This window comes from Panulirus ornatus, chromosome 17, assembly GCF_036320965.1.
Source record: "Panulirus ornatus isolate Po-2019 chromosome 17, ASM3632096v1, whole genome shotgun sequence".
NCBI classification, from domain to species: Eukaryota; Metazoa; Arthropoda; class Malacostraca; order Decapoda; family Palinuridae; genus Panulirus; species Panulirus ornatus.
Window position 1 is genome coordinate 26,019,573 of NC_092240.1, and position 489,077 is coordinate 26,508,649.

Consider the following 489,077-nt stretch of genomic DNA (forward strand, 5'->3'; position numbering starts at 1 on the left):
GTAGGTTTGCGACAGGGGTGTGTGATGTCTCCATGGTTGTTTAATTTGTTTATGGATGGGGTTGTTAGGGAGGTGAATGCAAGAGTTTTGGAAAGAGGGGTAAGTATGCAGTCTGTTGTGGATGAGAGAGCTTGGGAAGTGAGTCAGTTGTTGTTCGCTGATGATACAGCGCTGCTGGCTGATTCATGTGACAAAATGCAGAAGCTGGTGACTGAGTTTGGTAAAGTCTGTGAAAGAAGAAAGTTAAGAGTAAATGTGAATAAGAGCAAGGTTATTAGGTACAGTAGGGTTGAGGGTCAAGTCAATTGGGAGGTAAGTTTGAATGGAAAAAAACTGGAGGAAGTAAAGTGTTTTAGATATCTGGGAGTGGAACCTGGCAGCGGATGGAACCATGAAAGTGGAAGTGAATCATAGGGTGGGGGAGGGGGCGAAAATTCTGGGAGCCTTGAAGAATGTGTGGAAGTCGAGAACATTGTCCCGGAAAGCAAAAATGGGTATGTTTGAAGGAATAGTGGTTCCAACAATGATGTATGGTTGCGAGGCGTGGGGTATGGATAGAGTTTTGCAGAGGAGGGTGGGTGTGCGTGAAATGAGATGTTTAAGGACAATATGTGGTGTGAGGTGGTTTGATCAAGTAAGTAATGTAAGGGTAAGAGAGATGTGTGGAAATAAAAAGAGCGTGGTTGAGAGAGCAGAAGAGGGTGTTTTGAAATGGTTTGGTCACATGGAAAGAATGAGTGAGGAAAGATTGACCAAGAGGATATATGTTTCGGAGGTGGAGGGAACGAGGAGAAGTGGGAGACCAAATTGGAGGTGGAAAGATGGAGTGAAAAAGATTTTGAGTGAATAGGGCCTGAACATGCAGGAGGGTGAAAGGTGTGCAAGGAATAGAGTGAATTGGAATGATGTGGTATACCGGGGTCGACGTCTTGTCAATGGATTGAACTAGGGCATGTGAAGCGTCTGGGGTAAACCATGGAAAGTTCTGTGGGGCCTGGATGTGGAAAGGGAGCTGTGGTTTCGGTGCATTATTACATGACAGCTAGAGACTGAGTGTGAACGAATGGGGCCTTTGTTGTCTTTTCCTAGCGCTACCTCGCACACATAAGGGGGGGGGGTGTTATTCCATGTGTGGCGGGGTGGCGATGGGAATGAATAAAGGCAGACAGTATGAATTATGTACATGTCTGTGGGTGTATATATATGTGTACACTGAGATGTATAGGTATGTATATTTGCATGTGTGGACGTGTATGTATATACATGTGTATGTGGGTGGGTTGGGCCATTCTTTCATCTGTTTCCTTGCGCTAACGTGGGACATACATGTCCACACACGTAAATATACATACCTATACATCTCAATGAATACATATATATATACACACACAGACATATACATATATACACATGTACACAATTCATACTGTCTGCCTATATTCATTCCCATCGCCACCTCGCCTCACATAGAATAACAACCTATCTCCCCCTCATGTGTGTGAGGTAGCGCTAGGAAAAGACAACAAAGTCCCCATTCGTTCACATTCAGTCTCTAGCTGTCATGTAATAATGCACCAAAACCACAGCTCCCTTTCCACTTCCAGGCCCCACAGAACTTTCCATGGTTTACCCCAGACGCTTCACATGCCCTAGTTCAATCCATTGACAAGACATCGACCCCGGTATACCACATCATTCCAATTCACTCTATTCCTTGCACACCTTTCACCCTCCTGCATGTTCAGGCCCCATTCACTCAAAATCTTTTTCACTCCATCTTTCCACCTCCAATTTGGTCTCCCACTTCTCCTCGTTCCCTCCACCTCCGAAACATATATCCTCTTGGTCAATCTTCCCTCACTCATTCTCTCCATGTGACCAAACCATTTCAAAACACCCTCTTCTGCTCTCTCAACCACGCTCTTTTTATTTCCACACATCTCTCTTACCCTTACATTACTTACTTGATCAAACCACCTCACACCACATATTGTCAGGCCCCGATCACTCAAAATCTTTTTCACACCATCTTTCCACCCCCAATTTGGTCTCCCACTTCTCCTCGTTCCCTCCACCTCTGACACATATATCCTCTTGGTCAATCTTTCCTCACTCATTCTCTCCATGTGACCAAACCATTTCAAAACACCCTCTTCTACTCTCTCAACCACACTCTTTTTATTACCACACATCTCTCTTACCCTATTATTACTTACTCGATCAAACCACCTCACACCACATATTGTCCTCAAACATCTCATTTCCAGGACATCAACCCTCCTCCGCTCAACTCTATCCATAGCCTACGTCTCGCAACGATACAACATTGTTGGAACCACTGTAGCTAACAGAGGTTTTCCTGAGTAAAGCAAATATTCATGGACTATTACTTGCTTGATTATTACTCCTCTGACCAACAAGCTATGCTACATAATACATTAAGTGGCAACGAGTATAGAACCGTGTGAAATAAGTGTGGACAACCTACAGAAGTTAGTGAAAAGTGATTTTTACAGTTGGCTGCTTCAAATAGTAACAGTGCCTCTGATTGGTCACGCAAGTAAATCTGATCCAGCCACTGAATCCAGGACTGTATACAAAGAGCGTCTGCAACATTATCTCTTGGCGAATGGTATAAAGGATGCAGTCAAGAAGAAAAACATGGTATAAATTGAAGGACCTAAGACATACAAGTTATTGAGAAACTTTTGGAAGCCAAAACAGCCTGGAAAACTGACATTTGAGGAACTCCATTAAGGGCTGAACATTATGAGCCAAAGCTGTCAGACACAACAGGAAGAATAAGGCTTCATAAGAGAATCAGGTGACCAAGAGAGTGTTGCTCGTTACATGACTGCCTTGAAAAAACTAGCGGAGCACGACAATTTCAACTCTGATGACGTACCTGCAAGATCAAATGTTGCGCGACCAGCTGATCGTAGGTAACAACGATGTACTGATTAAGGAAAACTACTGACATTGGAGCCCAAGACTGATGAGATTTTGTTGTGTAAGAAAATCTACAATTTAGAAGTGGCACTTGAGGCAACATAGAGGGATGTGTCAGACATGAAACATCATCCCTGCATGCAGTGACATAATGCACACCCTATTGGAATATGCGGTGAAAGTCATCATCCAGACAGCTATTCAGCAAGAGAAAAGAAGTGCCACTACTGCCTACAAGTTGGCCATTTCTTCCGTTGATGACAGCAACCTTAGTGACAAGACTAGGGTAGGAAAAGGAAGGATGGATGGACAGTAACAACCCACTGGGGTCTAACTAAGACCCTTTGTGAGAACTGTAATCCTTTTGCGCTACTGCTTACAAGATGAGCATGGGATGCAAAATGAATTTGCTGGGGACACTGGCACAAATCAAATCAAATTCCCATTATAGCATTTCAAGCCTTCTCCAAACAACGCACCCAAGGAAGTGCCTTCACCAAGAGGAAGGGGAACAACGGCAAGAGGAGGAGGAGAGAAGAGAACGGTCGAGAGGAAGGAAAATTAATCAAATGGAATACAGAAAACCTGGAAGAAGGATTAGAATATAATGATGTAGTTGAGAAAGGTAAAGAGTGCTAATTTGAATTCAGTTCCGCACTGTATTATAGTAATGTGAATAGGAGTAAGATTCAAATGGGAGGTGTTCAACCATATATTTTTCTTTTCTTTCATACTATTTGCTATTTTCCGTGTTAGCGAGGTAGCGTTAAGAACAGAGGACTGGGCCTTTGAGGGAACATCCTCACCTATCCCCCTTCTCTGTTCCTTCTTTTGGAAAATTAAAAAAAGAAAACGAGAGGGGGAAGATTTCCAGCCCCCTGCTCCCTTACCTTTTAGTTGCCTTCTACAACGTGTAGGAAATACGTGGGAAGTATTCTTTCTCCCTATCCCCAGGGAATATGTGTAGACTAAATATTGAAGGGCAAGAGGTAGATTAGGAGGTAGAACTGGTGCAAGTTTTACCATAATTAGGGGAGAAAAAATACTTATCCCTGGGGATAGGGGAGAAAGAATACTTCCCATTCATTTCCTCACGTGTTGTAGAAGACGACTAAAGGGGACGGGAGCGGGGGGCTAAAAACCCTCCCCTCCTTCTATTTCAACTTTCTAAAAGGGGAAACAGAAGGAGTCACGCGGGGAGTGCTCATCCTTCTCGAAGGCTCAGATTGGGGTGTCTAAATGTGTGTGGATGTAACCAAGATGAGAAAAAAGGAGAGATAGGTAGTATGTTTGAGGAAAGGAACCTGGATGTTTTGGCTATGAGTGAAATGAAGCTCAAGGGTAAAGGGGAAGAGTGGTTTGGGAATGTCTTGGGAGTAAATCAGGGGTTAGTGAGAGGACAAGAGCAAAGGAAGGAGTAGCACTACTCCTGAAACAGGAGTGGTGTGAGTATGTGATAGTGTAAGAAAGTAAACTCTAGATTGGTATGGGTAAAACTGAGAGTGGATGGAGAGAGATGGGTGATTATTGGTGCACATGCATCTGGGCATGAGAAGAAAGATCATGAGAGGCAAGTGTTTTGGGAGCAGATGAGTGAGTGTGTTAGTAGTTTTGATGCAAGATACCGGGTTATAGTGATGGGTGATTTGAATGCAAAGGTGGTTAATGCAGCAGTTGAGAGAATAATTGATGTACATGGGGTATTCATTGTTGTAAATGGAAATGGTGAAGAGCTTGTAGATTTATGCGCTGAAAAAGAACTGGTGATTAGGAATACCTGGTTTAAAAAGAGATATACATAAGTATGCGTATGTAAGTAGGAGAGATGGCCAGAGAGCGTTATTGGATTACGTGTTGATTGATAGGCGTGCGAAAGAGAGACTTTTGGATGTTAATGTGCTGAGAGGTGCAACTGGAGGGATATCTGATCATTATCTTATGGAGGTGAAGGTGAAGATTTGTAGAGGTTTTCAGAAAAGGAGAGAGAATGTTGGGGTGAAGAGAGTGGTGAGAGTAAGTGAGCTTGGGAAGGAGACTTGTGTGAGGTAGTACCAAGAGAGACTGAGTTCAGAGTGGAAAAAGGTGAGAACAAAGGACGTAAGGGGAGTGGGGGAGGAATGGGATGTATTTAGGGAAGCAGTGATGGCTTGTGCAAAAGATGCTTGTGGCATGAGAAGCATGGGAGGTGGGCAGATTAAACAGGGAGTGAGTGGTGGGATGAAGAAGTTAGATTATTAGTGAAAGAGAAGAGAGAGGCATTTGGACTATTTTTCCAGGGAAATAATGCAAATGACTGAGAGATGTATAAAAGAAAGAGGCAGAAGGTCAAGAGAAAGGTGCAAGAGGTGAAAAATAGGGCAAAAGAGAGTTGGGGTGAGAGAGTATCATTGAATTTTAGGGAGAATAAAAAGATGTTTGGAAGGAGGTAAATAAAGTCGATAAGACAAGGGAACAAATGGGAACATCAGTGTAGGGGGCTAATAGGGAGGTGATAAGAAGTGGTGGTGATGTGAGAAGGAGATGGAGTGAGCATTTTGAAGGTTTGTTGCATGTGTTGATGTGTTTGATGGGAGGGTATTGATTGAGAGGGTGAAGGCATGTACAGAGCATCAGATTGGGGAAGGGCAGTGTGGTTTCAGAAGTGGTAGAGGATGTGTGGATCAGATGTTTGCTTTGAAGAATGTATGTGAGAAATACTTAGAAAAGCAAATGGATTTGTATGTAGCATTTATGGATCTGGAGAAGGCATATGATAGAGTTGATAGAGATGCTCTGTGAAAGGTATTAAGAATATATGGTGTGGGAGGCAAGTTGTTAGAAGCAGTGAAAAGTTTTATCGAGGATGTAAGGCATGTGTACGTGTAGGAAGAGAGGAAAGTGATTGGTTCTCAGTGAATGTTAGTTTGCGGCAGTGGTGCGTGATGTCTCCATGGTTGTTTAATTTGTTTATGAATGGGGTTGTTAGGGAGGTGAATGCAAGAGTTTTGGGAAGAGGAACAAGGATGCAGTCTGTTGTGGATGAGAGAGCTTGGGATGTGGATGAGAGAGCAGAAGCTGGTGACTGAGTTTGATAAAGTGTGTGAAAGAAGAAAGCTGAGAGTAAATATGAATAAGAACAAGGTTATTAGGTACAGTAGGGTTGAGGGACAAGTCAATTGGGAGGTAAGTTTGAATGGAGAAAAACTGGAGGAAGTGAAGTGTTTTAAATATCTGGGAGTGGATTTGGCAGTGGATGGATCCATGGAAGCGGAAGTGAATCATAGGGTGGGGGAAGGGGCGAAAGTTCTTGGAGCTTTGAAAAATGTGTGGAAGTCGAGAACGTTATCTTGGAAAGCGAAATTGGGTATGTTTGAAGGAATAGTGGTTCCAACAATGTTATATGGTTGCGTGCGTAGGCTATAGAGTTGTGCGGAGGAGGATGGATGTGCTGGAAATGAGATGTTTGAGGACAATGTGTGGTGTGAGGTGGTTTGATCGAGTAAGTAATGTAAGGGTAAGAGAGATGTGTTGTAATAAAAAGAGTGTGGCTGAGAGGGGAGAAGAGGGTGTTTTGAAATGGTTTGGTCACATGGAGAGAATGAGTGAGGAAAGATTGACCAAGAGGTGGAGGCAACGAGAAGTGGGAGACCAAATTGGAGGTGGAAAGATGGAGTGAAAAAGATTTTGAGCAATTGGGGCCTGAACATGCAGGAGGGTGAAAGGCGTGCAAGGAATAGAGTGAATTGGAACGTTGTGGTATACCGGGGTCGACGTGCCATCAGTGGATTGAACCAGGGCATGTGAAGCGTCTGGGGTAAACCATGGAAATTTTGTGGAGCCTGGATGTGGAAAGGGAGCTGTGGTTTCGGTGCATTATACATGACAGCTAGAGACTGAGTGTGAATGAATGTGGCATTTGTTGTCTTTTCCTAGCGCTACCTCGCGCTCATGCGGGGTGGAGGGTTTTTTTCATTTCATGTATGGCGGGGTGGCGACGGGAATGAATAAGGGAAGACAGTATGAATTATGTATATATATATATATATATATATATATATATATATTTTTTTTTTTTTTTTTTTTTTTTTTTATACTTTGTCGCTGTCTCCCGCGTTTGCGAGGTAGCGCAAGGAAACAGACGAAAGAAATGGCCCAACCGCCCCCATACACATGTACATACACACGTCCACACACGCAAATATACATACCTACACAGCTTTCCATGGTTTACCCCAGACGCTTCACATGCCTTGATTCAATCCACTGACAGCACGTCAACCCCTGTATACCACATCGCTCCAATTCACTCTATTCCTTGCCCTCCTTTCACCCTCCTGCATGTTCAGGCCCCGATCACACAAAATCCTTTTCACTCCATCTTTCCACCTCCAATTTGGTCTCCCTCTTCTCCTCGTTCCCTCCACCTCCGACACATATATCCTCTTGGTCAATCTTTCCTCACTCATTCTCTCCATGTGCCCAAACCACTTCAAAACACCCTCTTCTGCTCTCTCAACCACGCTCTTTTTATTTCCACACATCTCTCTTACCCTTACGTTACTTACTCGATCAAACCACCTCACACCACACATTGTCCTCAAACATCTCATTTCCAGCACATCCATCCTCCTACGCACAACTCTATCCATAGCCCACGCCTCGCAACCATACAACATTGTTGGAACTACTATTCCTTCAAACATACCCATTTTTGCTTTCCGGGATAATGTTCTCGACTTCCACACATTTTTCAAGGCTCCCAAAATTTTCGCCCCCTCCCCCACCCTATGATCCACTTCCGCTTCCATGGTTCCATCCGCTGACAGATCCACTCCCAGATATCTAAAACACTTCACTTCCTCCAGCCTCTCACCATTCAAACTCACCTCCCAATTGACTTGACCCTCAACCCTACTGTACCTAATAACCTTGCTCTTATTGACATTTACTCTTAACTTTCTTCTTCCACACACTTTACCAAACTCCGTCACCAGCTTCTGCAGTTTCTCACATGAATCCGCCACCAGCGCTGTATCATCAGCGAACAACAACTGACTCACTTCCCAAGCTCTCTCATCCCCAACAGACTTCATACTTGCCCCTCTTTCCAAAACTCTTGCATTTACCTCCCTAACAACCCCATCCATAAACAAATTAAACAACCATGGAGACATCACACACCCCTGCCGCAAACCTACATTCACTGAGAACCAATCACTTTCCTCTCTTCCTACACGTACACATGCCTTACATCCTCGATAAAAACTTTTCACTGCTTCTAACAACTTTCCTCCCACACCATATATTCTTAATACCTTCCACAGAGCATCTCTATCAACTCTATCATATGCCTTCTCCAGATCCATAAATGCTACATACAAATCCATTTGCTTTTCTAAGTATTTCTCACATACATTCTTCAAAGCAAACACCTGATCCACACATCCTCTACCACTTCTGAAACCACACTGCTCTTCCCCAATCTGATGCTCTGTACATGCCTTCACCCTCTCAATCAATACCCTCCCATATAATTTACCAGGAATACTCAACAAACTTATACCTCTGTAATTTGAGCACTCACTCTTATCCCCTTTGCCTTTGTACAATGGCACTATGCAAGCATATATATATATATATATATATATATATATATATATATATATATATATATAATATATATATATATATATATATATATATATATATATATATATATATATATATATATATATATATATATCTTCCCTGGGGATAGGGGAGAAAGAATACTTCCCACGTATTCCCTGCGTATCGTAGAAGGCGACTAAAAGGGAAGGGAGCGGGGGTCTGGAAATCCTCCTCTCGTTTTTTTGTTTTTTTTTTCCAAAAGAAGGAACAGAGAAGAGGGCCAGGTGAGGATATTCCCTCAAAGGCTCAGTCCTCTGTTCTTAACGCTACCTCGCTATCGCGGGAAATGGCGAATAGTATAAAAAAAAAGAATATATATATATATATATATATATATATATATATATATATATATATATATATATATATATATATTATCCCTGGGGATAGGGGAGAAAGAATACTTTCCACGCATTCCCTGGGTGTCGTGGAAGGCGACTATAAGGGGAGGGAGTGTGGGGCTGGAAATCCTCCCCTCTCAATTTTTTTTTTAATTTTCCAAAAGAAGGAACAGAGAAGGCGACCAGGTGAGAATATTCCCTCAGAGGCCCAATCCTCTGTTCTTAAAGCTACCTCGCTAATGCGGGAAATGGCGAATAGTTTGAAAGAAAAAAAAAAAAAAAAAAAATATATATATATATATATATATATATATATATATATATATATATATATATATATATATATGCCTGAGTGTGTACATATATGTACACATTGAGATGTATAGGTATATATATGTGCGTGTGTGGACGTGTAGTATATACATGTGTATGTGGGTGGGTTGGGTCATTCTTTCGTCTGTTTCCATGCGCTACCTCGCTAACGCGGGAGACAGCAACAAAGTATAATAAATGAATAATATATTTATGAGAGTTTGTGTCACAGGGGCACCCATGTTACGTTATGAAAGCTCATGTCACACACCATGGTCCAGTATGTAAGTTGCCGTTTGTTCTAGAAGATGATGGATAAAATAGTTAGATAGGAACTAGTTACAAACCCTCCATATTGATTGGTAGAAATCAGTGTTTAATGTACAGCAATAGTTGGCTAGCAGTGAAAAGTTTGTGAAGGATAAAGAAAATTAAGTATGCTGGTATACTTGAGGAAGGTTTAGGCGCGTACACCGGAGAGGCCAAAATTTGTGTGGATGCTTGTGTAAAGCCAAAAAAAAAAAAAAAAAAAAAAAAATTGAAAGCTCGCCCACCATCTTTTTCTCTGAGAGATGCCGTATACATAGAATTCGACAGGCTATTGGTAAATGGAAACCCTCACGCCAGTGTAAAGTTCAGATTGGGCCACTGCCATAGTGATGGTGTCCAAGCCATTCTCACATAACAGAATTTGTAGACTTGAAAGTAACGGTAAACCCGGTAGGTGAGAAGCACACTTTTCTAGTTCCAAAAATTCATGACCTACCGACCAGCTTGGTAGGAGATAAGTCATTCTCAAAACTGGATTTGAGTAGTGCTTATCAACAGATGTTATTGGATGAGTCCAAGAAATATTGTGATAAACATACATAGAGGGTTGCTTAGGTATTACAGATTACCCTATGGGATCAGTATTACAGATTACCCTTTGGGATCAAGAATGCACCTAGGATTCTTGAAAGAAAAATGTACAATTATTTAGAGAAATTCCACACACTTGTGTATTTAAATGATATTTTGATCACTAGATGCACTGAAACACCTGAGAGCAAATTTGACCAAAGTGGTAGAGATTAAATGAAAAAGGTTTGAAGCTGCATTTTGAAATGTGAGTTTTCTCAAAACAGCAAAACAGCGTGTCATTTAAGGCACAAAACATGCACAGGGCTTTCATGTATTAGGAAGTAAAGTAATAGCAATCGTGGATGCACCCAGGCCAATAGATGTACAAACATTGCAAACATTCTTAGGAGGTATACATTTTCATGGCAAATTCCCAAGGAATCTCTCCTCAGTGCTTGCACTATTGTATAAATTGTCAAGGAAGGGGATGCTTTGGCAGTGGGTACAACCACAAGAAGCTGCATTTAAGAAAACAAAGCCGTTGTGTGAGGCTTTGGTACATTATGATCTAGATGGGCCTCTCATTATGTCAAATGCATCACCGTATGGTGTAGGGAAGGTGTTAGCGTACCACATGAAGTTGATCAAAACCTACTGCTTTTGTTTCACGTCCTCTGCTTGATGTTGCGAACAGTCGTGCACAAACTGATAGGGAGAGTTTGACAATGGCATTTCGAGTGCACCATTTTCATAACTATGTATATGGAAGATAATTTACAGTAGTCACAGACCACGGCTAGTGCGAGAATACAACGTTGGGCCATCTCACTTGCTGTTCATAATCATCATTTGAAATTTAGAAATTGTCGTGAGAATGCAAATGCTGACCTATTGAGTAGGTTACAATTGGCGGAGAAATCAGCATCAGTACTACTTCCCACAGATACCATATTGTTCTTGAGCACATAAAAAAAACCGCCAGTTACAGCTAACACAGATGGACAACGCATGACCCTAGTAAATGCTAAAGTTTCGTCTTTAATCAAGAATAATTGGTCAAAAGCTGCTCAAAGCCCAGAGTTAAGAAATATTATGTGCGTAGAGATTAACTTAGACGATGTTTGGATAATGGGGGGGGGGGGGGGGCAGGGTAGCGGTTCCTCCAGCAGAATAGCACAAGTGTATTCAGAGGACTGTACGAGGCTCATGCAAATATCTTCATAATGAATTTGGGTTGCTACATCACATGGTGGCCTAATTTAGATGGGATATTGAGCAAATGGTTGAAACCCGAGATTTATAAAGTGGATAGATATAAACCCTGTGTTCCACACCTTTGTGTAGACATACCCTGATAACACCTGAGAGCAAATTTGACCAAAGTGGTAGAGATTAAATGAAAAAGGTTTGAAGCTGCATTTTGAAATGTGAGTTACATTCATGGAAAGAGTTTGTATGTTTCGCAGGACCGTAAATGGGACATGAGTATTTAATCTTCAAACATACCTATTCAAAATAGTCAAAGGTAAAAGGATATTTTTTATCACTCACGGGGTGCCTTCAATATTAGTGATAAAGGGAGCCATATACCAATTATGAATTTGGGCCAATTCATCCAGAAAAAATGGGATTGACCATGTTACTTGTGCTCCTTTTCATTATAATACTAATGGAATGCCTGATAGAGCTGTCCAAACATTCAAAAATGGGTTAAAGAAAATGAGAAAAGCAATCAAAACAATGTTGTACAGATTCTTTTTCAGATACAGTTGTTCAGCACAGTCTGTAACTGGGATTACCCCTGCGGAGTTGCTTATGGGTAGAAATTCTACACAGACCTCTTGACCTACTGACATCAAACTATTAATTGGATAAAAAGAAAACAAGATCAAAAGAAATATGAGCAAACCTTAGAGGGAACTTAGGGTAAATAATGAGATATTTGTGGAGAATTACATTGGTAGCGGAGCGAGGGGGGTTGTAGTGGAAGGAACTGGACCCATGTCACATAAAATAGAACTGTGTGATAATACCGTTGTCAAGAGACATCTCTATCAAATTAGATTTGGAAGGGTAAAGCGGACACAGCATGGAGCTCCGAGGGGAGTAGTCATACAGGAGTGGAGGGAGGATGGCATGAGGGACACACAGCAGGATACAGGACAATGCCATGTAAGATCTACCCGGTTCTGTAGTGGCATAGAATCTTCCAAGCTGCGTGGATTTTGGTTCTAAGCTGGAGAATCACACAGGGTTAAGAGGCAGATCAATATGTGGAGTTAATGATGGAGTAGGACTTAGAGGCTGACAAAGTGGGGCTTGTGTTAAGGGTGATTCATAGAAAAGTTTATGGACGGAGGCATTAGGGTAAAAGTGTGTGAACTATTGAACTAACTGGCATAGTAAGGTTTGGCCACATTGACCTAGTGTGATGTGATTTAGATTAAGAAAGTTACCAGGCATTCTGTTAATAGTGAGCACCCTGAATATGAACAATTTGTGAACTTTCGGAAATCTTTTATCTTACGTTGTGAATAAAGTTTCTCAGTTTTGAAGGAAATTGATGAATTTATTGTTTTGCATTGGCGGGGATTATGCTTGTGATATTTCTTTTGACAATAACCATGTGGAATTTTTCGTTTTGTTTCATTGACTTATGTAGGAATTCAGTTGTTTTCTATTTTCTCTGTATGTGAGGTGAGGTGAGCCCTGTGTTATCTGCTGTTGATGTAAGTTTTGTTTGAGGGGTTTCGCCGCATTACATATGATTTCAAGGATATGTATTTTGTTTGTAGTATTTAGATTATTAATTTTTTTGATGATGAACAAGGTACAAATGTCATTAGAAATATACATATCTACTTGCTGTCAGTGGATTGAATCAGGGCATGTGGGGCGTCTGGGGTAAACCATGGAAAGCTGTGTAGGTATGTATATTTGCGTGTGTGGACGTATGTATATACATGTGTATGGGGGGGGGGTTGGGCCATTTCTTTCGTCTGTTTCCTTGCGCTACCTCGCAAACGCGGGAGACAGCGACAAAGTATAAAAAAAAAAAACTTATTTCAAATTCAAGGGGGGAGGAATATCATAATCTTTAAAGGAATTAACTTTTTTTGATGGCGCAACTAGGGATTAGTTCACAAAACACACTTGTATAAGCGACCGCTGTTGTTACCAGTTTTCAAGAATAAAGCAATTGTTTTTGGACAATTAAGTGTTTGATTGAAACTACCCAGACCAATAGCCTAGGCTCTACCAAGCTTTTGTACTTCCAGTCTTTAGTTGGTAAGATATGTTGACCTTGGAATTGTGTACTTTATAGTTTTATATAATCATTACATTGAATTATTATACTTTTGATTTATAGTTAGTAGACCAGTTTTAGTGTTCTTTATAGTCTTTAACTTTTACTCGAATTTTACTTCTCTAGCTTGAAGTTTGAATGAAGAAAAACTGGAGGAAATGAAGTGTCTTAGACGTCTGGGAGTAGACTTGGCAGCGAATGAAACCATGGAAGCGGAAGCAAGTCATAGGGTGTGGCAGGGGGAGAAAGCTCTGGGAGCGATGAAGAATGTGTGGAAAGAGAGAACGTTATCTCGGAGAGCAAAAATGGGTATGTTTGAAGAAACAGTAGTTCCAACAATATTATATGGCTGTGAGGCATTGGCTATAGATATGATTTTGGAAAGGAGGTTGGATGTGCTGGAAATGAAATGTTTAAGGGCAAAATGTGATGTGAGGTGGTTTGATCGAGTAGGTAATGAAAGGGTAAGAGAGATGTATGGTAATAACAAGAGTATGGTTGAGACAGCAGAAGAGGGTGTGCTGAAATGCTTTGGACATATGGAAAGAATGAATGAGGAAAGATTGACAGCGAGGATGTATGTGTCAGAGATGGAGGGAACAAGAAGAGGGAAACCAAATTAGAGGTGGAAGGATGGAGTGAATAAGATTTTGTGAGATCGGGGCCTGAACATACAAATATAAAAATCTTTATCATCTCTTTATTCTTGAGAATAAACTTCTGAATTTTGAGAACAGTCTTTAGGTACATGAAGACAAGTATGAATGACACGCATACACAGGGAAGACCTCTGTGGGAACTGATGACATAAGAACCTAACCGCATTACATAATGTTTGCCACCATACTACCTACCTGGTGAAACGGATTTTACAATCAAGCCAACAGAAAATCTTGTTCGTAAGACCACAGAAACATTGAACAGAGGACATCAAAATGCATTAAACTTTTTAAATGTATGTACAGACCTTAGGAATGCACGTGCTACTTTACTTTAAAATGATTTTCAAGAGAACAATCATGGCTGATGTAATGGAAAATAATGGTGATAAGAAAGAAAGAAAATGGTCTTAAGATACCTCAGAAAACCCTAGTAGTTGATTATCAATGACTATTTTTTTAAGTAATATAAGGATATATAAAGGAAACTGTACGCTCTAGTAGTTCTCTTTTATTAGAAAGCGACGTCTCGCTTAACATAAACCTCTAATCACATCCAGTAAACGACAATATATCTAAAACTAAATAACAATACAAATGGCTTATCATGAGTAATTAAAATAACTGAGCATATAAGTACTTGATTTAGTTGAAAACAAGTGTAATTAAGTCATGTTCTCAAATATACAACAAAAATTCTTTCGCGTCCACTGCAGATAGGAAGGAGAGGGGCCACCCGGCAGACGGCCCTAGTCAAAATGTTTCTAAGGAGATCTTCCAGCATTATTACGGCCAGTGTATTAAGATGTCACCGGTTCCAGCACAAATATCACAATGATTCAGTCAACGTTGTGGGTTCCACACCAGACAGAAATTCGCCAGAGTTCAAGGTATGTTTGTGCGGATGATCCAATACAGAGGTTATATTACGGTCAGAGATTGTTTAGTCAAGGTCCAGTTGAGCTCCGCACAACTGTTGTAAATGGATATTGAATCTTTTTGAACAGCAGTATTAATGTTGCAAGTAGAAGACTCAAAATGGGCATTTTTTGCAGTTAAAATCCCAAAGAAGTTGCGAATTTGCCTCTATGAGTGATGGAGATATTAATTTTGTTTAGACGTTCCTCCCTGCTAGGTAAACTCATCCCCTTGGTTAGATTAGATTATGTTAGGATCAGTAGGTTAAGACTCGTGTCATCGCTCACCAGAAAATCTGGAGGGCGAAAACTGTAAAATTACCAAAATTAGTATAATTTGCACATCCCTGTTAGGGTTTCCAAAGCATGTCGTACTCATCTTGGAGCTCCCCACCAAATACCGTACCTTTATGCTCAGTGCGCTTTCGATATATTGGTTAATGGTTATTGTTTAATATTGACTAAGTATGTTATGTCATATTTTCAATTGTGTAGTGGTAAGTACAGCATAACTCAAGCAAGCAATATTAAACGTATCTCAGTCCACCCTAACCAACATAACTAAGCTGGTATTATGAAAAATTTCTGTGAAGTGCCATTTTAGGTTTAACACTGAAATATCTTGTAAATATGGATGAGAAGCATATTAGTGGACTATTTGCATTTAGCAAAAGTGATTCATAGCTGAGCAGCATGATCCATTACATTGTTTTTCCTTTTAAGAAAAGTTGTTAAAAAGTAGCTGCATTCCTTAAAAGTAATTTTCCACCAGTTATATGAAAATGGTAACTGATTTTTTTTACACCTATTTTTTGATAGTAGTGGGCAAGAAAAATGAAGCTAAACAATATGTGGGTTATTTTCACAGGATGGCATAAACTTTCTCATGTGTAACAGATATCTTGTTCCTTACAGTCTTGATTATGAATTGTAGAAGGTATAAAGAAATCAAAAAGTCAGATTTAAAAGGATACTAAGGAACTCGGCATTGCCAGTTCATGGCCATTGTCATAAACAGTATATGTTTCCATTATTCATATTCATAGCTATATGTTATGTTACATGACACTCATAATGATGAACAAAATATAAAGGGCATGAAAAATTGCTAACTTATAAACATTCCTCAAAAACATTATGTTATCATCATTTATACATTATAATACATAATACAAACTTATTCAACACATTTTGACATCATACTGCCCATAAAGTTCCAAGATAAGTGCGTAAATAGAGTGAAATGAGAAATGAGATCAATAAATCATTAAGTGGGTGGCAGCTATCAGCTGAGTCACCGTGCATGTGGAAGTTTCAGCCAGCCATTGTATAGGGTCAGTGCCCTACAGGATGATGGTGTTTCGTAGTTTGGTGAGGGTTGGCAAACTGAATGTAACCTTCAGACCCTTCTTTTGAAACCTCTGTTATTGCAGCTAACTTCAAGTTGCTGTCTAGGAATTCTCATTGTTATTGTGGATAAAGGATTAAGCACTGCCGAAATGATGCTGGGTCTCAACAGCTAGACGGTGATGTTTTTGGTGAATGTTTTTGTTCTATCTGATGAAAGTGGTACCTGGGGATTCCTTACCCTCTGTAGTATTGATAATGAGTTTGGGTTTTTACCTATAGCATATCCTAATTTCACAATCTGATATTTCCATAAAGGAGGAAGGGCTTTGAATTAGTTGGATATTATGAGGTTAAAGCAGTCTATACCAACTCTTTAGATTGTAAAGAATAGGTTTGTATCCCTTTTCTCAATATATATCAACTAGAACAGGAGGGATGTAAACAGCATTCTGAAGTAGTTTGCAAGTGTCCCCACACTGTGCTCGAGGACACTCACTAATGAACAGGGGTGTGTGATGTCTCCATGGTTGTTTAATTTGTTTATGGATGGGGTTGTTAGGGAGGTGAATGCAAGAGTTTTGGAAAGATGGGCAAGTATGCAGTGTGTTGTGGATGAGAGAGCTTGGGAAGTGAGTCAGTTGTTGTTCGCTGATGATACAGCGCTGGTGGCTGATTCATGTAAGAAACTGCAGAAGCTGGTGACTGAGTTTGGTAAAGTGTGTGAAAGAAGAAAGTTAAGAGTAAATGTGAATAAGAGCAAGGTTATTAGGTACAGTAGGGTTGAGGGTCAAGTCAGTTGGGAGGTAAGTTTGAATGGAGAAAAACTGGAGGAAGTAAAGTGTTTTAGATATCTGGGAGTGGATCTGGCAGCGGATGGAACCATGGAAGCGGAAGTGAATCATAGGGTGGGGGAGGGGGCGAAAATTCTGGGAGCCTTGAAGAATGTGTGGAAGTCGAGAACATTATCTCGGAAAGCAAAAATGGGTATGTTTGAAGGAATAGTGGTTCCAACAATGTTGTATGGTTGCGAGGCGTGGGGTATGGATAGAGTTATGCGCAGGAGGGTGGATGTGCTGGAAATGAGATGTTTGAGGACAATATGTGGTGTGAGGTAGTTTGATCGAGTAAGTAATGTAAGGGTAAGAGAGAAGTGTGGATATAAAAAGAGTGTGGTTGAGAGAGCAGAAGAGGGTGTTTTGAAATGGTTTGGTCACATGGAGAGAATGAGTGAGGAAAGATTGACCAAGAGGATATATGTGTCAGAGGTGGAGGGAACGAGGAGAAGTGGGAGACCAAATTGGAGGTGGAAAGATGGAGTGAAAAAGATTTTGAGTGATCGGGGCCTGAACATGCGGGAGGGTGAAAGGCGTGCAAGGAATAGAGTGAATTGGAACGATGTGGTATACCGGGGTCGACGTGCTGTCAATGGATTGAACCAGGGCATGTGAAGCGTCTGAGGTAAACCATGGAAAGTTGTGTGGGGCCTGGATGTGGAAAGGGAGCTGTGGTTTCGGGGCATTATTACATGACAGCTAGAGACTGAGTGTGAACGAATAGGGCCTTTGGTGTCTTTTCCTAGCGCTACCTCGCACACATGAGGGGGGAGGGGGTTGTTATTCCATGTGTGGCGGGGTGGCGATGGGAACAAATAAAGGCAGACAGTATGAATTATGTACATGTGTATATATGTATATGTCTGTGTATGTATATATATGTGTACATTGAGATGTATAGGTATGTATATTTGCGTGTGTGGATGTGTATGTATTTACATGTGTATATGGGTGGGTTGGGCATTTCTTTCGTCTGTTTCCTTGCGCTACCTTGCTAACGCGGGAGACAGCGACAAAGCAAAATAGATTAAATAAAATAAGTTGCCTTGATGCTTTTAGGAGTAAGTAGGTGCAACCTCATTGGCTACATACTGTTGTTATATTGTTACCTTACAGTTTTGTACATAATTTTTTACTTTTATAGCATAAGCATGTTTTTTTAATCTTACCTTGCTTGTTTTTAACCCTAAAGTTTTCTGTGTTAGGCATAAAGTGTGTTATCTTAATGGGCAATGTCCCAAACTCCCATTTAATGTAGACCTTGTACCTTGCTAACCACTGGATCTTCTACGAGTATTGTGGGATGAAGGGTTGCAGTTGGTTGAAGCTATCTTGGATATGTTGTGTGAGGTCTCTGTGGAGTGTTTGGGTCTGAAGCCATGTGTAGGTGAGAGAGGGATGTTTTGCTTCATTCTGTTGTGGATTAGTTTTTCAGAAATTTTGGTGAAGAGTAAGGAGTGTGTGCAAATAGGAAAAGAGTAGGGTGAGTAATTCCAGATGAAGGTGGGTTTGCAGCAAGGATATGTGTGATGTCACTGTAGCCATTTCATCTGTTTAAGATGGGATGGTGAGGAAGGTGAACGTGAGAATTATTTATAGAGATGCAGGTTGGGGTCTTGGGCTGGTTGGGGGTCTAGGGGATGAGTCTGTTACTGTTCTTGATGACTTGGTGCTTGTGGCAGATTCTAATGAGAAACTTCAAAAGCTAATGTCTGAGTTTGTGAGAGGGTGTGTAAGGAAAAAGTTGAGAGTAAATGTGAATAAAAACAAGTTAATGGTTTTATCAGTGTAGAGAGACAGTTTAGTTGGAAAATATGTTTAAAGGAGAGAACTTGTAGGTAAGGAGCGTTTTATATACTTGGAAGTGGACATGACAGTGGATGGAACCATTAAGTGAACCATAGGGGTAGATGAAGGCACATGGAGGAATGTGGGGATAGAGATGGCTTTAAGGGCAAAAATGGGAATTTTTGATGGTATAGTATTCCAAATGGTGTTTTATTGATGTGAGATGTAGGCCTTAGATGACAAAGTATAGAAGAGGTGTATGTATTTGAAATGAATTGCTTGAGGACAGTATTCATTGTGAAAAGGGTTAACTGGATAAGTGATAAATGAAGAAAGAGTGATGGTGCTAAGAAGAGTATGTATGAGGGAGATGAAGAGGGTGTGCTGAAAGGACATAGAGAGAGGATGAAGGGAGAGATGACTTAGGGGATGTACCTATCAGAAATGGAAGGAACAAGGAAGAGGAGAAAAAAAATGAATGAAGGATGGAGTGAAAGATGCTATGATTGTTTGTGGTCTGAACTTGTAGGAGAGCATGGGTGGCAAAAGAATTATAAAGGGATTAGGTATATAGGGGGCTGAACCAGGGCTTATGAAGCAGTAAGGGGACACTGTGGAAAAGTCTGTGGGGCCTGGTTATGGATAGGGAGCTCTGGTTTTGGTAAATAATACATGACAACAGTTGAGTGAATGAAGCTATTTCTTCATCTGTACCTGGCATTACCTCACTAACAAGTATGACTAAAAATGATTTAGCTAGTGGAACATTTTCCAGCTTCAAAGAAGGTTAGGTATGTTAGGTTTCTTGAGCTGGTATTATTTTTGTAAATTCACAGATATTTTTGGAAAGAAATATAAAATCAACACAACTAGGAACATCATCATTCATGAACAAATGTAGCTTAACCCTCTCTCTCTCTGTTATTGTGAACACTTATGAACAAATGCAGCATATTCAATTCTCTATTATTTTGGACCATCATGTTTGCTACAGAATGACATGGTGTCTTGACCACACCATCAACGAATACAGTTTCATTCTTGAGAAAAATAGAGACAAAGAAATTGAGCTGAAGCAATACGTTCTTTTTCCTATGGAAGGAGGCAAAAAACTCAACCTTGTATAACCTAACTCTGTTTAATCCTTTTGTTTTGGCTGACCTGATATCCAAGGTACAATTTGTGTGTAGGATATTCCCATATGTTATTAAGAATATCTGCTTGAATGTGTTATTATGAGTAGCTAGAACATGATTTTATAAATAAACTCCATTTCATGTAACTCAACCTGGTGAAACATTATTTATGTTTGTGATGAGCCCTTTAGCTTATGCTGCTTCATTGTAAGGTTTATGAAGTCCTCCAGGAGTACTTTCAGGCATGTGTAACAAGAATTGTGGTAATTTTGGGAGAGTTTTCTGTCACTGGCAGTTATGGTTGCTATGGATTTCTCATCACTAGCATATGTTTTCGTATAACAATGTCACAGCTTCACAAATTATTACATAACTTGAGGATGTGGTTCTTGTACAGCCCTCCTTGCTGTTTCCATATATACTAACCAATGATTAGAAAAAGGCTTAGGCTGTGGCATATGGTAACTGTGTTTAACAAGCATTGATAGATGTATATTCCTTGAGGCAGAGATGAATGATTCAAGAATTATCAGCGTATATGCCAGTTATCAGCATAAGTTCTCCAGCTGTAATGAATAGGAAAGTCGTTGGTGTGTAAATATCCCAGCCACAGTGAAAGGGTTGAAGTGATTGCTCTAAGTGGAAAAGAATTTTGGTAAAAATAAAGAATTTACTGATATGATTTATAGTGCCCATAACTCATATACTGTCACATATACTCATCGCTTGCTTCATATGGGATAACTGTATGTGATTTCTCTTTTCTTTGAAGAACCTACTTCTACAAATCTACTGCTCACTGCATGTCTTGTTTGTTGTATAAAACTATTTTTCATGGAAGTTTTCATGTTATCTATTTGAGCTTCTTACAGTATTGTGTATGGCCATGATTTTAATCGTATAAATGCTTCTGTAGTCACTCCATACATGTTTCTTAGTACTTATTGTATTATTTTTAATGAGAAAGAGATTGTTGATGATAGTTTAGAGTTTGAAGCACTGTTCAGAAACCTCTTAGAGGAGAAAGATGCTAAGTTATAAATGTAATATTTACAAATATCACACCAGTGACTAGTTTGGGGCACACTAAGAGTATTTGATTTTTTGTAACACTGTTCCAGGGCATTTTTTTCAGATCTTTTTGGATCTTGGCCTCTCCTTTTCAGCTTGGTTTGTTTTCTTGGGTGGAAGGTGCCTATGACTTTCTTGATAGTTGTCCACAAATTAAACTTTTCTGAAGTGGAAGGTTGATGACAGAACTCACCTCTATACCAGTGTACTGAGCTTTTTGCATTGCTTGAATCTGAACTAGAGAGATATTCTTGTACCTCAGTATCTTCTGTGTCCTGTCTGTGTAGAAGGATGGCTCATGCCAAATTTCACATGCCAATACTCACTGCATGCAACACTGAAACTTTTTTTTTTCTTTTTTTTTTTTGCTTTGTCGCTGTCTCCCGCATTTGCGAGGTAGCGCAAGGAAACAGACGAAAGAAATGGCCCAACCCACCCCCATACACATGTATATACATACGTCCACACACGCAAATATACATACCTACACAGCTTTCCATGGTTTACCCCAGACGCTTCACATGCCTTGATTCAATCCACTGACAGCACGTCAACCCTGGTATACCACATCGCTCCAATTCACTCTATTCCTTGCCCTCCTTTCACCCTCCTGCATGTTCAGGCCCCGATCACACAAAATCTTTTTCACTCCATCTTTCCACCTCCAATTTGGTCTCCCTCTTCTCCTCGTTCCCTCCACCTCCGACACATATATCCTCTTGGTCAATCTTTCCTCACTAATTCTCTCCATGTGCCCAAACCATTTCAAAACACCCTCTTCTGCTCTCTCAACCACGCTCTTTTTATTTCCACACATCTCTCTTACCCTTACGTTACTTACTCGATCAAACCACCTCACACCACACATTGTCCTCAAACATCTCATTTCCAGCACATCCATCCTCCTGCGCACAACTCTATCCATAGCCCACACCTTGCAACCATACAACATTGTTGGAACCACTATTCCTTCAAGCATACCCATTTTTGCTTTCCGAGATAATGTTCTCGACTTCCACACATTCTTCAAGGCTCCCAGAATTTTCGCCCCCTCCCCCACCCTATGATCCACTTCCGCTTCCATGGTTCCATCCGCTGCCAGATCCACTCCCAGATATCTAAAACACTTCACTTCCTCCAGTTTTTCTCCATTCAAACTCACCTCCCAATTGACTTGACCCTCAACTCTACTGTACCTAATAACCTTGCTCTTATTCACATTTACTCTTAACTTTCTTCTTTCACACACTTTACCAGACTCAGTCACCAGCTTCTGCAGTTTCTCACATGAATCAGCCACCAGCGCTGTATCATCAGCGAACAACAACTGACTCACTTCCCAAGCTCTCTCATCCCCAACAGACTTCATACTTGCCCCTCTTTCCAAAACTCTTGCTTTCACCTCCCTAACAACCCCATCCATAAACAAATTAAACAACCATGGAGACATCACACACCCCTGCCGCAAACCTACATTCACTGAGAACCAATCACTTTCCTCTCTTCCTACACGTACACATGCCTTACATCCTCGATAAAAACTTTTCACTTCTTTAAATTAGTTTTGCTTTATTCTTGTCTACTTACGTATAAATGTCTCTTGTCTACTTCTTTCTTTCATACTATTCGCCATTTCCCGCGTTAGCAAGGTAGCGTTAAGAACAGAGGACTGGGCCTCTGAGGGAATATCCTCACCAGGCCTCGTTCTCTGTTCCTTCTTTTCGAGAAAAAAAAAAAAAACTTGTCTACTTTTTTTTTTTTTTTTTTATACTTTGTCGCTGTCTCCCGCGTTTGCGAGGTAGCGCAAGGAAACAGACGAAAGAAATGGCCCAACCCCCCCCCCATACACATGTATATACATACGTCCACACACGCAAATATACATACCTACACAGCTTTCCATGGTTTACCCCAGACGCTTCACATGCCTTGATTCAATCCACTGACAGCACGTCAGCCCCGGTATACCACATCGCTCCAATTCACTCTGTTCCTTGCCCTCCTTTCACCCTCCTGCATGTTCAGGCCCCGATCACACAAAATCTTTTTCACTCCATCTTTTCACCTCCAATTTGGTCTCCCTCTTCTCCTTGTTCCCTCCACCTCCGACACATATATCCTCTTGGTCAATCTTTCCCCACTCATCCTCTCCATGTGCCCAAACCACTTCAAAACACCCTCTTCTGCTCTCTCAACCACGCTCTTTTTATTTCCACACATCTCTCTTACCCTTACGTTACTCACTCGATCAAACCACCTCACACCACACATTGTCCTCAAACATCTCATTTCCAGCACATCCATCCTCCTGCGCACAACTCTATCCATAGCCCACGCCTCGCAACCATACAACATTGTTGGAACCGCTATTCCTTCAAACATACCCATTTTTGCTTTCCGAGATAATGTTCTCGACTTCCACACATTCTTCAAGGCCCCCAGAATTTTCGCCCCCTCCCCCACCCTATGATCCACTTCCGCTTCCATGGTTCCATCCGCTGCCAGATCCACTCCCAGATATCTAAAACACTTCACTTCCTCCAGTTTTTCTCCATTCAAACTCACCTCCCAATTGACTTGACCCTCAACCCTACTGTACCTAATAACCTTGCTCTTATTCACATTTACTCTTAACTTTCTTCTTCCACACACTTTACCAAACTCAGTCACCAGCTTCTGCAGTTTCTCACATGAATCAGCCACCAGCGCTGTGTCATCAGCGAACAACAACTGACTCACTTCCCAAGCTCTCTCATCCCCAACAGACTTCATACTTGCCCCTCTTTCCAAAACTCTTGCATTTACCTCCCTAACAACCCCATCCATAAACAAATTAAACAACCATGGAGACATCACACACCCCTGCCGCAAACCTACATTCACTGAGAACCAATCACTTTCCTCTCTTCCTACACGTACACATGCCTTACATCCTCAATAAAAACTTTTCACTGCTTCTAACAACTTTCCTCCCACACCATATATTCTTAATACCTTCCACAGAGCATCTCTATCAACTCTATCATATGCCTTCTCCAGATCCATAAATGCTACATACAAATCCATTTGCTTTTCTAAGTATTTCTCACATACATTCTTCAAAGCAAACACCTGATCCACACATCCTCTACCACTTCTGAAACCACACTGCTCTTCCCCAATCTGATGCTCTGTACATGCCTTCACCCTCTCAATCAATACCCTCCCATATAATTTACCAGGAATACTCAACAAACTTATACCTCTGTAATTTGAGCACTCACTCTTATCCCCTTTGCCTTTGTACAATGGCACTATGCACGCATTCCGCCAATCCTCAGGCACCTCACCATGAGTCATACATACATTGAATAACCTTACCAACCAGTCAACAATACAGTCACCCCCTTTTTTAATAAATTCCACTGCAATACCATCCAAACCTGCTGCCTTGCCGGCTTTCATCTTCCGCAAAGCTTTCACTACCTCTTCTCTGTTTACCAAATCATTTTCCCTAACCCTCTCACTTTGCACACCACCTCGACCAAAACACCCTATATCTGCCACTCTATCATCAAACACATTCAACAAACCTTCGAAATACTCACTCCATCTCCTTCTCACATCACCACTACTTGTTATCACCTCCCCATTTGCGCCCTTCACTGAAGTTCCCATTTGCTCCCTTGTCTTACGCACTTTATTTACCTCCTTCCAGAACATCTTTTTATTCTCCCTAAAATTTAATGATACTCTCTCACCCCAACTCTCATTTGCCCTTTTTTTCACCTCTTGCACCTTTCTCTTGACCTCCTGTCTCTTTCTTTTATACATCTCCCACTCAATTTCATTTTTTCCCTGCAAAAATCGTCCAAATGCCTCTCTCTTCTCTTTCACTAATACTCTTACTTCTTCATCCCACCACTCACTACCCTTTCTAATCAACCCACCTCCCACTCTTCTCATGCCACAAGCATCTTTTGCGCAATCCATCACTGATTCCCTAAATACATCCCATTCCTCCCCCACTCCCCTTACTTCCATTGTTCTCACCTTTTTCCATTCTGTACTCAGTCTCTCCTGGTACTTCCTCACACAGGTCTCCTTCTCAAGCTCACTTACTCTCACCACCCTCTTCACCCCAACATTCACTCTTCTTTTCTGAAAACCCATACAAATCTTCACCTTAGCCTCCACAAGATAATGATCAGACATCCCTCCAGTTGCACCTCTCAGCACATTAACATCCAAAAGTCTCTCTTTCGCACGCCTGTCAATTAACACGTAATCCAATAACGCTCTCTGGCCATCTCTCCTACTTACATAAGTATACTTATGTATATCACGCTTTTTAAACCAGGTATTCCCAATCATCAGTCCTTTTTCAGCACATAAATCTACGAGCTCTTCACCATTTCCATTTACAACACTGAACACCCCATGTATACCAATTATTCCCTCAACTGCCACATTACTCACCTTTGCATTCAAATCACCCATCACTATAACCCGGTCTCGTGCATCAAAACCACTAACACACTCATTCAGCTGCTCCCAAAACACTTGCCTCTCTTGATCTTTCTTCTCATGCCCAGGTGCATAAGCACCAATAATCACCCACCTCTCTCCATCAACTTTCAGTTTTACCCATATTAATCGAGAATTTACTTTCTTACACTCTATCACATACTCCCACAACTCCTGTTTCAGGAGTATTGCTACTCCTTCCCTTGCTCTTGTCCTCTCACTAACCCCTGACTTTACTCCCCAGACATTCCCAAACCACTCTTCCCCTTTACCCTTGAGCTTCGTTTCACTCAGAGCCAAAACATCCAGGTTCCTTTCCTCAAACATACTACCTATCTCTCCTTTTTTCACATCTTGGTTACATCCACACACATTTAGGCACCCCACTCTGAGCCTTCGAGGAGGATGAGCACTCCCCGCGTGACTCCTTCTTCTGTTTCCCATTTTTTAGAAAGTTAATACAAGGAGGGGAGGATTTCTGGCCCCCCGCTCCCGTCCCCTCTAGTCGCTTTCTATGACACTCGAGGAATACGTGGGAAGTATTCTTTCACCCCTATCCCCAGGGATAATATACATATATATATACATATACACATACACACACATACACATACATACGCACATATACACACACACACACACATACATATATATACATATATGTATATATATATATATATATACTTATATATATATATAAAACTTATTCCTTTGAATTAGTTTTGCTCTATTCTTGTCTGCTTATATATAAATGTCTCTTGTCAGCTTATTTTTTTTTCATACATATTCTCCATTTCCCGCATTAGCGAGGTAGTGTTAAGATCAGAGGAGTGAGTCTTAGAGGGAGTATCCTCACTTGGCCCCTTCTCTGTTTCTTCTTTTGGAAAATTGAAAATGAGAGGAGGGGAGGATTTCCAGCACCCTGCTCCCTCCCCTTTTAATCACCTTCTACGACATGCAGGGAATATTTTGGGAAGTATTCTTTCTCCTCTAACCCTTTCATTGTGGCTCTTCCATATTAGTTGATGATTTTTTGATTTTTTGTTCTTTGTGGATGTAACTTACATGATCAGATTCTTGAATTTCCCACCCTTGCTTTCAAGTGAAATGAATTGCTGTTAATGCTTGTAGTGTCATTTTCTGCATTGTTACTAGATGCTACTGCCTTCATTTTTCACCATACGCCAGTTAGCCTGTGCCAAAAGGTCAAGAAGGTTAGTACAAGAATTTCACCCTCATAGTATATAGTAATTTGTGAAACTGTTAAGATATTTGAAAGAATAGATATTTGTGATGAGAATCTCTAGTAATCATATTTGTTTTTAAGAAAAACACATACAGAAATACCATACATCTCTATGTATGCTTAATGTTACACCTATGCTACTTCACATGCCAGGCAGTGGAGTAGTTTAACTTTGATAGATTGTAGCACTTGCAACTTTTTACCATATTGAGTTGTTCAGTACTTTGTTTCATTTAGAGAATCATGTTTTTTTTTCTTCTTCTTTATGTTAGCTGAGATGGCATGACCAACTGAGGCCTTAATCAAGGCCATTTTATTAACGTTATGTGTATATACCCAACTGCTAAGAGTGGATGATCAACTTGATTGTGGACCAACTGACACAATCAGGATTTGAACCTATACGCTTGACCCTAGATGCCCCATGAATGCACCAAGGTCTGGAATGCTAATTGCTACACCATGGAGGACCCTACTGTATGAAAATTCTAAAAATATTTTGTAGAGGATTTTCAACACTCCATCACACAGAGCATGCAATAGATTTTAGGAGTGATGTAGTGAAGAGGGTAGGAAATGTATGTTATAACAGATAAGTGCAAAGAATAATGGACAGTAATGATATAACTTCATTACTGCTGTTGGTGTTCATACTTAGTTGTTTGTGTATGGTGTCTTCCTAGCAAAGTAACTTATATGTAACAGGTTAGGTAAAGAGGTGAAAAAATTATATCAAAAGAGAACATTGAAAAACTACATTAGGAGGGTTTGGATAGATAGAAAAGTTTGATTTATCACTTTTTTTTTCAGGAAAATGAGGCTCGTATGTCTGTCTTGGTGGATGAACTGCGAAAGTGTATTCACACTATCTCACTTGGAGGTGGAGAAAAGGCTATACACCGCCACAAGAGTAAAGGTAGCATTAGTGGGAGGAATTGTTGTTTGAGCATTCTGCTTATGCTATTGCTTTCACAAATCTTTCTTTGCCATGTCGTACAGGACATGATAATGTAATTCAAAACAGAAGGGGTTCAAGCCCTGCTGAATTTTGACATATTATATTACAAATAATGATAATTGATTTTTTGGTGCCTTTAAGTTAAAAAGAAGGTACTCATCATTGAGGGCATCTTTCAGAAGCCTTACTATGGTCTGCTTTTAAGGAAGTATATCTTATTTTTAGTGTCATATAGCACTTGATTTATACCACTCTGCATGGGTGAAGGACTGGTACACTATTAATATCAGACTAAAAAGTCTTTGTAGACAAATGTGTCATGATACAATCCCTCTGTACATAAACTCCTGTATTTAACTTTTGACCTCACACCTATCTTTTTGGAGCATGCAGGCAGCATGAATGACATCATGAAAGTTGGCGAGCATGAGAGACTATGAAAGATATAATTTTTTGTTGAGCAAACAGTACACATTAGCTGTGAACAGAAAATAATTGCTAACCGATCCCCATCATGTCATGTTTCATGATGCTTTGCAACATGTATCAGGAGCTATAACTTGGTACAGGTCAATCATGTGACCTTTTTTGGTTGTTATGGGATTTTCAGGTTGTATTGATGAATTTGGTATGATTCATAGTATATTATGATATCTTTCCATGATGTTAGAAATCTCTCCAGTAAGGCTGTGTGTGAGTTAATGCAATTTTCACATTGTAATTTTGGCTGAATCAGTATCTTGTTAATACTGTTGTAAGGCAATGTCTTTCAGATTATGTACATATATATTTCATAACACTTGACCGCGAGAGACCGAGTGTGAGTGAATGTGGCCTTTTTTGCCTGTTTTCTTGGCGCTACCACGCTGAAGCAGGGGGTAGTGATGCCATTTTTTGTAGGGTGGGGTAGCACCGGGAATAGATGAAGGCAAGCAAGTATGAATATGTATATATCTATATATGTATGTCTGTGTATGTATATGTCTATATTCTGATATGTATATGTATATGGATGTATATGTGCATGTATGGACGTTTATGTGTATATATATGTGTTTATGAGTGGATGGGCCATTCTTCATGTGTTTCATGGCGCTACCTTGCTAATGCGGGAAATGGCGATCAAGTACAATCAATATATATGTTTGATTATCCATTGGAATGGAGTAGAAAGAATTCAAGTTCCTTGCTATGGAACAGAGGAAAGAACCAGGCAAGGAACCACAAGGAGTGCTCATCCTCCTTGAAGGCTCAGGATGGGATGTCTAAATGTGTGTAGATGTGACCAGGATGAGAAGAAAGGAGAGATAGTTGTTGTGTTTTAGGAAATGAAGCTGGGTGTTGTAGCTCTGAGTGAAACAAAGCTTAAGAGTAAGGGGAAAGAATAGTTTGGGATTTTTTTGAAGATGAAGTCAAGGGTTAGTGAGAAGATGAGAGCTGTGGAAGGGGTAGCACTACTGCTGAAGCATGAGTTGTGGGAATGTGTGATGAAGTGTATGGAAGTGAGCTCCCGACTGATATGGTTAAAAATAATAATGAATCATGGGAGATGGGTGATTATTAGTGATTATGCACCTGGCCACAAGAAGAAAGAAGAGTGGAGAATGTTTTGGAAGCAGCTGAGTAAATGTGTCAGCAGTTTTGATGCAAAAGATTGATTATTAATAACTGGTGATTTAAATGTGAAATTTAGCAGTGTGGCAGTAGGGGATATGGTTAGGGGGCATGAGGTATTCAGTAAGGTTAATGGGAATGGTGAACAGCTTGTGGAATTGTGTGTTGGAAAAGGACTGGTGATTGGGAATACCTTTTTGAAATGAGATACATACATATGTGTATGTGGATGAGTAGGAGTGATGGTAAGCTGGCATTATTGGATTACATGTGATTAGTACAAAGTGATTAGTAGGTATGCAGAAGAGAAACAGATGTACTGAGAGAGGCAGCTGGTGGGATGTCTGATCATTATCCAGTGAAAGTGATGGTGAATATTTGTAGAGGTTTTTAAAAATGATTGAGGTGAGAAGGGGGCCGTACACGTAAGGGAGCTTGGAAAAGATAGAAGGAGAGATTATATGTAAAATGGCAAAAGGTGAGAGTAAATGAACTTAGGGAAATGGGTGAGAAATAGGAGATATGGAAGGAAGCAGTACTTGCATGAACAAGAGAAGTGTGTGGTGTGCAGAAAGTGGGAAGTGGGCAGGTGGGAAAGGATAGTGATGAATGGGGTGATGAAGTAAAGTTGCTAGTGAAAGAGAAAAGATATGTGTATTGGCAGTACTTAGAGGGAAGGAGTGCATGTGATTGAGAGGTGAACAAGAGAAAATGACAGGAAGTCAAGAGGGCAAATGAGAGCTAGTTTGGTTGAGTATCGGTAAACTTCAGGGAAAATAAGAAGTTTTGGAAGGAGATTAATGGTGTGAGAAAAACAAGAGAAAGAAATAGGAAAATCAGTGAAGGTGTTAGATGGGGAAATAGTAACAGATAGTGATGAGGGAAAGAGGAGATGGGTTAAGTACTTTAAAGGATTGTTGACTGTGTTTGGTAACAGATAGTAATTTAAAGGATTGTTGAATGTGTTTGGTAACAGATAGTGATAAGGTAAAGAGGAGATGGGTTGAGTACTTTGAATGATTGTTGAATGTGTTTGACCAATAGTGTGAGAAAAACAAGAGAAAAAATAGGAAAATAAGTGAAGGGGTTAAATGAGGAATTGGTAACAGGTAGTGATCAGGTGAAGAGGAGATGGAATGAGTACTTTAAAGGGCTGTTGAATATGTTTGACAGTAGGGTGGCAGATGTAAGTTGTTTAGGTTGGGGAGGTATGGGAAGTGAACGAGTCATGGCAAGAAGTTTGGTGAAAAGAGAAGAGGTGGTGAAAGCCTCATGTAAGGTATGGCAAGGCAGCTGGAGTGGATGGTGTTGCAGTTGAATTTTTTAAGGAAGGGGGTGACTGTGTTAGGATATTCAGTGTATGTATGGATCACAGTGAAGTGCATTAAGTTTGGTGGATTGGTTGTACATGTGCTCGCTGACTTATGATGTTTCGACTTATGATTTTTTTATTTTACGATGGTGTGATATTCAACTCTTTATTATAAAATAGGCTTCTTGTTAGATGATTTTGTCTAACTGTAGGCTAATGTAAGTAATGAATGTATTTTCAGCATGATATTTTCAACTTGCAATAGGTTTTTTGGAATGTAACCCCATCATAAGTTGAGGAGCATCTGTATAGTGCTATAGCATAAAGGCAAGGAGGACAAAGGTGAATATTCAAATTACAGAGATATTATTTTATTGAGTGAACTGGGTAAGCTGTATGGATGATTTGGTAATTGAGAGGGTGGTTGAAAGCACAGAGGATCAGACTGGGGAAGAACAATGTGGTTTCAGGAGTGGTAGATGATATGTGGACTGTGTGTTTGCTTTAAAGCATTTGTGTGAGAAATGTTTAGAAAAACAGAAGGATTTATACTTGGTACGTATGGATGTGGAGAAAGCATATCACAGGGCAGTTAGAGATGCTTTGTGGAAGGCATTACGAATAGAGTGAGAAGAGAGCTATTAGTAGCAGAGGAGATTTTATAAAGAGAGAATGAAATGTATATGCACGTGGTTAGATAGAGTGAGTGGCTCCAGGTAAAGGTTGGTCTGTGGTAGGGATATGTGACATCACCATGGCTGTTTAAACTGTTTATGGATGAAGTTATGAGGGAGGTAAATGCAAGGGTCTTGGAGAGAAGAACAATCTCCTGAGGGTGGGATGTGGGCCTGTGAGGTGAGGCAGTTGTTATTTGCTGATGATACGGAACTGCTGGCTGATCCGAATGAGAAACTGCAAAAGCTGGCACCTGAGTTTAGAAGAGTGTGTAGAAGGAGAAAGTTGAGAGTAATTGTGAATAAAAGCAAGGTTGTTAGGTTTAGCAGTGAAAAAAGAGAGCTTATTTTGGATGTAGGTTTGAATGGAGGGAACTTGGGATAAGTGGAGTGTTGTAGATACACTGGATATGGCAGTGAATTGGACCTTGGGAGCTGAAGTGAGCCATAGGGTACCTTGAGGAATGTGTGGAAAAAGAGGTCACTCTCTTAATGGGCAAAGATGGGTATGTTTGATTGTATAGTAGTCCTGTCAGTGTTATGTGGATATGTGTGGGCCATAGACAAAAATGTAAAGGGCTGGGTGAATGTGTTGGAAAGTAAATATTTGAGGATGTTATGTTGCATAAGGAGGATTGATTGAATTAGAAATGATAGGGAATGAGAAAGGTTTGTTAGTAAGAGGAGTGTGTATGAGAGAGCTGAAAATGTGCTGAAATGATCTGGACATGTATAGAGATGATGAGTAAGGAGAGGATGACTTAAGAGGATATACATGTTAGAAGTGGAGGAAAAAAGGAAATGGGGAAGACCAAGGAGGATGTGGAAGGATGGAGTGAAAGATGCTGTGAAGGTTTGAAGCCTGACCATGCAGGAGGATGTGAGGCATATAAGGGGTAGAGCAAATTGAAGCAATGCAGTTTATAGGGGGCTATGTGCCATCAGTGGGCTGAAGCAGGGCAAGTGAAGCAGTTAGGGAAACCGTGGAAAGGTTTGTGGAGCCAGGTTATGGATAGGGGGCTTTGGTTTTGGGGCATTATATGTAACAGCTAGTGAGTGACTGTGCATGCATGAAGGAATGTTGGGGAGAAGAGAGTGGTGAGATTAAGTGAGCTTAGAAAGGAGACTTGTATGAGGAAGTACCAGGAGAGATTGAGTGCAGAATGGCAAGAGGTGAGAGCAAATGACGTAAGGGGAGTGGGAGAGGAATGGGATGTATTTAGGGAAGCAGTGATGGGTTGCACAAAAGATGCATGTGGCATGAGAAAGGTGGAAGGTGGGCAGATTAGAATGGGTAATGAGTGGTGGGATGAAGATGTAAGGTTGTTAGTGAAATAGAAGAGAGAGGAGTTTGAATGATTTTTGCAGGGAAGTAGTGAAAATGACTGGGAGATGTATAAAAGAAAGCAATAGGAGGTCAAGAGAAAGATGTAAAAGGTGAAAAAGAGGGCAAATGGGAGTTGAGGTATCATTAAATTTTAGGGATAATAAAAAGATGTTTTAGAATTTGTTTTAGGAGGTGAATAAAGTGCATAAGACAAGAGAACAAATGGGAACATCAGTGAAGGGGGCGAATGAGGAGGTAATAACAAATAATGATGAAGTGAGAATGAGACAGAGTGAATATTTTGAAGGTTTGTTGAATGTGTTTGATGATAGAGTGGCAGATGTAGGGTGTTTTGGTTGGGGTGATGTGCGAAGTGAGAGGGTCAGGGAGAATGATTTGGTAAACAGAGAAGAGGTAGTAAAAGCTTTGCGGAAGATGAAAGCCGGTGGGCTTGGATGGTATTGCAGTGGAATTTATAAAAGAAGGGGGGTGACTGTGTTGTTGATTGGTTGGTAAGGATTTTCAATGTATGTATGGATCATGGTGAAGTGCCTGAGGATTGGGGGAATGCATGCATAGTGCCATTGTACAGAGGCAAAGGGGATAAAGGTGAGTGTTCAAATTACAGAGGTATAAGTTTGTCGAGTATTCCTGGGAAATTATATGGGAGGGTATTGATTGAAAGGGTAAAGGCATGTACAACATCAGATTGGGGAAGAGCAGTGTAGTTTCAGAGGTGGTAGAGGCTGTGTGGATCAGGTGTGTGCTTTGAACAATGTATGTGAGAAATACTTAGAAAAACAGATGGATTTGTATGTAACATTTATGGATCTGGAGAAGGCATGTGATAGGGTTGATAGAGATGCTTTGTGGAAGGTTTTAAGAGTATATGGTGTGGGAGGTAAGTTGCTAGAAGCAGTGAATAGTTTTTGCCAAGGATGTATGAGTAGTAAGAGAGGAATGTGATTGGTTCCCAGTGAATGTCGGTTTGTGGCAGGGGTGCGTGATGTCTTCATGGTTGTTTAATTTGTTTATGGATGAGTTGGTTAGGGAGATGAATGCAAGAATTTTGGAGAGAGGGGCAACTATGCAGTCTGTTGTGGATGAGAGGGCTTGGGAAGTGAGTGAGTTGTTGTTCACTGATGATACAGCGCTGATGGTTGATTCGGGTGAGAAACTGCAGAAGCTGGTGACTGAGTTTGGTAAAGTGTGTGAATGAGAAAGTTGAGAGTACATGTGAATAAGACCAAGGGTTGAGGGACAGGTTAATTAGGAGGTAAGTTTGAATGGAGAAAAACTGGAGGAAGTGAAGTGTTTTAGATATGCGGGAGTGGATTTGGCAGTGGATGGAACCATGGAAGCAGAAGTGAGTCACAGGGTAAGGGAGGGGGTGAAGGTTCTGGGAGTGTTGAAGAATGTGTGGAAGGCGAGAACGTTATCTCGAAGAGCAAGAATGGGTATATTTGAAGGAATAGTTGTTCCAACAATGTTGTATGGTTGCTAGGCATGGGCTATAGATAGGGTTGTGTGGAGGAGGGTGGATGTGTTGGAAATGAAATATATTAGGACAATATGTGGTGTGAGGTGGTTTGATTGAGTAAGCAATGAAAGGGTAAGAGAGATGTGTGGTAATGAAAGAAGTGTGGTTGAGAGAGCAGAAGAGGGTGTATTGAAATGATTTGGACAAAATGGAGAGAATGAGTGAGGAAAGATTGACAAAGAGGATATGTGTCAGAAGTGGAGGGAAGAAGAGAAGTGGGAGACCAAATTGGAGGTGGAAGGATGGAGTGAAAAAGATTTTGAGCGATTGGGGCCTGAACATACAGGAGATAGAAAGGCATGCAAAGAATGGAGTGAATTGGAACGATGTAGTGTGGTGGGGTCGGCATGCTGTCTGTGGATTGAACCAGAGTATGTGAAGTGTCTGGGGCAAACCATGGAATGGTCTGTGGGGCCTGGATGTGGAAAGGGAGCTGTGTTTTGTTGGGGCAAACCATGGAAAGGTCTGTGGGGCCTGGATGTGGAAAGGGAGCTGTGGTTTGTTGCATTACACATGACAGCTAAAGACTGATTGTGAACGAATGTGGCCTTTTTTGTCTTTTCCTGTCTCTATGTCACTGGAGGGGGGGGGGGGGGGGGGGATGCTGTTTCATGTGTGGTGGGGTGGCAATGGGGATGGATGAAGGCAGCATGTATGAATATGTACATGTGTATATATCTATATGTCTGTGTATGTATATGTATGTATACAGTGAAATATATATGTATGTTTATGTTTGTGTATGGGCATATGGGAGTATGTGATAGAATGTAAGAAAGTAAATTCTCGATTAATATGGGTAAAATTGAAAGTTGATGGAGAGAGGTGGGTGATTATTGGTGCATATGCACCTGGGCATGAGAAGAAAGATCATGAGAGGCAAGTGTTTTGGGAGCAGCTGAATGAGTGTGTTAGCGGTTTTGATGCACGAGACCGGGTTATAGTGATGGGTGATTTGAATGCAAAGGTGAGTAATGTGGCAGTTGAGGGAATAATTGGTATGCATGGGGTGTTCAGTGTTGTAAATGGAAATGGTGAAGAGCTTGTAGATTTATGTGCTGAAAAAGGACTGATGATTGGGAATACCTGGTTTAAAAAGCGAGATATACATAAGTATACTTATGTAAGTAGGAGAGATGGCCAGAGAGCGTTATTGGATTACGTGTTAATTGACAGGCGTGTGAAAGAGAGACTTTTGGATGTTAATGTGCTGAGAGGTGCAACTGGAGGGATGTCTGATCATTATCTTGTGGAGGCTAAGGTGAAGATTAGTGTGGGTTTTCAGAAAAGAGGAGTGAATGTTGGAGTGAAGAAGGTGGTGAGAGTAAGTGAGCTTGGGAAGGAGACCTGTGTGGGGAAGTACCAGGAGAGACTGTGTACAGAATGGAAAAAGGTGAGAACAATGGAAGTAAGGGGAGTGGGGGAGGAATGGGATGTATTTAGGGAATCAGTGATGGATTGCGCAAAAGATGCTTGTGGCATGAGAAGAGTGGGAGGTGGGCTGTTTAGAAAGGGTAGTGAGTGGTGGGATGAAGAAGTAAGAGTATTAGTGAAAGAGAAGAGAGAGGCATTTGGACGATTTTTGCAGGGAAAAAATGCAATTGAGTGGGAGAAGTATAAAAGAAAGAGACAGGAGGTCAAGAGAAAGGTGCAAGAGGTGAAAAAAAGGGCAAATGAGAGTTGGGGTGAGAGACTATCAGTAAATTTTAGGGAGAATAAAAAGATGTTCTGGAAGGAGGTAAATAGGGTGTGTAAGACAAGGGAGCAAATGGGAACTTCAGTGAAGGGCATAAATGGGGAGGTGATAACAAGTAGTGGTGATGTGAGAAGGAGATGGAATGAGTATTTTGAAGGTTTGTTGAATGTGTCTGATGACAGAGTGGCAGATATAGGGTGTTTTGGTCGAGGTGGTGTGCAAAGTGAGAGGGTTAGGGAAAATGATTTGGTAAACAGAGAAGAGGTAGTAAAAGCTTTGCGGAAGATGAAAGCCGGCAAGGCAGCAGGTTTGGATGGTATTGCTGTGGAATTTATTAAAAAAGGGGGTGACTGTATTGTTGACTGGTTGGTAAGGTTATTTAATGTATGTATGACTCATGGTGAGGTGCCTGAGGATTGGCGGAATGCGTGCATAGTGCCATTGTACAAAGGCAAAGGGGATAAGAGTGAGTGCTCAAATTACAGAGGTATAAGTTTGTTGAGTATTCCTGGTAAATTATATGGGAGGGTATTGATTGAGAGGGTGAAGGCATGTACAGAGCATCAGATTGGGGAAGAGCAGTGCGGTTTCAGAAGTGGTAGAGGATGTGTGGATCAGGTGTTTGCTTTGAAGAATGTATGTGAGAAATACTTAGAAAAGCAAATGGATTTGTATGTAGCATTTATGGATCTGGAGAAGGCATATGATAGAGTTGATAGAGATGCTCTGTGGAAGGTATTAAGAATATATGGTGTGGGAGGCAAGTTGTTAGAAGCAGTGAAAAGTTTTTATCGAGGATGTAAGGCATGTGTACGTGTAGGAAGAGAGGAAAGTGATTGGTTCTCAGTGAATGTAGGTTTGCGGCAGGGGTGTGTGATGTCTCCATGGTTGTTTAATTTGTTTATGGATGGGGTTGTTAGGGAGGTAAATGCAAGAGTGCTGGAAAGAGGGGCAAGTATGAAGTCTGTTGGGGATGAGAGAGCTTGGGAAGTGAGTCAGTTGTTGTTCGCTGATGATACAGCGCTGGTGGCTGATTCATGTGAGAAACTGCAGAAGCTGGTGACTGAGTTTGGTAAAGTGTGTGGAAGAAGAAAGTTAAGAGTAAATGTGAATAAGAGCAAGGTTATTAGGTACAGTAGGGTTGAGGGTCAAGTCAATTGGGAGGTGAGTTTGAATGGAGAAAAACTGGAGGAAGTGAAGTGTTTTAGATATCTGGGAGTGGATCTGTCAGCGGATGGAACCATGGAAACGGAAGTGGATCATAGGGTGGGGGAGGGGGCGAAAATTTTGGGAGCCTTGAAAAATGTGTGGAAGTCGAGAACATTATCTCGGAAAGCAAAAATGGGTATGTTTGAAGGAATAGTGGTTCCAACAATGTTGTATGGTTGCGAGGCGTGGGCTATGGATAGAGTTGTGCGCAGGAGGATGGATGTGCTGGAAATGAGATGTTTGAGGACAATGTGTGGTGTGAGGTGGTTTGATCGAGTAAGTAACGTAAGGGTAAGAGAGATGTGTGGAAATAAAAAGAGCGTGGTTGAGAGAGCAGAAGAGGGTGTTTTGAAATGGTTTGGGCACATGGAGAGAATGAGTGAGGAAAGATTGACCAAGAGGATATATGTGTCGGAGGTGGAGGGAACGAGGAGAAGAGGGAGACCAAATTGGAGGTGGAAAGATGGAGTGAAAAAGATTTTGAGTGATCGGGGCCTGAACATGCAGGAGGGTGAAAGGAGGGCAAGGAATAGAGTGAATTGGAGCGATGTGGTATACAGGGGTTGACGTGCTGTCAGTGGATTGAATCAAGGCATGTGAAGCGTCTGGGGTAAACCATGGAAAGCTGTGTAGGTATGTATATTTGTGTGTGTGGACGTGTGTATGTACATGTGTATGGGGGAGGGGGTTGGGCCATTTCTTTCGTCTGTTTCCATGCGCTACCTCGCAAACGCGGGAGACAGCGACAAAGTATAAAAAAAAAAAAAAAATATATATATATATATATATATATATATATATATATAATATATATATATATATATATATATATATATATGTATATATATATATTTTTTTTTTTTTTTGCTTTCTCGCTGTCTCCCGCGTTTGTGAGGTAGCGCAAGGAAACAGACGAAAGAAATGGCCCAACCCACCCCCATACACATGCCTTGATTCAATCCACTGACAGCACGTCAACCCCGGTATACCACATCGCTCCAATTCACTCTATTCTTTGCCCTCCTTTCACCCTCCTGCATGTTCGGGACCTGATCACACAAAATCTTTATCACTCCATCTTTCCACCTCCAATTTGGTCTCCCTCTTCTCCTCGTTCCCTCCACCTCCGACACATATATCCTCTTGGTCAATCTTTCCTCACTCATTCTCTCCATGTGACCAAACCATTTCAAAACACCCTCTTCTGCTCTCTCAACCACGCTCTTTTTATTTCCACACATCTCTCTTACCCTTACGTTACTTACTCGATCAAACCACCTTACACCACACATTGTCCTCAAACATCTCATTTCCAGCACATCCATCCTCCTGCGCACAACTCTATCCATAGTCCACGCCTCGCAGCCATACAACATTGTTGGAACCATTATTCCTTCAAACATACCCATTTTTGCTTTCCGAGATAATGTTCTCGACTTCCACACATTCTTCAAGGCTCCCAGAATTTTCGCCCCCTCCCCCACCCTATGATCCACTTCCGCTTCCATGGTTCCATCCGCTGCCAGATCCACTCCCAGATATCTAAAACACTTCACTTCCTCCAGTTTTTCTCCATTCAAACTCACCTCCCAATTGAATTGACCCTCAACCCTACTGTACCTAATAACCTTGCTCTTATTCACATTTACTCTTAACTTTCTTCTTTCACACACTTTACCAAACTCAGTCACCAGCTTCTGCATTTTCTCACATGAATCAGCCACCAGCGCTGTATCATCAGCGAACAACAACTGACTCACTTCCCAAGCTCTCTCATCCCCAACAGACTTCATACTTGCCCCTCTTTCCAAAACTCTTGCATTCACCTCCCTAACAACCCCATCCATAAACATCCATATATATATATATATATATATATATATATATATATATATATATATATATATATATATATATGTGTGTGTGTGTGTGTGTGTGTGTACGTGTAGGAAGAGAGGAAAGTGATTGGTTCTCAGTGAATGAAGGTTTGCGGCAGGGGTGTGTGATGTCTCCATGGTTGTTTAATTTGTTTATGGATGGGGTTGTTAGGGAGGTGAATGCAAGAGCTTTGGAAAGAGGGGCAAGTATGAAGTCTGTTGTGGATGAGAGAGCTTGGGAAGTGAGTCAGTTGTTGTTCGCTGATGATACAGCGCTGGTGGCTGATTCATGTGAGAACTGCAGAAGCTGGTGACTGAGTTTGGTAAAGTGTGTGAAAGAAGAAAGTTAAGAGTAAATGTGAATAAGAGCAAGGTTATTAGGTACAGTAGGGTTGAGGGTCAAGTCAATTGGGAGGTAAGTTTGAATGGAGAAAAACTGGAGGAAGTAAAGTGTTTTAGATATCTGGGAGTGGATTTGGCAGCGGATGGAACCATGGAAGTGGAAGTGAATCATAGGGTGGGGGAGGGGGCGAAAATCCTGGAAGCCTTGAAGAATGTGTGGAAGTCGAGAACATTATCTCGGAAAGCAAAAATGGGTATGTTTGAAGGAATAGTGGTTCCAACAATGTTGTATGGTTGCGAGGTGTGGGCTATGGATAGAGTTGTGCGCAGGAGGGTGGATGTGCTGGAAATGAGATGTTTGAGGACAATGTGTGGTGTGAGGTGGTTTGATCGAGTAAGTAATGTAAGGGTAAGAGAGATGTGTGGAAATAAAAAGAGTGTGGTTGAGAGAGCAGAAGAGGGTGTTTTGAAATGGTTTGGGCACATGGAGAGAATGAGTGAGGTAAGATTGACCAAGAGGATGTATGTTTCGGAGGTGGAGGGAACGAGGAGAAGTGGGAGACCAAATTGGAGGTGGAAAGATGAGTGAAAAAGATTTTGAGTGATCGGGGCCTGAACATGCAGGAGGGTGAAAGGAGGGCAAGGAATAGAGTGAATTGGATCAATGTGGTATACCGGGGTTGATGTGCTGTCAGTGGATTGAATCAGGGCATGTGAAGCGTCTGGGGTAAACCATGGAAAATTGTATGGGGCCTGGATGTGGAAAGGGAGCTGTGGTTTCACGCATTATTGCATGACAACTAGAGACTGAGTTTGAACAAATGGGGCCTTTATTGTCTTTTCCTAGCGCTACCTCGCACACATGAGGGGGGGAGGGGGATGTTATTCCATGTGTGGTGAGGTGGCGATGGGAATAGATAAAGGCAGGCTATGAATTATGTACATGTGTATATATGTATATGTTTGTGTGTGTATATATATGAGTATATTGAGATGTATAGGTATGTATATTTGCGTGTGTGGACGTGTATGTATATACATGTGTATGGGGGTGGGTTGGGCCATTTCTTTCGTCTGTTTCCTTGCGCTACCTCGCAAACGTGGGAGACAGCGACAGAGCAAAATAAAATGATAAAATATAATACATGTATATCCCTGGGGATAGGGGAGAAAGAATACTTCCCACGTGGTCCTTGTGTGTCGTAGAAGGCGACTAAAAGGGGAGGGAGCGGGGGGGGCTGGAAATCCTCCCCACTCATTTTTTTTTTATTTTCCAAAAGAAGGAACAGAGAACGAGGCCAGGTGAGGATATTCCCTCAGAGGCAGTCCTCTGTTCTAAACGATACCTTGCTAACGCGGGAAATGGCAACTAGTTTGAAAGAAATATATATATATATATATATATATATATATTTTTTTTTTTTTAATACTTTGTCGCTGTCTCCCGCGTTTGCGAGGTAGCGCAAGGAAACAGACGAAAGAAATGGCCCAACCCACCCCCACACACATGCACATACACACGTCCACACACGCAAATATACATACCTACACAGCTTTCCATGGTTTACCCCAGACGCTTCACATGCCTTGATTCAATCCACTGACAGCACGTCAACCCCGGTATACCACATCGCTCCAATTCACTCTATTCCTTGCCCTCCTTTCACCCTCCTGCATGTTCAGGCCCCGATCACACAAAATCTTTTTCACTCCATCTTTCCACCTCCAATTTGGTCTCCCTCTTCTCCTTGCTCCCTCCACCTCCGACACATATATCCTCTTGGTCAATCTTTCCTCACTCATCCTCTCCATGTGCCCAAACCATTTCAAAACACCCTCTTCTACTCTCTCAACCACGCTCTTTTTATTTCCACACATCTCTCTTACCCTTACGTTACTCACTCGATCAAACCACCTCACACCACACATTGTCCTCAAACATCTCATTTCCAGCACACCCATCCTCCTGCGCACAACTCTATCCATAGCCCACGCCTCGCAACCATACAACATTGTTGGAACCACTATTCCTTCAAACATACCCATTTTTGCTTTCCGAGATAATGTTCTCGACTTCCACACATTCTTCAAGGCTCCCAGAATTTTCGCCCCCTCCCCCACCCTATGATCCACTTCTGCTTCCATGGTTCCATCCGCTGCCAGATCCACTCCCAGATATCTAAAACACTTCACTTCCTCCAGTTTTTCTCCATTCAAACTCACCTCCCAATTGACTTGACCCTCAACCATACTGTACCTAATAACCTTGCTCTTATTCACATTTACTCTTAACTTTCTTCTTTCACACACTTTACCAAACTCAGTCACCAGCTTCTGCAGTTTCTCACATGAATCAGCCACCAGCGCTGTATCATCAGCGAGCAACAACTGACTCACTTCCCAAGCTCTCTCATCCCCAACAGACTTCATACTTGCCCCTCTTTCCAAAACTCTTGCATTCACCTCCCTAACAACCCCATCCATAAACAAATTAAACAACCATGGAGACATCACACACCCCTGCCGCAAACCTACATTCACTGAGAACCAATCACTTTCCTCTCTTCCTACACGTACACATGCCTTACATCCTCGATAAAAACTTTTCACTGCTTCTAACAACTTGCCTCCCACACCATATATTCTTAATACCTTCCACAGATCATCTCTATCAACTCTATCATATGCCTTCTCCAGATCCATAAATGCTACATACAAATCCATTTGCTTTTCTAAGTATTTCTCACATACATTCTTCAAAGCAAACACCTGATCCACACATCCTCTACCACTTCTGAAACCACATATATATATATATATATATATATATATATATATATATATATATATATATATATATATATATATATTATATTATTATTTTTATTATACTTTGTCGCTGTCTCCCGCGTTTGCGAGGTAGCGCAAGGAAACAGACGAAAGAAATGGCCCAACCCCCCCATACACATGTATATACATACGTCCACACACGCAAATATACATACCTACACAGCTTTCCATAGCTTACCCCAGACGCTTCACATGCCTTGATTCAATCCACTGACAGCACGTCAACCCCGGTATACCACATCGCTCCAATTCACTCTATTCCTTGCCCTCCTTTCACCCTCCTGCATGTTCAGGCCCCGATCACACAAAATCTTTTTCACTCCATCTTTCCACCTCCAATTTGGTCTCCCTCTTCTCCTCGTTCCCTCCACCTCCGACACATATATCCTCTTGGTCAATCTTTCCTCACTCATCCTCTCCATGTGCCCAAACCACTTCAAAACACCCTCTTCTGCTCTCTCAACCACGCTCTTTTTATTTCCACACATCTCTCTTACCCTTACGTTACTCACTCGATCAAACCACCTCACACCACACATTGTCCTCAAACATCTCATTTCCAGCACATCCATCCTCCTGCGCACAACTCTATCCATAGCCCACGCCTCGCAACCATACAACATTGTTGGAACCACTATTCCTTCAAACATACCCATTTTTGCTTTCCGAGATAATGTTCTCGACTTCCACACATTCTTCAAGGCCCCCAGAATTTTCGCCCCCTCCCCCACCCTATGATCCACTTCCGCTTCCATGGTTCCATCCGCTGCCAGATCCACTCCCAGATATCTAAAACATATATATATATATATATATATTTTTTTTTTTTTTTGCTCTGTCGCTGTCTCCCGCGTTTGCGAGGTAGCGCAAGGAAACAGACGAAAGAAATGGCCCAACCCACCCCCATACACATGTATATAAATACGTCCACACACGCAAAATACACATACCTACACAGCTTTCCATGGGTTACCCCAGACGCTTCACATGCCCCGATTCAATCCACTGACAGCACGTCAACCCCGGTATACCACATCGCTCCAATTCACTCTATTCCTTGCCCTCCTTTCACCCTCCTGCATGTTCAGGCCCCGATCACACAAAATCTTTTTCACTCCATCTTTCCACCTCCAATTTGGTCTCCCTCTTCTCCTCGTTCCCTCCACCTCCGACACATATATCCTCTTGGTCAATCTTTCCTCACTCATTCTCTCCATGTGCCCAAACCATTTCAAAACACCCTCTTCTGCTCTCTCAACCACGCTCTTTTTATTTCCACACATCTCTCTTACCCTTACGTTACTTACTCGATCAAACCACCTCACACCACACATTGTCCTCAAACATCTTATTTCCAGCACATCCATCCTCCTGCGCACAACTCTATCCATAGTCCACGCCTCGCAACCATACAGCATTGTTGGAACCACTATTCCTTCAAACATACTCATTTTTGCTTTCCGAGATAATGTTCTCGACTTCCACACATTCTTCAAGGCTCCCAGAATTTTCGCCCTCTCCCCCACCCTATGATCCACTTCCGCTTCCATGGTTCCATCCGCTGCCAGATCCACTCCCAGTTATCTAAAACACTTCACTTCCTCCAGTTTTTCTCCATTCAAACTCACCTCCCAATTGACTTGACCCTCAACCCTACTGTACCTAATAACCTTGCTCTTATTCACATTTACTCTTAACTTTCTTCTTTCACACACTTTACCAAACTCAGTCACCAGCTTCTGCAGTTTCTTACATGAATCAGCCACCAGCGCTGTATCATCAGCGAACAACAACTGACTCACTTCCCAAGCTCTCTCATCCCCAACAGACTTCATACTTGCCCCTCTTTCCAAAACTCTTGCATTCACCTCCCTAACAACCCCATCCATAAACAAATTAAACAACCATGGAGACATCACACACCCCTGCCGCAAACCTACATTCACTGAGAACCAATCACTTTCCTCTCTTCCTACACGTACACATGCCTTACATCCTCGATAAAAACTTTTCACTGCTTCTAACAACTTGCCTCCCACACCATATATTCTTAATATCTTTCACAGAGCATCTCTATCAACTCTATCATATGCCCTCTCCAGATCCATAAATGCTACATACAAATCCATTTGCTTTTCTAAGTATTTCTCACATACATTCTTCAAAGCAAACACCTGATCCACACATCCTCTACCACTTCTGAAACCACACTGCTCTTCCCCAATCTGATGCTCTGTACATGCTTTCACCCTCTCAATCAATACCCTCCCATATAATTTACCAGGAATACTCAACAAACTTATACCTCTGTAATTTGAGCACTCACTCTTATCCCCTTTGCCTTTGTACAATGGCACTATGCACGCATTCCGCCAATCCTCAGGCACCTCACCGTGAGTCATACATACATTAAATAACCTTACCAACCAGTCAACAATACAGTCACCCCCTTTTTTAATAAATTCCACTGCAATACCATCCAAACCTGCTGCCTTGCCGGCTTTCATCTTCCGCAAAGCTTTTACTACCTCTTCTCTGTTTACCAAATCATTTTCCCTAACCCTCTCACTTTGCACACCACCTCGACCAAAACACCCTATATCTGCCACTCTATCATCAAACACATTCAACAAACCTTCAAAATACTCACTCCATCTCCTTCTCACATCACCACTACTTGTTATCACCTCCCCATTTGCGCCCTTCACTGAAGTTCCCATTTGCTCCCTTGTCTTACGCACTTTATTTACCTCCTTCCAGAACATCTTTTTATTCTCCCTAAAATTTAATGATACTCTCTCACCCCAACTCTCATTTGCCCTTTTTTTCACCTCTTGCACCTTTCTCTTGACCTCCTGTCTCTTTCTTTTATACGTCTCCCACTCAACTGCATTTTTTCCCCTGCAAAAATCGTCCAAATGCCTCTCTCTTCTCTTTCACTAATACTCTTACTTCTTCATCCCACCACTCACTACCCTTTCTAATCAACCCACCTCCCACTCTTCTCATGCCACAAGCATCTTTTGCGCAATCCATCACTGATTCCCTAAATACATCCCATTCCTCCCCCACTCCCCTTACCTCCATATATATATATATATATATATATATATATATATATATATATATATATACGTCTGTGTGTGTATATATATATGTATATGTTGAGATGTATAGGTATGTATATTTGCATGTGTGGACGTGTATATATATGCATGTGTATGTGGGTGGGTTGGGCCATTCTTTCGTCTGTTTCCTTGCGCTACCTTACTAACGCGGGAGACAGTGACAAAGCAAAATAAAAAAAAGTAGATATAGTTATATTGTATCAGGAAAAGGAAAGCCATGAAGGTTCAACTCAAAGTCATTATAGAATGGATCTTGGCCCAAAATTAATGGATCCTCTTGGGTAGCTGAAACTGTCAGATGATGATGTATGGGAATTTCAGAATTTCTTAGTGCTGAATGCCTCTCCATTATGTTCCAATTTAGGGTCAAAATTTGATAACTCTTTCTGTGACAGGTAAGTTTTCTATCAACTGATGACCAAATAGTGGAAGTGAGAATTCTGAGGACTTGTTAAGCATGGTGTTATCTTCACTCCTGGTTGGTTGGTACATTGTACAAATGGTTGAGCAGGGCTTGCAGTAGCTTTTCCATTCCCCACATGGTAGAGCCTGTATTAAATGCATTATCCTGACCATTACTTGCGAGAAACTACCATCCTGATATGAATGTTTTATCTGGATCATCTCTGTAAACTTCCAGCGTATATCTAGTCCATCTATGGACAAATTCAAGACCTTTTATGACCAAAAACAGTAATTTTGACATATACAAGATCTTTTCAGTACCTGGACTGTGGGGCTGAAGACCAGACATGCTCTGGTTGGTTACCCAACCAAAGGCACTGCAGTGCTATGCTTCTGCCATACATTTCTCTGAGGTTCAACATGAGGCAGTTTCACATATCATGATCTTGAAATTTAATATTTAACCAATCATATCTTTTTCCTGCTGTTATTTACTTGGAAAACCTTTTCCAACTTATTGGATTATGAGATTTGGTTACTCCTAGAGCCTGAAGTAGATGACATGCCCTGAGTTCTTAAAATCTTTTCAGCTTCTCGATTATCTTCTGCTATTGTTTAGTTTTATACAAGCAATCAACTTTAGTTCAGGAGCCTATGACAGAACTCTGGACTTATGAATTTACACACAGATTCTCACACCTTGCTTAGCACTTATAATCTCCATGATTGACATTTTTCAGCTCAAAACCCTATTAGTTGGACTGAAATCTCTTTTCAGTATTTCCATAGTGTGAATTATCGAGGATAATGATTCTTTGAGAATGATTTTTGGACACTCCCTTTGATGGAGTTTTTGAGATACTTTTCTTGGGATGTATTTTTTAAATGTTCTCCAATCCTTTTGTCAGAGTATAATTGTTTCATTTGCAAACTTATGAGAGTCATCAAGTCTTAGTTTGTGCAGCCAAGAAGAGTTTGTCTCTGTAGGTTTCCTGCAGATTTGTAGAATTTTAAAAATTCGTTGAGTGATATCTTTATTCTTAAGGCATTGAAAACACCTTATGAGTCCATGGATGGACTAGATATACACTGAAAGTTTATTGAGATGATATGGAAAAAACATTCATTTCACTTTGGTGATTTCTAGCTGGTGATGGTCAGCAATTATGAACTCCACACACTGCATAATGCATTTAGAATGGCTTTACCATGTGAGAAATGGAAAGGCCACTGCAAGCCCTGTTTTATTATTTCCACACGTACAAACCAACAGGAGTGAAGACAAGACTATGCTTACCAAGTTCTCAGGATTCCCACTTCCATTATTTGGTCACCAGTTGATGGAAAACTTACCTGTCAGAGAGAGAGAGAGAGAGAGAGAGAGAGAGAGAGAGAGAGAGAGAGAGAGAGAGAGAGAGAGAGAGAGCATTTGGCTCAGTATCCAAAAGTTATGTAGAGGTAGTCAGCATTTAAGAAATTCTGAAATCCCTTTGTAGCAGCATCCGACAGTTTCAGTCACCAAAAGAGGATCCATTGATTTTAGGCCAAGTTCCATTTCATTACGACTTTGTTTTAAACCTTCACGCCTTTTCTGATGAGATATGACCTAGTTGTTGTGGTGACCTTGTTATTGGACTCGTTAGGGGTAGAACCAAAGGGGGAAGTGTTGTCCAGCTACATCAGGGCAATCCCTTTTAAATTTAGACAAAACCTAAGGTGTGTTGTCACTTTTTAGTTATTGGACAATTTTAGAGCCTCACTTGCTCTGGAAACACTGTGCTGGAGTTATTGTCTGTCAGTGATCTTTCAAGGGTGAGGCACAAAAGGCTAAGAAGCAGCACTGGAGTCCACCAGTATGCCAGGGATTAAAAGAGACGAGTAGTTAAGGGTGATGGTGCTGAATGTGAATGGGATGACTGATGAGAGTAAAAGCATGGAGCATGTGGAGAGGTTTAAAAGTTTTAGTGCTAGGGATTAAGGAAACCCATATCCTTTGGCAGGGTGTGAGGAGTGGAAATGGAAATGATGAATGCAAGTTATGGGAGGGCATGGAAGGAGGTGTGGCATGAATGGGAATTATTGAAAATTATCGGGGTAGAGGAAAAAGGATGTGCAATTCTTCTATCACCAAGAGGGTGGGAGGGTATTACAGAGCATGGATGGTAATGATCAAGAATAGGTTGTGGGAGGGTATTACAGAGCATGGATGGTATTGATCAAGAATAGTATAGGTGAAAGGAAAGATTGGGATTGTGAAGTATGGATGGGTATGTGTAAATGCCCATGAATGTGAAGACTGTACGAAGCAAGGATGAAATGAAGTTTTTCTGGAGAAATGTGAATGCTTGTATAAACAGTTTTGAGAATGAGAGAAACATGGTCGTATTAGGTGATAAGAATGCGAAAGTAGGGTGTGATGAATTTAGTGAGATAGTTGGTAAATGGAAAGTGCCTGGAGTAAATGAGAATGGAGTTATCTGGTGGATATTTGTGCTGAGATGGATATATTCCTTGCAAACACCTTTTTTCAGAACAAGAGGATCTGCAGATGTTCATGGATGAGGAATGATGGAAGAAAAGAGCGAAAGGCTCTGATTGACTGTGTGGCTGATGATGAAAGATTGAGAAAGGCTGTGATGGATGCAAGAGTCATGAGAGGGTTGTTTGGAGACTGTCCATTTCACACTTCTTGTGGAGATGAAGATCAGGGAGAAGTGGAAGTATGGCTTAAGGAGAGTTAAATTGTTGGCAGGTGAGAGGATGAATCAGAAATGCAGGGAGTATGAAAGGAAGGTAACTGAAAGCTTAGATGGAAGTGCAGTGAATGTAGGGTTTCAGTCATGTGTGAATGAGTTGTTTAAGATGTTCAGAGTAAATTTTGTAAAATAAGTAGTTGGATATAAGGTGTTGAGATATAGGAATAAAAAGGGAAATTATAGTGGACAGAAGAGGTTAGAAATGCTGTGGAAGAGAAGAAAAAGGCATATGGTAGATTGCTTGAGAGGAATGTACCAGTGGAAGTTCAGCAAAGGAAGAGGGAAGAATGCAAAATATGTAAATGGAATGTTGAGAAGCTGATAGATGAAAGCAAAGAAAGAGTAGAGGGTAATTAGAAACTGTATTGGAAGGAGGTGAAAAGGAAAGAGGTGGCTGTAAGAGTGGAAATGTTAATGTGAGAAGTAAGGAAGGGGAGTTGCTGAATGAAAAGGAAGATGGAAAGAGTATTTTGAAGAACTGATGAATGTTGGAGATGGTGAGGCAGCAGTAGTTACATGCATGGATATGGAGGATGGAAGGTAGAGGATACAGGTGCAAGGGCCTTTAACAAAAAGGGAGGTAAGAAGGGCAATAATGAGGCTGAAGGTAGGAAAGGCACTTGAGTGGATGGGATTATGGCTGAAATGCTAAGTATGGAGGAGAAAGTGAAATAGAGTGGATGCATCTTAAGTGTAATTTAGCATGGAAACAGAAGGTTGTGTCTGAGGACTGGGTGAAAGCTATTATCGTTCCTTTATTCAAAGGAAAAGGTGCCTAGGATGTATGGAGTAATTATAGGAGAATACATCTGTTAAGTATACCAGGAAAAGTGTATGCAAGGATGTTGATTGAAAGAGTGATAGAAGTGACTGAATGCAGAGTAAGTGAAGAGTAAGGGGGTTTTAGGAAAGGTAGGGGAGTGTTGATCAGATATTTGTTGTAAAGATGACCATAGAAAAGAATTTAACGAAAGGTAAGAAGTTGTATACAGCTTTTATGGCTCTGAAGAAAGTGTATGACAGAGTTAAGTGGAATGCTTTATGAGAAGTGTTAAGGATATATGGTATAGGCGTACAACTGTTGGATGGTGTGAAAGCCTTTCATAGAGGAGCAAATGTGTGTGTAAGAGTGAATAGAGTTGAGTGAAAGTTTTGGGATTCATGAAGGTGTGAGGCAGGGCTGTGTGATATCACCATGACTTTTTTTTATATATATATGTATATATATATATATATATATATATATATATATATATATATATATATATATATATATATATATATATATGTATGTATATATATATATATATATATATATATATATATATATATATATATATATATATATATATATATATATATATTTTTTTTTTGCTTTGTCGCTGTCTCCCACGTTTGCGAGGTAGCGCAAGGAAACAGACAAAAGAAATGGCCCAACCCACCCCCATACACATGTATATACATACGTCCACACACGCAAAATATACATACCAACACAGCCTTCCATGGTTTACCCCAGACGCTTCACATACCCTGATTCAATCCATTGACAGCACGTCAACCCCGGTATACCACATCGATCCAATTCACTCTATTCCTTGCCCTCCTTTCACCCTCCTGCATGTTCAGTCTCCGATCACACAAAATCTTTTTCACTCCATCTTTCCACCTCCAATTTGGTCTCCCACTTCTCCTTGTTCCCTCCACCTCTGATACATATATCCTCTTGGTCAATCTTTCCTCACTCATTCTCTCCATGTGCCCAAACCATTTCAAAACACCCTCGTCTGCTCTCTCAACCACGCTCTTTTTATTTCCACACATCTCTCTTACCCTTACGTTACTTACTCAATCAAACCACCTCACACCACACATTGTCCTCAAACATCTCATTTCCAGCACATCCATCCTCCTGCGCACAACTCTATCCATAGCCCACGCCTCGCAACCATACAACATTGTTGGAACCACTATTCCTTCAAACAAACCCATTTTTGCTTTCTGAGATAATGTTCTCGACTTCCACACATTCTTCAAGGCTCCCAGAATTTTCGCCCCCTCCCCCACCCTATTGTCCACTTCTGCTTCCATGGTTCCATCCGCTGCCAGATCCACTCCCAGATATCTAAAACATTTTACTTCCTCCAGTTTTTCTCCATTCAAACTTACCTCCCAATTGACTTGACCCTCAACCCTACTGTACCTAATAACCTTGCTCTTATTCACATTTACTCTTAACTTTCTTCTTTCACACACTTTACCAAACTCAGTCACCAGCTTCTGCAGTTTCTCACATGAATCAGCCAACAGCGCTGTATCATCAGCGAACAACAACTGACTCACTTCCCAAGGTCTCTCATCCCCAACAGACTTCATACTTGCCCCTCTTTCCAAAACTCTTGCATTCACCGCCCTAACAACCCCATCCATAAAAAATTAAACAACCATGGAGACATCACACACCCCTGCCGCAAACCTACATTCACTGAGAACCAATCACTTTCTTCCTACACGTACACATGCCTTACATCCTCGATAAAAACTTTTCACTGCTTCTAACAACTTGCCTCCCACACCATATATTCTTCATATATTCTTAAAACCTTCCACAGAGCATCTCTATCAACTCTATCATATGCCTTCTCCAGATCCATAAATGCTACATACAAATCCATTTGTTTTTCTAAGTATTTCTCACATACATTCTTCAAAGCAAACACCTGATCCACACATCCTCTACCACTTCTGAAACCACACTGCTCTTCCCCAGTCTGATGCTATGTACATGCCTTCACCCTCTCAAGCAATACCCTCCCATATGATTTACCAGGAATACTCAACAAACTTATACCTCTGTAATTTGAGCACTCACTCTTATCCCCTTTGCCTTTGTACAATGGCACTATGCAAGCATTCCGCCAATCCTCAGGCACCTCACCATGAATCATACATACATGGTATATATATATGAGGTGCCTGAGGATTGGCGGAATGCTTGCATAGTGCCATTGTACAAAGGCAAAGGGGATAAGAGTGAGTGCTCAAATTACAGAGGTATAAGTTTGTTGAGTATTCCTGGTAAATTATATGGGAGGGTATTGATTGAGAGGGTGAAGGCATGTACAGAGCATCAGATTGGGGAAGAGCAGTGTGGTTTCAGAAGTGGTAGAGGATGTGTGGATCAGGTGTTTGCTTTGAAGAATGTATGTGAGAAATACTTAGAAAAGCAAATGGATTTGTATGTAGCATTTATGGATCTGGAGAAGGCATATGATAGAGTTGATAGAGATGCTCTGTGGAAGGTATTAAGAATATATGGTGTGGGAGGCAAGTTGTTAGAAGCAGTGAAAAGTTTTTATCGAGGATGTAAGGCATGTGTACGTGTGGGAAGAGAGGAAAGTGATTGGTTCTCAGTGAATGTAGGTTTGCGGCAGGGGTGTGTGATGTCTCCATGGTTGTTTAATTTGTTTATGGATGGGGTTGTTAGGGAGGTAAATGCAAGAGTTTTGGAAAGAGGGGCAAGTATGAAGTCTGTTGGGGATGAGAGAGCTTGGGAAGTGAGTCAGTTGTTGTTCGCTGATGATACAGCGCTGGTGGCGGATTCATGTGAGAAACTGCAGAAGTTGGTGACGGAGTTTGGTAAAGTGTGTGGAAGAAGAAAGTTAAGAGTAAATGTCAATAAGAGCAAGGTTATTAGGTACAGTAGGGTTGAGGGTCAAGTCAATTGGGAGGTGAGTTTGAATGGTGAGAGGCTGGAGGAAGTGAAGTGTTTTAGATATCTGGGAGTGGATCTGTCAGCGGATGGAACCATGGAAGCGGAAGTGGATCATAGGGTGGGGGAGGGGGCGAAAATTTTGGGAGCCTTGAAAAATGTGTGGAAGTCGAGAACATTATCCCGGAAAGCAAAAATGGGTATGTTTGAAGGAATAGTAGTTCCAACAATGTTGTATGGTTGCGAGGCGTGGGCTATGGATAGAGTTGTGCGCAGGAGGATGGATGTGCTGGAAATGAGATGTTTGAGGACAATGTGTGGTGTGGGGTGGTTTGATCGAGTAAGTAACGTAAGGGTAAGAGAGATGTGTGGAAATAAAAAGAGCGTGGTTGAGAGAGCAGAAGAGGGTGTTTTGAAATGGTTTGGGCACATGGAGAGAATGAGTGAGGAAAGATTGACCAAGAGGATATATGTGTCGGAGGTGGAGGGAACGAGGAGAAGAGGGAGACCAAATTGGAGGTGGAAAGATGGAGTGAAAAGGATTTTGTGTGATCGGGGCCTGAACATGCAGGAGGGTGAAAGGAGGGCAAGGAATAGAGTGAATTGGAGCGATGTGGTATACAGGGGTTGACGTGCTGTCAGTGGATTGAATCAAGGCATGTGAAGCGTCTGGGGTAAACCATGGAAAGCTGTGTAGGTATGTATATTTGCGTGTGTGGACGTGTGTATGTACATGTGTATGGGGGGGGTTGGGCCATTTCTTTCGTCTGTTTCCTTGCGCTACCTCGCAAACGCGGGAGACAGCGACAAAGTATAAAAAAAAAAAAAAAAAAAAAAAATATATATATATATATATATATATATGGTTGAGGGTCAAGTCAATTGGGAGGTGAGTTTGAATGGAGAAAAACTGGAGGAAGTGAAGTGTTTTAGATATCTGGGAGTGGATCTGGCAGCGGATGGAAACATGGAAGCGGAAGTGGACAATAGGGTGGGGGAGGGGGCGAAAATTCTGGGAGCCTTGAAGAATGTGTGGAAGTCGAGAACATTATCTCGGAAAGCAAAAATGGGTATGTTTGAAGGAATAGTGGTTCCAACAATGTTGTATGGTTGCGAGGCGTGGACTATGGATAGAGTTGTGCGCAGGAGGATGGATGTGCTGGAAATGAGGTGTTTGAGGACAATGTGTGGTGTGAGGTGGTTTGATCGAGTAAGTAACGTAAGGGTAAGAGAGATGTGTGGAAATAAATAGAGCGTGGTTGAGAGAGCAGAAGAGGGTGTTTTGAAATGGTTTGGTCACATGGAGAGAATGAGTGAGGTAAGATTGACCAAGAGGATATATGTGTCGGAGGTGGAGGGAACGAGGAGAAGAGGGAGACCAAATTGGAGGTGGAAAGATGGGGTGAAAAAGATTTTGTGTGATCGGGGCCTGAACATGCAGGAGGGTGAAAGGAGGGCAAGGAATAGAGTGAATTGGAGCGATGTGGTATACCGGGGTTGACGTGCTGTCAGTGGATTGAATCAAGGCATGTGAAGCGTCTGGGGTAAACCATGGAAAGCTGTGTAGGTGTGTATATTTGCGTGTGTGGATGTATGTATATACATGTGTATGGGGGTGGGTTGGGCCATTTCTTTCGTCTGTTTCCTTGCGCTACCTCGCAAACGCGGGAGACAGCGACAAAGCAAAAAAAATATATATATATATATATATAGTAAAAGCTTTGCGGAAGATGAAAGCCGGCAAGGCAGCAGGTTTGGATGGTATTGCTGTGGAATTTATTAAAAAAGGGGGTGACTGTATTGTTGACTGGTTGGTAAGGTTATTTAATGTATGTATGACTCATGGTGAGGTGCCTGAGGATTGGCGGAATGCGTGCATAGTGCCATTGTACAAAGGCAAAGGGGATAAGAGTGAGTGCTCAAATTACAGAGGTATAAGTTTGTTGAGTATTCCTGGTAAATTATATGGGAGGGTATTGATTGAGAGGGTGAAGGCATGTACAGAGCATCAGATTGGGGAAGAGCAGTGTGGTTTCAGAAGTGGTAGAGGATGTGTGGATCAGGTGTTTGCTTTGAAGAATGTATGTGAGAAATACTTAGAAAAGCAAATGGATTTGTATGTAGCATTTATGGATCTGGAGAAGGCATATGATAGAGTTGATAGAGATGCTCTGTGGAAGGTATTAAGAATATATGGTGTGGGAGGCAAGTTGTTAGAAGCAGTGAAAAGTTTTTATCGAGGATGTAAGGCATGTGTACGTGTAGGAAGAGAGGAAAGTGATTGGTTCTCAGTGAATGTAGGTTTGCGGCAGGGGTGTGTGATGTCTCCATGGTTGTTTAATTTGTTTATGGATGGGGTTGTTAGGGAGGTAAATGCAAGAGTCTTGGAAAGAGGGGCAAGTATGAAGTCTGTTGGGGATGAGAGAGCTTGGGAAGTGAGTCAGTTGTTGTTCGCTGATGATACAGCGCTGGTGGCGGATTCATGTGAGAAACTGCAGAAGCTGGTGACTGAGTTTGGTAAAGTGTGTGGAAGAAGAAAGTTAAGAGTAAATGTGAATAAGAGCAAGGTTATTAGGTACAGTAGGGTTGAGGGTCAAGTCAATTGGGAGGTGAGTTTGTATGGTGAAAAACTGGAGGAAGTGAAGTGTTTTAGATATCTGGGAGTGGATCTGTCAGCGGATGGAACCATGGAAGCGGAAGTGGATCATAGGGTGGGGGAGGGGGCGAAAATTTTGGGAGCCTTGAAAAATGTGTGGAAGTCGAGAACATTATCCCGGAAAGCAAAAATGGGTATGTTTGAAGGAATAGTAGTTCCAACAATGTTGTATGGTTGCGAGGCGTGGGCTATGGATAGAGTTGTGCGCAGGAGGATGGATGTGCTGGAAATGAGATGTTTGAGGATAATGTGTGGTGTGAGGTGGTTTGATCGAGTAAGTAACGTAAGGGTAAGAGAGATGTGTGGAAATAAAAAGAGCGTGGTTGAGAGAGCAGAAGAGGGTGTTTTAAAATGGTTTGGGCACATGGAGAGAATGAGTGAGGAAAGATTGACCAAGAGGATATATGTGTCGGAGGTGGAGGGAACGAGGAGAAGAGGGAGACCAAATTGGAGGTGGAAAGATGGAGTGAAAAAGATTTTGTGTGATCGGGGCCTGAACATGCAGGAGGGTGAAAGGAGGGCAAGGAATAGAGTGAATTGGAGCGATGTGGTATACAGGGGTTGACGTGCTGTCAGTGGATTGAATCAAGGCATGTGAAGCGTCCGGGGTAAACCATGGAAAGCTGTGTAGGTATGTATATTTGTGTGTGTGGACGTGTGTATGTACATGTGTATGGGGGGGGGTTGGGCCATTTCTTTCGTCTGTTTCCTTGCGCTACCTCGCAAACGCGGGAGACAGCGACAAAGTATAAAAAAAAAAAAAAAAAAAATATATATATAGTGATAGAGATGCTCTGTGGAAGGTATTAAGAGAATATGGTGTGGGAGGCAAGTTGCTGGAAGCAGTGAAAATTTTCTATCGATGTAAGGAATGTGTACAAGTAGGAAGAGAGGAGTGATTGGTTCTCAGTGAATGTTGGTTTGGATTTGGCAGCGGATGGAACCATGGAAGCAGAAATGAGTCACAGGGTAGGGGAGGGGACAAAGGTTCTGGGAGCGTTGAATAACGTATGGAAGACGAGAACATTATCTCGGAATGCAAAAACGAGTATGTTTGAAGAAATAGTGGTTCCAACAATGTTATATGGTTGCGAGGCGTTGGCTATACATAGGGTTGTTCGGTGGAGGGTGGATGCGTTGGAGGACGATACATGGTGTGAGGTGGTTTGATCGAGTAAGTAATGAAAGGTTAAGAGAGATGTGTGGTAATAAAAAGTATGGTTGAGAGAGCAGAAGAGGCTGTGTTGAAATGGTTTGGTCATATTGAGAGAATGAGTGCGGAAAGATTCACAAAGAGGATATATGTGTCAGAGGTGTATATATATGTATATATGTATATATATGTGTATATATATATATATATATATATATATATATATATATATATATATATATATATATATATATATATATATTAATATGGGTAAAATTGAAAGTTGATGGAGAGAGGTGGGTGATTATTGGTGCATATGCACCTGGGCATGAGAAGAAAGATCATGAGAGGCAAGTGTTTTGGGAGCAGCTGAATGAGTGTGTTAGCGGTTTTGATGCGCGAGACCGGGTTATAGTGATGGGTGATTTGAATGCAAAGGTGAGTAATGTGGCAGTTGAGGGAATAATTGGTATGCATGGGGTGTTCAGTGTTGTAAATGGAAATGGTGAAGAGCTTGTAGATTTATGTGCTGAAAAAGGACTGATGATTGGGAATACCTGGTTTAAAAAGCGAGATATACATAAGTATACTTATGTAAGCAGGAGAGATGGCCAGAGAGCGTTATTGGATTACGTGTTAATTGACAGGCGTGCGAAAGAGAGACTTTTGGATGTTAATGTGCTGAGAGGTGCAACTGGAGGGATGTCTGATCATTATCTTGTGGAGGCTAAGGTGAAGATTAGTATGGGTTTTCAGAAAAGAGGAGTGAATGTTGGGGTGAAGAAGGTGGTGAGAGTAAGTGAGCTTGGGAAGGAGACCTGTGTGGGGAAGTACCAGGAGAGACTGTGTACAGAATGGAAAAAGGTGAGAACAATGGAAGTAAGGGGAGTGGGGGAGGAATGGGATGTATTTAGGGAATCAGTGATGGATTGCGCAAAAGATGCTTGTGGCATGAGAAGAGTGGGAGGTGGGCTGTTTAGAAAGGGTAGTGAGTGGTGGGATGAAGAAGTAAGAGTATTAGTGAAAGAGAAGAGAGAGGCATTTGGACGATTTTTGCAGGGAAAAAATGCAATTGAGTGGGAGAAGTATAAAAGAAAGAGACAGGAGGTCAAGAGAAAGGTGCAAGAGGTGAAAAAAAGGGCAAATGAGAGTTGGGGTGAGAGACTATCAGTAAATTTTAGGGAGAATAAAAAGATGTTCTGGAAGGAGGTAAATAGGGTGCGTAAGACAAGGGAGCAAATGGGAACTTCAGTGAAGGGCGTAAATGGGGAGGTGATAACAAGTAGTGGTGATGTGAGAAGGAGATGGAGTGAGTATTTTGAAGGTTTGTTGAATGTGTCTGATGACAGAGTGGCAGATATAGGGTGTTTTGGTCGAGGTGGTGTGCAAAGTGAGAGGGTTAGGGAAAATGATTTGGTAAACAGAGAAGAGGTAGTAAAAGCTTTGCGGAAGATGAAAGCCGGCAAGGCAGCAGGTTTGGATGGTATTGCAGTGGAATTTATTAAAAAAGGGGGTGACTGTATTGTTGACTGGTTGGTAAGGTTATTTAATGTATGTATGACTCATGGTGAGGTGCCTGAGGATTGGCGGAATGCGTGCATAGTGCCATTGTACAAAGGCAAAGGGGATAAGAGTGAGTGCTCAAATTACAGAGGTATAAGTTTGTTGAGTATTCCTGGTAAACTATATGGGAGGGTATTGATTGAGAGGGTGAAGGCATGTACAGAGCATCAGATTGGGGAAGAGCAGTGCGGTTTCAGAAGTGGTAGAGGATGTGTGGATGAGGTGTTTGCTTTGAAGAATGTATGTGAGAAATACTTAGAAAAGCAAATGGATTTGTATGTAGCATTTATGGATCTGGAGAAGGCATATGATAGAGTTGATAGAGATGCTCTGTGGAAGGTATTAAGAATATATGGTGTGGGAGGCAAGTTGTTAGAAGCAGTGAAAAGTTTTTATCGAGGATGTAAGGCATGTGTACGTGTAGGAAGAGAGGAAAGTGATTGGTTCTCATTGAATGTAGGTTTGCGGCAGGGGTGTGTGATGTCTCCATGGTTGTTTAATTTGTTTATGGATGGGGTTGTTAGGGAGGTAAATGCCAGAGTGCTGGAAAGAGGGGCAAGTATGAAGTCTGTTGGGGATGAGAGAGCTTGGGAAGTGAGTCAGTTGTTGTTCGCTGATGATACAGCGCTGGTGGCTGATTCATGTGAGAAACTGCAGAAGCTGGTGACTGAGTTTGGTAAAGTGTGTGGAAGAAGAAAGTTAAGAGTAAATGTGAATAAGAGCAAGGTTATTAGGTACAGTAGGGTTGTGAGGGTCAAGTCAATTGGGAGGTGAGTTTGAATGGAGAAAAACTGGAGGAAGTGAAGTGTTTTAGATATCTGGGAGTGGATCTGTCAGCGGATGGAACCATGGAAGCGGAAGTGGATCATAGGGTGGGGGAGGGGGCGAAAATTTTGGGAGCCTTGAAAAATGTGTGGAAGTCGAGAACATTATCTCGGAAAGCAAAAATGAGTATGTTTGAAGGAATAGTGGTTCCAACAATGTTGTATGGTTGCGAGGCGTGGGCTATGGATAGAGTTGTGCGCAGGAGGATGGATGTGCTGGAAATGAGATGTTTGAGGACAATGTGTGGTGTGAGGTGGTTTGATCGAGTAAGTAACGTAAGGGTAAGAGAGATGTGTGGAAATAAAAAGAGCGTGGTTGAGAGAGCAGAAGAGGGTGTTTTGAAATGGTTTGGGCACATGGAGAGAATGAGTGAGGAAAGATTGACCAAGAGGATATATGTGTCGGAGGTGGAGGGAACGAGGAGAAGAGGGAGACCAAATTGGAGGTGGAAAGATGGAGTGAAAAAGATTTTGTGTGATCGGGGCCTGAACATGCAGGAGGGTGAAAGGAGGGCAAGGAATAGAGTGAATTGGAGCGATGTGGTATACAGGGGTTGACGTGCTGTCAGTGGATTGAATCAAGGCATGTGAAGCGTCTGGGGTAAACCATGGAAAGCTGTGTAGGTATGTATATTTGCGTGTGTGGACGTGTGTATGTACGTGTGTATGGGGGTTGGGCCATTTCTTTCGTCTGTTTCCTCGCGCTACCTCGCAAACGCGGGAGACAGCGACAAAGTATAAAAAAAAAAAAAAAAAATATATATATATATATATATATATATATATATATATATATATATATATATATATATATATATATATCCCTGGGGATAGGGGAGAAAGAATACTTCTCACGTATTCCCTGCGTGTCGTAGAAGGCGACTAAAAGGGGAGGGAGCGGGTGGCTGGAAATCCCCCCCTCTCTTATTTTTTTTTAATTTTCCGAAAGAAGGAACAGAGAAGGGGGTCAGGTGAGGATATTCCCTCTAAGGCCCAGTTCTCTGTTCTTAACGCTACCTCGCTAACGCGGGAAATGGCAGATTGTATGAAAAAAAAATGTGTGTGGATGTAACCAAGATGTGAAGACCCTTACTGGAAAAACAATCACTCTTGAAGTAGAACCTTCAGACACAATTGAAAATGTGAAGGAAAATTGATGAGAACTGCTATTGACATTTGTGTAAATAAATTATACATTTCCTTTTTTCCATAGCCAGAGGTTGAACCATTATGTGACATTCATTTTTTTCATTCATTTCAAGCTAGAAGTTTCAGTTTTCTAAATTGTTTCTTACATTTTTCATATGTATATGTATGTATGTGTGTGTGTGTGTATATGTGCGTATGTATGTGTATGTGTGTGTATGTGTATATGTGTATATATATGTATATTATCCCTGGGGATAGGGGTGAAAGAATACTTCCCACGTATTCCTCGCGTGTCGTAGAAAGCGACTAGAGGGGACGGGAGCGGGGGGCCAGAAATCCTCCCCTCCTTGTATTAACTTTCTAAAATAGGAAACAGAAGAAGGAGTCACGCGGGGAGTGCTCATCCTCCTCGAAGGCTCAGAGTGGGGTGCCTAAATGTGTGTGGATGTAACCAAGATGTGAAAAAAGGAGAGATAGGTAGTATGTTTGAGGAAAGGAACCTGGATGTTTTGGCTCTGAGTGAAACGAAGCTCAAGGGTAAAGGGGAAGAGTGGTTTGGGAATGTCTGGGGAGTAAAGTCAGGGGTTAGTGAGAGGACAAGAGCAAGGGAAGGAGTACCAATACTCCTGAAACAGGAGTTGTGGGAGTATGTGATAGAGTGTAAGAAAGTAAATTCTCGATTAATATGGGTAAAACTGAAAGTTGATGGAGAGAGGTGGGTGATTATTGGTGCATATGCACCTGGGCATGAGAAGAAAGATCAAGAGAGGCAAGTGTTTTGGGAGCAGCTGAATGAGTGTGTTAGTGGTTTTGATGCACGAGACTGGGTTATAGTGATGGGTGATTTGAATGCAAAGGTGAGTAATGTGGCAGTTGAGGGAATAATTGGTATACATGGGGTGTTCAGTGTTGTAAATGGAAATGGTGAAGAGCTTGTAGATTTATGTGCTGAAAAAGGACTGATGATTGGGAATACCTGGTTTAAAAAGCGAGATATACATAAGTATACTTATGTAAGTAGGAGAGATGGCCAGAGAGCGTTATTGGATTACGTGTTAATTGACAGGCGTGCGAAAGAGAGACTTTTGGATGTTAATGTGCTGAGAGGTGCAACTGGAGGGATGTCTGATCATTATCTTGTGGAGGCTAAGGTGAAGATTTGTATGGGTTTTCAGAAAAGAAGAGTGAATGTTGGGGTGAAGAGGGTGGTGAGAGTAAGTGAGCTTGAGAAGGAGACCTGTGTGAGGAAGTACCAGGAGAGACTGAGTACAGAATGGAAAAATGTGAGAACAATGGAAGCAAGGGGAGTGGGGGAGGAATGGGATGTATTTAGGGAATCAGTGATGGATTGCGCAAAAGATGCTTGTGGCATGAGAAGAGTGGGAGGTGGGTTGATTAGAAAGGGTAGTGAGTGGTGGGATGAAGAAGTAAGAGTATTAGTGAAAGAGAAGAGAGAGGCATTTGGACGATTTTTGCAGGGAAAAAATGCAATTGAGTGGGAGATGTATAAAAGAAAGAGACAGGAGGTCAAGAGAAAGGTGCAAGAGGTGAAAAAAAGGGCAAATGAGAGTTGGGTTGAGAGAGTATCATTAAATTTTAGGGAGAATAAAAAGATGTTCTGGAAGGAGGTAAATAAAGTGCGTAAGACAAGGGAGCAAATGGGAACTTCAGTGAAGGGCGCAAATGGGGAGGTGATAACAAGTAGTGGTGATGTGAGAAGGAGATGGAGTGAGTATTTTGAAGGTTTGTTGAATGTGTTTGATGATAGAGTGGCAGATATAGGGTGTTTTGGTCGAGGTGGTGTGCAAAGTGAGAGGGTTAGGAAAATGATTTGGTAAACAGAGAAGAGGTAGTGAAAGCTTTGCGGAAGATGAAAGCCGGCAAGGCAGCAGGTTTGGATGGTATTGCAGTGGAATTTATTAAAAAAGGGGGTGACTGTATTGTTGACTGGTTGGTAAGGTTATTTAATGTATGTATGACTCATGGTGAGGTGCCTGAGGATTGGCGGAATGCGTGCATAGTGCCATTGTACAAAGGCAAAGGGGATAAGAGTGAGTGCTCAAATTACAGAGGTATAAGTTTGTTGAGTATTCCTGGTAAATTATATGGGAGGGTATTGATTGAGAGGGTGAAGGCATGTACAGAGCATCAGATTGGGGAAGAGCAGTGTGGTTTCAGAAGTGGTAGAGAATGTGTGGATCAGGTGTTTGCTTTGAAGAATGTATGTGAGAAATACTTAGAAAAGCAAATGGATTTGTATGTAGCATTTATGGATCTGGAGAAGGCATATGATAGAGTTGATAGAGATGCTCTGTGGAAGGTATTAAGAATATATGGTGTGGGAGGAAAGTTGTTAGAAGCAGTGAAAAGTTTTTATCGAGGATGTAAGACATGTGTACGTGTAGGAAGAGAGGAAAGTGATTGGTTCTCAGTGAATGTAGGTTTGCGGCAGGGGTGTGTGATGTCTCCATGGTTGTTTAATTTGTTTATGGATGGGGTTGTTAGGGAGGTAAATGCAAGAGTTTTGGAAAGAGGGGCAAGTATGAAGTCTGTTGGGGATGAGAGAGCTTGGGAAGTGAGTCAGTTGTTGTTCGCTGATGATACAGCGCTGGTGGCTGATTCATGTGAGAAACTGCAGAAGCTGGTGACTGAGTTTGGTAAAGTGTGTGGAAGAAGAAAGTTAAGAGTAAATGTGAATAAGAGCAAGGTTATTAGGTACAGTAGGGTTGAGGGTCAAGTCAATTGGGAGGTGAGTTTGAATGGAGAAAAACTGGAGGAAGTGAAGTGTTTTAGATATCTGGGAGTGGATCTGGCAGCGGATGGAACCATGGAAGCGGAAGTGGATCATAGGGTGGGGGAGGGGGCGAAAATTCTGGGGGCCTTGAAGAATGTGTGGAAGTCGAGAATATTATCTCGGAAAGCAAAAATGGATATGTTTGAAGGAATAGTGGTTCCAACAATGTTGTATGGTTGCGAGGCGTGGGCTATGGATAGAGTTGTGCGCAGGAGGATGGATGTGCTGGAAATGAGATGTTTGAGGACAATGTGTGGTGTGAGGTGGTTTGATCGAGTGAGTAACGTAAGGGTAAGAGAGATGTGTGGAAATAAAAAGAGCGTGGTTGAGAGAGCAGAAGAGGGTGTTTTGAAGTGGTTTGGGCACATGGAGAGGATGAGTGAGGAAAGATTGACCTCTTAAGAGGATATATGTGTCGGAGGTGGAGGGAGCAAGGAGAAGAGGGAGACCAAATTGGAGGTGGAAAGATGGAGTGAAAAAGATTTTGTGTGATCGGGGCCTGAACATGCAGGAGGGTGAAAGGAGGTCAAGGAATAGAGTGAGTTGGAGCGATGTGGTACACCGGGGTTGACGTGCTGTCGGTGGATTGAATCAGGGCATGTGAAGCGTCTGGGGTAAACCATGGAAAGCTGTGTAGGTATGTATATTTGCGTGTGTGGACGTATGTATATACATGTGTATGGGGGGGTTGGGCCATTTCTTTCGTCTGTTTCCTTGCGCTACCTCGCAAACGCGGGAGACAGCGACAAAGTATAAAAAAAATATATATATATATATATATATATATATATATATATATATATATATATATATATATATATATATATATATATATATACATACATATATATATATTAAAACGAGGAGAAGTGGGAGACCAAATTGGAGGTGGAAGGATGGAGTGAGGGGGATTTTGTGTGGTCGGGGCCTGGACGTGCGGGGGGTGGGGGGAGGGCGGGGAGTGGAGTGAGTTGGATCGATGTGGTGTGCCGGGGTTGGTGTGCTGTCGGTGGATTGAGTCGGGGCGTGTGAGGCGTCTGGGGTGGAGCATGGAAAGCTGTGTAGGTATGTATATTTGCGTGTGTGGACGTATGTATATACATGTGTATGGGGGTGGGTTGGGCCATTTCTTTCGTCTGTTTCCTTGCGCTACCTCGCAGATGCGGGAGACAGCGTCAAAGCAAGAAAAAAAAAAATATATATATATCTTTTTCTTTCATACTATTCGCCATTTCCCGCATTAGCGAGGTAGTGTTAAGAACAGAGGACTGGGCCTTTGAGGGAATATCCTCACCTGGCCCCCCTTCTCTGTTCCTTCTTTTGGAAAATTGAAAAAAAAAAAATGAGAGGGGAGGATTTCCAGCCACCCGCTCCCTCCCCTTTTAGTCGCCTTCTACGACACGCAGGGAATACGTGGGAAGTATTCTTTCTCCCCTATCCCCAGGGATAATATATATATATATATATATATATATATATATATATATATATATATATATATATATATATATATATATATATTATTTATATTTTTTTTTATTTTACTTTGTCGCTGTCTCCCGCGTTTGCGAGGTAGCGCAAGGAAACAGACGAAAGAAATGGCCCAACCCCCCCCATACACATGCATATACATACGTCCACACACGCAAATATACATACCTACACAGCTTTCCATGGTTTACCCCAGACGCTTCACATGCCTTGCTTCAATCCACTGACAGCACGTCAACCCCGGTATACCACATCGCTCCAATTCACTCTATTCCTTGCCCTCCTTTCACCCTCCTGCATGTTCAGGCCCCGATCACACAAAATCTTTTTCACTCCATATATATATATATATATATATATATATATATATATATATATATATAAATTTTTTTTTTTCATACTATTCGCCATTTCCCGCGTTTGCGAGGTAGCGTTAAGAACAGAGGACTGGGCCTTAGAGGGAAAATCCTCACCTGGCCCCCTTCTCTGTTCCTTCTTTGGAAAATAAAAAAAAAAAAATTATATATATATATATATATATATATATATATATATATATATACACTGGAGGAAGTAAAGTGTTTTAGATATCTGGGAGTGGATCTGGCAGCGGATGGAACCATGGAAGCGGAAGTGGATCATAGGGTGGGGGAGGGGGTGAAAATCCTGGAAGCCTTGAAGAATGTGTGGAAGTCGAGAACATTATCTCGGAAAGCAAAAATGGGTATGTTTGAAGGAATAGTGGTTCCAACAATGTTGTATGGTTGCGAGGCGTGGGCTGTGGATAGAGTAGTGCGCAGGAGGATGGATGTGCTGGAAATGAGATGTTTGAGGACAATGTGTGGTGTGAGGTGGTTTGATCGAGTAAGTAACGTAAGGGTTAGAGAGATGTGTGGAAATAAAAAGAGCGTGGTTGAGAGAGCAGAAGAGGGTGTTTTGAAATGGTTTGGGCACATGGAGAGAATGAGTGAGGAAAGATTGACCAAGAGGATATATGTGTTGGAGGTGGAGGGAACGAGGAGAAGTGGGAGACCAAATTGGAGGTGGAAAGATGGAGTGAAAAAGATTTTGTGTGATCGGGGCCTGAACATGCAGGAGGGTGAAAGGAGGGCAAGGAATAGAGTGAATTGGATCGATGTGGTATACCGGGGTTGACGTGCTGTCAGTGGATTGAATCAGGGCATGTGAAGTGTTTGGGGTAAACCATGGAAAGCTGTGTAGGTATGTATATTTGCGTGTGTGGACGTATGTATATACATGTGTATGGGGGTGGGTTGGGCCATTTCTTTCGTCTGTTTCCTTGCGCTACCTCGCAAACGCGGGAGACAGCGACAAAGCAAAAAAAAAAAAAAAAAAAATGAATATTATCCATAAGTAAAGAAAACCCTTTAAAGAAATTGAACTCTTACCTCTGTATTAGTGTAGTAGGGTTCCGAATAAACCATGCTGATGTCTATTTCTTTCCCAACACCTTGAAGCTGTGGAACTCCAAACCGACTCTTATTTTTCCTAGTAATTATGACCAAGCACTTTTTAAAATACTGGTTCTTCACTTACTCCAAAATTATGAAATACTTTTCCTCGGGTCTTCTTTTTTCTTTTTGTATTTGATGTGGACTTTTATTCATAATTGGAGCCTCCACTGTAAAAGTAATTTTCACCTCAAAAATCTGATCCACACATCCTCTACTTTTCCATAAACCCACTTGCTCCTTGCTTATTCTGCATTCAGTCACTTCCATCACTGTATCAATCAACACTTGCATACACTTCTCTTGGTATACTTAACAGACTTATTCCCTATGATTGATACATACATCTTTAACACCTTTTCCTCTGAATAAAGTAACAGTAGTAGCTTTCAATCAGTCCTTAGACACACCCATCTATTGTCATGCTAGATTATATATCAAATGCATCCATTCAATCACGGTGTCTCCTCTATAATTCAGAATTTTAACTGTAATCCCATCCTCTCAGGATGCCTTTCATACTTTCATCCTCATTATCACACTTTTTACCTCCTTTTTTGCTATAAGCCCCCTTTTTCTTCCATCTCCCATACCCATGTATGTAACAACTGCTGCCTCCTCACCTTCTCCCACATTCATCATTTCTTCATAATACTCTTTCCATCTTCCTTTCTCTTCCTCCTTTTGATTCAGCAACTCCCCTTCCTTGCTTCTTACATTTATGTTTTATATTATTACATTTATGTCTTTCCTTTTTCACCTCCTTCCAGTACAATTTTTTATTTTCTTTAGACTTTTACTTAGCATATACCAAAATCATCATCTCTTCTTTCCATGCTTTCCTCTATTTGTCTCTGAACATTCCACTTATACATCTTATATTTTTGCCCCTCCTTTGCTGATTTCCACTGGCACAGTCCTTTTGAGTAATGCACCTTATGCCTTTTTCTTTTACTCCAGAGCATATCTAATCTCATCTGTTCATCATGGATTTCCACTTTTATTTTTATATCTCATAACCTTTTATCCAGTTACTAATTCTACAACCTTTAATAGTTTTTCTCTAAACATTTTAAACATCTCTATCACATATGATTGCACCCCTACATTTACTGCACTTTCATCTAAACTTTCTGTCACCCTTCTTTTATACTCCTTGCATTCTTTCTGATTCATCCTCCAAATTGACACTTTTATGTCTCCATTTTTCCTGAAGCCATACCTCCACCTCCCCCTTTTCCTTACCTCCACAAGAACTGCAAAATGGTCAGAATCTCCAAAGAATCCTTGCTCAACTGTAGCATCCAGTACAACCTTTCTCACCTTTTCATCCTTTGCCACATAATCAGTCAAACCCTTTTGTGCTTTTCTTCCATCATTCCTCATCTATTTACATCTGTGAATCATCTCATGCTGAAAAAAAATGTTTGCAAGATATAAACTGCTCTCAGCCCAGATATCCACAAGATAACTTTCATTCTCATTTACTTCAAGGCACTCCTCATTTACCAACTAATTCGTCAACTTCATCACATCCCGCCTTTGTAGTCATATCACCCATGACAACCACCTTCCTCTCCTTCTTAAGACCATTTCATTTGTTCAGTCATTCAAATTTCCCCAGAAATGCTTTATTTCATCCTTCCCTTATACAGTCTTCATATACAGAAGTACATGACCAGATACTAATGCATACTTCACAATTCCAGTCTTTCCATTCATCCACACTATTCTTGATCCATTTCATCTAAGGTCTGTAATGTCCTGCCTCAGTAATAGCTCATTTGCACTACCCACTTTCCCATTTCCCTGATAATTTTTATTCATTCCCATCCAAACCACTCCTTCAGCACCCTCTTACATCTTGAAAATATCATTTCTGTTTTCATTCTATACACCGTGCTGCCCAAGGATATGGGTTCTCCCCAATTTTCAGCACATTCAAACTAAGATTTTAAAAATTCATTACAAGCTGTCTCCATATACTCTCACCAGTCATCCCATTAACATTCAGAGCCATCATCATCAGTTGCTTGTCCCTTTTACTCTTGGGCAGAATTAGTGGACTTCAGAGCTGCTTCTTATCCTTTAGTGCCTCACCCATAACATTCCATTGTTTCATACTGTAAACTGGAAAACCTTAGAAAGTGCCTAAAGTCCAAAGTTAGTTTTACCTACTGACTGTGTAAAATAAATATTTTCATGAAAATAAACCACATTTATAGAAGTAAAGTACAGAACAACTTTCTTGCAGTGGCAGTCTGGGTAAGCTGACTCGCTGCTCAATTTGTAACCAGTATAACCCTGTTTCCTCCCACAATGTAAAGTGTGCATTCACTTTGCAACTTGGCTGCAGCTAACAGCAGACAGCAGGAAATCCAAGAGATGAAAAGTGATTTGTTTACATATTTTTTCTCTCATACGTGATGGCTGTTTCGTGCATTAGCATGGTAGCACCAGGAACAGATGAAAAAAGGTCACATCTGCTTACATCCATTCTCTAGCAGTCATGTGTAATGCACTGAAATTTCAGCTACCTATTGACATCAGGCCTCACAGACCATTCCATGGTTTACCCTGGATGCTTCACATGCTTTGGTTCAGTCCATTGACAGCAAGTTGACCCCAGTACACCACATCATTCCCACTGACTCTGTCCCATGCATGCCTTTCACCTTCCTGCATATTCAGGTCCTGATTGTGTAAAATCTTTTCTACTTCATCCTTCCATCTCCAGTTTGGTCTTTCTGTTCATCGTGTTCCTTCCACTTCTGACACATATATCCTCTTTGTCAACCATTCCTCACTCATTCTCTCCATATGTGCAGAGAAAGGTGTGCATGGAACTGATTGAATTGGAACGATGTGGTGTATTGGGGTCAACTTGATGTCCTTTCACCCACAAGCTGAGATCCTTTACCTCAGTGATTTCATTGTTTACCATAAGGAATGGCTGAATTCCTTCCATACAGATGGTGGGAGGATTGAGCCCACTGACTTTCATTCAGCATTTATGATCTTCTGTAATCATTGCAAGTATGTTATCCATGAAAGGCAAAGTGTTCCTTAGTTCAAAGGAAGTGTGATAATCTCTCCTCTTCATCCACTGATAGGTCTCTCTGGTCTTTAGCCAAGGTCATCGCTAACAACTTCTTTTTCTTCATTCTCTTTCACTTTTCCATTCTGATGGTACCATAGCTATTTGTCTTGTAAACAAGGAAACTTTCTTTGGTTCTTGTTTCTCCTCCAGCTCTGCCTTGGGTGAGTCAAGCATTCCTTCATCACCTGATGCTCCTCTTACTAATCATATGCCCCTCCTCGTAATCTCTTTTTGAAATAAACTGTCTGAAAAGCACTTCCCTATCTGGTCACAAGCCAAGCTTATGATCCTGATTGCATTCATTTCCATGTAATAAATGAGTGTGCCTCTGAACTTGCACATGCTTACTAGTCTGTTCTGTTTCATTTTTAAAACCAGAACTTTTCCTTCTTCATGGAAGCATGCATTGGTGCATCCCATCCCTAAGAAGGGTGGTTGTTCTAACCCCTGTAAATATTATCGTGTTGCTTTGACATCTACTGTTTCGAAAGTCTTTGAATCCCTCCTCAGCCTTCATATCCTAAGATGTCTTGAATCACACAGTCTCCTTTCTGATTACCAGTATGGCTTCTGTAAAGCAAGATCCACTGGTGATATTCTTTATCATACTAATGTCTGGTCATCATCCCTTAAAGATTTGGGGAATCCTTTGTAGTTGCCTTTTGATATATCCAAAGCTTTTGACAGGGTGTGGCTATGGGGTCTCATCTTTAAGTTCCCCTCTTTTGGCTCTGCCTCCTCATATCTATCTTCCCCTCTGGCTGATCAATCTCTGTGTTTGTAGATGGATCAGCTTTTCCCCCTCCCTTCATCAACAGTGGTGTCCCATAAGGTTCTGTCTCCTACACTTTTTCTCCTATCAACAATATCCTTTCTTCTACTACTAAGCAAATGCACTTATATGCTGACAGCTCAACACATTCCTCCCCAGCCTTCAATTCTGCTTTTTCTTCTCTCTCGATCTGCATCTCTTCTCGACATAGCTTGCTCAGTACGCTCAGACTTGGACAGGATATCTGAGTAGGGTAGACGAAATCTGGTTAAGTTTAATTCCTCCAAGACCCAGTTTCTACCTGTCTCTCTATTGAAAATTCTTCACAATTTTCCTATCTCTTTCAATGTTTCTGTAATTCTACCCCTTAACTCAATGAACATACTTGATATTACTGTAACATCCACTATATCTTGGAAACCCCACATGATGGAAATAGCCAAGCCTTGTACCAAGAAACTAGGAATCCTGTCTAGTTGTCAAAATTTCTTTTCTTTTGAACAGTTACTCCATTTATACAAAGGATTGAAATGTCTGTAGATTCTCCCAGGTTTACTTTAAATCTTGACCCACTTGCCCTGTGCTGCAGTGTTGGTTCGCTTTCCCTCTTTTATAGTCACTACTTTGGTTTTTGATCCTGAGAGCTGGCTGCTCGTGTGTCTCCACCACTAGCTAGACCACAAAAAACTTGGCTAGCTGCTGCATCATATGATTACTGTGTGGCTGTTGATGATTAAGGGTTGGGCCGTTTTGATAACTGTTTCTTTCCTTACCCCTCAAATCTTTACTTTCTCATGTCTTTCTCAATAACTATGACCTGGCACTTTTTAAAAGGCAGGCATTTCACTTCCTCCAAGATTCGTAAATACTTTTCATTGTGTCATCTTTTTGTCTTTCATTAACCTCTCCTTCCTTCAGCTAAGGACTGTCCTTGATATGGACTTTTGTTCATGACTGGAGCTTGCAGCTTAAGAAGAAAGAAAAGATTTGTCCACATTATTATCACATACTAAATGGTATTAATTATTATGATAATGATGATGATACTAATGATTATTTAATCACCAAAATGTAAAAGTGATGCTTCAGAAATTCTTTATTCTAAAACTAAATAGATTTTCAATAGTTTGTGTTTGACCTGGGGAGAGGGAGAGTGGGAGCTTGTATAACATACAACTTTTATGATGTTATGAATGGATGACAGAGGCCTGTGATTTTTTTCTAGTGATAGCAGAAGAATGCTGTTAACATTTATGAATAATTTGTGGAACCAGACAATAGCTGGGAATTCAAATGAGGATGGGAACTCATCATTTGACCAAAGTTGCTGTGATATGTGCATTTTCTGTTTTTGTTGATAACAATTTAAGGGTTAAGGAGCTGATTGCTGCAGGGACCATGCTCAGGCCTTATAGCATCTGCAATTCATCATGAAACTCCACTCTTGATATCCCTTATTGTTAAGTTAGTGAATGACAATACAGTATCTAAACATAAGAACTACTTCTTAGAGCAATTTGAAAATTAGATGAATCTTGTTGAACTCCAAAAACTTTGTGGGAAAGAACCATTGCAACACAAACCTCGCCAGGTGGTAGAGTGTCCCGCAGTGTATCGAGACAGACTTCCCCAGAACTTTTTTTTAAAGGGGAAGTAAATGTTTATAGCTGTGTTACTGGAGTGAAAGTTTTCATACATGGTGCTTTGACAAGAAAATAGTGAAATTGGAAAAAATGTAGCTTAGATATTGAAGCTTATTGATACAGTGGTCAAATTGATGAGAACTACTATTGACGTTTGTGTAAATAAATTATACATTTCCTTTTTCCATAGCCAGAGGTTGAACCATTATGTGACATCCATTTTCTCATTTCATTTCAAGCTAGAAGTTTCAGTTTTCTAAATTGTTTCTTACATTTTTCATATGTATATATATGTATGTGTGTGTGTGTGTATATGTGCGTATGTATGTGTGTGTGTATGTGTGTATATATATATATATATATATATATATATATATATATATATATATATATATATATATATATATATATGGACGTATGTATATACATGTGTATAGGGGGGGGGTTGGGCCATTTCTTTCGTCTGTTTCCTTGCGCTACCTCGCAAACGCGAGAGACAGCGACAAAGTATAATAAAAAAAAAAATATATATATATATATATATATATATATATATATATATATATATATATATATATATATTTATATTATCCCTGGGTATAGGGGTGAAAGAATACTTCCCACGCATTCCTCGCGTGTCGTAGAAAGCGACTAGAGGGGACGGGAGCGGGGGGCCAGAAATCCTCCCCTCCTTGTATTTTTTTAACTTTCTAAAATGGGAAACAGAAGAAGGAGTCACGTGGGGAGTGCTCATCCTCCTCGAAGGCTCAGATTGGGGTGCCTAAATGTGTGTGGATGTAACCAAGATGTGAAAAAAGGAGAGATAGGTAGTATGTTTGAGGAAAGGAACCTGGATGTTTTGGCTCTGAGTGAAACGAAGCTCAAGGGTAAAGGGGAAGAGTGGTTTGGGAATGTCTTGGGAGTAAAGTCAGGGGTTAGTGAGAAGACAAGAGCAAGGGAAGGAGTAGCAATACTCCTGAAACAGGAGTTGTGGGAGTATGTGATAGAATGTAACAAAGTAAATTCTCGATTAATATGGGTAAAACTGAAAGTTGATGGAGAGAGATGGGTGATTATTGGTGCATACGCACCTGGGAATGAGAAGAAAGATCATGAGAGGCAAGTGTTTTGGGAGCAGCTGAATGAGTGTGTTAGTGGTTTTGATGCACGAGACCGGGTTATAGTGATGGGTGATTTGAATGCAAAGGTGAGTAATGTGGCAGGTGAGGGAATAATTGGTATACATGGGGTGTTCAGTGTTGTAAATGGAAATGGTGAAGAGCTTGTAGATTTATGTGCTGAAAAAGGACTGATGATTGGGAATACCTGGTTTAAAAAGCGAGATATACATAAGTATACTTATGTAAGTAGGAGAGATGGCCAGAGAGCGTTATTGGATTACGTGTTAATTGACAGGCGTGCGAAAGAGAGACTTTTGGATGTTAATGTGCTGAGAGGTGCAACTGGAGGGATGTCTGATCATTATCTTGTGGAGGCTAAGATGAAGATTTGTATGGGTTTTCAGAAAAGAAGAGTGAATGTTGGGGTGAAGAGGGTGGTGAGAGTAAGTGAGCTTGGGAAGGAGACTTGTGTGAGGAAGTACCAGGAGGGACTGAGTACAGAATGGAAAAAGGTGAGAATAATGTAAGTAAGGGGAGTGGGGGAGGAATGGGATGTATTTAGGGAATCAGTGATGGATTGTGCAAAAGATGCTTGTGGCATGAGAAGAGTGGGAGGTGGGTTGATTAGAAAGGGTAGTGAGTGGTGGGATGAAGAAGTAAGAGTATTAGTGAAAGAGAAGAGAGAGGCATTTGGACGATTTTTGCAGGGAAAAAATGCAATTGAGTGGGAGATGTATAAAAGAAAGAGACAGGAGGTCAAGAGAAAGGTGCAAGAGGTGAAAAAAAGGGCAAATGAGAGTTGGGTTGAGAGAGTATCATTAAATTTTAGGGAGAATAAAAAGATGTTCTGGAAGGAGGTAAATAAAGTGCGTAAGACAAGGGAGCAAATGGGAACTTCAGTGAAGGGCGCAAATGGGGAGGTGATAACAAGTAGTGGTGATGTGAGAAGGAGATGGAGTGAGTATTTTGAAGGTTTGTTGAATGTGTTTAATGACAGAGTGGCAGATATAGGGTGTTTTGGTCGAGGTGGTGTGCAAAGTGCGAGGGTTAGGGAAAATGATTTGGTAAACAGAGAAGAGGTAGTAAAAGCTTTGCGGAAGATGAAAGCCGGCAAGGCAGCAGGTTTGGATGGTATTGCAGTGGAATTTATTAAAAAAGGGGGTGACTGTATTGTTGACTGGTTGGTAAGGTTATTTAATGTATGTATGACTCATGGTGAGGTGCCTGAGGATTGGCGGAATGCGTGCATAGTGGCATTGTACAAAGGCAAAGGGGATAAGAGTGAGTGCTCAAATTACAGAGGTATAAGTTTGTTGAGTATTCCTGGTAAATTATATGGGAGGATATTGATTGAGAGGGTGAAGGCATGTACAGAGCATCAGATTGGGGAAGAGCAGTGTGGTTTCAGAAGTGGTAGAGGATGTGTGGATCAGGTGTTTGCTTTGAAGAATGTATGTGAGAAATACTTAGAAAAGCAAATGGATTTGTATGTAGCATTTATGGATCTGGAGAAGGCATATGATAGAGTTGATAGAGATGTTCTGTGGAAGGTATTAAGAATATATGGTGTGGGAGGCAAGTTGTTAGAAGCAGTGAAAAGTTTTTATCGAGGATGTAAGGCATGTGTACGTGTAGGAAGAGAGGAAAGTGATTGGTTCTCAGTGAATGTAGGTTTGCGGCAGGGGTGTGTGATGTCTCCATGGTTGTTTAATTTGTTTATGGATGGGGTTGTTAGGGAGGTGAATGCAAGAGTTTTGGAAAGAGGGGCAAGTATGAAGTCTGTTGGGGATGAGAGAGCTTGGGAAGTGAGTCAGTTGTTGTTCGCTGATGATACAGCGCTGGTGGCTGATTCATGTGAGAAACTGCCGAAGCTGGTGACTGAGTTTGGTAAAGTGTGTGAAAGAAGAAAGTTAAGAGTAAATGTGAATAAGAGCAAGGTTATTAGGTACAGTAGGGTTGAGGGTCAAGTCAATTGGGAGGTGAGTTTGAATGGAGAAAAACTGGAGGAAGTGAATTGTTTTAGATATCTGGGGGTGGATCTGGCAGCGGATGGAACCATGGAAGCGGAAGTGGATCATAGGGTGGGGGAGGGGGCGAAAATTCTGGGAGCCTTGAAGAATGTGTGGAAGTCGAGAACATTATCTTGGAAAGCAAAAATGGGTATGTTTGAAGGAATAGTGGTTCCAACAATGTTGTATGGTTGCGAGGCGTGGGCTATGGATAGAGTTGTGCGCAGGAGGATGGATGTGCTGGAAATGAGATGTTTGAGGACAATGTGTGGTGTGAGGTGGTTTGATCGAGTAAGTAACGTAAGGGTAAGAGAGATGTGTGGAAATAAAAAGAGCGTGGTTGAGAGAGCAGAAGAGGGTGTTTTGAAATGGTTTGGGCACATGGAGAGAATGAGTGAGGAAAGATTGACCAAGAGAATATATGTGTCGGAGGTGGAGGGAACGAGGAGAAGAGGGAGACCAAATTGGAGGTGGAAAGATGGAGTGAAAAAGATTTTGTGTGATCGGGGCCTGAACATGCAGGAGGGTGAAAGGAGGGCAAGGAATAGAGTGAATTGGAGCGATGTGGTATACCGGGGTTGACGTGCTGTCAGTGGATTGAATCAAGGCATGTGAAGCGTCTGGGGTAAACCATGGAAGGCTGTGTAGGTATGTATATTTTGCGTGTGTGGACGTATGTATATACATGTGTATGGGGGTGGGTTGGGCCATTTCTTTCGTCTGTTTCCTTGCGCTACCTCGCAAACGCGGGAGACAGCGACAAAGCAAAAAAAAAAAAAAAAAAAAAAAAATCTTGTAGTATTCAGGTATCTTAAAAGTCCTCTCGGTAGGGAACATTTCTGCATGGTGCCAAGAGACTCGTTTTTTGAACCCATTTTGCATGTGTCAGATACCATGAGTTTGGGTATGTAACCTCTTCAGTAGGCTTTTCTAGGAATTTTCCTTGGGAGGTATTAGTCAGAGAAGTTTTTTGGCTATACTGTTCTGTAATATGTTTACCATTGATACCTTACTGTAGATGAAGAGGTTTCTAGTGTGGTCTTGGGGTTACCACCATGGGACAGAAGGATCCTAGTGTACCAGGTTGACTCCTAGGGTACATTTTTTGCTGTACTTGGCATTTTTCTTGAAGTTTTTCTTTAACCTTTCCTCTCCATGGTAGTACACTGTCTTGGCTTGTGAGACAAACCAGTGCAAGAGTGAAATGTAAGTCTTTAAGTATGAAGAACTTTCTCTTCAGGGCTGTATCTCATGACCATTTTCCCAATCTGGCATTTTTTCCTTTCTTCCCCTTTCATTTGAAAAATCTCTTTGACCATCATTGTGTATGATCTTAGAATAATGAAGTAACAGCCTGGGGGTGATTACATCAGTGCTGATTGGAGGTTGTTGATTGGTCAAAGGGAGAAGCCACATCATTAAGTACCTAGCAGATGATTAACTAAAGGTAGAGACAAATACCTCACTGGTGAGATACAGAGTTAAGAGGTTTCTATCCTTTTGAGGTCTGAGATATCTCTCATGGCTCACAGGACACCACACCAGAGAGAACCAGCTTTTCATACTTCAAAACTCACTTTTATTTTATAGTTGTTACATGTTTAAGAATAAATTACTTCATGTGTTATCATGTTCTCTGATACAGTGGAGTACACATGTAATGATATAGTACCATGTCTTTCAGGCAAGCTTTTGGTTCGAGAACGCATCAGTTTGCTAACTGATCCAGGCACTCCATTCTTAGAGTTAGGACAGTTAGCAGGGTACCAGCTGTATGGCAAGGAGGATGTGCCAGCAGGTGGCATCATTACTGGCATTGGGAAGGTCTCAGGGTAAGAGTTGCATGTTTTGGATTAAATTGATATATTAATTGAGAATGTAATTTGAGAGAAACAACTACAGTTTTTAGAGTAGAATGAAAAATTTTAAGTTATCCATCAAGCAGTACCTACTGAATTCTTTTTAGAGATTTCCTTCTTTGATAGTATACTTATTATTTTTTATATTTTGCTTTGTCGCTGTCTCCCGCGCCTGCGAGGTAGCGCAAGGAAACAGACGAAAGAAATGGCCCAACCCACCTCCACACACATGCACACACACACACACACACACTTCCACACACGCAATCATACACACCCACACATCCCAACGTACACACATATATACACACACAGACACACACATATTCACACATGCACACAATTCACACTGTCTGCCACTACTCACCCCCATCGCCACCCCACCACACACGGAATAACATCCCCCTCCCCCCTCATGTGCACGAGGCAGCGCCAGGAAAAGACAACAAAGGCCCCATTCGCTCACACTCAGTCTCCAGCTGTCATGCAATAATGCCCGAAACCACAGCTCCCTTTCCATATCCAGGCCCCACAGAACTTTCCATGGTTTATCCCAGACGCTTCACATGCCCTGATTCAATCCATTGACAGCACATTGACCCCGGTATACCACATCGATCCAATTCACTCTATTCTTTGCCCGCCTTTCACCCTCCTGCATGTTCAGGCTCCGATCACTCAAAATCTTTTTCACTCCATCTTTCCACCTCCAATTTGGTCTCCCACTTCTCCTCGTTCCCTCCACCTCCGACACATATATCCTCTTGGTCAATCTTTCCTCACTCATTCTCTCCATGTGCCCAAACCATTTCAAAACACCCTCTTCTGCTCTCTCAACCACGCTCTTTTTATTTCCACACATCTCTCTTACCCTCACATTACTTACTCGATCAAACCACCTCACACCACTTATTGTCCTCAAACATCTCATTTCCAGCACATCCACCCTCCTGCACACAACTTTTTCCATGGCCCATACCTCGCAACCATACAACATTGTTGGAACCACTATTCCTTCAAACATACCCATTTTTGCTTTCCGAGATAATGTTCTCGACTTCCACACATTCTTCAAGGCTCCCAGGATTTTCGCCCTCTCCCCCACCCTATGATTTACTTCCGCTTCCATGGTTCCATCCGCTGCCAGATCCACTCCCAGATATCTAAAACACTTTACTTCCTCCAGTTTTTCTCCATTCAAACTTACCTCCCAGTTGACATGACCCTCAACCCTACTGTACCTAATAAACTTGCTCTTATTCACATTTACTCTTAACTTTCTTCTTTCACACACTTTACCAAACTCAGTCACCAGCTTCTGCAGTTTCTCACATGAATCAGCCACCAGCGTGTATCATCAGCGAACAACTGACTCACTTCCCAAGCTCTCTCATCCACAACAGACTGCATACTTTCCAAAACTCTTGCATTCACCTCCCTACAACCCCATCCATAAACAAATTAAACAACCATGGAGACATCACACACCCCTGCCGCAAACCTACATTCACTGAGAACCAATCACTTTCCTCTCTTCCTACAAGTACATATGCCTTACATCCTCGATAAAAACTTTTCACTGCTTCTAACAACTTGCCTCCCACACCATATATTCTTAGTACCTTCAACAGAGCATTTCTATCAGCTCTATCATATGCCTTCTCCAGATCCATAAATGCTACATACAAATACTTATGCAAATGATTTTTGGAAAGTAACCTCTAAATGGCATTGCTGTGGAAATTTAGGTGGGTTCTTGGGACTGAGTTTCATAAAAAAAAATCAAAATGGTATGCTATTCTTATCAGTCTATAGTAGATATCAAGAAAAGTTAAGAAACAAAAAACAAAAAACAGGCAAACTAAGCTTATTTGGCTTTGGACAGTCATTTAAACTTAGTGCACTAGAAATAGGTGAAAGGGGCACATGAGGACATGATGACAAACAGAAATAAGGTGAAGAGGGAATGGGGTGAGTCTTTTGAAGGATATGTAAATGTGTGTAATGATAGGATGGAACATGTGAGGTGTTAGGGTAGGGGAAGTATGTGAAGGAGAGAATCATGGAAAGTGGTTTAGTGAATAGAAGAGATGGTGATAGCCTTGCAAAAAGTTAAATGTTGCAAGGTGCTGGAATGGATGGCATTGCTATTGCAACAATTGAATTTCTCAAGAAAGGGTGGATAGTGTCATTAATTACTTAGGATTTTCAGTATATATGGATCATGTTGAGGTGCCTGAGGATTAACAGAATGCTAAATGGACAAAGATGAATGTTTAAATTCCAGTGGTGCCAGTTTTTTAATGTACCTGTTAAGTTGTATGGGAGCATGGTGATTAAGTTGGTGGTGGCTTTCACGTAACATTAGAGTGGGGAGGAATAGTGTGGTTTCAGGAGTGGTAGAGGATTTGTAGATCAGGTCTTTGCTTTGAAGTGTTTGAGACCTACATAGGATTTGTTTGTGGCATTAATAGATCTGGAGAGAAAATGTAGAGATACTCTGTGGAAGATGTTATGAATATATGGTGTGGGAGGAAAGGTTTTAAAAAGCAGTGAGGATTTTTTTCAAGAGAACAAGTCATGTTTGGGAGTAGTAGAGAGAAGGGTTCCAGGTGAAGGTGAGTCTATAGCAGGGCTGTGATGTCACCATGGCTTTTTGATCTGTTTATGGATGGGGTGGTGTTGTAGGTGAATGCAAGGATTTTGGAGAGAGGGGTAGGTTTTTCAGTCTGTCAGGGTTTGGAAAGTGTGCCATTTACAGTTTGCTGATGACTTGGGGCTGGTGGGATATTCTTGTGAGAAACTCCCGAATGGTGTCTGAGTTTAGGGGAGTATGTGAAGGGGGAAAGTTGAGAATAGATGTGAATAATAGCAAGGTTTTTAGGTTTAGCAGTGCAAAGAGATAGTTTAGTTGGAGTGTGAGTTGGAATGGAGAAAACTTGAAGTTTTTTAGATACCTGGGAATGGAGACTGCAGTGGATAGAACCATGGAATCTATCATAACCCATAAGGTGGGTGATGGGGTGAAGGTCCTGGGTGCGTTGAGAAATGTGTGGAAAGAGAGATCACAATGTGAGAGAGCATAGATGCTCTTGTTTGAAGTTATAGTGATCCCAATGCTTTTGTATGGATACAAGACTTGGACTCTGGATGAGAATGCATGAAATAGAGTGAATTTGTTGGAAGTGAAAAATTTATGGACTGTATGTGGTGTGAAGAAGGTTGATTATGTAAGAAATGATAGGGTAAGAGAGAAGTGTAGTAATTAGAACAGAATGGTTGAGAGAGAGCCAAAGATGGTGTGCTGAAGCGATTTGGATAAGGAGAAAATTAGAGTGATGTGGTATACAGGGGCAATGTGCTGTCATTAAACTGAAGCAAGGCATATGCAGTGGTCAGGGAAATCAGTAGAATGGTCTGTGGAGTTTGTTTGTTGATAAAGGCTGTTTTTACTAGAGAGTGGTTGTGAGTGAATGAGGCAATTTCTTCATCTGTTCTAGGAAGTACCTTGTTAATGGGGGAAATGGTAAACAAGTATGAAAAAGAATGTATTTATGTATGTATATCTTATTGCCAGACTTTGCCTTCATGTGGCTACACTGTGAGTGGAAAGTCACTTTCAGCAAGGCTATATCATTGTCATTTCATGAAAAGAAGCACTATGTGGTTGAGGAACTTCTCACTCTAAAGGTGTCTATTGTTTCCTTCCTACTGATTATAGTAAAGCTTTGAAGCTACAGGTGTCTCATGAAAGGGACTGTCTCATAAAAGGAGTCCCAGTTTTTTCCACGTTAATATGTGCTTTGGATAATGTTGCCTTTTGCTTTCCTTTAATGTTAATATTATCTTCCTATCTATATCTCTGATGCCTATTCCCCCCTAGGATCTCTCTTATTGGGGTCATGGCAATAAAGTCTCCATGATTAGTGAACTCCAATGCCACTTCTTAGCCTTTAGTGCCTCTCCTTTAGCAGGCCACTGGCAGAAGGCAACTCTAGTGTAGTGTTTGCAGAGGTTCCTACCTAATGGTCCTACCTAATGTTCGTACTGACTACATCTACCTAATGCTTCTGTCTGGTATTCCTACCATCTATTTCTGCCTAATATTCCTTTCTAAATGTCTTTGTCCACTACTTCTTTCCATTGTTTTTACCATTTTATCAAAAGGTAGGGTTAGTGCATAGTGCTATCTGCAGGAAAATCTTGAGTTGTGAAGAATAAGTTGGGTGAGATAAGTGTTGTCCAGTGTTATGCATGACAAGGAGAGATTGCATAATTGTGGTCAGAATGCTAGTGGTCCACTTGTGGGTAAGGAAGAAAGGAAAGACAGCAACCTGAGTCATAGGAGTGAAATTTGACAACCACTGAAATGTTGGCTTTCTCTGCATTGGTCACTAATCCTTCAATACCTAGGCAGGTAGTACTGGTAATATGCCTCCTTGGTCAGTGGCTGCTTACAAACTATTACCAACTAATTTTTAAGATTTTATGCTATATAAGTAGATTTTGATGTTAATTATATTAATTGCTTAATTATAGTGTGGAGTGCATGATTGTTGGCAATGATGCTACTGTGAAGGGAGGGAGTTACTACCCTATTACTGTCAAGAAGCACCTCAGGGCACAAGAGGTTGCTCAGGAGAACAACCTGCCCTGCATCTACTTGGTGGACTCGGGTGGCGCTAATCTTCCACGCCAAGCTGATGTGTTTCCAGACCGGGATCATTTTGGCAGGATTTTCTGCAATCAAGCCATCATGTCTTCTCAGGCAATTCCTCAGGTGGGTTTCTGCTTTAGATCAAGTTAATTTTAGAAAAGAAATAAAAAATCACTTTTTTGATGCACAGCTGCAGAAGAATGTGGTTCAAGTGTGGACTAATTGTATTTTTGAAACTTTATTGTGTATTCAATGTGGTTACATCATCTATGTATGACTAACTCCAAAGTTCATCCAAGAAAAGTAAAGGTTGTGGCTGTGATGTGGCGAAACATTTTCATGATGATCATCAAACTAGCGTCTCATCGGAGATAGTCCCATTGTTCACATTTAAAGAATGTAAATTATGAAAAGGTTACAATGCATGAGAATTAGGTAGACAAGAAAGAAATTCTCCCCATTTTGGGTTTTCATTTCTTCCAGATGACTGTTACAGTATTGCATTAAACATAGATACAAGCTGCATTCTTACATGCTGTGCTTATTGATCCAAAAGGTTGATGACATGGTTATTTTGTGCATATGGCTGAGGGAAATCTTAAAGTATTTGTGTTTTAATTTCAGATCTTTTCCTAATATTTTGATATATTCACTGAGTCTTATACATGTTTATTCTTTTCATGTTAGATTGCTGTTGTCCTTGGGTCTTGTACAGCTGGTGGGGCCTATGTCCCTGCTATGGCTGATGAATCCATTATTGTAAGGCGACAGGGGACCATTTTCTTGGCTGGACCACCTCTTGTTAAGGCTGCAACTGGAGAGGAAATATCTGCTGAAGACCTTGGTGGTGCTGACTTACACTGTGGGTAAGCCTTATATGAGTAAAACCACATTAGACAATGGTTGCCCACATTCTGGAAAGTATACTGTATTGGAATGTTCATAGCATGATTTTTGCAGCATAAAGATAAAGAGAAATTCAGCTGGATGTCAATTATGAAACATGTATCAAATAGCAGGCTGTGATATATTAATTTTCAGCCTTATGAGAATGTACTTTCATATAGGTATGTGGTGTCAACTACCTCACTCCCATATCCTAATACACCATGAATCTCAGAGTCTTCTTTCTGATCATCAGTATGGCTTCTTTAAGACGAGATCCACTGGTGATGGTGTTTCCTATCTTACTAATATCTGGTCATCATTCCTTAAAGATTTTTGGGGAGTTGTCTATGGTTGCCTTTAACATATCTAAAACTTTTGACATGATTTGGCATTGGGGTCCCATCTCTACCTCCTCCTCTCTTTTGGCTTTCCTCCCTCACTTTGCTTCCTCATATCCAGCTTCCTCTCTGGCAGATATATCTTTGTGGTTGCTGATGAATTAGCCTTCCCCCTCTTTCTCCATCGACAGTGGTATCCTTTGAGGTTCTGTCCCGTCCTGTACATTTTTTCTCTTTTTATTAACGATTTTCTCTCTTACACAAATAATTAAGTGCACTCATACACTAATGACTCATCACTGCATTCATCCATATCCTTCAATTCTGCTCCCTCTTCTCTCACTCAATCTGAATCTCATCTCAACACAGCTTCCTGAATAAACTCAGACTTGGACAGAATACCTCAGTGGGTTAGACAAAATCTAGTTAATTTTAATGCCTACCCTTCTTTCACAACTCTCGTCTTTTTTTTATGGGTCTGTAATTCCATCTCTTGACTCAGTGAACATACATACTTGCTATTACTGTAACATCCACTTTTTCTTGGAAACCCAACATTATGGAAATAGCTGATTTTGCCTCTAAGAAATTGGGAATCCTATTTAGATGTCACAATTTGTTTTCATCTGAACATTTGTTCCATTTATAGAAAGGATGGATTTGTTATTGTATAGAGCACTGCTCTCACATCTTGCTTGACAGAGTTGAGTTGAAAGTGGCCAGACCTGTAAACTCTCCCAGGCTAACTTTAAAACTTGACCTGCTTGCTCTTTGGCAAAATGTTGGCTCACTTTCCCTCTTCTATAGGTATTACTCTAGTTATTGCTCTTGAGAGCCGGCTGCTTGTGTGTCTCCACCACTAGCTATATCATGTGATACTTTGCAAGCAGCTTTATCACAATGGCAACTCAAGGATGGGCCATTTTGATAACTTTTTCCCCCACCCCAATGACTATGACCTGGCATATTTTGAAAGACAGGTTTTTCACTTCCTCTAAAATTCATAAATATTTTCCATTGTTTCTTCCTTTTGATATGGACTTTTGTCCATGACTGGAGCCTCTAACATAAAAAAGAAAACAAATTCCACATTGGCATTGTATATTTATATAGGATATAATTGTCAGAGCTGGAGGGAACAAGGAAAAACGGGAGACCAAATTGGAGGCAGAAGGATGGAGTGAGGAAGATTTTGAGTGATTGGGGCCTGAACATACAGTTGGGTGAGAGGCATGCGAGGAATAGTGGGAATTGAAACGATTTGGTATACCGGGGTCGACGTGCTGTCAATGGACTGAACCAGGGCATGTGAAATGTCTTGGGTAAACCATGGAAAGGTCTGTGGGGCCTGGATAAGGATAGGGAGCTGTGTTTTTGGTGCATTACACATGACAGCTAGAGACTGAGTGTGAGTGAACATTGCCATTTTTGTCTGTTTTCCTGGCACTACCTTGCTGAAGCAGGGAGCAGCAATGCTGTTTCTTGTGGGACTGGGTAGCGCCAGGAATGGATGAAGGTAAGCAAGTATGAATATGTGTACATATGTATTTGTGTGATGTCTCCATGGTTGTTTAATTTGTTTATGGATGGGGTTGTTAGGGGGTAAATGCAAGAGTTTTGGAAAGAGGGGCAAGTATGAAGTCTGTTGGGGATGAGAGAGCTTGGGAAGTGAGTCAGTTGTTGTTCGCTGATGATACAGCGCTGGTGGCTGATTCATGTGAGAAACTGCAGAAGCTGGTGACTGAGTTTGGTAAGGTGTGTGAAAGAAGAAAGTTAAGAGTAAATGTGAATAAGAGCAAGGTTATTAGGTACAGTAGGGTTGAGGGTCAAGTCAATTGGGAGGTAAGTTTGAGTGGAGAAAAACTGGAGGAAGTAAAGTGTTTTAGATATCTGGGAGTGGATCTGGCAGCGGATGGAACCATGGAAGCGGAAGTGAATCATAGGGTGGGGGAGGGGGCGAAAATCCTGGGAGCCTTGAAGAATGTGTGGAAGTCGAGAACATTATCTCGGAAAGCAAAAATGGGTATGTTTGAAGGAATAGTGGTTCCAACAATGTTGTATGGTTGCGAGGCGTGGGCTATGGATAGAGTTGTGCGCAGGAGGATGGATGTGCTGGAAATGAGATGTTTGAGGACAATGTGTGGTGTGAGGGGTTTAATCGAGTAAGTAACGTAAGGGTAAGAGAGATGTGTGGAAATAAAAAGAGCGTGTTTGAGAGAGCAGAAGAGGGTGTTTTGAAATGGTTTGGGCACATGGAGAGAATGAGTGAGGAAAGATTGACCAAGAGGATATATGTGTCGGAGGTGGAGGGAACGAGGAGAAGTGGGAGACCAAATTGGAGGTGGAAAGATGGAGTGAAAAAGATTTTGAGTGATCGGGGCCTGAACATGCAGGAGAGTGAAAAGAGGGCAAGGAATAGAGTGAATTGGATCGATGTGGTATACCGGGGTTGACAGTGGATTGAATCAGGGCATGTGAAGCGTCTGGGGTAAACCATGGAAAGCTGTGTAGGTATGTATATTTGCGTGTGTGGATGTATGTATATACATGTGTATGGGGGTGGGTTGGGCCATTTCTTTCGTCTGTTTCCTTGCGCTACCTCGCCAACGCGGGAGACAGCGGCAAAAAAAAAAAAAAAAATGTATGTGTATATATGGGAGACCAAATTGGAGGTGGAAAGATGGAGTGAAAAAGATTTTGAGTGATTGGGTCCTGAACATGCAGGAGGGTGAAAGGCGTGCAAGGAATAGAGTGAATTGGAGCGATGTTGTATACTGGGGTGGACGTGCTGTCAATGGATTGAACCAGGTCATGTGAAGCGTCTGGGGTAAACCATGGAAAGTTTTGTAGGGCCTGGATGTGGAAAGGGATCTGTGGTTTCGGTGCATTATACATGACAACTAGCAACTGAGCATGAACGAATGTGGCTTTTATTGTCTTTTCCTAGTGCTACCTCCCACACATGCATGGGGAGGGGGTTGTCATTGCATGTGTGGCGTGGTGGTGATGGGAATGAATAAGGGCAGACAGTATGAATTATGTACATGTGTATATATGTATATGTCTGTTTGTGTGTGTATATATGTATACGTTGAGATGTATAGGTATGTATATGTGCGTGTGTGGATGTGTATGTATATGCATGTGTATGTGGGTGGGTTGGGCCATTCTTTTGTCTGTTTCCTTGCGCTACCTCACTAATGAGGGAGACAGCAACAAAGTATAGTAGATAAATAAATGAATGTATATGTCTGTGTATGTATATGTATGTATATGTGCATGTATGGGCATTTATGTATATATATGTGTATATGAGTGGATGGGCCATTCTTCATCTCTTTCCTGGCGCTACCTTGTTGACGCGGGAAAATGTGATCAAGGATAGTAAAATATTAAAAAAGTGTGTTAGTGTTCTCTTATTCTGAAGTAGAGATTTCAGTTGATTAACAAGATGAACCAACCTGTGGCAAGCCATGCATCTGGTTAAGATTTAAGATGTGTATATTTATTTTGAGGAAGTCCTACTCATATGGAGGATTACTTGTCGCAAGTGTTTAAAATGACATAATTGGTGACTAGAAAACTGGGCAAAACTTTTTTCTTGGATTGACATTTTCTTTCAGTTTAGGTACAACTCTTGTATTAAGAAGTCCTTCATCATATCATGAAAAGTATGTTTGCTTGTTAACAAAATTCCTCCAGTAATCAATTTTAACCTTAAAATACTTCAGGTATGTTGTAAAAGACATACATTAATTGTGTTGATACTAGTCGTTGATGATTAACCCATGATCAAGGAATTGATTTCCAGCAGCATTCCTGAGTAGTGTGAATTCTCCAGAAAAATGTGAAAATGGTAAGAGGTCCTTTTTTACTACCTTTTTTATTTTTATCAAGGCAAAACCATAGAGTTCTGTATAAGACATCAATTACTTCTTAAAGATATCTGATAGCTGGGAAAAGATATGAAGAAGCAATCATTAAAAAGAATTATGCATTATGATATATAATGCTTGCTCAGAATGATCAATGCTAAACTGTCCTACACTTCCACCTTATAAACATGTGAAAAATATTGTATATTATAGATATACTGTAGATATATATCTCTGGGGATAGGGGAGAAAGAATACTTCCCACACATTCCCCACATGTCATAGAAGGTGACTAAAGGGGATGGGAGCAGGGAGCTAGAAACTCTTGCTTCCTTGTATTTTTAACTTTCTAAAAGGGGAAACAGAAGAAGGAGTCGTGCGGGGAATGCTCATCTCCCTCGAAGGCTCAGTTTGGGGTGTCAGAATGTTTGGGGATGTAACCAAGATGAGAAAAAGGAGAGATTGGTAGTATGTTTTAGGAAAGAAACCTGGATGTTTTAGCTCTGAGTGAAACGAAGTTCAAGGGTAAAGGGGACGAGTGGTTTGGGAATGTCTTGGGAGTAAAGTCGGGTTGGTGAGAGGACAAGAGCAAAGGAAGGAGTAGCACTTCTGAAGCAGGAGTTGTGGGAGTATGTGATAAAGTGTTAGAAAGTAGTATGTGATAGAGTGTAAGAAAGTAAACTCTAGATTGATAAGGGTAAAACTGAAAGTGGATGAAGAGAGATGATAAGAAGGAAGATCATGAGAGGCAAGTGTTTTGGGAGCTGCTGAATGAGTGTGTTAGCAGCTTTGATGCACGAGACCGAGTTATAGTGATGGGTGATTTGAATGCAAAGGTGAGTAATGTGGCAGTTGAGGGTATAATTGGTGTACATGGGGTGTTCAGTGTTGTAAATGAAAATGGTGAAGTGCATGTAGATTTGTTTGCTGAAAAATGACTGGTGATTGGGAATACCCGGTTTAAAAAGAGAGAAATACATAAGTATACATACGTTAAGTAGGAGAGATGGCCAAAGAGCGTTATTGGATTATGTGTTAATTGATTAGCGCATGAAAGAGAGACTTTTGGATGTTAATGTACTGAGAGGTGCAACTAGAGGGATGTCTGATCATTATCTTGTGGAGGTGAAGGTGAAGATTTGTAGAGGTTTTCAGAAAAGAAGAATGTCAGAGTGAAGAGAGTGGTGAGAGTAAGTGAGCTTGAAAAGAAGACTTGTGTTAGGAAGTACCAGGAGAGATTAAGTGCAGAATGGAAAAAGGTTAGAGCCAGTGACGTAAGGGGAGTGGGGGAAGAATGGGATGTATTTAGGGAAGCAGTGATGGCTTGCACAAAAGATGCTTGTGGCATGAGAAAGATGGGAGGTGGGCAGATTAGAAAGGGTGGTGAGTGGTGGGATGAAGAAGTAAGATTGTTAGTGAAAGAGAAGAGAGAGGCATTTGGACGATTTCTGCTGGGAAGTAGTGCGAAGGACTGGGAGATGTATAAAAGAAGGAGGCAGAGTTGATAGAGATACTTTATGGAAGGTATTAAGAGTATATGGTGTGGGAGGCAAGTTGCTAGAAGCAGTGAAAAGTAAAGTATGTGAAAGAAGAAAGCTGAGAGTAAATAAATGTGAATAGGAGCAAGGTTATTAGGTTCAGTAGGGTTGAGGGACAGGTTAATTGGAAGGAAAGATTGATGGAGAAAAGCTGGAGGAAGTGAAGTGTTTTAGATATCTGGGAGTGGATTAGGCAGCGAATGGAACCATGGAAGCAGGATTAAGTCACAGGGTGGGGAAAGGGGCGAAGGTGTTGGGAACTTTGAAGAATGTGTGGAAAGCGAGAATGTAAATGGATTGAATTAGGGCATGTGAAGTGTCTGGGGTAAGTAATGGAGGGTTTTGTGGGGCCTGGATATGGAAAGTGAGCTGTGGTTCTGGTGCATTACACATGACAGCTGGAGACTGAGTGTGAACGAATGTGGCCTCTGTTGTCTATTTCCAGCACTCCCTCTCTTGCATGGCGGGGGGAGGGGGTTGCCATTTCACATGTGGCAGGGTGGCGATGGGAATGGATGAAGGCAGCAAGTATGGATATGCACATGTGTATATATGTATGTATGTGTATTTATATGTATGTATACATTGAAATATATAGGTATGTATATGAATGTGTGTGTGTGGGCGTTTATGTATATACATGTGTATGTGGGTGGGTTGGTCCATTCCTTCGTCTGTTTCCTTGTGCTACCTCACTAACGCAGGAGACAGCAACTGAGTATGATAATGATAATCATAAAATTTTTTTTTGTAATTTTCCAAAAGAAGGAACAGAGAAGGGGGCCAGGTGAGGAAGTTCCCTCAAAGGCCCAGCCCTCTGTTCTTAATGCTACCTCGCTGGTGCGGGAAATGACGAATAGTATGAAAGAAAGAAAGAATAACATTATAGATATATGTCCCTGGATATAGGAGAGAAAAAATACTTCCCATGTATTCCCCACATTTTGTAGAAGGTGACTAAAAGGAGCGGGAGTGGGGGGCTGGAAACCCCCTCCTTGTATTTAACTTTCTAAAAGGGGAAACAGAAGGAGTCATGCGGGGAGTGCTCATTCTCCTCGAAGGCTCAGATTGGATTGTCTAAATGTGTGTGGATGTAACCAAGATGAGAAAAAAGGAGAGATAGGTAGTATGTTTGAGGAAAGGAACCTGGATGTTTTGGCTTTGAGTGAAACAAAGCTCAAGGGGAAAGGAGAAGAGTGGTTTGGAAATGTCTTGGGAATAAAGTCAGGGGTTGATGAGAGGACAAGAGCAAAGGAAGGAGTAGCACTTCTTCTGAAACAGGAGTGGTTGGAGTATGTGATAAATTGTAAGAAAGTAAACTCTAGATTGATATGGATAAAACTGAAAGTGGATGAAGAGAGATGGGTGATTATTGGTGCCTATACACCTGGTCATGAGAAGAAAGATCATGAGAAACAATGGTTTTGGGAGCAGCTGTGTGATTGTGTTAGCAGCTTTGATGCACGAGAACGGGTTATAGTGATGGGTGATTTGAATGCAAAGGTGAGTAATGTGGCAGTTGAGGGAATAATTGGTATACATGGGGTGTTCAGTGTTGTAAATGTAAAAGGTGAAGAACTTGTAGATTTGTTTGCTGAGAAAGGACTGGTGATTGGGAATACCTGTTTAAAAAGAGAGATATACATAAGTATACGTATGTAAGTAGGAGAGTAGGAGAGATGGCCGGAGAGTGTTATTGGATTACGTGTTAATTGATTGGCATGTGAAATAGAGACTTTTGGATGTTAATATGCTGAGAGGGGCAACTGGAGGGATGTCTGATCATTATCTTGTGGAGGCGAAGGTGAAGATTTGTTGGGGTTTTCAGGAAAGAAGAGAGAATGTTGGGGTGAAGAGAGTGGTAAGAGGAAGTGAGCTTGGAAAGGAGACTTGTGTGAGGAGCTACCAACAGAGAGTGAGTGCAGAACGGAAAAAGGTTAGAGCCAATGGCGTAAGGGGAGTGTGGGAGGAATGGGATGTATTCAGGGAAGTATTGATGGCTTGCACAAAAGATGCTTATGGCATGAGAAGAGTGGGAGGTGGGCAGATTAGAGAGGGTAGTGAGTGGTGGGATAAAGAAGTAAGATTGTTAGTGAAAGAGAAGAGAGAGGCGTTTGGACGATTTTTGCAGGGAAGTAGTGCAAATGACTGGGAGATGTATAAAGGAAAGAGGCTGGAGGTTAAGAGAAAGGTGCAAGAGGTGAAAAAGAGGGCAAATGAGAGTTGGGGTGAGAGAGTATCATTAAATTTCAGGGAGAATAAAAAGATATTTTGGAAGGAGGTAAATAAAGTGCGTAAGATAAGAGAACAAATGGGAACATTGGTTAAGGGGGCTGATGGGGAGGTAATAAGAAGTAGTGGTGAATCTGTCCACCTCCCACACTTCTCATGCCACAGGCATCTTTTGTGCAAACTATCACTGCTTCCCTATATACATCTCATTCTTCCCCCACTCCCCTTATGTTCTTTGCTCTCACCTTTTTCCAGTCTGCACTCAGTCTTTTCTGGTACTTCCTCACACATGACTCCTTCCCAAGCTCACTTACTCTCACCACTCTCTTCACCCCAACATTCTCTCTTCTTTTCTGAAAACCTCTACAAATCTTCACCTTCGCCTCCACAAGATAATGATCAGACATCCCTTCAGTTGCACCTCTTAGCACATTAACATCCAAAAGTCTCTCTTTCACGCACCTATCAATTAACACGTAATCCAATAACGCTCTCTGGCCATCTCTCCTATTTACGTACGTATACTTATGTATATCTCTTTAAACCAGGTATTCCCAATCACTAGTCCTTTTTCAGCACACAAATCTACAAGCTCTTTACTATTTCCATTTACAACTCTGAACACCCCATGTACACCAATTATTCTCTCAGCTGCCACACTACTCACCTTTGCATTCAAGACACCCATCACTATAACCTAGTCTCATGCATCAAAACTAATAACACACTCACTCAGCTGCTCCCAAAACACTTGCCTCTCATGATCTTTCTTCTCATGCCCAGATGCATATGCGCCAAGAATCACCCATCTCTCTCCATCCACTTTCAGTTTTACTCATATCAATCTAGAGTTTACTTTCATACACTCTATCACATACTCCCACCACTCCTGTTTCAGGTGTAGTGCTACTCCTCTTGCTCCTGTCCTCTCACCAACCTCTCCCAAAACATTCCCAAACCACTCTTCCCCTTTCCCCTTGAGCTTTGTTTCACTCAGAGCCAAAACATCCAGGTTCCTTTCCTCAAACATACTACCTATCTCTCCTTTTTTCTCATCTTGGTTACATCCACACACATTTAGACACCAAAATCTGAGCCTTCAAGGAGGATGAGCACTCTCCACATGATTCCTCCTTCTGTTTCCCCTTTTAGAAAGTTAAAAGACAAAGAGGGGAGGGTTTCTAGCCCCCGCTTCCGTCCCCTGTAGTTGCCTTCTATGACACATGAGGAATGCGTGGGAAGTATTCTTTCTCCCCTATTCCCAGGGATAGGTGATGGTAAATATCAATAAAATGAAGGCAAATGAGGATATGAAAAAAAAAGACTGAAAAGGGAACAACAAGCTATTCTGGCAGTTGGTAAATAGAGAGTTGAAAGGATGTGTGTGTAAGAGTATATTAGACAACATGGGGGAATGCTGGTAGTAGAGGATGAAGTTGAAGGGAATGCTGGTAGTAGAGGATGAAGTTGAAGGGGATTGAGAGAATATTTTAAAGAAATTATTAGATAGTGAAAGAGATGTGTGTGTTCTTACAGCTGGAATAGAGATAAGGAGTTAGAGAAATAGTTTTGTAGGAGAGGAAAACATTACAAAGGAGGAAGGATGAGAGCAGTAAATCTAGAACAAAATTAAGATTAACCAGGGAGATATAGATGGAGTGGTGAAGATGAAGAGCGAAAGTGACAGTGTAGTGGAGTGTGTCTGGAAAGTGTGTATTCATGCATGGAAAAGTGGTCAAGTGCCTGATGATTGGATTATAGATAAGTAAGTATCCTTGAAATAGATTGTGATATTTAGGATGGGTTTCAGGTTTCAGGCAGGAAGATCTTGCCTCTCACAGTCATTTGATAAGATTGCTGAGACTCTGAAGAACAAACAAAATGTGTATGTGATTTACACAGACTGCAAAAGCATTTGATTAATGTGACCATTGTGTCATAACACACAAAATGTGTCAGAAGGGAATGATCAGAAAAATTTGGGGATGGATATACAACTTTTTGATTAACAGATCACAACATGTAGTTGTAAATCATGCCATTTCTAATGCCTTAGTAGTAAAATGTTCAGTACCTCTAGGAACTGTACTTGAGCCCCACATGTTCCTCAGTCTTATACCTAACATTGATGGAAATACAAGTCACAGCTTTGAATCATCCTTTGCAGATTGTACTGTAATAAAACTGCTTATATTCAAACACTTATAAATTAGAAGGGTGGTGGGATGGATCCTGTGGACTTTCAAGACAAGGAAAACTTGAGAAAGTTGAGAGTAAAGCCCATACTTTGCATTCCTATGATCATGTTGTAACTCTTAAACTTTCACACTTACCCCTTTTTGCCCTTGCTGATAATGATCTCTCCACATATTCTTTAGTTCTCCCAGAACCTTCAGTATCTTCTCCACACTATGACTCACTTCCGCTTCCATGGTTCCATTCATTGCCATTCCAGTGTTTCTTCTGTCAAACTCACACTCCAGCTAGCTTGTCCCTCAATTCTGTTAAATCTGATAATCTTGCTTTTATTCACATTTACTCTCAAATCCCTCCTGTCACACACCCTTCCAAACTTGGTCACCATCTTCTGCAGTTTTTCCAAACATGGTCACCATCTTTTGCAGTTTCACTCTCGAGTCTTCCACATTGTTGTATCATAAGCAAACCACAACTGAATCATTTCCCAGGCCTTCTGATCCCCAACAGACTGCATCCTCACCTCTCTCTGCAAGCCTCTTGCAGTCATCTTTCTCTTCACCCAATCCATAAACAAATTAAACAACCATGGTGACATCACACACTCCTGCTATGGACAGACCTTTGCTTGAAACCTTTCACTCCTCTTATCCTACTCATACACATGCCTTTAACCCTTGATATAAACTTTTCACTGCTTGTAGCAGCTTTTCTCCCACATATACATACATTGAAAATCCTAACTGACCAATCAACAACATAAGCATCCCCTTTTTTGATACATTCAACAGGAATAACATCCTTGCTGCTTTTCATCGCACGTAAGGCTTTCACCACCTCTTCTCTCTTCACCAAACCACTTTCCATGACTCTCTCACTTCATATTCCACTGTGACCCAAACACCCTACATATGCCACCCTGTCATCAAACATGTTCATCATTGCTTCAGAATATTTACTCACTCCATCTTCTCACTTCATCACTACCTGCTACCACTCCCCCATTTTCCCCCTTCACTGGTGCTTCTATTTGTTATCTTTTTTTTTTACCACATCATGAACCTCCTTGCAAAACATTGTATTCTATCTAAAGTTTACTGATACTCGCTCACCCCAATTCTCATTGACCCTGTTTTTCAACCCCTGCACCTTTCTCTTGACCTCCCTCCACTTTTTCTTATACTTCCCCTAGTAATTTGCACTCCTTCCCTCAAGTATCATCCAAACACCTACCTTTTTTCTTTTGTTAGCAACTTGCTTCTTAACTCACTACACACCACCCTTTCTAATCTGTCCATACCTCCTTATCCCCTGTATACTGCATATACACCCCTTTCTTCAAGACCCTTGCATTTACTTTCCTTATCACTCCATCTAAAAACAAATTAAACAGCCATGGTGACGTCACATACCTTTGCCACAGACCAACCTTCTCCTTGAACGACTTTTACCCTCTTTCCACTCATGTGTATGTCTTCCACTCTTGATAAAACTTTTCACTGCTTCTAGTTGCTTTTCTTCTTCATCATATATTTTGAGACCTCCCACAAGGCATCTCTGTCAATCCAATCATATGTGTGAATTGAACAATTTAGTGATTTAACAATTTAGAGGGCCAGTGGTGTCTTGGGTACCATGTGGCATTGTCATTGAAACATTGCTTCTCAGTATATTCTAAAAGATGTCCACAGTTCTTTCAACTCCTTTAACAGAGATTTATATGTGTCAATTATAATTACATTTACTGTGTTTTGTGTTCTTTTAGTCAGTCCTTTATATTTTCAGAAAATCAGGTGTGACTGACCATTATGCTTTAGATGATACACATGCCCTTCACCTAGCCAGGAGAGTAGTACGCACATTGAACTACATCAAAGCACCTCAGGTGAGAAACATTTACCAGGTTCCCAAAATGGCCGCTTTACGTACACTAAATTTTTCACTTATTTCAGTTGAATTAACACATGCATTGTTAGTGGACACTTATTTTGTGGGAACACCATAGGACTTCAGAAATTTTTTCTCCTTGCTTCAGACTACCATAAAAGAAGTTAAGGAACCTTTGTTCGATGCTCATGACCTTTATGGTATTGTTGGGGACAACCTCAAGAAAACTTATGATGTGAGGGAGGTGATTGCACGTATTGTCGATGGCTCGGAATTTGATGAATTTAAGGTAAGTAGAAGTTTACGTGTTTGTTCCCTTTTCATATTCAGAAGAATGCATTTTTATGTAAAAGCTTGGTGTTGCTGCTTGTTAAACTGCAGTAATTTCTATGAAATTGCAGCAGGTTAAAAGGCTAACATCTTTAATATTATTTTCCACTTTTAAAGGTATGGTAGCCACTGTAGTTATTCTTAGATGTGACTGATTGACTGGCTCCTTGAATATATAATAATTGACATTTCACCAACCCAAATAGTTGTTGGGTTGAACCCACATCTTAGAGGTTGAGAATGCAAGGGGCTATTATTGCAGATACTAAAAGAATTTCCTTACCTTTGGCATCCTTCATTCCTTCCTTTATATGCTTTTGTTCTTTTTTAAAGTCTTTGGTGTTCTGAAGTCGGTTATCATAGTTGCTCTCTCAATATTCGATGCTGTGATTTCACTGGAATATGTAGATTCATTTGGATGAGTATTCTGTTTTAGAGGATATTTCCCTTTTTTGTTTGATGCCCTTGATCTAGAAATTCAGTCTCCATATTGCATTTTTACCTGCAGGATATGTAATATGAAAGTTGAATTAACTGTAGCTGTATTTGCAATTTTATATAGGTGAATTAAGAAACTTTCATAAGTAACTTCAGGTTTTTTATAGGTCAACAGTAATGGAACTGATATTTAAAAGACTTTGAAAAATGTTTCCAAAAACACCAGACAGCATAGTGCTGATGATCCAGGAGTTACTTCTCCAGTATTACACTTGTCTCCAGTAGACAGTCATTTGATCCTTCATCCTTATAGGCTTCAATAAAGGGTGCTTATAGATGGTGAACCTATAGTTCTGATCAGGATCTTGCAGTGATGCTGAATGTATTTTTTGACAATTGTAAAAGTATGATAGAACTTTTGTGAAGTAAACCCAAATTCTTATCACACATTCTTTTTTTCATCTTTAGGCAAGAAGTATTTCCTTATTACAGTTCAACTGTATTAGAATGCAGAACACTTCAACAGATGTTTTGAATGTTCCTGTGGGTCTCTCACTGTCAGAGTTGTGGAGGTGATCAGTAACCATGATATGATAATAGAAAAAAGCATACAACGTATAGATATTAAGATCTGTGGATTATGAGATGTCAGATTTGATTTGTCCGTGTATATGAAAAAAGTAAAACAAAAAATTGAAAGAGATCTTCTCGTTCCCTGATTAGTCAAGAGTCTTTGTCATCTACTGCAGCTTCCTCAACTCATGTGTATTCTCTTAGTGATTGCTGGCAAAAGATAATGCCCACCCAGCACGTTAATGAAAGTGGCTTTTCAGTATTTTGTTAGCATCAACAGTAGCAACAACAGTAGAGTGCTGGCATACTACCACTGTAATAGCTTTACTGGCTGATTCTGATTGTTTTGTTGCCAGCTTTATTCAGCATAAGCAGGGCAAAATTTCTGAAGGGGCTTCTGTATAATCTTGTTTATATCTTTAGAATTATAAAATGTGATGATTTTCTTTTTTGCTTAAAGAAATAATTAATAATCTTTTCACACAATGATAATGAATTAATTCTTAATTATTCAGCTCCAAAACCTTTCCTCTAGGCCTCCCGTAGTTCAAGGCTATGCTCCAATCAGGTGCAGGGAAATGATGGACTCCTTTGGAGCAAGGAGCTCATTGTTGAGACTGTATTCCTTTTTTATTCATTGGTGTTAATACAACCATGCCGAAGGTAACTATACTCACCATGTAATCATATGCTGCTTGAGTTTGGTAATGATTTATTGAATAATTTGCTTAGATAATGTGCCATGGTATAAACCTCACATAAACCTGTTTTGTAACTTATGATTGCCTTACAGTGTGTGAATTGTGAGATCCATTGTCTTATGCTGAAGATTCTGTTCCAGGTTGTTTGGTCAGGGATATTAGCATAATGAAATACCAACTCAGCATGTCAGTGAAACAGTGGCATTTCAAAATTTTGTTTTTGCTGCAGCTATAGCGACAGTGGTAGAGTGTTAGTCTGCTGTCATTACAGTAGTTTTGCCTGATGGTTTAGTTATTTTGAGTGCTAGCCATTATAGTGTTTGTGCCAGATGATGATGTTAGTTTGACTTCAAGCTTTGTTAAGGATAAGCAGGGAAAGATTCCCAAGGGGGTGATATGGAGAGAAAACTTTTTTTGTATTTTTGAATCAGACAGAGTTTATTAACTTTCATATCTGCCTAATGGAAACATGTATGATGTATTTGCAATTTGATAAAGAATGATTGAATGATGTATCATGATTTAAGCTTTTATATTACACCTGTTTTGTAACTTATGACTTCCACTCTGTAAGGATTTGGTTATATGGTTTAAACTGGTGAGGACTTTTGCTTCTGGTTGTCATGAAAAGGTTTTTCTTCAGTTTAGAAATATATCAGTATTGGCAAGTTATCATCAGCACTTTAGCAGGTTTCCTCCTTTTTTTAACAAATGTTTAGAGGATGTTTTTAACACATGTTTAGATGATGGTTTAAGCAATTGGATATGGTAGTCTTGTTATGTGAATCAGTGCAATGTGGACAGTGAGTAAGTCTATGTGAACTGAGAGGCTGTGGGCATTTGATCTACCCCAAGGTTGTGTTCTGTCATCACGGGTACTTAATTTGTGTATGGATGGGGTGGTGAGGGAGGTAGATACAAGAGTCTTGGAGAGAGGGACACGTATACAGTCTGTTAGGGATGAGAGGGCTTGGGAAGTGAGTTTTTGTTCGCTGATGATACAGCGCTGGTGGCTGATTCAAGTGAGAAACTGCTGAAGTTGGTGACTGAGTTTGGAAAAGTGTGTGAAAGGAGAAAGTTGAGAGTGTGAATAAAGGCAAGGTAATCATTAGGTTCACCAGGTTTAGGGACAAGTCAGTGGGGAAGTAAGTATGAATGGAGAGAAATTGGCAGAAGTGAAGTGTTTTAGATATCTGGGAGTGGACTTAGCAGTGAATGGAACCATGGAAGTGGAAGTGTTTTAGGAGCAATGAAGAATTTGTAGGTAGAGAGAATGTTATCTTGGAGAGCAAAATTGGGTATGTCTGAAGGAATAGTACTTTCAATGATATTATATGGTTGCAAGGCATGGGTGATAGGGTTGTGCAGAGGGGGGTGGATGTGTTGGAAATGAAATGTTTGAGGACAGTATGTAGTATGAGGTGGTTTGATCAGATAAGTAATGAAAGGGTAAGAGAGATTTGTGGTAATAAAAAGAGTGTGGTTGAGAGAGCAGAAGAGTGCGTGTTGAAAGGTTTGGACATATGGAGAGAATAAGTTTGGAAAGGTTGACAAAGAGGATATATTTTTTAGAAGCAGAGAGAACAAGGAGAAGCAGGAGACCAAATTGGAGGTGGAAGGATGGATTGAAAAAGATTTTGAGCAATTAGGGCCTGAGCATGTGGGAGGGTGAAAGGCATGCATAGGATAGAGTGAATTGGAATGATGTATTATACTGGCGTCAACATGCTATCGGTGGAATGAACCAGGGCATGTGAAGTGTCTGAGGTAAACCATGGAAAAGCTGTGTAGGTAAGTATATTTGCGTGTGTGGACGTGTATATGTACATGTTGTAAGGGGGGGGGGGGAATTTTGGTTATTGGTTTATATGGTGAGGACTTTTGCTTCTGGTTGTCATGAAAAGGTTTTTTTCTTCAGTTTAGAAATATATCAGTATTGGCAAGTTATCATCAGCACTTTAGCAGGTTTCCTCCTTTTTTTAACAAATGTTTAGAGGATGTTTTTAACACATGTTTAGATGATGGTTTAAGCAATTGGATATGGTAGTCTTGTTATGTGAATCAGTGCAATGTGAACTGAGAGGCTGTGGGCATTTGATCTACCCCAAGGTTGTGTTCTGTCATCACGGGTACTTAATTTGTGTATGGATGGGTGGTGAGGGAGGTAGATACAAGAGTCTTGGAGAGAGGGACACGTATACAGTCTGTTAGGGATGAGAGGGCTTGGGAAGTGAGTTTTTGTTCGCTGATGATACAGCGCTGGTGGCTGATTCAAGTGAGAAACTGCTGAAGTTGGTGACTGAGTTTGGAAAAGTGTGTGAAAGGAGAAAGTTGAGAGTGTGAATAAAGGCAAGGTAATCATTAGGTTCACCAGGTTTAGGACAAGTCAGTGGGGAAGTAAGTATGAATGGAGAGAAATTGGCAGAAGTGAAGTGTTTTAGGAGCAATGAAGAATTTGTAGGTAGAGAGAATGTTATCTTGGAGAGCAAAATTGGGTATGTCTGAAGGAATAGTACTTTCAATGATATTATATGGTTGCAAGGCATGGGTGATAGGGTTGTGCAGAGGGGGGTGGATGTGTTGGAAATGAAATGTTTGAGGACAGTATGTAGTATGAGGTGGTTTGATCGAGTAAGTAACGTAAGGGTAAGAGAGATTTGTGGTAATAAAAAGAGTGTGGTTGAGAGAGCAGAAGAGTGCGTGTTGAAAGGTTTGGACATATGGAGAGAATAAGTTTGGAAAGGTTGACAAAGAGGATATATTTTTTAGAAGCAGAGAGAACAAGGAGAAGCAGGAGACCAAATTGGAGGTGGAAGGATGGATTGAAAAAGATTTTGAGCAATTAGGGCCTGAGCATGTGGGAGGGTGAAAGGCATGCATAGGATAGAGTGAATTGGAATGATGTATTATACTGGCGTCAACATGCTATCGGTGGAATGAACCAGGGCATGTGAAGTGTCTGAGGTAAACCATGGAAAAGTCTTTGGGTCCTGGATATGTGGATAGGGAGCTGTGGTTTCGGTGCATTACTTATGACAGCTAGAGAATGGCTGTAAGTGGATGTGGCCTGTATTTGTTTCTTCGTGGCACTACCTTGCTAATGCAGTAAATGGCGATAAAGTAAGAAAAAATAGTAGTAGTAGTAACCACCTCCCTACCCCCACCCAGAGCACAGCTTTGAATTGTGGCAGGTATTCTCTATGTGAAGATCCTTATCTGTGGAGGTTGACCATGTGGCAAAGGTTATTGCTTGTAAGTGATATAGAGTGAAACAACTATGGTGAGATTACTTACCCCTGATGCACTCCCACCATTATTTCTGATTACTTATTCATACCACTGTTTATGAATCTTTCACAGAAATCTTTATTCATTTTAAAAGCTATTAACAGCATTAAAGACTTGACAGACAAGTCAAAGTTTCACAATCTTTTCCTGTTATCTTTATGGTATACATTTTTTAAAATCTGTGAGTACTTTTTCTTCTGGGTTGTCATGAAAAGGTTTTTTTCTTCAGTTTAGAAATATATCAGTATTGGCAAGTTATCATCAGCACTTTAGCAGGTTTCCTCCTTTTTTTAACAAATGTTTAGAGGATGTTTTTAACACATGTTTAGATGATGGTTTAAGCAATTGGATATGGTAGTCTTGTTATGTGAATCAGTGCAATGTGAACTGAGAGGCTGTGGGCATTTGATCTACCCCAAGGTTGTGTTCTGTCATCACGGGTACTTAATTTGTGTATGGATGGGTGGTGAGGGAGGTAGATACAAGAGTCTTGGAGAGAGGGACACGTATACAGTCTGTTAGGGATGAGAGGGCTTGGGAAGTGAGTTTTTGTTCGCTGATGATACAGCGCTGGTGGCTGATTCAAGTGAGAAACTGCTGAAGTTGGTGACTGAGTTTGGAAAAGTGTGTGAAAGGAGAAAGTTGAGAGTGTGAATAAAGGCAAGGTAATCATTAGGTTCACCAGGTTTAGGACAAGTCAGTGGGGAAGTAAGTATGAATGGAGAGAAATTGGCAGAAGTGAAGTGTTTTAGGAGCAATGAAGAATTTGTAGGTAGAGAGAATGTTATCTTGGAGAGCAAAATTGGGTATGTCTGAAGGAATAGTACTTTCAATGATATTATATGGTTGCAAGGCATGGGTGATAGGGTTGTGCAGAGGGGGGTGGATGTGTTGGAAATGAAATGTTTGAGGACAGTATGTAGTATGAGGTGGTTTGATCGAGTAAGTAACGTAAGGGTAAGAGAGATTTGTGGTAATAAAAAGAGTGTGGTTGAGAGAGCAGAAGAGTGCGTGTTGAAAGGTTTGGACATATGGAGAGAATAAGTTTGGAAAGGTTGACAAAGAGGATATATTTTTTAGAAGCAGAGAGAACAAGGAGAAGCAGGAGACCAAATTGGAGGTGGAAGGATGGATTGAAAAAGATTTTGAGCAATTAGGGCCTGAGCATGTGGGAGGGTGAAAGGCATGCATAGGATAGAGTGAATTGGAATGATGTATTATACTGGCGTCAACATGCTATCGGTGGAATGAACCAGGGCATGTGAAGTGTCTGAGGTAAACCATGGAAAAGTCTTTGGGTCCTGGATATGTGGATAGGGAGCTGTGGTTTCGGTGCATTACTTATGACAGCTAGAGAATGGCTCTGTTAAGTGGATGTGGCCTGTATTTGTTTCTTCGTGGCACTACCTTGCTAATGCAGTAAATGGCGATAAAGTAAGAAAAAATAGTAGTAGTAGTAACCACCTCCCTACCCCCACCCAGAGCACAGCTTTGAATTGTGGCAGGTATTCTCTATGTGAAGATCCTTATCTGTGGAGGTTGACCATGTGGCAAAGGTTATTGCTTGTAAGTGATATAGAGTGAAACAACTATGGTGAGATTACTTACCCCTGATGCACTCCCACCATTATTTCTGATTACTTATTCATACCACTGTTTATGAATCTTTCACAGAAATCTTTATTCATTTTAAAAGCTATTAACAGCATTAAAGACTTGACAGACAAGTCAAAGTTTCACAATCTTTTCCTGTTATCTTTATGGTATACATTTTTTAAAATCTGTGAGTACTTTTTCTTCTGGGTTGTCATGAAAAGGTTTTTCTTCAGTTTAGAAATATATCAGTATTGGCAAGTTATCATCAGCACTTTAGCAGGTTTCCTCCTTTTTTTAACAAATGTTTAGAGGATGTTTTTAACACATGTTTAGATGATGGTTTAAGCAATTGGATATGGTAGTCTTGTTATGTGAATCAGTGCAATGTGAACTGAGAGGCTGTGGGCATTTGATCTACCCCAAGGTTGTGTTCTGTCATCACGGGTACTTAATTTGTGTATGGATGGGTGGTGAGGGAGGTAGATACAAGAGTCTTGGAGAGAGGGACACGTATACAGTCTGTTAGGGATGAGAGGGCTTGGGAAGTGAGTTTTTGTTCGCTGATGATACAGCGCTGGTGGCTGATTCAAGTGAGAAACTGCTGAAGTTGGTGACTGAGTTTGGAAAAGTGTGTGAAAGGAGAAAGTTGAGAGTGTGAATAAAGGCAAGGTAATCATTAGGTTCACCAGGTTTAGGACAAGTCAGTGGGGAAGTAAGTATGAATGGAGAGAAATTGGCAGAAGTGAAGTGTTTTAGGAGCAATGAAGAATTTGTAGGTAGAGAGAATGTTATCTTGGAGAGCAAAATTGGGTATGTCTGAAGGAATAGTACTTTCAATGATATTATATGGTTGCAAGGCATGGGTGATAGGGTTGTGCAGAGGGGGGTGGATGTGTTGGAAATGAAATGTTTGAGGACAGTATGTAGTATGAGGTGGTTTGATCGAGTAAGTAACGTAAGGGTAAGAGAGATTTGTGGTAATAAAAAGAGTGTGGTTGAGAGAGCAGAAGAGGGTGTTTTGAAATGGTTTGGGCACATGGAGAGAATGAGTGAGGAGAGATTGACCAAGAGGATATATGTGTCGGAGTGGAGGGAACGAGGAGAAGAGGGAGACCAAATTGGAGGTGGAAAGATGGAGTGAAAAAGATTTTGTGTGATCGGGGCCTGAACATGCAGGAGGGTGAAAGGAGGGCAAGAAATAGAGTGAATTGGAGTCATGTGGTATACAGGGGTTGACGTGCTGTCAGTGGATTGAAGCAAGGCATGTGAAGCGTCTGGGGTAAACCATGGAAAGCTGTGTAGGTATGTATATTTGCGTGTGTGGACGTGTATATGTACATGTGTATGGGGGGGGGGGGGGTTGGGCCATTTCTTTCGTCTGTTTCCTTGCGCTACCTCGCAAACGCGGGAGACAGCGACAAAGTAAAAAAAAAAAAAAAAAAAAAATGTTTTTAATGTTTAAGAGAGCTTCTTTTAATGATAAAGGGAAACCTATATACTTATTGTGTAGCTAAGGAAGTGCAGATAATATCAGTTGTGGATTTGAAGCAAAATGCACACTAATCATAATGGAAGCCAGGACCATGTGACATGTCAGGTATGGATAAAGTAAGGCAGGAAATGTAGACATGTCCGAAGTAGTGAAGATGTTCATCGTTATTCCACTTAACTGGGTATTTTTGTGTATTGGGAGGTCATATGTGACTTAGGATTACTCTGTGTAATGTGTCAGCATAGTTAGGATCTGTGTAAAAGTAGATGATGCATCAGTATAGTTGGGATTACTGTGTACAAATGAGTTTTGAGTCATTGCAGTTATAATGACTTAGTTTAAGTGGATAACACGTCAGTATGGTTGGGATTCCTCTAATTCCATGTAGAACAAATGAAGAGCTAATTGTCATTGCCTGATTCTACAAGCACTGAATACATTCTTCATCTTGAAGCAGTTCCTCTCACGGAAGTTGGGAGGAATTATCAGCTGTTCATTTGTTATCTTGATAAGGCATAATGAAGAAGTAATACTTGAAAGGTTGATCCTTTGCCTTAGAGGAGGCACACAAGAACAGGCTTCCTCAAGTAGGTGAAGGAGGTAGAGAGAGACAGATTCATACAGATACACAGACCACACAAACCCGAGGTCCAAGCAAGGTGTTCTGGCCTTAACACTGGTCAAAAAAAAAAAAAAGATGCTGTCCCCTTAAAAGTTGTAGAAGAAAAGACTAGCAAATCAAAGGCTCTCTGCCCACCTTCCAATCCCTTTGGCAACATGCTGGAAGGAAAAGAGGTAGAAAAAAAATACCTCACAGAATTGATAGGCCTTAAGGAAATTTTTATGGTCATAAGGTAGAATTAACATGAAATTGTTGTGCATCCCATCACCAGTGTCATATATTCCTTCACTTTTTGTTTTAAAGACAATATTAAGGATAGACTTGAGCTCAAGCCTCTCGTCTTCTTTTAATTTTCATTATTTATTTTGCTTTGTCGCTGTCTCCCGCGTTAGCGAGGTAGCACAAGGAAACAGACGAAAGAATGGCCCAACCTACCCACATACACATGTATATACATACACGTCCACACACGCAAAAATATATACCTAATCATCTCAACGTATACATGTATATATACACACACAGACATATACATATATACACATGTACGTAATACATACTGTCTGCCTTTATTCATTCCCATCGCCACCCCGCCACACATGGAATAACAACTCCTTCCCCCCTCATGTGTGCGAGGTAGCGCTAGGAAAAAACAACAAAGGCCCCGTTCATTGACACTCAGTCTCTAGCTGTCATGTAATAATGCACCGAAACCACAGCTCCCTTTCCACATCCAGGCCCCACAGAACTTTCCATGGTTTACCCCAGACGCTTCACATGCCCTCGTTCAATCCATTGACAGCACGTCGACCCCGGTATACCACATCGTTCCAATTCACTCTATTCCTTGCACCCCTTTCACCCTCCTGTATGCTCATGCCCTGATCACTCAAAATCTTTTTCACTCCATCTTTCCACCTCGAGTTTGGTCTCCCACTTCTCTTTGTTCCCTCCACCTCTGACACATATACCCTCTTGGTCAATCTTTCCTCACTCATTCTCTCCATGTGACCAAACCATTTCAAAACACCCTCTTCTGCTCTCTCAACCACACACTTTTTATTTCCACACATCTCTCTTACCCTTACATTACTTACTCGATCAAACCACCTCACACCACATGTTGTCCTCAAACATCTCATTTCCAAACATCTCGTCTTCCTATGTCTGTATTATTCCTGATGTTGAAGAATGATACCATCATTCTTACCTACTCTTTCAAAGCAGAGCAGGTGACATGGGTCAATCAGCCTTGGTATATATGGCCAGGGAGAGATTGGTGGTTGAGAAGATGGCATAACATTATGATAAATGATTAAAAGAATTGTTCAGTACCAGAGAGTGACATGTGATAATCAAGCTTACTTTGGAAGATACTAAGAATGTTACTCTGAGCAGCATTTTCTGGGAGCTTATTCCACACATCATTAATGTTGTTGGTAAGGAAATATAGCATACAGTCCAGATTAACTTGGTGACCTGTAAGTTTTAGTCCATTTTCATAGGTAGCGCTAGTGCTACAGTAAGGAAATTTTCAATATCGATGTTGTTGAATCCTTCAAGTATTTTAAAACGTGCTATTGATTTGCCCTAGAGACATCTCTTGCTTTGGCAGAATAAGTCTAATTCTTGTAATCTGACCTCATATGGTTTGTTCCACAAGGAAGGAATCAGTTTAATTGCTCTTTAATGCACCACTTCCAGTTTAAGAATATCCTTGCTTAAGTTAAGGACCCGAAATTGCATTGCATATTCGAGATAGGGTCTAATTAGACTTAAGTATGGTGGCAAATATCACATCTTTGCTATTATGTAAAAAGTTTCCATTAATAAATCCTTACAACCTTTGCTTTCTTAGCAGCTCCAATACAATGATGGAAAATTATGAAGTTGTTAAAGACAGTGACCCCTAGATACCTTACATTAGGTGTATCCTTTATCTTGTGGTCCATCAGTTCATAATCAAATTTTTTGTTGAGGTTTCCTTCTTGTAACAGCTGACATTTATTGATGCTAAATGGCATTTGCTATTTTCTATTCCATTCAGCAATTTTATTTAGATCCTCTTGTAACCTTAGCCTATCTTTTTCATTTTATATGTCATTTCTGATCTTTGTGTCATCTTCAAATTTGGACACTAAGTTATTTAGCCTTATGTCAATATCTTGAACATAAATGATGAAAAGAATAAGCCCAAGCATGGTTCCCTGGGGGAATCAACTAGAACTAGGTGACCACAGTGATGATTCATCATTTGTTATGAATCTCTGCCTTCTATCTCATAACCAGGCATATATCCAGTTTGTTGTAATAGCAATACTTTATGGGTATTGGGTATTTGGAGGTGGAAGGATGGAGTGAAAAAGATTTTGAGTGATTGGGGCCTGAACATACAGGAGGATGAGAGGCGTGCAAGGAATAGAGTGAATTGGAACAATGTGGTATACTGGGGTTGACATGCTGTCAGTGGACAGAACCAGGGCATGTGAAGTGTCTGGGGTAAACCATGGAAAGGTGTGTGGGGCCTGGATGTGGAGAAGGAACTGTGGTTTTGGTGCATTACTCATGACAACTAGAGACTGAGTGTGAATGAATGTGGCCTTTTTATCTGTATTCCTTGCACTACCTCATTGAAGCAAGAGATAGCGATGCTGTTTTCCTGTGTGGTGGGGCAGTGACAGGAATGGATGAAAGCAAGTAAGTATGAATATGTACATGTGTATGTATGTGATGTCTGTGTAAGCGTATACATATGTTGATGTGTATTTGTATGTATATGTGTGTACGTGAGCATTTATGTATATATATATATGTATATGAGTGGATGGGCCATTCTTTATCTCTTTCCTGGTGCTACCTCATTGAAGCAGAAAACAGCGATTATGTAAAATGATAATAATGATACTTTATGGGTCATATAAATTACATGAAATCTGTTTTTTGCATTCTCACAGATACACAGTAATGGATTATTCATCCAGTGATATCATGTTTGTGTAGCTGTCATAAGCATTTGTCTCATAACTTAATGTATAGAAATATAACAAATACAAGCGATGTAACTATTTAAGTCATCAAGCCTAAAGGACCCTGAACTATGGTAAGTTCAGTCCTAAATTATTGATAAGTTGCATGCTAGCTGGTACAAAATATCTCGTGTGACTTGATGCTCCACATTTTGATGATTTTAATCTTTTTACAGATAGTAGCATTTAATGATTATGGTTTAATGGATGTGGTGAGTCGTTATGAATTTCTTTACATATTTGAATGGTATACTTTTGGTATAGTTCTTGCAGTCATGTTATATTCCTAACCCCAAGTTTTGCATATTTGCTGATTACTTTGGTCAGTTTACTCTTTTAAGTCTATATTACAATTTTCATATGAACAAGTAACAGAAAATGAGATGACTGACTGTTACATCTATGTAGAATAAATCCATAATTCTAGTATCATTATTGTAGAGTTGATTATTTTATACTCTGCCTATACATTTTGATTGATACAAAAATTATCAATAATTGTACTTAAATTTTTTGTATTCCTTGGCAAATTCTACAGGTTCCATTTATATTCAAAGGTGATTGAACAACTGGTGAAGTTCTAAGGGTATGACCATCTCTTTTGCTTTGTTAACATTGAGTTCACGATAGTTAAAAAAATTCTATTTAAAGTCTGGGGTAATTATACTAGTTTTAGGGGAGTTGATATTCATTTAATATTCATGAATGTGTCTAGTTGGTGAATGAACTGATGCTTAAAACTAGCCCATGATTCCTCTGGGTATGAACCAACAAGGGTGAGACTCTTTAATGCATTGTGCATCTCATTAAAATCCTCCATTTAAAGTCTGGGGTAATTATACTAGTTTTAGGGGAGTTGATATTCATTTAATATTCATGAATGTGTCTAGTTGGTGAATGAACTGATGCTTAAAACTAGCCCATGATTCCTCTGGGTATGAACCAACAAGGGTGAGATTCTTTAATGCATTGTGCATCTCATTAAAATCCTCCATTTAAAGTCTGGGGTAATTATACTAGTTTTAGGGGAGTTGATATTCATTTAATATTCATGAATGTGTCTAGTTGGTGAATGAACTGATGCTTAAAACTAGCCCATGATTCCTCTGGGTATGAACCAACAAGGGTGAGATTCTTTAATGCATTGTGCATCTCATTAAAATCCTCCATTTAAAGTCTGGGGTAATTATACTAGTTTTAGGGGAGTTGATATTCATTTAATATTCATGAATGTGTCTAGTTGGTGAATGAACTGATGCTTAAAACTAGCCCATGATTCCTCTGGGTATGAACCAACAAGGGTGAGATTCTTTAATGCATTGTGCATCTCATTAAAATCCTCCATTTAAAGTCTGGGGTAATTATACTAGTTTTAGGGGAGTTGATATTCATTTAATATTCATGAATGTGTCTAGTTGGTGAATGAACTGATGCTTAAAACTAGCCCATGATTCCTCTGGGTATGAACCAACAAGGGTGAGATTCTTTAATGCATTGTGCATCTCATTAAAATCCTCCATTTAAAGTCTGGGGTAATTATACTAGTTTTAGGGGAGTTGATATTCATTTAATATTCATGAATGTGTCTAGTTGGTGAATGAACTGATGCTTAAAACTAGCCCATAATTCCTCTGGGCATGAACCAACAAGGGTGAGATTCTTTAATGCATTGTGCATCTCATTAAAATCCTCCATTTAAAGTCTGGGGTAATTATACTAGTTTTAGGGGAGTTGATATTCATTTAATATTCATGAATGTGTCTAGTTGGTGCATAAACTGATGCTTAAAACTAGCCCATGATTCCTCTGGGTATGAACCAACAAGGGTGAGACTCTTTAATGCATTGTGCATCTCATTAAAATCCTCCATTTAGAGTCTGGGGTAATTATACTAGTTTTAGGGGAGTCGTTTTAATATTCATTTAGAACCTAACCATGTTATGGTCACAAGATCCCAAATGTTCTCCAACATGGGCTTTAGTTATTGAGAGCTCCTAGAATGCAAGAACTAAATCAAGTATATTAGCTTTCCTCATTGGCTTTGTGACAGTTTGGTAGAGAAATATGTCTCTGACAAAGTTGATAAGTTTAGCAGATTCTTTATATACTCCTGAGATAGTTTGCTTGTTGATTTCCAGATTATAATCTAGAATGATTGAGTCTTCATTGTGTATTGCTCATTGTGAACTCTCATACATGACAGTTTTCAACAGTGGCAGATGTTGTGGTCTGCATTTCAATGGGATTTGGGTAAGATTTTACATATAGTGCAGTTCCAGTTCCTTGACCATCTCTGTTTCATACCAATAATTTGTAGTCTGGCAAATTGTATTCATTGATCAGATAGTTGTTTTTCATGTTCAGAAATGTTTTTGTTAAATTATTGCAATGATGTCAGTGTGTTTAGTGTTTACCGAACAATGTAATTTCGCTATTTTGTTTCAGAGGACCTTATATTCATGTAAAGTCCATTTGATATCCTTGAGTGATTTCTGTATAAGACTTGTGGTATGATTTGGTGACTGGCCATTTTTAGACTTGAGATTTGATGATCCCCATGACCTTCCCCCTCTAGTTGCTGTCTGGTGGGATTGGGAAGGGATTCCCATGCATAACATGTAATGTGGCCTGACCTGAACTCAACTGACTGTTTGATGTGGTCGTCATGTCAATCTCTACCGGGCCTCAACATAAAGATTTCCCCTTCAGTTGTAAGGTTATTTGATCTTTGATATGCACAGCTAAGATTTCTGTCCCTTTATTGCTGAGGTGAATGCCATCTCTCCCATGAAGTCAAGCTATGGATCATCAAAGCTTATGTTAGCATCTATGCACAGGCATTTCCGTATCTCAAACACCTAGCACTCTACTGTACTTTCAGATAACATTGTTATCTGATTTATCTTTTATGGTGCCAATCAACTCATTATATTCTTCTATAGTAACTTTTGAAGTTGGTAATATGGTAAACATTCTTGCTCCCAACATTCACTGCTAAACATGATTGAAGTAATGAATCATGATGTCTGTCCTGCTGGTGTGACAGCCATGGAAGACTTTGTGGTGACATATATAGTGACTCCATTGTCAGTTAGAGGGAAGGCTTTGGTAGTAGTAAATGGCCCCACCCACAGTCCCAGCAAATCTAAGGTCTACTCCTAAGACTCTACTTTCTTGTGTGACTCTGCTGCCAGCGAGAGGGAGGACTCGGGTGGTGATGTCCCCAACCCATAGAGCATCCCTCAGTTAGTAGGCTGTTGACATCAGCCACCAAGGGCAGTACTACTGTCTTGACCAAGGAGTGTTGAGTGGTGCCCTAAACCATCTTACACCCTCCATGTTAGGGTTGCTAGTCTTAGTTTCTGTTCCATCAGACTGGGACTACCAGGCTAGTCCTGCCATCTCCTTTCAAACTCCATACATGTACTCAGACCTCACATATTTTCTTCATGTGATTTCACCTTGCCATCTGGTTGCACAGTTGCTTTTAAATGAAATGATGTAATCCAACAAACCTATAGTCCCCTAGTTCTAGTCCTTGCCTGACACTTCTCCCAGTGAGAGGGAGGGTTCACATGATAGTAGTATCGGCCCCTTTCAAGACCTTCCTCACTCTGATAGATCTGCATCTTTCTATTTACTATACAAACATGTGTGGTCTCTTTAGTATCCTCTCTTTAGTTGAAGACCATACATCTAGTATCACTCTTGATATCTTTCTTCTCTTTGAGACCCAATTGTCTAATGATGTTACCAGCCATTCTTTATAACCAACTATAATCTTTCTCCCCATGTCCTTGGGATGGAGAAAGAATACTTCCCACGTATTCCCTGCATGTCGTGGAAGGTGACTAAAGGGAGTGGGAGCTGGGGACTGGTAACCTCCCCCTCCTTGTATTTAAATTTCTAAAAGGGGAAACAGAAGAAACAGTTATGCGGGGAGTGCTCATCCTCCTCGAAGGTTCAGACTGGGGTGTCTGAATGTGTGTGGATGTAACCAAGATGAGAAAAAAGGAGAGATAGGTAGTATGTTTGAGGAAAGGAACCTGGATGTTTTGGCTCTGAGTGAAAGAAAGCTCAAGGGTAAAGGGGAAGAGTGGTTTGGGATTATCTTGGGAGTAAAGTCAAGCGTTGGTGAGAGGACAAGAGCAAAGGAAGGAGTAGCACTACTCTTGAAGCAGGAGTTGTGGGAGTATGTGATAGAGTGTAAGAAGGTAAATTCTAGATTGAGATGGGTAAAACTGAAAGTGGATGGAGAGAGATGGGTGATTGTTGGTGCCTATACACCTGGTCATGAGAAGAAAGATCATGAGAGGCAAGTGTTTTGGGAGTAGCTGAGTGATTGTGTTAGCAGCTTTGATGCACAAGATTGGGTTATAGTGATGGGTGATTTGAATGCAAAGGTGAATAATGTGGCAGTTGAGGGAATAATTGGTGTACATGGGGTGTTCAGTGTTGTAAGTGGAAAAGGTGAAGAGCTTCTGGATTTGTGTGCTGAAGAAGGACTGGTGTTTGAGTATACCTCGTTTAAGAAGAGATATACATAGGTATACGTATGTGACTAGGAGAGATGGTCAGAGGGCGTTATTGGATTACGTGTTAATTGATAGGTGTGTAAAAGAGTGATGTTAATGTGATGAGAGGGGCAGTTGGAGGGATTTCTGATTACTATCTTGTGGAGGCAAAGATGAAGATTTGTAGAGGTTTTTAGAAAAGAAAAGAGAATGTTGGGGAGAGGAAAGTGGTGAGAACAAGTAAGCTTGGAAAGGAGACTTGTGTGAAGAAGTACCAGGAGAGATTGAGTGTTGAATGGCAAAAGGTGAGAGCAAATGACATAAGGGGAGTGAGGGAGGAATGGGATGTATTTAGGGAAGCAGTGATGGCTTGCACAAACATGCATGTGGCATGAGGAAGGTGGGAAGTGGGCAGATTAGAAAAGGTAGTGAGTGATGGGATGAAGAAGTAAGATTCTTAGTGAAAGAGAAAAGAGAGGCATTTGGACGACTTTTGAAGGGATGTAGTGCATATGACTAGGAGATTTATAAAAGAAAGCAGCAGGAGATCAAGAGAAAGGTGCAAGAGGTTAAAAAGAGGGGTAAATGAGTTGGGGTAAGAGAGTAAACTTTTAAATTAAATTTTCAGTTGTTGTTTGCTGACGATAGATTGCTGGTGGCTGATTTGGGTGAGAAACTGCAGAAGTTAGTGACAGTTTGGTAAAGTGTGTGAAAGAAGAAAACTGAGAGTAAATGGGAATAAGAGCAAGGTTATTAGGTTCAATAGGATTGAGGGACAAGTAAATTGGGAGGTAAGTTTGAATTGAGAAAAACTGGAGGAAGTGAAGTGTTTTAGATATCTGGGAGTGGATTTGGCAGCAGATGGAACCATGGAAGCAGAAGTGAGTCATAGGGTGAGGGAGGGGGTGAAGGTTCTGGGAGCATTGAAGAATGTGCGAAAGGTGAGAATTTTATCTCGGATAGCAAAACTGGTCATGTTTGAAGGAATAGTGGTTCCAACAATGTTATATGGTTGCAAGGCATGGGTTATAGATAGGGTTATGCAGAGAAGGGTGGATATGTTGGAAATAAAACGTTTGAGGACAGTATGTGGTGTGAGGTGGTTTGATCGAGTAAGTAATGAAAGGATAAGAGAGATGTGTGGTAATAAAAAGGTGAGAACGTTATCTCGGATAGCAAAACTGGTCATATTTGAAGGAATAGTGGTTCCAACAATGTTATATGGTTGCAAGGCATGGGTTATAGATAGGGTTATGCAGAGAAGGGTGGATGTGTTGGAAATGAAACGTTTGAGGACAGTATGTGGTGTGAGGTGGTTTGATTGAGTAAGTAATGAAAGGATAAGAGAGATGTGTGGTAATAAAAAGAGTGTGGTTGAGAGAGTAGAAAAGGGTGTGTTGAAATGGTTTGGTCATATGGAGAGAATAAGTGAGGAAAGATTTACATAGAGGATGTATGTGTCAGAGATGGAGGGAACTAAGAGAAGTGGGAGACCAAATTGGAGGTGGAAGGATGGGGTGAAAAAGATTTTGAGCGATTAGGGCCTGAACATAGAGGAGGGTGAAAGGCATGCAAGGAATGAAGTGAATTGGAATGATGTGGTATACTGGGGTTGACATGCTGTCAATGGATTGAGCCAGGGCATGTGAAGCGTCTGGGGTAAACCATGGAAAGTTTTGTAGGGCCTGGATGTGGAAAGGGGGCTGTGGTTTCAGTGCATTACTCATGACAACTAGAGACTGAGTATGAACGAATGTGGCCTTTTTTGTCTTTTCCTAGTGTTACCCTTGTTGGGGTGGGGGATGCTATTTCATGTGTGACGGGGTGGCAATGGGAATGGACGAAGGCAGCAAGTATGAATATGTACACGTGTGTATGTGCATGTGTGGGCTGTTATGTATATACATATGTATGTAGGTGGGCTGGGCCTTTCTTTCATCTGTTTCCTTATGCTACCTTGCTGACACGGGAGATGGCGATTAGATGTAATGATAAAAAAAGATGTTTTGGAAGGAGGTAAATAACGTGCGTAAGACAATGGAACAAATGAGAACATCAGTGAAGGGGGCAAATGGGAGGTAATAACAAGTAATGATGAAGTGAGAAGGAGATGGAATGAGTATTTTGAAGGTTTGTTGAATGTGTTTGATGATGGAGTGGCAGATTTAGTGTTTTGGTCGGGGTGGTGTGCGAAGTGAGAGGGTCAGGGAGAATGATTTGGTAAACAGAGAAGGATTAGTGAAAGGTTTGCATAAGATGAAAGCCAGCAAGGTGGCAGGTTTGGATGGTATTGCAGTGGAATTTATTAGAAATGGGGGTGACTGTGTTGTTGATTGGTTGGTAGGGATATTCACTGTATTGTGTATGGCTCATGGTGAAGTGCCTGAGGATTGGCAGAATGCATGCATAGTGCCATTGTATGAAGGTAAAGGGGATAAAGTGTTGAAATTACAGAGGCATAACTTTGTTGAGTATTCCTTCAAAAGTATATGGAAGTGTAATGATTGAGAGGGTAAAAGCATTACAAGCATCAGACTGGGAAAGAGCAGTGTTATTTCAGAAGTGGTAGAGGATGTGTGGATCAGGTGCTTGCTTTGAAGAATGTATGTGAGAAATTCTTAGAAAAACAGATGTACTTGTATGTAGCATTTATGGATCTGGAGAAGGCATATGATAGGATCGATAAAGATGCTTTGTGGAAGATTATAAGAGTATAAGGTGTGGGAGGTAAGTTGCTAGAAGCAGTGAAATATTTTTACCAAGGATGTAAGGCATGTGTACAAGTAGGAAGAGAGGAAAGTGATTGGTTCCCAGTGAATGTTGATTTGCGGCAGGGGTGTGTGATGTCTCCATGGTTGTCTAATTTGGTTATGGATGGGATTGTTAGGGAGGCAAATGCAAGAGTTTTGGAGAGAGGGGCAAGTATGCAGTCTGTTGTGGATAAGAGGGCTTGGGAAGTGAGTCAGTTGTTGTTCGCTGATGATACAGCACTGGTGGCTGCTTTGGGTGAGAAACTGCAGAAGCTTACCGAGTTTGGTAAGGTGTATGAAAGAAAGTTGAGAGTACATGTGAATAAGAGCAAGGTTATTAGGTTCAGTAGGGTTGAGGGACAAGTTTATTGGGATGTAAGTTTGAATTGAGAAAAACTGGAGGAAGTGAACTGTTTTAGATATCTGGGAGTGGACTTAGCAGTGGATGGAACCACGGAAGCAGAAGTGGCCCACTAACTGTACACTGCAGTGTTGGTACACTTTCCCTCTTCTATATATATTGCTTTCTATTGCTTTGGATTTTGCTCATGAGGGCTGGCTGTTTGTGTGACCCAGTCATTTGCTAGACCACACAATACTAGGCGTGCTGCTGTGTCAAAGGATTACTGTGTGGCTGTTGGTAATTCAAGGTTGGGCTGTATTGATGTGTCTTTCTTTACACCTCAAAGCTTTAGAACTCTACCCTCTCACTTCTTTCTCAATAATGACCTGGTTCTTTTGAAAAGACAGGCTTTTTACTTCTCATAAAATGCATAAATATTCCTTTGTCTTCTTTTTTTTTTCCTTTCATTCACCTCTCCATATTTCAGTTAAGGCGTGGCCATGATATGGACTTCTGTCCATGACTGGAGCCTCCAACATAATAAAAAAAAAAGATTATTTGAGGTATTTGTGTGTTTATATTGCATACTTTAATAATGTCACAGCAGTATACCATTTGATTTGTATTCAATCAGCTGGGAAAATATGATTGTGTTTGTTCACTGTTGGAGTTGGGGTTAGAAATAATCCCCTCTTGTAGTACTTCGAAAAGAAGGAACAGAAGAAAGAGCCAAGTGATGTTTGTTGCTTCAAGGCTCAGTCTTCTGTTCTGGATGTTACCTCTCTCATGCGAGAAATGTGACATGTATGAAAGAAATTGTTCACTGTTACTCCATTATTTACTGCATTCACAGTAAATGTAGGCATTTCAGTTTGGAAGGAATGTTAAAGATACTCATAGGAGAACAGGAGTTAAGGCTAGATAATAGGTGCTTGGAAGGTTTGATACTGTTTACAGACTCATGATTATAGCAGAGTCTTTGTGTCTGCTGCTCTTATATCTGTATCTTTTAAACTATTGAATTCCACCTGCATTATGTGTGACATAACATGTGTTGATTAAGATAATTCACTGGTGATCTAGAATAACCCAGGTGCTCCTCCTCCCTCCCAGTAACCCTTTGTCAGATAATTCCACACTAGTAGCACCTAAAGCCCTCATCACTCTCTGTCAGTAGATCAGTAACTCTTTCATTGAATTTTTAATTAGATATTAACAAAATTATTTCATGACAGTGTTAGATACTTCATATGGTAGGTAAATTGAATTGCTTCAGTTATGTTATAATCCATTCATAAGAGTTACATTGAGAAAAATTTGGACAGGAATGTATCCTCCCTATGTTGTGGGTTTTTATGATTTGACTTGCAACAGATTTGATGTGTGGCATATGTTCGGGAGCATATCCCCTTTATAATCCAAGGCCTCCTGATATTAATCTTTCAAATTTTGTATTGCTTAATTACATTGTAAGTTGTCTATTGCACATAGGTTTCATGGTTGGTCGTGAGGCAGAGGCTGGTGGCATTGCCAAAAATGGAGCCAAGATGGTAACAGCTGTGGCTTGTGCAAAGGTTCCCAAATTTACAGTTGTCATTGGGGGCTCATATGGTGCAGGCAACTATGGCATGTGTGGAAGAGCCTATGGGTAAGATGTTCTGAATTAACATTTAACTGGCAAATTGCTATGACATTTGTTATTTTGCTATGAACACTTCCCATGCTGCTTTGCTCTGAAGCTAAAGAAGCTATCAGTTAATTAAACACATGTGTTTATTACAGAATTTCTTATTAAGCAGGGAGTGTTTTCAGTATTTTATCAGTCCTGATTTCATTTGAATTGATATATGGACTTGTTTTGATTTACAAATTAGCCTGTCTGCTAGTGAGTAGGAAAGTGATTGTAGAAGCAGTGGGAGATATGGTGCATGTGTTGTAATTGCTTATTGATGTGAGTCCTGGATCTTACAGCATTAAAGATAGTGTATACATGAAGAAGAATTTATGTGTGTAAAGGAGCTTCCATTGCACAGTGTAATTAGCATTTTCTTTAGAACATAGTGATGATAAGTGTAACAATCAGTAGTTTGTTAAAAACTTTCATGTAATCATGAGAATTTCAGGTCTATTTCAGACTAGTCATATTTAGAGGGAGATGTATTTACAGGCCTCGATTTATGTACATGTGGCCAAATAGTCGCATTAGTGTTATGGGAGGTGAACAGGCAGCAGGAGTACTAGCACAAATCACACGTGAGCAGCGACTTCGGGAAGGCAAAGAGGTGAGATCTTTTATGGATTTGTAGCACTCTTGAGGGATTGCCATTCATCATATTGTAAATATATTAGTATTTTACATGTAATTAGTATGGAAAGGTCAATAGTAACATGAGAATATGTATATGAATATTTTATCTTTTTTGCGTTTTATGCTTATGAATAAGTGAAAAACATCCTTACTCTAAAATACTACTTAGAATGCTAGTTAACAGTTGGCATTGGGACAGTTTATGTTGTCCAAAAACTAAATAGAGGTACAAAATTTTTCTTTGGGAAGATCTTAGGTCACCAATTATGGAGCCTCTTTTGGCGTGGCCACCTCTTTAAGGGGATTCCCAAAGAGAAGGGACATCAGATATATATATATATATATATATATATATATATATATATATATATATATATATATATATATATATATAAATATATATATATATATATATATATATATATATATATATATATATATATTTTTTTTTTTTTTTTTTTTCTTTGCTTTGTCGCTGTCTCCCGCATTTGCGAGGTAGCGCAAGGAAACTGACGAAAGAAATGGCCCAACCCACCCCCATACACATGTATATATATACGTCCACACACGCAAATACACATACCTACACAGCTTTCCATGGTTTACCCCAGACGCTTCACATGCCTTGATTCAATCCACTGACAGCACGTCAACCCCGGTATACCACATCGCTCCAATTCACTCTATTCCTTGCCCTCCTTTCACCCTCCTGCATGTTCAGGCCCCGATCACACAAAATCTTTTTCACTCCATCTTTCCACCTCCAATTTGGTCTCCCTCTTCTCCTCGTTCCCTCCACCTCAGACACATATATTCTCTTGGTCAATCTTTCCTCACTCATTCTCTCCATGTGCCCGAACCATTTCAAAACACCCTCTTCTGCTCTCTCAACCACGCTCTTTTTATTTCCACACATCTCTCTTACCCTTACGTTACTTACTCGATCAAACCACCTCACACCACACATTGTCCTCAAACATCTCATTTCCAGCACATCTATCCTCCTGCGCACAATTCTATCCATAGCCCACGCCTCGCAACCATACAACATTGTTGGAACCACTATTCCTTCAAACATACCCATTTTTGCTTTCCGAGATAATGTTCTCGACTTCCACACATTCTTCAAGGCTCCCAGAATTTTTGCCCCCTCCCCCACCCTATGATCCACTTCCGCTTCCATGGTTCCATCCGCTGCCAGATCCACTCCCAGATATCTAAAACACTTCACTTCCTCCAGTTTTTCTCCATTCAAACTCACCTCCCAATTGACTTGACCCTCAACCCTACTGTACCTAATAACCTTGCTCTTATTCACATTTACTCTTAACTTTCTTCTTTCACACACTTTACCAAACTCACTCACCAGCTTCTGCAGTTTCTCACATGAATCAGCCACCAGCGCTGTATCATCAGCGAACAACAACTGACTCACTTCCCAAGCTCTCTCATCCCCAACAGACTTCATACTTGCCCCTCTTTCCAAAACTCTTGCATTCACCTCCCTAACCACCCCATCCATAAACAAATTAAACAACCATGGAGACATCACACACCCCTGCCGCAAACCTACATTCACTGAGAACCAATCACTTTCCTCTCTTCCTACACGAACACATGCCTTTTTTTTTTTTTATACTATTCGCCATTTCCCGCGTTTGCGAGGTAGCGCTAAGAACAGAGGACTGGGCCTTAGAGGGAAAATCCTCACCTGGCCCCCTTCTCTGTTCCTTCTTTAGGAAAATCAAAAAAAAAAAAATATATATATATATATATATATATATATATATATATATATATATATTTTTTTTTTTTTTTTTTCATACTATTCGCTATTTCCCGCGATAGCGAGGTAGCGTTAAGAACAGAGGACTGGGCCTTTGAGGGAATATCCTCACCTCGACCTCTTCTCTGTTCCTTCTTTTGGAAAAAAAAAAAAAAAAAAAAAGAAAAAAAAAAAAAAAACGAGAGGGGAGGATTTCCAGCCCCCCGCTCCCTTCCCTTTTAGTCGCCTTCTACGACACGCAGGGAATACGTGGGAAGTATTCTTTCTCCCCTATCCCCAGGGAATAGGGCCCAACCCACCCCCATACACATGTATATACACACACGTCCACACACGCAAACATATATATATATATATATATATATATATATATTTTTATTTATATTTATTTTGTTTTGCTTTGTCGCTGTCTCCCGCATTTGTGAGGTAGCGCAAGGAAACAGAAGAAAGAAATGGCCCAACCCACCCCCATACACATGTATATACACACACGTCCACACACGCAAACATACACACCCATACATCTCAATGTACACATATGTATACACACACAGACACATACATATATACCCATGCACACAATACACACTGCCTGCCTTTATTCATTCCCATCGCCACCTTGCCACACATGGAATACCATCCCCCTCCCCCTCATGTGTGCGAGGTAGCGCTAGGAAAAGATAACAAAGGCCCCATTCGTTCACACTCAGTCTCCAGCAGGGGTGCGTGATGTCTCCATGGTTGTTTAATTTGTTTATGGATGGGGTTGTTAGGGAGGTGAATGCAAGAGTTTTGGAAAGAGGGGCGAGTATGCAGTCTGTTGTGGATGAGAGAGCTTGGGAAGTGAGTCAGTTGTTGTTCGCTGATGATACAGCGCTGGTGACTGATTTGTGTGAGAAACTGCAGAAGCTGGTGACTGAGTTTGGTAAAGTGTGTGAAGGAAGAAAGCTGAGAGTAAATATGAATAAGAGCAAGGTTATTAGGTACAGTAGGGTTGAGGGACAAGTCAATTGGGAGGTAAGTTTGAATGGAGAAAAGCTGGAGGAAGCGAAGTGTTTTAGATATCTGGGAGTGGATTTGGCAGAGGATGGAACCATGGAAGCGGAAGTGAATCATAGGGTGGGGGAGGGGGAGGAAGTTCTGGGATCGTTGAAGAATGTGTGGAAGTTGAGAACATTATCTCAGAAAGCAGAAATGGGTATGTTTGAAGGAATAGTGGTTCCAACAATGTTATATGGTTGCAAGGCGTGGGCTATAGATAGAGTTGTGCAGAGGAGAGTGGATATGCTAGAAATGAGATGTTTGAGGACAATATCTGGTGTGAGATGGTTTGATCGAGTAATTGATAACACGGTAAGAGAGATGTGTGGTAATAAAGAGTGTGGTAGAGAGAGCAGAAGAGGTTTTTTGAATTGGTTTGGTCACATGAAGAGAATGAGTGAGGAAAGTTTGACAAAGAGGATATATGTGTCAGAGGTGGAGTGAACGAGGAGAAGTGGGAGACCAAATTGGAGGTGGAAAGATGGTGTGAAAAAGATTTTGAGTGATCGGGGCCTAAACATGCAGGAGGGTGAAAGGCATGCAAGGAATAGAGTGAATTGAAACAATGTGATATACCGGGGTCGACGTGCTGTCAGTGGATTGAACCAGGGTATGTGAAGCGTCTGGGGAAACCATGGAAAGTTTTGTGGGGCTTGGATGTGGAAAGGGAGCTGTGGTTTTGGTGCATTATTACATACCTATACATCTTGCATTTACCTCCCTAACAACCCCATCCATAAACAAATTAAACAACCATGGAGACATCACACACCCCTGCCGCAGACCTATATTCACTGAGAACCAATCACTTTCCTCTCTTCCTACATGTACACATGCCTTACATCCTCGATATAAACTATTCACTGCTTCTAACAACTTGCCTCCCACACCATATATTCTTAATACCTTCCACAGAGCATCTCTATCAACTCTATCATATGCCTTCTCCAGATCCATAAATGCCACATACAAATCCATTTGCTTTTCTAAGAACTTCTCACATACATTCTTCAAAGCAAACACCTGATCCACACATCCTCTACCACTTCTGAAACCACACTGCTCTTCTCCAATTTGATGCTCTGTACATGCCTTCACCCTCTCAATCAATATCCTCCCATATAATTTCCCAGGAATACTCAGCAAACTTATACCTCTGTAATTTGAGCACTCACTTTTATCCCCTTTGCCTTTGTACAGTGGCACTATGCAAGCATTCTGCCAATCCTCAGGCACCTCACCATGAGACATACATACATTAAATAACCTTACCAACCAGTCAACAATACAGTCACCCCCCCCTTTTTATTAAATTCTACTGCAATATCATCCAAACCCTGCTGCCTTGCCGGCTTTCATCTTCCGCAAAGCCTTTACTACCTCTTTTCTGTTTACCAAATCATTTTCCCTAACCCTCTCACTTTGCACACCACCTGGACCAAAACACCCTATATCTGCCACTCTATCATCAAACACATTCAACAAACCTTCAAAATACTCACTCCATCTCCTTCTCACATCACCACTACTTGTTATCACCTCCCCATTAGCCCCCTTCACTGATGTTCCCATTTGCTCCCTTGTCTTACGCACTTTGTTTACCTCCTTCCAAAACATTTTTTTATTCTCCCTAAAATTTAATGATACTCTCTCACCCCAACTCTCATTTGCCCTCTTTTTCACCTCTTGCACCTTTCTCTTGACCTGCCTCTTTCTTTTATACATCTCCCACTCATTTGCATTTTTTCCCTGCAAAAATCGTCCAAATGCCTCTCTCCTCTCTTTCACTTATAATCTTACTTCTTCATCCCACCACTCACTACCCTTTCTGATCTGCCCACCTCCCACACTTCTCATGCCACAAACATCTTTTGCGCAAGCCATCACTGCTTCCCTAAATACATCCTGTTCCTCCCCCATTCCCCTTACATCCTTAGTTCTCACCTTTTTCCATTCTGTACTCAGTCTCTCTTGGTACTTCCTCACACAAGTCTCCTTTCCAAGCTCACTTACTCTCACCACTATCTTCACCCCAACATTCTCTCTTCTCTTCTAAAAACCTCTACAAATCTTCACCTTCGCCTCCACAAGATAATGATCAGACATCCCTCCAGTTGCACCTCTCTGCACATTAACATCCAAAAGTCTCTCTTTCGTGTGCCTGTCAATTAACACGTAATCCAATAACGCTCTCTGGCCATCTCTCCTACTTACATACGTATACTTATGTATATCTCTCTTTTTAAACCAAGTATTCCCAATCAACAGTCCTTTTTCAGCACATAAATTTACAAGCTCTTCACCATTTCCATTTACAACACTGAACACCCCATGTACACCAATTATTCCCTCAACTGCCACATTACTCACCTTTGCATTCAGATCACCCATCACTATAACCCGGTCTCTTGCATCAAAACTACTAACACACTCACTCAACTGCTCCTAAAACGCTTGCCTCTCATGATCTTTCTTCTCATGCCCAGGTGCATACGCACCAATGATCACCCATCTTTCTCTATAAACTTTCAGTTTTACCCATATGAATCTAGAGCTTACTTTCTTGCACTCTATCACATACTCCCACCACTCCTGTTTCAGGAGTAGTGGTACTCCTTCCCTTGCTCTTGTCCTCTCACTAACCCCTGACTTTACTCCCAAGACATTCCCAAACCATTCATTAAATGGGTATTGTATATTTTTTCCTCTTCTAGTGGACAGATGAAGAAGAACAAGCACTAAAGGCACCGATAATCAAGCGTTTTGAGGCTGAGGGATCCCCATACTTCTCCAGTGCACGGTGAGTTTTACCAATTTTATTAAATTTTGTGGTAGACTAATATTTTCATGGTTGTATCGTTGCATACTCACATCTTTGGCCATTCTCACTCCTTGAGTTCATGAGGTGTATATCATGCTAGGTATGTGTGACAAGGTGTTAGAAGGTAGACAAATGAATGGAAAGCAAGAGCTAGAAATTTATTTTAACTAGTTTTGACAAAGTCTTCTTTATGAGAATAATGACATGTTACACATCAGTACATTAAATTTCATTACACCCTGTCCATGGGCTCCTGCTGTCCTAAGGTTTTGTTGCATAAGGTAGTAGGGACAGGATAGAAATCCTTTAAATAGAGTATTTTGACAAGACTGTACTCTACTGTTTCAGCTGACAGTAATGCAGCTTTGGAAAAGGTGACTTTTCACTCAATGTGTAATCTGGTTTTACCATTGCAGATACACAAACTTATTTACATAACTGGTGAATCAATGAACTGGTCACTGAAATGTGTTGCTGCCTTTTTTGTCCATTATTGGGGCTGAAAATTAATCAGTCCCAGGGCACCATTTCTGCACTGTTCTGGTCCAGGTGAATTTGCCTGCTTTTGTTACACAACACTGATTAAGCTGTTTTAAAGTTGAGATGAAATTAAACACCAGGATTAAAACTACTTATAAAAGAAACAAAGGGTAAAAGACACAAGGAACACATCGCTCAGGCACAAATATTTACATTAACACTTAATGGCCCAGGTAAGTTTTCAAACCAAGAGATCTCTTTCTCTACAACAACTCAACGATAGAAGAATGACACAAAATACACTTTATTGGTGGGCAGTTCAATAAGACAAGTTACAGTAAACTGTTATATTCGGACTCGAAATGATGCAATCCACCACTGTAGAGTGTAGTGAAGCATTGCATCACTCGCTGTGAATGCGATGGTTACAGAGTTGAGACAAAGAAAACACACTTTACCTGCTGGGCATGTGATGGCTGGAGGAATCATGGCCAAGCAGTCGTCAGGGGCGTTTACTGAAGGAGGAGCCAGTCATGAGTGGCTTGCTCTGTCCCAACCTGCCCCATCTCAACTGTGATTGGAAGAAATGACCACGAAGAGATAGTCCTGATTGGCCAAAGTCGGGTTAAAGAAGCCCTCATCTTGACTGTGATTGAAGGAGGATGGCCACTCCTGATTGGCTGAAGTCGCCTAAGGCCTGGCCCCCATCTTGCCTGTGAAATGATGATACTTGGGAGGTGATTTGTCTGAGACATGACCTCCTGGTTGTCCCCACTGGCCATTGGCCACCACAGACGAGGGGAAAAATGATGGTCGAGACAAACCAGGTTTGGCCTATCCTGACACCCCATCTTGCTAGTGCTGATATTGATGCCATGGCTGAGGGGGAGGTTAGTAATCACCAGACATAACCTGAAAACAAGGAAGAGGCCTATTCCACAGTTGAGGACAAGGGAGGCCTGTTCCCGCACCACATCTCTCCCAAGCCTCCCCAGCCGCTACATGTTCTTGGAAACAAGGGAGGCCTGTAGGAGAGGCCTACCACAGTCGAGGACAAGGGACCTGTTGAGGATAAAGAGTTGAGGGGGCCCCTATCACATCACAAGGGGGACTGCTCACTCAGCTCATGACCTTGCTGACCCCTGGCCATTATGCACCACCATAAACCTACAACATGGAACAACACAGGTTCATAACAATTTAGTGTTTTGTTTCACGTAACACTAATGTGTGCTGCTTCCAATGCTTTCTTTTTTCTTTTTGCCTACTCACTGATGTAGAATGTTTTCATTACCTTCATATTGACTGGTGTCCCAGTGTGGCCACATGTACATTACCACCAAATCATCAGTGGTGTGGTGGTGTCTGACATCAGATCTGTACTCATGCTTCCTTATCTGTAGACCTTTCTTAGTCTCACCATTAAAATTCCTGTTGAACTCACTGCATAGGACCTTATATAGTATAATGTTCTTTTTGTTCTGTGCCTTTGATAGCCCTACTGATGTTCCCTGTCTTTATGTGTTATATATGGTCTACACATTCATAGATGATGTTTAATAGAATTTTATGGGTGTTTGTTGCTTACCATGGTAATCAAGTATCTGTTGCTCCCATTGTTAGTCTCGTCATTGGTGATCTTTTTTCCTTAATCCCTTGTGCCTATCCTTTGACTTTTGATTAAAAGGCCCTTGGGGTAACACAGTTTCATGAATGAATCAATGATATATTCACACTCATCCTTCAGGAATTCTTGCTTGCAAACTTATAGGGCATTTAGAAAACATCCTATAGGTACTCCAGTCTTGGTCTTGTCACTATGCACTGTCAGGTAGTGAATATGTTTGTCCTCATTGTTAGGTTTCTGTATACTGAGTATCTTGGTCCTTCATTTTTGCTATGCATTAGGGTGTCTAGGAAAGGCAGGTTGATATCCTTCTTTTTTTCTGTTTTAAACTGGATCGTGATATACACTTGATTTTTTACAGAATGCCATGTTGGTCAGTCAGTCCTCGGTGGGACTACAAACATGTCGTCATTATATCTGAGCCTCATCGTTCCCATGTTTAAGCTTTGATCCTGTTACTCACCAGTTTTTCTGTTGAGGAGTGTTATAGGTGGTAAGAAGAGTGATATTGGTAGATAGCATGGATGTGGACAACCTTTCTCTGCTTAAGGATGATTACATTGAGTTTGTCAGCAAATTTGGTCCCTTCACATTCTATGAGGAGGGGTCCCAGCAGCACATTGGTCTGGTCATTGGCTCCCTACTTTGTATTGTCTTTGCTATCTTCTTCATGGAGACCTTGAAAGAGGATTATCATGAGAATATCATTTTCTGTCAGTGCATAGTGACAGTGGGATGATTATTGGAATGAGGCAGGGTGGACAGAGGGTTACTATGAGGATGCTAGAGTTATCAGCAGTATCTCCTGAATTAACCAAGTCAACAGCTGTTGCCAAATTAAATACAATGCAGGTGATATTTAATAATCTGTTCCTGTTCCCTCTGGAAGTCCCAGTAAGGGGATAGCCTTGGCAAAAAGGGTCTCCACTTATTCCTGTACTTACATGCCTCCTCTTCATGTGCCATTACATGTATTCTTCCCCAGTTTCTGTAGTCCAGTACTCTTTTCACTGTCTTTCTTCTTGTCACAGGTGGTCTTCCTCTCACATCAACCCTTTAATTGTGCTTTTATACACTTTGATTGTAAACTCATTGTCTTGCATTTTTCCCACACCACTTCATATTATTTCATTTTACCCACTCTACCACACCACTTCATATTATTTCATTTCACCCACTCTACCACTCCACAGTTCATTCCCTTTGCATTCCCAGCCATACCAAATCTCTCATACACCACTTCATTACTTTTTCATTCCATCTAGTCATGCCACATGCTTCTCAAAATTATAACTCATTTCCACAGCCTGGATTTTTGACCTCTGTGACTTGTTTCATGTCTATTTTTCGGCTGCATTGTCCACTGTCGGGAGGAGTATGCTGTCCCTCAGTCCTTTCTTCACTTCCATATTTACACTTCTACCCTTCTTTATTCTGTTTTGGGAACCAATGACTCTTCTACCCTGTACTACTTTCTCCCATATCTCTCCCTCCATATTACTGAACTGAACCTGCATAAAATAGCTCCATCTATACTTATTTTCTGTCATGTCTTCCCATCTTTCTCCCCCATATCCATAACACCACTTAAGTCACTTTCTTCTCTCAATTTTTAGGGTTTTGTAAAAGCTATACTTTCACTCTGTTTCCTTTCAGACACCATTACTTTACTTTTACTCACATTTACTTTCAATCACCTACACTAATACACATCATAAAGGACACTTACAACCTCTGCAACTCATCTTCATTCTCAGCAAACACATTATCATCGCCAAACAGGCTTGTCACAAGCCACTATACCTCAGTGCCACACTCCAACTCTACACCCATTTTCCCTTAGTTATGCTGTCATCTCTTATCTCTCCTGTATACACTTAACAAATAATGTGATGTGAGATTGAGGTGGTGGTAAAGTGGAATTGTGGTGACCGGGAGGGGGAAAGAGGGGGCCAGGCTTGCCTGTGTCACCCCCTGAATCATCTGTCCAGCAGTTGCTTCAAATAGTGGACATCCAGACTTACTGAAAAGTCTGTTGGAAGTGGTAAACAATGGGATTGGAATGAACTCAGATGTAGGAACTATTCCAGTTGGCGGGATACAAATGGAATGGTATTTTTCATTGACATTAAGATATACAGATAAGTTCACAGATACCCCAGATTATTGCGATATACATATGTCAAAGGGCATTATTGGATCATGTGTTAATTGATAGGTGTGTAAAAGAGACACTTTTGGATGTTAATGTGCTGAGAGGGGCAGTTGCAGGGATGTCTGATCATTGTCTTGTGGGGGCGAAGGTGAAGATGTGTAGAGGTTTTCAAAAAAAGAAGAGAGTGGTGAGAGTAAGTGAGCTTGGAAAGGAGACTTGTGTGAGGAAGTACCAGGAGAGATTGAGTGTAGAATGGCAAAAGGTGAGAGCAAATGATGTGAGTGGAGTGGATGAGGAATTGGATGTATTTAGGGAAGTAGTGATGGCTTGCACAGAAGATGAATGTTGCATGAGATAGGTAGGAGGTGGGCAGATTAGAAAGGGTAGTGAGTGGTGGGATGAAGAAGTAAGGTTGTTAGTGAAAGAGAAAAGAGAGAAGTTTGGATGATCCTTGCAGGGAAGTATTGTTAATGACTGGGAGATGTATAAGAGAATGCAGCAGGAGGTCGAAAGAGAGGTGCAAGGGTTGAAAAATAGGGCAAATGAGAGTTGGGGTGAGAGAGTATCATTAAACTTTAGCGAGAATAAAGAGATGTTTTGGAAGGGGATAGATAGCATGCATAAGACAAGAGAACAAATGGGAACATCTTTGAAAGGGGCAAGTGGGGAGGTAATAACAGGGAGTGATGAAGTGAGAATTTTGAATGTTTGTTGAATGTGTGGGATGATAGAGTGGCAGATATAGGGTGTTTTGGTTAGGGTGTTATGCAAAGCGAGAGGGTTAGGGAGAATGGTTTGCTAAAGAGAGAAGAAGTAGCAAAAGCTATGTAGAAGATGAAATCTGGCAAGGGGGCAGGTTTGGATGGTATTGGAGTGGAACTTATTGGAAAAGGAGGTGACTGTGTTGTTGATTGGGTGGTAAGAATATTCAGTTTATGTATGGACCATAATGAAGTGCTTGAGGATTGGTGGAATGCATGCATAGTGCCATTGTACAAAGGCAAAGGGGATAAATGTGAGTGTTCAAATTACAGAGGCATAAGTTTGTTGAGTATTCCTGGGAAATTATATGGGAGGATATTAATTGAGAGGGTGAAGGCATGTACAGAGCATCATATTGGGGAAGAGCAGTGTGTTTTCAGAAGTGATAGAAGATGTGTGGATCAGGTGTTTGCTTTGAAGAATGTATGTTAGAAATACTTAGAAAAACTGATGGATTTGTATAACAGCAAGGTCATTAGGCTCAGTAGGTCTGAGCGACAAAATGATTGGGATGTAAGTTTGAATGGAGAAAAATTGGAGGAAGTGAGGTGTTATAGATATCTGGGAGTGGACTTAGCAGCAGATAGAACCATGGAAGTGGAAGTGAATCACAGGGTAGGAAGGGGGTGAAGGTTCTGGGAGTGCAGAAGAATGTGTGGAAGGAGAGGATGTTATCTCAGAGAGCAAAAATGGGTATGTTTGAAGGAATTGTAGTTACAAAAATTTTATATGGTTGTGAGGCATGTGCTATAGATAAGGTTGTATGTTGGAGGGTGGATGTGTTGGAAATGAAATGTTTGAGGACAATATGTGGTGTGAGGTGGTTTGATCGAGTAAGTAATGAAAGGGTAAGAGAGATCTGTGGAAATAAAAAGAGTGTGGTTGAGAGAGCAGAAGAGGGTGTGTTGAAGTGCTTTGGACATATGGAGAGAATGAGTGAGGAAAGATTGACAAAGATGATATGTGTGTCAGATGTGAAGGGAACGAGGAGAAGCAGGAGACCAAATTGGAGGTGGAAGGATGGATTGAAAATGATTTTGAGTGATTGGGGCCTGAACATACAGGAGGGTGAGAGGCATGCAAGGAATAGAGTGAATTGGAATGATGTGGTATAGCAGAGTCGATGTGCTGTCAGTTGACTGAGCCAGGGCATGTGAAGCATCTGGGATAAACCATGGAAAGGTCTGTGGGGCCTGGATGTGGTTAGGGAGCAGTGGTTATTGTGCATTACACATGACGGCTAGAGACTGAGCGTTAACAAAATGTGGCCTTTTTTGTCTGTTTCCTGGCGCTACCTCGCTGAAGTTGGAGGCAACGATGCTGTTTCCTGTGGGGCAGGGTAGTGCCAGGAGTGGATGAAGGCAAGAAAGTATGAGTATAATAAGAATAAGATAAAAAAGAATAAGATAAATGTGTGGAAGTCGAGACCATTATCTTGGAAAGCAAAAATGAGTATGTTTGAAGGAATAGTGCTTCCAACAATGTTATATGGTTGTGAGGCGTGGGCTATAGATAGAGTTGTGCGGAGGAGGATGGATGTGCTGGAAATGAGATGTTTGAGGACAATATGTGGTGTGAGGTGGTTTGATCGAGTAAGTAATGAAAGGGTAAGAGAGATGTGTGGTAATAAAAAGAGTGTGGTTGAGAGAGCAGAAGAGGATGTATGGAAATGGTTTGGTCACATGGAGAGAAGGAGGGAGGAAAGATTGACAAAGAGGGTATATGTGTCAGAGGTGGAGGGAAGGAGGAGAAGTGGAAGACCAAATTGGAGGTGGAAAGATGGAGTGAAAAAGATGTTGAGTGATCAGGGCTTGAACATGCAGGAGCGTGAAAGGCATGCAAGGAATAGTGAATTGGAACAATGTGGTATACCGGCTTCACGTGCTGTCCATGGATTGAACCAGGGCATGTGAAGCGTCTGGGGTAAACCATGGAAAATTTTGTGGGGCCTGGATGTGGAAAGGGAGCTGCGGTTTCGGTGCATTATACATGACAGCTAGAGAGTGAGTGTGAATGAATGTGGCCTGTGTTGTCTTTTCGTAGTGCTACCTCATACACATGTGGGGGGAGGGAGTTGTCATTACATGTGTGGCAGGGTGGCGACAGGAATTAATAAAGGGCAGACAGTATGAATTATGTACATGTGTGTATATGTATATGTCTGTGTGTATATATATATGTATATGTTGAGATATATAGGTATGTATATATGTGTGTGTAGACGTGTATGTATATACGTACATGTGTATCTGGGTGGGTTGGGGCATTCTTTCGTCTGTTTCCTTGGGTTACCTCACTAACATGGGAGATGGCGACAAAGTATAATAAATAAATAGATATGAATAAATATATGAATATATAGAGCGGCAGATATAAGGTGTACTGGTCGAGGTGGTGTGCAAAGTGGTAGGGTTAGGGAGAATGATTTGGTAAACAGAGAAGAGGTAGTAAAAGCTTTGCGGAAGATGAAAGCCGGCAAGGCAGCGGGTTTAGATGGTATTGCAGTGGAATTTATTAAAAAGGGGGTGAATGTATTGTAGATTGGTTGGTAAGGTTATTTGATGTATGTATGACTCATGGTGAGGTGCCTGAGGATTGGTGGAATGCTTGCATAGTGCCATTGTACAAAGGCAAAGGGGATAAAAGTGAGCGCTCAAATTACAGAGGTATATGTTTGTTGAGTATTCCTGGTAAATTATATGGGAGGGTATTGATTGAGAGGGTGAAGGTATGTACAGAGCATCAGATTGGGGAAGAGCAGTGTGGTTTCAGAAGTGGTAGAGGATGTGTGGATCAGGTATTTACTTTGAAGAATGTATGTAAGAAATACTTAGAAAAGCAAATGGATTTGTATGTAGCATTTATGGATCTGGAGAAGGCATATGATAGAGTTGATAGAGATGCTCTGTGGAAGGTATTAAGAATATATGGTGTGGGAGGCAAGTTGTTAGAAGCAGTGAAAAGTTTTTATCGAGGGTGTAAGGCATGTGTACATGTAGGAAGAAAGGAAAGTGATTGGTTCTCTGTGAATGTTGGTTTGCGGCAGGTATGTGTGTTTCTAAAAGGGGAAACAGAAGAAGGAGTCACTTGGGGAGTGCTCATCCTCCTCGAAGGCTCAGATTGGAGTGTCTAAATGTGTGTGGATGTGACCAAGATGAGAAAAAAGGAGAGATAGGTAGTATGTTTGAGGAAAGGAACCTAGGTGTTTTGGCTCTGAGTGAAACGAAGGGCAAGGGTAAAGGGGAAGAGTGGTTTGGGAATGTCTTGGGAGTAAAGTCAGGGGTTAGTGAGAGGATGAGAGCAAGGGAAGGAGTAGCACTACTCCTGAAACAGGAGTGGTGGGAGTATGTGATAGAGTGCAAGAAAGTGAACTCTACATTGATATGGGTAAAACTGAAAGTGGATGGAGAGAGATGGGTGATTATTGGTGCGTATGCACCTGGGCATAAGAAGAAAGATCATGAGAGGCAAGTGTTTTGGGAGCAGCTGAGTGAGTGTGTTAGTAGTTTTGATGCACGAGACCAGGTTATAGTGATGGGTGACTTGAATGCAAAGGTGAGTAATGTGACAGTTGAGGGAATTTTTGGTGTACATGGGGTGTTCAGTGTTGTAAATGGAAATGGTGAAGAGCTTGTAGATTTATGTGCTGAAAAAGGACTGGTGATTATGAATACCTGGTTTAAAAAGAGAGATATTCATAAGTATACTTATGTAAGCAGGAGAGATGGCCAGAGAGCGTTATTGGATTACGTGTTAATTGATAGGCATGCGAAAGAGAGACTTTTGGATGTTAATGTGCTGAGAGGTGCAACTGGAGGGATGTCTGATCATTATCTTGTGGAGGCGAAAGTGAAGATTTGTAGAGGTTTTCAGAAAAGAAGAGAGAATGTTGGGGTGAAGAGAGTGGTGAGAGTAAGTGAGCTTGGGAAGGAGACTTGTGTGAGGAAGTACAAGGATAGATTGAGTGTAGAATGGCAAAAGGTATGAGCAAATGATGTGAGGGGAGTGGTTGAGGAATTGGATGTATTTAGGGAAGCAGTGATGGCTTGCACAGAAGGTGTATGTTGCATGAGATAGGTAGGAGGTGGGCAGATTAGAAAGGGTAGTGAGTGGTGGGATGAAGAAGTAAGATTATTAGTGAAAGAGAAGAGAGAGGCATTTGGACGATTTTTGCAGGGAAATAATGCAAATGAGTGGGAGATATATAAAAGAAAGAGGCAGGAGGTCAAGAGAAAAAGGTGCAAGAGGCAAAAAAGAGGGCAAATGAGAGTTGGGGTGAGAGAGTATCATTAAATTTTATAACCACACATCTCTCTTACCCTTTCATTACTTACTCGATCAAACCACCTTACACCACATATTGTCCTCAAACATCTAATTTCCAACACATCCACCCTCCTCTGCACTACGCTATCTATAGCCCACTCCTCATAAATATATAACATTGTTGGAACCACTATTCCTTCAAATGTACCCATTTTTGCTTTCTGAGATAATGCTCTCACTTTCCACACACTTTTCATTGCTTCCAGAACTCTCACCCCCTCCCCCACCCTGTGACTCACTACTGCTTCTGTGGTTCCATCCACTGCCAGATCCAATCCCAGATATCTAAAACACTTCACTTCCTCCAGTTTTTGTCCATTCAAACTTACCCCCCAATTGACTTGTCCCTCAACCCTACTGTACCTAATAGCCTCGCTGTTATTCACATTTACTCTCAGCTTCTTTCACACTTTTTACCAAACTCAGTCACCAGCTTCTCTGCAGTTTCTCACCCAAATCAGCCACCAGCCCTGTATCATCAGTTCGGAAGACAAGAAAACAATTGGGAACGTCAGTGAAGGGGGCTGTTGGGGAGGTAATAACAAGTAGTGGTGATGTGAGAAGGAGATGGAGTGATCATTTTGAAGGTTTGTTGAATATGTTAGATGATAGAGTGGCAGGTATAGGGTGTTTTGGTCAAGGTGGTGTGCGAAGTGAGAGGGTCAGGGAGAATGGTTTGGTAAACAGAGAAGAGGTAGTGAAAGCTTTGCAGAAGATGGAAGCTGGGAAGGCGGCGGGTTTGGATGGTATTGCAGGTTGGTGAGGATATTCAGTGTATGTATGGCTTATGGTGAAGTGCTTGAGCATTGGTGAAATGCATGTATAGTGCCATTGTACAAAGGCAAAGGGGGTAAAGATGAGTGTTCAAATTACAGAGGTATAAGTTTGTTGAGTATTCCTGGGAAATTGTGTGGTAGGGTATTGATTGAGAGGGTGAAGGCATGTACAGAGCATCATATTGGGGAAGAGCAGTGTGGTTTCAGAAGTGATAGAGGATGTGTGGATCAGGTGTTTGCTTTGAAGAAATATGTGAGAAATACGTAGAAAACAAATGGATTAGTGTATAGCATTTATGGATCTGGAGAAGGCATATGATAGAGCTGATAGAGATGCTCTTTGTAAGGTATTAAGAGTATATGGTGTGGGAGGCAAGTTGCTGGAAGCAGTGAAAATTTTTTATTGAGGATGTAAGGTATGTTTATGATTAGGAAGAGAGGAAAGTGATTGGTTCCCAGCGAATGTTGGTTTGCGGCAGGGGTGCATGATGTTTCCATGGTTGTTTAAGTTGTTTATGGATGGGGTTGTTAGGGAGGTGAATACAAGAGTTTTGGAGAGAGGGACAAGTATGTAGTCTGTTGTGGATGAGAGGGCTTAGGAAGCGAGTCAGTTGTTGTTCACTGATGATACAGTGTTGGTGGCTGATTCGGGTGAGAAACTGCTGAAGCTGGTGACTGAGTTTGGTAAAGTGTGTGAAAGAAAGCTGAGAGTAAATGTGAATAAGAGTAAGGTTATTAGGTTCTTTTTGTTTGAGGGACAAGTAAATTGGGAGGTAAGTTTGAATGGAGAAAAACTGGTGGAAGTGAAGTGCTGTATATATCTGTGAGTAGATTTAGCAGTGGATGGAACCATGGAAGCGGAATTGAGTCACAGGGTGGGGAAGGCCAGAAAGTTATCTCAGAGAGCAAAATTGGTATGATTGAAGGAATAGTGGTTCCATCAATGTTATATGGTTGCGAAATGTTGGCTATAGATAGGGTTGTGTGTGGGAGGGTGGGTATGTTGGAAATGAGATGTTTGAGGACAATATGTGGTGTGAGGTGGTTTGATTGGGTAAGTAATGAAAAGGTAAGAGAGTTGTGTGTTAATATAAAGTATGTGTTTGAGAGAGCAGAAGAGGATGTATTGAAATGGTTTGGTCACGAGGGGAGAATGAGTGAGGAAAGATTGGCAAAGAGGATATATGTGTCAGAGGTGGAGGGAATGAGGAGAAGTGGGTGACCAAATTGGAGGTGGAAGGATGGAGTGAAAAAGATTCTGAGCGATTGGGGCCTGATCATGCAGGAGGGTGAAGGGCGTGTAAGGAATAGAGTGAATTGGAACGATGTGGTTTACCGAGGTGGACGTGCTGTCAATGGATTGAATCAGGGCATGTGAAGCATCTGAGGTAAACCATGAAAAGGTTTGTGGGGCCTAGATGTGGAAAGGGAAGTGTGGTTTTGATGCATTGCACATGACAGCTAGAAACTGAGTGTGCGTGAATATGGCCTTTGTTGTCTTTCCTTAACACGTCCTCGCACACAGGCGGGGGGGAGGGGGGTGCTTTTTCATGTGTGGCAGGGTGGCGATAGGAATGGATGAGGGCAGCAAGTATGAATATGTACATATGTATATATGTATATGTCTCTGTATGTATATATGTATGTATATGTTGAAATGTAGGTATGTATATGTGCGTATGTGGGCGTGCATGTATATACATGTATATATGGCTGGGTTGGGCCATTCTTTCGTCTGTTTCTATGCGTTAACTTGCTAATGCTGTAGACAGCGACAAAGTATGATAAATAAATATATAAATGTATATGTGTGTATATGGGCTTTTATATATAAATGTGTGTATATGAGTGGATGATCCATTCTTCGTCTGTTTCGTGGCACTACCTTGCTGATGCAGAAAACAGCGATTATGTTTGATAATGATGATATAATATATTATCAGAAAAAGAAAATATTCTTTTACATATATTAAAGATCTCTTTTCTTTTTTCTTTTAAACTATTCGCCATTTCCCGCGTTAGCGAGGTAGCGTTAAGAACAGAGGACTGGGCCTTTGTGGAATATCCTCACCTGGCTCCCCTCTGTTCCTCCTTTCGGAAAAATTAAAAAAAAAACGAGAGGGGAGGATTTCCAGCCCCCCGCTCCCTCCCCTTCTACGACACACAGGGAATACGTGGAAAGTATTCTTAATCCCCTATCCTAAAGATCTTGTTTATGTTTTTTTTCAGTGTTCTATAGCTGCATCTTTTCAAATAACCTTTTTGTGTGTTTTGAACTGTTTAGCTTGTTGTTAATCATACTGCAGTACTAAAAAGTCCTGTAGATTGTGAGGTAAAAAGAAAGAAAAAGACTCCTACATGTGCGCTTGGAAAAACCACTTTTGTAAGCCTAACATACAAGATAGTGTATTTATGACTTTTTTCACTATGCCATAGTGTTTTTATGACTTTTTTTTTTTCACTAAGCCATTTTTCAGTCATATATATAATTTTTTTTACCATTTCAGCATGCCAATAGGTCAACAAAGTTGTATGTGCAGTGGAAAGTTTGGTGTTTAGTTTTACAATAATCTTATAATGCCTTTGCGTCTTTGATATCTGGGTTTTGCATGGACAGACATCCCCTTGAGGAAAATCTGGCTGCAGCTTCTGATAAAATAGCTGTTCTAACACAGAGTAGATATCCTTCAGGACATTTTGAGACCAGCTTTCAGAGAGCATCAGGGAGTGAGCCATCATTGTCAGACAGCAGCACTGTGGGTATTAGGACTCCTCAAAGTTTTCCTTATCTCACCAGGGAAAGCTGATCCTTCCAGGTGGTGTGATAGATGTGAAACCCCATACACATTTACCTTATATGCCAATAATTGCAAAAAATTTGTTTCAGGCTTTGGGTGATATCAACAACATTGAATATGAAATAAGACTTGTTGGTGACTGAAGGTATTCTGTATCAGAAACCCTTCATGCCTTAAACATTTTTTTCCCTTGTGCCAATGTAGATGATGTTGCCGATGCTGTAAACGAAGTTTTTGTGGCACAAATGATGATATGCATGTTATTTTTCATGTAGGTACTAATGATGTACTGAAGGAGAGAACTGAGGAACTGTTGGAAAAATGTTGCTAGCTTATGCGACTTTTTCGAGCTAAAAGTAACAGTGTTATGATTTCAGTTCTTTGCAGGATTGGGGCCAGGAACACCTCCTTGAGTAAGGTATTCAGTCTAAATAACAGATTAGGGAACCTCTGTTTTCAGGAAAGAGTTTAAGTTCATAAACTTGTGGCAGCATTTCTACATGAGGTGTGATAAGTTTATGAAGGACAAATTACACTTAAATGAAGTGGGAGCTGCATGTTTTGATAGGCTCCTTAGTGAGTTTATGTATGTGATTTGTTAAAAAAAATGCAGCCCCCCTTTGTAAATACTTTTCCAGATAGGTTTCATCTGAAAATATTTCATGTTAATGCATGAGGATGCAAAATAAAGTCTCAGAGTTAGTGTCAGCAAAATTGGAAGGAAAATATGATATGATTGCCATTTCCAAAATTTGTTTAGATATCAGTGATACAGATTTCCTTGCTGAGTATTCAGTTCCAGGGTACACTAAGTTAAATAGGGATAGGGAAAAAAAGTATATGGCACTGTTCTGCTCTTTGTTAAAGCTTATTTAAATATCATAGAAAAAACTCATATCTCTTAAGAATGTTGACTTCATTTTTTGTAGGAATTAAAGACCAACTGTGTAAAAAAAATGACTGTAGATTAAAGATTTTATGATCACTCAGCAGAAATTTGCATTGAACAAGATTCTGTCATAGTAGGAGATTTTAACATAATGGTATGTAGATGGGGACTCTACCTAAATTTACTTGATTTTGCCCTAATCCAAGTAGTCTGGAAACTGACTTGTGGTGATAATATATTAGATTTTGATTTAACTACAAATGAAGATCTCATTAATAACGAAGTTGGAGAAAAGTTTCGTATAAGTGATAACTGACAAATTACTTTTGAGGTCACTTTCAGCACTCCATCTAGTGTTGATTAGCATGACAGTTTCGAAAAAATAGCACATTTTAAACCCATATCCATCTAGAGTTTACTTTCTTACAGTCTATCACATACTCCCACAACTCCTGCTTTAGTAGTAGTGCTAGTCCTTCCTTTGCTCTTGTCCGCTCACCAACCCCTGACTTTATTCCCCAAACATTCCCCATGTGTTGTAGAAGGGGACTAAAGGAGATGGGAGGGGGGGCTAGAAACCCTCACCTCCTTGTATTTTAACTTTCTAAAGGGGAAATAGAAGAAGGAGTCACACGGGGAGTGCTCATCCTCCTCGAAGGCTCAGATTGGGGTGTCTAACTGTGTGTGGATGTAACCAAGATGAGAGAAATGGAGAGATAGGTAGTATGTTTGAGGAAAGGAACCTGGATGTTTTGGCTCTGAGTGAAACAAAGCTCAAGGGTAAAGGGGAAGAGTGGTTTGGGAATGTTTTGGGAGTAAAGTCAGGGGTTGGTGAGAGGACAAGAGCAAAGGAAGGAGTAGCACTACTCCTGAAACAGAAGTTGTGGGAGTATGTGATAGAGTGTAAGAATGTAACCTCGAGATTGATATAGGTGAAACTGAAAGTAGATGGAGAGAGATGGGTGATTATTGGGGCCTTTGCACCTGGTCATGAGAAGAAAGATCATGAGAGGCAAGTGTTTTGGGAGCAGCTGAGTGAATGTGTTAGCAGTTTTGATGCATGAGACCGGGTTATAGTGATGGGTGATTTGAATGCAAAGGTGAGGAACGTGGCAGTTAAGGGAATAATTGGTGCACATGGGGTGTTCAGTGTTGTAAATGGAAATGGTGAAGTGCCTGTAGATTTAAGTGCTAAAAAAGGACTGGTGATTGGGAATACTTGGTTTAAAAGAGAGATATACATAAGTATACGTATGTAAGTAGGAGAGATGGCCAGAGAGCATTATTGGATTATGTGTTAATTGATAGGCGCATGAAAGAGAGACTTTTGGATGTTAATGTGCTGAGAGGTGCAACTGGAGGGATGTCTTATCATTCTCTTGTGGAGGTGAAAGTGAAGATTTGTAGAGGTTTTCAGAAAAGAAGAGAGAATGTTGGGATGAAGAGAGTGGTGAGAGTAAGTGAGCTTGGGAAGGAGACTTGTGTGAGGAAGTACCATAGACTGAGAGCAGAATGGAAAAAGGTGAGAGCAAAGGACGGAAGGGGAATGGGGCAGGAATGGGATGTATTTAGGGAAGCAGTGATGGCTTGAGCAAAAGATGCTTGTGACATGAGAAGCGTGGAAAGGGTGGTGAGTGGTGGGATGTAGAAGTAAGATTATTAGTGAAAGAGAAGAGAGAGGCATTTGGACAATTTTTGCAGGGAAATGGTGCAAATGAGTGGGAGATGTATAAAAGAAAGAGGCAGGAGGTCAAGAGAAAGGTGCAAGAGGTGAAAAAGAGGGCAAATTATAGTTGGGATGAGAGAGTATCATTAAATTTTAGGGAGAATAAAAAGATGTTTTGGAAGGAGGTAAATAAAGTGTGTTAGGCAAGAGAACAAATGAGAACATCAGTGAAGGGGGCTAATGGGGTGGTAATAACAAGTAGTGGTGACGTGAGGAGATTGAGTGAATATTTTGAAGGTTTGTTGAATGTGTTAGATGATAGAGTGTCAGATATAGGGTGTTTTGATTGAGGTGGTGTATGAAGTGAGAGGACCAGGGAGAATGACTTGGTAAACAGAGAAGAGGTAGTGAGAGCTTTGTGGAAGATGAAGGCTGGCAAGGCGGCGGGTTTGCATGGTATTGCAGTGGAATATTTTAAAAAAGGGGGTTACTGTGTTGTTGACTGGTTGGTGAGGATATTCAATGTATGTATGGTGGAATGCATGCATGGTGCTATTGTATAAAGGCAAAGGGGATAAAGGTTAGTGCTCAAATTACAGAGGTATAAGTTTGTTGAGTATTCCTTGGAAATTATATTGATTGATTGAGAGGGTGAAGGCATGTACAGAACATCAGATTGGGGAAGAGCAGTGTGGTTTCAGAATTGGTAGAGGATGTGTGGATCAGGTGTTTGCTTTGAAGAATGTAAGAAATACTTAGAAAAACAAATGGATTTGTATGTAGCATTTATGACATGATCTGGAGAAGGCATATTATAGAGTTGATAGAGATGCTCTTTGGAAGGTATTAAGAGTATATGATGGGGAGGCTAGTTACTGGAAGCAGTGAAAAGTTTTTATTGAGGATGTAAGGCATGTGTACAAGTAGGAAAAGAGGAAAGTGATTGGTTCTTCGTGAATGTTGGTTTGCGGCAGGGGTGCGTGATGTCTCCATGGTTGTTTAATTTGTTTATGGATGGGGTTGGTAGGGAGGTGAATGCAAGAGTTTTGGAGATAGGGGTAAGTATGCAGTCTGTTGTGGATGAGAGGGCTTGAGAAGTGAGTCAGTTGTTGTTCGCTGATGATACAGCGCTGGTGGGTGATTTGGGTGAGAAACTGCAGAAGCTGGTGACTGAATGTGGTAAGGTGTGTGAAAGAAGAGAGCTGAGAGTAAATGTGAATAAGAGCAAGGTTATTAGGAACAGTAGGGTTGAGGGACAAGTCAATTGGGAGGTAAGTTTGAATGGAGAAAAACTGGAGGAAGTGAAGTGTTTTAGATATCTGGGGGTGGATTTGGCAATGGATGGAACCATGGAAGCGAAAGTGAGTCACAGGATGGGGGAGGGGGCGAAAGTTCTGGGAGCATTGAAATATCTGTGGAAGGTGAGAACATTATCTCAGAAAGCAACAATGGGTATGTTTGAAGGAATAGTGGTTCCAGCAATGTTATAGGGTTGTGAGGCATGGGCTATAGATAGGGTTGTGCCGAGGAGGCTGGATGTGTTAGAAATGAGATGTTTGAGGACAGTATGTGGTGTGAGGTGGTTTGATCAAGTAAGTAATGAAAGGATAAGAGAGATGTGTGGTAATAGAAAGAGTGTGGTAGAGAGAGCAGAAGAGGGTGTATTGAAATGGTTTGGTCACATGGAGAGAATGAGTGAGGAAAGCTTGATAAAGAGGATATATTTGTCAGAGGTGGAGGGAATGAGGAGAAGTAGGAGAGCAAATTGGAGGTGGAAGGATGGAGTGAACAAGATTTTGAGCGATCGGGGCCTGAACATGCAGGAGGGTGAAAGGCGTGCAAGGAATAGTGAATTGGAATGATATGGTATACTGGGGTCGCATGCTGGCAATGAATTGAACCAGGGTAAGTGAAGCATCTGAGGTAAACCATGGAAAGTTTTGTGGGGCCTGGATATGGAAAGGGAACTGTGGTTTCGGTGCATTATATATGACAGCTAGAGACTGAGGGTGAGTGAATGTGGCCTTTGTTGTCTTTTTCTTGTGCTACCTTGCACAGGTGCAGGGGAGGGGGTTGTCATTTCATGTGTGGCAGGGTGATGATGGGAATGAATAAAGGCAGCAAGTATGAGTTATGTACATGTGTATATATGTATATGTCTATGTATGTACATGTATGTATATGTTGAAATGTATAGGTATGTATATGTGCGTGTGTGGACGTGTATGTATATACATGTGTATGTGGGTGGGTTGGGCCATTCTTTCGTCTGTTTCTTTGCGCTGTCTCACTAATGTGGGAGATAGCAACAAAGTATAGTATAATGTGATAATAAGAATATTAATTTATTTTGATATATAAGTGAATTTACATTGCCATTTGCTAATAGTGAAAGACACTGTGATCTCCATATTTAGAAGAAGTGCTTTGGATTTATCATTAGTGGGCATGAGCCATACAACATTACCCCTCCAGCATATACTAACTCCCTGCAAGACTGACTGCTGAAGTCTTTGACAGCCAGTATAGATGTGTTGTGCAATTTTTTATTTTATTCTATTTCATCATATTGATATTTACCTTTACAAATGTTTTTCTTTATATGATTTTTTCTCTGTATATTTTCAGTCAAATTTATTGTGTTCTCATTGATGATTTGCTTCATTAACAATTTATATATTTGTTTTTCACCATCATCTGTATACCATATATATGCTTTTCAAAGTAAATAGACAGATTATCAGTACATACTTTGGTTGGGGAAATTTATTTTTTAAACACTGTATGTTTTACAAAGAGTGGATAGGTGGAAAAGGTGGGTTCACAACTTGACCTGGGCCATAATACATGGCTTGGTAACCCTTTTTCACTTTGAAAATTTCTGCTTTGGGAATGGTGTTGGTACAGTAGTGTAAATGGTTTAATATTAAGGAATCATTTAAGAGTACCAAAGAGTCAACTTATCTTTGACATCTCCAGGCCATAAAGTGACTTTGTTTACCTTCTACAGAAAATGAAGTCTCTGTCATGTCATCACTCTTGTTGGCTTTCTTCCTCCTTCAATCTTTGTTGGAACTTGATGAGAACTTCTTTATCTTCTATATGCTTATAATCACCTTACTATAGCTATTTTGTAACAAAATAAAGTGCATGTCAGTCATTTACAGAAATTGTACCAGATAGTGATGTCTCTGGACTTTGCATGCTTGAGGTTAAACCGCGAGAGAAAATGCACTTGCTTAGAAAGAGGTCCTAGGGCAATTATAGATGAATAGATAAGTACAGGGGTTCCAAAAGGAAAAAAGTTCATAGGAAGTTGTTTTTCCATAGTGACATTCAAGAATTGGAGTACATATTCACAAAATGAAACTATGGCCACAGAAGAGTGTCAGAAAAAAAAAATCACTTTTTATTATTACTCTTCCATTGTCTATCAATCATGAGATATATAGATATATTTCAGTTTCTAAAAGAGGAAACAAGAAGGAATCAAGTGGGGAGTGCTCATCTTCCTCAGAGACTCTGATTGGGGTGTCTGAATGTGTGTGGATGTAACTAAGATAAAAGAGAGGTGATAGGTAGTATATTTTAGGAAAGAAACTTGGATTTTCTGGCTCTCAATGAAATGGAAGCTCAAGGGTAAAGGGGAAGAATGTTGGGAGTAAAGTCAGGGGTTGGTGAGAGGACGAGAGCTAAAGAAGGATTAGCTCTACTAATGAAGCAGGAGTTGTGGGAGTGTGTGACAGATCGTAAGGAAGTAAATTCTAGATTGGTGTGGGTAAAACTGAAAATGGATGATAAGCGATGGGTGATTGTAGGTGCTTATGCACTTGGCCACGAGAAGAAAGATCATGAGAGGCAAGTGTTTTGGGGACATCTGAGTGAGAGTGTCCGCAGTTTTGATGCAGGAGACTGGGTATTAGTGACGTGTTTTATAAATGTGAAGGTAAGTAATATGGCAGTTGAGGGTATAGTTAGTGCACATGGGGTACTCACTGTTATGAATGGAAATGATGGAGAGCTTGTGGAGTTGTGTGCTGAAAAAAGACTAGTAATCAGGAATTCCTGGTTTAAAAAAGAGATAGACACAAGTATACATATATAAATAGGAGAGATGGTCACTGGGCATTATTAGATTACATATTTGTTGATAGGCATGTAAAAGAGAGACTTTTGGATGTAAACGTGCAGAGAAGGGCAACTGGAGGGATGTCTGATCACTATCTTGTTGAGGTGAGGATGAAGATTTGCCGAGGTTTTTGAGAAAGAGGACACGATGTCGGGGAGAAGAGAGTTGTGAGAGTAGGTGAGCTTGGAAAGGACACATGCGTGAAAAATATCAAGGGAACTTGACTGTAGAATGGCAAAGGTGAGAGCAAATTAAGTGAAGGGAGTGGGTGAAGTAGAGGAGGTATTTAAGGAAACAGTGATGGTATATGCAAAAGATGCATGTAGCATATGAAAGGTGGGAGGTGGGCAGATTAGGAAGGATAGTATGTGGAGGGATGAAGATGTAAAGTTGCTAGTGTAAGAGAAAAGAGAGGCATTTGGGCTGTACTTACAGGGAAGGAGTGCAAATGATTGGGAAATATATAAGAGAAAGTGGCAGGAGGTCAAGAGGAAGGTGCAAGGGTTGAAAATGAGGGCAAATTAGAGTTAGGATAAAGTATCATTAAAATTTAGGGAGAATAAAAAGGTGTTTTGGAAGGAGGTAAATAGTGTGTGAAAGACAAGAGAACAGATGGGAACATTGGTGAAGGGGCAAAAGGGGAATTGGTAACAGGTAGAGATGGATTGGGTATTTTGAAGGATTGTTCAATATGTTTGATGATAGAATGGCATATGTAGGGTATTTTGATTGGGGTGGTAAGCAAAGTCAGAATCATGGAGAATGGTTTAGTGAAGAGAGAAGAGGTGGTGAAAGCCTTGCAGAAGTTGAAATGTGGCAAGGCTGCTGGGATGGATGGTATTGCAGTTGAAGTTAAGAAAGGGGATGACTATCTTGTTGATTAGTTGGTAAGGATATTCAGTTTATGTATGGATTGTGATGAAATGGCTGAGGATTTGAGGAATGCATGTATAGTACCTTTGTATAAAAGCAAAGGGGATAATGGTGAATTTTCACACTACCAAGGCATAAGTTTGTTGCATAGGAGGATATTGATTGAGAGGTTGAAGGCATGTACTGAGCAAAAGAGTGTGGAGGAGCAGTGTGGTTTCAGAAGTGGTAGAGGATGTGTGAATCAGGTTTTTGCTTTGAAGAATGTGTGTGAGATGTACTTAGAAAAACAGATGGATTTGTATGTAGCATTATCTAGGAAAGGCATATGATGGGGTCGATAGAGATGCTTTGTGGAAGGTCTGAAGGATATGGGGTGTGTGAGGTAAGCTGCTAGGCGTGAGAAGTCTTTCAAGGGTGTAAGGTGTGTGTATGAGTAGGAAGAGAGGAGAGTAATTGGTTCCCAGTGAAGTTTGGTCTGTGGCAAGGGTGTGTGATGTCACCATCGTTGTTTAAGTTTTTATGGATGGGGTGGTGATGGATATAAATGCAAGAGTTTTGATGATGGGGTGAGTATGCAGTCTATTGGGGATGAGAGGGCCTGGGAAGTAAGTCAGTTGTTGTTCGCTGATGATACAGCACTGGTGGTTGTTTCGAGGGAGAAATTGCAGGAGTTGTTAAATGAGTTTTGAAGAGTGTGTGAGAGGAGAAGGTCAAGAGTAAATGTTGATAAAAGCAAGGTTATTAGGCTTAGCATGGTTAAGGGACAAGTTCATTGGGGTGTAAGTTTGAATAGAGAAAAATTGGAGGAAGTGAAGTATTTTAGATATCTAGGAGTGGACTTAGCAGTGAATGGAAGTGTGGAAGCAGAAGTGAGTCAAAGGGTAGGGGAAGGGGCAAAGGTTCTAGGAGCAATGAAGAATGTTTGGAAAGAGAGAATGTTATTTTAGAGAGCATAAATGGGTATGCTTGAAGGAATAGTATTACCAGCAATATTATATGGTTGCGAGGCATGGGCTATAGATAGGGTTGTGTGGAGGAGGATGGATACGTTGGAAATTGAATGTTTGAGGACAATATATGGTGTGAGTGCTTTGATCAAGTAAGTAATGAAAAGGTAAGAGATACATGTGGTAATAAAAAGAGTGTGGTTGAAAGAGCAGAAAAGGGTGTGTTGAAATGTCTTGGACATAAGGAGAGAATGAGTGAGGAAAGGTTGACAATGAGGGTATTACTGGCTCATTAAGCAAGTGTCACTAACCCTCCTTATACCCAGGCAGGTAGTACTGGTAATATACCTCCCAGGTTGTTGGTTGCCTACCAGCTACTACCTTTTAAAGGCATGATGTATAGTGGTATATGTCATAAATATCAAAACCAAGTGGAGCCCATATGATGATTAAACTGCTGAAAATTTCAGGTAGACAATTGTAGAAACGATAAAGTTGTTGCATAGATTAGCTACAACAAGAATCGCATGTGATAAATCAAGAATATCTCACATATTTTATTCTTTATACTTGCTGTTTTGTAGCTGGTTAGCACAGTGATAGCATATTTATGTACTTTACCTTGTTTAGGGTCTTGTAGATTTAACTTCAGCTTGCTGGACTTGAACTTGGATTACTTGGATTTAGACTGGATAAGATGGACTTGGCTACAGCCCTAGTAAGTGGTGTCATGGACATTTAGTTGAAAAGTCACTTGGGACATGATACCTGGCACCTCTGTTGGTAGGCATGTTAATGTTGGTAATGATTGTGCTGTCAAGGATGATTGTGAAGGCTTCTTTTGAATAATGCAGTTAAAAGAACTTGCTGTTTTTTGATAGCATCCCAGTTATTAAATGGTGCACAGAATGGTGTGGAGAAAAGACCATATCAGATTCCTGTGACATGCCTAGTGTCTTGTAGTCTGCAGCATGATTATGCTGCATTGCCACAGATTGAGATTATTTTTTTTATTGGAATTCATTTGATATGTTTTTACATGCAGTTCATTAAAGTCTTTCTCCTCCAGTAACTTGCTGCCAGTTTTGTTGAGTTTCCTTTCCTTTTCAGTTTGTGGGATGATGGTGTAATTGATCCAGTGGACACACGGCATGTCCTTGGCCTCTCATTATCAGCTTCTCTTAATGCTCCCATTCCTAAGACAACTTTTGGTGTCTTTAGAATGTAATGTGTGATGGAGGTAATTCAAGCAACCTAGTTATATAGATGGACTATTCAGTTGAGGACTGAGTTTATATAGATGTCTTTGTGTATAACTGCATTGTATGTTTTGATTTTGATAGTACAATCAGATCTTGCTCCTGTGTATATTAAGTAATTAGATGCAGAAGTATGCTGTTGTAATGCATGGACTGGGGTCCTCAGTTAAATAGGAATGGTAGGAATAAGTACTTAGTGGACTTCTGGACTTGATAAAGACAAAGTTTTCTGGTGGCATAAGCAGCTGTACATTTTCATTCTTCAGTTTTTGTGCTAAGCATTGAATTCCAAAAGAATGATTTAAGTATATCAAGAATTAACCAAGTGGAGGTAATTACCAAAAATTTATTCTTATAAATCTTTTAGTTGCTTATAAAGTGAAAAAGAAACTATTTGCTTGAACAAGACAGAGGAATTTAGGATGGAGTTAATGTCAGTGTTGGTCTGTGATGTTAAAGATTTTTTTGAAATGTGAATTATATGATGCAGATATATATACAGCAGTGAGACACTGAACAATTTACCCCTGGGAGTTTAATGAAGCAAACTCTGGACATTGTATCTCATTCTACAGTTAAATGCATTTCCTCTTATGTCAGTATCTATTTATTCCTACCATGAGATTTTGAGATTTTTTCATGAAGCTTGATGAAGCTTTGTTGTTATTGTTGATGGCAAGGCATATAGACTTTTCATGTACATTACATACGAATTTATATGTCATGTGGCAGATTTAGATTCTTATATTTTTTCAATAGTTTTTTGATATATGTGTAGTTTGATGCATTTTTCTATATAGATATTGGGCCATGATATTTTTTTTGAAGTTGTTTATTTTTCTAATTTTACGTTATGAATTTTGTCTCATTACCCTGGACAGAAATACCATCTGAAAGTCTGCTGGTTATTTCTTCTTAAACTTCATCATTCTTTTTTTTCAGAATGGCATACTTTGAAAGTCTTTTTTATAACAAAATCAACTGTAAACTTGATAAAGCTTTTAAAGTATTAGAAAGCTGTAGATTTTTGTACCACATTTTTATATTATGCACTTAACAGAAAAGCACTTTTCATGTCAAAGAGTATACTCTCAGATGATTGTTTTTAATGACAGCCATTAGATTTTGAAAAGGTATCAAGTGCCAAGTTACTACCAAGTTTGCATTTGAAATTGTTTTGCTTAAGTTTCAATTTCAGACACATTTGAAATGACACCTAGAGAGTGGATGTGAAGAAATGAGGTCATTTTTTCATCAGTTTCTGGCACTACCTTGCTTATGCAAGAATGGTAGATATTTATGAAAGAGAAAGAAGCCATCAATCCTAACATCAGGAGAGAAATACATTAGTGATTACATAAATTTCATAGTATAGATTGCATTTTGTTTTTAAAGGGTGCCAGACAATCCATTTACTTTCATGTTTAAATGTTTCACTGACAAGTTGAACTGTCTTTTACAAAAGTCTTATAGTGTATTCAACATTGTGTTCATTACCATGTGTTTTGTTGTAAATACGGACTTGGTGTGGGATGTATGTAGAATATTTTTATAGATGATATTAAATTGTAAATAAAGTTGAAAAATTCTTAAAGTTTTTCTGTTGGAGATACAATAGTATATCATGTAATTAATTGGTTTTATCCTGAACCTCCACTTGAAACCCATATGTATAGTAATTAATGTATTTCATGCATCATATAAGATGATGCATAACATCACAGAGAGGGTAAAACTTATCAGTGGAAAACTAAGATTGCTGGGATCTAATATGGGTCCGTCACTTTACAAGGATGTGCAAGTTGTTGGACCAAGTTTTGAATCTATTTATTTATCTATATCTCTGACACCTGTTCCCCCTGGGTTCTCACACTAAGGGGCAGCCACTGCAAAAGAATCTCCACTTATCCCTGTCCTTGCATGCCTCCCTCGTATGCACCATTCCTTGCATTCTTCCACCAGGTGGTCCTCCTCTCACACCAACCCCTTTAATTGTGCTATCATATACTTTCCTTGTAAACTCCCAGTCTTGCATTGTTTCCACATGCTCAAACCACCATAAAGTATTACATTTCATCCATTCTACCATTTCACAATTCATTCCCTTTGCATTCCCTGCCATACCACATCTCTCATACACCCCTTCATTTCTTTCTTCATTCCATACAGTCACACCACATGCTCTTCTCAAAGCCTGGATTCTTGACCTCTGTGACTCATTCCATGTTCATGTTTTGGCTGCTAGGTCAGGGTCAGAAGGACTATGCTGTCCCTTAATCCTTTCTTGACTTTTGTACTTACTCCTTTACCCTTCATTATTCTTTTAAGGGACCCAATGACTCTTCTACCCTGTACTGCTCTCTCCCTTATCTCTCCTTCCATATCACCAAACTTACCCAGGACAGCTCCTAAATACTCAATTTCTCTCACTTCCAGTCTTTCTTCCCATATCCAAAGCACAATTTAGTTCACTTTCTTCTTTCATTCTATATGGTTTTACAAAATGTGTACTTTCACCCTTTTTCCATTCAAACACCATTACTTTACTTGCACTTGCATTTACCTTCAATCGCTTACACTTACACATTATAAAACATGCAACCTTCCGCAACTCCTCTTCACTCTCAGCAAACAACACAGTATCATCCACAAACAGGCTTGCCACTATCCAGCATATCTCATTGCCACACTCCATCTCTGCACCCCCTTTCCCTAGTTTTACTTTCTCTTACCTTATCACTCCTTCCATATATATGTTAAAAAGCCTCAGAGACAACATACAGCCCTGCCTCACACCCACATGTATACCAAAACTTTTGCTTAACTCTCCACCCAATCTTGCACATGCACTTGCCACTCTATAGAAGGCTTTCACACCATCCAACAGTTTTCCTCATACTTTTATATCTTTAATACATCCCATAAAGCATTCCACTCAGTTCTCTCATATGTTTTCCCCACATCCATGAAAGGTGCATACAGCTTCTTACCTTTCTCCTAGATACTCTTTCATAGTCGTTTTTACCACAAAATTCCCATGTTACTGTTTGAGAAAACAAAGTTTAATAGGGATGGTGTATCAGATGCTTTGACTTTATGTGGTCACTGACAGGCTGATGAAAGAAAATTTCCAGGATGAATTCTTGGCATTTGTGCCACTGTAACACGCAATCCCCTTCCAAATCTAGTGCTTCTCAGTCTATTACGTTCTAATGGAAATCTCCCTTCATCATAATTGTACCATCCCTAAGGATTGACAGTCCTGCAGCTTCATTTGCTATCCTGAATGTTCCATCTCTGTTTTTGTTGTACAGTTGTTCTGGATCACTGTAGTTCTTTGGGAGCTGTGAAATATCAACATCACTATGCACATCTCTCCCATCAATTATTCCCATTACTTTGATTGAGCCATTAATTGCTCTTTCCAGGAATGAAATATTAACCTAAATGAAGAAGGCCAGTCCTCTCTCCCTTTTATCCTCCTTGTCCCTCCTTCCTGTTATGTACCCTTTAGATGGCTTAAGCCAAACTTTACTTCTGCTGTGACTTTGGTCTCTACTGTTCCATCTACATTAGGATTGATTTACTTGATTTATCTCTAAAACTCCATCTCTTTACTATTTTCTAACAGACCATCTGCATTTGTGTACATAATTTTTTAATTTAAGACTTTAAACACTTGGCACTTTTCTCCTTCCTGAACTATTGGTAGAAGGGATGCTCTGCCCCCACTTAAGTCCTCCCAAGTTTTGTCTAAACACTGTATTCTCTTTTTGTTTATCACCTCTTGTAAACACCTCACTGAAGTAGACCTTTTTGGAAAATTTCTTAGCCTTTCAGCACTTTTTGGCTACATATCACAGTATCAATGTAATCCGTAGTTGTTGGCCCTTTGTTCCCTCCGAGTCTCCCAATTTTCTTGGCTTCTTTGACCTTCATACTCGCACTTGTCAAGACCAGTGCATCAAACAGTTTTTCTAACTCTTTGCTCTACCTTTGCTACCCTTTATTTTAAGTGTGGAAGATGTTCTTCCAACCAAAAGATCAACAACTTTTGGCTGTTAACATCATTGTGCACATTGTCATAGTTGAAGAGCAGCCTACCAGTGATAATATCTCCTCCTCTTTAGCATATTTCTTAATTATCTTAAACAGTATGTACTCTCTTAACCCTTCAGTCATCAACCGTTAAGTGCTTCCCTGATTTTCCTGTGGTTGTGTTTGTGTGTGTGTGTGTAATTATTGCTTTTTTGTGATTACTTATATGTGCTGTATGGGGAGGGAGTTTTATGCTCATGGGGCTTCACATCCTGAACATTCTCTACTATCATACAGCTTTTCAAATGAATGTTGGTCCCCATTTCTTGAACATTTCTACTATCATACAGTTTATTAAGTTTATGTCCTCAATCTTTCTTTTCCATTCATTTTCCACCCATACTCTTTATAAGTACTTCCTTACATCTTTTTTGAATGTTTCTTGCTCAGTTTCATGTCACATCCACTGGTTGCTTTATCCCTACATCTCTCTAAGAACTGTGTGTGGTCCACATCGTTAATCTGTTTTAGAAAATTAAAGTTGTGATCTGGTCAGCCCTCACTCTTCCCTCCTCCACGGTGGGCAAATTTAAAGTGTCTATCCTTTCCCTGTAACTTAGCTCTCTTAACGTTGGTACCATCTTTGTTTCCCTCCTCTGGATCTTCTCTGTTAACACTGTGTTTCTTTAAGTACAGTGACCAAACATGAGAAGCATATTCTAGCTTTCTTTCTATGGAAGTTATGAATAGTTTGCTAAATATTTCCTTGAAAGCTATTCTGATATATGTCAGAATTCTATCTGCTTAATTATTCTCCAAATGTGGGAGTTTGGCAACAGGTTTGGGTGATTTCCTTCTCATACACTGAATCATGCTGCTTATTTTCTATTATCATACTGAGGCCATCTTTCCCTTTGATTTATCCTATCTTCATTTCCATTTGCTCAGGTTCAGTTTTGCCAACCATGTATCAGACCAACTTTGGAGTCTCTTAAAGTTCCCTTGTAAGATGATGTAATCCTCCTCCCCTTTCACTTCCCTCATGACCTTTGCATCATCTGCATACATATTTAGGTAGGTGTCCACACCTTCAGGCAAGTCATTTACATAGATCGAGAAGACTAAAGGTCCCATTACAGAGCTCAGTGGCACTCTACTGGTCACCTTTGCCCATCTAGAGAAGGCTCCTCTGACATGAGTCCTCTGTTCCTTTCCACTGAGATAATCAGTCCATTGAAGGAGGCTACCTCTTAGTCCTGCCTTGTGAGACAATTCTGGCTGTTCGCTACCTCTTATTCCTGCCTGGCGAGACAATTCTGGCTGTCCATCACAGTTATATTAAACGAGTATTTCTTTGCATAATTCTTAAACATTCTTTTCCTCAATTCCTGATCATAGCCTCCGGTAATATGGTGCTGTGCCTCATGAAGAATTGTTTACTGTCAACATCATCCAGTTGAATATAGGAACTTGAATACTGTTATCAGTTCACCTGTTTCCCCTTTTCCCTCTAAGGTGGGAAAATGTGTTGCCTTCAACCTTTCATTCTTGCTAAACTCTTCTCTGGGCCTTCTCAATCATATTTTTGTGTTCTTTTAATGTGGAGGCTAGATCTGACAGGCAAGATCTAGTTTTGGTCTAATACATGCTTTGAATAGCTTACCAAACAATGCTTTATCCATATGCTTGAATGTAATCTTAATATTTGCCAGCGAACAGCTTACTTCTTCCATAATTCTCCTGATGTGAGACTCTAACAACAGATTAAGTACAATGTAACCCCTAGATCTCTTTCACACATAGACTTCTGTGGCTTATTTATACTGGGTCCTTTTTTTTGCAGTGTCCTATCCCTATTACCTTGCACTTATTTGGGTTGAATTGAATCTCAATACCTGCTTATATCAACTTTGGAATTTGTTCAGGCTTTTCTGTAAGCTCATACAATTTTATTCCTTCCTCATTCCTCTCATGACTTTAGTATTATCTTGAACACATTTAGGCATGAGTTGTCTTTCTGGTGAGTCATAAACATCAAGAATAGAAGTGAGCCTAAGGCCAAGGTCTGTAACACTCCATATGCACAATAACTCCAGCTCATTTTGTGAATTTGCCTTTTACCTGTGGCCCCTTTTTTTTTACCACACTGGTATATAATCCTAAACCCAATGAAGGAGCTTACCCTTTAATATCCAGTCGGGTATAGTGTCAAAGGCTTTCTAGTAGTCAAAGAACACACAGTGTGTTCATTCATGTCATTGATCTAAGACAGAATCCACTGTAACATAGAAGTTGTCTCTCAGTTAAGAAGTTTATTGTTTGTAGGTAATCATTCATTTGTATTCTGATTGTCTTTTCTAGTGTTTTGCTAACAATACTCATCAAGGAAATGTGTCTATAGTTCAGTGCGATTTTGTGGTTTTCTTTCTTAAAGACAGGCATGACATTTGCCCTCTTCCTTATCTTTGGAATCACCCATTTCTCTAGTGTCCAATGTGATTACTATGTGTGCACTACTGGGAAAGACTTTTACACTTCTGTTACCCAGTTTCTTAACCTTTTGAATATATACCATGCATTTACTCATATATTTACACAAACCCACACAGACACACACACACAGACACAGACACACACACACACACATACACACACACACACACAAACAAACAAAAGTCATCTGTGTTTATAGAATATAAAAAAAAGGCTTGATTTTGGATCAGTCTTGACTGGACAGAAGATTGGCTTCTCTCTTCACACAGAATTGTCAATTTTCAACAGATTTTGTGCGATTTTGTGGTTTTCTTTCTTAAAGACAGGCATGACATTTGCCCTCTTCCTCATCTTTGGAATCACCCATTTCTCTAGTGTCCAATGTGATTACTATGTGTGCACTACTGGGAAAGACTTTTACACTTCTGTTACCCAGTTTCTTAACCTTTTGAATATATACCATGCATTTACTCATATATTTACACAAACCCACACAGACACACACACAGACACAGACACACACACACACACATACACACACACAAACAAACAAAAGTCATCTGTGTTTATTTATTTTTTTTTTTTTTTTATACTTTGTCGCTGTCTCCCGCGTTTGCGAGGTAGCGCAAGGAAACAGACGAAAGAAATGGCCCAACCCACCCCCATACACATGTATATACATACGTCCACACACGCAAATATACATACCTACACAGCTTTCCATGGTTTACCCCAGACGCTTCACATGCCTTGATTCAATCAGCATGTCAGCCCCGGTATACCACATCGCTCCAATTCACTCTGTTCCTTGCCCTCCTTTCACCCTCCTGCATGTTCAGGCCCCGATCACATAAAATCTTTTTCACTCCATCTTTCCACCTCCAATTTGGTCTCCCTCTTCTCCTTGTTCCCTCCACCTCCGACACATATATCCTCTTGGTCAATCTTTCCTCACTCATCCTCTCCATGTGCCCAAACCACTTCAAAACACCCTCTTCTGCTCTCTCAACCACGCTCTTTTTATTTCCACACATCTCTCTTACCCTTACGTTACTCACTCGATCAAACCACCTCACACCACACATTGTCCTCAAACATCTCATTTCCAGCACATCCATCCTCCTGTGCACAACTCTATCCATAGCCCACGCCTCGCAACCATACAACATTGTTGGAACCACTATTCCTTCAAACATACCCATTTTTGCTTTCCGAGATAATGTTCTCGACTTCCACACATTCTTCAAGGCCCCCAGAATTTTCGCCCCCTCCCCCACCCAATGATCCACTTCCACTTCCATGGTTCCATCCGCTGCCAGATCCACTCCCAGATATCTAAAACAACAACTGACTCACTTCCCAAGCTCTCTCATCCCCAACAGACTTCATACTTGCCCCTCTTTCCAAAACTCTTGCATTTACCTCCCTAACAACCCCATCCATAAACAAATTAAACAACCATGGAGACATCACACACCCCTGCCGCAAACCTACACTCACTGAGAACCAATCACTTTCCTCTCTTCCTACACGTACACATGCCTTACATCCTCGATAAAAACTTTTCACTGCTTCTAACAACTTGCCTCCCACACCATATATTCTTAATACCTTCCACAGAGCATCTCTATCAACTCTATCATATGCCTTCTCCAGATCCATAAATGCTACATACAAATCCATTTGCTTTTCTAAGTATTTCTCACATACATTCTTCAAAGCAAACACCTGATCCACACATCCTCTACCACTTCTGAAACCACACTGCTCTTCCCCAATCTGATGCTCTGTACATGCCTTCACCCTCTCAATCAATACCCTCCCATATAATTTACCAGGAATACTCAACAAACTTATACCTCTGTAATTTGAGCACTCACTCTTATCCCCTTTGCCTTTGTACAATGGCACTATGCATGCATTCCGCCAATCCTCAGGCACCTCACCATGAGTCATACATACATTAAATAACCTTACCAACCAGTCAACAATACAGTCACCCCCTTTTTTAATAAATTCCACTGCAATACCATCCAAACCTGCTGCCTTGCCGGCTTTCATCTTCCGCAAAGCTTTCACTACCTCTTCTCTGTTTACCAAATCATTTTCCCTAACCCTCTCACTTTGCACACCACCTCGACCAAAACACCCTATAACTGCCACTCTATCATCAAACACATTCAACAAACCTTCGAAATACTCACTCCATCTCCTTCTCACATCACCACTACTTGTTATCACCTCCCCATTTGTGCCCTTCACTGAAGTTCCCATTTGCTCCCTTGTCTTACGCACTTTATTTACCTCCTTCCAGAACATCTTTTTATTCTTCCTAAAATTTAATGATACTCTCTCACCCCAACTCTCATTTGCCCTTTTTTTCACCTCTTGCACCTTTCTCTTGACCTCCTGTCTCTTTCTTTATACATCTCCCACTCAATTGCATTTTTTCCCTGCAAAAATCGTCCAAATGCCTCTCTCTTCTCTTTCACTAATACTCTTACTTCTTCATCCCACCACTCACTACCCTTTCTAATCAACCCACCTCCCACTCTTCTCATGCCACAAGCATCTTTTGCGCAATCCATCACTGATTCCCTAAATACATCCCATTCCTCCCCCACTCCCCTTACTTCCATTGTTCTCACCTTTTTCCATTCTGTACTCAGTCTCTCCTGGTACTTCCTCACACAGGTCTCCTTCTCAAGCTCACTTACTCTCACCACCCTCTTCACCCCAACATTCACTCTTCTTTTCTGAAAACCCATACATATCTTCACCTTAGCCTCCACAAGATAATGATCAGACATCCCTCCAGTTGCACCTCTCAGCACATTAACATCCAAAAGTCTCTCTTTCGCACGCCTGTCAAATAACACGTAATCCAATAACGCTCTCTGGCCATCTCTCCTACTTACATAAGTATACTTATGTATATCTCGCTTTTTAAACCAGGTATTCCCAATCATCAGTCCTTTTTCAGCACATAAATCTACAAGCTCTTCACCATTTCCATTTACAACACTGAACACCCCATGTATACCAATTATTCCCTCAACTGCCACATTACTCACCTTTGCATTCAAATCACCCATCACTATTACCCGGTGTTTATAAAATATAAAAAAACAGGCTTGATTTTGGATCAGTCTTGATTGGACAGAAGACTGGCTTCTCTCTTCACACAGAATTGTCAATTTTCAACAGATATTGTAGTAAGAATTATAGATAACATTACAGTGAACAGTGAATAGTGGCTTAGAGATAATGTTTCCCATAGTACCTTTGGTCACTGAATCACCTATGGTTGCATAAATCAGACACCACCACAACACTGACCTACACCAATGCACAGCTCTGCCGTTTGAAAAAGGTAGCTGTTATTCTGACACTAGTGTTTGTCGGAAGTTAAAATCGCAAAGTTGGGAACAGGTGCAATTATGGAAAAGCAACTGAAACATTGATTACCTAGAGAAGGCAATGCAAAGCAGCTGAAATTAAACTCTTGAAATATTTTGAAGTTTCAGTGAAGTGACACAAGATGGAGGAACTAGCCATCACCACCAGGTCAGTCCACAGCCAGGTCATGGCAGGAACAGAAGCCTGGCAGATTACTCCTGAAATCTGTACCTTGAGTGACTACATTCTTTTCTACAACCTTCGTACATCAAAGCATGGAGGAGGTGTGGCGGTCTTTTATCGCAAGGACATATGTCCAGCCCAACTGATGAGGAAGGCACTTGTAGAACATATTACCTACACGTCTGACATGCTCAGGATGAGGTACCCTTATTCTAAGCTTCTGCTATGTGGGTGATTTCCTCGAGACAGACATCAACATCCTCCAAGAACAACTAGATCTGTCGAAGATTGTTCACAGGTCAAAACACTCTTGATCTGAGTCTTACAGACTTGGCTGATCATAGCAACCACCCGAGCCTCTTCCCGGTCTCAGATGCATTACTTATTTTTCAGAGTTATCATCCCCTATCCCCACCTTCTCCCAGGACTAAGGGGCATATACCAAAACTTGTTGACCATTTACTGACTCAGCAAAGTGAAATATCAGTTGGTAGGTAACACGTCATCACTGGACTGAAGTAACCAGTGTAGATGATGTTGACATCATGTGGGAGAAATATGATGACACCTGCAACCAGGCCTACCAGCACTTCCTTCCCCTGAAAACGGTAACACTACACCCGGCCAACGCTTCCTGTATCACCCACCACATTAAGTGGCTCATGCATCAGCAAAATCGAGCATTCAACTCCAACAACGACCTCTATAAGCAACTCTGTAACAAAGTGCAATGCGAAGTACGAGCTGCAAATAATTTTGATTTGTGCTGGTGTCCCTGGCAAATTTATTGTTCACCCCATGTGCATCCTCTGGGCAGTAGTACAAATGGATTACAGGAGCCATAAAGGGTTGATATTGAATATGTTACAATTCATAACAGAAGTCCTATTTCTCAGACAAGGTGCAGCATTTAAAGCAGGCCAGCATGGGTCGATGTGTATGATAAATTAACAATCTAATTGGCTCTGACAAGCAAAAGATAACCCCTCCCCTCTCCTTGTGTAGACCAACTCTGCAATGAGGAGGCTACACACCGAATCAGCAATCACTTTGCCAATATTTGTAAACAATTACCACAACTGGACGTCAGCTCCCCCCCAATGTACTTACCTACCCCATCTACCCAGAACACAGTAGAGGAATATCAAGCAGCTAAGTGCCTTAAGACCAGATGGTTAAGCACCCCCCAAGATTTTCCATTGAAAATATGCAAGGAATTCTCCCATGAATTAGCATACCACCAACTGCTATAACTAGTACTTCACTCAAACACTAAATGCCCCACAGCTTGGAGGACAGCATATGCGACATCACTACCCTAAGCCACCGATGCAGAGTCTCTTAATAGCTTATGATCTGTTGCAATCACTTCAATCCCCAGTGCTGTTTGTGAGAGACTTGTTTCTGACTGGGCCTATAATGACACTACTGACTTAGTATACCCTCAACAGTTTAGAAACATGGTCTTCCTCCACCACTCACACTACCTTGTCAACCTCCAAGACAGTTTACTGTGACATGGAGAAATGCAAAACCTCAGTGGCATTCGTCCTCGTAGACTTCACTAAGGCTTTCGGCTTGGTAAACCATAACATTATAAAGAAAGCCATCGACCAGAGACTACACGAGTGTCTCCTCTCATTGTTGGCAAACTTCCTAACCAGATGGCCCCAAACTGTCCTCTTTAGGGAAGCCACATCGGTATTACTACCCCTAACGTGGTGTATCACAGGTCTTCAAGAATGATTCCTCAGTCTTATCAATGATGCCCTGAAAGACACAAACCACTGCTGGAAGTATGTAGACTCCTCCTCCTTTAGCATCACTATCAACAACAACTCTCCTGACTTCAGTGCCCTTGGACACATCATCAACAACCATCTTGGATAGCCTGCAGCCAACAACATCACCATCAGCCACACCAAGACTGTGATGATGCACATCAACCTAGGTGCAGACAACATCCTTTACCCTAACATCATATTAGGCCTTAACATACCCCAAGTAGTCAGAAACATCAGCCTTTTTGATGTTGCAATAGACGACGGTTTAAACCAGAAGAGTCATGTCCTCACTATCATCAAGCCTTCCTTGTACCGTCTGTACTTTCTTCGCCAATTGAAATTACTGGACTTAGGAACTTGGAATGTCACTGCCATCTTCATTCTTCCTAAGCTCACCTATGCCTCCCCAGCCTAGTCGTCCTCACTAACAGCTAGATAGAGAGACCAACTAGAAAAAGTGCAGAAACTGGCTTGTACCAAGGCCCTCATTTCGCTGAACCTGTCCACCATCACCGACTAGCACCAGCAGCTCATAAGGCAGTTTTGGCAATAGACTGTTGACACGCTCACGTCACAGAGACCTCCTCCCACTGATGCCCCTCCACCATGGGCTGCCGTTCGTCACCACAATCGACATGTTCCAATCAGGGCTCATACAGGTGGATATTAGAAGAGTCCTTTACCTATCATTGTAAACTTCGTAAACGATCCATGAACAAGTGCCATGTTATAGTCAAATTTCCATTATTTAGGCTATGTGGTATGTCAACTACTGTAGTACGGTAACTGTTCATCACTTAATGTTCAATCAGGCTCATGATATATGATTATGTAAACATTCCTTTATATCTGCCTGGCTATCTAAATGTGCCTACCCAAAGTGTGGAAATGTTCAGTTCACCCTGACCTTAATCTCTTGTATGATTAGCTAACTAGTGACTATTACAATATGCTTCTCAGCTTTAGTCCCTGCACCTAAGGAAGCACAAAGAACTCACGGAGAAGGTCCAGAGGATAGCAACAAAGATGGTATTAGAATTAAGAGAGTTAATCTACAAGGAAAGATTGGAAGCTTAAAATTTACCCACCGTGGAAGAGAGAAGACATAGGGGTGACCTGAACACGAACTTAGAGTTTTTAAGAGGAATCGACGATATAGGCAGTGGACAGTTCTTTGGGAGATACAGGGATAGAACAGCCAGAGAGCATAACATGAGTTTAAGTAAGAAACTTGTAAAGAAGGATACAAAGAAGTACTTTTTTAGTATAAATGTGGTGAATGAATGGAACAGATTGACTGAGGACATGGTTAATCCAGACAGCATACATAAAATCAAGAGCATGTATGAAAATATAGAGCTCCCCCCTTCCCTGCAGGACAGATAGGTAATTATTACACTCACCAGCTTAATCACAGGAGAGTGATTACCTGGGTTGAACACCCAGTAATTGAACCTATGCGGGTCTGACCTTGGCCCACTTGAGGTGACTTAGTGTGTGTGTGTGTGTGTGTGGGGTAGATAGATAAATAATGATGGGTTATTGAATCTAGGCAGTCATTATTCTGAAAACACTCAGTTTAGGTATCACAGATATTACAGAACTTGGAGGTCATAACAGTAACCAGTTAACTAATGATAAAAGATCATAAGATCATAAGGTGGGGCTGGATATTTCCACACTTTGGAGAACCACATGAGTGAGGCACATCTACATAGGATGGCAGAGATATACACAGGAAGGTTAACAAAGTAAAGACTATGGTTTATAAATTGTGCAACTTGATGATAATTGTTTGAAAATAACATAAGTGGTGATTGGCTGCAGTACGACAATGATTGAACATAACGTGAGCGATGACTGGCAACAGTACTACAATGGTTGAACATAATGTAAGTGATGACTGGCTCCAGTACTACAATGGTTGAACATAATGTAAGTGATGACTGGCTACAGTACTACAACGGTTGAACATAAAGTAAGTGAGGACTGGCTACAGTACTACACTGGTTGAACATAACATAAGTGATGACTGGCTCCAGTATTACAACGGTTGAACGTAATGCAAGTGATGACTGGCTCCAATACTACAGTGGTTGAACATAATGTAAGTGATAACTGGCTCTAGTACTGAAAAGGTTCAACATAATGTAAATGATGACTGGCTCATTACTACAATGGTTGAACATAATGTAAGTGATGACTGGCTACAGTGCTACAACGGTTGAACATAATGTAAGTGATGACTGGCTTCAGTATTACAACGGTTGAACATAACACAAGTGATTAGTGGCTCCATTACTACAACAGTTGAACATAATGTAAGTGATGACTGGCTAAAGTACTACAGCAGTTGAACATAACATAAGTGATGGCTAGCTCCAGTACTACAATGGCTGAACATAATGTATGTGATGACTGGCTCCAGTACTACAACGGTTGAACATGACATTAAGTGATGACTGGCTACAGTACTGCAATGGTTGAACATGACGTGAGTGATGACTGGCTACAGTATTGCAATGGTTGAACATAACGTAAGTGATGACTGGCTCCAGTGCTGCAACGGTTGAATATAATGTAAGTGATGACTGGCTACAGTACTACAATGGTTGAAAATAATGTAGGTGATGACTGGCTCCTGTACTACAATGGTTGAACATAACAAAAGTGATGACTAGATCCAATACTACATTGGTTGAACATAACGTAAGTGATGAGTGGCTACATTACTACAATACTTGAACATGACATAAGTGATGACTGGCTCCAGTACAATGGTTGAACATAATGTAAGTGATGACTGGCTTCAGTACTACAGTTGTTGAACATAACGTAAGTGACAACTGGCTCCAGTACTACAACAGTTGAACATTATGTAACAGAACTAGAACTGTTGAACATAACGTGAGTGATTACTGGCTCCTGTACTACAAGTGTTGAACATAAGTGATGACTGGCTACAGTACTACAATGGCTGAACATGACATAAGTGATGACTGGCTACAATATTACAATGGTTGAACATAACGTAAGTGATGACTGGCTTCAGTACTGCAACGGTTGAACATAATGTAAGTGATGACGGGCTATAGAACTATAATGGTTGAAATAACGTAGGGAATGACTGGCTCCAGTACTACAATGGTTGAACATAACATAAGTGATGACTGTCTTCAGCACTACAATGGTTGAACATAATGTAAGTGATGACTGGTTACAGTACTACAATGGTTGAACATAATGTAAGTGATGACTGGTTACAGTACTACAATGGTTGAACACGATGTAAGTGATGACTGGCTACAGTACTACAATGATTGAACATAACATAAGTGATGACTGGCTCCAGTACTGCAGTGGTTGAACATAACATTAAGTATCGACTGGCTCCAGTACTACAACGGTTGAACATAACGTAAGTGATGCCTGGCTACTGTACTACAATGGTTGAACATAACGTAACCGATGACTGGCTCCAGTACTATAATTGTTGAACATAACGTAAGTGATTACTGGCTCCATTGCTACAATATTTGAACATAGCGTATGCGATGACTGGCTCCAGTACTACAACGGTTGAACATAACGTAAGTGATGACTGGCTCCGGTACTACAACGGTTGAACATAATGTAAGTGATGACTGGCTACATTGCTACAATATTTGAACATAGCGTAAGCGATGACTGGCTCCTATACTACAACGGTTGAACATAACGTAAGTGATTACTGGCTCCATTGCTACTATATTTGAACATAGCGTAAGTGATGACTGGCTCCAGTACTACAACGGTTGAACATAACGTGTGATGATTGGCTCCAGTACTGCAACGGTTGAACATAACGTAAGTGATGACTGGCTCCATTGCTACAATTTTTGAACATAACGTAAGTGATGACTGGCTCCAGTACTACAACGGTTGAACATAACGTAAGGGATGACTGGCTACAGTACTACAATGGTTGAACATAACGTAAGTGATGACTGGCTCCAGTACTACAACGGTTGAACATAACTTATGTGATGACTGGCTACTGTACTACAGTGGTTGAAGAACATAACGTAGGTGATGACTGGCTACAGTACTACAGTGGTTGAATACAACGTAAGTGACGACCAGCTACAGTACTACAACGGCTGAACATAATGTAAGTGATGACTGGCTCCAGTGCTACAACGATTGAACATAATTTAAGTGATGACTGGCTCCAGTACTACAATGGTTGAAAATAATGTAAGTGATGACTGGCTACAGTACTACAACGGTTGTACATAAGTGATGACTGGCTCCAGTACTACAACAGTTGAGCATAATGTAAGTGATGACTGGCTCCAGTGCTACAACAGTTGAACATAATGTAAGTGATGACTGACTCCAGTACTACAACAGTTGAACATAATGTAAGTGATGACTGACTCCAGTACTACAACAGTTGAACATAATGTAAGTGATGACTGACTCCAGTACTACAACAGTTGAGCATAATGTAAGTGATGACTGGCTCCAGTACTACAACAATTGAACATAATGTAAGTGATGACTGGCTCCAGTACTACAACAGTTGAACATAATGTAAGTGATGACTGGCTCCAGTACTACAACAGTTGAACATAATGTAAGTGATAACTGGCTCCAGTACTACAACAGTTGAGCATAATGTAAGTGATGACTGGCTCCAGTACTACAATGGTTGAACATAATGTAAGTGATGACTGGCTACAGTACTACAATGGTTGAACATAATGTAAGTGATGACTGGCTACAGTACTACAATGGTTGAATATAATGTAAGTGATGACTGGCTCCAGTACTACAACAGTTGAACATAACAAGTGATGACTGGCTACAGTAATACAACGGTTGAACATAAGCGGTAGCCGAGGAGAAAACAGCTGTGCATGTGTTCTGCATAAGACTGTCTTCTAAGTTCATGGCAGGTCTTAGGCCACATCTGAAACCGTGAATGAAACATCGCTGGTCAGAAGAACCTCTGAACACAACACTACAACAGCCGTGGTGGTGCGAGCACCTCTCCTGGCCGGCGGTCAGACAGGGGGGTGGTTATGGCACCTCTGGCATACCTACGAGAGGGGGGAGCGGGGCTGTGCCTGGCTGTGTCCTGTGGCCCTGACACCCGACACCTGCACGGTTGACACAGAGCAGGTGTGGGGCCTGACACATACCCCAGCCCGCGCCGGACCTCACTCCACGCAGGCGGAACTCTTACGTTCTGTTCCTATCATTAATCCCATGAACACGGCGGTGCCACGCTGTGGGTACAACGGTACGACGGTACCACGCTACGATCGTACGGTTCCTTGATCACGGTGGTCCGACGCTGTAAGCACGGTGGTACAATGTTCTGAGCACGACGGTACGATACTTCGAGCACGACGGTACGACACTTTGATCATGACGGTACAATGCTTTGATTACGACGGTACATTGTTTTGATCACGAAGGTACGATGCTTTGAGCATGATCATGAGCTGTCACGTGTAATGTACCAATTCCGCAGCTCTCTGTCCACAACCAGGCCCCACAAACCCTTCCATGGTTTACCCTGGCCGCTCCACACGCCCTGTTTCAGTCCATTGACAGTACGTCGACCCCTGTATACCACATCGTTCCAATTCACTGTAACCCGTGCACGCCTTTCATGCTCTAGCATGTTCAGGCCCCGATCACTCTTTTTTCTTTTTTTTTTTTCTTCATCCAGCCTCCCATCTTCAATTTAGTGTCCCCGTTCTCCTTGTTCCTTCCACTTCTAACATATATCCTATTTGTCAACCTTTCCTCACTCTTTCTCTCTATATGTCCAAATAATTTCAGTACACCCTCTGCTGCTCTCTCAACCTCACTCTTATTATTACTACACCTCTTTCTTACTCTTATTATTCTCAACTTCCTCCTTTCACACACTTTTCCAAACTCAGTCACTAACTTCTGCAGTTTCTCATTTAATCTGCCGCCAGTGCAGTATCATCAACAAACTACAACTGACCACTTCACAGGCCCTCTCATCCCCTGCAGACTTTATGCTTGCCCCTTTCTCCAAGAGTTTTGCATTTACCTCCCACGTTATCCCATCTATAAACAAATTGATCAGCCATGGTGACACACCCCAGCTGTAGACCAACTTTAACTTGGAACATTTCACTTTCCTCTCTTCCCTTGATAAAACTTCTCATTTTTCTATCATTTTTCTTCCACCATATATATTTAAGATCTTCCACAAGGCATCTCTATCTACCATATCTTTAGCTTTCCCCCGATCCAAAAATTCCATACACAAATCCATCTGTTTTTCTAAGTATGTCTCACACATTCTGTAAAGCAAGCATCCGATCCATACATCCCCTACCACTTCTGCTCCTCCGCAGTCTAATTCTCTGTACATTCCGTCACCCATACATCTTACAAGGTACACTTACTAATCTTATACCTCTAGTCTGAACACTCACCTTTATCCCGTTTGCCTTTAAATAATGACAAATACAATCCACTAATGCTAAGGCACCTCACCATTATCCATGCACATACTGAAAATCCAAACTAACCAATCAACAACACAATCACCCCCTTCCATAAGAAATTCAATTGCAATACCATCCACTCCACCCGACTTGCCATATTTGCTCTTACGTAAGGCTTTCACCACTTCTTCACCAAACCACTTTCCATGACTCACATCATATACCACCCTGACCCAAGCATCCTACAACTGCCACTGTGTCATTAAACACATTCAACAGTCCTTCAAAATACTCACTCATCCTCCTCTTCATTTCATCAGTACCTGTTATCAACTTCCCTCTTGCCACCTTCACCGATGTTCCCGTTTGTTCGCTTGTTTTTGCACGTTATGAATCTAACTTTCCTGCGTTGTTGAGTGGTTAGATAGGATCTTTCAGTGTATGTATGGATCATACACATATGATAAGTATACATACCTGTATAAAGGCTTTACAGAGGTATGAGAATTGAGTGTACTTCGTACGATTTACGGAAGAGTTCTGGATGAGATTGTGGCGGTATGCACAGAACATCAGACTGCGGAGGTAGAATATGGTTGCCGGGGTGGTAGAGGACATTTAGATCAGGTGTGTTTCCTTTGGAGAGTTTGTGTGAGAAGCTTTGGGAAACAGATAGATTTATATGCGGCATTTAAGGATCTGGAGAAAACATGTAACTGGACTGATAGAGATGCTCTTAGGAAGGTGTTACGAATATATGGTGTGGGAGGAAACCTTAATTGAACTATTTGAAGAATTTTCATCAGTAGAATAAAACGCGTGTCTGCGTAAGATGGTTGGATGAGTGGTTCTCTGTGAAGGTGGGTTTGCAGCAGGAGTGTGTGATATCACCATTTTTGTATGGATGAGGTGGCGAGGGTCTTGTGGAGAGGGGTTGAGGTTCATTGGAGATGAATTAGTGGTTATTTGTTGACGACACTGTGATGGTGGCAGATTCGAGTGAGAAATTGTTTGAGTGTGGGAGACTGTGTGGAAGGTCAAAGTTAAGAGTGCCTGTGAATGATCAAGGTTAGTTGTGGAGAGAAGCAGGGTAATTGGAGTGTGAGTTTGATTGAAGAGAACCTGGAGTAAGTGGTGTGTTTTAGGTACCTGGAAGTGGATATGGCAGCGAATGGAATCATAGGAAATGATCTGAGCCATAGGGTGGGTAAGGGGAGAGTTTGATGGGGGGAGGGGTGTTCCTGGGCGCTTTGAGAATATGGTGGAAAAAGAAGTCTGTTAAGGGAAAATGTTTGATGATAAAGTAAAATTACGACAGCGTCGTGTGGATGTGAGGCACGGGCTATCTATAAGAACGTACGGAAGTATGGCTCTGTTGGAAATGAAATGTTCGAAGACGAAATATGGCGTGAGGAGGGGTTATCGAGTAAAGACTGAAGGGATGAGGGAGAGATGTGGTGATGGTTAGAGGATGATTGAGAGTCTGAAGCAGGTGTGCTGAAATGGTATTGACACATCACCAGGATGAGTGAGGAGGTGACAACTAAGAAGGTATACGTGTCAAAAGTGGAGGGAAGAAGGAAAAGAAGGAAACCAAGGACGAGGAGGTGAAAGAATGGAGTGGAAGCTGCGCTGAGTGTTTTGGGACTGAACATGCAGGAGGGTGTGAGGCATGCAGTGGGACAACGAATTAGAGGGTTGTGGAATACAAAGGGCAATATACTATCATTATGTTGAACCAGGGTATTTCAAGCGGTCAGGGGAAACCACGGATAAGTATGTGGGCCCGGGTTTTGAACTGGTGGCTCTGGATCTCCGTGCATTATACGTACAGCGAGAGAGCGGATATGTCATGGTGTTACAGGGGCTGACTTGGGGTTATGTCTTGGTGATACAGGTCCCCGGGACAGGCTCTGTATACTGTCCTTCAACTCAATTTCCTCTGTCTATCCTGTTCGTATACCTGATGTGTGTCTCTCAGCCCCAGTTACTCTGGCACCCCTCACTCTCAGCGCCAGCCACGTTGGCACCCCACACTTTCAGTGGGAGTCACATTGGCACCCTCCACTCTCAGCGCTAGTTACGTTGGCACCCGTCACTCTCAGCGCCAGTTACGTTGGCACCCCTCACTCAGCGTCAGTCATGTTGGCGCCCCTCACTTCCAGCGCTAGTCACAATGGCATCCCTTACATCCTCTACGGTAAGGTTGGCAACCCTTCACTCCCAGCGCAGTCACAGTGACACATCACTCGTGACACTGTCACTCTTTACTCAGCGCGCAATCGCATTGATATTCTGCCGTTAATGCGCAGTCACTAAGCATTTCCACACTCACTGCGCAGTCAAGATGGCACTCCTACTGCGCATTCGCGTAGATGGGCGGGCTAGGTCGCGGGGAAGGGAGACGGCGGGAGCAGTTGGTACCCACACCGCGTTCCGCGCGCAGGGAGACTAGGAGGCACGACGCGGACACCCTCCCTGGCCCTCTCCTCTGGCACTTAATGGCACTCCCTACCGATGGATCCAGTGGACAACGCCTGAAATGAAACTGTTCCAGCGGCGGCGTCACGAACCGTACGGCAAACTGGACCTGGAAGTTCCAGAACAGTCATTCCAGTTGAACCCTCCCAAGGAAGGATCTTAAGTCATTATGGCGTGATCGGAGACTCGTGAAGTGTAGTTTAAAGTAACGCTCGCTCGCTGGCGGCGTCTCATCGCTGTAAGGCAGGACTGCGGACTAGTTAGACATGAGGAACCTACTCTAGTGGCAGCACCGTCGGCGGGGGTGTTTGTTCTAAAGATGTGAAGTCTCCTGGGAGGCTCAGCTTTTGTACGCTTTCCTCAGGGCGCCGTTAGACATAGCCATCGCTGCTGGACGTCGGTTACAGATACCATCTGTGTAGCAATGACTATGTAACTGTCCGAGGTTAATGCATAGGTCGCACGTCATCGCCCACAAGCGCTGAGGTGTATAGTCCTGAGTCTCCACAAGATTTACTTCCTTGCAGGTCTGAAGTCTCTCCGTGAGTCTGCCAGACCAGTGCGGGTCGCACGGACAACGCCCGCCTCCCTCCAGAGTAGACCAAGGAGGCGCCGCTCACGGGACGCAGGTAAGAAGACACGATGTACTGGTGTGTGAAGTGTGTGCAGGTTCTGCACAGTTGACTCTTACCATCATTTCACTACTACTACTACCACTACCACTGCTGCCACCACTACTACTGCTACTTCTACTACTACTACTACTACTACTACTACTACCACCAATTTTGCTACCACTTACTATTACCACTATTACTACTCTACTTCTACTACTTCTATTACTGCTAATTTTTCTATCTACTACCACTACTACTAACACCACCGCTACTACTACTACTACCATTATTACTACAACTACTACTTTTACTATTACTACCAGTATTACTACTACCACCTCCACTACTACTTCTGCTATTACTTTTATCAGTTGTAGTGCAAACCTTTTGGAACTACTCTCTGCCACACCAACTACCAAAGATATTGTAGAGATAACATGTAATATCAGTGTGGTAGATTGTTACTTCATCATCACATGTGACCAAACATTGCCTAAGTAATTCATCTTGACACTCGTAGAATGTGTGTGTGTGTGTGTGTGTGTGTGTGTGTGTGTGTGTGTGTGTGTAACTATTATGTGTACTGTACGGGGAGGAAGTTTTAATCTCGTGGGGGACCCATCTCTTGAGCAATCACCCCCTATCACATATCTCTTTATATTACTGTATGCTGTCTGCAGTTACTACACAGATTCCCATTCACTTTATGCCATTCGTGCAACTTTCTTGCACTACAAAGATACTTCTTGTTATCTTTTCTATTTCAAGTCTCCTCTCGAACTTCATGTTATGTCCTCTTGTTCTATCTTTACATCTCCGGAAGAACTGTTTGCTATCTAGAACATCCAGCTGATTCCAGAACTTAAAGGTTATGATCAGGTTACTCCTTACCTTTCTCTCTTACATGGGAGGCGGATTTCGGGATTTTACCCTTTCTCTATGACACATACATCTTAATTCTGGTATCTTTGCTTCTTAAGATGGAGTGTCCAAATTTGAGAAGCATGTGGTAGTCCTGGTCTAATGTATGATGTGAAGAGGCTGGGAAATATTTCCTCATCCATATACTTGAGTGGTCTACTATAATGTTTGCCAGCAGACAATTTCTATTCATTTAATGTGCGACTCTGGCGACACGTAAGTTAGGGATATGTCGGCTGCTTGCTTTCAGTTTTTTCATACATGTGAAGTCTCTCTCTCTCTCTCTCTCTCTCTCTCTCTCTCTCTCTCTCTCTCTCTCTCTCTCTCTCTTCTCATATATATATATATATATATATATATATATATATATATATATATATATATATATATATATATATACATATATACACATATATATATAAACAAACTAGGTTCAGCATCGTCTAGGGACAGGTTAGTTTGGGTGTGAATTTGAATAGACAAAAATTGGAGGAAGTGAAGTGTTTTAGATACCTGGGAGTGGACATTGCAGCGAATGGTACCATGGGAGGGAAAATGAATCATAGGGTGGGTGAGGGGGCGAAGGTTTTAGAAACACTGAAAAAGGATGTGAATAGTGGGATAAAGAAATAAAGTTGCTCGTGAAAGAGAAAAAGGGAGGCGTTTGGGTGATACTTACAGGGAAAGTGAAAATGATTTGGGAATGTATGACAAAACGGCAGGAGGTCAGGAGGTAAGTGAATCGGTTAAAAAAAGGTGGAGGGGCAAATGAGAGGTGGGATTAGAGAGTATCAATAAATTTTAGCGAGAATAAGATGTTTTGGAATAAGGTGAATAATGTGCGAAAAACAGGAGAACGAATAAGAGCATCGGTGAAGGGAGCAAAAGGGGAGGTGGTAATAGGCAGTAATGAAGTAAGGAGGAGATGGAGTAAGTATTTTGAAGGACTGTTGAATGTGTTTGATAATAGGGTGGCTGGTGTAGGTGTTTTGGGCTGGGTGGTATGCGAAGTAAGAGAGTCATGTAGAGGGGTTTGGTGAAGAGAGAAGAGATGGTGAAATGTGGCGAGGCGGCTGAGGTGGATGGTATTGCTGTTGAAATCATTAAGAAAGGGGGTGACTGTATTGGTGAATGGTTTGTAAGGATTTTCATTGTATGTAAGGATCATGGTGAAGTGTCTGAGGATTAGTGGAATGCATTTATAATGCCTCAGGATAAAAGCATGGGGTATAAAGGTGAGTGTTCAAACTACAGAGGTATGAATTTGTTAAGTGTACCTGGTAAGTTATATGGCAGGGTGCGCATTGAGATGGTGAGGGCATTTACAAAGCATCAGATTGGGGAGGAGCAGGGTGGTTTCAGAAGTGGTAGAGGGTATATGGATCAAGTGTTTGTTTTGGAGTATGTGTGAGAAATACTTGAAGAAACGAATGGATATGTATGTGGTATTTATGGATCTGGAGAAAGCGTATGATAGGGTTCATAGAGGTTCCTTGTGGAAGGTCTTAAGAATAAACGGTATGGGAAGAAAGTTGATATAAGCAGTGAAAAGTTTTCATCAAGGTTATAAGGTGTGTGTGCAAGTAGGAAGAGATGGTTCCAAGAAGAGGTTGGTTTGCGACAGGGAAGTGTTATGTCACCGTGGTTGTTTACTTTGTTTATGGATAGAGTAGTGACAGAAGTAAATGCAAGTGTCTTGGAAAGAGGGGTGAATATGCAGTCTGTAGGGGATGAGAGGGCCTAGAATGAGAGTCATTGCTGTTGGCTGTTGGTACAACACTGGTAGTAGATTCGAGTGAGAAACTGCAGAAGCTGGTGACTGAGTTGGGAAGAGTGTGTGAAAGGAGGAAGTTGAGAGAAAATGTGAATAAAAGCAAGGTTATTAGGTTTAGCAGGGTTGAGGGACTGGTTAGCTGGGGTGTGCGTTTGAATGGAAATATAATGGAGGAAGTGAAATGTTTTAGATACCTGGAAGTCTACATAGCAGCGAATGCAACCATGCAAGCGTGAGTCATAGGTTGGTGAGGGGACGAAGGCTCTTAGAATGCTGAAGAATGCGTGGAAAGAGAGAACGTTACCTAGGAGGGTAAATATGGGTATGTTTGGAGGAATAGTAGTTCCAGCAATATCATATGGTTGCGAGGCATGGACTATAGATAGATGGGACTGTGCGGAGAAGGGTTGATGTGTTGGAAATGAAAAGTTTGAGGACAATATGTAGTGTAAGGTGGTTTGATTGAGTAAGTAATGAAAGGGTAAGAGAGATGTGTGATAATGAAAATGAGTATGGTTAAGAGGGCTGAAGAGGGTGTGGTGAAGAAGTTTAAACATATGGAGAGAATGAGTGAGGAAAGGTTGACAAAGAGGATATATGTGTAGGAAACAAGAAGAACGGGGAAATAAGGAGGATGGAATGAAAGAGATTTCGAGCGATCGGGGCCTGAACATGCAAGAGGGTGAAGGCGTGCACGGGATAAAGTGAATTGGAACAATGTGGTATGCATGTGTGGACGTGCTGTGAGTGAACTGAGGCATGTGAAGCATCTGGAGGTAAACAATGGAAAGGTCTGTGGGACCTGGTTTTGCATAGGGAGCTGTCGTTACGGTGTGTTACACAAGTCGGCTAGAGAATGGATGTGAGTGGATGCGGCCTATCTTCATCTGTTCGTGGCGCTACTTCTCTAAAACAGGAAACGGCGATCGATCGATCGATAGAGAGAGTATATATTCGAATTTCTAAAAGGGGAAACAGAAGAAGGAGTCATGCGGGAAGCACTCACTCTCCTCGAAGGCTCAGACTGGGGTGTCTAAAAGTGTGTGAATGTAACCAAGATGAGAAAAAAGGAGAGATAGGTAGTATGAGGAAAGGAACTTGGATGTTTTGGCTCGAGTGAAAGGAATCTCAACGGTAAAGGGGAAGAGTGATAAAGTCAAGGGTTGGTAAGAGGACAAGATCAAAGGAAGGAGTAGTACTCCTGAAGTATAAGTTGTGGGAATATGCGATAGAGTGTAAGAAAGTAAACTCTAGATTGATATGGGTAAAAATGAAAGTGGATGGAGAGAGATGGGTGGTTATTAGTGCCTATGCACCTGGTCATGAGAAGAAAGATCTTGAGAGGCAAGTGTTTTGGGAGTAGCTGAGTGAGTGTGTTAACAGCTTTGATGCACGAGACTGGGTTATAGTGATGGGTGATTTGAATGCAAAGGTGAGTACTGTGGTAGTTGAGGGTATAATGATGCATATGAGATGTTCAGTGTTGTAAATGGAAATGATGAAGAGCTTGAGGATTTGTGTGCTGGAAAAGGACTGGTGATTGGGAATGGCTGGTTTAGATAGGGAGATATACATAAGTATACGTATGTGAGTAGGAGAGATGGCCAGAGGGCGTTATTGGATTGCGTGTCACTTGATAGGCGTGTGAAGAGAGACTTTTGGATGTTAATGTGGTGAGACGGGCAGCTGGAGGGATGTCTGACCACTATCTTGTAGAGGTTAATGTGAAGATTTGTAGAGGTTTTCAGAAAAGAAGAGAGGATGTTGGGGTGAAGAGAGTGATGGAGTAAGTGAGCTTGGAAAGGAGACTTGTGTGAGGAAGTACCAGGAGAGATTGAGTGCAGAATAGCAAAAGGTAGAGCAAATGACGTAAAGAGAGTGGGGGAGGAATGGGATGTATTTAGGGAAGCAGTGATGGCTTGCGCAAAAGATTCATGTGGCATGAGAAAGGTGGAAGGTAGGCAGATTAGAAAAGGTAGTGAATGGTGGGGTAAAGAAGTAAGATTGTTAGTGAAAGAGAAGAGAGACGCGTTTGAACGATTTTTGCAGGGAAGTATGGCAAATGAGTGGGGGATGTATAAAAGAAAGCGGCAGGAGGTCAAGAGAAAGGTGCAAGAGGTGAAAAAGAGGGCAAATGAGAGATGGGGTGAGAGAGAGAGTATCATTAGATTCTACGGAGAATAAAAAGATGCTTTAGAAGGAGTTAAAAAAAAGTGCTTAAGACAAGAGAACAAATGGGAACATCGGTGAAGGGGGCAAATAGGGAGATAATAACAAGTAGTGATGAAGTGAGGAGATGAAGTGAATTTTTTGATGGTTTGTTGGATGTGTTTGATGATAGAGTGGCAGATATAGGTGTTTTGGTCGAGGTGGTGTTCGAAGTGAGAGGGTCAGGGAAAATGGTTTGGTAAATAGAGAAGAGATAGTAAAAGCTTTGCGGAAAATGAAACCCGGCAAGGCGGCGGGTTTGGATGGTATTGCAGTGGAATTTATATATAAAAAAAAGGTGACTGTGTTGTTGAATAGTTGGTAAGGCTATTCACTGTATATATGGATCATGGTGAAGTGCCTGAGAATTGGCGGAATGCATGCATAGTGCCATTGTACAAAGGGCAAAGGGGATAAAGGTGAGTGTTCAAATTACAGAGGCACAAGTTTGTTGAGTATTCCTGAGAAATTGAATGGGAGGGTATTGACTGTGGGGGTGAAGGCATGTACAGAGCATCAGATTGGGAAGAGCAGTGTGGTCTCAGAAGTTGGGGATGTGTGGCGGGGTTGCGACGAGAATGGATGAAGGCAGGAAGGATGAATGTGTGCATGTGTATATATGTATATGTCTGTGTATGTATATGTATATATACGTTGAAATGTATATGTGCGTGTGTGGGCGTTTATGTATATGCATGTGTACGTGGGTTGGTTGGGCCATTCCTCGTCTATTTCCATGCGCTACCTTGCTAACGCTGGAGATGACGATTAAATATGATAATAATGATAATGAACTTGTGACGACGAAGGAAAGTCCAAGCAGGAATATATGATTAAGCGCTTTCGTGTATTTCAACACATCTTCAGAAGCACATAGTAATAAATCAAAGATGGAGGAAAATATACAGAGAAACCAGGAGATGTTAACATCTTCCACGGGAGTGAAGCAGGCAGTGAGTGAGGGTAGTATGATAACCCCTGTGGAGTCAGAAGACACTCAGGTAGCAAACCCGAACTTATTGCTCAGGTCACTACGGATGTGTCACTAACCCCCTTGCACAAGTCATTGCTAATCATATGTAAGATGACACTGCCAAAACGGAATGAACCTCTGCTAACATTCATATTCTTCCCATTAGTCAACTGCATAAGCGCAGATTCTAATCTATTTCCATAAAACTTTTACACTTTATGATTGAAGAAGCTTTGGACCAGTGAGTAAGATGTGAGTTTTCACTCACGTGAGCGAACAGAGCACTAGATGTTTGACCAGTACGTCCAGAGTGTTTATGTTGGCTTAAACGAGATTTACCTGTCTGTCCCAAGTAAAACAAACTTCATGTTTTGCAAGGAATTTTGTGTAGACTGCACTATTGTCTTTACTTGGCTTGTTCTTATTTTCCTTAGAGTGCTCTCATCATAAGAGAAACTAACTTTACATCAAATAGTCTCAGCGCTGTGGAGTCCAGACCTCACCGTTCATATCGTCCAAAGTGAGCGCTTTTTATCTCCGGAGGCAGCAAGTGCTGCTAACATTTGAGTCGCTCAACAGGCCACTTGTAAAAGAGGATTTTATTCGTTCTGTGTGATTTGAATCCCTATATGTTGGTGTACGTGAAGGATGCTACGTGACTTGTGTCTGAGTTGTTGTTGTAGGTTGTTAAGTTCTGCTCTTCTTGAGGTCACTAGTCCTGTCAGTTCCTTTATAATTTCACAGAAGGGAGTCAGTGTCATATCCTCCACTGGTAGTTCTCTCTGCCTCTGTTTGACCCTCTGTGTCTAAGTACAGGACTGTCGTGTTTTGTGATCGTCTCGAGATTCATGCCACACTGACCCTGCTAATGTGGTAATCATCACAGTACTCGTTCACACAGCGTCTCAACTCCTGATGACGAAACGGGCAATTTGGTGGTGGTAAATGATGCATCCTTCCCCAAGCTTACCTTTCTTAGGTTAAGGCCAGACATTTTTTTGGGGATGTTGAAGTCTACGTTTTCCCCCAGTATGACAAACTCGTCTTGTCCGGGTTGCAGACTTCCCCTTCTTATAGTATCTACAGATTCTGAACATCCGCTGAATTTTTGTTTTATTATATATATATATATATATATATATATATATATATATATATATATATATATATATATATATATATATATATTATCCCTGGGGATAGGGGAGAAAGAATACTTCCCACGTATTCCCTGTGTGTCGTAGAAGGCGACTAAAAGGGAAGGGAGCGGGGGGCTGGAAATCCTCCCCTCTCGGTTTTTTTTTCTTAATTTTCCAAAAGAAGGAACAGAGAAGGGAGCCAGGTGAGGATATTCCCTCAAAGGCCCAGTCCTCTGTTCTTAACGCTACCTCGCTATCGCGGGAAATGGCGAATAGTATGAAAGAAAGATATATATATATATATATATATATATATATATATATATATATATATATATATATATATATATATATGTATGATTTATTCATTTATATACTGACAACACAGAGAATGTAGGCTTTGATGTCTTGCTCAACTAGTTTTCAGACGCATCACGTTTCTGCCCCGAGGTGGAGGTCTCACGTCCAGAATTCCTTACGTCCTTGTGTAAGAGTTCCTGTTTGTCCTCCGCTGAAGAACCAGAACGTATCTGGTCTTCATGGGTTCGACTACACACCCGAGGTTTCGCTGGATACGATGTTGGCGTATGTCAACTAGACGGAAAACGTTTCGATTCTTCATATGATAGGGAACTGCCGTCCTCGAGCCAAGTGGTGTCTCGAAGCTTCATGGGGTGTGAAACTGGGTATCGGTGACTCAATATGAAAGCTTCATTTCCTGTAGAAGTTTCTAGGATACGACCAGGAGAATATTTTGATGCTTCTTGAAATAAATCCTAAGCTGCGTTAACTAAACTTCAGATAAATATGCTCCTCCGTAATTTTGTGAAATTACAAATCACAAACGCTTCATTTCGCTGACCTAAGAATATTATCAGGGTTGAATTATGTCTGGATCCACAGCTCTGATCTTATGCGACCGGGGTTTTGTTCATCATGTGGAATGAATGATCCCTCGGAACACGGCGGTTGGGGCGGTTGTGGTCAGTATGCGTGTGTGTGTGTGTGTGTGTGTGTGTGGTGGGTTTGGGTTTACGGGGCAGGGACGAACCACCCGTTCTCAAAGCCTGGTCCAGACCTTGACAAGCGGTCGCCCGGACTCTACTAGCAATTGTACGTATCATTTACGGTATATGAAAATGTCGTAGATTTGATAAAGATAATCGTTTACATACTTCAGAACAGAGTAAACCCCCATTAATGGTGACGTGAACTATCACATTCAAGTTTACACTGCTTACGTGAAAAATAGGAAACATGAAAATCACGTCTTGACCACCTGGGAAACCCAGTCACAAACCTACTTGTGTCAGGAGACTTCAACCTTGCACACATGAGATGGAGACAAGCAGGAGGTAACATGGTAGCGGCAAATACTGACACTGGAAGCAGAGTGGACGACGAACACCAGCACCACAACATGAGACTTATTCAGACTGGGTGGAAAATTCTTCCTCGTCCAACAAATGATAAAACCAACATTCTGGACCTCCATGATGTACAGGTTACCCTACCTGACCGTGACGCATTCACGGGCCCTCCAGGCTTTAGCGCATAGGTTCGAATCCTGGTTGCGACAGTCGGTCCACAGTCAACCCAGCAGGCAAGTGTTTTGGGAGCAGCTGAGTGGGTGTGTTAATCGCTTTGATGCACGAGACTGGGTCACAGTGATGGATGATTTGAATGCAATGGTGAGTAATGTCGCAGTTGAGGGTATAATTGATGTAAATAGGGTGTTCAGTGTTGTAAATGGAAATGGTGAAGAGCTTGTAGATTTGTGTGCTGAAAAAGGACTGGTGATTGGGAATGTCTGGTTTAAAAAGAGAGATATACATAAGTATACGTATGTAAGTAGGAGAGATGGCCAGAGAACGTTAATGGATTACGTGTAAATTGATAGGCAGGTGAAAGAGAGACTTTTCGATGTTAATGTGCTGGGAGGAGCAACTGGAAGGATGTCTCATCACTATCTTGTGGAGGCGAAGGTGAAGATATGTAGAGGTTTTTAGAAAAGAAGAGAGGATGTTTGGGTAAAGAGAGTAGTGAGAGTAAGCGAGCTTGGAAAGGAGACTTGTGTGAGGAAGTACCAGGAGAGATTGAGTGCAGAGTGGAACATGATGAGAGCAAATGACGTAAGAAGAGTGGGGAGGAATGGGATGTATTTAGGAAGGCAATGATGGCTTGCGCAAAAGATACCTGTGGCATGAGGAAGGTGGGACGTGGGCATATTAGAAGGGGTAGTGAGTGGTGGAATGAAGTAAGATTGTTAGTGAAAGAGAAGAGAGAGGCATTTGGACGATTTTTGAAGGGAAATAGTGCAAATGACTGGGAGATGTATAAAAGAAAGAGAATGGTGCATGAGGCGAAAAAGTGAGCAAATGAAAGTTAGGGTGAGAGAGTATCATTAAATTTTAGGGAAATCATATAGATGTTTTGGAAGGAGGTAAGTAAAGTACGTAGGACAAGAGAACAAACGGGACATCGGTGAAGTGGGCAAATGGGGAGGTAATAACAAGTAGTGGTGAAGTGAGAGGGAGATGGAGTGAGTATTTTGAAGGTTTGTTAGATGTGTTTAATGACAGAGAGGCAGATAAAGGGTGCTTTGGTCGAGGTGGTGTGCGAAGTGAGAGGGTCAGGGAGAATGATTTGGTAAACAGAGGTAGTGAAAGCTTTGCGGAAGATGAAATCGGCAAGGCGGCTGGTTTGGATGGTATAGCTGTGGAATTTATAAAAAAAAAAAAGAGGTGGCTGTGTTGTTGACTGGTTGGTGAGGGTATTCAGTGTATGTATGGTTCATGATGAAGTGCCTGAGGATTGGCAGAATGCATGCATAGTGCCATTGTACAAAAGGCAAAGGAGATAAAGGTGAGTGTTCAAGTTACAGAGGTATAAGTTTGTTGAGTATTCCTGGGAAATTATGCGGGAGGGTATTGATTGAGAGGTTCAAGGCATGTACAGAGCATCAGACTGCGGAGGAGCAGTGTGGTTTCAGAAGTGGTAGAGGAAGTGTGGATCAAGTATTTGCTTTGAAGAATGTAAGTGAGAAATACTTAGAAAAACAAAAGGAGTTGTATGTAGCATTTATGGAACTGGAGAAGGCATATGATAAAGTTAAAAGAGATGCTCTGTGTAAGGTATTAAGAGTATATGGTGTAGGAGGTAAGTTGCTAGAAGCTGTGAAAAGTTTTTATCGAGGATGTACGGCATTTGTACGAGTAGGAAGAGAGGAAAGTGATTGGTTCCCAGTGAATGTTGGTTTGCGGCAGGGGTGCGTGATGTCTCCATGGTTGTTTAATTTGTTTATGGATGGGGTTGTTAGAGAGGTGAATGCAAGAGTTTTGGAGAGAGGTGCAAATATGCAGTCTGTTGTGGATGAGAGGGCTTGGGAAGTGAGTCAGTTGTTCGCTGATGATACAGCGCTGATGGCTGATTCGGGCGAGAAACTGCAGAAGCTGGTGACTGAGTTTGGTAAAGTGTGTGAAAGAAGAAAGCTTAGAGTCAATATGAATAAGAGCAAGGTTTTAGGTTCAGTAGGGTTGAGGGACAAGTAAATTGGGAGGTAAGTTTGAATGGAGAAAAACTGGAGGAAGTGAAGTGTTTTAGATATGGGAGTGGATTTGGCAGCGGATGGAACCATGGAAGCGGAAGTGAGTCACAGGGTAAGGAAGGGGATGAAGGTCTGGGAGCGTTAAAGGATGTGTGGAAGGCGAGAACGTTATTTTGGAGTGCAAAAATGGGTATGTTTGAAGAAATAGTGGTTCCAACAATGTTGTATGGTTGTGAGGCATGGGCTATAGATAGAATTGTGTGGAGGAGGGTGGATGTGTTGGAAATGAGATGTTTGAGGACAATATGTGGTGTGAGGTGGTTTAATCGAGTAAATAATGAAAGGGTAAGAGAGATGTATGATAATAAAAAGAGTGTGGTTGAGAGAGCAGAAAGGGTGGATTGAAATGGTTTGATTACATGGAGAGAATGAGTGAGGGAAGATTGACAAAGAGGATATATGAGTCAGAGGTGGAGGGAACGAGGAGAAGTGGGAGACCAAATTGGAGGTGGAAGGATGGAGTGAAAAAGATTTTAAGCGATCGGAGCCTGAACATAGAGGAGGGTGAAAGGCGTGCAAGGAATAGAGTAAATTGGAACGATGTGGTATAACGGGGTCGACGTGCTTTCACTGGATTGAACCCAGGGCATGTGAAGAGTCTCGGGTAAATCATGTAAAGTTTTCTGGGCCTGGATGTGGAAAGAGAGCTGTGGTTTCGATGCATTACACATGACAGCTAGAGACTGAGTGTGAACGAATGTGGCCTTTGTTGTCTTCCTAGCGCTACCTCGCGTGCACGCGGGGGGAAGGGGGGTGCCATTTCATGTGTGGCAGCGGGAATGGATGAAGGCAGCATGTATGAATATGTACATGTGTCTATAATTATATGTCTGTGTATGTATATGTATGTTTATGTTAAAATGTATAGGTATGCATATATGCGTGTGTAGGCGTTTATGTATGTACACGTGTATATGGGTGGGTTGGACCATTCTTTCGTCTGTTTCCTTGTGCTGCCTCGCTAACGTGGGAGACAGCGATTTAGTGTAATAAATTAAATATATATATATATATATATATATATATATATATATATATATATATATATATATATATATATATATATATATATATATAAATATTTTTTTTCTTTCAAACTGTTCGCCATTTCCCGCGTTAGCGAGGTAGCGTTAAGAACAGAGGACTGGGCCTTTGAGGGAATATCCTCACCTGGCCCCCTTCTCTGTTCCTTCTTTTGGAAAATTAAAAAAACAAAAAACGAGAGGGGAGGATTTCCAGCCCCCGCTCCCTCCCCTTTTTGTCGCCTTCTACGACACGCAAGGAATACGTGGGAAGTATTCTTTCTCCCCTATCCCCAGGTATGATATATATATATATATATATATATATATATATATATATATATATATATATATATATATATATATATATATATATATACATGTACAGATAGATAGATAGAGCAGTAATGAGATAGCCTTTATTAGTGTTTCATTTGCCTTCGTCGTTTCAGCTGACATAAATGATATAATCTTTACAAATACTGTGGACCAAATATGTCATCTTACTGTCTTAGAGACTGACTTGTTGACTTGTGCAAGTAACCCGTCACAATTGTTGTGCGCCCCATGCCCTTCCTGTGAGCAGTAGCACAGAAGGATTACAGAGGTCACAATAGGTCTTCGTCAGACCCCAGTGGGTTGATATTACATCGGTTGTTATGAACTTGATCCATATCATACGTTTCATTCTATGCATTTCATAGTTTCAGATGGTAAGTTTTACTGAGAGAGTGAAGCAGCCACATCGCCCCACTCCACAAAAGTGGAAGAAAAGCAGTCCCAAATAAACTGTCTACCGACAGCATTAACATCGCACATCATCAAAATCCTCGAAAGAATTTAAGAAAGTGAACAATCTATAGTACTCAGGATAACATGGTTTTAGAGCGAGAAGATCTTGCCTCTCTCAGTTGCCTGACCGATATGATAGGAATGTCGAAGCTCTGGATTACAAAGAAAATGCTGATGTGATTTACCCAGACTTTGCAAAAGCATTTGTCGGATGTGACCACGGTGTCACAACACAAAAAATGCGAGAAGTGGGAATAGCCGGAAAAACTGGGACATGGGTAAACAGCTTTTTAAATGATAGATTACAGCACCTACTTGTAAACCATGCCTTCTCCAGTACCTCCATAGTAAAAAGCCCACTCCCCCCAAGGAACTGTACTTGCGCTCCTCCTGTTCCTCATTCTTATAACTGATATGGACGCAAACACGAGCCACAGGTTCATATCATCCTTGGCAGATGATACAAAAATAAACACGAAAATCGTATCAACAGAGGATGCAGGAGTCATAAACGAGGTCTTTAACTTGGCGTTCGAGAACAACTTGCTTTTCAAATAAGTTTCATCTCCTCGGGTATGGGGAAAATAGAAAAAATAAAAACAACAGACAATACCGAACAGACACGAAAGCTATCATAAACCAGTTGAAATCATGAAAGACCGGATTGATAATGCCTAAAACAACAAAACAACGGTTGCCTCATGCAGTTAAAAGATGAGCTGGATCCTGCGGACCTTCAAGACAAGGGAAGTAAAACCAATGATGATATCATTCAAGGCGTTAATTCTTTCACGAATTGCATATTGTTGCGTCCCAACATTCTCCTACAACGCGGGCGAAACTGTGGAATTTGATAGTGTTCACAGATCTTTCACAGCCTATATTGACCTGTTAAAGGGACTAAAGGAACGGACCTGGAAAATCCTGTAAGGTTTGGTTTCCAACATACATCTGGAAATAACATTCTTCTGGCACGACATTCGAGGAAGACTGTAAAATACTACCCCTGAAGTTTAAAGGTGCCATGTGTATAAAGCATACGGGCCCGAAGACTCTTCAACACCTTGACATCTACCACCATCAGAAACAGCATGGGATGCACGGTGGATAAGTTCACCAGGGCACTGGACAATAACCCACAAAATACACCAGACCAGCCAAGATGTGGGGGCTATGTGGGCCTGAAGGCTGCCTCTTCCAACAGCATGGTCGACCAACGACCCAATCCAGCAGCCTAGATCCAGCTCGGGCTGAGGAGTGAAGACCTCCGAATACTTCACACTGTATAAAGCGGACCAAGACAGAAGCGGAACGTTCAAGATGGTGGCTAACCTAAAAGGTTCAGGTAGTCGCCTTAAGAGCTGATACTCAAAGAAACATGAATATCCCGTTCCCACTTTCTATTGTGTCGTCAGGGCCAGTGGTGGGAGCGGACGAGGTAGGAATATTCCCTTGCAGATATTTCGAGATTTCGCTTTTCTTAGGCATGTCTGATCTGCATAATTCGTTATGTATTCTAGTATTCTCTGTTATATATATTTTGGTATTACATCTTATATTCATTCTAGTTTCTGCTACAACATACCATGTATTGTTCTATTTTGTTTAGTTCATTACGTAACATCTTCCCCATTTGCTAATTTTTTTAACCCAAGTTCATTTAAGGAGAAAATATTCATCTTTTTTTCTTACTTTTATTCTGGGCGTCTCGTTCCCTGCTGGTGTGAGAGAAGGTAACAACCGTAGGGGATATATGTGGAGGGAGGTATACAGAGTGTGGTGTTGGGAGGCGCGGGAACACAAGGGAGGCCGTGGGAGTGCGTCTCGTCTCTCACCTGGTCACATGACACTCACCACACCACCACTCCTTCCCTCACACCTACTACACCAGTTCCTAATGATATGAAACCAGGTTCAGACAAACTAGGTTGAAAAATAAAACACGGTGAAATGAAACCAGGGTGAAACGAAACTAGGTTGAAACAAATTAGGCTATAACAAACTAAGTTGAAACAAAACCACGGTGAAAAGAAACTACGTTGGAACGAAACTAGAATGAAACAAATCAGGCTGAAACGTAAACGGGTTGAAACGAGAACTGGTTGAAACAAAGTTTGGTCGAAATGAAACCAGGTTTAAACAAAACTAGACTGAAACGAGACCAGGTTGAAACAGAACCAGGATGAAACAGAACCAGGATGAATCAGAACCAGGTTGAAACAAAACCAATTTGAGATAAACAAAATAAGAACGCTCTTCAACATACCGATAAAATGGCGGGATACACAATCAGCGATAACGGAAGAAAAACAGATAAACCACATCATGCCCAGATACGTTTTATCCGAGGACAATGAAAGAGGCGAAACACGAGATAGTTAAGCCTTTGACTGACTTCAGGAATCTATTTCATACGCGAAAGGTTCCAGAGGAATGGAGGTTTGCCACTATAACACCGATAGTAAGAATAGGTAACAGCCCGGAAATTATCGTCCAGTTAGCTTAACGTCTGTGGTTGGAAAACTTACGGAAACCATCATACAAGATAGAATTGTGAACCATTTAGAGTATCACCGCTTAATATACAACTCTTAGAATGGTTTTGAACGAAGTAGTTCATAATTAACAAATATGCTTGATGACTTTTATGATAAAACCAACATGTATGACAAAGGTAAATCAATTGATGTCATCTATCTGGAATTTAGAAGAGCATTCGTTAAGATTCACTATCAAAGGTTGCCAGCAAAAATCAAGTTAAACTGCACTGATTGATTGGGTTGTGCTTTGGTGGATGCGGTGTCACAAGGATCGGTCTTGGGACAGGATCTCTTTCTCATATGTATATTATACATGACAGCTAGAGACTGAGTGTGAACGAATGTGGCCTTTGTTGTCTATTCCTAGCGCTACCTCGCACACATGAGTGGGGAGGGGGTTGTTATTTCATGTGTGGCGGGGTGGCGATGGGAATGAATAAGGGCAGACAGTATGAATTATGTACATGTGTATATATGTATATGTATGTGTGTGTATATATATGTATACGTTGATATGTATGGGTATGTATATTTGCGTGTGTGGACGTGTATGTATATACATGTGTATGTGAGAAGGTTGGGCCATTCTTTCGTCTGTTTCCTTGCGCTACCCCGCTGACGAGGGAGACAGCGACAAAGCAAAATAGATAAATAAATAAATAAATAAATGAATAAATAAATGAATATATATATATATATATATATATATATATATATATATATATATATATATATATATATATATATATATATATATATATATTATCCCTGGGGATAGGGGAGAAAGAATACTTCCCACGTATTCCCTACGTGTCGTAGAAGGCGACTAAAAGGGAAGGGAGCGGGGGGCTGAAAATCCTCCCCTCTCGTTTTTAATTTTGCAAAGGAAGGAACGGAGAAGGGGGCCAGATGAGGATATTCCTTCTAAGGCTCAGGTCTTTGTTCTTGACGCTTCCTCGCTAACGCGGGAAATGGCGAATATGTACGAATATATATATATATATATATATATATATATATATATATATATATATATATATATATATATGGTGAGAGTAAGTGAGCTTGGAAAGGAGACTTGTGTGAGGAAGTACCAGGAGATATCGAGTGCAGAATATATATATATATATATATATATATATATATATATATATATATATATATATATATATATATATATATATACATATATTTCCCATGTATCCCCTCGTGTCGTAGAAGGCGACTAAAGGGGGCGGGAGAGTGGGGCTGGAACCCCCCCCCCCCCCACCGTATATTTAAATTTCTAAAAAGGGAAACAAGGAGTCACGCAGGGAGTGCTCATCCTCCTCGAAGGCTCAGATTGGGGGTGTCTGAATGTGTGTGGATGTAACCAAGATGAGAAAAAAGAAGAGATAGGTAGTGTGTTTGAGGAAAGGAACCTGGATGTTCTGGCTCAAAGTGAAACGAAGCTCAAGCGTATGGGGGAAGAGTGGTTTGGGAATGTCTTGGGAGTAAAGTCAGGGGTTGGTGAGAGGACAAGGACAAAGGAAGGAGTAGCACTAATTTTGAAGCAGGAGTTGTGGGAGTATATGATAGAGTGTAAGAAAGTAAACTCTGGATTGATATGGATAAAAGTGAAAGTGGATGGAGGGAGATGGGTGATTATTGGTGCCTATGCACCTGGTCATGAGAAGAAATATCATGAAAGGCAAGTGTTTTGGGAGCAGCTGATTGGATGTGTTAGCAGCTTTGATGCACGAGACCAGGTTATAGTGATGGGTGATTTGAATGCAAAGGAGAGTGATGTGGCAGTTGAGGGTGTAATTGGTGTACGTGTGGTGTTCAGTGTTGTAATTGGAAATGGTGAAGAGCTTGTGGATGTGTGCTGAAAAAGGACTGGTGATTTGGAATACTTGGTTTAAAAAGCGAGATATACATAAGTATTCGTATGTAAGTAAGAAAGATGGCCAGAGAGCGTTATTGGACTACATGTGAAAGAGAGATTTCTGGATGTTAATGTGGTGAGATGGGCAGCTGGAGGGATGTCTGATCACTATCTTGTGGAGGCGAAGGTGAAAATTTGTAGAGGTTTTCAGAAACGAAGAGAGAATGTAGGGGAAAAGAGAGTGGTGAGAGTAAGTGAGCTTGGAAAGGAGACTTGTGTGAGGAAGTACCAGGAGATATTGAGTGCAGAATGGTAAAAGGTGAGAGCAAATGACGTAAGGGGAGTGGGGGAGGAATGGGATGTACTTAGGGAAGCAGTGATAGTTTGCGCAAAAGATGCTTGTGGCATGAGAAAGGTGGGAGGTGGGCAGGTTAGAAAGAGTAGTGAGTGGTGGGATGAAGAAGTAGGATTGTTAGTGAAAGAGAAGAGAGAGGCGTTTGAACGAATTTTGCAGGGAAGTAGTGCAAATGACTGGGAGATGTATGAAAGAATGGGGCCATAGGTCAAGAGAAAGGTGCAAGAGGTGAAAAAGAGAGCAAATGAGGGTTGGATTGAGAGAGTATCATTAAATTTTAAGGAAAATGAAAAGATGTTTTGGAAGGAGGTAAATAAAGTGCGTAAGACGAGAGAACAAATGGGAACATCGGTGAAGGGGGCAAATGGGGAGGTAATAACAAGTAGTGATGAAGTGAGAAGGAGATGGAGTGAGTATTTTGAAGGTTTGTTGAATGTGCTTGATGATAGAGTGGCAGATATAGGGTGTTATAGTCGGGTGGTGTGTGAATTGAGAGGGTCAGGGAGAGTGGTTTGGTAAACAGAGAATAGGTAGTGAAAGCTTTGCGGAAGATGAAAGCGGGCAAGACGCCGGATTTGGATGGTATTGATGTGGAATATATTAAAAATGGGGGTGACTGTTTCGTTGATTGGTTGGTAAGGATATTCAATGTATGTATGGTTCATGGTGAAATGCCTGAAGATTGGCGGAATGCATGCATAGTGCCAAAGTACAAAGGCAAAGAGGATAAAGGCGAGTGTTCAAGTTACAGAGGCATAAGTTTGTTGAGTATTCCTGGGAAATTATGTGGCAGGGTATTGATTGAGAGGGTAAAGTCATGTACAGAGCATCAGATTGGGGAGGAGCAGTGTGATTTCAGAAGTGGTAGAGGATGTGTGGATCAGGTGTTTACTTTGAAGAATATTTGTGAGAAATACTTAGAAAAGCAGTTGGATTTGTATGCAGCATTTATGGATCTGGAGAAGGTATATAATAGAGTTGATAGAGATGCTTTGTGGAAGGTATAAAGAGTATATGGTGGGGGAGGTAAGTTGCCAGAAGCAGTGAGCGTTTTTACCAAGGATGTAAGGCATGTGTACGAGTAGGAGGAAAGGAAAGTGATTGGTTCCCAGTGAATGTCGGTTTGCGGCAGGGGTGCGTGTTGTCTCCATGGTTGTTTAATTTGTTTGTGGATGGGGTTGTTAGGGAGGTGAATGCAAGAGTTTTGGAGAGAGGAACAATTATGCAGTCTGTTGTGGATGAGAGGGCTTGGGAAGTGAGTCAGTTTTTACGCTGATGATACATCGCTGATGGCTGATACGGGTGAGACTGCAGAAGCTGGTGACTGAGTTTGGTAAAGTGTGTGAAAGAAGAAAGCTGAGAGTAAATGTGAATAAGATCAAGGTTATTATTAAGTTCAGTAGGGTCGAGGGACAAGTCAGTTGGGAGGTACGTTTGAATGGAGAAAAGCTGAAGGAAGTGAAGTGTTTTAGATATCTGGGAGTGGATTTGGTAGCGGATGGAACCATGGAAACGGAAATGAGTCACAGGGTGGAGGAGGGGGCGAAGGTTCTGGGAGCATTGAAGAATGTGTGGAAGTCGAGAACGTTATCTCGGAGAGAGAAAATGGGTATTTTTGAAGGAATAGTGGTTCCAAGAATGTTATGTGGTTGCGAGGCATGAGCTATAGATAAGGTTGTGCGAAGGAGGGTGGATGTGTTGGAAATGAGATGTTTGAGGACAATATGTGGTGTGAGGTGGTTTGATTGAGTAATGAAAGGGTAAGAGAGATGTGTGGTAATAAAAATAATGTTGCTGAGAGAGCAGAAGAGGTTATATTGATTTTTTTTGGTTCAAACTGACTTAGACAAACACGGACTGGGTTATAGGTGACAAATGAAGTTTAATATCGACAAGTGAAAGTTTCACATATCGGTAGCAAAAACGAAAAGGCAAGCTATAGTATGAATTCTGTTGAACTGCAAAAGGTAACGGGTGTAATAATCTCTGGTGACCTAAAACCAAGTAAACAGTACACAGAAGCTGTGAAAATAGCAAACAAAATTCTTGGATTCGTGGGTAAGGCCATTGAATTTAGGTCCGGGAAGAAATCATTCTTACTCTTTGCAATTCATTGCTTCGTTCTCATCTTGAATATTGTGTTCAGTTTGGTCATTCTACCTTTATTATGGAAAGACATAGAATGGAAAGAGTGCAGTGTCGAGCTATCAAGATGATTCCCAGGCTGAGAAATAGATCCTATGAGAGGCGATTAAAAAACTTGAATCTGTTTAGTTTAGAAAAGAGAATATTAAGAGTTGATCTAATAAAAGTATTGAGAATAATCAAAGGCTTCGATAATCTTGGTTTAACAAATTACGTAAGACGTGATTCGTTTGATTTCACACGTTGTAACGGATATAAACGCATAGACAAATGTTTCGACCCGAATGAGGTGAAGTACTCTTACTTAACAGGATTGTAAACATTATGGAATAATTTACCAATCGGAGTGGTTGAAAGCAGTGCTATAACTACATTTCAGAATATATTTGATAGGTATTTTGCTTCAAGTCCACGACTTACATTATTTACGCCTCCTTAGTCACTTTAACAATTTGCATGTTATTCTCTTTGAATTATCTGTATGCCTTCTAATTTTTACCACACTGATTTATGAGAGTCTGATGTCTTTCACAGACAGCCTCGAAAGGACCCAATGGTCTGTTACTGTTTGAATTCCTTTCCTTTGTATTCCTTTGCATAAGGAATCTATATTTGCAGATGTGTTGCTAATCCGTATGTATCATTTGCTTATGTATTCATCAATCGCTTCCTCAATGAGACCTTCGACATATTTCACACAATTCAAGTGGAGTAAATTGAAAGCCACAGTCCCCGGCTTTTGACGTCAACACAGCTTCTGTCCCCGACGTTTAACGCCCAACGTTACTACAGTCCCTGACGTTCAGCGTCCAAAATTGCCATTGTCACCGACGTTCAACGTCTAACACAACCAAAGTTCCCGACTTTTAACTTCTAACGCTGTCCCAGTACCCGACATTCAACGTCTAACACTGCCATTGTGTTCAGCGTCCAACACTCTCAGTCCCGAACGTTTAACATACAACATCGTCTCTGATGTTCATCGTCGCCACTGTAGACACGATCCCAACCTTGCCACCACTATGATATTGCTCCCAAGCCTGTCACCACGTTCGACATGATCTCAACCCTTCAAGCACCGTAGAAATATCCTAAATCTGCCACCAATATAGATATGATCCTAACACTACCACCAATTGTGGGGACTATCCTAGTATTGCCACCACTGTAGACGTGCCTTCAGCCTTGCCATCACTGTAGACACGTCCCCAAACCCTGCCAACACTGTAGACATGATCGCAACCCTTGCCACTACTAGACATGAGTCCAACCCTGCTACCCCTGTAAAGACGATTCCAAATTTGCCACCATTATATACAAGATCTCAACCCTGCCGACGTTGTAGAAATAATCCTAATCATATTGCGACTGTATGATGATCCCAAGCCGTGATCGTAACCCTGCCACCACTTTAGAAATAATCCAACACCGCCACCACTAAAGACGCGATCCAACCCTAGTATCACTGTAGACATAATTCCAGCTCTGCCACCACTGTAGAAAAGAATCCCAACCATGTCAACACTGTTGTAGACATAATCAGGACTCTGCCACAGCTACAAACATGACCCTAGACCTGCCACCTTTGCAGACATGATACCAACCTTACCACCACTACGGACATGATCCAGACGTTGCTACTACTGTAGAAAATCACTGCAACTATTGTAGACAAGTTCCTGTCCATGAAACCACCATAGACATTAACTCCAACCCTGTCACCACTGGATACATGATCTCAACCCCGCCATCATTTTAGAAATGATCCTAACCCTGCCACCAATGTAGACAAGATTTCAATCCTATCACCAATGTAGACACGATCCCAACCTTGCCATCACTGTAGAAATGGTCCCACCCTATAGAAATTATCCCAATCCTGGCACCATTTTGACATGGTCCCAACCCTGCCACCAGTGTAGACCTTGCCACTAAATTGAAAATAATCCTAACCCTGCCACCACTTTCGAACTGAAGCAGACTGTAGACACGATTCCAGCCTTGCCCCGACTGTAGACATGATCTTAATCTTGCCATCACCGTAGAAACAATCTCAAATCGGCCCTGTCACTACCGTAGGCAAGATCTTAACCCTGCCACTACTGCAATCAAGTCCTGATGCCTACCCTGTCATATCGTTGGCAATATGGTCTCAACGCTTCTACCACTGTAGACTTGATCCTAACCTTGCCACTAGTGTAGACATGAACCCAAGCCCGCTACCACTGTGAACACTACCCAACCCTACCACCACTACAGACATGATTGCAGCACTGCCACCCCAATGGGAATGATACTTGCCATACCACCAATGTGACGTGATCCCAAGCCCGCTCCTCCTGTATGCACTCTCCCAACCCTGCCACCACGGTAGACATAACCCAGTGCTGCCGGCAACCTTTGGAAATCTGATTGATGTGTGCCAGTAACCCCGACAAATTTATTGTGTATCCAATGTTCATCCTGTGAGCGGTGGCAATGATCCGACCCATGGCACTACTTTAATTTAGGACCTCAACCTTACCACTACTATAGAATCTTGGTATTAACTACTTGTTTAGGGAGTGTTATCTATCTATCTATCTATCTATCTATCTATCTATCTGTTTATCTATCTATCTGCATGTCTACCCATCTCTGTAGTAATACGTTTCCTGGATATCGGACCCGCTGATGACGGTCGTGTAGTAAGCTAGCATTTCAATCACTCATTTTTCATTCCTTTGGCCCAGGAAGCTGTCTGTATAACTCCTGCCTCACCCATACGTAGGCTGCTCGCATTTACTCCGTGAACATACAATCTCTCAATCTCACGCATAACACTTGGCATAGTAACCCACCCGATTCGTTCTTCATAACTTTGAAATTTCGTGGTCAGCTACAGGCTAGGCTTATGGCAGAATCCCATCATAAATACTCGAGTAATCTCTCTCTCTCTCTCTCTCTCTCTCTCTCTCTCTCTCTCTCTCTCTCTCTCTCTCTCTCTCTCTCTCTCTCTCTCTCTCTCTCTCTCTCTCTCTTGTATTAGCCTCAATCATTTCTAGACAAACTTCTGGAGTCGGTTATTACAGATAACATCGTAGCTTACCTTGAACAAACTGTCTGAGGAGTAGTAATACAAAGCATGGTTGTAGGCGGCACAGATCATGTCCTACAAACCTCTTTGAATTTTATCATAATTCATTTAATACTCACGACAAGACAAGAACAATAGATATAGTATTTCTGGACTTCCAAAGAGGCATTTGGCAAAGTCCCTCACTTTAAGCTGATGCGTAAAGTTAAGCCCTTGGGAATTACTGATTGTAAAGTAAACCGGATAAAAAGCCTCGTTATGTGATAGGAAGCAAAGAATCGTAATAAATGAGTAATCATCATCATGATCACCCGTTACGTTTCATCATTATGTTAATGATACTGATGTAGAGCTGAATAGTTTAGTAACCAAATTTGCACTTGACACAAAGGTCGGCAATGCTATATAAACGGAAAGCGATAGGTTAATATGCCCCGATCGCTCAAAATCTTTTTCACTTCACCCTTCCACCTCCAGTTTGGTCTTCAGCTTCTCTTTCTCCCCTCCACCTCTGACACGTACATCCTCTTTCTCAATCTTTTTTCACTCATTCTCTCCATGTGTTCAAACCATTTCAACACACCCTTTTCAGCTCTCTCAACCATACTCTTCTTATTACCACACATTTCTCTTACTCTTTCAAACCACCTCACACCACATATTGTCCTCAATCATTTCATTTCCAACACATCCACCCTCCTCCGCACAACCCTAGCTATAGCCCGTGCTTCGCAACCATATAACATTGTTGGAACCACTATTTCTTCAAACATACCCATTTTTTCTCTCCGAGATAACGTTCTCGCCTTCCACACATTCTTCAGCGCTTCCAGAACCTTTGCTCCCTCCCCCACCCTGTAACTCACTTCCGCTCCCATGGTTTCATCTGCTGCTAAGGCCACTCCCAGATATCTAAAACACTTCACCTCCTCCATTTTTTCTTCATTCAAAGTTACTTCCCAATTAACTTTTCCCTCAACCCTACTGAACCTAATAACCTTGCTCTTATTCACATTTACTCTAAGCTTTCTTCTTTCACACACTTTACCAAACTCAATCACCAGCTTCTGCAGTTTCTCACCCGAATCAGCCACCAGCGCTGTATCATCTGGTGGCTAATCCAAAACGGACTGCATACTTGCTCCTCTCTCCAAAACTCTTACATTTACCTCCCTAACCACCCCATCCGCAACAAATTAAACAACCATGGAGGTACATATATCCCTTTGTCAATCTTTCCTCACTCATTCTCTCTATGTGACCAGACCATTTCAATACACCCACTTCTGCTCTCTCAGCATCACTCTTTTTGTTACCACACATCTCTCTTACCCTTTCATTACTTACTCGATCAAACCACCTCCCACCACATATTGTCTTCAAACATCTCATTTCAACATATGCACCCTCCTCCGCACAACCCTATCTATAGCCCATGCCTCGCAACCATTTATCATTGTTGGAACCACTGTTCCTTCAATCACACCCTTTTTTGCTCCGGGATAACGTTCTCGCCTTCCACGCATTCTTCAACGCTCCCAGAACCTTCGCTCCCTCCCCAACCCTGTGACTCACTTCCACTTCCATGGTCCCATTCGCTGCCAAATCCATTTCCAGATATCTAAAACACTTTACTTCCTCCAGTTTTTCTCCATTCAAACTTACCTCCCAGTTGACTTGTCCCTCAACCCAGCTGAACCTAATAACCTTGCTCTTATTCACATTTACTCTCAGCTTTCTTCTTTCACACACTTTACCAAACTCAGCCACCAGCTCCTGCGGTTTCTCACCCGAATCAGCCACCAGGGATGCATCATCAGCAAACAAGTAACTCACTTCCCAAGCCCTCTCATCGACAACAGACTGCATACTTGCCCCTCTCTCCAAAACTCTTGCATTCACCTCCCTAACAACCCCATCCGTAAACAAATTAAACAACCATGGCGATATCACGCACCCCTGCCGCAAACCGACATTCACTGAGAACCAGGCACTTTCCTCTCTTCCTACTCGTACACATTCCTTACATCCTCGATAAAAACTTTTTACGGCTTCCAGGAACTTGACTCCCACACCATATATTCTTAATACCTTCCACAGAGCATCTCTATCAACTCTATCATATGCCTTCTCCAGATCCATAAATGCTACATACAAATCCATTTGCTTTTCTAAGTATTTCTCACATACATTCCTCAAAGCAAACACCTGATCCACACATCCTCTACCACTTCTGAAACCACACAGCTCTTCCCCAATCTGATGCTCTGTACATGCCTTCACCCTCTCAATCAATACCCTCCCATATAATTTCCCAGGAATACTCAACAAACTTATACCTCTGTAATTTGAGCACTCACTCTTATCCCCTTTGCCTTTGTACAATGGCACTATGCACGCATTCCGCCAATCCTCAGGCACCTCACCATGAGTCATACATACATTTAATAATCTTACCAACCAGTTAACAATACAGTCACCCCCTTTTTTGATAAATTCCACTGTAGTACCATCCAAACCCGCTGCCTTGCCGGCTTTCATCTTCCGCAAAGCTTTTGATATATATATATATATATATATATATATATATATATATATATATATATATATATATATATATATATATATATATATATATATATAACAAGTTTTATTCATCCTAGCAACTAAAGCAGACTTTTTCTGCAGGTTGCGCTCTCGGCGGGCGGGGATGGTGGGCGTGTATACAGGGCTACCGGCAGAGGTGGCCGCCACCGTGCCCCGCCGACCCACCCTCAGACACTCTTGGGTGCGCCACTCACCGGAGACACCATTAGCGTCGGATACCTCCTCAGCTACGGACAATCTTACACCTACGGACGTCTCCTCCGCCCCGGACATCCCCTCACCTGCCCTGGATACTCCTTCACCTGCCCCGGACACTCCTTCACCTGCCCCGGACACTCCTTCACCTGCCCCGGATACTCCCTCGGCCGCTGCCTCCCTATCTAATCTGGATACTCCCCCGCCAGCGGACACCTCCTCTGCATCGGACACCGAAAATACTCCCTCACCTGTGGACATTCCCTCAGTCGCGGATCCTCAGTACTCTCCCGCGCCATCGGTGTTACCCTCGCGTCCCCTCGCTTGCCGTTCCGAGCGAGAACAACAGCCCCGCCCTACCTCCGTCGTCCTGACCACATATTGTCCTCCTGGAGGTGCCGCACAAGAGTTCCGGGGGCTTCCCGGTCAAGTTTCCAGGGTAAAGGCTTTCTTTGAATCTCATCCCTTAGAGTCTGAAGAGAGTGAGTTGTCGCCACGACTGCTAAAGGAGGACCAGAGTGCCACGGCGGTGACCTATCGCGTCAAGAACCCGTATAGGTCGTCACCGAGGCCGCGGCTACGGCGATACCGGAACACTATAAGTGCCTATCCCTTGTGGCCTCCGGGCGGCGCCCACAACGCGGATCAAAACCCGCGTTTTTCCGCTCAACTCGATCAACAGGGCAACATCGTCAAGCCATCCCAGCTGATCTACCGTACACAAGACGACACAGACTTAGTTGAGATCAAACATATCAAGCCAGTGCTGTTACGCAAGCGATATGGCACCATCACGGGTATCGTCAGGAATCCACATGAAAAGCAAGAGGTCCTTGATTCCTTTAAGACGGGCAACGCACTCAACTGCGACAGTAGCAGAGCAATTGACGGAGTCGGTGTAATAGTTAGTGGCAACACAAGTAGTGGCAGTGTTGAAGGAGATGTGATAATCAGCGGTAGCACAGGTACTGGTGCTGAGATAACAAATGTGGTCAACGGTACCGTAGGTAGTGGTGCTGAAGGAGGAAGTGGCAGTGTTGCTGATGAGGAGGGTGTCATGGTCAGCGAGGCAAGTGTTGTGGTCAGTGGCAGCACAGGTAGTGGTGAGGAGGGAGGATTGCTGGTCAGCGGCAGCACAGGTAGCGGTGGTGAGGGGGCAGGTGTGGCGGTGGAGCCCAGCGCGAGACTCAGTAAGGGCTGGGACGCCGAGCGGCCCGGACCTCCCGACAGCCCGCTTCTTTCGTGCCCCTGTGACCACGCGTCTGTTGTCTTTACGGACGCTACCGACAGTGAGTGCCAGGCTAGTGTCGCGGGGGGCCATGAGCCGCGGCCCCAGACCATGGTAGTGCCAGAGGACGGCCAGGTGCAGGCGACGCCTCGAGTGGTGGCCGCCTGCATCAAGTCCTACCGCGACATCCCCGAGGAGTTGTTCAACAGTTTACAGGAGAGTTCCGTCGACCCTGTCGCTCCTGGACCTGAGTCCACGTCGCCCCCGCCCTCTCCTTCCATCATTTCCCCTCCGCCGCCCACTGTCACCACCCCTCTGCCGCCCACACCCGCCCCTCGTAGCGACTGGCGAACCATGCGGGAAGGGCGTCGGGCGCTGCTGACGGGGGAAGTGAGTGATGCTGACACGGAGGAGGGCAGTGAGGGAGACCTAGGGGGCGTTGCTTCTACAAGCGACTACCACACCAGCGATGGTCGTGGCTCCTCCCTCTCAGGGGCCAGCGACGACCACCACAGAAACAACGACCATCGACACGACGACCACATCTACGGGTCCCAGAAGGGCGGCTACCACAACCACGGTAAGTGCCACCATTATCTCTCCCTGGGACACAGGAAGGGGGCGGGGCTGGAACTCATTGCCCCTCCACTCTGTATGGTCGATTTTGTCGGTGTGAGTGTGTGGTTTGCCCTTCCGCTCGTTATTGTGCGGTGATGTGCTTATAGAAGGACGATCATACGACGTCCTGATGCGTCCGGGGGACATCGTGCGATGCTGTATGTATCACGGGGCGGTCGCACGATGTCATGCGCGTCTAACGGCTGTCATAGTAAGTGTAGAAATTATCTAACGTTGTTTGTGTCTTGCAGGCGATCATGCCATATTTTGTGTAAGTCCAGAAGCCTAGGATTGATCATACAGTTTGTGTGCACGAGTGATCATAACACGGGTTCGTCCATCACTGATCTTACAGTGACTGTATGTTCAGCAGTGAGCATGCAGGTTTGCGTCCAGCAGTGATTGTGCGTTGATCTTTGCGTTCAGCAGTGATCACACAGTTATGTGAGAGCGTGTGTATGTGTACGTCCGATAGTAATAAGTCGGTACTGTATGTGTTTATCAGTAAAGTAACGATCCAAATTCTGCAGTGAACATGCAGTTTTGTGTGTCCATCCGACGTGTGTTTAACAGTGATCTTAGCGATAATGCATCCCAGCAGTGTATGCAACAGTGACTACATCATGTTGATGGATGTCCTCGCCAGTACACATACGTTGTTGTGTGTGTCCTGGAATGTCCACATCATTCAGGATTCTCTGTATCCGTCAGCGACCCACCAAATGTTCTGTGCATGCTCACTAAAAAAGATATAGGGGGTAAGTAGGTGGGTGGGTGGGAGAGGGTTGCATGCTCTGCCGCATGTTTGGTACTGTGCCGCTCACTGTCTAGTGGTGTAATGGTCTCTATTTTGCGCTGGATCATGACTTGCCGCCAGTTGACGTTTCCTGCAACTCTTCCCCTCCCCCTGCCATTCCATGAGTTCAGTAGAGAGAGAGAGAGAGAGAGAGAGAGAGAGAGAGAGAGAGAGAGAGAGAGAGAGAGAGAGAGAGAAGTCCAGCATTCCAGGCAGTGATTTAGATTTCCTCAGTGTAGTTCCTGCGTCCTGCTTTGACTTTGAACGGCCCGACCCTTTTCTAAGAACTGGGTCAGTTCTACCAAGACTTCGTCAACCTTCTCCTCGATAACGTTGCCTGCAGTGTCTCTTGCTCTCCTTCGTCATATTTCAGTATACATATCGGCCTTACGTAGTGGTCTGCTATCCTCAAAACTTCACTTGACCTCGTCCTCTCAAATGGTCTTTGCAATGTTTGCACCGTCCTTCTCAATGGTTTTAGTTGGTGTGTCATTCCGTCTCCTCCAGGCAATTTTCTCGCCTCCTTGTAGTACTCTTGTTGTGCCCTGAGTGGCTTTGTCAACTTCTTCAAAGGTTTTGTCGTCCCTTTCGGTGGTTTTGTGTCCTTCAGCGGGTCATCCGCTTCAGTGGTTTTGTCGTCCACTCCAGAGTGCTTTGGTCGTCCCCTTAGATGGTTTTGTCGTCCCCTTAGATGGTTTTGTCCTCCCTTTAGATGGTTTTGTCGTCCCCTTAGATGGTTTTATCATCCCATTAGATGGTTTGTCGTCCCCTTAGATGGTTTTGTCCTCCCTTTAGATGGTTTTGTCGTCCCCTTAGATGATTTTATCATCCCCTTAGATGGTTTTGTCGTCCCCTTAGATGGTTTTATCATCCCCTTAGATGGTTTTGTCGTCCCCTTAGATGGTTTTGTCCACCCCTTAGATGGTTTTGTCCTTCCCTTAGATGGTTTTGCCGTCCTCTTCACTGGTTTTGTCGATCCCAACTCGATGGTTTTGTCCTGCCACACAGTAGTTTGGTTGTCCCACTCGGTGATTTAGTCGTCCCCTTCAGTGGTATTTTCATTATAACACAGCGTGTTTAACGTCGCGCCCTGTGTTTAAACGTAGACCAGTGCCATAACGTCCCACTCTGTGTTCTAGCGTCCCGTCCAGTGATCTAACGTCGCTCGGTGTCTTAACACAGCTCGGGCTCCGTCCCTGTCTTTTCCCGCCTCCGTTTGAAGACCCTGATGTCCTGGAGTGTGGGAGAGTATTTTGGCGGTAGTCGCTAACTTGGTGTGATGTCCTCGTCACAGCGTCGAGGGAATGTGTCACCGGTAGAGCGTGGGGTCCGGCGGCCCACAGCGTCATGGGACTGGACGAGCGTGTCGTGCTAACTATGCATTGTCCAGCGGGGCTCAGAACAGGAAGTGTCTTTCCCAACCATGTTGCCACTGCGATGGTGGAGACGTCAGTGACATACCAAAAACGATACGTTGACGGCTGATATATGCACATACACCTGGGAGGCGAGAGAGAGAGAGAGAGAGAGGAGAGAGAGAGAGAGAGAGAGAGAGAGAGAGAGAGAGAGAGAGAGAGAGAATCTCGGTTTATGGAGAGACCAGTGTCGTACAGTGGTGGGTCTTCGCAAGGTAGAGTCTCAGTCTTAATCAACTAGTTCTCAAGGCACATCACGTTGTGCCGCTGCATGGCAAAAGCAGCAGTGATAGCGCTGAGGGTTGGCAGGGTGTTGCCCCTCGTATGTACGTGAGGGAGAACCGTAGGCGCCTGAAAATTTGCTGTGGTGGTGGCGGTGGTGGTGGCATGTGTACGTAGTGGACAACAGGAAGCATTTATGACACCTCAACCACTGTGTACACATTACCCGGACACGTAGCCTCGTTGTATGTGTGTGTGTGTGTGTGTGTGTGTGTGTGTGTGTGTGTGTGTGTGTGTGTGAAGACTGACGAGCAAAACTGCCCATACTGAAGGTATCGGTAATATGAATAAGTCTGGTTCACGTCGTTCTAAAATGAGAGACACATATGGATGCGGTGGTTCAGCATGACAGTCATACTGGGTGTGGTGGTTCAGCATGACAGTCATACTGGGTGTGGTGGCTCAGCATGACAGTCATACTGGGTGTGGTGGTTCAGCATGACAGTCATACTGGGTGTGGTGGTTCGGTATCATGCTTCGTAAGCCGGAAATATGGAAAAGAGGAACATGACTCACAGGTTAGAGTTCAGCTCAGGGAATGGCCGGAACATGGAACTTGACCTCATTTGCCGGAGGATGTTCCGTCAAGATCAACACCATTTCATGACAGTGGCCGACATTGCACGCACGATTGATGCCCCAATCAAAGGCCATCACGGGTGAAAGGAATTGAGACAAAAAGAAAAAAAAATCGGAAATTAGAGCTCCGAAGGTGTCTCTAGATTTGACTCGTAAAAGAAGAAAGGTTATAGGAAGGAGAGACGAAAAGAAAGAAGACAGTTTCATGGCTTAGCTGTCCTGGGGGTGAGGTCTCAAAAAAGGCGAGTCCTCGAGTTGACGTCAGGCCTCCACTCACAAACTGCCGGAAGCAGCAGCCAAACGGGTGCATCAGATCCAAGGAGACATGCACCCACCTCATATGAATGGTGGGTGAAAAGGCGAGAGAGAGAGAGAGAGAGAGAGAGAGAGAGAGAGAGAGAGAGAGAGAGAGAGAGAGAGAGAGAGAGAGAGAGAGAGAGAGAGAGAAGACGGAAGGCTTCTGATTTCATTTCTTTTTTTTTTTTACTACTAAACTGAAGGAGGATCACCCTGAACCATACGTGATCGGTAGTGACGGCACCCATACAACACCACCCTCAGCGTTTGGGAAGCAGACTTTGCACAAAGACGTTTTCGTGGCGTGTGTCCAGGATGGAACGGAGGATATGGTTATGCCCGACATGTCTGCGTTATCACAGGAGTGAACTATGGTGTTTTCAAACTGAAGGGAAGGTCACGAATGACGCACACAGACATGAGGATTAATTGTGTTTATAATCTGAATAAGTTATTTCCCTCCCGAGATAATGCATGGGTCGGAAACGAGAGAGGAGATATGTTCAGTATCTTGTCAAGTGCTTTAGAGATGACAGGGCTACCACAAACACGTAACACAATCCCTGAGAGAGGAAGACCAGAGGTGCCACCTAGGAGTGATCACCACTAGACCTAAAACTGTAGAAAGTGAGAGCGATGAAGCAACTTTTCGAAGGGGTTAGAACGATCATTCTCAGGGATGGGCTGTACCAAGGCATGCTTCCCAGAGGAAGGAAAAGTCTTGGTTTTACAGAGGCAAGACAGGCAAGCAAGGATCGGAACTAGGTCAGGGGCTTGATATGTCTTAAGAACTGGAGGAGGTATGACAGTTAGGCTATAAGCCTTGTCCACCTGGAGTTGAGAGAGTTAGCATAGGTTAAGTAAGAGAAAACGGGTTTGGAGGATAAGAAGCAGAAATATTCAAAGTTCAATTAGAGGATCATTAGGCAGCAACAGATAGGCTTTATCAGGTGGACAGTTAGCTCTAGAATGATCAGTGTGGAAGAGAGGAGGAAAGGTTGAATTGAAGAAGTTATTGGAGATGTTTTTAGTAAAGGATCAGAAAGGTTTGTCAGTCATCAAGAAAAGAAGTCAAATCAGCATACTTCCTTGTGATGACGGTGTGACTCACTTGATGAACGACAGCTTAACATTGATTCCCAGCAGAAATGAAAATGGATTGAGTTTCATAGGAAGGGGTGAGTTTCATGACCTGGCATGCTCTGGTCCTTACACCTCCACACCCTCAGTCACAACCACATGACACCTCTACTCCCTCTGCCACACCCATATGACACCTCCATTCCCTCTGTCACACCTACATGGCACCCTTCACTCCCTCTGTCACACCCACAGTCGCTCTCGCTCTTTCTTACCCTGACACTCACTCTAACAGCCTAAAGTCACTCTTACACCCTCACAGTCTTCCTTTACTCCCACTCACTCTGAGACACGTGCCCCGACGCCCAGCGCTACTCACCTCTTCTTGCTACGTCATCGCACGTAAAACACGAGGACAAAGCGAGACATTCTCATCAGAAGAATTAAATCTGCCTACCATAGAGGACAGAAGAGTGAGGGGGTGACTTGATCACAACTTTTAAAATTTCACATCTGTCGTGAGGAACATATGACATTAAGACATACTGACTGGCACAGTTCCTCCGTCAAATTCCTTGACATTTCCTGAGCTTTCATGTAGCTGCTGCTGCTCTCTGCCTACCGTCCCCGGATATGTGGGCTGGATTGTCTGCCACGCCCACCATCACCTCGCCTCCAAGGACATGCGTCTGCAGGCATGTTTTATTTATCTGATGGGATACTGCACTGTTATCATTTCCTTCTTATTCCTAGGTTTATTGCTGATGTTATCTCTATCCATCTGGGTTTTCTTCTATTTGTCATGTCTTTTCCCCTTCTCTCCTTCTTACATTCTATTTGTTTAAACTTTTGTAACAATACTGAGGTCATTAACTTCCCCAACTTCATGCCAGTGTCAACCAAGGGCCCCTGTCGAGACGGCACGTCTTTATCTCTGATCACCACTGCTAGCTGGTGTCCTGGTTGGTTCCTGCCATGACACTAAGGTCTAGACCTCCACACCACGTTCAGCTCCAGTTCCATCGTCTCCTTTTGTTTATTAGTCTTAGAATGGAGTATCTCAGAGGTTTTCTTCCCTTCATCGAAGCTTCTATGATCAGTGGAGGTAAGGAGGAGTCCTGTGAAGAAGTGAGCGACTGGTAGGTCCTGAAGAAGTTTGTGGCGGCAGCTTCAGTAGATTTGACATTCGTGATGTGTCCGTGGAGAACCGACCTCATGACCTTCCTGTATATAGAATATAGAAGTAAATATGTGTCAAGGTTAAGGATGGTGAATCGATGGGGATATTTCAATGCAATTCCACCTTTGGCGACTCCGGTTCTAGCCTGGGACACACACAAGGAAAGATAGTACAAAACTTGTATCACACTGTAACACATCTTATGACTAACAGCAGAAGAGATGATCATTTGTCATTCGTCCACGTTATCTTTCAGGATTACGTGTTACTTCATATGACATCATGACCGTTTAAGCTGTCATATGCACTGTGGCGTATGTCTTTGTTTATACATTGATAGGTTAAATGCCATTATTTCGGGAATTAGAGCAATACGTGCGTATTTTGTAGTTTTGGTTTCGTAGACTTGTTTTAAATCTCAAGACAGAGCAATATAACCAGGTCTTCCAATATAACATTAGTACAACTCCTATGCCACCAGTACCAGTATCCCCTCCTGGCCAACCTCCGCCCTATCCTCATTCCTTATACCAGCGCAGCCTTACCCTCAGTCCTTACGTCAGCACCACCACCTCACTCCCCCTTCCCCTTCCCTCACACCCTCATCATCACAGCCAGTGATATGACCACCACAACCATTCGCACCACAAGAGACTTCTTGAAGGATGCGAACCAAAATACTCACCCGGGGCCAATTGGTCATCATCGGAACCAATCAGATGTCTGACTGGCCAGTTATGGACCTACCGGCTGCTCATGGGTGATGATCCACATACAGTGACACGGGAGGAGGCCCTGTCATCCAAAGCAAAGCTACTCACATCACACATTATTCGGAAGATCGTAAATCCAGTTTTCGTAAGGGTTTTGGTCACAGGCGACCTCTTTGTGTCCCTCCTGTGTGGTCGCTCTTTCTGGGGTTTTAATGATGGATGTAAATGTGTGGATATTTGGTTAAGTGCTTTGACAAAAAATAGACAGACATATGAATAATTGTATAATTTGCTCTCATCTTTTCTAAAAGGAATCGATCAATATCTTTATGAAAACAAAAGATCTGAAAACATTTATAAGTACTTCCGCCGCCACCATCGTCCCAGTAGACCTCTCTACCACCGCTGGTGCACCGTGCCTCTGGACCACCTCCCTCCCTCACATGTACCTCCTGCTTATTCTGGCGGTATTGTCCTCGCAAGCCCTTTTGTTATGGTCTTTGTGGCGCGTCTGCCTCGCCCCGCTGGCCGGGGTTAGACCTGCCAGGCCCGACGCCAATTACTCACTGCTGTTGCCATTTCCTGCAAGGTTTACCCCCATTCCCTCTGATATCATTTCATAATTGTATGTCATACTTGCCGTTATTGCTCTCTTTATGGGCAATATTAGAAAACAAGTTTGATAAGATATTTCAGAGAGAGAAAGGTGCAGGTGTGCGTGCTTTCCGGAGGGAAACCATCTATTACTAAACGATTTAATGTTCACTGGTGCAAGCGTCGCATTCTCACACAGAAACTGCTTTAATTACCCTCATCATCACGGTTCATTGCCAGGGCATAATAATCAATACACCCACGTATGCTATTCATGGGTTCACGATGGAAAATTAAAGATGAAGCCGACTTGTTTTTGTCCGCGAACGTCCTCGTACCAGCGTGAGTGTTGCTGGCAAGGTGAGGCTTGCATTTCTTTGTGGCCTGCGAATCTACCCCAAAATTAACATTTTCTATTTTCTTTTTTTGTATATCTCATGGCCGATGAACTTATTGCATGTACATTTACGCCATTTATAATTCAGGATGACCCAGAACCAAATTCTAGACAACGTTGGCAGTGATGTTGCAAACTAATGAACAGGTTGAGGGCGGAGCAGGGATGTGTTGCTTGGGCTCCGCTCACGACCCGCTCGCTGTCCGCCCGGGGCCCAGGACACGTCCCGCGCTCCTCTGTGGGCGGAGCCTCGTGTGTGTGTGCCAAGCTGGGGCAATGTCTATCGTAGATTTATTGCAGGGAGATGACGAACCTTGCTGTATAGCAAGTTCTTATGTGCAATCCAGTTACTCAACGTATGTTTTCCTTCGAGTAGTCACATCACAGATCGTCACAAACCACCGTTAGATATCTTATACTTTGACATGTATTTATGGTTGGATTGCATTTACCTTTTCAAGTAAAAATATAAGTAATTAAACCGTTTCACAGGACTGTGTATATATCAAGGTGACGAAAGAACAGACGACTGAACCGTGTTGTATGCGCAAAACTTCGTTGCAATAATCTGTGTAGTGTTTGTGATGTGGTCATTACTGGAATGACCATTTAGGTGTTGATATTCCACTGTACACACCAACATATGTTATCTGCAGTAGTGCTTAAGGGAGGGGTTCCACGGGTTCGATGGTACAAATAGATCGTAGGGATCTTGCGCAAGACTACGCTGCGTACTTGGTTTATGGCTAGGATTATTCAACTGCAGGAACCCGCGCAGTTATGTACAGTGTTGACCGTAAATGCGACTCTTCACGTCTCTGTAGTGTACCAGCCGTTTGTTTGAAGTATCCGATAGGTATGAATTCATGCTGCAGACTTAGCCCAAATATACAGTACGAATGTACATATCTGTTAATACATGGCATTTCATGTGACAAGCCAGGAACACCTGGAAGCGAGCCACCAATGGCCCAGCGATGCTCCAGCAACCCGTCAACGGTGTTGACTCACGTTCACTGAAAGCCCCCCTCTCTTCTTAACCCCCCCCCCCCCCCGCCCACACCTAGGTAACAACTGTTGTCAGCACAGGATATTTGCTGTCTGCTCAGGGTGATTGCTGTCAATGCTAGGTGACTGCTGTCAGCATAGAATGATTGCTGTCAGCGTGGGCTCATTTTTTCTTTTATGGTAGCGAAGACGGCGTGGGCAGCTGAATGCCCTGGTCATGGCTATCTCGTTCGTAAACGCTCTCTTTTTCGTTCTTGCACACACAAGAGTATTTTGCTTAGGCTGCAGAGAGAGAGAGAGAGAGAGAGAGAGAGAGAGAGAGAGAGAGAGAGAGAGAGAGAGAGCATTGGAGTAGACATGTTAAGACAAGTTAAGACTGAGCGACGCTGTGAAACTCACTCTCCGTAACAAACAGTAATCACACACACACACACGCACACCCTAATGGGGAGGTGATAACAAGTAGTGGTGATGTGAGGAGATGGAGTGGATATTTTGAAGGTTTGTTGAATGTGTTTGATGATAGAGTGGCGGATATAGGGTGTTTTGGTCGAGGTGGTGTGCAAAGTGAGAGGGTTAGGGAAAAGGATTTGGTAAACAGAGAAGAGGTAGTAAAAGCTTTGCGAAAGATGAAAGCCGGCAAGGCAGCAGGTTTGGATGGTATTGCAGTGGAATTTATTAAAAAAGGGGGTGACTGTATTGTTGACTGGTTGTTAAGGTTATTTAATGTATGTATGATTCATGGTGAGGTGCCTGAGGATTGGCGGAGTGCTTGCATAGTGCCATTGCACAAAGGCAAAGGGGATAAGAGTGAGTGCTCAAATTACAGAGGTATAAGTTTGTTGAGTATTCCTGGTAAATTATATGGGAGGGTATTGATTGAGAGGGTGAAGGCATGTACAAAGCATCAGATTGGGGAAGAGCAGTGTGGCTTCAGAAGTGGTATAGGATGTGTGGATCAGGTGTTTGCTTTGAAGAATGTATGTGAGAAATACTTAGAAAAGCAAATGGATTTGTATGTAGCATTTATGGATCTGAGGAAGGCATATGATAGAGGTGATAGAGATGCTCTGTGGAAGGTATTAAGAACATATGGTGTGGGAGGCAAGTTGTTAGAAGCAGTGAAAAGTTTTTTTTTATCGAGGATGTAAGGCATGTGTACGTGTAGGAAGAGAGGAAAGTGATTGGTTCTCAGTGAATGTAGGTTTGCGGCAGGGGTGTGTGATGTCTCCATGGTTGTTTAACTTGTTTATGGATGGAGTTGTTAGGGAGGTGAATGCAAGAGTTTTGGAAGAGGGGCAAGTATGCAGTGTGTTGTGGATGAGAGAGCTTGGGAAGTGAGTCAGTTGTTGTTCGATGATGATACAGCGCTGGTGGCTGATTCATGTGAGAGACTGCAGAAGCTGGTGACTGAGTTTGGTAAAGTGTGTGAAAGAAGAATATATATATATATATATATATATATATATATATATATATATATATATATATATATATATATATATGTATATTAATTTATCCCGGGGGATAGGGAAGAAAGAATACTTCCCACGTATTCCCTGCATGTCGTAGAAGGCGACTAAAAGGGAAGAGAGCGTGGGGCCGGAAATCCTCCCCTATCATTTTTAATTTTCCAAAAGGAGGAACAGAGAAGGCGGCCAAGTAAGGATATTCTCTCGAAGGCTCAGTCCTCTGTTCTTAACGCTACCTCGCTAACGCGGGAGATGGCGAATGGTAGGGAAAAAATATATATATTAATTAATGTACACATGATAAAATGTAGATTATTTACAACTATGTCCTGAGAATCGAACCCCGATACATCTGTGTGACAGCCAGTTCACCTTACCCCAAGGCCACGATTAGCTCATTTCGGAGATTCTAAGTTTATCATGGCCTTGGGGTTAGGCTAGCTGCACCCCTATTCGATTCTCGGCTAGAATCCCTCCCCTCCTTGTATTTTAACTTCCGAAAAGGGGAAACAGAAGGAATCACGCAGGGAGTGCTCATCTTCCTCGAAGGCTCAGATTGGGGTGTCTAAATGTGTGTGGATGTAACCAAGATGAAAGAAAAGGAGAGATAGATAGTATGTTTGAGGAAAGGAACCTGGATGTTTTGGATGTTTTGTGAAAAGAAGCTCGAGGGTAAAGGGGAAAAGTGGTTTGGGAATGTTTTGGGAGTAAAGTCAGGGGTTGGTGAGAGGACAAGAGCAAGGGAAGAAGTAACACTTCTCCTGAAGCAGGAGTTGCAGGAGTATGTGATAGAGTGTAAGAAAGTAAACTCTAGATTGAAATGGGTGAAACTGAAAGTGGATGGAGAGAGATGGGTGATTATTGGTGCCTATGCACCTGGGCATGAGAAGAAAAATCATGAGAGGCAAGTGTTTTGGGAGCAGCTGAGCGAGTGTGTAAGCAGCTTTGATGCACGAGACCGAGTTATAGTGATGGGTGGTTTGAATATTCAGCAAAAGTGATGTGGCAGTTGAGGGTATAATTGGTGTACATGGGGTGTTCAGTATTGTAAATGGAAATGGTGAAGAGCTTGTGAATTTGTGTGCTGAAAAAGGACTGATGATTGGGAATACCTGGTTTAAAAAGAGAGATATACATAAGTATACGTATGTAAGTAAGAGAGATGGCCAGAGGGCGTTATTGGATTACATGTGAAAGAGAGACTTCTGGATGTTAATGTGGTGAGAGGGACAGCTGGAGGGATGTCTGATCATTATCTTGTGGAGGCGAAGGTGAAGATTTGTAGAGGTTTTCAGAAACGAGGAGAGAATGTAAAGGAAAAGAGAGTGGTGAGAGTAAGTGAGCTTGGAAAGGAGACTTGTGTGAGGAAGTATCAAGAGAGATTGAGTGAAGAATGGCAAAAGGTGAGAGCAAATGACGTAAATGGAGTGGGGGAGGAATGGGATGTACTTAGGGAAGCAGTGATGGCTTGCGCAAAAGATGCTTGTGGCATGAGAAAGGTGGGAGGTGGGCAGATTAGAAAGGGTAGTGAGTGGTGGGATGAAGAAGTAAGATTGTTAATGAAAGAGAAGAGAGAAGCGTTTGAACGAATTATGCAGGGAAATAGTGCAAATGACTGGGGGATGTATGAAAGAAAGGGGCATTAGGTCAAGAGAAAGGTGCAAAAGGCGAAAAAGAGGGCAAATGAGTGTTGGTTGAGAGAGTATCATTAGATTTTAAGGAAAATGAAAAGATATTTGGAAGGAGGTAAATAAAGTGCGTAAGACAAGAGAACAAATGGGGACTTTGGTGAAGTGGGGTAATGGGGAGGTGATAACAAGTAGTGGTGATGTGAGGAGATGGAGTGAGTATTTTGAAGGTTTGTTGAATGTGTTAGATGATACAGTGGCAGATATAGGGTGCTTTGGTCGAGGTGGTGTGCGAAGTTAGGGAGAATGATTTGGTAAACAGACAAGAGGTAGTAAAAGCTTTGCGGAAGATGAAAGCCGGCAAGGCAGCGGGTTTGGATGGTATTAGAGTGGAATTTATTAAAAGAGGGGGTGGCTGTGTTGTTGACTGATTGGTAAGGATATTCTATGTATGTATGACTCATGGTGAGGTGCCTGAGGATTGGCCGAATGCATGCTTAGTGCCATTGTACAAAGGTAAAGGGGATAAAAGTGAGTGCTCAAATTACAGATGTATAAGTTGGTTGAGTATTCCTGAGAAAAAAGTGGAGGAAGTGAAATGTTTTAGATATCTGGGAGTGGATTTGGCAGCGGATGGAGCCATGGAAGCAGAAGTAAGTCACAGGGGTGGGGGAGGGTGCGAAAGTTCTGGGAGCGCTGAAAAATGTGTGGAAGGCGAGAACATTATCTCAGAAAGCAAAAATGGGTAGTGTTAAATGGTTATATGAATAATGTTATATGGTTGCGAGGCGTGGACTATAGATAGAGTTGTGCGGAGGAGGGTGGATGTGTTGGAAATGAGGTGTTTGAGGACAATATGTGGTGTGAGGTGGTTTGATCGAGTAAGTAATGAAAGGGTAAGAGAGACGTGTGGAAATAAAAAGAATGTGGTTGAGAGAGCAGAAGAGGGTGTTTTGAAATGGTTTGGTCACATGGAGAGAATGAGTGAGGAAAGATTGACAAAGAGGATATATGTCAGAAGTGGAGGGAACGAGAAGTGGGAGAGCAAATTGGAGGTGGAAAGATGGAGTGAAAAAGATTTTGAGCAATCGGGGCCTGAACATGCAGGAGGGTGAAAGGCGTGCAAGGAATAGAGTGAATTTGAACGATGTGTTATACCGGGGTGGACGTGCTGTCAATTTATTAAACCAGGGCATGTGAAGCTTCTGGGGTAAATCATGGAAAGTTTTGTGGCGCTTGGATGTGGAAAGGGAGCTGTGGTTTCGGTGCATTATACATGACAGCTAGAGATTGAGTGTGAACGAATGTGGCCTTTGGTGTCTTTTGCTAGCGCTACCTCGAGCGCATGCCGGGGGAGGGGGTTGTCATTTCATGTGTGGCGGGGTGGCGACGAGAATGAATAAGGGCAGCAAGTATGAATTATGTACTTGTGTATATATGTATATGTCTGTGTATGTATATGTATGTATACGTTGAAATGTATAGGTATGTATATGTGCGTGTGTGGACGTGTATATATATACATGTGTATGTGGTTGGGTTTGGCCATTCTTTCGTCTGTTTCCTTACGCAACCCCGCTAACGCGGGAGACAGCGACAAAGTATAAGATAAATAATAGATGATGTATATATATATATATATATATATATATATATATATATATATATATATATATCTTGATAATTTGGCGATCATACAAGTCTGCGATGATTATATGAAGGGGAAATTGCACTTCAGTAGTTCAGATAATTTATTGAAACTTTACAATTCACAAAGGTTCAAATCCCAACACAAGCACAAAGGCTTGTACATCCCTTTACCTCCTTGCCAGAGTAGAAACTGGCCTTGCTGTGAAAGGGAAAGTGGGGAGTGCCTTATAGTTAAGGGCGGTTATATAACCCCCTTAACCGTAGGTCACCCCTCCTACTTTCCCTTTAACGACCAGGAGAGTATCTACTCTAGCATGGCGGTAAGGGGGTGTAGTACAAGCCTTTATACTGGTGTTGGGATTTGAAACTTGGTGATTGTTTATATCTGATGAGGTGGATTTCCTCTGTATGTGTATTGTGTAATGTGTATTGTAAACTTTCAGTAAATTGTGTGAACTATATATATATATATATATATATATATATATATATATATATATATATTTTTTTTTTGCTTTGTCGCTGTCTCCCGCGTTTGCGAGGTAGCGCAAGGAAACAGACGAAAGAAATGGCCCAACCCACCCCCATACACATGTATATACATACGTCCACACACGCAAATATACATACCTACACAGCTTTCCATGGTTTACCCCAGACGCTTCACATGCCTTGATTCAATCCACTGACAGCACGTCAACCCCGGTATACCACATCGCTCCAATTCCCTCTATTCCTTGCCCTCCTTTCACCCTCCTGCATGTTCAGGCCCCGATCACACAAAATCTTTTTCACTCCATCTTTCCACCTCCAATTTGGTCTCCCTCTTCTCCTCGTTCCCTCCACCTTCGACACATATATCCTCTTGGTCAATCTTTCCTCACTCATTCTCTCCATGTGCTCAAACCATTTCAAAACACCCTCTTCTGCTCTCTCAACCACGCTCTTTTTATTTCCACACATCTCTCTTACCCTTACGTTACTTACTCGATCAAACCACCTCACACCACACATTGTCCTCAAACATCTCATTTCCAGCACATCCATCCTCCTGCGCACAACTCTATCCATAGCCCACGCCTCGCAACCATACAACATTGTTGGAACCACTATTCCTTCAAACATACCCATTTTTGCTTTCCGAGATAATGTTCTCGACTTCCACACATTCTTCAAGGCTCCCAGAATTTTCGCCCCCTCCCCCACCCTATGATCCACTTCCGCTTCCATGGTTCCATCCGCTGCCAGAGCCACTCCCAGATATCTAAAACACTTCACTTCCTCCAGTTTTTCTCCATTCAAACTCACATATATATATATATATATATATATATATATATATATATATATATATATATATATATATATATATATATATATGTGTGTGTGTGTGTGTGTGTGTGTGTGTGTGTGTGTGTGTTTTCGGTACTTTCACTTTACCAGAGCCTAAAGGAACGAATATTATACATGTAATATCTATATCTCGGGTGTCTGTTCAATAAAGCATAATAATGTCCAGTAAAGCTGAAAATGTTACTGGAATAAAACATGAATATCAGTAAAGCTTAACGTGAAATGAATAATAAAGAAACATGAAAAAGAATGAGCTAATAAATGACCAATGACAATCCTCTCTCACCAAATGAAATAGACCAGCCAGGCTGTTGGGGCTATGCATGTGTTAAGACCGCGGCTTCCATCAACTTTGGTCGACCAACGACCAAAGCCAACAGCCTAGGCCCAGCTGGGGCTGTGGGTGTGAAAACTCCAATAGGTAATACAGTGAAACATAACGTATGTAGATAAACAAGGGCACTATTCCCCAGTCATGATTAGATTCCTAAGTTATGCTCAAAAATCGTAACACAAAGACACACTTTAATAGTACTATTAAGCAAATCATAATGTCGGTCAGTATAGTACACAGTATCCTATACCGTTCGTTATGTAAGGTGATTCTTTACTGTGGAAGAAACTATGTTGTTCCTTGAATTTCATCTTCAGTATAACGCCAGAGGAATTTTGAATGCGAAAAATAAAAAAGATGCGTTCAGTCATCTTTTAAGTTTATGGATGTTATTCTTTCTTATTTGTAGTCGTCTGTTATGTACTAGCTTAAGTGCGAACGCTTCATGATATCTTGGGCGATCATAACGAAGTAATGGCCCAAGTGCTATACAAGACCTTCTCGGTAATACAGACTCACGCTTGTAGCAGTGACCATGTAATGTCGGGCAGTGTGGTTCTCTGTGCTGCCCAGTCACACCTCAAAGTTCATACAGGAAATACTGGAGTTTCTTGTGTCTCACAGAAATAAACTGAATATCGGTGCCAGTGAAACATCGGCATTGTTATTGTGTTTTTAGGTAAGTGTTATTGGATTTTGATCAAAACCGCCGAGTTGATATAAATGTATGCTTTAGCCTGAGGGTATTTAACTGTCAATTGTAGAATTTTGATATTTGGTAAATGTTGCCTATGATTATGTCACGTTTATAGTTGAGGTAAGGCTGTTGGTTCTTAATTTGTCTTAGAAGCTTTGATGTTTTCTATATTTGTATTTCATTCAAGTAATTTTCGGATTTCTAATAATCATGCTTTGTTCAGGCGTCCATAGTATAGATATTACATGCATGTTGTCCTTTCCTTTAAGGCGCTAATGATAGTGTAAACACTACTCAATCGTAAGTTAAGCCCTCTGATTCTTTTCCTAAGTATTGCATTTACCAAGAAACAGTTCAGTTACTGATTATATATATATATATATATATATATATATATATATATATATATATATATATATATATATATATATATATCAGCCTGTCAGTTATCCATTTATCGATCAGCTCCGAGAGGAGGATGAATAGCTGGGTTGGCTACATGTAGACGACTGCTTCGCCCAGGATTCGAGCTCATGGGGGCCTTTATAGTCAGCATCGCTAACCACCACACCACGCAAGCTGACCGTTTTCAGTGTAAGTTGAGTGTTGTTAGCCTAAGCTGACTGCTGTCAGTTAAGGATGATCGCTTTCAGCAAAGGCTGATAGCTGTCAGTGTAGGTCGTGATGTAGGCATTGGCCGCTTCTAAACAGCATTTGTTGGTTGACTGGTATCAGTGCTGGATAATTGCTTTTCCTCAATGGAATTGTTGGCAGCGAAGGTTATTTGCTGTCGGCATACGCTTGTGCTGTACCGGACTTTCATCATTGCCACACACTCGCCAATACAACACGCACAGGTGCCACACGCCAACTTGCACCACACACCCACCAGTACAACACATAGATGCTACACACTCACCAGTGCTACAACTACCACACCCCCCCCCCCACTATGCAAGATTCTCGTCAATGACTGACACTCGTGAGCGTCATGCACATCTCTGGTGCCACACACACACACACACAGGGGCAAACTCCGTGTATGCGGGTGAGGCGTGAGCTGGTGGGGCAGATAACGTGTGTCTCCTGTCCCAGTGTAATTGACTAACCAATTGCAAGTGGTTTGTTATTTGTATAAACCAACTAACTAATGTACGGCATATGTCCTGTGGCATCAACAGTGTGAAGATAGTCCTGGAACCCAGGGGTCTTAACCCTGCCGATCCTTCAGCCAGTCCTTCGTCAGCTGTTACATCTATGTTAGTGAGTCAGAATATGTTCCAGCCAATATACTCGAAAGCTTGTGCTCGGTACCCGGGAACTCTGCGTTCGCCTCCATGCTTTGCATCTAAGTCTCTCTTTCTCTCTTTCTCGTGTATATATATATATATATATATATATATATATATATATATATATATATATATATTCCTATGAGTCCACGGGGAAAATGAAACACGATAAATTCCCAAGTGCACTTTCGTGTAATAATCACATCATCAGGGGAGACAAGCAAAAAAATGGTCAGTTTAAATACATCGAAAACACGAAGCTAACACGCCATTTGGTAAACAATCGCTTGTTTACCAAATGGCGTCTTAGCTTCGTTTCTTCGATGTATATCAACTGACCGTTATATTTCTCTCTTGTCTCCCCTGATGATGTGGTTATTGCACAAAAGTGCGCTTGGGAACTTTACGTGTTTCATTTTCCCCGTGGACTCATAGAAATATCTTGATCACGCGCAAAATTGTGATCCTTTCCAATATATATATCCCTGGGGATAGGGGAGAAAGAATACTTCCCACGTATTCCCTCCGTGTCGTGGAAGGCGACTAAAAGGGGAGGAAGCGGGGGGCTGGAAATCCTCCCCTCTCGTTTTTTTTTTTTTTTTAATTTTCCAAAAGAAGGAACAGAGAAGGGGGCCAGGTGAGGATATTCCCTCAAAGGCCCAGATCCTAGCTGGAGCAGCGAGATGAGGTGTGCAAAAAAGTTGTATTAAACAACATTAGTGATGAGGTGAAATAGTAACCCTCGTACAGGGTGTTATATATATATATATATATATATATATATATATATATATATATATATATATATATATATATATATGTATATATATATATATATATATATATATATTTTTTTTTTTTTTTTTTATACTTTGTCGCTGTCTCCCGCGTTTGCGAGGTAGCGCAAGGAAACAGACGAAAGAAATGGCCCAACCCCCCCCCCCCCATACACATGTACATACACACGTCCACACACGCAAATATACATACCTACACAGCTTTCCATGGTTTACCCCAGACGCTTCACATGCCTTGATTCAATCCACTGACAGCACGTCAACCCCTGTATACCACATCGCTCCAATTCACTCTATTCCTTGCCCTCCTTTCACCCTCCTGCATGTTCAGGCCCCGATCACACAAAATCTTTTTCACTCCATCTTTCCACCTCCAATTTGGTCTCCCTCTTCTCCTCGTTCCCTCCACCTCCGACACATATATCCTCTTGGTCAATCTTTCCTCACTCATTCTCTCCATGTGCCCAAACCATTTCAAAACACCCTCTTCTGCTCTCTCAACCACGCTCTTTTTATTTCCACACATCTCTCTTACCCTTACGTTACTTACTCGATCAAACCACCTCACACCACACATTTTCCTCAAACATCTCATTTCCAGCACATCCATCCTCCTGCGCACATCTCTATCCATAGCCCACGCCTCGCAACCATACAACATTGTTGGAACCACTATTCCTTCAAACATACCCATTTTTGCTTTCCGAGATAATGTTCTCGACTTCCACACATTTTTCAAGGCTCCCAAAATTTTCGCCCCCTCCCCCACCCTATGATACACTTCCGCTTCCATGGTTCCATCCGCTGACAGATCCACTCCCAGATATCTAAAACACTTCACTTCCTCCAGTTTTTCTCCATTCAAACTCACCTCCCAATTGACTTGACCCTCACCCCTACTGTACCTAATAACCTTGCTCTTATTCACATTTACTCTTAACTTTCTTCTTCCACACACTTTACCAAACTCAGTCACCAGCTTCTGCAGTTTCTCACATGAATCAGCCACCAGCGCTGTATCATCAGCGGACAACAACTGACTCACTTCCCAAGCTCTCTCATCCCCAACAGACTTCATACTTGCCCCTCTTTCCAGGACTCTTGCATTTACCTCCCTAACAACCCCATCCATAAACAAATTAAACAACCATGGAGACATCACACACCCCTGCCGCAAACCTACATTCACTGAGAACCAATCACTTTCCTCTCTTCCTACACGTACACATGCCTTACATCCTCGATAAAAACTTTTCACTGCTTCTAACAACTTGCCTCCCACACCATATATTCTTAATACCTTCCACAGAGCATCTCTATCAACTCTATCATATGCCTTCTCCAGATCCATAAATGCTACATACAAATCCATTTGCTTTTCTAAGTATTTCTCACATACATTCTTCAAAGCAAACACCTGATCCACACATCCTCTACCACTTCTGAAACCGCACTGCTCTTCCCCAATCTGATGCTCTGTACATGCCTTCACCCTCTCAATCAATACCCTCCCATATAATTTACCAGGAATACTCAACAAACTTATACCTCTGTAATTTGAGCACTCACTCTTATCCCCTTTGCCTTTGTACAATGGCACTATGCACGCATTCCGCCAATCCTCAGGCACCTCACCATGAGTCATACATACATTAAATAACCTTACCAACCAGTCAACAATACAGTCACCCCCTTTTTTAATAAATTCCACTGCAATACCATCCAAACCTGCTGCCTTGCCGGCTTTCATCTTCAGCAAAGCTTTTACTACCTCTTCTCTGTTTACCAAATCATTTTCCCTAACCCTCTCACTTTGCACACCACCTCGACCAAAACACCCTATATCTGCCACTCTGTCTTCAGACACATTCAACAAACCTTCAAAATACTCATTCCATCTCCTTCTCACATCACCGCTACTTGTTATCACCTCCCCATTTACGCCCTTCACTGAAGTTCCCATTTGCTCCCTTGTCTTACGCACCCTATTTACCTCCTTCCAGAACATCTTTTTATTCTCCCTAAAATTTACTGATAGTCTCTCACCCCAACTCTCATTTGCCCTTTTTTTCACCTCTTGCACCTTTCTCTTGACCTCCTGTCTCTTTCTTTTATACTTCTCCCACTCAATTGCATTTTTTCCCTGCAAAAATCGTCCAAATGCCTCTCTCTTCTCTTTCACTAATACTCTTACTTCTTCATCCCACCACTCACTACCCTTTCTAAACAGCCCACCTCCCACTCTTCTCATGCCACAAGCATCTTTTGCGCAATCCATCACTGATTCCCTAAATACATCCCATTCCTCCCCCACTCCCCTTACTTCCATTGTTCTCACCTTTTTCCATTCTGTACACAGTCTCTCCTGGTAGTTCCCCACACAGGTCTCCTTCCCAAGCTCACTTACTCTCACCACCTTCTTCACCCCAACATTCATATATATATATATATATATATATATATATATATATATATATATATATATATATATATATATATATATATATATACAGCGCTGGTGGCTGATTCATGTGAGAAACTGCAGAAGCTGGTGACTGAGTTTGGTAAAGTGTGTGAAAGAAGAAAGTTAAGAGTAAATGTGAATAAGAGCAAGGTTATTAGGTACAGTAGGGTTGAGGGTCAAGTCAATTGGGAGGTAAGTTTGAATGGAGAAAAACTGGAGGAAGTAAAGTGTTTTAGATATCTGGGAGTGGATCTGGCAGCGGATGGAACCATGGAAGCGGAAGTGGATCATAGGGTGGGGGAGGGGGCGAAAATCCTGGGAGCTTTGAAGAATGTGTGGAAGTCGAGAACATTATCTCGGAAAGCAAAAATGGGTATGTTTGAAGGAATAGTGGTTCCAACAATGTTGTATGGTTGCGAGGCGTGGGCTATGGATAGAGTTGTGCGCAGGAGGATGGATGTGCTGGAAATGAGATGTTTGAGGACAATGTGTGGTGTGAGGTGGTTTGATCGAGTAAGTAACGTAAGGGTAAGAGAGATGTGTGGAAATAAAAAGAGCGTGGTTGAGAGAGCAGAAGAGGGTGTTTTGAAATGGTTTAGGCACATGGAGAGAATGAGTGAGGAAAGATTGACCAAGAGGATATATGTGTCGGAGGTGGAGGGAACGAGGAGAAGTGGGAGACCAAATTGGAGGTGGAAAGATGGAGTGAAAAAGATTTTGTGTGATCGGGGCCTGAACATGCAGGAGGGTGAAAGGAGGGCAAGGAGTAGAGTGAATTGGATCGATGTGGTATACCGGGGTTGACGTGCTGTCAGTGGATTGAATCAGGGCATGTGAAGCGTCTGGGGTAAACCATGGAAAGTTGTGTAGGTATGTATATTTGCGTGTGTGGACGTATGTATATACATGTGTATGGGGGTGGGTTGGGCCATTTCTTTCGTCTGTTTCCTTGCGCTACCTCGCAAACGCGGGAGACAGCGACAAAGCAAAAAAAAAAAAGAATCTTTTTCTTTTCTTTTAAACTATTCGCCATTTCCCGCGTTAGCGAGGTAGCGTTAAGAACAGAGGACTGGGCCTTTGTGGAATATCCTCACCTGGCCCCAGTCTCTTCCTTCTTTTGGAAAATTAAAAAAAAAAAAAAAAACGAGAGGGGAGGATTTCCAGCCCCCCGCTCCCTCCTCTTTTAGTCACCTTCTACGACACGCAGGGAATACGTGTGAAGTATTCTTAATCCTCTATCCCCAGGGATACTATATATATATATATATATATATATATATATATATATATATATATATATATATATATATATATATATATATATATCACTTCACTGGTGTCTGATTTTCTACACTGGAACCCGTTTTCTGTCCCGTGGCTCAATTGTACCCGGTTAACAAATTTCTTTCTATAGGCTGGTCATATTGAAAACTCGCTGGAACATGTAATTATTGTACATATTAAAAGGATACATATTTTTCCTCCTATATACAACACCACTGAATAACAGTCTACGAAAGTTTTATGTTAACAATCCTACAGTATGCATGAGTGCACCTTGTATGGATGAGTGTTCGTACGGGATTATACATGTCTGATGGATGTTACATTCATTATGCAAACTTCATTGGCTTCCTGTAATGTTGAGCATGCGATGGGGAGGCAATAATAAGCTTATCATCATGTAGGACGTCAGGAAAAATGGGGTCAGTGGTGGGCTTTTCCATTGAGTGTGGCGTGAGTACGGTGGTGGGGGGGGGGGGGGGGGGGTTGAGGCTCTGTGGTGGTCACTACGGGATGGGTCACATACCAGCTAGGAGTCGTCATGACTGATTCATACAGATATCCATCCAGCTTGGCGTTAGTCGATAACACTACAAGCAACTCTCTATGATACTTCACCTGGGAGTTGATCGTTCAAATAACTTACCGATGACGCCATCACACTCGACCGAAAAGCAGTAGAGATAATAAATGCAGGCTGTAGACTGTGATGTGCTGCAGGTTGTAGACTGTGATGTGCTGCAGGTTGTAGATTATGATGTGCTGCAGGTTGTAGATTGTGATGTGCTGCAGGTTGTAGACTGTGATGTGCTGCAGGTTGTAGATTATGATGTGCTGCAGGTTGTAGACTGTGATGTGCTGCAAGTTGTAGATTATGATGTGCTGCAGGTTGTAGATTGTGATGTGCTGCAGGTTGTAGATTGTGATGTGCTGCAGGTTGTAGACTGTGATGTGCTGCAGGTTGTAGATTGTGATGTGCTGCAGGTTGTAGATTGTGATGTGCTGCAGGTTGTAGACTGTGATGTGCTGCAGGTTGTAGATTGTGATGTGCTGCAGGCTGTAGACTGTGATGTGCTGCAGGTTGTAGACTGTGATGTGCTGCAGGTTGTAGATTGTGATGTGCTGCAGGTTGTAGACTGTGATGTGCTGCAGGTTGTAGACTGTGATGTGCTGCAGGTTGTAGATTGTGATGTGCTGCAGGTTGTAGATTGTGATGTGCTGCAGGTTGTAGACTGTGATGTGCTGCAGGTTGTAGACTGTGATGTGCTGCAGGTTGTAGACTGTGATGTGCTGCAGGCTGTAGACTGTGATGTGCTGCAGGTTGTAGATTGTGATGTGCTGCAGGTTGTAGATTGTGATGTGCTGCAGGTTGTAGATTGTGATGTGCTGCAGGTTGTAGATTGTGATGTGCTGCAGGTTGTAGATTGTGATGTGCTGCAGGTTGTAGATTGTGATGTGCTGCAGGTTGTAGACTGTGATGTGCTGCAGGTTGTAGATTGTGATGTGCTGCAGGCTGTAGACTGTAATGTGCTACAGGTTGTAGATTGTGATGTGCTGCAGGTTGTAGACTGTGATGTGCTGCAGGTTGTAGATTGTGATGTGCTGCAGGTTGTAGATTGTGATGTGCTGCAGGTTGTAGACTGTGATGTGCTGCAGGTTGTAGACTGTGATGTGCTGCAGGTTGTAGATTGTGATGTGCTGCAGGCTGTAGACTGTAATGTGCTACAGGTTGTAGATTGTGATGTGCTGCAGGCTGTAGACTGTGATGTGCTGCAGGTTGTAGACTGTGATGTGCTGCAGGTTGTAGACTGTGATGTGCTGCAGGTTGTTGATTGTGATGTGCTGCAGGTTGTAGACTGTGATGTGCTGCAGGTTGTAGATTGTGATGTGCTGCAGGTTGTAGATTGTGATGTGCTGCAGGTTGTAGATTGTGATGTGCTGCAGGTTGTAGACTGTGATGTGCTGCAGGTTGTAGACTGTGATGTGCTGCAGGTTGTAGATTGTGATGTGCTGCAGGTTGTAGATTGCGATGTGCTGCAAGCTGTAGACTGTGATGTGTTGTAGATTGTGATGTGCTGCAGGTTGTAGATTGTGATGTGCTGCAGGTTGTAGATTGTGATGTGCCTCAGGTTGTAGATTGTGATGTGCTGCAAGCTGTAGACTGTGATGTGTTGTAGATTGTGATGTGCTGCAGGTTGTAGATTGTGATGTGCTGCAGGTTGTAGATTGTGATGTGCTGCAGGTTGTAGACTGTGATGTGCTGCAGGTTGTAGATTGTGATGTGCTGCAGGTTGTAGATTGTGATGTGCTGCAAGCTTAGACCGTGATGTGTTGTAGATTGTGATGTGCTGCAGGTTGTAGACTGTGATGTGCTGCAAGCTGTAGACTGTGATGTGTTGTAAATTGTGATGTGCCTCAGGTTGTAGATTGTGATGTGCTGCAAGCTGTAGACTGTGATGTGTTGTAGATTGTGATGTGCTGCAGGTTGTAGACTGTGATGTGTTGTAGATTGTGATGTGCTGCAGGTTGTAGACTGTGATGTGTTGTAGATTGTGATGTGCTGCAGGTTGTAGACTGTGATGTGTTGTAGATTGTGATGTGCTGCAGGTTGTAGACTGTGATGTGTTGTAGATTGTGATGTGCTGCAGGTTGTACACTGTGATGTGTTGTACACTGTGATGTGCTGCAAAATGATATCCCTGTCTCATATTCAGTATACTTAGAAGTGTTGGACAGCTTCCTGGGTGATTATATTGAGAGGAGCATGGTCGAGTAACCAATCAAATGCATTCTTTTGCTACTACGACAAGCCCAGCAGGTGACATTTGTTTTTGTGGATGGAGGGAGGAACATTTTCTTGTGTGTATGTGTGGAAGATGTATGATCATGGAATGATCCAGACTTGTAGCACACGCTGCGAACGTTGTCCTAATTTGCGAGTAACATTACTCTCGGCATCTTTGCTTCGTTCGTCTTACTTATATATTTGCTTCATAAGACATTACGTTGTACGTGGGCCTCAACTCCCAGCGCCCCTTCTCTGTGACCCAACACCACCCTCCCCTCCTTACCTTGTCACCCCCCCAGGTCACTAATGAAAGCTTGGAAGTAGCGAGTCGATCCTGCTGTCCGGGTTCACACCTCACAGACAGAGACGACTGACAACGCTGACGGTCCCGGGTGGAAGGGCAGGCGGCTGTGCTGTGAAAATGGAAATTAGAAAGGGGAGAAAAAACTGGAAAAGAAAAAGGACCACGAAAACGAATAATGGAAGTTAGTATGATAAAGTACTTTTATATTCACGTCACAAATATATGACTGGTGGACAGTGTGAACAATATATGACTGGTGAACAGTGTGAACAATATATGACTGGTGGACAGTGTGAACAATATATGACTGGTGGACAGTGTGAACAATATATGACTGGTGAACAGTGTGAACAAACCACCACCAGATAAGACGCTTTGACCATCACGTGTTTTGTGCTACAGGGAAGAGAAATATTATTATTATATTTGGAGTCAACGAATAGACTCTAACGCTATTCGGGTAGCGCTTCTCGCTAACTTTATGATGTAGCGTATCCTGCTCAGTCCAGTCTTTCTTCAGTTGTATAATCATTTCAGACTGAGTAATCTCTCTCACCAAGACTTAATGTACAGTGACTTTTCCTTCAGTTTCTCTCTTTTTCGGACAAAATGTTTAAAAGATGTTTTGTAACATGGTGTTACTGTGCAGCAAGTGTCATTTCGCTCATAAGAAATTTTGAAGTACCATTATTTATTAATATGGCTGACATATTAGGCGTCGCCATAATTTTCCGTAGATCTTTTATCACAAAATTTGAACGACAGTCTTAGTCAAGATTTGAAGGGAGCGAGTCTTGTTCTTAAACTAGCAGATGTAACTAAATTTGTTCTAAAAGTAGCAGATGTCGCTAAATTTGCGACGATGTTGGGTTTCGCTGTGGCCGCTGATTCGCGTGGCGTCGCTGAAGATGTTAAGCTTGTGTCGCCGGGACGGACGCCAGCTGCCCCAAGGGTTCACCTTCCGGCAGGATAGTAGCTCCATTCCTCTGGCTAAAGTGGAAGGCAGCGGCTTCATTGTGTACTACGAACCACTGCTGGAGCGCTGCTGAGCCCACAGGAAATTCCTGTTGCTGGCGGAGAGGGTGTGTACGTCTGGTGGCGGCCGTGGAATGAGTCTTACGAACGTCGCACCTCTCCAAGATGCGATGCCAGAGTTGAATGCAGAGATTTTATTCGGCCGAACATCACAATCATAGAGGGTAAAGTGACACACACACACATACAAGCGGACATCCGTGGTGCAACGCTTGGCATTACTGACCGTCACACAAGCCTGGGCCGCCGGGAGATCATGTAGCATCTTGGCGTGGTAAGTAACCTCGCTCAGTTATTTACCAGAGGCCGTGTTATGGTGTGGGGAAGACATTGCCGGCACTTGACGTATGTGAGGGTTGAGACTCGTTCACATAGCGGTAGATATGTGGGGAGTTACAGAGGAGGACGGAGGGCTCCATGTATTCATTCCAAAGACAGGCAGACAGTTGGACACATCGCTCGTTGGGTGCAGGGAGGCACACGCAGGTTGGGTCGGCAGACACATGAGCCAGGTCACGGCCATGGGCTGAGCGCCCTGTGTGTTCAGAGCATCGACCCTGGGCAACGTAGATTCCATATTTCACTGGGTCGTCGCGTCCCTAAATACTCTCTCTCGAGAACCTCCCGTCATGAGAAGTTAGCTCTGCAGGTGTTTTTCCTGGTCCAGGTTAACCTCATAGTGACAAGTTCGGTGTGTTTGTGTGAGGCGAACCTTAAACCCGTGGCGTGCCCCAGGGGGACCATCATCTGAGCACTCGGGTGTGGATGTGACCACGGTAGGTGACGGGTCATCCCGGCCTCCCTCACCATCCCTTCACTCCACCTCGGGAATTACACATACCGGAAATATCACAGCCAAGTCACTGCTGCCGTACCAGAAGAGCGCCATACTTCGGAACGACCTCTGGTCTCTGGAAACTTGTCTTTGCGAGGCACTGCGATGCCTCCGCCTGCTTCGTGTAACTTACCAGTGCTCAGCGGATCCAGTGCTCTTGTTTAGAGCTATGTGTGCGGCAGATGTACAGTGCAGCGTTAGATTATCTTAACATTTCCACACACGTGAAGGACCAGAGTGTATGTACAAGTGTCATCCACGAGTGATACTGAGGTTATTATGGGTGTTTGGTCTACAGTATAGAATGGATTACCCTCAGACCATTGCAAGGAAACACACATTCCTCACTCCCTCTGCTGGATGATGCCACTTCACTCCCTCTGCTGGGTGATGCCACTTCACTTCCTCAGCTTGGTGATGCCACTTCACTCTCTCTACTGGATGATGCCACTTCACTCTCTCTACTGGGTGATGCCACTTCACTCCCTCTACTGGGTGATGCCACTTCACTCTCTCTACTGGGTGATGCCACTTCACTCCCTCTACTGGGTGATGCCACTTCACTCCCTCTACTGGGTGATGCCACTTCTCTCCCTCTGTTGGATGATAAAGGAGGTGATGTAAGGTGTGTGTGTGTGTGTGTGTGTGTGTGTGTGTGTGTGTGTGTGTGTGTGTGTGGAGAAGGCGGTGTATGAGGTATGTAGGGCAGGAGGTGGTGTGGCGTATGTGGAATGGTGCAGGAGGTGGTATGGCGTGTGTGGAGTGGTGCAGGAGGTGGTGTGGCGTGTGTGGAGTGGTGCAGGTGGTGTGGCGTGTGTGGCGTGGTGCAGGAGGTGGTGTGGCGTGTGTGGCATGGTGCAGGAGGTGGTGTGGCGTGTGTGGCGTGGTGCAGGAGGTTGTGTGGCGTGTGTGACGTGGTGCACAAGGTGGTGTGGCGTGTGTGACGTGGTGTAGGAGGTGGTGTGGCGTGTGTGGAGTGGTACAGGAGGGAATGTGGCGTGTGTGGAGTGGTGCAGGTGGTGTGGCGTGGTGCAGGAGGTGGTGTGGCGTATTTGGCGTGGTGCAGGAGGTGGTGTGGGGTGTATGGGACGGTGCCGGAGGTGGTGTTGGGCAGTGCAGGAAGGAGGTGGTGCAGGTGGTGTTGTGGTAACGCCCTCTTTCCGCTCCTGTACTCCCGACCTCCACATTTGAACAACAGCTGGAACTACTATTAGGCCCGCGACACCCCTCAACCCAGAGAGAGAGAGAGAGAGAGAGAGAGAGAGAGAGAGAGAGAGAGAGAGAGAGAGAGAGAGAGAGAGAGAGAGAATGCCCACGTTGGTAAGAGGCGAGGCAAGCATGATTAAGTGTGATTAAGGTGAGGTAAGCATGATTAAGTGTGATTGTGGTGAAAGTGAACAGTTGAAGTCTTGAGCCGTCGTAACATTGACCTGGGTTAACTAGCAGTGCTGTCTGGTCGTCTGCTCTACAACTCTCCTTCGTCATTCCGTGACCTGACCCCGGGTCACAATAGGTTACCTTTGCCGCTCTTTGGTTCAAAGTTCCTGACTTATTGTTAGATAGAATTATATTATCATTATGGAGACTGCCCTTTAAAGAGCACAGGAGTTAATTAATGATAACAGATTGTGTTAATTTCCTCCATAAGAAGTCATCTGGCCTGAACGTCAAATTTCCTTGGTGGAAACACAATGGTCCAACTTTGCAAGAGACATTTTACAACACCGACCATGGCAATAGCCTTCTCAGAAATACGATATTTCGCATGTGTCAAGACATGACATTGTAGCAGGTAATGATTGATTGCATGCCCTTCACTACAGCTGTAGCTTTGGCCCTACAGTTCTTGAGGTCCTCTGGGATCTTTTGCTCCAACTCCCAGGCGGACCAAGCTGGTTAGGGCGGCGTACGAGACGCTCCTCCATCCTGGTAGTCCTGTAGCCAGTGGATGGTAGCCATTTACAGCCTTATACTAAGCCGCCGAGGAGCTGTGTTGTGGTGTGGCAGACTTCGATCCCAACCCTGGCTTGTTTACGGAACTCTGACAGGAATCCATTCCCTGACTGTCCTTTGTAATGTTCTTTCCCGAGTGAAGTCGCCCGCAACTTCATTCCCCTATAACCTGGTTGAGAATGACATACATTGCCAGTCGTGCAATATGACGTGGTAGGGAAACCATCTCTGTAATACACAGTGGTGGTGATGTGTTTCAGTGGCAGCTCTCCAGTGTGTAGGACTCATCACACAAGTGTGGCGTTTTCAAAGGACATTTAAAAAGCAAACAACCGAGAAAGGAATCTTTGTCATTGACTTCTAACTTCGTGTTATCAGGTGCCGCTTGCAGGATCAATGCACACACACGTCACTATGATATACCGGGGAGTCTGGAGGAGAATGTTAACGTGAAAGATAGATGGGTCAGGTGGGTTTTTGATACGTAGAGGATTTTTGAAGGGCTGTGCTGGTGGAGCAACAGTAGAGGCCCGTGGCGTATCACAGGTAAATCGTGGAAGTAGGAGATCCAGTATGTCGTCACGTACATCACCTGCTTCCAGGCACGTGAGACTGGTGAACACTGTTATCATTCAGAGTGAATACTGAAACCGTCGTCCATTTTGAAGTCGATTAACAAATATAGAAATCTATTGATATTAGACTTACGTCCTCCGATTATCTTTGATAATCATGTGAAGGGTTTTATTGTTTCCTTCTTGCTAACGTACGTTTTTGTGTTGAGCGACATTTCGAGGGCAAAAAAAAAACAAAAAAAAAAAAACATCCCCAATCAAGGCCATCTCGAGTGAAAGAAAAAAGTTATAGGGAAAGAAAACGGAAAGTAATCAGGGCTCCACAGGTGTTTGTAGACCTGACTCATAAAAGGATGGAAGGTTATGTGAAGAGGGAAAGACGCAAGAAGGAAGAGAATTCCACAGCTTATGTGTTTGAGGGAAGGAGGCATCATAACGGGTGATCTTTGTGTGACATGATATGCTCACAGAGGCTGTGGGAAGCAGCAGCCAAACGCCAGCCATGAGTTGAGACCTTGGGGAAAGGGGACATGCAGACCCTTCACGAGAGCGATGGCCAAATCAGTTCCTACAGGAAGAGAGAGAGAGAGAGAGAGAGAGAGAGAGAGAGAGAGAGAGAGAGAGAGAGAGAGAGAGAGAGAGAGAGAGAGAGAGAGAGGCTCAGGGAGAGGGAAGGTTGAAGAGAGGTGATGCCGGGAGAAGTAATTGGACGCACAGGCTTTTGATTCATCTTTCGTTAATAGAGAGAGGGGAAGGATGCGCCACCCCTTCGCCGCGCAGTAGCAAGTGTTGCGATCCATCAGTCTTACAGGCCTGGGTTCCAGTCTAGGGCAAGGCAGTCGGCTGGTTAATGGATGAACATCTACGTAACATAAACAGGGGTGAGTGCAGGTGTGCGTGTGTGTGTGTGTGTGTGTGTGCTCATAAAATCAAGACATATATACATGGGTAAGAGACGGGGCGGTATGAGAGTAAAACTATCTATACGTAATGCACAAATGATAATCACGAAGTATTCTATGTCTACAGCCACACCCGAGCATTTCACCTGTCGAAGGTTTACCACTTCAAAGTTCAGTTCGGCCAGTTTAAGAGTCAAAGTTTGAATAACACTGAGTCAGCAGCGTTTAGCTTGCTGTTCGGTCCTAAAATGCGGCCAGCAGTCGACGTAGGTGAGTATTAATTTTACAGCTTCGTGAGCGTTTTGAACGTAACAACCAGCCAGGTACTGGATACTCGTTAGGAGCCAGGCTGAGAATCGAACCTGGCCTCCAGGAGATGGGAATTTCAGTCTTAACAACGGTATGAGCTTAATCATTCGTCCAGTTCTTGCAGCCTAGGACCCGCAGGCATACTTTTTCTTTTTTTTTAAGGCAACCTTTGGCACGCATAAAGGTAGCCGAACAATAGTTGTGTTGTTATAAGCGTTCTGTTAACCCTGGTTTTGTGTGGGGAGGGGTGGGGGGTTAGAGGCCGGCTGAAGGCACATCCGACTTGCTGTCACGAACGTCAACAAACTCTTGGTTACCAACACGACGGCGCTCAGACCGTCTCGGATCCCTCGTTCCCTAACACTCCCAGCTCGTCTGGAATCTCCCTGTCTCTAGGCGTCTGAATTTTCTTTGATCTTTCAGTTTTTAAAGTCACCAGATTTCTATGATCTCTCATTCTCCATGGCTCTTCCCTCGTCTATGATCTCGGTCTCCGTAACATCTTTAGCCTTATCATCTCTCCTAGTCCGAAGCGCCACTTTCCACTGTTGTCAAACATTCTGTCAAACATTGAACTGCCGGGCTGTCGTGTCTGAGCCACAGGTACGTCCTGTTCAGACATGACCTCACGTCTTCAACATCTAGATCCCTTATGTCGTCCATCCGTCATTATTCACTCGTATATAACCCGTCTGCTTTAGAGACACCTTCCCTTGTTGTATAACAGTGTCTCGCACGTTCTCCACCAGGAGAGGAGACACAGTTTACCACTGGAAGGTGCAGCACGATCTCGCCTTCCCCAGACACAACACGACCTACCACTAGGAGAGGCAACATGACCTCTCCTCCACCAGACACAACACGACCTACCAGGAGATGAGGCAGTATGCACCCCACCAGAAAGGAAAACACGGTGATCCCTGTGGAGGAGAGGCCATGGGACGCCCCAGGCGGAGGAGCAGCAAGGTCCTGGGCAGGTCAGGCAGCCAGGGATGAGAACGGTGAAGCACCGTCAGCGTGGCAACCAGCCATCCGTGTCTAGAAGCTGTGGTTCAGATCTTTTCCTCGGCCCCCCCCACCAAAGTGGAGGGTTGTTCACGCGTTCTTCTCGTCTGCCTTTCGTTGCTCCTCACAAGATAGTGTGAGGCAAGAGGCGGGAGGAAAACTTCCTAGTATTTCAGGAGGGCGTTGTACCAGTAACTTGAGTGTAGGTGGACGAGGAATTGCCTCCCGCCAAGCACCAATCACCTGTGGCGGACCGACCTGAGCAAGGGGTTGCGTCAAGCCACCCTGCTACTCTGCCTCCGCCGTGTGCGTTGTAGTCATCCCTCCCTCATCTATGTAGATGTCAGCTCTCCCTCAATCTGGGCCACAAAATAAGACGACTTTGAAAAAGTTGCTCAAACATTATCACAACCAAATGTACCATAATTGTTCCTTTGATCTTCTAAAATGGCGACGATTAAATCAGTGAGAGTACCTTGTTATGAGCGGACCTCTCGACCCGACTGAAAGGTTAAAGGTCCCTCAACACGATGTCTGCAACAAATGATCTTTGCCTGACTACTGCAGTGTAGCTTCCCCCTCCCCCTCCTCTCCTCACACACACACACACACACACACACACACATGCACCGCCTGTGAGCGCAGCTGGTGCAGGTGGCCTGTGGTGTCGCGCCGACGTTACTACAATCAGACGATGCCGGTAGCCGCAGTGTTGAAGTTCATGGGTGGCAGGTGGTGGTGGTAGAGGTGGCAGCAGGTGAGCGCGGTGGTGGCGGTGTTAGGTGGAGGGTTGAGGGAAGTGGCGGTAACAGGTGTATGATAAGTGGCAGGAGGGTTGCGAGGGTGGGCACGAGACTTCTGGCTTCCTTCGTTTACTTCCAGATTTATTGTCGAGCATCATTTCCAGGTCGAAATTATGTCGTTGTTCGATCGATGAAAATGATAGTGGGAGAGAGTGGGAAGTGATGGGAGTTTACGGATGGTAGTGGGGGTGGAGTGCATGATGAGTGGAGAGAGCGGGAATGTGTGGAGTAGTTGCGGGCATTGGAGGGGTGTGATGTGGGTAGGCGGGGCAGTGGGGGATGTGGTGTGGGTAGGTGGGGCAGTGTGGTGTGGGTAGGTGGGGCAGTGGAGGGGTGGTATGTGGGTAGGTAGGGCAGTGGAGGGGTGGTATGTGGGTAGGTGGGGCAGTGGAGGGGTGGTATGTGGGTAGGTGGGGCAGTGGAGGGGTGCGGTGTGGGTAGGTGGGGCAGTGGAGGGGTGTGGTGTGGGGCAGTGGAGGTGTGTGGTGTGGGGCAGTGGAGCGGTGTGACTTCTCGCAGCATTATTGAATGTATCATGAAGCTCAGAACTATGATGGTGGGGGTGGGCCCTGGTTGTGGGTTGTGGTGGGTCGCCCAGGATGGGGTTGGGCCCTGGTTGTGGGTTGTGGTGGGTCGCCCTGGGTGGGGGTGGACCCTGGTTGTGGGTTGTGGTGGGTCGCCCAGGATGGGGTTGGGCCCTGGTTGTGGGTTGTACTGGGTCGCCCTGGGTGGGGTTGGGCCCTGGTTGTGGGTTGTGGTGGGTCGCCCTGGGTGGGGTTGGGCCCTGGTTGTGGGTTGTGGTGGGTCGCCCCGGTTGGGGTAGGCCCTGAGTGTGGGAGGTGGGTCGGTCGCCCAGGGTGGGGACTCGGCCTCTTTGAGTTGGCTGTTGGTGGGTTGTAGGGGTTGTGGCCGCTGGGGGGGGGAGGGGGAGACAGGTTTTGCGGTACAGGTCTACGCTAACGATCATCATTATTACTGTGGTTATCATAATTAGCCACAACTGGTGGGCTTCTACCACACTAACCACTTGCGTAACGAGGTTACTCTCAACCCCCAGTTGTTTAGCTGTCATGGCCTCGCCTCTGAGCAACTCGTTCTGAATACGATCATTACTAAGTCTTGTTGTTGTTTTTTTCCTCATATCATCATCAGTAGGAAGTGATTAGCGGTAATGGCGACGGTGGCAGGCTTGGTAACATGACCCGTGAGGACTGAGGCAGGAGCACCCTCGCTATGACTTGGTCCTGGTCATTACGTAAGTCTTGCTTTACGACATAGTTCGGAAATGTTGACAGACACTGGTCGGTCCAGAACACCTGTGTTGCCAGACACTGGCCGGTCCAGAATACCTGTAGTGGCAGGCGTTGGTTGGTCCAGAGGACGTGTGATGGCAGGCGTTGGTTGGTCCAGAGGACGTGCGATGGCAGGCGTTGGTTGGTCCAGAGGACGTGTGATGGCAGGCGTTGGTTGGTCCAGAGGACGTGCGATGGCAGGCGTTGGTTGGTCCAGAGGACGTGTGATGGCAGGCGTTGGTTGGTCCAGAGGACGTGTGATGGCAGGCGTTGGTTGGTCCAGAGGACGTGCGATGGCAGGCGTTGGTTGGTCCAGAGGACGTGTGATGGCAGGCGTTGGTTGGTCCAGAGGACGTGCGATGGCAGGCGTTGGTTGGTCCAGAGGACGTGCGATGGCAGGCGTTGGTTGGTCCAGAGGACGTGTGATGGCAGGCGTTGGTTGGTCCAGAGGACGTGCGATGGCAGGCGTTGGTTGGTCCAGAGGACGTGTGATGGCAGGCGTTGGTTGGTCCAAAGGACCTGTGATGGCAGCCGTTGTTTGGCGCAGAACGCCTGTGTTGGCAAGCAGGCTAGGCACAGCGTCCGTTGGAGGCGGGTATCCCCCCACCCCCCCACCACCCACCCCATCCCACCTGACCCCATCCCACCAAGGTTACACAGATTAGCTCAACCCGTCATCCCAGGTCACGGGACGGCTGCCTACCAGGTCAAACAGAACCGCTTCTCCTTATTCGCTCCAGGTCACACGAGACTCCTGGCTTCCCCATCATCTTTCCAGGTCACACGAGACTCCTGGCTTCCTTCGTTTACTTCCAGATTTATTCTCGACCATTATTTCCAGGTCGAAATTATGTCGTTGCTCGATCGATGAAAATGTTGGTCACTCTACGTCATTCTTTGATCATACGGGTGAGGGACTGGGCCAGGGCCGAGTGTGACCCTCGAGGCTGGACCAGGGACGAACCCTCAACTAACTTCATTGTTTTGCTACCGTACGATATTCAGTGCGATAAAGTAAATCATTATCTATATACGAATCCATGTCTATCATATATATACATTATATATATATATATATATATATATATATATATATATATATATATATATATATATATATATATATATATATATATATATGTATATTGGAAAAGATCACAATTTTGGGCGTGATCAAGTATATTCATGAGTCCAAGGAGAAAATGAAACACTAAGTTCCCAATTGCACTTTCGTGTAATAATCACATCATCAGGGGACAATACAAGAAAGAAATATAAGTCACTTGATATACAACGAAGAGACGTAGCTAGGACGCCATTTGGTAAACATGTGATTGTCCAAGATAGACAACGAGCATATCATAAAATTATTATGTGGACAAGAAGGCGAATTGTTTACAAATTTTATCAACAACATATTGGATAAGTAAAAACTCAGGGGAGGATTTCCATCCCCCCTGTTCTTCCCCTTTTAGTCGCCCCTTACGACACGCAGGGAATATGTGGGAAGTATTCATTCTCCCCTATCCAAAAGAAGAAACAGAGAAGGGGGCCAAGTTAGGATATTCCCTCTAAGGCTCCGACCTTTGTTCTTAATGCTACCTTGCTAACGCGGGAAATGACGATTATGTATGAACATATATATATATATATATATATATATATATATATATTGGAAAGGATCACAATTTTGCGCGTGATCAAGATATTCCCCGTGGACTCAGGAATATATATATATATATATATATATATATATATATATATATATATATATATATATATATATATATATATGTTTCATACTATTCGCCATTTCCCGCGTTAGCGAGGTAGCGTTAAGAACAGAGGACTGGGCCTTTGAGGGAATATCCTCACCTGGCCCCCTTCTCTGTTCCTTCTTTTGGAAAATTAAAAAAAAAAACGAGAGGAGAGGATTTCCAGCCCCCCCGCTCCCTTCCCTTTTAGTCGCCTTCTACGACACGCAGGGAATACGTGGGAAGTATTCTTTCTCCCCTATTCCCAGGAATGTTATATGATTGTGAGGCGTGGGCTATACAGAGGGTTGTGCGCAGGAGGGTGGAATGTGTTGGAAATGAGATGTTTGAGGACAATATGTGGTGTGAGGTGGTTTGATCGAGTAAGTAATGAAAGGGTAAGAGAGATGTGTGGTAATAAAAAGAGTGTGATTAAGAGAGCAGAAGAGGGTGTATTGAAATGGTTTGGGCACATGGAGAGAATGAGTGAGGAAAGATTGACAAAGAGGATAAATGTGTCAAATGGTGGAGGGAATGAGGAGAGGTGGGAGGCCAAATTGGAGGTGGAAGGATGGAGTGAAAAAGATTCTGAGCGATCGGGGCCTGAACATACAGGAGGGTGAAAGACGTGCAAGGAATAGAGTGAATTGGAAAGATGTGGTATACGGGAGTCGACGTGCTGTCAGTGGTTTGAACCAGGGCATGTGAAGCATCTGGGGTAAACCATGGAAAGTTTTGTGGGGCCTGAATGTGGAAAGGGAGCTGTGGTTTCGGTGCATTGCTCATGACAGCTAGAGACTGAGTGTGAACGAATGTGGCTTTTGTTGTCTTTTCCTACCGCTACCTCGCGCGCGCGCGGGGAGGAAGGGGGGGAGGTGCCATTTCATGTGTGGCGGGGTGGCGACGGAAATGAATGGGGGCAGCAAGTATGAGTGTGTACATGTGTAATTATATATATGTCTGTGTATGTATATGTATGTATACGTTGAAATGTATATCTCGCAAACGCGGGAGACAGCGAATAAGTATAGAAAAAATAACATATATATATATATATATATATATGTATATATATAATCGCATTTGCTGCCTTCATCCATTTCGGTCGCCACCCCGCCACAAATGAAATAGCATCCCCCCACCTCCAGCAAGTTTGCGGCAGGAAAAGACAACAAAGGCCATATTCGCTCACATTCAGTCTCTATCAGTCATGTGTAATACACCGAACCCCAGCTCCCTTTCCACATCCAGGCCCCACAAACCTTTTCATGGTTTACCCCAGACGCTACACATGCCCTGGTTCAATCCAGTGACAGCAGGTCGGACCCGGTATACCACATCGTTCCAATTCACTCTATTCCTTATACGCCTTTCACCCTCCTGTATGTTCAGGCCCCAATCGCTCAAAATCTTTTTCACTCCATTCTTCCACCTCCAATTTGCTCTCCCGCTTCTTCTTCCCTCCATCTCTGACACGTATATACTCTTTGTCAATCTTTCCTCACTCATTCTCTCAATGTGTCCAAACCATTTCAATACACCCTCTTCTGCTCTCTTAATCACACTCTTTTTATTACCACACATCTCTCTTACCCTTTCATTACTTACTCGATCAAACCACCTCACACCACATATTGTCCTCAAACATTTCATTTCCAACACATCCACCTTCCTCCACACAACTCTATCGATAGCCCATGCCTCGCAATCGTATGACATTGCTGGAACCACTATTTCTTCAAACATACCCATTTTTGCTCTCCAAGATAACGTTCTTGCCTTCCACGCATTATTTAACGCTCCCAGAACCTTCACCCCCTCCCCCACCCTGTGACTCGCTTCCGCTTCCATGGTTTCATCCGCTGCGTTGCTAAGTCTACTCCCAGATACCTAAAACACTTCACTTCCTTCAGTTTTTCTCCATTCAGACTTACCTCCCAATTATCTTGCCCCTCAACCCTACTGAACCTTGCTCTTATTCACATTTGCTTTCAATTTTCATCTTTCACACACTTTTCTAAACTCTGCGGTTTGTCACCCGAATCAGCCACCAGCGCTGTATCATCAGCGAACAACAACTGACTCGCTTCCCAAGCCCTCTCATTCACAACAGACTGCATACTTGCCTCTCTCTCCAAAACTTGCATTTACCTCCGTAACCAACCCATCCATAGACAAATTTAACAACCATGGAGACATCACACACCCCTGGCGCAAACCGGCATTCACTGGGAACCAATCACTTTCCTCTCTTCCTACTCGTACATCCTTGGTAAAAACTTTTCACTGCTTCTAGCAACTTACCTCCTATACCATTTACTCTTAAAACCTTCCACAAAGATCTCTGTCAACCGTATCATATGCCTTCTCCAGATCCATAAACGATAAATACAAATCCATCTGTTTTTCGAAGTGTTTTTCACATAAATTCTTCAAAGCAAACACCTGATCCACACATCCTCTACCACTTCTGAAACCACGCTGCTCTTCCCCAGTCTGATGCTATGTGCATGCTTTTACCCTCTCAATCAATACCCTCCCATATAATTTCCCAGGAATACTCAAGAAACTTATGTGTCAATAATTTGAACAACCACTTTTATCCGTATATCGTATTATTTTATCGTATATCCATTATTACTCATCTCAACATGATAGAGTTAAATTATCATCATTTCAACCTATGTTCCTTAGGGCATCACGTATTTGCAGTCCAGAGTATTTTGATGATGAGTTTGAGAAGATATATTCTATTGGATCTAAGTTAAAGTACCCTAGATCTTTCATTGATAAATCCCTTAAGTTGGCAAAGAAATCATCTTATAGAGTTGAGCCCAAACCGCCCATTGACACCAAGAATCTTTTTGTTCTCCCTTTTGATAATGATTTTACTTTACTTCCCTTGTTGCGTAAATCCTTTAGTGTAAATGTTGCCTTCAGCAACAATAATACTATAAAGAATATCTTAATCAGGAATTTACCAGAAAATTCTCCTGGGTACAACTATAAAGTGCCATGTAGAAATTGTGATAAGTTTTATGTTGGGCAGACTGGTAAGGATCTTTCTGTTAGACTTAAGCAACATAAATATAGTATAAGAACGGGACAAGAATCAAATGCCTTGTCTAATCACGTTAAAAACTATGATCATTGTCTTGACTGGAGTAATGCCATCTCAGTTAATAACTCTAACTCCAGTACCACGAGAAATATCATTGAATCTTCTATTACCAAATACACAAAAGAATTATAATCTCAGTATAAGTGAAGGTCTATACAAATTGGATAACTTTATTGTTGCTAAAATTTGTAAATAATTCACCTCCTTGTCCACATGATAAGTTATTGATGCGCTCGTTATTTGTCTTGGACAATCACATGTTTACCAAATGGCGTCCTAGCTACGTCTCTTCGATGTATATCAACTGACTGTAATATTTCTCTCTTGTGTCTCCCCTGATGTTGTGATTATTACACGAAAGTGCACTTGGGAATTTATCGTGTTTCATTTTCCCCGTGGACTCATTGGAATTCTTGATCACGCGCAAAATTGTGATCCTTTCCCATATATATATATATATATATATATATATATATATATATATATATATATATATATATATATATATATATATGTGTGTGTGTGTGTGTGTGTGTGTGTATGTATGTATGTATGTATGTATGTATGTATGAAATAAATGCCCTCATAATGTTTTACTGGTTAACGAGGAAGAAGCGTTTGTTAGAAGAGAGGATAGTACACAAGTTTGTTCAGGTCTTCCCATCGCTTCACAACGCTGGTCTAGCCCACCCTCACACTAACCAGACCCCTCCTCGTAGGCTACATAACACCAACTGTCCTCGTCTCACCGTCACACTACTACCCACGTCCAACACTCTCCTCTCACACTCCTTGCTCTTGACCCACCTTCGTGCTCTCTGGGCTCCGCATTCTTCCCCTGTCTTCCACCCAGCGGGGTCGAGAGAGGGCCAGGTTATCGCGAGGGCATCCGCCCACCCACGCCCCGCCGTCCCTCATCATGACCTTCCCTGGTTGCAGATTGGAACTGGTCCTCCGTGACGCCTGATCCGACGGTGTCCATCTCGTTGCTTGGATGCCCTTTTTGTGTAGGGGTGTAGGGGGAAATTTATGGAGGTTTGATATGCCTGGCACCTACACTGGAGGACGTGGAAAGGCGTAAAGGTGCAGGAACCTACGCAGAGTTGTGCGTACTGCAACATTTCCTGTGTCTGGACTTGTGGGGGGAAAAATCTGTACATGGAATCTTCTTGAAGTACGAGACAAGGGCAGCCTGTGAGACGAGGCTGTGGTCAGGTTGACTTCATCAACCAGACTGTGAGACGAGGCTGTGGTCAGGTTGACTTCATCAACCAGACTGTGAGACGAGGCTGTGGTCAGGTTGACTTCATCAACCAGACTGTGAGGCGAGGCTGTGGTCAGGTTGACTTCATCAACCAGACTGTGAGACGAGGCTGTGGTCAGGTTGACTTCATCAACCAGACTGTGAGACGAGGCTGTGGTCAGGTTGACTTCATCAACCAGACTGTGAGACGAGGCTGTGGTCAGGTTGACTTCATCAACCAGACTGTGAGGCGAGGCTGTGGTCAGGTTGACTTCATCAACCAGACTGTGAGACGAGGCTGTGGTTAGGTTGACTTCAACCAGACTATGAGGCGAGGCTGTGGTCAGGTTGACTTCATCAACCAGACTGTGAGACGAGGCTGTGGTCAGGTTAACTTCATCAACCAGACTGTGAGACGAGGCTGTGGTCAGGTTGACTTCATTAACGAGACTGTAAGATGAGGCTGTGGTCAGGTTGACTTCATTAACGAGACTGTAAGATGAGGCTGTGGTCAGGTTGACTTCATTAACGAGACTGTAAGATGAGGCTGTGGTCAGGTTGACTTCATCAACCAGACTGTAAGATGAGGCTCTGGTCAGGTTGACTTCATCTACCAGACTGTGAGACGAGGCTGTGGTCAGGTTGACTTCATCAACCAGACTATGAGGCGAGGCTATGGTCAGGTTGACTTCATCGACCAGCCTGTGGAGCGAGGTTGTGGTCAGGTTAACTTCATCAACCAGCCCCATGATGGGGACTGTCTCAAAGAAACAGATCAATGGTTAGGTGATCCACATGTCAGGCGACACGTCTGGATGAGACGGAAAAATCATGAGTCGAGTTCAGTCAACCCCGACCACCAGACACGTTGGGGTTGGGGGAGCGTATGGCTCCCAGACTGACTGGATGATACGAGGGCTTGAACTGGAATGCACTGCACGACCGAGGGGGTTGAAACTGATGTACTGGTGGTGAACAACTCCGCACCTGTGACCTTGGCAGGGACCAAGAAGCAGCACCTATAGCTGCGGTAATGATACAACTGACAGACGTACGAACAAGAAGCACACACACACACACACACACACACACACACACACACACACACACACACACACGCATACTGACCACACACACGCTCAAAAAAGGGGCTTGTGCCAACAGCTGGAGCAGGGACCGAGGTAGGTAGGGTTGGGGAAGGGGAAGGGGGCATGAGGAGGGACTAACACAGCGTCAGTAGGAATGTGACCTTGACAGCGAAAGCGGAAACATGTTGTGGCGCTGGAGATGTGTGGTGGCGGTGGTGGTGATGTGTGGTGGTGTTGTGTGGTGGTGGTGTGTGGTAGTGGTGGTGTGTGGTTGTGGTGGTGATGGAGTGTGGTGGTGGTGGTGTGTGGTAGTGGTGGTGTGTGGTTGTGGTGGTGATGGAGTGTGGTGGTGGTGTGTGGTAGTGGTGGTGTGTGGTTGTGGTGGTGATGGAGTGTGGTGGTGGTGGTGGAGATGAGTGGTGGTGGTTGTGGTGGAGATTTGTGGTGGTGATGATGTTGTGAGGTGGTAGCGCTGGAACTGGTGGAGGGTGGGTGCGGTGGTGGGAATATGTAATTGTAATTAGTCCTGACGCTGCCGGTCCTGGATGTGTCCTCCTGACGCTGCCGGTCCTGGATGTGTCCTCCTGACGGAGGTCTGGAGCTGACGCAAGGGGGGATGGAGTGGGTGGTGACGATACACAAGTGTTCGAACCTCCTGGAGGTGAGGCCACCGTGTTCTAGTCTACTGGTTGTGAGGCCACCGTGTTCTAGCCTCCTGGTGGTGAGGCCACCGTGTTCGAACCTGCTGGAGGTGAGGCCACCGTGTTCTAGTCTCCTGGTTGTGAGGCCACCGTGTTCGAACCTGCTGGAGGTGAGGCCACCGTGTTCTAGTCTCCTGGTTGTGAGGCCACCGTGTTCTAGCCTCCTGGTGGTGAGGCCACTGTGTTCGAACCTGCTGGAGGTGAGGCCACCGTGTTCTCGTCTCCTGGTTGTGAGGCCACCGTGTTCTAGCCTCCTGGTGGTGAGTCCACCGTGTTCGAACCTGCTGGAGGTGAGGCCACCGTGTTCTAGCCTACTGGTGGTGAGGCCACCGTGTTCGAACCTGCTGGTGGTAGGCCACCGCGTTCGAACCTGCTGGTGATGAGGCCACCGTGTTCGAACCTGCTGGTGGTAGGCCACCGCGTTCGAACCTCCTGGAGGCGAGGCCACCGTGTTCTAGCCTACTGGTGGTGAGGCCACCGTGTTCGAACCTGCTGGTGGTGAGGCCACCGTGTTCGAACCTGCTGGTGGTGAGGCCACCGTGTTCGAACCTGCTGGTGGTGAGGCCACCGTGTTCGAACCTGCTGGTGGTGAGGCCACCGTGTTCGAACCTGCTGGTGGTGAGGCCACCGTGTTCGAACCTCCTGGAGGTGAGGCCACCGTGTGCAGAACGCTGGTGGCGTCTTGGTTACATGGTCATTACCAGATGCATTATAGTCTGACGTGGAGTGAGAGCAGAGGCTCCACAGCTGGTGGTTCGAGGGAGGTTGGAAGAGTCAGCTGGACCACAGCTGCAAAGGTGGTCTATCACTCACTACCTCTCAAGGCTGTGGACCACTGCCCACCACCTAACTTGCGGACCTCCCACCATCTGTCGTGGTCGTGGCCCTCCCACCATCTGTGTTGATTCTGCTGATGATAACGACTGGTACAGTGCCTGCTGATGATAACGACTGGTACAGTACCTGCTGATGATAACGACTGGTACAGTACCTGCTGATGATAACGACTGGTACAGTACCTGCTGATGACGGTGGTGAACGTGAGCGACTGCTGACCTTTCTAGTGGTCGGGAGGGCACTGGGACACAGGGTCAAGATCGTCTGGTCAGCTGGGATGACTCGTGACCTATCCTCTGTCTTGACCCCATTTTCCTTTCTCACTTCCCCCATGATACGCAGACGTTGTAGTATGTTGAGGACGTGTCTTCTCTTCATGCTTCTACAGACCATTTCCACGTCAGGAGTACGTTTTACTTCTACAGCCAGGTGTTCCTTCAGGAGTTATAGTGTTGCTAGCTGATGTGCCAGAGTGGAGACCTGGGTAGAGAGGAGTCCTCCACCTGACTATCCAGTCGCTATCCATTTAGCGTAAGAAATTAGTATACTGTCGCTCCCCTGCCGATGACTACTGTCGCTACCCTGCAGGTGACTACTGTCGCTCCCCTGCCGGTGACTACTGTCGCTCCCCTGCAGGTGACTACTGTCGCTCCCCTGCCGGTGACTACTGTCGCTCCCCTGCAGGTGACTACTGTCCCTGCAGGTGACTACTGTCGCTCCCCTGCAGGTGACTACTGTCCCTGCAGGTGACTACTGTCGCTCCCCTGCCGGTGACTACTGTCGCTCCCCTGCAGGTGACTACTGTCGCTCCCCTGCAGGTGACTACTGTCGCTCCCCTGCCGGTGACTACTGTCGCTCCCCTGCAGGTGACTACTGTCGCTCCCCTGCAAGTGACTACTGTCGCTCCCTGCAAGTGACTACTGTCGCTCCCCTGCAGGTGACTACTGTCGCTCCCCTGCAGGTGACTACTGTCGCTCCCCTGCAGGTGACTACTGTCGCTCCCCTGCAGGTGACTACTGTCCCTGCAGGTGACTACTGTCGCTCCCCTGCAGGTGACTACTGTCCCTGCAGGTGACTACTGTCGCTCCCCTGCCGGTGACTACTGTCGCTCCCCTGCAGGTGACTACTGTCGCTCCCCTGCAGGTGACTACTGTCGCTCCCCTGCCGGTGACTACTGTCGCTCCCCTGCAGGTGACTACTGTCCCTGCAGGTGACTACTGTCGCTCCCCTGCCGGTGACTACTGTCGCTCCCCTGCAGGTGACTACTGTCGCTCCCCTGCAGGTGACTACTGTCCCTGCAGGTGACTACTGTCGCTCCCCTGCCGGTGACTACTGTCGCTCCCCTGCAGGTGACTACTGTCTCTGCAAGTGACTACTGTCGCTCCCCTGCAAGTGACTACTGTCGCTCCCCTGCAGGTGACTACTGTCGCTCCCCTGCAGGTGACTACTGTCGCTCCCCTGCCGGTGACTACTGTCGCTCCCCTGCAGGTGACTACTGTCCCTGCAGGTGACTACTGTCGCTCCCCTGCAGGTGACTACTGTCCCTGCAGGTGACTACTGTCGCTCCCCTCTAGGAGATTACTGTCGCTACCCCCCCCCCCCCGCAGGAGACTACTGTCGCTCCCCTGCAGGTGACTACTGTCGTTCTCCTGCAGGTGACTACTGTCGCTCCCCTGCAGGTGACTACTGTCGCTCCCCTGCAGGTGACTACTGTCGCTCCCCTGCAGGTGACTACTGTCGCTCCCCTGCAGGTGACTACTGTCGCTCCCCTGCAGGTGACTACTGTCGCTCCCCTGCAGGAGACTACTGTCGCTCCCCCTCCAGGAGATTACTGTCGCTACCCCCCCTCCCCCAGACTACTGTCGCTACCCCCCAGGAGATAGCCATCATAGGCACGTTCCGTCAAGGTCGTGGTGGATGCGTGCTGTAGTGGTTATGAGCAATGCATCGTAATTACCTCTTTGTACTGTACGAGAGGCAGGAGCTCTGCACGCGTGGACGCCCCAGCTCTCGAGCATTCTCGGTCATATGAGTTTTTATAATCTTCCGTTTGATGTGTGCTGTTACGCTTTCATGGCTCGGTTTACTCTCTTCAGTCAATACTCTGGTGCCAGGTGTCCCCAAGATCCCCCGTCCCTTTGTGGATGAGTTTGAATCAAATAACTTATGACCACCGGGGGGTATCGCAAGTAGAGCCTATATTGCTATTTGTCAATGAAGATTAACTAACTTACTTCCATAGTTTTTTTCGCTTCAAAGTTATTCTAGGACGTGTTCATCATGGGAATCCTCGGGTGAAAAGTACTTCTTGCTTAACTTCATGTTATGACCTATGGTTGTTATATCTTTTGATCATCATGTTATGACCTATGGTTGTTATATCTTTTGATCATCATGTTATGACCTATGGTTGTTATATCTTTTGATCATCATGTTATGACCTATGGTTGTTATATCTTTTGATCATCATGTTATGACCTATGGTTGTTATATCTTTTGATCATCATGTTATGACCTATGGTTGTTATATCTTTTGATCATCATGTTATGACCTATGGTTGTTATATCTTTTGATCATCATGTTATGACCTATGGTTGTTATATCTTTTGATCATCATGTTATGACCTATGGTTGTTATATCTTTTGATCATCATGTTATGACCTATGGTTGTTATATCTTTTGATCATCATGTTATGACCTATGGTTGTTATATCTTTTGATCATCATGTTATGACCTATGGTTGTTATATCTTTTGATCATCATGCTATGACCTATGGTTGTTATATCTTTTGATCATCGTGTTATGACCTATGGTTGTTATATCTTTTGATCTTTCAGCGTTGAGACAATCAGACTTGTTTCATAACTTAAAGGTTGTGATCAAGTCACCTTTAACTTCCATGGTGGACAATTTATGGCCTTTAATCCCACACCGTAAGTTGGCCGCTCTCGTTTGGTACCATGTCTGCTGCTCACTTCCTCTGAATCTTTTTTTCTCAGTCCCTTTGAGCTTCTTTAACTGCTATGAGACCAAACCTAAGTAGCATCTTTTAGATTTGGTTCAATAGAGGATGAGACCAATGTGCTGAATATTACCTTATCCACGAAGTACGTATTCGAATGCTGTTCGACTATATGCCATCAGACTGTTTGTGTCAGCTGGGCTTCTCTGCAGACGAGTGAGGTACAAAATCGACTTCCAGAATCTCTCTCTCTCTCTCTCTCTCTCTCTCTCTCTCTCTCTCTCTCTCTCTCTCTCTCTCTCTCTCTCTCTCTCTCTCTCTCTCTCTCTCTCACGCAGATTCTTGCAGCTCATTACCGACCAGTTACTACTCGCCTCCAAGCCTTGTGTCACTGTGTCCTTGTCTCATTACCTTCCATTTCTTCTGGTCAAAGTGTCGTCAGCAGGTATCGGCCCAGCACTGGTGTTTGTCTAGATTCACTTGTAAGGTAAAACAATCCTCTTAAACACTCTCTCTCTCTCTCTCTCTCTCTCTCTCTCTCTCTCTCTCTCTCTCTCTCTCTCTCTCTCTCTCCTTCCCTCATAACGTCATTCGCAGACACACTCACGTGCAAGCCCAGTCCTTTTGGTGAGTACTTGAAATAAGATCACTAAAGGTCCTAGGACTGAGCCCTGCGGTACTGGTCGTACTGGTGACGACACACTTCCTAGCGTCGTCCCCATCATCGGGGGGTCGTACTGGTGACGACACACTTCCTAGCGTCGTCCCCATCATCGGGGGGTCGTACTGGTGACGACACACTCCCTAGCGTCGTCCCCATCATCGGGGGGTCGTACTGGTGACGACACACTTCCTAGCGTCGTCCTCATCATCGGGGGGTCGTACTGGTGACGACACACTCCCTAGCGTCGTCCCCATCATCGGGGGGTCGTACTGGTGACGACACACTTCCTAGCGTCGTCCTCATCATCGGGAGGTCGTACTGGTGACGACACACTTCCTAGCGTCGTCCCCATCATCGGGGGGTCGTACTGGTGACGACACACTTCCTAGCGTCGTCCTCATCATCGGGGGGTCGTACTGGTGACGACACACTCCCTAGCGTCGTCCCCATCATCGGGGGGTCGTACTGGTGACGACACACTTCCTAGCGTCGTCCTCATCATCGGGAGGTCGTACTGGTGACGACACACTTCCTAGCGTCGTCTCCATCATCGGGGGGTCGTACTGGTGACGACACACTTCCTAGCGTCGTCCTCATCATCGGGAGGTCGTACTGGTGACGACACACTTCCTAGCGTCGTCTCCATCATCGGGGGGTCGTACTGGTGACGACACACTTCCTAGCGTCGTCCCCATCATCGGGGGGTCGTACTGGTGACGACACACTCCCTAGCGTCGTCCCCATCATCGGGGGGTCGTACTGGTGACGACACACTTCCTAGCGTCGTCCTCATCATCGGGAGGTCGTACTGGTGACGACACACTTCCTAGCGTCGTCTCCATCATCGGGGGGTCGTACTGGTGACGACACACTCCCTAGCGTCGTCCTCATCATCGGGGGGTCGTACTGGTGACGACACACTTCCTAGCGTCGTCCCCATCATCGGGGGGTCGTACTGGTGACGACACACTTCCTAGCGTCGTCCTCATCATCGGGGGGTCGTACTGGTGACGACACACTTCCTAGCGTCGTCTCCATCATCGGGGGGTCGTACTGGTGACGACACACTCCTAGCGTCGTCCCCATCATCGGGGGGTCGTACTGGTGACGACACACTTCCTAGCGTCGTCTCCATCATCGGGGGGTCGTACTGCTGACGACATTCATATCATCCTTAATTTCATGGGAGTTGAGTCAGCCGACATCCGAGTCACGCATGACAGCTTAGCTGACTGCCTGACGCGTGACAGCTGGTCATCATGACCTGTGCTCTCTCACGTAGTCATAACTTTGCTGACTGTGTCAATTGTCAGCCATACTGTCACAACTTTGCTGACTGTGTCAATTGTCAGCCATACTGTCACAACTTTGCTGACTGTGTCAATTGTCAGACATACTGTCACAACTTTGCTGACTGTGTCAATTGTCAGCCATACTGTCATAACTTTGCTGACTGTGCCATTGTCTGTCAGTCGTACCGTCGTGGCTGCCTGACAGTATTAAAACTTGAGGTCGTCTCAATACACATGTGGGAAGCGTCTCGGTGATGGTATGGATGAAACGGCTTCCAGGGAGGTGGAGGCAAACACAGACCATACACTGGGTACACTACCTCTCTCTCCCTCCAGGGACGGGTAGGCCCCGGGACCCAGAGGGCCCTCTTCCAGTTGGGGAGGAACTGTACGAGTTCACTCCGGCAGGATACAGACCATAGGATATACACATGACGGAGTAACAGGGTTGGGTGAGGTACAGGATAATGGTGCAGCGAAAATAGATGGATAACGTACTGGATGTACGGAGTAAAACTGAACTGGCAGTTATGCTGGGCAAGTTAGGGTACTGGTAGTCATGGTTGGGAGGATCAGGGGCAAGTTAGGGTACTGGTAGTGTTTCTGAACAGGTTTCGGGTACATTAAATACATGAAACATGATTTACAGGATACAGTGAGGTAATGACAGTCACATCAGAAAAGCCACATGACTGTGATAGCTGCAGTACAGCCATAGACAAATCACACCTGTGATATAATGGATGGAAGGCACACAGCTGGACACTGGCGGAGGTAAGCACAACGCTTGCACTGAGTTTGGACATCAACGGACGTGGGGAACAGGAAGGAGGCTTCATATCCCATCGAAAGAGGGTGGAGTTATCGTCCATTGTGTCCATATAGTACAGCCATCATGACGTACGATAGGGGGACAGGTCTTCGACTCTTTCCCTGATTGCCTCCAGTATTCGCGGAATATGGCCTTTAGTCATACCAACCATGGGATGTTAAGGTATCCACAGAACTGGATATGTAAGCTATTATCGTAGGCCTTAATAGACCGTGCGCAAGCGGCGGAGGGCACAGGTTCCTATCGAGCACTGCCTCCCGAGAGCGTCGCAAGAACTGGCTTGGGGTCGGAGAGGATTACTGGATGAGTTGGGAGTTGGACAGTGTACATTCCTCACAACCACGAGAAGACTATACAGTTCACAGGAGGTGGAGCGTATGCTATTTTCTCCTGCTGTTTACACCATTCCGATTTCTCCACTCCTACTGTATTGCCACATATGATGAGTGAACTACCACCTTGAGGGAAAAGAATTTGCTTCCTCTGTCTTGATCCCAGCATTCCACGGTGACATGCAAAGTGTGAGGCAAGATGAGGCGTTGAGTGTGGGGGAAGGTGGTGTTGTGTGAGGGGATGATGAGGTGTTGAGTGTGAAGGAAGGCGCGGTGTTGAGTGTAATAGAAGGTGGTGTTGAGTGTGAGGGGATATGAAGTGTTGAGTATGAGGCGAAGGTAAGGTGTTGTGTGTGAGGAAAGTGAGGTATAGAGAGTGAGGGAAGGTGATGGATTGAGTATGAGGGGAGTTAAGGGTTGAGAGCAAGGGAAGGTGAGGTACTGAGAGTGAGGGAAGGTGAGGGGGTTGTGTGAGGGAAGGTGAGGTGATGAGAATGCCTGGGTTAGGGCTGTTATCAGGAGGTAAATGTCTTGCCACAAGCCACGGAATCGAAGGCATGTTTCACTTGACGCCTGAACTTTAAAGCCATGGTGTATGGCCGTGGGTCCACGTGAGCCCGTCCTTCAGCTGCACGGTGACATTTGACGGAGTACATAACACCTCTGGTCTCCCTCGTGCCACACAGGTCTTCCTGCGGTGGGGCTACATGTGTTACAACACCCATCACTCTCACCTTAAAGTCTTGATAATGACTTTGGTACTATATATATATATATATATATATATATATATATATATATATATATATATATATATATATATATATATATGTTAGTCTTTGACGTTTATGTGTTTGGTGGTTCCTCTGTGTGTGTGTGTGTGTGTGTGTGTGTGTGTGTGTGTGTTGGTCGTCCATGCATGCATGCTTGGGTCCGGCTTTAAGTGTCGTGGTCAGCAGGAGATTTACCCTCACTCACAGTAATCCGTCGTGGATGTTCTCCTTTGTCGTGCATGTAGCCCGGAGCTACAGCCGCCCCACTTAATTGTGAGCAGGAAAGGTGAGAGGCCAGGGTCACCTACCTCGTGATATTTATCGTATGCCTGGCATTGCAGTAGCGGGTCGCTAGGGCCAGTGCCCGCGGGCCGTCACATGGCATCTGGTCGGCCGAAAGTGTCGCAAGTCGCCGAGGTCAGAGAGAGACGGATTCGTAATTAACATGTGAGCCGTTGATGTTGTTTCTCGGGGGAGACCTGAAGAGAATGGCAACCAGGAACACTTGTCCAAGGATACTGAGGAAGAGGAGGAGGATACTGAGGAGGAGGAGGAGGAGGAGGAGGAGGAGGAGGAGGAGGAGGATACTGAGGAGGAGGAGGAGGAGGAGGAGGAGGAACTTAATTGACGCTAGTGAGGTGGTGGGTTGCTGTTAGGAGAGTTGGGCGAGTCGACATTCCCACACTACCGGACTGGCTGCTCCCTCCCGACCCTGGGGTGGGTGGGTCTCTGGTCGCCCACTGCCTCGCTTCCCACCACACGTGCAATGTTGTATACACTGGATGGGATGCGTCTCTGGCCGCCCGCCCACCGTCACCACCCCACCTCCCATACACTGTTGCCTTATGCGATGGTCGAGTACGTGGTCGCTCCCTCCCCACCTCTCGCTCACTCATGCCTGATATGTTACCTTAACATCATCGTGAAGGACGTTCAGGATAACGGATCACACATGCCAAGGGTCGCGTCAGTACCTTTGTTTCTCTGGAGTACGTAAAAGAAGTTGGATACATATTCATTTTATTATACTTTGTCGCTGTCTCCCGCGTTAGCGAGGTAGTGCAAGGGAACAGACGAAAGAATGGCCCAACCCACCCACATACACATGTATATACATAACGCCCACACACGCGCATAGATATACCTGTACATTTCAACGTATACATACGTATTCATACACAGACATATACATATACACACATCTGCATATTCATACTTGCTGTCTTCATCCATTTTCGTCACCACCCCGTCACACATGAAATGGCACCCCCCCCCCCCGCGCGCGGGCGAGGTAGCGCTAGGAAAAGACAACAATATATATATATATATATATATATATATATATATATATATATATATATATATATATATATGTATATATATACATATGTATATATATATATATATATATATATATATATATATATATATATATATATATATATATATATATATATATATATATATATATATATATATATATGTATATATATATATGTATGTATATATATATATATATATATATATATATATATATATATGTATGTATATATATATATATATATATATATATATATATATATATATATATATATATATATATATATATATATATATATATATACATACATATATATATATATATATATATATATATATATATATATATATATATATATATATATATATATATATATATATATTTGAAGGAATAGTATGTATGGATCAGGTGTGAGAAATACTTAGAAAAACAGATGGATTTGTAAGTAGCATTTATGGATCTAGAGAAGACATATGATATAGTTGATAGAGATGCTCTGTGGAAGGTATTAAGAGTGTATGGTGTGGGAGGTAAGTTGCTAGAAGCAGTGAAAAGTTTTTATCGAGGATGTAAGGCATGTGTACGAGTAGGAAGAGAGGAAAATGATTGGTTCCCATTTAATGTCAGTTTGCGGCAAGAATGCGAGATGTCTCCATGATTGTTTAATTTGTTTATGGATGGGGTTGTTAGGGAGGTGAATGCAAGAGTTTTGGAGAGAGGGGCAAGTATGCAGTCTGTTTTAGATGAGAGGGCTTAGAAAGTCAGTTGTTGCTTGCTGATGATACAGCGCTCGTGGCTGATTCGGATGAGAAACTGCAGGCGCTGGTGACTGAGTTTGGTAAAGTGTGTGAAAGAAGAAAGCTGAGAGTAGATGTGAATAAGAGCAAGGTTATTAGGATCAGTAGGGTTGAGGGAAAAGTAAATTGGTAGGTGAGTTTGAATGGAGAAAAACTGGAGGAAGTGAAGTGTTTTAGATATCTAAGAGTGGATTCGGTAGTGGATGGAACCATGGAAGCGGAAGTGAGTCACAGGGTGGGGAGGGGACGAAGGTTCTGGGAGCGTTGAAGAATGTGTGGAAGGCGAGAACGTTATCTCGGAGAGCAAAAATGGGTATGTTTGAAGGAATAGTGGTTCCAACAATTTTATATGGTTGTGAGCCAAGGGCTCACGGAGGAGGGTGGATGTGTTGGAAATGAAATGTTTGAGGACAATATTGATATGGGGCCTGAATGTAGAAACGGAGCTGTTTCGGTGCATTACACATGACAGCTATAGACTGAGTGTGAACGAATGTGGCCTTTTGTCCTTTCCTAGCGCTACCTCGCGGGGGTAGGGGGGATGCTATTTCATGTGTGGCGGGGTGGCGACGGGAATGAATAAAGGCAGCAAGTATGAATTATGTAAGTGTGTATATATGTATATGTCTATATATATATATATATATATATATATATATATATATATATATATATATATATATATATATATGTATACATTGAAATGTATAGGTATGTATATGTGCGTGTGTGGACGTGTATGTATATACATGTGTATGTGGGTGGGTTGGCCATTCTTTCGTCAGTATCCTTGCGCTACCTCGCTAACGTGGGAGACAGCGACAAAGTATGATAAAGAAAAAAAAAAAAAATATATATATATATATATATATATATATATATATATATATATATATATATATATATATATATATATATATACATATATATATATATATATATATATATATATATATATATATATATATATATATATATATATATATATATATATCAAAGAACATACAAACCTCCAACAGCCAGGATCGAACCCGGGACCCCTATGCAAGAGGCGGGAATGTAACCGCTAGGTTACATACCCATTTTTGCTCTCTTAAGCTAATGTTCTCGCCTTCCACACATTCTTCAACGCTCCCAGAACCTTTGCTCCATCCCCCACTCTGTGACTCACTTTCCCTTCCATGGTTCCATCCGCTGCTAAATCTACTCTCAGATATCTGAAACACTTCACTTCCTTCAGTTTTTCTCCTTTCAAACTTACCTTCCAATTAATTTGTCCCTCAACCCTACTGAACCTGATAACCTTGCTCTCATTTACATTTACTCTCAATCTTCCTCTTTCATACACTTTACCAAACTCAGTCACCAACCTCTATAGTTGCTCGCCCGAATCAGCCACCAGCGCTGTATCATCAGCGAACAACAACTGACTCACTTCCCAAGCCCTCTCATCCAGAACCGACTGCATACTTGCCCCTCTCTCCGAAACTCTTGCATTCACCTCCCTAACCACTCCATCCATAAACAAATCAAACAACCATGGTGACATCACGCACCCCTCCCCTGCCCCAAACCGACATTCACTGGGAACCAATCACTTTCCTTTCTTCCTCTCGTACACATGCCTTACATCCTTGGTAAAAACTTTTCACTGCTTCTAGCAACTTACCTCCCACATCATATACTCTTAAAACCTTCCACAAAGCCTCTTTATCAACCTCCTTCCAAAACATCTTTTTATTCTCTCTAAAATTTGCGCTCTTTTTCACCTCTTGTACCTTTCATTTGACCTCCTTCCCCTTTCTTGTATACATCTCCCAGTCATTTGCACTACTTCCCTGCAAAAATCGTCCAAACGCCTCTCTCATCTTTGTCGCTAACAATCTTGCATCTTCATTCCACCACTCGATACCCTTCCATAGTGACAAGTATATGGATGGGGATTATGAGTAGACTCAGGTGAGAGCTTCTGAGTTTTATTCTTCTACTGTTTGGTCTTGTGCAGGAACCTTCATTAGAGAAAATTGAGTCAGATACAAATACACAAGTTTATACATCCACCACTTGCCTCTCTGGACGCTGCACGTTATCCGTGAGGCGAAGCGTTCCTTTATTCAAAAGAAATGCGATAACGTCTTCTTGTCTTCCTGGTCATTAGCTAAGGGCATCTCTAACATTTTATGTCGCTCTGCCTTTCCTTTGCTTTTCCGTTCTGACGGTACTATAGCTGTCTCTTCCTTAGACAAAGATGACTATCATTCTTCACCCCCCCCCCCCAACGCTCCTCCTACTAATCCTATGCATCTTCCCGTAATCTCTTTTCTAACTTTCCGAAAAGCCCTTCTTTCTCCCTTACGCAAGCAAGGCTTATGGTCCTAATGGCATGCATCCCCGTGTACTGAAATAGTTTGCCCCCTGAACTTGCACCTATGCTTGCTCGTCTCATCTATATCTGTACAAAAAACAAAACTTTTCCTTCTTGAAAGCATGGGTTGGTACATCCCATCCCTAAGAAGGGTGACCGTTTTGACCCCAGTAACTATCGTCTTGTTGTTTCAGCATCTATAATTTTTGAAATCTTTTAATCCCTCCCCAACTCCTCCTCAGACATCTTAAATCACAGTCTTCTCTCTGATCACCAGTATGGCTTCCGCAAGGCGAGATCCACTGGTGATATCCTTTCTCATCTTACTAATATCTGGCCATCATCCTTGAAAGATTTTCGGGAATTCTATGTAGTTGTCCTTGATATATCCAAAGCTTTTGATAGGGTGTGGCATCAGAGTCTTGCCTCTAAGCTTCCCTCTCTTGGCTTTCCTCCCTTACTTTGGTATCTATCTTCCTCCTTGGCCGATCTAACACCGTAGTTGTTGATGAATATGCCTCTCGCTCTTTCTCCATCAATAGCGGTGTCCCTCAAGGTTCTGTCCCGTCCCTTACACTTTTCATCTCTTCCATAGATAACCAAATTTACTCGTACGCTGACACCTCAACACTGCATTCCTCCACATCCTTTAGTTCTAATCCCTTTGTCGCTCGATCTGCATCTCGTCTGGACACATCTTCCTCAAGAAAGTCGGACTTAATCCTTACAAGAACCAGTTTCTGCCCATCTCTCTGTTGAAAATTCCTCAAAACTCTCGTCTCTCCTTTGACGGTTCTGTAATCCCAGCTTTTGACTCTATGAACTTTCTTGGTATTACTGCAACATCAACTCTTTCTTGGAAACCACACGTTACGGGAATAACTGAGTCTACCTCTAAGAAATTGAGTTCTCTTTAAATGTGATAATTTCTTTTTTTCCGAAAAGTTGCTTCGTTTATACACAGGGTTGATCCGGACTTGTATGGAGTACTGCTTTCGCATCTGGGGTGGATCTAGCTCTGTATCCTTACTTGACAAAGTTAAAAGTGGTCCTACTTTATAAACTCTCGCAGGACTATTTCAAAACTTGATCCACTTAGCCGTACGCCACAATGTTGGTTCACTTTCCCTCTTCTATAGGTATTACTTTGTTTTTCTCTCCCGAGAGCTGGCTGCTTGTGTGTCCCCACCACTAGGTAGACCACACAGGCTTAAGCAAGCTACTGCGTCACATGGTTACAATGAGGCCATTAGCAACTTAAGAGTGGGCCGTTTTGATAACTGTTTCTTTCCCTACACTTCGAAGCTTTGGAACTCTCTACATTCTCATGTCTTTTCCAATAATTGTGGCCTGGCACATTTTTAGAAGGCTTTTCACTTCCTCCAGAATTCGCAAATACTTTTCTTTGTGTTCTTTTTTCCTTTTCACAATTCTCTCTATATTTCCATTAAGGCTCGGTCTTGCTGTGGACTTTACATCAGCTTTATGTTTACTGAGACTGTCGACCAAACCTCATCCTGTTTTCCCATAGTACCTGACCAGACATCCAATACATGGCACACCGCAAATTACGCTGTCCTCGTTGATATTTGTACCACTCCCCTTTTACAGTACCCCACCTACCTGCATCCCTGACGTAATAGCATCGTTTGATTCCGTCTTCTGCAAGCATCAGTCTGAGGCTCTCCTTAAATTGGGGAATGTTATGTATCCCTATTTTCCACTGTCCAACTGCCAACATTTCCGTCCGGCTTCTTTATTACGCTGCTGGACTTTTTATTGACTGATTAATAAAACCTCAGAGGAATACAGCTTCTGGAATGCCTCGATGATATATCTGTTCTCTTCCTTCCAAGTGTTATTCACCGTATATTCTAATTGCCCTGAGAAAAAAATTGAATGATCATCCCAAACTCTGTTCTTTTCACATGGGACGAAAGATATTGAGAGAGAGAGAGAGAGAGAGAGAGAGAGAGAGAGAGAGAGAGAGAGAGAGAGAGAGAGAGTTTACATTATAATGTTAATCTGTGATTAACATTATAGTTTTCGTTTAATCTTTAAAGGATTTAAATGTTTGTATTTATGTTTGGGCCATTATATCGGTGTGCTTTCCGACCATGATGCATGCATAGACCCGCCTGAGCTTAGGCTTTTAAGTGTTCGATTCCTGGATGGGGAACTCGGCCCGCAGTACACCCAACTCTTCATCCTCCTGGTGAGGTTAGGCTACTTGGCTGCCCCACAGATGGTCCTGGGTTCGATCCTCGGGGTATATTGATAAACAGCTCATGCATAGCGTCTATACGGTGGCCTTCATGTGGGCGTTTATTAAGGAAGGGAGGTGAAGGGGTAGGGAGATGGAAAGGGTATGAAGGAGGTAGCGAAAAGGAAGGGAGGAAGAGGGGCTAGCGAGAGGGAAGGGAGGTGAATGAGGTAGTGAGAAGGAAGGGGTGGAAGCGGCTAGCCAGAGGAAAGGGAAATGAAACGGGTAAGGAAAGGGAAGGGAAGTGAAGGCCCCAGGTGGTGGGTCTCCCCCCTGCTGACACCGGCTGTTCGGTGTTCCCCCTGCTGACAACGGGTGGTGGGTGTCCCCCTGCTGACACTGGGTGGTGGGTGTCCCCCTGCTGACAACGGGTGGTGGGTGTCCCCCTGCTGACACCGGGTGGTGGGTGTCCCCCTGCTGACACCGGGTGGTGGGTGTCCCCCTGCTGACACCGGGTGGTGGGTGTCCCCCTGCTGACACCGGGTGGTGGGTGTCCACGGAGTCTATGCAAGGCGTCAGCGTGTCCTTGGCGTGCACACCACCGTCCCTGGGAAGGCGGGGCTCGGTTCCACCAGCAGCCAGGTGTGGGTTCCTCCACCCTGTGTGTCACCGTCCCTAAAACACTGATAGATGTGACTGTGGAGGGGAGGAGAGGAGGAGGTAATTACCAGACCCAGTTTTCCCCCCACCCAAGCCTCTCTTCTCTCCTCCCCCCTCCCCCCCTCTCCACCCTCTCCTCTCCAACCCTGGATTCGCCCCAGGAGAGTTGGGAGGTGGAGGTGGAGGGGGGGGGGGGTAGGTGCGGGAGTAAGGGACCAACTGCTGAAAAACTGGTTCGTTGAATCAGTCACTGGTAACATTGCATGTTTTGCAGGTGGCTGCATCACTTTATCTTGCTCTGTGTGTGTGTGTGTGTGTGTGTGTGTGTGTGTGTGTGTGTGTGTGTAGTCAGGTGTATGCAGTAGGCAGAGCCATATGTACACTGGGCCAGGTGTAAGGTGGTGTAAGGCTGGCAGCTCGCTGACCAGCATACCAGAGGGTCGACGCCTTAGTTACGCTGCGTGTTGTGTTGTCCCGCGGTGGGTGGTGGGCATGGCCCGCCGCCCACCCTCATAGGTCGGGTGGGCCTGCATGGCTGCCCCCCACTGTGTCATGACAGGGTTGGTGTGGGTGGCTGCCGCCCACTGTGTCATGGCAGGGTTGGTGTGGGTGGCTGCCGCCCACTGTGTCATGGCAGGGTTGGTGTGGGTGGCTGCCGCCCACTGTGTCTGGGCGGGGATGGTGTGGGTGGCTGCCGCCCACTGTGTCTGGGCGGGGATGGTATGGGTGGATACCGTCCCATACCTCATGACGCGGGAGGGTTCTGGCCAGCAGACTGGAGAAAACGCACACACACACACACACACACACACACACACACACACACACACACACACACACACACACAAGGTCTACGGTCCAGCTGGCATGTAAACAAGACACTGGGATGTTGATGAATATCTCCCTGATTATTACTGGGAGTCTTCCACCGTGCTGGGGTTGGTGCACGTGTGTACAAGGGCATGCACAGGTGTCGTGCTGTACATGCACAGGTGTCACAGGTGTCGTGCTGTACATGAAAAGGTGTCACAGGTGTCGTGCTGTACATGCACAGGTGTCACATGTGTCGTGCTGTACATGCACAGGTGTCACAGGTGTCGTGCTGTACATGAAAAGGTGTCAGAGGTGTCGTGCTGTACATGCACAGGTGTCACAGGTGTCGTGCTGTACATGAAAAGGTGTCAGAGGTGTCGTGCTGTACATGCACAGGTGTCAGAGGTGTCGTGCTGTACATACGCAGGTGTCAGAGGTGTCGTGCTGTACATGCGCAGGTGTCAGAGGTGTCGTGCTGTACATGCGCAGGTGTCACAGGTGTCGTGCTGTACATGCACAGGTGTCACAGGTGTCGTGCTGTACATGAAAAGGTGTCACATGTGTCGTGCTGTACATGCACAGGTGTCACATGTGTCGTGCTGTACATGCACAGGTGTCACAGGTGTCGTGCTGTACATGAAAAGGTGTCAGAGGTGTCGTGCTGTACATGCACAGGTGTCACAGGTGTCGTGCTGTACATGAAAAGGTGTCACAGGTGTCGTGCTGTACATGTATAGGTGTCACAGGTGTCGTGCTGTACATGCACAGGTGTCACAGGTGTCGTGCTGTACATGAATAGGTGTCACAGGTGTCGTGCTGTACATGCACAGGTGTCACAGGTGTCGTGCTGTACATGTAAAGGTGTCACAGGTGTCGTGCTGTACATGTACAGATGTCGTGGTCGACAGGCACAGGTGTCAGAGGTGTCGTGGTCGACAGGCACAGGTGTCAGAGGTGTCGTGGTCGACAGGCACAGGTGTCACAGGTGTCGTGGTCGATAAGGGAGTTGAGAAAACGATATGGAAAAGGATACACAGTCTATTGACGGGCACGAAGTCCTGAAGCGAGAGTCCCAATTGATGGCTTCAGCAGCACGATGAATCTGTTGGGATCATCATAGAGAGAAAGCAAAAACCAAGACGAGAGAGAGAGAGAGAGAGAGAGAGAGAGAGAGAGAGAGAGAGAGAGAGAGAGAGAGAGAGAGAGAGAGAGAGAGAGAGAGAGGGTCTGTAGAAAGTGGACACTGGACTACTAAAAGGCCTTTGACACGTCCCTCACGGAAATAGAATGGCAGCCGCCTTGATAGGTAGGGAGGGAGGACACACGTCCGGGAAGTCCTCTTCTTAAAGGTTGGGCGAGGTTGAGGTCAGTCGAGGCTCTGTGCTGTGGGCCGCAGGCTTGGCTGATCCATTCTGTCTATGTCTTCACAGATATGATTAAGTACACCTCAAGATGTTCCGGGGTGAAACCAGAATCATATGAGAAGTGTGGGAATTAAAGGGAGCTGATGATATTGCAAGGAGATCTTGAACGAGATAAAGCGATGATCAGACAATTTGCTAATGGCTGGCCTGGAGGATTACATCATAGCTTTGTACCCTCAGAGGCGTTCTTCGGACAGCTTGGGGCCCCGGTGAGACACCATATCAACCACATAGTGAAGACCTGTACCTTGACAGCCATGTACTAATATCGAGTTTGTTGGTGAGAAGTCACGCGGTGTAGGATCGTGGATCACGCCGGCAGAGCACGGGGAACTGTGTGAGGACAACTCGTCTCATTCGTCCGTCCAGCACTAGTCCATACCAGTCCTGTTACAAGGTGGTCACGTAACGCATCAGGTGATTAGTGTGAGTGTTGGTAACGCCTTGGAAGTATCTCTAGGGTGTGGAACGTATGAATGAAAAGGAGAACTTCGTACTTTTAAAGTGAGGGATGGAGGGAGGCACGTGGAGCTTGATAAGGTAGTCGACCAGTTCGGGAAACCGTGATGCTATCATGAAGAGCTCCGTGCGTTGCCCTGACGCGATATGTTTATAGATCGGAGATATAGATGAGCCAGCACGTCAGTAGCACCCCCATCAACCCTACTGTAGTGCACTACGCCAGCGGTAGTGCAGCAGCCAGTGGTCACCAGCAGCCAGTGGTCACCAGCAGCCAGTGGTCACCAGCAGCCAGTGGTCACTAGCAGCCTGTGGTCACCAGCAGCCTGTTGTCGCTAGCAGCCAGTGGTCACTAGCAGTCAGTGGTCACTAGCAGCCTGTTTTCGCTAGCAGCTAGTGGTCACCAGCAGCCAGTGGTCACCAGCAGCCAGTGGTCACCAGCAGCCAGTGGTCACTAGCAGCCTGTGGTCACCAGCAGCCTGTTGTCGCTAGCAGCCAGTGGTCACCAGCAGCCAGTGGTCACTAGCAGCCAGTGGTCACTAGCAGCCTGTGGTCACCAGCAGCCAGTGGTCACCAGCAGCCTGTTGTCACTAGCAGCCAGTGGTCACCAGCAGCCAGTGGTCACCAAGACACACCGCCACAGTCGGTGACACCTGGTAAGTCACCAAAGAACGCACCATTTAGGTTACCATGTGTGATGTCAAGTCCATGGAACTTGACGCAGTACCTGGTAGTAAGTCGTGCTCTGCTTAGCGTCATTCCCCTAACCCATTGTGCTAGTGAGAGGATGATTCGTACAGGTATATATTCCTTTGGGGTCGGGCGTGGGATTCGAACGGTGTGTGGTGGTGATATGAGAGCAGGTGCTGTCGAGGGCAGGATAATGGACTCAGCCAACCAACCACCGGATGCAGGGACTAATTTCACCGGCGGAACAGGTCGTTGGATTGTGATTCAGGACGACGGTGAATGGCGGGAAAATAGCTCCAGGGATATATGTATATATATTTGTTTATATATTTATTATACTTTGTCTCCCGCGTTAGCGAGGTAGCGCAAGGAAACAGACGAAAGAATGGCCTAACACATACACATATGTCCACACACGCACATGTACTTACCTACTATACATTTTAACGTATACATATGTATACATACACAGACATATACATATATACACATGCACATAATTCATACTTGCTGCCTTTATTCATTCCCGTCACCACCCCGCCATACAAGAATTGACAACCCCTTCCCCCGCACGCTCGCGAGGTAGCGCTAGGAAAAGACAACAAAGGCCACATTCGTTCACACTCATTCTCTAGCTGTCATGTATAATGCACCGAAACCACAGCTCCCTTTCCAGATTCAGGCCCCACAAAACTTTTCATGGTTTACCCAGACGCTTCACATGCCCAGGTTCAATCCATTGCAGCACATCGACCTCGGTATACCACATCGTTCCAATTCACTCTATTCCTTGCACGCCTTTCACCCTTCTGCATGTTCAGGTCCCGATCGCGCAAAATCTTTTTCACTCCATCCTTCCACCACCAATTTGGTCTCCTACTTCTCCTCGTTCCCTCCACCTCTGTATATATATATATATATATATATATATATATATATATATATATATATATATATATATATATATATATTTTTTTTTTTTTTTCACCTCTTGCACCTTTCTCTTGACCTCCTGTCTCTTTCTTTTATACTTCTCCCACTCAATTGCATTTTTTCCCTGCAAAAATCGTCCAAATGCCTCTCTCTTCTCTTTCACTAATACTCTTACTTCTTCATCCCACCACTCACTACCCTTTCTAAACAGCCCACCTCCCACTCTTCTCATGCCACAAGCATCTTTTGCGCAATCCATCACTGATTTCCTAAATACATCCAATTCCTCCCCCACTCCCCTTACTTCCATTGTTCTCACCTTTTTCCATTCTGTACACAGTCTCTCCTGATACTTCTTCACACAGGTCTCCTTCCCAAGCTCACTTACTCTCACCACCTTCTTCACCCCAACATTCTGGAGAAGGCATATGATAGAGTTGATAGAGATGCTCTGTGGAAGGTATTAAGAATATATGGTGTGGGAGGCAAGTTGTTAGAAGCAGTGAAAAGTTTTTATCGAGGAATGAAAGGCATGTGTACGTGTAGGAAGAGAGGAAAGTGATTGGTTCTCAGTGAATGTCGGTTTGCGGCAGGGGTGTGTGATGTCTCCATGGTTGTTTAATTTGTTTATGGATGGGGTTGTTAGGGAGGTAAATGCAAGAGTTTTGGAGAGAGGAGCAAGTATGCAGTCTGTTGTGGATGAGAGGGCTTGAGAAGTGAGTCAGTTGTTCGCTGATGATACAGCGCTATTCGCTGATTCGGGTAAGATACTGCAGAAGCTGGTGACTGAGTTTGGTAAAGTGTGTGAAAGAAGAAAGCTGAGAGTAAATGTGAATAACAGCAAGGTTATTAGGTACAGTAGGGTTGAGGGTCAAGTCAAGTGGGAGGTAAGTTTGAATGAAGAAAAGCTGAAGGAAGTGAAGTGTTTTAGATATCTGAGAGTGGATTCGGCAGCGGATGGAACCATGGAAGAGGAAGTGAGTCACAGGGTGGGGGAGGGGGCAAAGGTTTCAGGAGCGTTGAAGAATGTGTGGAAGGCGAGAACATATCTTGGAAAGCAAAAACGGGTATGTTTGAAGGAATAGCGGTTCCAACAATGTTATATGGTTGCGAGGCGTGGGCTGTAGATAAAGTTGTGCGGAGGAGGGTGGATGTGTTAGAAATGAGATTTGTGAAGACAATATGTGGTGTGAGGTGGTTTGATCGAGTAAGTAATGAAAGGGTAAGAGGAATGTGTGGTAATGAAAAGAGTGTGGTTGAGAGAGCAGAAGAGGGTGTTTTGAAATGGTTTGGGCACATGGAGAGAATGAGTGAGGAAAGATTGACCAAGAGGATATATGTGTCGGAGGTGGAGGGAACGAGGAGAAGAGGGAGACCAAATTGGAGGTGGAAAGATGGAGTGAAAAGGATTTTGTGTGATCGGGGCCTGAACATGCAGGAGGGTGAAAGGAGGGCAAGGAATAGAGTGAATTGGAGCGATGTGGTATACAGGGGTTGACGTGCTGTCAGTGGATTGAATCAAGGCATGTGAAGCGTCTGGGGTAAACCATGGAAAGCTGTGTAGGTATGTATATTTGCGTGTGTGGACGTGTGTATGTACATGTGTATGGGGGGGGGTTGGGCCATTTCTTTCGTCTGTTTCCTTGCGCTACCTCGCAAGCGCGGGAGACAGCGACAAAGTATAAAAAAAAAAAAAAAAAAAAAAAAAAAAATATATATATATATATATATATATATATATATATATATATATATATATATATATATATATATCAGAGTCAGAGTTTTATCATAGTTCTGCTCAGCTCAGCCGAATCCTTCCTCCTCTCTCTCTCTCTCTCTCTCTCTCTCTCTCTCTCTCTCTCTCTCTCTCTCTCTCTCTCTCTCTCTCTCTCTCTCTCTCCTTGTTTTGTTTTCCTTGTGACTGTAGTTTACGTTGACAGCTGCTACTGCTACCACAGATACTACTACTACAACTATTACTACTACTACAGCTGCTATCGGTGTTGCAGTATCAATACAGTTGCTGCACATGATAGGAACAAGAGTAGGCTCCTAATGAGCATTTGTCCGATTACAGTGCGTGGCAGCAACAGGAAAAAAAAGGTAACTTATTATACATCGGTCGGCTAACAGCATACATCATTCCGTTGAATGAATACATCAGTATGTTAACAGGATACGGCTGTGTGTTAACAGGATAAATCATCCTGTTAACAGGACCCATCGGTTTGTTAACAGGATACATTAATTTACTGACTGAATACATCGGTGCACCCACAGAATCACCATCGGGCTGTCAACAGAATGAGTCGATCCCTTAACTCTCTCGTCAATTGTTGATATTTCTGTTGCGACGGGGACGGATCCGAGTGTGGACGTACCCTCAGGGGGCACCGTATCAACCCCCCTGGCGAATATCTCGCCAGAGGAAGCACCTCCCTCCCACAGACAGGAGGGTAAGAGTTCAAGTCTACCGCTAGTGCTCGGCTGCCCTCTGTTGTGGAAGTCCTGTTCAGGTAACGCGGGCCGGTGGGCCATGCCGACAGGAAGCCTGTGTGCCCTTGTTGGCCGGGCTTTCACCGCCAGAATATCCTAATCACCTGAGGTTCGGCCGGAAGCCGCCAGGGGTACCACTCGCCACTCTCGATCAGGTTTATCCTCACTGATAGATTATTTCCTGTCGCTTATTGATAGAATTCGTGAGGGAGGCACAGGGTGTTTGAGGGGAAATTGCTTTCAGTTGCCTTGAGAGGGAGGGGTTACGTACATATCGTTGTCCAAGCGTACGTGCAGATGTATACACACAGAGTATTTCAATGATACTGTGGTTAAAGGGTCCATGGCTAGGGCTAGGATGGATAAAGGGTACATGGCTAGGGTTAGGATAGATAGAGGGTACATGGCTGGGGCTAGGGTGGATAAAGGATACATGCCTAGGGCTAGGATGGATAAAGGGTACATGGCTAGGGCTAGGATGGATAAAGGGTACTTGGCTGGGGTTAGGATAGATAGAGGGTACATAGCTAGGGCTAGGATGGATAAAGGGTACATGGCTAGGGCTAGGATAGATAAAGGGTACATGGCTAGGGTTAAGATGGATAAAGGGTATATGGCTAGGGTAGGATAGATAAAGGGTACATAGCTAGGTCTAGGATGGATAAAGGATACTTGGCTAGGGCTAGGATAGATAAAGGGTACATGGCTAGGGCTAGGATAGATAAAGGGTACATGGCTAGGGCTAGGATGGATAAAGGGTACATGGCTAGGGCTAGGATAGATAAAGGGTACATGGCTAGGGCTAGGATGGATAAAGGATACTTGGCTAGGGCCAGGATAGATAAAGGGTACATGACTAGGGCTAGGATAGATAAAGGGTACATGGCTAGGGCTAGGATGGATAAAGGGTACATGGGTAGGGCTAGGATGGATAAAGGGTACAAGGCTAGGGCTAGGATGGATAAAGAGTACATGGCTAGGGCTAGGATAGATAAAGGATACATGGCTAGGGCTAGGATGGATAAAGGGTACATTACTAGGACTAGGATGAATAAAGGGTACAAGACTAGGGCTAGAATGGATAAAGGGTACAAGGCTAGGGCTAGGATAAATAGAGGGTACATGGCTAGGGCTAGGATGGATAAATGGTACATGGCTAGGGCTAGGATAGATAAAGGGTTCATGGCTAGGGCTAGGAGGAGGTAGGGTAAGGAGGTGGGCGGAGGGGGTAGGGTAGGGAGGCGGGCAGAGGGGAAAGGATAAAGGATAGGGAGGCGGTGGGCGGAAGGGATAGGGTAGGGAGAGGGGAAGGGTCGGGAGGTGGGCGGAGTGGATAGGGTAGGGCGGTGGGCGGAGGCGTAGGGTAGGGAGGTGGGCGGAGTGGATAGGGTAGGGAGGTGGGCGGAGGTGTAGGGTAGGGAGGCGGGTATGGGTGTAAGGGTAAGTGTGGACAGGGTATCGGGGCGGGTTGGCTCGGGTTACCAGGTCAGGTGAGCCCTAACGCCCCCTCGGGTCCTCCCTCATCCCCCCATCAACCCCCCCCCCCCCGAGCCACCCGATACCCGCCCCCAGGGTCGGGTGGGTGCCATATCCTCGTCTGGTCGCCACACTCCCCCCTACCACGGAACGCGCCGTTCTCCACCAATCAGAGCTCGTACAGACGGATGTCAGAACGGTCGTGCACCAATCAGAGCTCGTACAGACGGATGTCAGAACGGTCGTGCACCAATCAGAGCTCGTACAGACGGATGTCAGAACGGTCTTGCACCAATCAGAGCTCGTACAGACGGATGTCAGAACGGCCGTGCACCAATCAGAGCTCGTACAGACGGATGTCAGAACGGTCGTGCCCCGACCACTGTCACCGTCATCGTAACTCTTCATCACAATGGTCAGTCAAGTTCACAACGAATAAACCGTATACACTATAAACATCACTGTCTATCTGCCGTCCTGGTTATATAAATGTACCTCGTCCATGTGTATAGCTTAAGCTCTTGCATGGTTTCCTTAACTAGTAACTACCGTGACCTCCCAGGTCTGTCATGTATGTAATACCTCGACTGTGTATATTTCCAGCCGATTGTCTACCTAAATCCAGTAAAAGGTCATTGATTTATTCATTAGTCATTTATACACGTAGGGTTTGGCTGCATGTCGCTACAGCAAACATAGGCAAGTACACGAGCTGAATGTAGAGACGAAAGGTACGAATAGGGAGAAGAGAGGGAGGTACGAGCTGGAGGGAGGAAGTAAAGGGACGAAGTGAAGGGCGGGAGGGAGGGAGCTAGTACATGATACGGTCCAGCACCTAAGCAGTGACGGATCAAATTTTCATTTTCACAGCAAAACGCTCAGTGAGACTTCAGTGCGTGCTTCCAGCCACCTCGTGGGCGGTGGTGGGAAAGAGGAGACAGAGTCCATGAAAGGCTCAGGACCTGAGTCACAATAGCAGAATCATGCAGCAAGTTATCATTATGACTGCACGATATACAACAGGCAGAATCAGGATATTTCTGAAGCATCTGGGGTAAAGCATGAATGTGAACGAAGCTTTCCCATCTACCTCGTAATCCATGGTAGGATTCGTCTTTGAATTCACTTATTTTCCAGTCGCCTCCGTAGTGAGAAGTAGTGTTGCTGGAGGGCGTGAGAGTAACACTGTTGGCGAAGTCTCCATCAAGTCTGTTCAGTGTTGGGAGGAGGGGCAAACTCCCAGGAGTATGTGTGGTGTGAGTCTGGTCACACACACACACACACAAACTAAAACATCCAGGTGTCTCTTGATTCAATATTTCATTGTTAGGCCGTTTATATGCATGGTATGATGATGGCGAGTGGGTCAGCTAGTGTCCATGTCAACTTCGTCAGAAGTCTAAACAGAATGGGTAATGAGATAGAGCGGATGAATACACATACCTCTAATAACGTTACCACCTAACGCCAGTGTCACTCGCTACACTCGTGAGTGTCGAGTGCCTTGTAATATCATGTCTTGTCCATACCATGAGTGGCTATAATGACTTGCCCTTGCCGTGAGTGGCTGTGGTGTCCTACCCACGCCGTAGCACGTCAGGGGCCCTGCTTTATCTGTACCACAGTGAGGTATACAGCCCGTGTCCCGGTACCACAGTGAGGTACACAGCCCGTGTCCCGGTACCACAGTGAGGTACACAGCCCGTGTCCCGGTACCACAGTGAGGTGCAGTGTTCAATTTCGTCAGTGTGACGGAGGCAAGACCTCCCTCCTCTGTATGTTTATATAGACAATAACATTTTTACAACTAAAACCAAATAGAATACGTTTACACAGTACTCCACATGGCTGACTGTCCGAGAGTTTCTATTCATTTATTTTTTTCTTTCGTTTTGATACATTTGTCTCGTTATGCAGCCAGAGTATTTCACGGAGAGCATGGGTGAAGGGCAAATGGCTGGGGTGGGTGGAGGTTTGTTTAGTGCATACAGTGGGCATATAACATGGACATAGGAGGGTGACAAGTTGGCCCGAGTGGGCCCGGGGGCCCAGAAAGTCCCTCGTCCCGTCAGAGAAGGACGGGGTGAGGTCTGGGATACATCAATACACAATTACAGGATACTTGGTGAAATTGATATCAACATAGTGAACATTTGTGTATTACAAAGCAAGTCATACATATACAGGACATCTTGTTACTACTGGTAGTAATACAGAGATAGGTGTAGACATGACACATTATATACTCAAACAAATGACACATACACTCAGTATGGGCCGGTACTTGAAACAGGACAGAGCGTATTGCACAGTCGGGAACACCAATGATGATATATAGGTCAAAGATACATTACGTATGGGACATGCAGTCCCAGAATGTACTAGTACTGCGCATGTTGTTAACACCAGTGATAAAGCAAAGGCACTAAGGTGTATTACACATAGGACATGTAGTTACAGAAAGGCACGGGGCCTGATTACATCGGACGTATATATTGCTCAGCGCGCAGCGAAGTTTGGAAATAGTGTCAGAATATCTTCAGCGATGTTGTAGACAAGTAATCACAGAGATGTCGAAACAGTTAAGAAGAATTGAGATAAGAAATCATGGTACTGGCATGTTGACTGATATGGTGTTTTAGATTATGTTCATCAGCTGCAGAACACAGTCGACACTTGGAGGAACGATCAAACATCATGGTTTCTCGCGACCTTGTCTCATGTACTTGCACCGTAGGCGTATGCTGGCAGATACAACATGACACTTTCTAGTATATGGGTCAGGTGCCTTCCTTAACAATGTTTCATAAGCCTAAAATGACCATAGTACACAGTGAGAGTATCGTCAACCATTGATATAATCAACCATCAACTTTTCCTCTTGTTCCTGTTGGTCGACGAGGCCGCCGACGTGAGATTATTCGATTTCCTGTGCATATCTTTCCATGGCGTCTCCTCCCTGCTGCGTCTGGCGGCCCCTGCCGGTGCTGCACGTCCCCCCTGCGGCCGTGAGCCCCCCCCCCCCCTTACACAAGCGACCGACTGATAACCTTCATGATGGTGTGGGGTCAGCCAGCCAACCATCATGCTCTGTGGAGCCTCAGAGCAGAGGTCAACCCCGGAGTGGCAAGGCCAGGTTCAACCTTTCATCTGGACCCACACCTTCCTTAATACGTCCACACACCCTCGTCAGTACGTCCACATACACCCTTGTTAATTCGTCCACATGCCCTCCTTGATACGTCCACACACCCTCGTTGATACACCCACACCTTCACGTGTGTACACTCACGGTAACACGCTATACCACCCACACATACATAGTTGCACCACATAATTCGTCTTTTGCCTTAATACATCCCGTGCTGATGATCTGCGCCTCTCAGTTATTCCACCATTTTCTATAACTCGCCATTGAAGTTTTCTTTGGCTTTATCTACAGGTCCAACAGTCCTTCTCCAATTTTTCATGGTCCAGGTTCCCCCTGCATCCTCCTTCTATCCCAACAGTATATCTTGACCACTCGTAGGCCACTCCTAGCTCTCCTATATCTCTTCCTATATCTGTTTGCTCTCAACATTCTGTTGCGACTGATGTTCTCTCATTCCAGTGAATCCCCAACCTTCATCTTTCAGTTCGTGATTACAGTTCTGCCATTATTTTGATCTCTTCTGTTCCTCACCCTGTTATCATTATGTCTTCACTTTCTTCGGATATATATATATATATATATATATATATATATATATATATATATATATATATATATATATATATATATATATATATATATATATATATCCTAACCTAAACCAATTACCTAATTTGTCGACTAACCTCTTGGGAAGGATAAACAGATGGGTTTACTGTGGACCAACTGCCGCAACCAAGATTCGAACCTCTGCGTTCAACCCCGGGGCGGCCCTTGAATGTATTAGTCAGCAACGCTAAGTGCTACACCACCTCGTAAGTCCAGTGCTTGAAGCTTCTCGTTGTGTATCTTCACTGTTCCTTGACGTAATAACCTATATTCTTTTTTTTTTTTTTTCAAAAGTCTTAACTGTCCTCAACAAAATAATGGACAGAACACGTCCGTATTTACAGGAAATACCTTATGGCAACGACAACAAATGAACAGAGTTTATTCGTGTGTTCCATGTCAACAACACTTAGAACCTGAGTGGCAGGCAACACCTCTGGTGACGATAACCAGAACACTTTCCTTCTCTCCACACTGGAAGTGTTGCCTACCAGCAACACTATGTAAAGCTGGGCAGTTTGTGTGCTAACATCATCATGTAAAGCTGGGGATATTATGTGTTAACGTTACAATATAAAGCTGGGGATATTATGTGTTAACGTTACAATATAAAGCTGGGGATATTGTGTGTTAACGTTACAATATAAAGCTGGGGATATTGTGTTAACAGTACAATATAAAGCTGGGGATATTATGTGTTAGCATCATCACGCACAGTCGGAGATGCTAGAAAACATCTCGACTACCTGTATCGCCCGTACCGAATCACTGAACCATTTGAATCTTTGAACCATTTGAATCACTCAACCATTCAAATCAATGAACCATTTGAATCACTCAAACATTTGTATCATTGAACCATTTGACTCACTGAAACATTTGAATCACTGAACCATTTGAATCACTGGGAAGGGCTCAAACACCCACAGCTGATCACTGGAGCGTAGACCCCGCCAGTGAGTGAGTGGGAAAACCGAGCCCTGCACTTGCTAACTTGCATCTGTCTCAGTGACACAGTGATGGTCCAGGAGTGAGGTGAACTCCAGTGTAGAGTTGGGATGATCCCGGGTCCCTGGTGTATTAGGGATGATCCCGGGTCCCTGGTGTATTAGGGATGATCCCGGGTCCCTGGTGTATTAGGGACGTCCTCTGTCATGCGACGTGCTCTGTCATAGGACGTGCTCTGTCATGGGACGTGCTCTGTCATGGGACGTGCTCTGTCATGGGACGTCCTCTGTCATGGGCCGTCCTCTGTCATGGGACGTCCTCTGTCATAGGACGTGCTCTGTCATGCGACGTCCTCTGTCATAGGACGTGCTCTGTCATGGGACGTCCTCTGTCATAGGACGTGCTCTGTCATGGGACGTCCTTTGTCATGGGCCGTCCTCTGTCATAGGACGTGCTCTGTCATAGGACGTGCTCTCTCATGCGACGTGCTCTGTCATAGGACGTGCTCTGTCATGCGACGTGCTCTGTCATAGGACGTGCTCTGTCATGGGACGTGCTCTGTCATGGGACGTGCTCTGTCATGGGACGTCCTCTGTCATGGGACGTCCTCTGTCATGGGCCGTCCTCTGTCATGGGACGTCCTCTGTCATAGGACGTGCTCTGTCATGCGACGTCCTCTGTCATAGGACGTGCTCTGTCATGGGACGTCCTCTGTCATAGGACGTGCTCTGTCATGGGACGTCCTCTGTCATGGGACGTCCTCTGTCATGGGACGTCCTCTGTCACGGGACGTGCTGTCATGGGACGTGCTCTGTCATGGGACGTGCTCTGTCATAGGACGTGCTCTGTCATGGGACGTGCTCTGTCATGGGACGTGCTCTGTCAAGTATCAGAGTAGCACTGAAATATATGGATGAGGAACTCGTCATCAAGTTTCTCCCATCCTGCGTGAGATGAAAACCAGACCGTGCTGCTCAAGTCTATCACCACACTGGCGTCTAGAGAGGTGAGCAGCAAAGATGATCCCAGAATGAAGAGAGATGAGTCACGCCATGGGAGAGAGAGAGAGAGAGAGAGAGAGAGAGAGAGAGAGAGAGAGAGAGAGAGAGAGAGAGAGAGAGAGAGAGAGAGAGAGAGAGAGAGAGAAATTCAATTACAATCATAGAACATTTTAAAGTTCTGTGCCAGAAGTCGGCATTCTCTGTTGACCTCATCAAACTGGTTCAAAGACACAAGACTTGTGATCACGTCACCTCTCTCTCTCTCTCTCTCTCTCTCTCTCTCTCTCTCTCTCTCTCTCTCTCTCTCTCTCTCTCTCTCTCTTGTCAGATGTATGTCGACAAAACATTTCAGTGATAATGTGGGTGAAGGGTACATGGCTAGGGGTGGGTGGAGGTCAGTATAGAGCGTACAGTGGGTTTATAACATGGGTGACAGGTGGGTTCAAGTGGGCCGTGGGACCCATGTAAAGAAAGTTCAAGCGATGGGGACTCACGTGTGTCAAACTCCCTCCTCGTACAGTACAAACAGGTTGTTAGAAATAGGTCATCACACACACACACACACACACACACACACACACACACAGCTGGGAAGGCCGGAAGCCTGTGTATGTTGAGAAGGTTGTAATCCTGCTCCCCTCTTACTCTCCTCCCCCACGTAGGATATTGGTAGGCCAGGGAAGGATTACAGCTTGGCTGGGGGGTGGGGGGGGGGTGAGGGAAAGGATGTTCGAGCTAGGTGGATGGAGGGAAGGGTCAGGGTACAGCTGGCAGGGTATACAGTGAGACCTGGCGTCGCCATGTGTTTTTGACGATCTTTCTTGAAGACTTGTTCTCTCTCTTTTTTTTTTTTTCTTTGTTTATCTGTCGCAAGACTAGCTAGTCTATCATGCACTCCGACACGAGAGAGAGAGAGAGAGAGAGAGAGAGAGAGAGAGAGAGAGAGAGAGAGAGAGAGAGAGAGAGAGAGAGAGAACAGCGTGTTATGTTTTTCATGTGATGGTCGATGTCCTTACCAAAACAAAACATCATGAATGATGCTGGATTTCCAGACGTTTGAGTAAATGGTGCAAGAAGAGTATTGTGTTGCGAGGGTGGACGTCTGTCGTTCGTACTGTAAGGCTCTTGGGAGGTGAATGTTCTCACGACTTCCCCTCCACTCCCTCCTTCAGCTCAAGCGATCGCTCTCCAGTACCCTCTCCCTCAGCTGGATTAGAGCGTACGACCAACTGTTCCCTACAGCGCCTGCTACAGGAGCGCTACGAGACCTAATCGTCCATCATGATCCTAGAGCACCCTAGTGGCAGACAACCTGTGTTTGTAACGAGTTCTCAGTCATGCAGCCTGTGGTCACTAAGGCTATAGTAAACAACACGATCAGGTCTCTGTTGGGATAGCTTAATGAAATGGTTGTATAACGTAAGTCTAAGTTAAGGTGGAAGTTGAAGTGACCGTGGTAACTGTTCGAAAAATGTAATGGAGTTGGACTCATATATATATATATATATATATATATATATATATATATATATATATATATATATATATATATATATATATATATTTTTTTTTTTCATACTATTCGCCATTTCCCGCGTTTGCGAGGTAGCGTTAAGAACAGAGGACTGGGCCTTAGAGGGAAAATCCTCACCTGGCCCCCTTCTCTGTTCCTTCTTTTGGAAAATTAAATAAAAATGAGAGGGGAGGATTTCCAGCCACCCGCTCCCTCCCCTTTTAGTCGCCTTCTACGACACGCAGGGAATACGTGGGAAGTATTCTTTCTCCCCTATCCCCAGGGATAATAATAATAATAATAATCATAATAATAATAATAATAATGATAATAATTAAGAATAACAATAATGCAAATATTAACAATTTTAATTTCTGTAAATACCTGTCAGCTGTTTCCTGCCATAGAAAAGCAGTGTCAGGAAAAGGCCCCTGACCTTTGAGGAAAAGTCCTTAGTTCCTACCTATTCTCACTTTTGGGAGAGCAATAATATAATAAGGGAGGATTTCCACCTTTGAAGAGGATGTATCATGAGCAGACAGAATGGAGTACAGCATCACTGATGACCTTGCCCTAAAGGAACCCACTTTATGCCATTCCAATGTAGCTTGCAGCCTCAATGCAACAGGCACCCCATGAGGGGGCACCAAGTTACATAATAATATCAATGCTAATTATAACAGTAATAATAATAACAGTGTAATAATTATTTTCTTTTAATAACTGTTTGCAGTTTCACACCCAAGCAAGACAGCATCAATAATATGCCGGAGCCTTTCAGGAAAATCCCTTCTTGGCTACTTCCTCAGCTCCCACTTTCAAAAAGTAATAATATAAAAAGAAAGGTATTCCAGCCTTTATAATCACCTTTTATGACATGTAAAGGATATGAGGGTCATATTCTTTCTCCCATCCCAAATTAAATAATAATACTATAATAACAATAATAATTTCTTTTGTTATAATAACAATAATGTTAATAAACAACTACAGGTCCCCTTTTATATCTATGTCTCAGCTTGTGACCAACCCACTTGTGTCATTTAAGACTATGACACTAGAATTATATATATATATATATATATATTTATATATATTTCCTGTGTTAGCGAAGTAGCGCTAAGAACAGACGAAGAAAGACCACATCTACTCACATCCATTTTCTAGCTGTCCTGTGTAATGCACCGAAACCACAGCTCCCTATCCACATCCAAGCCCTACAGATCTTTCCATGGTTTACACTGAACGTTTCGCATTCCCTGGTTCAGTCCACCAACAGCACGTTGACCCCCAGTATACCACATCGTTCCAATTCAACCTATCCTGTGCACGCCCCTTACCCTCCTGCGTTGTTAGGCCAAGATCGCTCAGTCTTTCTCACTTCATCCTTCCACCTCCAATATATATATATATATATATATATATATATATATATATATATATATATATATATATATATATATGTATATATATATATATATATATATATATATATATATATATATATATATATATATATATATATATATATATATATATATATATATATATATACATTATCCCTGGGGATAGGGGAGAAAGAATACTTCCCTCGTATTCCCTGCGTGTCGTAGAAGGCGACTAAAAGGGGAGGGAGCGGGTGGCTGGAAATCCTCCCCTCTCGTTTTTTTTTCAATTTTCCAAAAGAGGGAACGGAGAAGGGGGGCCAGGTGGGGATGTTCCCTCAAAGGCCCAGTCCTCTGTTCTTAACGCTACCTCGCTAATGCGGGAAATGGCGAATAGTATGAAAGAAAAGAAAGAAAATATATATATATATATATATATATATATATATATATATATATATATATATATATATATGGCATGTGTACGAGTAGGAAGAGAGGAAAGTGCTTGGTTGTGAATGTTGGTTTGCGGCAGGGGTGCGTGATGTCTCCATTTTTTTTAATTTGTTTATGGATAGGGTTGTTAGGGAGGCGAAAGCAAGAGTTTTGGAGAGAGGGACAAGTGTGCAGTCTGTTGTGGATGAGAGAGCTTGGGAAGTGAGTCAGTTGTTCGCTGATGATACAGCGCTGGTGGCTGATTCGGGTGAGAAACTGCAGAGGTTGGTGGCTGAGTTGGGTAAAGTGTGTGAAAGAAGAAAGCTGAGAGTAAATGTGAATAAAAGCAAGTTTATTAGGTTCAGTAGCGTTGAGGGACAAGTTAATTGGGAGGTGAGTTTAAATGGAGAAAAAGTAGAGGAAGTGAAGTTTTAAATATATGGGAGTGGATTCAGCAGCGAATGGAAGCGGAAGTGAGTCTGGGTGGAGGAGGGAGCGAAGGTCCTGGGAGTGTTGAAGAATGTGTGGAAGGCGAGAACGTTATCTCGGAGAGCAAAAATGGGTATGTTTGAAGGAATAGTGGTTCCAACAATGTTATATGGTTGCGAGGCATGGGCTATAGATAAGGTTGTGCGAAGGGGAGTGGATGTGTTGGAAATGAAATGCTTGAGGACAATATGTGGTGTGAGATGGTTTGATCGCGTGAGTAATGAAAGGGTAAGAGAGATGTGTGGTAATAAAGAGAGAGTGGTTAAGAGAGCAGAAGAGGGTGTATTGAAATGGTTTGGTCACATGGAGAGAATGAGTGAGGAAAGTTTGATAAAGAGGATATATGAGTCAGTGGTAGAGGGAACGAGAGGTGGGAGACCAAATTAGAGGTGGAAGGATGGTATGAAAAAGATTTTGAGCGATTGGGGCCTGAAGATATAGGAGGGTGAAAGGGGTGCAAGGAATAGAGTGAATTGGGACGATGTGGTATACCGGGGACGACGTGCTGTCAATGGATTGAACAGTGCATGTGAATATATATATATATATATATATATATATATATATATATATATATATATATATATATATATATATATATATATATATATATATAAGTTTGTTGAGTATTCCTGGTAATAAGGTATAAGTTTGTTGAGGTATAAGTTTGTTGAGTATTCCTGGTAAATTATATGGGAGGGTACTGATTGAGAGGGTGAAGGCATGTACAGAACATCAGATTGGGGAAGAGCAGTGTGGTTTCAGAAGTGGTAGAGGATGTGTGGATCAGGTGTTTGCTTTGAAGAATGTATGTGAGAAATACTTAGAAAAGCAAATGGATTTGTATGTAGCATTTATGGATCTGGAGAAGGCATATGATAGAGTTGATAGAGATGCTCTGTGGAAGGTATTAAGAATATATGGTGTGGGAGGCAAGTTGTTAGAAGCAGTGAAAAGTTTTTATCGAGGATGTAAGGCATGTGTACGTGTAGGAAGAGAGGAAAGTGATTGGTTCTCAGTGAATGTAGGTTTGCGGCAGGGGTGTGTGATGTCTCCATGGTTGTTTAATTTGTTTATGGATGGGGTTGTTAGGGAGGTAAATGCAAGAGTTTTGGAAAGAGGGGCAAGTATGAAGTCTGTTGGGGATGAGAGAGCTTGGGAAGTGAGTCAGTTGTTGTTCGCTGATGATACAGCGCTGGTGGCTGATTCATGTGAGAAACTGCAGAAGCTGGTGACTGAGTTTGGAAAAGTGTGTGGAAGAAGAAAGTTAAGAGTAAATGTGAATAAGAGCAAGGTTATTAGGTACAGTAGGGTTGAGGGTCAAGTCAATTGGGAGGTGAGTTTGAATGGAGAAAAACTGGAGGAAGTGAAGTGTTTTAGATATCTGGGAGTGGATCTGGCAGCGGATGGAACCATGGAAGCGGAAGTGGATCATAGGGTGGGGGAGGGGGCGAGAATCCTGGGGGCCTTGAAGAATGTGTGGAAGTCGAGAACATTATCTCGGAAAGCAAAAATGGGTATGTTTGAAGGAATAGTGGTTCCAACAATGTTGTATGGTTGCGAGGCGTGGGCTATGGATAGAGTTGTGCGCAGGAGGATGGATGTGCTGGAAATGAGATGTTTGAGGACAATGTGTGGTGTGAGGTGGTTTGATCGAGTGAGTAACGTAAGGGTAAGAGAGATGTGTGGAAATAAAAAGAGCGTGGTTGAGAGAGCAGAAGAGGGTGTTTTGAAGTGGTTTGGGCACATGGAGAGGATGAGTGAGGAAAGATTGACCAAGAGGATATATGTGTCGGAGGTGGAGGGAACAAGGAGAAGAGGGAGACCAAATTGGAGGTGGAAAGATGGAGTGAAAAAGATTTTGTGTGATCGGGGCCTGAACATGCAGGAGGGTGAAAGGAGGGCAAGGAATAGAGTGAATTGGAGCGATGTGGTATACCGGGGTTGACGTGCTGTCAGTGGATTGAAGCAGGGCATGTGAAGCGTCTGGGGTAAACCATGGAAAGCTGTGTAGGTATGTATATTTGCGTGTGTGGACGTATGTATACACATGTGTATGGGGGGGGGGGGGTTGGGCCATTTCTTTCGTCTGTTTCCTTGCGCTACCTCGCAAACGCGGGAGACAGCGACAAAGTATAATAATAAAAATAATAATATATATATATATATATATATATATATATATATATATATATATATATATATATATATATATATATATATTGGAGGTAAGAATACGAGAGATCCAATGCAATATCTATAATAGATCAGGATACAGTAACAAGTATAAGGATGACCAGAAAACGGAGAAACTTTCACGTAATGTAATGTAAGGAAAACGAGAGTGAAGAAGAGTTTAACAGCTACAAAGTGACATTCCCGGATGTGAGTCATTAAGGAAAAGTGATGCTCGAGCACTGCTAGTCTAAGACGTACTAAAGAAAACGGGAAGCTGTTTGGGGGGGGGGGGGGTGAGGAATGAGGAGGAGGACTTCCGAAAGAGCTGGTATCACTAGGTTTGCCCTTGTCGTGTTATCTAATTACGACCCACAGGCTGTCATGCGTAATTCTCATTTGATTCGCTAGTTCGTCAAGGTCATGTAGATTCAAGTCATTATTCCGAGTCCATGTTTTATATGGGTCATGGAATGGTCGAGCGGAGGTGTGTGGTGTGTGAGCAAGGCCTTGCACACGTCATCCCGGCTGTGGCAAATGAGATGAGGTAATCTCTACCGGACCGAGGACCTGCGCCTCAAATAGACATCCATTTGCGAATGATTGCGGACCAGTGTAGACGCAGATTGCGGCCGAGTGTGGACGCAGCTTGCGGACGAGTGTGGACGCAGCTTGCGGACGAGTGTGGACGCAGATTGCGGTCGAGTGTGGACGCAGATTGCGGACGAGTGTGGACGCAGATTGCGGACGAGTGTGGACGCAGATTGCGGACGAGTGTGGACGCAGATTGCGGACGAGTGTGGACGCAGATTGCGGACGAGTGTGGACGCAGATTGCGGACGAGTGTGGACGCAGATTGCGGACGAGTGTGGACGCAGCTTGCGGACGAGTGTGGACGCAGATTGCGGACGAGTGTAGACGCAGATTGCGGACGAGTGTAGACGCAGATGCGGACGAGTGTGGACGCAGATTGCGGACGAGTGTGGACGCAGATTGCGGACGAGTGTGGACGCAGATTGCGGACGAGTGTGGACGCAGATTGCGGACGAGTGTGGACGCAGATTGGGGACGAGTGTGGACGCAGCTTGCGGACGAGTGTGGACGCAGATTGCGGGTCGAGTGTGGACGCAGCTTGCGGACGAGTGTGGACGCAGATTGCGGTCGAGTGTGGACGCAGCTTGCGGACGAGTGTGGACGCAGCTTGCGGACGAGTGCGGGCAATTAGTCGCGGACTGATTGTTGGTGATCTTGGGCCTTATTTAAACGGGGTTGCGGGTGCAAGAGACCCATCGTAAGAGAGACACATTCTTTGTTCTTTTTCGTTTCTGTTGTTTGTTCGTCTGAATGTTCTCTCAGTGGACGACCTTAGCCAAACAAGGTAGGCGTGCTTTTGGCTTCTGGTTGGTGTACAGCTCCCTGTGTTGTGTGCTCTCCCAACACCACCACCTCTGTTGGGTGGTGGGTGTTGTATAGTCCCATCACGTTGGGCAGGTGTGTGTGTGTGTGTGTGTGTGTGTGTGTGTGTGTGTGTGTGTGTGTGTGTCCTTGCCCACAGCCAGGGGACACTGCCAGTGCAGCCCCACTTCACGACTTTCGTAAAACAATGGTAGGAGACCAGGTCATGGCCTAGTGACGTCTGTCCTCTCCCCTCGAACCGTACAAGGGAACAGTAAACTTCATATGTCCTGACGCTGTTCCGGTTGTTCCTCGCTCTGTTGCCAAAGTGTGTCCACTTGTCTTGTCCCGAATGGAGCTGCATATGTATCTTTTGATTCTCGACTCCCTCCTCCAGCTTTCAGGCAGGGGTCTCCAAGTTAGGTGAAACTCTGACGTTGCTCCAAAGTGGTCTTCAAAGTAGAGGTTGTGTTCAGAGTGAAGGAGGCTCTCATACAGGAGCATTGGACGTTAATGATTAGAGTTTGCCGTGTCACCTATATACTAGTGATGATTTACGAATCCTTTGCTCAGTCTTGAGACATAACACTCTGAATTCTGTCGCATCTCATCTCACCACCCAACATCGATCACTCAGTCCAGTCTTCCACCTACACCCTTCCACCGGTCCAGTCTAACCTCACAGAACTCTTTGGAGGTGAAGGGTGAGTCGTGACTCTTTGACAACCAGACAACAGGATTTACCTGATGAGGCGTCCTGGCTACCGTTGAACTTCCTCATTCACTGTCTTTGTCGGTGTAAGACGCTCCAATGACGCCATGAGGCCTGGTTTGTATCTGTCCTCAGGGCCAGCGTAGAACTGGACAAGGAACCATCCCGGCCCTTGATGTGGCACTATAGCCACTCAGGGAGCACCAGGTCACCAGAAGGGGGCCAGCCACTCATCCCCGGGCATAGTATAAACATCACATAGCCAGTTTCGCAGCCTAGCTACGTACCTGAGTCACTCCACTGACTTTAAGGAACCTGCTTAACTTAACATTTCGTGCCAACACTAGAGCCTGATTCGAGCACGAAACTGCACTCCCATACCAGTCTTGCTCACGGCGTTAGGAAGATCGGTGACGAACTCAGACTGACTGAACTTAAGGTGGAGCGTGTGTGGTTGGGCCCGAGTTCCTCTGTAACCAAGGGATCCCCTAAGTCCTTATCTGGCTCACACTCTAAGGATGCTAGAGGCTTCAGAGAAGTGGCGTGGGTCCGGGAACATCCTCGTGAAGGACCACATTCTCGGAGCTGGTGCCTCGTATTAGTGAGACGCTGGTCGTCACATTACCTCGGCCACCACAGCACCACGCAGCCTTGGTACTGCGCTTAGACCAACACAGCACCTGGTCCAGCGACCTACATGAGCTAACACCGCTTAGTTTAACCCCTATATCCGTGAGCCCAGACGCTGTGGCATGGGCAAGACATTACAGGCCCTCGAGAAATTTGACCGTTCAGAGTTATGCAAATATACATGAATGTTAAAGGCAAGTTACAGAGATAGGTTGAGGGCTTCATACCATCAGGAGATAGGTACGAGCATAGTAAAGGATGGGTCTGTCCCCGTGCATACGGTACAGTTAGGTTTAGCAAGTGGGCTGGGGTCCCTTCGTAATCAATACAAGGACACGCGAATTACTTGAGTATTCACATGCATCTGTTGATAACAGAGCGGCACACGAGTCGAGGAATTGCGGTGGGCTGTGGCCCCATGTATTCAGTACACAGATAAAGCACAGTACAAAGTGGGTCACGTGTATATGGACAGCAGAGTAACATCGTAATGGTTCTAGAGATGGAATGATGGGCCGGTGGTATTCGGTACACAGACAGATGAATACTCGAGTCAGTTCGCACATAGGTAGCCAGTAGAGAGATTATACAGGTGAAGTTATGGAGGTGGGACGAAGACCCCATATATTCGGTAGAGATATGCAAGCAAATGAAAGGACGGTAGGGTAGTATATGAGTAAGGTGTAGAGAAGGGCTGAAGGCTCTATGTATTCAGTACATAGACGAGCACATTATGTGTAGGGTCGTCACATTTATGCAGACAGGAGAGCAGCAGATGAGGCAAAGCACAGATGTTAGGTTACCATACGTGTGTGTGTGTGTGGACAGTAGAGCGGTGTATAAGGCAAGTTAGATAACATTATGGCCACAATGTCTTTCGCTAGGAGGAATGGATTTGCATAGTCTAGGTGCAGGAGGAGAACCTCCTTCAGTACGTTGGTGCTATTGAAACATTTACAAAGTTCATGAAACCTGATATTCGGAGGCCTAGAGTCGGTGATAAAATGGTGTTGTATTATGTCTGTTGAAGAGTGTGCTTATATGTTATATCACATAACTTATACTGAATGGTTTCTACTATAGGAATACGTTCTGCCTGTTGGATATATCTGTAACCTAGTATAGTCTTGGTTGTCAGAATACCACAATGCATGGTTTTGGTCCGGTATCTACCATACAGGTGTATCGTGGTATGATAAGAGAGCTGCCTGGTCGCCCACTCTCTCCCGAGTTGATTAATTATTCGAGGACATTGCGATTTCCTCAGGAGTGAACAACCTTACTTGTTATATCTCGGTTGGTGAGGCCTGCACCTGCCTTAGTACAGGTAGGCTCTGTCTGGCCATCGGATCAAGGAGACCGTGATAGTTGAACCTGAAATGAGGGAGAGTCCACAGGAACCATACGTCAAGATCTTCTTCCTGAGGAAGCCTTAGCTAGGTGGACTGGACGGGGTCAATCTAGTTCCAGATGCAGCAGAACGCGTGGACCAGCACAGCATGTGTGGATCCTGCACAGCACGTAGGTCACCGCAGTGCCGCATATGGGTCTTCACAGCAAGAGCAAGCACAGCTTGCGGCTCATCACAGCACAGGCCAACTTAACAACTGGGACCAGCACAAGGCATGGATCGGCACAGCACGCAGGCCAGCACAACGCGTGGGTCAACCCAGCATTTAAGGCAATACAGCACGTGAAGCAGCACAGCACATAGGCCCGCACAGCACGGCTCATGACAACACCCTGAACCACACCCAGAATCGTTTCCTCATCTACTCAAGCACCAACACTTCCACCCAGACCAAGCCACGCCCTGGGTCACACCCTCGAACCACATCCACAACCAGCATCATCAAACCACACTTTTGAAGCCACATCCAACGATGACACCATCCACCTGACTAATACACACTCTCTCCACCACTCCACGTTCTCCTCCAGGTTCTCAACCCGAGGTAACAACACGTTACTCGAAGAACTCTGTGGTTCCCCGTACATGAGGCGTTCTTATTTATGTCTTTGCCAGTGAGCATGATGTGTGTGTGTGTGTGTGTGTGTGTGTGTGTGTGTGTGTGTGTGTGTGTGTGTGTGTGTGTGTGTGTTTTATTACATTTTCTGTGAATTTGTATTACATTTTGCGTGTATATATTCTACATACCCCAGGGTAAGCCAGGTACCCATTTATCGAAAAGTCCCGAGGGAGGGACGAACCCATGCGCTGGGTGTGGGCTGACTGTTGCGCCCAGGATTCGAACCCATGTGGGCCCATGCTGACTCACCGGAGGGTAAGATATTATCGAAGGTTTTTTTTTTTTTCTCTGAGTATTTTGTCATGAGTGGATTCCACAAGATGAGGCAAGCGTGTGTCACGATGACTGTCATCAGCCTCGAGAGTGAGTGTGTCACGCATGACAGACGTGGGCTGTGATGCTGACAGCAAGAGCCACAGTGACGTTACCAGCATCTTGAGGAAGGGAAAGTGGCTAAGAGGTCATTGTTGAAGGGGCGTGGCACCTTCCAGGCAGCCGAGCAGCGTGACGCCCGTGTGACGCGTTGAAGTCTGGAATGACCCAGCCTCCGTCAGCACGCTCGCCAGGCCCTCCTGGACGCGATATTGCTGTCAGCAGCGGTGCCATAGTGCTGACAACACTGTCGCACCGTCAGCAGCAGTGCCACCATAGAGCCACTGACACTCTTGATCAGGGTCGCCAACCCTGATCAATTAATGTCCTGGGGTTCCCTCGCCTCACCCATCATTATGCTCACCTCGCCTCACCCATCATTATGCTCACCTCGCCTCACCCATCATTATGCTCACCTCGCCTCACCCATCATTATGCTCACCTCGCCTCACCCATCATTATGCTCACCTCGCCTCACCCATCATTATGCTCACCTCGCCTCACCCATCATTATGCTCACCTCGCCTCACCCATCATTATGCTCACCTCGCCTCACCCATCATTATGCTCACCTCGCCTCACCCATCATTATGCTCACCTCGCCTCACCCATCATTATGCTCACCTCGCCTCACCCATCATTATGCTCACCTCGCCTCACCCATCATTATGCTCACCTCGCCTCACCCATCATTATGCTCACCTCGCCTCACCCATCATTATGCTCACCTCGCCTCACCCATCATTATGCTCACCTCGCCTCACCCATCATTATGCTCACCTCGCCTCACCCATCATTATGCTCACCTCGGCTCACCCATCATTATGCTCACCTCGCCTCACCCATCATTATGCTCACCTCGCCTCACCCATCATTATGCTCACCTCGGCTCACCCATCATTATGCTCACCTCGCCTCACCCATCATTATGCTCACCTCGCCTCACCCATCATTATGCTCACCTCGGCTCACCCATCATTATGCTCACCTCGGCTCACCCATCATTATGCTCACCTCGCCTCACCCATCATTATGCTCACCTCGCCTCACCCATCATTATTTGACATAACTCTTCTCTCTTACTACCGTATGCATCTGTTCCCCTGCAATTTTCACTTGTTCTATCAGTTTTCCTCTCCTTTGCTGTCTCCATCTTTTTCTGTTTATCTAATTATCTCTTTCCTTCTTATCTTCCTTTTGTTTACGGTTCACACGTAAGTTATTTCCCTCCATCTTGATTTTCAACCTTGTCGCCTCCAACATTCTCTAACTCCTTGTTATCGCCACTATTCTTGTGCCTTCTTATCTCCACCATTGCTATATGTATCTCTTGTTTCCATCACTTTTCTTCTGGTTTCCTATCTCCATCAGTGTTGTCGGACTCTCCATCTTCACTGGTTGTTTGCCTTCCAATCCCCACCATTGTTGTCGCTATGAGAGTTTTGGGATCGGCTTCTATCATCAGAGAAAAGATTATCCCGACATATTTTTCTTTAGTTTTATCATTTCGGCAGATCTTATCGGACTTTTAGTCATTTCTTCACTTTCCCTTTTATGCTTCTCTCCTTTCGCCACACCACTAATCTCTATTTTTTTTCATCTCTTCCATCGCTATGTATAGTCTGTAAAGTTTTGCCCCCAGTGACCTGTTGCTATCTTTTCAATTCCCTCGTTCCTATACTTGTATCTAATCATCTATTGTGTTTTGGCGTCCTTTGCAATGCTGGTTCGACCCCATGCAGCCCGTGACGCATGTCCCCAGGCAGCCTGTGACGCATGTCCCTGGGAGGCCTGTGACGCATGTCGCCGGACGGCCTGTGACGCATGTCACCGGGCGGCCTATGGATGCGTCACGGTCAGCAGCATCAAACGCTATCTATCTTATTCTCTCAGTATAGCTTACTTGAACGTTAGCGTTACTCTGTACGTATGTTATCTCTGTGGTTGGAAAACATATGGAAGTCGTCATTCGCGATAGAATTGTAAACCATTTAAAGGATCACCACTTACACAACGATGTCTCTGAATGGTTTTCGACGAAGTCGCTCAAGACTGACAAATCTGCTTGATTTGTCTTATGATATAATCAACAAGTGAGACGAAAATAAAGAAGTTGATGTCATTTATCTATCCAGGTTCTCAAAAGGCATTCATTAAGGTTCCACATCAAAGGTTATGAGGAAAAATTGGGTCATATGTCACTGGTGGGGTTGTGCTTCGGTGGACAGGAAATTGGTTGACCGTTGCCACCCCGCCCCTCAGGAAACAGTATCGCACCCCTTGCTTTAGCGAGTTAGCGCATGGAAATATACAAGAAAGACCACATCCGCTCACATCCATACACGAGCTGTCATGTATGATACACCGAAACCACAGCTCCATATCCACATCCAGTCCCCATAGACCTTTCCATGGTTTACCCTGGACGTTTCACATGCCCCGGTTAAGTCCAGTTCACTCTATTCCATGCACGCCTGTCACCCTTCTGCATGTTCAGGCCCCGATCGCTCAAAATGTTTTTCACTCTATCATTCCTTATCCAATTTGATCTCCCACTTCTATTTGTTCCCTCCACTTCTGACACATATATCCTCTTTATCATCCTTTCCTCACTCATTCTCTCCATATGTCCAAACTATTTCAACACACCCTCCTCTGCTCTCTCAAATACACTCATTTTATTACCACACAACACTCTTACCCTTTAATTACTTTCCCGATCAAGACATTTCACACCACATATTGTCCTCAAACATCTCATTTCCAACACATTCACCCTCCTCTGCACAGCCCTATGTCCCATGCCTCGCAACCATGTAATATTGCTGAGCCATTATTCCTTCAAACATACCTACTTTTACTCTGCAAGATGACATTCTCACTTTCCACATATTCTTCATCGCTCCCAGAACCTCCGCCCCCTACCCCACCCTGTCACACTTCCGCTGCCATGGTTCCTTTCACTGCCAAGTCCACTTCAAGGTATCTAAAACACTTCAATTCCTCCAGTTTTTCTCCATTTAAGCGTGCATCCCAACTAACTTGTCCTCAACCCTACTGAACCTAATAACCTTGCTCTTATTTACATTTACTCTCAACTTCCTCCTCTCACATACTCTTCCAAACTCAGTTACCAAATTCTGCAGCTTCTCACTCGAATCAGTGCTGTATCATCGGCGAACAGCAACTGACCCACTTCCCAGACTTTCTCATCCCTAACAGACTACATACTTGCCCCTCTCTCCAAAACTCTTGCGTTTACCTCCCCCACCACCTTCAACCATAAACATCAAACAACCATGATAACATTACACACCCTTGCCGCAGACCAACCTTCATTGGGAACCAATCATTCTCATCTCTTCCTGCTCGTACACATGCTTTACACACATGGTAACAACTTCTCACTGCTTCTAGTAGCTTATCTCCCACAGCAAATATTTTTAAGACCTTCCACAAAGCATCTCTATCAACGCCATCATATGCTTTCTCCAGACATTTCTCACACACATTCTTCAAAGCAAACACCTGATCCACATATCCTTTACCACTTCTGAGACCACACTTCTCCTTCCCAGTGTGATGCTGTGTACATGCCTTCACTCTCTCAATTAATTCTCTCCCATACAGTTTACCATATATACCAAACAAAGTTACATCTCTAGTTTGAACACTCGCCTTTATCCCCTTTTGCCTTTATATAATACGTGAAACGTCTGGGGTAAACCATAGAAAGGTCTGTGGAGCCTGGATGTGGATAGGTAGCTGTGGTTTCGGTGAATTACACATGACGGCTAGAGACTGAGTGTGAACGAATGTGGCCTTTTTTTTTTTGTCTGTTTTCCTGGCGCTACCTTGAATTTGTACATGTGTATATGTCGGTGTATGTGAATGTATGTATATGTGCGTGTATGGGCGTTTATATATATATATATATATATATATATATATATATATATATATATATATATATATATATATAGATAGATAGATAGATAGATAGATAGATAGATAGATAGATTGAAAAGCGGGAAGAACTCCTTGGAAGGCTGGTAATACCAAGATACGCCGATTGAAGTGGAATGTGCTTAACCCACTTTTGGATCCTTTAGTTCACGCTGTCAAACTCTGCTATTGTTATGGTATGAGTGTTATCTTCGTCATTCATCTGGGATTCGGAATTCATTCCCACTCGTGTTATTTGTACTTAGATTCGTGAAATTGTTCTGTGGATCACTTGATTAGTTTCAGTTACCAAATAATGCCGTATGAAAGAACAAAAAAAAATCTGAAAGAAATAAAGGAGTTGGTATCTGAGGCCGCCCACCATGGTCACAAAGTAAACAAACACTGAGAGGGCGCTGGTCTATCAAGTTCAAGATGAGAGACCGCGGATGAAAGACCCTCTTGTTTCTTGCTGGCGCCCTGTATAAAGTTTAGGCATCTTATCTTGGCGTTTGTTTAATGAATTAATCCAGGTTTTGAGAATGTTATCGGAAATTGATGGAAAATAATGAAGGAACTATCTATCTGTCTATCTTCTATTCATCTATCTATCTTTATATATATATATATATATATATATATATATATATATATATATATATATATATATATATATATGTATATATATATATATATATATATATATATATATATATATATATATATATATATATATATATATGCATATATATATATATATATATATATATATATATATATATATATATATATATATATATATATATATATATGCTTATATATATATATATATATATATATATATATATATATATATATATATATATATATATATATATATATATATATATATATATATATTCATGCGCGTGAACTGTAATATCTATGATCTTGACGAACACTGTCAGGTAATAAATAACCGGTAATAGTCAATGGTGAGGCCTTGAGATGCCGGGTTCTCATGGACTCCCGGCTCGCTCGCTGTCATTTTCTGAAGTTTTCTCAGAAGCTAAACCTGGTGCTAGAGGGGGAAAGGGATCAGGGTAAAGACACTGATGGAGCAAATGAGAGATGGGTAAAACGAGTGTGTCAAGATGAAGAAAAGTTTTAGTTTCAGTATTTGAAAATTTTATTTGCCGAGATATACATAGGCAAAGGATTTCGTTGAAAGCATAGGCGAAGGGTACATGTCCGTGGGTAGGTGAAAGCAAGTACAGAGCAAACAGTGAGTTCGGTACATGGACATTGGACGGTGACAGGCTGGCTCTGGTATGCTCAGGGACACAAAGGGTCTCTCTTGTATTAGAAAAAGATCATGGAGTTCTTGAATACATGAAAACATGATGCATAATTACAGTATAGTAGTTACTGATGCTGTCGGTAACATAGGTAAGAAGATATGTGTAATACAAAAAATACAACATAAGTAGTGTATATATATATATATATATATATATATATATATATATATATATATATATATATATTTTTTTTTTTTTTTTTATACTTTGTCGCTGTCTCCCGCGTTTGCGAGGTAGCGCAAGGAAACAGACGAAAGAAATGGCCCAACCCCCCCCCCCATACACATGTACATACACACGTCCACACACGCAAATATACATACCTACACAGCTTTCCATGGTTTACCCCAGACGCTTCACATGCCTTGATTCAATCCACTGACAGCACGTCAACCCCTGTATACCACATCGCTCCATTTCACTCTATTCCTTGCCCTCCTTTCACCCTCCTGCATGTTCAGGCCCCGATCACACAAAATCTTTTTCACTCCATCTTTCCACCTCCAATTTGGTCTCCCTCTTCTCCTCGTTCCCTCCACCTCCGACACATATATCCTCTTGGTCAATCTTTCCTCACTCATTCTCTCCATGTGCCCTCTCAACCACGCTCTTTTTATTTCCACACATCTCTCTTACCCTTACGTTACTTACTCGATCAAACCACCTCACACCACACATTGTCCTCAAACATCTCATTTCCAGCACATCCATCCTCCTGCGCACAACTCTATCCATAGCCCACGCCTCGCAACCATACAGCATTGTTGGAACCACTATTCCTTCAAACATACCCATTTTTGCTTTCCGAGATAATGTTCTCGACTTCCACACATTTTTCAAGGCTCCCAAAATTTTCGCCCCCTCCCCCACCCTATGATCCACTTCCGCTTCCATGGTTCCATCCGCTGACAGATCCACTCCCAGATATCTAAAACACTTCACTTCCTCCAGTTTTTCTCCATTCAAACTCACCTCCCAATTGACTTGACCCTCAACCCTACTGTACCTAATAACCTTGCTCTTATTCACATTTACTCTTAACTTTCTTCTTCCACACACTTTACCAAACTCAGTCACCAGCTTCTGCAGTTTCTCACATGAATCAGCCACCAGCGCTGTATCATCAGCGAACAACAACTGACTCACTTCCCAAGCTCTCTCATCCCCAACAGACTTCATACTTGCCCCTCTTTCCAGGACTCTTGCATTTACCTCCCTAACAACCCCATCCATAAACAAATTAAACAACCATGGAGACATCACACACCCCTGCCGCAAACCTACATTCACTGAGAACCAATCACTTTCCTCTCTTCCTACACGTACACATGCCTTACATCCTCGATAAAAACTTTTCACTGCTTCTAACAACTTGCCTCCCACACCATATATTCTTAATACCTTCCACAGAGCATCTCTATCAACTCTATCATATGGTAGCATTCCCGCCTGTGGCACAGGGGTCTCGGGTTCGATCCTGGCTATTGGAGGTTTGTATGTTCTATGAAGGTGCGCGTTCATATGCACTTTATTCATATATATATATATATATATATATATATATATATATATATATATATATATATATATATATATATGTTGTTGTTCGCTGATGATACATCGCTGGTGGCTCATTCCGGTGAGAAACTGTAGAAGCTGGTGACTGTGTTTGGTAAAGTGTGTGAAAGAAGAAAGCTGAGAGTAAATAAGAATAAGAGGGAGGTTATTAGGTACTGTAGGGTTGAGGGACAAGTCAATTGGGAGGTAAGTTTGAATGGAGAAAAACTGGAGGAAGTGAAGTGTTTTAGATACCTGGGAGTGGCTTTGGCAGAGGATGAAACCATGCAAGCGGAAGTGAGTCATAGGGTAGGGGAGGGGGCGAAGGTTCTGGGAGCCTTGAAGAATGAGTAGAAGACGAGAACATTATCTCGGAAAGCAAAAATGGGTATGTTTGAAAGAATAGTGGTTCCAACAATGTAATATGGTTGCGAGGCGTGGGCTATAGATAGGGTTGTGCGGAGGAGGGTGGATGTGTTGGAAATGAGATGTTTGAGGACAATATGTGGTGTGAGATGGTTTGATCGAGTAAGTAATGAAAGGGTAAGAGAGATGTGTGGAAATAAAAAAAGAGTGTGGTTAAGAGAGTAGAAGAGGGTGTATTGAAATGGTTTGGTCACACAGAGAGGATGAGTGAGGAAAGATTGACAAAGAGGTTATATGTGTCAGAGGTGGAGGGAACGAGATGCGGGAGACCAAATTGGAGGTGGAAGGATGGAGTGAAAAAGATTTTGAGCGATCGGGGCCTGAACATGCAGGAGGGTGAAAGGCGTGCAAGGAATAGAGTGAATTGGAACGATGCGGTATACCGGATCGACGTGCTGTCAATGGGTTGCACCAGGGCATGTGAAGCGTCTGGGATAAACCATGGAAAGTTTGGTGGGGCCTGGATGTGGAAAGTGAGCTGTGTTTTCGGTGCATTACACATGACAGCTTGAGACTGAGTGTGAACGAATGTGGCCTTTGTTGTCTTCCTAGCGCTGCTTCGCGGGGGAGGGGTGCTATTTCATGTCTGGCGGGATGGCGACGGGAATGGATGAAGGCAGGAAGTATGAATATGTACATGTGTATATATGTATATGTCGGTGTATGTATAGGTATGTATATGTGCATGTGTGGGCGTTTATGCATGTACATGTGTATGTGAGTGGGTTGGTTTATTCTTTAGTCTGTTCTTTGCGCTGCCTTGGTAACACGGGAAACAGCGATCAAATATTTTATATATATATATATATATATATATATATATATATATATGGGAATTATTTAAAATTTTATCAGCAACAAAGCTATCCAATTTGTATAGACCTTCACTAATATTAAGGTTATAATTCATTGTGTATCTAATAACCTTTTATGACCTTAATATTAGTGAAGGCCTTTTCAAATTGGATAGCTTTATTGCTGACAAAATTTGTTAGCAAATCCCCTTCTTGTCCACATAATAAGTTTATGATACGCTCGTTGTCTGTCTTGGGCAATCACTTGTTTACGAAATGGCGTCCTAGCTTCGTCTCTTCGTTGTATGTCAACTGAGTTATATTTCTTTTTTGTATCTCCCCTGATGATGTGATTATTACACGAAAGTGCACTTGGGAACTTATCGTGTTTCATTTTCCCCTTGGACTCATAGGAATATACTTGATCACGCGCTAAATTGTGATCTCTTCCACCATATATGTATATATATAAAGTCTCTTGCCTTGAAAAAGGTAAGACGAAATCATGATTCGTAAGTTTCCGTTCTTAAGCTAAGTGTTTAGTATGGCCTCTCGTCTGCCGTAAGGGGTGTTGTGGCCTCACGTGCACCACACACCTCCACGCGTTACCCCCACAGCCTCAGTCGTCTCTAACTTTGTGATTTGCTTCGTCGTCACTAGTTACTTTACTGCGCTGCTCATGCTCATCCTGTGTTCGGTAGTGCAAAAGAAATTCCAGAGGTCACATTGGGTCTTTGTCAGAGCCCCAGTGGACAGATACTCGTTACATGAATTGTTACAAAGTTTCTTCATTACATACGCTTACCGTCTTTCATAGAGGAAGTTTACCAACTAGATGCAAAAGTGGGTGCAAAACTCGATTTCCAGAAATCCTGTGTTACCAGTGAAGTATTGTGCCGTTTCTTGCAGTTTTTTTTTTTTTAACCCATCTCTAAAAGGCTCAATTTTTTCACTTTCTAAGACAGTATTCTAGTTTGTGTCCAAATCTCTGGCCGTTAGCTTTTACAATTCACATGATTAACATCTCCGGGTAGGCCAGAGTGTCAACATTACATATAGCCTAGCTTTATTCTAGCAATGCCTTGTAATCTGCTGTTATTAATTTTTCTGTTATTCACATTGTACTCGATACAACCCATTTCGATGGCAAATGTTTCCGCTATCGCCATTTTGCAATAATCACTTTGCATCAAAGAGGGCTGTCACTTCCCAATTACAGTTTTAAGACTTATTCACAACCCAATGTTGGTTTCAACAGTTTCTCTACCAAGCGTAAGTTTACTTCACCCATGAACCGGTGTCTCTCACTTGCTTACGATAGGATTTATCCTTTTAGGAACAGTTGGACGAGATTTCTGGAACTCTTTAGGAAATGCTCTCACTGCTTTTTTCGTTGACTTGGTTTTCAAGTACGTGTCATAGATAATGATGCACTCTTGTTAGATTGCTCCTTTTTATGTTTTTCTTTTATTACTAAGAGAAATTTGGCATGGTCATACGGTGATCCTTCTTTATGGCCCACCCGTATATATCATATATATATTATACTTAATCGCTGTCTCCCACGTTATCGAGGTAGCGTAAGGAAACAGACGAAAAAATGGACCAACCCACCCGCATTACATGTATATACATAAACGCCTACACTCGCACATATACATACCTATACATTTCAATGTATACATACACAGACATGTGCATATATACACATGTACATATTCATACTTGCTGCCTTCAATTTGCGTCGCCACCCCGCCACACATGAAATAGCACCCCCTCCCCCCCGCGCGAGGTAGCGCTAGGAAAAGACAACAAAGGCTCATTCGTTCACACTCAGTCTAGCTGTCATGTATAATGCCCCGAAACCACAGCTCCCTTTTCACATCCAGGCCCCACAAAACTTTCCATGGTTTACCCCAGACGCTTCACGTGCTTTGATTCAATCCAATGACAGTTCGTCGACACCGGTGTACCACATCTTTCCAATCCACTCTATATATCATTTCATACTTAATCGCTGTTTCCTGCGTCAGCGAGGTAGCGCAAGGAAACTGACGAAGAATGACCCAAACACTCATACACACACACACACACACACACACACACACACATATATATATATATATATATATATATATATATATATATATATATATATATATATATATATCCTGGGAGCCTTGAAGAATGTGTGGAAGTCGAGAACATTATCTCGGAAAGCAAAAATGGGTATGTTTGAAGGAATAGTGGTTCCAACAATGTTGTATGGTTGTGAGGCGTGGGCTATGGATAGAGTTGTGCGCAAGAGGATGGATGTGCTGGAAATGAGATGTTTGAGGACAATGTGTGGTGTGAGATGGTTTGATCGAGTAAGTAATGTAAGGGTAAGAGAGATGTGTGGAAATAAAAAGAGCGTGGTTGAGAGAGCAGAAGAGGGTGTTTGAAATGGTTTGGGCACATGGAGAGAATGAGTGAGGAAAGATTGACCAAGAGGATATATGTGTCGGAGGTGGAGGGAACGAGGAGAATTGGGAGACCAAATTGGAGGTGGAAAGATGGAGTGAAAAAGATTTTGTGTGATCGGGGCCTGAACATGCAGGAGGGTGAAAGGAGGGCAAGGAATAGAGTGAATTGGATCGATGTGGTATACCGGGGTTGACGTGCTGTCAGTGGATTGAATCAGGGCATGTGAAGCGTCTGGGGTAAACCATGGAAAGTTGTGTGGGGCCTGGATGTGGAAAGGGAGCTGTGGTTTCGGGCATTATTGCGTGACAGCTGGAGACAGAGTGTGAACGAATGGGGCCTTTGTTGTCTTTTCCTAGTGCTACCGCGCACACATGAGGGGGGAGGGTGATGGTATTCCATGTGTGGCGAGGTGGCGATGGGAATGAATAGGGGCAGACAGTGTGAATTGTGTGCATGGGTATATATGTATGTGTCTGTGTGTGTATATATATGTGTACATTGAGATGTATAGGTATGTATATTTGCGTGTGTGGGCGTGTGTGTGTGTGTACATTGTGTATGGGGGTGGGTTGGGCCATTTCTTTCGTCTGTTTCCTTGCGCTACCTCGCAAACGCGGGAGACAGCGACAAAAAAAAAAAAAAAAAAAAATATATATATATATATATATATATATATATATATATATATATATATATATATATATATATATATATATATATATGGGAGCGGGTGGCTGGAAATCCTCCCCTCTCGTTTTTTTTTTTTAATTTTCCAGAAGAAGGAACAGAGAAGGGGGCCAGGTGAGGATATTCCCTCTAAGCCCAGTCCTCTGTTCTTAACGCTACCTCGCTAACGCGGGAAATGGCAAATAGTATGAAAGAAAAAAAAAAAAAAAAAAATATATATATATATATATATATATATATATATATATATATATATATATATATATATATATATATATATATATATATATATATATATAAATGCCCATACACGCACATATACATACATATACATTTCAGCGTATACATACATATACATATACATATATACACATGTACATATTAATACTTGCTGCCTTCATCCATTTTTGTCGCCACCTTGCCACACAGAAAAATAGCACCCCACCCACATCGGTACAAAGGGTGTATGTGCTCTTAGAATTACCTTTAACACCTGAAGAAGGTGTCGAAGATTTTTCGGTTGGTAGATGTAACTTACATTGACGGCCTTAATGACCCTGGCAGCTGACAGGTCTACAGCCCAAACAACCAACCAACCACCAGCTTGCAACAGCTTGGTCGACCAACGACCCAACTCAGCTGCCTGGGCCCACCCCGGGCCGTAGGAGTAGACAGCCCCAAAAGAATTATTTCACGGTAACTGCAAGGTAGCTCCAAGGTAACTGTGAGGTAATTCCAAGGTAATTATAACTCCAAGGTAACTCTAAAGGTAATTCCAAGGTGACTCCAAAGCCATTTTTCCAGAGTAACTCCAAGATAACTAAGATGTTGTTGGTGTGCCACGCCGTGACAACATTTGAGGTGGCCACGTTGTGAAAGTGAAGGACGGGTGTTTCTCACGCTGCCTGACCTCACGGACAGTATGACGGGCGGAGGAGAGGCAGGGAGAGGTGTGCGAGAGGGACAGAAGCAGTGAGGAGAGGTGTGTGAGAGGGATAGGAGTGAGAGGAGGTGTGCGAGAGGGACAGGAGCAGTGAGAGGAGGTGTGCGAGGGATAGGAATGAGAGAAGGTGTGCGAGAGGGACAGGAGCAGTGAGAGGAGGTGTGCGAGAGGGATAGGAGCAGTGAGAGGAGGTGTGCGAGAGGGATAGGAGTGAGAGGAGGTGAGCGAGAGGAACAGAAGCAGTGAGATGAATATGAAATATTTCGATTGGCAGTGAAACGCACATTCCAAAATATACGTAAGATAAGGAAAAATTCATCTGAATCCAAAATCTTTTGAATTCCATTTGATTGATTCTTCCGAAGAAAATTATTATTATTACTCTCACAGTTGTATATATATTGTTGAAGAGGAGAGAACCCGCAGTTAATGACCTTTTGTTATAGATGCGGCAGATGATTATAAATAAACCAGTCAAGCTTTTACCTTGGCTGATGGTTGTAACAGAATTGCTTATGGAACTATAAGATTCAGCTTCAGGAAAGACGAAGTGATCAGGATTCTGGGAAATATTACATGTTACTAAGTTTCTCCTCCGGAAAAAAAAAAAGGAAATAGGTTGAAAGATACTGGGTTGTGGAATAACTTGGGTACAGTGGATTGGTCAAAAACATGTAACGAGTTGAAGTATTAGCTCTCCTATGAAAAGAAAGCGTTTAGTTATTTTTGCTCCTGGTGTCATCCACACGAAGCACTGCCAACCACTTATATCATCCACTGGAAACAACATCATCCACTGGACACATCATCCACTGGACACAACATTTCAAGAACTTACGAAATAGTTGAGTGAGGAAAATCATCTTAGCATTACGAGGAAAACCAGGAAATCCCACAGTTGATTTAGTTTTCGTCTGAGACTTTCTTCCCCCGTGAGTCTGTCAAGATTACCTAACCGCTGGGGATGGAGGGAGCTCTTGAGAGCAACACAAATCAAACAAACACGAATGAGATTCTCAAACTACGTGAAAACTTCGACTAAAGTCACATGGTTACTGGACCAGCTGAACAGCAAATTCTACAGTGTATTGTGGCTTAAGGAACATAACACAAACTGCAGCATAGCCAAGTGGTCAGGCGTAAATGCTTGAGAGTGTCTATTTATGTATATTTTGATGACATAAAAGTTCATTTGGAAAGGATAGACTCTTGACTTGGCCGCCGTAGCCTGGATCTCCTTTTGCGCTTCCAGTATCGCAGCGGCGGAGAAAGTAAACGCCAGAGTATTGTGGATATCCACCAGGTTCACCCCAATGAGAAATAGGTAGAGGTGGTGGCTGAAACAACGGATATTGGCTCCCTGTGCACGAAGGAAGCAAGTCACGGAATCGGTAAGCAAAAGGAACAAAAACTGGTCAAAAAAGAAATAAAAAAAAAAAATGATAATAATGACGTACCGTTAACATGCAGATGTAGGGAGGAAAAAAATTGTCACACATGAAGCTGACTGCAGAGATACGATTCTTCGATAACGGGAAATGGTAATCGAGAGATTCCTGGACTCGGATCATAATAACTTCGCCGAGTGAAAATACTGGAGGAGCACCATGACATGATAGCTCTTGGTACTCGCCCTTACCCCACGTTGGACACCAACGACCCAGGAAAGTCACAGTGACCAGGCGTTACAGGAGGTTTATGTGTGTGTCTCTCAGATGGTAGCAATAACCCTTGTCACGCTTAGGACAGCTGAAAATCCTCTGAAACACTCGCCTCTGTGAAGAGGCTCTTCAAACTTGCTCCTCATACGGAGGCTTAAGAAGCCACTGGCACAGGCTCTCGAGTGTCCCCTGGAAACCACTGGACACTGACACTTTTCCAGGAAGTATGTTTAAATGCTACTGAAAAAGTCTGCTCTGGAAAAAAGTACCGATATAGCCTGCATTACCGTACGACTCTGATATAGTCTGGAAAACGAGAAATAAAGCAGTCCTTCCCACACCTGCAGGCCAGCCAGTATCGGTAAGAACGAGAGACTTTTCAGAGCAGTAGAAGCAGAATTACTGAATAGACGTAATAGAAAAAAAAGCAACTCGGGACTTAGCGTTTGAATCAGATTGATACCAGCTCTTGCAACCACTTGCTGACCATGACAAGATTTTAGAACCGGTAGACAAGAAAGGAAAAAATAAGAAAGAATCTGCAATTCTTTCCAGGAGGTGTTCGGCGTGTGACCAATACGTTATGCTTCATATAATGAGGATTAAAGAGCCCAACCCGGAAAGTGAGCGAAGGTTCTGCGTTTATTTTTTTCTTTTCTTCTTATTTTAAGATACTGATCTCGCAAGGCAATGGTCATCCAAGTGAAATCCGGGGTACCAACTGGGAAAAGTTCTGTGCCCCAGGGGGTCCTCTGCTTGTTCCTCTACTTTTTGTCGCCCTTGTATCGTCAGACACTGGCGAAAACCTCAACCGCACCTTCGTTTCGTCACCTCTGGCTCCAGGAACACTTTTTTTCTCCATGACGAACAGCGAAAATCTTGATTCGAACGTCTTCCAGGTCAGTGGCTCCAGTGTATTCTTCATGGAGACAAGAACTGACTCCTCCAGCCCGGGTGAACTCGAGATGAAACAGTGTGTCGAGGAAAACGACAAACTGGAATTTAAGAATGTTCAGAACAAGGGATTGAGGGATGGAACTTTTCATATCACTTGTTCTTTCCACCGTGGAACCTTGCTATGCTAAGTGTGCTTTCCCAGGCTGGGGAAACAGACCACCCTGGATAGAGGCATTTCCTTCCGTAATGATTCAGTCAAACATCCTAGCAACTGGAAGACACCAAGGCCTGAAAAAGAGAGAGAGATGCATCGTAGTTATATCCATCGAGAACGACTGGAAGTCTCGTTCATTTGACTTGTATTCGGGAATTGCCTCATTCTGGGGCGGGAGGCGCGACAAGACTTGAGAAAAATCTGATGCCATATGTGATAATAACAAACATAATTATCATACCTGGAAGGCGTTTGCGCACTTATCAAAGGTAACTTTAATAGCTTTAGTGTCCCTTAGTAAGGTGGGCAGACATACTGGCTGCGAATCCTGTCTGATATACACATTATGTCAAAGACCATTCGTGTGTGTGTGTGTGTGTGTGTGTGTGTGTGTGTGTGAGGGACGGAGAAGACTTAGACTCGAGCTCACCTGAAAACTAAGTAGTAAAGAATCATATTGAAGGTGAAGCCAAGCAGGTATAAGGATCAGAGGCCAGCATCTGTGGCCGAGCGAACGAGAACCACTCTCGCGTTGTTTATTTTCACCGCTCGCAAGGTGAGTTGCCAGCCGAGGTGTAGGCCCCTAGGCGGGGCAGGATGTGTGTGTGTGTGTGTGTGTGTGTGTGTTAAGGAGAGATTATTACACCCGCTGGTCCTATTACCATATCTCAATTAACCAACGGTACATTGTAGACATATAGACTATATGACAGGAGGACTCGGCATCTTGTCTGTCAGTGCCATAAACACGAAGGGAGAGAGAGAGAGACCATGTTGTGCTGAGCCGATAACTCTCTCATGTGAGGGAGGTGGTGGGAGGCCAGTGCGTGATGCTATGTGCCCACCTCACATGACACTCGCACCAACACATACGATCAGTGTAGGACACTAACTCTGGTGTCTGTGGCGGCGCCATTGTTGTTCGGAAATAAAAATCGAGAGAGGAATGCCACTCAGAGCTATTTCTTCTTATTGTTTTTTCCATTTTTATCAGAGTTCCACAGCCAGACCTTTGTTTGGTGTTGTGAGGGACTTGCTCCTGGTTTTCTGGCTCTGGATTCTGTCTTTAGTCTCCAGGTTTTTCGTGTTATGAGCAGTGTTAGTGACGGACACTCTTTTTTTTTTTCCCCCATTCTTCTTTTCTTTTCGCAACCTGAGTGACTGATGCCCAGGTTGAGAATGAATCACTGAGGAGAGGCGGGTGTCAGAGCTGGTTAGGTGCTACATGGCCACTCACCGGGTGCACGTGCACCCAGGCCATTCAGCAGGTGCATGTGTTCCCTGGCCACTCAGCCATTTGTTTATCAAATGGCGTCCTAGCTACGTCTCTCCGTTGTATATTAACTGACTGTTATATTTCTTTCTTGTATCTCCCCCGATGATGTGATTATTACACGAAAGTGCACTTGGGAACTATTCGTGTTTCATTTTCCCAGTGGACTCGTAGGAATATACTTGATCACGCGTAAATTTGTGATCCTTTCCAACAATATATATATATATATATATATATATATATATATATATATATATATATATATATATATATATATATATATATTGAGATTGGTCAAAGTGGCGCACGTGATCTATTATTTCTTGACAACCACGAGGAAAATGAAACATGATAAGTTCCCGAGTGCACTTTTTTGAAATGATCATATCATCTGGGGAGATAACAAAAAATGATATTGAAGACTTTAGATACAAGAGGCAAAGCTAATACGCCATTTGTAAGCAAGTGTTTCCAGTTGGTGGGTTTAATTTGTGTGAGTTTTCGAAATGGTTAGTTTCTGTACAAAGCCCACAAGTTGGTAATATATCAAATTCTAATATCTTGAACAATGTAGATTTAGTTTCCAAGCTTAATGATATCCAGATTAAGTTTGACTTCAAACTGGCAAGTTTTGATATGTCATCCTTGTTCACAAAAGTTCCATTTGATGACCTCTTAGAATATCTGGTTGATGCCTTTGATAATATTGAATTACCTGTTTCAAATGCTGTGTTTCTTGAATTGACGAATTTGTGGATAAAAGACTGTGTATTTTAATGAAATGGGGAATATTATCTTAAAGAATATGGTTTGGTGATGGGTAACCCTCTTTCACCAGTACTTAGTAACCTTTCCATGGAATTCTTTGAAACAAAATTACTAAGAGGTATCTTACCCTCTAAGGCAATCTAGTTTAGGTATGCAAATGATGTTCTTTGTGTTTCCCCAACATATGAAAATTTATACACATTTCTTCCTTTACTTAACAATTTAGTATCTTTTATCAAATTTACTGTGGAAGTGGTAAATAGATGTATGGTACCATTTCTATAATGCATGATCCATGGGGTTAGAAAATGTTTAAGTTTAGCATATCCAGAAAACTCATCAATGACAGAAATAAACTATTATCATTTCAGCTGACGAGTTTGAGAGGATCTGTTCTACTGGATCCAAGTTAAAGTATCTTTCATTGATAGACTCTTAAGTTGGCTGAGAAATCATTTTATAGAGTTGACCCAAACCTCTCCTTGATACCAAGAATCTTTTAATTCTCCCTTTCAGTGATATTTTTTGTTACACCCTAGGTTGCTTAAATCCTTCAATGTAAATGTATCCATCAGCAATAACAATACTCTAAATGATATCTTGATCAAGAGCTCCTCAAAAAATTCTGCAGGCGGTGTTTGTAGAATACCTTGCAAAAGATGTGATATGTTTTTTACTGGGGGCAGACTGGTAAGGATCACTATCTTAGACTTAAGCAACATGAATATCAAATAAGAACAGCACAAGATCAAATGCTTATGTTTAATCATGTTAACAATCCTGGCTGTTGGAGGTTAGTTCATATGCACTATTTACGTATATATATATATATATATATATATATATATATATATATATATATATATATATATATATATATATATATATTTATTATATATATATTATTATTTTGCTTTGTCGCTGTCTCCCGCGTTTGCGAGGTAGCGCAAGGAAACAGACGAAAGAAATGGCCCAACCCACCCCCATACACAAGTATATACATACACGTCCACACACGCAAATATACATACCTATACATCTCAATGTACACATATATATACACACACAGACACATACATATATACCCATGCACACAGTTCACACTGTCTGCCTTTCTTCATTCCCATCGCCACCTCGCCACACATGGAATACCATCCCCCTCCCGCCTCATGTGTGCGAGGTAGCGCTAGGAAAAGACAACAAAGGCACCATTCGTTCACACTCAGTCTCTAGCTGTCATGCAATAATACCCGAAACCACAGCTCCCTTTCCACATCCAGGCCCCACACAACTTTCCATGGTTTATCCCAGACGCTTCACATGCCCTGATTCAATCCACTGACAGCACGTCAACCCTGGTATACCACATCGATCCAATTCACTCTATTCCTTGGCCGCCTTTCACCCTCCTGCATGTTCAGGCCCCGATCACTCAAAATCTTTTTCACTCCATCTTTCCACCTCCAATTTGGTCTCCCACTTCTCCTCGTTCCCTCCACCTCCGACACATATATCCTCTTGGTCAATCTTTCCTCACTCATTCTCTCCATGTGCCCAGACCATTTCAAAACACCCTCTTCTGCCCTCTCAACCACGCTCTTTTTATTTCCACACATCTCTCTTACCCTTACATTACTTACTCGATCAAACCACCTCACACCACATATTGTCCTCAAACATCTCATTTCCAGCACATCCACCCTTCCTGCGCACAACTCTATCCATAGCCCACGCCTCGCAACCATACAACATTGTTCGAACCACTATTCCTTCAAACATACCCATTTTTGCTTTCCGAGATAATGTTCTCGACTTCCACACATTCTTCAAGGCTCACAGGATTTTCGCCCCCTTCCCCCACCCTATGATTGACTTCCGCATCCATGGTTCCATCCGCTGCCAGATCCACTCCCAGATATCTAAAACACTTTACTTCCTCCAGTTTTTCTCCATTCAAACTTACCTCCCAATTGACTTGACCCTCAACCCTACTGTACCTAATAACCTTGCTCTTATTCACATTTACTCTTAACTTTCTTCTTTCACACACTTTACCAAACTTAGTCACCAGCTTCTGCAGTTTCTCACATGAATCAGCCACCAGCGCTGTATCATCAGCGAACAACAACTGACTCACTTCCCAAGCTCTCTCATCCACAACAGACTTCATACTTGCCCCTCATTCCAAAACTCTTGCATTCACCTCCCTAACAACCCCATCCATAAACAAATTAAACAACCATGGAGACATCACACACCCCTGCCGCAAACCTACATTCACTGAGAACCAATCACTTTCCTCTCTTCCTACACGTACAAATGCCTTACATCCTCGATAAAAACTTTTCACTGCTTCTAACAACTTGCCTCCCACACCATATATTCTTAATACCTTCCACAGAGCATCTCTATCAACTCTATCATATGCCTTCTCCAGATCCATAAATGCTACATACAAATCCATTTGCTTTTCTAAGTATTTCTCACATACATTCTTCAAAGCAAACACCTGATCCACACATCCTCTACCACTTCTGAAACCACACTGCTCTTCCCCAATCTGATGCTCTGTACATGCCTTCACCCTCTCAATCAATACCCTCCCATATAATTTACCAGGAATACTCAACAAACTTATACCTCTGTAATTTGAGCACTCACTCTTATCCCCTTTGCCTTTGTACAATGGCATTATTCACGCATTCCGCCAATCCTCAGGCACCTCACCATAAGTCATACATACATTAAATAACCTTACCAACCAGTCAACAATAGTCACCCCCTTTTTTAATAAAATTCCACTGCAATACCATCCAAACCTGCTGCCTTGCCGGCTTTCATCTTCCGCAAAGCTTTTACTACCTCTTCTCTGTTTACCAAATCATTTTCCTAACCCTCTCACTTTGCACACCACCTCGACCAAAACACCCTATATCTGCCACTCTATCATCAAACACATTCAACAAACCTTCAAAATACTCACTCCATCTCCTTCTCACATCACCACTACTTGTTATCACCTCCCCATTAGCGCCCTTCACTGAAGTTCCCATTTGCTCCCTTGTCTTACGCACTTTATTTACCTCCTTCCAGAACATCTTTTTATTCTCCCTAAAATTTAATGATACTCTCTCACCCCAACTCTCATTTGCCCTCTTTTTCACCTCTTGCACCTTTCTCTTGACCTCCTGTCTCTTTCTTTTATACATCTCCCACTCAATTGCATTTTTTTCCCCTGCAAAAATCGTCCAAATGCCTCTCTCTTCTCTTTCACTAATAATCTTACTTCTTCATCCCACCACTCACTACCCTTTCTAATCAACCCACCTCCCACGCTTCTCATGCCACAAGCATCTTTTGCGCAATCCATCACTGATTCCCTAAATACATCCCATTCCTCCCCCACTCCCCTTACTTCCATTGTTCTATATATGATTGTCGACAATCACATGTTTACCAAATGGCGCCCCAACTTCGTCTCTTTGATGTATATCAACTGACTGTCATATTTCTCTCTTGTGTCTCTCCTGATGATGTGATTATTACACGAAAGTGCACTCGGGAACTTTTCGTGTTTCATTTTCCCCGTGGACTCATAGGAATATATATATATATATATATATATATATATATATATATATATATATATATATATATATATATATTGGAACGATGTGGTATACCGGAGTCGACGTGCTGTCAATGGATTGGACCAGGGCATGTGAAGCGTCTGGGGTAAACCATGGAAAGTCTTGTGGGGCCTGGATGTGGAAAGGGAGCTGTGGTTTCGGTGCATTATACAAGACAGCTAGAGACTTAGTGTAAATGAATGTTGCCTTTGTTGTCTTTTCCTAGCGCTATCTCGCGCGCGTGCGGGGGTAGAGGGTTGTCATTTCGTGTGTGGCATGGTGGCGACGGGAATGAATAAAGGCAGCAAGTATGAATTATGTACATGTATATATATATATATATATATATATATATATATATATATATATATATATATATATATATATATATATATATATATATATATGTATATATATATATATATATATATATATATATATATATATATATATATATATATATATATATATATCTGTCTATGTATTTATATGTGTACGTTGAAATGTATAGGTATGTATATGTGCGTGTGTGGAAGTGTATGTATATACATGTGTATTTGGGTGGGTTGGGCCATTCTTTCGTCTGTTTCCTTGCGCTGCCTCGCTAACGCGGGAGACAAAGTATAATATATATATATATATATATATATATATATATATATATATATATATATATATATATATATATATATATATATATTTCATGGAAGCGGAAGTGAGTCACAGGGTGGGGGAAGAGGCGAAGGTTCTGGGCGCGTTGAAAGATGTGTGGAAGGCGAGAACGTTATCTAGGAGAGCAAAAATGGGTATGTTTGAAGGAATAGTTGTTCCAACAATGTTATATGGTTGCGAGGCATGGGTTATAGACAGGATAGGATTGTGTGGAAGAGGGTGGATGTGTTGGAAATGAAATGTTTGAGGACAATATGTGGTGTGAGGTGGTTTGATCGAGTAAGTAATGAAAGGGTAAAAGAAATGTGTGGTGATAAAAAGAGTGTGGTTGAGAGAGCAGAAGAGGGAGTATTGAAATGGTTTGGTCCCATGGAGAGAATGAGTGAGGAAAGATTGACAAAGAGGATATATGTGTCAGAGGTGGAGGGAATGAGGAAAAGTGGTAGACCAAATTGGATGTGGGAGGATGGAGTGAAAAAGATATTGAGCGATTGGGGCCTGAACATGCAGGAAGGTGAAAGGAGTGCAAGGAATAGAGTGAATTGGAACGATGTGGTATACCGGGGTCGACGTGCTGTCAGTGGATTGAACCAGGGCATGTGAAGCGTCTTGGGTGAACCATGGAAAATTTTGTGGGGCTTGGATGTGGAAAGGGAGCTGTGGTTTCGGTGCAGTACACATGACAGATAGAGGCTGAGTGTGAACGAATGTGGCCTTTGTTGTCTTTTTCTAGCGGTAACTCGTGCATGCGTGGGGGGAGGGAGGTGCCATTTTATGTGTGGCGGGGTGGCGACGGGAGTGGATGATGGCAGCAAGTATGAATATGTACGTGTGTATATATATATATGTCTGTTTATGTATATGTATGTATACGTTGAAATGTATAGGTATGTATTTGTGCGTATGTGGGCGTTTATATTTATACATGTGTTATTGGGTGGGTTGGGCCCTTCTTCGTCTGTTTCCTTGCGCTACCTCGCTAACGCGGGAGACAGCAACTAAGTATGCTGAAAAATAGAAAAATAGAAAAAATTTGAGTGAGTGCTCAAATTACAGAGGTATAAGTTTGTTGAGTATTCCTGGTAAATTATATGGGAGGGTATTAATTGAGAGGGTGAAGGCATGTACAGAGCATCAGATTGGGGAAGAGCAGTGTGGTTTCAGAAGTGGTAGAGGATGTGTGGATCAGGTGTTTGCTTTGAAGAATGTATGTGAGAAATACTTAGAAAAGCAAATGGATTTGTATGTAGCATTTATGGATCTGGAGAAGGCATATGATAGAGTTGATAGAGATGCTCTGTGGAAGGTATTAAGAATATATGGTGTGGGAGGAAAGTTGTTAGAAGCAGTGAAAAGTTTTTATCGAGGATGTAAGGCATGTGTACGTGTAGGAAGAGAGGAAAGTGATTGGTTCTCAGTGAATGTAGGTTTGCGGCAGGGGTGTGTGATGTCTCCATGGTTGTTTAATTTGTTTATGGATGGGGTTGTTAGGGAGGTAAATGCAAGAGTTTTGGAAAGAGGGGCAAGTATGAAGTCTGTTGGGGATGAGAGAGCTTGGGAAGTGAGTCAGTTGTTGTTCGCTGATGACACAGCGCTGGTGGCTGATTCATGTGTGAAACTGCAGAAGCTGGTGACTGAGTTTGGTAAAGTGTGTGGAAGAAGAAAGTTAAGAGTAAATGTGAATAAGAGCAAGGTTATTAGGTACAGTAGGGTTGAGGGTCAAGTCAGTTGGGAGGTGAGTTTGAATGGAGAAAAACTGGAGGAAGTGAAGTGTTTTAGATATCTGGGAGTGGATCTGGCAGCGGATGGAACCATGGAAGCGGAAGTGGATCATAGGGTGGGGGAGGGGGCGAAAATTCTGGGGGCCTTGAAGAATGTGTGGAAGTCGAGAACATTATCTCGGAAAGCAAAAATGGGTATGTTTGAAGGAATAGTGGTTCCAACAATGTTGTATGGTTGCGAGGCGTGGGCTATGGATAGAGTTGTGCGCAGGAGGATGGATGTGCTGGAAATGAGATGTTTGAGGACAATGTGTGGTGTGAGGTGGTTTGATCGAGTGAGTAACGTAAGGGTAAGAGAGATGTGTGGAAATAAAAAGAGCGTGGTTGAGAGAGCAGAAGAGGGTGTTTTGAAGTGGTTTGGGCACATGGAGAAGATGAGTGAGGAAAGATTGACCAAGAGGATATATGTGTCGGAGGTGTAGGGAACAAGGAGAAGAGGGAGACCAAATTGGAGGTGGAAAGATGGAGTGAAAAAGATTTTGTGTGATCGGGGCCTGAACATGGAGGAGGGTGAAAGGAGGACAAGGAATAGAGTGAATTAGAGCGATGTGGTATACCGGGGCTGACGTGCTGTCAGTGGATTGAATCAAGGCATGTGAAGCGTCTGGGGTAAACCATGGAAAGCTGTGTAGGTATGTATATTTGCGTGTGTGGACGTATGTATATACATGTGTATGGGGGGGGGGGGGGGGGGTTGGGCCATTTCTTTCGTCTGTTTCCTTGCGCTACCTCGCAAACGCGGGAGACAGCGACAAAGTATAAAAAAAAAAACAAAAATATATATATATATATATATATATATATATATATATATATATATATATATATATATATATATATATATATATGTGTGTGTGTGTGTGTGTGTGTGTGTGAGTGTGTGTGTATGTGTGTGTGTGTGTGTGTATTAGGTTGCGTCTGGGAAAAAATGTCGGACTATAGTGGCCTCAAAACAGCCTTCAAAGCCACGCACAGCAGTTTAAAACCTTGTCCAGATTCCGAGGTACCCAATCCCAAAGTCTAGGGCCGTAGGCGCAACACTTCCACTGTGAAAGAGTAAAACGTATACGAGAAAGGAACACATGAACAGGTCTCCCAAAGGTCCTTCGCAGGTCTTCCTTGAGTCCTCCCCAGGTCCTCCCCACATCAGGTCTTCCTCAGATTATCCAACATATCCTCCCCATTTCATCTTCAGGTTCCTCCCCAGGTCCTACCCAGGGCTTTCTCAAATCTTCCCCAAGATGATCACAAGGTCTTATCCAATTCCTCTTAAGGTCTTCCAATATTTCCTCGGTAAAGCGTCCTCAGGTCTTGCCCAGGTCTTTCTTACGTCCTTCCCTAGTTCTACGCAGGTCTTGTCCAGGTCTTTCTTACGTCCTTCCCTAGTTCTACGCAGGTCTTCCCAGGTCTTTCGTAGGTCCTTTCCGGTGGTTAGGTCTCTCCCAGATACATTATGAACGCAACTTTGAGGAGGCTGTGGATAAACTCTACGGGACCACCAACCCTCGTTGCACCCAACTCAGGCTTTGAGAAGCAGCCTCTCTGATGTAATGTTAAAACGGGCGAGGCTGAGGTCACAAAGCCTTTGCTATTCACCGGAAAATGTTATATCAGAGTTCAGAAATTGAGATTTGTAGCTTGAGACATGTTGCCGTATAAAAGAACCAGAGAGAGAGAGAGAGAGAGAGAGAGAGAGAGAGAGAGAGAGAGAGAGAGAGAGAGAGAGAGAGGTAAACGTATATATTCTGCTGCCGGAGGGAAATAAGACATTTTGGCATTGCGTCAACATTTGCTGGGTTTGTTGTCAATGTGAGAGGACTGTTGCCTCGGCAGCGGTGGCGACGCTGTCTTCTCATAGGGTATATGGAGCACGAGAGGACTGACGAGATGACCGATTTCTACCGGGTAGTCTCGACAAGTCATTACAAATACAACTCAGTGAACCATCATACGGATCACGCATTACTTTTTCATACTAGTTAGCAACTCTAGATTGATTGCCACAATGCAACATATATCCCTATGGGAACGTGGTTTTGTACGCCCTATATATATATATATATATATATATATATATATATATATATATATATATATATATATATATATATATATATATATAATTTCCCTGTCACCAAATGTAACGCAGCCTTGATGCTGTGAATGGCCCTTAAATTAGGTTCTGCGGTTATATGCCCTGACTGAATTACACACACACACACACACACACACCAGCTTGTGGCAGGTACCAGAGGATAGTGATGTCTTTCAAGATGCTGTGTTATGGGCCTAACACAGTCATGTGATCACGTAGGAATCTTACTGTAAAGGGCAAGAACGTCCTGCACACAGCCTAGCAAGCTCGGCTGAAGACTACTTTCCCACTGGAAATGTCATACCCAGTGTGGAGGGTAAACACACTAGAGACACCAGCAACTTGCTTTTGTTGCACCCAACCGCGAGGGAGAGTTACCGTGACGGAGGTGGGGGCGCTGGGGTTGGGAGTGGATCTTGCGGTGGGGGAGACGCGAGAGTTGGCTGAGTTCCTCAGAAAAACTAGTTCGCTCCAAGCAACTGCCAGCCCAACCCGACCTCAACCTTCTTTTCTCCAGCAGATAAACACATGTCCCGCTACAGCCAAGGGTAGTACTCTGATGTGGCTGACACTGCCACAATGAGATACCCAGAGCTGAGGGACTTGTGACTGAACCTCCTGCAGGGTTACAAGCATGATGGCTGAGGTGTGAAGGAGGCTCGGTAGTAATCTACAAGGTGCAGGAGCGTTACGGTGAGAGATCCTGCTCTCTCTAATAGAGGGAGTGACTGATCCTTAGCCAGTAACACGGACTTGAGGGGGGGATCATATGGCTCCTGCTGTAGGCTGCCTCGAAGTACCCTTTTACTTGAGAGGTTTTGGTCGCCAGGACGCCAGGGTCTCCGCCACGAGTCAAAATGTCAAGCGTCGTTTTGCGGGACGGACGACATGGCCGAGGAGGAGGTTGGGGCAGTGATGGTGATGGTGGGGCTTGAAGGTGGAGGTGGCAGCTAGGATAATTCTTTGTACGGCATTGATATTTCCATGTACAGAAACTCCAAAAAGGAACCAGGTCAGAACTACAAATACGACAAGAAAGACCACGTTAGAACTACAAAAAACTCGGAACTTCAAAAACTTCAGGAAGGAGCAGGTCAGCATTGCAGGATCTCCAAGAGGAACAGTATCAGAATAACTAGACCTGCAAGATGGACCGCGTCACCAGTACAAGAACCTCACGACTGACCACGTCCTCCCACGCCCTCTCTTGAGGTACCGCGTCACCAGTACAAGAGGCTGACGACGGCCCACGTCCTCCCACGCCCTCTCATGAGGTACCACGTCCTCCCACGCCCTCTCATGAGGTACCACGTCCTCCCACGCCCTCGCATGAGGGTAGCAGCGTTGATTCCACTCTTACTCTCGGCCCAACTCACTGTCCCTAATGATGGTAACCAGGCGGCTCTCCATTGACCAAGGGCCCCACTCTCACTTTTGGCCTTGCCGCCACCTCCACTCTCACCCTCTACTCTCCCTAACCCTTCTAATGAGGAGCTACGGCTGGGAGGGAGAGTGGGAGAAAGTGTGGAGAGTTAGAGGTGGGAGTAAACGACCCGAAGACAGATGGTATGCCGTGAGACCTATCATTTTGGAGAATGATTAGGGGTCTGGTTCGAGACAAACATCGTAGGTACTTGTTGGTAGGTACAGACACACACACACACACACACACACACACACACACACACACACAAACACACACACACGCACAGATCATGGTACTATCATATAGTCAACAAGAAAGTCCCCCGTCGGCACCAAAGTCATCGCCATCTTCCAACGTCTCTCTTCGTGTCCGTTATTCCGACCATCTCTCCACTTCCCCCAGGCTCCCACGAGCGTCTGCGGTCCCCATCTCCCGTGATTACTTCAGGTTGTTGGCTCCATAAGGACAACTTCAGAAAATGTCCGACAGGAGACTTGTTTCGTGTTTAACGAGGTTATCTGCTGAAAGATGCTTACCAGTCTGATATATATATATATATATATATATATATATATATATATATATATATATATATATATATATATATATATATATATATACTTAGTCGCTGTCTCCCGCATCTGCAAGGTAGGGCAAGGAAATAGACGAAAGAATGGCCCAACCCACCCACATACACGTGCAAAAAACGTAAACGCCCACACACGCACATATACATTCATATACATTTCAACGTATAAATACATATAGATACACAGACATATAAACACATTTACATATTCATACTTGCTGCCTTCATCCATTCTCGACGCCACCCCGCCACACGTGAAACAGCACCCCCCCCCCCCCCCCCCCCGCGCGAGGTAGCGCTAGGAAAAGAGAACAAAGGCCACATGCGTTCACACTCAGTCTCTAGTTGTCATATATATATATATATATATATATATATATATATATATATATATATATATATATATATATATATATATATAGTAAACCAGAATAATTTCCTTTATGATAGCCCTGGACCCAGGACCTTTACTAGAACTCCTGTAGACCGACGCTGAGCGACTTTTAGCAGCAGGGAAATGTGGACTCGTTTGGAATGAGAAGTCCTTTGACGAGACTATACTCCCAGTGATAGTCTAGCCAAAAGTTACTTTTCATTAGTGGTGTAACCTTCGCACATGAAGTCCGGTAACACACACACACACACACACACACACACACATATATATATATATATATATATATATATATATATATATATATATATATATATATATATATATATATATATATACATGAAATACATTATGGTGCAGTCTATTCCAGTTTTCAGAGATTATGTTAACGAAATAACTTTTTCGAACTTTCGTAATGAATCTTTTCCCTGCATCTCTCATTCCGGGATGTCTGGTGATCTTGTAGGTAATGTTTTGAAAACCTGTAATAGATCACCCTTCGATCTTCGTTTTCTAAGAGAGAAGAAATTCAGTTCTCTAGGTCTCTCCTCGAAAGAGTGGGTTGTGCTACCCACTGTTAACATGAGTCTTTTCTCGACTGTCGCAAAAACGGCGGTGAATGAATTGAGATGCGCGGACCGACCAACTCATCAGATGAAGTGCGTGTATTGTATTGTTCATGAAATTTCTCGCTGTGAATCTTATCATTTTGTTTTGCTGTGTTACTCATGTTTAGGCTTCGTTTTCTATAGTTGAGGTCGTCTCTAAGAACCACACCCTCCAAAATCCTTCTCTTCAGCCGTTTCTTTCCGGGATTCACCACACATTTTATATTCTCATCTTAGGTTCGTATCATTGATGGGCATGACGATATTTTCCACATGAGATTTCGTTCTTTACGTCTTCAGTTGTGGCCTTCTGTCCTAGTTCTGTACCATCATCGGACGTGTAGACTTTTCACGTCAAACTTGTCTCTAGATTATTTCCGAGCATTATGAAAAGAACTGGGCCAAGGACCTATCCCTGAGGCACCCCACTGGCTACCCGCAACCATTCAGATCCCTTCCCATCTCGTACAATCCGTTTGCTGTTGATTAAGCCAGTTATGATCCATTCCTATGAATCACTTCTTATTTCATGAGACTTGGCTTTTGATATCACTTTCTACCTATCAATGGCTTTCTGAAAATCTACATACATAAGGCACCGTAATTTTTTTTCTTTTCTTTTTTTTTTTTTGCTTTTTACGTTGGAGGCTCCAGTCACGGACATCAGTCCGCATCAAAGCCGGACCTCAAATCAAATATAGAGAGGTTAATGAAAAAGAAAAAGAAGCGATAAGGGAAAGTATTTTCGAATTTTAAAAAAAGGAAAAAACATCTTTTGAAAAGTGCCAGGTTATACTTATGTGGAGACATGAAAGAGTAGAGAGTTCCAAAGCTTCGAGGTGTTGGGAAAGAAACAGTTATCAAAGTGGCCCACTCTTGAGTTGCCATCGGCCACACAGTAATCATGTGACGCAGCAGCTTGCCGAGTGCTTTAGTGTCTGTCTAGCTAGTGATGTGGGCACACAAGCAGCCAGCTCTCGGGAGCAAAAAGCAAAGTAATACCTACAGAAGAGGGAAAGTGAACCAACACTGCGGCGTAGGGCAAGTGGGTCGAGTTGATATATACGTAATCAAATAATTTTAGCGAGCTGGTCAGGCAGGATTTATTACAGCGAAATCCGTGTTGATTATTAGTTGTCAAAATGTTATGTTCCCGAAAGCCGTCATTGACGGCTTCCATAATTTTTCACACTACTGAGGCGATGCTTATTTGGGTGGTAATTCACTGGATGTTCTTTCTTTTCCCGTTTACTATATTTGTGTGACGCTTGCAAGGCTCCAGTCTCTGGGGACTTTCTCATCATCTCGTGATTCATTGGAAATTTTTGTCGTTGGATACATTTGTTTACAGAGTGTAAGGGACAGACTGTTTGGGTCAGTAGGTTCCGTTCAGATATTAGTTTTTCGAAGATGATTTTGTATTTCGTTACTAATCAGTTCTTTTAGTTTATCCTCCTTTTTGTTTCTAAATACGTACGTCAAATAGAAATGGAAAGTCGGGAATATCATCCAGTGTATAAAAAGGAGTTGAGGGATTTGTTGAATTATGAACACATTTTCCATGTATCTTGTGTATTTCCATGTATCTTGTGTATCTTGGTACTGAAACACATTTTTCCAACTTGCACTAATGAATACGTTTAGCAACAGACTGTTGAGCCCTAACGAGGCTGTCTGTGATAAGTGAACACAAACTCATGGATTAGTGTAGCAGGAGTGAAATGACATACAGATATTCTACACAGAAGACCTGTCAACTCTTCATATAACTAAGGAGGTGCAGTCGATGTCACTTGTAGACTTAGTGAAGTATTTATCAAGGCTGCTCTTAAAGGTATCGATATACTCTCGACCAACCACCCTAACTGGTACATCGCTCCATACGTCAACAAACCTGTTGAAGAAAACGTACTAGGTTTGTTGAAGAAAACGTACTTGGCCTCGTTCAAGGTAAAACGAGTTTGTATCTATCACTGCGAATGAAATCAGACGACTGTGTCATTAAGTAGCTGGTTAGATCATTAGATATCAAGCAGCGTATTTCCTTCCTTTGAGTTGCTTGTTGACCCACTTTATTGTGTTGTTCAGATCTCAAGTTACTTTTATTTGTGTTTGACGATTTCATATATTTCTTTGTGCAACACAACGTCATGTACTACGCGCTGTTGTCGAAGTTAAGGCACAACTCGGAATATAATGATTTTTTTCTTTTTTTCTTCAATTCAGTTTTGAATCACTACTTAGCCTGAATCACTGATTCTGGACTTACCCTGAATCATGAATTGGCTTAGCCTGAATCACTGATTCTGGACTTACCCTGAATCATGAATAGGCTTAGCCTGAATCATTGATTCTGGACTAACCCGAATCATGAATTGGCTTAGCCTGAATCACTGATTCTGGACTTACCCTGAATCATGAATAGGCTTAGCCTGAATCACTGATTCTGGACTTAAGCTTCATCGTCAACAATGAAAGCATTCAATCCTTTCTTGACACATAGCAAAGATCCACTGTTGTGGGAGGGTGTTTTGGTGACGACTTCATGTCTTGTTGTCATGAATTCAGATTAAATCAATGTTTATTCACCGAGCTTATCCAGGCATGACTGTATCAGGACAATTATCTCAGACTTCTGGAGTCTGACGGACGCTATTACCTCATCTTATACTCAAGTAATACTTCTGGTGTTTACATTAGATACTTTAAAGTTTACTTTTTGAATTTAGACTGGTCGAAAACAACACTCTCGACCCAAGGTATTCGACCTAATTCTTGACTGGTCGCTTGTGCCAATCGGGGTCTACACCTAAGCTATCTAGGGTCAGTAGTACCTGCAGTCTGATCAAAAATAAGGAATTACTTTTATTCAAATTCATTCAAATTTACTCTTCCTGTTCCTAATGTGTTCGTCGAATTGGCTTCCAAATCTACAATTCCTTCTCTATTCCAATGCCGTCCAATTTCACTAAACAGGCTTCTGTCGCTTTTGAAGTCATCCCACAAATCTTTGTATTGAATTTATTCTGAGCCTCCCAGAGTCCTCATAATACTGCCAACAACAGTAGCTAACAGTAAAACAGTACTATGGCTACCTATTTGTGTTCGTTTTTAAACCCACTTATGAGTTCATTGCCCCTGCCCATGATTTCGTGTGATCCAGCATCAGTAGCGGTGTTAGTTCCTACTTGTACAGTGTGAACCGTAAAAAAGCAGTATTGACGAAGACGTAAAACTTTTTAATAACGTCGAGCTTAGCTGCTGGGTAACGGTAACGGATATCAGTAACGTATGTCTTTTGTTTGTCACCCTTACACAAAAATGTGTGCATCTTGGTAGCTAACACAGTAATGGATGTCTTTTGCTGGTAACCCTTATACAAAATTGTTTGTGTCTTGGTAGCCAACGACGGATTGACCATCTAGCTCTGTGTTAGGTGGTCAAGGTTTGATTTGTCTTGTACATGAAAGCTGTACCGAGTCACTACATCACCATTCTTCGTAGAGACTTGAGCCTTACAGTCTTTCTTGACAGGTTGAGGAATTTCTCATTAACCTGGCAACGGATCTTAACATAAAGTATATAGGTCTGTAAGTTGTCTTGTAAGTTGTCTATCTTCTCAGGCAACACTTCCACTTTTTTCTCCAATATATATATATATATATATATATATATATATATATATATATATATATATATATATATATATATATATATATATATATAAAGTTTGAATGGAGAAAAACAGGAGGAAGTGAAGTGTTTTAGATATCTGGGAGTGGATTTTGCAGCGGATTGAACCATGGAAGCGGAAGTGAGTCACAGGGTGGGGGAGGGGGCGAAGGCTCTGGGAGCGTTGAAGAATGTGTGGAAGGCGAGAATGTTATTTCGGAAAGCAAAAATGTTTATGTTTGAAGGAACAGTGTTTCCAACAATGTTATATGTAGGGTTCTGCGGAGAAGGGTGGATGTGTTGGAGAAGAGATGTTTTAGGACAATATGTGGTGTGAAGTAGTTTGATCGAGTAAGTAATGAAAGGGTAAGAGAGATGTGTGGTAGCAAAATGAGTGTGGTTGAGAAAGCAGAAGAGGGTGTATTGAAATGGTTTGGTCACATTGAGAGAATGAGTGAGGAAAGATTGAAAAAGAGGATATATGTGGGAGAGCAAATTGGAGGTGGAAGGATGGTGAAAAAGATTTTTGGCGATCAGGGCCTGAACATGCAGGAGGGGGAAAGGCGTGCAGTATGATAGTGCGAATTGGAACAATGTGGTATACCGGGGTCGACGTGCTGTCAGTGGATTGAACCAGGGCATGTGAAGCGTCTGGGGTAAACCATGGAAAGTTCTGTGGGGCCTGGGTGTGGAAAGAGAGCTGTGGTTTCGGTGCATTATTACATGACAGCTAGAGACTGAGTGTGAACGAATGTGGCCTTTGTTGTCTTTTCCTAACCCTACCTCGCACACATGAGGGGGGAAGGGTTATTCATTTTCATGTGTGGCGGGGTGGCGATGGGAATAAATAAAGGCAGACAGTATGAATTATGTACATGTGTATATATGTATATATCTGTATATATATATATATATATATATATATATATATATATATATATATATATATATATATATATATATATATATAATCCTCCCCTCTCGTTTTTTTTTTTTAATTTTCCAAAAGAAGGAACAGAGAAGGGGGCCAGGTGAGGATATTCCCTCAAAGGCCCAGTTCTATGTTCTTAACGCTACCTCGCTAACGCGGGAAATGGCGAATAGTATGAAAGAAAGAAATATATATATATATATATATATATATATATATATATATATATATATATATATATATATATATATATATATAATTTTTTTTCCTTGATTTGTCGCTGTCTCCCGCGTTTGCGAGGTAGCGCAAGGAAACAGACGAAAGAAATGGCCCAACCCACCCCCATACACATGTATATACATACGTCCACACACGCAAATATACATACCTACACAGCTTTCCATGGTTTACCCCAGACGCTTCACATGCCCTGATTCAATCCACTGACAGCACGTCAAGCCCGGTATACCACATCGATCCAATTCACTCTATTCTTTGCCCTCCTTTCACCCTCCTGCATGTTCAGGCCCCGATCACACAAAATCTTTTTCACTCCATCTTTCCACCTCCAATTTGGTCTCCCACTTCTCGTTCCCTCCACCTCCGACACATATATCCTCTTGGTCAATCTTTCCTCACTCATTCTCTCCATGTGCCCAAACCATTTCAAAACACCCTCTTCTGCTCTCTCAACCACGCTCTTTTTATTTCCACACATCTCTCTTACCCTTACGTTACTTACTCGATCAAACCACCTCACACCACACATTTTCCTCAAACATCTCATTTCCAGCACATCCATCCTCCTGCCCACAACTCTATCCATAGCCCACGCCTCGCAACCATACAACATTGTTGGAACCACTATTCCTTCAAACATACCCATATATATATATACAGACTGAGTACAGAATGGAAAAAGGTGAGAACAATGGAAGTAAGGGGAGTGGGGGAGGAATGGGATGTATTTAGGGAATCAGTGATGGATTGCGCAAAAGATGCTTGTGGCATGAGAAGAGTGGGAGGTGGGTTGATTAGAAAGGGTAGTGAGTGGTGGGATGAAGAAGTAAGAGTATTAGTGAAAGAGAAGAGAGAGGCATTTGGACGATTTTTGCAGGGAAAAAATGCAATTGAGTGGGAGATGTATAAAAGAAAGAGACAGGAGGTCAAGAGAAAGGTGCAAGAGGTGAAAAAAAGGGCAAATGAGAGTTGGGGTGAGAGAATATCATTAAATTTTAGGGAGAATAAAAAGATGTTCTGGAAGGAGGTAAATAAAGTGCGTAAGACAAGGGAGCAAATGGGAACTTCAGTGAAGGGCGCAAATGGGGAGGTGATAACAAGTAGTGGTGATGTGAGAAGGAGATGGAGTGAGTATTTTGAAGGTTTTTTGAATGTGTTTGATGATAGAGTGGCAGATATAGGGTGTTTTGGTTGAGGTGGTGTGCAAAGTGAGAGGGTTAGGGAAAATGATTTGGTAAACAGAGAAGAGGTAGTGAAAGCTTTGCGGAAGATGAAAGCCGGCAAGGCAGCAGGTTTGGATGGTATTGCAGTGGAATTTATTAAAAAAGGGGGTGACTGTATTGTTGACTGGTTGGTAAGGTTATTTAATGTATGTATGACTCATGGTGAGGTGCCTGAGGATTGGCGGAATGCGTGCATAGTGCCATTGTACAAAGGCAAAGGGGATAAGAGTGAGTGCTCAAATTACAGAGGTATAAGTTTGTTGAGTATTCCTGGTAAATTATATGGGAGGGTATTGATTGAGAGGGTGAAGGCATGTACAGAGCATCAGATTGGGGAAGAGCAGTGTGGTTTCAGAAGTGGTAGAGGATGTGTGGATCAGGTGTTTGCTTTGAAGAATGTATGTGAGAAATACTTAGAAAAGCAAATGGATTTGTATGTAGCATTTATGGATCTGGAGAAGGCATATGATAGAGTTGATAGAGATGCTCTGTGGAAGGTATTAAAAATATATGGTGTGGGAGGAAAGTTGTTAGAAGCAGTGAAAAGTTTTTATCGAGGATGTAAGGCATGTGTACGTGTAGGAAGAGAGGAAAGTGATTGGTTCTCAGTGAATGTAGGTTTGCGGCAGGGGTGTGTGATGTCTCCATGGTTGTTTAATTTGTTTATGGATGGGGTTGTTAGGGAGGTAAATGCAAGAGTTTTGGAAAGAGGGGCAAGTATGAAGTCTGTTGGGGATGAGAGAGCTTGGGAAGTGAGTCAGTTGTTGTTCGCTGATGATACAGCGCTGGTGGCTGATTCATGTGTGAAACTGCAGAAGCTGGTGACTGAGTTTGGTAAAGTGTGTGGAAGAAGAAAGTTAAGAGTAAATGTGAATAAGAGCAAGGTTATTAGGTACAGTAGGGTTGAGGGTCAAGTCAATTGGGAGGTGAGTTTGAATGGAGAAAAACTGGAGGAAGTGAAGTGTTTCAGATATCTGGGAGTGGATCTGGCAGCGGATGGAACCATGGAAGCGGAAGTGGATCATAGGGTGGGGGAGGGGGCGAAAATTCTAGGGGCCTTGAAGAATGTGTGGAAGTCGAGAACATTATCTCGGAAAGCAAAAATGGGTATGTTTGAAGGAATAGTGGTTCCAACAATGTTGTATGGTTGCGAGGCGTGGGCTATGGATAGAGTTGTGCGCAGGAGGATGGATGTGCTGGAAATGAGATGTTTGAGGACAATGTGTGGTGTGAGGTGGTTTGATCGAGTGAGTAACGTAAGGGTAAGAGAGATGTGTGGAAATAAAAAGAGCGTGGTTGAGAGAGCAGAAGAGGGTGTTTTGAAGTGGTTTGGGCACATGGAGAGAATGAGTGAGGAAAGATTGACCAAGAGGATATATGTGTCGGAGGTGGAGGGAACGAGGAGAAGAGGGAGACCAAATTGGAGGTGGAAAGATGGAGTGAAAAAGATTTTGTGTGATCGGGGCCTGAACATGCAGGAGGGTGAAAGGAGGACAAGGAATAGAGTGAATTGGAGCGATGTGGTATACCGGGGTTGACGTGCTGTCAGTGGATTGAATCAAGGTATGTGAAGCGTCTGGGGTAAACCATGGAAAGCTGTGTAGGTATGTATATTTGCGTGTGTGGACGTATGTATATACATGTGTATGGGGGGGTGGGGGGCCATTTCTTTCGTCTGTTTCCTTGCGCTACCTCGCAAACGCGGGAGACAGCGACAAAGTATAATAAAAAAAATATAAATAATATATATATATATATATATATATATATATATATATATATATATATATATATATATAATCATATTTATATTCATTATACTTAACCGTTAGCAAGGTAGCACAAGGAAACAGACTAGAATGGCCCAACCCACCCATTTACACATGTATATACATAGACGCCCACACACGCACATAGACGTATATATACATTTCAGCGTATACATACGTATACATACATCGACATATACGTATATACATATGTACATATTTATACTTGCTTCCGTTATCCATTCCCGACCCACCCCCCCACACATGAAATGACATCCCCCCCCCCCCCCCCTCCAGCGACGTAACCTTAGGAAAAGGTAAAAAAGAAAAAAAAAACATTCGTTCACGCTTAGTCTCTAGCTGTTATGTGTAATGCGCCGAAACCACAGCTCCCTTTCCACATCCAGGCCCCACAAAACTTTCCATGGTTTACACCAGACGCTTCACATGCCCTGGTTCAATCCATTGACCGCACATCTATTTCTTGCACGCCTTTCACTTTCCTCTATGTTCAGGCCCCGATCGCTCAAAATCTTCACTCCATCCTTCCACCTCCAATTTGGTCTCTCGCTACTCCTTCTTCCCTCTCTCTCTGACATATGTCCTCTTTGTCGATCTTTCCTCACTCATTCTCTCCATGTGACCAAACCGTTTCAACACACCCTCTTCTGCTCTCTCAACCACATTCTTTTTATTACCACACATCTCTCTTACCCTTGCATTACTTACTCGGTCAAACCACCTCACACCACATATTGTCCTCAGACATTTCATTTACAACACATCCATCCTCCTCCGCACAACTCTTTCTATAGCCCATGCCTCGCAACCATATAACATTGTTGGAACCACTTTTCCTTCAGACATACCCATTTTTGCTCTTCGAGATAACGTTCTCGTCTTCCACACATTATTCAAGGCTCCCAGAACCCTTTCTTCCTCCCCCACTCTGTGGCTCACTTCTGCTTCCATGGTTCCATTCGCTGCTAAGTCCACTCCCAGATATCTAAAACACTTCACTTCCTCCAGTTTTTCTCGATTCAAACTTACATCCCAATTGACTTTACCCTCAACCCTACTGTACCTAATAACCTTGCTCTTATTCACATTCACTCTCAACTTTCTTCTTTCACACATTTCACCAAACTCAGTTATCAATCTTTGCAGTTTCTCACCCGAATCAGCCACCAGCGCTGTATCATCAGCGAACAACTGACTCACTTCCCAAGCCCCCTCATCCACAACAGACTTCATAATTGCCCCTCTCTCCAAAACTCTTGCATTCGCCTCCCTAACAACCCCATCCATAAACAAATTAAACAACTATGGAGACATCGCGCACCCCTGCCGCAAACCGACATTCACTGGGAACCAATCACTTTTCTCTCTTCCTATTCGTACACATGCCTTACATCCTTGGTAAAAAAAAAAAAAATTACTGCTTCTAGCAGCTTACTTCCCACACCATATACTCTTAAAATCCTCCAGAAAGCATCTCTTCCATCCTCTCATATGCCTTCTGCAGACCCATGAATGCTACATACAAATCCATTTGTTTTTCTAAATGTTTCTCGCTTACATTCTTCAAAGCAAACACCTGATCCACACATCCTCTACCACTTCTGAAACCACACTGCTCTTCCCCAAGCTGAAGCTCTGTACATGCCTTTACCCTCTCAATCAATACCCTCTCGTATAATTTCCCAGGAATTTTCAAGCTTATACCTCTGTAATTTGAAAACTCACTTTTATCTCCTATGCCTTTGTACAATGGCACTATGCATGCATTCCGCTAGTCCTCAGTCACTTCATCATGATCCATACATAACACTGAATATTCTCGCCAACCAATCAACAACACACTCACCCCCTTTTTTAATAAATTCCACTGCAGTACCTTCCAATCTCGCCGCCTTGCCGGCTTTCATCTTCTGCAAAGCTTTCACTACCTCTTCTCTGTTTACCAAACCAATCTCCCTGACCCTCTCACTTCGCATTTCACACACCACCCCGACCAAAACACACTATATATGCCACTCTATCATCAGACACATTCAACAAACCTTCAAAATACTCTACCTCCTCACTTCATCACTACTTGTTATTACCTCTACATCATCCCCCTTCACCGATGTTCCCATTTGTTCTCTTGTCTTACGCACTTTATTTACCTCCTTCCAAAACATCCTTTTATTCTCCCTAAGATTTAATGATACTTTCCCACCTCAACTTTCATTTACCATCTTTTTTACCTCTTGCACCTTTCTCTTGACCTCCTGCCGCTTTCTTTTATACATCTCCCAGTCCTTTGCACTACTTCCCTGCAAAAATCGTCCAAACGCCTCTCTACTTCTCTGACAATCTTACTTCTTCATTCCACCACTCACTACCCTTTCCAATCTGCTCACCTCCCACCTTTCTCATGCCACAATCATCTTTTGTGCAAGCCATCACTGCTTCCCTAAATACATCCCATTTCTCCCCTACACCCCTTGCGTCATTTGCTCTCACCTTTTTCCATTCTGCCCTCAATCTCTCCTGATACTTCCACTCACAAATCTCCTTTCCTAGCTCACTTACTCTCACCACTCTCTTCTCCCCAACATTCTCTCTTCTTTTCTGAAAACATTTACATATCTTCACCTTTGCCTCCACAAGTTAGTGATCAGACAATCCTCCAGCTACCCCTCTCAACACATTAACATCCAAAACTCTCTTTCAAACGCCTATCAATTAACAGTAATCCAATAACGCCTTCTGGCCATCTCTCCTACTTACATATGTATATTTATGTATATCTCTCTTTTTGAACCAGGTATTCCCAATCGCCAGGTCTTTTCAGCCTATATATATATATATATATATATATATATATATATATGCTTGGGGTTTATACCGGTTGTACAGTTAGGTTCGGTAAAACGCTATCAGCTGGCTATGTGCGCCTGTTGGGAAATAACCGGTATAGGTCCCGTTGCTCACCATTGTGAGACGAAGGGTATTCGAGTACTTAGTATTCGAATAGTTGTTTTCTATTAGCCAGGCCCATAGCTTAGCGGTTAGCATGCCTGCCTCTTGCACAGGGGTCCCGGGTTCGATCCTGGCTGTTGGAGGTTTGTATGTTCTATGAAGGTGCGCGTTCATATGCACTTTATTCGTGTATATATATATATCATACTGTTCACTATTTCCCGCGTTGGCGAGGTAGTGTCAAGAACAGAGGACTGGACCTTTAAGGGAATATCCTTACCTGGCCCCCTTCTCTGTTCCGTCTTTTGGAAAATTAAAAGAAAAACCAAGAGGGGAGCCCCCCGTTTCCTTCCCTTTTAGTCGCCTTCTACGACACGCAGGGAATACGTGGGAAGTATCCTTTCTCCCCTATCCCCAGGGATATATATATATATATATATATATATATATATATATATATATATATATATATATATTTTTTTTTTTTTTTTTTTTTTTAAACTATTCGCCATTTCCCGCGTTAGCGAGGTAGCGTTAAGAACAGAGAACTGGGCCACTGAGGGAATATCCTCACCTGGCCCCCTTCTCTGTTCCTTCTTTTGGAAAATTAAAAAAAAATTGAGAGGGGAGGATTTCCAGCCCCCCGCTCCCTCCCCTTTTAGTCGCCTTCTACGACACGCAGGGAATACGTGGGAAGTATTCTTTCTCCCCTATCCCCAGGGATAATATATATATATATATATATATATATATATATATATATATATATATATATATATATTTTTTTTTTTTTTTTTTTTTTGTCGCTGTCTCCCGCGTTTGCGAGGTAGCCGGGCAAAAAGGAAAAAACAGAAAAAAAAAGAAATCCCCACCGCCCCCCCAATTCACATGCCTGATTTAATCCACTGACAGCACGTCCCAACCCCCGGGATAAACCCCTTTTCCAATTCACATTTCTTTGGGCCCCCCTTTTTACCCTCCTGCATGTTTTTAGGGCCCCCCTCACACAAAATCTTTTTCACTCCACTTTCCACCTCCAAATTTTGGGCTCCCCTTTTTCCTTTCCCCCCAAACCCCCGACACAAAATATCCTCTTTGGGGGAAAACTTTCCCCCACCCCAAATTTTCTCCATGTGCCCAAAACCCTTTTTAAAACACCCCTTTCTGCTCTCCCCAACCACGCTCTTTTTTTTTCCACACATCTCTCCCTTAAAAATTTAAAGTTTCTTACTCGATCAAAACCCCCTCACAAAAAAAACATTTCCCAAACATCCATTTCCCCGCACATCCATCCTCCTGCCCAAAACCCCTATCCATAGCCCACGCCCCCCAACCATACAACAATTTGTGGAACCACTATTCCGTCAAACATACCCAGTTATATATATACAGACTGAGTACAGAATGGAAAAAGTGAGAACAAGGAAAGTAAGGGGAGTGGGGGAGGAATAGGGATGTATTTAGGGAATCAGTGATGGATTGCGCAAAAAGTTGCTTGTGGCAATGAGAAGAGTGGGAGGTTGGGTTATTAGAAAGGGTAGTGAGGGTGGATGAAGAAGTAAGAGTATAGTGAAAGAGAAGAGAGAGGCATTTGGACGATTTTTCAGGGAAAAAATGCAATTGAGTGGGAGATGTATATAACACAAAGAGACAGGGGTCAAGAGAAAGTGCAGAGGTGAAAAAAAGGCAAAATGAGAGTTGTGGTGAGAGAATATCATAAATTTTACGGGAAATAAAAGATGTTCTGGAAGAGGTAAATAAAGTGCGAAGACCAGGAGCAAAAATGGGAACTTCAGTGAAGGGCGCAATGGGAGGTGATAACAAGTGTGGTGATGTGAGAAGAGATGGAGTGAGTATTTTGAGGTTTTTTGAATGTGTTTTTTGATGATTGAGAGGCAGATATAGGGTGTTTTGGGTTGAGGGTGGTGTCACAGTGAGAGGTTAGGGAAATGATTTGGTAAACCGAGAAAGAGGTAGTGAAAGCTTTGCGAAGATGAAAGCCGGCAAGGCAAGCAGGGTTTTGGATGGTATTGCAGTGAATTTATTAAAAAAGGGGTGGACTGTAAGTTTGACTGGTTGTAAGGTTATTTAATGTAGATGAACTCATGGTTGAGTGCCTGAGGATTGGCGGAATGCGTGCAATAGTGCCATTGTACATAGGCAAAGGGATCAAGAGGTGAGTGCTCAAATAAAGAGGTATAAGTTTGTTGATATCCTGGAAATTATATGGTAGGTATGATTGAGAGGGAGAAGGCCCTGTACAGAGCATCAGATTGGGGAAGAGCAGTGTGGTTTCAGAAGTGGTAGAGGATGTGTGGATCAGTGGTTGCTTTGAAGAATGTAATGGAGAAATTACTTAGAAAAGCAAATGGATTTGTATGTAGCATTTCTGGATCCGGAAAGCATATGATAGAGTTGATTAGAGATGCTCGTGAAAGGTATTACAAATATATGGTTGTGGGAGGAAATTTGTTTAGAACAGAGTGAAAGTTTTTTAGCGAGGATGTAAGGCATGTGTACGTGTAGGAAGAGAGGAAAGTGGATTGGTTCTCAGTGAATGTAGGTTAGCGGCAGGGGTGTGTGCTGTCTCCAGCGTTGTTTTATTTGTTTATGGATGGGTTGTTAGGGAGGTAAATCAAGAGTTTTGGAAAGAGGGGCAAGTATGAAGTCTGTTGGGGTTAGAGAGCTTGGGAATGATCAGTTGTTGTTCGCTGATGATACAGAGCGCTGGTGGCTGATTCATGTGTGAAACTGCAGAAGCTGGTGACTGAAGTTTGGTAAAGTGTGTGGAAGAAGAAAGTTAAGAGTAAATGTGAATAAGAGCAAGGTTATTAGGTACAGTAGGGTTGAGGGTCAAGTCAATTGGGAGGTGAGTTTGAATGGAGAAAAACTGGAGGAAGTGAAGTGTTTTAGATATCTGGGAGTGGATCTGGCAGCGGATGGAACCATGGAAGCGGAAGTGGATCATAGGGTGGGGGAGGGGGCGAAAATTCTGGGGGCCTTGAAGAATGTGTGGAAGTCGAGAACATTATCTCGGAAAGCAAAAATGGGTATGTTTGAAGGAATAGTGGTTCCAACAATGTTGTATGGTTGCGAGGCGTGGGCTATGGATAGAGTTGTGCGCAGGAGGATGGATGTGCTGGAAATGAGATGTTTGAGGACAATGTGTGGTGTGAGGTGGTTTGATCGAGTGAGTAACGTAAGGGTAAGAGAGATGTGTGGAAATAAAAAGAGCGTGGTTGAGAGAGCAGAAGAGGGTGTTTTGAAGTGGTTTGGGCACATGGAGAGGATGAGTGAGGAAAGATTGACCAAGAGATATTAATGGTTGTCGGAGTGAGGGAACGAGGAGCAGAGGAGACCAAATTGGAGGTGGAAAGATGGAGTGAAAAAGATTTTGTGTGATCGGGGCCTGAACATGCAGGAGGGTGAAAGGAGGACAAGGAATAGATGAATTGGACGATGGTGGTAAAAAAATACGGGGTTGACGTGCTGTCAGTGGATTGAATCAAGGTAGGTAAGCGTCCTGGGGTAAACCATGGAAAGCTGTGTAGTAAAGGTATATTTGCGTGTGTGGACGTTATGTATATACATTGTATGGGGGGGTGGGGGGCCATTTCTTTCGTCTGTTTCCTTTGCGCTACCTCGCAACGCGAGACAGCGGACAAAGTATAATAAAAAAAATATAAATAATATATATATATATATATAAATATATTATATATATATAATAATATATATATATAATAATCATATTTATATTCATTATACTTAACCGTTAGCAGTAGCACAAGGAAACAGACAGAATGGCCCAACCCACCCATTTACACATGTATATACAATAGACGCCGCACACACGCACAGTAGACGTATATATACATTCAGCGTATACAACGTAACATACATCGACATATACAGTATATACATATGTACAATATTATACTTGCGATCCGTTATCTTCCCGACCCACCCCCGCCACACATGAAATGACATCCCCCCCCCCCTAGTACCCTCCGCGCAGCGACGTAACCTTAGGAAAAGGTAAAAAAGAAAACAAAAACTTTCGTTCACGCTTATCTCTAGCTGTTATGTGTAATGCGGCCGAAACAACAGCTCCCTATTCACATCCAGGCCCCACAAAACTTCCATGGTTTACACCAACGCGTCACATGCCCTGTTCAAGTCCATTGACCGCACATCTGTTCTGCACGCCTTTCACTTCCTCTATGTTCAGGCCCAGATCGCTCAAATCTTCACTCTAAACCATCCTTCCACCTCCAATTTGGTCTCTCGCTACGTCCTCTTCCTCTCTCTCTGACATATGTTCCCTCTTTGTCGATCTATTCCTCACTCATTCTCTCCATGTGACCAACCGTTCAACACATAGAAAACCCTCGTCTGCTCTCTCAACCACATTCTTTTTATACCGACACATCTCTCTACCCTTGCATTACTTACTCGGCAAACCACCTCACACCACATATTGTCCTCGAGACAATTTCATGTACAACACGATCCATCCTCCTCCGCACAACTCTTTCTATAGCCCATGCCTCGCACCATAATAACATTGTTGGAACCAACTTTTCCTTCAGACATACCCATTTTGCTCTTCGAATAACGTTCTCGTCTCCACACTTTAGTCAAGGCTCCCGAACCCTTCTTCCTCCCCCACTCTGTTGGCTCACTTCTGCTTCATTCTCTTTGGTCCATTCGCTGCTAAGTCCACTCCCAAGATATCTAAAACACTTTCACTTCCTCCAGTTTTGCTCGATCAAACTACATCCAATTGACTTTAACCCCCAACCCTAACTGTAACCTAATATCCTTGCTCTTATTCACGTTCACTCTCCAACTTTCTTCTTCACACATTTCACCAAACTCAGTTATCAATCTTCTTTGCAGTTTTTCTCACCCGAACATCACAGCGCCTGTATCTTCAGCTAACAAAACTGCCTCCACTTCCCAAGCCCCCTCATCCACAACAGACTTCAATAATTTGCCCCTCTCTCCAAACTCTTTGCATTCGCCTCCCTAACAACCACCATCCATAAACAAATTAAAACAACTATGGAACATCGGCGCACCCCGGGCCGGCAAACCGACATTCACTGGGAACAATCACTTTTCTCTCTTCCATTCGAACACATGCCGTACATCCTTGTAAAAAAAAAAAAAATTACTGCCTTCTAGCACTTATTCCCACACCATATACTCTTAAAATCCTCCAGAAAGCAGCTCATTTCCATCCTCTCATATGCCTTGCTGCAGACCCATGAATTCTCACATACAAATCATTTGTTTTTCTAAATGTTTCTCGGCTTACATTCTTCAAAGCAAACACCTGATCCACACAATCCCTACCACTCCTGAAACCACAACTGGCTCTTCTCCCCAAGCGGATGCTCTGTACATGCCTTTACCCTCTCATCATCCCCTCTCGTATAATTTCCCAGGAATTTTCAAGCTTATACCGTCTGTAATTTGAAAACTCACTTTTATCTCCATGCCTGGTACAATGGCAACTTATGCATGCATTCCGCAGTCCTCAGTCACTTCATCATGATCCCATTACATACCACTGAAGATTCCTCGCCAACCAATCAACAACACACTCACCCCCCCCTTTTTTATAAATTCCACTGCAGTACCTTCCAATCTCGCCGCCATGATGCCGCTTCCATCTTCTTCAAAGCTTTCACTACTCTTCTCTGTTTACCAAACCAATCTCCCTGACCCTCTCACGCTTCGCATTTCAACCACACCACCCCGACCAAAACACACTATATATTGGGCCAACTTCTATCATCAACCACATTCAACAAACCTTCAAAAACTCTACCTCCTCACTGTCAACTCTACTTGTTATGACCTCTACATCATACCCCTTCACCGATGTTCCCATTTGTTCTCGTGTCTTACGCACTTTTTTTTTTTTTTTTTTTTTTTTTTTTTTTTTTTGTTTTTTTTTTTTTTTGTTTTTTTTTTTTTTTTGATTTTAACTCCTTCCAACATCCTTTTATTCTCCCTAAATTTTAATGAGAACTTTCACAACCTCAACTTTCATTTACCATCTTTTTTACTCTTGCAACCTTTCTCTTGACCTCCTGCCGCTTTCTTTTTTATACCATCTCCCAGCCCTTTGCACTACTTTTCCCTGCAAAAATCCTCCAAAACGCTCCTACTTCGCTGACAATCTTACGACTTTCATTCCACCACTCACTACCCTTTGTACATCTGCGCACCTCCCACCTTTTCCTCATGCCACAATCATCTTATGTGCAAGCCAGCACTGCTTCCCAAAACATCCCATTTCTCCCCTACACCCCTTGCGGTCATGTGCTCTCATTCACCTTTTTTCCCATTCTGCCCTCAAACTCTCCTGATACTTCCACTCACAAATCTCCTTTCCGAGCTCACTTACTCTCACCAACTCGCTTCTCCCCCAACATTTATCTCTTCTTTTCTGAAAACATTACATATCTTCCACCTTTGCCTCCACAAGTTTGTGATCAAGACAATCCTCCAGCTACCCCTCCTCCCAACACATTAACATCCAAAACTCTCTTTTCAAACGCCTATCAATTATCTGTAACCAATAACGCCTTCTGGCCATCTCCTCCGACTTAGCATATGTATTAGTTATGGATATCTCCTCTTTTTGAACCAGGTAATCCCATCGCCAGGTCTTTCAGCCAATATATAGATATAGATATATATATATTATATATATATAATGCTTGGGGTTTTATACCGGTTGTATACAGTTAGGTTTCGGTAAAACGCTTATCAGCTGCTTATGTGCGCCTGGTTGGGAAATAACCGTATAGTCCCGTTGCTCCCATTTGTGAGACTAAGGGTAGTCGAGTCTTAGTATCGAATAGTTGTGTCTATTAGCCAGCCCCTAGCTTTAGCGGTTAGCATGCCTGCCTCTGGCACCAGGGGTCCCCCCGGGGTTCGATCCTGGCTGTTTGGAGTTTGTATGTTCCTATGAAGGTGCGCGTTCATATGCAACTTTATTCGTGATATATATAGTATCATACTGGTTCACTATTCCCTCGCGTTGGCGAGGTAGAGTCAAGACAGAGGACTGGACCTTTAAGGAATACCTTACCTGGCCCCCTTCTCTGTTCCGTCTTTTTGGAAAATTAAAAGAAAAACCAAGAGGGGAGCCCCCCTTTTCCATCCCTTTTAGTCGCCTTCTACGACACGCAGGATTACTGGGAAAGTATCCTTTCTCCCCCTATCCCCAGGGATATATATAATATATATATATATATATATAAATATATATAATTATTAATATATATATTTTTTTTTTTTTTTTTTTTTTAAACTATTCGCCATTTCCCGCGTTAGCGAGGTAGCGTAAGATCAGAGAACTGGGCCACTGAGGGAATATCCTCACCTGGCCCCCTTCTCTTTCCTTCGTTGGAAAATTAAAAAAAATTGAGAGGGGTGGATTTCCAGCCCCCCGCTCCCTCCCCTTTAGTCTCCTTCTAACGACACGCAGGGAATTACGTGGAAGGATTCTTTCTCCCTATCCCCAGGGGACAAAAAAATAATATAATATGATATATATATATAATATATATAATATATTATATATATTATATATATATTTTTTTTTTTTTTCTTTTTTTGTCGCTGTCTCCCGCGTTTGCGAGGTAGCGGCAAAGAAAACAGACGAAAGAAATGGCCCCACCGCCCCCCATACACATGCCATGATCAATCCACTGACAGCACGTCAACCCCTGTATACCACATGACTCCAATTCACTCTATTTCTTGCCCTCCTTTCACCCTCCTGCATGTTCAGGCCCCGATCACACAAAATCTTTTTCACTCCATCTTTCCACCTCCAATTTGGTCTCCCTCTTCTCCTCGTTCCCTCCACCTCCGACACATATATCCTCTTGGTCAATCTCTCCTCACTCATTCTCTCCATGTGCCCAAACCATTTCAAAACACCCTCTTCTGCTCTCTCAACCACGCTCTTTTTATTTCCACACCTCTCTCTTACCCTTACGTTACTTACTCGATCAAACCACCTCACACCACACATTTTCCTCAAACATCTCATTTCCAGCACATCCATCCTCCTGCCCACAACTCTATCCATAGCCCACGCCTCGCAACCATACAACATTGTTGGAACCACTATTCCTTCAAACATACCCATATATATATATACAGACTGAGTACAGAATGGAAAAAGGTGAGAACAATGGAAGTAAGGGGAGTGGGGGAGGAATGGGATGTATTTAGGGAATCAGTGATGGATTGCGCAAAAGATGCTTGTGGCATGAGAAGAGTGGGAGGTGGGTTGATTAGAAAGGGTAGTGAGTGGTGGGATGAAGAAGTAAGAGTATTAGTGAAAGAGAAGAGAGAGGCATTTGGACGATTTTTGCAGGGAAAAAATGCAATTGAGTGGGAGATGTATAAAAGAAAGAGACAGGAGGTCAAGAGAAAGGTGCAAGAGGTGAAAAAAAGGGCAAATGAGAGTTGGGGTGAGAGAATATCATTAAATTTTAGGGAGAATAAAAAGATGTTCTGGAAGGAGGTAAATAAAGTGCGTAAGACAAGGGAGCAAATGGGAACTTCAGTGAAGGGCGCAAATGGGGAGGTGATAACAAGTAGTGGTGATGTGAGAAGGAGATGGAGTGAGTATTTTGAAGGTTTGTTGAATGTGTTTGATGATAGAGTGGCAGATATAGGGTGTTTTGGTTGAGGTGGTGTGCAAAGTGAGAGGGTTAGGGAAAATGATTTGGTAAACAGAGAAGAGGTAGTGAAAGCTTTGCGGAAGATGAAAGCCGGCAAGGCAGCAGGTTTGGATGGTATTGCAGTGGAATTTATTAAAAAAGGGGGTGACTGTATTGTTGACTGGTTGGTAAGGTTATTTAATGTATGTATGACTCATGGTGAGGTGCCTGAGGATTGGCGGAATGCGTGCATAGTGCCATTGTACAAAGGCAAAGGGGATAAGAGTGAGTGCTCAAATTACAGAGGTATAAGTTTGTTGAGTATTCCTGGTAAATTATATGGGAGGGTATTGATTGAGAGGGTGAAGGCATGTACAGAGCATCAGATTGGGGAAGAGCAGTGTGGTTTCAGAAGTGGTAGAGGATGTGTGGATCAGGTGTTTGCTTTGAAGAATGTATGTGAGAAATACTTAGAAAAGCAAATGGATTTGTATGTAGCATTTATGGATCTGGAGAAGGCATATGATAGAGTTGATAGAGATGCTCTGTGGAAGGTATTAAAAATATATGGTGTGGGAGGAAAGTTGTTAGAAGCAGTGAAAAGTTTTTATCGAGGATGTAAGGCATGTGTACGTGTAGGAAGAGAGGAAAGTGATTGGTTCTCAGTGAATGTAGGTTTGCGGCAGGGGTGTGTGATGTCTCCATGGTTGTTTAATTTGTTTATGGATGGGGTTGTTAGGGAGGTAAATGCAAGAGTTTTGGAAAGAGGGGCAAGTATGAAGTCTGTTGGGGATGAGAGAGCTTGGGAAGTGAGTCAGTTGTTGTTCGCTGATGATACAGCGCTGGTGGCTGATTCATGTGTGAAACTGCAGAAGCTGGTGACTGAGTTTGGTAAAGTGTGTGGAAGAAGAAAGTTAAGAGTAAATGTGAATAAGAGCAAGGTTATTAGGTACAGTAGGGTTGAGGGTCAAGTCAATTGGGAGGTGAGTTTGAATGGAGAAAAACTGGAGGAAGTGAAGTGTTTCAGATATCTGGGAGTGGATCTGGCAGCGGATGGAACCATGGAAGCGGAAGTGGATCATAGGGTGGGGGAGGGGGCGAAAATTCTAGGGGCCTTGAAGAATGTGTGGAAGTCGAGAACATTATCTCGGAAAGCAAAAATGGGTATGTTTGAAGGAATAGTGGTTCCAACAATGTTGTATGGTTGCGAGGCGTGGGCTATGGATAGAGTTGTGCGCAGGAGGATGGATGTGCTGGAAATGAGATGTTTGAGGACAATGTGTGGTGTGAGGTGGTTTGATCGAGTGAGTAACGTAAGGGTAAGAGAGATGTGTGGAAATAAAAAGAGCGTGGTTGAGAGAGCAGAAGAGGGTGTTTTGAAGTGGTTTGGGCACATGGAGAGAATGAGTGAGGAAAGATTGACCAAGAGGATATATGTGTCGGAGGTGGAGGGAACGAGGAGAAGAGGGAGACCAAATTGGAGGTGGAAAGATGGAGTGAAAAAGATTTTGTGTGATCGGGGCCTGAACATGCAGGAGGGTGAAAGGAGGACAAGGAATAGAGTGAATTGGAGCGATGTGGTATACCGGGGTTGACGTGCTGTCAGTGGATTGAATCAAGGTATGTGAAGCGTCTGGGGTAAACCATGGAAAGCTGTGTAGGTATGTATATTTGCGTGTGTGGACGTATGTATATACATGTGTATGGGGGGGTGGGGGGCCATTTCTTTCGTCTGTTTCCTTGCGCTACCTCGCAAACGCGGGAGACAGCGACAAAGTATAATAAAAAAAATATAAATAATATATATATATATATATATATATATATATATATATATATATATATATATATATAAATAATCATATTTATATTCATTATACTTAACCGTTAGCAAGGTAGCACAAGGAAACAGACTAGAATGGCCCAACCCACCCATTTACACATGTATATACATAGACGCCCACACACGCACATAGACGTATATATACATTTCAGCGTATACATACGTATACATACATCGACATATACGTATATACATATGTACATATTTATACTTGCTTCCGTTATCCATTCCCGACCCACCCCGCCACACATGAAATGACATCCCCCCCCCCCCCCCCCCTCCAGCGACGTAACCTTAGGAAAAGGTAAAAAAGAAAAAAAAACATTCGTTCACGCTTAGTCTCTAGCTGTTATGTGTAATGCGCCGAAACCACAGCTCCCTTTCCACATCCAGGCCCCACAAAACTTTCCATGGTTTACACCAGACGCTTCACATGCCCTGGTTCAATCCATTGACCGCACATCTATTTCTTGCACGCCTTTCACTTTCCTCTATGTTCAGGCCCCGATCGCTCAAAATCTTCACTCCATCCTTCCACCTCCAATTTGGTCTCTCGCTACTCCTTCTTCCCTCTCTCTCTGACATATGTCCTCTTTGTCGATCTTTCCTCACTCATTCTCTCCATGCGACCAAACCGTTTCAACACACCCTCTTCTGCTCTCTCAACCACATTCTTTTTATTACCACACATCTCTCTTACCCTTGCATTACTTACTCGGTCAAACCACCTCACACCACATATTGTCCTCAGACATTTCATTTACAACACATCCATCCTCCTCCGCACAACTCTTTCTATAGCCCATGCCTCGCAACCATATAACATTGTTGGAACCACTTTTCCTTCAGACATACCCATTTTTGCTCTTCGAGATAACGTTCTCGTCTTCCACACATTATTCAAGGCTCCCAGAACCCTTTCTTCCTCCCCCACTCTGTGGCTCACTTCTGCTTCCATGGTTCCATTCGCTGCTAAGTCCACTCCCAGATATCTAAAACACTTCACTTCCTCCAGTTTTTCTCGATTCAAACTTACATCCCAATTGACTTTACCCTCAACCCTACTGTACCTAATAACCTTGCTCTTATTCACATTCACTCTCAACTTTCTTCTTTCACACATTTCACCAAACTCAGTTATCAATCTTTGCAGTTTCTCACCCGAATCAGCCACCAGCGCTGTATCATCAGCGAACAACTGACTCACTTCCCAAGCCCCCTCATCCACAACAGACTTCATAATTGCCCCTCTCTCCAAAACTCTTGCATTCGCCTCCCTAACAACCCCATCCATAAACAAATTAAACAACTATGGAGACATCGCGCACCCCTGCCGCAAACCGACATTCACTGGGAACCAATCACTTTTCTCTCTTCCTATTCGTACACATGCCTTACATCCTTGGTAAAAAAAAAAAAAATTACTGCTTCTAGCAGCTTACTTCCCACACCATATACTCTTAAAATCCTCCAGAAAGCATCTCTTCCATCCTCTCATATGCCTTCTGCAGACCCATGAATGCTACATACAAATCCATTTGTTTTTCTAAATGTTTCTCGCTTACATTCTTCAAAGCAAACACCTGATCCACACATCCTCTACCACTTCTGAAACCACACTGCTCTTCCCCAAACTGAAGCTCTGTACATGCCTTTACCCTCTCAATCAATACCCTCTCGTATAATTTCCCAGGAATTTTCAAGCTTATACCTCTGTAATTTGAAAACTCACTTTTATCTCCTATGCCTTTGTACAATGGCACTATGCATGCATTCCGCTAGTCCTCAGTCACTTCATCATGATCCATACATAACACTGAATATTCTCGCCAACCAATCAACAACACACTCACCCCCTTTTTTAATAAATTCCACTGCAGTACCTTCCAATCTCGCCGCCTTGCCGGCTTTCATCTTCTGCAAAGCTTTCACTACCTCTTCTCTGTTTACCAAACCAATCTCCCTGACCCTCTCACTTCGCATTTCACACACCACCCCGACCAAAACACACTATATATGCCACTCTATCATCAGACACATTCAACAAACCTTCAAAATACTCTACCTCCTCACTTCATCACTACTTGTTATTACCTCTACATCATCCCCCTTCACCGATGTTCCCATTTGTTCTCTTGTCTTACGCACTTTATTTACCTCCTTCCAAAACATCCTTTTATTCTCCCTAAGATTTAATGATACTTTCCCACCTCAACTTTCATTTACCATCTTTTTTACCTCTTGCACCTTTCTCTTGACCTCCTGCCGCTTTCTTTTATACATCTCCCAGTCCTTTGCACTACTTCCCTGCAAAAATCGTCCAAACGCCTCTCTACTTCTCTGACAATCTTACTTCTTCATTCCACCACTCACTACCCTTTCCAATCTGCTCACCTCCCACCTTTCTCATGCCACAATCATCTTTTGTGCAAGCCATCACTGCTTCCCTAAATACATCCCATTTCTCCCCTACACCCCTTGCGTCATTTGCTCTCACCTTTTTCCATTCTGCCCTCAATCTCTCCTGATACTTCCACTCACAAATCTCCTTTCCTAGCTCACTTACTCTCACCACTCTCTTCTCCCCAACATTCTCTCTTCTTTTCTGAAAACATTTACATATCTTCACCTTTGCCTCCACAAGTTAGTGATCAGACAATCCTCCAGCTACCCCTCTCAACACATTAACATCCAAAACTCTCTTTCAAACGCCTATCAATTAACAGTAATCCAATAACGCCTTCTGGCCATCTCTCCTACTTACATATGTATATTTATGTATATCTCTCTTTTTGAACCAGGTATTCCCAATCGCCAGGTCTTTTCAGCCTATATATATATATATATATATATATATATATATATATATATATATATATATATATATGCTTGGGGTTTATACCGGTTGTACAGTTAGGTTCGGTAAAACGCTATCAGCTGGCTATGTGCGCCTGTTGGGAAATAACCGGTATAGGCCCCGTTGCTCACCATTGTGAGACGAAGGGTATTCGAGTACTTAGTATTCGAATAGTTGTTTTCTATTAGCCAGGCCCATAGCTTAGCGGTTAGCATGCCTGCCTCTTGCACAGGGGTCCCGGGTTCGATCCTGGCTGTTGGAGGTTTGTATGTTCTATGAAGGTGCGCGTTCATATGCACTTTATTCGTGTATATATATATATCATACTGTTCACTATTTCCCGCGTTGGCGAGGTAGTGTCAAGAACAGAGGACTGGACCTTTAAGGGAATATCCTTACCTGGCCCCCTTCTCTGTTCCGTCTTTTGGAAAATTAAAAGAAAAACCAAGAGGGGAGCCCCCCGTTTCCTTCCCTTTTAGTCGCCTTCTACGACACGCAGGGAATACGTGGGAAGTATCCTTTCTCCCCTATCCCCAGGGATATATATATATATATATATATATATATATATATATATATATATATATATTTTTTTTTTTTTTCTTTTTTTTTAAACTATTCGCCATTTCCCGCGTTAGCGAGGTAGCGTTAAGAACAGAGAACTGGGCCACTGAGGGAATATCCTCACCTGGCCCCCTTCTCTGTTCCTTCTTTTGGAAAATTAAAAAAAAATTGAGAGGGGAGGATTTCCAGCCCCCCGCTCCCTCCCCTTTTAGTCGCCTTCTACGACACGCAGGGAATACGTGGGAAGTATTCTTTCTCCCCTATCCCCAGGGATAATATATATATATATATATATATATATATATATATATATATATATATATATATATATATATATCTATATATATATATTTTTTTTTTTTGTCGCTGTCTCCCGCGTTTGCGAGGTAGCGCAAAGAAACAGACGAAAGAAATGGCCCAACCCGCCCCCATACACATGCCTTGATTCAATCCACTGACAGCACGTCAACCCCGGTATACCACATCGCTCCAATTCACTATATTCTTTGCCCTCCTTTCACCCTCCTGCATGTTCAGGCCCCGATCACACAAAATCTTTTTCACTCCATCTTTCCACCTCCAATTTGGTCTCCCTCTTCTCCTCGTTCCCTCCACCTCCGACACATATATCCTCTTGGTCAATCTTTCCTCACTCATTCTCTCCATGTGACCAAACCATTTCAAAACACCCTCTTCTGCTCTCTCAACCACGCTCTTTTTATTTCCACACATCTCTCTTACCCTTACGTTACTCACTCGATCAAACCACCTCACACCACACATTGTCCTCAAACATCTCATTTCCAGCACATCCATCCTCCTGCGCACAACTCTATCCATAGTCCACGCCTCGCAACCATACAACATTGTTGGAACCACTATTCCTTCAAACATACCCATTTTTGCTTTCCGAGATAATGTTCTCGACATCCACACATTCTTCAAGGCTCCCAGAATTTTCGCCCCCTCCCCCACCCTATGATTCACTTCCGCTTCCATGGTTCCATTCGCTGCCAGATCCACTCCCAGATATCTAAAACACTTCACTTCCTCCAGTTTTTCTCCATTCAAACTCACCTCCCAATTGACTTGACCCTCAACCCTACTGTACCTAATAACCTTGCTCTTATTCACATTTACTCTTAACTTTCTTCTTTCACACACTTTACCAAACTCAGTCACCAGCTTCTGCAGTTTCTCACATGCATCAGCCACCAGCGCTGTATCATCAGCGAACAACAACTGACTCACTTCCCAAGCTCTCTCTTCCCCAACAGACTTCATACTTGCCCCTCTTTCCAAAACTCTTGCATTCACCTCCCTAACAACCCCACCCATAAACAAATTAAACAACCATGGAGACATCACACACCCCTGCCGCAAACCTACATTCACTGAGAACCAATCACTTTCCTCTCTTCCTACACGTACACATGCCTTACATCCTCGATAAAAACTTTTCACTGCTTCTAACAACTTTCCTCCCACACCATATATTTTTAATACCTTCCACAGAGCATCTCTATCAACTCTATCATATGCCTTCTCCAGATCCATAAATGCTACATACAAATCCATTTGCTTTTCTAAGTATTTCTCACATACATTCTTCAAAGCAAACACCTGATCCACACATCCTCTACCACTTCTGAAACCACACTGCTCTTCCCCAATCTGATGCTCTGTACATGCCTTCACCCTCTCAATCAATACCCTCCCATATAATTTACCAGGAATACTCAACAAACTTATACCTCTGTAATTTGAGCACTCACTCTTATCCCCTTTGCCTTTGTACAATGGCACTATGCACGCATTCCGCCAATCCTCAGGCACCTCACCATGAGTCATACATACATTATATATATAAAAAATGAAGAGAGTCTATCATGGGTTGAGGTAATGATGGGTGGTTGGGGAGCCAGGGACACTCTGGCCACGGTCTCACAGCAAGGACGGGTGCTGTGGGGCATCTCAGGGACTGTCCAAAGGGGTCCCTGATGGGCCCGAGAGAGGTTCCGTTAGGTGAATTCCTAAGGAGGATGTTGTGGAGAGCCTCAGATTCTTGGAAAGGGCGGCTGTGAGATACACCGGGGAGGTGACGTGGAAGACCCCTAGGAGGATGCTGTGGGGAAGGTGCTGTGAGGGGACTGGGAGCGCTGTGGGCAACACTTGACACAAGGCATACCACGCACCATACCACTCCGGCCACTGTTGCTGCTGCTGTGGTCACGGCTATTTGTCCACAGCCACAGGTCTACCCACAACCACGACCAGAGCCACCGACCGACGTCTCTAAGGACGGGCTAACGTCTGCTGCCACAAATGCGTCCTTCAGCCCTGCTTTCTCACCAAACAGCAGAGGTTACGAGACGAGGAGTACGAGTCGCTCCTCTGCTTTCGTCACGAGTACTGATGCAGCAGACTGCACGAGAATGGCGTCTCGTGCCGTAAGAGTTGCCAGTGATCTCTGAGTGTTAGATATAGGGAGAAGTACACGTTATGTAGAGAGTTGGACACACCCAGCCCGTTTGTCCTGGGGCACAAAACCCGATCTTTTTGCTATGGCAGCACAGACCTGCCGGACCCCCACACGGCATGTGTAGTGGGCGCTCAAGGGGCAACCTACCCACTTCAGCCCATGATCTGGTCCTTGCGAGAGAGGTAAAAATTTCTGTTCCAGAGAGATAAGCCAGATCAAGAATTGGAGGAGCCTTGAACCGGGCGGACGATGGGCTTGTAAGGCGAGGAAGAGGACGATGGAGGCTATGCAGTCCACAATGGCTACTCTCGAGTGAGGTGCGACTGGAAAAGTTTGTGGTGCTGCTGTGGGTGATGGCGGTACCCCATCATATTCTCACCGGTACAGACTTCAGCTCCCGCAAGCAATGCGGCCAGGAGAATGTGGAGCTGCGGCCAGGAGAATGTGGAGCTGCGGCCAGGAGAACGGAGAGCTGCGGCCATGGGGATGAGGAGCTGGCGGCTTGGAGAATGGAGAGCTGGCGGCTTGGAGAATGGGGAGCTGCGGCCAGGAGAATGAGGAGCTGCGGCCAGGAGAATGGGAAGCTGCGGCCAGGAGAATGGGAAGCTGCGGCAAGGAGAATGGGAAGCTGCGGCCAGGAGAATGGGAAGCTGCGGCAAGGAGAATGGGAAGCTGCGGCCAGGAGAATGGGAAGCTGCGGCCAGGAGAATGGGAAGCTGCGGCCAGGAGAATGAGGAGCTGCGGCCAGGAGAATGGGAAGCTGCGGCAAGGAGAATGGGAAGCTGCGGCCAGGAGAATGGGAAGCTGCGGCCAGGAGAATGAGGAGCTGCGGCCAGGAGAATGGGAAGCTGCGGCCAGGAGAATGGGAAGCTTGGGTATTTGATCTCCCTCAGAAAACACAGGACCTACGTTGTTTGACCCAGGTTCAGGGGGAAGACGACCATCACGGTCACGAGCGCCCCAGCTATGGTATCAGCGGCCACGCAGGTGTGGCAGCCTTGCAAGGAGTGACTCTAACTCCAGTTACTTGATAATGTGACGAAGACGATTTTCACCAAAGTTGCGTTGAAGGATGAGAATGCTCCCGCCTCCTGGCCCAGGTAGACGTCATTGATGAGAGAGAGAGAGAGAGAGAGAGAGAGAGAGAGAGAGAGAGAGAGAGAGAGAGAGAGAGGCATTAAGTTATGATAGCCTGGGAGTGTGACAGGGCTTGGCACAGTGACTCCCGCCATGACTCGGTGCAGACAGAAGACAGACAAAGCGCCAAAGATTCCTCCTGGGTATTTCAGCTGTGGAGGAATTCACAACCCTCGGTCACCAGTGTGGTGGAATAGACCCTGATGGAGACTTGACGCTACACTACAACCACATGACAGTGACGCGGCCACCTATGGTATCAGGCTACTTACAGTCAGTGAAGGTTGTCCCATATTGGTTTCCTTGGGTGGAGGGAGGGAAGGTGGGGGACGGACTGATGGTTGTGAGAGCAGTTGTAAACAGAAGGTTTGGAAAGGAGGACCATATTCACAGAAGCTCACGGGACTTGCTTAATGAGCAAACCACTGCAGGCTTCGAGAAGTGGAGTGAGGGGGGACTCGTATGAAGAACGACCAGGTGCAAATGAGGAAACAGGCTGAGGTGACAGACAAGTGAGTCAGAAAACTGTCGAGATATTTCTTTGAACAGAGAAGAATAGGGACATCCAGGTGTGTGTGTGTGTGTGTGTGTGTGTGTGTGTGTGTGTGTGTGTGTGTGTGTGTGTGTGTGTGTGTGTGTGGGAACCATACATACCTATGAGGTAAATAGTGAAAGGTTCTGCAGGACTCTTATGGTGCGGGGAATGATTACGCGCAGCAGTGATGTTGCGCAATCAGGTTCTAACAGTGAACCTAACCAGGGTGATATCTTGGATAATGATGGTAACGGTACATAGAAGGTTAACATGATCAGGATAAGATATTATGATTATCAGATGTGCTCGGGAGAACAATATACATACATGGCTTATAATTGGCAGGAAATGACACGTTATGACAGTAATTTTGAAATCATGGGGTATATTATACAGAGACCAGTTAAGGACAACACTGACGTGTTAGGCCACCGCACCGTGTACAGGGGTAAGCGGCTGAGAAGCCAAGGTCTACAGTTCGAATCAGTGATAGCGGAACTGTATTGTGTACATATGAGGTTACGAACATTGAGTATGGTGAGGTTAACAGGATATCACTTCTCCGTAATGCACCAGAATCGCCCGACATTGCTGCCAGGCGTCTCATGCTATAGTACAGGGCGGGACTTGATGAGAATGTTGACGTTCGGAAAGCGAACTGATCAAATCAATAGATGAACCGTCCCGTTGTGGTGGAGGAGGAAGACTTGATCTAGTGTGGTTGTGGGAGACGGTGTGGAAGTTGGAGTAGATACCCAAGCTGAGTATCAGTTGATTACGGATCGCCATGAAATATAATAGGAACTACAAAGAGAGAGAGAGAGAGAGAGAGAGAGAGAGAGAGAGAGAGAGAGAGAGAGAGAGAGAGAGAGAGAGAGAGAGAGAGAGAGAGAGAACCTATGCACTCAAGTTCGAGGAGAAAATTCATTGCATCTTTGAAGATACGTTTTGGAGATTTTAAGCTAACTGGAGTTCAGACCTTTGCTGCTATTGGTGCGGAGATTCGGTACTTATCTCGGAAACTTGATGTGATAAATAGAGGGTAAAGGTAAGTCAAATGAAAGCAATGTGGTGGTATAACATTTTACCGAATGAAGAGGCCAACATTTCTTCATCGACAGAATATATAGTAAGGGTAAGGACCGCAATGCAGTGTTGTATTCACAGTGAGCCGTACTCAGGCGGATGTTCTGGGATTCCCACACTTATGATCATCTGTACATTAGTGTTCACTATCATCATCATCATCATCATCATCATGTAATGCTCTTTGATGTTATGAAGGAGTCAGGCTTCTCCTCACCCCCAGATAAAAGGAAATTAGGTTTGGTTTTTAGGGAATCCGATTCACGATGAGTTAGAAAATAAGATAATTTTTTGTTCTGTGAATAGCCATCTCGGAGTCGGTCTGGTGTCCTCCGCCTTCGCCCGTCCGAGGAACGCGTGTGTGAACTGTGTGGACCGTAGCTCACAACCCGCTCGGGACCGGTTCTGTGTGGCCCTCGCAGGGGAAAAAAAATAAGGTTGCTGCATAATGGACCCCCGCTGCATACTGCATAGGGGCCCCCCACAGTCTCCATTGTCTTTGGAGCTTCCCAGGTCTCTGAACTCCCCAGCAGAGAAATTTAGCTGACCATAACAACTGGGTTGTTCATATCAGGCGAGTGAGAGACGATTCATGGTAAGAATTTTACTGGAGGTAACTGATTAACACCCAACAAAATTTGAGACCTAGAGAAGAATGATAAAAAAAAAAATTCAATGGAAGAAAAATAACGTAAGGTCAAAGTTTAAGAACAAATGGGAATGAAAAAAAAAAATCGTTTTCTATCTCTACCAGATTTTATGAAAAAGGGATATTTTCCCCTGGGAGCAACTAGGAAAAAAATATTAAAACTACAACATATTAGGTCAAACGAACATTTCCAAGCAAGCATGAGGGGTTTAGATAATATTATCCAAAAACACAATATCTAAGAACACATTGCCATGAGATGGGACAGTCCGTCTTGTACCTGGTACTCTAACCGATGTTGACGGGGAAAACATTCACGAGTGGTATGCGTTGCGTACGTAGTAGAGGCAGGAAAAGTGACTGGGTCTGGGAGGAGAGCGGTAACCTGGCCATAGGGAAGGGTAGCAGGAAGAAGGAGGAATTATGGTTAATAAGTCTCACTTCCTCTCTCTGTAAAACGCTGAAGAGGGTTCAATTCTGACTAAAGCCGGACAGATCCGTTGCACGCGCTTAGGAAAAGGTGATCTTGTTTGTTATGTTGATGGAAGTGCTCGCGATGATACAAGGAGTGGGTTGGGATCTGGAAGATGAAGAAATGGGTCTTGGAGCGAGAAATGTGTGGTAGACTGAGGGACGGAGAGGCCTAAACACTGGCAGAGCTTGTTCGTATTCAAGTGGCGCCGTAAGACGAGAAGCGATGCGCAATCTGAAAATGATAGATTGATAACAAGAAGAGATAGATAGTCGCTTGAAAAGAGACGATGGTAGAAATGGAGATGTGATTACCAACGAGATCAGATGTAGTGTTAGAAATATGGACAATAAGGGCTGAACTGTTGCAGTCCAATGGTTATCTCCACATGTGTGATAGGCTGGGTATGAATCAGCTGATACGGAGGCGTTAGATGGATGCAGGAGCAACAAGATAGATTTTCAAGTGCGGGAAAACACAGAACAATGTAAGCACATTATCTCAGGGAATGTGTGAGAGAAGGAACTGGTGGAAAGAAAGGATTTTAATAGTAGGAATATGAATTGATACTGATGAAATATAGAGAGGGATGAAGACATATATACAGAAGGCATTGGCGTGAGGGTATTATTATTATCATGGGTAGGTTAAGACCAACAAGACACAAGAGAGAATAGGAACGTAAAATAAGTTGTGAACGACGACAAAAAATCAAAAATTTATTTTTTGGAAAAGATGTATACACTGAAGCATTATACCAAACGATGTAACTTACTCTCTAGGTTTAGAATATAAGTAAGCAATATTGTAATGAGTAATAATGTAATCACGATAAGTAACCATGTAATCATAGAACTGGTAAGGGTGATGCCTCTGTATGTGGAGCCGGCTTGAACTGGTTACATAGTCATCCAGGTAGTACATACCTCACCGTACTGTAGGTGGGGTCCCCACCCCTCTTCTCTCTCTCTCTCTCTCTCTCTCTCTTGAGCCTAACCTGATGATGAATTCAGGTGCAGCCAAGAGGAACGCAGGACACAGGGTTCCCACTCCAGAGCGTCTGGTACCCCAGCTACTACAGCTGCACCTGCCTTAACCACTTGGTGTCGTTTAAGGGTTTTGGTTCATTTCTTACATTCCATTATGATGAAGGTGTGCGGGGTGGGAGGGGGGAGAATAGATACTTTTTTCAACCTAGGAAAAGTTAGAAGCAGTGGGGGGAGAGAGAGAGAGAGAGAGAGAGGTTGACTGACTTAGTGAATGATGGCGAGAATAATGTTAGTTCAGTCTACGGACAAAGCTTTATATAATGCTTGTGGTCAGGTAATGCCGTTGCCAGTACAGGTTCCGTGGTGGTAGAGCTCATCTTCAACTACAGTTGCCATATCTCAGCGTATTCCTGTGAAATGTTCCGTGGTAGAGGTCATCGCTTACCACAGCTTACATATATCAGCGTCTTTGCAGCCTTTACTGGCACTACTACAGTATAAGCACGTACTTACTCGACATTCGAGGCATCGAAAACAGAGGGAAACACACTGATGTTTTCCTAATCAGAGTTCGCTGCACATCAATGTGGCAACTTCACCCCCACCCTTCCCCCATCCCGAGTGAGGTGCTGGAAATAGTTTGTTGTTAAATTACTCTTGCTTGCTACGTACAGTGGATGTGGTTATGTACCGTACAATACGTCTGGCTGGAAGGATTACAAGACACTTGCGGAGCACGACACTCCGTCCGCGACATTCACTATTCCCTTCGAGAAGCCATATATATATATATATATATATATATATATATATATATATATATATATATATATATATATATATAGTTACGAATTCAAATATAATATATTCGGACAAGGTCGCCAGTAACATATATTTGTTACGAGTAATCTATTGGTCCTCGTCTTCGCAAGGACGCTAGCTTCGTAACGTTTCACAACGGGATAACACGATCAGAAGGTTATGGGATTGAATTAAAAGACCAACACTACATTAAATCTACTTATAATGAAAGAATGCAGGTGTACAAAGATAAACACATAAATCAGGCATTTAACATTTAACACTAGTTAACATTCCAGGTAAGATTTCAAGCCAGGAGGTCTCTTTCCTCTATAACAATTTGTTCGATAACATTACACTTAGATCTGACGTGACACAGTAAAATAACATCGTTACACTTAGCTACCTATCGTGACACAGTAGTAACATCTTACAAATTGGGGCAGCGGTGGCTACAGGGTTCGAGACAGGGAAAGCTCACATTACCTTTGCTGGCGGGCTCGAGTCTGCTGAAGGAATCCCGTCCCAGACGATCGTCTGAGCCTTTTAACTGAAGGACCAGCAGGGTAAGAACAGCTAGCCACGCCTCGACCCACCTTGTTACCCTATGGTGCCACCTTTGATTGGTCATGGGCCTAAGGCCCACTGAGGATTGGAGGAGGGTGGCTCCAAGTGCCACTCCTACTTGGCTGGAGGGCCACTGGTACGTCGGTGATTGGAGAAGGTGTCATCCGTGAACCAGCTGACTGGCTGAGAGGGGGTTAGGTTCGTCCCACATCTGCCTGGATGTCCCACCTTCAAGTCCTGACAGCGACGACACTGTATGGGAGGCCGTAGGTTGACCCCCAATTTGACCTAGCGCCCTGGGTCAGGAGGCCCGAGCGTCGAGTGGGGCTGGATTGATGGCCCGGCGTGGCCATCTGGTTTCCTTCTCGAAGGTATGAAGAAGGCCTCAGAAATTAATGGGTTTGGCTATGGGAGTGAAATCCGTCCCAATAATGGAGCGAAGGCCTTGGCCCTCGCCCTAACATGGAATAGCTCTTACACTATACACAGAGATACACACATGCTTATTCATATACGAACATGTGCGCACCCACGTGTCGTAACAATATATATATATATATATATATATATATATATATATATATATATATATATATATATATATATATTTTTTTTTTTTTTTTTTTTTTTTTCATACTATTCGCTATTTCCCGCGATAGCGAGGTAGCGTTAAGAACAGAGGACTGGGCCTTTGAGGGAATAGCCTCACCTGGCCCTCTTCTCTGTTCCTTCTTTTGGAAAATTAAAAAAAAAAATAAAAAAAACGAGAGGGGAGGATTTTTCTTGTTATACTTAACCGCCGTCTCCCACGTTAGCAAGGTAGCGCAAGGAAACAGACGAGGAATGCCCCAACCCACCCACATACACATGTATATACATAAATGCCCACACATGCACATATACATACATATACATTTCAACGTACACATACACAGACATATACATATATACACATGTCCATACTTGCTGCTTTCATCCATTCTCGTCGCCACCCCGCCACACATGAAATAGCACCCCCTCCCCCCCGCGCGAGGTAACGCTAGGGAAAGACAACAAAGGCCACGTTCGTTCACACTCAGTCTCAAGCTGTCATGTGTAATGCACCGAAACCACAGCTCCCTTCCCACATCCAAGCCCCACAGACCTTTCCATGGTTTACCCCAGACGCTTCACATGTCCTAGGTCAATCCATTAACAGCGCGTCCACCCCGGTATACCACAGTGTTCCAATTCACTCTATTCCTTGCACCCTTTCACGCTTCTGATGTTCAGGCCCTTATCGCTCAAAATCTTTTTCGCTCCATCTTTCCACCTCCAATTTGGTCTCCCACTTCTCTTCTCTCCACCTCTTACACATATATCCTCTTTGTCAATATATATATATATATATATATATATATATATATATATATATATATATATATATATATATATATATATATATGATTGTGGCGGCACAGGCAACACACACACACAGTGTGTATACATATATATATATATATATATATATATATATATATATATATATATATATATATATATATATATATATATATATACACTGCCTGGTACCCATTTTATCGACCAACCCTTAGGGTGGATAACAGCTGGGGTTGACTGTGCACCGACTGCCGCAACCAGGATCACAGTCAGGATGCTAACCGATACACCCAGAGAGTTCATCTTTCCACCAAACCTCTGAGACACTTAGTGAGAGTAGAAACACGTGAATGATTTGAATGTGATGATTGTTTTCTTCATCTTTGATCGTTTTGATAATCTGACGATGCATAGTCAGGGGCGTCAGTCTTGATTCACAGTGCGTTCTGCCCGCGGGTAACTGCCCTGGCAGACGAACCTGAACACATGAGCAAGGGCGTCCCAGTCAGTGCTGGCGGGGAGTGAGTGTGAGGATCTTATATCCTGACGTGTAGTGAGCACAAGTGATCAGTATCAGCGCCCTGAAAATCATTGGCAGGTCGTGAGTGAGGGCACTACAGCAGGTGATGGCAGGATTGGTGGATGGTGTTCTGGAGCTTTGGTCAGGTCAGGTCAGGTCAGCTGGTGAACGCCCGTATACACGGTGAGTTAAGACTAAGGTCAGATTAGTATGAGTGGTGAAGGTCGTACACGTTGACCTGGAATTATGGTCACTTCAGGTACTGGTGGTGAAGGGTTAGTACGGTGTGACCTGGGACTGAGGTAGGGTTAGGTTGGGTGGTTAAAGTTTTTATATAGTGACCTGAAAGTAAGGTCATGTTGAGTCGGGTGGTGAAGTTCAGTACACGGTGACCTAAACAAAGGTCAGGTACTTTACCTTTTTTCAGCTGCACATTACATCCCATGATTTTGCGGGTTCCATGAGTCAACCATAGGGAGCCTGGAAGCTGTGCATCATCTTTACTATAAAACACGAGCCTAGAATCTGTCAGCAGCTGCGAGAGGCTTGTAGACGAAGGGCGTGGAGGAGGTTCTCGCCCCGGGCGGGGTAGAGGCTGGCTCTGGCGGTACTTCATCTCACTATGGCACCGGAGGCTACACGGCAGCTGATGCAATGGACCTGCCCCTCGACCCAGCAAGTTTCATTAGTGTACTTTCACCCAAGATGATACCGCTCGGGTGTCATTCTTCTCGGGGGGGAGTTAGTCGTGTGTTACAGTGCGTTGGTGACGTGACCAGCGACGCAGGCTCGGAGGCGCTGGACGACCCGTATACTGCACACAGGCTGAAGCGGGCGGGGCGACACTTCTGACGCAGGTGTGTCGGAGATGGTTGGGCACACAAGTGTCACAGGTATGCGGAGGCAGAGAATGGGAGCCACCCGTCCAGTGACAGTGTGGCTAGACGAATTCTCCAGTGACACAGGTGTTCCGTGACCAGACGAACCCTCACAGGTGTGATTAGGCACAGGTGTGGTGGGGTGGGACGATACACCTAGTGACTCAGATGTACGGGGGCGACTCATTCCGTGACGCTTTAATGGTGGAACGGGACGATCCGTCTGGTGACACGCTTATGGCCGGGTGAGGCGACCCGTCAAGTGACATGTATTTGGTAGGGTAGGGCGACCCATATCGTGGTACAGGTGAGGTGGGGTGACTCGTCTACCAACTCGCATTTAGTAGAGGGTGGCTACCAACCTAGTGGGAAGTCTTTGGAGGGGCTGGGCGACCCATCTGGTGACAAAGATGAGGTAGGAATACCCGTCCGGTGACAGAGGTAAAGCGGGGCAACCTGTCTAATGACAGAGATATGGTGGGGTCAGCCAGTCTCCTGGGACCAACTCTCATGACGCAGTGTCATGCAAGGCTAGTATCTTCTCCAAGCCGTTCGGGAGAGTAGAAGTGAGCGAGCCAACACCTCGTGTTTGCTGAAGGATTCCTCCGTCAAACATGTCTGAGATGTGGGCCTCCTTATTGTCTTTCCTTCGTGAGATTTCATCATTTCTGAAGTTATCTGTACGTGTTCTCTTTTTTTGCAAATAACATAGATGACTACCACGACCCTCGCACACACCTGGTGGCTCCTCACTACTCCTCCGTCTGTGGCCGCCCCTGTTCAGTAGTGTACACTGCAATTGCTTTATTGGACGTAAGAGATTGTGGCGTCGCGAATCTCGTTTAAACGAGAGATAACGCGGATTCAGGGGAAGGAGTTCATATGTCACAAATCTTTCAGTTGATTCATTTTAAACATAAGCCTGGGTGGAGTAAGTCTGTATGGACTGTCAGAAAACGTTCAGCTTCCTATGTAGTATGCCACATAGGAAGCTGGTAAAGAAAACGAGTCTTGGTCAAGAGTATGGGGGTGTACACATTTTGAATGGAGAGAAGCGTACCTTATTGACAGGGAACATAGAGTGCTTTTCGAAGGAATACTTTCAAGTGAGGTGAAATCACCAGTGATGTGCCTCCGGGTACAGTCCTGGGATCACCGCACTTCATGATCCGTGAGGAAAGTTGGACTCCTGTCTGATTATGTTTGCAGATGGTGACAAGATCATGAGGGAAGTAAAGCGTAGAAAGGGTCGCATCAGCTTACTGGCGAACCGAAACAAACTCCAAACCTGAGTAAATTCACTGAGGATGGGACGCAGTGAAGGAAGGTCTTGCTATGAATAATATCTAGCTGGAAACAGACTGCAGGAATGTGTGTGTGTGTGTGTGTGTGTGTGTGTGTGTGTGTGTGTGTGTGTGTGTGTGTGTGTGAGAGAGGGGACTTGGGAGTCGACATTGTACCGACGCGACCTGTCGTCAGGGCCCCACTTAACGGAGAGCTGTGATAGTGACAGATTGTCAGGTGTCAAGTGGTACAATAGCACTGGAGGAGAGTTCGATCACATCCCTTAGGGCCAATACTTGGATAGGTTTTTCGAGGTTGATCATCGCATTTATAAAAAAGAAAAAAGAAAAAAAAGAATAAGAACTTGTAGAGAAGGTCCAGAGGAGAGCAACAAAGATGGTACTAGAATTCAGAGAACTGAGTTAATTGAGAGATTAGAGGCCATAAACATGTCCATCATGAAAGAGATAAGAGTAAGGGGAGACTTGATCACTTGATGCAACATTGTTATCATGTGATGATCGACAGCTGCTGTACGACAACAACGGTTCTTAGCAACACGAAATGATACGTTCATTTTTTAATTTTCTGGTCGTTCTACAAAACATACTACCACACCTACGTTTATGCAAGAACAATTTGACTTTTATTAGTGGCCATCTACACAACAGTTTACGTCACTCTACTATGTTTCCCCGCACCCTTGTCCCTCCCCCATATAGTGTTACCAGCTCAGATGACATAAGCATACGAGGTACGTGGTCGTCAACTCCTGTGGCCGAGTGTACTATCCTTGTTTCTTTTGTCTGGACTTTTTCTCTCAGTCATTTGTGCTTTCTCACGTGCGATGACTAAACCTGGGATGTATATCCTAGCTTGGGCGTAATGTAGAATGTGAATACCTTCCTGAATATCTCTTTGATCAAATACGCGAATACTATACTGATATTCTCCAGCATTCACGAGCCACCTAGAGTCGAGCGAATAGGTTCGAATCCTGGCTGTGGCAGTCGGTCAACAGTCGACCCACCCGTTCATCCACACTTAGGGGTTGTTCGATAGAATGGGTTGGGTACCTGACTCAGGCTAATATATATATATATATATATATATATATATATATATATATATATGATTAGGGCCTCAGTTGTCCATGCCGTCTCAGCCAACATAAAAAAGACAGGTTATCTCGTTTATTGTTCCCTAAGGCTGGACTCCGGCGACAGGTTCAGGACGCTGTCTGTTCCCAAAGTCCCTCTCACACACAGAATCCTGCAACTTATATCCTACCAGATGATATTCATTTCAAGGCCTTCTTTCGTATTCCATCTTCAGTACCTTGCATTTGCTCGGGTTGATTTCCATTAACACATGACCAACTTTAAAGCTTGTCTAGGTCCCCTTGTAAGGTGATGCAGTCTACCTCGATTACAACCTCTCTCATAACCTTGGCATCATCCACAAACATATTCACGTGTGTGTGTGTGTTTGTGTGTGTGTACTGAGGCTTGTGTGGGTGGGGTGTATGTGAGTGGTTTGGGTTCTGGTAGCGTGGGTGTGGGTGTGGGGATGATTGTGGGTGGTGTTGCAGTGAGCGTGGTTGGGTGTGGGGGTTGGTGGTGTGTGGGCATGGTCTAAAGCGTGGGTGTGGGTGTGTGGGGGGTGGTGTGTAGGCTGGTTAAGCGTGGGTGTGGGGTGTGTGGGCATGGTTTGAGCGTGGGTGTGGGGTGTGTGGGCATGGTCTGAGCGTGGGTGTGGGGTGTGTGGGCATGGTCTGAGCGTGGGTGTGGGGTGTGTGGGCATGGTCTGAGCGTGGGTGTGGGGTGTGTGGGCATGGTTTGAGCGTGGGTGTGGGGTGTGTAGGCATGGTCTAGCGTGGGTGTGGGGTGTTGGGTTGGTTGACCAGTGGTGTGTTAGATAGTTGGCTTCCGTCTCAGATGTGGGTGTGGGTACGGTGTAAAGTGTGGGCGACGGCTCTGGGCGTGGGTGTGGGGTGTGTGGGTATGGTCTGAGCGTGGGTGTGGGGTGTGTGGGCATGGTCTAAGTGTGGGTGTGGGGTGTGTGGGTATGGTCTGAGTGTGGGTGTGGGGTGTGTGGGTATGGTCTGAGCGTGGGTTTGGGGTGTGTGGGCATGGTTTGAGCGTGGGTGTGGGGTGTGTAGGCATGGTCTAAGCGTGGGTGTGGGGTGTATGGGCTTGGTTTGAACGTGGGTGTGGGGTGTGTGGGCATGGTCTAAGTGTGGGTGTGGGGTGTGTGGGCATGGTCTGAGCGTGGGTGTGGGGTGTGTGGGTATGGTCTGAGCCCAGGGTGAGATAGATGCCTTTAGACTAAGCTTGGTCTCTCCCGTTCCAGATGTGGAGGAGGCGGGATACGAGTGCTACAACCACCACGTGTCGGCGCCGACGGCCCTCATCAGGAACAACTTCCGTGGCTTCTGCAGCACAATGCTGGGCCCGACAGCCGCGCCCACGCGCCCGGACCTTCCCCCGGCACGCCCGCCGCCCCCACAGGAGTTCAGAAGTCGCTCACCCTCGCCCGATGACCTCCGCCGTCCCACGCAGCTGGAGGAGGAGCTGCGTGCTGCCGGCGTGTACTTCAGGAGGCCCGGTTCACCCCTCAGAGTCCCCGTCAGGAACCACACGCCCATACGGACAAACACGCCTTCTCGGACTTACACGCCGACTCGGAACCACACGCCCTCGCGGAGCCACACGCCCCCGCGGAGCGAGGTGGAGGCGGTGACGGCGGCACTGGACGAGCTGGACGCGTCCCTAGCTGGGCTGAGCGGCTCCTCCGGTGAAAGTTCGCCGGCGCGGTCCCACGCCTCCAGTGTGGTGGAGCGCAGCCAGTCAGGAGCAGACCCCGCGCCTGTTCACACTCCTGCCTCACGCTGCCCCGGGGTCGCCAGGTCCCTCCACGCTGACGCTGGTGAAGACGTCTGCGCCGACACCACCTCCCAGTACAACCACGAGCGAGGAAGTGAGGACACGGCAGACGACAGTAGAACCCCAGTGGAGGCGGGCAGGGTGTTAGGAGCCAGATACGGTGCGGGCACGGGCGGTGGGCGGCCGGTAGGCAGAGTGGGCGGTGCCGTTCAAGATGGTGTGCCACGCCATGCCCACCAACAGCCCACGAATGACGCCGTTATGGAGAACCTGAACCTCATCGAGGAAGTATACGTGGACACGCGGGCCGTGCCCCACTCCTCCGTCTCCATGCACGCTTACTACCCTGGCATCCAGTACACGCCTGTGTCCCACGCTTCCACCAAGCCCGTAGCAGCCGTCCGCAACTCCTCGATGGGCCTAGGCCTCAGGGGGTCAGCACTGCTGGCGGACAGTGACAGCGGCCACGAGAGCGGCGCCACGAGCCCCTGCGGCACCCTCACCCGCCAGGACACCCACTCCCCGCCCCCATCTCCTCACCACGCCCATTCGTCCTCGTCCGTCATCCATTCCCGCACCTCCAGCTTACAGTCCTGTCGTGGCGCAGGCGTGCTAGAGGGTGAGGTGGGCGTGGCGGTGGTGGGTGATTCTGGCAACAGTGTGGGCGCGAGCGTAGGCGGCGTACTTCTAGAGCCACGACCTCCCACACACTTCGTGGTGGTGGCTATCGACTTCGGCACCACCTACAGCGGCTACGCCTTCAGCTTCACCCGTGACCCTGATAGTGTTCACATGATGAAGAAATGGGAAGGTCAGTACTAGGTAGTGTAGCATTAGTAGCAATGCCAGGTGACACTAGTGACACCTGCAGGTGCCAGGTAACACCATTATCGCCTGCAGGTATCATGTAAAACTACTATCATCCGCAGGTATCAGGTAACATATAATACTAGTGACACTAGTATTATCCCCAGGTACCAGGTAACAACAGTACTACTACCCTCACACAGCAGGAACCACAGCCCATATCCCCGGGAACCACATGAAACTCATACTGTCGCAGATCCCATATGACACTAGTGCCAGCCCTTAGGTGTCATGTGACACTCGCACTATTCCAGATAACCACTTGACACTAGTACGAGCCCCAGGTGTCATGTATTACCAGTACCACTACTGGGAATTTTTGACACACTCGCTGTTTGGACTGTAGTACCTGGTACCAGCCCTGGTTCCATGTACCGCAGGTAGGATCCCTGGTACCTTTAACCTAATACACGTGTAATTCAGTAAGATCTGGCCTCCTTTATGGGCTGTGTGACTCTGCCACATGTCTCGTATGGGTGACCCAACCTGTTAGAAAATATCATTGTTTACATTAAGGGTGCGGCGCAAATGACGATTGATATCAATGAAAATCTCACTGGATTCGTTATATATAGTTTGTACAGGTCTTTTACAGCAGCAGCAGCGATCGTTTTAAAGAATGTTGGGCAGTGTTAGGCTAGGTTAGGTTATATGTTTTGGTTATGTGAGGTTAGGTCATGCTATGATAGGCTGAGATGGGTTAAGGTATGAGAGATTATATCACGCTAGGTTAAAGTATATTCCTTGGTCATGTGAGGTTACATATGGGTAGGTTAGGTTAGGTTAGGTTAAGATATGTTCTTGTTTATGTGAGGTTACGCATGGTAGGTCCAGGTAAATTATGTTTCTTGTCCATGGTAATTATTCTGAGATAGGTTAGGCTTCTTGGTTAAGTGATGTTAATTACGATAGGTTAATTGTGATGTTTCTTGGTTATGTTAGCTTATATTATGCTATGTCTTTTTATTTATGTATATTGCACAAGACAAGGTTTATGTCACTTGGTAATATAATGGTTAAGTTGAATTAAGTGTCTTGATTAAGTTAATTATACTTAAGTTAACTAGAGTTGGTTAGGTTATGATGTAAGGAAGCAGTAACTAAGGTTAGGTTACATTAGTCAGCTTATGTTTCTTTCTTATGTTAGGGTTTCTTAGGTTATCTTTATGTTATCATTATGTTAGGTTGATCTTTGTTCCTTGGTTAAATGGATGTACTAGGTTTGGTTACTTCTTGGTTATGATATATTTGTTTGGTTACTTCTTGGTTATGATAACATCTGATATAACTAAAAGACAATGTATTATAGTGTGGGATGATGTAGCAGAACCGGAGAACTATAATCTTGATGTATGATGACATCAAATGCTAGACTACATAATCGTGTGTGATTACCTGATAACACGCTCAGACACTGTATGAAAGTGAATTGAGATACAGCAAAGACGGAATATGCAAAAGTAGCATGTTATGAGCTGACTGTTTTTCGGGTGTCGACATATAGTATGGTGAGCTCACAACTTTAGTAGGCAATGTAGGTTGGCGACATGGGAGGGCAAGGGTGACAACCTATAAAAGTTTACTAGAGCGTCACAAACCGTTTATCAGACTGGAATACCAGGTGTCGCCACATACACAACCCCTCACGTCGTAACTGAACGTGTTTCTGTAGACACTATTTCTGTATCCTCCGTGTGGGGCGATCTGCAGCAGTTGCTGCAACACATTTGCTTTTTGACATACTTGAATATACTGTTGACACATTGAATATACTGTTGTCAAGATTGCTGAAATTATACGGCAATGTATAATTTCCTATGTCTTTCCTATGTTTTTAGGATTCCTCTGTACCTTTGTCGATTGGTTTGGGATGAGTTTTCTCCGTAACTTTTCTCATCCGTCAGGTTGAGGGTGTGGTACTTCAGGCCTGTGTAGCCTTCATCACACAGCTGATAGGCAAACACTGGACATATGTTTAGTGAACAATATGATATCCTCACTGGACTATTTATACATTTTACAGTATTTTCAGGCAGTGATGTATAGTTCTTATACTTTCAGGCAGTGACGGAATTCTAAAACTTTTGTGCACTGACGGACGATTCAAAAACTGTCGGATAGTGACGAGCAATTCTAAAACTTCCGGGCAGTGACGAACAATTGACACCCAGGTAGTGACAGAATTTCAGGTTCGAAAGGTTTCTGCTCTTTTTTGTCTTACTGTATCCATGGCACCCTTTTCGTGGTCTTACCCGTTACTTTCTGTGTGTAAATTGAGAACCAAGTCTTCAAGCATTTTCCATATGTGAATTATACTTCTCGCTTCTCCGCTCAAGATAACAGAGTTAGTGAGTGATTTCACTCCTTTCAAGTGGTGTTGATTTTTTGACAGAGTCATTGTGTGCTGTGAACGGCTGTTGCACTTTATTTCCAAGTAAAATGACCCGTCACGGACAAGAGGTTAGGTATTCAGTGAAATATAAAAGTCATGGTTCTCATGAACCTCTGTTGCTCACCTGACTATTAATTTGCCAATATATTGATATCATTATTTTTGTCCAGTATGACCACTTGCATAATGGACTGAATTTGCGAAAGCTCTTCTATTCAGTGAAGAGACTAACTAGTGATCTATTTCAAACAGCTCATGATCATGTGGTTCCACTACGAATTTAAGTAACATATATCTTGAGGCAAAGAAGTTCATGGGATTATATATATATATATATATATATATATATATATATATATATATATATATATATATATATATATATATATATACATATATATTTCATTTATTTATTTTGTTTTGTCGCTGTCTCCCGCGTTTGCAAGGTAGCGCAAGGAAACAGACGAAAGAAATGGCCCAACCCACCCACATACACATGTATATACATACAGGTCCACACACGCAAATATACATACCTATACATCTCAATGTACACATATATATACACACACAGACACATACATATATACCCATGCACACAATTCACACTGTCTGCCTTTATTCATTCCCATCGCCACCTCGCCACACATGGAATACCATCCCCCTCCCCCTCATGTGTGCGAGGTAGCGCTAGGAAAAGACAACAAAGGCCCCATTCGTTCACACTCAGTCTCTAGCTGTCATGCAATAATGCCCGAAACCACAGCTCCCTTTCCACATCCAGGCCCCACACAACTTTCCATGGTTTACCCCAGACGCTTCACATGCCCTGATTCAATCCACTGACAGCACGTCAACCCCGGTATACCACATCGATCCAATTCACTCTATTTCTTGCACGCCTTTCACCCTCCTGCATGTTCAGGCCCCGATCACTCAAAATCTTTTTCACTTCATCTTTCCACCTCCAATTTGGTCTCCCACTTCTCCTCGTTCCCTCCACCTCTGACACATATATCCTCTTGGTCAATCTTTCCTCACTCATTCTCTCCATGTGCCCAAACCATTTCAAAACACCCTCTTCTGCTCTCTCAACCACGCTCTTTTTATTTCCACACATCTCTCTCACCCTTACATTACTTACTCGATCAAATCACCTCACACCACACATTGTCCTCAAACATCTCATTTCCAGCACATCCACCCTCCTGCGCACAACTCGATCCATAGCCCACGCCTCGCAACCATACAACATTGTTGGAACCACTATACCTTCAAACATACCCATTTTTGCTTTCCGAGATAATGTTCTCGACTTCCACACATTCTTCAAGACTCCCAGGATTTTCGCCCCCTCCCCCACCCTATGATTCACTTCCGCTTCCATGGTTCCATCCGCTGCCAGATCCACTCCCAGATATCTAAAACACTTTACTTCCTCCAGTTTTTCTCCATTCAAACTTACCTCCCAATTGACTTGACCCTCAACCCTACTGTACCTAATAACCTTGCTCTTATTCACATTTACTCTTGAATTTCTTCTTTCACACACTTTACCAAACTCAGTCACCAGCTTCTGCAGTTTCTCACATGAATCAGCCACCAGCGCTGTATCATCAGCGAATAACAACTGACTCACCTCCCAAGCTCTCTCATCCACAACAGACTGCATACTTGCCCCTCTTTCCAAAACTCTTTCATTCACCTCCCTAACAACCCCATCCATAAACAAATTAAACAACCATGGAGACATCACACACCCCTGCCGCAAACCTACATTCACTGAGAACCAATCACTTTCCTCTCTTCCTACACGTACACATGCCTTACATCCTCGATAAAACCTTTTCACTGCTTCTAACAACTTGCCTCCCACACCATATATTCTTAATACCTTCCACAGAGCATCTCTATCAACTCTATCATATGCCTTCTCCAGATCCATAAATGCTACATACAAATCCATTTGCTTTTCTAAGTATTTCTCACATACATTCCTCAAAGCAAACACCTGATCCACACATCCTCTACCACTTCTGAAACCACACTGCTCTTCCCCAATCTGATGCTCTGTACATGCCTTCACCCTCTCAATCAATACCCTCCCATATAATTTACCAGGAATACTCAACAAACTTATACCTCTGTAATTTGAGCACTCACTCTTATCCCCTTATATATATATATATATATATATATATATATATATATATATATATATATATATATATATATATATATATATATGGTTTCGGGCATTATTACATGACAGCTAGAGACTGAGTGTGAACAAATGTGGCTTTTGTTTTCTTTTCCTAGCGCTACCTCGCACACATGAGGGGGGGGAGGGGGATGTTATTCCATGTGTGGCGAGGGGGCGATGGGAATAAATAAAGGCAGACAGTATGAATTATGTGCATGTGTATATATGTATGTGTCTGTGTGTGTATATATATGTGTACATTGAGATGTATAGGTATGTATATTTGCGTGTGTGGACGTGTATGTATATACATGTGTATGTGGGTGGGTTGGGGCATTCTTTCGTCTGTTTCCTTGCGCTACCTTGCTAACGCGGGAGACAGCGACAAAGCAAAATAATAATGATGATAATAATAATAATAATAATAGTAATAATATATATATATATATATATATATATATATATATATATATATATATATATATATATATATATATATATATATGTATACGTAGAGACCATCTTTGATGTTGCTCAGGGTCAACACAGACAGTTCTAGAGACAGGGCACCTAAGGACCATTCCAACTAAGTTCGTTCCAAATTTAGCAAAGCTATGAATCAAACGGAAACATCCTACAATATATTATATATCAAAGAAACCATAATTCTTTAGTTATGGTTGAAATTTGTGCAATTATGCCCAGAAAACGAAGTTATGGTTATTTGAAGAAATGAATATTCTTAGAAACCGGCTATTTTGGATAAAGGTCAGAGTCGCTTGACACGCCTCTGAATAGGGGCCAATGGGGGAACATCCCAGCCAAGTTTGGTTTAAACTGATCAGTTAGTTTAAGAGAAGATTGAAGTTTGAAACGTTACTGATCGGATGTTGGTGGTAAAATCTCACATGGTCCCCCTTCTCAGGCGAGGTTAATAGGATTAAAGAGATAACGATGTAAGGAAGAAAAGGTTCTAAGTTTTTGGAAAAGCAGAAAACCTGTTTAAGAAAGGGCGGATCGTAGCTACCGAGGGGGGGGGGGATACAAGCGTTGAAGAGTTCCAAAGCTTAGCGGTGTAAAGGAAGAAACAGACTTCAAAATGGCCTCATAACTCGCGTAAAGTGTAAGTGTTCTGCGTAGTGCCATCACAAGATTTCTTTCTTGTTTTCAGGGTTTTTGAAAATTCAGCCCACCATCTGAATGAAGGGGTAAAGATAATTGTATTCGCTGATGGTAGGATCATTTGACACAATGACTCCAGCTCTTTACATTTCTCGTTTGCATTCTTTTGTTCATATTTGTGTATCCTGCTACGGTTTTCATTCTTCACTTTCCCATAACGAAATAGTTGTAGGTTCTCCACTGGGGAGATTTTCACGTTTTCTGATATCATGTGCCAAGGATGATACAAAGCTACATCTGCTTTTGTGTCTGTCAGACATGATGAGATGTTCAGGTGTGTGCGAGAAGTACAGTTCCATGAAGACAAGACCAGGTATCGTAGCCTTGTTCATTAGAAAGTTTTGAATTCATCTCACTTTACTATATATTCCACTTTTACGAACTTTGTGGAAAAAGGAAACAAAAAGAGAAAATACGTTCAGCCCAGAAGGGGAAGTAGGGGCACCAGTGAGACACACCCAGATAAGAAAGGAGAACAACAGTAGAAGAAGCCCACCACACGAGCGTCAAACACCAGTAAACAAAGATGGCGGGAGAGGTGAAGCGTCGAACACATAGAGCGGGGAGATGAGAACATCGCTTGCACAACGTTTACATCCAGTGGCCATGAAATTAGATGAGATATGGTATGTTGGTGGACTGTTTATCCGCACGTACGGAAGGAATGAGATCATACAGATCTAACGGTAACTACTGATGGTGAATTTCGGAGATGAGAGGGTCCTGAGTCTCTCCATGGCCTCTAACCTGAGCGTTGTGACTGTCCTGCAGACGTCTCACTTTTGACCATCTCAGACGTGGATGTTGGTGTTGTGTCTGACGTCGTCTCTCGAGGCGGAGGTACCTTGAGGATCTGCTGTGATGCCCCGACCCGGAAGAGGGAACCTAATTAACATCTGTTGTGGAAGGAGTGAGCTTCTAGAACGTGTCCTTGTTTGTCGTAGAAATCCATAGATTTGAAATATGAAAAAAAAAACTTATGAAAATAAATGAATCATTGATTTGAGTTCTTGATCACAGGCCAGAAGAACCCAGCTCACTGATGAATGCTGACAGAGCGGCTGAAAAGTCCTGTTTCACCGGAAGGTTACACAAGGAGGAAGTACTTCCAGACAACGTGATGTTCAATGAGGGCACCTGCTCCGCTGGAAGACATCACGAATGACTGGTGGTTCAGGAACCTGTAAATGTTTCCACTGGAACAGCGAGTGATTTATGGTAGACATGACGGGTCAGGCTGGTGTACGGTAGACATGACGGGTCAGGCTGGTGTACGGTAGACATGACGGGTCAGGCTGGTGTACGGTAGACATGATGGGTCAGGCTGGTGTACGGTAGACATGACGGGTCAGGCTGGTGTACGGTAGACATGATGGGTCAGGCTGGTGTACGGTAGACATGACGGGTCAGGCTGGTGTACGGTAGACATGATGGGTCAGGCTGGTGTACGGTAGACATGACGGGTCAGGCTGGCGTACGGTAGACATGATGGGTCAGGGTACCCCTGCAGGGTTCTTTGTTCAGTGTGAAGAACAAATGTAAAGAAGTAAGTCAGTACAGTTGAGTTCGGAACGCCTCATTGGCTCACTGTATAACAAAGAATCTCATGAACCTCACCCTGAATGAACCTTGCCCGAGTGAACCTCGCCCCGAATGAACCTCACCCTGAGTTAACCTCACCTTGAGTGAACTTCGCCCTGAGAGAACCTTACTCTGAGTGAACCTCATCCTGAGTGAACTTCTCCCTGATTGAACCTCGCCCAGGTGAACTTTATCCTGAGAAAACCTTAGCCTGAGTGAACTTCGCCCAGAGTGAATCTCGCCTTGTGTGAACCTTACCCTGAGTGAACCTTACCCTGAGTGAACTCCCTGAGTGAATCTCACCCTGAGTGAACTTCGCCCTGAGAGAACCTTACTCTGAGTGAACCTCATCCTGAGTGAACTTCTCCCTGAGTGAACCTCGCCCCAGGTGAAGCCTTATCCTGAGAGAACCTCGCTCTGAGTGAACCTTACCCTGAGTGAACCTCAGCCTAAGTGACCCTTGCCCTGGGTGAACCTACCCTGAGTGAATCTCAGCCTAAGTGAACCCCGCCCTGAGTGAGCCTCGCCCTAAGTGAACCTCAGCCTTAGTGAACCTCACCCTGAGTTGAGAAAGCCTGTTATGGCCGCTAGTAAAAAAAAGAAAGCGATATATTCATCTGTCGAGAGAATTTTCAGTTGGTGAACCGACTCTGCTTTAGAATTGGCTGTTACCCATCACCTACGGAGGGCCTAAGTACGGTAAGTGTTACCCATCACATACGGAGTGCCTTCGTAGGGTAACTGTTTCCCATCAACTAGAGGGTGCCTACGTACGGTAGCTGTTACCAATCACCTACGGAGGGCCTACGTACGGTAAATGTTACCCATCACATACGGAGTGCCTACGTACGGTAAATGTTACCCATCACATACGGAGTGCCTGCGTACGGTAACTTTCCCATCAACTAGAGAGTGCCTACGCACAGTAACTGTTCCATCACCTACGGAGAGCCCACGTACGGCAACGGTTACCCATCACCTACGGAGGGCCTACGTACGGCAACGGTTACCCATCACCTACCGAGAGCCTACGTACGGCAACGGTTACCCATCACCTACGGAGGGCCTACGTACGGCAACGGTTACCCATCACCTACCGAGAGCCTACGTACGGCAACGGTTACCCATCACCTACGGAGGGCCTGCGTAAGTGTTACCCATCACCTACGGAGGGCCTACGTACGGTAACTGTTACCCATCACGTACAGTGTCACAGTATACCCTGAGATGTAAGGTACAGAGTCACAGTATACCCTGAGGTGTTGGGTACAGTGTCACAGTATACCGTGAGGTGTCAGGTACAGTGTCACAGTGTACCCTGAGGTGTCAGGTACAGTGTCACAGTGTACCCTGAGGTGTCAGGTACAGTGTCACAGTGTACCCTGAGGTGTCAGGTACAGTGTCACAGTGTACCCTGAGGTGTCAGGTACAGTGTCACAGTATACCGTGAGGTGTCAGGTACAGTGTCACAGTGTACCCTGAGGTGTCAGGTACAGTGTCACAGTGTACCCTGAGGTGTCAGGTACAGTGTCACAGTGTATCCTGAGGTGTCAGGTACAGTGTCACAGTGTACCCTGAGGTGTCAGGTACAGTGTCACAGTGTACCCTGAGGTGTCAGGTACAGTGTCACAGTGTATCCTGAGGTGTCAGGTACAGTGTCACAGTGTACCCTGAGGTGTCAGGTACAGTGTCACAGTGTACCCTGAGGTGTCAGGTACAGTGTCACAGTATACCGTGAGGTGTCAGGTACAGTGTCACAGTGTATCCTGAGGTGTCAGGTACAGTGTCACAGTGTACCCTGAGGTGTCAGGTACAGTGTCACAGTGTATCCTGAGGTGTCAGGTACAGTGTCACAGTGTACCCTGAGGTGTCAGGTACAGTGTCACAGTGTACCCTGAGGTGTCAGGTACAGTGTCACAGTGTACCCTGAGGTGTCAGGTACAGTGTCACAGTGTACCCTGAGGTGTCAGGTACAGTGTCACAGGTTTATATATAAAACAGAAAAAAAAAAAACCTGAGGAAAATACTCTTGAGTCACTTCACGAGTTGCACGTTTGGACCAGCTTAACATTTACCCAGCGTATCAAAAGGTCCACCGCTCTCATGATATATGTTTCCCCTCCGCTGCAGAATTTAGAAAGTAATTGTACCAGCGGAGAGCAGTAGAGGCAGGCATGAGTTCAGGGAGGCTCGGTACAGCGTGGGAGGTGGGCCACTAGTGGGACACCAGTGCTCACTGACGGTGGTGTGTCATGTCTTGTTGCTACAACACGCACCTCCCTAGACACAACCAGACTCCCGCTCCCACCACCACCACCACCTGCTGCTGCTACCATAGTACCTCTCAGCCTAATGAACCACGACCGTAAGTCGTCCTGCTCTGGAGTTATCATTCGAAGGCTGACCAGTAGGAAACTCACGATCGCAACGGTCGGACCCGAGTTACCCAGCCCCGAGTTATCGTAATCTGGGTCATGAACTGTCTAACACGAAAACGATTACTGTTTAACTTTTGGCTACAGATCCTATGATGATAATAGGAGTACTAGTAGTAGTAGTAATAATAATAATAATAATAATGATAATAATGATAATAATGATGATAATACCTTGATATTTTTAGACCCTAAAATAAATTGATATTTTCAGAATCAATGTTGTTATGTAAAGGACGATACAACACTATCCAGATTGTGGCAATATAGGTGTGAGTGTCATCTAGTGGTGTTGTACTATCTATACATGCTGGGAACCCATCCCTTACATCTATGTCCTCTTATATTTCTGTAATGTTTATTGATAAATGTATAAATACATTTATGATTTGATTTGTGTTCAATGAAGTCCAGAACGATATGTGTTAATCTGAACAAGTCGTAATCTAGTTTTAGGAAGGTTCATCAACCTGTTTGAGTCGGGCATGTAGTCAGCGATGTGTCTTGTGTCTGTACAGGAGGCGACCCTGGGGTCCAGAACCAGAAGACGCCAACCATCGTCCTCCTGACGCCCGAGGGACGCTTCCACTCGCTGGGGTTCACAGCGCGTGACACCTACCACGACCTGGACCCGAAGGAAGCCAAGCGTTGGCTCTACTTCGACAAGTTCAAGATGGCTCTCCATGCCGACCAGGTCAGTGCTGGGGGAGGGAGATGTGGTATCATATCTGTGGAGGAGGAGGGTGGCAGTGTAGTGCAGGGGTAGTGCAGGTGTAGGGGAAAGAGGCAGTTCAGGTGTGTGTGTGTGTGTGTGTGTGTGTGGGACTCTTAGGAGTAATGTATACATTACGGAATATTAATATATGTCGAGGAAGGAGTTGTGCAGGTATGGGGGTAGTCATATGTTAGGTATATGATGGTATATAGATATAGGCGTGCGTTGCAGGTGTGTTAAGGACGGTAAGAGTCAGGTGTGGGATGCTGGGAAGTGTTAGATGATGGTAAGTTTGGTGGGTGTAAACAAGTGCTGCACACAAGGAGGCGTCTTCAAGTGTGTGATAGATTAGTATGAAGTGTAAGTGAAGAAGTGTTAAGTGGCGCTTTAGATCTACAGTATAGGGATAGTGTCAAGTGTCATTACTAATGATTCCCATGTGGATGATAGTGTCAAGTGTCACTGAACGTGTGTGTGTGTGTGTGTGTGTGTGTGTGTGTGTGTGTGTGTGTGTGTGTGTGTGTGTCATAGATGATAATGTCAAGTGTGAGGATCGCTCTGTACCAGGAGTGTCAAATGGCATCATCTTTGATGAACGACCCCACAAATGCCCTGGGTCGTCGAAAGGAGACAAAGGCAATAAAACAAATCAACTAATGATGACTAGTTGGGTAACACTAGTGTATCTTGCTGGTCGTCTGTACTAACTAGTTGGGTAACACTAGTATATCTTGCTGGTCGTATGTACTAACTAGTTGGGTAACACTAGTGTATCTTGCTGGTCGTCTGCACTAACTAGTTGGATAATACTAGTGTATCTTGCTGGTCGTCTGTACTAACTAGTTGGATAACACTAGTGTATCTTGCTGGTCGTATGTACTAACTAGTTGGATAACACTAGTGTATCTTGCTGGTCGTCTGTACTAACTAGTTGGATAACACTAGCGTATCTTGCTGGTCGTCTGTACTAACTAGTTGGATAACACTAGTGTATCTTGTTGGTCGTCTGTACTAACTAGTTGGATAACACTAGTGTATCTTGCCTGTCCCCTGCGCTAACTAGAAAGTAAAAGGATTGTCAATGGACCTGAGAATTTGTTGCAAGAATATGTGATGCCGCATGTGGCAATCACCACAATAGCGCGTGACGAATTCAGCAATCACTTCTACTGAGTAACGCAGCCAGTGTGTGACGTATTCAGGAATCACCACAACAATGTGTGACGTATTTAACAATCACCACAACAATGTGTGACGTATTTAACAATCACCACAACAATGTGTGACGTATTTAACAATCACCACAACAATTTGTGACGTATTTAACAATCACCACAACAATGTGTGACGTATTCAACAATCACCACAACAATGTGTGACGTATTTAACAATCACCACAACAATGTGTGACGAAATTAACAATCACCACAACAATGTGTGACGTATTTAACAATCACCACAACAATGTGTGACGTATTTAACAATCACCACAACAATGTGTGACGTATTTAACAATCACCACAACAATGTGTGACGTATTTAACAATCACCACAACAATGTGTGACGTATTTAACAATCACCACAACAATGTGTGACGTATTTAACAATCACACAAAGAATGTGTGACGTATTTAACAATAACCACAACAATGTGTGACGTATTTAACAATCACCACAACAATTTGTGACGTATTCAACAATCACCACAGCAATGTGTGACGTATTTAACAATCACCACAACAATGTGTGACGTATTTCAACAATCACCACAACAATGTGTGACGTATTTAACAATCACCACAACAATGTGTGACGTATTTAACAATCACACAAAGAATGTGTGACGTATTTAACAATCACCACAACAATGTGTGACGTATTTAACAATCACCACAACAATGTGTGACGTATTTAACAATCACCACAACAATGTGTGACGTATTTAACAATCACACAAAGAATGTGTGACGTATTTAACAATCACCACAACAATGTGTGACGTATTTAACAATCACCACAACAATGTGTGACGTATTTAACAATCATCACAACAATGTGTGACGTATTTAGCAATCACACAAAGAATGTGTGACGTATTTAACAATCACCACAACAATGTGTGACATTTAACAATCATCACAACAATGTGTGACGTATTTAACAATCACACAAAGAATGTGTGACGTATTTAACAATCACCACAACAATGTGTGACATTTAACAATCATCACAACAATGTGTGACGAATTTAACAATCACCACAACAATGTGTGACGTATCAAACGATCACCACAAGTGTGTGACGTATTTAACAATCACCACAACAATGTGTGACGTATTTAACAATCACCACAACAATGTGTGACGTATTTAACAATCACCACAACAATGTGGGACGTACTTAACAATCACCACAACAATGTGTGGCGTATTTAACAATCACCACAACAATGTGTGACGTATTTAACAATCACCACAACAATGTGTGGCGTATTTAACAATCATCACAACAATGTGTGACGTATTTAACAATCACCACAACAATGTGTGGCGTATTTAACAATCACCACAACAATGTGTGACGTACTTAACAATCACCACAACAATGTGTGACGTACTTAACAATCACCACAACAATGTGTGACGTATTTAACAATCACCACAACAATGTGTGACGTATTTAACAATCACCACAACAACTTGTGACGTACTTAACAATCACCACAACAATGTGTGACGTATCTAACAGTCACCACAACAATGTGTGACGTACTTAACAATCACCACAACAATGTGTGACGTATCTAACAATCGCCACAACAATGTGTGACGTATTTAACAATCACCACAACAATGTGTGACGTATTTAACAATCGCCACAACAATGTGTGACGTATTTAACAATCACCACAACAGTGTGTGACGTATTTAACAATCGCCACAACAATGTGTGACGTATTTAACAATCGCCACAACAACATAGGTCATACAAAAACAAACATCATAACATGTTCTACTGTATGCAGTCACACACCACAACATGTGCTGTTGGCTAATTTAACAATCGCCACAACAATGTGTGACGTATTTAACAATCGCCACAACAACGTGTGACGTATTTAACAATCGCCACAACAACATAGGTCATACAAAAACAAACATCATAACATGTTCTACTGTATGCAGTCACACACCACAACATGTGCTGTTGGCTACAGTAACCACCACAACACTAGAGTGCTACTGTTGGCTACAGTAACCATCACAACACTAGAGTGCTACTGTTGGCTACAGTAACCACAACAACACTAGAGTGCTTCTGTTGGCTACAGTAACCATCACAACACTAGAGTGCTTCTGTTGGCTACAGTAACCACAACAACACTAGAGTGCTTCTGTTGGCTACAGTAACCATCACAACACTAGAGTGCTACTGTTGGCTTCAGTAACCATCACAACACTAGAGTGCTACTGTTGGCTACAGTAACCATCACAACACTAGAGTGCTACTGTTGGCTACAGTAACCATCACAACACTAGAGTGCTACTGTTGGCTACAGTAACCACAACAACACTAGAGTGCTTCTGTTGGCGACAGTAACCATCACAACACTAGAGTGCTACTGTTGGCTACAGTAACCATCACAACACTAGAGTGCTTCTGTTGGCTACAGTAACCACCACAACACTAGAGTGCTACTGTTGGCTACAGTAACCATCACAACACTAGAGTGCTACTGTTGGCTACAGTAACCACCACAACACTAGAGTGCTACTGTATGCTGCAGCAGCCAGCACCGTAGTGTGTGTTGCTGTACACAAGGCAACACCAGCAGCCCGGCTCGTGGCTCTCTAGACAGGCGATCATGACTCGCTCGAAGTAACGGAGCGTGTGTGTGTGTGTGTGTGTGTGTGTGTGTGTGTGTGTGTTGGCTCACCTCTGCCCCTCTCTACTGCGGCAGGTGAAACTGGAGCCCGACATGCTTCACCTGTCCGGGGGTGGGGGGCTCATCTCTTCCCCCCCTTCCCCTCTTCCCCTCTCCCTGACACACTCTCCAGTACCCTCCTGATGGAGGCTGGCTGAACGATCCCAACCTTGTAAAGGGCTGAGGGAAACTGGGTTGTTACGATAGGTCACAGTACTGAGTTCCAGCCCTCGTGACGTTTCAGTTCCAGTTTCATTTTCTAAGAAGTTCCATAATTGCGTTCAGCGTCCTGGGAGCTGTGTGGTAGCCACTTGTGGTAAATGAATGGAATCTGGTACACAAGAATCAAACTTAGGATTCCTACCGAGTGACGAGGATAGTACCTAGCTAGTGTGACGAGGATAGTACCTAGCTAGTGTGACGAGGATAGTACCTAGCTAGTGTGACGAGGATAGTACCTAGCTAGTGTGACTAGGATAGTACCTAGCTAGTGTGATGAGGATAGTACCTAGCTAGTGTGATGAGGATAGTACCTAGCTAGTGTGACGAGGATAGTACCTAGCTAGTGTGATGAGGATAGTACCTAGCTAGTGTGATGAGGATAGTACCTAGCTAGTGTGACGAGGATAGTACCTAGCTAGTGTGACGAGGATAATACCTAGCTAGTGTGACGAGGATAGTACCTAGCTAGTGTGACGAGGATAGTACCTAGCTAGTGTGACGAGGATAATACCTAGCTAGTGTGACGAGGATAGTACCTAGCTATGGTGACGAGGGACAGCACCAAGTTGGAGTGACGAGGATAGTAACTAGCTTGTGTGACGTGGATAGTACCTAGTGAGTGTAATGGAGGTGCTAACTAGCTAGTGTGACGGGAATAGTACCTAGCTAGTGTGACGGGAATAGTGCCTGATATTACCTAGTACGCTGATATGACCTAGTTAGTGTGACGAGGATGTCATCTAACCAGTGTGAAGAGGACACTGCCGCGCCAGTGTAATAGGGATAGTACCTAGCCAATGTGATAGGGAATATGTCTACCCACTGTGATTGGAACAGTGTCTGGCCGGTGTGACGGAAGAGAACCTATCCAAGGTGGCGGGGACAGAATCTGGCCACTGTGACAAGTCAGTACTAGCCAGTGGACGGCTACAATGTCTAGCCAATCTGACAGGGATAGTGCGTAGTAATTGTGCCGGGGATGGTACCAAGCCAGTTTGACGGGAATAGTATCTAGCCACTGTGAATGAAGAGATGCAAGGTTTGCCTTCATCTGTAACAAAAGACAGATGAATTCTTTCCTGAGACTGACTGTATTCTACGATTTCAATTTGTTTTGAAGTCTTAGAATCTGTATATCCTTCCAGAAATAGAATCTAATTATTCTTCTATATGTATGTATGTAAGTCACAATACGTTCAATCCTCTATTACAGAATATTACTCTTTATTACAGCACATTGTTCTCTGGTACAGCACACTGCTCTCTATCACAGCACAGTGTCCTCTGGTAAAGCACTCTGTTCTCTATTACAGCACACTGTTCTCTGGTACAGCACACTGTTCTCTATTACAGCACATTATTCTCTGGTACAGCACACTGTTCTCTATTACAGCACATTGTTCTCTGGTACAGCACACTGTTCTCTAATACAGCACATTGTTCTCTGGTACAGCACACCGTTTTCTATTACAGCACACTGTCCTTTATTACAGCACAGTGTTATCTGGTACAGCACACTGTACTCTATTACAGCACAGTGTTCTCTGTTGCAGCACATTGTTCTCTGTTTTAGCAAATTGATCTTTCTTACAGTATATTATCATCACCGTTCTCTGTTACAGAACATTGTTCTCCATTATAGTACGTTGTTTTCTGTTACATCATATTGTCATCAGTTACAGCTCATATTTCATTGTTCTCCATTACATCTCAGTGTTGTATGTTACAGCAAATTGTTATATGTTACAGCACATTGCTCTCTATTACAGTTCATTGATCCCTGTTACAGCACATTGATCCCAGTTACAGCACATTGTTCTCAAGTACAACATATCGTTCTCTGTTCTTCTTTTATGTTGGAGGCTCCATTTACGGACAGAAGTCCACATTAAGGACGGAGCTTAATTAGAATATAATAGAGGATTATAAATGGGACGAAAGAAGAGACAAGGGAAAGTATTTACGAGTTTTTCGAGGAGGTGAAGAGAAAGTATTTACAGGTTTTTGGAGGAAGTGAAGAAAAAGTATTTACGAGTTTTTGGAGGAAGTGAAGAGAAAGTATTTACGAGTTTTTGGAAGATGTTAAGAAAAAGTATTTACGAGTTGTTGGAGGAAGTGAAGAGAAAGTATTTACGAGTTTTTGGAGGAGGTGAGGAGAAAGTATTTACGAGTTTTTGGAGGAAGTGAAGAGAAAGTATTTACAAGTTTTTGGAGGAAGTGAGGAGAGAGTATTTACGAGTTTTTGGAGGAAGTGAAGAGAACGTGTTTACGAGTTTTTGGATGAAGTAAAGAGAAAGTATTTACGATTTATTTTTTTTTTTGAGGAAGTGAAGATATTTACGAGTTTTTTGAGGAAGTGAAGGGGAAAGTATTTACGATTTTTTTGAGGAAGTGAAGGGAAAGTATTAACGAGTTTTGGAGAAAATGAAGAGAAAGTATTTACAAGTTTTTGGAGGAAGTGAAGAGATGATATTTACTAGTTTTTAGAGAAAGTGAAGAGAAAGTATTCACGAGTTTTTGGAGGAAGGGAAGAGAAAGTATTTACGAGTTTTCGGAGGAAGTGAAGAACATCGTCTTTTTGAAACGTGCCAGGATAAGAAACTCGAGAGTTCCTGAGCAGGATATTATTACAGGAGATTATGTATTATAGCTCATTGCTCTCTCTTACAGAACGTTGCTACATCTCTGTAACAGCACATTTTTCTCCATTACAGCTTACTCTTATCTGTTACACCACATTGTTCTATGTTACAGCACATCTTCAATTCTCTAACAGCACTTTGTTAAAACACATTGTTATCGTTAAAGCACAGTGTTCTCTAATACACCGCATTGAAATCATTACAGCACGGTGTTCTCTAATAAAACACATTGTTATCGTTACAACACAGTGTTCTCTAATACAACGCATTGAAATCATTACCGCACGGTGTTCTATAGTAGAACACATTGTTATCGTTACGGCACAGTGTTCTGTAATACCACACATTGTTGTCGTTACAGCACAGTGTTCTCTAACACAACACATTATTATCGTTACAGCAGTGTTCTCTAATACAGCACATTGTTCACTGTTACAGATATTGTCATCTAGTTCAGCACAATGATCTTTATTAGAGCTCACTGTTTTCTGTTCTAACACAGTGTTTTCTGTTTTCGCATATGGTTATCTATCGAAGCACATCGTTTTCTGTTCCACTTCACTGTTTTCTGTTGCTACTCGATGCTTTCTGCCAACACACATCTTTTTTTTTCTTTTTTTACAACGTTGTCTTCAGATACAGCATATTGTATTCTATCACAGGACGTTGTTTTCCACCGCGGCATTGTTTACTGTCACAGCACAGTGTTTTCTAGTACAGCATACCATTTTTTGTTGAAACATTTCGTTTTCTATTGCTGCACATTGTTATCTATTACAGCACATTGTTTCTAGTACAATGGATTGTTTTCTATTCTAGCACAATATTGTTTACACCATATTGTTCTCCATTACGGCGCATTGTTTCTTATTACAGCACATCGTTTTCTATTACAGCAGCTCGTGTTCTGTTGCAGTATAGTGTTTTCTGCTGTATGGCAGTGCTTTCTATTAAACATATTGTTTTCTGTTGCAATATATTGTCTTCCATTACAACACTTTGTTTTCCATGATAATACATTGCTTTCCATTACAGCACATCGTTTTCTAGTACAGCAGGTTGTTATCTATTACAGCATATTGTTATTTATTACAGCACATTGTTGCTTTACGAAAGCACTGTGTTTTCTATTGCAGTACCCTGTATTCTATTGGAGCACATTGCTATCTAAGCTTAACAGCACAATGTTTTCTGTTACAGTACTCTGTTCTCTATTAGAGCTCATTGTTATCTATGGCAGCACATTGTTTTCTGTTACAGTACCCTGTTATCTATTAGAGCACATTCTATGGCAGCACAGAGTTTTCTATTACAGCGCACTGGTGTCTACATAAGGACAATTTTATCTATGACAGCACCGTGTTTCCTATTACAGTCCACTGTAATCTATTTGAGCACATTGTTATCTATGACAGTACAATGTTTTCTGTTACGGTACTCTGTTCTCTATTACAGCACAGTGTTATCTATGGCGATACAATTTTTTTTGTGACAGGAAGTTAAGGCATACAATACTATTGTTGTAAGTTATAACTCTCATACAATAATTGAGACACTGATGTTGTAAGTTATAACTCATACAATACTTGAGACACTGATGTTGTAAGTTATAACTCATACAATACTTGAGACACTGTTGTTGTAAGTTATAACTCATACAATACTTGAGACACTGATGTTGTAAGGTATAACTCTCATACAATACTTGAGACACTGATGTTGTAAGTTATAACTCTCATACAATACTTGAGACACTGTTGTTGTAAGTTATAACTCTCATACAATACTTGAGACACTGATGTTGTAAGTTATAACTCTCATACAATACTTGAGACACTGTTGTTGTAAGTTATAACTCTCATACAATACTTGAGACACTGATGTTGTAAGTTATAACTCATACAATACTTGAGACACTGTTGTTGTAAGTTATAACTCATACAATACTTGAGACACTGATGTTGTAAGTTATAACTCTCATACAATACTTGAGACTCTGTTGTTGTAAGTTATAACTCTCATACAATACTTGAGACACTGTTGTTGTAAGTTATAACTCATACAATACTTGAGACACTGATGTTGTAAGTTATAACTCTCATACAATACTTGAAACACTGTTGTTGTAAGTTATAACTCTCATACAATACTTGAGACACTGATGTTGTAATTCATAACTCTCATACAATACTTGAGACACTGATGTAATTCATAACTCTCATACAATACTTGAGACACTGTTGTTGTAAGTTATAACTCATACAATACTTGAGACACTGATGTTGTAAGTTATAACTCTCATACAATACTTGAGACACCGTTGTTGTAAGTTATAACTCATACAATACTTGAGACACTGATGTTGTAATTCATAACTCTCATACAATACTTGAGACACTGTTGTTGTAAGTTATAACTCTCATACAATACTTGAGACACTGATGTTGTAATTCATAACTCATACAATACTTGAGACACTGTTGTTGTAAGTTATAACGCTCATACAATGCTTGGGACACTGATGTTGTAATTCATAACTCTCATACAATACTTGAGACACTGTTGTTGTAAGTTATAACTCATACAATACTTGAGACACTGTTGTTGTAAGTTATAACTCATACAACATTACACTTGTTATAACTCTCATACAATAATTGAGGCACTGATGTTGTAAGTTATAACTCTCATACAACACTTGAGACACTGCTGTTGTAAGTTATAACTCTCATACAACACTTGAGACAATGATGTTGTAAGTCATAACTCATACAATACTTGAGACACTGATGTAAGTTATAACTCTCATACAATACTTGATACACTGATGTAAGTTATAACTCCCATACAATACTACATACAATAATTGAGGCACTGATGTTGTAAGTTATAACTCTCATACAACACTTGAGACAGTGATGTTGTAAGTTATAACTCTCATACAACACTTGAGACAATGATGTTGTAAGTCATAACTCATACAATACTTGAGACACTGATGTAAGTTATAACTCTCATACAATACTTGATACACTGATGTAAGTTATAATTCCCATACAATACCTGAGACACTGTTGTTGTAAGTTATAACTCATACAATACTTGAGACAGTGATGTTGTAAGTTATAACTCTCATACTATACTTGATACACTGATGTTGTAAGTTATAACTCCCATACAATACTTGAGACACTGTTGTTGTAAGTTATAACTCATACAATACTTGATACACTGATGTTGTAAGTTATAACTCTCATACAATACTTGATACACTGATGTTGTAAGTTATAACTCATACAATACTTGAGACACTGATGTTGTAAGTTATAACTCTCAAACAATAATTGAGACACTGATGTTGTAAGTTATAACTCATACAATACTTGAGACACTGTTGTTGTAAGTTATAACTCCCATACAATACTTGAGACACTGATGTTGTAAGTTATAACATACAATACTTGATACACTGATGTTGTAAGTTATAACTCATACAATACTTGAGACACTGATGTTGTAATTTATAACTCTCATACAATACTTGAGACACTGTTGTTGTAAGTCATAACTCTCATACAATACTTGAGACACTGATGTTGTAAGTTACAACTCCCATACAATACTTGAGACACTGATGTTGTAAGTTATAACTCATACAACATTCCACTTGTTATAACTCTCATACAATAATGTAGACACTGATGTTGTAAGTTATAACTCTCATACAACACTTGGGACACTGCTGTTTGTAAGTTATAACTCTCATACAATACTTGATACACTGTTCTTGTAAGTTATAACTCGTACAACATTTCACTTGTTATAACTCATACAATACTTGAGACACTGCTGTTGTAAGTTACAACTCTCATACAATACTTGAGACAATGATGGTGTAAGTTATAACTCCCATACAATACTTGAGACACTGTTGTTATAAGGTATAACTCGTACAACATTTCACTTGTTATAACTCATACAGTACTTGAGACACTGATGTTGTAAGTTATAACTCCCATACAACACTTGAGACACTGTTGTTGTAAGTTATAACTCATACAACATTCCACTTGTGAACTCAGATGTGTAGATGACCTTTTTCACTGTCTTCACTTCGATGCGCTTCTGTTCCTCATGAACGTACGCTCTCCGTTAACGGCTGCGCCGCTCTGCTCTAACGGCAAACTTTCCCAATTAAAGCTCAAGTTGAGCCGATAAAGCTCAAGTTGAGTCGATAAAGCTCAAGTTGAGTCGATAAAGCTCAGGTTGAGCCGATAAAGCTCTAGTTGAGTCGATAAAGCTCAGGTTGAGCCGATAAAGCTCTAGTTGAGTCGATAAAGCTCAGGTTGAGTCGATAAAGCTCAAGTTGAGCCGATAAAGCTCTAGTTGAGTCGATAAAGCTCAGGTTGAGTCGATAAAGCTCAGGTTGAGCCGATAAAGCTCTAGTTGAGTCGATAAAGCTCAAGTTGAGTCGATAAAGCTCAGGTTGAGCCGATAAAGCTCTAGTTGAGTCGATAAAGCTCAGGTTGAGTCGATAAAGCTCAAGTTGAGCCGATAAAGCTCTAGTTGAGTCGATAAAGCTCAGGTTGAGTCGATAAAGCTCAAGTTGAGCCGATAAAGCTCTAGTTGAGTCGATAAAGCTCAAGTTGAGTCGATAAAGCTCAGGTTGAGCCGATAAAGCTCTAGTTGAGTCGATAAAGCTCAAGTTGAGCCGATAAAGCTCTAGTTGAGTCGATAAAGCTCAAGTTGAGTCGATAAAGCTCAGGTTGAGCCGATAAAGCTCTAGTTGAGTCGATAAAGCTCAGGTTGAGCCGATAAAGCTCTAGTTGAGTCGATAAAGCTCAAGTTGAGTCGATAAAGCTCAGGTTGAGTCGATAAAGCTCAGGTTGAGTCGATAAAGCTCAGGTTAAGCCGATAAAGCTCTAGTTGAGTCGATAAAGCTCAGGTTGAGTCGATAAAGCTCAGGTTGAGTCGATAAAGCTCAGGTTGAGTCGATAAAGCTCAGGTTGAGTCGATAAAGCTCAGGTTGAGCCGATAAAGCTGAGGTTGAAAAGAGCTCTCTCTGTTGTGAGACTGAGCCCACAACTGGTTCCGTTGTCTCTCAAAGAAATAGATGGAAAAAGATGGTCCGTGAGGAACATGAGGAGTGAGGGAATATCCGTAGGGTCAAGCTGTGAGGAGGCACGTGTGTGTGTGTGTGTGTGTGTGTAGCGGGAGGTGTCGGTGGGCAGGTGTAACAGACGTGCAGCTGTGTTTTCCGGGGTCTGTTATGTCATCAGGCGCCGGCCGTCCACCCTCAACACACCCAACGCACTTCCTCTTTCTAATGAGCTCACTCACCACACTTCTTCCTTCTACCACACACACACACACACACACACACACACACCTCTTCCGTCCGCCACATACACTCACCACACCTCTTCCTTCTGCCACACACACACACACACACACACACACACACACCTCTTCCGTCCGCCACATACACTCACCACACCTCTTCCTTCTGCCACACCCACCCACCACATCTTTTTCCTCTACCACAGTCCACCACACTTCTTCCTTCTACCACTCACACCCGCCTCACCTCTTGCTTCTACCACACCATTGCTTCTACCGGCCTATTGTTGATACATGATAACCACATGGTTAGTACACGGTTAGTACATTGTTCGTACATGGTCGTACATGGTTAATACACGGTTAGTACATCGTTCGTGCATAGTCGTACATGGTTAGTACACGGTTTGTACATTGTTCCTACATGGTTAGTACACGGTTAGTACATCGTTCGTATATTGTTCGTACATGGTTAGTATATTGTTCGTATATTGTTCGTACATGGTTAGTATATTGTTCGTACATGGTTATTACATCGTTCGTACACGGTTAGTACATCGTTCGTACATGGTCAGTACACGGTTAGTACATCGTTCGTACATGGTCAGTACACGGTTAGTGCATCGTTCGTACATGGTCAGTACACGGTTAGTACATCGTTCGTACATGGTTAGTACACGGTTAGTACATCGTTCGTACATGGTCAGTACACGGTTAGTACATCGTTCGTACATGGTCAGTACACGGTTAGTGCATCGTTCGTACATGGTCAGTACACGGTTAGTACATCATTCGTACATGGTTAGTACACGGTTAGTACATCGTTCGTACATGGTTAGTACACGGTTAGTACGTTGTACACGGTTAGTATATGGTAAATACACGTTTAGTACATCGTTAGTACATGGTTGATACACGGTTAGTACAGGGTCAGTACATGGTTACTACACGGTCAGTACATAGTTGATGCAAGGTTAGTTCATGGTTTATACACTGTCATTACATGATCAGTACAGGGTTAGTATATGGTTAGTACACGGTTAGTACATAGTTAGTACACGGTTTGTACATGGTTAGTATATGGTTAGTGCGTGGTTACATGGTTAGCGCATGTTATCACACTGTTACTCTATGGTTAGTACATGGTTAGTGCATAGTTAGTAAAAGTTTTGCACATGGTTAGTACATGGTAAGTACATGGCATGTAGATGGTTGTCACATGGTCACTATACCATTAGTACATTGTTAGCATATGGCCCGTCCGTGATCAGTTTACGGTTAGCCAACGGTCAGTCAATGGCTTGCTAACGCGCAGTCAGCTGACAGCCAGCGGTCAGTCAACTGTCAGCCAGCGGCCAATCAACGGTCAGCCAGCGGCAAGTCAGCGGTCAGTCAACGGTCAGCCAGCAGTCAGTCAACGGTCAGTCAGCGGTCAGTCAACGGTCAGTCAGCGGTCAGTCAACGGCCAGTCTGGTGCTCTGTAAAGAAAATTTGAACGTGAGATTTCCTGAATGAACTTGGGGTGCCTTCCAGGTCAAGTGGCTGTCACCTGCTTGAGTGTTGACGACAGGTGGAGCAGAGGAACCTGCTAGTGTGGCAGGTGAAGCATGGGAACCTGCTAATGAAGCAGGTGAAGCATGGGAACCTACTAATGCAGCAGGTGAAGCAGGGGAACCTGCTAATGCAGCAGGTGATGCATGGGAAGGTGCTGGTGTGGCAGTGAAGCAGGGGAACCTGTTAATGCAGCAGGTGAAGCAGGGGAACCTACTAATGCAGCAGGTGAAGCAAGGGAACCTACTAATGCAGCAGGTGAAGCAAGGGAACCTGTTAATGCAGTAGGTGAAGCAAGGGAACTTACTAATGCGGCAGGTGAAGCAAGGGAACCTGTTAATGCAGCAGGTGAAGCAAGGGAACCTACTAATGCAGCAGGTGAAGCAAGGGAACCTACTAATGCAGTAGGTGAAGCAAGGGAACCTACTAATGCAGCAGGTGAAGCATGGGAACCTGCTAATGAAGCAGGTGAAGCAATGGAACCTACTGATGCAGTAGGTGAAGCAGGGAACTTACTAATGCAGCAGGTGAAGCAGGGGAACCTACTAATGCAGCAGGTGAAGCAGGGGAACCTGCTAATGCAGCAGGTGAAGCAAGGGAACTTACTAATGCGGCAGGTGAAGCAGGGGAACCTGCTAATGCAGCAGGTGAAGCAAGGGAACCTACTAATGCAGCAGGTGAAGCAAGGGAACCCACTAATGCAGTAGGTGAAGCAAGGGAACCTACTAATGCAGCAGGTGAAGCATGGGAACCTGCTAATGAAGCAGGTGAAGCAATGGAACCTACTAATGCAGTAGGTGAAGCAGGGAACTTACTAATGCAGCAGGTGAAGCAGGGGAACCTACTAATGCAGTAGGTGAAGCAAGGGAACTTACTAATGCAGCAGGTGAAGCAGGGGAACTTACTAATGCAGTAGGTGAAGCAAGGGAACTTACTAATGCAGCAGGTGAAGCAGGGGAACCTGCTAATGCAGTAGGTGAAGCAAGCGAACTTATTAATGCAGCAGGTGAAGCAGGGGAACCTACTAATGCAGTAGGTGAAGCAAGGGAACTTACTAATGCAGCAGGTGAAGCAGGGGAAGGTGCTGGTGTGGCAGGTGAAGTAAGTTAGGACTACTGGTGTGTTGTACAAGGAAACTACAAACCGACTGTTCTCTGACAATGAAATTCTACACACACACACACACACACACACACACACACACACACACACACACACTCACACACACACACACACACACACACACACACACACACACACACACACACACACACACACAAATAAAATAGAATAAAAACTATTAGCAATGCATTGTTTGAGAGGGATCATTTTTGTGTGTAGTGGAACCATCTATCTCCTGGGGTCAGTTACCATCGCCTCCTCCCGTATCCAGCAGCATCTCGGTGTTGGCAGCGCGCAACGTGAAGTACCCAAGAAACTTTGCTCAGCGAACGTGAGCTGAATGTGATACGTCCAGCATATCAACAGACGAAGTAACACTATACTTTCTGTTCCCAACGCCTTTCAGGCAGATATTATCGTAAAGGGGGATTTTTTTTTTTTTTTTTGCCATTTAAAAGGTGATTCACATCAAAGATGTTGACTGTGTCACATAAATGGCTCATCAGAAATGACCAGCTTCGGAAATAGACATTCGTGTAGAGTTATTGTGGGAGGTGACTACACTAGGTAGCACAGTGTTCTTCAGGTTACTGTGGGAGGTGACTGCACTGGGTAGCACAGTGCTCTTCAGGTTACTGTGGGAGGTGACTACACTGGGTAGCACAGTGTTCTTCAGGTTACTGTGGGAGTTGACTACACTGGGTAGCACAGTGCTCTTCAGGTTACTGTGGGAGGTGACTACACTGGGTAGCACAGTGTTCTTCAGGTTACTGTGGGAGGTGACTACACTGGGTAGCACAGTGTTCTTCAGGTTACTGTGGGAGGTGACTACACTGGGTAGCACAGTGTTCTGCAGGTCCTGACCTCACAGGGTAGAGGGACCGCCAGCCACCTAGTAAAGTTTGATGAGGTGGTGTCAGCCAGCCCGGCCACTGCCACCTGTTGCCTTCCAGTGCACTCCGTCCACGGCCGTAACACCGGCTCCACACACTATCCACAACCACAACACTAGCCACACACACTATCCACAACCACAACACTAGCCACGCACACCATCCACACCCACAACACTAGCCACACACACACACACACCATCCACAACCACAACACTAGCCACACACACCATCCACAACCACAACACTAGCCACGCACACCATCCACATCCACAACACTAGCCACACACACTATCCACAACCACAACACTAGCCACACACACACACACACCATCCACAACCACAACACTAGCCACACACACCATCCACAACCACAACACTAGCCACACACACACACACACCATCCACAACCACAACATTAACCACACACACCATCCACACCCGCAACACTAGCCACACACACACACACACACACCATCCACAACCACAACACTAGCCACGCACACCATCCACACCCACAACACTAGCCACACACACACACACACACCATCCACAACCACAACACTAGCCACACACACCATCCACAGCCACAACACTAGCCACGCACACCATCCACATCCACAACACTAGCCACACACACACACACACCATCCACAACAACAACATTAACCACACACACCATCCACACACACACACACCATCCACAACCACAACACTAGCCACACACACCATCCACACCCACAACACTAGCCACACACACACACACACCATCCACAACCACAACACTAGCCACGCACACCATCCACAACCACAACACTAGCCACGCACACCATCCACACCCACATCACTAGCCACACTCACCATCCACACCCACGACACTAGCCACACACACACACACACCATCCACAACCACTACACTAGCCACGCACACCATCCACAACCACAACACTAGCCACGCACACCATCCACACCACAACACTAGCCACGCACACCATCCACACCCACAACACTAGCCACGCACACCATCCACACCCACAACACTAGCGACACACACACACACACCATCCACAACCACAACATTAACCACACACACTATCCACACCCACAACACTAGCCACGCACACCATCCACACCCACAACACTAGCCACACACACCATCCACACCCACAACACTAGCCACGCACACCATCCACAACCACAACATTAGCCACACACACCATCCACAACCACAACATTAGCCACACACACCACCCACAACCACAACATTAACCACACACACCATCCACAACCACAACACTAGCTACACATACCATCCACACTCACAGCATTAACCACACACGCCATCCACAACCACAACACTAGCCACACACACCATCCAGCATGGCTTTCGACGGAATCGTTCATGTCTGGGAAATCTGCTTGATATATTTCACGATACACTGAAAATGTATGATGAAGGTAAAACAGTTGCTGTCATTCATTTAGATTCTCAAAAATTCTTGTATAAAGTTCCGTCACTTGAGACAGATGGGATTGTACTTCATTGGTTTGGGAGATTGGTTGACTGGCCATAAACAAGAGGAGTGATTACTGGTCGAGCCTCAGAATATTTGGACGTAACAAGTGGTGTGCCACAAGGATCAGTCTTGGGACCGGTTCTCTTTCTCATATGTAAATGATGTTGATATGGGCTGCGTTATAAGATATCGAAATTCGCAGATAAGACTCAGTCGGGAAAAAAACATACAACAGAAATGAGATATCTATAGTTTCAACCAGACATAGACAAACTGATGCCCAGGTGTCAGATAGGGCAAACTAACTATCATAACGAAAAGTGCAAAGTATTACATATTGATGGTAGAAATGAGAAGACAAGCTACAGTATGAATTCTCTTGAGCTATAGAGCAAGGTACTTGAGGATAAAGGTTTGTGTGTGATAATCTATGATGTTCAAAATTCATGTACGGGCGAAGATAATTCTCGGATTCACAGGCAGGATTATCAAATTCAAGTTCAGGTAAAGTATCGCCACGCCTTAACGTGTCAGTATTGCGTCCCCGTCGTGAATGCTGTGTTCAGTTTGGGTCGCCCGACTTGAAAACAAGAGATAGAGTGCAGAGAGTGCTGAGCCGAGCTACCAAGATGATTCCTGGACTGAGAAACAAATCCTATGACCTCGACCGATTCAACTTAGAAAAGAGAATGTTTAGAGGCATTCAAATGCAGGTATTCAAAATCATCAATAGTGTTGATGATCTTGGTCAATCAAGCTACCTAAGGGCAGAATCGTCTGCTTTCACTGGCAGTAATGAACATAAACTTGCAGGTATACGTTTTACCTTCAACACGACTGTTAATGTATGGAATGATTTACTTGTTATAGTAGTAAAGTGCACTACCATGACTGACATTACTTACGTCTCCTTAGTTACATGATAAGTTTGTAGTGTCTATTTTTGAAGTACCTCCCTGCCTTCCTCCTCTTACCACAGTAATGTGCAAGTTCCTGATCTCCTCCACCAACACAAACATCCCCGTTAGGACCCCAGTGATCTGTAGCTACAACTACAACACTGGCCACACTATATACCATCCGCAACACTGGCCACACATACCATCCACGTCCGCAACACTGGCCACACATACCATCCACGTCCGCAACACTGGCCACACATACCATCCACGTCCGCAACACTGGCCACACATACCATCCACGTCCGCAACACTGGCCACACATACCATCCACGTCCGCAACACTGGCCACACATACCATCCACGTCCGCAACACTGGCCACACATACCATCCTCGTCTGCAACACTGGCCACACATACCATCCACGTCCGCAACACTGGCCACACATACCATCCACGTCCGCAACACTGGCCACACATACCATCCTCGTCTGCAACACTGGCCACACATACCATCCACGTCCGCAACACTGGCCACACATACCATCCACGTCCGCAACACTGGCCACACATACCATCCACGTCCGCAACACTGGCCACACATACCATCCACGTCTGCAACACTGACCACACATACTATCCTCGTCCGGAACACTGGCCAAACACACTCCCTTGACAAGTTGAAAAAAAAAAAAAGGCAGCGAATTAAACTCGGAGCAAGAGCTAGGAATAAGGTCCTTGTCCACAGGTGCCCACAACGTCGCCTTCTCATGAAGACGACGACGTTATGGGAAGTGGTTGTTGTTGACAAGATGAAGTGTACCTGGCTCTTGCCATCGGTTCCTCGTCGCTACCTTTTACCCGTTGGCCAGCGTGGAGAACACTCACACTTCACAACCACAGCACACTGGCCACACACGCCATCCGCCACCAACAACTACAGCCACACACGCCATCCACGAGTACAGCACAGGCCACACACCGCCTAGGGACGGTATAACAGCCATGAAGGGCCTCTGTTTGCCGGCCAGGTGCAGGAGGGGGCGCTGCTGGAGTCGTGTCACCAAACATATAGCTTTTGAGCATTGAATCGCCGCGACTCAGTCTGTCACCCATCCTATGGAGTGGAACCTATTATGTCTTTGTGGAGTAGAAATATTGTTCTTGCTCTTTTCCTTTTATTTTTTTTTTCTCCTCCGAAGACTGAGTAGCCCAATCCTGGCTTTTGACATGATCCTTAAGAGCGAAAGGTGAGAGGTCTGTGGTGTCGGGAGTTTAGCGAACAAACGTTTTTCGAGAGCGATGTGGATGAAGCTTTGAATTTAGTACAGTGAAGATGCGTTTCGATCGCGACAGATGGCGTTGATAGCCTTTGGGTCTGTTGCTTCTTCCGTTTCCCAACGATTGCTGAATCCCGCCACACCTTCCATTGAGAGGAGCCAGCCAACCAACTTGAAAATTGGTAGACAGGTACTTTGGTTCAGTACCAAGATACCCGTCCCCATCTTTTTTCTTTTTTTATTGTATTTCACACACGGTTTTCTACAACAGGCGTCCCTTAAACACCACGGCCCGAAGATCAAGTCGACCTACCCAAAAACCGTATATTTCATGCTGTTGTTCCTGGTGGGCTTGAAGGGCCCATGCACAGAGAGAGAGAGAGAGAGAGAGAGAGAGAGAGAGAGAGAGAGAGAGAGAGAGAGAGAGAGAGAGAGAGAGAGAGAGAGAGTATGTGGTTTCAGGATAATCTTCAGGAGCAGGAGAAGGTGTCATAAAGATATCCCCCGTGGGTGGGTGTAGCTTGACGCTAAAGGCCTCGTTAACCCTGGTAGTTGGCAGGCCTCAGGCCCAAACACCCACCCAACCTTACAGTCTCAGTACACAGAAGCAGCTAAACATACTGAACACAATCCACGGGACAAATTTGTAATGTTTTGGGTCATTTTTTGTTGTTTAATACGGGACAAAGTTCACTAAAGAGAGAGATTATTTTTTCTTCTTCTTTCCTGATGTGGAGGGTCATATCTTGGACATTAGGCTGAAAGGCGTCATGTTACATTGCACACAGTGTCTGCATATATCATATCTGAGATTTGGCCTGGTTTAAATCATCTATATGAGTCAATCGCATTTCTTTTTTTTCATTCTCAGCCCATTTTTCTGCACCATAACTACCACCATTTGCTAACAGAGAATCCTGACTCTGATTCCCACAGACCTCGTACGTGTCTTGGGGACGTAGATATTCAAAGTGGGTATGGAGGAAGACATACTGCATTGGCTCGAGAATACAGGCCTTTCTTGCTTGTCATCTTTATATCTGACATAAAGTGACATCCAACTCAAATGGCATATATATATATATATATATATATATATATATATATATATATATATATATATATATATATATATATATATATATATATATATATATATATGGAGGCGAAGGTGAAGATTTGTAGAGGTTTTCAGAAAAGAAGAGAGAATGTTGGGGTGAAGAGTGGTGAGAGTAAGTGAGCTTGGGAAGGAGACTTGTGTGAGGAAGTACCAGGAGAGACTGAGTACAGAATGGAAAAAGGTGAGAACAAAGGTCGTAAGGGGAGTGGGGGAGGAATTGGATGAATTTAGGGAAGCAGTGATGGCTTGCGCAAAAGATGCTTGTGGCATGAGAAGCGTGGGATGTGAGCAGATTAGAAAAGGGTAGTGAGTGGTGGGATGAAGAAGTGTGCAAAGTGAGAGGGTTAGGGAAAACGATTTGGCAAACAGAGAAGAGGTAGTAAAAGCTTTGAGGAAGATGAAAGCCGGCAAGTCCGCGGGTTTGGATGGTATTGCAGTGGAATTCATTAAAAAAAAAAGGGGGTGAATGTATTGTTGACTGGTTAGTAAGGTTATTTAATGTATGTATGACTCATGGTGAGGTACCTGAGGATTGGCGGAATGCTTGCATAGTGCCATTGTACAAAGGCAAATAGGATAAAAGTGAGTGCTCAGAATGCAGAGGTATAAGTTTGTTGAGTATTACTGGGAAATTATATGGGAGGATATTGACTGAGAGGATGAAGGCATGTACCGAGCTTCAGACTGGGGAAGAGCAGTGTGGTTTCAGAAGTGGTAGAGGATGTGTGGATTAGGTGTTTGCTTTGAAGAATGTATGTGAAAAATACTTGGAAAAGCAAATGGATTTGTATGTAGCATTTATGGATCTGGAGAAGGCATTTGATAGAGTTGATAGAGATGCTCTGTGGAAGGTATTAATAATATATGGTGTGGGAGGCAAGTTGTTAGGAGCAGTGAAAATTTTTATCAAGGATGTAAGACATGTGTAAGAGTAGGAAGTGAGGAAAGTGATTGGTTCTCAGTGAATGTTGGTTTGCGGCAGGGGGGTGTGATGTCTCCATGGTTGTTCAATTTGTTTATGGATGGGGTTGTTAGGGAGGTGAATGCAAGAGTTTTGGAGAGAGGGGGCAAGTATGCAGTCTGTTGTGGATGAGAGAGCTTGGGAAGTGGGTCAGTCGTTGTTCGCTAATGATACATCGCTGGTGGCTAATTCGGGTGAGAAACTGCAGAAGCTGGTGACTGAGTTTGGTAAAGTGTGTGAAAGAAGAAAGCTGAGAGTAAATGTGAATAAGAGCAAGGTTATTAGGTACACTAGGGTTGGGGAACAAGTCAGTTGGGAGGTATGTTTGAATGGAGAAAAACTGGAGGAAGTGAAGTGTTTTAGATATCTGGGAGTGGATTTGGCAGCGGATGGAACCATGGAAGCGGAAGTGAATCTTAGGTTGGGGGAGGTGGCGAAAGTTCTAGGAGCCTTGAAAAATGTGTGGAAGTCGAGAACGTTATCTTGGAAAGCAAAAATGGGTATGTTTGAAGGAATAGTAGTTCCAACAATGTTATATGGTTGCGAGGCGTGGGGTATAGATAGAGTTGTGCAGAGGAGGGTGGATGTGCTGGAAGTGAAATGTTTGAGGACAATATGTGGTGTGAGGTGGTTTGATCGAGTAAGTAATGAAAGGGTAAGAGAGATGTGTGGTAATAAAAAGAGTGTGGTTGAAAGAGCAGAAGAGAGTGTTTTGAAATGGTTTGGTCACATGGAGAGAATGAGGGAGGAAACATTGACAAAGATAATATATGTGTCAGAGGTGGAGGGAAGGAGGAGAAGTGGGAGACCAAATTGGAGGTGGAAAGATGGGGTGAAAAAGATTTTGAGTGATCGGGGCCTGAATGTGCAGGAGGGTGAAAGGCGTGCAAGGAATAGAGTGAATTGGAACGATGTGGTATACCGGGGTCGACGTGCTGTCAATGGATTGAACCAGGGCATGTGAAGCGTCTGGGGTAAACCATGAAAAGTTTTGTGGGGCCTAGGTATGGAAAGGGGGATGTGGTTTCGGTGCATCATACATGACAGCTAGAGACTGAATGTGAACGAATGTGGCCTTTGTTGTCTTTTCCTAGCCCTACCTCGCACACATGCGGGGGGAGGGGGAGCTGTCATTTCATGTGTGGCGGCGTGGCGACGAAAATGAATAAAGGGCAGACAGTATGGATTATGTACATGTGTATATATATGTATATGTCTGTGTGTGTGTGTATATATATATATATATATATATATATATATATATATATATATATATATATATATATATATATATATATATATATATATATATATATATATTCGTTGAGATGTATAGATATGTATATGTGCGTGTGTGGACGTGTGTGTATATACATGTGTATGTGGGTGAGTTGGGCCATTCTTTCGTCTGTATCCCGCGTTACCGAGGTAGCCCAAGGAAACAGACGAAAGAATGGCCGAACCCACCCACATACACATGTATATACATAAACGCCCACACACGCACATATACATTCCTATACATTTCAACGTATACATAGATACACATACACAGACATATACATATATTCACATGGACAAACTCACACTTGCTGCCCCCATCCGTTCCGGTCGCCACTCCGCCACAAACCACATCCCCCTTTCCATATCTAGGCCCCACAAAACTTTCCATTCTTTACCCCAAACGCTTCACATGCCCTGGTTCAATCCACTGACAGCATGTCCACCCCGGTATACCACATCGTTCCAATTCACTCTATCACTTGCACGCCTTTCACCTTCCTGTATCTTCAGGCCCCGATCGCTCAAAACCTTTTTCACTCCATCCTTCCACCTCCAATTTGGTCTCTCACTTTTCCTCGTTCCCTCCATCTTTCCTTAGTCATTCTCTCCATGTGACCAAACCATTTCAATACACGCTGTTCTGCTCTCAACCAGACACTTTTTATTACCAAACATCTCTCTTACCCTCTCATTATTTACTCGATCAATCCACCTCACACCATATGTTGTCCTCAAACATTTCATTCCCAACACATCCACCCTCCTCCGCACAACCCTATCTATAGCCCAAGCCTCGCAACCATATAACATTGTTGGAACCACTATCCCTTCAAACATACCCATTTTTGCTCTCCGAGATAACGCACTCGCCTTCCACACATTCTTCAATGCTCCCAGAACCTCCCCACTCCGTGACTCACTTCCACTTCCATGATTCCATCCGCTGCTAAGTCCACTAAAGCACTACACTTCCTCCAGATTTTCTTCATTCAAACTTACCTCCCAATTAACTTGTCCCTCAACCCTACTGAAATTAATAACCTTGCTCTAAATCACATTTACTCGCAGCTTTCTTCTTTCACACACTTTACCAAACTCAGTCACCAACTTCTGCAATTACTCACCCGAATCAGCCATCAGCGCTGTATCATCAGCGAGCAACAACTGACTCACTTTCCAAGCTCTTTCATCCACAACAGACTGCATACTTGCCCTCTCTTCAAAACACTTGCATTCACCTCCCTAGCAACCCCATCCATAAAGAAATCAAACAACCATGGAGACATCACGCACCCCTGCCGCAAACCGACATTCACTGGGAACCAATCACTTTCCTCTCTTCCTACTCGTACACTTGCCTTACATCCTCGATAAAAACTTTTCACTGCTTCTAGCAACTTACCACCCACACCATATACTTTTAATACCTTCCACAAAGCATCTCTATCAACCCTATCATATGCCTTCTCCAGATCCAAAAATGCTACGTACAAATCCACCTATTTTTCTAGGTATTTCTCACATACATTCTTCAAAGAAAACATCTGATCCACACATCCTCTACCACTTCTGAAACCACACTGCTCTTCCCCAATCTAATGTTCTGTACATGCCTTTACCCTCTCAGTCAATACCCTCCCATATAATTTCCCAGGAATACTCAACAAATTTATACCTCTGTAATTTGAACACTCACCTTTATCCCCTTTGCCTTTGTACAGTGGCACTATGCATGCATTCCGCCAATCCTCAGGCACTTCACCATGAGTCATACATACATTGAATATCCTAACCAACCAGTCAACAACACAGTCACCCCCTTTTTTAATAAATTCCACCGCAATACCATCCAAACCAGCCGCCTTGCCGGCTTTCATCTTCTGCAAAGCTTTCACTACCTCTTGTGTTTACCAAACCATTCTCCCTTACCCTCTCACTTCGCACACCAGCTCGACCAAAACACCCTATTACTGGCACTCTACCATCAAACACGTTCAACAAACCTTCAAAATACTCACTCCATCTCCTCACATCGCCACTACTTGTTATTACCTCCCCATTAGGCCCCTTCACCGATTTTCCCATTTGTTCTCTTGTCTTACGCACTTTATTTACCTCCTTCCAAAACATCTTTTTATCCTACCTAAAATTTAATGATACTCTCTCACCCCAACTCTCATTTGCATAAACTCAGCAAGTAGTATACCAGTGTGTACTCGACATGCCGTATACTAGGGTGAACTCAGCACGTGGTACACTAATGCTCCTTAGTAGAAAGGTCAGTTTCATCAACTGTTCTTCAAAACTGTCCCTTTAAGTTTCCTCTGTGAACAGTAAGCGATACGAGAGTCAGTCTCAGTGAGGGGAATGCTGTAGCACTTGGCATAAATCTAACTCTGTGCATCTTGCTCATTCTCTGCTTCACGTGTTTCCTAATTTCGTAATATTGTCTTGCATACGCTCGTCTGTTAAGATCTTCGTAAAAATTGTTCGTACGAATAAATCAATTGATAAAGAACGGTTTATTGAATTCAGGCTGCCACATTCGGCTGGAAATATATAAAGTTGAGGAATCACATAGCTTGGGAATCATAGTGGTAGTCTGTTGACGAAAAACAACAGAGCTTAAAATCAAGGTAGGGCTGGATCCTTCTATGCTTTGGATAAGCACATGAGCAGTCTATCTACCTAGTATAGGAAGTTTTACGTAGCAGATTCTGCATGTACATGTGTATATATGTATATGTCTCTGTATGTTTATATATGTATACGTTAAAAAAGGGGGTGACTGTATTATTGACTGGTTGGTAAGGTTATTTAATGTATGTATGACTCATGGTGAGGTGCCTGAGGATTGGCGGAATGCGTGCATAGTGCCATTGCACAAAGGCAAAGGGGATAAGAGTGAGTGCTCAAATTTCAGAGGTATAAGTTTGTTGAGTATTCCTGGGAAATTATATGGGAGGGTATTGATTGAGAGGGTGAAGGCATGTACAGAGCATCAGATTGGGGAAGAGCAGTAGGGTTGAGGGTCAAGTCAATTGGGAGGTAAGTTTGAATGGAGAAAAACTGGAGGAAGTAAAGTGTTTTAGATATCTGGGAGTGGATCTGGTAGCGGATGGAACCATGGAAGCGGAAGTGGATCAGAGGGTGGGGGAGGGGGCGAAAATCCTGGGAGCCTTGAAGAATGTGTGGAAGTCGAGAACATTATCTCGGAAAGCAAAAATGGGTATGTTTGAAGGAATAGTGGTTCCAACAATGTTGTATGGTTGCGAGGCGTGGGCTATGGATAGAGTTGTGCGAGGGAGGGTGGATGTGCTGGAAATGAGATGTTTGAGGACAATGTGTGGTGTGAGGTGGTTTGATCGAGTAAGGAATGTAAGGGTAAGAGAGATATGTGGAAATAAAAAGAGCGTGGTTGAGAGAGCAGAAGAGGGTGTTTTGAAATGGTTTGGGCACATGGAGAGAATGAGTGAGGAAAGATTGACCAAGAGGATATATGTGTCGGAGGTGGAGGGAACGAGGAGAAGTGGGAGACCAAATTGGAGGTGGAAAGATGGAGTGAAAAAGATTTTGTGTGATCGGGGCCTGAACATGCAGGAGGGTGAAAGGAGGGCAAGGAATAGAGTGAATTGGATCGATGTGGTATACCGGGGTTGACGTGCTGTCAGTGGATTGAATCAGGGCATGTGAAGCGTCAGGGGTAAACCATGGAAAGCTGTGTAGGTATGTATATTTGCGTGTGTGGACGTGTATGTATATACATGTGTATGGGTGTGGGTTGGGCCATTTCTTTCGTCTGTTTCCTTGCGCTACCTCGCTGACGCGGGAGACAGCAACAAAGTATAATAAACATAGATAATATATATATGTCTCCCGCGTTTGCATTTTATTCTTGTCCCGTTCTTATACTATATTCATGTTACTTAAGTCTAACAGAAAGATCTTTACCAGTCTGACCAACATAAAATTCATCACAGTTTCCACAAGGAACTTTATAGATGCAACCAAGAGAATTTTCTGGTGAATTCCTGATTAAGATATTCTTTATGGTATTATTGTTGCTAAAGGCAACATTTACATTAAAGGATTTAAGCAACATGGGAAGCAGAGTGAAATTATTATCAAAAGGGAGAACTAAAAGATTCTTGGTGTCAATGGGAGGTTTGGGCTCAACTCTATAAAATGATTTCTTTGCTAACTTAAGGAATTTATCAGTGAAAGATCTAGGGTACTTTATCTTAGATCCAATAGAATATATCTTCTCAAACTCATCATCAATAAACTCTGGACTGCAAATACGTAATGCCCTAAGGAACATAGATTGAAATGATGATAATTTAACTCTGTCATGTTGAGATGAGTAATAGTGGATATATGAGCATACATATCTGGGAGTGGATCTGGCAGCGGATGGAACCATGGAAGCGGAAGTGAATCATAGGGTGGGGGAGGGGGCGAAAATCCTGGGAGCCTTGAAGAATGTGTGGAAGTCGAGAACATTATCTCGGAAAGCAAAAATGGGTATGTTTGAAGGAATAGTGGTTCCAACAATGTTGTATGGTTGCGAGGCGTGGGCTATGGATAGAGTTGTGCGCAGGAGGGTGGATGTGCTGGAAATGAGATGTTTGAGGACAATGTGTGGTGTGAGGTGGTTTGATCGAGTAAGTAATGTAAGGGTAAGAGAGATGTGTGGAAATAAAAAGAGCGTGGTTGAGAGAGCAGAAGAGGGTGTTTTGAAATGGTTTGGGCACATGGAGAGAATGAGTGAGGAAAGATTGACCAAGAGGATATATGTGTCGGAGGTGGAGGGAACGAGGAGAAGTGGGAGACCAAATTGGAGGTGGAAAGATGGAGTGAAAAAGATTTTGTGTGATCGGGGCCTGAACATGCAGGAGGGTGAAAGGCGTGCAAGGAATAGAGTGAATTGGATCGATGTGGTATACCGGGGTTGACGTGCTGTCAGTGGATTGAATCAGGGCATGTGAAGCGTATGGGGTAAACCATGGAAAGTTGTGTGGGGCCGGGATGTGGAAAGGGAGCTGTGGTTTCGGGCATTATTGCATGACAGCTAGAGACTGAGTGTGAACGAATGGGGCCTTTGTTGTCTTTTCCTAGTGCTACCTCGTACACATGAGGGGGGAGGGGGATGGTATTCCATGTGTGGCGAGGTGGCGATGAGAATGAATAAAGGCAGACAGTGTGAATTGTGTGCATGGGTATATATGTATGTGTCTGTGTGTGTGTATATATATGTGTACATTGAGATGTATAGGTATGTATATTTACGTGTGTGGACGTGTATGTATATACATTGTGTATGGGGGTGGGTTGGGCCATTTCTTTCGTATGTTTCCTTGCGCTACCTCGCAAACGCGGGAGACAGCGACAAAGCAAAATAAATAAATATATATATATATATATATATATATATATATATATATATATATATATATATATATATGGATGGATTTGTATGTAGCATTTATGGATCTGGAGAAGGCATATGATAGAGTTGATAGAGATGCTCTGTGGAAGGTATTAAGAATATATGGTGTGGGAGGAAAGTTGTTAGAAGCAGTGAAAAGTTTTTATCGAGGATGTAAGGCATGTGTACGTGTAGGAAGAGAGGAAAGTGATTGGTTCTCAGTGAATGTAGGTTTGCGGCAGGGGTGTGTGATGTCTCCATGGTTGTTTAATTTGTTTATGGATGGGGTTGTTAGGGAGGTAAATGCAAGAGTTTTGGAAAGAGGGGCAAGTATGAAGTCTGTTGGGGATGAGAGACCTTGGGAAGTGAGTCAGTTGTTGTTCGCTGATGATACAGCGCTGGTGGCTGATTCATGTGAGAAACTGCAGAAGCTGGTGACTGAGTTTGGAAAAGTGTGTGGAAGAAGAAAGTTAAGAGTGAATGTGAATAAGAGCAAGGTTATTAGATACAGTAGGGTTGAGGGTCAAGTCAATTGGGAGGTGAGTTTGAATGGAGAAAAACTGGAGGAAGTGAAGTGTTTTAGATATCTGGGAGTGGATCTGGCAGCGGATGGAAACATGGAAGCGGAAGTGGATCATAGGGTGGGGGAGGGGGCGAAAATCCTGGGAGCCTTGAAAAATGTGTGGAAGTCGAGAACATTATCTCGGAAAGCAAAAATGGGTATGTTTGAAGGAATAGTGGTTCCAACAATGTTGTATGGTTGCGAGGCGTGGGCTATGGATAGAGTTGTGCGCAGGAGGATGGATGTGCTGGAAATGAGATGTTTGAGGACAATGTGTGGTGTGAGGTGGTTTGATCGAGTGAGTAACGTAAGGGTAAGAGAGATGTGTGGAAATAAAGAGCGTGGTTGAGAGAGCAGAAGAGGGTGTTTTGAAGTGGTTTGGGCACATGGAGAGGATGAGTGAGGAAAGATTGACCAAGAGGATATATGTGTCGGAGGTGGAGGGAACAAGGAGAAGAGGGAGACCAAATTGGAGGTGGAAAGATGGAGTGAAAAAGATTTTGTGTGATCGGGGCCTGAGCATGCAGGAGGGTGAAAGGAGGGCAAGGAATAGAGTGAATTGGAGCGATGTGGTATACCGGGGTTGACATGCTGTCAGTGGATTGAAGCAGGGCATGTGAAGCGTATGGGGTAAACCATGGAAAGCTGTGTAGGTATGTATATTTGCGTGTGTGGACGTATGTATATACATGTGTATGGGGGGGGGGGGTTGGGCCATTTCTTTCGTCTGTTTCCTTGCGCTACCTCGCAAACGCGGGAGACAGCGACAAAGTATAATAAAAAAAAAATATATATATATATATATATATATATATATATATATATATATATATATATATATATATATATATATGTGTGTGTGTGTGTGTGTGTGTGTGTGTGTGTGTGTGTGTGTGTGTGTGTGTGTGTGTAAATCATAAGGCAGCAAAATGAGACCACAATTTTCTGGTCGTATTTAACGAAGTGTCTCTCGCAGACCCTGAGCCGCGAGACCCTACTGGAGGCGGCCAACGGGAGGAAGGTCCCGGCGCTGGAGATCTTCACGTACGCGCTGAGGTACTTCCGCGACCACGCCCTGCGGGAGCTGAGCGACCAGGCTGGCGTGGCTGTGCTCGAGGAGGACGTCCGCTGGGTCATCACCGTCCCTGCTATCTGGAGTCACCCGGCCAAGCAGTTCATGCGAACCGCCGCTTACCAGGTAATATTCTCCCTCTTGGGTACTGTTATCTCAGGTGACGTAAGAGAAGCCTGGGTTATTATGTGTGGCTGCCGGCGGCGCAGCGGAGGACACAGAGCACACATGTGACGCCAAGGGACCCGGGCTATGTCTCAGGAGCACGTGTATCGGGGGTGACAATGTCAGAGCGAAATGTTCACAAGGATTGGGTAAGCGTCGAAGTAATTGTTCTGCAGTTTAAACGATAAGTGTTTATATTAGGGTTTAACAACTAGGATTGGATCATTTATCGAGTTTGACAACTAGGATTGGATCATTTATCTAGTTTGACAACTAGGATTGGATCATTTATCTAGTTTGACAACTAGGATTGGATCATCTATCGAGTTTGACAACTAGGATTGGATCATTTATCGAGTTTGACAACTAGGATTGGATCATTTATCTAGTTTGACAACTAGGATTGGATCATTTATCTAGTTTGACAACTAGGATTGGATCATCTGTCGAGTTTGATAACTAGGATTGGATCATTCATCGAGTTTGACAACTAGGATTGGATCATTTATCGAGTTTGACAACTAGGATTGGATCATCTGTCGAGTTTGACAACTAGGATTGGATCATTTATCGAGTTTGACAACTAGGATTGGATCATCTATCGAGTTTGATAACTAGGATTGGATCATTTATCGAGTTTGATAACTATGATTGGATCATTCATCGAGTTTAACAACTATGATTGGATCATTTATCGAGTTTGATAACTATGATTGGATCATTCATCGAGTTTAACAACTATGATTGGATCATTTATCGAGTTTGATAACTATGATTGGATCATTCATCGAGTTTAACAACTATGATTGGATCATTTATCGAGTTTGATAACTATGATTGGATCATTCATCGAGTTTAACAACTATGATTGGATCACTTATCGTGTATGACAACTATGACTGGATCATTTATCAAGAAACCTAACAGGTAAACAATTTACATTAACCAAAGACAGGATACTTTGCCAGGATCTGAGAGAGAACACTTGTTTGGAGGAAATGCTTCCACATATCTTGTAATATTCGGTAAGAATCATCTCTAAACTTACAACAGCCAGGAAGATAATACTGCAGACTGTGGGAGTCCCACGCTGGCATGATTTACATAAGGTCTCTTCATTGTCAACACTAGAGGCAAACTCCCGTGCATATCTATAGCCAGAGTCTGGCAACAACATCAAGGTGTCTCCTGACCCTGTTAGTTGAACTATATATATATATATATATATATATATATATATATATATATATATATATATATATATATATATATATATATATCTTTTCTTTCTTTCAAACTATTCGCCATTTCCCGCATTAGCGAGGTAGCGTTAAGAACAGAGGACTGGGCCTTTGAGGGAATACCCTCACCTGGCCCAATTTTCTGTTCCTTCTTTTGGAAAATTAAAAAAAACGAGAGGGGAGGATTTCCAGCCCCCCGCTCCCTCCCCTTTTAGTCGCCTTCTACGACACGCAGGGAATACGTGGGAAGTATTCTTTCTCCCCTATCCCCAGGGATAATATATATATATATATATATATATATATATATATATATATATATATATATATATATATATATATATATTATTATTATTATTATTATTATTATTATTATTATTATCATTTATCATTATTATCCTTATTATTATTATTATTATCATTATTATTACTATTATTATTATTATTATTATCATTATTATTACTATTATTATTATTATTATTATCATTATTATTATCATTATTATTATTATTATAATTATCATACTTTTTCGCTGTCTCCCAGGCCAGCGTGGTAGCCCAAGGAAACAGACGAAAGAATGGCCCAACCCACCCACATACACGTCCACACACACAAATATACATACCTATACATTTCAACGTATAAATATATATACACACAAAGACATATACATATATACACACGTACATAATTCATACTTGCTGCCCTTATTCAATCCCGTCGCCACCCCGCCACACAAAATGAAAAACCCCTCCCCCCGCATGTGCGCGAGGTAGGGCTAGGTAAAGACAACACAGGCCACATTCGTTCACACTCAGTCTCTAGCTGTCATGTATAATGCACCGAAACCACAGCTCCCTTTCCACATCCAGGCCCCACAAAACTTTCCATGGATTACCCCAGACGCTTCACATGCCCTGGTTCAATCCATTGGCAGCACGTCGACCCCGGTATACCACATCGTTCCAATTCACTCGATTAATTGAACGCCTTTCACCCTACTGCATGTTCAGGCCCCGATTACTCAAAATCTTTTTCACTCCATCTTTCCACCTCCAATTTGGTCTCCCACTTCTCCTCGTTCCCTCCACCTCTGACACATATATCCTCTTGGTCAATCTTTCCTCACTCATTCTCTCCATGTGACCAAACCATTTCAAAACACCCTCTTCTGCTCTCTCAACCACACTCTTTTTATTACCACACATCTCTCTTACCCTTTCATTACTTACTCGATCAAACCACCTCACACCCCATATTGTCCTCAAACATCTCATTTCCAGCATATCCACCCTCCCCCGCACAACTCTACCTATAGCCCACGCCTCGCAACCATATGATATTGTTGGAACCACTATTCCTTCAAACATACCCATTTTTGCTTTCCAAGATAACGTTCTCGACTTCCACACATTTTTCAACGCTCCCAGAACTTTCGCCCCCTCCCCCACCCTATGATTCACTTCCGCTTCCATGGTTCTATCCGCTGCCAAATCCACTCCCAGATATCTAAAACACTTCACTTCCTCCAGTTTTTCTCCATTCAAACTTACCTCCCAATTGACTTGTCCCTCAACCCTACTGTACCTAATAATCTTGCTCTTATTCACATTTACTCTCAGCTTTCTTCTTTCACACGCTTTGCCAAACTCAGTCACCAGCTTCTGCAGTTTCTCACCCGAATCAGCCACCAGCGCTGTATCATCAGCGAACAGCAACTGACTCAGTTCCCAAGCTCTCTCATCCACAACAGACTGCATACTTGCCCCTCTCTCCAAAACTCTTGCATTCATCTCTCTAACAACCCCTTCCATAAACAAATTAAACAACCAAGGAGACATCACGCACCCCTGCCGCAAACCAACATTCACTGAGAACCAATCACTTTCCTCTCTTCCTACCCGTACACGTGCCATACACTCGATAAAAACTTTTGACTGCTTCTAACAACTTACCTCCCACACCATATATTCTTAATACCTTCCACAGAGCATCTCTATCAACTCTATCATATGCCTTCTCCAGATCCATAAATGCTACATACAAATCCATTTGCTTTTCCAAGTATTTCTCATATACATTTTTCAACGCAAACACCTGGTCCACACATCCTCTACCACTTCTGAAACCACACTGCTCTTCTCCAATCTGATGCTCTGTACATGCCTTCACCCTCTCAATCAATACCCTCCCATATAATTTACCAGGAATACTCAACAAACTTATACCTCTGTAATTTGAGCACTCACTCTTATCCCCTTTGCCTTTGTGCAATGGCACTATGCAAGCATTCCGCCAATCCTCAGGCACCTCACCATGAGTCATACATACATTGAATAACCTTACCAACCAGTCAACAATACAGTCACCCCCTTTTTTGATAAATTCCACTGCAATACCATCCAAACCAGCCGCCTTGCCGGCTTTCATCTTCTGCAAAGCTTTCACTACCTCTTGTGTTTACCAAACCATTCTCCCTTACCCTCTCACTTCGCACACCAGCTCGACCAAAACACCCTATTACTGGCACTCTACCATCAAACACGTTCAACAAACCTTCAAAATACTCACTCCATCTCCTCACATCGCCACTACTTGTTATTACCTCCCCATTAGGCCCCTTCACCGATTTTCCCATTTGTTCTCTTGTCTTACGCACTTTATTTACCTCCTTCCAAAACATCTTTTTATCCTACCTAAAATTTAATGATACTCTCTCACCCCAACTCTCATTTGCATAAACTCAGCAAGTAGTATACCAGTGTAAACTCGACATGCCGTATACTAGTGTGAACTCAGCACGTGGTACACTAATGCTCCTTAGTAGAAAGGTCAGTTTCATCAACTGTTCTTCAAAACTGTCCCTTTAAGTTTCCTCTGTGAACAGTAAGCGATACGAGAGTCAGTCTCAGTGAGGGTAATGCGGTAGCACTTGGCAAAAATTTAGCTCTGTGCATCTTGCTCATTCTCTGCTTCACATGTTTCCTAATTTCGTAATATTGTCTTGCATACGCTCGTCTGTTAAGATCTTGGTAAAAATTGTTCGTACGAATAAATCAATTGATAAAAAACGGTTTATTGAATTCAGGCTGCCACATTCGGCTGGAAATATATAAAGTTGAGGAATCACATAGCTTGAGAATCATAGTGGTAGTCTGTTGACGAAAAACAACAGAGCTTAAAATCAAGGTAGGGCTGGATCCTTCTATGCTTTGGATAAGCACATGAGCAGTCTATCTACCTAGTATAGGAAGTTTTACGTAGCAGATTCTGCATGTACATGTGTATATATGTATATGTCTCTGTATGTTTATATTTTTTTTTTTTTTTTTTTATACTTTGTCGCTGTCTCCCGCGTTTGCGAGGTAGCGCAAGGAAACAGACGAAAGAAATGGCCCAACCCCCCCCCCCCATACACATGTACATACACACGTCCACACACGCAAATATACATACCTACACAGCCTTCCATGGTTTACCCCAGACGCTTCACATGCCTTGCTTCAATCCACTGACAGCACGTCAACCCCTGTATACCACATGACTCCAATTCACTCTATTTCTTGCCCTCCTTTCACCCTCCTGCATGTTCAGGCCCCGATCACACAAAATCCTTTTCACTCCATCTTTCCACCTCCAATTTGGTCTCCCTCTTCTCCTCGTTCCCTCCACCTCCGACACATATATCCTCTTGGTCAATCTCTCCTCACTCATTCTCTCCATGTGCCCAAACCATTTCAAAACACCCTCTTCTGCTCTCTCAACCACGCTCTTTTTATTTCCACACATCTCTCTTACCCTTACGTTACTTACTCGATCAAACCACCTCACACCACACATTGTCCTCAAACATCTCATTTCCAGCACATCCATCCTCCTGCGCACATCTCTATCCATAGCCCACGCCTCGCAACCATACAACATTGTTGGAACCACTATTCCCTCAAACATACCCATTTTTGCTTTCCGAGATAATGTTCTCGACTTCCACACATTTTTCAAGGCTCCCAAAATTTTCGCCCCCTCCCCCACCCTATGATCCACTTCCGCTTCCATGGTTCCATCCGCTGACAGATCCACTCCCAGATATCTAAAACACTTCACTTCCTCCAGTTTTTCTCCATTCAAACTCACCTCCCAATTGACTTGACCCTCACCCCTACTGTACCTAATAACCTTGCTCTTATTCACATTTACTCTCAACTTTCTTCTTCCACACACTTTACCAAACTCAGTCACCAGCTTCTGCAGTTTCTCACATGAATCAGCCACCAGCGCTGTATCATCAGCGAACAACAACTGACTCACTTCCCAAGCTCTCTCATCCCCAACAGACTTCATACTTGCCCCTCTTTCCAGGACTCTTGCATTTACCTCCCTTACAACCCCATCCATAAACAAATTAAACAACCATGGAGACATCACACACCCCTGCCGCAAACCTACATTCACTGAGAACCAATCACTTTCCTCTCTTCCTACACGTACACATGCCTTACATCCTCGATAAAAACTTTTCACTGCTTCTAACAACTTGCCTCCCACACCATATATTCTTAATACCTTCCACAGAGCATCTCTATCAACTCTATCATATGCCTTCTCCAGATCCATAAATGCTACATACAAATCCATTTGCTTTTCTAAGTATTTCTCACATACATTCTTCAAAGCAAACACCTGGTCCACACATCCTCTACCACTTCTGAAACCGCACTGCTCTTCCCCAATCTGATGCTCTGTACATGCCTTCACCCTCTCAATCAATACCCTCCCATATAATTTACCAGGAATACTCAACAAACTTATACCTCTGTAATTTGAGCACTCACTCTTATCCCCTTTGCCTTTGTACAATGGCACTACGCACGCATTCCGCCAATCCTCAGGCACCTCACCATGAGTCATACATACATTAAATAACCTTACCAACCAGTCAACAATACAGTCACCCCCTTTCTTAATAAATTCCACTGCAATACCATCCAAACCTGCTGCCTTGCCGGCTTTCATCTTCCGCAAAGCTTTTACTACCTCTTCTCTGTTTACCAAATCATTTTCCCTAACCCTCTCACTTTGCACACCACCTCGACCAAAACACCCTATATCTGCCACTCTGTCATCAGACACATTCAACAAACCTTCAAAATACTCATTCCATCTCCTTCTCACATCACCGCTACTTGTTATCACCTCCCCATTTACGCCCTTCACTGAAGTTCCCATTTGCTCCCTTGTCTTACGCACCCTATTTACCTCCTTCCAGAACATCTTTTTATTCTCCCTAAAATTTACTGATAGTCTCTCACCCCAACTCTCATTTGCCCTTTTTTTCACCTCTTGCACCTTTCTCTTGACCTCCTGTCTCTTTCTTTTATACTTCTCCCACTCAATTGCATTTTTTCCCTGCAAAAATGTTTATATATGTATACGTTAAAAAAGGGGGTGACTGTATTATTGACTGGTTGGTAAGGTTATTTAATGTATGTATGACTCATGGTGAGGTGCCTGAGGATTGGCGGAATGCGTGCATAGTGCCATTGCACAAAGGCAAAGGGGATAAGAGTGAGTGCTCAAATTTCAGAGGTATAAGTTTGTTGAGTATTCCTGGGAAATTATATGGGAGGGTATTGATTGAGAGGGTGAAGGCATGTACAGAGCATCAGATTGGGGAAGAGCAGTAGGGTTGAGGGTCAAGTCAATTGGGAGGTAAGTTTGAATGGAGAAAAACTGGAGGAAGTAAAGTGTTTTAGATATCTGGGAGTGGATCTGGTAGCGGATGGAACCATGGAAGCGGAAGTGGATCAGAGGGTGGGGGAGGGGGCGAAAATCCTGGGAGCCTTGAAGAATGTGTGGAAGTCGAGAACATTATCTCGGAAAGCAAAAATGGGTATGTTTGAAGGAATAGTGGTTCCAACAATGTTGTATGGTTGCGAGGCGTGGGCTATGGATAGAGTTGTGCGAAGGAGGGTGGATGTGCTGGAAATGAGATGTTTGAGGACAATGTGTGGTGTGAGGTGGTTTGATCGAGTAAGGAATGTAAGGGTAAGAGAGATATGTGGAAATAAAAAGAGCGTGGTTGAGAGAGCAGAAGAGGGTGTTTTGAAATGGTTTGGGCACATGGAGAGAATGAGTGAGGAAAGATTGACCAAGAGGATATATGTGTCGGAGGTGGAGGGAACGAGGAGAAGTGGGAGACCAAATTGGAGGTGGAAAGATGGAGTGAAAAAGATTTTGTGTGATCGGGGCCTGAACATGCAGGAGGGTGAAAGGAGGGCAAGGAATAGAGTGAATTGGATCGATGTGGTATACCGGGGTTGACGTGCTGTCAGTGGATTGAATCAGGGCATGTGAAGCGTCAGGGGTAAACCATGGAAAGCTGTGTAGGTATGTATATTTGCGTGTGTGGACGTGTATGTATATACATGTGTATGGGTGTGGGTTGGGCCATTTCTTTCGTCTGTTTCCTTGCGCTACCTCGCAAACGCGGGAGACAGCGACAAAAAAAAAAACTTTGAAATGTATAGGTATGTATATGTGCATGTGTGGACGTATATGTATATACATGTGTATGTGGGTGGGTTGGGCCATTCTTTCGTCTGTTTCCTTGCGCTACCTCGCTGACGCGGGAGACAGCAACAAAGTATAATAAACATAGATAATATATATATGTCTCCCGCGTTTGCATTTTATTCTTGTCCCGTTCTTATACTATATTTATGTTACTTAAGTCTAACAGAAAGATCTTTACCAGTCTGACCAACATAAAATTCATCACAGTTTCCACAAGGAACTTTATAGATGCAACCAAGAGAATTTTCTGGTGAATTCCTGATTAAGATATTCTTTATGGTATTATTGTTGCTAAAGGCAACATTTACATTAAAGGATTTAAGCAACATGGGAAGCAAAGTGAAATTATTATCAAAAGGGAGAACTAAAAGATTCTTGGTGTCAATGGGAGGTTTGGGCTCAACTCTATAAAATGATTTCTTTGCTAACTTAAGGAATTTATCAGTGAAAGATCTAGGGTACTTTATCTTAGATCCAATAGAATATATCTTCTCAAACTCATCATCAATAAACTCTGGACTGCAAATACGTAATGCCCTAAGGAACATAGATTGAAATGATGATAATTTAACTCTGTCATGTTGAGATGAGTAATAGTGGATATATGAGCATACATATCTGGGAGTGGATCTGGCAGCGGATGGAACCATGGAAGCGGAAGTGAATCATAGGGTGAGGGAGGGGGCGAAAATCCTGGGAGCCTTGAAGAATGTGTGGAAGTCGAGAACATTATCTCGGAAAGCAAAAATGGGTATGTTTGAAGGAATAGTGGTTCCAACAATGTTGTATGGTTGCGAGGCGTGGGCTATGGATAGAGCTGTGCGCAGGAGGGTGGATGTGCTGGAAATGAGATGTTTGAGGACAATGTGTGGTGTGAGGTGGTTTGATCGAGTAAGTAATGTAAGGGTAAGAGAGATGTGTGGAAATAAAAAGAGCGTGGTTGAGAGAGCAGAAGAGGGTGTTTTGAAATGGTTTGGGCACATGGAGAGAATGAGTGAGGAAAGATTGACCAAGAGGATATATGTGTCGGAGGTGGAGGGAACGAGGAGAAGTGGGAGACCAAATTGGAGGTGGAAAGATGGAGTGAAAAAGATTTTGTGTGATCGGGGCCTGAACATGCAGGAGGGTGAAAGGCGTGCAAGGAATAGAGTGAATTGGATCGATGTGGTATACCGGGGTTGACGTGCTGTCAGTGGATTGAATCAGGGCATGTGAAGCGTCAGGGGTAAACCATGGAAAGTTGTGTGGGGCCGGGATGTGGAAAGGGAGCTGTGGTTTCGGGCATTATTGCATGACAGCTAGAGACTGAGTGTGAACGAATGGGGCCTTTGTTGTCTTTTCCTAGTGCTACCTCGCACACGTGAGGGGGGAGGGGGATGGTATTCCATGTGTGGCGAGGTGGCGATGAGAATGAATAAAGGCAGACAGTGTGAATTGTGTGCATGGGTATATATGTATGTGTCTGTGTGTGTGTATATATATGTGTACATTGAGATGTATAGGTATGTATATTTGCGTGTGTGGACGTGTATGTATATACATTGTGTATGGGGGTGGGTTGGGCCATTTCTTTCGTATGTTTCCTTGCGCTACCTCGCAAACGCGGGAGACAGCGACAAAGCAAAATAAATAAATAAATATATATATATATATATATATATATATATATATATATATATGGATGGATTTGTATGTAGCATTTATGGATCTGGAGAAGGCATATGATAGAGTTGATAGAGATGCTCTGTGGAAGGTATTAAGAATATATGGTGTGGGAGGAAAGTTGTTAGAAGCAGTGAAAAGTTTTTATCGAGGATGTAAGGCATGTGTACGTGTAGGAAGAGAGGAAAGTGATTGGTTCTCAGTGAATGTAGGTTTGCGGCAGGGGTGTGTGATGTCTCCATGGTTGTTTAATTTGTTTATGGATGGGGTTGTTAGGGAGGTAAATGCAAGAGTTTTGGAAAGAGGGGCAAGTATGAAGTCTGTTGGGGATGAGAGAGCTTGGGAAGTGAGTCAGTTGTTGTTCGCTGATGATACAGCGCTGGTGGCTGATTCATGTGAGAAACTGCAGAAGCTGGTGACTGAGTTTGGAAAAGTGTGTGGAAGAAGAAAGTTAAGAGTGAATGTGAATAAGAGCAAGGTTATTAGATACAGTAGGGTTGAGGGTCAAGTCAATTGGGAGGTGAGTTTGAATGGAGAAAAACTGGAGGAAGTGAAGTGTTTTAGATATCTGGGAGTGGATCTGGCAGCGGATGGAACCATGGAAGCGGAAGTGGATCATAGGGTGGGGGAGGGGGCGAAAATCCTGGGGGCCTTGAAAAATGTGTGGAAGTCGAGAACATTATCTCGGAAAGCAAAAATGGGTATGTTTGAAGGAATAGTGGTTCCAACAATGTTGTATGGTTGCGAGGCGTGGGCTATGGATAGAGTTGTGCGCAGGAGGATGGATGTGCTGGAAATGAGATGTTTGAGGACAATGTGTGGTGTGAGGTGGTTTGATCGAGTGAGTAACGTAAGGGTAAGAGAGATGTGTGGAAATAAAAAGAGCGTGGTTGAGAGAGCAGAAGAGGGTGTTTTGAAGTGGTTTGGGCACATGGAGAGGATGAGTGAGGAAAGATTGACCAAGAGGATATATGTGTCGGAGGTGGAGGGAACAAGGAGAAGAGGGAGACCAAATTGGAGGTGGAAAGATGGAGTGAAAAAGATTTTGTGTGATCGGGGCCTGAGCATGCAGGAGGGTGAAAGGAGGGCAAGGAATAGAGTGAATTGGAGCGATGTGGTATACCGGGGTTGACATGCTGTCAGTGGATTGAAGCAGGGCATGTGAAGCGTCTGGGTTAAACCATGGAAAGCTGTGTAGGTATGTATATTTGCGTGTGTGGACGTATGTATATACATGTGTATGGGGGGGGGGGGGTTGGGCCATTTCTTTCGTCTGTTTCCTTGCGCTACCTCGCAAACGCGGGAGACAGCGACAAAGTATAATAAAAAAAAATAAATATATATATATATATATATATATATATATATATATATATATATATATATGTGTGTGTGTGTGTGTGTGTGTGTGTGTGTGTGTGTGTGTGTAAATCATAAGGCAGCAAAATGAGACCACAATTTTCTGGTCGTATTTAACGAAGTGTCTCTCGCAGACCCTGAGCCGCGAGACCCTACTGGAGGCGGCCAACGGGAGGAAGGTCCCGGCGCTGGAGATCTTCACGTACGCGCTGAGGTACTTCCGCGACCACGCCCTGCGGGAGCTGAGCGACCAGGCTGGCGTGGCTGTGCTCGAGGAGGACGTCCGCTGGGTCATCACCGTCCCTGCTATCTGGAGTCACCCTGCCAAGCAGTTCATGCGAACCGCCGCTTACCAGGTAATATTCTCCCTCTTGGGTACTGTTATCTCAGGTGACGTAAGAGAAGCCTGGGTTATTATGTGTGGCTGCCGGCGGCGCAGCGGAGGACACAGAGCACACATGTGACGCCAAGGGACCCGGGCTATGTCTCAGGAGCACGTGTATCGGGGGTGACAATGTCAGAGCGAAATGTTCACAAGGATTGGGTAAGCGTCGAAGTAATTGTTCAGCAGTTTAAACGATAAGTGTTTATATTAGGGTTTAACAACTAGGATTGGATCATTTATCGAGTTTGACAACTAGGATTGGATCATTTATCGAGTTTGACAACTAGGATTGGATCATTTATCGAGTTTGACAACTAGGATTGGATCATTTATCGAGTTTGACAACTAGGATTGGATCATTTATCGAGTTTGACAACTAGGATTGGATCATTTATCGAGTTTGACAACTAGGATTGGATCATTTATCGAGTTTGACAACTAGGATTGGATCATCTATCGAGTTTGATAACTGGGATTGGATCATTTATCGAGTTTGATAACTATGATTGGATCATTCATCGAGTTTAACAACTATGATTGGAATCGAGTTTAACAGCTATGATTGGATCACTTATCGTGTATGACAACTATGACTGGATCATTTATCAAGAAACCTAACAGGTAAACAATTTACATTAATCAAAGACAAGATACTTTGCCAGGATCTGAGAGAGAACACTTGTTTGGAGGAAATGCTTCCACATACCTTGTAATATTCGGTAAGAATCATCTCTAAACTTACAACAGCCAGGAAGATAATACTGCAGACTGTGGGAGTCCCACGCTGGCATGATTTACATAAGGTCTCTTCATTGTCAACACTAGAGGCAAACTCCCGTGCATATCTATAGCCAGAGTCTGGCAACAACATCAAGGTGTCTCCTGACCCTGTTAGTTGAACTATATATATATATATATATATATATATATATATATATATATATATATATATATATATATATATATATATATATATATATCTTTTCTTTCTTTCAAACTATTCGCCATTTCCCGCATTAGCGAGGTAGCGTTAAGAACAGAGGACTGGGCCTTTGAGGGAATACCCTCACCTGGCCCAATTCTCAGTTCCTTCTTTTGGAAAATTAAAAAAAAACGAGAGGGGAGGATTTCCAGCCCCCCGCTCCCTCCCCTTTTAGTCGCCTTCTACGACACGCAGGGAATACGTGGGAAGTATTCTTTCTCCCCTATCCCCAGAGATAATATATATATATATATATATATATATATATATATATATATATATATATATATATATATATATATATATATATATATGGATCCCTGGGGATAGGGGATTAAGAGTACTTCCCACGTATTCCCTGCGTGTCGTAGAAGGCGACTAAAAGGGGAGGGAGCGGGGGGCTGGAAATCCTCCCCTCTCGGTTTTTTTTTAATTTTCCAAAAGAAGGAACAGAGAATTAGGCCAGGTGAGGGTATTCCCTCAAAGGCCCAGTCCTCTGTTCTTAACGCTACCTCGCTAATGCGGGAAATGGCGAATAGTTTGAAAGAAAGAAAATATATATATATATATATATATATATATATATATATATATATATATATATTATTATTATTATTATTATTATTATTATTATTATTATTATTATTATTATCATTTATCATTATTATCCTTATTATTATTATTATTATCATTATTATTAATTATTATTATTATTATTATCATTATTATTACTATTATTATTATTATTATTATTATCATTATTATTATCATTATTATTATTATTATAATTATCATACTTTTTCGCTGTCTCCCAGGCCAGCGTGGTAGCCCAAGGAAACAGACGAAAGAATGGCCCAACCCACCCACATACACGTCCACACACACAAATATACATACCTATACATTTCAACGTATAAATATATATACACACAAAGACATATACATATATACACACGTACATAATTCATACTTGCTGCCCTTATTCAATCCCGTCGCCACCCCGCCACACAAAATGAAAAACCCCTCCCCCCGCATGTGCGCGAGGTAGGGCTAGGTAAAGACAACACAGGCCACATTCGTTCACACTCAGTCTCTAGCTGTCATGTATAATGCATCGAAACCACAGCTCCCTTTCCACATCCAGGCCCCACAAAACTTTCCATGGTTTACCCCAGACGCTTCACATGCCCTAGTTCAATCCATTGGCAGCACGTCGACCCCGGTATACCACATCGTTCCAATTCACTCGATTAATTGAACGCCTTTCACCCTACTGCATGTTCAGGCCCCGATCACTCAAAATCTTTTTCACTCCATGTTTCCACCTCCAATTTGGTCTCCCACTTCTCCTCGTTCCCTCCACCTCCGACACATATATCCTCTTGGTCAATCTTTCCTCACTCATTCTCTCCATGTGACCAAACCATTTCAAAACACCCTCTTCTGCTCTCTCAACCACACTCTTTTTATTACCACACATCTCTCTTACCCTTTCATTACTTACTCGATCAAACCACCTCACACCCCATATTGTCCTCAAACATCTCATTTCCAGCATATCCACCCTCCCCCGCACAACTCTACCTATAGCCCACGCCTCGCAACCATATGATATTGTTGGAACCACTATTCCTTCAAACATACCCATTTTTGCTTTCCAAGATAACGTTCTCGACTTCCACACATTTTTCAACGCTCCCAGAACTTTCGCCCCCTCCCCCACCCTATGATTCACTTCCGCTTCCATGGTTCTATCCGCTGCCAAATCCACTCCCAGATATCTAAAACACTTCACTTCCTTCAGTTTTTCTCCATTCAAACTTACCTCCCAATTGACTTGTCCCTCAACCCTACTGTACCTAATAATCTTGCTCTTATTCACATTTACTCTCAGCTTTCTTCTTTCACACGCTTTGCCAAACTCAGTCACCAGCTTCTGCAGTTTCTCACCCGAATCAGCCACCAGCGCTGTATCATCAGCGAACAGCAACTGACTCAGTTCCCAAGCTCTCTCATCCACAACAGACTGCATACTTGCCCCTCTCTCCACAACTCTTGCATTCATCTCTCTAACAACCCCTTCCATAAACAAATTAAACAACCAAGGAGACATCACGCACCCCTGCCGCAAACCAACATTCACTGAGAACCAATCACTTTCCTCTCTTCCTACCCGTACACGTGCCATACACTCGATAAAAACTTTTGACTGCTTCTAACAACTTACCTCCCACACCATATATTCTTAATACCTTCCACAGAGCATCTCTATCAACTCTATCATATGCCTTCTCCAGATCCATAAATGCTACATACAAATCCATTTGCTTTTCCAAGTATTTCTCATATACATTTTTCAACGCAAACACCTGGTCCACACATCCTCTACCACTTCTGAAATCACACTGCTCTTCTCCAATCTGATGCTCTGTACATGCCTTCACCCTCTCAATCAATACCCTCCCATATAATTTACCAGGAATACTCAACAAACTTATACCTCTGTAATTTGAGCACTCACTCTTATCCCCTTTGCCTTTGTGCAATGGCACTATGCAAGCATTCCGCCAATCCTCAGGCACACCACCATGAGTCATACATACATTGAATAACCTTACCAACCAGTCAACAATACAGTCACCCCCTTTTTTGATAAATTCCACTGCAATACCATCCAAACCCGCTGCCTTGCCGGTTTCATCTTCCGCAAATCTTTTACTACCTCTTCTCTGTTTACCATATCATTCTCCCTAACCCTCTCACTTTGCACACCACCTCGACCAAAACACCCTATATCTGCCACTCTATCATCAAACACATTCAACAAACCTTCAAAATACTCACTCCATCTCCTTCTCACATCGCCACTACTTGTTATCACCTCCCCATTTGCCCCCTTCACTTATGTTCCCATTTTTTCCCTTGTCTTACGCACTTTATTTACCTCCTTCCAAAACATCTTTTTGTTCTCCCTAAAATTTTATGATATATATATATATATATATATATATATATATATATATATATATATATATATATATATTGTTTAATTTGTTATGGATGGGGTGGTTAGGGAGGTGAATGCATGAATTTTTTAAGAGAGGGGCAAGTGTGCAGTCTGTTTTGGATAAGAGGGCTTGGGAAGTGAGTCTGTTGTTGTTCGCTGATGATACAGCGCTGGCGGCTGATTCGGGTGAGAAACTGCAGAGGTTGGTGACCGAGTTTAGTAAAGTGTGTGAAAGAAGAAAGTTGAGAGTAAATGTGAATAAGAGCAAGGTTATTAGGTTCAGTAGGGGTAAGGGACAAGTTAAGTGGCAGGTAAGTTTGAATGGAGAAAAACTGGAAGTGAAGTGTCTTAGGTATCTGGGAGTGGATTTGGCAGCGGATAGAACCATGGAAGCGGAAGTGAATCATAGGAAGGGGAGGGGTCAAAGGTTCTGGGAGCGTTGAAAAATGGTGGAAGGCGAGTACATTATCTCGGAGAGCAAAAATGGGTATGTTTAAAGGAATAGTGGTTCCAACAATGTTATATGGTTGCGAGGCAAGGGCTATAGATAGGATTCTGCGGAGGAGGGTAGATGTGTTGGAAATGAAATGTTTTAGGACAATATGTGGTGTGAGGTGGTTTGATCGAGTAAGTGATGACAGGGTAAGAGAAATGTATAGTAACAGAGTGTGATTGCGAGAGCAGAAGTTATGTTGAAATGGTTTGGACACATGGAGAGACTGAGTGCGGAAAGATTGACAAAGAGGATATATGTGTCAGATGGAGGGAAGAAGGAGAAGCGGAAGATCAAACTGGAGGTGCAGAGATGGAGTGAAAAAGATTTTGAGCGATTTAGGCCTGAACATACAGGAGAGTGAATTGCGTGCAAGGAATAGAGTGAATTGGAACGATGTGATATACCGGGATCGACATGCTGTCAATGGATTGAACCAGGGCATGTAAAGCGTCTGGGGTAAATCATGGAAAGGTCTGTGGGGCCTGGATGTGGAAAGGGAGCTGTGGTTTCGGTGCAAAGGCAAAGGGGATTTAGGTGAGTGTTCAAATTACAGAGGCATCAGTTTGTTGAGTATTCCTGGGAAATTGTATGGGAGGGTATTGATTGAGAGGGTAAAGGCATGTACAGAGCACCAGATCGGGGAAGAGCAGCGTAGTTTCGGAAGTGGTAGAGGATGTATGGATCAGGTGTTTGCTTTGAAGAATGTATGAGAAATACTTAGAAAAACAGATGGATTTGTATATAGCATTCATGGATCTGGAGAAGGCATGTGATAGGATTGATAGAGATGCTTTGTGGAAGGTATTAAGATTACATAGTGTGATAGGTAAGTTGCTAGAAGCACTTAAAAGTTATTACCAAGAATGTGAGGCATGTGTACGAGTAGGAAGAGAGGAAAGTGATTGGTTCCTAGTGAATGTCGGTTTGCGGCATGGATGCGTGATATCTCCATGGTTGTTTAATTTGTTTATGGATGGGGTGGTTAGGGAGGTGAATGCAAGAGTTTTGGAGAGGGGCAAGTACTAATTGTGGTTTATAACTATGTCTTACCATACTAATTGTGGTTTATGACTATGTCTTACCGTACTAGTTGTGGTCTATATCTATGTCTTACCATACTAATTGAGGTTTATGACTATATCTTACCATACTAATTGTGGTTTATGTCTATGTCTTACCATACTAACTGTGGTTTATAACTATGTATTACTATACTAATTGTGGTTAATAATTATGTCTTGCCTTACTAATTGTGGTTTATAACTATGTCTCACCATACTATTTGTGGTTTATAACTATGCCTCACCTTACTAATTGTGGTTTATAACTATGTCTTACCCTATAATCTTGGTTTATAACTATGTCTTACCATACTAACTGTGGTTTATAAGTATGTCTTACCATACTAATTGTGGTTTATAACTATGTCTTACCATGCTAATTTGGTTTATTTCTATGTCTTACCATACTAATTTTGTTTTATAACTATGTCTTACCATACTAATTGTGGTTTATGACTATGTCTTGCCATACTAATTGTTCTGTATAACTATGTGTTGCCATAGTAAATGTGGTTTATAACTGTGTCTTACCATACTAATTGTGTCTTATAACTGTCTTACCATAGTAATTATGGGTCACATCTTGCGATACAAACTCATAAAAAGCCTTGCACGAAAAAAGAAATTGTGTACAATAGCACCGACTGGGTCACAACATCTAGTTTTAGTGGATTCTCCTTCTCAAAACTTTCCCTTGTTATGAAGAATGTCAATAGAATTTCTATTTTCTCCCGTGGTTACATGACTGGTGGTTCTCACAGGCTGGCATGGGTTCGAGCAGCCGACCAGAGCAGCTACTCATCGCCCTGGAACCTGAGGCCGCGGCCATCTACTGCCGACGTCTTCGTCGCCACCAGCTGTTGCCGGAGCGGCCCCCGGAGCTGCGCCCGCCAAGACACTGTGCCCCTAGGGACTCGCTCTGTCCCTCAGAACCTTCTTCGGTACCCGCGCTGCCCGAGCTAGATAGAGGTATGGCCGCTCTAGGCATGACAATCATCTCTCTCCCTTATATCTTCGCGCCTCTTTCCGGGTTAAGGAGGGAACGGCTCCCAGAAGAGAAAATCAACTTTTAACTTTCCTCTTCTTCTGTTCCTACATTCTAAAAGAATGGCCTATAAAGATATACTCTCATTGGCGTGGAAAGAAGAACGAAAACTATGCATTTAAGGATGTCTGGACCTCCTTGGTGGAGTGACACTGTATATATATGTAGTGACACTGTATGGGTAGTGTAGTGACACTGTGTGGGTAGTGTAGTGACACTGTATGTGTATGTAGTGACACTGTATGGGTAGTGTAGTGACACTGTGTGGGTAGTGTAGTGACACTGTGTGGGTAGTGTAGAGACAATGTGTGGGTAGTGTAGTGACACTGTGTGGGTAGTGTAGTGACACTGTGTGGGTAGTGTAGTGTCACTGTATGGGTAGTGTAGTGACACTGTATGTGTATGTAGTGATACTGTATGTGTATGTAGTGACACTGTATGGGTAGTGTAGTGACACTGTGTGGGTAGTGTAGTGACACTGTGTGGGTAGTGTAGTGAGACTGTGTGGGTAGTGTAGTGACACTGTATGTGTATGTAGTGACACTGTATGTGTATGTAGTGACACTGTATGGGTAGTGTAGTGACACTGTATATGTAGTGACACTGTATGGGTAGTGTAGTGACACTGTACAGGTAGTGTAGTGACACTGTGTGGGTAGTGTAGTGACACTGTATGTGTATGTAGTGACACTGTATGTGTATGTAGTGACACTGTATGGGTAGTGTGGTGACACTGTGTGGGTAGTGTAGTGACACTGTATGTGTATGTAGTGACACTGTATGTGTATGTAGTGACACTGTATGGGTATTGTAGTGACACTGTATGTGTATGTATTGACACTGTATGGGTAGTGTAGTGACACTGTATGTGTATGTAGTGACACTTTATGGGTAGTGTAGTGACACTGTATGGGTAGTGTAGTGACACTGTATTGGTATTGTAGTGACACTGTATGGGTAGTGTAGTGACATTGTGTGGGTAGTGTAGCGACATTGTGTGGGTAGTGTAGTGACACTGTATGTGTATGTAGTGACATTGTGTGGGTAGTGTAGTGACACTATGGATAGTGTAGTGACAATCTATGGGTAGTGTAGTGACACTGTATGGGTAGTGTAGTAGTGACACTGTATGTGTATGTAGTGACACTGTATGTGTATGTAGTGACGTTGTGTGGGTAGTGTAGTGACACTGTATGTGTATGTAGTGACATTGTGTGGGTAGTGTAGTGACACTGTATGTTTATGTAGTGACACTGTATGGGTATTGTAGTGACACTGTGTGGATAGTGTAGTGACACTGTATGGTTAGTGTAGTGACACTGTATGTGTATGTAGTGACACTGTGTGGGTAGTGTAGTGACATTGTATGTTTATGTAGTGACACTGTATGGGTAGTGTAGTGACACTGTGTGGAAAGTGTAGTGACACTGTATGGGTAGTGTAGTGACACTGTATGGGTAGTGTAGTGACATTGTATAGGTAGTGTAGTGACATTGTGTGGGTAGTGTAGTGACATTGTGTGGATAGTGTAGTGACACTGTATGTGTATGTAGTGACACTGTATGTGTATGTAGTGACACTGTGGTAAGTGTAGTGACACTGTATGGTAGTGTAGTGACACTGTGTGGGTAGTGTAGTGACAGTGTATGTGTATGTAGTGACACTGTGTGGTAAGTGTAGTGACATCGTATGGTAGTGTAGTGACATTGTGTGGGTAGTGTAGTGACACTGTATGTGTATGTAGTGACACTGTGTGGTAAGTGTAGTGACACTGTATGGTAGTGTAGTGACACTGTGTGGGTAGAGTAGTGACACTGTATGGTATGTAGTGGACATGTTGGTAAGTGTAGGGGGCATTGTTTTGGTAGTGTATGACCACTGTCTGGGTAGTTAGTGACACGTGTGGTAGTGTAGTGACACTGCGTGGGTAGTTAGTGACACTGTGTGGTAGTATAGTGACATGTATGGGTAGTGTAGTGACACTGCGTGGGTAGTGTAGTGACACTGTGTGGGTAGTGTAAGTGTAGTGACACTGTATGGGTAGTGTAGTGACACTGTGTGGGTAGTGTAGTGACACTGTATGGGTAGTGTAGTGACACTGTGTGGGTAGTGTAGTGATACTGTGTGGGTATTGTTGTGACACTTTGTGGGTAGTGTAGTGACACTGTATGGGTAGTGTAGTGACACTTTGTGGTAAGTGTAGTGACAATGTATGGGTAGTGTAGTGACACTGTGTGGGTAGTGTAGTGACACTGTTTGGATAGTGTAGTGACACTGTATGGGTAGTGTAGTGACACTGTATGGGTAGTGTAGTGACACTGTATGGGTAGTGTAATGACACTGTGTGGTAAGTGTAGTGACACTGTATGGGTAGTGTAGTGACACTGTGTGGGTAGTGTAGTGACACTGTGTGGGTAGTGTAGTGACACTGTATGGGTATGTAGTGACAATGTGTGGTAAGTGTAGTGACACTGTATGGGTAGTGTAGTGGTACTGTATGGGTAGTGTAGTGACACTGTATGGGTAGTGTAGTGACACTGTGTGGGTAGTGTAGTGACACTGTGTGGGTAGTGTAGTGACACTGTGTGGGTAGTGTAGTGACACTGTATGGGTATGTAGTGACAATGTGTGGTAAGTGTAGTGACACTGTATGGGTAGTGTAGTGACACTGTATGGGTAGTGTAGTGACACTGTGTGGGTAGTGTAGTGACACTGTGTGGGTAGTGTAGTGACACTGTGTGGGTAGTGTAGTGATATTGTTTGCAGGATTGTGCATGCTCTATTTTCATGTTTGAATCAACATATAAAGAAGCTGTGATCTGGCACATTACTGCCTGAAGTATACACGGCTCGACTGAGAGGAAGGCTAGAATTGGTGTGTGTGTGTGTGTGTGTGTGTGTGTGTGTGTGTGTGTGTGTGTGTGTGGTGTCTGGGTGCGTGCGTGTGTTCGTGCATGGATACATGGGGAATACATGGTAATGTATAATAGGGTTATCCTCAGCAGGACTGTTACAGTAACATGGATTTCTCTATTCTAGATATGTGGAGACGAGATAGTAGAGAGAGAGAGAAGAGAGAGAGAGAGAGAGAGAGAGAGAGAGAGAGAGAGAGAGAGAGAGAGAGAGAGAGAGAGAGAGAGAGAGAGAGAGAGAGAGAGATTATCTCTGAGACTGTAATTTCTCTACTAGATTTACGACCATTTCTATTTACTTGCACTAAGTCAAATTACTTCAAGTAAAGTACTTCCACAAAATTTACTTACTTTACTTATGTACAAGTACAAGCACTTGTGAATTTGTCCTCATTGCTTATCAATGATTAATGTAGTTCTTGTGTCTTTTGATTATTTTACATATATATATATATATATATATATATATATATATATATATATATATATATATATATATATATATATATATATATAATCCATTTATGAATGATTAATGCATCTGAATAAGATTGCAAGATATCACACGGTATCCAGCACCTTTGTCAAGGAGCGAGCCGTGTCACCACTGACCCAGAAGTGTGTTACAGAGGAGCTTGTCTCGTTGCCCTACCGGAGCAGAGAGACTGTGGCAGACTGGCTCCAGGAAGGTACTGATGGCTCTTCTCTCACGTCACCTGCATATCCTCCTCCTCACCTGCACCCCTCTCACCTGACGCTGTAGAGACTCGCTAGTCCGCTCTCGCAGCTCTGACTGGTCAAGCTGTGCTTCTAGTATATTAATATGCACCAACTTGCACTACCTGTAGTGAATGGGGTGTTCTGGCCGATAGCATTTAGGTGACCATATATTGGTTCTGCGGGTTGGGTTGGGACGGGGGTGAATGTGGTGGGGCTGTGGTAATCTACTATGACACTGGTGTTAACGGCCTGATGCTTCTTTCGTTCTTTTTCATCCCTGTTACCCAACAGTAGTTAACACGGGGGTCACGACAGGTCGTGACCTCATTAGTACTTATGAACACTAACACTAACGCTAGCATTAGCCTCTCACATGACTACTTCTAACGCGTAGGTTAAGATGGTGGAGGTGATGGTGTTATGGTCTTATCTTAGTCATGTAAGCTAACCTTGAGTCCTGCCCTTGGGATCGAGATGTAGCCTTTGACTTCTGCCCTTGGGATCGAGATGTAGCCTTTGACTTCTGCCCTTGGGATATAGATGTAGTCTTTGACTTCTAACCTTGGGACCTGGATGTAGCCCAGCATCAAGTAACATGGTCCCCTGCTCTGCTCAGGGTGGAGTGGGTCTTAGCTTGGTTGTCTGGTCGTCATATGTTACTTCCCATGGAATATAAATACCATTTCATTTGGCATATCTTTACACAGTTCTTCCGTTTTTTTTTTTTTTTTGTCTACTTCATTTTACTTACAGTTTGTTTTGTTTTATATCTATGACTCTTTCTCACACACACTCACTTTGGCATATATATATATATATATATATATATATATATATATATATATATATATATATATATATATATATATATATATCTTTTCTTTCTTTTTCTTTTAAACTATTCGCCATTTCCCGCGTTAGCGAGGTAGCGTTAAGAACAGAGGACGGGGCCTTTTTTGGAATATCCTCACCTGGCCACCTCTGTTCCTTCTTTTGGAAAATTGCAAAAAAAAAAAAAAAAACGAGAGGGGAGGATTTCCAGCCCCCCGCTCCCTCCCCTTTTAGTCGCCTTCTACGACACGCAGGGAATACGTGGGAAGTATTCTTAATCCCCTATCCCCAGGGATAATATATATATATATATATATATATATATATATATATATATATATATATATATATATATATTTTTTTTTTTTTTCTTTGTCGCTGTCTCCCGCGTTTGCGAGGTAGCGCAAGGAAACAGACGAAAGAAATGGCCCAACCCACCCCCATACACATGTATATACATACGTCCACACACGCAAATACACATACCTACACAGCTTTCCATGGTTTACTCCAGACGCTTCACATGCCTTGATTCAATCCACTGGCAGCACGTCAACCCCGGTATACCACATCGATCCAATTCACTCTATTCCTTGCCCTCCTTTCACTCTCCTGCATGTTCAGGCCCCGATCACACAAAATCTTTTTCACTCCATCTTTCCACCTCCAATTTGGTCTCTCACCTCTCCTCGTTCCCTCCACCTCCGACACATATATTCTCTTGGTCAATCTTTCCTCACTCATTCTCTCCATGTGCCCAAACCATTCAAACCATTTCAAAACACCATCTTCTGCTCTCTCAACCACGCTCTTTTTATTTCCACACATCTCTCTTACCCTTACGTTACTTACTCGATCAAACCACATCACACCACACATTGTCCTCAAACATCTCATTTCCAGCACATCCATCCTCCTGCGCACAACTCTATCCATAGCCCACGCCTCGCAACCATACAACATTGTTGGAACCACTATTCCTTCAAACATACCCATTTTTGCTTTCCGAGATAATGTTCTCGACTTCCACACATTCCTCAAGGCTCCCAGGATTTTCGCCCCCTCCCCCACCCTATGATCCACTTCCGCTTCCATGGTTCCATCCGCTGCCAGATCCACTCCCAGATATCTAAAACACTTTACTTCCTCCAGTTTTTCTCCATTCAAACTTACCTCCCAATTGACTTGACCCTCAACCCTACTGTACCTAATTACCTTGCTCTTATTCACATTTACTCTTAACTTTCTTCTTTCACACACTTTACCAAACTCAGTCACCAACTTCTGCAGTTTCTCACATGAATCAGCCACCAGCGCTGTATCATCAGCGAACAACAACTGACTCACTTCCCAAGCTCTCTCATCCCCAACAGACTTCATACTTGCCCCTCTTTCCAAAACTCTTGCATTCACCTCCCTAACAACCCCATCCATAAACAAATTAAACAACCATATATATATATATATATATATATATATATATATATATATATATATATATATATATATATATATATATATATATATATATATATATATATATATTTTTTTTTTAATTTTTTTTTTCAAACTATTCGCCATTTCCCGCGTTAGCGAGTTATATATATATATATATATATATATATATATATATATATATTATCCCTGGGGATAGAGGATTAAGAATACTTCCCACGTATTCCCTGCGTGTTGTAGAAGGCGACTAAAAGGGGAGGGAGCGGGGGGCTGGAAATCCTCCCCTCTCGTTTTTTTTTTTTTTTCCAAAAGAAGGAACAGAGGGGGCCAGGTGAGGATATTCCAAACAAGGCCCAGTCCTCTGTTCTTAACGCTACCTCGCTAACGCGGGAAATGGCGAATAGTTTAAAAGAAAAAGAATATATATATATATATATATATATATATATATATATATATATATATATATATATATATATATATATATATATATATATATATATATACTTTCACCCTTATCCCTGGGGATAGGGGTGAAAGAATACTTCCCACGCATTCCTCGCGTGTCGTAGAAGGCGACTAGAGGGGACGGGAGCGGGGGGCCAGAAATCCTCCCCTCCTTGTATTTCTTTAACTTTCTAAAATGGGAAACAGAAGAAGGAGTCACGCGGGGAGTGCTCATCCTCCTCGAAGGCTCAGACTGGGGTGTCTAAATGTGTGTGGATGTAACCAAGATGTGAAAAAAGGAGAGATAGGTAGTATGTTTGAGGAAAGGAACCTGGATGTTTTGGCTCTGAGCGAAACGAAGCTCAAGGGTAAAGGGGAAGAGTGGTTTGGGAATGTCTGGGGAGTAAAGTCAGGGGTTAGTGAGAGGACAAGAGCAAGGGAAGGAGTAGCAGTACTCCTGAAACAGGAGTTGTGGGAGTATGTGATAGAATGTAAGAAAGTAAATTCTCGATTAATATGGGTAAAACTGAAAGTTGATGGAGAGAGATGGGTGATTATTGGTGCATATGCACCTGGGCATGAGAAGAAAGATCATGAGAGGCAAGTGTTTTGGGAGCAGCTGAATGAGTGTGTTAGTGGTTTTGATGCACGAGACCGGGTTATAGTGATGGGTGATTTGAATGCAAAGGTGAGTAATGTGGCAGTTGAGGGAATAATTGGTATACATGGGGTGTTCAGTGTTGTAAATGGAAATGGTGAAGAGCTTGTAGATTAATGTGCTGAAAAAGGACTGGTGATTGGGAATACCTGGTTTAAAAAGCGAGATATACATAAGTATACGTATGTAAGTAGGAGAGATGGCCAGAGAGCGTTATTAGATTACGTGTTAATTGACAGGCGCGCGAAAGAGAGACTTTTGGATGTTAATGTGCTGAGAGGTGCAACTGGAGGGATGTCTGATCATTATCTTGTGGAGGCTAAGGTGAAGATTTGTATGGGTTTTCAGAAAAGAAGAGTGAATGTTGGGGTGAAGAGGGTGGTGAGAGTAAGTGAGCTTGGGAAGGAGACTTGTGTGAGGAAGTACCAGGAGAGACTGAGTACAGAATGGAAAAAGGTGAGAACAATGGAAGTAAGGGGAGTGGGGGAGGAATGGGATGTATTTAGGGAAGCAGTGATGGATTGCGCAAAAGATGCTTGTGGCATGAGAAGAGTGGGAGGTGGGTTGATTAGAAAGGGTAGTGAGTGGTAGGATGAAGAAGTAAGATTATTAGTGAAAGAGAAGAGAGAGGCATTTGGACGATTTTTGCAGGGAAAAAATGCAATTGAGTGGGAGATGTATGAAAGAAAGAGACAGGAGGTCAAGAGAAAGGTGCAAGAGGTGAAAAAGAGGGCAAATGAGAGTTGGGGTGAGAGAGTATCATTAAATTTTAGGGAGAATAAAAAGATGTTCTGGAAGGAGGTAAATAAAGTGCGTAAGACAAGGGAGCAAATGGGAACTTCAGTGAAGGGCGCAAATGGGAAGGTGATAACAAGTAGTGGTGATGTGAGAAGGAGATGGAGTGAGTATTTTGAAGGTTTGTTGAATGTGTTTGATGATAGAGTGGCAGATATAGGGTGTTTTGGTCGAGGTGGTGTGCAAAGTGAGAGGGTTAGGGAAAATGATTTGGTAAACAGAGAAGAGGTAGTAAAAGCTTTGCGGAAGATGAAAGCCGGCAAGGCAGCAGGTTTGGATGGTATTGCAGTGGAATTTATTAAAAAAGGGGGTGACTGTATTATTGACTGGTTGGTAAGGTTATTTAATGTATGTATGACTCATGGTGAGGTGCCTGAAGATTGGCGGAATGCGTGCATAGTGCCTTTGTACAAAGGCAAAGGGGATAAGAGTGAGTGCTCAAATTACAGAGGTATAAGTTTGTTGAGTATTCCTGGTAAATTATATGGGAGGGCATTGATTGAGAGGGTGAAGGCATGTACAGAGCATCAGATTGGGGAAGAGCAGTGTGGTTTCAGAAGTGGTAGAGGATGTGTGGATCAGGTGTTTGCTTTGAAGAATGTATGTGAGAAATACTTAGAAAAGCAAATGGATTTGTATGTAGCATTTATGGATCTGGAGAAGGCATATGATAGAGTTGATAGAGATGCTCTGTGGAAGGTATTAAAAATATATGGTGTGGGAGGCAAGTTGTTAGAAGCAGTGAAAAGTTTTTATCGAGGATGTAAGGCACGTGTACGTGTAGGAAGAGAGGAAAGTGATTGGTTCTCAGTGAATGTAGGTTTGCGGCAGGGGTGTGTGATGTCGCCATGGTTGTTTAATTTGTTTATGGATGGGGTTGTTAGGGAGGTGAATGCAAGAGTTTTGGAAAGAGGGGCAAGTATGAAGTCTGTTGGGGATAAGAGAGCTTGGAAAAGTGAGTCAGTTGTTGTTCGCTGATGATACAGCGCTGGTGGCTGATTCATGTGAGAAACTGCAGAAGCTGGTGACTGAGTTTGGTAAAGTGTGTGAAAGAAGAAAGTTAAGAGTAAATGTGAATAAGAGCAAGGTAATTAGGTACAGTAGGGTTGAGGGTCAAGTCAATTGGGAGGTAAGTTTGAATGGAGAAAAACTGGAGGAAGTAAAGTGTTTTAGATATCTGGGAGTGGATCTGGCAGCGGATGGAACCATGGAAGCGGAAATGGATCATAGGATGGGGGAGGGGGCGAAAATTCTGGGAGCCTTGAAGAATGTGTGGAAGTCGAGAACATTATCTCGGAAAGCAAAAATGGGTATGTTTGAAGGAATAGTGGTTCCAACAATGTTGTATGGTTGCGAGGCGTGGGCTATGGATAGAGTTGTGCGCAGGAGGATGGATGTGCTGGAAATGAGATGTTTGAGGACAATGTGTGGTGTGAGGTGGTTTGATCGAGTAAGCAACGTAATGGTAAGAGAGATGTGTGTAAATAAAAAGAGCGTGGTTGAGAGAGCAGAAGAGGGTGTTTTGAAATGGTTTGGGCACATGGAGAGAATGAGTGTGGAAAGATTGACCAAGAGGATATATGTGTCGGAGGTGGAGGGAACGAGGAGAAGTGGGAGACCAAATTGGAGGGGGAAAGATGGAGTGAAAAAGATTTTGTGTGATCGGGGCCTGAACATGCAGGAGGGTGAAAGGAGGGCAAGGAATAGAGTGAATTGGATCGATGTGGTATACCGGGGTTGACGTGCTGTCAGTGGATTGAATCAGGGCATGTGAAGCGTCTGGGGTAAACCATGGAAAGCTGTGTAGGTATGTATATTTGAGTGTGTGGGCGTATGTATATACATGTATATGGGGGTGGGTTGGGCCATTTCTTTCGTCTGTTTCCTTGCGCTACCTCGCAAACGCGAGAGACAGCGACAAAGCAAAAAAAAAAAAAAAAAAATATATATATATATATATATATATATATATATATATATATATATATATATATATATATATATATGTATGTATGTATGTATATGTATGTATATCAAACAACACTGATGAAGGATATTCACACTGTAATGGTTAAGCAGACATTAATTAGTCGTCCCTGGCTCATTGCTAAACTTCACTTCACCAGGCACACTCACCTGAAATTATACGCCCCAGACATGTACGAGTTACACTTTCTCGTCTGCATTCTGGACAGCACCCATGTTACCAAGATTGCAAACACCGACTCATCGTATCATAGACCCCTCGAATCCAAGTTGTTGTTTTTCTCCTACGCTGAAGACAATGAACACATATTCCTCAAATGTCATGCATGCATCCTACACACACACACACACACACACACACACACACACACACACACACACACACACAAACACACACACACACACACACACACACACACACTTCTTAACCTGCAGGAACCCCATAGAGAGGGACTCTGTGGCAGAAAAATACGGCAAGATAAGGTCGTAGTCATACCAATCACATTGTCACGTCTGCTTCATCTCACCACTACTCTTCCTGACATGAATGATTGGATGTCTTTTATCGTCTATTCTTCTTCGGTTTCAGTGTAATGACTGTGAGTCTCGCCCGCTGCTCTTGATGAAAATAGATTCACTGGCACTGATGTTGCAATTTAAAGAGATCTTTGGGGCAGCAGACTTATCTACAGCTGTGTCTTAGAAAATAACGGTTGTCATTTGGCAGATAATTTCAGCGAGTGTATATGCGGTCTCAAGTTACGGACAACAGTCCTTTTCGACGCCTGGCCTTAAGTAGGATATGAAAAAGGAAAGTGGAAAAACCTACCTTCTGAAAATGGATTGGTCGTAGATGTTGGGAAAGACATGAGATGGTGCGGAATTCTAAAGCTTAGCGATGTAGGGGAAGAAGGAAATATTACAAAGGCCCAACAGTGAGTTGCTGATGGCCACACAGTCATCATGTGACGCAGTGGATTGTCCAGTGTTGTGAGGTCTAGCTAATGGTGGGGCTAGACAACCAGACAGGAGGAGCGACCACAGCGATGCATGTAGAAAACGGAAAGAGAAACGAAAGTGCGGGGTAGGGCGAACCTTATGACAACCAACAGGTGTCCCCATGACTGATCATAATGGTTCTTTACAGTAACCCAACAGGGACTTTAGTTATGAGTCATAAGTGTTAAGTAACGATGTAACAGTCCCACCTTACTCAGCCTGAGTTTGTAATCTTTGGATCTACTTGTACTTGAGAGAGAGAGAGAGAGAGAGAGAGAGAGAGAGAGAGAGAGAGAGAGAGAGAGAGAGAGAGAGAGAGAGAGAGAGAGAGAGAGTCTAGATGAAAGTGACGGTGGGGCGTGTTGCTGAAGGGGGAAGAGAGCAGAACAACCAGGGTTGTGGACACGCCACTTCAGTGGACGGTAGGAAGTGAAGACAGAAGAGCTTATGGTATCAGGGTATCAGGGCCGTGGGACGGAAGGACGGGTATGAAGGCCGTTGAACAGAAAGTATGAGTATGAGGGCCGTGGGACGGCAGGACGGGTATGAGGGACATGGGACGGACAGTACCAGTATGAGTGACGAGGGTGGGATGGCTGGACAGGGTGAACAGCACGACTGACCCCATAGTAAAATGGGAGGGATGTGGGTCGTCGCGATCACACTGTATATACAGGAGAGTGTGTTGCTATGAAGCGGGTCTTCGTATGAATCAATTCTTCGACCTCTTTCCCTCAGGAGGAACACTGTAATCAACAGCGCTACTTTATAAGGACCCCGACCGCCCTCCACCCATACTTTTCCCTCGTTTCTTCAGCAAAATTGTACAGCTTTTTAAAAGCACCGTTTTGCTACAGCCAGTGAACAAGCTTAAGGTAAAAGAGCTCTGTCCACGACCTGTGAACGAATAGACGAGCCAAAGGTTAATTTGTAAGTTTTACAAAATGTCGTGGAACCGGTGAAGGATGGTGGCAGATCCCCTGCGTTCTTGGAGAACCACAGTGGAAAAATATAGAGGGGCGTTATGTCCAATGGGTGTGACCGGTATCGTGGTAGCTCTCGATCCTTATTATAGGCAATCGTGATGAATCCTCATTGTAGGCAATCGTGGTGAATCCTCATTATAAGCGATGGCGTTGAATCCTCATTACATGTAATCAGTCCTCGTACTGTACACTGGATCTTCATGTAATGTGATTGAATTCTCATGACGTATCAGATCCAGGCCGCGTCTGGCAGATCACTATAATACTGTGTTGGTGTTGAACGTAACATCTATTTCACCCGTGTTCCGTGTCGTTCGGTCTCTACTGATAACCCAGAACCTCTGTCTCGTGTCGCCGGGTCTCCACTGAGAACCCATGTCTCGTGTCGCCGGGTCTCTTCTGAGAACTCATATCTCGTGTCGCCGGGTCTCTACTGAGAACCCGTGTCTCGTGCGTGTCGTCGAGTCTTTGAGAACCCACACAACAGACTCGCACGTCATATAATCGTCATCACTCCAACATAAACATGTCATGAGAGATGATGAGAAATATAACGTCATATGACACTCTTTCTCACTGGCAGTGAGAATACTGCATTCCCTCCACTCCTTGTACATGTGCGCCGACGAATACAACTTAACCTGCCACCTTCTCCTTCCTAGCTCTCGTCTCAACTTGCCTTCATCAGAACTGTCTGCCATCCATTACACAGGCCATACCCCTTAATGAATCATCAGCCTCGGCATAACTACCACAACAGCTTCAACAAGCCTGGTTCCATGTTTCCAGACACGGTGTACGCGGTGGTGGACTGCGGGGGAGGCACGGTGGACATCACTGTCCACCAGATGACAGACAGGTTGACGGGACACCTCAAAGAACTGCACAAGGCTACAGGAGGACCCTATGGCTCCACTGGTAAGTGGTCCATTACTTCAGTAAGTATATATATATATATATATATATATATATATATATATATATATATATATATATATATATATATCTTTTTCTTTTAAACTATTCGCCATTTCCCGCGTTAGTGAGGTAGCGTTAGGAACAGAGGACTGGGCCTTTTTTGGAATATCCTCACCTGGCCTCCTCTGTTCCTTCTTTTGGAAAATTAAAAAAAAAAAAAAAAGAGAGGGGAGGATTTCCAGCCCCCCGCTCCCTCCCCTTTTAGTCGCCTTCTACGACACGCAGGGAATACGTGGGAAGTATTCTTAATCCCCTATCCCCAGGGATAATATATATATATATATATATATATATATATATATATATATATATATATATATATATATATATATTTATTTATTTATTTATTTTGCTTTGTCGCTGTCTCCCGCGTCAGAGAGGTAGCGCAAGGAAACAGACGAAAGAATGGCCCAACCCGCCCACACACACACATATATACATACATGTCCACACACGTACAATATACATACCTATACATCTCAATGTATACATATATATACACACGTACATAATTCATAATGTCTGCCTTTATTTGTTCCCATCGCCACCTCGCCACACATGGAATAACAACCCCCTCCCCCCTCATGTGTGCGAGGTAGCGCTAGTAAAAACACCAAAGGCCCCATTCGTTCACACTCAGTCTCTAGCTGTCATGTAATAATGCATATATATATATATATATATATATATATATATATATATATATATATATATATATATATATATATATATATATATATATATATATTCCTATGAGTACACGGTGAAAATGAAACACGATAAGTTCCCAAGTGCACTTTCGTGCAATAATCACATCATCAGGGGAGACACAAGAGAGAAATATAATAATCAGTTGATAAACAACGAAGGGACGTAGCTAGGACGCCATACGGTAAACATGCGATTGTCCAAGACAGACAACGAGCGTATCATAAACTTATTATTTCACAAATATTATCAACAATAAATTTATCCAATTTGTATAGACCATCACTAATATTAAGATTATAATTCTTTGTGTATTTGATAATAGAAGATTCAATGATATTTCTCGTGGTAATAGAGTTAGAGTTAGTAACTGAGATGGCATTACTCCAGTCAATATAATGATCATAGATTTTAACGTGATTAAACAAGGCATTTGATTCTTGTCCCGTTCTTATACTATATTTATGTTGCTTATGTCTAACAGAAAGATCCTTACCAGTCTGTCCAACATAAAACTTATCACAATTTCTACATAGCTCTTTATAGATGCAACTAGGAAAATTTTCTGGTGAAATCCTGATTAAGATATTCTTTATAGTATTATTGTTGCTGAAGGCAACATTTACATTAAAGAATTTAAGCAACATGGGAAGCAAAGTAAGATTATTAATAATAGGGAGAACTAAAAGATTCTTGGTGTCAATTGGAGGTTTGGCTCAACTCATAAGATGATTTCTTTGCTAATAGACGAAAGAATGGCCCAACCAACCCACATACACATGTATGTACATACACGTCCACACACGCACATATACATACCTATACATTTCAACCTCTATATATATATATATATATATATATATATATATATATATATATATATATATATATATATATATACACAGACATATACACATATACACATGTATATAATTCACACTTGCTGCCTTTATTCTTTCCCGTCGCCACCCCGCCACACATGAACTGACAACCCCCTCCCCCCGTATGCGCGCCAGGTAGCGCTAGGAAAAGACAACAACGGCCACATTCGTTCACACTCAATCTCTAGCTGTCATGTATAATGCACCGAAACTACAGCTCCCTTTCCGCATCCAGGTCCCACAAAACTTTCCATGGTTTACCCAAGACGCTTCACATGCCCTGGTTCAATCTACTGAAAGCACGTCGACGCCGGTATACCACATCGTTCCAGTTCACTCTATTCCTTGCACGCCTTTCACCCTCCTGAACGCTCAGGCTCCGATCGCTCAAAATCTTTTTCACTCCATCTTTCCACCTCCAGTTTGGTCTCCCACTTCTCGTTCCCTCCACCTCTGACACATATATCCTCTTGACTCATTCTCTCCATGTGACCAAACCATTTCAAAACACCCTGAATTCACTTTCATTTTTTCTTGAAATATATGAAACACCCTGAATTCATTTTCATTTTTTCTTGAAATATATGAAACGTTTCGGTCACACGAACACCCCCCTCTTTATTCAGATTGATTATAAATGATACAACACGATATAAAGAAGAAAAGAGGAACAAATCATCCTAAAGTATCACAGATGAGAGTTGTGACGAAGGTGATATGTTGATCCATGGATCGTGTTCCCTTGGATTTCATGCGTGGTAGTGTGGTCAGTCGGATTAAATCTCATTGGGTCAACGGTTGAGGGTTTACCTGAGGTCTCCACACCTGGAATAGTCCGGTGGAGGCAGAGAGTGGAGTCATTGAGGTGCGGTAGAGAATAACTGGTGAGTACTAGCATATCCTGTACTTTGATGACTTATGAAGGGATTATATTCTCTTATGTACATGACTTGTTATCTGTTAGTCTTGTAGGGTCATGGCAATGTTTCAGTATTATCGTGTTTTCAGTAAGATGCTGACGAGTGTTGTTTCGGGCCTCCATTTTGAATATGAAGGGTTAATCATTGACTGAGTGATGCAGTAGTCATACCAATGTAGTTCACTTTGTTTTGAACTATACAACCTTCATCTGGGCAGGAGTGCTTGTAGATTACTTTGGTTGACTGTATTGGGTTATTATTGCTCTGAGCGAGGATGTTTCTCGTAACGGAGTCAATAGTCTTCTTGTTCTTGTAGTAAAATGATGATGTTGAGACGACCTTCACAGAATTTGCAGGTAACTTTCCTATGTATTATCTTCAGGCCTGAAATACGTTTGTTAGGCCAATAGACAGGAGACATCTGTGTTTTTTAGAAACTTCGATGAGTGAAGGTTGCTTGTTGGGTGTAATCAACTAGTCGAGTTCGGAGGAACACACTTGTCTCGCAATCAGTTACTTTATTGGAAAAACCATTGTCATCTAAAAATCTGCTTGACTCTGGTGACTTAATGGTGGAAAAAGTCCCATGATGAAGAGTCCTTGTAAGTACGACTTAGGTAGGTGGTAATAACGCTTATATTGTTCTTCTCGGGGCACTCGCTTCCACCGTTCAAACGCCTGTCCAAAATCAGTTGACTTACAAGTGGACAAGGTGTATGGGCCTGATAGCATAATTCCTAGCGTCCTTGTTGAGTGTCCCTCGGAGGCAGTTCTCATACTTGCTCACCTCATTCTCTCTTTTTATGAAGACCCAAACGTTTCTTTCTTGAAAACATCTCTTGGTTCAGCTCATCCCCAAGAAAAGAAACCTGTCGTACTATCGATCGCTCTTACTGCTGTCCCAAAGTCTTCAAAAACTGTCTTCAAGCTCTTACCTCCTGGAATAGTTAGATTCGTATTTCTTTCTTCCAGATCACCATTGGGACTTTCATAGTTCAAGTTCTGCTGGTGATCATCTTTCCTATTTGACCCATACACCTTTGGTCTTCCTCTCTTGGGGAATCTAGTGAATCTTTTGTCGTGGTCTTCGACATCATTAACCTATTTGACATGGTTTGGTACATGTCTTTGCTTTCAAGATCCTTCCTTTGGCTAGTTGTCTTCTTTCTGCTTTCTGTCCAGCCATACCGCTGCATTAGTCGTTGATGAAGCTATACATCTATATGTTATCCTGTCAATAATGATGTCCACCGGGGTTCTATCCTGTTGCCTACCGTCTTTCTTCCCCATATTAATGATCTGCATTCTTCAGCTTCTAAACCCTACTCTCTCTTATGTCTATGATTCCACTATATTTACTTCAACCCTCTATCTTCTTCCCCTTTCCTTCTCAGTGATCAGTGATACTCGATCCTCTTGCACTGAACATATCTCGTCTCATAATCCAGACCTCTGTAGCATCACAGAATGGGGAAGAAGTAACCTGATGAACGTTAACAGTGAAAGCAATTTCTAACAATCTCTCTCTTTTAATCTAATTTACATTCCACAGTTGAATTTCAGAACACTACATTTCCCCCTGTATTAAGACTCGGCAAAAGCCGTAGCCTTCATTTGTTCGGGGAAAATCTACATCTGTGTAAGTGCTGTGGTTACTTTGTGAGCAGCTATTCTACGTCAGTGAGAGGCCCCATTCTCTCCAGTATGGAATACCGTCCGCTTACCTGGGGATGGCTTTTCCTTAGCCTCTCGCTCGACTAGAATGCAATCGTCTCATCTGTTCCCCGTCCTCCAATCGCTTCTTTGTTCGCTATAGCACTGTTTTCTCTTCTGTCTTCACCGCTTCTCTCATGAGCTTTCTGCTTGTGTCCAATTGGGATCCTACGACCTTGGCCTGTGGCACGCAGCTGGCTGCTGCTTCCCATAATTTCTGTGTGGAGACCAGCTACACGAGGGTTGACCTTTATGAAGCCTCCTCATCCAGCGAAGCTGTGGAATTCTCCGTCTTATATCTTTCTTCCTATAACCTTCCCATCTTTGAGGGTCAGGTTTACAAACACCTGCTGTATCCCCTGCCTTACATCTTTTGTCTCACCTCATCCGAAATGGCCATGAAGGGCGCAAGATTTTGCGCACGCCACTTCAGTCACTACTGTAGTCTCACTACAGTATGACTGACTGTCTCACTAGATTATGACTGACTCGTCTCACTATACTGTGAGTGATTGTCTCTTCACTGTGACTGACTGTTTTTACTCTATGATTGACTGTCTCACAGTATGATTGACTCGTCTCACTACACTATGATTGTATCACTACACTGTTACAGATTGTCTCATTACACTATGATTTACTGACCGCACTGTGACTGACTGGCTGACTACATTATGACTGACAGTTTAAAAGCACTTTAACTATCTGACTACGCTATGACTGTCTCATTACACTATGACTATCTCACTGCACTATGACAGATTGTCTCACTTGAACACTTCACACTGACCTTTTCACTTCACTATGACTGTTGTAGCTATGACTGACTGTCTCGCTCACTATGATTCATTTCATTATCCTAAATGTTTAATTACATTAAAGCACCTGTCAAAAGTCAACAAGGTTTTCCCAGTCTAAGAAAAGATATAAATTTAAATAGAGTTTCCTCCTTTTTTTGGCATTTCAGAAAAAATCATAAAGCAGTTCATAAGAGTGACATATTTCATTATGATAATTATATCATGGACAGTGTGTGCGTTAGTCCATGGGATACTTCCGCTCTACTTTATTTCTTGATTTCTTGTAAATTCACTATGCATAATCAGTTGCTATTGGCTGGTATATGCAGTTAAGGAAACCCCCTTAACACACCTGTAAAGCATTAAGCACAAATATAGGTATTGCTTCAACCTCCCCAAAATTCTCTCGCCTGAAACGTGTACATGAAAACAAATAAAGATATCTACGGAAATGCTGAGGATATGTTTGAATAATGTTCACTCCCCGTATTTTGTTCTTCAACGCGAGTTGTTTCACCAGGTGTGGATGCGGAGTTTGAGCGGTTTCTGGAGACCATCTTCAGCCCCGACTTCTTGGCCACCTTCCGCCAGCAGCGCCCAGCCGCCTACGTGGACCTCATGATCGCCTTCGAGTCGCGCAAGAGGAACGCCTCGCCCTATAGGAGCAATCCTCTAAATATTGCCCTGCCATTCTCCTTCATCGACCTGTACCGCAAGTTCAAGGGCAAGGACGTAAGTATTTCTATGAAAACAGTTGTCTAGAGCAAGATTCTTCTCACTGCCTTGCCATTCTCATCGGCCTCGTCGGCAAATTCAAAACTAGTCATGAAAAAGATTCTCAGTTGAAAGTCAATTCCAGTACATTCAGTTTTGAGAGAATTGTTAAATATTTTCATGTTGAAATGGTAATATTCCATTCTAAGGGCACCAAGATATGTCTTCTTAATGGAACTGTGTGATATTGATACATCTCCAGCACCTAGTAAAATTGATTTTGAGGTGTTATCCTCTTGGTGGTTGTGAAGGTAGGGAAACTAAAGGGTTATTTAAAATATAAATAGGTGAAATTCTCGTTGAAATGAGCAGAATCAGTGAAGACATTACTTAAGTTAACTTTGAATTTCAGATTCATCTGGATTTATTCTGAAAATTCACATAAAATCAGTTTACAGAGATGTTATTCGTTTCTATTCAGGCGTTCGGGATGTTTGTAGCGACACGAATCCTTTGACAGAGACACCCTTACGTTGTTATATTTCGTTTATTGCATCGAAATTTAAGGTTAATTTAGTGTATTAGAGCGATTTAGATTATTTTTTTTTGTAAGTTTCGTCGATTTATAGAATATTTTTCAGGTAATGCTAAATTCTTAATCCATAAACCTCTTATGGACCTAGTCCATGGAACGGATTCGACCTTGCAGCCATACAAACAAAAATTACATCATTATGTTGTATCCTTCTTATGGAAGGATGAAATGCAAAAGATGGTGTGCGCTCGAGGCCTGTGCCAGCAGGAAGGAGAAAGGCATTGGAACGATGTGCTACACTTGGGTCGATGTGCTGACTGGACTGGACCATAGCATGTGAAGTATCGGGTAGACCATTGAAAGGTCTGTGAGGCTAGGTTGTGGATAGGGAGATGTGGTTCGGTGCCTTACACATGTCAGCTAGAGAATTGTTGTGAACGGATGCTGCCTACGGCTGTTCCAGGCGCTACCTTGCTAACGAAGGAAATGACTATCAAATATGAAAAATAAGAAAATAGTTGTTAAATTGAAGCTCTAATTGGGGCTACTTGGGGAGGTTTGGTTGATAGTTCATAGCTTTAATGATTTCTGCATGTATTTCACCAACTTTTACTTTGACGAATCCCTTATATTTCCAAATCATCATAATTGATAATGTAGGATAAAAAACTGTAAAAAATCATGTTGTATGGATCTCTAAACCAACTCTAGGAAGTTGGAGAAATGCAGAAGACTAAATATCACCCAGTTCCTTACAAAAATTGAATGGTGCCTGTCAGCAAGCAAATAGAATAATTTTCTAGTACAGTCTGTGGATGAGGCAATTATTAGCAAGCTATAATTAACTTATATAAGGATGTTCGTATCTTACACATGGTCAAAACTAGACTATGAAGTTCAAGTTTGCTCACTATTCCTAAAGAACTACATAGAGGTTATGGTGTCCATAGGAGAGAAACAATATTGTACCAGAATTAAGGAAGTTGAGTTACAGGTAAAGTCTACAAGTCTTAAGATTGCCCACCATGAAAGAGAGAATAGTGAGGAGTGATCTGATCACTACCTTTTAAGTTTTCAATTTAGTTTGATGTTGACAGTGATCAGTTTAGAGGATATAGAAAACCAGAGGTCACAACAATAAATTGAGAAACTTATTAAAAAAGTATGAAGAAATATTTTGATATTGAGTGGAAGATGAATTGGATAAAGATGTAATTGTGAGAAGCATATAGTAGCTTATTAGGTTGTAAGATAGTAGAGAATATTCAAGAAATGTGGCCCCTTATGTGTAATTACATAATTATTCATTTGTATTATTTATCCCTGCAAATAGGGGACAAAGAATACTGCCCTCTTATTCCCAGCATGCCGTAAAAGGTATTTTCCAAAGGAAGGAACAGAACAAATAGCCAAGTGAGTCCCCCCCCCCCCGGCTCAGTCATCTGTTCTTGACACTACCTTGCTTATGCAGGAGATGGAGAGTATATATGAAAAAACTTTGTACTGTACATGGAGGGAGTTGTACACTTGTGGGGCCCCAACTGTTGAACGTTCCCTACTATTGTACAACATTTATTCACAACCTTTGCTGTATAGGCTGTTCTTTACATTTTCTTTTAAAGTTTCGTGCTGAATTTCATGTTATGTCCTGTGGTTACTCTATCCTTATGCCTACCTAAGAACTATTCACTGTCTGCATCATCTATTCTTTTTATATACTTCCTCCCCACACAGTACAAGAAGTGTGATTACAAATTGGCACATGCACACACACAAAGGGATTTTACTAAGAGAGAATATCAAGACCTGACCATTGTAACAAGGTCTACAAAAAAGAAGCAAAATGAAGGGATGAAACAAGTAAAACTAGAGAAGAAAAGTATGGAGATGTTAAGATAAAAAACAGGATCATAGATTGATGCAACTAGAGATGAATGGAGTGAAACAAAAAACCATTTGAAAATTATGTTAAGTGTTATAAAATGAAAGAGGAACTCAGGGAATATAGAATTAAGATAAATGATCATGAGAATAGATTGGTATTAGTTGATGTGCTTGGTGAAGTAAGTAACTAGTGGAATGAAGGTAGAATGATTACAGAGCAGATGTCAGAAGGGGTTAGTCTAGATGTTCTAGAGGCTATTGAACAAGAGGAAATGTCCATGGCACAGTAAATATTATTTAATAATAGGGAGGAAAATGAAGATATGGAGCTGGATGACAGACTTGGAAAATGTCAACTAATGCAGTGGGACAGGAATTTGGGACACAAACCGAGATGCTCAGGGCATTGAGTGAAGCTGTAGATAGAAATATACTGTTAGAATACTGAGCAAAATTAATGGTACAGTAGATGAAAATTTCAGAAAAGTGCAGAACATACAGAATCAATGCTTATAGTAAAAAGGGAGGCTACAGAGAAAGCCAGTGGTAGAGAGGTTAATGAACCAAAACTGATGGACTTAGCTGGAATATGAGTGGCCTTTGACTAAGTAGTGATTGATCTAAATCTCTTACTATTTTCGGTTTGGATGGAAAACTTACACTAAGTAAAGAGAAAAGGGAAAACGAAAGGGTTACTAGTGGCAGTAGACTTGCAAGATGCTGCCTCTTTGATAAAGGAATAAAGAACTAATATCTTCTCTATGAGACACATTTATCTAATGATGTTCTCACTAGTCCCTTTTTTATATTTTACTATAATCTACACTCACGAGTCCAGTTCAAAGGTGACGTTTGTGCTTATTCCAACATCAACACACCTGTTGCATGCCTCAACGAACTCGAGTCCCCAAACTTTGATGTTATGTGGCTCAAGGTCTGTCTTCCTACTACAACACTTTTCCTCTGTTGTGCCTATTACTCTCCTAATTCTACCAATTTTATATCCTTCTTCAACTAACTAAACTCCTGCCATGAGACTGTGACATCCTCTCACCCACAAGCCGAGATCCTCTACCTTGGGAATATCACCATCCATCTTAGGGAACAGCTGAATTCCTCCCATTTGGATAGTGGAGGTACTGAAGCCCTTATGTTCTCCATTCTTTATGATTTAGAACAAATTGTCTCCCACCCTACATATATTCCTGACTGCTGTGACCATTCTCCTAATAGTCTGGATTTGTTTTTTTACCTCTAGTCCATCCCTCTGTAAATGCACAGTCTTGCCCCAATTGGTTCATCTGATCACACTAATAAACGTATCTATCCTAATTACACATCCCTCACCAGCTGCCTCTTGTAAGCATGAATACTGGCATCTCAACAAAGCTGACAGGAATAACTTAATGTAACTTCTTTTCTAGCTTTCCTTAGGTAAATTATTGTCTCTTATGTGATGGTGCTTCTGTCTCCACTAAACACATGGCAAAGGTTATTCTTGTGGAAATCGAAGCATTTATCCCTTCTTCCTCTAGGACAACTTCTTCATCCATCCCATGGTTCAGTTGCTCCTGTTCTGAGGTCATTCAGGCAAGGGATCAGGCAAATTAGGCTTGGAAAAACTCTCCTTCCTCTGGCTTCCACTCATGTTATTTGTGAGGTGAAGCATTCATTTATTCAAAAGAAGTGCAATAACTTATCTTTGTCATCCATTGATAGGTCTTTCTGGTCTTTAGCTAAGGGCATCTCAAACAACTTCTATCGCTCTACCTTTCCTTCTTTTTTCTGTTCTGATGGTACTATAGCTGTATCTCCCATAGACAAAGCAACTCTCTTTGGTTCCTGTTTCTCCTCAAACTCCACCTTGGATGACTCAAAACATTCCTTCACCTCAAGATGCTCCTCTTAATAATCCTATGCCTCTTCCTGTAATCCCTTTTTAGACTGTCTGAAAAGCACTTCTTTCTCTGGACACAAGTATCTATCCCCATGTAATGAAAGAGTGTGCTTATGAACTTGCACCAGTGCTCGCTTTGTTCCATTTCTTTTAAAGACCAAAATTTTCCTTCTTGGAAGCATGCATTGATTCATCCCATCCCTAAGAAGGGTGACCATTCCAACCCCTTCTAACGATTGTCCTATTGCTCTAACATCTACCATTTGACAGGGTGTGGTATCAGGGTCTCATCTCTAAGCTCCCCTCTTTGGTTTCCCTCCCTTACTTTACTCCTTTATATGTAGGTTCCCCTCTGGCAGATCATGTTTCATGTTAAACAGATGACACTAGTTCTAGTTAGGGTATATGACTAGGTACGTGGGTATTAGCCGAAGAAGTGGAGTAGGCGAACAGTCTTTATTTCTCTTGCATGACTTCAGTAGTTGAAGATGAACACATTTAACAAATGAGGTTCCAAAGGCACACTTAGCCTGAGTTCAGATAATGTAACAAAGGTCACCAATGGAGTTTTGGGACTATTGCTCTTTTTGATCAATGTGAATGACATGTCTAAAGATAAGGGCTTTTATATGAATATGTTTGCATATGATGCAAAAGTCATGAGAGAGTTGAAAAACAATAAGGATTACATTAACTTATAAGTGAACCTAAACACCTAAAGTTAGTCTGACACATGGTTAATGAAATAAAACTCAAGCAAATGTAAAGTTAATGAGGATGCCACAAAGTGAAAGAAGGCCGTAATATGTGTATTTGCTAGAGGGAAATAAGCTTCATGGTTCTGTGTGAGAAGCATGTGGAAGTCATCATCCCTAACTTGTTGCAAAGGCCCACATTAAGAAATTGGTGAAGGATATAAATTGTCTTCTGGCAAACATCAGAATACCTATCAAGTGAATAGATAAGAAAATATTTAGCAAGCGAAAAGTGAAAGAAGGCCGTAATATGTGTATTTGCTAGAAGGAAATAAGCTTCATGGTTCTGTGTGAGAAGCATGTGGAAGTCATCATCCCTAACTTGTTGCAAAGGCCCACATTAAGAAATTGGTGAAGGATATAAATTGTCTTCTGGCAAACATCAGAATACCTATCAAGTGAATAGATAAGAAAATATTTAGCAAGCTCTTCACATCTTACAAAAGGCCAGAACTAGAATATGCTTCTCAGTTTAGTCACTGCACATAAAGAAGCACATAGAGCTAACAAAGAAGGTCCAGAGGAGGTTAACCAAGATGGTACAATAATTAAGAGTGCTTAATTGCAGGGATGGGCATGAGGTTTTAAAGTTATCCACCTTGGAAGAGAGAAGAGTTAGGGATGATATGATCATTACCTTTGTTTTAAAACAGATCAATGACAGTACTTCAAGAAATGTAGAGAAAGAGCAACCAGAGGATATAATGTGAAATTAATCAAGAAATTTTTTTAAAAAGATGGTGGAAGAATGGAACAGAATGACTGAGGACAGCATACACAAATTAAAGAAGTTGAATGATAGCAGAGGTGTGATGCACTGAAACCACATCCAGGCCCCTCACACCTTTCCACAGTTTCCCTTAATTGCATCATATACCCTTGTTCAATACAGTGCCAGCATGACACCCACTATGTATGTCACTCTAATCCACTCTATCCCGTGCACACCTTTCATCCTCCTGCACCTTCAGCCCCCAATCATGCAAAATTTATTTCACTCCATCCTTCCATTTCGATTTTGGTCTCCCTCTTCTTGTCCCCTCTGCTTCTGACACATATATCCTCTTTGTCAACCCCTCCTCATTCATTTATATCCATATTTCAGCACACCCTCTTCAGGTCTTTCAAGCATACTTATATTGTTACCTTATCTCTCTTTTACCCACTTATTACTTGCTTGTTTAATCCCCTCACACCACAAAATGTCTTCAAAAGTTTCATTTGCAACACATCCACACTCCACACATTCTCCTCCATAGCCCATCTTTGCATCCATATAACATTGCTTTGACTACCATACCTCCATGCATACCCATTTTCAACCTCTCTTTCCTTCCACATGCTCCTCAATGCTCCCAGGACCTTCACCTCCTCATCCACCCAGTGGCTTAATTCTGCTTCCATGGTTGCATTTGCTGCCTTGTCCTCTGTCAGGTATGTAAAAAACTCACTTCCTCCAAAATCTCTCCATTTAAACACACTCCATCTAACTTGCCCCCCTGCAGTGCTGAATCAAATAACCTTGTTTTTATTCACATTTACTCTCAACTTCATCCTTCACACACGCTTTTAAACTCAGACACAAACTTCTGTAGTTTCTCATTTGAGTCTCACCAGTGCTGTGTCATAAGCAAACAACAATTTACTCTTCCTAGGCACACCTCATCCCCTACAGACTACATACTTTCCCCTTGCTCCATGACCCTTGCATTTACCTCTCTCCTATCCATTAATAAATTAAACAGCCATGGTGACATCCACACCTCTGCTGCAAACAAGCCTTCACCTGGAATCATTCACCCACCTCTCTACTTATTCACTCATATGCTTTACACTCATTTCAGTTCTCTCCTGTGGATGCTTTTCACCCTCTTGCATGTTGTGGCCCAAGCACTCAAAATCTTTTTTGCTCCATCCTGCCATCTTTAGTTTGATCTTCTTTCTTGTTCCCTTCATTTCTGACACATTTATCTTGTTAATCAGCCTCTCTCTCTCTCTCTCTCTCTCTCTCTCTCTCTCTCTCTCTCTCTCTCTCTCTCTCTCTCTCTCTCTCTCTCTCTCTCTGTGGTGTCCTTGGCAGTAGCCTCTCCATAACTAATGAACTCCATTGCTGCTTCTTAGCCTTTATGCCTCAACCTTAACAGGTCACTAGTAGAGGACAGCTTTAGTGCAGTTTTTGTAAAAGCTCCTACCTACTGCTCCTATAGCTTTCATCCCACACCATATGATCTTCTACAAGGAATCTCTGTCAGCCACATGCAAAGCCATCAGTTTCTCTAAGTATATCTCATTCCCATTCTTTAAAGAGAAGACATGATCCACACATCCTTTGCTACTCTTGTAACCACACTGTTCTTCCCCAGTCTGATGCTCCTTACATGCCTTCACCTTCTCAATGACCACCCTCCCTTTCAACTTGCCAGGTACACACAACAAATTAATCTCTCTCTCTTGTTCAGACACTTCCCATTGTCCTTCCCTTGTCTTTATACAAAGGCACTGTACATGCATTCCGTCAATCCTCAGGCACCTCACCATGCATACATACAATAAAAATCTTAACTAATGGACGAAAAACACAGTCATCCCCTTTCTTGAAGAATTCTTCTACAGTACCATCTGCAACAGCTGCCTTGCTACATTTCCTCTAACTCAAGGTTTCACTACCCCTCCTTTCTTCACCAAATCACTTTCCAAAACTTTCTCACTTCAAATACATGCCCAACTCAAATCCCTTCTGTCTGCCACACTGTTTTCAGAATGCTAGCTCCATCTCCTCCTCACTTCACCACTTAACTATTACCACTTCCCTGTTTGCCTTCTTCACCTTTGTTTCCATTTGCTCACTTTATTTTTTCTCACTATTAACCTTCCAGAACATCTTGTTCTCCCTGAAGTTTACTGATAGTTGCTCACCACCAATTCTCATTTGCCCTCTTTTATTTCAACCTAATCCTCTTCCTGCTTTTGTTGTACATTTCCAAATTATTTGCATTTCTTTCTTGTAAGTACTTACCATTCTCATTTTCACTAGCAACTTTACCTTATCATCCTATCACTCTACCTTTTCTCACCTGCCTATCTCCCACCTTCTGCATGCCACACACGTCCCTTGCATACGCCAGCACTGCTTTCCTAGATATTTTCCATTCCTCACCAACTCCCCTCGCTTCATTTACTCGCATCTTTTGCATTTCTACACCCAATCTCTCCTAGAATTTCTTCACACATCCCTTTTCCAAGCTCACTTACTTTCTTCTCCTCTTCACACTCATATTACTTTCCTTTTCCAAAACTCTTTGCAAATCTTCCTACTGACCTCCAACAGGCAATAATGAGACATCCCACTTGCTGCCCTACTCATCACATTCACATTCAAGAATTTTTCTTTTGCTTGCATATCAATAAGTATGTAATCCAATAATGTCCTCTTATCACCTTTCCCAAGCACTGATATATACAGTACTTTTCACCAGGAATTCCCAGTCACCAGTTCTTTTACATCACACAACTCCACAAGCTGTTTGCCATTCCTATTCACCTCACTGATTACCCAATGTCCTCCAATTATACCCTCAGCTACTACTTTACTCACTCTTGCATTTAAATCACCCATTACTAATATGCAATCTATTGCATGAAAACTGCAGGCACACTCACCAAATTGGAGATGGAAGGCTGAAGTCAAAAAGACTTTGAGTGATTGGAGCCTGATCTTGCAGGAGGTTGAGAGACATGCATGGGATCAAGTGAATGGGAATGATGTGATGTACATTGGTTAATGTACTGTCAGTGGACGGAACCAGGGCACATGAAGTGGCTGTAGGACCTGGTTGTGGATAGGGGACTGTGGTTTTGCTGCGTTACACATGGCAGCTAAAGAATGATGTGAATGAATGCGGCCTTTCTTCATTAGTTCATGGTGCTGCCTTGCTAACATGGGAAATGGTGGACAAGTATATAAAAAAGATTGTATTTTTTTCTTTCATACTTATTTGCCATTTCCTGCATTAGCAAGGTAGTGCCAGGAGCAGATGAAGAATGCTACATTCTATCACATCCAAACTTTAGCCCCCATGTGTAATGTAACAAAACCACAGCCCCCTATAAACAACCAGGCCCCACAGACCTTTCCATAGTTTCCCTGCAGCCACTTCATATGCTGTGGTTCAGTTCACTGGCAGCATGTCAACCTATGTATAGCCACATCATTCCAGTTCACTCTGTCCTTTCACTCTCCTGCATGATCAAACTTGGAACACTCAAAATCTTTTTCACTTCATCCTTCCATCTCCAATTTGGTCTCCCCTTTCAAGATGTCTCCTCACTCATTCTCTCCATGTGTCCAAGCTATTTTAGTACACTCTCCTCAGCTCTTTCAACCACATGTGTCATGTTAACACACCACTCTCTTACCCTTTTATTACTTACTAGATCAAACCACATCACACCTCATGTTGTCCTCAGACGTTTCATTTCCAACACATCCACCCTCCTTTGCATATCCTCATTTGTAGCCCATGACTTGCATCCATGCAACACTGTTGAGACTGTACCTTCAAACTTCCTGACAACAACCTCCCTTTCCACACATTCCTTGATGCTCCCCGAGCCATCCCTCACCCCCCCCCCCTCCCATCCATTCTGTGATTCAGTTATACTTCCATGGTTCCATTTGCTGCCATGTCTACTCTCTGGTATCAAAACCACTTCACTTCCTCTAATTTTTCTGCATTCAAACTTACACCCCAAGTACAATCCTAACCATAATAGCCTTGCTCTTATTTATTTTATTTTATTTGTTTTGCTTTGTCGCTGTCTCCCGCATTAGCGAGGCAGCGCAAGGAAACAGACGAAAGAATGGCCCCACCCACCCACATACACATGTATATACATACACATCCACACACGCAAATGTACATACCTATACAACTCAATGTATACATATATATATACACACACAGACATATACATATATACACACGTACATAATTCAAACTGTCTGCCTTTATTCATACCCATCGCCACCTCGCCACACATGGAATAACATCCCCATCCCCCTCATGTGAGCGAGGTAGTGCTAGGAAAAGACAACAAAGGCCCCATTCGTTCACACTCAGTCTCTAGCTGTCATGTAATAATGCACCGAAACCACAGCTCCCTTTCCACATCCAGGCCCCACAGAACTTTCCATGGTATACCCCAGACGCTTCACATGCCCTGGTTCAATCCATTGACAGCACGTCGACCCCGGTATACCACATCGTTCCAATTCACTCTATTCCTTGTACGCCTTCCACCCTCCTGCATGTTCAGGCCCCGATCACTCAAAATCTTTTTCACTCCATCTTTCCACCTCCAATTTAGTCTCCCACTTCTCATTCCCTCCACCTCTGACGCATATATCCTCTTGGTCAATCTTTCCTCACTCATTCTCTCCATGTGACCAAACCATTTCAAAACACCCTCTTCTGCTCTCTCAACCACACTCTTTTTATTACCCCACATCTCGCTTACCCTATTATTACTTACTCGATCAAACCACCTCACACCACATATTGTCCTCAAACATCTCATTTCCAGCACATCCACCCTCCTGCGCACAACTCTATCCATAGCCCACACCTCGCAACCATACAACATTGTTGGAACCACTATTCCTTCAAACATACCCGTTTTTGCTTTCCGAGATAATGTTCTCGACTTCCACACATTCTTCAAGGCTCCCAGGATTTTCGCCCCCTCCCCCACCTTATGATTCACTTCTGCTTCCATGGTTCCATCTGCTGCCAGATCCACTCCCAGATATCTAAAACACTTCACTTCCTCCAGTTTTTCTCCATTTAAACTTACCTCCCAATTGACTTGACCCTCAACCCTGCTGTACCTAATAACCTTGCTCTTATTCACATTTACTCTCAACTTTCTTCTTTCATACACTTTACCAAACTCAGTCACCAGCTTCTGCAGTTTCTCATATGAATCAGCCACCAGCGCTGTATCATCAGCGAACAACAACTGACTCACTTCTCAAGCTCTCTCATCCCCAACAGACTGCATACTTGCCCCTCTTTCCAAAACTCTTGCATTCACCTCCCTAACAACCCCATCCATAAATAGATTAAACAACCATGGAGACATCACACACCCCTGCCGCAAACCTACATTCACTGAGAACCAATCACTATCCTCTTCCTACACATACAAATGCCTTACATCCTCGATAAAAACTTTTCACTGCTTCTAACAACTTGCCTCCCACACCATATATTCTTAATACCTTCCACAGAGCATCTCTATCAACTCTATCATATGCCTTCTCCAGATCCATAAATGCTACATACAAATCCATTTGTTTTTTTAAGTATTTCTCACATACATTCTTCAGAGTAAACACCTGATCCACACATCCTCTACCACTTCTGAAACCACACTGCTCTTCCCCAATCTGATGCTCTGTACATGCCTACACCCTCTCAATCAGTACCCTCCCATATAATTTACCAGGAATATTCAACAAACTTATACCTCGGTAATTTGAGCACTCACTCTTATCCCCTTTGCCTTTGTACAATGGCACTATGCAAGCATTCCACCAATCCTCAGGCACCTCACCATGAATCATACATACATTAAATAACCTTACCAATCAGTCAACAGTACAGTCACCCCCATTTTTGAAAAATTCCACTGCAATACCATCCAAACCCGCTGCCTTGCCAGCTTTCATCTTCCACAAAGCTTTTACTACCTCTTCTCTGTTTACCAAATCATTTTCACATTTATTCTCAGTTTTCTCTTTCCACACACTCTTCCAAACTCAGTCACCAGCTTCTGCAGTTTCTCACTTGAATTAGCTACCAGTGCACTGTCATCAGCAAACAACAGACTCTTACATGGGTGTTACTGGACTTTACCTGCAAGAGGTTATGCTGCATTTGAAAAGTCACCTTTGGCAAGACTGTATCACTGGAAGTACAGTATCATCAAAAAACCTTTCACTTAAAAAGAAATCTACATTTCCCTGATACTTGAAATCGTGCAGCCTTGGGCTAGAGAAGCCAGTTGAAAGGCTCTGAGTAATATCATGACCCTTTCATAGATATTTGTCCTGGAGTAAATGTTTACAGTGAGTAGGCCAGCAGTACAGTAATTATATTGATGCAACTTACCTGAAATAGTATTGATGTTCCCAGAGAAGTTGGCACTCTCTCACAAGTAGTGGCAACTGCAGATGTGCTGGTATACCACATGAGCCTAACACAGTAGCAGTTTAGCTGTTGTAGTAGATGGGAATGCCTTGTTATGCTCCCTCATATGCCCTGAATTTTTGTTGTTTTTTTCCCTTTTTTGGACCTCTACCTTTTACTATGGTTGGAAATACTAAAATAGCTTCTGTAGTTGCACTTTACAAGTGAACTAAGCTTCTTAAGGAAATTTTTAGGGTTATGCGTGTGAGCTTAAGGTCAGTATGTACGATGATGGGTGAAGAAACTTGATGATTGCAGTGGCATTGCTACATCGACCTGCATGAAATGCCCTGGGAAGGCTAGAAAACCCTCTCCACATACTCTGAATGTTCTTAAACATCAAGTGGATGCAGATCCACACTTAACTGCAAAAGAATTAAAAGAAAAAATCCCAAGACTTCTCAGTGATGTGTTGGTAAGAATAGTGCAGTGCCATTACACAAAGACCTTATGCACCGGAGCCAGAGGCTGTGTCCCAAACTGCTCATAACCTGTAGGCACTAGAAGAAAAGAATTGATTTTTGCAAGTAGCAAGAAGTATGTAGTGTGGGATATGGCTAAGATTAAAACATGGAGTGATGAATCCACCTTTTCTGTGACAGGTGGCTGTGGTGGGCTTGTGCAGTCAACGAGGCTGTGATTATTTGACCTCAAACACATTGCAAACACTGTGAAGTTGTCTGCTTCACTAATGGTATGGGATTATTTCATTTACTGTAGTGTTTGAGACATTATTGTGTTGCCAGAAATGATTGAAACTATAAACAGACATAGTTACCTTCAACTACTTTGTGACCATCTTCTAGATTCATTCAAAAGTGCAAGGTCAAGGTGGTCATGCAGGATGGGGCTTCCTGCTACTCCCCAAACTTGTCACTGATTGGCTTAGGGGCTGTGCAGGGAAGTTTTTCAGAGACTGGCCCTGGAATTCATCGGATTTGAATCTGATAGAAAATTTGTGGGCAAAAATGAAATTCCTTAATGGGATACTTCATTGATTCCTAAGCTGGAGGTAACTATTTGTGAAATATAGGTATAGATGGACTGTAAATGCCCTCACAACCTTGTTGATTCATTTTTTCATTTTAATAATTGAATAATGAGGAAAGGGAAACCAATAAAGTATTACACGGTTTTCATGATGCGTATTTTGAAGGTTTGTTGAATGTGTTTACACGGAGATAGAGTGGCAGATATAGGGTGTTTTGGTCAAGGTGGTGTGTGAAGTGAGAGGATCAGGGAGAATGGTTTGGTAAACAGAGAAGAGGTAGTGAAAGCTTTGTGAAAGATGAAAGCCAGCAAAGCAGTGGGTCTTGATGGTATTGCAGTGGAATTTATTAGAAAAGGGGGTGACTGTGTTATTGATTGGTTGGTAAGGATATTCAGTATATGTTTGGTTCATGGTGAAGTGCCTGAGGATTGGTGGAATGCATGCATAGTGCCATTGTACAAAGGCAAAGGGGATAAAGGTGAGTATTCAATTAACAGAGGTATATGTTTGTTGAGTATTCCTGGGAAATTATATGGGAAAGATTGATTGAAAGGGTGAAGGCATGTACAGAGCATCAGATTGGGAAGAGTAGTGTGGTTTCAGAAGTGGTAGACAATGTGTGAATCAGGTGTTTGTTTTGAAGAATGTATGTGAGAAATACTTAGAAAAACAAATGGATTTGTATGTAGTATGTATGGATCTGGAGAAGGCATATGACAGGATTAACAGAGATGCTCTGTGGAAGGTATTAAGATTATATGGAGTGGAATGTAAGTTGCTAGAAGCAGTGAAAAGTATTTACCAAGGATGTAAGGCACATGTACAAGTAGGAAGAGAGGAAAGTGATTGGTTCCCAGTGAATGTCGGTTTGTGGCAGGGGTGCATGATGTCTCCATGGTTGTTTAATTTGGTTTTGGATGGGATGGTTAGGGAGGTAGATGCAAGAGTTTTGGAGAGAGGGGCAAGTATGCAGTCTGTTGTGGATGAGAGTGGTTGGAAAGTGAGTCAGTTGTTATTCGCTGATGATACAGCGCTGGTGCCTGATTCGGGTGAGAAACTACAGAAGTTGGTGACTGAGTTTGGTAAAGTGTGTGAAAGAAGAAAGTTGAGAGGAAATGTCAATAAGAGCAAGGTTATTAGGTTCAGTAGGGTTGAGGGGGGTTAATTAGGAGATAAGTTTGAATGGAAAAAAACTAGAGGAAGTGAAATGTTTTAGATGTCTAAGAGTGGGTTTAGCAGCAGATGCAACCATCGAAATGGCAGAGAGTCACAGGATGGGGAGGGAGCGAAGGTTGTGGAGTGTTGAAGAATGTGTGGAAGGTGAGAACGTTATCTTGGACAGCAAAAATGGGTATGTTTGAAGGAATAGTGGTTTCAAGAATGTCATGTGGTTGCGAGGCATGAGCTATAGATAGGGTTGTGTGGAGGAGGGTGGATATATTGGAAATGAAATGTTTGAGGACAATATGTGGTGTGAGGTGGTTTGATCGACTAAGTAATGAAAGGGTAAGACAGAGGTGTGGTAATAAAGAGTATGGTTGAGAGCAGAAGAGGGTGTGTTGAAATGGTTTGGTCACATGGAGAGAATGAGTGAGTAAAGATTGACAAAGAGGATATATGTGTCAGAGTTAGGGGAAACGAGGTGGGAGACGAAATTAGAGGTGGAAGGATGTAGTGAAAAAGATTTTTAGCGATCAGGGCCTGAACATAAAGGAGAGTAAAAGGTATGCAAGGAATAGAGTGAATTAGAACAGTGTGGTATACTAGGGTGGACATGCTGTCAGTTGATTGAACCAGGGCATGTGAGGCATCTGGGGTAAACCATAGAAAGTTTTGTGAGGCCTGGATGTGGAAAGGGAGCTGTGGTTTCGGTGCATTACACATGACAGTTGGAGATTGAGTGTGAACGAATGTGGCCTTTGTTGTCTTTTCCTAGCCCTACCTCGCATGGGGTTGTGGAATGGATGAAGGCAGCAATTATGAATATGTACATGTGTAAATATGTATATGGCTGTGTATGTATATGTTGAAATATTTATGTATGTATATGTGTGTGAGTGTGGGCATTTATATACATATGTATGTGGGTGGGTTGGGCCATTCTTTTGTCTGTTTCCTTGCGCTACCTAGCTGACACGGAAGACAGCGATTAAGTATAATAAATATGAATATAAATTTTATGTGTATCCTTGATGGTTGTGCCACAGCCCCCTCACACCTACTTCACTAGTGGGCACAGTATATATATTTCATAATGACGATGAAGAAAAAGTCCTAAGTGTACTTTTATGTAATTTAATCATTAGTGGATATATCAGAATGATATAGAAGATTCAGACTGCATTTGGTAAAGTGTGTGAAAGAGGAAAGCTGAGAGTAAATGTGAGTAAGAGCAAGAGTATTAGGCACAGTAGGGTTGAGGGACAAGTCAATTTGGAGGTAAGTTTGAATGGAGAAAAACTGGAGGAAGTGAGGTGTTTTAGATATCTGGGAGTGGATTTGGCAGCGGATGGAACCATGGAAGCAGAAGTGAGCCATAGGGCGGGGGAGGGGGTGAAAGTTCTGGGCGTGTTGAAGAATGTGTGGAAGTCGAGAACGTTATCTTGGAAAGCAAAAATGGGTATGTTTGAAGGAATAGTGGTTCCAACAATGATATATGGATGCGAGGTGTGAGCTGTAGATAGAGTTGTGCAGAGGAGGGTGGATGTGCTGGAAATGAGATGTTTAAGGACAATATGTGGTGTGAGGTGGTTTGATTGAATAAGTAATGAAAGGGTAAGAGAGATGTGTGGTAATAAAAAGAGTGTGGTTGAGAGAGCAGAAGAGGGTGTTTTGAAATGGTTTGGTCACATGGAGAGAATGAGTGAGGAAAGATTGACAAAGAGGATATATGTGTCAGAGGTGGAGGGAACGAGGAGAAGTGGGAGACCAATTTGGAGGTGGAAACATGGAGTGAAAAAGATTTTGAGTGATCGGGGCCTGAACATACAGGGGGGTGAAAAGCGTGCAAGGAATAGAGTGAATTGGAATGATGTGGTATACCGGGGTCGACATGCTGTCAATAGATTCAACCAGGGCATGTGAAGCGTCTGTGGTAAACCATGGAAAGTTCTGTGGGGCTCGGATGTGGAAAGGGAGCTGTGGTTTCGGTGCATTATACATGACAGCTAGAGACTGTGTGTGAACGAATGTGGCCTTTGTTGTCTTTTCCTAGTGCTACCTCATGAACATGCAGGGGGAGAGGGTTGTTATTTCATATGTGGCGGGGTGGCAGCGGGAAGGAATAAGGGCAGACAGCATGAAATATGTAAATGTGTATATATGTATATGTCTGTGTGTGTATATATATGTATACGTTGAGATGTATAGGTATGTATATGTGCATGTGTGGACGTGTATGTATATAATGTGTATGTGGGTGGGTGGGCCATTCTTTCGTCTGTTTCTTTGTGCTACCTCGCTAACGCGGGAGACAGTGACAAAGTATAATAAATGAGAAAAAAGGAGAGATAGGTAGTATGTTTGAGGAAAGGAACCTGGATGTTTTGGCTCTGAGTGAAACGAAGCTCAAAAGTAAAGGGGAAGAGTGGTTTGGGAATGTCTTGGGAGTAAAATCAGGGTTAGTGAGAGGACAAGAGCATAGGAAGGAGTAGCACTACTCCTGAAACAGGAGTGGTGGGAGTATGTGATAGAGTGTAAGAAAGTAAGCTCTAGATTGATATGGGTAAAACTGAAAGTGGATGGAGAGAGATGGGTGATTATTGGTGCATATGCACCTGGGCATGAGAAGAAAGATCGTGAGAAGCAAGTGTTTTGGGAGCAGTTGGGTGAGTGTGTTAGTAGTTTTGATGCACGAGACTGGGTTATGGCAATGGGTGATTTGAATGCAAAGGTGAGTAATGTGGCAGTTGAGGGAATAACTGGTGTACATGGGGTGTTCAGTGGTAATGGTAATGGTGAAAAGCTTGTAGATTTATGTCCTGAAAAAGGACTGGTGATTGGGAATACCTGGTTTAATAAGAGAGATATACATAAGTATACGTATGTAAGTAGGAGAGATGGCCAGAGAGCGTTATTGGAGTACATGTTAATTGATAGGCGCGTGAGAGAGACTTTTGGATGTTGATGTGCTGAGAGGTGCAACTGGAGGGATGTTTGATCATTATCTTGTGGAGGCGAAGGTGAAGATTTGTAGAGGTTTTCAGAAAAGGAGAGAATGTTGGAGTGAAGAGAGTGGTGAGAGTAAGTGAGCTTGGGAAGGAGACTTGTGTGAGGAAGTACCAGGAGAGACTGAGTACAGAATGAAAAAAGGTGAGAACAAAGGATGTAAGGGGAGTGAGGGATGAATGGGATGTATTTAGAGAAGCAGTGATGACTTGTGCAAAAGATGCTTGTGGCATGAGAAGCATGGGAGGTGGGCAGATTAGAAAGTGTCATGAGTGGTGGGATGAAGTAAAATTATTAGTGAAAGAGAAGAGAGAGGCATTTAGACGATTTTTGCAGGGAAATAATGCAAATGACTGGGAGATGTATAAAAAAAGAAGAGGCAGGAGGTCAAGAGAAAGGTGCAAAAGGAGAAAAAGAGGGCAAATGAGAGTTGGGGTGAGAGTATCATTAGATTTTAGGGAGAATAAAAAGATGTTTTGGAAGGAGGTAAGTAAAGTGCATAAGACAAGGGAACAAATGGAAACTTCAGTGAAGGGGGCTAATGGGGAGGTGATGACAAGTAGTGGTGATGTGAGAAGGAGATGGAGTGAGTATTTTGAAGGTTTGTTGAATGTGTTTGATGATAGCATGGCAGATATAGGGTGTTTTGGTCGAGTCGGTGTGCAAAGTGAGAGGGTTATAGAGAATGATTTGGTAAACAGAGATAAGGTAGTAAAAGCTTTCCAGAAGATGAAAGCTGGCAAGGCAGCGGTTTTGGATGGTATTGCAGTGGAATTTATTAAAAAAGGGGATGACTGTACTGTTGACTGGTTGGTAAGGTTATTTAATGTATGTATGACTCATGGTGAGATGCCTGAGGACTGGCGGAATGCTTGCATAGTGCCATTGTACAAAAGCAAAGGGGATAAAAGTGAGTGCTCAGATTACAGAGGTATAAGTTTGTTGAATATTCCTGGTAAATTATATGGGAGGGTATTGATTGAGAGGGTGAAGGCATGTACAGAGCATCAGATTGGGGAAGAGCAGTGTGGTTTCAGAAGTGGTAGAGGATGTGTGAATCAGGTATTTGCTTTGAAGAATGTATGTGAGAAATACTTAGAAAAGTAGATGGATTTGTATGCAGCATTTATGGATCTGGAGAAGGTATTAAGAGTATATGGTGTGGGAGGCAAGCTGTTAGAAGCAGTGAAAAGTTTTATCGAGGATGTAAGGCATGTGTATGAGTAGGAAGAGAGGAAAGTGTTTGTTTCCCAGTGAATGTTGGTTTGAAGCAGGGGTGCGAGATGTCTCCATGGTTGTTTAATTCATTTATGGATGAGGTTGTTAGGGAGGTGAATACAAGATTTTGGAGAGAGGGGCAAGTATGCAGTCTGTCATGGATGAAGGTTTGGGAAGTGAGTTAGTTGTTGTTTGCTGATGATACAGCGCTGGTGGCTGATTTGAGTGAGAAACTGCTGAAGTTGGTGACTGAGTTAGGTAAAGTGTGTGAAAGAAGAAAGCTGAGAGTAAATGTGAATAAGAGCAATGTTATTAGGTTCAATAGAGTTAAGAGACACGTAAATTGGGAGGTAAGTTTGAATGGAGAAAAACTGGAGGAAGTGAAGAGATTTTAGATATCTGGGATTGGATTTGGCAGCAGATGGAATCATGGAAGTGGAAGTGAGTCTCAGGGTTGGGGAGGGGGCTTAGGTTCTGGGAGCGTTGAAGAATGTGTGGAAGGTGAGAACGTTATCTCAGAAAGAAAAAATGGATATGTTTGAAGGAATAGTGGTCCCAACAATGTTATATGGTTGTGAGGTATGGGCGATAGATAGGGTTGTGCAGAGGAGGGTGGATGTGTTGGAAATGAGATGTTTGAGGACAATATGTGGTGTGAGGTGGTTTGATCGAATTTGTAATGAAATGATAAGAGAGATATGTGATACTAAAAAGAGTGTGGTTAAGAGAACAGAAGAGGGTGTATTGAAATGCTTTTGTCACATGGAGAGAATGAGTGAGGAAAGATTGACAAAGAGGAAAAGAGGAAATGAGGAGAAGTGGGAGACCAAATGGGAGGTGCATGTTCAGGCCGCGATTGCTCAAAATCTTTTTCACTCCATCTTTCCACCTCCAATTTGGTTTCCCACTTCTCCTCGTTCCCTCCACCTCTGACACATTTATCCTCTTTGTCAATCTTTCCTCACTCATTCTCTCGATGTGACCAAACCATTTCAAAACGCCCTTTACTGCTCTCTCAACCACACTCTTTTTATTGCCACACATCTTTCTTACCCTTTCATTACTCGATCAAATCACCTCACACCACATATTGTTCTCAAACATCTCATTTCCAACACATCCACCCTCCTCCGCACAACTCTATCTATAGCCCATACCTCACAACCATATAACATTGATGGAACCACTATTCCTTCAAACATACCCATTTTTGCTTTCCGAGATTACGTTCTCGCCTTCCACACATTTTTCAACGCTCCCAGAACTTTCGCCCCCTCCCCCACTCTATGACTCACTTCTGCTTTCATGGTTCCATCCACTGCCAAATCCACTCCCAGATATCTAAAACTCTTCACTTCCTCAGGTTTTTCTCCATTCAAACTTACCTCCCAGTTGACTTGTCCCTCAACCCTACTGTACCTTGCTCTTATTCACATTTACTCTCAGCTTTGTTCTTTCACACACTTTACCAAACTCAGTCACCAGCTTCTACAGTTTCTCACCCGAATCAGCCACCAGCGCTGTATTATCAGCGAACAACAAATGACTCCCTTCCCAAGCTCTCTCATCCACAATAGAGTGCATACTTGCCCCTCTCTCCAAAACTCCTGCATTCACCTCCTTAACAACCACATTCATAAACAAATTAAACAACCATGGAGGCATCATGCACCCCTGCCGCAAACCAACATTCACTGAGAACCAATCACTTTGCTCTCTTCCTACTTGTACACATGATTTACATCCTCGATAAATAGTTTTCACTGCTTCTAACAACTTGCCACCCACACCATTCATTCTTAATACCCTTCACAGAGTATCTCTATCAACTCTATCATATGCTTTCTCCAGATGCTTAAATGCTAAACACAAATCTATTTACTAAATACAAATCTTTTTGCTTTTCTAAGTATTTCTCACATACATTCTTCAAAGCAAACACCTGATCCACACAGCCTCTACCACTTCTGAAACCAAACTGCTTTTCCCCAATCTGATGCTCTGTACATGCCTTCACACTCTCAATCAATACCCTTCCATATAATTTACCAGGAATATTCAACAAACTTATACCACTCTAATTTGAGCACTCACCTTTATCCCCTTTGCCTTTGTACAATGGCACTAAGCATGTATTCTGCCAATCCTCAGGCACCTCACCATGAGTCATACATACATAAAATATCCTTACCAACCAGTTAACAACACAGTCACCCCCTTTTTTTTAATAAATTCCACTGCAGTACCATCCAAACCCGCTGCCTTGCTGGCTTTCATCTTCCGCAAAGCTTTTACTACCTCTTCTCTGTTTACCAAATCATTCTCCCTAACCATCTCACTTTGCACACCACCTCGACCAAAACACCCTATATCTGCCTGGGGATAGGGGAGAAAGAATACTTCCCATGCATTCTTCACGTGTTGTAGAAGGCGACTAAAGGGGACGGGAGCAGGGGGCCAGAGACCCTCCCCTCCTTGTATTTTAACTTTCTAAAAGGGGAAACTGAAGAGGGAGTCATGCGGGAAGTGCTCATCCTCCTCATAGGATTAGGTTGGGGTGCCTAAATGTGTGTGGATGTAACCAAGATGAGAAAAAAGGAGAGATAGGTAGTATGTTTGAGGAAAGGAACCTGGATGTTTTGGCTCTGAGTGAAACGAAGCTCAAAGGTAAAGGGGAAGAGTGGTTTGGGAATGTCTTGGGAGTAAAGTCAGGGGTTAGTGAGAGGACAAGAGCAAGGGAAGGAGTAGCACTACTCCTGAAACAGGAGTTTTGGGAGTATGTGATAGAGTGTAAGAAAGTAAATTCTAGATTGATATGGGTAAAACTGAAAGTTGATGGAGAGAGATGGGTGATTATTGGTGCATATGCACCAGGGCATGAGAAGAAAGATCATGAGAGGCAAGTGTTTTGGGAGCAGCTGAATGAGTGTGTTAGTGGTTTTGATGCACAAGACCGGTGATGGGTGATTTGAATGCAAAGGTGAGTAATGTGGCAGTTGAGGGAATTATTGGTATACATGGGGTGTTCAGTGTTGTAAATGGAAATGGTGAAGAGCTTGTAGGTTTATGTGCTGAAAAAGGACTAGTGATTGGGAATACCTGGTTTAAAAAGCGAGATATACATAAGTATACGTATGTAAGTAGGAGAGATGGCCAGAGAGTGTTATTGGATTACGTGTTAATTGATAGGCGCGCGAAAGAGAGACTTTTGGATGTTAATGTGCTGAGAGGTGCAACTGGAGGGATGTCTGATCATTATCTTGTGGAGGCGAAGGTGAAGATTTGTAGGGGTTTTCAGAAAAGAAGAGAGAATGTTGGAGTGAAGAGAGTGGTGAGAGTAACGGAGCTTGGGAAGGAGACTTGTGTGAGGAAGTACCAGGAAAGACTGAGTACAGAAAGGAAAAAGGTGAGAACAAAGGAGGTAAGGGGAGTGGGGGAGGAATGGGATGTATTTAGGGAAGCAGTGATGGCTTGCGCAAAAGATGATTGTGGCATGAGAAGCATGGGAGGTGGGTTGATTAGAAAGGGTAGTGAGTATGGGATGAAGAAGTAAGATTATTAGTGAATGAGAAGAGAGAGGCATTTGGACGATTTTTGCTGGGAAAAATGCAAATGAGTGGGAGATGTATAAAAGAAAGAGGCAGGAGGTCAAGAGAAAGGTGCAAGAGGTGAAAAAGAGGGCAAATGAGAGTTGGGGTGAGAGAGTATCATTAAATTTTAGAGAGAATAAAAAGATGTTTTGGAAGGAGGTAAATTAAGTGCGTAAGACAAGGGAGCAAATGGGAACTTCAGTGAATGGGGGCTAATGGGGAGTTGATAACAAGTAGTGGTGATGTGAGAAAGAGATGGAGTGAGTATTTTGAAGGTTTGTTTAATGTGTTTCATGATAGAGTGGCAGATATAGGGTGTTTTGGTCAAGGTGGTGTGCAAAGTGAGAGGGTTAGGGAAAATGATTTGGTAAACAGAGAAAAGGTAGTAAAAGCTTTGCGGAAGATGAAAGCCGGCAAGGCAGCAGGTTTGGATGGCATTGCAGTGGAATTTATTAAAAAAGGGGGTGACTATACTGTTGACTGGTTGGTAAGGTTATTTAATGTATGTATGATTCATGGTGAGGTGCCTGAGGATTGGCGGAATGCTTGCACAGTGCCATTGTACAAAGGCAAAAGGGATAAGAGTGAGTGCTCAAATTACAGAGGTATAAGTTTGTTGAGTATTCCTGGTAAATTATATGGGAGGGCATTGATTGAGAGGGTGAAGGCATGTACTGAGCATCAGATTGGGGAGGAGCAGTGTGGTTTCGGAAGTGGTAGAGGATGTGTGGATTAGGTGTTTGCTTTGAAGAATGTATGTGACAAAGCAAATGGATTTGTATGTAGCATTTATGGATCTGGAGAAGGCATATGATAGAGTTGATAGAGATGCTCTGTGAAAGGTATTAAGAATATTTGGTGTGACAGGCAAGTTGTTAGAAGCAGTGAAAAGTTTTTATCGTGGATGTAAGGCATGTGTACGTGTAGGAAGAGAGGAAAGTGATTGGTTCTCAGTGAATGTAGGTTTGCGGCAGGGGTGTGTGATGTCTCCATGGTTGTTCAATTTGTTTATGGATGGGGTTGTTAGGGAGGTGAATGCAAGAGTTTTGGAAAGAGGGGCAAGTATGCAGTCTGTTGTGGATGAGAGAGCTTGGGAAGTGAGTCAGTTGTTGTTCGCTGATGATACAGCGCTGGTGGCTGATTCATGTGAGAAACTGCAGAAGCTGGCGACTGAGTTTGGTAAAGTGTGTGAAAGAAGAAAGTTAAGAGTAAATGTGAATAAGAGCAAGGTTATTAGGTACAGTAGTGTTGAGGGTCAAGTCAAATGGGAGGTAAGTTTAAATGGAGTAAAACTGGAGGAAGTAAAGTGTTTTAGATATCTTGGAGTGGATCTGGCAGTGGATGGAACCATGGAAGCAGAATTGAATCGTAGGGTGTGGGAGGGGGCAAAAATTCTGGGAGCCTTGAAGAATGTTTGGAAGTTGAGAATATTATCTTGGAAAGCAAAAATGGGTATGTTTGAAGGAATAGTGGTTCCAACAATGTTGTATGGTTGTGAGGTGTGGGCTATGGATAGAGTTGTGCGCAGGAGGGTGGATGTGCTGGAAAGATGTTTGAAGACAATATGTGGTGTGAGGTGGTTTGATTGAGTAAGTAATATAAGGGTAAGAGAGATGTGTGGAAATAAAAAGAGTGTGGTTGAGAGAGCAGAAGAGTGTGTTTTGAAATGGTTTGGTCACATGGAGAGAATGAGTGAGGAAAGATTGACCAAGAGGATATATGTGTCAGAGGTGGAGGGAACGAGAAGTGGGAGACCAAATTGGAGGTGGAAAGATGGAGTGAAAAAGATTTTGAGTGATCGGGGCCTGAACATGCAGGAGGGTGAAAGGCGTTCAAGGAATAGAGTGAATTGGAACGATGGGGTATACCGGGGTCGACGCGCTGTCAATGGACTGAACCAGGGCATGTGAAGTGTCTGGGGTAATCCATGGAAAGTTGTGTGGGGCCTGGATGTGGAAAAGAAGCTGTGGTTTCGGTGCATTATTACATGATAGCTAGAGACTGAGTGTGAACGAATGGGGCATTTGTTGTCTTTTCCTAGCGCTACCTTGCACACATGAGGGGGGAGGGGGGTTGTTATTCCATGTGTGGTGGGGTGATGATGGGAATAAATAAAGGCAGACAGTATGAATTATGTACATGGGTATATATATATATATATATATATATATATATATATATATATATATATATATATATATATATATATGTCTGTGTACCTCGCAAACGCGGGAGACAGTGACAAAGAAAAAAAAAAAAAAAAAAAGTCTGTGTGTGTATATATATGTGTACATTGAGATGTATAGGTATGTATATTTGCATGTGTGGATGTGTATGTGTATACATGCATACGTGGGTGGGTTGGGCCATTCTTTTGTTTGTTTCCTTGCGCTACCTCAGTAACGCGGGAGAGAGCGACAAAGCTGAATGAAATAAAGAAAATAAATAATTTACCAGGAATACTCAACAAACTTGTACCTCTGTAATTTGAGGACTAACCTTTATCCCCTTTGCCTTTGTACAATGGCACTATGCATGTATTCTGCCAATCCTCAGGCACCTCACCATGAGTCATTTTTTTTTTTTTTTTGCTTTGTCGCTGTTTCCCGCGTTTGCGAGGTAGCGTAAGGAAACAGACGAAAGAAATGGCCCAGCCCACCCCCATACACATGTATATACATATGTCCACACACGCAAATGTACATACCTACACAGCTTTCCATGGTTTACCCCAGACGCTCCACATGCCCTGATTCAATCCACTGACAGCACGTCAACCCCAGTATACCACATCGATCCAATTCACTCTATTCCTTGCCCTCCTTTCACCCTCCTGCATGTTCAGGCCCCGATCACATAAAATCTTTTTCACTCCATCTTTCCACCTCCAATTTGGTCTCCCACTTCTCCTCGTTCCCTCCACCTCCGACACATATATCCTCTTGGTCAATCTTTCCTCACTCATTCTTTCCATGTGCCCAAACCATTTCAAAAGACCCTCTTCTGCTCTCTCAACCACGCTCTTTTTATTTCCACACATCTCTCTTACCCTTACGTTACTTACTTGATCAAATCACCTCACACCACACATTGTCCTCAAACATCTCATTTCCAGCACATCCATCCTCCTGCGCACAACTCTATCCATAGCCCACTCCTCGCAACCATACAACATTGTTGGAACCACTATTCCTTCAAACATACCCATTTTTGCTTTCCGAGATAATGTTCTCGACTACCACACATTCTTCAACGCTCCCAGGATTTTCGCCCCCTCCCCCACCCTATGATCCACTTCCGCTTCCATGGTTCCATCCGCTGCCAGATCCACTCCCAGATATCTAAAACACTTTACTTCCTCCAGTTTTTCTCCATTCAAACATACCTCCCAATTGACTTGACCCTCAACCCTACTGTACCTAATTACCTTGCTCTTATTCACATTTACTCTTAACTTTCTTCTTTCACACACTTTACCAAACTCAGTCACCAGCTTCTGCTGTTTCTCACATGAATCAGCCACCAGCGCTGTATCATCAGCGAACAACAACTGACTCACTTCCAAAGCTCTCTCATCCAGAACAGACTTCATACTTGCCCCTCTTTCCAAAACTCTTGCATTCACCTCCCTAACAACCCCATCCATAAACAAATTAAACAACCATGGAAAAAGGTGAGAACAATGGAAGTAAGGGGAGTGGGGGAGGAATGGGATGTATTTAGGGAATCAGTGATGGATTGCGCAAAAGATGCTTGTGGCATGAGAAGAGTGGGAGGTGGGTTGATTAGAAAGGGTAGTGAGTGGTGGGATGAAGAAGTAAGATTATTAGTGAAAGAGAAGAAAGAGGCATTTGGACGATTTTTGCAGGGAAAAAATGCAATTGAGTGGGAGATGTATAAAAGAAAGAGACAGGTCAAGAGAAAGGTGCAAGAGGTGAAAAAGAGGGCAAATGAGAGTTGGGGTGAGAGAGTATCATTAAATTTTAGGGAGAATAAAAAGATGTTCTGGAAGGAGGTAAATAAAGTGCGTAAGACAAGGGAGCAAATGGGAACTTCAGTGAAGGGCGCAAATGGGGAGGTGATAACAAGTAGTGGTGATGTGAGAAGGAGATGGAGTGAGTATTTTGAAGGTTTGTTGAATGTGTTTGATGATAGAGTGGCAGATATAGGGTGTTTTGGTCGAAGTGGTGTGCAAAGTGAGAGGGTTAGGGAAAATGATTTGGTAAACAGAGAAGAGGTAGTAAAAGCTTTGCAGAAGATGAAAGCCGGCAAGGCAGCAGGTTTGGATGGTATTGCAGTGGAATTTATTAAAAAAGGGGGAGACTGTATTATTGACTGGTTGATAAGGTTATTTAATGTATGTATGACTCATGGTGAGGAGCCTGAGGATTGGCGGAATGCATGCATAGTGCCATTGTACAAAGGCAAAGGGGATAAGAGTGAGTGCTCAAATTACAGAGGTATAAGTTTGTTGAGTATTCCTGGTAAATTATATAGGAGGGTATTGATTGAGAGGGTGAAGGCATGCACAGAGCATCAGATTGGGGAAGAGCAGTGTGGTTTCAGAAGTGGTAGAGGATGTGTGGATCAAGTGTTTGCTTTGAAGAATGTATGTGAGAAATACTTAGAAAAGCAAAGGGATTTGTATGTAGCATTTATGGATCTGGAGAAGGCATATGATAGAGTTGATAGAGATGCTCTGTGGAAGGTATTAAGAATATATGGTGTGGGAGGCAAGTTGTTAGAAGCAGTGAAAAGTTTTTATCGAGGATGTAAGGCATGTGTACGTGTAGGAAGAGAGGAAAGTGATTGGTTCTCAGTGAATTTAGGTTTGCAGCAGGGGTGTGTGATGTCTCCATGAGTCATACATACATTAAATATCCTTACCAACCAGTTAACAACAGTCACCCCGTTTTTTAATAAATTCCACCGCAATACCATCCAAACCTGCTGCCTTGCTGGCTTTCATCTTCCGCAAAGCTTTTACTACCTCTTCTCTGTTTACCAAATCATTCTCCCTAACCCTCTCACTTTGCACACCACCTCGACCAATACACCCTATATCTGCCACTCTATCATCAAACACATTCAACAGACCTTCAAAATACTCACTCCATCTCCTTCTCACATCACCACTATTTGTTATCACCTCCCCATTAGCCCTTTCATTGATGTTCCCATTTGTTCTCTTGTCTTACGCACGTTATTTACCCCCTTCCAAAACATCTTTTTATTCTTCCTAAAATTTAATGATACTCTCTCACCCTAACTGTTATTTGCCCTGTTTTTCACCTCTTGCACCTTTCTCTTTACCTCCTGCCTCTTTCTTTTATGCATCTCCCAGTCATTTGCATTATTTCCCTGCAAAAATCGTCTAAATGCCTCTCTCTTCTCTTTCACTAATAATGTACATGTGTATACATTTAGACATTGAAGCTTATTGATAAAGTGGTTAAATTGATGAGAACTGCTATTGACGTTTGTGTAAATAAATTATACATTTCCTTTTTCCTTAGCCAGAGGTTGAACCATTATGTGACATTCATTTTTTCATTCATTTCAAGCTAGAAGTTTCAGTTTTCTAAATTGTTTCTTACATTTTTCATATGTATATATATGTATGTGTGTGTGTGTATATATGTGCGTATGTATGTGTATGTGTGTGTATGTGTATATGTATATATATATGTATATTATCCCTGGGGATAGGGGGTGAAAGAATACTTCCCACGTATTCCTCGCGTGTCGTAGAAAGTGACTAGAGGGGACGGGAGCGGGGGGGCCAGAAATCCTCCCCTCCTTGTATTTTCTAACTTTCTAAAATGGGAAACAGAAGAAGGAGTCACGCGGGGAGTGCTCATCCTCCTCGAAGGCTCAGAGTGGGGTGCCTAAATGTGTGTGGATGTAACCAAGATGTGAAAAAAGGAGAGATAGGTAGTATGTTTGAGGAAAGGAACCTGGATGTTTTGGCTCTGAGTGAAACGAAGCTCAAGGGTAAAGGGGAAGAGTGGTTTGGGAATGTCTGGGGAGTAAAGTCAGGGGTTAGTGAGAGGACAAGAGCAAGGGAAGGAGTAGCAATACTCCTGAAACAGGAGTTGTGGGAGTATGTGATAGAATGTAAGAAAGTAAATTCTCGATTAATATGGGTAAAACTGAAAGTTGATGGAGAGAGGTGGGTGATTATTGGTGCATATGCACCTGGGCATGAGAAGAAAGATCATGAGAGGCAAGTGTTTTGGGAGCAGCTGAATGAGTGTGTTAGTGGTTTTGATGCACAAGACCGGGTTATAGTGATGGGTGATTTGAATGCAAAGGTGAGTAATGTGGCAGTTGAGGGAATAATTGGTATACATGGGGTGCTCAGTGTTGTAAATGGAAATGGTGAAGAGCTTGTAGATTTATGTGCTGAAAAAGGACTGATGATTGGGAATACCTGGTTTAAAAAGTGAGATATACATAAGTATACTTATGTAAGTAGGAGAGATGGCCAGAGAGCGTTATTGGATTACGTGTTAATTGACAGGCGTGCGAAAGAGAGACTTTTGGATGTTAATGTGCTGAGAGGTGCAACTGGAGGGATGTCTGATCATTATCTTGTGGAGGCTAAGGTGAAGATTTGTATGGGTTTTCAGAAAAGAAGAGTGAATGTTGGGGTGAAGAGGGTGGTGAGAGTAAGTGAGCTTGGGAAGGAGACCTGTGTGAGGAAGTACCAGGAGAGACTGAGTACAGAATGGATAAAGGTGAGAACAATGGAAGTAAGGGGAGTGGGGGAGGAATGGGATGTATTTAGGGAATCAGTGATGGATTGCGCAAAAGATGCTTGTGGCATGAGAAGAGTGGGAGGTGGGTTGATTAGAAAGGGTAGTGAGTGGTGGGATGAAGAAGTAAGAGTATTAGTGAAAGAGAAGAGAGAGGCATTTGGACGATTTTTGCAGGGAAAAAATGCAATTGAGTGGGAGATGTATAAAAGAAAGAGACAGGAGGTCAAGAGAAAGGTGCAAGAGGTGAAAAAAAGGGCAAATGAGAGTTGGGGTGAGAGAGTATCATTAAATTTTAGGGAGAATAAAAAGATGTTCTGGAAGGAGGTAAATAAAGTGCGTAAGACAAGGGAGCAAATGGGAACTTCAGTGAAGGGCGCAAATGGGGAGGTGATAACAAGTAGTGGTGATGTGAGAAGGAGATGGAGTGAGTATTTTGAAGGTTTGTTGAATGTGTTTGATGATAGAGTGGCAGATATAGGGTGTTTTTAGTCGAGGTAGTGTGCAAAGTGAGAGGGTTAGGGAAAATGATTTGGTAAACAGAGAAGAGGTAGTAAAAGCTTTGCGGAAGATGAAAGCCAGCAAGGCAGCAGGTTTGGATGGTATTGCAGTGGAATTTATTAAAAAAGGGGGTGACTGTATTGTTGACTGGTTGGTAAGGTTATTTAATGTATGTATGACTCATGGTGAGGTGCCTGAGGATTGGCGGAATGCGTGCATAGTGCCATTGTACAAAGGCAAAGGGGGTAAGAGTGAGTGCTCAAATTACAGAGGTATAAGTTTGTTGAGTATTCCTGGTAAATTATATGGGAGGGTATTGATTGAGAGGGTGAAGGCATGTACAGAGCATCAGATTGGGGAAGAGCAGTGTGGTTTCAGAAGTGGTAGAGGATGTGTGGATCAGGTGTTTGCTTTGAAGAATGTATGTGAGAAATACTTAGAAAAGCAAATGGATTTGTATGTAGCATTTATGGATCTGGAGAAGGCATATGATAGAGTTGATCTGTGGAAGGTATTAAGAATATATGGTGTGGGAGGCAAGTTGTTAGAAGCAGTGAAAAGTTTTTATCGAGGATGTAAGGCATGTGTACGCGTAGGAAGAGAGGAAAGTGATTGGTTCTCAGTGAATGTAGGTTTGCGGCAGGGGTGTGTGATGTCTCCATGGTTGTTTAATTTGTTTATGGATGGGGTTGTTAGGGAGGTAAATGCAAGAGTTTTGGAAAGAGGGGCAAGTATGAAGTCTGTTGGGGATGAGAGAGCTTGGGAAGTGAGTCAGTTGTTGTTCGCTGATGATACAGCGCTGGTGGCTGATTCATGTGAGAAACTGCAGAAGCTGGTGACTGAGTTTGGTAAAGTGTGTGGAAGAAGAAAGTTAAGAGTAAATGTGAATAAGAGCAAGGTTATTAGGTACAGTAGGGTTGAGGGTCAAGTCAATTGGGAGGTGAGTTTGAATGAAGAAAAACTGGAGGAAGTGAAGTGTTTTAGATATCTGGGAGTGGATCTGGCAGCGGATGGAACCATGGAAGCAGAAGTGGATCATAGGGTGGGGGAGGGGGCGAAAATTCTGGGAGCCTTGAAGAATGTGTGGAAGTCGAGAACATTATCTCGGAAAGCAAAAATGGGTATGTTTGAAGGAATAGTGGTTCCAACAATGTTGTATGGTTGCGAGGCGTGGGCTATGGATAGAGTTGTGCGCAGGAGGATGGATGTGCTGGAAATGAGATGTTTGAGGACAATGTGTGGTGTGAGGTGGTTTGATCGAGTAAGTAATGTAAGGGTAAGAAAGATGTGTGGAAATAAAAAGAGCGTGGTTGAGAGAGCAGAAGAGGGTGTTTTGAAATGGTTTGGGCACATGGAGAGAATGAGTGAGGAAAGATTGACCAAGAGGATATATGTGTCGGAGGTGGAGGGAACGAGGAGAAGAGGGAGACCAAATTGGAGGTGGAAAGATGGAGTGAAAAAGATTTTGTGTGATCGGGGCCTGAACATGCAGGAGGGTGAAAGGAGGGCAAGGAATAGAGTGAATTGGAGCGATGTGGTATACCGGGGTTGACGTGCTGTCAGTGGATTGAAGCAGGGCATGTGAAGCGTCTGGGGTAAACCATGGAGAGCTGTGTAGGTATGTATATTTGCGTGTGTGGACGTATGTATATACATGTGTATGGGGGGGGGGTTGGGCCATTTCTTTCTTCTGTTTCCTTGCGCTACCTCGCAAACGCGGGGGACAGCGACAAAGTATAAAAAAAAAAAAAAATATATATATATATATATATATATATATATATATATACATAATATATTCATTTATTTTGCTTTGTCGCTGTCTCCCACGTTAGCTAGGTAGTGCAAGGAAACAGACGAAAGAATGGCCCAACCCACCCACATACACATGTATATACATACACATCCATATACGCAAATATACATACCTATACATCTCAACGTATACATATATATACACACACAGACATATACACATAAACACATGTACATAATTGATACTGTCTGCCTTTATTCATTCCCATCGCCACCTCGCCACATGAAAAAACAACCCCCTCCCCCCTCATGTGTGCGAGGTTGTGCTAGGAAAAGACAACAAAGGCCCCATTCGTTCACACTCAGTCTATAGCTGTCATGTAATAATGCACCGAAGCCACAGCCCCTTTACCACTTACAGGCCCCACAGAACTTTCCATGGTTTACCCCAGACGCTTCACATGCCCTGGTTCAATCCATTGACAGCACATTGACACCAGTATAACACATCGTTCCAATTTACTCTATTCCATGCACACCTTTCACCCTCCTGCATGTTCAGGCCCCGATCACTCAAAATCTTTTTCAATCCATCTTTCCACCTCCAATTTGGTCTCCCACTTCTCCTCGTTCCCTCCACCTCTGACATATGTATCCTCTTGGTCAATCTTTCCTCACTCATCCTCTCCATGTGACCAAACCATTTCAAAACACCCTCTTTTACTCTCTCAACCACACTTTTTTATTACAACATATCTCGCTTACCCTATTGTTACTTACTCGATCAAACTATCTCACACCACATATTGTCCTCAAACATCTCATTTCCAGCACATTCACCCTCCTGCGCACAACTCTATCCATAGCCCATGCCTTGCAACCATACAACATTGTTGGAACTACTATTTCTTCAAACATACCCATTTTTGCTTTCTGAGATAATGTTCTCGACTTCCAAACATTCTTCAAGGCGCCCAGAATTTTCGCCCCCTCCCCCAACCTATGATTCACTTTCACTTCCATGGTTCAATCCGCTGCCAAATCCACTCACGGATATCTGAAACACTTCACTTCCTCCAGTTTTTCTCCATTCAAACTTACCTCCCAATTGACTTGACCCTCAACCCTACTGTACCTAATAACCTTGCTCTGAACTTTCTTCTTTCACGCACTTTACCAAACTCAGTTACCAGCTTCTGCAGTTTCTCACATGAATCAGCCACCAGCGCTGTATCAACAGCGAACAACAACTGATTCACTTCCCAAGCTCTCTCATCCACAACAGACTGCATACTTGCCCCTCTTTCCAAAACTCTTGCATTCACCTCCCTAATAACCCCATCCATAAATAGATTAAACAACCATGGAGACATCACACACCCCTGCCGCAAACCTACATTCACTGAGACCCAATCACTTTCCTCTCTTCCTACACATACACATGCCTTACATCCTCGATAAAAACTTTTCACTGCTTCTAACAACTTGCCTCCCACACCATATATTCTTAATACCATCCATCTCCTTCTCACATCACCACTATTTTTTATCACCTCCCCATTAGCCCTTTCATTGATGTTCCCATTTGTTCTTTTATCTTACACACTTTATTTACCCCCTCCCAAAACATATTTTTATTCTCCCTAAAATTTAATGATACTCTCTCACCCTAACTCTTATTTGCCCTGTTTTTCACCTCTTGCACCTTTCTCTTGACCTCCTGCCTCTTTCTTTTATACATCTCCCAGTCATTTGTATTACTATATATATAATTATTTTTATATATATACATAATATTATTATATATATTATATATATATATATATATATATATATATATATATATATATATATATATATATATATACATTGTATATTATATATTTATTATATATATTATATATATATATATATATATATATATATATATATATATATATATATATATATATATATATATATTTTTTTTTTATTTTTTTTTTTTTTATACTTTGTCGCTGTCTCCCGCGTTTGCGAGGTAGCGCAAGGAAACAGACGAAAGAAATGGCCCAACCCCCCCCATACACATGTATATACATACGTCCACACACGCAAATATACATACCTACACAGCTTTCCATGGCTTACCCCAGACGCTTCACATGCCTTGATTCAATCCACTGCCAGCACGTCAACCCCGGTATACCACATCGCTCCAATTCACTCTATTCCTTGCCCTCCTTTCACCCTCCTGCATGTTCAGGCCCCGATCACCCAAAATCTTTTTCACTCCATCTTTCCACCTCCAATTTGGTCTCCCTCTTCTCCTTGTTCCCTCCACCTCCGACACATATATCCTCTTGGTCAATCTTTCCTCACTCATCCTCTCCATGTGCCCAATCCACTTCAAAACACCCTCTTCTGCTCTCTCAACCACGCTCTTTTTATTTCCACACATCTCTCTTACCCTTACGTTACTCACTCGATCAAACCACCTCACACCACACATTGTCCTCAAACATCTCATTTCCAGCACATCCATCCTCCTGCGCACAACTCTATCCATAGCCCACGCCTCGCAACCATACAACATTGTTGGAACCACTATTCCTTCAAACATACCCATTTTTGCTTTCCGAGATAATGTTCTCGACTTCCACACATTCTTCAAGGCCCCCAGAATTTTCGCCCCCTCCCCCACCCTATGATCCACTTCCGCTTCCATGGTTCCATCCGCTGCCAGATCCACTCCAAGATATCTAAAACACTTCACTTCCTCCAGTTTTTCTCCATTCAGTTTTTCTCCATACATATATATATTATCCCTGGGGATAGGGGAGAAAGAATACTTCCCACGTATTCCCTGCGTGTCGTAGATGGCGACTAAAAGGGGAGGGAGCGGGTGGCTGGAAATCCTCCCCTCTCGTTTTTTTTTTTTTTCAAAAGAAGGAACAGAGAAGGGGGCCAGGTGAGGATTTTCCCTCTAAGGCCCAGTCCTCTGTTCTTAACGCTACCTCGCAAGCGCGGGAAATGGCGAATCGTATGAAAAATATATATATATATATATATATATATATATATATATATATATATATATATATATATATTATATATTATTATATATGGATGTGCTGGAAATGAGATGTTTGAGGACAATGTGTGGTGTGAGGTGGTTTGATCGAGTAAGTAACATAAGGGTAAGAGAGATGTGTGGAAATAAAAAGAGCGTGGTTGAGAGAGCAGAAGAGGGTGTTTTGAAATGGTTTGGGCACATGGAGAGAATGAGTGAGGAAAGATTGACCAAGAGGATATATGTGTCGGAGGTGGAGGGAACGAGGAGAAGAGGGAGACCAAATTGGAGGTGGAAAGATGGAGTGAAAAAGATTTTGTGTGATCGGGGCCTGAACATGCAGGAGGGGGAAAGGAGGGCAAGGAATAGAGTGAATTGGAGCGATGTGGTATACCGGGGTTGACGTGCTGTCAGTGGATTGAATCAAGGCATGTGAAGCGTCTGAGATAAACCATGGAAAGCTGTGTCGGTATGTATATTTGCGTGTGTGGACGTATGTATATACATGTGTATGGAGGTGGTTTGGGCCATTTCTTTCGTCTGTTTCCTTGTGCTACCTCGCAAATGCGGGAGACAGCGACAAAGCAAAAAAAAAAAAAAATATATATATATATAATATTATATATATCTATATAAGTATTATATTTATATAATATATGGGATAGGGGAGAAAGAATACTTCCCACGCATTCCTCACGTGTCGTAGAAGGCGACTAAAGGGGACGGGAGTGGGGGGCCAGAAACCCTTCCCTCCTTGTATTTTAACTTTCTAAAAGGGGAAACAGAAGAAGAAGTCACGAGGGGAGTCTCCTCCTCCTCGAAGGCTCAGATTGGGGTGTCTAAATGTGTGTGGATGTAACCAAGATGAGAAAACAGGAGAGATATGTAGTATGTTTGAGGAAAGGAACCTGAATGTTTTGGCTCTGAGTGAAACGAAGCTCAAGGGTAAAGGGGAAGAGTTGTTTGGGAATGTCTTGGGAGTAAAGTGAGGGGTTAATGGGAGGACAAGATCAAGGGAAGGAGTAGCACGATTCCTGAAACAGGAGTTGTGGGAGTATGTGATAGAGTGTAAGAAAGTTTATTCTTCATTGATATGGGTAAAACTGAAAGTTGATGGAGAGAGATGGGTGATTATTGGTGCATATGCACCTGGGCATGAGAAGAAAGATCATGAGAGGCAAGTGTTTTGGGAGCAGCTGAATGAGTGTGTTAGTGGTTTTGATGCACAAGACTGGGTTATAGTGATGGGTGATTTGAATGCAAAGGTGAGTAATGTGGCAGTTGAGGGAATAATTGGTATACATGGGGTGCTCAGTGTTGTAAATGGAAATGGTGAAGAGCTTGTAGATTTATGTGCTGAAAAAGGACTGGTGATTGGGAATACCTGGTTTAAAAAGCGAGATATACATAAGTATACGTATGTAAGTAGGAGAGATGGCCAGAGAGCGTTATTGGATTACGTGTTAATTGATAGGCGTGTGAAAGAGAGACTTTTGGATGTTAATGTGCTGAGAGGTGCAACTGGAGGGATGTCTGATCATTATCTTGTGGAGGCGAAGGTGAAGATTTGTAGGGGTTTTCAGAAAAGAAAGAGAATGTTGGGGTGAAGAGAGTGGTGAGAGTAAGTGAGCTTGGGAAGGAGACTTGTGTGAGGAAGTACCAGGAGAGACTGAGTACAGAAAGGAAAAAGGTGAGAACAAAGGAGGTAAGGGGAGTGGGGGAGGAATGGGATGTATTTAGGGAAGCAGTGATGGCTTGTGCAAAAGATGCTTGTGGCATGAGAAGCGTGGGAATTGGGCTGATTAGAAAGGGTAGGGAGTAGTGGGATGAAGAAGTAAGATTATTAGTGAAAGAGAAGAGAGAGGCATTTGGACGATTTTTGCAGGGAAAAAATGCAAATGAGTGGGAGATGTATAAAAGAAAGAGGCAGGAGGTCAAGAGAAAGGTGCAAGAGGTGAAAAAGAGGGCAGATGAGAGTTGGGGTGAGAGAGTATCATTAAATTTTAGGGAGAATAAAAAGATGTTTTGGAAGGAGGTAAATAAAAAGCGTAAGACAAGGGAGCAAATGGGAACTTCAGTGAAGGGGGCTAATGGGAAGGTGATAACAAGTAGTGGTGATGTGAGAAGGAGATGGAGTGAGTATTTTGAAGGTTTGTTGAATGTGTTTGATGATAGAGTGGCAGATATAGGGTGTTTTGGTCGAGGTGGTGTGCAAAGTGAGAGAGTTAGGGAAAATGATTTGGTAAATAGAGAAGAGGTAGTAAAAGCTTTACGGAAGATGAAAACTGGCAAGGCAGCAGGTTTGGATGGTATTGCAGTGGAATTTATCAAAAAAGGGAGTGACTGTATTGTTGACTGGTTGGTAAGGTTATTTAATGTATGTATGATTCATGGTGAGGTGCCTGAGGATTGGTGGAATGCTTGCATAGTGCCATTGTACAAAGGCAAAGGGGATAAGAGTGAGTGCTCAAATTACAGAGGTACAAGTTTGTTGAGTATTTCTGGTAAATTATATGGGAGGGTATTGATTGAGAGGGTGAAGGCATGTACAGAGCATCAGATTGGGGAAGAGCAGTTTGGTTTCAGAAGTGGTAGAGGATGTGTGGATCAGGTTTTTGCTTTGAAGAATGTATGCGAGAAATACTAAGAAAAGCAAATGGATTTGTATGTAGCATTTATGGATCTGGAGAAGGCATATGATAGAGTTGATCTGTGGAAGGTATTAAGAATATATGGTGTGGAAGGCAAGTTGTTAGAAGCAGTGAAAAGTTTTTATCGAGGATGTAAGGCATGTGTACGTGTAGGAAGAGAGGAAAGTGATTAGTTCTCAGTGAATATAGGTTTGCGGCAGGGGTGTGTGATGTCTCCATGGTTGTTTAATTTGTTTATGGATGGGGTTGTTAGGGAGGTGAATGCAAGAGTTTTGGAAAGAGGGGCAAGTATGCAGTCTGTTGTGGATGAGAGAGCTTGGGAAGTGAGTCAGTTGTTGTTCACTGATGATACAGCACTGGTCGCTGATTCATTTGAGAAACTGCAGAAGCTGGTGACTGAGTTTGGTAAAGTGTGTGAAAGAAGAAAGTTAAGAGTAAATGTGAATAAGAGCAAGGTTATTAGGTACAGTAGGGTTGAGGGTCAAGTCAATTGGGAGGTAAGTTTGAATGGAGAAGAACTGGAGGAAGTAAAGTGTTTTAGATATTTGGGAGTGGACCTAGCAGTGGATGGAACCATGGAAGCAGAAGTGAATCATAGGGTGGGGGAGGGGGTGAAAATTCTGGGAGCCTTGAAGAATGTTTGAAAGTCAAGAACATTATCTCGGAAAGCAAAAATGGGTATGTTTGAAGGAATAGTGGTTCCAACAATGTTGTATGGTTGTGAGGCATGGGCTATGGATAGAGTTTTGCGCAGGAGGGTGGATGTGCTGGAAATGAGATGTTTGAGGATAATATGTGGTGTGAGGTGGTTTGATTGAGTAAGTAATATAAGGGTAAGAGAGATGTGTGGAAATAAAAAGAGTGTGGTTGAGAGAGCAGAAGAGGGTGTTTTGAAATGGTCTGGTCACATGGAGAGAATGAGTGAGGAAAGATTGACCAATAGGATATATGTGTCAGAGGTGGAGGGAACGAGAAGTGGGAGACCAAATTGGAGGTGTAAAGATGGAGTGAAAAAGATTTTGAATGATCGGGGCCTGAACCTGCAGGGGGGTGAAAGGCGTGCAAGGAATAGAATGAATTGGAACGATGTGGTATACTGGGGTCGACGTGCTGTCAATGGATTGAACCAGGGCATGTGAAGTGTCTGAGGTAAACCATGGAAAGTTGTGTGGGGAATGGATGTGGAAAGGGAAGTGTGGTTTCGGTGCATTATTACATGACAGCTAGAGACTTAGTGTGAACGAATGGGGCCTTTGTTGTCTTTTCCTAGCGCTACCTCGCACACATGAGGGGGGAGGTGGTTGTTATTCCATGTTTGGCGAGGTGGCGATGGGAATGAATAAAGGCAGACAGTATGAATTATGTACATTGATATATATGTATATGTCTGTGTGTGTATATATATATGTACATTGAGATGTATAGGTATGTATATTTGCGCGTGTGGACGTGTATGCATATACATGTGTATGTGGGGGGTTGGGCCATTCTTTCATCTGTTTTCTTACGCTACCTTGGTAATGCGGGAGACAACAACAAAGCAAAATAATATAAAAAAAATATATATATATATATATTTTTCTTTTTCATACTATTCGCCATTTCCCGCTTTAGTGAGATAGCGTCAAGAACAGAGAACCAGACCACATATATATATATATATATATATATATATATATATATATATATATATATATATATATATATATATGTATATTTTTTTCTTTTTTTCTTTGTCGCTGTCTCCCGCGTTTGCGAGGTAGCGCAAGGAAACAGACGAAAGAAATGGCCCAACCCACCCCCATACACATGTATATACATACATCCACACACGCAAATATACATACCTACACAGCTTTCCATGGTTTACCCCAGACGCTTCACATGTCCTGATTCAATCCACTGACAGCATGTCAACCCCTGTATACCACATCGATCCAATTCACTCTATTCCTTGCCCTCCTTTCACCCTCCTGCATGTTCAGGCCCCGATCACACAAAATCTTTTTCACTCCTTCTTTCCACCTCCAATTTGGTCTCCCACTTCTCCTCGTTCCCTCCACCTCCGACACATATATCCTCTTGGTCAATCTTTCCTCACTCATTCTCTCCATGTGCCCAAACCATTTCAAAACACCCTCTTCTGCTCTCTCAACCACGTTCTTTTTATTTCCACACATCTCTCTTACCCTTACGTTCCTTACTCGATCAAACCACCTCACACCACACATTGTCCTCAAACATCTCATTTCCAGCACATCCACCCTCCTGCGCACAACTCTATCCATAGCCCACGCCTCGCAACCATACAACATTGTTGGAACCACTATTCCTTCAAACATACCCATTTTTGCTTTCCGAGATAATGTTCTCGACTTCCACACATTCTTCAAGGCTCCCAGAATTTTCGCCCCCTCCCCCACCCTATGATCCACTTCCGCTTCCATCCGCTGCCAGATCCACTCCCAGATATCTAAAACACTTCACTTCCTCCAGTTTTTCTCCATTCAAACTCATCTCCCAATTGACTTGACCCTCAACCCTACTGTACCTAATAACCTTGCTCTTATTCACATTTACTCTTAACTTTCTTCTTCCACACACTTTACCAAACTCAGTCACCAGCTTCTGCAGTTTCTCACATGAATCAGCCACCAGCGCTCTATCATCAGCGAACAACAACTGACTCACATCCATCCTTCCAAAAAGGATGGATGTGCTGGAAATGAGATGTTTGAGGACAATGTGTGGTGTGAGGTGGTTCGATCGAGTAAGTAACGTAAAGTTAAGAGAGATGTGTGGAATTAAAAAGAGCGTGGTTGAGAGAGCAGAAGAGGGTGTTTTGAAATCGTTTGGGCACATGGAGAGAATGAGTGAGGAAAGATTGACCAAGAGGATATATGTGTCGGAGGAGGAGGGAACGAGGAGAAGTGGGAGACCAAATTGGAGGTGGAAAGATGGAGTGAAAAGGATTTTGTGTGATCGGGGCATGAACATGCAGGAGGGTGAAAGGAGGGCGAGGAATAGAGTGAATTGGATCGATGTGGTATACCGGGGTTGACGTGCTGTCAGTGGATTGAATCAGGGCATGTGAAGCGTCTGGGGTAAACCATGGAAAGCTGTGTAGGTATGTATATTTGCGTGTGTGGATGTATGTATATACAGGTGTATGGGGGTGGGTTGGGCCATTTCTTTCGTCTGTTTCCTTGCGCTACCTCGCAAACGCGGGAGACAGCGACATAGCAAAAATATATATATTTTTGGATGTTAATGTGCTGAGAGGTGCAACTGGAGGGATGTCTGATCATTATCTTGTGGAGGCTAAGGTGAAGATTAGTATGGGTTTTCAGAAAAGAGGAGTGAATGTTGGGGTGAAGAAGGTGGTGAGAGTAAGTGAGCTTGGGAAGGAGACCTGTGTGGGGAAGTACCAGGAGAGACTGTGTACAGAATGGAAAAAGGTGAGAACAATGGAAGTAAGGGGAGTGGGGGAGGAATGGGATGTATTTAGGGAATCAGTGATGGATTGCGCAAAAGATGCTTGTGGCATGAGAAGAGTGGGAGGTGGGCTGTTTAGAAAGGGTAGTGAGTGGTGGGATGAGGAAGTAAGAGTATTAGTGAAAGAGAAGAGAGAGGCATTTGGACGATTTTTGCAGGGAAAAAAAAATGCAATTGAGTGGGAGAAGTATAAAAGAAAGAGACAGGAGGTCAAGAGAAAGGTGCAAGAGGTGAAAAAAAGGGCAAATGAGAGTTGGGGTGAGAGACTATCAGTAAATTTTAGGGAGAATAAAAAGATGTTCTGGAAGGAGGTAAATAGGGTGCGTAAGACAAGGGAGCAAATGGGAACTTCAGTGAAGGGCGCAAATGGGGAGGTGATAACAAGTAGCGGTGATGTGAGAAGGAGATGGAATGAGTATTTTGAAGGTTTGTTGAATGTGTCTGATGACAGAGTGGCAGATATAGGGTGTTTTGGTCGAGGTGGTGTGCAAAGTGAGAGGGTTAGGGAAAATGATTTGGTAAACAGAGAAGAGGTAGTAAAAGCTTTGCGGAAGATGAAAGCCGGCAAGGCAGCAGGTTTGGATGGTATTGCAGTGGAATTTATTAAAAAAGGGGGTGACTGTATTGTTGACTGGTTGGTAAGGTTATTTAATGTATGTATGACTCATGGTGAGGTGCCTGAGGATTGGCGGAATGCGTGCATAGTGCCATTGTACAAAGGCAAAGGGGATAAGAGTGAGTGCTCAAATTACAGAGGTATAAGTTTGTTGAGTATTCCTGGTAAATTATATGGGAGGGTATTGATCGAGAGGGTGAAGGCATGTACAGAGCATCAGATTGGGGAAGAGCAGTGCGGTTTCAGAAGTGGTAGAGGATGTGTGGATCAGGTGTTTGCTTTGAAGAATGTATGTGAGAAATACTTAGAAAAGCAAATGGATTTGTATGTAGCATTTATGGATCTGGAGAAGGCATATGATAGAGTTGATAGAGATGCTCTGTGGAAGGTATTAAGAATATATGGTGTGGGAGGCAAGTTGTTAGAAGCAGTGAAAAGTTTTTATCGAGGATGTAAGGCATGTGTACGTGTAGGAAGAGAGGAAAGTGATTGGTTCTCAGTGAATGTAGGTTTGCGGCAGGGGTGTGTGATGTCTCCATGGTTGTTTAATTTGTTTATGGATGGGGTTGTAAGGGAGGTAAATGCAAGAGTCCTGGAAAGAGGGGCAAGTATGAAGTCTGTTGGGGATGAGAGAGCTTGGGAAGTGAGTCAGTTGTTGTTCGCTGATGATACAGCGCTGGTGGCTGATTCATGTGAGAAACTGCAGAAGCTGGTGACTGAGTTTGGTAAAGTGTGTGGAAGAAGAAAGTTGAGAGTAAATGTGAATAAGAGCAAGGTTATTAGGTACAGTAGGGGTGAGGGTCAAGTCAATTGGGAGGTAAGTTTGAATGGAGAAAAACTGGAGGAAGTAAAGTGTTTTAGATATCTGGGAGTGGATCTGGCAGCGGATGGAACCATGGAAGCGGAAGTGGATCATAGGGTGGGGGAGGGGGGCGAAAATTTTGGGAGCCTTGAAAAATGTGTGGAAGTCGAGAACATTATCTCGGAAAGCGAAAATGGGTATGTTTGAGGGAATAGTGGTTCCAACAATGTTGTATGGTTGCGAGGCGTGGGCTATGGATAGAGATGTGCGCAGGAGGATGGATGTGCTGGAAATGAGATGTTTGAGGACAATGTGTGGTGTGAGGTGGTTTGATCGAGTAAGTAACGTAAGGGTAAGAGAGATGTGTGGAAATAAAAAGAGCGTGGTTGAGAGAGCAGAAGAGGGTGTTTTGAAATGGTTTGGGCACATGGAGAGAATGAGTGAGGAGAGATTGACCAAGAGGATATATGTGTCGGAGGTGGAGGGAACGAGGAGAAGAGGGAGACCAAATTGGAGGTGGAAAGATGGAGTGAAAAAGATTTTGTGTGATCGGGGCCTGAACATGCAGGAGGGTGAAAGGAGGGCAAGGAATAGAGTGAATTGGAGTCATGTGGTATACAGGGGTTGACGTGCTGTCAGTGGATTGAATCAAGGCATGTGAAGCGTCTGGGGTAAACCATGGAAAGCTGTGTAGGTATGTATATTTGCGTGTGTGGACGTGTGTATGTACATGTGTATGTGGGGGGGGGGGGTTGGGCCATTTCTTTCGTCTGTTTCCTTGCGCTACCTCGCAAACGCGGGAGACAGCGACAAAGTATAAAAAAAAAAAAAAAAAAAAAAATATATATATATATATATATATATATATATATATATATATATATATATATATATATAAAAAGATGTTCTGGAAGGAGGTAAATAAAGTGCGTAAGACAAGGGAGCAAATGGGAACTTCAGTGAAGGGCGCAAATGGGGAGGTGATAACAAGTAGTGGTGATGTGAGAAGGAGATGGAGTGAGTATTTTGAAGGTTTGTTGAATGTGTTTGATGATAGAGTGGCAGATATAGGGTGTTTTGGTCGAGGTGGTGTGCAAAGTGAGAGGGTTAGGGAAAATGATTTGGTAAACAGAGAAGAGGTAGTAAAAGCTTTGCGGAAGATGAAAACCGGCAAGGCAGCAGGTTTGGATGGTATTGCAGTGGAATTTATTAAAAAAGGGGGTGACTGTATTGTTGACTGGTTGGTAAGGTTATTTAATGTATGTATGACTCATGGTGAGGTGCCTGAGGATTGGCGGAATGCGTGCATAGTGCCATTGTACAAAGGCAAAGGGGATAAGAGTGAGTGCTCAAATTAAAGAGGTATAAGTTTGTTGAGTATTCCTGGTAAATTATATGGGAGGGTATTGATTGAGAGGTTGAAGGCATGTACAGAGCATCAGATTGGGGAAGAGCAGTGTGGTTTCAGAAGTAGTAGAGGATGTGTGGATCAGGTGTTTGCTTTGAAGAATGTATGTAAGAAATACTTAGAAAAGCAAATGGATTTGTATGTAGCATTTATGGATCTGGAGAAGGCATATGATAGAGTTGATAGAGATGCTCTGTGGAAGGTATTAAGAATATATGGTGTGGGAGGCAAGTTGTTAGAAGCAGTGAAAAGTTTTTATCGAGGATGTAAGGCATGCGTACGTGTAGGAAGAGAATAAAGTGATTGGTTCTCAGTGAATGTAGGTTTGCGGCAGGGGTGTGTGATGTCTCCATGGTTGTTTAATTTGTTTATGGATGGGGTTGTTAGGGAGGTGAATGCAAGAGTTTTGGAAAGAGGGGCAAGTATTAAGTCTGTTGGGGATGAGAGAGCTTGGGAAATGAGTCAGTTGTTGTTCGTTGATATATATATATATATATATTGGAGTGAAAAAGGTTTTGAGCAATTGTGGACATAACTTGCAGGAGAGTGAAAAGTGTGTATGGGATAGAGTGAATTGTAAAAACATAGTACACAGAGTTCGATGTGGTGTCATTTAACTGAACTAAGGCCTGGTTAGATCATGGAAAGGTCTGGGGTTCCTGTTTGTGGATAGGGAGCTGTGATTTCAGTGCATTACACATGACAGCTTGAGAATGGCTGCTAGTAGGTGCAGCTTTTCTTCATCTTTTCCTGGCACTACTTCATGAATGGAGGAAATGGCTATCACATATGAAGAAATTTGTATCTGGGATATATGGATCTGGAGAAAGCATGTGTAGTTGATAGAGATGCTTTGTGAAAGGTATTACAAATATATAGGTTGGGAGGAAAGCTGCTAGAAGCAGAGAAATTTTTATCAGTATTGTGAGATGTGTATGAGTAGGGAGAGAAGACAGTGAATGGTTCCAAGTGAAGGCTGGTCTGTGGTAGAGGTGTGTGATGTCACCATGGTCATTCAGTTTATGGATGAGGTGGTGAGGGAGGTAAATGTGAGTCTTGGGTAGAGGGGCTTCTATGCAGTCTGTGGGCCATGAGAGGGCCTGGGAAGTGAGTCACTTGTTTGCTGATGAAACAACACTGGTGGCAGATTAAAGAAAATACTAAAGTTAGTGACTGAGTTTGGAAGAGTGTGAAAGGAGGAAAGTGACAGTATAGGTGAATAAAAGCAAGGTTATTAGGTTTAGCAGTATTCATTGACAGGTTATTTGGGGTGTAAGTTTGAATGGAGAAAAACTGAAGGAAGTGAAGTGTTTTAGCTACCTGGTACTGGACATAGCAGCAAATGGAACTGCAGAAGTGGAAGCAAGTCACAGGATGGAGGAGGGGGTGAAGGTTCTCAGAGGGCTGAAGGATATATGGAAAGAAAGTTATCTGGGAGGGCAAAAATGGTTAAGTTTGAAGGAATAGGTCTTGGCAATATTCTAACTCTGGAGTTCATATTTCCATGCTACTGGAAATAGTGCTGCCTTGGTATGCAGGATTCCCTGGAAAAATGCCCTGGGTAACAGTAAGATTTTTTTCTTAAAAAGTGTTCCTAAAATGATGACTATAAAGAAGAAATGGAATAAATACACCTGCTTTTGGTTACACCTTGAGTTAACAATCCTCTTCAGCAAGGCAGTAATCTTCAGTGAATGAAAAGCGTTACAATCTTGTTGAGGAATTTTTGCGACTGAATTTAGTGTTGCCTTGAAAGTAAAGGAACTCCATAAAAGGGGTCTTGTGCTTGTATTAATAATAATGAGGTCAAGAGAAAGGTGCAAGAGGTGAAAAGAGGGCAAATGAGAGTTGGGGTGAGAGTATCATTAAACTTTAGGTTGAATAAAAAAATGTTTTGGAAGGGGGTAAATAAAGTGCGTAAGACAAGGGAACAAATGGGAACTTCAGTGAAGGGGGCTAATTGGGGAGGTGATAACAAGTAGTGATGATGTGAGAAGGAGATGGAGTGAGTATTTTGAAGGTTTGTTGAATGTGTTTGATGATAGAGTGGCAGATATAGGGTGTTTTGGTCAAGGTGGTGTGCAAAGTGGGAGGGTTAGGGAAAATGATTTGGTAAACAGAGAAGAGGTAGTAAAAGCTTTGCAGAAGATGAAAGCTGGCAAGGCAGTGGGTTTGGATGGTATTGAAGTGGAATTTGTTAAAAAAGGGGGTGACTGTATTGTTGACTGGTTGCTAAGGTTATTTAATGAATGCATGACTCATGGTGAGGTGCCTGAGGATTGGTGGAATGCTTGCATAGTGCCATTGTACAAAGGCAAAGGGGATAAAAATGAGTGCTCAGATTACAGAGGTATAAGTTTGTTGAGTATTCCTGGGAAATTATATGGGAGGGTATTGATTGAGAGGGTGAAAGTATGTACAGAGCATCAGACTGGGGAAGAGCAGTGTGGTTTCAGAAGTGGTAGAGGATGTGTGGATCAGGTGTTTGCTTTAAAGAATGTATGTGAGAAATACTTAGAAAAGCAAATGGATTTGTATGTAGCATTTATGAATCTGGAGAAGGCATATGATAGAGTTGATAGAGATGCTCTATGGAAGGTATTAAGAATATATGGTGTGGGAGGCAAGTTGTTAGAAGCAGTGAAAAGTTTTTATCGAGGATGTAAGGCATGTATGTGCACGTGTAGGAAGATAGGAAAGTGATTGGTTCTCAGTGAATGTAGGTTTGCAGCAGGGGTGTGTGATGTCTCCATGGTTGTTTAATTTGTTTGTGGATGGGGTTGTTAGGGAGGTGAATGCAAGAGTTTTGAAAAGAGGGGCAAGTATGCAGTGTTGTGGATAGGAGAGCTTAGGAAGTGAGTCAGTTGTTGTTTGCTGATGATACAGTGCTGGTGGCTGATTCATGTGAGAAACTGCAGAAGCTGGTGACTGAGTTTGATAAAATGTGTGAAAGAAGAAAGCTGAGAGAAAATGTGAACAAGAGCAAGGTTATTAGGTACAGTAGGGTTGAGGGTCAAGTCAATTGGGAGGTAAGTTTGAATGGAGAAAAACTGGAGGAAGTGAAGTGTTTTAGATATCTGGGAGTGGATTTGGCAGTGGATGGAACCTTGGAAGGGGAAGTGAATCATAGGGTGGGGGAGGGGGCAAAAATTCTGGGAGTGTTGAAGAATGTGTGGAAGTTGAGAACATTATCTCGGAAAGCAAAAATGGGTATGTTTGAAGGAATAGTGGTTCCAACAATGTTATATGGTCGCGAGGCATAGGCTATGGATAGAGTTGTGCGGAGGAGGGTGGATGTGTTGGAAATGAGAAGTTTGAGGACAATATGTGGTTGAGATGGTTTGATCGAGTAAGTAATAATAGGGTAAGAGAGATGTGTGGCAATAAAAAGAGTGTGGTTGAGAGGGCAGAAGAAGGTGTTTTGAAATGGTTTGGTCACATGGAGAGAATGAGTGAGGAAAGATTGACCAAGAGGATATATGTGTCAGAGGTGGAGGGAACGAGGAGAAGTGGGAGACCAAATTGGAGGTGGAAAGATGGAGTGAAAACGATTTTGAGTGATCGGGGCCTGAACATGCAGGAGGGTAAAAGGCGTGCAAGGAATAGAGTGAATTGGAACGATGTGGTATACTGGGGTCAACGTGCTGTCAATGGATTGAACCAGGGCATGTGAAGCATCTAGGGTAAACCATGGAAAGTTCTGTGGGGCCTGGATGTGGAAAGGGAGCTGTGGTTTCGGTGCATTATTACATGACAGCTAGAGAATGAGTGTGAATGAATGTGGCCTTTGTTGTCTTTTCCTAGCGCTACCTCGCACGCATGAGGTGGGAGGGGGTTGTTATTTCATGTGTGGCGAGGTGGCGATGGGAAAGAATGAGGGCAGACAGTATGAATTATGTACATGTGTATGTATGTCTGTGTGTGTATATATATGTACACGTTGAATGTATAGGTATGTATATTTGCCTGTGTGGATGTGTATGTATATACATGTGTATGTGGGTGGTTTGGGCCATTCTTTCGTCTGTTTCCTTGCGCTGCCTCGCTAACGCGGGAGACAGCAACAAAGCAAAATAAATATGGATATAAAAATAAATAATAATAATGATAATAGTGATTTTTTCTATACTATTCGCCATTTCCCGCATTAGTGAGGTAGCGTTAAGAACAGAGGACTGAGCCTTTGAGGGAATATCCTTACTTGGCCCCCTTCTCTGTTCCTTCTTTTGGAAAATTAAAAACGAGAGGGGAGGATTTCCAGCTCCCCGCTCCCTTCCCTTTTAGTCGCCTTCTACAACATGCAGAGAATACGTGGGAATTATTCTTTCTCCCCTATCCCAGAGATAAATAATAATAATAATAATAATGATAATAATAATAATAATAATAATAATAATAATAATAATAATAATAATAATAATTACACTTGTCTATCGTATATTACAATTTTAAACTATTCCAGTCATATATTTACTGTCCTTGTATGCAATTATTTGCACATATACATATGTTTGCTTCATGCATCCCTCATTCATTTGTTCAACCCTTATGTACTTGTTGACCTGCCATACATTTCTTCACTTACACACTCATTTGCTTTTCATACACTCATCCACACTTCATACACTCGCCCATCCATCATATACTCCTTATGTCATATTCACATTCACACCTCATGCACTCATATGCCCCTCATATACATTCATCCATCATACACTCAACAGCCTCACATAAAATTATTAATCCCTCCTGCATCCATCTACCCATGTCACTCATTCACATTTCACTTGAGGCTTCATATGGCTACTCTTGCTTTTTCACCCTTCATACGTATACCTAATGAATTCATCCACACTTCATTCACCTTCTATAGATTCATCTTATTCACTCATCCACCTCACAAAGACTCATCTACTTCACCTACTTTTGCTTTTCCCATCTACACTTTATACATGCATCTGTGACATACATAATTTCACCACTCATTCACTTACACTTATCCACCTTTAGTACACTAGAATAGTCATTGGATCCCTTAATAGAATAAACAGGTAGAGGTGTAAGTATGGAAGTGAAAAGTGGATTAAGGGACAGCATAGTCCTCCCAACCCTGACCTTTGCAGCCAAAGCTTGGGCATGAATCACAGAGTTCAGGAATCCAGGTTGTGGAAATGAGCTATATGAGGAGCATATGGTATGACTAGATGGAATGAAGAAAGAAATGAAGGGGTGCATGAGAGATGTGGTATGACAGGGATGCAAAAGGAATAAATTGTGGCGTGGAAGGTTGGGCGATTCATTGTACTTTGAGGTCGTCTAGGCATGTGGAAAGAATGCAAGACTGGAGTTTAGATGGAGAGTGTATGATAGGACAATTATAAATGGATTGGTGTGAGGAATGCAAGACTGGAGTTTAGAAGGAGAGTGTATGATAGGACAATTATAAATGAATTGGTGTGAGAGGGAGACCACCTGTGACATGGGGAAATAGAGTAGAAGAATGCATGGAATAGGAAATAGAGTAGAAGAATGCATGGAATAGTGTATGTGAGGGAGACATGTAGGGACAAGCACAAGTGGAGACTCTTTTGCAGTGGCCACCCCCTTGTTTGGAGTTCCTGGAGGGAACAGGCATCGTAGATAGACTGATACAAATTTTTCCCTTACCCTAAAGGAGTCCATTATTTTCTTGCGACTGAATTTCATGCAAACTTGCAACTGAAGGAGCCCCAGAAGAAGGGTCTTGTGATTGTATGATAATGATAATAATTACACTTGTATATTGTAAGTTACAATTTTAGACTATTTGTACCTTATACATGCATCTATTTTATACTCTAATGTTTCCCTCATTCATTCCCATTCACTTGTACAACCCTTCTATACTTGTTGACATACCATACACTTTTTCACTCTTCATACGCTCATCCACACTTCATACATTCACGCATCCCTCATGTACTTTATACCTCATATACACATTCACAATTCATTCACTCATCTGCTTCTCATACTCTTATCCATCCAGTGTAATAAAAGCCTCTCTTAGAATCATTTATCCCTCCTGCATCCATCTACCCATCATTAACTCATTCACATTTTACTCAGGCTTCAAACATGCATCTGCTTTACATACTCTCATCAGCAAGCTACTCATGCTTTTGTACTTTTCATCATTTGATTAAATAATTCATCCACACTTCATATGTTTATCCACCATTTATGAATTCATTCATATTTTGTACACTTATATACCTTACACAGACTCATCTGCCTCACATACTTATGCTATACCCATCCACATTTTATACACACATCATATACACTATTTCACCAGTCATTCACCTTGTATATTCATCTACTCCTTATACATTTATTCTCATGTTATAAACTCTTTGATCTCTCATGCACACATTTACCCCATGTGCTTACCCACCTCTCATATACTCATGCATCCCTTGTTATATGGATACAGCCAACCCTCATATGTTTTCAACCCTTCATACAGTCATCTATCCCATTAGCAATCATTGGTCCCTTCTACCAGTCAGATTTCCATCCATCCAACCTTCAAAGAATCAATCATTCCTCATACTCTCATCCACTTGTCAGACACAACCATACCATTTGTAGCTTCCTCTCCCACTCTCTCTCACCCCTCATACATTTATCTTCAACTCATCCACTCATTTGACCCGCACATGTATCCGATACACCTTTGCTGCCTCCATCCACCTTACATCCATCCATAAATCTCTCATTATTTCCTCTACTTTTCATGCATTTCCCATGCTTTCATTCACCCATACACTCGTAACATCTTCCTTAACACTCATCTATCCCAAAAGCTTTTATTACTCATAAACTCATCCCCTTTTCATCATAATTGATCACCCCACATATTCATTCACTTATTATATTAAACACCTTTCATACACTTATTCTTTCCAAGTAAATATAATTACCCCTTGTACATTCCTTTGTTTTTCTTAAACTTTCCTGCCTCTCTTACACTTGTTTATCTTTATGCTAAGGATTTTCACAAATGGGAACTTCAGTGAAGGGGGCTAATGGGGAGGTGATAACAAGTAGTGGTGATGTGAGAAGATGGAGTGAGTATTTTGAAGGTTTGTTGAATGTAATTGGTCGAGGTGGTGTGCAAAGTGAGATGGTTAGGGAAAATGATTTGGTAAACAGAGAAGAGGTAATAAAAGCTTTCCAGAAGATGAAAGCCAGCAAGACAGCGGGTTTGGATGGTATTGCAGTGGAATTTATTAAAAAAGGGGGTGACTGTATTGTTGACTGGTTTGTAAGGTTATTTAATGTATGTATGATTCATGGTGAGGTGCCTGAGGATTGGTGGAATGCTTGCATAGGGCCATTGTACAAAGGCAAAGGGGATAAGAGTGAGTGCTCAAATTACAGAGGTATAAGTTTGTTGAGTATTCCTGGTAAATTATATGGGAGGGTATTGATTGAGAGGGTGAAGGCATGTACAGAGCATCAGATAGGGGAAGAGCAGTGCGGTTTCAGAAGTGGTAGAGGATGTGTGGATCAGGTGTTTGCTTTGAAGAATGTATGTGAGAAATACTTAGAAAAGCAAATGAATTTGTATTTAGCATTTATGGATCTGGAGAAGGCATATGATAGAGTTGATAGAGATGCTCTGTGGAAAGTATTAAGGATATATGGTGTGGGAGGCAAGTTGTTAGAAGCAGTGAAAAGTTTTTATCGAGGATGTAAGGCATGTGTATGTGTAGGAAGAGAGGAAAGTGATTGGTTCTCAGGGAATGTAGGTTTGCGGCAGGGGTGTGTGATGTCTCTATGGTTGTTTAATTTGTTTATGGATGGCGTTGTTAGGGAGGTGAATGCAAGAGTTTTGGAAAGAGGGGCAAGTATGAAGTCTGTTGTGGATGAGAGAGCTTGGGAAGTGAGTCAGTTGTTGTTCGCTGATGATACAGCGCTGGTGGCTGATTCATGTGAGAAACTGCAGAAGCTGGTGACTGAGTTTGGTAAAGTGTGTGAAAGAAGAAAGTTGAGAGTAAATGTGAATAAGAGTAAGGTTATTAGGTACAGTAGGGTAGAGGGTCAAGTAAATTGGGAGGTAAGTTTGAATGGAGAAAAACTGGAGGAAGTGAAGTGTTTTAGATATCTGGGAGTGGATTTGGCAGCGGATGGAACCATGGAAGCAGAAGTGAATCATATGGTGGGGGAGGGGGCAAAAATTCTGGGAGCCTTGAAGAATGTTTGGAAGTCGAGAACATTATCTCGGAAAGCAAAAATGGGTATGTGTGAAGGAATAGTGGTTCCAGCAATGTTGTATGGGTGCGAGGCATGGGCTGTGGATAGAGTTGTGCGCAGGAGGGTGGATGTGCTGGAAATGAGATGTTTGAGGACAATATGTGGTGTGAGGTGGTTTGATCGAGTAAGTAATAATAGGGTAAGAGAGATGTGTGGTAATAAAAAGAGTGTGGTTGAGAGAGCAGAAGAGGGTGTTTTGAAATGATTTGGTCACATGGAGAGAATGAGTGAGGAAAGATTGACCAAGAGGATATATGTGTCAGAGGTGGAGGGAACGAGGAGAAGTGGGAGACCAAATTGGAGGTGGAAAGATGGAGTGAAAGAGATTTTGAGTGATTAGGGCCTGAATATGCAGGAGGGTGAAGGGCGTGCAAGGAATAGAGTGAATTGGAACGATGTGGTATACCAGGGTCGACGTGCTGTCAATGGATTGAACAAGGGCATGTGAAGCGTCTGGGGTAAACCATGGAAAGTTCTGTGGGGCCTGGATATGGAAAGGGAGCTGTGGATTCAGTGCATTATTACATGACAGCTAGAGACTGAGTGTGAACGAATGGGGCGTTTGTTGTCTTTTCCTAGTGCTACCCCGTACACATGAGGGGGGAGGGTGTTGTTATTCCATGTGTGGCGGGGTGGCGATGGGAATGAATAAAGGCAGACAGTATGAATTGTGTACATGGATATATATATGTATATGTCTGTGTGTGTATATATATGTGTACATTGAGATGTATAGGTTTGTATATTTGCTGGTGTGGATGTGTATGTATATACATATGTATGTGGGTGGGTTGGGCCATTCTTTCATCTGTTTCCTTGCGCTACCTCGCTAACGCAGGAGACAGCGACAAAGCAAAATAAATAGATAAATGAATAATATATATATATATATATGTTTTCTGCCTTTCAGGAAGTCATCCTTCCCTCTTACACTCATACTTTCGTGCAAAAACCAAAATCCACTGATTTATCCATTTATTGTTCTCTTATATACCTTTCACGCACTTTTCCATCCCTCAAAGATTAACCTACCCCTTAGTAATCCCCTATATTTATTCAACTCTTCTGTGTTCTTCCACCCATTTGCACCACAGATTTTACATAATGATAGGCAAAAAATATTCGTTTTATGTACTTAATTGCCTTCCATACTTCAGTGAGGTAAACTCTGGAACAAGAGAACAATGGACTTGTGTGCACATCCAATCTCTAGCTGTCAGATAAAATGCAACAAAACCGGAGCACACCATCTGCAGCAAAGACCCACAGAATATTATTTGATTGCTTCATATGCCCTTGTTCAACCCATCGTATGTATTCCCTCCACATACCATATCATTTCATTGTACTTTATCTAAGTTATTTAAATGAAAATCTCTTTGAGTAAAATCAGATCTTGATGAAATGTTGCCCAAGTTTCATTTGTGTTGAGTGCTGTACCATTGCAGGTGGAGTGGGCCATCAAGAAGCACCAGCAGCTGGGAGTGAGATGGTCAGCCCAAGGTATGCTTCGGGTGGAACAGGAGACCATGAGACAACTTTTTCTGCCCACGCTCTCAAACATCACTCAGGTGAGAAAGGGAGAGGAAAAAAACATGGAACCATGCCTCTATACTTTCCCACGATTTGGTGCGCTATATAGTTAATGTCTGTGTGATACTTCTCAGTTTTATTCTGGGATGGGGTTCAACTATAGCTGAAGAATGATTTAAGCTAGGTAATTAAGATGTTAGTTATAATAAACTTATGTCATTGTACAGTTTTGATACTGTATTTGTAACATTTTTCTATTTGAGATCTCACCAGGTAACAAGGCACTAAATGCATTAACAACAGTTATTATCTGAGACTTTCAATCTCAATTATAATGTTGAATAAGGTATGCCTGAATCTATATGAGAAACCTTGTTTATTTTAGGAATTACAGTGATTTTTAACTAGAAAAACTTTTGTCTTTATCACAGGCAATCGAGGCAGTTTTGTCAGCGCCAGAAGTTGGGCCTCTACAGTATATGTTCTTGGTCGGTGGTTTTGCAGAGTCTGAACTCCTCCAGAAACATATCCGGGACACTTTTGGCCACAGAGTGAATGTCATCATACCACAGGTTGGTCATGAGACCTGATCTCAGGCTTTCATGCCACATGCTTGGACACAATAAAAGAAAATGGCTTACTATTTTGTCTACTTGATATCTATACTTCTTTCACCGTTTAAAATCTTCTCTACAAAACATTTAATTATTGGTTGTGAAAAACAGGTGGAAAACTGCATAGACAAGTATGATACTCCTTTAACAATTCAGCAATTCTCTGTTGTGTCATCTTGACCCCTAAGACAGTGCCATAGGCATCAAACTAAAACACAAGGCTGTAGGCATGAGAACCTGTGCATCAGAATATAAGCACAAGAATTTGATTGGAACATGCACTAGTAGTAGTAGTAGTATCAGACTCTGCCTATAAAGATCCTAGACACCAAAATTATGTTACTGAGTGTGTTGGGCCCCATATTTTTTTCCCCTCCATATATTTAGTGAACAAATACAGTATGTGTTGTCCACAGGGCATGGGACTTGCTATCTTGCGTGGGGCTGTACAATTTGGACTGGATCCAGGTGTTGTGACAGTCCGACGGTCTCGTCTCACTTATGGTGTTGGTGTCCTCAATCGTTACCAGCGTGGGATCCATCCAACTGAGAAACGTGTAGTGGCAGCTGGGTCTGAATGGTGTGCTGATGTATTGGACCGCTTTGTGGTGGTGGATGAAAGTGTGGCTGTAGGTGACGTGGTGGTCCGTTCCTACACACCTGCCACGCCTGCACAGACCACAGTCATACTCCATCTATATGCCACCCACTGTCACAATGCTAAGGTAATTAACTGCATGACACTAGTTAATCCATCCGTTTGATCATTGTTGAGAGAGGGAGGAAGAGGAAGTTACTTTTGGATCTTTTTAGAATTCCAATCTTAATATTACTAGACTTATGACAGTAATAGTATGAATTTATGATGAATAAATAGGCATAACATTTACAACTTTTGTTTTAGTTTATTTTGGTAATGCAAAGGATTAATTGGTAGTTAATACCCTGGCCTTTGTTAACTTTGAAGGCATTGTATCATATGAAAAAAAAATTTCTTCTGGTTATTGTCCTTCCATTAACATTTCTTTAGCATCATTAATGCAGATGTTTTCTTGTTTGCATAAAGTCTCAGATACTACATTATTTTCCAGAGACCTTGTATCATATTTTCTTTCATTTGTCTTTCACTTCTTCCTTGCTTCAGTTCCCCTTCATGTAAGCTGTTGACTTTGCTGTTACTTGTGAAGGACCTTATCTATTTGGCACTTGTTAATGTTGGCATTTTGTAATTGTTTCAATATGTAACAACTATGTAACAGTGAAAAATTTAGAGCTTTTTGGCAGATATTGTAAAGATTCCTCATGCATCTCAAAACTTGAACTTCTTAAGGTAACTGGTGTTTAAAGATATTCTGCTTTTAAAACTTGCATAGCAAAATACCAAATGGTCAAATGTAATGGTGTAAGAATCTATTAAAAATATGATTATTAAAAGGATTTACAGAGGGAACACTCTTTTTATCTAGTTGGTATCTAATTAGCATGACTGATCACTTCAGCCCATAAGACTGTTGACTGACAATGAAAATGATATTGAATAAGTGATAAGAGCCTTCCTCAGATCATGCTCAGAAATTTATGGTATCTTTATTATGCCCACCACCTATAGGCGAGAGGGCGAGGCACCACATAACATTAGTTCTTATCATTAGGGAGATGATGAAAAATAGATGATAGTAACAGTAACATGTTTACCGCTGTCTCTATGTATTTTGTAATAAAGACCTTGTACCTGTTCTTAGAAAAGCAAAATATTTGGTTTATTAAAGTGAGTGTTGTGTTTATTTATTTTGAGCATAGTAGGAGGTGTGCAGTAACATTTTCTATTAGATCTTATGGGTTTATCAGTTCTTAAAGTATTTAAGAATGGTGTGATTAAGATTAGCACAACATCCTCTTTGCAGAAGTAGCCTGGTTTTAGAAGCTTGTGTTATTCTTTTCTCATTAACTGATTCACTTGACAGTGACGATTGATATATCTCATTTTTATATGTATAACTTCTCATGTTACAGTTTGTGACAGAGGATGGGGTTCAGCGAGTGGGTACGCTGCACTTGGACTTGGGGCCCACCTCGCACCACCACCAAGATCCCAGCAAAGCTCGTCGAGAAATAACAGTCCACATGAAATTTGGTGACACTGAGGTCAAAGCCTCAGCTGTTGATCACCTCACTGGGCAGTGTGTGAAGGCAAACATAGACTTCCTGACACTGTAGGAACCCATTATCACTAAGACAAAACAGTTCTTATGATCATTTATCATTATGGACTTATGATCATTTATCATTATGGAGGAGATGACTTATGTTCCTTAATCCCTAACCATTCAGTTATTGGATTTAAATGCTGTTGCCACTGATGTTTAAGATTCTACTGCTGGTGACACCTGATAGGTCTCCAAAGTTGTATCATAGTGTCACAATGTTTATGATGAATGAAAGGTGCTGTGTACAGACCAAGTATTAAATTGGCATAAATAGTTACCCCTAGGGCACTAACTGCTTCATGCTTGCATCAAAAATTCATTAGAGTTTGTATAAAATAAATTTTCCAAATGTAAAGATCAATGATAAAATGTGACTGGTAACTCATAATTTTTTACAAACTTGTATACTAATTATGCCATTGAATTTTACATGGTTTTCTAAGCCATTTCATTTGGGCAGGAGACACTTCTTCAGTCATTAATGTCACCAAAAGATTATTTGGTACTTGAATGAATTCAATATATTACATATCAGACTCACATTTTGCATAACAACATTATGCTTTTACATACTTATGATAAAGGTAGATTTTGGTAGTTACATAGAGAGTATGGAAGTCACATTACTGATGTTATTGATCTGTGAATGGGAAATCAAGACTTAAAAATCCATAAATTAGTGCGTTATTGTTTAGCAACTGACCAGTGAATATAGGTTTGATTTTATATAACAGAATCCTGTGTATTATATAAAGCATAGGTATATGATTCAGGAATTGCCAGTTAATAATCTATTTCTCTGCTTAATGTCAAGGTGTGCTACAGATGTGATACACCACAGACTCTGGACCCCAGTCACAACTCACCGATGCCAAAGGATTGTATATATTTTTCATATTTTTGTGTCTCCTTTTATCTTGCATTGTGCAACTGTTAATAACCAGTGTTCTTTAAGAATGATACAGAATGTTCAAAGGAGGAAATACCATGTTATTAGATAATGTACCACCTAAAGATCTTAAAAGTTTAGACAAATTTGCAGCTGATAAAGTGAGTTGAACATTTGGTTATTAAGATATTCACTTAATACCATATACCTCTCGGACTATACTAAAAAATACATATTAGAGAGAGAATCATGGACGAAATGAAAAAACTAGAACTTTACTGTTTTGTATCCATCACATATCAGTACCATGGGAAGAAGGATTACCGCTCATAACTTACTGTTAGTTATCATAAAAACTACATCAAACAGAACTTGATTTTGGAGGAATATTTATAAGCTAATAGAGAAAATCCTTGTCTAAGGTCTTCAGCAAGACATGTGAATCCAGTCATTCAGAGTAATGTATGATCAATCTTCTAGTCAGTTAGTATCATGGCAACTTCGTAGGTGAGGTAAAGACATGCTTGAGAGAAAATGACGTTTCGGTTTTAGTGATGCCAGTATCACTATTTTAGTGTCTTTTGATCACTTCAGTGAACTGAGTGGGTAAATCTGCGGTTTAAAAGAAAGCAGATACATGAGTGCAGCCCACTGAAATTTACCATGCTAGTACTTATTACAGAATTTGATACAGGAAAGTTATGTGAATGAATGCCAATAGTAATCATTGTTAGTGTACATATTTTGATCGATTTATCTACACATTCTGTAATTATACTTGTATGATTATTCATTTCTGTGAAATAAAGGCCTTCTTTTTCTTCCAATACTTTAGAACTAAACATTTTATTGTTAATTTTTTTTCTTTTTTGCATTGAATCAATCTCTCTTAGCATTATGATAATCTTCCAGTGCACATACTATTGTATTCAGCGGTTTGCATGGTGCACAGACTTGTTACTCCTGTATCAACATTAATAGTAAAACCGTATAATATAATATATATTACCAATGAAATACGTTTCATTCTATCCCATGACAATAAGTAAAAGTACTACAGTCTTATGCAAAGTAAAATCATTAAAAATTATTGTCAACATCAAGCATAGAAATGACGCATATCCTTGACATTAAATGTGTCATATGTTGTCTGACTCCCTTGGAGATCGACTAAGATTCAATCACTTCTTTTCTTTCAAACTATTCGCCATTTCCCGCATTAGCGAGGTAGCGTTAAGAACAGAGGACTGGGCCTTTGAGGGAATACCCTCACCTGGCCCAATTCTCTGTTCCTTCTTTTGGAAAATTTAAAAAAAAAAACGAGAGGGGAGGATTTCCAGCCCCCCGCTCCCTCCCCTTTTAGTCGCCTTCTACGACACGCAGGGAATACGTGGGAAGTATTCTTTCTCCCCTATCCCCAGGGAATAACGCTACCTCGCTAATGCGGGAAATGGCGGATAGTTTAAAAGAAAGAAAGAAAATATTATTATACTTTGTCGCTGTCTCCCGCGTTTGCGAGGTAGCGCAAGGAAACAGACGAAAGAAATGGCCCAACCCCCCCCATACACATGTATCTACATACGTCCACACACGCAAATATACATACCTACACAGCTTTCCATGGTTTACCCCAGACGCTTCACATGCCTTGATTCAATCCACTGACAGCACGTCAACCCCGGTATACCACATCGCTCCAATTCACTCTATTCCTTGTCCTCCTTTCACCCTCCTGCATGTTCAGGCCCTGATCACACAAAATCTTTTTCACTCCATCTTTCCACCTCCAATTTGGTCTCCCTCTTCTCCTCGTTCCCTCCACCTCCGACACATATATCCTCTTGGTCAATCTTTCCTCACTCATTCTCTCCATGTGCCCAAACCATTTCAAAACACCCTCTTCTGCTCTCTCAACCACGCTCTTTTTATTTCCACACATCTCTCTCACCTTTACGTTACTTACTCGATCAAACCACCTCACACCACACATTGTCCTCAAACATCTCATTTCCAGCACATCCATCCTCCTGCGCACAACTCTATCCATAGCCCACGCCTCGCAACCATACAACATTGTTGGAACCACTATTCCTTCAAACATACCAATTTTTGCTTTCCGAGATAATGTTCTCGACTTCCACACATTCTTCAAGGCTCCCAGAATTTTCGCCCCCTCCCCCACCCTATGATCCACTTCTGCTTCCATGGTTCCATCCGCTGCCAGATCCACTCCCAGATATCTAAAACACTTCACTTCCTCCAGTTTTTCTCCATTCAAACTCACCTCCCAATTGACTTGACCCTCAACCCTACTGTACCTAATAACCTTGCTCTTATTCACATTTACTCTTAACTTTCTTCTTCCACACACTTTACCAAACTCAGTCACCAGCTTCTGCAGTTTCTCACATGAATCACATGGAAGGAAAATTAAGTGATCATAAGAGACTTCTGAGCAGGTGACTGGGGATGTTAACACTTGGTTCACGACCTCAACTTTCCTACTGTAATAGTCTCGGCTAAGCATTTGCTAAAGAAAACAACGTTACAAGGATATCATCACTAAAGGTGTTGGCAGAAGTAGTGTTATGTGAAATGAGCAGTAGTGTTATCTAACACCAGAGGTGTCAGGTAGTTCTACTTCTGCATTCACATCTGGTGTTACGTAACAACTAGTGTTTTCACTTATGGTGTTAAACTAATGCAGCAGAAAGTTGCTTACACCAGAGGTGATAATAGCAGTACTAACACCAGAGGTTAAAGCCACAGTATCTAACATTATCTAACATCAAAGGCAAAGGTGAGTGTTCAAACTATAGAGGCATAAATTTGTTGAGTATTCCTGGGAAATTAAATGGGAGGGTACTGATTGAGAGGGTGAAGGTATGTACAGAGCATTGGACTAGGGAAGAGCAGCATGGTTTCATAAGTGGTAGAAAATGTGGATCAGGTGTTTGCTTTGAAAAATGTAAGAAATACTTAGAAAAAAACAGATGGATTTGTATGTAGCATTTATGAATCCGGAGAAGGCATATGATAGGGTTCGTAGAGATGCTTTGTGGAAGGTTTTAAGAGTATATGGTGTGGGAGGTAAGCTGCTAGCAGTGAAAAGTTTCTACCAAGGATGTAAAGCACCTGTACAAGTAAGAACAGGAGAGTGACTGGTTCCCAGTGAATGTCAGTTTGCGGCATGGATGTGTTATGTTCCCATGGTTGTTTAATTTGTTTATGGATGGGGTGGTTAAGGAAGTAAATGATACAGCTCTTGTGGCTGATTTGGTTGAGAAAATGCAGAGGTTGGTGACTGAGCTTGGATAAGTGTGCGAAAGGAGAAAGTTGAGAGTAAATTTAAAAAGAGCAAGGTAATTAGGTTCAGTAGGGTTGAGGGACAAGTTAATTGGGATGTAAGTTTGAATGGAGGAAAATTGGAAGAAATGAAGGGTTTTAGACATCTGGGAGTGGACTTAGTAGCAGAAGGAAACATGGAACTGAAAGTGTCACAAGGTGGGGGAAGGGGTGAAGTTTCTGGTAGCAATGAAGAATGCATGGAGGGAGAGAACATTATCTTGGAGAGCAAAAATGGGTATGTTTGAAAGAATAGTGGTTCCAACAATGTTATATGGTTGTGAGGCATGGGTTGTATGGTTGAGGGTGGATGTGTTGGAAATGAAATGTTTGAGGACAATATGTGGTGTAAGGTGGTTTGATCAATTAAGTAATGAAAGGGTAAGGGAGATGTGTAGAGATAAAAACTGTGGTTGAGAGAGCAGAAGAGGGTGTGTTGAATTTGTTTGGACATATGGAGAGAATGTGTGAGGAAAGACTGACAAAGACGATACATGTGTCAGAGGTGAAAGGAACAAGGAGAAGCGGGAGACCAAATTGGAGGTGGATGGATGAAGTAAAAAAAAAGATTTTGAGCGATCGGGGCCTAAACATACTGGAGGGTGAGAGATGTGCAAGGAACAGAGTGAACTGGAACAATGAGGTATACTGGGATCGACATGCTGTCAATGGACTGAACCAGGGCATGTGACGCATCTGAGGTAAACCATGGAAAGGTCTGTGAGGCCTGGATGTGGACAGGGAGTTGTGGTTTAGGTGAATTACACATGACAGCTAGAGACTAAGTGTGAATGAATGTGGCCCCTCTTGTCTGTTTTCCTAGCACTACCTCGCTGAAGTGGGGGGTAGCAATGCTATTTCCTGTATGGCGAGGTAATGACAGAAATGGATGAAAGCAAGCAAGTATGAATATGTACATTTGTATACATTTATATGTCAGTGTATGTGTATGTATGTATATGTTGATATGTATATGTGCTTGTATGGGTATTTATGTATATAAATGTATATATGAGTGTATGGGCCATTCTTTGTCTGTTTCCTGGTGCTACCTTGCTGACATGAGAAACAGCGATTAAGTATAATAATAATGATAATAATACCAAAGGTGACAGTAGCAGAGGAGACAGAAGTAGGGCTACTTAACAACAAGTGTGGCAGCAGTAGTGCTACTTACCATAAGTTGACAGAAACAGGAGTATTACATAACACTAAAGGTAACAGCAGCAGTAGTTGTACCTAAAACCAGAGATGACAGCAGCCTACCCTAATATCTAAGGTGACAACTGCGGTAGTATTACCTAGCACTTCAAGTACCAGGAGCAGTAGTGCTACCTAAAACCAGAGGGTACAGCTGCAGTGGTGATACATTAAATGAGAGGTGAACACAGCAATATAATTACCAAACACCAGGTGAAAGCAGCTGTAGGGCTATCTAACACAAGAGGTGATACAGCAGTAAGGAGACCTAACACTAAAGGTAACAACTTCAGTAGTGTTACCTCACACCAGAGGTGACAGGTGCTGTACTGCTAACTAACATCAACACTAAAAGCTACATTTTTTGTTATGATGAAGGCTCCAGTCACAGACAAAAGTCAACATCAAGGCCAGGCATCAAATGAAATAGAGAATTACGAAGCAGAAAAACAAAAGACAAGGGAAAGTATTTATGAATTTTTGAGGATGTGAAAGTCCTGTCTTTTAAAATGTGCCAGGTCACAGGTATTGGGAAAGAAATGTGGAAGTAGAGAGTTCCAAAGCTTCATCATGTAGGGAAAGAAGGGAAAAGTGAACCAACATTGAGGTGTGGGGTAAGGGGGTCAAGTTTGGGAGTTAGCCTGTAATAGTTTAAAAGTCGGACCACTTTCAACTCGACAATGTCAAGTAAGGATACAGAGCTTGAACCAACCCAAATGCGACAGCAGTACTCCATACAAGTAAACATCAACCATTTATATAAACAGAGCAACTGTTCAGAAGAGAAGTTTTGACATTCAAAGAGGTCATCCAGTTTCTTCAAGTCAAACTTAACTAATCCCATAATGTGGGGTTTCCAAGAAAGAGTGGATGTTACAGTAATACCAAGTATGTTTATTGAGTCAAGAGGTGGAATTAAATAACCATCAAAGGAGAGGCGAGAGTTGTGAAGAGTTTTCGATCAAGAGATGGGTAAGAAATGAGGTCTTGAAGGGATTAAACTTAAAAAGATATTGTCCAACCCAATGAGATATTCTGCTTAAGCCTGAGTAGTAGTGTTACTTAACATCAGAGGTGACAGTGGCAGTAGCGTTTCTTAACCCTAAGATGACAGCAGCAGTAGTGCTACCGAACACCGATGGTAACAGCAGAGGTAGTATAACCCAACACCTAAAATGACAGCAACAGTAATATTACCTAACACTATCCCTGGGGGTAGGGGAGAAAGAATACTTCCCATGCATTCCTCACGTGTCGCAGAAGGCGACTAAAGGGGACGGGAGCGGGGGGCTAGAAACCCTCCCCTCCTTGTATTTTAACTTTCTAAAAGGGGAAACAGAAGAAGGAGTCACGCGGGGAGTTCTCATCCTCCTCGAAGGCTCAGACTGGGGGGTCTAAATGTGTGTGGATGTAACCAAGATGAGAAAAAAGGAGAGATAGGTAGCATGTTTGAGGAAAGGAACCTGGATGTTTTGGCTCTGAGTGAAACGAAGCTCAAGGGTAAAGGGGAAGAGTGGTTTGGGAATGTCTTGGGAGTAAAGTCAGGGGTTAGTGAGAGGACAAGAGCAAGGGAAGGAGTAGCACTACTCCTGAAACAGGAGTGGTGGGAGCACATGACAGAGTGTAAGAAAGTAAACTCTAGATTCATATGGGTAAAACTGAAAGGTGATGGAGAGAGATGGGTGATTATTGGTGCATATGCACCTGGGCATGAGAAGAAAGATCATGAGAGGCAAGTGTTTTGGGAGCAGCTGAATGAGTGTGTTAGTGGTTTTGATGCACAAGACCGGGTTATAGTGATGGGTGATTTGAATGCAAAGGTGAGTAATGTGGCAGTTGAGGGAATAATTGGTATACATGGGGTGTTCAGTGTTGTAAATGGAAATGGTGAAGAGCTTGTAGATTTATGTGCTGAAAAAGGACTGGTGACTGGGAATACCTGGTTCAAAAAGAGATATACATAAGTATACGTATGTAAGAAGGAGAGATGGCCAGAGAGCATCTTTGGATTACGTGTTAATTGATAAGCGCGCAAAAGAGAGACTTTTGGATGTTAATGTGCTGAGAGGTGCAACTGGAGGAATGTCTGATCATTATCTTGTGGAGGCGAAGGTGAAGATTTGTAGGGGTTTTCAGAAAAGAAGAGAGAATGTTGGAGTGAAGAGAGTGGTGAGAGTAACGGAGCTTGGGAAGGAGACTTGTGTGAGGAAGTACCAGGAGAGACTGAGTACAGAATGGAAAAAGGTGATAACAAAGGAGGAAGGTAAGGGGAGTGGGGGAGGAATGGGATGTATTTAGGGAAGCAGTGATGGCTTGCCCAAAAGATGCTTGTGGCATGAGAAGCATGGGAGGTGGGTTGATTAGAAAGGGTAGCGAGTGGTGGGATGAAGACGTAAGATTATTAGTGAAAGAGAAGAGAGAGGCATTTGGATGATTTTTGCAGGGAAAAAATGCAAATGAGTGGGAGATGTATAAAAGAAAGAGGCAGGAGGTCAAGAGAAAGGTGCAAGAGTTGAAAAAGAGGGCAAATGAGAGTTGGGGTGAGAGAGTATCATTAAATTTTATGGAGAATAAAAAGATGTTTTGGAAGGAGGTAAATAAAGTGTGTAAGACAAGGGAGCAAATGGGAACTTCAGTGAAGGGGGCTAATGGGGAGGTGATAACAAATAGTGGTGATGTGAGAAGGAGATGGAGTGAGTATTTTGAAGGTTTGTTGAATGTGTTTCATGATAGAGTGGCAGATATGGGGTCTTTTGGTCGAACTGGTGTGCAAAGTGAGAGGGTTAGGGAAAATGATTTGGTAAACAGAGAAGAGGTAGTAAAAGCTTTGCGGAAGATGAAAGCCAGCAAGGCAGCAGGTTTGGATGTTATTGCAGTGGAATTTATTAAAAAAGGGGGTGACTGTATTGTTGACTGGTTGGTAAGGTTATTTAATGTATGTATGATTTATGGTGAGGTGCCTGAGGATTGGCAGAATGCTTGCATAGTGCCATTATACAAAGGCAAAGGGGATAAGAGTGAGTGCTCAAATTACAGAGGTATAAGTTTGTTGAGTATTCCTGGTAAATTATATGGGAGGGTATTGATTGAGAGGGTGAAGGCATGTACAGAGCATCAGATTGGGGAAGAGCAGTGTGGTTTCAGAAGTGGTAGAGGATGTGTGGATCAGGTGTTTGCTTTGAAGAATGTATGTGAGAAATACTTAGAAAAGCAAATGGATTTGTATGTAGCATTTATGGATCTGGAGAAGGCATATGATAGAGTTGATAGAGATGCTCTGTGGAAGGTATTAAGAATATATGGTGTGGGAGGCAAGTTGTTAGAAGCAGTGAAAAGTTTTTATCGAGGATGTAAGGCATGTGTATGTGTAGGAAGAGAGGAAAGTGATTGGTTCTCAATGAATGTAGGTTTGTGGCAGGGGTGTGTGATGTCTCCAGGGTTGTTTAATTTGTTTATGGATGGGGTTATTAGGGAGGTGAATGCAAGAGTTTTGGAAAGAGGGGCAAGTATGCAGTCTGTTCTGGATGAGAGAGCTTGGGAAGTGAGTCAGTTGTTGTTCGCTGATGATACAGCGCTGGTGGCTGATTCATGTGAGAAACTGCAGAAGCTGGTGACTGAGTTTGGTAAAGTGTGTGAAAGAAGAAAGTTAAGAGTAAATGTGAATAAGAGCAAGGTTATTAGGTACAGTAGGGTTGAGGGTCAAGTTAATTGGGAGGTAAGTTTGAATGGAGAAAAACTGGAGGAAGTAAAGTGTTTTAGATATCTGGGAGTGGATCTGGCAGCGGATGGAACCTTGGAAGCGGAAGTGAATCATAGGATGGGGGAGGGGGCAAAAATTTTGGGAGCCTTGAAGAATGTTTGGAAGTCGAGAACATTATCTCGGAAAGCAAAAATGGGTATGTTTGAAGGAATAGTGGTTCCAACAATGTTGTATGGTTGCGAGGCGTGGGCTATGGATAGAGTTGTGCGCAGGAGGGTGGATGTGCTGGAAATGAAATGTTTGAGGACAATATGTGGTGTGAGGTGGTTTGATCAAGTAAGTAATGTAAGGGTAAGAGAGATGTGTGGAAATAAAAAGAGTGTGGTTGAGAGAGCAGAAGAGGGTGTTTTAAAATGGTTTGGTCACATGGAGAGAATGAGTGAGGAAAGATTGACTGAGAGGATATATGTGTCAGAGGTGGAGGGAACGAGGAGAAGTGGGAGACCAAATTGGAGGTGGAAAGATGGAGTGAAAAAGATTTTGAGTGATCGGGGCCTGAACATGCAGGAGGGTGAAAGGCGTGCAAGGAATAGAGTGAATTGGAATGACGTGGTATACCAGGGTCGACGTGCTGTCAATGGATTGAACCAGGGCATGTGAAGCGTCTGGGGTAAACCATGGAAAGTTCTGTGGGGCCTGGATGTGGAAAGGGAGCTGTGGTTTTGGTGCATTATTACATGACAGCTAGAGACTGAGTGTGAACAAATGGAGCCTTTGTTGTCTTTTCCTAGCGCTACCTCGCACACATGAGGAATGAGGGGGTTGTTATTCCATGTGTGGCGAGGTGGCAATGGGAATAAATAAAGGCAGACAGCATGAATTATGTACATGTGTATATATGTATATGTCTGTGTGTGTATATATATGTGTACATTGAGATGTATAGGTATGTATATTTGCGTGTGTGGACGTGTATATATATACATGTGTATGTGGGTGGGTTGGGCCATTTCTTTCGTCTGTTTCCTTGCGCTACCTCACTAACGCGGGAGACAGCGACAAAGCAAGCAAAAATAATGATTCATGGTGAGGTGCCTGAGGATTGGCGGAATGCTTGCATAGTGCCATTGTACAAAGACAAAGGGGATGAGAGTGAGTGCTCAAATTACAGAGGTATAAGTTTGTTGAGTATTCCTGGTAAATTGTATGGGAGGGTATTGATTGAAAGGGTGAAGGCATTTACAGAGCATCAGATTGGGGAAGAGCAGTGTGGTTTCAGAAGTGGTAGTGGTTGTGTGGATCAGGTGTTTGCTTTGAAAAATGTATGTGAGAAATACTTAGAAAAGCAAATGGATTTGTATGTAGCATTTATGGATCTGGAGAAGGCATATGATAGAGTTGATAGAGATGCTCTGTGGAAGGTATTAAGAATATATGGTGTGGGAGGCAAGTTGTTAGAAGCAGTGAAAAGTTTTTATCGAGGATGTAAGGCATGTGTATGTGTAAGAAGAGAGGAAAGTGATTGGTTCTCAATGAATGTAGGTTTGCGGCAGGGGTGTGTGATGTCTCCATGGTTGCTTAATTTGTTTATGGATGGGGTTGTTAGGGAGGTGAATGCAAGAGTTTTGGAAACGGGCAAGTATGAAGTCTGTTGTGGATGAGAGAGCTTGGGAAGTGAGTCAGTTTTTGTTCGCTGATGATACAGCACTGGTGGCTGATTCATGTGAGAAACTGCAGAAGCTGGTGACTGAGTTTGGTAAAGTGTGTGAGAGAAGAAAGTTGAGAGTAAATGTGAATAAGAGCAAGGTTATTAGGTACAGTAGGGTTGAGGGACAAGTCAATTGGGAGGTAAGTTTGAATGGAGAAAAACTGGAGGAAGTGAAGTGTTTTAGATATCTGGGAGTGGATCTGGCAGCGGATGGAACCATGGAAGCAGAAGTGAATCATAGGATGGGGGAGGGGGCGAAAATTCTGGGAGCCTTGAAGAATGTGTGGAAGTTGAGAATATTATCTTGGAAAGCAAAAATGTTGTATGGTTGTGAGGCGTGGGCTATGCATAGAGTTGTGCGCAGGAGGGTGGATGTGCTGGAAATGAGATGTTTGAGGACAATATCTGGTGAGAGGTGGTTTGATCGAGTAAACAATGTAAGGGTAAGAGAGATGTGTGGAAATAAAAAGAGTGTGGTTGAGAGAGCAGAAGAGGGTGTTTTGAAATGGTTTGGTCACATGGAAAGAATGAGTGAGGATAGATTGACCAAGAGGATATATGTGTCAGAGGTGGCGGGAACGAGGAGAAGTGGGAGACCAAATTGGAGGTGGAAAGATGGAGTGAAAAAGATTTTGAGTGATCGGGGCCTGAACATGCAGGAGGGTGAAAGGCGGGCAAGAAATAGAGTGAATTGGAACGATGTGGTATACCAGGGTCAACATGCTGTCAATGGATTGAACCAGGGCATGTGAAGTGTCTGGGGTAAACCATGGAAAGCTCAGTGGGGCCTGGATGTGGAAAGGGAGCTGTGGTTTTGGTGCACTATTACATGACAGCTAGAGACTGAGTGTGAATGAATGGGGCCTTTGTTGTCTTTTCCTAGTGCTAACTCGCACAAATGAGGAAGGAGGGGGTTGTTATTCCATGTGTGGCGAGGTGGCGATGGGAATAAATAAAGGCAGACAGTATGAATTATGTTCATGTGTATATATGTATATGTCTGTGTGTGTATATATATGTATACGTGGAGATGTATAGGTATGTATATTTGTGTGTGTGGACGTGTATGTATATACATGTGTATGTGGGTGGGTTGGGCCATTTTTTCGTCTGTTTCCTTGCGCTACCTCGCTAACGCGTGAGACAGCGACAAAGCAAAATAAAATAAAAAATAAATACTATAGGGTATGGAAGTAATAGTGTTAGGTAACACCAACGGTGAAAGCAGTAGTAGTATGACACCAAACAAAGACTGCAGCAACAGTGTTACTTAATACCAGGAATGACAGCAGAAGTAGTGCAACCTAACACAAGAAGTAAGAGAAGCAGTGTTATCTTACAATGACAAGAGTAGAAGAGCTACTCAACACAAGGGGTGACAGCAGTAGTAAGGTTACCTTACACCAAAGGTGACACTATCAGTAATGCTACTTAGCACTAAAGGTGGCAGCAGTAGGTGTTACCTAACAAAAGAAATGACATCAGAAATAGTATTTCCTACCACTAAAAATGACAGCATTGGAAGAGTCACCCAACATCGGTGATTCATGCAGTAGTAGAGCTACAAAACACAAAGGATAAAAGTAGCCTTAATTTAATCTAACAACACAGTAACAACAGAAGTAGTGCTACCCAGCACGAGAAGTGACAGGAGCAGTAACAGTACCTAAAAGCAGAGATAACAGCACCAGTAATGCTATGTAACACCAAAAGTGACAGCAGCAGTAGTGCTACGTAACACCAGAAGTGACAGCAGCAGCAGTGCTACCTAACACCAGAGGTGACACCAGCAGTAGTGCTACCTAACACCAGTAGTAGTGCTACCTAACACCAGAGGTTACACCAGCAGTAGTGCTACCTAACAACAGAGGTTACACCAGCAGTAGTGCTACCTAACAACAGAGGTTACACCAGCAGTAGTGCTACCTAACAACAGAGGTTACACCAGCAGTAGTGCTACCTAACACCAGAGGTTACACCAGCAGTAGTGCTACCTAACAACAGAGGTTACACCAGCAGTAGTGCTACCTAACAACAGAGGTTACACCAGCAGTAGTGCTACCTAACAACAGAGGTTACACCAGCAGTAGTGCTACCTAACAACAGAGGTTACACCAGCAGTAGTGCTACCTAACAACAGAGGTTACACCAGCAGTAGTGCTACCTAACACCAGAGGTTACACCAGCAGTAGTGCTATCTAACATCAGAAGTGACACTAGCAGTAGTGCTACCTAACACCAGAGGTGACACCAGCAGTAGTGCTATCTAACATCAGAAGTGACACTAGCAGTAGTGCTACCTAACACCAGAGGTGACACCAGCAGTAGTGCTACTTAACACCAGAGGTGACAGCAGCAGTAGTGCTACCTAACACCAGAGGTGACACCAGCAGTAGTGCT

General features: G+C 42.8%; 2 protein-coding genes across 4 annotated transcripts; both read left to right on the top strand.

The window, feature by feature from the left end:
- The first annotated feature begins 14,589 nt into the window (after positions 1 to 14,589).
- Mccc2 (methylcrotonyl-CoA carboxylase subunit 2) lies at positions 14,590 to 145,434 on the top strand. Its single transcript, XM_071672181.1, has 12 exons — positions 14,590 to 14,619; positions 14,777 to 14,950; positions 27,718 to 27,823; positions 75,739 to 75,886; positions 80,453 to 80,693; positions 81,258 to 81,436; positions 93,423 to 93,522; positions 93,673 to 93,829; positions 114,572 to 114,845; positions 115,365 to 115,479; positions 121,047 to 121,132; positions 143,692 to 145,434. Exons 2-12 carry the CDS (start codon positions 14,819 to 14,821, stop codon positions 143,807 to 143,809), a joined length of 1,656 nt encoding a protein of 551 aa, XP_071528282.1. The 5' UTR covers positions 14,590 to 14,619; positions 14,777 to 14,818; the 3' UTR covers positions 143,810 to 145,434.
- Positions 145,435 to 164,592: 19,158 nt separating this feature from the next.
- LOC139754654 (uncharacterized) lies at positions 164,593 to 477,741 on the top strand. Of its 3 annotated transcripts, none has more exons than XM_071672184.1 (13): positions 164,593 to 165,326; positions 190,409 to 192,343; positions 341,651 to 342,994; positions 353,362 to 353,537; positions 383,283 to 383,504; positions 401,072 to 401,279; positions 404,897 to 404,956; positions 413,934 to 414,062; positions 419,665 to 419,876; positions 472,930 to 473,052; positions 473,446 to 473,586; positions 474,045 to 474,353; positions 475,642 to 477,741. In XM_071672184.1, the coding sequence occupies exons 2-13, from the start codon at positions 190,444 to 190,446 to the stop codon at positions 475,843 to 475,845; spliced, it is 5,028 nt and encodes a 1,675-aa protein (XP_071528285.1). In that variant the 5' UTR covers positions 164,593 to 165,326; positions 190,409 to 190,443; the 3' UTR covers positions 475,846 to 477,741. The 3 variants fall into 3 exon arrangements, with proteins under 3 accessions (XP_071528285.1, XP_071528284.1, XP_071528286.1); XM_071672183.1 differs by having other exon boundaries at positions 190,422 to 192,343; XM_071672185.1 differs by lacking the exon at positions 404,897 to 404,956 and having other exon boundaries at positions 190,422 to 192,343.
- The last annotated feature ends 11,336 nt before the right edge of the window (positions 477,742 to 489,077 follow it).

Coding starts and splice junctions, on each gene's coding strand:
- Mccc2 (XM_071672181.1), top strand. CDS start 14,819: ATGTTTCTAAGGAGATCTTCCAGCATTATTACGGCCAGTGTATTAAGA. Junction 27,824..75,738: donor ACACCGCCACAAGAGTAAAG/GTAGCATTAGTG, acceptor CATGTCTTTCAG/GCAAGCTTTTGGTTCGAGAA. Junction 93,830..114,571: donor TAAGGTAAGTAGAAGTTTAC/GTGTTTGTTCCC, acceptor GACTTGCAACAG/ATTTGATGTGTGGCATATGT.
- LOC139754654 (XM_071672184.1), top strand. CDS start 190,444: ATGGTGGGCGTGTATACAGGGCTACCGGCAGAGGTGGCCGCCACCGTG. Junction 383,505..401,071: donor TGCGAACCGCCGCTTACCAG/GTAATATTCTCC, acceptor TGGTTCTCACAG/GCTGGCATGGGTTCGAGCAG. Junction 474,354..475,641: donor CCCACTGTCACAATGCTAAG/GTAATTAACTGC, acceptor CTCATGTTACAG/TTTGTGACAGAGGATGGGGT.